This window comes from Pinus tabuliformis, chromosome 5_1, assembly GCF_031772625.1.
Source record: "Pinus tabuliformis cultivar Carrire ecotype Pingquan chromosome 5_1, CPIR1, whole genome shotgun sequence".
NCBI classification, from domain to species: domain Eukaryota; kingdom Viridiplantae; phylum Streptophyta; class Pinopsida; order Pinales; family Pinaceae; genus Pinus; species Pinus tabuliformis.
Genome location: NC_142305.1, coordinates 983,942,972 through 984,519,687, shown reverse-complemented (window position 1 = coordinate 984,519,687; position 576,716 = coordinate 983,942,972). Strand labels below are relative to the sequence as shown.

The 576,716-nt window shown below is 40.6% G+C and overlaps 1 protein-coding gene across 3 annotated transcripts; it reads right to left on the bottom strand.

The window, feature by feature from the left end:
- Positions 1–100,956: 100,956 nt before the first annotated feature.
- Positions 100,957–564,754, bottom strand: LOC149168030 (protein N-terminal asparagine amidohydrolase family protein). Of its 3 annotated transcripts, XM_089433301.1 has the most exons (9): positions 564,361–564,751; positions 509,208–509,396; positions 476,156–476,220; positions 475,902–476,001; positions 475,601–475,684; positions 475,285–475,488; positions 413,128–413,306; positions 239,058–239,177; positions 100,957–101,394 (listed from the first exon to the last, which is right to left on the bottom strand). In XM_089433301.1, exons 1-9 carry the CDS (start codon positions 564,409–564,411, stop codon positions 101,271–101,273), a joined length of 1,116 nt encoding a protein of 371 aa, XP_089289427.1. In that variant the 5' UTR covers positions 564,412–564,751; the 3' UTR covers positions 100,957–101,270. The 3 variants fall into 3 exon arrangements, with proteins under 3 accessions (XP_089289427.1, XP_089289429.1, XP_089289428.1); XM_089433303.1 differs by lacking the exon at positions 509,208–509,396 and having other exon boundaries at positions 564,361–564,752; XM_089433302.1 differs by lacking the exons at positions 100,957–101,394; positions 239,058–239,177 and adding an exon at positions 361,351–361,523 and having other exon boundaries at positions 564,361–564,754.
- Positions 564,755–576,716: the final 11,962 nt, after the last annotated feature.

The following is a 576,716-nucleotide window of genomic DNA, read 5'->3' as shown; positions in this document are numbered from 1 at the left end:
TATAATATAGTGGAAGATTTGGCCCATTCGCTGTCCGCTATGTCCACTCTTGAAGTACTTCAAAATTGCCCATCCCAAAGGCAGGCTTTGTTATCAGCCATTGGTGGGGTTGACCCAAAGGATTCCAATCTTGTATCCTTCGACCACAAAGGATACGATCCTCAATTACCAGCCCAACTAGCTTTCCTTATTCAAGTGAAAGCCCTCAACAAAACTGTTCATCGAACAATTATTGATGAGGGGGCATCCACATGCATTATGTTGATGAGTTGCTGGAAAACTTTAGGATCTCCAACCTTGTCGCGATCTTCGACGACGTTAAAAGCATTCGACGGAAGGACATATACCCCATATGGTATCCTAAATAACTTGAAAGTTGAACTAGGGGGAAAAACGGTAGAAATAGATGTTGAAGTCATTGATGGGAATCTTGATTACAACATCCTACTAGGAAGACCATGGATATATGCCATGGCAGCTGTTGTGTCGACCTATTTTAGAAAGATTGCATTTCCCTTTCAAGGAGGGATTACAATCGTCGATCAACAAAACTTCCTCCCCAATGGTTCTCAAGTTACAGGAAGCATTCCCATGATCCATGGAAGCCCCCATTCGCTTCAGAATATCGGAGTAGGCCTACTAAAAGATCCTATACTAATAGGAACTTTCGCTCTTCCACCTCCAATCAATCTGGCGGAAGTAGCGTCGATAGGAAGCTACAATATGATATCTTCCACAAAGATCTCAGAAAACGATATCAACATGGATCATGCAATGGTTTTGCCCCCAAGCCCAATAGAAATATTATAGCAATCAATGTTCCTAGCATGGGAGGCAAACCCGAATCAACGCTCATCAAGCGTTTGGGTAGATAGGTCTAGAGAATATGGTACCCCTTCAGATCCTTGGTCGCGAGTGCATGGAACCGACGAAGGAATTGTACAATCAATGTTGATTGAAGGGGCACCATGGAGTGATTGCCACCATCGTTCCCTTCTTCCGGATTATGAAGAAGATACTCAAGATGACCTTTATCATCCTTCAGTTTTTGAATTCCTATCAAATACTGTAAATACGGTGGATTCCGAGCGAAACTTATCCAACATTGAAGAGACTATCGCCATAAACATCTCGACCAAAACAAATGTTGTAGAGAATATTTATGTTGGCAAATGTTGTTCTCCTTCAGAACTGGAAATATATAACGCTCTTTTTCGCGAATTCAGAGATGTCTTTGCTTGGTCATATGATGAAATGCCAGGCATTGACTCGAGTATCGTTGAACACGAAATTAAGATGTATCCAGATGTCAAACCGGTAAGACAACGGCTAAGGCAGGTGCACCCCAAGAAAGCCGCTGCCATTAAGGCAGAAGTTGAAAAACTTCTCCATGCTGGTTTTATCTACCCGGTTCCTTTGACTGATTGGGTATCCAATATTGTCCCTATTATGAAGAAACAAGGGACAATTAGAGTGTGTATCGATTATAGGAATGTAAATCAAGCTTGTCCAAAAGACAACTACCCTACACCCTTCATCGACCAGATAATTGTGTTGGAAATAATACTGAGAGGGGGGTGAATCAGTATTATCTAGTAATTTACTAAATCTTCCTTATTTGATCCTTTGAAATATTCTTGCATATCAATACCATAAAACAATGAGCATGAATAAAGAAAATAGACAGTCACACCAAAGAACACAAGATGTAAGGTGGAAACCCAATGCGGGAGAAAAACCACCTGCTGCAATATGTCTCTATCTTCTTTCAAGAAATTCTTTTTACAATGATTTTGTACTGGTGCAGTCCTTTACCAGCACGCAGGCTGCAACCTGCAGAGAGCTACAACTCTCTCTCGTTTTCCAGTCTCTCCTGGAAGGGAGCTACAACCCCCTACTTCTTTTCATGAAGAATCAAATGATCAACAAGTATACAACAGATACAGTCTAGATCAGTAATTACATAAACAACCCAGAACACCTTATGAACAGAAATATACAGTCAACAGATCATCTTAAGACAGGGACGCATATTTTCTTTCTGTGGCCTGCGACTGGACGCAGTATACCTTATGCTGTTCTGCGTGCAGACGCACTGTTCCCTTTTGCTTTTCTGCGACCGACGCACCCAGAAACACTATCGCGCCGCGTCCTTTGCCTCAGAGACGCACCTGAGTCTTTACTGTACTGCGTCCCGGCGCACTTTCCCTTCACTGAATCTGCGTCCCTTCAGATATAGAAGATAAGAGGACTTCAGAACCAACCCAAACACTCAGATCCACAGATCTGATCATGCGCCATATAGATCGTAGTCCATAAGAAGATTCGCCCTTATAGATTTGGACTAGATCTCACCAAGAGATATTCAACCAAGATGATGCCTAATCCAAATGAACTCCTTTGCTTTATATAGGCAAGCTTCTCCCCAAAGCGTGGAACAATACCACGAGCCGACACCATAGAAACACAAAACCGTCGGCTAGATACCACACAAGAAACCCCCACGTGCTTTTCTCTACCTTGAAATGTGTGCACTGGGCGGACGCACCTCCTGAACGGCTGGCCTGCGTCCCTGGACGCGGGTTCTGTATGGTATACCTGCGGGGACGCACTTGCTGAACATATTTCCTGCGTCCTTCTTGATTTACCACCTGAATGAGTTTGCCATCAAGGACAACACCTGAATCATAATGCCAACAAACTCCCCCTTTGGACTTGATGGCAACCACATAATCTTCAGCTTCATCATCTCCCCCTTTGACATCAAGGGCAAAGGGTATGCTCCCCCTATGCTTATGCTTCTCCAGATCTGTAACCAGAAATCCATCATGAAGGAGACAGAGACATATTGCAGCTATTTCCAAGATCTCCTTCTCCATAATGCCAACAATGCATTATGTGCTCCCCCTGAGCCTATACCATCAATAGGAAGATGATCAACAGTGAGATGATGAATCAACAACCCCCAGCTTTTGCCTGAGGTATTCAAAAGTGTCCCTGGGCAATGGTTTGGTAAAAATATCAGCAACTTGTTCCTTAGAAGGAACATACTCCAACTTGACCTTCTGTTCAAGTACTTGTTCCCGGAGAAAATGGTACTTAATTGGTATGTGCTTGGTTTTTGAATGCATAACCGGATTCTTTGAGATGCTGATTGCACTTGTGTTGTCACATAAGATAGGAATAGGAGGTGTACAAGTGATTTGATAATCCTGCAAAGTCTGCATCATCCAAAGAAGTTGGGTGCAACAAGAGGCAGCAGCAACATATTCCGCTTCAGCTGTAGACAAGGCAATTGAACTCTGTTTCTTGCTGAACCAAGATACCAGTCTGGGACCCATAAAGAATGCACCACCACTTGTGCTTTTCCTGTCATCCACGCTTCCGGCCCAATCTGCATCTGTATAAGCATGAAGAGTGAGATCTGTATCTCTAGGATACCATAGGCCATAATTTTGAGTCCCTTGAAGATATTTGAAGATTCTCTTTACTGCTTGAAGATGAGTCTCCTTTGGATTTGCCTGAAACCTTCCAACTATTCCAACTGCATGCATGATGTCTGGTCGGGTACCTGTCAAATATAGTAGACTTCCAATCATAGATCTGTAGGTTGGTTGATGAACTGCTGCAGATTCGTCATTTGCACTGAGACTACATCCTGTGACCATGGGTGTACATACTGGTTTTGCATCTTCCATGCCATATTTCTTCAAAATCTGCTTGAGATACTTGGTTTGAGATAAAAGGATTCCTCCTTTCTTTTGTTGGATTTGCAAACCAAGGAAGTATGTCAGTTCTCCTAGCAAGGACATCTCAAATTCTTTCTGCATGACTGAGGCAAAGCTTTGACTCATAGCTTCTTCATTACTGCCAAAAATAATGTCATCTACATACACAACAAGTATTAGTAATTTGTCATTTTCAACTTTTATATAAAGATTGCTATCTGCTGAACCTTTTGAAAAACCTTGTTGATGAAGATATTTGTCCAACCGGTAGTACCAAGCCCTTGGAGCTTGTTTGAGACCATAGAGAGCCTTTTTTAATCGGCATACAAGATTTGGATCGTTTCCAAGAATGAAACCATCTGGCTGTTCAATGTACACTTCTTCATCCAAGTCTCCATTCAGAAAGGCTGATTTCACATCCATTTGAAATACTTTGAAGTTCTGACAACTTGAGAGAGCAAGAAACATTCGGATGGCCTCAAGTCTTGCAACAGGAGCAAAAGTTTCTTCAAAGTCTATTCCTTCTTGCTGTGCATACCCTTTACAAACAAGTCTGGCTTTGTTTCTAATTACTTCTCCATTTTCATTCAATTTATTTTTGAAAACCCATTTTGTTCCGATAACATTCTTATCCTTTGGTCTAGGAACCAGCTCCCAAGTGTTGTTCTTTTCGATTTGCTCAAGTTCTTCATCCATTGCTTTCACCCAACATTCATCTTTGCATGCCTCTTTCACATTTTGTGGTTCAGTAGAGGAGAGTAATGCCAAATAACTTGAAGCTTCTGCAACTGTTCTTCTAGTTTGTATACCTGCTTCTTTTTGTCCCATGATCTGAGATTCTGGATGGTTCTTTTGAACATATCTGGATGGAGTCTTTTCTTCTATTCTTGTTCTTTCTTCTGCTTCTTCGTGAGGTCCTTCTTGAGATTGCTCTTGCGGTTCTTCTTCTTCATCATTCTGTCTTTGAGGATAGCTTTCATCTTCTTCAATGTCTTCACGATGTATTTGCCTAGGAATGTATCCCTTCTCATCAACCACTACATCAATGCTGTCAACAATTCTGCCAAGTCTTTTATTGTAGCATTTGTATGCTTTGCTATGTGGAGAGTAGCCAAGAAGAATTCCTTCATCTGCTCTAGGATCAAGTTTGCCAAGCTGCTCCTCAGTATTCTTGATATAGCATTTGCTCCCAAAGATTTTGAAGTGCTTTACCGAAGGAGTTTTACCACTCCAGAGCTCATGAGGAGTTTGAGTACTGTTCACTCGGACATTTGTCTTGTTGAGAATAATAACTGCCGCATGTGCAGCTTCACCCCAGAAAGTTGCAGGAGTTCCTGATTCATCAAGCATAGCACGAGCCATTTGCTGGATTGTTCTGTTCATTCTTTCCACTACTCCATTTTGCTGAGGAGTTCTAGCTGTAGAAAATTCTCTCCTTATCCCATGTTCTTCACAGAAATCGAAAAATTCATTTGAAGTAAATTCTCCACCTCTGTCGGATCTGAGGCACTTAATCTTGTGACCTGATTCATTTTCAACCAAAGCTTTGAAGGATTTGAATTTTTCGAAAGCTTCATCTTTGTGCTTCATAAGTCCTAACCAAACAAACCTGGAGAAATCGTCAATAAATAATATCAAATATTCCTCTCCTCTAGGTGTTCTTTTTCTGAATGGTCCACATACATCTGTATGTACTAGCTCAAGAGGCATGCTGGCTGATCCTTCTTTCTCTGGAAAGTTAGTTCTGGTCTGTTTTCCAAACTGACATGATCTGCATATGGTGTTGTCAGGAATTTTGATATCTGGAAGATCGCGAACTGCCTGATATTTGCAAGCTTTCCTTATTTGTGAGAAGCTTAGATGTCCCAACCTTCGATGCCATAACCAGTGCTCTTCATCCTTGCTTAGATAGCATTGTTGTTGTTCTTCATCAAAAATGTATAGATTATTTGGAGTTCTTCTTCCTTTGAGAACTGTTTTACCTGTATCAAGATCACGAACAAGACATCCATTTGATCTGAATATAACCTCGGTTCTTTGATCACACATCTGGCTTACACTTAGAAGATTATGCTTTAGTCCATCAACAAACAAAACATTTCCAGCCTTAACATCTTCTTTTAAAGGAGCAATACCTTTTCCTTTTATAGTTGCAGGAGTATCATTTCCAAAAGAGACTTTCTTTCCCTTTTCTAAATTAGAATAGGATTCAAGTTTTTCTTTATCACCTGTCATATGCTTTGAACATCCACTGTCAATGTACCATAGATTTTCTTGTCCTTCTGCATAGAATGCTATCCCACATCTTTCTGTTTGAGGTTCCTTTATTTTCCATGTTTTGGTGCCTGAGGTTTGTTCCCTTTTTTGTTCTTGTACCTTTCTTTCCGGAAACCTGCTTCTGCATTCAAAATCTTCATGTCCAAAATTATTGCAAATAGAGCATTCAACTTCATTTTCAAGAGCTGAAAAATTGTTATAGGTCCTTTTTGTAATCCCTGTCATACTTCTTTGTTTTTGAGCTTCCCTAGTCATGATTGTTTTATACGCAACACATTGAGCTGCTTTGTGACCAAAGTTATGGCAAGAAAAGCATTGTCCATTGAAGAAGTTTCTGCGATTATTGAATCTACCAGCTAACTGATTGTAATTTCTATTTTCATCTATTCTTGAACCAAATTGGGAAGATTTTACCTGTGGCTGGTTGTGGCTTTTGTTCACCTTTAAGCTGGATTGCCCCTGATAGTTTCTGTTTGACGTTTGTCCCTGCTTTACCTGATGATCTTCCTTGTGCTCTTGCTCATTTCTTCTTGCTGCATCAAGATAACTTTTTGAAGTGGATGCTTGAGCAGTTTCTCCATTATAGCCCAGACCTGTCTTATTTAGAGGAGACCGCTGCACACTGATAATCTCATTCAACGTTTCAGATCCTTTGACAAACTTGAGATTAATAGTTTTTGTTTTCTCAATTTCTTTTCTAAGACCAACAATTTCACCTTCTAATTTTTCAAGATGTTTTTCCTTTTCATCAATCTGAAATTGTAGAGTATCAATAATCATGTTCTTTTCTTCTATACATCTCTTGAGTCTAGTAATTTCATCATAAAGGTTATCCACATCTACAGCATCCTCATAATCATCATCTTCAAATGCCATTAACAATCTATATTTGTTACCTTGTTCATCTTCATCACTGTTTGATAAGCCATCACTATCTTCATGGGTGTAGTAGCTTTTCTTATTTGTACCCTGTTTCTTGTTCCATCTAACTGGTTCCTTTCCTTTATCCTTATAAGAGCATTTTGCAGCATAATGACCTACTCTTCCACAAGCAAAACATTTGAAAGGTAGCTTACCTCTGAACCTTCCAGAACCCCTTTGAAGATTTCTGACAAAGTTTGATTCTTCTTCCTCTTCTTCTGGAACATGACTTGCTTCATAGTGATCTTCTTTGCCTGATGCTTTAAAAGCAGCTTCCCTTCTGTCTGATGGACCTCCCTTTCTCATTTCATAAGCAGTTAGAATTCCATGCAGCTGAGACATAGTGAGAACACGGAGATTTTCCTTTTCTTCTACTGCAGATACTTTAGATTCAAACTTGGGGGATAAAGATCTTAGAATCTTTTGAACTACTATAGTCTCTTTTATTTCTTCACCCAAATTTTTCATACAATTAACAATCTCATCTACCCGAAGAAAATAATTAGCCACACTTTCATCATTATACATCTTGAGAGTCTCATATTGAATCCTGAGAGTTTGAAGTTTAGCTTCTTTTACCTGTTCATCTCCTTCATAGCTAGTGATCATTTTGTCCCATATCTCTTTTGCTGATTTGAAGTGCATGACCTTCATGAACTCTGTTTGAGATATACTTCCTAATAGAGTACTGACTGCTTTTGCATTTGTTTCATACTGCTTTTTCTCAGCTGGATCTGTAGGAGTAACTGAAGGAAAGGCATAGCCTGATTCTACAATGTTCCAAACTTCTGTACCAAGAGATTGAAGATATGCAGTAACTCTTACCTTCCAATAATTGAAGTTTGTCCCATCGAAGACGGGTGGCCTGATTGATGCTTCTCTCTCGTAGTTGCTCATGATGAACGATCTACCTTCAAGCGATCAAGCTTTTCTGAAGGACCTGCTCCGATACCAATTGTTGGAAATAATACTGAGAGGGGGGTGAATCAGTATTATCTAGTAATTTACTAAATCTTCCTTATTTGATCCTTTGAAATATTCTTGCATATCAATACCATAAAACAATGAGCATGAATAAAGAAAATAGACAGTCACACCAAAGAACACAAGATGTAAGGTGGAAACCCAATGCGGGAGAAAAACCACCTGCTGCAATATGTCTCTATCTTCTTTCAAGAAATTCTTTTTACAATGATTTTGTACTGGTGCAGTCCTTTCAGCACGCAGGTTGCAACCTGCAGAGAGCTACAACTCTCTCTCGTTTTCCAGTCTCTCCTGGAAGGGAGCTACAACCCCCTACTTCTTTTCATGAAGAATCAAATGATCAACAAGTATACAACAGATACAGTCTAGATCAGTAATTACATAAACAACCCAGAACACCTTATGAACAGAAATATACAGTCAACAGATCATCTTAAGACAGGGACGCATATTTTCTTTCTGTGGCCTGCGACTGGACGCAGTATACCTTATGTTTTCTGCGCGTGCAGACGCACTGTTCCCTTTTGCTTTTCTGCGACCGACGCACCCAGAAACACTATCGCGCCGCGTCCTTTGCCTCAGAGACGCACCTGAGTCTTTACTGTACTGCGTCCCGGCGCACTTTCCCTTCACTGAATCTGCGTCCCTTCAGATATAGAAGATAAGAGGACTTCAGAACCAACCCAAACACTCAGATCCACAGATCTGATCATGCGCCATATAGATCGTAGTCCATAAGAAGATTCGCCCTTATAGATTTGGACTAGATCTCACCAAGAGATATTCAACCAAGATGATGCCTAATCCAAATGAACTCCTTTGCTTTATATAGGCAAGCTTCTCCCCAAAGCGTGGAACAATACCACGAGCCGACACCATAGAAACACAAAACCGTCGGCTAGATACCACACAAGAAACCCCCACGTGCTTTTCTCTACCTTGAAATGTGTGCACTGGGCGGACGCACCTCCTGAACGGCTGGCCTGCGTCCCTGGACGCGGGTTCTGTATGGTATACCTGCGGGGACGCACTTGCTGAACATATTTCCTGCGTCCTTCTTGATTTACCACCTGAATGAGTTTGCCATCAAGGACAACACCTGAATCATAATGCCAACAAATTGATGAATGCGCCGGATGCGAAATCTTTTCATTCATGGATGGATTTTTCGGGTATAATCAAATAAATATCTGCCCACAGGACCAGTCAAAGACTGCATTCATTTGTCCATGGGGCATATTCGCATATCAAAAATTACCCTTTGGTTTAAAGAACGCGGGAGTGACGTTTCAGAGGGCAATGAATTATGCCTTCCATGACATCAAAAACATCGTTCAACCATACCTCGACGACCTTCCGGCTCATTCGCGAAAGCGGACTGATCATCCGCAGCATTTAAGAGCGATATTTCTACATTGCCGACACTACAAGATACGACTCAATCCACACAAATGTGTATTTTGCATCAGTTCTGTTCGTTTACTTGGATTTGTAGTCTCCAAGGATGGGATTCGTCTCGACTCATGCAAGGTCCAGGCAATCATAAATTTGCATCCACCTTCAAATTTGCTTCAGATTCAGAAACTCCAAGGGAAAGCAAACTTTCTGAGGAGGTTCATTCCAAATTACGCTGAACTTGCTAAAGGTTATACACGTCTTTTGAAAAAGGAGGTACCCTTTGTATGGGATCAGGTTGCGCAAGCTTCCTTTGATGCTTTGAAAGATTCCCTAATAAAAGCATCATTAATGTACGCCCCTGATTATCAAAGAGATTTTAACCTGTATCTGGCTGCAGCAGATACAACCATCGCAATGGTTTTAGTTCAAGAAGTCGATGGAATTGAACATCCTATATATTATTTAAGTAAAAACTTAAATGATACAGAAAGCAAATATTCTTACGTGGAAAAACTGGCGCTTGCAGCTGTTCAAGCGATACAAAGATTTCGACACTATGTCCTCTTTCGGAAAACTACCATTCTGTCTGATTGCAACCCCATGACTTATATATTGTCGCGACAGTTGCTGGGGGGCAAATATTCGAAATGGATAGCGATCCTTCAAGAGTTTGATCTGGAATTCGTAAAATCCAAGTCAAAGAAAGCTCTAGTTTTTGCAGAATTATTATGCGATCTCCCATCGTCGTCCAACGATGAAACATCCGAAGAATCAATCGTGGATGAAAATTTGTTTATGATATCTACAAGCAATGAGTGGTATGGAGATATAATAATTTATCTCCAAACCCAAAATTTTAGGCCTAACACCTCTCACTCTGAACAAAAACGTATCTGATACCAAGAAAAAGACTACATGATCGTTGGTGATACACTTTACCGTCGTGGTATCGATACAGTTCTGAGAAGGTGCCTCACCCATGAGGAGGCCGAAAAAGCCCTGAATGAGTGTCATTCAGGGGCCTGTGGGGGGCATCAATCTGGATATGCTACAGCACAAAAAATCTTACGAGCAGGATACTTCTGGCCAACAATGTTCAAAGATTGCATAACCGCAGTCAGAAGTTGCCATGCTTGTCAAATTTTTGATAGCAAAACCAGAAGACCACCCGCACCTCTACAGCCAATAGTTGTTGTTGGGACGCTCGCCAAATGGGGCATCGATTTCATGACATGTAACCCCACCTCGACCGGGGGGCATGGGTATATCATAGTCGTTGTTGACTATTTTACCAAATGGGCCGAGACGATGCCTACATCAGATAATACTGGTGAAACAACTGCCCTTTTCTTTTTCAATCATGTAGTCGCCAAATTCGGTGTACCACAGGCTATAGTCACAGATCATGGATCGCATTTTCGCAATCACATGATGCTCGAATTAGCTGCCAAACTAGGATTGTCTCACGACAGCTCTACTCCGTATTATCCGCAAGCCAACGGATAAGTTGAAGCGATCAACAAGGTCCTGAAGCGTATGTTGCAAAGGATGATCGGAGTTCATAAAAGAAGGTGGCACCTAATCCTGTACTCAGCCTTGTGGGCTTACCGAACATCGGTAAGGAATGTGACCGGGTTCACACCCTTCCAACTGGTATATGGCCTGGAAGCAGTCTTACCAGTCCAGTGCGAAATCTCGTCTCTTAAACTCGCAATCGATCTCCTCCCCGGAACTTCAAAAGAAGAGGCTCGTTTCTTGGAATTAATCCAATTGGGTGAAACCCGTTGTGATGCCGCTTTAGCTAACGAAGCCCATAAGAAACGAGTCAAGGCGCAGTTCGACAAAAATGTCAAACCCCGTGTCTTCTCAGAAGGTGACTTGGTCTTGCTTTACGACCAAGAATCCGATAAATTGGGAGCAGGTAAATTTAAATCTTTATGGATGGGCCCCTATATTGTTAAACGGGTGTTAGCAAAAGGAGCCTACGAGTTAATGGATTATGACGGAATTCCACTGGCGCAACCTCGTAATGGGTTGTACCTCAAGCGTTACTATGCTTAAATAGTAACCAATGTGCTTTTGTTGTATTTTGTTTTTGCTAAAGTGTTCGTTTTGGTCGAGTAATCCACCTTTTTACATTTATTGCAGATTTCAAACCTTTTGGAGACATGTGTTGGATATGCCGACGGAGCGAGTCATAGTTCATGGAACCTGTCCTCCGCAGCCTGGGCCATTTTTGATCCAAGCGGTGAGTTAGTAAGTTTCAGAGGTGTATGTATTGGTCAATCAACGAATAACATCGCTGAGTATAGCACGTTGATAAAACTTCTCTCTGATGCCATCACCCATGGTATACGCCGACTAATTATCAGGCTAGACTCACAACTCGTAATACTACAACTCAATGGTATATATTCCGTCTGAAACCCAGCTATTTATCGCATGTTCCTAAGGGTTAAGATTTTGGAAAGACAATTTGATCTTATTCAATACCAACATATTTCCAGAAACTTAAACACATTAACTGACTCATTAGCAAACTATGTTTTAGATAGACATTTGCAACATTTATAAAAAGAAACACATCATCAATGTTTTACATGTGGATCATATAGCTCAACCAGAATAAAACCCGAAAATCAAAATATATATATAGCTGTTTATGGTTTACATATAATGTTCTGTAACCAAGACAAAATCGGTCACATGACCTAAAAACTCAAAATGCTAGGGGGCACCCTAGTCTAATGATGCTCGTGATAGCAAGTCACAGCCTGTGCGATCATGCGTAAGAGACGAGTCCATCGTCTAGGCACACCAGTAGTATGTCGTTGTAACTGCAAAGGTAGCTCGCCGATCCTCACATCAGGAATACCGAGAGTAAGGCTCTCAACCTGCTCCTGCACACCTGTGAGAGTCTCGGCCACATCAAGGTCATGAAGAATAACCCTCCCGGCGGCCTCTCCTGCTGGGGCAGCGGCTGGCACTCTCAGGCGAACTACTGAACGAACATGACCAACATCTGCATGTACACATGAGTTTGATTAAAGCCTTGATATAATAAAGCACAAGGACATTATAAATAAAAATAGTAAACAGTGATATGGTCGAAGATTTTACCAATAGCGCCCCACTGCTCGCCATCCGGCAGTACTAAATCCGGATCACCCCGGAAGTCCATGCCAGCATATGGATACTCAGCATAAGCCATCTCCGGATGATCAAACCACCTGAAGAAGGTATCAAAAAACGAAATCTGAGACTGGCCAGCATGCCTAGACATATGGTCAACCCATCTCTGCATACGTGGTTCAGTAGGAGAAGGTAAGTCGAGTGCAATGTACTGCGGCTGCATCAATGGTATCTTCTCCAAGGCAAAGGTGGTCAAAATAGAAACGAACCCAAATTTCTTCAACCTCCCGTCCTTTATCTTGGTCAACTGATTTTTCATCACAAGAAGTACTGCATCGCACCAGTTGAATATTTTCGGTTAGAGGCACTCCAAGGCATGCTGCATATAGGATCTGTTGGCTACATGAAGAGACGCACTACCGGCCATCCTACCAAAAGTAAATAGGATAGACCTAAGGGACCTGTCAGTGACATCACGGATGATGATCTTGCCGTCTTTACTCGGCTGAGATCCTTCCCTGCAATACTGGCGGACATAATCTCTCACGGAGTCACTTCCTCGGGCTGAACCTGACAAAGAGATGGGGGCACCCCGCCTCGACAATCCAGTCAAGAAGTAAATGTCTACTACAATCAAGGGGATATATTTGCCCCTAATCTGGAAAACTTGATTGATAGGATCCCAAGCATCGAGCAAATACTGCAGGAGGTTGATCTGCTGTCTCATGCTAGAGATGCGGAAGAACTTCAGCAAGCCACAGTTCCGCAGCGCGTTCACTGTAACCGGATCATGTAGGGCAATCATGTCCTCTTCTTCATGTTCTCGTTCTCGCCATGTAAGGGTCATCTTGCTCCGAGATCTCTGAAAAACAAACAAGAGAGGAGTTAGATCCTGATTTTGATGAGAAACAGGCAAAAATTTTCATCAAAAACTGTGCAACAAATTCCTTTTCTGCACCCAACGCACCTGCAGCAGTGTTCCACCTGCGTTGAATGTCAATCTGCCTTCATACTGGCCAACATTCAACGCAGGTTTCGATGTACCCAGGGTGCGTTGATGGCAGAACGAACCCATCAAACCCCAGGGGCTCAGAAAAGCAGAGAATGAAGCACAGAATGCAAAAAGGAAACCATGAAATGAAAGAGCTCGGGTTTAGCTCCTACCTGGTCCAGACGGCGCCGAGAATCGTCCACAGAATCTCCCGAAATCAGCTGATGAAAATCAAGGGGGAAAAGGCACCTCCAAAGCTCCAACAAACCAAGTTCAAATGAAATGGTAAAATGAGAGGTAAAAACACTTTTTAAATGCTTTTTACGTAGTTCAAAGTAAAATATTAGCATTTTAATCTCATTTTCAAGAAAATGTTGTTCATTTCTAACTAGTTTGATGAAGCAGTTGAAAATACAGTACTATCTTTGAAAAGACGAAGCTATTTATGGTAAAAAATCAAAACAAGACCATCTTATCGAGCAGTTTTAGCGCATAGTTCATGCTCGTTAAAAAATAAACATAAGACCGAGCAAGTGTTTCAATCCGCGTTTAAGCTCGTTAAAAAATGAACTATCCTCCGGTAAATAACCACAATAAATGTAACATTATCAGCCATTAAAGCCTTGGTCGTGTTTGCACCGTCACCTCCACTTTTTCATTGGCCGATCGTTCACCCCCATTTGATTGTTTACCCATTTTGAGGAACAGCTGCGAAGAGTGATTCACTAGCCATCCTTGTGACACTGCCGTGATTGGAAAATTCCAACCCTTACCTGGAATTAGCTGCTACCCATTTTATCACTCGTTCCTCAAAAGACGAGTCTTCTTTAAGCTCTTTTCATCTGACTCGTAAAATATGAAAAGGTTGCCGAGTTTTGGCCTTCCAGCTCGTTAAAGCGACCGGAAGTGCTATCCCTCCTCTAGATTTTAATCTTTTTGGACCTGAGGGATTATTGCACAAAAAGATCGAGCGCTTGTTTTGTTCGGCTCGTTAAAACTATCGAAAATTCATCCCTTCTGTATTGTTTTATACTTTTTCGGACTTAAGAGATTAGATGATGAAAAAGGAATTTCGGAGTTACCTTTACGTACTTTTTCAGACTCTCTAAAAATGAAAAGGACCGAGTTATCTTTGTCGTTAGACTCGTTAAAAAGATTAATAGCGACAAACTTGTCTTTAGACGAGAACGAGTTTCACTATTGCTAGGCTCATTAAAACATAGCGATGGGTTTGCCCGAAGGGCAAATTATAGAACAAGCATATGTTATCCTCCTCAAGCTTGAAAAAAATAAAGAGGTACTGGTCAACAATGACTGGGGAAAAATTGGGAAGAAACTCAAAGAATCTTTATTGGTAGCAAGTCGCTCTTGAACATGACACTTCCACTCCGTGCCTGAGTCGGGTTGGGTTGTTTCATTCACCGGTCACATCACCACGGTCACGCCATACCATCCACATTTGGGGTAAATGCTACCAATCCATCATATAAGTGTCGCCGACATGTTCAAGAGAAGTCATCCAGAGAAGTCACCCGTGTTCCATCCACTACCATACATTATACTTCATTCCTTCATGACCGCCATCCTGAACCATATATCATCAGATCGTTTTCACCTCCATCAAAATCATTTGCTTCGTTCCGTGTCATTGATGTGGGATTCATCAAGGCCCTCCTTTGATGGATCGCTTCTTGTCGACATCAGCTCATTATCCAAGAAGTTGATCTAGGAACACCCCATTCAGTACTTTGAAGCTTGCATGCCTCAACGGCAAGTTTCTCACTTCCGGCGACAGGTATACATCAATGACCTTCGACCGAAAGATTTTGCATGGTGTTCGACGCCAAGTCCTTTATTCACACCACGTGAATTGTACTGCAGTACCTTGAGGGTCATCATCCTTATCGGTGATTCCTCTCGTGCTTGTTAACAGTTTACATCATTGACTGGTAATCAAGCGATGTCTTTCCATGTTCGACTTCAAAACATTTCTCACATGGATCGACTTGTACTTCGAGTGAAGATCGGACGAGATTGAAGACCCCGGATCTAGTTTCATCCATCTGGGTTGCGATATATATTCAGGAAAAATAAAGACATTGACATGTACAACATTGCAGCACAGATAATCATCCTACCAAAAGGATGATGACTTCCTCAAAATCATCAGTCTACCATCAGACGATTGTCTGTCCTGTGTACATAAAAATGAATTTATAAAGCTGAGCATGGGAATGCCCGCCTCAGCTAGATCATGAAATCAGTATGAAGATAATGTATTGTATTGTATCTTATTACAGGTCTCCTCCCAGCATTGAAAGAACTTCGGATCCTCCTAATAAAGCATTTCACCCGATAAACGGCCTCATACTTTAGGGGGCAACTGTTATAGACATTTTTGTGCCTTACAGCTCTAAGCATGAAATGTCCATAATCCAAGGGATCCTAAGTCCCTAAAAGTGTTGTTCCTACCCCTAAAGGAACAAGGTCAACCAATTACAGCTTCTCCCAGAAGTTCTCCACCAGAAACTGCTCAGAATCAGTCAAATCAGGATCATTTCAGATGCTCCACTAGCTACCTGCGTTGCATATCACCCTAGTACACTAGCTAGGTGCGTTGCAACGCACCTAAATGCACTACCAAGGTGTGCTGAGCAGGAAATGACAAATGGCAGTGTCATTCCGCGAGGTGGACAGACAATGGAAGCTTCCAGAATCTTCCTCAATGACACTTGCCTCACTGAGTTCGACCAAGGATGAGTAAGAGGCTCTCAGTCTCCAAGTGGAAGCAAGAACTGACAGAGAGAGGCCACAAGTCAAATCATAAGCTGACTCATCCTCTCTGCATACATCTATATATGGATCCCTCATTCCAGAGATCCAGAGGCTGGAATTTTGTACTTTGCAGAGAATTGTTGTTGGTTTTGAGATTGAGATTAGTGCATTAGGTGATTTATGCTTTGTTGGAGGTGAAGAAGGGATTCCTTTGCTGGGAGGTTGATGCTGGATCGGGACTCAATTGGTTGTATCTCCTCCTGGATCTTCTTGTTACATCAATAAAACTATTTGAGTTTCTCCTACATGCTTGTGTATCAATGATGTTTTGCTATATTTGCATGTTTAGTTTAAATCTGATCCTAAGCTATTTATGAATGTAAATCTATGTCTTTGTGTAGTTTTCCTCTTCTGTGATCTTGCAGGAACTTGGTGAAGCTGGGCAAGTAAGGGAGCAGGTAGCTGGAAGCTGTCAAAGAGAAGAGAGATTGGATCAAAGGACTAGCGAAAGACACAGGTTGGTTCATCCTATTCCTCTTCGTTTACAATTCATAAAGAAGAATACGAAAATAGTTTTCCTTGTTTGTTGCTAAGGCACTATCACACCTTAGTGGGATAGGGGCGTTCTGAGTAGACACTTTTCCCAACAACAATCAGTATTTAGATCTAGACTGTTCAAGATCAAACCACATAATAATAATACTCTTAAGCCTTTATGATCCTGGTCCATCATCGTTCATCAGCCTTATAGGTGCATCCTTAGATCAAATCAAACAAACCATCAGAAGCTCATTAACCTACATATATGATTCAACACTTCATAAGATATTCATATCCCCGCTCCTCTTGGCTTAATGATCTTCTCCTCTTTATATAGTTTAGGCCTTTTTCAATACCATGGACCAAAACTACTTAGGACCAATACCTTGGACCAATTACCTTGGGTCAAATACCTTAGACCAAAAACTTTGTTTTCCCAAAATATATGCGCTTTTCCTTCTGTGGAGGTGCGTGTGTATGTATACGCTCCTTTTGTTCAATAAACCTGCGTGTATACGTAGCTTGGTCAAGATGAACCTGCGTATACCTCTCTTCCTTCATTTTTTGTAGTCTGAACTGTAATTCTTTGCTATTAACATGTTGCATTGTGATATTTCATCTAAGTGAGTTTCCATCAAGGACAACACTTGTATCATAATGCAAACACTTTTCCCATTAGATTTAAGAGTTCTAAAAATTCATCTTTGATTCCTTTAAGAAGGAGTTTTTTTAAGATCTCTTTTTTCAGATGCTTATGCTTTTATTTTTTGAAAGGTGTATTTAAATCGCTCTACATAGTCCTCCAAGCTTTCATCTTTCCATTGTATCATACTGAAAATATCTTCACTAGCCTTGCAATAGTCTTGGTACTTCTTCAAGAATACATTCTTCATGTCCTCCCATGTTTGGATACAGTTCCCACCAAGGTTCATGAACCATCAGAGAGCTTATCCTTTTAGAGTAAGAGGAAATACTTTCAACCTTTGATCATTAGTACAATAATTATATCCTCTACAAAGTACTTCAAACTCAAATAAGAATGTATCTGTGTCTTTGTTTTCCAAACCATGAAAATTTGGTAGAGCATATGGGGAAATGATGTGCATTTGTGTCACTCCTAGATCTCTGATAGGGGATTCAAAAGTAGCAATGTGAGCCATTTATTCCCAAAATAGAAGATGTACTTCATGTGTTACTTTGGGGATCCTCCTTCAAATGTTCCTGTCAATTGGATAGTGAAATGGGTGGTGCTTACATCACCACTTGAGTGGAATCATGAGATTTTTTTCTTTTCAAAATTCTACCTCTAAAATTCCTACTTTTATCAGTGCATGCTATATAATCTCAGCTTGACTACTAAGGGTAGACCCATCACTGGTTCCCCAAGATGCGCATGTAGGTTCTTACCTTCCATCTTCAATATCCAGCTCTCGCGAAGTCAGGGATGCATCTACAATCAGATATTAGTGTGGTGGTGAAATTTGACTCTCTCCCTAGCAACAACGCCAAAATGTTGGGGAAAATCAATTGCTTAATAAAAAAAACTAATTATCTGGACATTAATTATCAACCCGATGAGTGTCAGCAATTAGAAAAATATATGCATAAAAAATACCAACAGCTAACACTGATTCTATATGATTGTGTTCTATACTATCAAACTCATTTAACAAGAAATAAAATGTAAGAATTGAATAATAAAACTAAAATTAAAAATAAGAAAGTAAATGACATGAAAAACAATCATGCTAATCACACAACTTGAATCATTTCTAAATTAAACCACACATTGCTGAATTGGAAATTTAATATATTGCACCCAATATAATTCAAATGCTAATCCAGAGCAATAAATTAAATGAAATCTAGAAATTGCACGAAACAACAAATATGGAAAATGTAGCAACCAACAAATTACTTTGAATAAAAGGAAATTTATTTTAAAGAACAATGATTGAAATTCAAAGAAAAAAGCACATAATTAAACTACTTTAGATGTTCAAGGCAGCACTTCCTCCAAGGTAGTGGGACCAACTTCCCAAGACTCAGTTCTGCCTTGAGAAGTAACTCAAATCAGATTACAGATAACAGATGTAGAACTCAATGGATAGCTTCCTTGCTTAAAACATATGATAAAAATAATTAAATAAAATTGAAGTTCTTAGCTTTGCCTCCAATAAAACAATTTTTCATCTCCCATATCTCATCCCTTATCTCATCTCCTACATCCTATCTAATAATTGTTCATCTCCTATCTCCTAATTATCCCCCCTCTCTTTGATCTCTGTTTTCATTTAAATACAGAGAAAGAAAAGGGAAGTTACAATAAAGTTGATTAAAAAATAATTTCCATTACAATTTTGAATTGATTACATAATGTCAATAAACAAGATCAGACCTGAAAGATATTCTCATCATGATTCAGTTGGAATAAGTCGAATCTGGTATTGCAATTGGGAGAATTTGGAAAACGGTCGCAACAGCAAATATGAGAAGATCGCCTTTAGAGAACTTTGTGTTTCTCTCAATCCAAGCCAAATTTTGGAAAAATGCTCATTCGAAAACTGATTTGGTCTGTTCTACACAAAACCCATGTCTCGGAGTTTCCAGATTCATCTTCATGCGCCCGAAATGTCCAACGCAAAACTGTCACTTCTTATCCCAACGAATTTCTAATTTGGAATATTTGATTATGAGCTGGAAATCAAATTTTCAATCTGGAAAAGATCTTGGAGGCTAAAACCATGAGTGATGCTATAACAAATTCGTTAATAAACCATCATTGGAAAAATAATGCATAATAATCTTCAATATATTAAAAATAAAGGAGAAAAAAATAGTATTTATCCATAAGAGCATAAATAATTATAAAATAGAATTATATGATAACTTATGATAAATGATGTGATAAAGAATGGTAGAAATGGATGAAATAGACATTAAAAAGTGATAATAATAATGACAAATTAGTGGCCTAACAAAGACCACCCGAAATTTTTTTGTGGGCATTATGCCTGATCCCCACTATGCCCGACGCAATGTACAATGCATCGAAATAATCATGCAAAGAATATAAAACATGCCCAACAATTAAACGGTATGTTATCGATATCCTTGTGAACTTTCCATAAATCATAAGATGTGAATAATATGGTAAGAGCTAATATCTACCTAAATCTATCAACATTTTGGTACTTACCATCATGCCATAACATAAATCACAAGGACATATACATATCTATACATAAAACAATGCTTTGTGTCTTATGCTTCATTATATCTTTCAAATAATTCCTTGAACAAGGATGTGCACGAAATGCGATAGATGCCATGAACATGGAGTCCCATTACTGATAAAGTGTTGAGGGTACATTTTCCTTTATTATCCCTATCGTGCAGGGTATAATGCATTCATTCATGCGTTGAATTTCGAATTAAATTTCAATTGACCAACAATTAAATTATGTTTTCTAATGTATACATTACAAAAAAAAATTATAATTTTAGTTTTTTTAAATTTATTTTTTTTCTAGATTTTGATTGGTTAATTGGGTTGGGGTCTTATTTTGCAATGATGCTATGGCTGCCAGATCACTCGTTTGCAGACGAGTTCAGTTTGCAGGTTGAGGCTATAGCTACCGAGCGCCAGTTCGTATGTTTTCTAGCTTCCTGTAGCATGGTGGATTATGTCTACCTTGAATGATGAAGTTTGAACTTCAATACCATGTCTTGAGCCTTCATGTGATTTGTTACTTGAATTTCCACATCGGTTCTTGTACAACCTCCTCCACTTTGTATTGTAGAGCATCGTTGTTGACATTCATACAACATATTTAAGCCATCACATCCTCATAGGGTAGCATCCAAGGTTTCTCCAGTGCACTCTCTGGTTTATTCCGATCATTTATTTAACCTCCCCATTATGTAGAAAACGAATATCGGGTGACGAACACTATTATGTAACACTGGCTATTTTGCTCCTTATAAGTATATGTTGGGATGTCCCATCCAAGTTGTCGAGGCAACATTTAACAATACAAAATTTCAATATTTGATGCATGCAACAATCTCAATCATGTAAGTTTTTTGCACGATAAGCATAGCATGCACACTGAAGAAAATTAATCTTGTAAGATTTCTCTGGCTTATTCTCATCATGTATTTAACCTCCCTTTTATGTAGAAAAGAAATAGCAGGTGACAACCACTATTTTGCTCCTTAGTATATGTTGGGATGTCTCATCTAGGTTGCCTAGAAAACATTTTACAATACAAATTTTCAATATCTGATACATGCAACAATCCGAGTCTTATAATATTTTGGCACACCTATAAAAGAAAATTAATAATGGAAAAGTAAGTGAGTTCCGTGAAAAAGAAAACTTTTAAATGTTTTCACCATGCCATTACTTTTTAAAGGGAACTTTTTTTTTGTATATTGTGGCATATACTCACTATAAAAGAGTGGAATTATCATTTTCATAAACTTTGGCTCTTTTACAAAGTTGGCTTATTTAAACTCCATTGAAAACTCCATAAGAATTCAACGAACGATGTGCAGCTTTTAAACCATGAGGATTGACTTCACAAACGATGCTCACAATTGTATTGGAGTATTATAATTACTTTCTCTAGCGATGCAACGTAGAGAGTTTAGTTTTTTAAATGGCTCTTAATGTGCAAGTAAGACTTATCTTATTGTCTATTACTAAAAATAGGTTCTCAAGAAACTATCTTATTGTCTATTACTAAAAAGAATAGGTTTTTAAAAAAGAGATTTTAAATGCCTACAAAAATCGTTGTCTATTTAGTGTTACCTCTTGTGGCAATGACTGTATCGACATGGGCATAATAGTGTTTTACCTCTTGTCGCAATGAATGTATCAAAGTGCATGGAGACAATGGCATAATAGTGGTCTCCAATGGAATTGATGGTTTTGAATGAAGAAACCCCATCTACCATTCAATGTAAGAGCGTTAACGTTTGATTGCATATAAGATTTAATTTAATTGTTAAGTGAGATGATGAGCATGTCAATGTACAAAGTACACAGGTTTTTCTTGGAGCTACTTCATTTTTAATATTAAGAGGTTGAAATCAATGTAGATATCGTGCAATTATGTTTTTATGTTTTAATTTTGTAGGGTTCTTCTTGTTAATTTACTGTGATTATGATTGCAAAAATGGATCTGAGATTTATTTAGCTTCTGCGAAAAATCTTTAGTTTTGATTTTTAAGTTTCTTAAAATCTTTAGTTTTGATTTTTAAGTTTCTTAATTTAATTTGATTTCATTAAATCACATTCATTACTTTCATTAAATAAAATATATTTATTAAAAAAACATTACAGGTTGGATGTTGAACTTTTTTTCACCCTAGCATTTATTGATGCCTATGTATAATTGTCAATTAATAAGAATATTTTGAGAAAATGTATATGGTGTATATTATCTTGAACACAATATTTATCTTCAGCCGAGAGAATGTATACTTTATTTAGTGGACATTATCTTGAGCACAATATTATCTTTAGCTGGTACTTCCAGTTTATTTATTGGTTATTTTGTGAAAATCAGTGAAACTTACAACAATGTTTAATGATATCAATGCTACTATTTTTTTTAAAATGTAAATAAATTTATTATACATTATTATAATTTTTTGTTGTTGATTGAAGAATAACATGAAATAATATGTGTTGGTTACAATGATTTCCATGAAATATTAAATAATATGTACACGAAAAAAAAAAAAAAAATCTTAATTACTTTTACACGTAATCCATAACACAAGGGAAAAAACATTTTAAATTGGAGCACAATTATCAAAATGTATGTCATAAATAACTGATTCATACTTTTCAAAGTTCAGTAATTTAACCAAGCCGCAGGGAATGCTAGCTATGCAGCCTTGTTTTATTATCTTATAATAACAAAAGAGATCAACTTTTGATGAAACCCTTACTTGTGCATTGTGACACCCATTTTACCTTAGAACATGTCATATTTCTAATACAATATGGGTTGGTACACCTTTATTCCATGTTTGTTATCTCCTCATAATGCTTTTGTGATATCATCTCCATTAATACATCGTTTGGTGATCATTTATATATTGCAGGAATGGATAGGATATGGGCTACCCAGTAGTTAATAATTTTAATGTCTTCTAGGATTTCCCAAATGCTTCCAAAATAGGTTGACTAATGATGAATCATCTAAACACTAAAAACTTTCCTTCCAAAAATTGGATAACTCCTTATTTTGCAGTGGAACCTATTCCTCATAGATCAATGCTTGTAATAATGGAAATAAGTATGCTCCTACAAGGTCATGATCTATAGCTTTGTGCCGTTATCATTTCCCTTTAAGTCTCACAACACTTCAAATTGAGGATTGATGACCTCATTTATCACACTTTCCCTTTAATGAGACTTTCTAGTTCCTACACCAACAAGTTTTCAACTCCCTTCTCTATTAAGTACATTTTTTTCCCATAGTGATATGAATTATTAGTGGTTTTCTAAGACAAAATTTGGTAAGTGCTAGCTGAAACGATCACATAGGTTGAGAGAGAATAGGCATTTGGCCCTCTATTACTTCTCCACCTTTGAGTTCTAAGTTACTAGCTAACTCAAAGAATGAAAAAGTGGCCATAAAAATCATTAAGTTTTGACATTTAAAACTAAATTGCATATGTTTAAGTGATTCAAATCACATTTTCCACTCAAAAGGTAGCTTTTAATGTAAAAAAGAAGGAAATAATAAGTTATCCCATAAGTCACATTAATTGGCATGTTGCTATCTTGTCATTATCATATCTTTGTTATGAAATTCCAACCCTAATACAACCTATACTCAGATTAAAACTATGACTAGAATAAATGTGTGATTAACATGGCTTAGAATCACCACAATTCTACAATTCTCACCCAAACATCTGTTCCAAAGGATGACATGTACAATTTTATGTTAGATTGTTCTATCATATTTAAAAAATCCAATTTCACATATTGGTTTCTTTAGTTCATCCCCAACCAGAAAGGTGTAGCAAATAATTAAATTTAAAAAAGAAATGGATCCAATGTGTGAATGAAAAGAATGACAATAAAATAGAATAGAAGGAAAATATGATAATTTGAAAAATTGATGCTCAAATGCATCTAAGAAATAAAAGAAGCCAAAAAGTTAATTATAGCCTAACATACTCCTTTCAAACATAGTGAATCATTATTACGCCGAAGGCGTTTTTCACTGTGGGCTTTGGATGTCCAAAGACAGTTCACTGCAGCCAATGAGTGAGCTTAATTTTTGTCGTCCTCGGCAAATGAAAATTTGACACATGGAAAAAGTTTGTTGGGGGTTCACATACTTACTCACAGGAAATGGTGATTGTTGGACGTGCTCAGAGGAACAATTACTACTTGCAGTTGACTCATTGGACATGTGATCCGCATAAGAAGGCAGTCTTGGTCATCTTGCCCATACTTTAGGATTTCTTGCGGGGCAAGTCATCACACAGTGACGTCGTTGTAGCCGTCACGGGAAGGCAGACAGAACATTCAGACAAGTCTTTACACAGTGTTGAAGGGTATCGTCTCACTAACTTGGTCTTTTTAGATTTGAGGAACTGCTTGGGTGTCATCATATGACAACAATTAGTAAAATTGTTATTTAATTTTCCCTCCAATTCTTTCATGAATGAGATTTCCAAGGAAAACAGAAAAAGATATGTGGATTCGAGAGTTTGGCAATGTTGGGTTGGGTTTTTCTGCGTCTAAGTAGAAAAAAAGAGTAAGAAGTCAGGATGATGGTTGTGATCTTAATATAAAATTCCCCGGAAGATTTTTTCCCCGACCGAATTAAGGAGGGCTACAAATGATTTCTTTGAGACACACGTCATCAGGCGGTACTCAGATGGAAAGGTATATTACTAAGTAATACATAATTGAATTATGCATAGGGTTATTATGAGTTATGTTCTAAGTATTTGATATGCATAGTTGAATTATGGAGGAAGAGCTTCTCTTGCTCCACTGGAATGAATTTGCAGGTGTACAAGGAAATGTTGGATAATGGCCAAATGGTGGCTACCAAAAGGGTTGAACAAAGGTGAAGGGCTCATGTGAGGCCCGATTCACAACAGTGGTTGAGGAACTGTCTCGACTTCGGCATAACAACCAATTGGATCTCATCGATTTTTGCATTAAGAAAGGAGAATGGATATTTTTTCTGGTTACATCCAAAATGGAAGTCTTCAAAACATCCTCTTTAGTAGAACTAGATCCCATTGTATATTTAGTAACTAGATCTTATTTTCAATTTGGGTTTTATTATTGTAAATTTATTCAGATCGTAGATTTTGAATCTAACAATATTTTGGAATTTGATAAATAAGAAATAGCTGGTCAATCCCATTCCAAAATATTTCCAAAATCTACCATCTAATTAAATTCAACACTACTAATATATAATTGTTTTTGTTTTATGTAATCCAAACCTTAGGTAACACAGAAATTCAACTCGACTGCAGAAGCAGAGTTGGTATAGTCTTACAGTCCGCTCAAAAATTTGCATATCTGCACAACGATGAAAATCCACGCGTAATACATAGAGACATCAGACCCGTTAACATATTAGTAGACTAAAATCTCACTGCTAAGGTCACAGATCTTGGTCTTGCCAAAATCTTGCCTGGAGAACCCAACGATGGCGACAACCATGTCTCAACTGAAATTGCAGGGACACCGATAATCACTCAATACTCCAAGCAAGAAATACTTCTGTTAGTGCTGGTATTCTCCTACATATATTTTTTCAACGAGCACATGTATGATCGAATATATTCAAAATGCATATACCTGGTGCACCGTGCAGGGCTACTTGGATCCAGAATACTTTATAGGGAAGCTCAGCGTGAAGAGCGATGTGTATAGTTTGGGTATTGTATTGCTATAACTCATAATGTGACGCCCAACCTTTGATCAGAATTCTTAGAGCCTGAATGTTGGGAGGCTGGATGGGTGTGTGGATCACACCTTGAAGAGCAGGGGAATAAGGGGGCTGAAAGAGGAATTAATGGATCCGTTGTTAAGAGACTCTCTCCTCGTGGGATTTGAGCGGTTCTTGAGCTTGGCCCTTACCTGCGTAGGAAACTTGGATCCCAATGACCGTCCATGCATGAAGTGGTGAAAGAACTGGAATCCATTATTGACATGGAAATGGAGACGGAGACAAAGAGGGGAGGCTTTTCCCAGTCCAGCTCATCACTAAGACTAGACAACTCTTATAATGTTACTGATGAATTTTGTTTCATTGAAGATGATATTAGCAATAAGTCTATTGAGGAAGATAGAGGTAGCTGAGGAAGAAGGGAGATTATTGTAATGATTTATCTGGGCAGGTGTAAAAAATGGAGCTAGGAGTTGATGAGAAAAATATAAAAGGTTATAAAAAAATGTTAATAAAAAAAGAACTTTTAAAATTCCATGTCTATTTACTCATTAAATATCTATAACAATATCAACCCTCCTAACTTGTTAACTCATTGAAATTATGGAAGTGTAGTAAAGCTTTTATCCAATCATTTTTAGTATAGAAGTAACATTTTAAGCAAACCAATTAAATTTTCACATTTTTCTTAAGGTATGATAAACCAAAGTTGACCTCAATAGATAGTAACAACATCATCATCACCATTATTTATTAAAGTGAAATAAATAAATAAATAATAAACATTTTTCTAGAGGTGAGAAAAATATCATGTGCCCTTGAATGTACTAGGATAGGTGTTTAATGACATATGGACATATGGATTATAAGTATTGGTTTACACATTACTACAAAGAGAAGTCCAAGCATTAATGCATCTTGAATCTTGTTCTTCATTATGTTAGTTTGGTTTACAAAATTCTAATAGACATGGGGACCATTGCTATGCATGTGTGAGGTTATTGGTTTATTTGCATGAGGAAATCTATGAGCATGGAAAGATGACACTCACTATTTAGAGTCAAAATTAAGGAGATTTGGTTACGATGATGACCATTTTTCTTCAATGTCCAAGGTAAAGGGTAAAAAAATTGAGTAAATGGCCCTTGAAGGCAAAACCCTAAGAAGAATGCCAATCAAAATGGCTAAGAGCACAATGAACTTAATTCTTAAAACTAGTAAAAAGAAAATTTAACCATGTTGATGACTAGGGTTTGCAACTCTTGGCACTTTGAATAGTGCAAGTCATCAACCTCACTACCAATAACTCTGACCTAGTCAATGTAAAATTTTCCAAGAACGCCCGAAGAAGGCAGTTGGGAAGCAATCTCACACACCATATCCAAAGAGTTGGCTTATCATTTGAATCCACATTCACTCCTATAATCCTCACAGGCATGATTCTCTTATACTCTTGCAAAGTATCTTGAAAAGAGGCATGAGGCCCTCCCAATGTCATTGAAACCCCAAACCTCTAAGCAAATCCAATAGCCATATCTACTTTGAACTCCCCTAGAGACTTTGATAACATCAAAGCTAATAGATGTGGCCATGAAAACCTTAACACCATTGGCATGTGTATTCCTGACGAAATAAAAGGAATCCTAGACCTACCCTTTGGTTCCATGATACTATACTAGAACCCCACAAACATCCTTGGAATTACTATAATCAAAATCCTTCAAAACAACCTTCGGGACCTTCATATCAAGGGAACCTAACAGAATCGACATGGCTTATGCTACAATAGTCCTTTAATTGAGAAGAGAAATGTTGGACATGGGAAAGTTGATGGGATCTATAATCATCGTTTGGAAACTCAATAGTGGCTCCAACCTCCCCTAGGAAATCCTTGCCTAGTCAATTTTTTGTCTAGCTCTTTGAAGTTTTCCTTTGAGTTGTGTTGACTTGACTATTGAAAGAAACAATGTGAAAACTAATCCATTTTGTCTTCACAGTTTTCCCTACCCAACATAATAAACCAACAATTCCTTCAATACTCGAAGAATTAAGTAAGGAATTGTATAAATTTATGGTCATTTAGTTATTTACCTGTGTAATTTTCCATAAGTCATCTTACTCCAAGCATAACCAAATGCTGCAATGGAAAATTTCCATCACTAAGTAAGAAACCAATGAAGAAGAAGGTTACTCTTTGTAATCATAGTCCCAAATACAATCATCTAAATAGCTCATTTGAAATCCTCATTTCTCTACATTAAATATGTATCAGTTCATACAATATGATTAGTGGATTCCTTCCCATTGCTTTCATTTCATGCCAATAAGTTCACTCAACATTGCAACTATCAACTCAATTGTTGATGTTGTTGGTGTTGTTAGCTCAACTTCTCCTACATCCATCATATGCCAACGTTATGGCTTACAAAATCCCAAAAAAACTCTCGCCTTCTATAACATTTTAGGTTGCGTCATTGATGTCACGTTATGGGGCATGCAATTCCATGCTAAAGGGGATGAAATTTCTGATCTTGGCACTTCACAATACACTCATTCCTTCTAATCAAAGGGGATCATGTCATCGAGTTAAATGGAAGGACTATTGGAACTATCCCCACTACTTTCCTTCTTATAAACCTAGATATTGTCGAAACACATCAGTTCCAACAATGGTTTCAGGAAAGAGGTTCCAATGCATCCTTGCCTTCACTGAGTCGAAAATACACAAGTGTCTCTAATAGGCCCCTCAAAACAAAAATAATCGATAAAATTGTTGCAATCTCCCGCTCCAAGAAATCTCCATGGATTGTCATCTGTGCTACTACTACAACAATTAAGATGGAATATTTTTACTTCCTTGCATGGGCCCCCCTTTGCATTGATGGGATGAAACACATTGAAAAGGTTGTCCAACAATCCGAAAACAAGTGGAATTGCATAAAATGCAATGGTACCTTCCTTGAATGTGACTACTACTATGTACTCTGTCTTGAATTGCATGACCATACTAGCCATCTAGAAAATGCCATTGCTTTCGATGATATTGCAACTAAACTCTTGGCTGCAACAACAAAGGACTTTTTCCTCCTTTCAAGCAAGCTAGAATCCATCATAGACATCTCCACCAAGATCAAATGTCATCATTTATTTTTCACCCTTTCTATTAAAATAGACACTTTCAACATCATTGAACGCCTCCTCCCAACCCTTGTGCACTTTGATTTATGTTCAAAATTTATTTCATGCCTTTTAAAAAACCCCAAAGAAATTGAACTCCTCTATTGTGTACCTTCTACCTGCAAGGATTGCCATTGTTCTGGGGCATTTATGTTAGTGTAAATTTCTTCTTAAATTTAAACTCGTGCTACATTCTTTAGAGGATATATAGAAACTCAAATATTTATTATATTTCATCATCCATATATTTCGCTTGATTATTCCTTTCCACATTCCCCGATTTGGGCATTCCTTTGAACCACTCGGTGCAATTGCTAGTTTATTAATGGGTAAGGGTAAAGATATTTGGTGAGCACCTTTCAGCCATCCTTACCTAAATGTAACATTCAATCAAACCAATTTGATGGCACTTTGCTTTTTGAATCAAGAAATGGGCCTAACCAATGCATCCAATTGAGTCTACACATGATTAATGCATTGTAGGGACATATTTTTTTTAGGAATATTCACCATACAAAGTGGCTAGAAAAGACTATTAAGATAGAAATCCATGATATAGGTGGTGTGATTGATTCAATCAAGACTCATGTATTTAAAAAAAAAGGTTAAATTTTCATTTATGGTGCATGTGATCCTAAAACATACGTAGATGAATGTGACTAGCCTAAATGGGAGTTGACTGTGACCAAAGAATAAAATTCCTTATTGAATAATAAGACTTGGGTGATAAAATGCAAATGACCCTATGATACTAAGTTTACATTGGATAGTGTTGTTGAGATACACGTCTTGCTTTGTAGAAAATTTATTTTCTCTATAGGAAGGTATAAACTACGTGAAGACATTTTCTCCTATGACTAAGATGAATTTTGTTCAAATTGTTTTTTCTTACTACTAGTTTTGGCTAGTAGTTATATCAAATGGATGTGATGAATGCATTATTACATGAGTATCATAATAATTAGAATTGTATGGAGCACTCATGAGGTTTTGTGTATGATGGAAATTTTGTAGTGCTAGCTTGAAGAAATATTTATATGGCTTGAAATATGTGCCTCGAGGATGACATGAGAAGATTAACATCTTCTTTCTTCAATTTGGTTTCAAGTGTTTTGAATTTATAGTATATATCTATTACATTTGGTGTTATAGCCTTATTGATTGTAATTTATGTGGAAGAGTTGATTATCATTGGGAATAGTGGTGATTCAATTACTTGTCTGTTATAGACATTTTTGTGCCTTACAGCATTGAGCATGAAATGTCCATAATTCAAGGGATCCAAAGTCCCTAAAGATGTTGTTACAGCTCCTAAAGGAACAAGGTCAACCAATGACAGCTTCTCCCAGAAGTTCTCCACCAAAAACCACTCAGAAATAGTCAATTCAGGATCAATTCAGAGGCTCCACTAGCTGCCTGCGTTGAAATGCAGAGACTACACTGGCTAGGTGCACTACAATGCAGGTGGAAGCACTACCAGGGTGTGCTGAGCGGGAAATGACAAATGCAAGCTCATTCAACGAGGTGGAAAGACCCTGGAAGCTTCCAGAATCTTCTCCAATGACACTTGCCTCAATGAATTCGACTAGTGATGAGTAAGAGGTTCTCAACCTCCAAGTGGAAGCAAGAACTGACAGAGAGAAGCCACAAGTCAAAACATAAGCTGACTCATCCTCTCTGCTTACATCTATATATGGATCTCTCACCCAGAGGTTCAGAAGGCTGGAATTTTGTACTTTGCAGAGAATTGTTGTTGGTTTGAGATTGAGATTAGTACATTGGGTGATTTATGCTTTGTTGGAGGAGAGGAAGGGATTCCTTTGCTGGGAGGTAGATGCTGGATCGGAACTCACTTGGTTGTATCTCCTCTTGGACTTTTCTTATTCTATCAATAAACTATTTGAGTTTCTCCTACATGCTGTGTACCAATGATGTTTTGTTATGCTTACATGTTTAGCTTAATCTGATCTTGAGCTTTTTATGAATGTATATCTGTATCTTTGTGTAGTTTCTCTCTCTTGTGATCTTGCAGGAATTCGGTGAAGCTGGGCCGGTGAAGGAGCAAGAAGCTGGGAGCTACTGAAGAGAGGAGTGATTTGGATCGACAAACTAGCGGAAGACACAGGTTAGTTAGATCCTTCTTCCTCATTTACATTTCATAAAGAAGAATACTCAAATAAGTTTCCTTGTTTGTTGCTAAGGCACTATCACACCTTAGAGTGGGATAGGGGCATTCCAAATTGGATACTTTTCCCAACAACAAATTGGCGACTCCACTGGGGAAAGTATCTTGTTAGTTTATTTGTGTTTCTATTGTTGTTCTTCTCATAAACTCAGGAGTGCCGAATCGAAATGCATTTGCCATTTTCAAATGCAAAGTAGAGATCTGCCACTCTAGTCCACTCACTGGGCCTGTTTTTATGATCTGAACAAACTGATCCACAAGTTCTCTAACAACCCTTTGTGATAGATCTTAGTCCTCCTTTAAATCATCCTCCTAATTGTACCTAATTGATAGCTTTTATCCGGCCAAAAACTGTAGATTAAACTGCAAACCGTGACCCAGAACCCAAAAACAACTCTCGTTTCTACTTCAGCGCAGACTCTGTGAAGAGGTTCTGCATTTCAACGCAGGTCCCGTGAAGGATACCTGCGCTGAAATTCAGTTTCTCTGTGCTGAGGGTGCGCTGATCAGCCCTTGCCTTGTGCAGCTGTGGTTCCCTGTTTCCTTTTGCTCAGTTTCATCTCTGTTTTTTGCAACCTGTTATCAGTTAGTGTACCTATCTGAAACCCCTTTTCTTTGCCTCAATTCCGCCTCAGTTGTATAAAGAAACTGTATTTGTTCTTTGTGTATTTGTTACATCATTTGCAGTTTCCCATTACAAAATTAAACTAGTCATACTGTCGCCCTTAGATCTAGACCTGTCGTAAGTGTCGTTTTGATCTTAGGAGTGAGTTTGTTTGCTGTTCACAGTTGATTGAGCTTTTACTTTTGTCGTTTGGTTTGAATTTATGCATTTCTAGTGTCGAAACAAGTAAATCATAAAGTGTAGTAATCGTCTTTTTGATTTCGAAAAAGGAACTTGTTTATGTTTTCACTTGAAATCGAATTCAAATTTGTACAACAGCTTTCTTTGTAGGCATCAATATTAAGAAAGCGAAAACAAATACATGCATTTGTGCATTTGCATTTTGATAGTTTGCATGATTTGATTTAGGAAAAGTGCATTTACAGTGTGCTCTATGCTCTTTGAGAAAAGATTGTGTCTTTCTTTTCCCCTTGTAGCTAGGATTTTCATTGTTGAAAAGATATAAAAGCTTGCTTATCATCTTTAGACTGCATTTAGGAATTGTATCATACATCTCGTGGTGATCCAAAAAGGCAAACTTCTAAGAAAGATCAACCTAAAATAAATTGAATGAACTTAACAACGTTTTGTAACTTAACGCACAACATAGAGGTCTAGGCTAGAGACGTGTTCCGACGTCATAAAACCTGGTGACTGTCGATCTCGCTGATGGTTGGGTGATTCCTCCTGAGAGACGATAGCGCTAGTACGGATTGTGCTCCCACGTACCGTCGAGTATATATTGGGAGACCCCTATAGGAATAAAACCTTTATCCATAGGAAGCCATGTCGGCCGCCCTACTGATCGCAATGCACTGAACACAGCATTCGGGAAGATTGACCGCCTGTACCTTAAAAAGTATTCTGCGGTTTTGCGAAAAGTTTGGCACACCCTCTACCTAGAACTCCAGAGTAGTTCCTTTTGGCCTTTTTCAGACTCTATAACGGAAAAAGTCCATCCGAGCATTTGTCACTTCGGGCTCGTTAAAACATCGAAGGCGACTAGAGCCATCTTTAGCTTTTTCTCGACTCTTTAAAATTGAAAAAGCAAGTTGTGTCTAAAGCGTCGAATTTATTTTAAATGAACAATCACCCCTTTTTCCTGCGTTTTCCTGCTTTGCGAAAGTTTGGCACACCCTCTACTAGAACTCCAGAGTAGTTCCTTTGGCCTTTTTCAGACTCTATAACGGAAAAAGTCCATCGAGCATTTGTCACTTTCTTCGTTAAAACATCGAAGGCGACTAGAGCCATCTTTAGCTTTTTCTCGACTCTTTAAAATTGAAAAAGCAAGTTGTGTCTAAAGCGTCGTTAAAATTTATTTTAAATGGAACAATCACCCCTTTTTCCTGCGTTGATCTTTAGGTTGAGAAAATGGAGCCCACCAACCAAGGAATTCCTCTTGGTGGAAATCCTAGTCCCTTCTCCTCTTGGGGAGATGTTGGTGCGCCCCATATGGCCACATTGTCGCTTCCAGGACTGACAATTGGCTTGCCGGTCTAGCTCTTCTCAACCAATGTCGTTCAGAACACCACTATTCCTGAACAGTCGAATCAACAGTTAGACCAGTCCAGTGTTGCCCACCAGCCTTCTACTTCCTCTAATTCTTCGTCTCCTCCTTCCTCTTCGCTTGACGGAACTGGTAAAACAAAAAACCAAGTTCCTAAGGAGAAGAAGGAAAAGAAGAAGAAAGAGAAAAAGAAGAAGGAGCCAAAAGCGACTGGGGGCAAATAAGTGTCGTCTGACAAAAATCCACACACAGCACTGACTAGGCCTAAATCGCCATGTGTCATATGCAAGGGAGACCACTTCCACAGAGATTGTCCCTGCATCCCTCGGATACTAAGGGACTGGTCTCCCCGTTTGCACAATCCGGTGGCATCAACCTCTGATAGCCATGTTGAATGCACACCGTCAACTAGCGAAAGTGAAGTCCTTGGACAAAAAGGGAGAGCTAGATCCCCCTGTAGACTGTGCGAAGGCAATCATGCCATCCACCGTTGTCCCTTCTTAGACGAAGCGAAAAGAGTTTTGGATGATCGTCCGGTTTCACCGTTACGACTTCCTCCTGGATATAAAAAACTCTTGCCGAGTCCTTCGTTAGTTGAAAATCCAGCTGGCCCGCTCAAGTGGTCAGCTGAAGCGTCGGTCATTGAAGATGAACCAGCTGAATCCATACCCGACGAAAGTCAAAAGGTCGAGGCGGCAGTTGACCCGGTCTTGCCTTCAGAGGTTTTGTCTTCGAATGATACAGTCACGGAAGAGGATAAAGATGACACCATCCAAATTCTCTTCATCAACACAGACTCCGACGAGCACGGGGGCAATCCCCCCATTCCTTTATCGCAGGAAGGAAGTTCGTCAGAGTGATACCCGACCATTTACTCGGTCCCACCACCAAGCAACCTAGTTGTCTCCTTCGACTGGAACCAACTAGGCAGACCCCGTTTGCCAGCAAGCATACCATTCAGAATTATCGTCCAAATATACAGAATGGTCATGGCTGGCACCATCATTGATGGGGGGCATCTGTGAGTATCCTTTCCTCTATTGCTTGGAAAGCACTTGGTTCACCAGCGCTTTTGCCTGAAATGAGAAATTTGACAGGCTTTGATAAAGGAACCAGTCGACCTTTAGGGATCCTCCCCAATGTGCCTATCACATTGAAAGGGAAGACCGTTCAAATGAACGTGATGGTCATTCAAGGACCCTTGGATTATAACCTACTCCTTGGACGAGACTATATATATTGCATGGGAGCCATCGTCTCCTCACTCTTTAGAGTAATGTGTTTTTCGCACGAAGGAAGAGTGGTCAAGCTCGTGGACCAGCTTTCATTTCCCGGATCACGCATCGCAAATAGTCATATACCTTCCCTAAATGGTCTCTTCACACAAGAAATGTCTCAACCAACGGTCCGTCCTCCCGATGAGCGCGAGTAATTCGGAGGGATATGACTGGAACCCAGGGGGCATGCGTCCTGGTCTGCTTCGGCAGGAAAACTTTGGGTATAGGGTAGGTTTCCGCGGGAGAATATGACTAGTCTGTACCCCGTCCGTCTTGGAAGAGGGGTTATTCTAGAATAAGATTCTCTTGTCAAAGTTATGTGTTTGGCGCTCGTTGTCACTCACCTTTGTCTATCTCGGTAGATATCTCCGAAGAAGTGTTTTGTTTGAAAGATTAACGAGACAATCTTTGGGTAACCTAAAAGAGGTAGGCCTTTCCTGGTAGAACAAATGTTTTATCTGCAAATTGAGGGGTAACCTTGAAATCGTACTTTATGCCTGGGGGCATGCAAACCTTTTTGAGTGCAAGCAAGGGGCGGCTATTTATTTTTTAAATTTTTAGGTCCTCCCTTTAAACCTGTAGGTCTAACCTGTTAAACTCGTAGGATTAGTCGTTCCCGAACTTGCATAACGAAAGGATGCGGGGCAAAGCTTTGTAAGGCGCAAGCTCCATAAAAAATGGCATCTTACATGAGACATTCTTATCATATGACTGGATAATCGAGCAGTTTTAGCACATAGTTCATGCTCGTTAAAAAATAAACATAAGATTGAGCAGTTTTAGCACATAGTTCATGCTTGTTAAAAAATAAACATAAGACCGAGCAGTGTTTTTCCGCGTTTAAGCTCGTTAAAAAATGAACTACCCTCCGGTAAATAACCACCGTGAATGTAACATTATCAGCCATTAAAGCCTTGGTCGTGTTTGCACCGTCACCTCCACTTTTCCATTGGCCGATCATTCACCTCCATTTGATTGTTTACCCATTTTGAGGAACAGCTGCGAAGAGTGATTTCACTAGCCATCCTTGTGACACTGCCATGATTGGAAAATTCCAACCCTTACCTGGAATCAGCTGCTAACCCGTTTTATCACTCGTTCCTCAAAAGACGAGTCTTCTTTAAGCTCTTTTCATCTGACTCGTAAAATATGAAAAGATTGCCGAGTTTTGGCCTTCCAGCTCGTTAAAGTGACCGGAAGTGCTATCCCTCCTTTAGATTTTAATCTTTTTGGACCTGAGGGGTTATTGCACAAAAAGATCAAGCGCTTGTTTTGTTCGGCTCGTTAAAACTATCGAAAATTCATCCCTTCTGTATTGTTTTATACTTTTTCGGACTTAAGGGATTAGATGACGAAAAAGGACTTTCGGAGTTGACTTTACGTACCTTTTCAGACTCTCTAAAAATGAAAAGGATCGAGTTATCTTTGTCGTTAGACTCGTTAAAAACATTAAATAGCGACAAACTTGTCTTTAGACGAGAACGAGTTTCACTATCGCTAGGCTCGTTAAAACATAGCGATGGGTTTGCCCGAAGGGCAAATTATAGAACAAGAATATGTTATCCTCCTCAAGCTTGACAAAAATAAAGAGGTACTGGTCAGCAATGACTGGGGAAAAATTGGGAAGAAACTCAAAGAACTTTATTGGTAGCAAGTCACTCTTGAACATGACACTTCCACTCCGTGCCTGAGTCGGGTTGGGTTGTTTCATTCACCGGTCACATCGCCATGGTCTCGCCATACCATCCACCTTTGGTGTAAATGCTACCAATCCATCACATAAGTGTCGCCGATATGTTCAAGAGAAGTCATCCAGAGAAGTCAACCGTGTGCCATCCACTACCATACATTATCCTTCATTCTTTCATGACCACCACCCTGAACCATATATCATCAGATCGTTTTCACCTCCATCAAAATCATTTGCTCTGTTCCGTGTCACTGATGTGGGATACATTAAGGCCCTCCTTTGACGGATCGCTTCTTGTCGACATCAGCTCATTATCCAAGAAGTTGATCTAGGGACACCCCCTTCAGTACTTTGAAGCTTGCATGCCTCAATGGCAAGTTTCTCACTTCCGGTGACAGGTATACATCAATGACCTTCGACCGAAAGATTTTGCGTGGTGTTCGACACCAAGTCCTTTATTCACACCACGTGAATTGTACTGCAATACCTTGAGGGTCATTATCATTATCGGTGATTCCTGTCGCGCTTGTTAACGGTTTACATCATTGACTGGTAATCAAGCGATGTCTTTCCATGTTCGACTTCAGAACATTTCTCACATGGATCGACTTGTACTTAGAGTGAAGATCGAACGAGTTTGAAGACCCCAGATCTAGTTTCATCCATCCGGGCTGCGATATATATTCAGGAAAAATAAAGAAATTGACATGTACAGCATTGCAGCACAGACAATCATCCTACCAAAGGATGATGATTTCAGCAGGATCATCAGTCTATCATCAGACAATTGTCTGTCCTATGTACATAAAAATGAATTTATAAAGTTGAGCATGGGAATGCCCGCCTCAGCTAGATCATGAAAACAGTATGAAAAATAATGTATTGTATTGTATCTTATTACAGGTCTCCTCCCAGCATCGAATGAACTTCGGATCCTCCTAATAAAGCATTTCACCCGATAAACGGCCTCATACTTTAGGGGGAAACTGTTATAGACATTTTTGTGCCTTACAACATTGAGCATGAAATGTCCATAATTCAAGGGATCCAAAGTCCCTAAAGATGTTGTTACAGCTCCTAAAGGAACAAGGTCAACCAATGACAGCTTCTCCCAGAAGTTCTCCACCAAAAACCACTCAGAAATAGTCAATTCAGGATCAATTTAGAGGCTCCACTAGCTGCCTGCGTTGAAATGCAGAGACTACACTGGGTAGGTGCACTGCAACGCAGGTGGAAGCACTACCAGGGTGCGCTGAGCGGGAAATGACAAATGGCAAGCTCATTCAACGAGGTGGAAAGACCCTGGAAGCTTCCAGAATCTTCTCCAATGACACTTGCCTCAATGAATTCGACTAGTGATGAGTAAGAGGTTCTCAACCTCCAAGTGGAAGAAAGAACTGACAGAGAGAAGCCACAAGTCAAAACATAAGCTGACTCATCCTCTCTGCTTACATCTATATATGGATCTCTCACCCAGAGGTTCAGAAGGCTGGAATTTTGTACTTTGCAGAGAATTGCTGTTGGTTTGAGATTGAGATTAGTACATTGGGTGATTTATGCTTTGTTGGAGGAGAGGAAGGGATTCCTTTGCTGGGAGGTAGATGCTGGATCGGAACTCACTTGGTTGTATCTCCTCTTGGACTTTTCTTATTCTATCAATAAACTATTTGAGTTTCTCCTACATGATGTGTACCAATGATGTTTTGTTATGCTTACATGTTTAGCTTAATCTGATCTTGAGATTTTTATGAATGCATATCTGTATCTTTGTGTAGTTTCTCTCTCTTGTGATCTTGCAGGAATTCGGTGAAGCTGGGCCGGTGAAGGAGCAAGAAGCTGGGAGCTACTGAAGAGAGGAGTGATTTGGATCGACAAACTAGCGGAAGACACAGGTTAGTTAGATCCTTCTTCCTCATTTACATTTCATAAAGAAGAATACTCAAATAAGTTTCCTTGTTTGTTGCTAAGGCACCATCACACCTTAGATTGGGATAGGGGCATTCCGAATTGGATACTTTTCCCAACAACATTGTCTAGAGGTCAAATTAAAGGATACATTTGAAATAATTAACTCACATATGTTGCATTTCTTTCTTGGCATCCAAGTTATGTCGTTCGATGATAGTCTCTCCATTTCTCAATCAAAGTATGGTTTATCTCTCTTGAATAGTTTTAAATGGAAGATTATAATCCTTGTTCTACTCCATTTTAGTTGGTATTTATGCTAAGGATTGCGATTATTTGTTAGTCGATGTTGTTGTGTTGGTAATCTTATTTATTTGACTCATAGTAGATGTGTTATTTCTTTTGTTAGTAACATGATTGTTTGGTATATTAAATATGCATTGAGCTTGTATCTAAGTATTTTAGTAGAAACTTGAATTAGTTGGTCAAATTAGCAACTCTAATTGGGTTGGTTAGGAGGATGATTGGAAGTAAAATTCCCGGTGTTTCTCATATTTGATCTACTTTTATTGTTTGGTCAAGAAAAATTAATAATGATGCTTCCTTATTAACCATAGATATTGAATACAAATGAGTAGTATACACTTGAATTGAGGATCTAGCAAGAGCCAAGAGGGAGTGAGGATCTATATGAAAAAATATTCAGGTAATGTTCTTGCCTTGTGTAATTCTCTAACAATGTACAAAAATACCACTAAATCAACTTAAATATGTTTATTACTTATGCAATGCGTCTATAGTTTATAACATGTAAAAGTGCCTTGAATTTCTTTTTAGTATTCTATATTATATTGTAGTAGTTTAGAATAATTTTACAATACAAGAAATTTTAAATAAGCAAGTAGATATTTTCCATCTGACATCTATGTATGGAGATATATAGGTTAAGAATTGACATGAGTATGAGGCATCACTGAGAGGATCGATATGTTTATTTCTCTTGCAAAGGACTCTTGAGTAAGGACACCTCTGAGTTTAAATAGATCATAAGCAGTACAAATATTGATAAGATGGTCATCAAAAATAAGATTGGAAGAGCCATTGACGATAGAAATTATCAATATAAGGTGATGTAAAGGGTGGGAATGGTCATAGGAGTGACATGGATAAAGGAATTTTCTGGCATATGTATCATCCTATAAGAGACACTACCCAATTGAAGGGACTCAAATGTAGAAACATTTGTCTTGGTAACCAACACCATTTAGAAAAAACCAATCAAAAATAAGTCTAGAAGATTAAGACTACAAAGGAAAAGGACATGGAAGGCTTAAGGAAATTCTTAATGGTAGACATCAATCAAGGAGCATTAATATTGTTATCATGAACTAGTCGAGAAGAAACCATTAGAGTTTGTCTTAGAAATAATACTTGGTATACCAATGCAAAAACATGATCATGTAAGGTTTAGGAACATCATTAGGAACTATCAACAACTCTCTTCAAAAAAGACATCAAATATCAACATAAGGAGCAATACCTAGTATATTCTTATGTAAGGATTTTTTTTTCGATGGAGAAAATTGATCCAACATCATTCGGATATAGAATGGAAGATTTCATAGGGATTAGACTGGGGGACAAGACCAACAATATCAGAACAAAAGGGATATAATGGGAAAATAAAAGGTGTGATGAGAAATATGGAATAGATCATTAAGGATGCAAGTTAGGATTCCATGATTTAGTAAATTATTAAAGAGGTTGCCTATGCAAGGTCAAGTGGTACTCTAGGGAGAAAGTTGAGATTAAGCAAGGCCAAGTGGTACTCTAGGGAGGAAATTGAGAACATGTTTCCTCATCTCCTCCAATAAATGGATTTGAGGGCAAAAATCCTATGTAAATTAGGAGTTATAATATGAAATGAATCAATACATAATTTTAATTTATTTTACTACGTTATGAGTAGAAAATAAAAGGCATAGAATTATACAGCATGTTATGATAAAATATCATATTGGTGAAAGGATATTGAAACTTCTAGAGATTGTTTCAAGCATTAAACATTTGTTTTTGGGGCCACAAATTTGGGAAAAAAGGTTTCCATCCATTTGACATTGTTCTACTCATTGGTAACTTTCCAATGGTCCAATGATCACCTTAGAGTTAACATGAGAAAGTTGTGCATCAATCATTTATGCTGCAATTTCTATTGTAAGTCTATAGTGATTTAATCTTTTTCAGCATCTTGCATTTATGTACAAGAAGAAAAGAACAAGGCTTAATCCTCACCTTCTTGTTTGGTTTTACCATTATGGGTTCCCTAGGATACATCTCATATTCATTATGTAAAAGACATGATCACTTTATTGTTGTAGCTTCACTTTTATATTCTCATTGTGATTCAATATTTTAAGCACTATGCCTATAATATTGCATTTTTAATCATAAGTTAGCACTAGATAATAGAGGATACCCTCATAGTATTTTGCGGTAAATTGTAAGATCTATTGTGACAAACTACCCAATGGAACATCCATGGAACTTTATAGATCAAGCAGAGTCAATACTAAAAGCTCAATTGACAAAGCTATGGAGACAAGTTTAAGACAATTTTGACTTTCAAGTTGTGGAATTATGTTAGCCTAATATAGAACCTAAAGAAAGCTTTCTTTGAATGGAAATTGACCATGGGAGGCATGCTCATAGATAGGTGACTTACACCCATGGGGATTTAGAAACCATGGTGTCTTATATTTGGGAAACATGAATCAATCAAGCATATTCTCTAGTTTTGTCCCCTTGCCAAGTGGGTTTGAGTAATTTTGTGGTCAACTTTTCTCTACTTCCATATGTTACAAATATTCTTTGATAAGAGATAAGCTTCTTTGGGTTGTAGATTTCCATGTTGCATGGTGACTAATTCATGTGGAAATTATTTTTCTTTGTAAGAAAAAATGGAACCCTATTTAATAAGAAGAAAAATGTTAATGTCTTACTTGGTTTGGCATATCTTTAATATATGTTAGCAAATTGTTGGTGATTATTATGAAAATACAAACAACTGAGATGGAAATGGACCACTTGAGGCAATGGTCGCAATTTTGGGAGATACCCCTTATAACATGAACATGGATTCACCTAGTGACTCCCCTAATCTATCAACTTGATCTTAAGAACGTCAGAAAAAATGTCGATGATGTCACCAAGTTAGCCACCTAATTAGGGAGAGGAATTAGAGGTTTGGTTGGCATTCTCCTACAATCCAACAAAATGTCATCTTTGAACCTACCACTTTCTATCTTCGAGACTACCAAACCACCTAAATATACAAACATAAATTGAGTTGATTATAGTGGAGTCAAAGCTTGCTAACATTGGTTAGGGACTGAACCCCAAAAATCAGGATGATCCATAACCCAATGTGAGGAATGAACCTATTGCAACCTAAAATTTATTACTTATGGTTGGTTCAAGGGTTGTTTATTTACCTGTATGTTGCATGGATTATTGTGTCTTTATTATGTATATAATGTATCATAACAATTAAGACATTTGGCATTTTGATAACTAGCTAGTTAGATTTTGAGTTTTCTTAATGTTTTTGTGGATTGTATTTACTTTGTCTAAAAGCTATCGTGTACATATTTTGTTTCAATTAATATTGAAAATAATATTATGAAAAGGAATAAAAATACGAAACATGAGTTGAAATCAAACGCAAGACAATTCGAAAAAAGATTACTCTAAAAGAAAATCTAAATGGAAAACATAGGAATTATATCAAAAGTCAAGGAATTATATGAAAAAGAAGAAGTAAAAGAAAATATCGATGAATAGATTATTAAAACAATAAAGGAAGTCTTATAAAAAAAGGAATACAAATATTTGAAACATGGGTAAGCGGGAAATGACTCATTATCAAATTTATTTTGGAACTTATTGCACCATGTAATATGATAATACTTCCCCCTTTATGGCATGAAAACAATGCCATCTCAATATTCAAAAGGGGTGATGAATGAGGTGAAAATTATGAAATTATCATAGTAAACGATGTTGTATTCAAGTTTTCTAGTGAAAAGTAAACAAACATAATTTTAAAAGGTTTGAGAGCAGCATCACAAACTAATTTCCAACCCAAATTTTCAACAATTAATCATGCAACAACCTTGATACTATAGCAAAATGTGTTCAAGGAAAGTTTTCTATTGTTTTGTGGATTTTAGGAATGATTTTCATGTATTGTTTAAAAAGAAATGGGAGGAGATAGATAAGTTGGGTGTATTCTTAAAATCACAATAAAGTTTCCTAGAAACTTTATGAAAAAATCTTGCACGTATTTTCTTTCTCCATGTATAAATGAAAAATGAAAATGAGAACAATACTATGGTGAAATGACATTGCTCTTTGCCATCACTTTGTTGGATTTTTTATGACAACCCAAAAAGGTGTATTAGAGCAAAAGGTGGAGGTGTCATTCATAATATACGATATGCAATATTACTTTTAATATATGTAAAGGATATGCTTTTGACTAACATAATATACAAAAGCATCTTAATGCTTCGAAAAAACTTTGTAATATTTGGGGCCACAAGTAGTATTAACAAAACAAATGCAATGATAATTGGTAGAGTTAAAAACTAGATAGCATTTTTGAGAGTTATAAACTAGATCTCTTTTAAATACGTAGGATTTGAAGTTTAATATAATTATAAAATAAATACATGTATTAAAGAAAGAGTTGTTGGTGAGATGGAAACTATTTATTATCTTCTTAAAATGAGAACGTGAATGCATTTCTAGGCTTGGAAAATGGGAAAGTTTACATCAGAACTTTGGTACATAGTGCTTTTGTACACAAGCCCAAGGTGGGGACCAGGGATTCCTTGTGAGAGTTGGAAAAATATCACATCTTTTCAAAAGTGATGTTTTACAAAAGAATTGAAAGTGAAAACACAAACACCCTACCCACTCGTAAAATTGTTATTCTCCATTTAGAAGCGAAAACATTCTCTTTAATACATACATGCAAAATACAACATCAAGAATATAACCATATCCCATGTCAAGCAAGGAATGAAAAGGGTCATTGTAAGATGGATACATAATGATTCAAGAAAAGAGAATCATGTGGAGGATTTACCAAAAAAGCTAATAGTTATTAAAAACCTATCAATCCAAATTAGCTAAGAAAATTTGGAAAACCCAAAGGAAAACATGAAGTTTTACATGTAGAAATCAAAATAAGAATAACTAATGAGGATATAACATATCCCCTACTATCCTAACACTAACTAAAGGTAGGAGGAGTCAATTACTAAGTTGACCTAACCTCCAACGTCTAGTTATGGAAATGGGGTCTAATTTTATTTTTCTTTTTGACCTTTTTTACCTTTTCAAGACTTAAAACATATTACATGCTGGCAATTGTCATGCTTGTCGACAATTGCCAACATGACCCCACTGTTGACCCATTCATACTAGGTTACATATTATCTTTGTTCCATGGTTTACCAGGCCCAACATATAACATTTATATAATATGCACCAAGTATATGGGTGCAAGCCCCTCTACAACCATGTCACCCTGGGAATGAAATCCTAAATATGGTATCCCTTGTGGTTCCCCATTGAAACTTCTCAGGAAAACACACAAGGTTAATGGACCCTTGGTGGATCCCTCCTCCACGCATCTCATTGTCATTTGTTGCAGCGATGTGCATGGCTCCACCCTTTCCATGTTGTCTCAGCCTGTTCTACTATGCCTCCATTCACATATGTTTGGGTTATGTAAAATATCCACATGGAATATCACCATGTTAACTCTACTGCATGGGTTCCAGTTAATTATGTGTGGTCAAGTCCCGCCACATCATCCCAAGGATTAAATCCCAACGAGTTTGCACTTGAATTCATAAGAAATCACCGCGACAAGGCACCAAGGTGTCATCAACAACCTTTTTCATTGGGATGACATTTCCCTCCATGTGGATCCATTGTAGGTGTGCCACATGTCACTCAAATCCATGCCACTTAGGCCCACAAAACCATTGAAAATGTGCTACTCCCTAGGTCACCATGTGGTCCTGAGGCCATGTCACCTAACACGCTAGTCGTGGGCCCCAACTAGCCTTCTTATGTACGAAAATGATTATATTGTACATTATTGGTGATTTGGGGGTCCTCCGCCTCGATGTGGCAATTGCTTAACAACTGAACCGTCCCACCACATTGTCCCGACTTTTAAATCTCGACAGGATTTTCTAGAGCTCCCTTCAAATTATCTGAGGTAAAACCTCTAGGATACATGGACGATGTCAGTTCTTGCTCACATTTATGGCTCAAATCTCTCCTTCTTGTGCCCTTGGTCATGGCTCCTAGTCATATGGTACAGTAGGGATCCACTCCTTTAACCCCTGATAATGAATCTCAACCCGTACTCTTAGCACTTGGACATGGCACTTGGTCACACGACACTTAAGCCCGAACCCCTTGTTATTCCTCTAGGCCCTAGAATCTAATCCTTGCGGCACTATTTATTTGTATATTTGGTACTTTTTCCTCCATCAATTCTTGGTTACGAGGTTCTATTGCACATGGGCCTATTTTAATATGAGGGCCAACCCATTAACCCTATGAGTGTTTGGCTCTACACGACCATATATGAATATGTTGTTACAAAGCTCTTTGGAGCTATCCTTCTTAAGCTTTTGACAAGGCTCGGTCCAACCCAATTCCACACACACACACATATATGTGCAATGTTTATGGTAAGTATCATGCCATCTCTCTTGAGCTTACTAAGGCCTCGACCCAGCCTGTGAATACGTAGACATTGTTGTTGTTGCGACAAACACCCTCCAAATTTTGCCTACATTCAAATTTTTGAGCCTCCTTATGATCATGCAATTTTTCATTTTGAGCCATTAATGTCATCCTTAGACATGTTTCTCAAGTGTTTAAGCCTTCCTTAAAGAATTATAAGTGTCGAATCGACCTACTCCTACATGATGATCTTGCGGTGCGTGCATAGAAAACCTATTCTGAGCAAGCCTATTAGTCAATGTGTATCCTTGTAAGGAAAGCGTTATGCAATACCTAATCATAATAAGTGCGCACTTAATGATGACAGTGACTACACAGTCCCTAATGACAGAGAATGTGAAATCTTTGTGAATAGTGCTTGTGCAATTCTTCATGACAGTGCTTACACAATCCCTAGACACAGAGACTACGCAATCGTTATGGATAGTGACAGTGTGATGGCATCCAATGTAGATAGTGATTGCACACTCTTTTTCGACAGTGAGAGTGTATTTATTCAATTCAATCAATTCAATTTTAGCTCCTAGTTTCTCGACAGGCACTAAGTGCACTCACCAATATTAACTCTTAATTGCATTTTTTCTTTCCCTATATAAAGAGTACAGTCCATATTTCATCCTTATGTTCATATTTCGCTTTCGCGCTCTATGCACTATTGGAGTATAAGGAGTATTCTCTCACCCATGGTTGCAAATGCCCTATCGTTTGGGTGAGTTTCTCGATTGCCACTTTTGCTTTCGCAAGTGTCAATTTTTTTTCTTTTTCTCTTACATGTGTCATTTTTGCTTGCTCTATCTGTAAAAAGTGTTTCTTTCGCCTACTTTCATCCTTGCATGTGTTGATTTCACTTGTTTTCACACATCTTAAGAGCACCATGGAACACCTCCTAAAGGCAGCTACAACACACTCTCTTGCACTAGCTGATTTTATTTATCATTAGAACATGTGATGGACACATTCTTGTGGCACAATGCACCTTTTGGTTGCATTGTGACACTTGTGTTTTAAAGGTACATCTTAAGTGTCGCACTTGGAGATAAGGGCCGCTTTACTATCATTTCATTGTATGCATGTTGATTTTGGGTACTAAACATCTTCTGGTTATGTGTTGGATTGTATAAGTATGTGTGATCATGTTTACGACTCATCATAATCCCTTACTCTCACTTTCTTGCCTCACTTATCCCACACTTAATCAATTTTGGAGTTCTCCTAGTCCTCTAAACTTACATAATTCATGATTCATGTCACAACCTCCTCCTATTGCACACTGTGAATTTCCAAGCCACAATGATGAAGCCTCACCACTTGGAACTGCACTTGTGCAATAATAAAGGAAAACATCCTTCAACTATGCACTGAGCTATCTCAAAGCTTAGTCACTCTATCCTGCTAACTATACTTGCCAAAGCTACAGTCCTTGATCAACCTAGCCCATTGTTGCACAGTACACACTTCTAGTGGAAATTCAGGTCATCCTTGGACCCTTCCCATGATCAACTACACAATCCTTAGGTCCTCTCCCTCATCAAGTGCACACAATGCAATCATAGTGCCCAAGCATGTCACTCTTCTCTCCTGAACTTGCCCAATGTACAATGCCTTAACTAGTTTACTTCACTGCGCAATGTCCACTTTTAGTGAATAGTTTGGTCTTCTCTTAGTCCTTGTAGTGCTCAATTGCATAGTCCCTTGAGCCTTCCCTTCAATTACTACACATTGCACAGTTACAATGCAAAACCTTACCTCTCTTGTCTCCTTCACTTTCTCAACTGCGTAATGCATTGATCAAATCTTGCCTCCATTGTGCACTATGAATTTCTAGTGGATAGTGAGGTCATCCCTCAATCATTGCATTACTTAACTAAGAAGACCATGGTTTCCCTTCCTTAAGCACTGTACAATACGCAATTATAGTGCCTAAGCCTACTCTCCTTACCCTCTAGACTTGCCCAATGTGCAATCCACACCTTGTCTTTCTCTTACCATTATGCATTGCACCATCATAATGTCCAAACCCTCACTCCATACCTTCATATTCTCTGCATCATGCATTCCAAGGCCTCTCCTACAATTCTTGTGCATTATCTCATCATAGTCAGTCTCACGTGAGCAAATAAAGACATAATAGGTGACTTTGGGACTGATGTTTCCTTGTCATGAGTGAACTACATTTGTAGGCATTATCATCCCATTGTGGAAAGATGATGATCAAGGAGGCCAATAGGACAAGGAACAAGAAGACATTTGTTGAGATGAGACACAAACACCATCATGTAGGAGTAGAGGAGTATTGGGCCAAGATAAATAGATGGAAACCCATGTTGACTTGGAAGGTTCTAACACTTATCTAGACCCTTTGGAGGATGAAGATGCAATACAAACAAAGATCAATCCTCGAGATTTGAATACATAGCAGTGGAGAAATAAACCTTACATCAATACATTTCCATCAAGTCTCATGTCACATTTACCAAATTATGGTCATTCAAAGTGTCAACACAAGAGTTTTGTTTGGTCCCATGTATTTTTCCACATTATTTGTGGAATGTAATTATTTAATTTCAAAAATGCGAAAATGTAAAATGTGTGGAAGCCCAAGGGTCCCACATGGAATGTGAAAAGTCACTAGAAAGTTCTAAAGTCACACAGGAGATTAAGAGTCATGAGGGAACGTCAAGAGTCACAAGGGAGGTGGAGAGTGACCTCATTTGTTATAAATACACCCTCATAGGTCAAGCAAAGAGTCTTTTCACCTTGGCTTCTCTAGCTTGGCATAGGAGAAAACATCATTCTTTGGAGGAGCAAGTGGCAACTTAATGTTACACTATTGGAGCTATTTTTACATTGTTTTAATTGTGTATCTTGGAACTTTCACTTAATATATGAATCTCTCAGAGTCGATGCATTTTCATGCATATGTTGTGAATGATCGTAAGACTATTCTTTCATTGTTTGCGGTGTATGTTTATGTTTCTACATACTAATGAAAATGAACTATTTTTTTTGGTTTTGGTATGCATCCTATTGAATGTGTTTGTACTTTCTTTCATGATCGTTGTTACTACGTGAACTATTTCACAGGTTAACTAATGATTCTTGCTATGATCTCATTTGTCCTTACTATAATAGTACTATTACTTTTCTCTTAAAGGCTCACACTTTCTACTCTGTTTGTGGAAAAACCTTATATACATTGCAACTGAATGCTTCACAATGTCAACTTTCTTGTTTCAAAGGATTTTTGCATAATCTCTTATGTTGGTAATTGTAGCCAAGGAAAATCCCTAAGAATAATGGTGGCTGGGCCTATTATTTGAATGGGGCTCCTGCTCTAAATGATGTGAGGTCTAGTTGGGACTTCATACCGAGGAGACCCCCTTTGTTGGTGGATTTCTAGCATCATCAACAGATAGTTATACCTATACATATATATCTAAAATGTTATCCTTCATGAGCTTTATAGTGCTTCAACAAGGCTTGGTAGCCATGTCTGCAAAGATGGTGTTCTACCCAATAAGGATTAGTTTCCAAATTCGCACACATTATGGGTTATTATCCTCAATTTGTTATCCATTTTCATTGTGTAGGTTTCCCGTGCGATTCCACGACCAATAATAAAAAACATATTTACGCATGTTGTTGCCCCTGTAGGTCCAAGATTAGACATGGGGACATAGTTAGCCTTTCAATGATTATGAAGCATTCTGGTGGTATATACAACTAGAGTTATTTCATGTTCATGATTACCATACTTTTGGCAATGTAAACTCAACAGGTAAGAGTTCACACAAGAAAATACTTATTAAATAGGGATTTGAGCTATGAACTGCAACATTCCCTTCTACCACACAAAGATATTTCTAATTCAAACATTCACATCCTAAATAGTGCCATAGCCATACTTAATTATTGGGATTAACTAGACTTAATAGTCCATGTTACACTAAAATTTGTCACCATGACTATTTGCAGTTAGTATGGCTCCATCAACTGTCATAATATCCTCCATGGCAAGTCTCATACCTCTGCTCTCCATGTCAAACTCCAAGAAAGAGAGAAAGTCTTTAAAAATCTATATATCTCTGGGTACGCAGTTTCTCTTAGCCTTACCTGCGTGTACGCACCCCAAGTTCACAATACGTGCGTACTTGTACGCTCTATCTGTAAAGGGGAGGGTGCGTACTCCTGTAAAGGTCAAAAGGTGCAAGTTTCACTCCAAAAAAGTTACTTGTGGTCATTTCTAGAGCATTCTAGAAGCCTGTTTGACGTGTATGGAGCGCCTCCAGATGGTTCATGTATCCCTATGAAAGAGGAACTTATCCCATCAAGAGGGGAGCTATCCCATCCAAAGAGGGATAGCTCCCATTGATGGTGGACCTGATTAACTTCCTCTAGAGCACTATAAATACAGGCATTGGGCCAGAGAGAGGAGAGGTTGAAAGCTGAACATTCCTAAGGGTAGATGCTGCTGGAATTAGGACTCCCTTGTAAAGCTTGAGAGGAGAGATTCCCATCCTTTCCTAGCCTTATTTGGAAGTGGGTGAGCTGATCAAAGTAAAGGAAAACTCTTGCTGGACCCTAGGAGGGACCTGCACAACACCAAGGCTCAGGTTGTAATGGTTTCTTTTGTTTCCACTTAATACAAATGAACTCATTTTTCTCAACAGATTGTTATTCATGATTTGTTTCATATACTCCTTGGTCTGTATGATGGATATGTGTTATTTTATAAGTTTATCAGGTGCTATTTAATCTTTTGGCTTGTTAGTGAATGCAGGTTTCAAAGAGAAGGAGGAGCTCATCCGGATCGGCGAGGCTGGACTACTACAAAGCGTTGGACTAAAGGTATGTTATAATCACCTGATTACTTGTATTCTAAATGCATGTTTAGATAAAGGTAGTGTTTATTTGTCTTGTTTGTCACTAGAAAGCCTTTGCTTCTAGGGAGGTCGGTTTTGTCCGCAAAATCGACTCTTTCCGCATGACAAAATGGCGAATCCACTGGGGAATCCATTGATGTGAATGATTTTTCCTTTGTGTGAAACTTTGATCTGAGAAAAGTCGTTTGTTTTTTGGTTTTTGGCTGTCTGACTGTGTATTTGGGTGGGCTAGCTTAGGGTTAAATTAGATTTTAGTTTTTCTTAGTTTTGCTAGAAGTACGCAGCCTCTGAGTTGAGCACAGTGCGTACCTGTACACACTGCAGCTTTGTGCACAGAGCGTACACGCACCTGTGAAAACAGGTTGCCTGCGTACCCTGTCAAAATTGAGAAAATTTCCATTTTCTCCTTTTTTGCCTTTTATATTTTGTTTTTAATTTCTTTCTGCTGCCCAGATCCACTGGTTATCTGCCATAAATCTTCACCTAAGCTTGTTTCGTTAGTGTCAAGAGTTTTACTGAAATTCATAGAGATTTTGCCCTGGGGTTTGATTTTTGCACTGGTCCTGTAGTGACTTTGGCTTTAGAAGTTGTAAAACCTTGGATCTCCCTGGTTTTGTTCAGTCTTCTTAGGAGTCGGACCTGTCATAGAATCCACCCTTGTGAGAAACCTACCTTTGTGTTGTCTCTTTGCCGAATCTCGAAAAGGTTTGTTGATTGAACTTTGAATTTTATTCTTAAGAAAAAGAACAAAAGATTTTGATTTTTGTTTTTGACTGGTTTTTGATTCTGCATTAACTAGTCCTTAGTTAAATTTTGACTGAGTAAAACATCCTGGAATCATACTTGGTAGGCTTTTGCCTCATTAGATTTACTTTTAAGTGCATTTCTCTTAGATTTTCTTTTGAGTGAAATTGAGTTGATTTGATTGCCATAGATTTTTTAACTTTGATTTCTGTTAAAGTAAGTTTTACATGCTTTGTTAATTAGGAAAAAATACAAAAAATATCTTTTGAAGAAAAGTTTGCTTTGGTAGCATTTGAGTCTTTGAAAAGAAAAGAAATTTTCGTGAAGTAATTAGTGGTCATGTGTTGTATGTTTTGGAAAAGATAAAGAGTTTGTTTCTTTGATTTTCATTGCTAAGAAAGTTGTCTTTATATCAATTTTGCATTCTCCAACTCTCTTAGCTAGGGAATTCATCGAAAAATAAAATTAGTATAAATCATCCTAAGTGCATCTTTTTAGTGGATTTGAGTCGAGTCTACACACCATCAGTTTCATCTCCACTACCTTTTGTATTAAAGAAAAACCATAAAATTAACGCTTAAAGTAAAATCAACTTAGTAACTTTTTATTTACTAGGGCTCTGAAACACCAATATAGATCAGGCTAGTGTCTTGGAGTAGGAGAGTAATTAACTCTCCGAGACAGTAAAACCAAACAAGTAGCTCATCTTGTGGTAGGATAAATCCAACTGTTTCATTTGTACTCTGGGAAAGCTCCTCTTAAAGGAGAAGCACGAGACCGTGTCCGAACCAGTGAGGGGATCAATCCTCCTTCATTGGGAAAGACACCAGATACGCACGTACTACAAACGGTAAACCTCGGATTATTGTCGAGGAGCCTGGGGTCACTTGTCGGTAAACCTTGGATTATTGTCAAGGAGCTGGCAAGGGGATTGAGCTTGTTACTCTGCCCTTGCGTGCTATCGGGTCGTAGACTGTTCCCCCAGGTATATTTGTTGCTGTTGGTAACCTTAGTGACCATTATCTTTAGGATTCTACCGAGGTGACGGTGGAGGGAAGATCCCACTGTACTTGGAGCAGACGTCGGCTAGACTCACTTGGATTTTCCGGGGGGTTCACTTCACTCGAGATGGTTAAAGTGGAGGAACTTGTGCCGGTATATTCATTAAGCAGGTTGCCGGGGTAACTGTTCCACCCACCACTTCTGTACTGAATTCGGCGATGTTGGGCTTCATCACCAACTAGTGTTTTCGGTCCGGAAGGCTACTGTTTGTGTATGGTTTGACGCCCTAGATTCTTTAGGCGTGTGATTCGAATTTGTTTGGTTCTTTAGAGACTTTAGGCGGTTTTCTTTGAGATTTTACTTTGTTTGCGTGTGCAGTAGTTAAAAGTTTTTAACTGTGGCTGAATTACCGAGACAGTCCCGTAGACTTCGGGGCAAGTCTCCTGAGATTGTTACCGTGGCCGATTTGTTGAGGAAGTCCCGTAGACTTCAAGGCGAACCTCCTAAAGATGTCCCGGGTCATTACGAAGGTTTGAAAGTCCTTGTAACTCCTAGTGGCAGTAAAGTAGGTTCACCTGAAGAGGGAGAGTCGTCATTGGTAGTCCATCCAGATTACCAAGGTCTAGAAACAGGTTATAATCCCGAAGCTGTTGCAGTTTCCGAGCTTGCTGGTAGTTTTTCATCTACCAGTGATATAGGCAAAGAACCTGAAATATATGAACCTGTTACTCCAACTTCTAGTGCTCCTGATTCACCTAGGGTAGAAAGAGTCATCACCGAAAATCTTCTTGCTGGTTTGATAGCTATTGAAGAACTTGCTCCAAAGGAAGAATTTGGCATTTCTATCCTTGAAGATCAACCTACTATTGATCTAAGGGAGCGTGAATCCATCTTTTACAGTCCTCCTAGAAGTACTACTTGGTATCTTTCGTTAACTAATTATTTGGACAACTCAGGGTTAAATTTTTCTCCACCTCGTAATCCTTATCCGCTTGGAGGTATATATACTCCTGTAAATATGTCTGGTCAGTCGTCCATGTTCACTCAATCTCCTGAATCTTTCTTGTACGGCGGTCCTTCTGTTCCCTCTGGGTATCAGTCACTTTCTGGTACTTTTGCGGGAGCATCTCCTCAACCCATTGAACATGGGTTATTAGCTGGAAACAATGGTAATAAACCGTTGGGTGTAGGAGACATTTACATGATGTCAGGTTCAGTTCCCGGTTCTCAACCTCAAGGTGGCCAGTTACCGCCTGGGGGGCAGCCTCAATTAACGCCTGGGGGGCAACCTCAAGGTACACAAATTGCGTCTGGGGGGCAACCTCAAGGACAGTATGTACCCATAGTACAATACATTCCTCAAGGTCAACCCCAGCCTCAATATGTACCCCAAGGTCAACCTCAGTATCAATTTATAGCTCAAGGTCAACCCCAGTATCAGTACTTACCTCAAGGGTGTCTACCTCAAGGTCAGTACTCGAGTCAAGGTTATCAACCACCTCAAGGTCAATCTTATGTTCAAGGTACGGGAAATGTACCTTTCAATTATCAATCCTACCCTCAATCCGGTTATGGATCTCAATATCCTCAACCTGTCATGGGTCAATACCCCGGAATGAACATAGTGTGGGATCCCTCGCAAGTTCAACAGGTATTGCAGCCAAGTGTACAGTTGTCATCTCAAGCTGGACAACCCTTAGTTTCTGGTTCACCCCAGCAACCAGTCCAGTCTAATGTTCAAACTTCTGTACCTTCGGTAGTTACTCAGTCGCCCATTGCACCTAGTACTCCATCTCAAACGACTGCTGCAACTACCGCAACATCTGTTCCTTCCACCACACTTACTTCTGGAGTATCGACAGCTCCGGTTTCTACTGTCTCTGCAACTACTCCTCAGACATCTTTACCATTGTCTGGATCTACGATTCAAACTACGGTTCAGATGCCTGTAGGACAACCTGGTTTAAGTACGGTTGTTACTAGTCAACCACAATTCGCTTATCAACCGTACCAGGGACAGTACCAATACGGGCCTGCTGTCCAACAGCCAGTTTACCAGTATCAACCGTATCCTGGGTACACTTATCAACAACCTCAACAACCCCAGTACGGTCCGGTTAATCCTGGTTTTCCTGGAGGATACAATATCCCGAATGCGATTCCTATTCCAAGTTATCCTGGATATCCTCCTCCTGGGACTGGTCTTGTGACCCAGAGTTTTAGGGATCCTAATCGGCAATTACCGTTTATCGCAACTTTGGATTTACCGGACTTGTCGCGCCTAACGAACGATCCAATAAATTATCTTCCATTCTGGCCGCCAATGCCAAATAAGTTTCCCAGTGATATACCCAAGTTTGAGGGTAAGTCTGGAGAGGATCCGTCAAATCATGTGATGACTTACCACCTCTGGTGTGCTTCAAATTCCATCTCGGATGATTCGATCCACTTACGTCTTTTCCAGCGTACGCTCATTGGTCTCGCAGCCAAGTGGTACATTGAGTTACCACGCGCCTCTTTTTACAATTTTAGTCAGTTAGCTACCTCGTTCCTAACTCATTTTCAGTTGCCGGTCAGATATGATAATGGCACGGAGTTACTAACTTCATTAAAACAATCGACGTCCACCTATATTTCTGATCATATTCATGAGTGGAGACGTCGAAGGCGATTAGTGAAAGTTTTTATCCCGGACCAAATCTTAGCTGAATGGTTTGTTAAATCATTATTACCGAAGATTACTGAAGATGTAGCTAAGGTCGGAGTAGTTACTGAGGAGCAAGTGATTGCTCAAGCGCAGTACCTTGACTTAGTTTACACTCAGTCAGGTACGTTACACGAAAAGATCCCAGATCTTCCGAAGTCAAATCAAATCGCTGCTGCTCCTTCGGGATCTCATGCTGCTGATGGCATGATTGGTACGGTGAATACTAAAAGCAAGAAGAAGTCTTCAAAGAATTCTTTGCCCATTATAACCTTACCAGATTCCCCGACAGGAGAATCTTCTCCTGAAGTTTCCGCTGATATTCACGTTGCAGAGTCATCTACGGCTAAATCAAAAAACGGTGGGAAGAAGAAAGGTAAGAAGAAGAGTAAAGCAGACAAGACTCCAAAGGAGAAAACAGAAAAGTTGGAAACCAATGACGAAAAGCGCAAACCTCGATATCCTTGTCTTATTTGTGAAGAGGATCATTTTACAAGAGATTGCCCTCATCGGGCCGAGGTTGTGAAAATCGTCAAGGGTTCCCCAACTCCTGCTGTTTTGAAAGATCCATTTCCAAAGCAGGAGAGTAAGATGATAGGTTCTTCCTTGAGTGCCAGTGAAGAACCCATATTGATGATGTCTCATGTAAGGATTGCGACTCGATCGCAAGATTATGGTAGTAAAAGTCCTGTTGATGGATCAAAAGAAGCGGAATATTCTCATTCAAATCCCTCAACCTCAGCTCCCGGTTCCGATCCACTACAGATCGAGAAACCTAACCCTGACTTAGTAATCAAACCGCCCACCAAGGGTGTACTTCGAAGGTCTGCCTTCAATCCACATGCGAGAGCGGCCCAGAATTACAACATTGTTGAGGATTTAGCTGTTTCACCCTCAGCAATGTCGGCTTTAGAAGTGCTGCAATCATGCCCAGCACAGAGAAAATTACTTTTGTCGGCTATAGGAGCTGTTGATGTTCGGGACCCGAACCTAATAATCTTTGATCTAGAAAATAGTACACCGCGTTTGCCTCATCAGATGGCTTTCCAGATCCCAGTGATAGTCAAAAACAGGCCTATTCATCGGACTGTAATTGATGAGGGAGCTTCCACGTGTATTATGTCGATACATTGTTGGAGATCGCTTGGTTCTCCTTCACTAAATCAATCCCCGACAATTCTTAAGGCCTTTGATGGCCGTGGGTTCCATCCGTTTGGCATTCTACAGGATTTGCCTATAGGGGTCGAAGGAAAAACCGTTAGTCTAGATGTGGAGGTGGTTGATGCCCCTCTAGACTACAAACTTCTTTTGGGTCAAAGTTGGTCTTACGCTATGACAGCGGTCGTTTCATCAGTCTTCAGAGTAATAAAGTTTCCACATAATGGAAAGATCGTAACCATAGACCAGCTGGCTTACTTTTCATCCGACCCAGCCTCTTCAAAGAGTATCCAGCATGTCGGTAAAACGACTATCCCTTACAAGGATGTTGGCGTAGGATTAGTTAAAGATGCCGGTTTACTGGGAACTTTTCCTTTTCCTCCAATCAACGTCGTGTCTTCGTTTGCATCTATTCATATGATTACTTCAGATACCATTATTTATGACAATCCTTGGATCGTTCCGTCTGAATCTGAGATAGACTCATTTGGTGATGCAATGCCTTTGAGTCCATATGAAATTGCCTATGAAGCCGTGCAGTCTTTTTCCGACCCGAGTTCAACCAAAAGCGACCAAATGAATGTGGTCCGTGAGGAATCCCTTTTCGCGTCAACCTCGGAGTTAATAACGTTTCCCGAAGTTGTGTCATCTGATGAACAGCTTTGTGAAGTCCTGTGCGTAGACGATTTACCATGGGAAGATCTCCATCATAGATCTTCGTTTTTACCTGAGGATGATCGTTTTGAAAATGATTTCTCATCAATATTTACAACTGAATATGTCAAAGAAGCTCAGAGTCCAATGAAACATCCTGATTCAGAGCTGAATTTGGGAAACATTTCTCGCACTATTCCCATTGACATTTCAGTCAAGCCTGGAATTGTTGAACACATTCATATAGGTGCCTCGTGTTCAGATAACGAAATTCAGACATACAACGCCCTATTTCAAGAATTATGCGACGTGTTTGCTTGGTCTTACGAGGAAATGCCAGGAATTGATCCTGCCATTGTTGTCCATGAGATCAAGACTTACCCGGACGCTAAACCCGTCCGGCAACGTTTGCGTCAGATTCACCCACGAAAAGCGGCTGCAATTAAAGCAGAAGTTGAGAAGCTATTGAAAGCAGGTTTCATTTATCTGATCCCGTTAACGGATTGGGTATCGAATATTGTTCCGGTTAACAAAAAGCAAGGAACAATAAGAATATGTATCGACTATAGGGATATCAATCGTGCTTGTCCCAAGGACAACTATCCAACACCCTATATCGATCAAATAATTGATGATTGTGCCGGCAGTGAAACATTTTCCTTTATGGACGGTTTTTCCGGTTACAACCAAATCAATATTCTACCTGCCGATCAACCAAAAACGGCTTTCATTTGTCCATGGGGGACATTTGCTTATTGCAAATTACCTTTTGGGCTTAAGAATGCCGGAGCCACTTTTCAAAGGGCGATGTCTTATGCATTTCATGACATCAAACACATTGTGCAACCGTATCTCGATGATTTGCCCGCTCACTCCTTACACCGAGCTGATCACCTTGTCCATTTACGAGCAATTTTTATGAGGTGTCGGCATTATCGTATACGGTTGAACCCACATAAATGTGTCTTCTGTATAGAAGTGGGACAATTGCTGGGATTTGTAGTTTCAAAAGCCGGCATCCGCGTTGATCCCTCAAAGGTAGAAGCTATCATCAAATTGCCTCCTCCTTCGAGTCTTCGCCAACTCCAAAGTTTGCAGGGGAAAGCAAACTTTTTACGCCGATTCATTCCGAACTACGCCGAGATTACCAAAGGTTTTACCAGGTTGTTGAAACAAAATGCTCAATTCTCTTGGGATGAGATAGCTCAGAAATATTTTGATGCACTCAAGCACGCGTTGACCCATGCACCGTTGCTGCATCCTCCCAACTACAACCAGGATTACTTTTTGTACCTCGCCGCCGCTCATTCCACCATTGGAATGGTCTTAGTCCAGGAAGACAAATTCGGAACGGAACATGTGATCTATTACCTTAGTCGGACGTTAAATCCCACTGAGCTCAAATACTCACATGTGGAGAAATTGGCCTTGGCAGCCGTTCAAGTTGTCCAACGAATTCGTCACTACATTCTTCTCCATAAAACTACAGTCATTTCCCATTGCAACCCTATGATCTACATTTTGACTAAACAATTGCTAAGGGGCAAGTACTCTAAATGGATTGTTATCCTGCAAGAGTTCGACTTGGAATTTGAAAAGTCTAAGTCTAAGAAATCTTTAGTTTTTGCAGAGTTGATGTGTGATTTCCCGCGTGCTGACACGGAAACTGTGGCAGAGGAACACATTGCGGACGAATCTTTGTTTCTCATCAGCACTTTAGATCCGTGGTATGGGGATATAATTGTCTATCTCAAGACCCAATCCTTTCGCCCCGAAGTTTCAAAGTCGGAACGTCGGAAAATTCGATTCCAGTCCCAACAATACAAAATTATTGGAGATACTCTTTATCGTTGTGGGGCGGACTTGATTTTTCGTCGTTGCTTAACTCATGAGGAAGCTGAAAGGGTTTTGAATGACTGTCACTCAGGAGCGTGTGGCGGTCATATGTCTGGGTATGCCACAGCCCAAAAGATATTGCGCGCTGGCTATTTCTGGCCGTCCTTGTTTAAAGACTGTATTATTGCAGTCCGGAAATGCCACAACTGTCAAGTGTTTAATCGCAAGATGCGCGCACCACCTGCTCCTCTCCACCCTATAATTGTCGTTGGTCCTTTTGCCAAATGGGGTATCGATTTTATTACATGTAACCCTCACTCAGCTAGGGGGCATGCGTATATCATCCTTGCGGTTGATTATTTTACTAAGTGGGCCGAGGCGATGCCTACATTCAAGGCAGACGGCAAGACAGCTGCGATTTTCGTATTCAATCACATTATTTCTAGGTTTGGTGTCCCACAAGCGATAATCACTGACCATGGGCGCCATTTTCGAAACGTTATGATGACAGAACTTACAGGCCAGCTTGGTTTGCGTCACGATAGCTCAACTCCTTATTATCCACAAGCCAATGGCCTGGTTGAGTCCATCAACAAAGTTTTATTTATCATGATCCGACGAATCATTGGTATTCATCGGTCGAATTGGCACAACATGTTATTTTCCGCGCTTTGGGCGTACCGAACCTCAGTGAAAACATCAACAGAGTTCACTCCTTTCCAACTAGTTTATGGTTTGGAAGCAGTGCTGCCCATTGAATGCGAAATCCCGTCACTTCAAATGGCTGTCGAATTACTTCCAGCTACTTCCGAAGAGGACAAGCGTCTATTATACTTAGCTCAATTAGATGAGACTCGACGTGACGCTGCATTGGCAATCGAGACTCACGCAAAATGGATGAAAGCTCAGTATGATCGCAACGTGACCCCTCGAAATTTTTCGGAAGGAGACCTAGTGCTATTATATGATCAAGCTAACGATAAATTAGGTGCTGGAAAATTCGTTCCTATGTGGCATGGGCCCTACATTATCAAGCAAAAACTAGCAAAAGGGGTCTATGAGCTGGTAGATTTTGATGGGGACTCTTTGGGTAAACCCAGAAATGGACTTTACCTAAAGAGGTATTATGCTTAAATGATGGGTATGGAGATTTAGTTAGGTTAGATTTTTCTTTCTAGCTGGTGTGTTTGTTAGTATAGACAGTGTGCTTAGCTTAGAGAGTGTGTTTTTTGTCGTTATTTCGGCTTATCTTGGTTTTACTCTTGATATTGCAGATGTCGACGCCTCTCCAAACGTACATTGGATTCGCTGATGGTGCTTGTTGTAGTACACAGAATATCTCTTCCGCAGCTTGGGTTATCTATTCGCCCTCTGACGAGTTAGTTTCTATGCATGGGGTCAGCCTCGGTCAAACAACAAACAACATTGCAGAATACAGTGCAGTGATTGAGTTATTGTCTGAATCTATTTCGTTTGGGATTCGGAGTTTGATAGTGAGGTTAGATTCTGAACTCGTTGTATTACAGCTTAATAGAGTATATGCCATTAGAAATCCAGTGTTATTAAGGTTATTTTTTAGAGTGCGCCTCTTGGAACGTGAATTTGATTACATTGAATATCAGCATATTCCAAGGTCTTTAAATACATTAGCAGATGCAATTGCTTCTCGAATGTTAGACAGACATTTGCGATAATCATACATGTAAATTTAAAAACATTTCATCACACATGTTTAACAAGATAAGCCGGTAATAATGATATATATAGATAGGAGTGTGTCAAAAAATACATCGTCTTCGATCATAGGTTGAAAAACACCTTATGATCGACAAAAATGATAAGTACAAAAAATCAAAATGTCACATGTGTCTACAAAAGTGACCAGCCAGTCACTGGTGGTGCTCTCTATACGACACCACTACACGCGCTACCCTACACAAGAACCTCCTAAAAGGTTCTGGGACTGCGACCACATAGCGCTGAAGTCTGATAGGAATATCATCTATAGTCGTCTCTGGTATGTCTGCCGTAAGACGCTCTAGGTCCTGTTCCAACTCAGCTAAGGTCTCTGCGGCCGCATCCTGTGGGGCCGGTGCTGGTGCAACTGGTACTCTCCTCTCGAAAGGCTGGAGATTGGCCGGACGCTGTGGGCCTACATCTGCATTTTGAAAATTGTCACTGTCAGTTTTGAGACGATATAAAAACAAAAAAAATTAAATAATTTAAAAACTTGTGAAAAATGAAGTACCTGTGTCATCCCACTGTTCTCCCGGTGGAAGAATCATGTCCGGATCTCCGCGAAAATCAACTCCGGCATACGGAAAATCCTGAATCGAGAAGACCTGGTTCTCTAACCAGTGAAAATACTCCGGTCTAAATCGGACAACCTCCGTGCCCTCGTCAGGATGACGGGCCATCACCGCAACCCATCGCATCAACTTAGGCTCTCGGGGAGGCCTAACCTCAACAGTAAGCTGTTGTGGGATCAGCATCGGAACCCTCTCTAGGGCAAAACTCACAACTAAAGGCCCATAACCAAAAGTCTTCAGCTGTCCGTTTTTGGTCCTAGTCAGTTGGCCCTTTAAGTTGGCCAACACAGCATCGCACCAGTTGAAAATGGTGCCCCGATAGCAATCAATCGCCATCTGCAACTGGGATCCAGTGGCAATGTGCAAAGCGGCAGCCCCGCAAAGTCTGGTAACTGTAAAGGCAATTACCATAAGTTCAGGTCGGGATATATTTTTGATTTCTATCCCCTTATCCTGGTTTTGGTTATTACACCACTCTAGCTGGAGGCTAGCAATGGACTGGCCACCCGGCCTAGTCCCGGACAGAGTCAATTGTTCGCCCCTCTTGGGAAAACCAGTGAGAAAGTAAATATCAGAGGGCTCTATCTCAAGCTAGTGCCCTCCAATGTAAAAGCACTGATCCTGAACGTTCCACCTTTCGACCAGCCACTCTAGAAAGCGCACCTGGGCCCTCATGCCAGGTATGGCCCAGTATTTGTAAAGACCGCATGCCTTCAAAGCATCAATGGAAGGTTGGTGATTAATCGCGGCCAAATCAACATCTTCGTGTTCTCTCTCGCGCCAATCAAGCATGGTGGGCAATCTACACACCATAAAACATCTGTTAGAGTCCATAAAATTGAAAGTTTTTGGTTCATTTTGGAGAAATTGGAGTTTAAAAATCCACTCCGCGGTGTACGCAGCCCGCCTTTAGAGACAGGGCGTATGTACGCAGGTTCTCTTAAGGCAAGCTGCGTACGCCCGGCATTTTCCCAACTGAGAAAATGTCGGGGTACGCAGGTCACCCATGGGGCACCTGCGTACCCCGAAAAGCGGACCTTGAAACCCCCAAGGCCTCCAAAAAATAAAACTAAAGCCTAAAAACAAATTCTAAACGGATGGAAATGCAAGGGAGGATGTTGTAGAATACCTGATGAAACAGCGTTCGGTTTCGACGGTTGGATTCTCCGCAATGTCCACGGGAAGTTTCTTGCCAAAAGCCCTTTTTCTCTCCTCAACAGTAAAATGGTAAAAATGAAATGGTAAAAGCCCTTTTTATAGGTTTTTTGAGTAAATGAATGTCAAATTTGTTTATTTTCCACCATGAAAAGGTATTTTTCAAGTATTTTTATCTATCTTTAAACAGGTATGAGTAATGTGTTGGTTTTTGCGCAGGATAAAAGGATTTTAAGAGAAAATGTCATTTTTCACAAAAAAAAATATCAGAGTCATCTTTTAAGCCCTTTTCTAACTCCTAAAACATGAAAAGATTGCCGAGCGTTTCTTTTACACTCGTTAAAACAGAATTAAAAGATGGTCCCCTTATAGCCCTTTTCTGACCGTAAAAACAGGAAAAGATTGCCGGATTTTTGTCGTTTCAAATTTGATACTGGAAATAAAACGACATGTCCTTGATCGCTTTTTACTTTTCAGGTCAAAGACACTAATCATGAAAGTACTCCTTGGTCGTAAGATCAAGCGGTTCTCTCAAGTATTATTTTATACTTTTTCGGGCTTGGGAGACACAAATTTACGAAAAAGTTCAACCTGGAGTCTTCTTAAGTTTTTTCAGACTCTCTAAAATTGAAAAACACCGAGTTTCTCCTATACTGGACTCGTTAAAATTTCACAGTAAAGGACCTGTTCGATTACAAACAGGAACGGACCACTCCTTCTTAGGGTTCGAATCAAAACTAAGTTGGACTCATCCGAAGGATGAGCTTATAATCAAGCATATGTTATCCTCCTCAAGCTTGTAAAAAATAAAGAGGTACTTGCCAGAAATGGTGGGGGAAAAGAGAGAAAAATGAGCCTATTTGTTATCCTTTGTCTCAGGAGAAGCCTTATCACCACTCTTGAACACGACACTTTTCATTCACCTGGGTTGGGAAATCCTTTGCCTCACAGTTGATCAAACCACATTGAAAGTCTTCAGCCGGGTATTAACTTTGGGTCAAATGTCACCAAGCCATCTGTTGTGTCGTTATGTGTTCAAGAGGTCACTGCATATAAACCATTCATCTGCAAAATACCCGTCATCCATCTCGACCATCCCTGAGTCAGTCCTTACAGCTACATTCCTTCAACTTGATCTATGATTTCGTGTTGTGGGCCTACCTGCAACGGGTCGCTTTTTATCGACATCAGCACATTATCTAGAAAGATGACCTAGAAATCGTCAGTACCTTGAAATCTGCATGCATCAATGGCAGGTTTCTCGCCTTTGACGACAGTTTACATCATTGACTTTCGATCGAAGGATTCCGTGAAATGTTCGACATCAACTCATTCATTCACATCTCATGGACTGTACTGGGTACTTTGAGAACCATTGACATAACTGGTGGTTTCTCTCACGCTTGTTAACAGTTTACATCATTGACTGGTAATCAAGTGGTTTCTACCATGTTCGACATCAACTCATTTATTCGCATGGATAGAATCGTACCTTTTCGGGAAGTAGAAATGAAGACCCTGGATCTAGTTTCCACCATCCAGGCTGCGAGGAGTTTTGTATTCATTATACAGTAGACCAATTATAAACAGATGGCTACGTCCATACTGTGTCTACAAAAGTCTATGATTATGATGTACTGCAAAATCATTCCTGTATCAGAGCAGTAGATAGTTTGTTAGTTAAAGTTTTCAATCTGAGTATGGGAATGCCTACCTCAGCGATGATATGATCTTATATATGTATTTTGTGTTGAATACTTGCAGGTTCCGACTGGGCTCTCCACAAGATAATCCTTGAAATGATAAAGTACTTCACCCTTCCTAGATGATATGAAACCCTTATCTACTACAGGCTTCGCACTTTAGGGGGCAATCTGTTACACTAAAATTTGTCACCATGACTATTTGCAGTTAGTATGGCTCCATCAATTGTCATACTATCCTCCTTGGCAAGTCTCATACCTCTTCTCTCCATGTCAAACTCCAAGAAAGAGAGAAAGTCTTTAAAAATCTATATATCTCTGGGTACGTAGTTTCTCTTAGCCTTACCTGCGTGTACGCACCCCAAGTTCACAATACCTGCGTACTTGTACGCTCTGTCTGTAAAGGGGAGGGTGCGTACTCCTGTAAAGGTCAAAAGGCACAAGTTTCACTCCAAAAAAGTTACTTGTGGTCATTTCTAGAGCATTCTAGAAGCCTGTTTGACGTGTATGGAGCGCTTCCAGATGGTTCATGTATCCCTATGAAAGAGGAACTTATCCCATCAAGAGGGGAGCTATCCCATCCAAAGAGGGATAGCTCCCATTGATGGTGGACCTGATTAACTTCCTCTAGAACACTATAAATACAGGCATTGGGCCAAAGAGAGGAGAGGTTGAAAGCTGAACATTCCTAAGGGTAGATGCTGCTGGAATTAGGACTCCCTTGTAAAGCTTGAGAGGAGAGATTCCCATCCTTTCCTAGCCTTATTTGGAAGTGGGTGAGCTGATCAAAGTAAAGGAAAACTCTTGCTGGACCCTAGGAGGGACCTGCACAACACCAAGGCTCAGGTTGTAATGGTTTCTTTTGTTTCCACTTAATACAAATGAACTCATTTTTCTCAATATATTTTTATTCATGATTTGTTTCATATACTCCTTGGTCTGTATGATGGATATGTGTTATTTTATAAGTTTATCAAGTGCTATTTAATCTTTTGGCTTGTTAGTGAATGCAGGTTTCGAAGAGAAGGAGGAGCTCATCCGGATCGGCGAGGCTGGACTACTACAAAGCGTTGGACTAAAGGTATGTTATAATCACCTGATTACTTGTATTCTAAATGCATGTTTAGAGAAAGGTAGTGTTTATTTGTCTTGTTTGTCACTAGAAAGCCTTTGCTTCTAGGGAGGTCGGTTTTGTCCGCAAAATCGACTCTTTCCGCATGACAGTCCATACACACATAAGTTTCATGGTTCCACCCCATTGGTTTATATTGTATTCTCTCATTTCTGTTGGGATATATACACGTGTGACAATCAATTCATTCTAAGCTCTACGCAGTCCAACATTTCATGTTAAGTGCAAAGATTCATCATAATGATTCAAGGTTGAATACCATATATGTAAACAACTTCTCACACATTAAATCATTACACTATTCCAGTATTGTTAAGATAATATGGACAACTATATCAATCAACCATATAAACAACCAAGTCAAAAGTCATTCCTCATACTTCAACATTACAAGCCATCATAAATCAATATATTAAACAAGCATAAAGCATTCAAAACATAACAGTCATAAGCAGACACTTATCTTTGATAGATTAAACCAGGAAACTAAGATTGGGACTTCAACTCTCCACCAACATTAGACACACTGCAACTAAGCATTTCTTGCAATAGCTACCCCCAAGACAAATTTAAGAGCTTGAGGATGAATGCTTAAAGGATTTAACAAAATCTACCAGCTGAAACAGGGACTCCAGAGGCCCATCCACCTCCACCCACCAACTACTTCATGTAATCAATATCTCACGGGGAATTTAGAGGTCCACCACCTCCTCCAAATCAACAAGGGAATCTAGAGGTTATACCTCCACCCTCAAACCAACAAAGGAATCCAGAATTTATTCCTCCACCCTCAAATCAACAAGTGAATCCAAGGGATACATCTGCACCCTCAAGTTAGTAGGGGAATCTAGAGGCTACACCTCCACCCTCAAATAGCCAAGGGAATCTAGAGGCTACACCTCCACCCTCAAATCAACAAGGGAATCTAGAGGCTACACCTCCACCCTCAAAATAACAATGGAATCCAAAGGTTACAACTCCACCCTCAAATCAACAATGGAATCCAGAGGATACACCTCCACCCTCAAATTAGCAATGAAATCCAAAGACTACACTGTTGCCCTCAAGTCAACAAGGGAGTCTCGAAATCACTCTAGAAAAACTAAGAAAACATGTACAGGTAGGCTAAAGAAATCTCATTCCATAAGTCCAAGGAACAAGCCTCCACCCAAGTTATCAAGGGAATCCATAGAATACGATATCCACCTTCTACTCTTATAGGGAATCTAAAGAGTATTGTCCTCACCTAAGAGCTATTCTTCCACCTCCCAAAGCTCAACTGAAGGATGTCTCTACTTCCTACATTCTAATAGCAACACATTGTTTTCTTCTCTCGTTCTTGTTTAGTTATGTTCTCCTGCATTTTTTTTGTATATTTCTCCATATCAATCATGGTAGAAGTGTCCTCAGACACACAATTTTATTAATTAGAAAAAAAATATATTACATCTGGAATTTTGCAAGAGTTTACACCCGAACAACAAAACACTCTTGCAATGAGCTATTTATAAGCTAAAATGTCCTAACTACCTCTAATTATGGATCACTTATTAAATAACAAGTGTCCACTTACAATAAATGCTATTCAAACAACTTGCTAACAAATCTCCTAAAATAGAGCCTAAGATACGACACATTTGTAGAGTCATATCTTGTTACAACAATATACTAATTCTAAATGTCTCCATTAAATAATTAAATATTCTAGAATAATAATTATTAATTTAATATCTTAAATTAATAATTATTTTATTCCAACTTTATAACCTATGATAATATTTTATTTTTGGATCATCTAACATTCCCCCTATGATCCAAAGATACATTACAACAGATACCAAGTTCATCCCTGAACTTAGTAAATTTTATTCTACCAAGCGGTTTCATGAAAATGTCAGAGATCTGATCTTCAGAAGGACAATAAACTGGTCTGAGGACATCTTTGGCAATGAGAGTTCTGATATGATGATACTTGGTGTCCACATGCTTTGTCTTTGAATGAAAAACTGGGTTCTTGGCAAGTTTGATGGCTGACTGGCTATCAATGAATAATTATGTAGCTTTTGCTTGAGAAATGCCCAAGTCCTGCAAAATTCTGCGCAACCAAACAATTTCACATGTTGCTTCCCATGCTGAAATGTACTCTACTTCTACTGAAGAAGTGGCCACTGTAGCTTGTTTCTTACAACTCCAAGAATCGTTGTTGACCCCATATTCATTAAATAACCTGATGTTGATGCTCGATTATCAATATTTCCAGAAAAGTCGGCATCTGCATATCCACCAAGTACAAAGTTTTTAGTCTTTGTGTAAAGAAGACCAAAATCTTTTGTTCCTTGGATATATCGAAGAGCTCTTTTGGCTGCATTCTAGTGGTTGTCTCATGGTTCCTACATAAAACATGAAAGAATACTGACTGCATAAGATAGATCAGGGAAATTGTTTGTCAAATAAATCAAGCTGTCAATCAACTTTCTGTAAGTAGTGTTGTCCACCATTCCCCCCCCCCCCCCTTCAAATTTTGAAAGTTTCAAGTTTTGCTCCATGGGGGTAAGAACGGGCTTGCAATCTTGCATTCCAAATCGCTGAAGAACCTCTGCAGCATACTTACTCTGAGAAATGAAAATATGATGTGGACGTTGGAAGACTTCAACTCCAAGATAGTAGTGAAGTAAATCTGTCATCTTAAAACATGCATGTAACTCCTTTTTCACCTGTGCAATATGATCATCATTGTTTCCAGTAATGATCAAATCATCTACATACATAACAAGAATCACCAGATATTTTCCCTATTGTCACACATACAAAGTATCATCAGATTCACTTCTTTGAAAACCAACTTCATACCAAGCCCGGGGAGCTTGTTTTAACCCATATAAAGCCTTGATCAATTTGCAGACTTTATGTTCTTGCCCTTCAATTTCAAAACCTGGTGGTTGTGTCATATACACATCTTCCTGTAAATACCCATTGAGAAAAACACTTTTCACATCCATTTGATGAACTTTCCATCCTTTCTGAGCAGCCAATGCAAGTGTTAATTGGATGGTGTTCCATTTAGTTGTAGGAGAAAAAGTTTCCTCATAATCAATGCCTTCCTGCTGCGCAAAACCTTTAGCGACAAGTATTTCTTTATGCTTTTCAAGTTCGCCCTTTTGGTTGTACTTAATTCTGTAAACCCATTTGCATCCTATGGGTTTAACATTTTGAGGACAATCAACAAGTTTCCAAGTGTTGTTATCAATTACTGCTCGATATTCGTCAATCATAGCATGTTGCCATTCTTTATGTTTTACTGCTTCTTTGTATGTGGAAGGTTCAGTAAAATCATGTGTTGTAAAGGAAAAATTTCCTTCACTTCTGTGTGACTTTATTGTGCCCGTTTTATTATTCTCATCAGGCTTTACATATTTCAAAAGTTAAACTGCCCATTTTGGTAGCTGATGCTCAGTTGTTTGAGATTCTGAAAATTCACCATCATTGTAAAGAGGATTAATATAAACTGATGTTCGTCGATCAGTTAGTGTTAAAATTGGAAACTAGGGCCAAACTTCATGTGGGTCATCTTATTCATTGTTGATAATATGTTCATTAGACTCCTCTCGTCGAGAGGTGTAGGATTGATCTAAAGATCATCTGATTCCGATAATTATTCATGGAGATATGAATTTATTTTGATTATGGAATTATTATCAAGCCGACCTACAACTCATGTAGGCTTAGAAGCCCAACAATCGCATCTATTCAAGCATCAACAATTGTGTATAAATACAGGAGGACTTTTCCTCATTTGCACTCACTCATATCATCACATCTCTCTCTCTCTACTGCGCAGAAAAGAGTCTCTTCTCTACTGCGTAGAAAAGGGTCTCTCCCTCACACATGTGAAGCCAGAAGCTGCTGAAACTAAAGCTGCAACTGCAGAAGTAAAGTTTGACCTACGTGGACCAGAAGATCTCCTCATCTGAACTGTGTTGCAGGTTCATTTGAACCTCCTCTCAAAGCCGCAACTTTTGGTGGTGGAATCAAGTCAATCTGATGAACGGTTTGCAAGATATCTACTGCCCTAGTTTGAAGGAAGCTGCAACTGCAAAATTGAAGTTTGACCTGTGTGGACCAGAAGATCTCCTCAACTGAACTGCATTGTAGGTTCATCTGAACCTCCTCTGAAAGCCGTAAATTTTGGTGGTGGAATCAAGTCAATCCGATGGACGGTTTGTAAGATATCGACTGCCCTAGTTTGAAGGAAGCTGTTGAAACTGAAGCTGCAACTGCAGAAGTGAAGTTTGAACTGCATGGACCAGAAGATCTCTTCATCTAAACTTCACTATAGGTTCATCTGAACCTCCTCTGAAAACCACAACTTTTTGTGGTGGAATCAAGTCAATCTGACAGATGGTTTGCAAGATATTCATTGCCCTATTTTGAAGGACGCTGCTGAAACTGAAGCTGCAACTGCAGAAGTGAAGTTTGACCTGCGTGGACCAGAAGATCTCCTCATCTAAACTGCGCAGTAGGTTCATCTGAACCTCCTCTGGAAGCCGCAAATTTTGGTGGTGAAATCAAGCCGATCTGATGGTCGGTTTGTGAGATATCGTCTGCCCTAGTTTGATGATGAAGCCGCTAATGCTGATGCTGCTGATCTAGGGTTTGCTACTACTGATATAAATCAGATTTATTGTACTATTTCTTTCTACTGAATTATTGAAGATAAAAGAATATTTGATCAAAGGGTTTCCCCACACATTATGGGGTTTGTCCCTGGCTAGCCGCCACATCTTGTGTCTCTTGTCTTGTCATGTTTTCTATCGATTGTTTAATGTTGTATCTACACTATACTTTATGTACATGTGATTGCTAAACTGTGGAATATAATAAGAAAAAGAGTAAACTGTTATAAGCATAGAACATACCACAACTTAACATGGTATTTGAGCTGAGGTGAAGACAAAGCCCGAGCAAGAGCAAGAGAAATCACCAAAGAGAAGATAGGCAAGGTTATCCTAGAAGAACAAGGAGTGTTGGACCATGTGAGAGGCAATATTGTTGAGCCTCCATCAAATGCATCCGCTGCTGCCAGGTAGAAATGGAAAACTAGAGAAATCAAAACAAAGAAGATCATCCAGGACTCTATCAACAAGCACTTGGTGGCCTACATCTCTGACTTGAACACCTCCAAGGAAATCTACGATAGACTGGTGAGTTTATTTAAAGTTAATGATGAAAATCAAGTTTTGTTTCTTAGAAAGAAGCTGAGGGAAATCAAGAAGGGTAAAGATGAGAGTATACAAGCATACTTCTTAAGAATCACTGAGATCAAGAACGATCTCCTATCTATTGGGGAGACTATTACTGATAGGGAAATGGCACTCATGACTCTTGGAGGATTACCATCCGAATGGTGCGTGTTCAGGACTACTCTTTTGAACAATCATGTAATTCTTGGTTTCAAGGAATTAATGGCTAGATGCATTCTAGAAGAAACAAGGGTAGAAGAACAAGAAATGCCCTTGCCTAAAGGTCCTCCTGCTTCCTTTTCTTCTCATGCTAAGAAAATAAATAATTTCGGGACTAAATCAAAAGGAAAGGCTGGACCTAAGGGTGGAAGAAAAGGACAATGTTACATTTGCAATAAAGCAGGTCACTATGCAAGGGAATGCCCTGATAGAAAGGACTCTCACCGTGACAATTATCAAAATCCCTCTCATGGTAATCGAAGGGATGGAAAATTCAATAGCAAAGATAAAAGGAATGCTAGAAATCAAGGAAGAGGACAACCATTCAAGAAGGCTAGAAATTCCAGGATGTATTAAAAGCACCTAACCTCAAAAAGAACCTGGTGTCCATCTCGACAATGGAAGACAAAAGCTACAAGGTAACCTTCAACGATGGCAAGGTACGTATATGGAAAAATAATGTTAAAGATGCCTTTACTCTTAATCGATGGAAGTCTTCTAGGTGTCATATATTATGACACATCTCTTCAGTTTGAACTTTGGCATCAAAGGTTTGGCCACCTTCATTATAAAGCTCTACCTAGTGTAAGACAAATGGTGACAGGGATGCCCGAATTCCGAGTAGAGAAAGAAGGTGTATGTCCAGGATGTGTCGAAGGAAATCTCAAAAGGGGACCATTCGCCTCAATCCAAAGCAAGACCTCTGATATATTACAGTTGGTTCACTCAAGCATATTTGAGGCTGGCATTAAGAGGGAGACTACTACACCACATACTCCTGAGCAGAATGGTGTGGCGGAAAGGAAGAACCGTACGATTGTGGAAGCTGTCTCTATGGATAGATGATGCCTGATGTGGAGGAACCCATGGAGCCTCCCTCTTCTAGGAAGAGGCCTTCATGGCTTAGGGGGATACCTGATGATGCTGAAGGACATGCTGCACCCCGAGGAACCTTCCGTGAAAGTAAGAAACCTAACAGGTATCAGGGATACTAGACCATCATGAGCACGATCATACAAAATGAGTCTTCATCATTCTCAGATGTTGTCAAGCATCAAGTATGGAAGGATGCTATAACCATTATGGAGAATGATGTCTGGGAAGTAGTTCCTAGACCCCAGGACAAGACAATTGTTACTTCAAAATGGCTTTACAAGATAAAGCTGCAGCAGATGGAAGTACGAAATAGTATAAGGCTTGTTTTGTTGCTCATGGTTTCTCCTAGAATGAAGGTACAGACTATGATGTGATATTTGCACTTGTTGCTAGATATACGACCATCCGCTTGATCATATCCCTTGTGGCTTCACAAGGATGGAACCTACATCAGATGGATGTCAAGACCGCATTCTTGCATGGTTTGATCAAAGAAGAGGTCTATGTGGAGCAACCCGAAGGATTTGAGATTTATGATTGAAAATCTCATGTATGTAGGTTGAAGAAGGCTCTCTATGGGTTGAAGCAAGCACCCCGAGCATGGTATGAGAGGATCGATAGCTACTTGATGGAGCTGGGATTCACTAGGAGTGAAGCCGATCCTAACATTTACTTTAAGGTTGAAGATGACAAGCCTCTCATACTGGTGCTGTATGTGGATGACCTCTTTCTAACAGGTGTAGACCCTCTCATTCGCAAATGTAAGAGGGAGTTAGCTTCTGAATTTGAAATGAAGGACCAAGGACTTGAAGTGTGGCAGAAACCAAGGGAAATTTTCTTATCTCAAGGAAAATATGTGGTAAAGATATTGGAAAGATTCGGTATGATGGACTACAAGCCTGTGACTACCTCGAGGATCTTAACTTTTAGAAGTTATATGGTAGTGATGTCGGACTAGATTTGGGAAATGCCTATGAGTTTCATAAACTCATTCGCATTGATGTTCTTGGTGAACCTCCATCCGAACATATGTTTTGCAGTTAGCATTGTGAGCTCATATTTGGTTGAGCCTCACTGTATTGATGCCAAGAATCTTCTGAGATATCTTTTTGGCACAATTACTAATGGGTTAAGATACACTACCAGAGATGTGAGACTACTTGGATATACTGATGGTGATTGGGCAGGCAGTGTGGTGGACTGTAAGATCACTTTCGGGTGTTGTTTCACCTTGGGATCTGATTCGATATCCTGGATGAGCAGGAACCAAAATTCAATGGCTTTGAGCACCGCCGAAGCAAAATATATTGCTGCTAGCATGGCCTCCTGTGAGGTAGTCCGGTTGTGAAAGCTCTTTAGTGAGCTGTTTAGATTTACATTGGATACCACTGTGATTCTCTATAACAACCAGAGGTGGGATTCAATTATTGAGGAATCCCGTATTCATCGATTGCTCCAACAGAGAGACATCATCTAGGATATGGTAAGTCGATGAGCAAGGAGGCTCCATCGCATTAAGATGATGTACAGTCGATACCCCTTATCAAAGCCCCGAGGAAAGATCTAATCTGTGATTTTTTCCAAACGACTTGGAGTTGTCAAGAAACCCTTGTACAAGGGTCCTACATGTTGCATACATTGAGCTATGGGAGCTCTGAGGGCTTGCGGTTCTTACTGGAGCAACATAAGACCACAGGGTGACTCACCCTCCCCTGGTGTTGCGCACTGGAATAAGATGATTTTCTCTCTTGTGGGACAAGATGTTTCGCCCTCTTGTGGAACATGATGATTCGCTCTGCTGTGTAATAGGATGATTAGTTCTCCTGTGAGACCTGGATTGATGTTTTCTCCATGGCAATTGTAGCAGGATTGATGTGTTCTCTTGTGAGGCCTGGATTGATGTGTTCTCCATGGCGATTGTAGTAGGATTGATGTGTTCTCCTGTAAGGCCTGGATTGATGTGTTCTCCATGGCGATTGTAGCAAGATTGATGTGTTCTCCTATGAGGCCTGGATTGATGTGTTCTCCATGGCGATTGTAGTAGGATGATTAGTTCTCCTGTGAGGCCTGGATTGATGTGTTTTCCATGGCGATTGTAGCAGGATTGATGTGTTCACCTGTGAGGCCTGGATTTATGTGTTCTCCATGGCGATTATAGCAGGATTGATGTGTTCTCCTGTGAGGCCTGGATTGATGTGTTCTCCATGGCGATTGTAGTAGGATTGATGTGTTCTCCTATGAGGACAGGATTGATTAGTTCTCCTGTCGAGGCATCCTACCCATGCAATCTGGGACTCATGGGAAGTATCTCTCATCTGATCAATGAACAGGGAAATGAAGTTAGGGACCATAGTAGTACCGATGGACGCATCGTTGTATCTACCATACTCCCTACGCTAGGATGACCTCCATTGATCTAGGACCAATGATATTGGTCTGGGACCAGTGGTCGGAGTGGTACATTCTATGACACTGACTTTGGGTCGGTTGTTACTGGTATGGGACCAGTGGTACGCACTCTAAGACTGACTTTGAGTCAGTGGAGGATGTTACTGGTCTAGGACCAGTGGTAGGAGTTGTACTCACTATGACGCTAACTTCGGGTTGGTTGAGACTGGTTTGGGACCAGTGGTACATACTCTGAGACTGACTTTGAGTCAGTATGATACATCCTCAATCATTTCATCTTCTTCATAATTCGGACAAAAGCAAAGTAGAACAGAACAAAGCAGAGCAGAGCATAACAGAGCAGAGTCGTACAGATCAGTACAGGGCAGAACAAGACAAAGCAGAATAGGTAGAATGGAGCAGCGTAGAGCAAGGGTCAGGTTGTACAGGGCAGTGCATTTGATGGATGAATAGTAGTGACTGACAGATAGATTGCAGATGAAGTTCTCCCTAGTTGAGAGGGAGTGTTAAAATTGGAAACTAGGGCCAAACTTCATGTGGGTCATATTATTCATAGCTGATAATATGTTCATTAGATTTCTCTCGTCGAGAGGTATAGGATTGATCTAAAGATCATTCGATTCCAATAAGTATTCATGGAGATACGAATTTATTTTGATTATGGAATTATTATCAAGCCGACCTACAACTCATGTAGGCTCAGAAGCCCAACAGTCGCATCTATTCAAACATCAATAGTTGTGTATAAATACAAGAGGACTTTTCCTCATTTGCACTCACTCATCTCATCACATCTCTCTCTCTCTACTGCGCAGAAAAGAGTCTCTTCTCTACTGCACAGAAAAGGGTCTCTCCCTCACACGTGAAGCCGAAAGCTGATGAAACTAAAGTTGCAACTGCAGAAGTAAAGTTTGACCTGTGTGGACTAGAATATCTCCTCATCTAAACTGTGTTGTAGGTTCATCTGAACCTCCTCTGAAAGCCGCAACCTTTGGTGGTGGAATCAAGTCAATCTGACAGACAGTTTGCAAAATATCGACTGCCCTAGTTTGAAGGAAGCTACAAATGCAGAAGTGAAGTTTGACCTACGTAGACCAGAAGATCTCCTCATCTAAACTACGTTGTAGGTTCATCTGAACCTCCTCTGAAAGCTGCAACTTTTGGTGGTGGAATCAAGTCAATCCGACGGACAGTTTGCAAGATATCAACTGCCCTAGTTTGAAGGAAGTTGCTGAAACTGAAGCTGCAACTGCAGAAGTGAAGTTTGACCTGCGTGGACCAGAAGATCTCCTCATATGAACTACGTTGTAGGTTCATCTGAACCTCCTCTAAAGGCTGCAACTTTTGGTGGTGGAATCAAGTCAATCCGACAGACGGTTTGCAAGATATCGACTGCCCTAGTTTGAAGGAAGCTGCTGAAACTGAAGCTGCAAATGCAAAAGTGAAGTTTGACTTGTGTGGACCAGAAGATCTCCTCATCTAAACTGTGTTATAGGTTCATCTGAACCTCCTCTGGAAGCTGCAACTTTTGGTGGTGGAATCAAGCCGATTCGATGATCGGTTTGTGAGATATCGTCTACCCTAGTTTGATGATGAAGCCGCTAATGTTGATGCTGTTGATCTAGGGTTTTCCAATGCTGATATAAATCAGATTTATTGTACTATTTCTCTCTGCTGAATTATTGAAGATAAAAGAAGATTTGATTAAAGGGTTTCCCCACACATTATGGGGTTTGTCCCTGGCTAGCCGCCACATCTTGTGTCTCTTGTCTTGGCTTGTTTTCTGTCGATCGTTTAATGTTCTATCTGCACTTTACTTTATGTACATGAGATTGCTAATCTATGGAATATAATAAGAAAAAGAAGTAAACTGTTATAAGCATAGAACATACCATAACTTAACAGTTGGAGATTCTGGAGGTGGAGAATCACTGTCAAAAGAACTTTTGCTACTTGGAGATGCGGATGAATTGCTAGAAGATCCAGATGGTGTTGTTGAAGTAGATGGACTGGATGAATCATCTTCAGATGAAGGAAAATCAAGTTCATACCAATTTGGTGAATTTGGTTGACTTTGTACATTTCCTTTTCTTCGATTGCCTTTAGTTTCTAACTTTTGAAGAATACTTTCGATTTCTTCTACACTCTTACTCTCTGTTTCATAAAAAAATTACATCTCTGCTCACAATAAGTTTTCCATTGGTCAAAAGACGTTACCCCTTCTTCTCATCAAAATAGCCAATCATTGTGCATTTCAAAATTCTTGAGTCAAGCTTAGTTCATTTTTCTTTCGAAACTAAGGCATAACATATTGATCCAAAAACTCTAAGATGTTTAACTCGTGGTTTGAAACCATACCAAGCTTCATAAGGTGTGATTCTATCTAAAGAAGCAGTTGGAGATCTATTTCTTAAGTAGACAACTATATGAATTGCTTCTGCCCAATATGTTGGACTTATCCTTTTGAAAGTTAACATAGATCTCGCCATTCCTAACAAGGTGCGATTCATTCTTTCTACTACTCCATTTTGCTGTGGAGTGTAAACATTGGTAAGATGTTGTTTTATGCCATTATCACTGCAATAAGTTTTGAATTCATTTGAAGTGAATTCTCCCCCATTATCTGTCCTGAGAGTAACTATCTTTTCTTTGACTTCATTTTCAACAAGTTGGCGAAAAATTTTAAACTTTTCAAATGATTCTGACTTTTTCTTTAAGAAATAAACCCAAGTCATTCTACTGAAATCATCAATGAATAGTAAGAAATATTTGCAACCACCGAATGAAGTCTGTAGTGGTCCACAAACATCACTGTGAACTATTTGTAGCCACCTATTTGCACACAATGAACTTGTTGGAAAGATTTCTCGACTTTGTTTTCCATAAATCCTTTTTGAAAGTGGGAAGTCCTTTAACCATCCCTTGTTTCTGCAATTGAGAAAGACTATCAAAATTTAAATGTCCATATCTTACATGCCATAATCTTATAGGTGAAATTCCTGTAGTCACTACCCCTGCAAAATCAGAATGCCTTGGAATAACTGTCCCTTTCATCCTTAACAATTTTCCATCTTCATAACCTGTCATCACAGTTTTCAAGCTCTGTTTCACTGAATTAATCTTAACTAGGCCATCTTCCATAATTACTCGATGTCCTGCTTGTCGAATCGTGGCTAAAGATAGCAAATTTTTCTTAAAGGTTGGTACAGAAAAAATTTAATTTCTCCTTTTCCATAAGGAATATGTTTTGTATCATCTGCAAGAAAAATGGAATTAAGTTGGCAATCTTGAAAATTCCAAAAAAAATCACATCGACAAGTAAAGTGCTGAGTTGCCCCTGAATCCAAGATCCAGACATCTTCATAATCACTTCTAAGATGGGATGAAAGTTGTAATGCCAGTGAGGAAGTAAAAACATATTCTGAGTTATCATCATCTTGATCATTTGCAAATTGTGCTGATGAAACTTGGGAATTTTATTAAGAGAAGTTCGACAATCTTCAACATAATGTCCAACTTTGTTACATCTTCGACACACAATTTGACTTAAGTCTCTTCCTCTTCCTGAAGAGTGTCCTTTTCCTCTGCTTTGACTTCTATTTTGAGGTTCTCCTCTACCTTGACTATTATTGCCTTGTCCTTGAAAATAGCCTCTTCCTTGATTGTTTCCTCTGCCTTGAAAATTACTCCTACCTGAACTGTTGCCTCTATTAAAGTTGTTTCCTCTATTTTGGCTTTGACCTCGACTTTGTACATTATGTGCTGCTTGATTCTGATTGAAATTCACGCTTCCTCTACTTCGAGAACTGTTAGTTGATGATTTACTAGTGTTGGCCTCTGTGAAGAAAACATCTTCACCAACTGTCTTTTTCTTCCCAAAGGTTTTATCATGTTGGGTCAACATTTCACAGAGCTCATAAAACTTTAGTTTCTCTAACTTACCAGTTAATTGTAGAGTCTCCAAAAAATGTCTCTACAGGGATATGTTGATGCAGATATGGCAGGTGACAGAGATAACATGAGGAGCACTAGAGGATATGTATTTACTGTAGGTGGAACATCTATCAGTTGAGTTTCAAAAATCCAAAGTGTTGTTGCACCTTCAATAACAGAAGCAGAGTATGTTGCTACTACAAAGGCTAGTAAAGAAATGATTTGGTTACAAATGTTTATGGGTGAATTGGGTAAGAAGCATGGTATGGGCACGTTATGCAGTGATAGCCAAAGTGCTATTCATCTTGCAAAGAACTCAGCATTTCATTCCAGGACTAAACACATACAACTCAAGTACCATTTCATACGATCAGTGTTGGGAGATGGAGAGTTGAAGCTGGGAAAGATACACACTAGCCATAATGTTGCAGATATGCTAACAAAAGTTGTAACCAGGGAGAAACTGAGAATATGCTCAGTTTCAATTGTTCTTCAAGGATGACGATGAAGATGAGAAACAACCAGGTCCAAAGAGGAGTCATTGTCCAGCAAATGAAGCAGTAGTGAATTTGCTACAATCATTCTCCAAGTGGGAGATTGTTGGGTGTGGAGCATGATTATTTAGAGGTCTTTGTTTCAGCCAAATGTATACCCAAGGAAGTTTGTACACCCCTCCACACGGGGGGGTGCGGGGGGGGACTTTTCCCCCCCATGGGGGTTCGGGGGGGGGGGGGGGGGGGGGGGCATCCCCCTGGCTGGGGGTCCAGGGGCCAGCGGTCCCCGACAGGGGTTTCGGGGGCAACGCCCCTGAAGCTAAAAACAGATGTAAAATTTCCTTGTAAAAGTATAGTAATTTCTAATCAATCTGGACTGTTCATTAGGCGGATGATCTGACGGTAGAACTTATGTTTAATTTAGGGTTTTTTTGCCCTAGAAGGCAACCCCTCTCTTTGTATAAGGGTATTGTATTGAGGTTGCGATATAGATGTGTATTCTTCGAGCGAGAAACAAAGAGGCGAGACTGTGAGAGAAAACAGAGGATAGTACAGTGGATCTGTTGTAGGTTGTGTCTCTTCATTTTTCTGGATAATAAAAAGAAAGGACTGGCTGTTCGGGGTGGACGTAGCCCGAACTGGGTGAACCACGTATATTTGTGTCTTTCTGGTTTTATGCGTTTTCTGTGTTTATATTTCTGCTATATTCTATGTGTTCCTTGCTCTGTAATATATAATTTTATAACAATCACTATAATAAAGTTCATAGAAATCATTTCCCACTTCCATTCTAGAATGTGAATAGGATACAATAATCCAGATGGGCGTTGGCACTCTATACACCTAGAAATGAAATCAACCGCCTTCCTTTTTAAATCGGGCCAATAGTAAAATTTCTTGATGGTTGATAGAGCCTTTTGCTATCTTGGATGGCCAAAGTATGGTTTAGCATGAAACTCCTTCAATATCAACTTCTTTAGATTTCCCTCATTTGGCACATAGATTCTATTTTTGAATCTAATCAATCCATTTTCAGAGAGGAAATATTCCTTGTCTAGATCACCCTCAGATTCTTCTTGCAATTTATCCTTCAACAACTTATACTATTCATCTTGTTGCCCAACATCTTTGATGCTTTCTTCAAGATCAATTCCATAGGAACTTATGGCTGCTATAAGATTAATTTGCATTCTCTTGTTGGGTGCATCCACACTAGCCAATATGTTCTCCTTTCCTTTGAGGTATTTGATCTCGAAGTCAAACTCGTTGAGTAAGGCTAGCCATCAAGCTTGCCTTACATTCAATTTAGACTAATCAAAAAAATATTTCATCCCTCCATGATCAGTGATTAGAGTAAATCTTCTACCAAGAAGGTTGTGTCTCCACATTTTCAATGCATGGATGATGGAAGCCAATACTAATTCATGAGTTACATAGTTTTGCTCATGTTCATTTATTTTCAAGATTCATAACAAACCACTTGGCCCTCTTGCATTAGGACTCCACCAAGTCCCTCCTTGTAGGCATTTGTGCATGCAATGAAACCATTTTTAGGATTTGTTATTCTGATCACTTGTGCATTAATTAACAACTATTTTAGCTTATCACAGCTTGCAAAAAAACCAACTTTCCATTCAAATTTCTTTCCCTTATTTTGTAATGTAGTGATTGAATAGAAAATCTTGGAGAAGTTCCTAATGAACCTCCTGTAATAGCCTGTAAGCCCCATAAAGGACCTAATTTCAACCATGTTCTTAGGTGTTGGCCATTCCATTATGGCCTTATTCATCAATTTCAACACAAGCTTTTAATTTCAAAGAGGAAGTATTAGGACATTTGCGTGCAAAGTGGCCTTCTTGCTTACTGATGAAACAATAGTTGTTGTTTCTTAGATTCTTTCTCTTTTTCACAAATTTGAATTTTCTGAAAGGCTTCGGAGGGTTGGAGACTCTTATGGGTCTAAATTTTCCATATCTCTTTGATTTCTTCTTCTTTTTGAAGGGTGTCCAGGGTAGCATTGTTTTGCAGACCTCTGAACTCAGTGTAATATCATGTGCTTTCTTTTTCCAGCACAAATATTTAACCTTTTCTCTACACCTAAAAAGAAGATCAACCTAATAGATTTGATAGATCCATTTATTCTGAACATCGAGATCTTTCATGATAAGATCTCTTAGATTACCAAGAAGCCTGGACAAAAATGCAATTTTTTGAGCAATGTCATTGGAAAGGTTTGCCTTAAAGACCTTTGCTAGGAAATCTTCTATGGATCAATTGCTAGTCCTTCTTTTGAGACAATGTGCCCCAAATAATGGATATGTAATTGAAAGAAATCAAATTTATCAAGCTTTGCATAAAGATTATGTTCTCTTAGCAACTGTAGTACTCTGATAAATGTTCTTCATGTTCCTCCTTGGTCTTTGAATCGATCAAAATGTCATCAACAAAAACCACTACAAACTTATCCAAGTGAGGGCACAACACATTGTTCATAAGGCACATAAAAATTGCAAGGGCATTAGTAAGCCCAAGGGGAACTACCACGAACTCGTAATGTCCATACCTTGTTATGAAGGCTATTTTATGGATATCCTCGTCCTTAATGTGCACCTGAAGATATCCTGATCTCAAATCAATCTTGGAGAAGATTGTTGCTCCCATTAACGAATCAAATAGATCATCAATCCATGGCAAGGGATATGTGTTCTTGATGGTCAACCTTTTCAGTTGTCTACAGTCAATGCACAACCGAAGTGTGCCATCCTTTTTCTTCACAAATAGCATTGGTGCTACGAATTGATGATGCTCTTGCATTTGCAAGTTTGAGAGGCTTTACAATATGACAACATTCACTTTTGTTTTCCTTTCCTATTCTTTGACAAGCCTTACTTCCGCCTCAACAAGAATTTCATTATCAACTTTACAACTCATTATTTTATCTCTTAAGATCCTCAGAGTATCCATCCAATCAGGAGAGTCTACCTCCCCTTGTCCAACTGATCCTTCCTCTCCAACTATCCTTTCTTCTTCATATCCATGTTGTGACTAACCAGAGCTATATTGCACCATTCTTGACCTCATCTCAGTTGAACCATAGTGTCTTTTATGTGCTATCTTTAACAAAATTCAAGTGCATAATAGGGATTATCACCTTGGTTTGTTGTTGTAAATCTTCTCATGTAAAGCTATCTACAACATTACCCCTTAGTTAGCACATCAATATCAATAAAATCATATCCAATAATTAATAGCATGCTACATGCATATGTTTATCACAATGAAGACACACCAAATAGCACACACAATCAATCCATATAACAATTCAGATTAATGCATATCACTTGTGCTATAGCTCTTATCTAATGTTTTAAGATCTAGAGTTGAACCTTGTCTTCATTTCATGTATGATGGAGCCCATCTAATCCAATTGTTGAACTTGGAAGCTCTGATACCACTCTGTAACATACCCCCTACTATACCTAGCACTAACTAAGGGTAGAAGGAGGCAGTTACTAAGTTGACCCAACCTCCAAAGTCTAGTTATGGAAATCATCTATTTTTTTTTCTTTCTTTTCAACATTTTTTTGACATTTTCAAGACTTAAAATGGATGACATCATTGTGTTCATTTTGTCAAGAACTTTCCAATGATTTAAAATTTGCATCAATATGATTATCGAATCAAAATATATGGATGTTCAAAGATTGTCCTATCAAATATGTCACATCATCTTGGCCTACCATGTGACACCCACGTGATTATCCAAATCATATCCACCTCATTGACACTTGGTAGCATGACCCCAACTATCGACCTGTTCATACTGGGTTACATATTATCCTCGTTCCACATCTTACACAGCGCAATATATAACATATATCTATATATCTATCTATATATCTTAATACGCACTATGTATGAGGGTGCGAGCCTCTCTATAACCATGTCACCCCGAGAATGAAATTTTTGTGGTATCCCTTGCAATTCCCAGTTGAAACTTTCAGGGAAAATGAAGCGAGGTTATGTGGACCCCTGGTGGATCCCTCCTTCATGCCTCCCATTATCATTTGTTGCAGTTGCAAGCATGGCTCCACCCTTGCCACGTCATCCTGACCTGTTCTACTCTGCCTCTGTTCACATTTTTCGGGGGTTATGTCAGGGGTGTAGAAATTAGGCTATAGATTTGCAACTACTCATGAACTTTTTAATCAAAATCATAAGACACAAACCTACACTACTTCTCTGTAGACATTAATTCACAATTTAGAACAAAAATTGTTGACACCTAATCTTCATGATTGGGGGAATTTGTAAATAAATAAATTAGGAATGTGAACAGTCATCGGGAGATGAACTGAACAATCACTCTTATTGTATATAACAATAACCTACCTATGGAATAATAGATGTATCAGTTTTCTGCCAAACTGGAGTTACTCCTGGCCTGACATGGTATCAGAGCCAACCCTTTTTTTAGCTGTTGTAACTCCCTGTCTGCTCTCAATATAGCTGAGCAACTCCTCCATAAAATTAGCTGCTCCTGACATGGTAGCTGCACCACTGCCCTCCACTATTCAACGCTATCCATCCTGGCCTGACAAGCACTGTCCTATGCATTAAGTTTCTTTTGAAATACCCTGAAATGCTCTGACTTGCGCCTGCTGCCTCCATTGCATGATTTGATAGCCTTAGGTTCTACGCTGGAGTGTCAGGCCCGTTTTGCTTTGTAATTCTGAACTGTAAACCTGACGTGACACACATGGGCAGCGAGAAGACTATCTTGTCGGTGTTTGCTAGACGCTGTCACATGAATTGCTTCACCTGATTACTCTGTCCTCCATTACTGGTTCTCATCTTGCTTTCGGCATCCACGCTTTCAGCCTTCTATCCAACCCTGTGTCGATTTCTTTTCTTCAATATGCACCAAGACGTCGGCCTTGCGAGTTCGTTATAATGCCGAACTGCAGTCGACGGACACTAAAGAAACCTGTGAAGTGGTTCTTGAGTTGGCAGTAACCCTGATTCGATCAAAACACACCGACTCCTCTTTTCCATCTGCCCCAATCTTTCCATCTTCTCAAGGGTTTCTGGCATCAGTGTGTGCAGATCGTCAGATCGAATCTCACGAAGAACGTCTGTAAGCCCGATTCCAGGTCGAATTAAAAGGTACAGGAGTTAGCCATGGTTATTCATAACATCCGCCCCTGGGCCAACAGGAAGCCAATGGCCTGAGCGTCATATGACGTTAAGTGTTACGATGAATCCAGATGATTCCTGGCATTACAGTGTTGACGGCAAGGTAAAATCATTCAAAGACGTTAAGATCAGTCCTTGTTTACAATCTTATCATCGTTGAAAGGATCTTTTCGGCTGCCTTCTTGATTAACTTCTGCAGGTTACAGCGATTCGAAGGCCTGAAAGCTCCTGTCAGAGATCTATTGGCACCGCCCGGACGAGTGGTATACGTTTGCATTGAACCGCTTGTCACTGTATATGCCGTGTCACAACGTTTGAATGTTGAATATTGAATGCGTTTGAATTATTAACGCTGTTGAATTAATGTTTGAATGCGAATGTGTATTAAAGCTGAGGTTTGAATAATATTCACACTGTTCGAGTATTGAATGTGTATTAAAGCTGAGGTTTGAATAATATTCACACTGTTCGAGTATTAACGTGGTGCGCATCCGGGGAAAACACTGTGGGTATTAACGCTGTGCGCTGTGGGTTTATACATATGCTGTCCAAGTCTGTGGTCCAGAGCATATATATATTGAATGGTTTTCATTTGTGAGTGGAGCTCTTACTTAAAAGAAAATAAAAGGGGAGGTGATATGGAAATATTATATGAGGATATTTTATAAATTTTGGAGACATTTGAAGAAAAAATAGTGCATAAAGAATTTGAAATCTTTTTGCCCTTTTGAGTACAATTTCACTGTATATCAGCAGAAGTTTTTTTTCTATCAGCAAATTTTTTTTTTTACAGAATGCATTCAATCATCTCTATGGTAGGAATAGTTCTCACTGGCAAGGAGAACTATCCTGAATGGTCCCGGATGATAAAACACACCCTCATCTTCAATGAGTTATGGAAAGGAGTGTGTGTCGGAGAAGGAGACAATGACCCAGTGCAGCCTACATCAGACAAAGAGCTCGTCATTTGGGAAAACAAGAACAGCAAAGCTTATGCATTAATTGCAGCATCTGTAAATGAAGAGGTGAGTCGCCATATTTCATCATATTCAACTGCCTTTGAAGCTTTACAAAATCTAAAAGAACTCTATGACTCACATTCTGCACTTGAAGTTGTTCAGCTCATGATTAAACTCTTCACTCTTGAACTGAAAAATAATGATCCTCTTGCTCTTGCATCTGAAGTAAAGTCTATAATGCATGATATCAAATCCACTAAGGTTGAGCTGGATATCCCTCTTATTGCTTTTCTCAAGGCACTCTACCCTACCTACTCCAATTATCTTGAGTCTTTACAAGCAAATGGAAATCTTAAAGATATAACCTTTGACTCTCTTGTGAAAAAGTTTGCTGAAAGAGAGAAAGCCTTTGGAAAGAAGACAGCCCCTGAATCTTTTGAAGAGACTGTGTGCTTTGCTCATAAAGAAAAGCATCCTGCTCAAGATTCTACAAGAGGAAGAGGTGGACGAAGAGGAAGAGGAAGATACTTCAGAGGCAGGGGGCAGACATTCTCAAGGAGAAAAGGCAGACTTACACTGCATTCACTGCAAAAGAAATGGATCACATGATGCCTCTACATGCAAGCTACCATGGGACAAAATTGAGCAGAAAAGAAACCAACAGAAAGGTAAAACTGATGATACAGACAAAGGTAAAGCACCTGAATCCGCTCACTATATTGAGGCACAGTGTAACATTGGAGTAAATGAAGATTTGTTTAATGCTTCACTTGCTTCTTCGAAAAATGATTGGTTGCTTGATTCAGGAGCAACCTGTCATATGACTCATAGAAAAGATTTTTTTGAAGATTTCACTGACAATGTTGATGGAGCAGTATACTTTGCAGATCAGTCAAAAATCAAGCCATCAGGGCTTGGCACAATCAAGCTTAAACTGCTCGGTCTTCCAGACTTTCTTCTGGATCATGTTCTATATCTCCCATAGCTCAAGAGAAACTTGTTGTCCTTGGTCCACATCTGCCAGCAAGGTCACTCCATTCATATGTTTGATGGCAAGCTTGAGGTAAGAAAAGCTTCTGACCACTCACTTTTCATGAGGGGAATAGAAGAATAAAGGCTTCTCAAACTGCAAGGAACCTCTGCTCATGCACAACATTTCTCATATATTTCTCATCATGAAGAAGGTACACTTCCATCAAGTTTATTATGGCATGCTAGATTTGGACATTTAAACTATGACAGTCTCCGCTTATTGAAGAAAAATGGTGTTGCTGGTTTGCCTACAATTCCTAGGAAACATAAGCAATGTGATGCTTGCATTCTAGGAAAACATAGCAAACAGTCTTTTCATGATTCACATTCAAGAGCACATAGGAAGCTTGAACTCATTCATTCAGATTTATGTGGTCCAATGCCTGTTCCTTCTGCAAATGGAAATAAATATATCATGACATTTATTGATGATTACACCAGAATGTGTTGGGTTTATTTATTGAAGAACAAATCTGATGCCTTTCAAACATTCAAGAATTTTCATAAATGGATTGAAAATGATGCACAATCTCATATTGGGTCTATTCGCACTGATAATGGAAAAGAATATACATCAAATGAATTTGAAAACTATCTTCACCAACATGGGATCAAACATCAAACAAATGTGCCTTATAATCCCCAACAGAATGGTGTAGTTGAAAGAATGAATAGAACAATCTTGAATATGGTATGATCCATGCTTTTCTTCAAAAATGTAAAGATAATGTTTTGGGCTGATGCTGTTCTATGTGCTGCATATATAAAGAATAGATGTCCATCTAATGCTATAAAGAACAAGACTCCTTATGAATTGTGGTATGGACATGTTCCTTCGGTAAAACATCTCAGGATCTTTGGTTCCACCTGTTATGCTTTGATACCAAAGGTACATAGAAAAAAAATTGGTGCTAGAAGTCATAAGTGTATCTTCTTGGGGTATTCAAACACCTCCAAAGCATACCTCCTCTATGATGAAGTAAATAAAAAGTTTGTTGTATCTAGAGATGTAATTTTTCTTGAATCATCCAAATCTGACAATGTTGTTGAGCGACAACTTGATCGCTTGGATAGATTCGCAAAAACGAAATCATTTCAAGAATTTGATAATCAGATTCCACATCTTGAAGGGGGGATTCCTATACTAGATCAACATGTGGAATCTTCTTCTGAAGAACAATCTCCCCTGCATGAAACTCCAACAACAGATGATGCTTTAAGTGATGTAATTGATAGAATTGGGAGACTCAATCTTGATTCAGTCCCAACTCAATCAACAAAGTAGCCTGGACCATCTCAGAAAGGTCCCCTGAAGTGGCTGACAAAGATACTTGAAAGTGTTCATCCTGATGAAATTGGAAAAGCAGGAACCAGAAACTCAAACCAACAAAATGGAGGTGATGTAGATGACTCTAATTCACCTGTTGATATGGATGTTACTTATGATTGTGAATTGAACTTGTCTATAGATTTTGAACCAACTTCCTTCAAAGAAGCTGCTTCTCATGATGAATGGAAAGAAGCAATGCAAAAGGAGTATGATGCCCTCATAAAGAACGACACTTGGAAGCTGGTTGATCCTCCATTTGGAACCAAACCAATTGGCTGCAAGTGGGTCTACAAGAACAAGTACAAAGCTGATGGCTCACTTGACAAGCACAAAGCTAGGCTTGTGGCAAAAGGTTTGCACAGAAGGAAGGGGTCGATTATGAGGAAACTTTTGCCCCCACAGCAAAATGGGCCACCATCCGGACACTCTTTGCACTAGCAGCTCAGAACGGTTGGAAAGTCCATCAAATGGATGTAAAAACTACCTTCTTGAATGGAGATCTAAAAGAGAATGTTTTTATGTCCCAACCTGAAGGATTTGCTGTGAAAGGACATGAACATAAAGTATGCAAACTTGTGAAGTCCTTGTATGGCCTCAAACAAACACCGCGAGCCTGGTATGAAAAACTAACTGAGCATCTTCTGAAACTCAACTTCAATCATTTTGATCTTGATGATGCAACTTTATTTGTCAAGAAAGTTGGCAAAACAGTTGTATATCTTGTGGTATATGTAGATGATCTTTTAATGACAGGGAAACAATGAAATCTACATTGCACCCATAAAGAAAGGAATTGGGGAAAAGTTTTGAAATGACTTATTTGGGCTATGTTCATTACTATCTTAGCATTGAAGTAACCCAACATCCAAAATCTATATTTCTTTCTCAAAAGAAATACATTGGAGATTTGTTAAACAGATTTGGCATGACAGAGTGCAATCCTCTTTCTACTCCAATGGAACAAAACTTAAAGCTCACATCTATTGAAGGAAAGGAATTTGAGGATGCAACAAAGTATAGACAGCTTGTAGGAAGTCTCATCTACCTCACTACTACCAGACCAGACATTTTCATTCACTGTTGGAATCCTCTCCAGGTTTATGCAAAAGCCTTGTGAGGACATTGGTCTGCTGCAAAAAGAGTCTAAGGGTACTTGAAGGGAACTCAAGACCTTGGAATCAAGTATAACACAAGTGGACGACTTCAGCTTGATTGGATACTCTGATTCAGACTTCGATGGAGAACAAAGAAACTGGGGTATCTACTTCAGGATATGCTATGAGTCTTGGATCAGGAGCTGTCTCCTGGAGATCACGCAACAATCAGTTCCAGCAGATTCCACAACAGAAGCAGAATACGTGGTAGCAGCTGAAGCAACGAAAGAAATTGTGTGGCTTAGGAAAATTCTTGAAGATTTGCAGGTAAAACAAGTACAATCAACTCCACTCATGATTGATAACACCTCTGCAATAAAGTTGGCCAAGAACCCAAAGTTCCATGATCGAACAAAGCATATCAATACTAAGTATCATCTAATTCGACATCATGTTGAGGCCAAAACAATCCATCTTCGTCATTGTTCCACAAATGAGCAAATTGCAAACATCTTCACCAAAGCACTTGGAAAGGAAAAGCTTGAACGATTCAGAATGATGCTTGGACTCACCAACATCCCTTCAGATTAAGGGGGGGAATGCTGACACCTAATCTTCATGATTGGGGGAATTTGTAAATAAATAAATTAGGAATGTGAACAGTCATCGGGAGATGAACTGAACAATCACTCCTATTGTATATAACAATAACCTACCTATGGAATAATAGATGTATCAGTTTTCTGCCAAACTGGAGTTACTCCTGGCCTGACAAAAATCTCAAACATGAAAAAAGAAATAACACACGTACAAAAAGTATTTTTATATGGGCAAAGAAATTTGCTAAAAACCCCAATGTCTGCTTGCATTAATCAAATGAATATAGATCTATTACAATTTATTTTCTCACCTGAGCTCACCCTACTAGTGGACAACCTATCTCTCTCCTCATTGAAGGTCTTTGATCTAAACTTAGTCAAATTTTACCTCAGCTTGAGCTCCTATTTCCTTGCATTGTTCCTTGAGAAATTAGCCCCTATTATTTAGGAAATTACTCTAATTGAATTAATTCCTTAGGCTGATCATCTGAATGCATGCAACACCTATACACTCAATAATAGTCTACAATTGATGTTACACTGCCTCAAAATCGCCACCTCAACTGGGTAACTCAAATTCTCTACATGCACTAGCTATTTTGGGTTGATTGATTAGTTAACTAGATGATCACTAAGTTTGATTAAATTCCCACTACTTAACTGACCTTCCACTAGTTCCTCCAAAAGTTGGAACTAGTTTAACTGAAAACAACCTGAGATAACTAACCTTGATTGCTACAAATTAGTAATCACACATGTAGAACTGAACTCTAACTCCTCCAAATTGAATTTACTGAGTAAACTCTATGACACAAGACATGTCACACAAGTTAACATCATCCAAGTTGTTTGCATTTTCAACACTCCCTCTCAACAATAAAGGGATTATCAACCACCCCTATATTGCACCTTTAGAACTTGAACTTCCCTCTTGACAAGGCCTTTGTCAAAATGTTAGCATCTTGTTACTCTGTTGGGATGTACTACAACAACATTATCTGCCTCTGCACACAATCCCGTAAATGGTAATACTAGATATCTATATGCTTGGATCGATTGTGAAAAATAGGATTTTTAGAGAGCTTGATGCAACTCTGATTATCACAATAGATCAAAGTTGGATCCATCATCTAACCAAATAATCCAGCAAGTATCTTTCTCATCTAGATCGCCTCACATGTTGCTTGACTGGAAACCATGTATTGTGCTTCTGCCGAGTTGAGCGCCACATATCTTTGCTTCCTAATGTACCAAGAAACCATTGTGGACCCAATAATGAAAATTCCATCTGATGTACTCTTTCGGTTTGATGGATTACCCGCCCAATCTGCATCTATGAAGCCACACAACTTCACTCCCGTTGTTTGTCTATACCATAGTCCAAACTAGGTAATGCCTCTGAGGTATCATTGAACATGCTTAACTGCCCTCCAAAATAATTTGGTTGGCCTAACCCTAGCTCGGCTCAGCTGGTTGACTGCATAGCACATGTCTGGTCGTGTGTTCAAAAGATACATTAGTGAACCCACCAACTATCAGTAAAACAGTAGCATCCACTTCCTCACCTGAAGTGGCATCCTCTTTCCTCCAGTTGGTCGCTAGAGGTGTCTCCATGGGTTTGCAACTGTCCATGCATAACCTTTGAAGTATCTTGTTGGCATACTTTCCCTGAGAGACAAACAGTTTCCCATCACCTTTCCATACTTCCAATCCAAGGAAGTAGTGCATGAGGCCCATGTCCTTCATTTCAAACTCTCTTGCAAGGTCCTCCTTGCAAAATCTGATCAAATTCTCATCACTAGTTAAAATTAAATCATCAACATATAAGATAATAATCAACAATTTACCTTCTACCAAGATATGATAGAGGTTTGCATCCGCTTCACTTTTGGTGAAGCCAAAACCGGTGAGATAGCTATCGATCTTGGTGTACCAAGCATGAGGTGCTTTCTTGAGACCGTACAATGCTCGCTTGAGTCTACACACATGAGACTCCTGATCAAAAGTCTTGAAGCCTTCTGGTTGCTCGATATACACCTCCTCCTTAATAAATCCATTGAGGAATGTTATTTTCACATCCATCTGGTGGATCTTCCACCCCATTTGTGCAGCTAGAGCAAGAATTGATCTAATGGATGAGTACCTTGCTACACCTCATAGTTAATTCCCACAACTTGAGAGTACCCCTTGGCCACAAATATGGCCTTGTACTTTTCTATGCTTCCATCTGCTGCATGCTTTACCTTGAAGATCCATCTCGAACCCATAACTGATTTATCTGTTGGTCTTGGGACCACTTCCTAAACAATATTATTTACAATGGATTTGTATTCCTCCACCATTGCATCAACCCATACAAGCTTCTCTACCACTTCCTCGAAAGAGGATGGCTCAGTCTCTACAAGCTCAATCATTAGAGCCATGTAGCAAGTGTACCGATCTGGTGACCTTATTTTCTTGTGTTGATTTGAAGGAGCACCTGCATTTTCCCTCACATCATGCAAACATATCTCACCTTCCCTAGTCCTTTTCCTACCTTCTTTGGATGGTTTTGCTTGGTTGTCTATCTCCACTCCTTGTTTCCTCGATTTCTGGCTACTCCACAACTTCCCGTGGCTCCTCCTTTGGAGCTAAAAGCTCATCTTATGGTTGGATCTGAAGTTCCCTCTCAAGAGAGCACCACATCGCTTTATCTTCATTGAATTTTACATCCCTTCGCACAATTGTCATTTTGAGGGATGACAAGTACACACGGTAGTTGCGGGGAGTTTCCTGCGTAACTAAAAAATACCCCCAATTATGTTGTCAACATTAGCTTCTTCCTTGATTCTTTAGAGATGGCAATAGACAGAGGCTCCAAAAATCCTGAAGTGCGACACATTCTACTTTCTCCCTGAGAAAGCCTCCTCTAGTGCAGTCATGCCCATAATCCAATGAGGACTCTAGTTCTGCAAATAGACTGTTATGTTGCATGCCTCAACCCACAAATGTAGAGGTAGTCCTTGATCATGCAACATCACGCTCTTTGCTCCCACAATGCTACGATTCTTCCTTTTAGCCAACCCATTCTGCTATGGGTTGTGGGGTGTTGCCAACTCTCGTCGAATGCCTTCTTTTGCATAGAAATGTTTAAATTCATTCAACACATACTCACCTCCATTATCGCTCTTGAGAGCCTTCACCTTCTTACCCGTTTATTTCTCAACTAGTGCCTTGAATTCTATGAACTTGGAGAATGTCTCATCCTTCTTCCGAATGAAGAAGATCCAACACTTCTCTGAGAAGTCATCAATAAAAATGACAAAATATTTGTGCCTGACAGTGGAGGCTGTTGAGAAAGGTCCATATACATCAGAGTGGATCCTTTCAAGGACTAAATGTGCCTTGTTGTCCCAATCATGGAATGTGGATTTTGTGTACTTCCCCAAGGTACATCCTTTGCATACATCCTACTACTCAAGTGCTCCTTTGGGGAGGCATGTGGTTATTTGCTGCATGATCTTCAAAGCACCATGATGCAAATGACAAAGTATTATATGACAAAGTTCACCGACATCGCGGATCTGCACCTCCTCCACCATTGTGATTAATGCAACATAATCCTCCACATCTAGCTTGTACAGGTTCTTCACATGAACCCCGATCTGATTCACCTATCTTGTGGTTGTGTCTCAGGAATGCCTTTCCGTTCGTGAAGATCACATCATAACCACGAACTTCCAAAACTGCAACAAAGACGAGATTTTTCTTTAGGCCCGAAACAAACATGACATCCTTGAGCTTGAGGGGGGAGCTTGAATCCCTCTAAAAGGTGACTGTACCAATTCCAAGCGCGCTATACCTTTTATTTTCCCCCATCTCAATGTGCATATGCAAATCTTTCTCCTCCAGATCACTAAAAAAATCTCTATTTCTCATCATGTGGACCGATGCACCTGAGTCCAAGTACCACACACTCCCCATCATTGTGCTAGCCATGCATGCAATGAGGCTAAAATCTAGCTCAAACTATGAAGTCGAAGCTTCACTTGTTGTTTCTATTGCAGACTCCTTCTTGGTAGACTTTTTGTGTGGACACTTAGTAGCATAATGTTCGAATTCATGACAATTGAAGCATTTAATTTTGGAAATTCTTTCTTCTTGCCCCTTTGACTGCATTCTAGTTTGGATTGGGATTTCTTCCCTTTTCCCTTCTTTAACTTTCCAGCCAATGCAAACTTTTATTCATCTTCGCACTTGGATGAAGTCCCATCTCTGGTATTCCACCTTATTTCCTCTTGTATCAAACTAAACCATAAGCACTCCCAACTCGGTAGTTTCTCCCTCTCATTCACTGAATCTTGATATTTATGTCAACTCTTGGGAAGGCCCAAAAGGGATAAGGTTACCAAGTCTTCTTTAGGGACATTAACATCGGCCCAACCAAGTTCATCACAACATTGTGTAAACTTGCTAAGAGACTGTGAAATTGTGTCATTCTTTTGCATCTTGATACTTCAAAGATTATCTTTGAGCGCCAGCTTCCTATGGTCACTACTATTCTCGAACAATTCTATTAGTGCTTTCTACATTGCGAATGAAGTTTCTTTTTTGTGGAGATTCGAGACAATATGATCCCACACTGCCTCCAAGATTATTCTCCTTGCCTTGGCTACATCTTTCTTCCACTGGGCAAGGTTTTGGGCATTACATGTTTGTGGTTTTGCAACATTTGTCTTCATCTATTCTAGCAATCCATTGTCATCCAAAACTGCATCCATGTGGTCCTTCCATGCAACAAAATTAGAGGCGCCTTGCAAGGCATACTCTAGCCTTAGTCCATTGAAGGCCATCTTCTCAGCTCTAAAGAAACCCTGCTACACTGATCTTCAAATTCAAACCTCTAGAAACAACTTCGAATATCCCGCTCTAATGTGAATCCAGCTATGATACCACGTAGAAATTAGGTTGTAGATTTGCAACTAATCATGAAGTTTTAATCCAAATCACAAGAACAAACCTACACTACTGCTATGCAGACATTAATTCACAATTTAGAACAAAAATCTCAAACATGCAAGAATAAATAACACACACGCAACAAGTATTTCTACCTAGGGAAAGCAATCACCTAAAAGCCCCAATGCCTGCTTGCATTAATCAAATGAATAGAGATGCTTTACAATTGCTTTTCTCAACTGAGCTCATCCTGCAAGTGCACAACCTATCTCTCTGGTCACTGAAGGCCTCTGACCCAAACTTAGTCAAATTTTTCCTCGCTTGAGCTCCTATTTCCTTGCGTCGTTCCTTGAGGAATTAACCCCTATTATTTAGGAAATTCCTCTAATTGAATTGCGTAATTTCTTAGGCTGATCATCTGACTGCATGCAACACTTGTACACTAATGACTAGTCTACAACCAATGTTACACTGCCTTGGAATCTCCACCTCAATTGAGTAACTCAATTTCTCTGCATGCACTAGCTATTTTGGGTTGATTGATAAATTAACTGGATGATCACTAAGTTTGACTGAATTCCCACTGCTTAATTGACCTTCCACTAGTTCCTCCAAATGTTCGAACTAGTTTAACTGAAAACACCCTACGATAACTGACCTTAATTGCTACAAATTAGAAATAACACATGCATAATTGAACTCTAACTCCAACTCGAATTTATTGAGTAAACTGGATGACAAAAGCCATGTCACACAAGTAAACATCATCCAAGTTGTCTGCTGATGCGGAAATTGGAATTTTCTCAATTTAGTCAAGGCAAAAATAAAATCGAGAACTTCTTGCTGCATTTTTCAACAATATATAACATATATATAATATGCACTAGGTATGAGTGTGTGAGCCTCTCTACGACCATGTCACCCCAAGAATAAAATCTTGGTGGTATCCCTTGTAGTTCCCAGTTGAAACTTTAAGGGAAAACGAAGCAAGGTTATGTGGACCCCTGGTGGATCCCTCCTCCATGCCTCCCATTATTATTCGCTACAGCCGCAAGCATGGCTCCACCCTTGCCACTTCATCCCAACTTGTTCTACTCTGCCTCTGTTCACATCTATTGGGGGTTATGTGTGAGCTCCACATGGCATATCACCATGTCAACTCTACTACGTGGGTTCTTGCCAATTGCATGTGGTCAAGTCCCTTACGCCTATGCAAGTGGGCTTCATCATGCCAAATCGTCGCAAAGATTAAACGCTGACAAGATTGCACTCAATTTCAAAAGAAATCATCGGGGACAAGGCGACGAGGTGACGTCAACGACCCTTTTCGTCGAGGTGACATCACCCTTCATCTGGCCCCACTCTATTCTAGGTGTGCGACATGTCACTCGGATCTAGGCCACTTGGGCCTACAAAAACCTTGAATATGTGTGACACATGTCCTACTCCCATGTCGCCTTGTAGCCCTAAGGCCACGTCACTTGCCATGCTAGCTGTGGGCCCCACCTAGTGTTACTCTGTGCAAAAAAACTCATGTGTCATGTTATAGGTGATTTGGGGGTACTATGTCTCGATGTGTCAAATGCTTAACAGCCAACCCCACTTGCCACGTCTTCCCATCATTTAAATCTTAGTGGGATTATCCAATTCTCCTTTAGAATTTTCTGGGGTAAAACCTTCCGGACACTTGGACAGGCCAATGCTTCTCGCATCTATGACTTGGATATCTCCTTCTTGTGCCCTTGGTCATGGCTCCTGACCATATAGTTAAGCAAGGAGCCAGTCCTTTAACCCATGACAATAAATCTTGACCCCCACTCTTAATGCTTGGACATGGCACCTATCAAATAACACTTCAGCCCAAGCCCCTTATTACTCCTTTGGGCCCTAGACTTCCAACCCCACAACACTTATTTATGTGTATATTGGGAATTTTTCCACCCTCAGTGCTGGTTACGAGGTTCTATTTCCATGTCTACAAATACTACAACAATATATGGTGTCTTGCCTAGTAAGGATTAACTTCTAGATTTGCACACATTATGGGTTATTATCCTTAGCTTGGTATCCACTTGCATTGTGTAGGTTTCCCATGTGTCTTCTGAGACCAATAATAAAATAAACATATTTACACACATTGTTGCCCCTGCAATCCATGATTAGATATGGGGACACAGTTAGCCTTTCAATGACTGTGAAGCATTCTGGTGGTATATACAACTAGAGTTATTTGATGGTCATGATTCCGATACTTTTGGCAGTGTAAACTTAGCAGGTAAGAGTTCACACAAGAACAGACTTGTTAAATAGAGATCTAAGCTATGAACTGTTGAAACTATAGCTATGGTTGGTCTTCATAAAATTAGTTATTATCATTGTACTTGGGAAAAACAAATTCATTATTGTTTCTAGCATGTTTTCATGCTTTTGATTTGGTCAAAAATGTATTTAAATAAAGAAGAAAAATTACTATTTTTATTTATAATTTCAAGTGGCTCCACAAGTGTTAAGTCAACCCTTCTAGATGGTCAACTTGGATTGTCTAGAAACTCACCCATTTGGATCATATTGACTCTTCCAGATGGTCAAGTCGGCTTACCTAGAAAGATACCCATTCAGATCCAATGATGGTTATATAAAGGACTCAATTCATTCTCCTTGGCAAGCAATCCAATCTCACATTTTTCATCTTATCTGTTTTGTTATGCGAAGGGATACAAGGAATAAGTTAAGGGCTAAACAAGTGAAGAAGTTCTTCATTCTCTATCTCTCCTAAAGTTTGATTTCTTCCGAATTGCAATTTAAGTTCTGTGGCTACTGTTGAGGACAAAAGTTCAAGTTTTGTGCTACAACAACAGGTTCGAAGTTTGATGTTTTGAGGCTTTGAGGTCTGCCCCTTGTCTGAGTCACTTGGGTGTTGTATAAGGTCTAAGAAACTTAGCTTGTCTAAGATTCTTTTTTGCTACTAGGCTGAGACCTAGGAGATTACATTGAGCCTCTTGTGGTACAAGAAGATTTGTCCTTGTTCAAGATTGTTGATCTAGGTCAAGTCCTAGAGGAACTCTGAGCCTTCCATTCTTTGATCTGAGTATATATATTGGTCTGTATTTGAGCTACTTTAGGCCTGTGATTAGGCCGAGGATTGAGGTCATCTCAGATCCTTCTCTTGTCTGAGATCCAAGACTGTTATCTGAAGTCCGAGCCTAATTGAAGGTGTTATCTGAGCTTGGTTATTGTGGTATGGTAAGGGGATCAACCTCTTGGAGTTAATCTTGTTGGGGATCTTGTTGGACTACTTGTTGTCATTGTATTGGAGACACTTGCATTGGAGACTTAACACTTGTGGTCAATATTATCTCTGTATTGATGTCTTTTTGAAGGATCTCTCTGAGGAAAAGCTTGATTGGGTTTTCCCCCTTGTGTGGTTTCGCCTTGGTCTCTGACCTAAACATTGTTATCTCTTGTTATTTTGCACTATGATCTCTACTTTCTTATCACTACTATTGGTTGAACTTTTGATGTATAGTTAATGAAAATTGAATAAATAATAATAAATAATGTCACAAGTAAGTATTTGTAGATTAGAAATGGTTTTTCAATATGACAACATTCCTCTCTACCACACAAAGATATATTAATGCAAACATTCCCATCCTGAATAGTTCCATTATCCATACTTAATCGTTGATATTAACTGGACATAATAGTCCATACACACATAAGGGAATCCAAAGGCTACACCTCCACCCTCAAATCAGCAAGGGAATCTAGAGACTACACCTTCACCCTCGAGTCAAGAAGGGAATCCCGAGGTTACACCTCCACCCCTCAAATCAACAAGGGAATCTAGAGGCTACACCTCCACCCATCAAATCAACAAGGGAATCCAGAGGCTACACCTCCACCCTCAAGTCAATAAGGAATCCATAGCTTGCTATTAAAAAACCAAGAAAACGAGAAGAGGGGGTTCTAAGGAACTATCCTTCCAAGAGTCCAAGGAACAAGCCTCCACCCAAGTTGTTAAGTCTAGAGAAAACCATCTCCATCTTCCAACCTTACAAGGACCAAAGGCTACTGTCTTCATCTAAGAGTTATTCTTCCACCTTCCAATGCTCAACCGAAGGATGGCTCTACTCCATGTGTTCTAATAGCAACATGATGTTTGCTTCTCTTGTTCCTGTTTAGTTGTGCGCTCCTACATTCTCTATGTCTTTCTTTGTATAAACCTCCCTCCTCCTCAATGCCTCCCCCTTCTCTTTGTGAATCCTCTCTTGCTTGTAGTGTGTGGGATGTCGTCCCCAAGAATGGTTATCTCCTCCCCAACATTCCTTCTCTGCATGTCTTTTCTATCGTGTTGCAACTATTTTCAGTTGCATAGGCTGAAATCCTTATCGCTTGTTCCTTTTGCTCGTCCACAATGGTTTTATCTTGAGTGGTGGTGGGGATGTCGTTGTGTTAGCTCCCCTTCCTCCCCACTTCCTATTGGTTGACTTCATTGTCCTCCCACTTCTAATGCAACCCATTCTCCATTTAACTTTGTCCTTTTTTCCTTGTGGATTTATCCAAAGCATGCATGGTTCTTTGTCCTTCTTTCCTATTCAATTTATTTGTAAAACAAGTCCATTTAAGGTACACCTTCCAGTCTTTAATGGTTGTTATGAAACAAGTCAAGCCTCTTTCAAATCCCAAGCAACCTCCTTCCTCAAACTTTGGAATCAGTGTCTCAATTCTCAGGCCTTTTAATTATAATCAAAATATAGGAAATATTTACATGAAGGGGAATTAGCCTAGGGCTATCACAAAAGACCCACATCAATCTTCAAAAGACTACAAATATGTACCATAAGGTCGAGTATGATGGAAACAAATTCAAAGGGATAACACGTGTGCCTTTTATATGGACAATTTATTACTAAATTTTCCAACCAAGCATGCAAGAAGATTTAATTGGGAATTATCTTCATTCTAGCAAAGGCACAAATTAAAGTTTACTAAAGAAATTTGTTTACAATGGTATTTGGACATATGTATTTTTTGCAAACACATGTTGCATGTCACATACAACTTTATAGTGTTGTACAAATCTTGTGTGTGTGTGTGTGTGTGTGTGTGTTTTATGGTGTCTTGCAAATCATGTTTGGGTCTCTTCAATATCATGATAAAAGTTTCGTTCACACTTACAAATAAAGTCTTAATGAAAATTTTGGACAACGTTGAAGAGTATTAGTTTAACTTGAGAATAACTTGGAATACAAAAATAAAAAAATGAAAATTTATCAAATAGGAAAAGCTTGTTTAATCACAAGTCAAACTCATCAACAAGAAGTTTAACTCATCGTGAAACTAACTCGATTTGTTTTATGGGTCGATTGAGTTTGATCAACAAGCTTGTGTCAAACCCAAGCTTTCTAACATTGGTTTCATTCATTCAAGTTCTCTTCTACAATTTTCCATGTTTCATACAATTAATGTGTCTTTTCTTTTGCTACTTTTCCTAAACATATTCTTTTTCTTTTGATCTCCAATTTTATTTTTTTTGCTTCATATAAGTATTTTGGGAGTGATAGTTTTAATATTCCTACAAATTCAATAAACTTATTGCCATGTGCATGCTAAAATTTTAATCAACATAATAACAATATAGAGAATATAAATCATAAATAAATCTCCATGCCTCGTTCAAAACAAAAAATCACCAACAAAATATCACACTTTGAAAAATCATGACATTGTAAAATTTTCCCCCACAAATTGTTGGGCAAGGGAAAAATGCCTATATGGGGCTAAATACAACTTTTCTAATTTTTTTTTGGTTATTTGTCTTCACAAATGTTGGAGATTGAGAGATGTAGTAATCTAACCTCATCATCCATCAATCTTAAAAGGGCCAAAACAATAATTTTGATCACCATCAAATAAATTTTCATGGAGTAGGGATTGATTCACATCCACAACTTTCACATTCCTAGAATTTGATTGGAATCCACCTTTGGTAAAGGTTCCCAGGATTTATCATGATCACTTCATATGAGAGGAAAGATTATAAGAGGCCATGGAGATGATCAAAGAAACTATCAAATCTTATCATGTAGACAAGGATGATTTTTTATATGTAATTTTTTTAATGAATTTTGAGTTAATTGTTAAAAGATGGAACATGATGCTCCATTTGCCCCATTCATGCAACCAGATTTTTTCTCAACCCACTTTTTCTTACTAATATAATTTTGATTTCAATGGCAAGGTTACGGAAGGGTTCCTTTTCTTTAGAATAAGGTCCCATATTCCAACTATTTGCAAAACCATTAATCATGAAATTAATATACATACGAAGGTCAATAGACTATTTGGCATGGACATTGTTGTCAATAAAAAATGAAGAATGTAATGTAAGTAAGACATTAGAATTTAGGATTTTAATTATAGATTTTATTTGAAAGTTGGATTTTGTTTTTTTTGTTTTTTAATTTCTATTTGTTGTTGGAATTAGATGTGATCTGAAGTTTTATTTTATTATTTGTTGTAGAGGTTCGCTAGAGAAACTACAATGGAAAAGCACCGTTTTTATAAAAAAATATCATTTGGTTGATTAAACAAACTCGTAGCACTTCAACATGTAACACACAATTGGATTGTATTAGAAAAAATACATGCAAAAAAACAAATAATTTAACAATCATAATTTTTTATAATTTATGACCCTCTAGCATCAATACTCATTAAATTTATTTTGACCCTCTTATAAGCTAAAATATCAACACCTTCGTAACATGGTTTATGTCCACAACAATCTCCCATCTCCCACTATGGGTGTCATGACTTGAAAGTTTCCTTTATATGGAAGCCATTTCCTTGGAAAACAGTGGCACCATCTCTGAGTGGAAGGTGGAGTTCGAGAGGCATGTTATGTGGTAGCTGCCTACTTTGTTGAAGGCACCACAGGCACATGGGGTAGAGGCAGATGACCCACAATTAATGTGGAGGGAGGAGGAGGCTAATGTGCCACCTTTTACAAAAATTAATATTTGTATGCTCACCAATGGCCCCTATACTCTTATTGCAAAACTTTCTAGTGGCAAAGGAGCCATTATCTTCATCTAAAAACGAGATAAAGAGAACCAATGGCTTATTGCTAGCTTTATCATTACAAATGACATATCATGATGAGATACATTTTTTATATACTTAATGTAATTTTGTATTTGCATTCAATTTTGGGTCCTTGATTAGACAACCATCAATATTTAATATCAACTTTGATGTAGCATTTGGCATCCTATACATCTTATATATTATATATTAGTGTTTTTTCATATTTACGTGTCAATGTGGTTATTTTATGTTGTTGGTTTATATTTTGAAGAGGGGAATTTAGTCTGGCATTTTTTAATGCTCACTACAATTTTTCGATGTCTTAATGTCGAAATTATTAACAATTTTTTTGCCAAAGTCGATTTTTTCTTCTATGATAAAAACAAAGTTCACACGCCCAAGCACGGTGCAAGTAGTCAAGTTGGCATTGCACCATTTCTAAGAAAGTAGATGCAAAATCACTATGTCTACAATCACCTTTAGCTTTTTGTTGACTTTACCATTAATAACATCTATATTTCATATGAAATTTTAGGATACCCAGCGACAAAATCACATTAAAAATCAATAACATATTCGAAAGCACATGAAATTGAAGAAAATGTAACTTATTTATATTTTTTTCTCTAAGATGTCTTGATAACCCAGATCAATGCCTTTTTTTTTGGCATATAAACTCTCAAGAGGTTCTGAGATAGTCTTCAAAATTTTGTAATCTTTACTTTTATGGTAATGAAATCGACATGATTTTCATTAAAATATATAAACCTAAAATAAAAACAAAACACATGTAAAAGAAGGATGCCATATTCAAAAGCACGAGAAATTGATACAAATGAAAATCATATTATATTCTCTCCTAACAATGTGGAACCTTCCCAGTCCTCCCTCCTATTATACTTTTGCCAACATAGCAACTCTTTGCACAAGTGAGAAAATATAAACAAAATTGCAACCGGCCTCATCCAAATATTAATAGTATTTCATTTTTTACTTTTATGGTAATGAAATCCACATGATTTTCATTAAAATATATAATCGTAAAATAAAAACACATGTAAAAGAACGATGCCATATTCAAAAGCACGAGAAATTGATCGAAATGAAAATCATATTATATTCTCTCCTAACAATGTGGAACCTTCCCTGTCGTCCCTCCTATTACACTTTTGCCAACATAGCAACTCTTTGCATAAGTGAGAAAATATAAACAAAATTGCAACCGGCCTCATCCAAATATTAAGAGTTTCATTTTCTTTAACTTAAAATTCAGATTTCCTGTAATCATAAGAGTTGTAGACATGATTTCGTTATGGAACAATGCCAACACCATGATTTAATATAATGTGGTTTTATTTTAACTTGCAGATTTGGAAATCATATCAAGATTTAAGCAACAATCCAAATATAAGATCATGACAAGTTATCTAATAGTGAACTATCTCCCTTTTCAGCATGTTATAGACTTTGCTACTTCTGAGATAAAGCTTGTACAAAAACCAGTTTGACATCCACAAGTTTCTGGTACAAGATGCATAGACTTATTTTCTGGAGGGCTTTACCGTTACCTAAATGGATATTATGCACCATAAGAGACCACTATAAAATGGTAACTGAAGATAAAATGTCTCCAATATAACATACAATTATTCCATGTGCTTTCCATTGCATGCTACCCATCCTCCATTACTAGCCCTTTTAAATATTCTTGGTTGGCCATTAGGAAATGTGCTTCTCCAATTAGGATGCTCTAGAAGATATGCATATCCCCTGAAAAAGCATAAAATTTGATCAGACTGCCGTGTTTGTATAAACAGTTGATTTTCAAGGAGATAGATGTTACTTGTGAAAACAGAGATGGATGTGTCCTTGGATAAAAGAAGTTGCGGTACAAACTAGACACATGGTCTTTTAAAGGGGAACATCCACTTGAAATACTCAGAGTTGAAGCAATGTTGAGAGAATTAATCAACAAAATGCGCTGACAAACATTGAACTGGAAGAAGGATAGCTTGCATGAGAAAACAAGAGGATGATGAAGGCCTTCTTATCAGACTGTTTAGACAAGTTCTTAATCTGACAAAAACTGGGTTCATATGAATTAAAGGCTGAATCAAGGGTACTAACAAGGCCATTTTGATGATTGACAGTGACTTTATTTTTTTTTTTCTAAATTGTCTTATATATAAGAAAAATATTTAGAAAACAGTAAAGAAAAATGTGCAAGGGCTAGACTCTATACAACGGGCATCATAACTTTTTCCGTAATGCTACTAATACCAAGATAAAATCTGAATAAGCTATGGGAACAAGAGATTTGATACTTTTTATCAACGGAACACCCTTGGTCAATAGCTGATGGCATACCTCATCCTGCCATATCGTACAAAAAGCTGACAATGAGCTAACCTCACAGCCAAAAGAAAAATACACCTGATCTTCCATTGAATAGAAAAAGACAAAATTCACAAGCACTTCCATACCCCAGAAAAGGAAATACAAACTAGAGAACAATGATCTCCAAACAATGGCATGCCAATGAATCTCGCCCTAAAGCAGAATTGAACACTAATCCTCTAAATAGCTCTAGCAACTTTTGGCAAACGAACACTCCCAAAAATGTGCTTCCCAGTCTCCGAGTGATCACAAATTGGGCAAATGCCCTCAAAGAGTCCCCTATTGGCCAATCAAGCCTTGGATGGTATCCCCTAATACATCACTAACCAAGTAAAGACCCTCAACTCATAGGAACACTTAACAGACCAAACATCATGGACTCTGTGCACCCAATATATCCTCCATATTTGTAGACACCCACTTCCCATTTAGTAGGGATAGCAGATGTTGTTGATGAAATACCAAATACAGATAATAGGAGTTATATTGGTGAAATAATCAACCAAAGCCTCCACCCCCAACCCTGCCAAAGTGTCCCAGGATTCCCAATATTCATTTGAATAAATCAAACTTTGGAATAAACCCTCTCAATGCTTAACTAAAGGGCGTTCAAAAGCAATTGGTCTGTAATGACTATAAAATATATAAATGAAAATTACAACATAATAATAATAATAACGATGATGTTAAACTATGTAATATCCCCAATTTTAATTTTTCATTCGAGGGGATTAATGGAGTTTATTGGGGAGGTGCTAAGCATAGCACATGTTAGTGTCAGTCTTTCCAGCCTTCCTCCAGTGATCAAATATGCTCTTAGAAAGTGGTTTCAGAGTGTCAAGGTCAAATTTTGTCATTTCAGTGAGTCTTCAAGCAAAATTTGGTCACTAGGCATTAGGTCTAGGGTTTGCTTTCACTCTTTTCAAAATTGCCCAAATGCCAATCTATGTCACTATTCAGCTGAGTCTATCATCATTCATAGGGTTGTCATTATCATGTCAGTGTCTAATGAGTCATTTTACACCTTGTTCATGCTTCAGTTGCGCCTAGGCAAGGTCATTTTCCTCTACTAGGGTTTTGGAGGTAATTTCTCTTGGATGGTCAAATCATTAGCAAAACTTGTATCCAGATGTTCATACACCTTCCCCTATCATTAATGTACCTTATTAAACACTTCCCATCACTGAGATTCCCCAAATTCCTCATTTTTGCACAAACCCTAGTTTCTTGCCACAACTTGGCAATTTTCTACGCTAGGCCTGTGTTTTGCCCTTTTGGACCCCTTCCCCTCGCTCGATCTCTGAGATTCCACTTTCCCCTGCTTCCTAACATCCCTCCCTACTCCCTAAAATTTCCCCAAGAATTTACAAGCCCCTCATCCCCTTCATTTCGCTTCATTTTCACAAAATTCCTAGTTTCACACATCGGGATAAGTTTCATTCAAAAGATGTTTCAGAGCAATAAAAGATGAATTTTGGAAAACTGAGAGAGGTTTTTGTTCACAACATCCCAAGGAAGAAAAACCTCCTTCACTTTTTACACAGGTATCATAGTTTTAGAGAAATGTCAAAGATATCGTTGCCTCAGGAGAATCAAATGCACCTCTGAAGTGACCTTGGGAAAATCAAGTTTTCTCCTAGCTTGGTTGGCCAAATGACTTTCTTGATGAGTCAAATGATAACTAAACACAAAGAGTTTTCCAATGAGCTATCATGAGCTCAATTTGGAGTTGAGGAAGGCATTCAAAAGTTGACTGCAACAACACTCTGCCTTGAGGCAGCCTCATTTGGCACATTTTGACCAGTCTTGGGAGATTTGATTTTTGACAGGGCAAATGAACTCCAAATTGAAAAATTCCAGTTGGGTTGGAAAGTAGACTCAAATACCTTTTCAAAGAGCTATCCCGCACCCGATTTCGACACCGCGAAGGCCTCCAAAAGCCTCCTGCAAAATGCACTATGTAGCTGAGGGCGCGCTACGCGTCAGGGGCGCGCTACACATCAGGCTGCCTTTCTCAGTGCAAATTTGCACGTGCGCTACGCGTCAGAGGGGCGCTACGCGTTGGGCAAGGCGCGCTACGCGTTGGGTTTTTCGCCCTGTGACTTGCCAGCAAGCTCTCAAATTCTCTCTTAACTCAAGAAAAATACAAAAACTTCATTGGAATGAGCACAAATATGAATGTAAGCGAATGGAAGAACAAATGAAATGCATAAGCATCTTGCATGATTTCCCGTTTAGATTCACTGGAGAAAGTATAGAGAAGGTGGAGCTGGGGCAGATAACATGTTGCTTTTTCTTAATGAAACAAGGACTTCATCAAGATAATTTATGGAAATTTGAATGTACATGTGGCCTGTCATTGATGGCAAGCAAAGCTGCAATTGGTGAATGTCTCGAAGCTGAGTTCCTCAAGACAGAAGGCAGTTGGAACTTGCCAGGTGACATGTGCCCCTGCAGAGAGCCTCAGAGTTCCCTATCTGTCGTTTTGAGAAGCTGGGCTGATTACTACAGCTGGAGATGCCTCCCTCTTGATTCACCAGTTGCTTTGCTGTTGCACTGGGTGCTACAATTGGAAGTTTTATTGCAAGTGTATGGATGACATAGACATCATTGACCTTGACATCAGTTCTAGCTCGGAGCTTAAGGAGATCATTCAGCAACAAAAGGCTGAAAATGACTTGTTGCAGCAAAAGTTGGAGATGGCAAATTGGACAATTACTTATTTAGAGCAGCGCAACAAGCAATTAGAGGATGAACACTCTCTTGATGAGTTGCGGAGGATCCGAGAAGACCGGAACTTGGCTCGCAAGAGACCCGGTGATTTGACACCTAAGGAGCAAAGCTCTATGCTCATTCAGGTGAACACACATTTAGAGAGGTTAATAGCAAAGGCAAACAGGGACAAAGACATGCTCCGCCACATGAAGAACCATTATTGGGCTCGAATGCATGTGTGTAAAGCAAGAATGAAGGTACTCAAAGGACGGTTGGCCAAGGCACTAAAACGGAGAAAAAGGCCCGATCCCCTTCATATTTTGGCTGAGGCTTCCTTGAAGGAGCATGGCACTAAATGACACACCTTCAGCTCAAATTTCAGAGAATTTGGAGCAATTTTGGTCATTTTTGAATTTTTTTGGTCAAAAAACAGGTTTTTGCCCTCAACGCGTAGCGCGCCGCGCGCTACCCTGAAGATGGGCAAGTCCATTTCTCAAAAACTCAGCATTTTTGGATTTGTCATGACAAATTACACTTGCTTAGCAATTGCCAAGACATTTCATCAGGTTTTGAGCCCTCAGAAGGTCAAAAAACATGCAAAAAATGACTTTCTGCCACTTTTTGGACACACAGGAAGCAGTCTTGGGAGATTGCAATTTTGGAGGGGCAAATGGACACCAAATTGAGAAATTCCACTTGGGTTGGAAAGTAGACATCCAGACCTTTCCAACAAGCCTACTTTTGCCTCATTTGGATGCCGGGAAGTGCCTCAAAAGTTGGCTCAAAGGCGAGCTACGCGTAGAGAATTGGGGTGCTACGCATCAGGGAAATTTGCCAGATTTTCACCTACAGCTCAGCAAAACGCAGATTTGACTAGTTTTGACTTTTTGGAGTGATTTTTCATCCTCCATGATGTAATTGATGTAATTTTATGATGTCATGGCACTTATTTATCTCTTCTAGAAGATTCATTCATAAAAAGTCAAAAATTTAATGAATGAATTGGTTTCCTAGCTTATAGAGGCAAGTTGTTTTGACTGCCTAGATTTTAGTGCTCAGTTTAGAATTGGTTGAAACAGCTCCTAGAAGGATGAGCTCGACCCCTAGAGGCAAGGAAAGGTGTTAGCTTACCTATATTATGTATTTTCTAAATCATTTTCATGGTTGGAGAGGTTGGACTCTTGAGGGATAAGCTTCTATTGTATTACACTTTGTATCTCTGAAATTTTGGTAAAGGAAAGACCAGGGTTTTGCAGCACTATTTGGGATTCCTGTGGTGTTTTGTATTGATGGTGTGCTTCTCTCATGTACTTGTAAGTGTGTTATGTGTATCATTTTCCTACTTCTCTTTCTGCGCATTAAGTAAATGAAATGTTAAGGTAGAATTCATGGTTTCTATGCTCTACCTTTAAGTTTGCTTAATATCTATGTTTTCATCTGTCTAAGGAGAACTCTCGAAGGTTTCTTGCTCTCTTTAGCTCCTCACCGGTCATTTCTATCCATTCACTTAATTCAAAGGCATCAAGACAATCTCCTACCTTGCCCCAAAAAGACCTCTGCAAAAACTGTGTCTCATCCCCGCACCCAAAATTGCCGTGCTCAACTTTCCAACAAAACCCTAAAAATTTAAAATCAAACTTTTCCTATCAGTTTACTAGCCTAAAATCAGTGTTCTTTATTGGTCATCTCAGCCCTTTGAAGACCTTTTGCCGAGATAGACCCGGAGAGAGCCCTCTCCTGTCCTCGTAGGGCTAGCTACGAGGCTAAGTGGTTTGATGTTGCCTTGGATTTTGCCTTCCTCAACCTGAGGCAAATTCGAGCGCTAACATATTGGCGACCATACTGGGGAAGAACAAATGGTTTGCTGGTTGATGTCATTTGTTTTATAAGCTACAGACGGAGCCTGAAGTTATGCCAGGTAGCCTTCGAAACGCTTTTGCTTTGCATTAGCGGAAGTAGATAAACGCTGCTTCAGTCAATCTCCAGTCTAGCTTGTAAACGTGACATTTAACTTGTTAATTACCCCAGTACATGTATCAAATTCAGATCTGATGGTTGATGGTGGACAACGATCAGACACTAGAAAGGCTGAAATCATTCACTTGGCGACTCTAAATCATTTTCGAGATCAGATCCAAAGACTCCACTGGAAGATGATCCTGACCAGCAAAAACATGAAAGGACAACATGGACAGATCAGGTATTCAAGTTCGAATTTCATCCAAGACATTTTGTTCTTTGTCATAAATTATTTCTTCTCTTTTCCCAAGAATGTCAAGAAGGCTTTGCAAAGTATAGTATGCTTGAGAAGAGATCCTCGGCCTGCAATTGATTCTTTCCCTTTGAAGATTGTGAATACCAAAGATTTGCATACCTTTGAGCTTGATCAAGACCTTTCTTCTAAATTTTGTGATGACCATCTTCAAATTGATGAACCTCAAAAGACCAAGACCGATTATATACCTGCTGTACATACCCATACACCTTGTAAAATTCCAGATCGGTATAAACCTCTTGTTTTACCTTCTGTTCTTCATGCTTTCCCCAAAAACTATGATCTATACTTGCCGAGGTTTGACGGTAAATGTAAGAATGTCAACACTGAACAACATGTGTAGAATTTTGAGTCTTTTCTAGACCTTTTTGAAGTTGATAGCGAAGATGTTAGTATAAGGCTTTTTGCTCTTTCTTTGCAAGCCAAAGTGAAAAGTTCATTCAAAGCCCTACCTGATGCAAGCATTTCAGATTTCCAACAGTTTGTCAAAGTTTTTCTCGACAGGTGGATGATCGGGCAAAACCTTTTCTTGATTGTAGAAGAGTATAACCAGCTGAAAAGATTGCCAGGGGAGACAGTACAACAATTTTCAACCAGATTTAACCAAGTTTATTATTCGATGCCAGTTGATATAAGGCCTACTCCTGGATCTGCTCTCTTGCACTATCCGGTGCCTTTGATCCGGAGATGGAGTTTCAGCTGAGAGAAAGGGATATTGCAACGCTTCATGAGATGCAAAACAATGCAGTAAATGTAGAGTCGCATCTGTTGATCCGACGGGCAAGGTTGAAAGAAGAAGAGATGAAAAACATAGATCCGGCCGAATCAACATCTCTAGAGGTGAAGCTTGACATTTTGGTAAGTGCAGTGGAAAAGATGATGCACAGGATCACCACAAGGAATGATTATGATGTTCAAACTCATGGCTCGTTGATTGAAGAAGAACAAGTTGCTGATCCAAAACATTTTGTTTCTTATCCTAGTTGTCATAGATATGATAATGATTGTCTTATAGATCATCTTGGCAAAGAAAGAACTATTGATATGACCTGCATGCTTGATGATATGTTTTATACCGATGATTTGCCTCAGTTTGATCAGTATGATGATGATTATGTTCCCCAAAAAGAAGCTAATCTTGCAAACAAATCAGTAGCTAGTTTGTGTGAGGAGGATGTTCACTTACAGCAACTCGAGTACAATGATCAAATGATGCATAGCAGCTATGACAATGATGAGGAAAGTGCATCAAAGTTTGAAGTAAGTGAAGAATCTTTGCCTTTTTGTTTTGATTCGTTTCAGTTCATCAGAGATAACTACCATGCAATCAGAAATCAAATGTCAACAAGTCTTGATTTGGACCATCTTGAGAGCAATGAAAATTTTGTTCAAGACTTCTCATATTCAGATTTGCAACCCCCGAAAGCCATTGATTGTCAAGTTGCAGCTGAAGACTTGGAAGTGGACACACATGATTTAATGATTCAAGGTGACTCCGTACCATTCTGTTTTGAATCATTTCAGTTTTTGAAGGGTAGATTGCATAGTAAATCTTCAAATGAACAACCTATAACAAATCAGCAATTTCTCAGTGTTAATGTTAAGGATGAGACAGATAACAAAATTCTTGAGCAGCATGTAGCATCAGATTTGCAACTACCAAATGAAATTGAAGGGCAGATTATAGATGAAACTGTGGAAGACGAAATACATGATTTGATGATGCAAGAAGATTCTATACCCTTTTGTTTCGAATCATTTCAGTTTATAAGGCAGAATCTTCATAAAATCTCTCAAGAAAAAGATGAACAGCTAAACGGATGTCATACATTTTCAATGGATACATTACAACAGTCTTTTCAAGTTTTTCATGATCCAATAGCTGATGTTTTGGATGAGGTTTGCAGTCAAAGTCTTTCTCCATTGACTACATGTGAGCTTGAAACATGTACTGATATAAACTTGATCCAGCAGCCAGTTTCTTTGTCATTTTCAGCAGAGGGCTCGTCACAAGGCTGTTTGAATTCATGGTATGAGGAAAAGAGAAGTAATCCATTGGATGAGCTAAGTTCCAGTGTGCTTGAATTTCAAGATCCTTATGCAGTGTTTTTGGAGGTGGATAGAGAATCCATATCATTCAACGGATCTGTTTCTAAGCTATCATGGGAGTTGCCATTTATTAGTCCTCTCTTGTTGTTCATAAGTGAGCACTTGTAGAAAATTTGAACAGCAGATGGAATACTTACTTGGTTGCATTGGTTGTTTCATTTCACTTGATCATGTGATGAATGAAACTGTTAGAGTAGGTTTTGATGAATAAGCTCCACCTTGAGCATCATTTCTAGTTTGTCGGTTGTGTTTAAGTCTTGAGTCAGGTTTTAGTTGAGTGAGAGTCAATTTGTCTCATCCGAGTCATCAGTTTTCAGTCATGCATTTTAGTTTGAGTTTTTTACTCCATTGCCCAATGGACGAAGGCACTGTCTGCTCTCCCAAAGATCTGTCGTTCTTGGGACCTCCAAGGAGCTACCATCCCCATTGGAGCCAATGTTAGTGTCAGTCTTTCCAGCCTTCCTCCAGTGATCAAATATGCTCTTACAAAGTGGTCTCAGAGTGTCAAGGTCAAATTTTGTCATTTCAGTGAGTCTTCAAGCAAAATTTGGTCACTAGGCATTAGGTCTAGGGTTTGCTTTCACTCTTTTCAAAATTGCCCAAATGCCAATCTATGTCACTATTCAGCTGAGTCTATCATCATTCATAGGGTTGTCATTATCATGTCAGTGTCTAATGAGTCATTTTACACCTTGTTCATGCTTCAGTTGCGCCTAGGCAAGGTCATTTCCCTCTCCTAGGGTTTTGGAGGTAATTTCTCTTGGATGGTCAAATCATTAGCAAAACTTGTATCCAGATGTTCATACACCTTCCCCTATCATTAATGTACCTTATTAAACACTTCCCATCACTGAGATTCCCCAAATTCCTCATTTTTGCACAAACCCTAGTTTCTTGCCACAACTTGGCAATTTTCTAGGCTAGGCCTGTGTTTTGCCCTTTTGGACCCCTTCTCCTCGCTCGATCTCTGAGATTCCACTTTCCCCTGCTTCCTAACATCCCTCCCTACTCCCTAAAATTTCCCCAAGAATTTACAAGTCCCTCATCCCCTTCATTTCGCTTCATTTTCACAAAATTCCTAGTTTCACACATCGGGATAAGTTTCATTCAAAAGATGTTTCAGAGCAATAAAAGATGAATTTTAGAAAACTGAGAGATGTTTTTGTTCACAACATGCCAAGGAAGAAAAACCTCCTTCACTTTTTACACAGGTATCATAGTTTTAGAGAAATGTCAAAGATATCGTTGCCTCAGGAGAATCGAATGCACCTCTGAAGTGACCTTGGGAAAATCAAGTTTTCTCCTAGCTCGGTTGGCCAAATGACTTTCTTGATGAGTCAAATGATAACTAGACACAAAGAGATTTCCAATGAGCTATCATGAGCTCAATTTGGAGTTGAGGAAGACATTCAAAAGTTGACTGCAACAACACTCTGCCTTGAGGCAGCCTCATTTGGCACATTTTGACCAGTCTTGGGAGATTTGATTTTTGATAGGGCAAATGAACTCCAAATTGAAAAATTCCAGTTGGGTTGGAAAGTAGACTCAAATACCTTTCCAACGAGCTATCCTGCGCCCGATTTCGACACCGGGAAGGCCTCCAAAAGCCTCCTGCAAAATGCACTATGTAGCTGAGGGCGCGCTACGCATCAGGGAGGGCGCGCTACGCGTCAGGGGCGCGCTACGCATCAGGCTGCCTTTCTCAGTGCAAATTTGCACGTGCGCTACGCGTCAGAGGGGCGCTACGCGTTGGGCAAGGCGCGCTACGCGTTGGGTTTTTCGCCCTGTGACTTGCCAGCAAGCTCTCAAATTCTCTCTTAACTCAAGAAAAATACAAAAACTTCATTGGAATGAGCACAAAGATGAATGTAAGCGAATGGAAGAACAAATGAAATGCATAAGCATCTTGCATGATTTCCCGTTTAGATTCACTGGAGAAAGTATAGAGAAGGTGGAGCTGGGGCAGATAACATGTTGCTCTTTCTTAATGAAACAAGGACTTCATCAAGATAATTTATGGAAATTTGAATGTACATGTGGCCTGTCATTGATGGCAAGCAGAGCTGCAATTGGTGAATGTCTCGAAGCTGAGTTCCTCAAGACAGAAGGCAGTTGGAACTTTCCAGGTGACATGTACCCCTGCAGAGAGCCTCAGAGTTCCCTATCTGTCGTTTTGAGAAGCTGGGTTGATTACTACAGCTGGAGATGCCTCCCTCTTGATTCACCAGTTGCTTTGCTGTTGCACTGGGTGCTACAATTGGAAGTTTTATTGCAAGTGTATGGATGACATAGACATCATTGACCTTGACATCAGTTCTCTTAGCTCGGAGCTAAAGGAGATCATTCAGCAACAAAAGGCTGAAAATGACTTGTTGCAGCAAAAGTTGGAGATGGCAAATTGGACAATTACTTATTTAGAGCAGCGCAACAAGCAATTAGAGGATGAACACTCTCTTGATGAGTTGCGGAGGATCCGAGAAGACCGGAACTTGGCTCGCAAGAGACCCGGTGATTTGACACCTAAGGAGCAAAGCTCTATGCTCATTCAGGTGAACACACATTTAGAGAGGTTAATAGCAAAGGCAAACAGGGACAAAGACATGCTCCACCACATGAAGAACCATTATTGGGCTCGAATGCATGTGTGTAAAGCAAGAATGAAGGTACTCAAAGGACGGTTGGCCAAGGCACTAAAACGGAGAAAAAGGCCCGATCCCCTTCATATTTTGGCTGAGGCTTCCTTGAAGGAGCATGGCACTAAATGACACACCTTCAGCTCAAATTTCAGAGAATTTGGAGCAATTTTGGTCATTTTTGAATTTTTTTGGTCAAAAAACAGGTTTTTGCCCTCAACGCGTAGCGGCCGCACGCTACCCTGAAGATGGGCAAGTCCATTTCTCAAAAACTCAACATTTTTGGATTTGTCATGACAAATTACACTTGCTCAGCAATTGCCAAGACATGTCATCAGGTTTTGAGCCCTCAGAAGGTCAAAAAACATGCAAAAAATGACTTTCTGCCACTTTTTGGACACACAGGAAGTAGTCTTGGGAGATTGCAATTTTGGAGGGGCAAATGGACACCAAATTGAGAAATTCCACTTGGGTTGGAAAGTAGACATCCAGACCTTTCCAACAAGCCTACTTTTGCCTCATTTGGATGCCGGGAAGTGCCTCAAAAGTTGGCTCAAAGGCGCGCTACGCGTAGAGAATTGGGGCGCTACGCATCAGGGAAATTTGTCAGATTTTCACCTACAGCTCAGCAAAACGCAGATTTGACTAGTTTTGACTTTTTGGAGTGATTTTTCATCCTCCATGATGTAATTGATGTAATTTTATGATGTCATGGCACTTATTTATCTCTTCTAGAAGATTCATTCATAAAAAGTCAAAAATTTAATGAATGAATTGGTTTCCTAGCTTATAGAGGCAAGTTGTTTTGACTGCCTAGATTTTAGTGCTCAGTTTAGAATTGGTTGAAACAGCTCCTAGAAGGATGAGCTCGACCCCTAGAGGCAAGGAAAGGTGTTAGCTTACCTATATTATGTATTTTCTAAATCATTTTCATGGTTGGAGAGGTTGGACTCTTGAGGGATAAGATTCTATTGTATTACACTTTGTATCTCTGAAATTTTGGTAAAGGAAAGACCAGGGTTTTGCAACACTATTTGGGATTCCTGTGGTGTTTTGTATTGATGGTGTGCTTCTCTCATGTACTTGTAAGTGTGTTATGTGTATCATTTTCCTACTTCTCTTTCTGCGCATTAAGTAAATGAAGTGTTAAGGTAGAATTCATGGTTTCTATGCTCTGCCTTTAAGTTTGCTTAATATCTATGTTTTCATCTGTCTAAGGAGAACTCTCGAAGGTTTCTTGCTCTCTTTAGCTCCTCATAGGTCATTTCTATCCATTCACTTAATTCAAAGGCATCAAGACAATCTCCTACCTTGTCCCAAAAAGACCTCTGCAAAAACTGTGTCTCATCCCCGCACCCAAAATTGCGTGCTCAACTTTCCAACAAAACCCTAAAAATTTAAAATCAAACTTTTCCTATCAGTTTACTAGCCTAAAATCAGTGTTCTTTATTGGTCATCTCAGCCCTTTGAAGACCTTTTGCCGAGATAGACCCGGAGAGAGCCCTCTCCTGTCCTCGTAGGGCTAGCTACGAGGCTAAGTGGTTTGATGTTGCCTTGGATTTTGCCTTCCTCAGCCTGAGGCAAATTCGAGCGCTAACAGCACAATCTTGTAATAGAAAATTATAGCTCTAGTGGATGTGGAGGCCACAAGAGAAGGAAATTTGACCCAGTGGAGCAATTCGCACTAGTGAGAAGAGAGAGAGGAAGGGGTGAAAATTAGTGGAAGGTGGGGACCACCAAGGGAGAGATGGACAACAATTATAAATAGAGCTTGGAGGCCTCCATTGGTACTTTTGATCATTTGACAATTTAAAATTAGTTCTCTTGAGCTGCTTAGCCAAGACAACTGTGTTGTTTAGCACAAGGAATTCCCGAGACACCCTCATTTTGGAGAATTTTGAGTGTCTCCCTAGTGAGGCAATTACGGAGCTTAGTTCAGAGTTTCCATTGGGCACATTTACAGTCATTTCCTTCAGCTGAAACGAGTTTTTTTTGGACACAGGAGAGAAAATTGTAGCTCTTAGGAGGGCCAGAAAAAAGGGGAATTTGGGCCAACCAATTAGCAGAGAATCCTTCCACGAAGAGGGTTGGAGTTTCTTGTCAATTTGCAGGTTTGTTGGTGAGGCATTTGGGAGAGTGGAGATACTCCAATTCTTGGCCAGTGCAGGGGCTCACTAGGCATTGTTGCGCAATCACTGAGGCAAGGAGAATCTATGGTGTGACTATGGAAGAATAAGGGAAAATTTGGGAGGAAGTAACCCAGTGGGAAGGAGATTTTTTAGGAGAGATTTGGAGCATTTTGTAGAAGATTTCATCTACAACCAGTTTTGCTAGCCAGTTAGAGGTCTAAACACAAATTGAGGTCACTAGGGCATGTTGGAATTAGCCCAAACCCTTTCTGGGTTTTAAGAGATGAGACTAGAATTAATTTTGTTGAATTTTCTAAGCACTCTTCAGGGAAGAATTCCTAGTTCCACTCAGCGGTCAGTGGTAGAAATTGTTGATGGAGAATGCAGTTTATTCTAGGACCATTTCACCACTTGGGTCCGTGAGATTTTTCTGGGTTATTCTAGGTTCCTTGTGAGGAGGCTCCAGTTAATTTCCTAGAATTTTTGAGCAGTTTAGAGGCTTGAAACACCAATTCCTTTCCTTCCAGCAATAACAAAATTTAATAAGCCAACGCAGAGACTTGGGAGAGCAATTTCGAGCACTTGGGAAACTCCATTTTCACCTAGAACTTGACTAGCTTGTTGTAGCAAGCCCAGGTTCCTCTTCTTCATTTATATGTACCTTGTTTTCTCAGTTAATAAAATGGCTCAGCTCTTGGTACAATTTCTGGTGCAATTTGTCATTATGTTGGTGTGTTAGTTTTATGGTTACATGTTTATGCCCTATTTGTTGTTATTAGTTAATATTTCCCATTAGGAATATTACAATGGTATCAGAGCCATGATCTTGGCTAGCTGTGGGGTAGCCAACTAGATCATGGAAGATTTGGGCATGTATGCACAATGACATGTTAAATCATAGACAACCCATGGCTCAAGGAAGATTTAGTATGCAAGAATTCTGGGGTGGAATTCGTTGGAATGACGAAAGGTTGGGCCAACTGAGGAAGGTGTCGGACCAAATCCATCCTCATCCTTATAGCAGAGACATTAGAGGTGCGTAGGTCATAGGGGTGCAATCATCTACACCATGTGGGGAAGTTGATAGACTCAAGGCAACAGATCTCCTCAAAAGGAGCAGGCAGGACAAGGACAGTTAGAGGGTGAGACCAGGAGGCACTTTTGTTGGTGGAGACCTGGCTTTAGATATCAGGAGTCTAAGGAGGAGGTTGAGCATGAGGTTGAGGGCACACAAGGTTGTGAAGGCACATAGATACACCCAACATGACACAGGAGTCACCCTTGTTAGAGATTCCTTTGATAGCTCTAACTAACACCTTGGGGGAGAGAATAGAGCATACACCCGTAGGGCCATCCATTGATGAGGTGACAGGAGACAGAGGTGTCCATTATTGAGGAGGTGCCATCCGTTGTTGAGGCAACCATTGACGAGGTATCTGGGGTTGTGACCGAGTTTTCAGATGATAGCAACGCACCACAGATTGATGAGGTGTCAGGAGACATCTCCACCATTGATGAGGAGTTGATAGGTACAAAGGCATCCAGATCTATGACAAAGTTGTCGAACGAAAGTCACCTATAGTTGACCGGTGATAATGTTTTATATGATGGGTTGTTGGTGGAGCAGTTGGAGGCTAAAGTTGAGGCCGTGATGGAGGAGGATGCATGACCGTCCTTTGGGCTAGACATTGATGAGGGGCAGTGCAGAGAGCACATGTTGGAATTTCAACACAATTCGCTTCAGAGGCAAGCTGACGGGCCTACATCGTTATTATCTCACCCTTGTGCATTGGATTGAGAGAGGCGGAGTTGTGTAGACAAATCATAGGGGGTGTCCAAGTTAGCAGGGGCCAATGGCTTGAGTTGAGTATGGCACAACGTCAGCATGGAGGGCTTGTTCCGTACATAGGATATTGTACATTCGATCCTTCCTTTGGGATTGGATGGCGAGAGGCACTGAGATTGTACCTGATGGAGCAGGTTAAATGGTTGGCTACATCCATGGCTGCATTTCAGCAGAGGTCCTGGATTACTAGAGGAGTACGAGGGCCAGATGGTTGTTGGGGCCCAGGTGGGATTCTCTGTCACAACATGGGCTTCGTTAGTGATGGTATTAACAGTGCGATGGATTCGATGATTGAGCACCCACACACTTTCAGATCTCCGTCAACACTAGTGTATGTTTAGATTGTCAGGGGGGCAGGCAGATTCGGCGGGTTGTCCGGGGGTGTTGGGCATACATGGGATTGTAGGATGATCAACATACTCTGGCAGGGGTTGGTCGGAGGAGGCACTGTCAACAGGCCATCAGACAAGGCATTGTATGGAGACAATGCTCTCTTATGGCAAATTGGACACAGAAGCTACTGAAGCTAGGCATAGTAGTATCATTTACGTTAACATGTAGTGGATTCACTAGCAGGGTAGTGGATGCATGGACGCATGTGGGATGGTCGAAGATGTAGGGTGGTGTGGTAGTTGGCATAGTTGTTTAGTGGTGCGCAGAGTTGTGCCATAGAGTTCAGTGTTTTGCAGAGTAACATAGAGGTGCATGGAGGAGTGTTGTGTTGTGCGGGCTTGCACTATGGAGTAGGAAGAGCAATTCACACCACCTCGAGGTTTCGCATGGAGTGATAGCTACTTCGTCACAGGAGGGATACTAGATGATTCAGGATGATATGGCGGTTGGTAGTGGTGTCCAGTAGTGCACAAAGGTGTGCAAATGGGTGCATTCGCGTGCCAAGGGGCACAAAGATACATGTTCTTATGCAGGGGAGGACAACAATGCTCAACCATATGTAGTGATGTGTGATGCTTCCCATTGGGATGTTCGAGTATTACCACCAGGGAGACCACCTGATACAGATGACTGAATGCCATTGGGTATCGTTCACCCAAGATTGATGAGGACTCGTGTGACTCTCCATGGTGACTTGTGCGACTCTCTCACTTCTACATTGTTTGCAGGCACAAAGGAGTTGGGTGTTGTCCCTTGATACCTTCATCACGAGCAGCAAGACACGAGAGGCTCACTCGAGATAGTTAGTTGGGACACAAAGTATCCAGGGAGAGACTTCTCAGTGGTGGCATTTGGTCAGGGCACAAGCTGATGGGTGCAGGCTTAGGGAGGTGACCGTGAGTGAGTTGCAGGGTGCACTATTGACAGGACAACCTGAGGTGTTATGTGAGCACGAGGTACAGGGGATGGTAGTTCTTGTTAGCAAGAGGATGCCTAGGCTTTAGGAAATATCCAGGTACATCATCAAGAGCTGGGATAACAGATTTCGTTGTGTGGTCTGGTAGGAGCAAAGCAGTTTGTCATATGCGGGACAAAACCTTGATATTGGGTACCCATCCATTGGATACATACAAGGGTCAGAGATGAGGCACAGAGGGGTCCCAACAACTAGCAACATGTTATAGCAGCAAGCAATGAGGATGGGGAGTTGTGGACCTCCAGTATGGGTATGGGATCCAGGGATCCAATTGATCGGTGGGACACTCCATCACTTAGTGAGGTCAAGATAGCAGGTGATCCAGTTCATTATCAGGTTGACATATGGGGGATCACTGAGGTCTTCATTATATGGCGAGGTAGGTGGTTGTTCAGGATTGGGGCCAACCATGGAGTGATAGGCGTGGGCATTGTTGAGTCACCTTGGCAGGTTGGGCATAGCCTTGATCATCACATATATTATGGCCGAGAGTTACAGGAGAGGAGGTTTTGGTACAAGCATATTAGGTGGTCAGTCATGACCAGAGTGTTGCAGGGTCGACATGACAGTTTCCTTCTAAGACTAGCATGGGACTGAGGCATCGCAGTACTTGACAACTCGATGACCTTTAGGGATGAGTTGGATGCTACAAGGGGAGGTCACTTAGATCTTCCATTGGGATTTAGTGGCTTGCTGATGGCATGGGGGAATTCATCAGCATGGCAAGTTGGTCAGTGGGAGGATATTAGGGGGAGCTCATGCGGGAGAGACTTCATTCGCATGGAGATTGGGTTGTATCTTCAAGGGCTCACCATCAGAGTGCATGAGATGGACTACTCGATAGGGAAACTTCATGTGGAGTTGGACAGAGTTTTACATTATCAGGATGCTCTACTTATTGGCGGTAGGCAGAGTGTTTCTAACGTCTATACCTGGTAGGATAACGAGTGGAGCAAGGGGTGCTTCATGTTGATCAGATTGGCTTGGGATCCTAGTATCGAGGGACTCCTTCACGACAAGACAGTGCAGAGGTTAGGGACGATCCAGTGACACATTTGGGACCCTGGTATAATTTGCAGTGATAGTGGGGATCAACAATTAGAGAGGGCGCTTGTTCAGGCATTGCTTGAGGACACACAATTTTTGGTGGGGAGGACTGTAATATCCCCAATTTTGATTTTTCATTTGAGGGGTTTAATAGAGTTTATTGGGGAGGTGCTAAGCATAGCACACTGTAATATCCCCAATTTTGATTTTTCATTTGAGGGGATTAATAGAGTTTATTGGGGAGGTGCTAAGCATAGCACAATTTTGTAATCTGGGCATTGGAGACGTTTTTAGAGTATAGGACTTGGGAGAAATAGAAAATTATAGCTCTGGTCGAATGTGGGGACCATAAGAGAAGGAAATTTGACCCAATGGAGCATTTCACACAAGTGAGAAGAGAGAGAGAGAAAGGAAGGGGTGCGAATTAGTGGAAGGTGGGGACCACCAAGGGAGAGAGGGCCAACAATTATAAATAGAGCTTGGACGCCTCCATTTGGTACTTTTGATCATTTGACAATTTAACATTAGTTCTCTTGAGATGCTTAACCAAGATAACTGTGTTGTTCAACACAAGGAATTCCTGCCTTCTCGAGTGGGAATTCCACTCTCATTTCAGAGAACTTCAAGTGTCTCCCTAGTGAGGCAATTGGGGAGCTCAATTTAGAGTTTTTATTGGGCACATTTATAGTCATTTCCTTCAGCTAGAACGAGTTTTCCTTGGACGCAGGAGAGAAATTTGTGGCTCTTGGGAGGGCCAACAAAAAGGGGAATTTGGGCCAGCCAAATAGCAGAAAATCCTTCCACAAAGAGGGTTGGAGATTCTTGCCAATTTGTAGGTTTGTTGGTGAAGCGTTTAGGAGAGTTGAACTGCTCTAATTCTTGGCCTGTGCAGGGGATCACTGGGCATTGTTGCACAATCACTGGGGCAAGGAGAATCTGTGTTGTGGCTACGAAGCAATAAGGGAAAATTTGGGAGGAAGTAATTCGGTGGGAAGGAGCTTTTCGAAGAGAGATTTGGAGCATTTTTTTAGCAGATTTGTTATGCAACCAACTCACAAAATGGAAGAAAGAGAGATCAACGCCTTCAAAATCAGCCTCTTCGAGGGGGCAACCTCCTTTACAAATGAGTAATTCTTGGATGATACAAATGACAAGACCTCCTTTCTATATATAGGAGTCTAAGGGGTCATAATATAATCAGAGCTGACATAATAATAATAATGTAAGCGCACAACAATAACAATAGTGGGCTTCTATGGGGCACAATAATAACAATATGGGGACAACATGGGCACAACAATAACAATAAGGGGTACAATGACAATAATAATAAGGGAATACACTAGTATTATAGGGACCTAACATGCCCGTCTCCTTCAAAAAAATGTTGTCCTCAACGCTTGAGTAGTTCTGGACGCTTCTGTATAAAATTCTCATCTTCCCATGTAGAATCTTCAATGAGTAAGTTCTTCCACTTGATGAGATACTATGAAATTGAACGATTTCGCAGCTGTCGACTTCTCGTTTCTGTGACTGCTTCAAGTTCCAATATGATTTTTCCTTCCTCGTCAAGCTCTGGCAATATTGTTTGAACTGGGAGCTTGTCACCTATAACCTTCTTTAAGGGTTGGAGATTCTTGCCAATTTGTAGGTTTGTTGGTGAAGCGTTTAGGAGAGTTGAACTGCTCTAATTCTTGGCCTGTGCAGGGGATCACTGGGCATTGTTGCACAATCACTGGGGCAAGGAGAATCTGTGTTGTGGCTACGGAGCAATAAGGGAAAATTTGGGAGGAAGTAATCCGGTGGGAAGGAGCTTTTCTAAGAGAGATTTGGAGCATTTTTTTAGCAGATTTGTTATGCAACCAACTCACAAAATGGAAGAAAGAGAGATCAACACCTTCAAAATCAGCCTCTTCGAGGGGGCAACCTCCTTTACAAATGAGTAATTCTTGGATGATACAAATGACAAGACCTCCTTTCTATATATAGGAGTCTAAGGGGTCATAATATAATCAGAGCTGACATAACAATAATAATGTAAGGGCACAACAATAACAATAGTGGGCTTCTATGGGGCACAATAATAACAATATGGGGACAACATGGGCACAACAATAACAATAAGGGGTACAATGACAATAATAATAAGGGAATACACTAGTATTATAGGGACCTAACATGCCCCTCTCCTTCAAAAAAATGTTGTCCTCAACGCTTGAGTAGTTCTGGATGCTTCTGTATAAAATTCTCATCTTCCCATGTAGAATCTTCAATGAGTAAGTTCTTCCACTTGATGAGATACTCTGAAATTGATCGATTTCGCAGCTGTCGAGTTCTTGTTTCTGTGACTGCTTCAAGTTCCAATATGATTTTTCCTTCCTCGTCAAGCTCTGGCAATATTGTTTGAACTGGGAGCTTGTCACCTATAACCTTCTTTAAGCATGAAACATGGAAAACTGGGTGCACTCGGGAAGATGCAGGAAGTTCCAATTTGTATGCCATAGTACCAATCTTTTGCAACACCTTGTACGGACCATAATACTTTGGTGATAATTTATTATCCTTCTTAGCTTGCTTGAGGGACATTTGTTTGTATGGTTGTAGCCATAGAAATACACAGTCACCTACATCAAAACTTCTTTCGCTGCGATGTTGATCTACTTGTTGTTTCATTCTATTTTGCACCAAAGTGAGGTTATCCTTTAAGAGTTGGAGAACTTTTTGTTGATGCTCGATGTGATCTTCCACTGCTTGAACCTTAGAATTTTCTCTTATATATGATGTGATGGATGGTGGATGATATCCATAGAGAGCCATAAATGGGGTCATTTTCGCTGCAGTATGGAAGAAAGTGTTATACCACCATTCAACGAGAGACAACCATTTGACCCATTGTGTCTGTTTATCAGATACAAAGCAATGAAGATATCCTTCCAAACATTTTTTCACTATCTCAGTTTGGCCATCAGATTGAGGATGATAAGATGAGCTATGAGCTAACTGAGTACCCAGACAAGAAACTAACTCTGTCCAAAAATTTCCAGTGAAAATAAGATCTCTATCACTCACAATAATCTTTGGGTTTCCATGTAGCTATTGAAATGTTTCCATAAATGCAGTAGCAACTATACTGGCTTTAAATGGATGAGATAATGCACAAAAGTGTGCATACTTGGGAAGTCTATCAACTACCACCATGATGACACTCTTTCCTTTGGACTTGGGTAAACTTGAGATAAAATCCATTGAAACCTCCTCCCAACATTGACTTGGAATGGATAAAGGTTGTAATATAGTTGGGGTCTTAATTATCTCAACTTTATTTTGTTGGCAAACCAAACATTCCACCACAAACTTTTGAATATCAGATTTAAGGCCATACCAAAAAAATTCCTTCTTAACCCTGTGGTAAGTTTTTAAAAATCCTAAATGCCCTCCTAAGGGAGATGTGGGCAATTCCCTAAGAATCTTTTGTTTGAGTTGGGAATTCTTATAGAGGTATAAGCGATCTTTGTACCATAACAAATCATTTTTCTAGCTAAATGTATCAGATGTACTAGGATCTTGCTGCAACTTTTGAATGAGTGCACACACTTCTTCGTTATTCTTCCATTCATCCCTTGCTTCATTTATCCAATCTGGTTGGATAATAGAAATGGCACAAAGCAATGCTTCCACATCCTCATCTTTTCTTGAGAGTGCATCTGCAACAACATTTTACTTCCCTTTTTTGTAGATGATTTCAAAGTCATAACCCAACATCTTTGTGACCCATTTTTGTGCTCTTCTGAAGATAATCTTTGTTCTAAAAAGTATTTAAGACTATCATGATCTGTTTTTACCTTGAAGTGTCTTCCCATTAGGTAAGGTCGTCATTTCTTAAGTGCATGTAGTATTGCCAACATTTCCTTCTTTTCATAAATAGTTGTGTAAATATTTTCCTTTGATTGGACGAATTTTGAAAGCAATGGGCCTTTCTTCTTGCATTAAAACAACACCAATTCTATTTCCCGAGGCATCACATTCCACAATAAAGGTTTTTGTGAAGTCCGGCGTAGCTAAGACCGGTGCTTGGCACATTGCCTCTTTAAGATGTTCAAAGGCCTTTGTTGCTTCTGGAGTCTAAGAAAATGCATCTTTCTTCAATAATGTTGTTAGAGGTGCTGCTATTCTCCCATAATTCTTAACAAACTTGCGATAATACCCTATCAACCCGAAAAATCCTCGCAAATGCTTTATGGACGTGGGGATTTTCCATTACTTAATGGCTTTAATTTTGCTAGGGTCTACCTTAACACCTTCATGAGATACAATATGACCCAAATATTCCACCTCTTGTACTCCAAAGAAACATTTGGAAGTTTTTGCATATAATTGTTTCTCCTCCAATAGTTTGAGCACTCTGTCAACATGTTGAACATGATCCTTCCAAGACTTGCTCTAAATTAGTATATCATCAAAAAGTACTTACACAAAATTTCTAAGGGTGGGTTTGAAAATGGAATTCATCAAACCTTGAAATGTAGAAGGTGTATTGGTAAGGCCAAATGGCATGACCAAAAATTCATAATGACCCTCATGAGTTCTAAATGTTGTTTTCGGAATGTCTTCAGTCTTCATTCTGATTTGATGATATCCTGAATGGAGGTCTAACTTGGTGAAGTAAATTTCTCCATGCAATTCATCCAATAATTTGTCAATGACAGGAATGGGGAATTTATGTTTAATAGTGAGCTTGTTCAGCTCCCTATAATCAGGGCACATGCGCCATGATCCATCCTTCTTGTGCACCAATACTACTGGAGCAGAGAAAGAACTTTGACTAGGTTGAATTATTCCAGCCTCTAGCATTTGTACAACCATACGTTCAATTTCACTCTTTTGAGCATAGGGATATCTGTAAGGCCTGACACTCTGGTGCTAGATATAGGAAGCAATTCAATTCCTTCGCTATTTTACAATGAATTAAATTATGGGTACTTCCTGAATGAATCAACACTATTACCTTTTTCTTCTTGATATGTCCTTTTATCTTGATAGTTTGAGGAGTGGTAATTCCGGCCAATGCATTACAAGATATGGTTGGATTAATTTCTTCTTTCTCTAGGGTTTTTTCGTGGTGTGTATCCTCTTCTTTTGATGTTTTTTGTTCCTTTTCTTCCTCCTCTTCACAATCTATGTAAAATAATTTCTTCTCAGCACACTTATGACCTTTAGTGTATTTGTTATCACAACTGTAAAAGAGCCCTTTTTCTCTTTTTTCTTCCAATTGTTGTGGTGTCAACTTTGTAGGTTGTGGAAGGCTAGGGGCAACAACACTTCCATCTTTATAGTTGTGAGCTAAGTCACAGGACACGTCCCCCAGGGTCCCGTGTCCCGTATTTTACGTATTGGACACAAAAACGGCCCTAATACGTGTCGAATACGATTTTCAACGTGTCCTGAAAAATTGAATATGTATTCTCCATTTTTTGTCGTGTCCTGAATTTAGAAAATGCATATTTGGTTGGTAGAAAACGTTGCCCTAACGTATTTCGACAGGTTGAATACGTACCGCGCAAAAAACGTAACATAAAGCCTACGCAATGGATTTTTCCCGGTTATTTTCGTCCTGCTGTCGTCTAGAGCTGTCGTGTGGAGCAGGGTGTTTGAAGTTAGCATTATATTTGAAGTTTGGAGCAGATTGTGGTGCGGCTGGTGCCCGTGCAGTGTGCAGCGTTCAAGACCGGCTCGTAAACCAGTAAGCCGGAACCCCTAAACTGGAACCCGTGTTTTATCTGTGCATTTCTTTATTTTTGTCAAACGAATGGTATATTAAAATCATTATCAGCTGTGAGAAATAGCATGCAATGGCACTCCTTCCTGCCAATTCACAACTTTTAAATTTCTAAAGCATACTCGTGACATCATGAGGCACCTTTTGTTGTAGCAGTTCAAAGCATTCAGAGTAAAGCTAAATTTATTACTGAGTCCGAACCTGGCATAGATACTGTCAAACCCTACTTTATTAATCAGGCATGGGTACTTTTCAATCTGACTCTTATAATTAGCGTATGCTATCTGGAAAATTTCTTTTATAACAAGGTGTGAGGTCATGGGAATTGACATGAACATGGCCTAGGTATTGGGATGCCTTAACTCTTAGAACATGGCATATAGAGGCTAAAGACTATTTTGTAAACCTGACGTATGTGCGTGGGAATTTAGATTCTATGAATTTGGCCTTCGAGGGATAGGAATTTCTACAGCGCGAACCTTGTCGGGGTATCAGTTTGGCTTAGATGTTGAGAAATGTTTAAGCCATAGTTAATTGGAATAACAAGCATGAATATGTCTTCAGTTTGGTGCTCTCCAGGAAAACTGAGCTTGTTTTTTCGCTCTACATTCTGTGTTGTAAAGTAGACTTTTGGTGCTAGCAATTATGGGAATCAAAGGCAATTTACAATTAGATTATTATTGTTGTTCAATAATGCCTAGAGCCATCTCTATAGCACTTCATTCCCTAATATACTTTATCTATAGAAAGTTTTATCAACTGACTATTCCTATGATTTCCGTAAATAACACATAACACACTTCATCTTGAAATAGAAAATCTAACAATCAAAGCAACGTGCTTACTATCTTCAACCCTTAAAGTTCAAGACAAATCTATTTTTGTATACCAGAATTTGTCATTAGCTGCTGAAGCAAGAGATTATATAATCTTGTCAATTGATCTCGATTCTCATGTAACCTATTGACAAGGATTGGATCCATAAACTAAATATTGAATTAAAACTGAAAAATTCTTAGTAATATCCACGAGGGACTCTAACGGATCTATGAGACCACAAATAAAACACAGCTACACATATATCACAGTAAGTTGTAATTTTTGATTCTATTTATTTTTTTAAAGTGAACTATGAACTTTGAGAAGTAATTATATTTTAATTTGATTAGATAAGCTGCAACCTCCAATTTAATATGGATGAAAAACTATATTTCAGTATATATATATATATATATATATATATATATATATTATATAAAAATATAAAACGTGTCCCCCGTGTCCTGTTTCCAGGTCGCCGCGTTTCGTATTGAATACTCGTATTTACGTGTCCTCCGTGTCTCGTGTCTTCGTGTCATGTGACTTAGGTTGTGAGTGGTAGGCTTCCTTGTTGCCATAATTTTGCTTTCAATTTTTCTTTCCAACCTGAATGCCTTCTCCAATGAATCAGGTTCCCAAAGGCGAACCTCATGTTGGATGTTATCCTTTAAAGTCCCTATGAACACATCAATCCTATGCTCCTCTGGAATATCTTTTACTCTTATATTCAATTTTTGGAAGTCCTCAATGTGCTCCACCATTGAACCGTTTTGTTTGAGATTTATCAATTGGCTAAAAAAGGTGTTGCTTTTTGTATCCTCATAATATGCTATCATTTCTTCCATAAAATTTTCCCAAGTGACAATTTGTTTACGAGAGAAAAGCCATCGATACCATACAAAGTTCAAACTGATTGAGTTCCAAATATAAAGTTGCAACGCGTACCTTTTGTGTGCTTTGCACATTATGGAGATCAAAATATTGTTCCATCTGTAGTATCCATTTTACGAGATCCTTGCCATCAAACTTCCTCATATCGATCTTTGGAACATGGTGGGTCTTCAATCCAACGTTAGAGTCTATGAAATCATGACTAACATTTCTTTTGTTTTCATCACGAGTTTCCTTTACTACCCTTTCGCCATTAGTAAGGATTTATTGTAACAACTTTGTCAAATCTATCTTCAAATCTTCCATGTCGCTTTTAATTTTTGCTTCTATTCCATCCATCTTAGCTTCCACGTCTTTCTTTAAACCATCCATCTTAGCTTCCATGTCTTTCTTTAAACTATCCATCTTGGCTTTCGTTACTTTTCGTGAGAGTGAATTTTGTTGCACTTGGTCTCGTAATTTTGATATTTCATGTTGTATTTCTTCCTCTTCTTCATGAGTCATGCTAGAGCTTTCAGGTTGCTTACTAGTTGTTTCCATTTTCTTTCTTCGTGGCATCAATTAATGATAATAATGCTTCACCATGCCCTTTGAATTCCTTCAAAGTAATTTTTTTGACCAAACTTATGCAAAATAAAAATAAAAAACACACATTTTTTCACTTTGTAGGAGCTCAATATTGAATCTGTTGTATCTCTATAATTTTGGACCTACAAGGTCTGAAATTGTGTCCTGCGGTAGCCCTCTGAGTCCTCTTTCCAACCCTGAAAGTTTGATCAAGGTTGGATTCTCCAAGGAAGCGTTATGCCAAATCTCCCACGATGACCTGATTATTGACTAGTTCAGTAGAGCGAACTCGTACGAAGTCCCACGAGTCACTATTTCAACCTTAGGACCTAAAACCGATATACAGAAAACTACAGGTCGTCCTATATTTGTAACTTTTTACAAAATTTCAATCTGATGCTCAGAGAGAAAGTTATGACGATTTTCCCCATGTCGCTTGTTGAGATATAATTCGGGAGCCTGCAAAAACCCTAACTTCATTGGATCATATCTCCGAAAATATAGCGAGAAAAGATCTGAAATTTGGACCCAAGGTTCAACGAGATTTCAGCTCAAATGGGTTTTTTTTTAGCTTCTGAAACATCGCAGAAGAAAAGTTATAGCGAAAATTCCACAATGACCTGTTTGGAGCAACGAAACTTAGAATCCAAAGCTCTGATACCAAATGTTATGTAACAAGTTCACAAAATAGAAGAAAGAGAAATCAACACCTTCAAAATCAACCTCTTCGGGGGTCAACCTCCTTTACATTACACAAAACAATGTAAACTTTGAAACAGGAACTATAAACTCAAAATGGGAACTCTGGCCAAAAAACGCCAAAAAAACATTAAAAACAGTGCTAAAAATGAAAATTGTGTACACTGGAATGATGGTTTTTTTTTAGGGACAATTTTGAACATGTTTTAAAAATGGCAGTGAAAACGAAATTTTCGTGCAAAATACAGCTTGAAAATGAAAAAGTGATTATACTGGAACGATGATTTTTTTTCGAGTCAATCTTCAAAATTTAAAAAAAATGCCAGTAAAATGATCCAACGACATAAAAATGACACATAACTTCTCATTTAACACCATATGGAAATCAAAAATTTTATTTCAAGATACGATGCATACATCAGTTAGATAAACTGTCTTAAACAATTATTCAAAATCACTCATATTTTCTTGCACACCATCAGAATTCACATCTTCAGATGAGTGACTGGATGCTGACGAAGATGTTCCATATTCTTCTTTTTCATCAACTAGTGCCCCATCTAAGTCCACATGCATGCCCATCAGTTCAGGTTTCAAAATTCTTCTAGATCTACGACTGGTTTCAACAGACTCCCATCTCAACACTACTCCTTCTGGTAACAACCTTTTCAGAATCTCTATCGTCTTGAACCAAGGAGTTCCTCTCTTTGTTAAATTGAAGTCATAAACAAGTATGTCAACATCCTCCAATTTTAATATGTTTGTGTGGCGACGATTTATATTCATACCCTTTCTTTTTCTCTTTCCGCCATTTCTTTTGTCAACTACCGTCTTTGGCTTATACACACCATTGAATGGGTGTGTATTTGTGGCATACCAATGTACTTCAACACTTGTAACATCCTCATTTTCTGTAAAGACCTTTATAACTTTAGCAACCCAGAACGGATAGCCATTGGGATCTCCATCTGCTAGCACTGCGATCATGCAACCCTCCTTAATATCCTGTACTGAACCCCTGTAAAGGTCTTCCATGGCTTCACGTTGTGCACGAGATCTTCTGGAACCAATATACATCTCTCTTTCCTCTGCCTATGAAGAATTAATAATACCTTGAGATTGTCGTTGTTCAACAATGTTTATTTCCTCATGTGCATTCGACACATTTTGTGGCCAAATAAATGGATTTTTCAAAGGTATATCTTCATTTGTTGTTGTTGAAATCATATCACTTTGATTATTGAAAAATGACTCCCACCAAACTGAATTAGCAATGTCAAAGTACTCATATGTATATCTAATACATTTTTTAATTTCTTCTAAGCAATCAAAATAATTTATATCTCTATTTTGTCTGCGTGCATTATGAACTTCACCAACTGATTGTAATAACAATATTTTTGATGCAAATATTGGATGATCTGGAGTGAACTTCAAAAATTGCAAACCTGATGACAGTGCCCATTCTGCAGTAGTTGAATACTTCTTGCCCCATATTAGTGTTTTCCCATCAATTTTTTGTTATATGAAATTGATGTTGAAGCTAATGTCATTAAGTTGTTCAATGCATTTCCCCTCACCATATGATCCCATAATAAAACTTTGCACGTCAACAGTTTCTTCCAACACATCAAAAGTGGGCTCTGGCATGTATGATTTCTTAATACATTCAATTAATGATGGCAAGCTCCCAACTTCCTTCCTCCTCAATGTGATTGAAAAACGACTGAACATCTGATCAATATGGTTCTGAGTGTGCCCAACAAGAAGGAAACCAACCTTTACCTTCTCAAAAATTCTCAATTCAACAAGCATGTTTAAATATCCAAAAACAACCTGATTTTTTTTTTCACGACGAGTGTTGTCCAATTGTAGATACAAAACTTCAAGAAGATTACCAGAACCATGAGAAATCACATCATGAATTATGGTTATGGTCAGATTTGCATCATTATGAATATTTGGAGCTGTGAAGTACACCTTTGGCAACATTTTCCCATTGAAGACCATACCAATGACCAACTGATACTGAATAAAATTTTCCTCCTGTAAATTTTTGGGTGTTCGAACAAAATGTGGTAAAAGTGTTTTCTTCTGGTCCATACCATCAATTATCAAACCCAAATATTTATTCGGATTATCATAACACTTCTTTCGATGCTTGTACAACTTTTTCCTTTCATTTGTTTGTTGTTCGCGATGCTCTTGAAGTTCTTTGACAATTGAATCTACACAACATAAAAGAAAGCCATTAAGAAATATGTTTTCATACTTGATGAATATACAATTTTAAAAGTTAAAGTTATGAATGCTTACCTCTTTCTGACCCTTCACATTTGTCCCTTTTTGATTTAAGAGAAGCACATGTACTGCAAATCCCCATCCTTGTCTTCTTAGGAATACGGACATTGTTGAATTCTTTCTTCCATACCTTCACAAAATATTGATATGTAATAAATTGGCCATGTCCCTCAGCACCTTCTACATATTCTTTGTATAAGTTGTAGATTTCTCGTCTTGAAAAATTATTTGGAATATGTATTGTCTCTCTATTTAGCATACACTCTCCATGCTTTGAAAAGAAATCTTTCATCCATGACATTGCAGTATTTGATAATGGCCCAAATTGTCTTTTATGATGTACTTCAGAATAAAATGTGAGATCCTTTTCCAAATTTTCTTGAATTCTCGAGAGACGAAAATTCCCAATCGAATGAAACTTTTTGAAAGCTTTTCTACAGATAAATAATAATCATAACCTGACAATGTAGATTGCATGCACCCAACTAAATATGAATTTTGCATGCTTTTATCCATTGACAAATATCTCTTCCTGACCTCTAATGCAAATTTGAAATCCATATGTTTCAAGCAATCTTTTTGGCAACATTCACTTGAAATGAGTGCGCTGATAGAACTTCTTCTCGTCAGATATTCTGCTCTACCCCTTGTATAACTAGAACATCTTGCATTGATACGAAAAGATCTGCTCCTACTCCTCGATACAATATTGCTTGGCAACATCTCCATCATTGGATCATCATTTGTATAAGGATTTTCATCATCATTAAGAGGAATGTTATCCACACTATGATCAGCTGTGCTTTTCAAAAATTGACTTGGAGGATATTCTTCATCTTCCCCTTCTTCAGTGCTACTGTCATAGTCCTTAGAATTCAGAATCAATGGAAAATTTGACTCGATGTTTATTGGATATTCTTCCTCATGTGCATTTTCAGTGCTTCTCTCATAGTCCATAGTGTTGACCACTACCGGTCAACTGCCCATAGCAGTACACCCCCTTTTTCTTTGCAAAAAGGGGTAGCGCTTGATCGACATGTCCGTGCCATCCTTCAGTCATCGACAGCTTGATCAATTTATGTTGTAAACCCAGTCTGCATGTATAAATTGTAAATAATCTTAGCAAATATGAGTCATGTCTGTAAATTGCCTAGGTGGACCTAATTTTCTAAGTGATAATCTACGTCCCGGAAGGTTTTTCGTCTCACCGATCCATGATCGGCAGAGTTTTCCTTCAGCCTAACCCCAAAGCCGGGATGGATTTTGTCACTAGAATCTTAGGAGAATCCTAGTGTGTTAATCTGCTAGATTATAGTTGTGTCGCAGAACTGGGTGGTTTGTGAGGGTCTATGTTAAATGGGTTTTCCCCCTTGAGATGTAAAGTTGTAAAAGTCTTGATGTAAAGTGTCTTGAGGGTTAGAAAATGTTTTAATCCCCTCATAAGTCCTAAGTCCTAGGTCCTAGGTGTTTTTTCCAAAGGCTAAGTTCGAGGATCCATTTAAAAATAAATTAAAAATTAAAAAATTAAAAATAAATAAATAAATAACCAAATAATTCGACGGATGAGATTAAGACATGTCTTGATCCTCATCGACGGTCGAGATCATTTTGACGTGGATCACTCGAACTAGCCGTTGGGAATTTTTCCTTTAAATAGGGTCCTAGGGGGTCATTTGAGATAAGAGAAGATCTGTGAGTCTTATGCTGAAGAAGCTCTCTTGTAGTTCATTTTTTGTGCAATAAAGAAGACTTTGGGGTTAAAAATCTTGCTGGTGTTACTCTTCTAAAAATGCCGTAAGATTGTTCTATTTGTTCTGCATAATTTTATTTTCAGCCATTAATGATAGCTTAATGAAGATTGATCTAGGCACAGGTATCTTGTCTGATCTTTGGGGTTTGAATGATAGTTTAGATTCTGAAATATATTGGCAGGTATCTCCATTTGATCGGGGTTTCACTATTGTTTTCTCCTTCTACATTGATGGTTGATTTTAAGCTGTGCAAGAAATCCTTTTTTCAGATTACCGGGCGTTAGGAGAAGTTCTCGGCTGAACCAGCCAACTCTCGGATTGTGTTTTCTGAAAGAGCCCAGCCAGTTCTTGATCCCGGGCTTATCATTCGAAATATTTTTTATGAATGCATGCAGGGTTTTCTGAAGCATTTTACATTTAAATTAAATTCTGATAATACTACTGTGATTATTGATAAATCTGGCTACTAAAGAGCCTTAAATCTGTAAATACTGTAATTCTTTTGGTGGATTTAGGGTTTTCAGTTTTTGTTTAATGCACATATCATTTCTTTTGGGTGATTTTTTCATTTCAGGTTGTAGGGATTTCATTTCCAGAAAAAAAAAAAATTTCGAAATTTTTCTTTAAGCGGAGGCTCTGTGGAGTTCCTAGATTACTGCCAGACCTGCGTATTTGCCTCATCCCTACCTGCAATTCCGCTGCACGACTTTCTGACGGAGAAGGGAGGTGCTGAAACGCTTTGAAAAGGGATAGCCTTGTTGCTTGCTGGCATTACGGCTGAAACATTATGCCATTAGAAGCCCGCACAAGGCAGCAGATACGTGTTGGCAATCAGATTAGTGGTTTTTCAAAGCTTCTTCAGCAGTCTTTGCGTAGCTGCTCCATTGGAATCCCGCCGTGACCAAGCCGTCTCAAACCTGAGCAGTATTAAGAAAGTTGCTGGAGGCTGCACGCTTCAGATCTACATGAAAACAAGTTGACGTGAGGCATCGATCTTCTATGCGTGGGCACGACTGTGTAAAAGCTTTCCGGCATAACCATTTCGCTCCAGGTTTTCATCAACGTGTTATGATCTTTGTATAGCCAAACTCAAGTATTTTTACTTGTGCACTGTTCGCTCTTCCGCCATCCTCAGAGTCAGCCGTCGAAGAAGCATCCCGTCGTTGGAAATCAGCAGGTAAGAGATAACGCGAGCCTTGCCAGGTAGCTAAGCTGAGCTAAATCGAAGCTGTCCATCAGAAATCGCTCAGGTGAAGTTCCAAACTGATTCACATTTCACCATCGTCACCTGTGCCTGTCGAATTTATTTTTTTACACGTTCGGTCTTTTTTTTTTTTTTTTCCTTTCCGTTTTACGCTGAGCCAGGGTTACGATTTCAGTGTTTAGCATTTTATTCATTTCGGATTATTTTAAATTCAATATATGATGTACATTATCGTAGCCAAGGTTTAGATTTAGGTTTATTTAGTTGTAATTTAAATTTTGTAAAAATTTTAATTTTAGATTTATTTCATATTTTCCCTTTGTAGATTTTATTAAAAAATAAATAAATAAAAAATAAATAAAAATAAAAAAATTTAAGGTTTTAGATTAGATTAATTTTTATTCTGATTTTTTAGGTTTTTTAATTTCATAAAAAATGTTGATTAAAAAAAAAAAAGGGGGAAATGAATTTTGCAATTTCAGTCTTGGCTCGGGAATTTTTTAGGTTTCATCTTTTGTGTTGAGGCTAATATCTTGGCGTGGGAGTTAATTTTTATCGTGTTTAAATGTTCATTTAAAGATTGACTGCATATATGTGATCTCTGGTGGTTGTTTAAAGCATTTTAAGTTGCTGAGCTATTGAGCCTTTATGGTTATCTTGTATCTGGCAAAAGTTAAGCTTTTCATGATAAATGATTGCTCTTCATGGTTTATATTTCTGCAGCATCTGATAATTAATCGTTTAAACATTAACTCCACAAGGCACTGGTCCGCTAAATTAATAAAATCATTTTAGTGCTTCGTGTCTCCCAAACCAACTGGTCGACAGTTGGTCTCCTTCATTTCATAGGGTCTACCCCCCTTAGCCGCGGGAGACAGGGTTAAACGGAGAGATTGGGGATTAGAGTGACAGCCTCCGGTCTGAGCATTGTCGTGACAATCTGTGCAACAACATTTTTTGGCGCCGTTGCTGGGGACATTTTATTCTCGGCGTTTCAACGACAATCATCCTTCTCATTTCTTATTTTTTCATCTAGCCCGGCAACGCCAACATTTTTTGGCGCCGTTGTCGGGGACAGAGTTTTTCTGTTCCTGGCATTTCATCGATATTCATCTTCTCATCTTTCTCATCTCTCATTTGAGCTGGCAGATTCAACCTTTTGGGTTGTCATTTGGATCTTTCATCACCTTATCTTTCGTCATATCAGAAAATTCTCTTCGATTTGTTTCTTGTTTGGGTGGCGACTGCATTTTCTTATTTTCCCAGACAAGAAACCTCTCTCATATCAGCGTGTTTGTTGCTTTTTGGATCTTACAATTAGATTCACTGTTCAAGTGGCGACTCCACTCCTTTCATCTATTCATTTTCTTGAGCAGAGATCTCGTTCTATTATTCATCATGGATTATTCATTTAAACCATGTCATTTTACTGACCGTCTCCATGATTTTCCAGAGGAGGCCATTTCCAAATTACCTGTGTTCTCGGGTGGTGATTCAATCGCTGTTAAAAGGCATCTAGGCTTGTTTGCTCGTATAGTGATCATATATTGTAGACCCCCTCAGTTTAATCATGAAGATATCAAAATGCGTCTTTTTGTCTTTTCTTTAGAGGGTGATGCTTTGAATTGGTTTAACAATTTTCCTAAGGATTCTTTCACTTCTTTACAAGACATTGTCAATGCTTTTAAAGATAGATATGGTAATCCAAACAGCTTGCCTTCTGCCCCTAAAATTGTGCAACAGAATGAAAGTAATTTGATAAAAGGTCCAGCTGTCGGTGAAAGATTCCAAGACGATTCTTCATATCAGAATGTGTCGTCCACCTGTACTATTTCAGATCAAGTCCATGATAGTGGAAAAGCAGGGACAAATGACAACGAAAAGGAAGATCAAAAGCAAATTATACAAGAACTAATGCTGCTGGTAAAAAATATGGAGATTAATCAAACTAATTACGTCAATGATGTGAGAACTTTATGCACCCACCTGGAAAAACGTAATAGGGAGATGGAGATTATGCAAAATCAGCATGCTAAAGAAATTGAGGCCATGAAGACTAATCATGACACAGAAATTAGTTTTATGCAAAGCAAGATGTCAGGCTTAGAGGAAAATATGACGACCATGAAAGCTGATCATGATAGGGAAATTAATTCTATGCAAAACAAGTTATTAACTATGGATGAAGAAATGACTATCATGACGTTTGATCATAATAATCAGTTGGCTACCATGCAAGCAAATCATAAAGAAGAAATAAACTCCATGCAGTATTGCTTGATGAACATAAAGGAAAAGAACGATAAAGTAATAAAAGATATGGAAGAAGACCATGTCAAACAAATCAGTGCTATAAAGGTTGAACACTCTAGTCAGATAAATGCCATTAAAATACAGGTTCAAAAGTTTCAACAACGGATTAAGGATGAAAGAGACCAAGAAACATCAATAGATCAGGAGCCTTCTCATTTGCCGCAACAAGCTCCATCTTATTATGAGGAGGTCATTGGTTCAATTGAAAGGTGGTTAATTGAAGGTGATCTAGATAGAATTAAAAATGATAAAGATCAGATGCAGGATAAAGAAAGACATGTCAAGCATATCTTACATACTTCAACTGATAGCTTTGAAACAGAAAGTTCCATGTCATCAGTGATACAGCGTGCCACAAAGAAAAAGCGCAAGAGAAAGAAAATGAGAAGAAGATTCGATGCATCAGACGGCCGCGAGCAGCTTGATTTTCGAATAGGGAAAAGTCATACTATATGCAGAATTGGACATGGCACATTCGACAAGCAGCCGACAGATTTGCCTGAAAGCAGGCAAATGCTCAGTATACACTATATTGAACACATTTGATGCCAGGGGCATCCGCTATATTTCTACCCCTACTTGTTTTTCCAGCATTTTCATTTTTGTTTTAGGATTAGATTTACTTTTCACGTTACTAGATAGTTAATAAATGAAGAGCTTTTATCTTTCCTGTGCTTAATGTATATGATGATTTTTGGATGAACGCTACTTATATTTTGTTGTGTGTTGCATGGGTGCAGATTCTGGATTCTCACATTCCTACAGTGCAGCAATGTGTCCCCAAGTAGAGCCAGATGTTGACCACTACCAGTCAACTGCCCATAGCAGTACACCCCATTTTTCTTTGCAAAAAGGGGTAGCGCTTGATCGACATGTCCGTGCCATCCTTCAGTCATCGACAGCTTGATCAATTTATGTTGTAAACCCAGTCTGCATGTATAAATTGTAAATAATCTTAGCAGATATGAGTCATGTCTGTAAATTGCCTAGGTGGACCTAATTTTCTAAGTGATAATCTACGTCCCGGAAGGTTTTTCGTCTCACCGATCCATGATCGGCAGAGTTTTCCTTCAGCCTAACCCCAAAGCCGGGATGGATTTTGTCACTAGAATCTTAGGAGAATCCTAGTGTGTTAATCTGCTAGATTATAGTTGTGTCACAGAACTGGGTGGTTTGTGAGGGTCTATGTTAAATGGGTTTTCCCCCTTGAGATGTAAAGTTGTAAAAGTCTTAATGTAAAGTGTCTTGAGGGTTAGAAAATGTTTTAATCCCCTCATAAGTCCTAAGTCCTAGGTCCTAGGTGTTTTTTTCCAAAGGCTAAGTTCGAGGATCCATTTAAAAATAAATTAAAAAATTAAAAATAAATAAATAAATAACCAAATAATAAAATAAAAAGAAAATAAAAATAATAATAAAAAATTATAAGATAAAGCAAAAACCCTAAAAATAATAAAATAATAATATTTTTGAGTAAATACATGCAAAATATCATTTTTTAATAAATTAACAAATTCGACGGATGAGATTAAGAGATGTCTTGATCCTCATCGACGGTCGAGATCATTTTGACGTGGATCACTCGAACTAGCCGTTGGGAATTTTTCCTTTAAATAGGGTCCTAGGGGGTCATTTGAGATAAGCGAAGATCTGTGAGTCTTGTGCTGAAGAAGCTCTCTTGTAGTTCATTTTTTGTGCAATAAAGAAGACTTTGGGGTTAAAAATCTTGCTGGTGTTACTCTTCTGAAAATGCCGTAAGATTGTTCTATTTGTTCTGCATAATTTTATTTTCAGCCATTAATGATAGCTTAATGAACACTGATCTAGGCACAGGTATCTTGTCTGATCTTTGGGGTTTGAATGATAGTTTAGATTCTGAAATATATTGGCAGGTATCTCCATTTGATCGGGGTTTCACTGTTGTTTTCTCCTTCTACATTGAGGTTGATTTTAAGCTGTGCAGGAAATCCTTTTTTCAGATTACCGGGCGTTAGGGGAAGTTCTCGGCTGAACCATCCAACTCCCGGATTGTGTTTTCTGAAAGAGCCCAGCCAGTCCTTGATCCCGGGCTTATCATTCGAAATATTTTTTATGAATGCATGCAGGGTTTTCTGAAGCATTTTACATTTAAATTAAATTCTGATAATATTACTGTGATTATTGATAAATCTGGCTACTAAAGAGCCTTAGATCTGTAAATAATGTAATTCTTTTGGTGGATTTAGGGTTTTCAGTTTTTGTTTAATGCACATATCATTTCTTTTGGGTGATATTTTCATTTCAGGTTGCAGGGATTTCATTTCTAGAAAAAAATATTTCGAAATTTTTCTTTAAGCGGAGGCTCTGTGGAGTTCCCAGATTACTGCCAGACCTGCGTATTTGCCTCATCCCTAACTGCAATTCCACTGCACGACTTTCTGACGGAGAAGGGAGGTGTTGAAACGCTTTGAAAAGGGATAGCCTTGTTGCTTGTTGGCATTACGGCTGAAACATTACGCCATTAGAAGCCCGCACAAGGCAGGAGATACGTGTTGGCAATCAGATCAGTGGTTTTTCAAAGCTTCTTCAGCAGTCTTTGCGTAGCTACTCCATTGGAATCTCGCCGTGACCAAGCCGTCTCAAACCTGAGCAGTATTAAGAAAGTTGCTGGAGGCTACACGCTTCAGATCTACATGAAAACAAGTTGACGTGAGGCATCGATCTTCTATGCGTGGGCACGACTGTGTAAAAGCTTTCCGGCGTAACCATTTCGCTCCAGGTTTTCATCGATGTGTTATGATCTTTGTATAGCCAAACTCAAGTATTTTTACCTGTGCACCGTTCGCTCTTCCACCATCCTCAGAGTCAGTCGTCGAAGAAGCATCCCGACGTTGGAAATCAGCAGGTAAGAGATAACGTGAGCCTTGCCAGGTAGCTAAGCTGAGCTAAATCGAAGCTGTCCATCAGAAATCGCTCAGGTGAAGTTCCAAACTAATTCACATTTCACCACCGTCACCTGTGCCTGTCGAATTTATTTTTTTTACGCGTTCGGTCTTTTTTTTTTTCTTTCCGTTTTACGCTGAGCCAGGGTTACGATTTCAGCGTTTAGCATTTTATTCATTTCGGATTATTTTAAATTCAATATATGATGTACATTATCGTAGCCAAGGTTTAGATTTAGGTTTATTTAGTTGTAATTTAAATTTTGTAAAAATTTTAATTTTAGATTTATTTCATAAAAAAGGTTGATTAAAAAAAAAAAAAAGGGGAAATGAATTTTGCAATTTCAGTCTTGGCTCGGGAATTTTTTAGGTTTCATCTTTTGTGCTGAGGCTAATATCTTGGCGTGGGAGTTAATTTTTATCGTGTTTAAATGTTCATTTAAAGATTGACTGCATATATGTGATCTTTGGTGGTTGTTGAAAGCATTTTAAGTTGCTGAGCTATTGAGCCTTTATGGTTATCTTGTATCTGGCAAAAGTTAAGCTTTTCATGATAAATGATTGCTCTTCATGGTTTATATTTCTGCAGCATCTGATAATTAATCGTTTAAACATTAACTCCACAAGGCACTGGTCCGCTAAATTAATAAAATCATTTTAGTGCATCGTGTATCCCAAACCAACTGGTCGACAGTTGGTCTCCTTCATTTCATAGGGTCTACCCCCCTTAGCCGCGGGAGACAGGCTTAAACGGAGAGATCGGGGATCAGAGTGACAGCCCCCGGTCTGAGCGTTGTCTTGACAATCTGTGCGACAACACATAGAATTAGGACTAAGTGCATCATCCTGTCCTTCATCACTGCTACTTTTATACTCATTAGAATTAGGACTAAGTGCATCATCCTGTCCTTCATCACTGCTGCTGTCATAGTCCTTAGAATTAGGGCTAACTAGACACCATGACACTCCATATTTTTGAAATTCATCATCCCGCTCTTCATCAAAGCTGCTTTCATAGTCCTTAGAATTAGGACTATGTGGACACTGTGACACTCCATTCTTTTGAAATTCATCATCCCGCTCTTTATCACTGCTACTGTCATAGTCCTTAGAATTAGGACTAATTGGACAGCGTGACACTCCATACTTTTGAAATTCATCATCCCGCTCTTCATCAAAGCTACTCTCATAGTCCTTAGAATTAGGACTAAGTGGACACCGTGACACTCCATTCTTTTGAAATTCATCATCCCGCTCTTCGTCACTGCTGCTGTCATAGTCCTTAGAATTAGGACTAACTAGACACTGTGACACTCCATAATTTTGAAATTCATCATCCCGTTCTTCATAAAAGCTGCCCTCAAAGTCCTTAGAATTAGGACTAATTGGACACCATGACACTCCATACTTTTGAAATTCATCATCATGATCTTCATCACTGCTGCTCTCATAGTCCTTAGAATTAGGACTAAGTGGACACTTTGACACTCCATTCTTTTGAAGTTCGTTATCATGCTCTTCATCATCGCTGCTCTCATAGTCCTTAGAATTAGGACTAAGTGGACACTGTGACACTCCATTCTTTTGAAATTCGTCATCATGCTCTTCAACACTGTTGCTCTCATAGTCCTTAGAATTAGGACTAAGTGGACACTGTGACACTCCATTCTTTTGAACTTCACCATCATGCTCTTCATCATTGTTGCTCTCTTAGTCCGTAGAATTAGGACTAAGTGGACACCGTGACACTCCATTCTTTTGAAATTTGTCATCAAGCTCATCATCATTGCTGCTTTCATAGTCCTTCGAATTCAGACAAAGTGGAATCTTTGACTCTTTATTTATTTGAAATTCTCCATCCTCTCTTTCATCAGTGCTGCTCTCATAGTCCTTAGGATCAGGATTAAGTGGAAGAATTGACTTTCTATTCATAGTAGAAGAATTCCCGCTATATTCATCCATATGAATAGAGTTGTTACACAATGAAGATGTTGACGCTGTATAAATCGAAACTTCACTATCAGGACAATCCATCCATTTCAAATAGAAGATGTTGAATGATACAAATAGAGTCTCCTAAAGATATTATATAGCTTAGAGAATGAAATTTTCCCTCCAAAAATTTTCCCGCAAAAAGTTTCGCTAAAATATTTCCCTCCAAAAAGTTAGTAAGATTTATTTCTCTTCATTATTTTATTCTACAATTTAATGAAAAATGAAAACTAAATCTTTTTATGAAATAAATCATTAAAGTTAAAATTGCAAACTACAACTTCTACCTAAATTATTTTAAAAATTTCCATATTAAATTAGTTTAATGAAGTAGATTTTTGTTAAGACTAATAATTTTTGTCAACCAAATTAACCAATACTTCCATCGTGAGCATGGTGGGCCCAGCTAAGCTGGGCAACCCCATCCCACAATCGGCCGGCCACACGCCCCCTCCGCACGCCCTACCGGCCCTCTCCCCAAACTCCCACACCGAGTCCCTCCACCCACTCCACCCCCCCTGCCGCCTACCCCCCACCCCGCAATCAGACGGCCACCCCACCCCTACCCCCTTCGCCCCCACGCCGCCCCCCTAATCCCCCCTACCCCGCACTCTCCCCCTTACCCCACCCCGCAATCAGACGGCCACCCCACCCCACCCCTACCCCCCCCACGCCACCCCCTACCCCCTACCCCCTACCCTCTCCTCCCCCGCCCATCCCTCCCTCGCCCACCCCTCCTTTCCTACCCCCCTCCCCCTGGCGCCCCACCCAGCGCCACCCCGGCGGCTCACCTGCCCTCCCGGGGTGGTCGTCCGATTCCGGCTACCCCAGCCAGCGCCACCTCGGCGGCCCGCCCGCCCACCTGCCCAGGGTGGCGCGAGGCGGGGCGGCGACAGTTGGGGTGTCGCAGGGTGGGGCCCGGTCGCCCACCCCGTGCCACCTCGGCGGCCCACTCGCCCGCCTGCCTGGGGTGGCCGTCTGATTCCGAGAATAGGACGACCAACCTGGGCGGGCGGGCAGGCCGTCGAGATGGCACGGGAGGGGGTGGAGGGTGGGGATAGTGGCGGAGGGCAAGGGAGGGGTGGGGATGGGTGGGCGAGGGTCGGGGTGGTGGTGGGGTGGGGTGGGTGGGGTGGGGGGAAGGGCGGGGGTAGAGGTCGGCGGGGGAAGGGCGGGGGTAGGGGTCGGCGGGGGAAGGGCGGGGTAGGGGTCGGCGGGGGAAGGGCGGGGGCGGGTGGGGTGGAATGAGGGAGGGGTTGGTGTGGGGTTGGATGAGGGGGGGCGAGTGGGGTGGCGTGGGGTGGTCGGAGGGGCGAGGGAGGGGTAGGTAGGAGTGGGTGGGAAGGGATGAGGGAGGGCCGATGGAGTGGGGTGGGATGAGGGGGAGGGGCGAGTGGGCAAGGGAGGGAGGAAGGGAGGGCAAGTGAGGTGGCCGAGGGGGGAGGTGGGCGGAGGAGGGGGAGGGGTGGGCGTGGGGAGGGGTGGACGGCGATATGAGTGGGCGAGGGAGAGGTGAGCGGGTGAGGTGGGATGGGCGGGAGCGGCTAGGTGGGGGTAGCGGTCGGGAGGGGTCGGCGAGGGACGGGGGGTAGGGGGTAGGGGGGCGATGTGGGGGTTAGGGGGCGGGGGTAGTGGGGCGTGGGGGGACGGGGGGTAGGGGTGGGGTGTTAGGCGGGTGGGGGGGGGGGGTGGGGGTAGGGGTGCGATGGGGTGGCGTCCGATTGCGGGGTGGGGTAGGCAGGGGTGGCGGTAAGGGGGGTTGGGGGGAGCGAGTGGACAAGGGTATGGGGGGTAGGGGGCGTGGGGGGCGGAGGGAGGGGGGGCGTGGGGGGGGGAGGGAGGGGGGGTATTGGGCCGTGGGGGGTAGGGGTGTGGTGGGAGGCGGGTAGGGGGGTAGGGGTGGGGTGCGGTGGTCGTCCGATTGTGGGGTGAGGTGGAGTAGGGCGGCGGGTGAGGGGTAGGGGGTAGGGGGCAGTGGGGGGGGTTGGAGTGGGTGGGGGGCCAGGGTGGGGGGAGTTTGGGGAGGGGGCCGATAGAGTGTGCGGAGAGGGCAAGTGGCCGGCCGATTACAGAATGGGGCCACCTGGGTGGTGCGGTGAGGAGCTGCCGCAACCCCATCCTGCGCCACCATGGTGGCCCGCTCGTCCGCCCACAGAGGTTGCGTGATTCTCGGAATCGCTTGCCACTCCGCGGATGGACGGGGTGGTGTCGGTAGGCTTCTGCCATTTCTTAGTGTTAGTATTTTTTTAATTTCAATTATCTGATTATACAAATTAAAAATTTATGATATATTTCCGTTGTGTATTTAAGTTAATATGTTTTTGTTATTTACTGATTTATGTGTTTCTATTTTTCAGGAAAATGGCATCAAAGAAGATTTATGTGAATCTTTTTGGACCAAAGACTCTTAAAAGTGCAACTTCAAAAAATATTGGTGAACAAACTCCACCTGAGCTCATGGCTACAAATCTTTCAAGTGCCTCAAATGATAAGAAGATAATTTCAGACTAGAAAAATTCAAAAGAGGTGAAATTCCCATCAAGAATCTGGCATGTGAAAGAAAGAGAAAACAAAAATGTGAATATATATCTATATATTGATATACCGAATGATAATGGAATTTATGAGCTGATGGGAAGAGTCATAGATATGTGTTCGACACTGGACACTAAAGTTGTTTACATACTTACAAAAGCTCCCATGTCACATGAAAGGATTAAATATCGACTATCATATTCATTGTATGACACGAGAGAGGTATCTACAAAGTTGTGTAAACAAATCGTAAATGAGATGAAACAAAACATCGTAAGTATTGTTATTTATATTTGTATTTTGCATTCTTGAAAGTGTCTCGCTATATTTTTTTAACTTTGTTTTTATTGACATATGATATTTTGTTTGGCAAAATTTTGTTGAAAGTTGTTCAATTAGGTTGGGAGGCATTCATTTCATAGAGCATGATATCATGAAAGTTGTCAGCGGTTTTTACTGAGTGTCAGAAGAAGATATGGAAAACAAGCAAAATGTAGTAATTGATGATGCTACAAAACTACATCCAAAGAATCAGAAAAAAAAAGGCCTCTAGTGGATAAATCAAGCAAGGGTAGACAAGTTACTTTGAGGACGATGAAGTTGAAACTGACAGTGAAGCATATGTTGTCGTTACTGAAGATGATATTGGAACTGAGAAGAGCTGTAAAAGACCAAAAGTAGCAATTCCCAAGAATAAATCTGTTGAGAATGTTATGATGAAGAAAAGTAAAATGAAGATATTGAAGAAGTCATTACCATCAGTCAAGAACCTAGTGAAACTTCAAAAGAAAGCAGATAAATCGTTACACCAGGAGCTGATTTAGAGGATGGCATTATCAAAACAAAACAAAATGCCATTCGACAAAATTGGACAAAGAGAAACTTAATTGATGGTGGTCGTATATTTCAGATTAATGTCAAACAAACCTATAAGGCAAGTGAAGGACAATGTCAATATCAAGTTAGAAAGCCACACCATCTGCATGTTCACAACTTGAAGACATTGATGAGGTACAATCCATATGCTCATGTGGTTAATTATGTGTTTCTTGTTGATCCAATTCAAGTTCCCAACAAAAAAACATTTGATAAGTCAAAATGTTTTGAATACAATTATTATGTGCTTGGAGGGAACCATTCTGTAGAAGCTCAAAGACAATTGATGGAGGAATATCTCAATAACCCACGTTTTGAAACAATGAAATGTATCATTTATGTTGGTTTATCGGATACAGAAGCAAAGTTAGTGGCATGGGATCATAATTCAGATAATGAATATAGGATATCTATGACTTTCATCCAAAGGGTTAGATTTATTCATAGTGAATTTCAAAAAAAATGTGGTGGGGATAGGATAAATGTTACTGCAGATTTTTGAAGGGAATGTTGTATGGAAATAGGCTATCAAATTGAAGAGAAACCCAATTCAAAAGGTGGAAAATGCAACCTTCGTAGTGATATATTCAGAGGTGTTGATAACATTTTCCAATTGGCATTTAGAACTGGAGATGTTTGGAAGTTGATTGATGACATTTTTAGCATGTGGGAAAACATTGGCATTAAAAACCAGAAAGTCAAAAAGTCTAAGCCATTGATATGTGGCGGCAGTAAATCAGCTCTTGAATTGAAGCAACTTCCAGAAGATATGACTATCACACCTTGGAGAGCAATGCAAAGAGTGAAAAATGAAAAAATTGTCAAAACAATATTATCTCGTATGAAGTCAGGGGAATTATCATTGGAGGAAATGTCTGAGGAATTTCAAAAGTAAGTTTGTTGAATTATTTTTATTTGTTTATAGATTATAATTTTCTTTTAAATAAAACATGTTGTTCTTGGTAGTATTTGTTATAAACATCATTATATTAACTTTTTGTTACTTTATCTATGCAGTCACAAAGTCTACATGAAAATTCAAAAAAAATGGTGAAATTGTTGAATGAAGATACTTGGGATGATGTTGTACGTAGCTATCCAGATTCAAGATCTACATCAACATTAAAAGCTTGTTATCTTGCATTTAAAAAGGTATCTTGATTTACACATTCATTTTTATTCATTTGTGTATTATTTTTAATTTATAACTTACACATATATCCGTTTATTTTATAAAAGATGAAGAAGGATGATAATGGAGTGCCAACTAGCTTCAGAACTTTTATTGAAAAAATAAAGATCGAAAGGCTGAGGAAGCAACGTATTAAGAATGTTGAACTTGATCCAACTCTTACTCATTTCATTTGGAATGGGCTAGACACTGTTCAATATCAAATAATAAAAGGCGACTGTGAAGACATTGCTAAACTCATACCTAAAAGAGAGTGTGCCCTAGTTATTGCAGATATTCCCCATGGTTTCAATATTCCAAACATTAACTATGATAGTGACCCTTATACTTATCAAGCTCTTACTAAAGTGGATGCAGGATTTGTAGAAGCCACGCCATCACCATTATGGAGATTTGTGAAATTTCATTCAGACACACAATTAACAATGATATTGTCAAGCTTTAAGGGGAAAACAAATTCAAGGATGCAGCTTACATGGTAAGATGTTTAAAATGTATGTTTGATTAATGTTGAAAAATTTATTTATGTACAAGTTGATTTAACTTTTATTATTTCATGTTACAGGGAAAAGTCAAATTTTCTTAACCATGAAGATCAAGTATTTATAAATGATTGAGTTCATTCATATTGATAGTTGGGCAAAAGATGATAGCTATATGTCTATGATTTTTAATCAGGTAGACGGAAAGAGTCATAGCCAAACACTGACTTATGATGCTGTTGTGAGAAAACTGACATATGAAGACAAAGAAGCAAAATGAGAGATAATTAACATTTATCAAAAACCACAATTATTGATTAACTATCTTATAGACATATCTTCAAATGAACGAGATTGGGTTCTGGATTTATTTTCTGGCTCAAGTTTGTTTTATTATATGGAATTGAATTTCAACATGTTATTTTTTAATTAATATGTCATTGTACTAATTTACTTCATTATTTCTTTTGTGCTTGATAATTAGGTACAACACTAGTATGCTACCTTCAAAAATGAAGAAATTGCATTGCAATTGAAAAAGATCCATTACAGTGCAGTTTCATTCAGCAAAGAATTAATGCTCTTCAATTTCTTCTAGATGCAATGCAATAAATTGGGTTGAAGAAAGGGGTCTTTAGTGAATCACGTGTGGCAAAAAAAGCAAAGGAACCTCAACCACCATTACATGGGATGTTTGGAAAGATATACATTGGGAGATTCACAGACATCAAAGATCCATTAGAAGACGAAAATGAGCAAAAGGAAGCAGAAAATATTGTGGAAGAAGACAATGATGAAACTCTAGAGGACGAAGAGTTTGGATTACGTGACATTGTTGATTAACTTTAAGTTTTGCTTGGAAATCAATCTCATTTTTTGTAACTATTAAGTAGTTATACTTGCAATGTTTTGATTTTGACATTTTATGAGAAGAATATATACTCAATTAAGTTTGTTATGCATTCAATATTTGTAATATGTGATTTTCGCATTAATTTTTAAGTTACTCATTATTTAAAAAAAAAAAAAAGTGATTATTATTATTTTTTTGACATGAAATTCATAAAAATAACTATTATTTAACTATTTTTAGTTAAAATTTTCGTACAAAAATTGTGATTTTCGCATGTCAATTGTAGCAAAAAATTATCAAAACGTGTAGTTTTTAAGTTATATTTATGTTAGAAATGGCTATTTTTATGTCCATTGTTAAAAAATATTGTTTTTAAGAAACAATTATTTCTTGTGGATTGAAAAATTAATTAACAATGTATAAATATGTAGAATATTGAAAATTCAAAATATCGAACTTCTTCTTTAGATACGCAAAACAATAAAACCTCACTACAAAAAAAAAAAAACAAGAAAATATGAAGAAAAATACCACTTCAAAAATTATTAAATTTACAAAATAGTTATTTACATTTCATACATTAGAAAAAAAGAAAAAAAAAAGCCTTTTAAAAAAAGGGCTTGGTGCAGAATTACCACGTTTTTAAATCAGCATAAAAAACACTATCATTCTAAAACGCAATGTACATAAAAAAATTTATAGTGCCAAAAACTAAGCTCTAAAAGACACGTGTATTCTGCATCACCCCTTTTCAAAATCGGGTCACTTTTTTGCTATCTCTACAAAACGGGTAACAGTATGAGTTCCCGTTTCAAAGTTTACGTTGTTACAAATGAGTAATTCTTGGATGATACAAATGACAAGACCTCCTTTCTATATATAGGAGTCTAAGGGGTCACAATATAATCAGAGCCGACATAACAATAATAATGTAAGGGCACAAAAATAACAATAGTGGGCTTCTATGGGGTACAATAATAACAATATGGGGGCAACACGGGCAGAACAATAACAATAAGGGGTACAATGAAAATAATAATAAGGGAATACACTAGTATTATAAGGACCTAACAAGATTTCATCTACAGCCAGTTTTGCTAGCCAGTTAGTGGTCCACGCACAAATTGGGGTCACCGGGGCATGTTGAACTCAATCCAAACCCTTTTCTTGGGATGGCACTCGAAGTCCACCGAAGCAAGGGCTAAGATCTCCGCTCGGAGACACTCATGTACTAAACAACACTCGCAAACTTGGCTTCAGCTCAAGCGTGCTCTTGTCTTAGACAATTTTGTAAATGATAGATGAATCCCCAAAATGAGTGTCTCTTCCTCCTTTTGTCATGTTGCCTTCAAAATTGCTCATGTGGGCCCACATTGAACTCCTCATACCAATTCTGCTCCAATGAGAGCGTACTTCCCATGTGGGCCGAAATTCTCTTGTGGTGGCCCCCATGCTCCACCAGAACCACAATTTTTCCTCTAGCTCTAATGTTTGAGTGCCTCTTAGGCCAAAATTCAAATGTGGGTCATATAAGCCCACTTTTCTTAAGCGCATCCGTGCAATAAACCAAAAATGAGCAAAATTGATATTTACTTAGCAAAATACTAAGTAGGAATATCACAGTTCTCCCCACCAAAACGTTGATTGTCCTCAAGCAATTACAATGAAGCATGTTGGAGTATCTGCTTCCCCTCCCAGGTGGTATCCTCATCTGGAAAATTCCTCCATCAGATCAAAAACTCCTTGATGATCCTGTTTCTCAAATGCCTCTCCCTAGTATCCAAAACCACCTCTAGTTCTAGCACCAAATGCCCCTCATCCTCCATAGAGGGTAGCTCTGTCACTACTGTAATCTGTCGTCCAATGCCTTCTTCAAGCAAGACACATGAAACATGTTGTGCACCCGGCTCCCCGAGGGTAGCTCCAACTCATATGCTACCTCCCCCACCCTCCGAGTGACACGATATGGTCCATAGAAGCGGGGTTTGAGCTTCTCGGCCCCCTTCTGTTTGAGTGTAGACTGTCGATATGGTTGAAGCCTCAAGAAGACCAAGTCCCCTACTTCGAACTGCCTCTCAACTCTGCCCTTGTCTGCATAAAGCTTCTGTTGGTTTTGGGCCATCTGCATGTTGTCTTTAAGAGCCCTCAAGATGTCTTGGCTCTCTTGTATCTAGTCCTTGGCCCTTGGGGCCCTGCTATCTCCAAACATAACGTCAGCAAAAGACAATGCATCATAACCATACAAGGCTCAGAATGGTGACATACTTATGGACATGTGGTACGTAGTGTTGTAGCAGTATTCACCCAAGTGTAGCCACCGTATCCATGCTCTTTGTTGTCCTATCACATAGTTATGCAGGTAGCCTCCAGCCACTTGTTAACCATCTCTGTCTCCCTGTTTGTTTTATGGTGATAACTGGTACTCGGAATGAGCTCAATACCCACCAACTGAAACAGCGCCCGCCAAAATCTCCCCATGAACCGGTTGTCCTGGTCACTAACAATGGTCTTTGGGAGACCATGTAGTCGAAATAGCCCCTTGAAGAACAATTTTCCCACCTGTGAGGCCGAGTATTAGGCTGAAGTGGCGAAGAAATGAGCAAACTTCATCAGGTGGTCCACCACTACGTAAATGCAGTCTTTGCCTTGTACTGTGGGCAAACCGGTACCGAAATCCATCGATATGCTCTCCCATTTCCCCTCTAGAATAGAAAGTGGCTGCAACAAGGCTGCGGGGTGTGATTGCTCACACTTGTTCCGCTAGCATGTGTCACACTCTCAGATATGCCTCAGAACATCATCCTTGAGTCCCCTCCATGTGAAGCTTTCTCTAATGGCCCTATATGTCTTCGTGAACCCCTGGTGCCCTGCTAGTGGTGATTCCTGGGCAACCTATAGAATCTTCTCCCTTAGTTGGGAGTTGGGTACCAATTAAATCCGATCTCAAAAGTAGATCATCTCGTTCATCGCCTTGTACCGGTCATCTGTCACCAACCCATCCAGGACCTCACACGCAAACCGATCCATGGAGTACTCCACTAGTAGCTGTGCCCTCCAATCTAGGGCAATGCTCATTAGAGAAAGAGTGGTTGGCTTCCTGGACAATGCATCAGCCACCACGTTGTGCTTCCCTTTGACATACTCAATGTCAAAGTCATAGGCTTGGAGCTTGCTCACCCTCTTTTGCTGCCTCTCCTGCAATTATTTCTGCTCCAAGAAGAATCTAAGGCTGTTGTGATATATCTTGAATTTAAACTTGTTCCCCACCAAATACTGCCTGAACTTGGCCAACATCTCTTTATCATATATGGAGTACAGTAGCTCACGGAATAGTATCTTCCGACTCTCAAAAGCTATGGGGTGCCCTTCCTACATCAACACAGCCCCCACCCCCACTCCTGATGCATCACACTCCAACACGAAACGCTGAGTGAAGCCACGAAGTGCCAACACTGGACAACTACTCATGACCTCCTTGAGGCGGTCAAAAGCCTCCTGCGTTGTAGTGGTCCACTCGAATGCCCCTTTCTTCGTCAAGTCAGTGAGGGGTGCTGCTAGTTGGGAGAAGCCCTTCACGAACTTCCTGTAATAAGTGCAGATGCCTACGAAACCCCTCATCTCGGTCACATTCTGGGGCTCTAACCAATCCCGGATAGCTCTGATCTTCTCCTCATGTACTCTCACACCGTCCACCCCAATGATGTGCCCTAGATAGAGCATCTCAGTCAGCCCAAACTCGCACTTGGATAGTTTATCATAGAACTGTTGCTCCTCCAAAATGCGCAGTACTGTCTCAAGTCCGACTATAAATCAATATGTCATCAAAGAACACTAGCATGAACTTCCTCAACTGCCCACGAAACATGTGGTTCATGCATATCTGGAAAGTAGCTAGTGCGTTGGTCATCCTGAAGGGCATAACCAAGAACTCAAAGTGCTCATAATGGCACCGGAATGTTGTCTTTGGGATATCTTGGTCCCTTAATCAAATCTAATGGTACCTCGATCACATATCAATCTTCGAAAAGAACTTAGCCCCCCTCAAATCATCCATCAGCTCATCTATACGCGGATGGGTTAGCGGTTCTTCAATGCCTTCTTGTTGAGGGCCCGGTAATCTATGCACATACGTAAGGACCCATCCTTCTTCACCAACACAACTGATGAAGCAAAAGGGCTAGAACTAAGCCTAATATGCCCATGTGTCAATATCTCGTGGATAGCCCTCTCTATCTCATCCCGATATGCCTTGGGATGTCAATAAGGAGTGGTGATGATAGACTGTACTCCTGGCTCCAGCTCAATAGTGTGCTCAAACCCCTGGTCAGGTGGTTGACCCGGTGGTATGTCTCCAAATACAACTGGATACCTGTCAAGAATAGCCTGTATCTTTGGATGTGGTGGCTTGGGCTTGCCCCCAGCCTCTAAGATCCTCAACTCCACAGCCCACTTAATGTCCCCATGTCTCAAATCAGCCTCCATCCTATGGGTGAAACAACTGTGGTGGGTATGAGTGCATTCCCCGTAGCAACACTGGCTTGCCATTTGGCCCTACAAACTCCATCCCCAACTTCCTCCAGTTGGTTGTGACTCTTCAAGTGAATAGAGCCACTAGACTCCCAATACCACGTTGGTGTCAGATGTGTCTACTACAAAAAAATGATCTATCATGGAGTAGTTCCCCTGGTCACTGCCAAAGCTAGCATATAGCGAGTGCACTGCATGGTTCCATCCCACGGCACAAGAACTGAGAATCCCTCAAACTCCTCAGTTGTGATGCCTCTCCTCTAAACCAACTGAGCATCAATGAAATCGTTGGTAGCCCCATTGTCCACCAGAACCGATACATGTTGCCCCTGAACAGTGCCTTTGATCCTCAGGGTAAAAAACTTGGGTATCCCACGCAGTGATGCAAGGACCCCTCTAAAGGTGCAAAGGAAACTCCCCCTGGTGGTGGTGGTGGTGGTGGTGATCCTTCCTCCTTAGGTGTTGCGCTGTCATCTCCACCCATCTCAAAATAGGTCTCATCCTCTGCATTGTTTTCAGAGAAGACCTTGATGTAGTGGGCCTTGCCCGCTACACAGCTATGGTTTGGTGCCCATGACTCCTGACAAGTGAAACACAATTTCCTCCTCCTGAGGTCTCTCCGAGTCTCCTCATCCGACTGCCCACACCCCTGATTGGCCCTCGATGGTGGAGCATGGGTGCCTTTCCCCCTCTACTGGAAACCCTGTCTACGGGGTAGTGGTACTCAAGCCCTAGGTAGGGCATCCTGTAGATCTCAGGCTCTCCCTACAGGTTGGAGCCTGTGAACACTTCAGGGTGGTAGGTTGGTCTAGGATGTTGGGGCATCCATTCAGTTGACAACTAAAGAAATCTGGGCGTTGGGGTGTCCTTCCAGTGGGGGCTGGAGAAGAATGCTTTTCTAGAATTCTAGGAAGTTGTTGCTTTCATTTCAGTTGGGGCTGAAGATTAAATAATTTATTAGAAAAGCGGTTGGTGGTTTTTGACCCGGAGGGGGTTTTCCACCTAAAATTCTTGTGTCTACTGTGTTCTTTTATTTGCATAAACATTAATAATAATTGAATATTAAGTAATGATCTGAAAAGATTTAAAAGTGCTAATTGCTAAGAAATACTGATTCACCCTCCCCCCCTCTCAATATTTCCAACAATTGGTATCAGAGCTTGGTTCCTTCAGTGACAACTTAACCGCTGGAAGTCATTTTCATAGCATAGAGATGGGAAAGTCAAAGAAGCAGGTTACAAGGATTTCAAAGGAAGGCACAGGTAGAACAAAATCTGAAGAAAGTGAGTATTGTGTACCAATCTCTAATTTTGATGTAGATAATTACTGGATATGGGAATCCAAGATGGAAGTACATTTACAAGCACATGGAGTATGGGAATCAATTGTTTTTGGAGACACATCTACCGACAAAGCTAAAAGGTACAATTCAAAGGCCATGAATGTAATTTTGAATGTTTTGCCAAATTCTGTGAAAACAAAAGTTGGTCAATGTTCAATAGCTAAAGCTCTTTGCGAAAAGCTTCATAATCTCTATTCAACAAAGGAATCAGGTCAAGATGTTATTGAAAATTTGGATCCTTCTAATTATGATGAAGAAATGGGAGAGATGAGTAAAACAAAGTATCAAAATAAAGTGATCAAGGTGATAAAGGAACTCAAAAATCGAAAGGAAAAGACAATACTTTTGGGAGCAGAATTGAAGACAGCAAAAGAACTCATCAAAGAAAATGAAGAGTCTGAGAAGATGATTAGTAGGCTTAGAACTCAATTGGAAGAAATCAAGAATATAGTGACATGAGACCTCAAGAGAGAAGTCCAACAGAAGCAACAAGAACTCAACACACAGTTTGTAGAGATTAGCAGGATCACAAAACAGATGCAGGAAACAGAAATTGAAAGGAAGGAATCTGTTCAAAGATACATATCCGTTGTTGGCCAAAAGAAAAAGGAATTAGAAACATCTTCAGTATAAATAAGCAAGCTCAGGATTGAAAATGAAAAGCAAAAGGAACAGATGTAGGTTCTCAATAGAGAAGTAGAGAAGACCACTCTTCTCAAGCTATAGGTTGAGGAGGCAGAAAAAAAGAAGGAAGATCTTGAAAAGATGGTTTCAAGAAGATCTTGCTCAAAAGCGAGAAGAACTTGAGGCAACCCGTGACGAGATCAACAAACTCAAGGGATCACAAAAAGAACACTTACAAGATAAGATGGATGAAAAAGCAAAAATGGAGGCAATTAAAGATGGTAAAGCTCCAGTTGATGAAGGAACAAGCTCCACATCTTCGTAGGATGATTTTAAGAAGGAAGTTGATCAAAGTGAAAAGCCAAAGAAGAATGTTGCAACTCCAAAGAACAAGACCAAAGCAATCAAGAACAAAGGACCACAACAAACTACAACACCGCCTCCAAAGAAGAACGAAAAATCTTATAGGTATGTTTGTTTATTTAATGGTTATTGTTTTTCATGCGCTAACTATGGACTTATGGCCAACGATCAAGTTAAAGTTATTGACAAGCACAACTATCAAGGACCATCGCATCCAAATGAACCATTCACTATGGACTTATGGTTAAAGTTATTGACAAGCACAACTATCAAGGACCATCGCATCCAAATGAACCATTCAGGTATGCACATTTATTTAATGGTTATTGCTTTTTATGTGCTAGCTATGGACATATGGCTAGGGATTGTGAAGTTTTTGACGGGTACAATCATTATCTGCAAAACCCTAGAAGCAAGTTTGCAGGATCATGAGACAGGTTCCACGATGATTTTGTCAGAAGAGAATACGTACTAGATGGGCCAAACATTGAATGTTTCAAATGCCATAACTATGGCCATAGCGCTTGCGGTTGCAGATATCAGATGGAATCACCATTGGACAACATTGAATGCTTCAAGTGTCATAACTATAGACACATGGCTCGAGATTGCAGGAATAAGAAGGTCTGGAAAAGGAAACAGATACAGGAAGACAAAGCAGATAACAAGGTTTCAGCGGTTATGCTTTCAGGATTTGTAAAAGCTAAAGGTCATGAGGAATTAGCAGTGGCTTTAGATAATGACTCAAGTCAAGATGGCCCGTTAGGTGACTCACTATTTTGAACAATCTGGCTTGTTGACTTCTTAATGTTTGTAGAGGAGGAGTCTATGCAGTAGTATATGGCACAAGTCTACGATTGACAGGAAGGTAGTTTGAGCAAGATGGCGGTTTCATTACAAGTTCAGCAGGAGAAAAACAGTTGAAGGATTACAGGTTACCAGGAACAAGGCAAGATTAGTCTGCAAAGGGCATGCACAGGTTGAAGGAATCGATTTTGAAGAAACATTTGCTCTTGTTGCCAGAATGGAAGCTATGAGGATGTTTCTCGTGTGTGCTTGCTCAAGAAAAATCAAGGTTTATCAAATGGATGTAAAATTAGCTTTTCTAAATGGTGAATTGGAGGAAGAAGTTTACATTGAACAACCTGAAGGTTTTCTGCTCTCTGACAAAGAAGACTATGTCTGCAAATTAAAAAAGGCTCTATATGGTCTCAAGCAAGCTCTTATGGCTTGGTATGCTTGTCTTGATGGATATCTACATCAACAGGGATTCAAGAAAGGAAGTGCTGACAATAATCTTTATGTGAAAGTGGATCGAGATAACCTGACAATTATCAAAGTATATGTGGATGATATAATATTTGGAAGTAGTGATGACAGATTAAGTAAAGACTTTGCCACGAAAATGCAAAGTGAGTTTGAAATGTCTATGATTGGCGAACTGACATACTTTTTAGGACTTTAGATTTCTTAGTAGGATAAAGGAATATTCATATATCAAACCAAGTACATCAAAGAAATGCTCAAGAAATTCCAGATGGAAGATTGCAAGCCAATCCTTACCCCCATGGTAACATGTTGCAAGTTAAGCTTAGAAAATTCGTCAAGGGATGTGGACCAAAAGTTGTATAGATCCATGATTGGTAGTCTCTTATATGTGATAGCCTCTTGGCCTAATGTGATGTAGGCAGTTGGACAAGTAGCAAGATTCCAAGCAGCACCAAAAGAATCTCATATTATTGCCATCAAAAGAATTCTTCGGTATCTTAAGGGCACAAGGAATATGGTCTATGGTATCCCAAAAAAAAATTCTAGTCATCCAAGCTTATACAGATGCAGATTGTGTTGGAAATACTTAGAGGGGGGTGAATCAGTACTTATTTTCAATTGTTATTTTTATCAGTTAAATCATTTATATTTAGACCACAAAAATGAACACCAGGAATAAATGCTTTTATTAATATAATCTTTACAATAAATCAAGTACAATGTAGATAGGGCTTCAACCAGTTGCCAAGCACCAACTTGGGCTTTGTGAGGCTCCAACCTCTAGGGCACCAACCCTGTCTTGTCAAGGCACCAACCTTGGATTTAGAAGCACCAACTCCAAGGACACCAATCCTACCAGTTCTGAGGCATCTGTTAGTGTCAGTTAGTTCAGCCTGTCACCAGTGATCAAATATGCTCTTACAAGGTGTTGTTAGGGTGTCAAGTCAAATTTTTGTCATTTCAGTGAGTCTTCAAATAAAAATTTGGTCACTGGTTATCGATTCTAGGTCACTGTTGCTCCCTTCACTTACTCATAGTCTTCATCACTCATCATGTTCATTGTCTTCTTCGAGGTATCATATCTTCATTTAAATGTCTTGGGTCATGAAATGGTTAAATACCTCATTTTAGGTCATGGTCTAGGGTTTCACTCCATGTGTCATCACGATACCATATGTTGCCAAAAGCATGTCCATCATTTGATTAAGGTAAAGGGAGTTAGCAGCCTAGGGAAAGAAAAATAAAGGTAAAGGTAATGTTTTATTTAAAATAAGACAATGTTGCAGTACACTACCTCGCCTCATCATTCCTCATAGGGACATGTTTGATTCAAAATACGTTTCTGAAAAAATGGAGAATAATTTTACAAAAGTGGAAGACGTTTTTGTCCATTATAGTCCAAGGAACAAAAACCTCCTTTAGTTTATGTACAGGTGTTATGATTTGAAAGAAATGCCCCAAATACACTTACTACGGGAGAGTTGTTGCACTTTTGGACAGCTTGACTTCAAGACATTTTTCAAGGGTTTGGAGCAGGTTTTGGTAGTGTTTGAGGACTCTATTCTGTAGCAGACATCCTAAGCTTTCCAATGGTACCTTCAGCTTGTGATTTGGATTAGTGGAAAGCATCCAAAAGTAATCTGCAAGTTGGCGTTGTGCTCTTGTCAAAGAAACCCTGAGCTTTTGGAGCGACCTTGGGAAAATCATTTTTTCTCCTTCATGGAGTGTCCAAATTACATGCTTGGGGTGTCCATCTTATAGCAAACTTCAAGAGCTTTCGAACGAGCTATCAAGCTCTCAATTTGGAGCAATTTAAGGCCTCCAAATGTGGTTTGGAAGACCGGCGCTATGCATAGAAGCACTGCATTGTGCTTAGGAGACAAGCGTTGCGCGTAGAAGAATCGCGTTGCGCTTTGGCGCTGCGCGTAGGAACATTGCGCTGCGCGCAGGACAGAGTGCCCCAAAATTCATTTTTTCACTTGCAAGCTTGATTTCACTGACTTCTAAGCTAAGGAACAAGTGAGTACACCATCATCCTCCATCTTTGCTTTCCCAATTTCATCTCATGACAATGATTCTTCAAGTTAGGGTTTGTAGCAAAATTTGCATGGGAAATGTTAGGGTGAAAATGGCCATCATTATTTTTAATTTCCAAAACATGTAAAATGATATCCTACACCTGCATACATGTTTAATGAGCCATTTTTACCATTTTATCCACCTCAAAACAAAGTTTAAACACTCAAAAAGCAAAACCCTAGCTCATTCCTAGAGGTTTTTGGGCAAGTTTCATCATAAACCCTATTGTTCCCACCTGCAAGCAAATCATCTTTCCACTGTTTCTCCACTCATTTTCATCAGCTTTCAAAGTCCTCTCACCTTTCCCAAGACCCCTCCCATCATTTTGTCAAAAAACCACATACATATCACTTCATTTCCATTCACACCTCACATCTTATTTTTGCTTCCTGCTGCTAGGGCTTTGTGTCATCATGGAGGCAGAATCTTTGCCAAAAAGAAATAGACAACATAAAGGAGGGAGGATCCTCAGATATGAACCATCAGACTGCAACACAATCAACTCCTATCCTTTCATCAAACAATGCTTTGAAGATATCCACTGCTTGGAATTTTGCAAAAGGGTGAGCGAGGTGGGATTTCATGAGCAACTAACAAATTGGGTAGCAACACAACAGAAAGGAGAAACTGTTGTCATTGCTGGTGTTGAGTTCAGTTTCTTAGTGGCCTCTATCTCAATCACCACTGGGTTACCGGACAATGGCAAATATTGGTTCAAAGGAATGAACCTAGATCTTGAAAACTACAAGCCTTTCTTGAAGACGCCATACAGAGATACACATACTCACCTCCTACCTTTTAGATATTTATTGGAGAAATACGCCCCTTTGATGAAAATTGTCACGAGGTTCTTCACTTGTGAGGGTAGATTCTCACGGTTGTATGCCTATCATATTCACCTCTTGATTCATTTCACCTCTCAAAAGCCACTCAACATGTGTAATTATCTATTCAGGAGCATTTCCAAAATGTTTGAAAAGATACAATTAAAGGAAAAAGAGCACTCCCCAAGCTTGTTCCATCACAGTCTCATCAAAACCATTGTCCTTCACCAGCTGGCAGAGAGAGGTATGGCTTGGGAAGCCTTTTTGGAAGCAGCCTTGAAATGGCATGAGGAAAATGTAGCATCTCAGTCTCCTAGTGCGCCAAAACAACAAACAGAGGTGGGGTCATCTAGCAAAATAATGGAGAAGACTCAACTATCCAAACCTGAGGTGACTAAAGTGTATAAGAAAAGGCAGAGGCTGTGTTTTCTTCTGACAAAGAGAAAGGGGTCAAGCCTTCTTCATCGACAAAGCAAGAATCGACAGCAAAGGATAAAGACACAGTAGAACATGAGTTTGAACTAATTAATCCAGAGACTAAAGATTAGACCACAAACATGAGACAAACTATCAAGGACAAGGATTACCAAATCAAGGAGCTGGCGATCAATTTGGAAAGGGAAAAGTATGTTATATCATTCCTTGAACAGGAAAACAGTCAACTCAAAGCAAAGGAGTTGATACTAGAAAAGGAAAAAGCTAAGTTAATGCAGCAAATCGGCAAAGGTAAGGAGATCATGACATCAAGCGAGCCTGAAGCATCAGAGGTGAGAGGAAAAAGGAAAAGACCAAGAACAAGAGGCCTCAAGAAAGCTTTGCAAGAGGAACAAGAACAAATTATGCTTAATGAGGATCTTGACCTAGAAGATAGGATCACCCTAGAGGTTCATCAAGATAAAGAATATTGGCTTAATAGGGTGAATGAACACTTGGAGAAGCTCCTTGAGAAGGCAAACAGAGACAATCAATTGCTCAGACACATGGCGCATCACTATCAAGCTCAAAACATGATTGCCAATGTCAAGGTAAAACAACTTGAAAACAAGCTCAAGGAGGCCAAAAAAGACCAAAAGGATGAGGCAAACTTGGATATGCTTGTTGCAGCATCCATGAAGCTATAACAAACCTATTTTTACACATTCCCTCCAATTTTGAGCAAATTCTGAGCATTTTGAGTTTTTTGACAAATTTTGGTCTAAGTTCAGAAATTTCGCTACTCCAGAGGCGCTGCGCTTTTTCCTCAGGCCTCCATTTGAGGAAAGGTCTACATTTTGAAAAGGTCTTGCCATCCTCTAAAAATCCATTTTCCTAGATTTTGTAGAGGTGGCTTAGTTTAGGAGAAAGATGCAAAAAAGTGGCAAAAAACTAGCATTTTGGACCATTTTTTGATAGGTGTTGTGCTTCTGGAGTGACCTTGGGAGAATGGATTTTTGAAGGTCTTCCCTTGCTCCAAATTTAAAAATTCAAACTGTTATGGAGACTAGACTTGAAGGGCTAGTTGACCGTTCTCTCAGATTTGCATTTTGACCACTGGAAGACATCTGAAAATCAGCTTAAAGTTGGCGTTGCACTTCTGCACTTTCTGTGTTTTTATTTGGAAAATTTCACTGTGTAAAATTTTTAGTTTCTAGTCAGACTTGGTCAAAGTCAAGATTCTCTATGTAATGGCACTAGTTACGAGGCTAGGTGATGTAGGCATGAATAAATGTACATCATAGGTTGTTTTTATGTTTATTAGGCCTCATAAGAGAAGCAAACTCCTAAACAAACTCTTCATGAAGTGTTTGAGTTTCACCTTCTCACTCTCACCTGTTGGTTGAGAGAATCTTGGAGTCAGTTCCTCTACCAAGGAATTCGACTCCTGAAGGTGAGCAAGTGGTCTAGGAGAGTCTATATGTATCATTTCTCCTCAGGAGAAGAGAGTTGAACATTTTGTGAAGAAGGCTTGCATTGTAATCATCTTTCAGCTAATACAGATACAGGTTGCAGCTATTTTCAAGGAACTCTAGCCCAATGAGTTCATGGTGTTTGTACTTCATTCTTTTTGTTTTGTCATGGTCTAAACATCTTTATCTACATTATATCCCTTCTTTTTATGAATGCCTTATGATAAAATACTTAGAATTCTTGTTTTTCAAGCTCTATTATCTGGTTATCATAGTTATGTGTTTTGTCTTCCTAAGCTAATGAAATCATGTTTATTTATGCTCATTAGTTTCTTCCACACTATATCCTCTATACTACACTGACAAATACTCAAATTACACCATGTTTTCTGACATCTAGCTCCTTCTTATGTTTGCTCTTGCATTCCCACAGCCTAGACCTACTTGTGGCTCCAAACCCTAAGTTCAACAAATCCTTAAAAAACCAAATTTTCACAAACAAAAAAAATAAATACATATATCTAGCCTAAAATTCATTTGTTTTAAAGTCATATCATTGATAAGAGACTTGGAGAGATCCCTCTCATGCTCAGTAGGGCTAGCTATTGAGCTAAAGTGGTTTGAGGTTACCCTTCTCGATTTCCTTTTCAGCCTAGGAGATTGTAAGGACTAACAACACCAACCCCAAGGGCTCCAACCCTCTGTTGTATATTGTCTAGATATGTTTGGTAGTTATTCTCTGCTCCCAACCCTGTTGGACCTACGATTTACTTTTGTCCTCCTGTTTGACCTACGACTTTCTCTGTTTCTTTCAGTTCACCAATTGTGAACCTTTTCTTGTTCTCTGTTATAGATGCCTGATACGCCTGACTTTTGGCTTCCTCTGCGCTCGCTCGACCTTTTGGCTTCTCAATCTTCGGTTTCCTCTGTCTCTTCGAGTTCACCAATACTCAACAGACATGTTCATTTGGAAGAGAGGCCGACTTATGATGTCACATATTAAAATTATATCAGAGATGCCCTTTCATCCATAGACTTAATTATTCATGGAAATCGCATCATAAGAGAGGTTATATCCACATTGGAGATTCCACGTGCGACGTCATTCCTTTAATCGCAATCGCAACTTGTGGAGGTCTTTTACAAGTTGTGTCAATAACATACTCTGTCCTCTGATATCAACATCATCGATCTTCACATATCAACATAGTTAAGAAACATATAATGGGTGGTCCCACGTGCCACATCATCACCTTAATCGCAATCGGTGGTTTACCATCATGACATTTCTTCTAGACTTGCGATATACAACGGATGCAATATTCCAATAAGCTTCTTTTGATACCTCAATCAGGTCCACAACTTTATCACAAACGACAATTTTAACATGTCATCCCTTTTGAACTTTGCGATTCAACGGATGCGATATTACATTAAGTTATGTCATAGTGGTGCAGTGGGGTCCATCATAATATCGCAATCACAGTTTTTACTGTGACATCCATTTATGAATTGCGATATGAAAGTTCTGATACAGCGGATGTGATATTACAATAGGGCGTGTTATAATGGCGCAATCGGGTCTGTAATAATATCGCGATCGGAGGTTTCAACGTGACAAGGCTTTAAACACTTGCGGTATTGCGGGTCCAATATTTCTTTAAGATGTATTATAATGATGTAGCGGGTCCACAATGTTATCTCAATCGATGGTTTGCGGGACTTTGTCTGGCACATGGATTAAAAACCGGCCTTAACCCCCATAGTTGATCGTGGTCTAAGGGTTGACTTTGAGATCCACGGTTAGGATTGAGTATGGGACTTCAGCCACGATCAAGGAATTCTGTACTTTCCTACCCCCGTTCTTCCGATATGTTAACTCCTTTGATACTTTGCAATACTCCTCTGATATGTTAACTCCTCTGATATTTCTCCGTTAACACTATTTATGCACCTCCGCCGATGTGTTCCTCTTTGCTTCTCGTGGCTTCCAATGACCTCTTCCGATAGCTCTTCTTTGACTGCTCCTGTTTTTTTCACGGATCTGCTCTGCTTCTCCTTGGCTTCATATCATCATTTAGTATCCTAAATTATTGCCATATTGACATCAATGACAATCTAGATCAACAATCTCCCCCTTTGTTATTGATGACAATATTCTTCTTCTCTCCCCCTTTGACATCAATGGCAAAGGAGTGCACAAGGACTCCCTCTGTCGAACTGCTCCCTCTGTCATGCAACATCTTTATGTATCAACTTAATGTGATGCTAAAGAAATAACACCCATCTTTTGACGAAGATGTTCAAATGCTTCTCAAGGAAGAGGTTTTGTGAAAATATCAGCGATCTGCTCCTTAGTATTGATATATTCCAAGATGATGTTTTGTTCACCTACTTGTTCACGAAGGAAATGATACTTGATTGGTATATGTTTAGTCTTTGAGTGCATCACTGGATTTTTGCTGAGGTTGATAGCACTAGTGTTATCACAATAGATGGTGATTGGTTGATTTGTACCTATGTAGACATCTTTCAGAGCTTCCTTCATCCATAATATTTGAGTACAACAATCTGTGGCAGCTATATATTCGGTTTCAGCTGTAGATAGTGATATGGATGTTTGTTTTTTGCTGAGCCAAGATACTAGACAATCTCCCAGGAAGAATGCATTTCCACTAGTACTTTTTCGATAATCGACACTTCCGGCCTAATCAGCGTCAGTGTATGCTGTCACAATAAGATTTGAGCTCTTAGGGTACCAAAGACCGAAATTAGGAGTTCCTTTCAAGTATCTAAGAAGTCTTTTTACAACCAACAAATGGGATTGTTTAGGAGCTGATTGAAATATTCCCACCATTCCTACTGCTTGCATAATGTCGGGTCTCGTAGCAGTTAAGTATAGAAGGGCTCCAATTATTGACTTGTAATGAGTTGCATCTACCAGAGGAGAGTCATCATCTTTGCTTAATTTACAATCTGTGGTCATAGGTGTGCTCATGGGTGCACAGTCTTCCATTCCATATCTTTTAAGCATGTCTTTAAGATATTTGGCTTGAGATATGAACATGCCTGTCATGGATTGAGATACTTGTAGTCCAAGGAAGTAAGATAACTCTCCTATCATCGACATATCGAACTCTTTTGACATATTTTGAGCAAACTCATGGCTCATCTCATCATTATTACTAGCAAAAATTAGACCATCAACATAGACAAGTGTGACTAGTAACTTATCCTCACCCATCTTTATGTAGAGATTACTTCCTGTCAGCCCCTTCTTGAAGCCTTGTTGTTGTAGATAGAGATCCAATCTTGCATGCTAAGCTCTAGGAGCTTGTTTCAACCCATATAATGCCTTTTTCAACTTCCAAACAAAGTCTTTTCCTTCTGCTAGATTAAACCCTTCTGGTTGCTCCATGTAGACTTCTTCCTTGAGTTCCCCATTCAGAAATGCTGATTTTACGTCCATTTGATACATTTTAAATCCTTTTGGGCAAGAAAATGCCAAGAACATCCTTATAGCTTCCACACGAGCTACTGGTGAAAAGGTTTCTTCAAAGTCCATTCCTTCAATTTGTGAATAACCTTTACAAACAAGCCTTGCCTTATTTCTAATGATTTGTCCATCATCATTCACTTTGTTTTTGAACACCCACTTGTGGTTCCAATTATATTTTTATCATTTGGACGAGGTACCAGCTCCCATGTCTCATTCTTCTCGATTTGAGACATTTCTTCTTCCATGACTTTTACCCAATGAAGATCCTTGCTTGAGTAAATGTTTCTAGTTCTATCATGGATAGAAGAGCAACATCATTTTTCTTTGGTGTACTTGTCATCCTTCTTCAGGTTTGCATCCCTTCATCTATATTGCCAATAATCTGCTCTTCTGGGTGATGTTTTTGGAGAAACTTCATCTTTGAAGGGGTTTGAGATGGTTCTTTTTCCTTGTGTTTTTCTTGATCTTTTTCCTCTTTTTTAGGTTCTTCTTCAATGAGAGGGTCAACTTCATGATCTTCAATTTCTTTTTCTGGAAGGTCTTCATCAATCTTCACATCAATGCTTTCCACTATTTTCCATAGTCGATTATTGTAGCACTTGTAGGCTTTGCTCCTTGTAGAATATCCAAGGAATATCCCTTCGTCAACCCGAGAATCAAATTTTCCTGGTGAGCCATCATTGATTTTTATGAAGCACTTGCTTCCAAAAATCTTGAAGTATTTTATTGAAGCAGGTCTTCCTTTCCATAATTCATAAGGAGTCTTCTCATTGTTTGGTCTTAGTTGAGTTCGATTCAAGGTATAAACAGCTATCCCGACTGCTTCTCTCTAGAATTTTGGCTGAAAGTCAGCTGCTATTAATATTGTTCTTGCCATTTCTTGAACTGTTCGGTTTCTTCTTTCAACTACCCCATTTTGTTTGGGTGTTCTAGCAGCAGAGAGTTTTCTTTCGATTCCATGTACTTTACAGAGTTCATCAAATTATTTTGATGTGATTCTCCCCCTCTATCTGTTCTAAGACATTTAATCTTAGAATCCTTTCATTTTCTACAAAAGCTTTAAGATTCTTAAAACATTCAAATGCTTTGGATTTATATTTTAAATTTTTATGAAATATATCCACATCATTCTAGTATAGTCATCAACAAATAAAGCAAAGTACCTTTCTCCTTGGAGTGCCGGAGTTCTAGTTGGTCCACATAAATCAGCATGGATGATCTCCAAAGGTTTTGATGTAGAGAACTCCTTGGTCTTGTGGCTAGTTCTAGTTTGCTTTCCATGTTGACATGGACCACATACTCCTTGATTTGGCTTGAATAACTTTGGGATGTCTCGTACTGCATTAATCTTGTTGATATTGATCAAGTTATCGAAACTTGTATGTCCAAGTCACTTGTGCCACAGCCAACTTTCATCTGTTTGACTTAAGTAACATTTATCTTCTTGAATCTTGTTCAGAATGTAGACGTTATATGATGTTCTAACTCCTTTCGCCACAAGTTTCCCTACGGAAGAGTTTCTTATTTCACAATCTTTAGTGTTAAAGACAACATTATGTCCTTGGTCACAGATTTGACTAACACTCAGGAGATTGTGTTTGAGCTCGTTTACTAGCAAAGCATTTTGAGCCTTTCCTTTTCCATTAATAAGGGTAACAGTTCCTTTTCCAGCAATTTTGGCAGATCCACTTCCAAATGATACATTTCCTTCCTTTTTGTTCAATGAGACAAACTTCCTTTTGTCCCCTGTCATATATCTGGAGCACCCACTATCCACAAACCAATGATTTTCATCACTGTGCGCACATAGAGATAGGCCACATTTATCCGTGTTGGGATTCTCATTTTTTCCTGTTCTTCTTTTGAGGGGGAAACTTTGTTCATTATGTCCATTATCATTACATAATGGGCAAATTGGATCAAATTTGGCCAAGGGATCAAAAGAGTTGTAGGTCTTGATTTGTCCTTGCTCTTTGAGATCATATGGTTTGTTTGTTTGATCCTTCAATTTTGGTGTTTCATTCTTACGGGCCATGCAATGTCTAGCTTGATAACCAAAATTTTTACAATAAAAACAAAGCCCAAAAAAGACAGTTTTGTACCTGCTGTAATAGCCATGATTTGAATCAACATTCTTCCTTGGAGTTACTCTCTCTTCATTCTTTGGATTTGAGATGGGCCTTTGATGAAATAGTCTTTCTTCTTTTGGGTTGCTAAAAAGTATGTCGGCATAGCCTTTTGCATTATTCTTAGTACTTGATGATTCTCCTTTGAACCTATTCCATATTTGTCATGTTGAGGTTTTTGATTATTTAGGATAGAGTCAAGTATTTGAGAGCTTTCCTAACCCTTTTTGACTTGCTCCAATTCCTTCCTCAGAGATACTATTTCGGCTTCATGTTCTTCACAAATTTCTTCTTTTTCTTTTAGTTTATTTTTCAAGAGGTCTTCCCTTCTTTTTGTTTCCTCGTTTTCTACCTTGAGAGAGATGATTTTATTTCGTAATTTCTCATTTTCTTCAATGGCAATTCTTAAAAATTCATCTACATTTCCTTCTAGACCTAAATCATCATCATTTGTGAATGCCATGAATAATACTTCTTGGCTTCCAGCATGGTCATTTTCTCCATTTGATTCTTCATTACCTCCTTTGCGGTGAGGGAATTGATTAGTTGATTTCTTTTTTATGAATACAAATTCACCTTCATCAGACTCATCCTGCTTAGAGAAGAAATTCTTCTTATTGAACCCTTTCTTTTTGTATACCATCCTTTTAGAATTTTCCTCACCATCACTACAATGCTTATGAGGACATTTAATAGCATAATGACCTATTCTTTCACATTTGAAACAAATAAGAGGGTACTTACCTTTTAGCTTAGATCCTTTCTTTAGTCTTCGTACAAATTGCGCCAATTCAGATTCAACATTGGAGTCATCACTACTGGTATTCCATTCTTTCCCCTTTTTTGATTTTGAGGCCTTGAATGTTGCATCTTTGGAACTTGGGATTCCTTTTCTCATCTCATAGGAAGTGAGGATTCGATGAAGTTCATCCATCTTGAGAGTATCTAGGTCCTTCATTTCTTCTATAGCACTTACTTTGGAGTCAAATTTGTCTGGGAGAGATCTTAAGACCTTTTGAACAATAGTGCTTTCTTCAATGTTTTCTTCCAATCCTTTAAGAGTGTTGACCACTTTAGCTACTCGGAGAAATTATGATGCAATATCTTCTTCATCATCCATTTTTAGACTTTCAAATTGCCTTCTATGAGTTTGAAGCTTTGCGTTCTTAACGTTGGAGTCCCCATCGTATAAGCTAAGTAGCTTATCCCATACTTCTTTGGCCAAACCACAATTCATGACTTTTGTAAATTTAGAATCAATGATTCCACTAATGATGGAATTTAAGGCTTTTGCATTTGCAATGTAAGCTTTCCTTTCGTCTTGATCTGTTGGAAGAGTGGAAGGAGTTGTGTACTCATTTAAAACCGAATGCCAAACTTCAGGTACAAGGGACATTAAGTAGTAGGACATTCTTTTTTCCAAAAATCAAAATTTGTCCCATCGAACAGAGGAGGTCTTCCTAACACTTCTTGATTTCTCATAGTGACTAAGAATTCTTCTTCTAGCTGTTAGGCTGATATGAAGAAGCCCACTCTGATACCAATTGTTGGAAATACTGGGGGGGGTGAATCAATATTTCTTTTCAATTGTTATTTTTATCAGTTAAATCATTTATATTTAGACCACAGAAATGAACACCAAGAATAAATGCTTTTATTAATATAATCTTTACAATAAATCGAGTACAATGTATATAGGGCTTCAACCAGTTGCCAAGCACCAACTTGGACTTTGTGAGGCTCCAACCTTCAGGGCACCAACTTGGACTTTGTGAGGCTCCAACCTCCAGGGCACCAACCTTGTCATGTCAAGGCACCAACCTTGGATTTAGGATCACTAACTCCAAGGACACCAATCCTACAAATTCTGAGGCACTAATCCCAAGGGCTCCAAACCTCTGCTGCATATTGTCTAGATATGTTTGGTAGTTATTCTCTGCTCCCAACCCTGCTGGACCTACAACTTACTTTTGTCCTCCTGTTTGACCTACGACTTTCTCTGTTTCTTTCAGTTCACCAGTTGTGAACCTTTTCTTGTTCTTTGTTATAGATGTCTTTTCTTGTGAACCTTTTCTTGTTCTCTGTTATAGATTTCCTTTAATCGCAATCGCAACTCCCGGAGGTCTTTTACAAGTCATGCCCATAACATACTCTATCCTCCAATATCAATATCATCGATCTTCACATATCAAAATAGTTAAAAAACATATAATGGGTGGTCCCACCTGCCGCATCATCACCTTAATTGCAATCAGCGATTTACCATCGTTACATTTCTTCCAGACTTGCGATATGCAACGGATGCGATATTCCAATAAGCTTCTTTTGATACCTCAATCGAGTCCACAACTTTATCACAAACGACGGTTTTAACATGTCATCCCTTTTGAACTTTGCAATTCAACGGATGCGATATTACATTAAGTTATGTCATAGTGGTGCAGTCGGGTCCATCATAATATCACAATCGCAGTTTTTACTATGACATCCATTTATGAATTGCAATATGAAAGTTCTGATACAGCGGATGCGATATTACAATAGGGCATGTTATAATGGCGCAATCGGGTCCGTAATAATCGCGATCGAAGGTTTCAACGTGACAAGGCTTTAAACACTTGCGGTATGGCGGATGCGATATTTCTTTAAGATGTATTATAATGATGCAACGGGTCCACAGTGTTATCTTAATCGATGGTTTGCGGGACTTCGTCTGGCACATGGATTCAAAACCGGCTAGAACCCCCGCAGTTGACCGTGGTCTAAGGGTTGACTTTGAGATCGACGGTTAGGATTGAGTGTGGGACTTCAACCATGATCAAGGAAGTCCGTACTTTCCTACGCCCGTTCTTCCGATATGTTAGCTCCTCTGATACTCTGCAATACTCCTCTGATATTTCTCCGTTAAAACTATTTATGCACCTCCGTCGACGTGCTCCTCTTTGCTTCTCATGGCTTCCAATGACCACTTCCAATAGCTCTTCTTTGACTGCTCTTGTTCTTTTCACAGATCTGCTTTGCTTCTCGTTGGCTTTGTTGACCAGTACCGGTCAACTCCCCATGCAGTACACCCCATCTTTTCTTGGCAAAAAGGGGCAACACCTGATCTATGTGTCTGAGCCATCCTGCAGTCATCAGCAGTTTCATCATTTTGATTGTAAACCTAGTCTGCATGTATTAATTGTAAATAATCTTAGCAGACATGAGTCATGTATGTAAATTGCCTAGGTGGACCTAATTTTCTGATGGTAATCTACGTCCCGGAAGGCTTTTCGTCTCACCGATCCATGATCGGCAGAGTTTTCCTTCAACCTGACCCCAAAGCCGGGATGCATTTTGTCATTAGAACTTTAGGAGAATCCTAGTGTGTTAATCTGCTAGATTATAGTTGTGTCGCAGAACTGGGTGATTTAAGAGGGTCTGTATTAAGTGGGCTTGTCCCCTTGAGATGTAAATTGTAAAAGTCATGATGTAATGTGTCTTGAGGGTAGAAAATGTTTGAATCCCCTCATGAGTCCTGAGTCCTAGGTCCTAGGTGGTGTTTCCAAAGGCTTAGTTCGATGATCCATTTTAAAATGAATTAAAAAATTAAAAAATGAATAAAAAATAATAAAATAATAAAATTAATAAAAATTAATAATAAAAAAAAATTAAAATAAATAAAAAAACAATAAAAAATTAAAAAATAGAGCAAAAACCCTAACTAATAAAATAATAATATTTTAAGTGAATGCATGCAAAATATTATTTTTTAATAAATCGACGGATGAGATCAAGAGATGTCTTGATCCTCATCAACGGTCGAGATCATTTCAGCATGGATCACTCGAACTAGCCGTTGGAGTCATTTCTTTTAAGTAGGGTGCTAGGGGTCAGTTCAGATCATTGGATCTGTGAGTCTGGTACTGAAGAAGCTCTCCTGTAATCTGTTTTCTGATTAATAAAAGAAGACTTTGGGGTCCATATCTTGCTGGTGTTACTCTCTTGAAACGCTGTGAGATTGTTTAATTTTCTGCATATTGTATTTTCAGCCATTAATAATAGCTTTTTTGTAGAGTATTGTGAGCACAGGTATCTTGTTCACTTGCTAGGGTTTGAGTGTTGTTAGGGTTTCTGAAGTAATGGCAGGTATCTCCATTACTTTTTGAGATCTAGCAGCATTTTTGCCTTCTTTACTGATGGTTGTTTTGAGCTGTGCAGAAAACATTTTCTGAAGGAATTTTGTGGGCGTTCGGGGAAGTTCTCGGCTGAACCAGCCAACTCCCGCAAGCATTTTTTGCTGAGCCCAGTTGGATTTGATCCTGGGTCTATCATTCAGTTTATTTTTAAAATTTGCATGAGAGATTTTCTGAAGTTCTTCACAGTGAAAACCTTAAATTTTTATTCTTTAAGATATTTCTGTTCTTATTGCTGAATCTGGCTGTTAAAGGGCCAAATCTGTACATTAATAAGCTGTTCTAGGGTTTCAAATTTATTTTCGCAGTTTTCATTAGGTTTTTTTTTTTTGGTTTGATTAGGGTTTTCAGTGAGCTTGTCCTTTTCAGGTTGCCAAAAAATAATGACATGAACCTGTGAGAGCCTGCAGCACAGTGACATGAGCCAGCAGACAGAACTCAGAACGCTGCCGGAACAGATCCAAGAAAATCCGTTGATGTATTTGGCATGAAACAATATTGAAGAGTCCAATTGTGAATATTTCTTTGGAGGCCATCACTCAGGCAGCAAAACGATTCAAAGCCCGCAGACAGCGAACCTGTACTTCCTGAAGGCTCCCTGCGTGCTCAGTTTCCAATCATGTAGACAGTTGACCATGCGTACAGAAGTGAAACAAAACACACTATAAGCTAGCATCCTCCAAAATCATAAACGCAAATGTTCTCATGATCTGCTGCGTGGCAAGGATTGGGGGTGTTTTCAAACGCTCAGTCGCCGCTGCCTATGCCCTGTTCACTCTGCCGTCAAGAGCTGGAGACCACAGTTAAGCTGAAGAGCTGCCGTAAGCACCTGCAAACATTTGAGATTTTCTCTCTCTGTCCGCCGTCAAGGTAAACGTAGAAAATGATTCAAGTCTCAGATCACAACGCCAGCGTGAAGGATTCTCAGGTCCGTGTATTCGATTGTCACGAAGGTGTTTCCATTATGGCAAAGGAAATCAGCAATTTCCACTCAAGATTATCTGCCACCGGCTGAGGTAAATTTTACATGTCTGCAAAATCAATTTCTGAGCAGCCATCGATCATTGCATATCAGAAATCCAGCATCGTGCCCATTTCTCAACGACGGAACAGATATATTCTCTGCGTGGTTAAGTCTGCGGCTAGGGAAAAGTCGTTCTCACTGCTTTTCGATTTTTCTTTTTTGTTACGTAGTTGAGGGTTTAGGGTATTATTTTTTTTAGGCAGTATGCGTTCACGTCGACAGCCAGGTAAGTCATTACGCAATACGTTTTGCGCGATCAGGGTCAGCGTAGGTTAGTGTTGGTTCATGTTTCTTTAGGATTAGATTTAAAATATTGTATAGTTTTGTATTATGTTTAAAATAGATTTTATGTTAAGTTTTCTTTAGATTTAAATCTGGTATAGTTTCGTTTTATTTTTAGTCACGTATTTCATTGATTTTTTAGATTTTAATTCTTTTAAAATAGTTTCATTTTATTTAATGTAGATTCATAAAGATCAAAAAAAAAAAAAATGTTTTAAATTTTCATTTTAATTTGTAATTATAGTTCGTAATTTAGATTTTAATTTATTTCTTAAAATTTTAGATATTAGTTAGATTTCTAGTTTTCATTTTTAGATTTTATTTAAAAAAAAAAAAGTATAAAAAAATTTTGTGGAAAATTTTCTTCGTCAGATCCAGTCATTTTCGGGATTTATCATCTTTCATGCTGAGATCTAAAATTTTCAAGTCGAGATGCGAATATGATATCTGGTTAATAATTCATGATTCTCGTGGTGGTTTAAGGCTTTCATCTTTTCAAAATTTTCAGTTGCTGGATATCGTTTTGGTCATGTTAAGAGCATTGTGATTTAGCTGATGACAAATGATTGCTGTTCACGGTTTATGTTTCTATATCATCTAACAAGTAATCGTTTTAATAACAATCTCTTAAGGCACTGGTCTGCTAAATTAATCAAGTCATTTTAGTGCTTATTTTAATCGTGTCTCGTGTCTCCCAACCAACTGATCGACAGTTGGTCTCATCATCTCACAGGGACTACCCCCCTTAGCCGCGGGAGACAGGCTTAAACGGAGGGATCGGGGATCAGAGTGACAGCCCCCGGTCTGAGCGTTGTCGTGCCAATCCGCGCGACAACATTTTTTGGCGCCGTTGCCGAGGACATTTTATTCTCGGCGTTTCAACGACAATCATCCTTCTCATTTCTTATCTTTTCATCTGGCCCGGCAACGCCAACATTTTTTGGCGCCGTTGCCGGGGATAGAGTTTTTCTGTTCCTGGAAGTTTCATCGACATTCACCTTCTCATCTTTCTCATCTCTCATTTTGAGCTGGCAAATTCAACCTTTTGGGTTATCATTTGGATCTTTTATTGCCTTATTTTTCGCCATATCAATAGCATCTCTTCGGTTTGTTTCTTGTTTGGATGGCGACTCCATCTTCTCATTTTTCCCAGACAAGAAGCCTTCCTCATATCTGCTTGCTGGTACCTTTTTGGATCTTAGAATCAGATTCATTGTTCAAGTGGCGACTCCACTGTTTTCACCTATTGATTTTCTTGAGCAGATATCTAGTTTTATCATCCTTTTAATCCCTTATCATTCATCATGGATTATTCATTTAAGCCATGTCGTTTTACTGAACGTCTCCATGATTTTCCGGAAGAGGCCATTCCTAAATTACCTATTTTCTCGGGTGGTGATTCAATCGCTGTTAGAAGGCATCTAGGCTTGTTTACTCGCATAATGATCATATATTGTAGACCCCCTCAGTTTAATCATGAAGATATCAAGATGCGCCTATTTGTCCTTTCTTTAGAAGATGATGCTTTGAATTGGTTTAACAATTTTCCTAAGGATTCTTTTACTTCTTTAAAAGACATTATCAATGCTTTTAAAGATAGATATGGTTATCCAAACAGCTTGCCTTCTGCCCCTAAAAATGTGCAACTGAATGAAAGCAATTTGATAAAAGGTCCAGCTGACAGTGAAAGATCCCAAGACGATTCTTCACATCGAAATGTGTCATCCAATCAAGTCCACAGGAAATCAGGGACAAATGACAATGAAAAGGAAGAGCAAAAGCAAATTTTACAAGATCTAATGATGCTGATAAAAAATATGGAAAGCAATCAAACTAATTATGTCAATGATGTGAAAACTTTATGCACCCACCTGGAAAAACGTAATAGGGAGATTGAAGTCACGCAAAATCAGCATGCTAAGGAAATTGAGGCCATGAAAACTAAATATGAAACAGAAATTGGAAACATGCAAAGTAAGATCTCAGGATTAGAGGAAAATATGGTGACCATGAAAGCTGATCATGATAGGGAAATTGACTCTATGCAAAACAAGTTATTAACTATGGATGAGGAAATGACTATCATGACGTTCAATCATAATAATCAGTTGGCTGACATGCAAGCGAATCATAAAGAAGAAATAAACTCCATGCAGCATTGCTTGATGGACATAAAGGAAAAGAATGATAAAGTAATAAAAGACATGGAAGAACATCATGCCAGACAAATCAGTGATATAAAGGTTCAACACTCTAGTCAGATGGATGCCATTAGAATACAAGTTCAAAGGTTTCAGCAATTGGAAGATAAGAGAAACCAGGGGACATCAATAGATCAGGAGCCTTCTCATTTGCTACAACAAGTTCCATCTTATTATGAGGAGGTTATTGATTCGATTGAAAGATGGTTAATTGAAGGTGATCTGGATAGATTTAAGAATGAAAAAGATCAGATGCGGGCTAAAGAAAGACATATCACGCATACTTCATCTGATAGTTTTGAAACAGAAAGTTCCGTGTCATCAGTCATACAACCAGCCAGAAAGAAAAAGCGCAAGAGAAAGAAAATGAGAAGAAGATTTGACGCATCAGATGGCCGCGAGCAGCTTGATTTTCGGATAGGAAAAAGTCCTACCATATGCAAAATTGGACATGGCACATCCGACAAGCAGCCGACAGATTTGCCTAAAAGCAGGCAAATGCTCCGTATACACTATATTGAACACATCTGATGCCATGGGGCATCCTTTGTATCGTATTTCTAACCCTACTCCTTCTTTTTTCCGCATTTTTATTTATGTTTTAGGATTAGATTACTTTTCTAGATAGTTAATAAATGAAGAGCTTTTATTTATCCTGTGCTTAATGTATATGATGATTTTTGGATGGACGCTACTTATTTTTTTGTTGTATGGATGCAGATTCTGGATTCTCACATTCCTACAGAGCAGCAACGTGTCCCCAAGTAGAGCCAGATGTTGACCAGTACCGGTCAACTCCCCATGCAGTACACCCCATCTTTTCTTGGCAAAAAGGGGCAGCACCTGATCTATGTGTCCGAGCCATCCTGCAGTCATAAGCAGTTTCATCATTTTGATTGTAAACCCAGTCTGCATGTATTAATTGTAAATAATCTTAGCAGACATGAGTCATGTATGTAAATTTCCTAGGTGGACCTAATTTTCTGATGGTAATCTACGTCCCGGAAGGTTTTTCGTCTCACCGATCCATGATCGGCAGAGTTTTCCTTCAAACCTGACCCCAAAGCCGGGATGCATTTTGTCATTAGAACTTTAGGAGAATCCTAGTGTGTTAATCTGCTAGATTATAGTTGTGTCGCAGAACTGGGTGATTTATGAGGGTCTGTATAAAGTGGGCTTGTCCCCTTGAGATGTAAATTGTAAAAGTCATGATGTAATGTGTCTTGAGGGTAGAAAATGTTTTAATCCCCTCATGAGTCCTGAGTCCTAGGTCCTAGGTGGTGTTTCCAAAGGCTTAGTTCGATGATCCATTTTAAAATGAATTAAAAAATTAAAAAATTAATAAAAATTAATAAAATAATAAAATAAATAAAAATTAATAATAAAAAAAATAATTAAAATAAATAAAAAATTAATAAAAAATTAAAAAATAGAGCAAAAACCCTAACTAATAAAATAATAATATTTTAAGTGAATGCATGCAAAATATTATTTTTTAATAAATCGACGGATGAGATCAAGAGATGTCTTGATCCTCATCAACAGTCGAGATCATTTCAACATGGATCACTCGAACTAGCCGTTGGAGTCATTTCTTTTAAGTAGGGTGCTAGGGGTCAGTTCAGATCATTGGATCTGTGAGTCTGGTACTGAAGAAGCTCTCCTCTAATATGTTTTCTGATTAATAAAAGAAGACTTTGGGGTCCATATCTTGCTGGTGTTACTCTCTTGAAATGCTGTGAGATTGTTTAATTTTCTGCATATTGTATTTTCAGCCATTAATAATAGCTCTTTTGTAGAGTATTGTGAGCACAGGTATCTTGTTCACTTGCTAGGGTTTGAGTGTTGTTAGGGTTTCTGAAGTAATGGCAGGTATCTCCATTATTTTTTGAGATCTAGCAGCATTTTTGCCTTCTTTACTGATGGTTGTTTTGAGCTGTGCAGAAAACATTTTCTGAAGGAATTTTGTGGGCGTTCGGGGAAGTTCTCGGCTGAACCAGCCAACTCCCGCAAGCATTTTTTGCTGAGCCCAGTTGGATTTGATCCTGGATCTATCATTCAGTTTATTTTTAAAATTTGCATGAGAGATTTTCTGAAGTTCTTCACAGTGAAAACCTTAAATTTTTATTCTTTAAGATATTTCTGTTCTTATTGCTGAATCTGGCTGTTAAGGGGCCAAATCTGTACGTTAATAAGCTGTTCTAGGGTTTCAAATTTATTTTCGCAGTTTTCATTTGGTTTTTTTTTTTGGTTTGATTAGGGTTTTCAGTGAGCTTGTCCTTTTCAGGTTGCCAAAAAATAATGACATGAACCTGTGAGAGCCTGCAGCACAGTGACATGAGCCAGCAGACAGAACTCAGAACGCTGCCGGAACAGATCCAAGAAAACGCGTTGATGTATTTGGCATGAAACAATATTGAAGAGTCCAGTTGTGAATATTTCTTTGGAGGCCATCACTCAGGCAGCAAAACGATTCAAAGCCCGCAGACAGCGAACCTGTACTTCCTGAAGGCTCCCTGCGTGCTCAGTTTCCAATCATGTAGACAGTTGACCATGCGTACAGAAGTGAAACAAAACACACTATAAGCTAGCATCCTCCAAAATCATAAACGCAAATGTTCTCATGATCTGCTGCATGGCAAGGATTGGGGGTGTTTTCAAATGCTCAGCCGTCGCTGCCTATGCCCTGCTCACTCTGCCGTCAAGAGCTGGAGACCACAGTTAAGCTGAAGAGCTACCGTAAGCACCTGCAAACATTTGATATTTTCTCTCTCTGTCCGCCATCAAGGTAAACGTAGAAAATGATTCAAGTCTCAGATCACAACGCCAGCGTGAAGGATTCTCAGGTCCACGTATTCGATTGTCACGAAGGTGTTTCCATTATGGCAAAGGAAATCAGCAATTTCCACTCAAGATTATCTGCCACGGCTAAGGTAAATTTTACGTGTCTGCAAAATCAATTTCCGAGCAGCCATCGATCATTGCATATCAGAAATCCAGCATCGTGCCCATTTCTCAACGACGGAACAGGTATATTCTCTACGTGGTTAAGTCTGCGGCTAGGGAAAAGTCGTTCTCATTGCTTTTCGATTTTATTTTTTTTGTTACGTAGTTGAGGGTTTAGGGTATTATTTTTTTTAGGCAGTATGCATTCACGTCGGCAGCCAGGTAAGTCATTACGCAATACGTTTTGCGCGATCAGGGTCAGCGTAGGTTAGTGTTCGTTCATGTTTCTTTAGGATTAGATTTAAAATATTGTATAGTTTTGTATTATGTTTAAAATAGATTTTATGTTAAGTTTTCTTTAGATTTAAATCTGGTATAGTTTCGTTTTATTTTAGTCACGTATTTCATTGATTTTTTAGATTTTAATTCTTTTAAAATAGTTTCATTTTATTTAATGTAGATTCATAAAGATCAAAAAAAATAAAAAATGTTTAAAATTTTCATTTTAATTTGTAATTATAGTTCGTAATTTAGATTTTAATTTATTTCTTAAAATTTTAGATATTAGTTAGATTTCTAGATTTCATTTTTAGATTTTATTTAAAAAAAAAAAAAAATCGAAAAAAGTATAAAAAATTTTGTGGAAAATTTTCTTCGTCAGATCCAGTCAATTTCGGGATTTATCATCTTTCACGCTGAGATCTAAAATTTTCAAGTCGAGATGCGAATATGATATCTGGTTAATAATTCATGATTCTCGTGGTGGTTTAAGGCTTTCATCTTTTCAAAATTTTCAGTTGCTGGATATCGTTTTGGTCATTTTAAGAGCATTGTGATTTAGCTGATGACAAATGATTGTTGTTCACGGTTTATGTTTCTATATCATCTAACAAGTAATCGTTTTAATAACAATGTCTTAAGGCACTGGTCTGCTAAATTAATCAAGTCATTTTAGTGCTTATTTTAATCGTGTCTCGTGTCTCCCAACCAACTGGTCGACAGTTGGTCTCATCATCTCATAGGGACTACCCCCCTTAGCCGCGGGAGACAGGCTTAAACGGAGGGATCGGGGATCAGAGTGACAGCCCCCGGTCTGAGCGTTGTCGTGCCAATCCGCGCGACAACAGGCTTCATATCATCATTTAGTATCCTAGATTATTGCCATATTGACATCAATGACAATATAGATCAACAGATTGGGTAGGAAGTGTTGATGATCGTAAGAGTACCAATGGAGCAGCATTCTATCTAGGTGGTTTTCCTTTTTCATGGTTAAGTAAAAAGCAGTCTTCAATCTCGATATCCACAACAGAAGCAGAATATGTCGTGGTAGTAGCTTTTTGTACTCAAGTTCTTTGGATGAAGCAAATTTTGCAAGATCTTCAAGTCAAGCTCGATGAGCATGTAGTAACCAATCTAAGGGTCTAGATTAGACTAAATTTAATGTCAACCAAGGTAGATAAACTTAGAGGCACGTGTCTACAATCTATAGACCTAAAAGGATCTCATCTACCTAGATAAGTGTCTACTGTGACAGGCTACAACACTCTTTTACAAGAGATTGGAATATGTTTCCTTTCACAATTCAAACACTTATATCACCTAATTTAATCAACTGTTCTAAGAAAACAAAGTGTTACTAGTCTGAGTTTTCAATCCTCTTACAAGGATATCGTTCACAAAAACTCTTTCCAACTAACACACTAAGCATTCATGAAAACCAAAAACTCTTTTAAGCATACTAAGACTCAAATGCATGAAAACAGAGTCCACAGAGATACTCTGAAATTCAGTGCTCAATTAAATATTTTACAAGATCTTGTTCAATAATTTAGCAATTGAAGTTTCAAGCTATCACCATGAATCATACAATAACCCAAGAACTTCTAATCGAATTAATTGATTCACAAGCAAAGAAATGGCATCAAACGTTATTCAGATCTGAAGTCTAAATGCTATGAAAATAAAATGGAAGTATACCAGTCCCCACGTAGGGCCCGTCCACGCATTGATGGTACACTTAAGAAACTTCAGATGTCGAAAACATTAACACATAAAACACTAGAATGATAAAACGTTGCCTGTGATTAAAGTCTGGAAATCAATTACATGCAAGAGTTCTGGTAACAATATAATACAATATAATACGCAGTCTTAAGTCTGCTCATGTCTCTTATCACGCAGTCTTATTTGCAATCGAATGTACATACATTATCACGCAGATGTTTCTGCTTTTACAGTCAAAAAGGCGATTTTTTTGTTTTTTTTCTAATCTTAACTGATTTCCAAAACAAAACGAAATCAGTTTAGGTAACTCTGGCTTTTTGCTGCTTTTATGACCAAAAAGGCTGGGTTTGACCAGCATTGACCATGTATCCAGGAGCTCTAGATGCGATGCTGAATAGATCTTTCACCATGTATGTACATCTGTGACTGTGATCACGTCCCTATCCTCGGTTTTGATTTTCCTGCCATGCCATGTGTCACAACATAAACCAATTATAGGAAGTCATAACATCCCGTAATTTTGTTGAAAATTTCTAATTTTTAACATAAAAATCCACAAATTAAATTTAATGTAAAATAACAATTATAATGCTTAATTGATCAATTTCAATGGACTATGAGGGGTTTATGGGAGAAAATGATAGATGAATGATGGATTTTTAGAAGAAAAGAATGGCAATAAAATAGTACCAACATCTCCCCCAAGCTCAATGATTTAGCATGTCCTCATGCTAATCTTGATGTGCTCCCTTTATATTATGTTCCTGCTTGTGCCTCTGCCGCTTGTAGCAAGACATCTATACTCCTCTGAACTTGGGCATTCTTCTGAACTTGGAGCTCATGTTTCAGTTTCTTATATTTTTCTTTGAGAGCTTTTTTCTGAGTGTACCATTTTGTTGCCCATTTGCATGTTTCAGTTTGATCAACCTTAAGTTCTTTGATTTGCTTCTTCAGTTTCTCATTTTTTTGTTGAATCTTCTTGCTCTGAGCTCTCAACATTTCATTTTCCTTCTTTATGACCTTCTCTAGCATGTTTGCTTCCATCAATTCCTCTTTTAACTCTTCAATTTGTTTCTCTAACCTTCTCTGTTTCTTGTTTGTAGGTACTGGCTCTTTCCTTTCTTCCTTGCTACTCTCGATTTCCATTTCCGCTTCCTGTTCTGGCTGTGAATGAGCATTGCTTTCAATGTCCATTGGTGCATTTGCATTTGACTCCGGTTAATCATCTTGTGTTTGGTTCTTTTGTATTCTCCTTGATCTTCTTGTATAAGTAGTGAAGATTTTGTCTTGTTCAATTTTCTTGGCAGTTTCTTGCCTCATCTTTCTTGTTTTTACACCACTGCGAGGAACATTGCTTGACTTACGCTCAGGGATTTCCTCATCAATATCAAGCATAAACTCCGTGCGTTCTTGCTACTGTTCATGTTCATCTCCTTAATTTGGTTGACAATTAAGAATTCTTTCCATGTTTTTCCTCTCCTCTGCAACTCAAATTCAATTAGAATTTTGATCAACCCAAAATGACATAAACTCTTATCTTCATTACCCTTTCGTTTCTGAATGGTCTTCGCCATTTTAGTCAAACTTTGTAAGAGGAAGTAGGGTAAACTGATGGTCCATTGACCTTTTAAGTGCAACAGAAGTTTGATGTGATATAGGTATACTATACTATAATTCCCTTCACATGTAACAAATTTATGAATAATGTATACCATTTCGTCCCAAGGGTGAATTAGCCAACTTCCGGGAACACCCTTTTTCCAATTGACAGAGGAAACCCTTGACCTAGACATAAACTGAGTCCATGATTTTTCCTTAAATTGTTTGGTCTTGAAATACTTTTCCCCTTCTGGACTGATTCCCAATGTTTGTGCTATGGTATCCTCTGAAATTCTAAAAGAGAAGTTTCCTATTAATGCTTTCTCTCCATTGAATGTTAATGCAAACTGCTTTGTCACTTCTTCATTGTTTCCATTGAATTTCTCTAGAAAGGGTAACCAGTGTTTTTCCCTTAAAATTGTGACACAGTCATCATGATATTGTGAACTATCAAATGTTTTAGGCTCTGCTCTATTGGTAATTTTTTTTTTTAAATCTCTGTTCTAACCCTTTTGTTTATGCTTAGCAATTCAATCAGGGTTTTGCAATGTGTTACCTCTTTTCTTGCGTTCCACTTAGCCGACCTAGTAACACCCTCGATTCTCAGGGTTTCCTTCTTTAATTGATTGGGCGGCAGTAGAAACTTGTGGTAAGCCTGTGCTATGCTCTCCCTTTGTAGTGCCTTCTGTCTCGGACCTCTTTGAAAACTCAGAGTTTAAACACTCACATGGTAACGCTCGGCCTGTTTGAAAACTCAGAGTTTAAACACTGACATGGTAACGCACTTTTATGAGTTGATGTTTTATAAAATGAAAACTTAACAGCCGACCTTCACCCAATTGCTATAATGATAATGTAGAGTTGAAGGCGCATTCACATCATAAAGACAGAGGAGCGGTACTGATTTGCATAGGTACAATCATGAGAACACCATATACATGTAAAGAGTGTTGTGGTGATGATAACGGATATATGTTTCATGAGCCGCCTTGGCTCAAACGACTATTTATAACTCCCACATTCAAAAATGAACGAAATCATTTAACACTTGTCTTTCCAATGATTTACCACTTGTCTTTCCAATGGTTTACCACTTGTCTACTACGTGTTGGTACTTGGCCGATTGAAAAATGACGGATCGATGACAAGGTTTGAAGAGTGGTGTAAGAAAAGGTTTGAAAATCATAGTAGGAATATGGCAATAGGCTAAAGTGTGATGGGAAATGATAGCAGAGTTGAGTAGTTAGGAATGTTACAAGGGTGATGGGTATAGGAGTTTTTGAAATTGATAACAAGCAATCATAATCATCATTTTTAACACTAAAATAATTCAAGAATTTTAAATGTTAAAAATAAAAACTTCACCAATACATTACACTTGTTGGCTGACAATGGCTGAGTTGGCGTGCACAGGTAGGACTGATCTTCATTGTCTAAATATCACTGGTCTTTACTGTCCAAAACAGGTCCCTTTGAAATGAAATTGAATATAACAGGTCCCTTTGAAATGAAATTGAATATAACAGGTCCCTTTAAAATCTGAAGAACTCTAAAGAACTCTGAAGAACTATGTTTGTGCAGCTTCTTTTATCCTTGTTGTTGATGTAGCCTTGATGATAAGCATCCTTTCAAAACTTTGTTGAAGTAGCCTGATGTATCTTGAATGCAATCTTTAACAGGTCCCTCTGATATTTGTTGAACAGGTCCCTCTAATATTGGTACTGGTAACATAGTCTTCTGAACAGGTCCCGCTGCATATTGCTTGAACAGGTCCCTCTGATTAGAACAAAAAACAAGAACAGCTCTTTTATTGGAATACTGAAGTATTGAAACAAATTCTTTGAAGATTTACAAATGAGGAGATGAGATAGGGAAAACAAAATGTTGATTCTTCTGATGATTCTCCCCCACTAAAGCTTTGACTTGTCCTCAAGTCATTATTGAAGTGATGAACAAAACAGTAAATAAGAAGAACAAGGAATTCTTACCAGCCAAATGAATGGTTTTCTAGTAAGAATTCTGGGTTAGAGTGTGCCAGAGTCTGGTTTTCACATCTAAACCATTATTGTATTTATTTTTTTTTAATTTTTTTTATTTTTGTATGTATATTTTTTTTATTTTTTTTATGTGTTTAAAAAAAAAAATGAAGTTGAATGAACTAAGGTAGAGATATCACAGATGAAGGCTGCAATATCTCAACCTCCCTTTGCTGAGATACAGTGTGAATAAAATCCTCCTTGCTGATGGGCTTATGATAGAGTTTCAACCGGTGACCATTGACAAGAAAGGTGTTGCCTTCTCCATCAATGGTAGTAAGCTTGATCGATCCATTTTCATATACTTGAACTATTTCATATGGGCCCATCCAATGTGTGGTAAATTTGGCTTTATGATCTCTGAATTTAGAATCAAACAGTAAAGCCCAGTCTCCTTCTTTGAACTGTTTCTTTTTTATGTGTGCATCATGCCACTGCTTCCTTTGTTTCTGCATTAGGATTACAGTCTCCGCTGCTTGCTGCCTCATTTCATCTAATTGGTTCAATTGCATAATTCTCTGTTTTTGTGCTTCATTGAGATCAATTCCTAAATCTGCAACCATCTTATAAGTATGTATTTGAATTTCAATAGGAAGCATTACCTCTTTTCCATACACCAACTGATATGGTGTAAATCCTGTAGTGTTTTTCCACGTGATTCTGTAAGCCCAGAGTGCATCTTTGAGCTTCTCTTCCCAATTCTTTCTGTTCATTGCTACTGTCTTAGTGATAATTCCTTCCAATGTTTTATTGGTAGATTCCACCTGGCCATTGGCCTGTGGATGGTAAGGTGTACTTTTCCTGGGCTTGATTTTATATTTTTCTGTGATGTCTTTGACCAGCTTTGAGGTAAACTGAGTACCTTGATCTGTCACTATCTCCCTTGGTACTCCATACCTTACAAAAATTTCCTCGAAAAGGAAGTTTACCATTGTTTGTTCAGTTGCCCGGATTAGTGCTTTGGCTTCAGCCCATTTTGTCACGTAATCAATACATACTAGGATGTACTTTTTACCTTTTGAAGTTGGATTGATGGGTCCTATAAAATCTAGAGCCCATTTTTCAAATGGCTCTAAATGTATTTGAGGCTGAAGTGGCATTTCATCTATAGTTGTTGTTCTGCCCATTCTTTCACAGCTATCACAGCGTTTCACATACTTCTTGGAATCCTTAAAAATAGATGGCCAATAGTATCCAAGACTGAGAATCTTGAATGCTGTTCTTTTCGCTGCAAAATGCCCACCACACTGTTCATCATGGCAAGATTTTAAATATCAATTATTTCATCATTTCTTACACATCATCTAATAATCATATCATAACTGGTGTAAAATAAATGTCCATTAATCCATGAGTATCTAGCACTTTGTTTGATCAGCCTCTTCTTTTCCTTTGGAGTAAAATATGGAGGTGTTATTCCTGTGGATAAATAATTGGCTAACTCAGCATACCAAGGATTCACTATTGAAATTGCAAATAAATTTTCATTTGGAAAAGAATCTTCAACCGGAACAACCTCACCTGAATTTTGCAGTCTAGAAAGAAAATCTGCCACCTGATTCTCCTTACCTGGTCTATCCAACACTGTAATATTAAATTCCTGTAATAATAACAGCCATCTGGTAACTATGCCATTAGTGATTGGTTTATTCATTAAATACTTAATGGCAAAGTGATCAATATGTACAAAAACCTCATAACCAGTGATGTAATGTCGGAATTTATTCACAGCATGTATGATGGCAAGCATTTCTTTTTCAGTGACTGTGTAGTTTAATTCTGCAGGTGTTAGATTTTTGCTAATGAAATAGATGGCATAATTGAAAGACTCTTCTTTTTGGCCTAATGAGGCACCTACCGCAATATCAGATGCATCTGTAAAGATGTGAAATGGTAGGGTTCAGTTAGGGCCTTTTAAGACTGGTGTGGTTGATAACTTTTCTTTGAGTGTTTCAAAAGCTTGCTGACAATTCTCATTCCAGTTGAAAGGTGTATCTTTTGCTAGAAGCTTAAACAAAGGTGAAGCTATTTTACTAAAATGTTCAATAAACCTTTTGTAATAGCTTGCATACCCAAGGAAACTTCTTACCTCTTTTTGAGTCTTCAGAATTGGCAAATTGACAATGATCTGGACTTTTGATGGATCAACTTTAATACATTGAGAAGAAATATAGTGTCCTAATACTATCCCTTCAATTAACATCATAAAACACTTTTCATTGCTCAGGGACAGATTAGCTTCAATACATCTCTTCAAAACTTTTTCAAGATTCTCTAATGCATGCTCAAATGAATTACCATACACTGAAAAATCATCCATGTAAACTTCAACACAGTCATGAACTAAATCAGCAAAAATAGCTAATACAGCTCTCTGAAATGTAGCTAGAGCATTGCAAAGTCCAAATGGTAAAACATTATAGGCATAAGTGCCCCAGGGACAAGTAAAAGTGGTTTTGTCTTGGTCCTCTAAGGCTATCCTGATCTGATTATAGCCATTGAAACCATCAAGAAAAGAGAATGATGATTTCCTAGTTAATGTGTCTAGCACTTGGTCAATAAATGGTAGTGGGAAATAATCTTTGAGGGTTGCTTTGTTCAATTGTCTGTAATCAACACAAATTCTCCACTTGCCACTTTTCTTGGGCACTACTACCAATGGGAATACCCACTGACTGTCAGAGATAGGATAAACAAAATTGACTTTCAATAGTTTTTGTAATTCATCTCTAACAATATCCTGAAGCATAGGATTCATTCTTCTCTGCGGTTGCCTCACTGGTTTGATATTACTATCCCTGTAAATATGGTGAGTGCATGTTTCAGGGTGAATTCCGTGCATATCGGTGTAGTCCCAAGCAAATGTTTTCTGGTATTTTCTCAATAATTGGATCAATTTTTCCTCCTGAGATGAGTCTAGGTGAGTGCTAATATTCAAAGTTTTTCCTGGACTAATCTCTATGGTATTACTCTGTGTTTGTGATAGATTGAATGGGAAAAATGTTCTGAAATGTTGTTTGCAAAGATTGAATGGTGCATGTTTCCTGAAAATTCTGTGCCAAAAGTTCATCTGCAACATGGTATTGTTCATTTCTTAATTCTTCAGAAATATCAAGTTGAGAAAGGAACAATTCTACCAAATCATCATTATTATGTTCTTGAAAATCATAGATTTGATTGATGCTGAAAACAAATTGAACTTCTTTACTGCTGGTGATTGTGCTGATGGGTAAAGAGTGAGTTGTTTTCTTTCAGTTCCTCGTGAAATGATCATATTACCCGATCTACATCCTACGAATGCATCAGCAGTTGCTAACCATGGTCTACCAAGGATGATAGGGTGTCCTCCTAAATTAGATTTTGGCTGAAGAACTAAAAAGTCCACTGGATACTCCCAGGGGTCCAGTGAGACAATTATGTCCTCCAAAATCCCTTCAAGAATCACTTTAGACCTATCAGCTAGTTCTAGAACAATTGTTGTGTGCTACAAGTTTGTGAGCTGCAATGTCTTCATTGTTTCAAGAGTCATCACATTTATTGCGGCCCCAAGATCAATTAAGGTGTTTGGAATATGTATGTTGTTAATGATTGTAGTGACTCTGGGAATACCAGGATCAACATACTTTTCCATTGAAATGGTGTTTGTCATAAGGCCAGCTAAATGTCCAATAACATGAATAGTTTGTAGATCAATTCTTTTCCTAGTAGGTTTCTTGAGGCACAGTTCTTTGATTGCTTTAGTATATATGGGAATGTCTTTTATGGCTTGCAATAGTGGAATTTTTATATAGACATTCTTTAGCTCATCTAAAACATCAAACTGTGGTATAGACATGGGAAGTTTTGCTTGGACCAATCGTTCTAGAAAAGGTGGTGGATGCAACGGTTGCATTTGTTCAATTTTGATGTCATCATTTTGTTTCTTTTGAGTTGGAGTTTCATTTTCATTTTCTTCGTTTTCTTCTTGTTTTTCAGCTATTGGAGGTTCTTTTTGAAGTACCTTACCAGACCTCAGATTGATATTTTGTAAAGGTAATGTGGGATATGATGGTCCCTCATCTACATTATAGGCTGGTCTCTCTGCTCTGTTATTTGGATTTGGTACAGGCTGAGCAGGAATCTGAGTGGGTCTAGGAGGTTGTTGGTTAGATGGGAGTTGTAAGTGGGGTGGATTTATTGGTGGAGGAGCAAGCAATGCTTGTTGAGTGTTTTGGGGTTGATAAACAACTTGCTGCTAAGGATATTGCTAATATGTTTGAGGATATTGCGAATGTGGTTGATGATATTGTTGATATGGCTGAGAATACAATTGGTATGGTTGAGGATATGGTTGAGAGTACTGCTGAAATGGTCTCCATTGTTGTTGTGGGTAATTTTGGTGTTGCCATGGCATGGGCACATTCCAAGAATTCTGAGCATACATATGATCTTGTGCAGGAAATTGCAAATTTTGGTTTGGAAGCATACCTGGAGGTGGAGGTCTAGGTTGCCACGGTCTCTTAGTGCCCATGAAATACACATTCTCCATATCTGTATTAGCTGCTTCCACATTACAATTCTGCAAAATCTTGACTTTAGAGCAATGAAATATATCATGATTTTTAGTACAAAAGGCACAAACTTGAATGTTTTCTAATGGGCAGTCTTTCAAGGCATGTTTCTTCCGGCACTTTGGAAAAAAGACAACCATTATTTGATCTTCCTCTTCTTGTCTTTTCTTGGCTTTCAGAGTGTCAATTTGAGTTCCTAAGGTACTTAATAGATCTGTTTTGAATTCTTCTAACAGGTTTCCTATTTCAGCCCTTGTGACACTTGCTGAAGCAGATTTTGTGGCTTTAGATGATAGAGCTCTTTTTCCATATCTAGCTTTGCTCCTTGAGTACTTTTCACATAAATCAGCAATTCTTCGATAGGTAAAGTAGAAATATCACCTTTGCCCATCAAATTAAGATCATCTAAGTATTCCTCTCAAATGCCCTTCAAAAATATTGTTCGAATCAGATCAAGAGACATGGTCCTATGTTTTGATTTTTGCAAATTGTAAACAAATCGTTCCAAATACTCCTCTAAATTTTCATCCTCTTGTTGATTCATCCTAAAGATATCATCTTTAGAATCTTTCGATCTACAATAAGGTTGGTATTTCTTTAGGAATATTCTTCTCATGCCATCCCAATCAGTTATTGCATGTTAACCAAGTCCTATGAACCATCTTAATGTTGATGCTTTTAATGTTGCTGGGAAGAGTCTAAGCCTATGGGCATCATCTGTGTAACCATATGTTCGACATACTATGTCAAACTCAAACAAGAATGAATCTGGGTCTTCTGAAGCCATGCCATAAAAGTTTGGTAGCACAAATGGAGGTATGTTTTTCATTTTTATTTCGTCGGTTCTTCTGGTTCTTGAATAGGAAATTTAAAGGTTGACTCTTCCTCCTCTCTACGACCTTGATTTTGTGGTCCTCTTGCTGATCCATCTCCTTCCTCAGCCATTTTGATAGGTTCCTCTGTTGATTTAATTTCTTGTTCAATGTCACTTGTTTCAAAGAGAAGTTCAAGGAGAGATTGTTGAGTTACTGTGCTACTTTCTCTTTTTATAGAGGATTCAAAGAGATGTTTCTTCTGTGATTCGTGTGCTAATAGAATTTGCCTCTCAATGAGTGTGAGTCTTTGCCCTGATTTCTGTTTATCCTCTAGTGTTTGTATGGTGACTTTTCCAGATGGTGTTGTGTGTTCAACTTTTCCTAAAGGGTCTGCTCCTAGTGGTAGGTTAGTTTTTGGATGGGGGGTTTTTATGAATCTACCTTTATCATCTCTAGATCTAGACATAAGTAAACATGACTTCTAAAATGATGAATTAAAATTAAATCTATGTTTTTGTTTGTTTGTTTTTTTTTTTTTTTTTTTTTTTTTTTTTTTTTTTAGAAATCCTCTAGATGCGCCTCCCCGGCAACGGCGCCAAAATGTAGTGACCAATCCAGGGGTCTAGATTAGACTAAATTTAATGTCAACCAAGGTAGGTAAACTTAGAGGCACGTGTCTACAATCTATAGACCTAAAAGGATCTCATCTACCTAGATAAGTGTCTACTGTGACAGGCTACAACACTCTTTTACAAGAGATTGGAATATGTTTCCTTTCACAATTCAAACACTTATATCACCTAATTTAATCAACTGTTCTAAGAAAACAAAGTGTTACTAGTCTGAGTTTTCAATCCTCTTACAAGGATATCGTTCACAAAAACTCTTTCCAACTAACACACTAAGCATTCATGAAAACCAAAAACTCTTTTAAGCATACTAAGACTCAAATGCATGAAAATAGAGTCCACAGAGATACTTCGAAATTCAGTGCTCAATTAAATATTTTACAAGATCTTGTTCAATAATTTAGCAATTGAAGTTTCAAGCTATCACCATGAATCATACAATAACCCAAGAACTTCTAATCGAATTAATTAATTCACAAGCAAAGAAATGGCATCAAACGCTATTCAGATCTGAAGTCTAAATGCTATGAAAATAAAATGGAAGTATACCAGTCCCCACGTAGGGCCCGTCCATGCGTTGATGGTACACTTAGGAAACTTCAGATGTCGAAAACGTTAACACATAAAACACTAGAATGATAAAACGCTGCCTGTGATTAAAGTCTGGAAATCAATTACATGCAAGAGTTCTGGTAACAATACAATACAATATGATACGCAGTCTTAAGTCTGCTCATGTCTCTTATCACGCAGTCCTATTTGCAATCGAATGTACATACATTATCACGCAGATGTTTCTACTTTTACTGTCAAAAAGGCGATTTTTGTTTTTTTTAATAATCTTAACTGATTTCCGAAACAAAACGAAATCAGTTTAGGTAACTCTGGCTTTTTGCTCCTTTTATGACCAAAAAGGCTGGGTTTGACCAGCATTGACCATGTATCCAGGAGCTCCAGATGCGATGCTGAATAGATCTTTCACCATGTATGTACATCTATGATCACGTCCCTATCCTCGGTTTTGATTTTCCTGCCATGCCACGTGTCACAACATAAACCAATTACAGGTAGTCATGACATCCCGTAATTTTGTTGAAAATTTCTAATTTTTAACATAAAAATCCACAAATTAAATTTAATGTAAAATAACAATTATAATGCTTAATTGATCAATTTCAATGGATTATGAGGGGTTTATGGGAGAAAATGATAGATGAATGATGGATTTTTTGAAGAAAAGAATGGCAATAAAATAGTACCAACAATCCTATTCCCATTTTTTGCGATAACACCAACGCCATCAGTATCTCAAAGAATCCTGTGATGCATTCCAAAAAGAAGCGGATTTTGATTAAATATCATTTCATTAGAGAGCAGGTCGATGAAAAGAATATCAAGCTTGAATATGTTGGCACAAAGGAACAAATTGTTGACATCTTTATCAAACCATTACCTCGTGAAGCATTTGAGTATCTTCGCCAAAAGCTTGGGATTCTCCCAAGTTTTCATTAGAGTCTTTCTCTTATCTACTCGAGTAGAAAGGCGGAGTGGACATGTGTACAGGTCTGTAGGATGGTTGTTTGTTAGGGGGGAGTTACCCTTTTCCATTGATGACAAAGGGGGAGAGAAGGCAGTAGGAAGAGGTTTGATGATTGCAGGGGGAGTACTTGTGTTGCCATCAATGCCAAAGGGGGAGATTGTTGATCACTGGTTGTCATTGATGTAAACCCAAGTAGCACCAGGGGCTACCTCGATATTGCATGGGCATTTTGACTTGACAACTTACTCTATTCTGAGTCAAGGATCTTCTAGATGGATTCTACTCATCGAGATGTTTCCATTGATATATGGCACGCCAAGTAATTCTTCACGGTTTGAGAGATATTCATGTTTGAAGTTAGTAACCCCAGTTAGTGGGCTAAAACCCTATGGGGTTGTGGCATGGCACTCATAATTGGTTGTGGTCATTGAATAGTCAATAATTAATAATAATAAAAAATTGCTCCTAAAATCCCTCCAACGTTCACTTGTTGAGGACCCTCTCAACTCAAGACATTCATATAAATAATGACCCTCATATCCTCCTCTAGTAGGGATTTTGTGGCTTAAAACAGGTCATCATGGCATTTTTGCTATAACTTTTTTCTGCGAAGCTTCAAATGTTGAAATTAAAACCCATTTGAGCCGAAATATTGATGAACCTCATGACCAAATTTCAGATCTTGGTTCGCTATATTTTTGGAGATATGTTCTGAGGAAGTTAGGGTTTTTGCAGGTTCCTGAATTCCATGTCAAACAGGTGACGTTGGTAAAATCTTCATAACTTTCTCTCTGAGCATTGGATTTGAATTTCGTAAATAGTGACAGAAAGAGAATGGACTGTAGTTTGTTGGGTATCGTATTCAGGGCCAAAGGTCGCAACAGTGACATGTGGCACTTCATACAAGTTCGCTCTACTGAACCAATCTATAATCAAGTCATAATGGGAGATTGGGCATAACTCTTTCTTGAAGAATTCAATCTTGATTAGACCTGTGGGGTTGGAAAGAGGAATCAGAGGGCTACCATAGGATGAAATTTCAGACCTAGAGATCCGAAATTACATAGATACAACAGATTCAATATCGAGCTCATAAAAGGCAAGAAAAAGCATGCATTCAAGGACCACACATCAACAGTCAAGGGTAAGTCTCCTACAATAAGGTACGTAAGATTAGTGTTTACATTTGAATTTGAGTATCATCTCTGGCATATGTTTTTATAGGACAACGTAAGTATATACAGTGTCTCCGTTATATCTCTATGTCTCTATATGTCACGATTAGTTTTTCAGATGTCCTATTCTTGATACTACATATTTTATGCTACATATTCTTGATGTTACACCAAGTTTGCTAAATCTATATGATGTTGTAAGTTCATGTTACTTGTCTTGTCATAGTTGATAGAATGGTCTCTGTTGTTTTACTTAGAATTTGGTCCATGACAAGTCTGGGGTCTGTCATTAGTTTTTATTGTATATATCTTTAGGTCAGTTTTGGATATAGTCTTGCATAGAGTCCAGGCCTATATCAAGAGTGGGATTCTTTGTCTACTGCTACAACAAGTCAACAACAAAAATGACAAGCACACTTCAGGTACGCATTGTAATTTTTAATTTGTATTTATTCATTATTATGCACTTACATGTGTTTTGCAGGCAGAGGTAAGTTGAAGGGTATTTTGTTTTGTTTTGGAATTGGTTTCTTCGGGCAAATTTTGCATGCAGGGAGAAGAAGATTCAAGTACAACTTCAACCAAGAATTCAAGAGCAGATGTATCAAATCAAAGAAAGCATTGCAACGAGACATCCTTTGAAGACATGACAACCATCTGTATATTGCAATGTTACTTGGGAGCGGGAGCGGAAGCGGGGAGCGGGAGCGGGAGCGACCATTTTCAGAAGCTCCCGGTTTGGGAGCGAATCCCGGAGCGATTTTTTAAAAATATATATATTTTTTATATTTTTTAATTTTTGATACATATATGTCAACAAAAACATGTAGAATGATGAATTAGATATAAAAAACATAAAAAAGCATAGATTGAACGATATAACAACAATCATCTAGAAGTTATAATCTTCATCAACCACGTCCGCAAGTTAGTAACATAGTAACATACAACATATTGAGTCTCATGATTCATCAATCTTAAAGTTTCAAGCTTTCAAAATTCAATATATAACATTTATCATCATTGATCACCAAAGTTGTACTTGTAAGCTAAGTGTAACCATTACAACAAATAATATCTAACATGAAATGAAATGTTATAAAATGAAATGAAATGAAACAACTTTCAACTTTCATGAAGCATCATATTCATAATTCATTACTAATGAGTTATAATTGCCAACTTCAAACTTAAATTGTCATATATTGTTTAAAAAAATATCATAATAAATATGAAAGAGTCAATAGTTATAAAAGCTACTAGAAACTAGAAAAGAGAAGTAAATCTATTATCTATTTCTTATGCTTGGGCCTCTTGCCACCACGAGAAATGTCTAGTTTTTTAGTCTTGTTGCAAAATCAGGATCTTTGTCATTAATATCACCCTCCAAGCATTAATATCCAGAGGTATCTTTGTCATTACCTTTGTATCTGTATAGGGATCTTTGTCATTAATATCACCCTCTAAGCATTAACATAAGATAGAAAAAGCATAGCATGTCAAGTCAAGATTTTGTTTGAGTGATGCGTACATTTTTAGAAGGGTCATGATAGAGGAGTTCGACAACCAATGTCACTAACATCAAGGTACATAGAGGGATTGGTACTCTTGATTAAATATGAGTTCCATACCCTAATACATGACAAAATTCAATGGAAACATTGCAATCCCCCAATCCTGAAATCCTGAAAAACTGATAAGTCTGCTGGATTTTGAATGAAATCTAAAATTCTACTTTCTCCATATGAAATCCAATGAGGACGAAACCACTCTCAAACATCCTGAGTCATTTCATGGTAATGTTAAAAATTTAAGTAAAAGGATGAAAATGAAAATTAAAGAAAATGTCACTTTTACTTTAAGAATTTAACATTACCATGAATAGCATATCAATACTAGGGCCTAGACTTGATCATTAAGTTGCCCCACTCAAAAACTATTTGTTTCTTTCAAAAAAAATTGCATTTCGAACATTACTACAAAAAAAAAATGCAAAAAAAGGCAAAACGCTCCCGAAAAGGCAGGGAGCGAAATTTTTTTTAGGGAGCGCGCTCCCGACCCGCTCCCGAGTCGCTCCCGCCCGGAGCGCGGATCGGGAGCGGGAGCGAGGGGGGGGGGGGGCGCTCCCCCGCAACACTGGTATATTGTGAAGAAGTGTCAAGGCCAAGAGTCATCATTGTAAAGTTGTAAAAGTGCCATCATTGGAAGAGTCATTATTGTAAAAGAGTCAATCTGTCTAGAGTCGAAAAGGCATTATTGGGAGGTATAGGAGTCTCTGTTGGGATGATGTCATGGATGTGTTGCAGGTCATAGTGTGATTGGGTGTTCAGTCAAAATCATTGTAAATCATATTGTATTGTGGATCATTGTCCCTGGTATGGGAATCCACACTCTTGTCTCATTTCAGCCATTATGGGGTGGCAGGGAGGTGTTACACTGGTGCACGAAGTCGCCTACATGTTGGTGTCTGTGAACACTTGTTAAAATTGGCAAATAGGGCCAAACTCCATGTGGGTCATCTTATTCATGGTTGATAGTATCTTTATTAGATTCCTCTCGTCGAGAGGTGTAGGATTGATCTAAAGATTATCCAATTCCGATAAGTATTTATGGAGATATGAGTTTATTTTGATTATGGAATAATTATTAAGCCGACCAGCAACTCATGTAGGCTCAGAAGCCCAACAGTCGCATCTATTCATCATCAACATTTGTGTATAAATACAGGAGGCCTTTTCCTCATTTGCACACACTCATCTCATCACATCTATCTCTCTTCTGCGCAGAAAATAGGCTCTTCTCCTATTGCGCAAAAAGAGACTCTTCTCTCACACGTGTGAAAGGAAGATGCAGAATTTAGGGCTGCAACTGTAGATCTGAAGTTTGACTAGCGTTGACCATCAGACTCTCTCTCAGAACTGCGTTGTAGGTGGAACTGACTCTCCTAAGAAGACCGCATTTTTTGGTGAAGGAATCAAGCCGATCCGACGGTCGGTTTGCAAGATATTGTCTACCCTAGTTTAGGGCTGATCTAGGGTTTGATGCTGCCAATGTTTTAAAACTCTGACTCGGACTCCAACTCGGCCGAGGATCGACTCCGACTCCGACTCCGACTCAGTATTGACTCGGCCGGCTCGATTTCAATGATTCGGGCGTTATAAAAAATACATTAAATATTTTTTTTTATATAGAAAAACATAATCTTAAAGATTTTCATCCATGTTTCCAAACACGTAGCATTATAATATAGATGGAAGACAACATATGATCAAAGTAGGCTCATGAATATATCCATTATATCAAAATGGCACCCAGTGCACTGTCCAATGGCAATACATACATGATCAAAGATTCAAAACAAAAAACACATAACCAAGGAGGCTGAAATGGCCTCTACAACAAAAGTAAATTGTGACCAGACTCCAGTACTACTGGCTAGTAGCTACTGCTAAAGGAGCCAAGATCATGTCGATCAATCTGTGGATCATCATCAGAGTCAGATAGGGGGCCCCATGGCTCCTCCTCATCATCATCATCTCCAACTGCAACCGTAGAAGTGGTACCACTAGCAGGATGTGCAACTGCAGCGGATGCAAGCTGAGATAGAGAAGATATGCGGCAATATACATGAACTTAGATTCTATGCTGAAAACTCTCATTGCAGGTGTCCAAGCAAACAGATTGCTCCACCCCATGAAGTGAAAAATTTGCATCCAACCAAAAAAACCTGAATTGGGAGGCTCTTTCAACAATGTATTTGGCTCATGTATCATAAAGTTGACGTTAGTTCACCATATTCTTGTCTTGTGTTTGACAAAAAATAGTGAAGAATATAACAGTTAAAGAATACGAACATTATATAAAATTTCTAAAAAATTTAAAAATTATAAGAAAAAGAGATGTACGTGTATTGTTGATTGCTTGCTACATAGTTGAACAAGTTTTGGTTACAAAAGAATTTGCAAAATGTGTTCTGCAAAAATTTGTGTAGAATCTAACAATGAAAGAATACAAACATTATATAAGATTTCTAAAAAGTTGAAATTCTAACAAAGAAAGGAGGTCTATGTGTATTATTGATTGGTTCTCTATGAGGCACGTCTTTAACAAGGGCAATGTTATGGACAGTTGCCTAGGTGATTTCCACCTTCAACATCAAAATTAGGGTAATAGCAACCTAATGGAATATCATTGATGGGTTCCGGGAAGATGCATTTGTCGTTGCACTTAAGACACGATGAATGCCACAACTGCTTATCCAGGTGACCCAACAGATAGGCATTAACCCATGTGCAATCTTCACATCGATGGCTTTTGCAAAAACAATTATTGACTCGGCCGAGTAGATGCGGATCTGGCCGGGTTGACTGAGTCATGACTAACTCGGCCGAGTCATGCAATAACTCCGTCGAGTCAGTCACGACTCGGCCGAGTAGATGCGGATCTGGCCGGGTTGACTGAGTCATGACTGACTCGGCTGAGTCATGCAATAACTCCGCCGAGTCAGTCATGACTCGGCCTCCCGAACTGGTTTTTCTGCTGGGTCAAAAAAATAATTTCTAGCACGGACCAACTTGGCCGAGTCGGATCCGAGCCGGCTGGATCTTAAAACAGTGGCTGCTGTTGATGTAAATCAGATTTATGTACTATTTCTCTCTGCTGAATTACTGAAGATAAAAGAAGATTTGATCAAAGGGTTTCCCCATATTGGGGTTTGTCCTTGGCTAGCTGCCACATCTTGTTTCACATGTCTTGGCTTGTTTTCTATCAATCGTTTAATGTTCTATCTGCACTTTACTTAATGTACATGTGATTGCTAATCTGTGGATAATAATAATAAAAAGAAGTAAACTACTCTAAGCATAGAACATACCATAAATTAACATGGGATTAGAGCTGAGGTGAAGACAAAGCCCGAGCAAGAGCAAGAGAAATCACCGAAGAGAAGATTGGCTAGGCTATCCTAAAAGAACTATGGGGTCCTCAACACTCTTCCCTGTCGAAGACAAGCTCGGATGGAAGATCTCTTTCAATCTAACCTTAGAAGATCAAGGAGTGTTGGACCATGTGAGAGGCAATATTGTTGAGCCTCCATCAAATGCACCCGCTGTTGCCAAGAACAAATGGAAAACCAGTGAAGTCAAAACAAAGAAGATCATCTGGGACTCTATTGACAAGCACTTGGTGGCCTACATCTACGACCTGAACACCTCCAAGGAAATCTACGATAGACTAGTTAGTTTATTTGAAGTTAATGATGCAAATCAAGTCTTGTTTCTTAGAAATACGCTGAAGGAAATTAATAAGGGAAAAGATGAGAGTATGCAAGCATACTTCTTAAGAATCACCGAGATCAAGAACGATCTCCTATCCATTGGGGAGATTATTACTGATAGGGAAATGGAACTCACGACTCTTAGAGGATTACCATCTGAATGGTATGTGTTCAGGACTACTCTTCTCAACAATAACATAATTCCTGGATTCGAGGAGTTAATGGCAAGATGCATTCAAGAAGAAACAAGGATAGAAGAGCAAGAAATGCCGACGCCCAAAGGTCCTCCTGCTGCCTTTTCTTCTCATGCTAAGAAAAGAAATAATTACGGGTCTTAATCAAAAAGGAAGGCTAGACCAAAGGGTGGAAGAAAAGGATGATGTTACATTTGCAATAAAGCAGGTCACTATGCAACTTTGCAAGAGAATGCCCTGATAGAAGGGACTCACACCGGGACGATGATCAAAATCCCTCTCATGGCAATCAAAGGAATGGCAAATCCAATAGCAAATGTAAAAGGAGTGCTGGAAATCAAGGAAGAGGACAACCATTCAAGGCGGCTTGAAATTCCAAGTATGAATCTAACACTGTTGACAATAAGCAAGATGAATATTATCTACCAGCTGCTCTATCTACCTTTGCTCCTTCGGAGTCGCTGGGAATTTGGCTTATTGATAGTGGTGCCTCAAGGCACTTCACTGGTTACAAAGAAGTTCTCCATAATCTGATAGAGAAAGAAACTAACCTGGAAATTGTCCTTGGAGATAATATGAAATATCCTGTGAAAGGTGTAGGCAATGTCTCTCTTAAATTGAATCAAGGTAATACGATCCACTTACAGGATGTAATATATGTACCTGACCTCAAAAAGAACCTGGTGTCCATCTCGATAATGGAAGACAAAGGCTACAAGGTGACCTTCAGTGATGGCAAGGTACGTGTATCGAAAAACAATGTTAAAGATGCCTTTACTCTTGGGTTTCGTGTTGATTCACTATATCAGGTCGGTGGAAGTCCGCTAGGTGTCATGTCTTGTGACACATCTCTTTAGTCTGAACTTTGGCATCGGGGGTTTTCCCACCTTCATTATAAAGCTCTACCCGATGTAAGATAAATGGCGACAGGGATGCCCGAATTCCGAGTAGAGAAAGAAGGTGTATGTCTGGGATTTGCTGAAGGAAAGCTCAAAAGGGGACCATTCCCCTCAAGCCAAAGCAAGACCTCTGATATATTACAATTGGTTCACTCAGACATATCTGGTATGATGCCTGTGAACTCCTTGGGAGGATATTCATATTACCTTACTTTTACAGATGACTATTCTCGAAAGACTAGGATATACTTCTTGAAAAAGAAGGATGAAGTGTTCTCTTGGTTTCGACACTTCAAAGCCTTGATCGAGAATCAAAGCGAAAAGAAGATCAAGATCTTAAGGACTGATAATGGGACTGAATATGAATCTAACGAGTTTCATGACTTTTCTAAAGAGGTTGACATCAAGAGGGAGACTACTACACCATATACTCCTGAACAGAATGGTGTGGCGGAAAGGAAGAATCGTACAATTGTGGAAGCTGTCCATGCCATGCTACATGATCAACGACTTCCAAAGTTTCTATGCGCCGAAGCTGCAAACACCGTCGTATATGTACAAAACCGATGCCCTCATCAAGCATTGGGTTCCAAGACTCCTGAAGGAATGTTCACTGGTAAGAAACTTGACGTATCACATTTTAGAATTTTTGGAAGCCCTGTATATTTCCATGTGCCAAAAGAGAAAAAGAATGAATTGGGTGCATCTGGAAAGAAAGGAATCTTCGTGGGCTATGGTGAAAATACTAAGGGCTCTAGAATCTATGTAGCCAGTCAAAGGGAAGTCGTGATTAGTCATGATGTCACCTTTGATGAAGATATGGCTCTCATCAAGGTGAACAATCTTCCTACTTTAAGGAGCTCTCAAGAAGCCGACACCAGGGAACCAAAAGAAAAAGATGATGTAACAATGCTCGATGTGGATGAACCCATGGATCCTATTGATCCACCTAAGCCTTCCTCTTGTAGGAAGAGGCCCTCTTGGCTTAGGGGGCTGCTCGATGATGCTAAAGGACACATTGCACCCCGAGTAACCTTCCGTGAAAGTAAGAAACCTAACAGGTATCAGGGATACCTGACGATCATGAGCACGATCATACAAAATGAGCGTTCATCATTCTCAGATGTCGTCAAGCATCAAGTATGGAAGGATGCTATGATTGAAGAATATGAGTCTATTATGAAGAATGATGTCTGGGAAGTAGCTCCCAGACCCCAAGACAAGACAGTTGTCACTTCTAAATGGCTTTACAAGATAAAGCATGCAGCAGATGGAAGTACGGAAAAGTATAAGGCTCGTTTTGTCGCTCGTGGCTTCTCCCAGAAGGAAGGTATAGACTATAACGAGATATTTTCACTTGTTGCCAGATATACCACCATCCGCTCGATCATAGCCCTTGCGGCTTCACAAGGATGGAATCTACATCAGATGGATGTCAAGATTGCATTCTTGCATGGTTCGATCAAAGAAGAGGTTTACGTGGAGCAACCCGAAGGATTTGAGATTTATGATCGGAAATCTCATGTATGCAAGTTGAAGAAGGCTCTCCATGGGTTGAAGCAAGTACCCCGAGAATGGTATGAGAGGATAGATAACTACTTGATGAAGCTGTGATTCACTAGGAGTGAAGCCGATCCTAACCTTTACTTTAAGGTTGAAGATGACAAACCTCTCATACTGGTGTTGTATGTGGATGACATATTTTCCTATCTCAAGGAAAATATGTGGCGAAGATATTGGAAAGATTTGGTATGGTGGACTGCAAGCCTGTTACTACCCTGATGGAGCTTGACTTTAAGAAGTTAAGCGGTAGTGTTGCTGGACCTGTTTTACGAAATGCCACCTAGTATCGTCAACTGGTCGAAACATTAATGTTCTTAGTGAACTCCCGTTCAGATATATGCATCGCAGTCAACACGTTGAGTCAACATATGGTTGAACCTCACCCCATACATTGGATTGGTGCCAAGAATATGTTAAGATATCTTTGTGGCACAATTACCTAAGGATTAAGATACACTGCGGAGATGTGAGACTACTTGGATACACTGATGTTGATTGGGCTGGCAATGTGGTGGACCGTAAGAGCACTTCCAGGTGTTGTTTCTCCTTGGGATCTGCATCGATATCCTAGATGAGCAGGAAGCAAAAGTCGATGGCTTTGAGCACTGCCGAAGCAGATTATATTGCTGCTAGCATGGCCACCTGTGAGGCAGTCTAGTTACGAAAGCTCTTCAGTGAGTTGTTTGGATTTACATTGGATACCACCGTGATCCTATGTGACAACCAAAGTGGGATTCGTTTGTCAGAGAATCATGTATTTCATGATCACTCCAAGCATATCGATATCAGGTACCACTATATTCGAGATATGGTGCAGCGACGAGCAATAAGGCTCCAACATATCGGTACAGATGAACAGGTCGTCAACATTCTGACAAAGCCCCTAGGGAATGTCAAATTCCTGACCTTCCGAGAACGACTTGGTGTCGTTCAAAGACCCTCTGATGAGGGACCTGTATGATGTATTGAGCTCTGGGAGCTCCAGGGGGGTGCGGGGTACTTCTTGGAGCGACATATGACCATAGGGTGGCTCACCATCCCCTGGTGGTGTACGTGTACAGGGTAAAAGAATCAAAACTTTCCCTGTGACACCCCGTGGTGACTATGTAGCAAGATGATCAGTTCTCCTGTGAGGTCTGGATGATGTGTTCTCCTTGACGATTGTGTAGCAGGATGATTAGTTCTCCTGTGAGGTCTAGATGATGTGTTCTCCATGACGATTGTGTAGCAGGATGATTAGTGCTCCTGTGAGGCCTAGATGATGTGTTCTCCATGGTGATTGTGGACAAGATGATTCGCTCTCTTGTGGGACAATATGATTCGCTCTCTTGTGGGACAGGATGATTCGCTCTCCTGTGGACATGATTAATTAGTTATCCTGTCGAGGCATCCTACCCATGCAATCTGGGACTCATGGGAAGTACCTCTCATTTGATCAATGAGTAGGGAAATGAGGATAGGGACCATAGTAGTACTGATGGATGCATCGCTGTATCTACTGTACTCCCTATGCTAGGATGACCTTCATTGATTTGGGATCAATGATACTAGTCTGAGAACAGTGGTAAGAGTTGTACCCACTATGACACTGACTTCGGGTCGGTTGAGGACTGGTCTGGGACCAATGGTACACACTCTGAGACTGACTTTGAGTCAGTGGAGGATGGTATGATACATCCTCGATCATTTCTTCTCTTCACAATTCAAACAAAGCAAAGTAGAGAAAAACAGAGCAGAGCAAAGCAGATCAGAACAAGGCAGAACAGAACAGAGCAGAGCAGGCAGAATAAAACAGAACAGAGCAGGGGTCAAGCTGTACAAGGCAGTGCATTTGATGGATGAATAGTAGTGATCGACAGACAAATTGCAGATGGAGTTCTCCCTAGTTGAGAGGGAGTGTTAAAATTAGCAACTAGGGCCAAACTCCATGTGGTCATCTTATTCATGGCTAATAATAATTTTATTAGATTCCTCTCGTTGAGAGGTGTAGGATTGATCTAAAGATCATCTGATTCCGATAAGTATTTATGGAGATATGAATTTATTTTGATTATGGCATAATTATCAAGCCGACCAGCAACTCATGTAGGCTTAGAAGCCCAACAGTCGCATCTATTCGTCATCAACAGTGTATAAATACAGGAGGTCTTTTCCTCATTTGCACACACTCATCTCATCACATCTCTCTCTCTCTCTCCTGCACAGAAAAGAGGCTCTTCTCCTACTGCACAGAAAGAGACTCTTCTCTCACATGTGTGGAAGGAAGATGCAGAATTTATGGCTGCAACTCAAATCGAAAGTTTGACCAGCGTTGACCATCATACTCTCTCTTAGAACTGCATTGTAGGTGGAACTGACTCTCCTCAGAAGGCCGTGTTGACCACTACTGGTCAACTTCCCATGCAATACACCCTCTTTTCTTGGCAGAAAGGGGTAGCACCTGAACGACGTGTCCGTGCCAGCCTACAGTCATCAGCAGCTTGATCATTTCAATTGTAAACCTAGTCTGCATGTATGAATTGTAAATAATCTAAGCAGATCAGAGTCATGTATGTAAAATTGCCTAGGTGGACCTAACTTTCTATGATAATCTATGTCCCGGAAGGTTTTTCGTCGCACCGATCCATGGATCGGCAGAGTTTTCCTTCAAACCTGACCCCAAAGCCGGGATGGATTTTGTCATTAGAACTTTAGGAGAAGCCTAGTGTGTTAATCTGCTAGATTATAGTTGTGTCGCAGAACTGGGTGATTTATGAGGGTCTGTGTTAAGTGGGCTTGTCCCCTTGAGATGTAAATTGTAAAAGTCATGATGTAATGTGTCTTGAGGGTCGAAAAATGTTTTAAATCCCCTCGTGAGTCCTAAGTCCTAGGTCCTAGGTGATGTTTCCAAAGGTTTAGTTCGATTATCCATTTAAAAAATGAAATAAAATAATAAAATAAATAAAAACTAAGAAATTAAAAAAAAAAAAAAAAAAAAAAAAAAATAATAAATAATAAATAATAAAAAAATTTAAAAAAATTTAAAATTTTAAAAATAATAAAAAAATAATAAATAATAAAAAATTAAAAAAAAAAAAATTTAAAATAATAATAAAAAATTAATTGAATAAATCGACAGATGAGATCAAGAGATGTCTTGATCCTCATCAATGGTCGAGATCATTTCTACCTGGATCATTCGAACTAGCCGTTGGGATCATTTCCTTTATATAGAGTCTTAGGTGGTCATTTCAGATTCATTCGATCTGTGAGTCTAAGACTGAAGAAGCTCTCTTGTAAATCTGTTTCTGGTTAATAAAAGAAAACTTTGGGGTCCATATCTTGCTGGTGTTACTCTCTTAAAATGTTGTGAGATTGTTTCATTTTCTGCATATGTTATTTTCAGCCGTTAATAATAGCTCTTTTTTGTAGAGCATTGTGAGCACAGGTATCTTGTTCACTTGCTAGGGTTTGGGTGCTGTTAGGGTTTCTAAAGTAATGGCAGGTATCTCCATTATTTCCTGAGATCTAGCAGCATTCTTGCTCTCTTTATTGACAGTTGTTTTGAGCTGTGCAGAAAACATCATTGAAGGAAATTTTGTGGGCGTTCGGGGAAGTTCTCGGCTGAACCAGCCAACTCCCACAAGCATTTTCTGTTGAGCCCAGTTGGATTTGATCCTGGGTTTATCATTCAGTTTATTCTTTAATTTGCATGAGATATTTTCTGAAGTTTTTTCACAGTGACAATCTGAAATTTCTTTTCTTTAAAGTATTTCTGTACTTACTGCTGAAATCTGGCTGTTAAGGGGCCAAATCTGTACATTAATTTTCTGATCTAGGGTTTCATTTTCAGTTTTGCTTAGGCTTCGTTGTCAAATCTGAATGCAATAAATTTTTATGTATATACAGCGTAATTTCACATGAGCCAGCAGACAGAACGCTGCCATTTCTGAGTCATTTCACGCTCAGCTCATCGAGAACCTGCAGTCGCAAGCACAAACAGAGCATTCGAAGTTCTCTCTACATACGTTACGGGTTTAGGTTCGGGCTGTAACAGCGTGAGGAAAAAGACCCGGCTTTCAAACGACGTGCTCTCAGCCAGAAGCTCTAAATAAGAACGATTTTTTTCCTTCAGACAAAAAGTTGTTTACCCACGCGTCTCAACAACTACTATCGCCATCGATCACTGCATATCTGGTAATGTCTGCCGCGTGAAACGTTCAAACGCCTGTGGATGACTGTCATGCTCACCCCGCCGTCAAGAGCTGGAAAACGCATATGCTATCAGTTTACATTCTGACGTGGGAGCTTCAGAAAACACTTAAAAACGCAGGAAATCTTCAGGTAAATCGCCCAGCTCTTGCCTCGAAGGGTTTTTACCCACACGTCCAGCCCTCTGCGTGATATTAAAGTCTGGAAAACGGCGTGTATCGAGGCAGCAGGGGCAATCCATGATCCGTAGCAGGTATAATCTAAACCTCGTGGTCATATAACGTAGGTAAAATCTCGTGGTCATATAACGCATTTGGAGTTGTGTATTCACGTAGGGTTGCGGGTTTCTGTAGCGTAGGCTAGCATAATCGTAGTTTCATTTCATTACATTTAGTTTTAATCATTTTATATTATGAAAAAATCAAAAAATACGATTCTGTTAGGGTAGCGTAGATTTTAATGTGTTCTGATTAGTTTAGATTAAATCTTGTATGTTTTCGCTTTCCAGATTTTGATCTTAGTTTTAATGGTTTCGATTTTACATAGATTTTTTAACTTAGATTTTAGCTTCCTTTTTTCTTAATAGTTACATAGAAATTTAAATAAAAAAAATAAAAAAATAAAAAGGGGAAAAGGGTTAGCTTAAGGGGCTTTAAGCTTAGGTTAGACTAGGTTTAGATTTAAAATTTTTCTAGTTTTTAATTTAAAATAGATTTTAGATTTAGTTTTTATGTTTTAGTTTAGAATTTATTTTACTTAGATTTTATTTAGTTTTAATTTTTCGTTTATAAAAAAAAAAAAAAAAAAACAAAACAAAACAAAATTTAGGTTTTGTTTTATTTTTTATATATTTTAGTTTTGATGTAATTTAGTTTTAGAATAGATTTTAAATTTTAATTTTTTGATTTTAAATTTTCATTTTATAAAAAATAAAAAAATTGAGAAAAGATTTAAAAAATTTTGAAAAAATATTAAAATTTTGTGGAAAATTAGTTTTGCCAGTTTCAGTGGTTTCTCATGTTATATCTGTCATGCTAAACTTTCAAGTCGAGATACGAATACGATATCTGGTTAATGATTCTTGTGGTGGTTTTAAAGTAATCATCTTTTAAGGCACTGGTCTGCTAAATAAATCAAATCTTTTAGGTGCTTATCTTAATCGTATCTCATGTCTCCCAACCAACTGGTCGACAGTTGGCCTCGTCATCTCACAGGGACTACCCCCCTTAGCCGCGGGAAACAGGCTTAAACGGAGGGATCGGGGATCAGAGTGACAGCCCCCGGTCTGAGGGTTGTCGTGCCAATCCGCGCGACAACATTTTTTGGCGCCGTTGCCGGGGATAGAGTTTTTTTGTCCTTGGTTCTTACATTTCAAGCTTTTCTGTGTCTAACTTCTTGTTCAAGTGGCGACTCCACTTCCTATATTATCTGCAAGAGTGTACACTAGAAGACATCCAAGCAGTCTGTGCAACCCCACTCCTGATCCTGAAAAGGTTTACAGGGTGCGATCACACAAACTTGCTTCTCGTACACTCCTTGCAAATCTTGGACAAGAAGCCCTTTCCGATATTCATTTGCTCTTTAAAGGTCAAGTTAGGGGCAGCACCATGAGTCTGTATGCCCCTTGTGATTTTTCTAACATTCCTGGATCCCCCAATGCTATTCCATCTGTTGGGTTAGACAAATTGCCTAATTTTCAAGGAGATAATGCCATTACTGTTAATTCCCACTTGCGAGATTTCAATATATGGATGGCTGAGTATGCTAGATCTCCTGATTTTGATCATGAAGATGTCAGGATGTCTCTTTTTATCTTGACTCTAGCAGGTGATGCTTATGACTGGTTTACAGAAAAACCTCCAAATTCATTTAACTCTTTACAATCAATCATTAATTCATTTAGAGAAAAATATGGAGATAAGAGAGAGGGAAGACATCTTGTAAGAGCTCTTACTCTGATAAAAAAGAGAGAGGATGAAACTGTTGAAGAATTTAATAGAAGGTTTAATGGTATTATTAGAGAATTACCTCAAGACTATAAACCTACGGATAAAACTCTCCAAGATTTTTACATTGATGCCTTTGGTCCTGAACCATCTTATGAGTTAAGGCGTGCTAAACTTACTGATTATCGAGATTGCCAAGCCTTAGCTGTAGAACTTGAAAAGGACAAGGCAGCTTCTGGGAAGTCTGAAATCCCAGGTTTTGATAGGGCTGCTACGAAACTAAAGGAACCTAGGGGAAAAGCAGTCCAAGAGCCAGAAAGTGAGCTTGTTCTTAAATTGCTTCAAAAAATTGAAACTATGGAAATTAATCATAATAAGGAGATAAACACTTTGCAGAATAGATTGATTCAGATGGAAAGAACGCAATCGCAAAATTTTCAGCCTCGAAATAATAATAACAAAAATAATAATTGGCAAAGAAGGGGTCAATCTAGTGAGCAGAGACCCCCTAACCCGCTTACTAATCTGGTAGATGATGCTCCTCCTTACTGTCGTGCTTGTGATGCTTTTCACGAAGAGTCCTCTTGTCTCATTATCAGAAGACTCTTGGATAATGGAATGCTTGGGACAGGTGAGCAAATAAACGTGGTAGGGAGCAAGTTTCCTGTGCCCATGAATGATTGGATAGAGATTAAGGAAAGGAGCTATGATGTTATGGATCCTTCATCTGCTTTTAGTATTAATAACCTTGAAAATGAAGATGACATTTTGGCTAGGTTATATGGTGAGAAACCCTCTCTTGAGAAAATCTTAGAAATTGCTAGAGATAGGGGTTTGACATACCAAAGAAGGGATAAAGATCAGAGCGGGAATCAAATTCCCCCTCGAACTTTAAACCCTGGCATAAGCTCTGGAATAGATGTTGATTTGGGAAGTTGGTTTAACAATGCAAAAATCTGGGTTCCTGTATCTGAGATCGCTAAGATCCCTTCCCAAAAAGACAAGTTGCTAAAGGCAATTCAGGGTCGTCAAGTCAACACTTCTCAGCAGAAGATTCGCGAGGTTGACTATCATGATGCTCCTATTTATCTGCAAAGCGTAGATGCTGATAACAAAGATCATCAACCCTTCTTTATCACCTTATTAGTCAACGGGTATAAATTGAATAACTGCATGTTGGATTCAGGCGCATCTGCTTGCGTTATGACTAAAAGGGTCATGGAACAGCTTAACTTAAGAGTTTCTAGACCCTACTATAATATATGTGCTATGGATTCTAAGAAAATCGAAGTACATGGTTTAATCAAGGATTTACAAGTTCACCTTTCAATTTACCCGGACATCATGGTTGTTATGGATATCATTGTCGTTGATGTACCTGATGCTTGGGGTATGCTGTTATCTAGAAAGTGGGCCTCTGATCTAGGAGGAAGCATTCAGATGAATTGGTCATATGCTATGATTCCTTCTCCTAGCGGTGATGGTTTTGTTAGGCTAAATAGAGAGCCCGAGAGGAAATTTCATGTTGAAAATCCTAAGAAGCCTCATAACGAAATAATTAGAGAACAATCTGACATCGGGAACTACTCTATCATGTCCAATTTCATAATTCCTCCCGATGATGAGATTAAGGATCTTAAGGATAACGTCTGGTATATGTACTTCGATGGTGCGTCCTCTAGTCATGGTAAAGGTGCGGGAGTAGTGCTTAAATCTCCCCTTGGTCATATATTCAAGTTTGCCTATCGTTTAGAATTTGAAGCAACCAACAATGTCGCTGAATACGAAGCTATATTGTTGGGTCTTGAATTGGCCAAAGCTTTGAGGATTAAATTGCTTAGCATCAAGGGGGATTCCGATCTGGTTATCATGCAACTTAAAAACAAATTCACATGTAGAAATCAGAGATTAAGAAACTATCGAAATGCTGTGTGGGATACTATGGAGCAATTCGATGCCCTTAACCTTGAAGCAATCCCTCGAGAACAAAATAGTTTGGCGGATGAACTTGCCGTAGCTGCTACCACTTTCCAGTTGTCTGACGAGTTAATTAACGATAAAATTAAAATGGAAGTAATATTCAGACCATCTGTTCCAGACAACTCAGAGCATTGGCAAGTTTTTAATGATGAAAAACAAGTCGTTCGTTTTCTCAATAGTTTGGATGAGTTTGAAGATTTTCGGATAATTTCTCAGGAGGATGGATCTTTAAATCATGAACATATCATAAATCCTACTCCTAGAAATGTGGTTGCCTTAGAGCAACATTTTGATCGGCATGATGCCACGAAGCTTAGAGAAGAAAACAAGATGAACCCAGGCGAGTACCTCGAAATCAACATTGGAACTTCTGAAAATCCGAAAATAGTTAAAATTGGTAAAGGTACTAGTTTGGAGGAAAGGAAAAAGTTAACTGATTTACTTCATGAATATAGAGACGTTTTAGCTTTTTCCTATGATGAATTAAAAGGCTATAGGGAAGATGTTATGGAGCATACTATTCCCTTAAAGGATGAAAATGCTAAACCCTTTCGGCAGAAACTTAGGCAAATTAATCCGAAATTAGCCCCCTTGGTCCAGAAAGAGCTTGCAAAGATGCTTTCAGCAGGGATCATCGCTCAAACTAGGCATTCGACATGGTGTTCGAATTTGGTGATTGTTAGGAAAAAGAACGGTTCAATAAGACTTTGTGTCGATTTTAGAAACCTTAATCTAGCATGCAAAAAGGATAATTACCCTTTGCCAAACATGGAAACTTTGTTGCAAAGAGTAACTGGGTCTGGAATGATGTCATTGCTAGATGGCTTTTCTGGGTATAATCAAGTTTGGGTTAAAAAGGAAGATCGACACAAGACCACATTTACAACACCGTGGGGTACTTTTGAATACATCAGAATGCCATTTGGATTAACAAATGCTGGGGCTACTTTCCAGAGGACCATGGATTATGCCTTCAAAGGGTTAATCGGGAAAATTATCGAAATCTATCAAGACGATCTTACTGTTTTCTCTAAAGATGGTATCAGTCATATAGATCATCTTAGGCAAGTTTTCGACAGATGTAGAGAATATGGAATTTCTTTGAATCCGGCTAAGTCTGTTTTTGGGGTAACAGAAGGGAAATTACTCGGTCGTATCATTTCTAAGGAAGGAATCAAAATCGATCCCGAACGAGTTGAAGCAATTCAAAAGATTCCTCTCCCGCATAATCTTAAATCCCTTCAGTCTTTCCTTGGAAAGATAAATTTTATTAGAAGATTCATCCCAAATTATGCAGAAATAGCTAAGCCTATTCAAAATCTTCTGAAGAAAGATGCAAAATTTGTCTGGCAAGAAGAGGGCAAAAAGGCTTTCCAAGAAATCAAGTCTGCTATTGCAAAAGCCCCTGTCCTGGTTAGTCCTAATTACTCCAAGGATTTTATGATTTTTTCTTTCGCTTCTGAAGATACCATTGCCGGTGTTTTGCTTCAAAAGAATAAAGAGGGTCACGAGCAGCCTATTGCTTTCATGAGTAGAGCACTTCAAAACTCCGAATTGAAGTACAATACCATGGAAAAGCAGGCTTATGCCTTGGTCAAGTCTCTTAAGCATTTTAAAACTTATGTGGGTTATTCTAAGATCATGGCTTTCGTCCCACATTCTGTTGTTAAAGACATATTAACTCAAACTGATTGCTTAGGGACTCGTGCTAGGTGGGTTACTAAGATACAGGAGTATGATTTAGAAATTAGACCCACCAAGCTGATCAAAGGCCAAGGTTTAGCTCAAATGTTAACAGAAAGTAATGAAAAGACTCTTGGTTTGTTTTGCCTTGACGATCTATCTTCGCCAGAGTTGAGAAGATTAGCAGAGCACGAATGGTATAAGGACATAGTATACTACTTAACCAATCTTGCATGTCCTAACCACTTAGTCGCTCATAAGAGAAGGGCTCTTAGACTAAAAGCCACTAAGTACTGCCTTATGAAGGATGGCCTTGGATGGAGAAATCCTGAGGGCATAGTACTTAGGTGTGTTGACGACGTTGAGTCCAAAAGATTAATCTCCGAATTTCATTCAGGATTTTGTGGTGGTCATTATGCCGCTAGAACTACCGCCCACAAAATCCTGAGAGCTGGCTATTATTGGCCTTCGATTTTTTCTGATGTGCACAAGTATGTTAGAACGTGTCAAGCCTGTCAGCTGTTCACTGGGAAGCAGAAGCTTGCTGCCCTTCCTCTACAACCTGTTATTGTGGAGGCACCTTTTCAGCATTGGGGTCTAGACTTCATAGGGAAGTTCCATGAAAATTCTAGCAATGGCTACTCTTGGATTTTGACCGCTACCGATTATTTCACTAAATGGGTCGAAGCCATTCCTGCTAAGAATGCCACTGAAAAGGTGATTATGGATTTCATTGAGAATAACATCATTACTAGATTTGGTGTCCCCGCTAAGATCACTACGGACAATGCCAAGGCTTTTAGTTCTTCAGAGTTTACATCTTTTTGTTTCAAGTATGGCATTGTCTTATCTCATTCGTCGAATTACTATCCTCAGGGTAATGGTTTGGCTGAATCAAGTAATAAAAATCTCATAACCATTATTAAGAAGATAGTAGGAGATAACAAGAAGTCTTGGGACAGTAAAATCAAATATGCTTTGTGGGCAGACAGAATTACTAAGAAGAAGTCTACTGGTAAATCTCCCTTTGAATTAGATTATGGCTTGGATGTTACCTTACTTGTGCACCTAAAATTGCCAGCCTATCAGCTCCTCCAAAATTTTTCCACTAATAAAGATGTTGTTCAGAATAGGATAGATCAGATTGTGGAATTAGATGAGGCTCGTCGGACAGCTTTTGAGGCTATATGTAAAAATCAATCTAATATTAAGAAAAGCTTTGATAAATGCTCTCGATCTAGATCTTTGCAGGTTGGAGATATGGTTTTACTCTGGGATCGCAAAAATGAAAAGCCGGGAAAACATAAGAAGTTTGATAGTTTGTGGCTGGGACCATACATCATTAGAGATATAGCCGGGTCAAACTCATTCTACTTGAGCAGATTGGATGGCGAACCACTTGATCTACCAGTGAACGGCCAAATGCTCAAGTTGTTCTTCAGAGATGATATCTGATGCCATGGGGCATCTTCTGTATTGTATTTCTATCCCTACTCCTTGTCTTTTCAGCATTTCATTTCTGTTTTTTAAGATTAGATTTACTTTTCATGTTATTAGTTAGTTAATAAATGAAGAGCTTTTATCTTTCCTGTGCTTAATGTATATGATGATTTTGGACGGACGCTACATCTCAAGGGGATAAACCCACTTAATACAGACCCTCACAAATCGCCCAGCTCTGCGACACACTTATAATCTAGCAGATCAAAACACTAAGATTCTCCTAAATTCTAATGATAAAATCCATCCCGGCTTTGGGGTCAGGTTTGAAGGAAAACTCTGCCGATCCATGGATCGGTGAGACGAAAAACCTTCCGGGACGTAGATGACCACTAGAAAGTTAGGTCCACCTAGGCAATTCACATACACGACTCATGTCTGCTAAGATTATTTACAATTTATACATGCAGACTGGGTTTACAATCAAAATGATTAAGCTGCTGATGACTGCAGGATGGCACGGACACGATGGTCGGGTGCTGCTCCTTTTTGCAAAGAAAAGGGGGGTGTACTGCATGGGTAGTTGACCAGTAGAGGTCAACAGGACCAACAACTTGCCATCTGGCCTAGTGAACTCCATCTCTAGCTTCCTCCAATTGCCATCCGGCTCAGTGAACTCCATCTCTAGCTTCCTCCAATCTGTGGTGACTCGGCCAAGGGAGTATAGCCACTGGACACACATCACTACATTGGGGTCTCGTACATCCACTATGAAGAAATGGTTTGTCATCAAGTACTTCCCCATGGTCACTGTCAAGGTGGGAACATACCGAGTGCACTACATTGCTCTGTCCCTTGGCACCGGAACGGAAAACCCCTCAAACTATGTCGTGGTGATGCTCCTCCTCTGAACCATCTGAGCATCAATGAAGTTGTGGGTAGCTCCATTGTCCACTAGTGTAATGACCCATCGCTTATTATAGGGAACACAAGAATATTAGCATGCACACAAAGCATCCATATGATAGCTACATATGCATGCATCGTATGTACTGCACTAGTATACACACTAGCTAATATTGGAAAATGTCGAAATTTCAGGTAATGAATTGATTATTGAAGTAAATCCCTAACTCACCAAGAATATAATGATATATCCCAAGCAGGTGTTTTGGACTATGGTTGTTCCCGTTATTGCAGTTATCAAACCACCCTTTACCTCCCAGCCTATTTGGGGTCTACCTATACAGTCCCCAGATCCAAAAGACAATTCTTCTAGCCCCTGTGCCCAAAATTCCAAGAACAATCAAGCTCAATATCTGTGACTCTGTTAGAAATTCCTATCTCTCTGTAAAGCTCCCAAAAATTTCCTCCCCTCTATCTCGTATTCCTTCTCCTTATATTCCTCATACCACCGTCTCCCAGTCATCTGATCTGAATTGCTCTCCGGCACGTGGAATCTAGAAAGGCCATTTTTCTTTTGGAGGTGGTCAATTGAATTCGTGGAGTCGGTTATGTCCTTGTCACAAGCTTATTTAAATTTTAATTGATACATACATTGGTCATTGCTATGTTGTTCTTTTAAATAATACAACAGATGTACCTTTTAGTTAATATTTATTTCTTTTAAAAAGTTTGTGCTGGTAAGAATTACTCGGGATTTCGGTAACCCAAGAAACCCGCGCGCGTTTGATCCGGAGCTCCCGCGCCCTGCCCTTCTTCGGCCCTGCGGCCCTCAGCAGGCCTTCTGCCTGGCAGCCCCTGCTGTTGGGTTCTCCGTCCTTGCTCCTGGCTTGCCCCGCCTCGACTGCCCGCGATCTTGAATCGGCTCTCGGCCCATTATGGCCCCTCTGGAGGCGCCACCGGAGGAGGCTTTCCAGCAAGCGTTCTCCGACCTGGTTCGTTCTCTTCCACCTCAGCAAAATTGTCCCTCAGTTACGAAGTTTGTGAAAAAACTGGAAGGGTTGCAGGAAGTCTCTCTACCTCCAACCTTGCCCCGTATGGCTACACTTGCCTTAGCTGAAAGAGGCCTTATTGGACAATTTACAAGTCTCTAGCCCTCTCCAAAAACAGTGCAGAGGTGGGTGGAAAGGAACTGGTCAGACAAAACTCAAGGGAAAATCTCTATCAGATTTTGTGGAAAAGGATACTTTACATTTCATTTTGAAACTAAGGAAGATAAGGATTTGATCTTTCGTAATGGGCCTTATTTTATGGATTCCAGAGGACTATACCTCAATAAGTGGACTCCAGACTTTGATCCGGAGCTGGATATCCCTAGTGCTGTGCCTGTTTGGGTCCATCTTCCACACCTCCCCCTGCATTGCTGGGGAGATGAGTCAGTGCGCGCTATAGGGAATGTTGTAGGGAAATATATTGACCGGAGCGAACCTAAAGACAACATGCAGGCCTGTGCTCGCATTTGTGTTGAAGTTGATTTGGGGAAAGGCTTGCCAGAAGCCATCAAGCTAAAGGTGGATGACTGGATCCACATTCAGCAGCTTGACTATGAATAGATTCCCTTCAAGTGTAAGGTATGTCACGAATATGGCCACTTTGCAAATCGATGCTCTAAACTTCTTAATGTAGACAGTGCTCCACAAGAAGAACAATGGGAAATAGTAAAAAAAAAAAAGAAAACCCCTAATTCCATCCCTACTCATGAAGCTGGCCCTACCCCTCGTCCCCTTCCCAATCCCCCTCCCGATCCCTCTCCCCCATCTCCGCCACCCTCCTCCTCCCTTTCTTAGCCGGCCTAATCCCCATTCCTCCTCTCCTTCCTCCAATCCCTTTCACATTCTTTCCCAACCCGAGGATCCCCCTTCTCCAAAGATTCAATCTCCTTCTGAATCTTCCCTTCCCTTGTCCATTTCCTCTTCCCTCCCTTTTGATCCCCCCTCTCAAAACCACAAGAAGCAATTCCAAGGAGCATGGATCCATTCCTGATAACCAAAAGAAGCCTGGAAGAAAATCTACCAAACACAAAGACGAAAATGCACAAAAAGACATAGCATTGGGTATTCAGAACCCCATAGAATCTTATATACAAGGGCAGATAAACAAGGATTCAATAAATAAAGATCTGGGAGGAAGAGCAACTCCCCGCATCCCACTGAAATGATGAAAATGCTCTCTTGGAACAACAGGGGATTGGGGCACCCCACCAAAACAAACGCCTTAAAAGATCTTTTAATCCAAGAAAGACCAGAGATAGTTCTACTTCAAGAAACAAAACTGGGACAGGCAGAGATGAATAAAATTATTGAGAAGCATAAGTTTTATAAAGGATGTGTGTGCGATTCCAGAGGGGCTTTAGGAGGAATCGCCACACTTTCGCTTCAAGACAAATGGAACAAGATAGCAAAAACAGTGGAACAGCGCTAAATAAAGATTACTTTGAAGAACAATATGAGCAGTTATCAGCTAATCATTTACAATGTTTACGTTCCGAATCATTATAGAGATAAGGAAGCTTGTTGGAACTCACTCAGCAATAACATAGAAGAGGAAGAGAACGGCAATATAATTCTAGGTGGTGACTTAAATCTTATCCTGCATGCTAACGAAAAACGAGGAGGTAGCTTTACTCCTGATCCCTTTAGAAATCAGTTGGAGAATGTTATGCAACTTGCAGACCTTGTCGAAATTGTTCCAAAGAATCGCAAGTTTACCTGGCGCAACCGCAGGCTAGGAAAAAGCAATATAATGGAAAGGCTAGATCGAATATTGGTAAATGTGTCTCTTCTCTCCACTTTTGCAGCTGTCCATGCTTCTATTCTCCCCTTCGCTGCTTCAGATCATTATCCCACTGCCTTATCTCTTGAATCCCATCGCCCCCTGGGCCCAATCCCTTTTAAATACAGTCCTTTATGGAATCATATTTCAGCTGCCAAAATTCTAGTCCAGCAAACTTGGCGCCAACATGTAGAAGGCTCACCAAGCTTCATATGGGAAAGCAAACTAAGAAATGTAAGGAACGCTCTCAAGAACTGGGCAAAATCTCAATATAAAGAACCAGAAGCAAAGAAGCTAGATGTGAAAGCTAAAATTGAAAATTTACACCATGCAATGGAAAACCAAGAGTACATTCAAGCAAGGAAAAGCCAAGAAGAGGACCTCTACAGTCAACTATACAGCATCAGAAGAGAAGAGGAAGAAAAATGGCAAATAAAATCAAGACAGGTTTGGTTGAAAAGTGGGGATAGGAATACAACCTTCTTCCACAAGCAAGCAACTGTTAGACAAATTAGGAGCAACATAACAGCTATTATAGACAGCGCAGGTAATCAGCACAATGATCAAGCTTCCATTAAAAATGCGGCTACAGCTCATTTTAAAGAGCTCCTATCTGAAAAAGGGGAAGAAGAGAATTACGCTGACTTCTTACAACATTTGCCAAATAAAATAACAGCAGAAGCCAATGAAAGACTGACTGAAGAGATAAAGGAGGAAGAAATCTTGGGAGCAATCTGGGGCCTCCAGCCTGACAAAGCTCCAGGACCGGATGGTTTCCCAATTTGTTTCTATAGGGAGTACTGGGAAACCATCAAAAAGGACCTCATCAAGTATTACAAATGGATACAAAGGAAAAATAAAATGGGAGGCTTCACAAACTCAACCCATCTTGTACTCATTCCCAAAGAGAACCGCCCCTCTTCTTTTTCCCGCTTCCAACCTATATCCCTATGCAACTCTTCATATAAAATTTTCACAAAAGTCCTCGCCTGCCGACTCAAGACTCTTTTGCCAAGTCTTATTTCTGAAAATCAAGGCGGCTTTATGGCCAACAGAAAAATATCTGACTCCATCTTATTAGTCCAGGAAGCCATCCACCCAAGCCTCTCTAGAAAGGAAAGGGCTTCATTCTGAAATTAGACTTGGCAAACGCCTTTGACAGAGTCCGACACTCCTTTCTATTTGCTACTCTTCAAAAAATGGGCTTCTCTTCCCCCTTCATTAATATCATAAGAACCTACATTTTTGGACCTTGGATTGCCCCACTTATCAATGGAAGGCCCGGCCCTGCTTTCCAATCTTCAAGAGGATTGAGACAAGGTTGTCCTCTCTCTCCCTACTTATTCATTTTAATGGCTGAATCTTTCAATTGTGTCCTCGATCATAAGAGACAAGCAGGCCTCATCACCGGAATCAAATTTGAATATGGAGTTAAAAACATCAATCACTCCCAATTTGCTGATGATACCCTGTTGATAGGAGGAGCATCTGCAATAATTGCCCAAAGGTTCAAGCTCCTATTAGATAAGTTTATGAGATACTCTGGGGGAATGATAAACCATCTCAAAAGCTGCATTTACGGTTGGAATGATTTAGCTCAAACGCTCCAAAACCTATCCAACATCTTTGGGGCCGTGCAAATTAAATTGGGACCACTTTAGTTACTTGGGAATGCCAGTGAGCATGGGTCGTGCTAGAGCTGAAATCTGGGACAAAATGCTTGATAAATTGAAAAAGAAAGTTCAGAACTGGGGATCCCTCTGGCTCAACCCAGCTGGCCGTACGGTGCTCCTAAAATCAGGCCTATCTTCTCTTCCTTTATATTAGTTCTCCTTAGCTCAGGCGCCAACCTCTTTTCATTACAAAATGGAGAGTATTCTCAGAAATTTCTTATGGCAGGGTGGAAAAATTGATAAGAAAAAATATAACCTGGTTAGTTGGAAACAAGTTATCCAAAGCCAGGAAAAAGGCGGCCTTGGAATTAGATCTCCATTGTTCACTAACTTAGCCTTTGGTGGCAAGCTTATTTGGAGATTGTTAGAGGAGCAGCAAGCTTGGTGGAAAAAAGTCATTGAGGTCAAATACCTTAACAGTCCAAGGCAACAACTGCTAGCAAGTGAAATACCCGTAAGGAGCAGCACAGGTATTTGGAAACTCTGCAAAAAGCCATCTCTTTTATGGCACAAAATGTTTCAATGGTTCCCAAAGGTGGCAGTAAAATTAGCATTGGAAGCGATAAGATAATGGGAAATAAAGCCATCAGCAGTTTCCCAGGTATGGAACCAACCATCCTCTATTTCCAAAGCAAGGGATTATATCACTTAAATCAAATTTCACATTGGGATATAGATTCACAGGCGTGGAAGGGCTGGAGCTTCCCTCCCATCCCTATTCATCTCAAAGAGTCCTTTAACAATTTCCAGACCCATCTCCATAACATCGCGCCTATATCTAAAAATGGTGTCGACGGTTTCCGATGGGACCCTACGGGTTCAAGCTACTCAATTCAGGCAGGTTACAATTATTTGTGCAACGGGGATCACCCTACTTCTCCATGGACGTATTGGAAAGCAATCTGGAAAGCTGAAGCTATCCCCAAAGTTAAATTCTTCATGTGGACCCTTTTAAAAGGGAAGACTCTCACCTCAGAAAATCTGCAAAAGAAAGGCATCATGGGTCCCTCCCGATGCCCGAATTGTCATGAAGCTGAAGAGACCATGCAGCATCTCTTCATTTCATGTCCTTTCACCATCTCCTGTTGGAAAGCCATAGCCTCCTTTGACTCTTTCACCTAGAATTCACATCAGTCTATTGGCGAAGCCTTAAGCATCTGGAAGAAAGTTATCCCTGGCAAAATAAGAAAAATAGCATTGCCAAGAGGGTTTGGGACGCCCTCCCATACGCACTCTTATGGAAAATATGGATTGCAAGAAACTGCAAGGTTTTTAGGGACCAGGAGACATTAACCAGACATCTTTGTGGTAAAGCCAAAAGTCTGGCAATAGAAACCATAACTTCCAAGAATCTAAAGAAAATCGATATGGCCAGCTTCTGTAACGAAGAGAGAGACTTCATCAGAAATCTGATAGACAAGTGTAGCATCCTCTCTCCAGCAATCACCTACAATAGCTCTTCTAACACCCTCAATCATAACTGGAAAATAAGATTAAAGCAGGGTGAATTCATGGAATGGCTTTACAACAGCAACACTCATATCATATTCTTTGATGGTGCCTCCAAGTCTAATCCGGGGGCTGCGGGGAATCATCTATATGCCCAAAGGAGACCCCCTTGTCTCTTTTGAGTGGGGATTGGGAAATCTTTCCAAAAACAGAGCAGAGGCCCTGGCTCTCTATCAAAGCTTACTCTAGCTTCAAATCCACGGAATCAGGAAAGCTTGGATTTTTGGGGACTCTACTATTATCATTAGTCTCATGAACAGCAAGAGAAAGCCCTCAAATATCCATATACAGCAAATCATCAGCAGATGTCAAAGCATGATCAGCCAAACTTGGGAGATAAATTTTTTCCATGTCCTCCGAACTTTAAACCAAGAAGCAGACAAACTCGCCAGTCAAGCTTGTACCAAAACCAAAGGAAATCTCTTTTGCAATAACAAAGAATCCTTTCATTATCTCCCCTGATCTCTCTCTTGACTAATGACAAATAGTTTGAGGCTGACACCTGACTGAACTTATAAGGCGCACTCTATCCAAATCTACTGCAATCCTGATATGGTAATCTTTCTGCCGCCGAATATCTTGTCTCCCATTCCTTTTGACACCACATTCACATCGATTCCTGTTCTCTCAAGTGAAATCCGTGAGGCCTTCTCCTCTCACTGCGTGACTCTGTCCCTTATTCCTTACAGCTCGCTGGCTTTAAAGGCCTGGATACCCTGCCTCTCCTTCAAGGTGTTGTCCATCGCTGCCGCGTTCTATTCAGTCGCCTTTCAGTTATTTCTCTCTCCCCTCTTCGCTTTCCTCCTCTGGATCACCCTGTCGCTGTTGTTGCTCTCATATTCAAGAATCCATGGACATCCTAAAATATATGATGGAGAAACTTAATGCTCCAAGCGCCAGCTGCTCCAGCTTCAAAATTGCTGATCAGGAAAGCAAGCCAGAGGAATCTACTGCGCGGCAGATCAGTCATATAAATATAGATTAGGATGCTTTGTAAAGCTTGTCTTCTCCTCTTCCAATTCGTCCGAATTTATTCTTGTATCAGTCTTCCTCATGTTAGAAAACACCGGAAAATAGCAGATTGTGGCAATGTAGTCAAAGTGCAAGCTCTTCCTTCGAGCTCCAATCTTGTACTTCTGGAGCTTTGCCTCCTAAAATTTTTTTTGAATTATAAACAACAGTGGATTTTGTAAAAAAAAAAAAAATATATTTCTTTTGATTCCTTTGTATTTTATTTAATATAAAACATATAATTTCATTAATATAATTAATAATTAATACAATATTTGTTATAGTTCTAATTTGGTTAACGTAATTAATAATATTATAATTACCCTTTTATTTTGTATAATACCTTGTATTTACTTTTATTTTGAATAATATGTTACTTATATATTATCATGCTGGTATATATAGCAATGTTGCACGAAGCGGGGACGAAATGGGGACGTTTTTTGGAAGCGGGGACGCAGAAGCGTCATTTTCCAAAAATCTAGGAAGCAAAGTGTCTGCGGAAGCGTCTGCTATATATATATATATATATATATATATATATATATATAATATATATATATATATTTATATTTTTTTGCATTTATACTCAAAACAAACATCCCAAATACCAAATTAGTTGTAGAAGACATGAAAACATGCATATTTTTGCATAAATCAAGATAGATATAGCATCCATTGTACATTAATGATTAATTATTCGAGCATCAACCATCTAGAATCTAGATTCTTCTCCTCTTGTCTAGCCTTTGCCTCTACCTCGATTGTCTAGGGATATTAGTCAACATTGCCCAATTTTGAACAAACTACCTAATTCAAGACTTAAAATATGGTAGAAAAAGCTTAACATGCTTGATCAATGATTTTGACTTGATTGAAAGGTAATTTTTTGCTAAGGGCGTGACAAAAGAGTTCAACAATTAACACCACCAACACTAGAGTACATATAGGGCTTGGTGCTCTTGATTAAATGCTAATTGCATACCTTCATACTTGATATAATCTAATGAAATGCCACAATCCCATTGATCCTGAATTCCTTAAAACTGTTAAATCTGCTGAATTTTGAATAGGATATGAAATTCTATTTTCTCCATATGAAGTCCAATGAGGCTGGAACCACTCTCAAACATCCTGAGTCATTTCATGGTAATGTTAAAAATTTCAGTAAAAGGATGAAAATGAAAAATAAAGGAGAATGTCACTTTTACTTTAAGAATTTAACATTACCATGAGGGATCATCTGCTATATTTATATTTTTTTCTCCTTCATTCCTCACCCTAACCCAAGGTGGAGCCACCCCCAATATGAAAACTCACCTAAAATTTAAAAAAAAAAAAAAAAAAATCGATTTTCTAAATAGCGCGGAACGTTTTCCGGAAGCGTGCACGGAACCGTACGGGAACAGTACGATTCGCCATCCGAAGCGTTGTGCTTTGCACGGCCGAAGCACCATACGAAGGGTGCTTCGGAGATTCAGAAGCGCACTTCAAAGGGACGCTTCCGGAATTTCCAGGGAGCGTCCAAAACAAGCAGAACCGCGCTTCCGAATTTTGGAGTCGTGCTTCCGGGGACGCTTCCTGTACGAATCTGTACGGGACGCGCTTTGAGCATTAGATCAGGGGGGGACGTTTCCTGCAACATTGATATATAACAAGTAATCCACCTCAATTTGTTCATTATATTCTGACGAGTTTAGGTATTTACTCAATATGTTGATAATTCATTCATTGGACTTTTCATAATTGGTTAACACATATACTGGTGCAGTGCATGCGATACATGCATATGTAGCTATCATATGCATGCTAATATTTGTGTTCCCTATAACTCGAGGTGGGTCATTACATACACCCCTCCTTAAAAAAACTTCGTCTCGAAGTTAAGGTTTATATAGTATATCAGTAATTATTTTAGCAATTAGTGTAACCATGTAAAGGTTATGTCCTATGATTGAATACTTACTTAATGTGAAGATATTTTATAAATTTGTGTTTCAAACAGTTATAGTTTTAAAATCTTAATTGTTATGCCCTGCTCTAGCCAGGCTCCCAAGCTATTCTAGAATAATCCTATCCTTCCTAATCTCTTCCATTCCCATTCTATCTGTCTTCTACTGGAATATGCCATGATTTCAGCTATACCGATCTAACCATTCATAAACCTCAAGGGTGACAACATCGATTATACCGACTTGATTTCCAGTAGGGATCTGACAGTCATCATCACACGTTTAGGGGAGTGTGACTCACACAGCTCTCCCATGACTCCAGGTTTTGGAGGATAAATGGTGGTCAACACCTCCACCCCTCCTAGTAGGACCAGGGTCAACGCCCTATCATGGAATCTCATTGAGCCTCAATTGTTCTTGGAATTTTGTCATTACATGGGTCCAGTATATCAAGAATGCACAAAAAAAAAATTGTTATCTTCAATGTAAGCACTTGTCCACATATTATAAAATATGCATCAATATATATTTAACGCCATTTGTATTCAGATAACAATTTTTTTGTGCATTCTTGAGATACTGTCATCTTTGATATTGATCTTTGAGTTCATATAACATATTTGGCTATGTCTATCCAATACATTTGTAAGTTTGCCTTCACATTAGGTAGTCAAATGTAGTCATTCTTTTATTTCCATCTCATCATTCATATTGATATGTAAAATAAAATTATAGACATCATATCCATAAAATTCATAATTCATATTCATATGATGTACCAACAATGTTAAGCAAATAACATACTTCATATCAGTATCCATGTACCAATAATGTTAAGCAAATCATTCTTACGAGTAACAATTTCAAATGATATACAAAATAAAGTAAAGTTATACAAGATAAGGTTTTAAATACTTAAAAATCAAAATAAGTTGGGGTATTTCTGGTATATGGCCTCCGTGTCTTTCCATGTAGCCAATCCAGAACTAGAATTATCCCATTGGACCTTAACTTGGTCTACCAGATGGTTCGTGAGTTATCGAGCCCTACGTTCCAGTATACATACTAGTTCAACCGAAATGGTTCCCTTGCCCGATACCTACAGTTCGTTCCATTGAATATGATGAGTTCCTTCCAACTTTTTCCAGAACCTTAAATGGTCCAATAAACCGGGGCAACAACTTTGTTATTTTTCCAACTCAGATGGTGCTTATGTTTGTTTTGATGCGGATAAAAACTTGATCCCCTACTTCATAATTCCTATTTGTCTGACCTATTATTTTGAACTATTTTCTCACTATGAAAGATTATGCCTAAGAATACTTTCAAATTATTTGTTTAACGTCGCTCATACATGGATACCAATATGAAATATGTTATTTTCTTAACATTTCTGGTACATGGATACCAATATGAAGCCTATTTATTGCTTAACATTTTTTATACATGATACTAATATCAATTATGAATTATGTTATAAATGTGATCTCTAATTTTATTATGATAGGATGGAAATAAAAGAATGACTACACTTGACTACATAATATGAAAACGAACTTACAAATGTATTGGCTCAACATAACCAAATATATTTTGCGAACTCAAAAATCAATATCGTAGATAGCAACATATTTGGAATGCACATAAACTGTTATTTGAATACAATTTGCTTTGAGTGTATTGATGCATATGTTATAATGTGTGGACAAGTGTTTAGATTGCAGATAGTATTTCTACCAAACCGACTACTTGATGACAAAACTCCAAGAACAATTGAAACTCAATGAGATTCCATAATAGAGTGTTGACCCTGGTCCTACTAGGAGGGGTGGAGGTATTTCCCACCATTTATCCTCCAAAAACCTGGAGTCATGGGAGGATTGTGCGAGTCACGCTCCCCTAGACGTGTGATGATGATTGTCGGATGCCTACTGGGAAACCAGATCGATATAATCGATGTTGTCACCCTTGAGGTTTATGAATGGTTAGATCAATATAGCTGACGCCATGACATACTGCAGTAGAGGATGGATAGGATGGGAGCAGAAGAGATTAGGAAGGATAGGATGATTCTAGAATAGCTTGAGAACCTAGGTGGGGTAGGGTATGACTATAAAGGTTGTAAAATTATAAATGTTCAAAACACAAATTTTACAGTGCCCTTTCGTTAAACAAAAATTCAATTATGAAACACAATTCTTATATGATTATACTAATTGCTAAACAATTACTGATATACTATATAAACCTTAACTTCGGGACGAAGTTTTCTAAAGGAGGGTTGTATGCAATGACCCATCGCTTATTATAGGGAACACAAGAATATTAGCGTGTACACGATGCATCCATATGATAGGTACATATGCATGCATCATATGTACTGCACTAGTATACATACTGGCTAATATTGGAAAATGTTAAAATTTTGGGTAATGAATTGATTATCAAAGTAAATCCCTAACTCACCCAAAAAAAAAAAAAAAAAATAACAATGAATTATGAATAAAATTCGTTTAGTTTATTATTTAAATTAATAGAAATAAATAAAGTATTTTATTTAATAAACAAATAAGGTACTTTATTTAATTTATAATTGAAGTGATTCACTTAACTTTTAAATGAAGTAATTTAGTTTAAGTAAAAATTACATAAATTGAAATATATCAGCTCATTAATTAACATTACAATTTGCAACTAACGCTTTATCACATTAAAATAACCGTCTCTACTCAAAAATAAAGGATGGTTCTAGAAAGTATGGGACAGAAAGCAGAGCAAAAGAGAAGATGGTGATGGGTTTTTGAGATGGTGGAGTTTGGAGCATATAAAGGAGTCGAGGAGACCATGAGAGGGGAGGCACAAAAGGAGAATTTTATTTCTGAACTGTGCGAGAAACGGTTACTATGGAGAGAAACAATCTTGAGCAATTGTTCTTGGGTTTTGAGCACGAGGGCCATAATACTTCTAATTTGAAGTCTTTTGCGTCTAGGAACCGGACAGGTTGATCCCAGATAGGCTGGGAGGAAAATGTTGGTTTGGTAGCGGAGGCAGTGAGAGCGGGGCCAAAAAATACCTTCAAACGGATAATCAAGTATTCTTTTGCATCCCAATTATTTGCATGTATGAGTAAATTGGAAATTTGTGTATCTTTTATGTCTTTTATGGAATGTTTGATGTAAATTTTAAAATTTAGGGCACACCTTTTAAATTCTAGTTAATTCATTAAATTGGTTAGACTCCGGTAAACTTCCCAAAATGAGTTTCACAAATTTGTTGGGTTTACATTCTGGATAAATTGTTAATATGGTTTTCACAACTAGGACTAAGACACGCTGCCTCTGCACTGTGCCTCTGATCCTTAGAGTCAGAAATTTGGGGATGCCGCATAAGGAAGCAAGGACTCCCCAAGATGGTACAAAAGATGCTCCCCCATGTGGTGGTGGTTGTGGTGGCAGTGGTCCCCTCTCTATCGGACCCTCAATGTCTCCCCCGCCATACTCCAACTCTGCATCGTCCTCCTGATCATTATCCGAAAAGACCTCAATATAATGGGCTTTGCCCGCTGTACATTGATGGCCCGGTGCCCAGGGCTCCCGACAAGTAAAGCACAATTTCCTCCTCCTTGTGAAAATTTCTAAATAGAAATCCAACTGCAGTGATTAATATTATTTCTTCTACTTATTAACTCATAAATAAGTTATTCACAGTGATTCTTTAACAAATATTGAAATAAATTCCATTGCAACCTTCACAATTAAAACATTGTGGAAAGTGCTTCACAAAAATCAACATTCCCTCTTAGCGAGGAATGTGCTCTAACAATGCAACCGGCTAAAGCATTACCCGGTTTTGTAACATCTACCTCTGTGCTACTGATGTCTGACATCACTGCCCACTAACTACTGTGCAAATGTTGCAACTGTACTTCTGTTGAGCTTGCTGCTGCCAACACTGCATCTATACTGCAATTATCTCTCATTCCCTGCTATTGTAACTGAGAAATTACCTGTTTCTGCTACTGAAACAGATTCTCTACCATACCCATCTTCTCCATGAACTGAATGAACTTAGCTCTTCCTAGACCCTTTGTGAGTACGTTTGCTACCTTATCTCCTGTGGGGACATATTGTAGTTGTATTGCCCCACAATGAACATAGTCTCTGATAAAGTGACATCTAATATCAATGTGTTTCGACCGATCATGAAATACTGGATTCTCAGAGAGTTTGATACAACTCTGCTTATCATAGTAAATCCTGGTCGCTTCCATCCTTTTTCTGAACAAACTCACGAGTAGTTTTCTAAGCCATATAGCTTCGCATGTAGCTGTGCTGGCTGCCATATATTCATCTTCTGCTGAGCTCAGAGCTACAGGTTTCTGCTTCTTGTTGCACCAAGAGATCATTCTTGATCTAACACTGAAGCAGTACCTAGAGGTACTTTTCCGGTCTATAGAACTACCTGCCCAATCTACATCTGTGAATCCATTCAATCTGATGTCATCCCCTCGGGAGTATTTCAACCCATATTCGATTGTTCCATGCACATGCCTCAGAATGTGCCCAATTGCAACCCAATACACCCTTTTCAGTTCCACCATGAATTGACTAAGGGTGTTGACAACAAAGCAAATGTTTGGCCTAGTTTTGACTAGATACATGAGCGACCCAATGAGTTGTCTGTACAAGTTGGGGTCCACCTCCTTGTCTCTTGATGCATCTATTTTCTTCCAGTTGGTGATCAAGGGAGTAGCCATGGGTCAACTATCTTGCATTCTGAATCTCTTCTAAATTTTTGTAGCATGTCTTCCTTGCCCAAGGAAGATCTCCCCATTCTTTTGCCAAACTTCCAACCCTAGAAAATAATGCATCAACCCCATATCCTTCATGTCGAATTTTGCTTCAAGATTCTTCTTGCAGTCCTATATGAGCCTAGATGACCTTGTTAAAAACAAGTCATCCACATATAATACCAAAATAAGTGGCTCATTCTCTACCATTAAATAGTAGAGATTGGGATTAGCATCACTCTTGACGAATCCCAACTATTGCAAGTAACTATCAATCCGACCATACCATGCTCTAGGTGCCTACTTGAGCCCATACAGGGTTGTCTTTAATCTACATACATGAGTTCTCTTTTCATGAGTTTCTAAGCCTTCGGGTTGTTCTATATACACCTCTTCTTCTATCACCTCATTCAAGAATGTTGTCTTGACATCCATCTAGTGAATATCCCATCCCATTTGAGCTGCTAGGGATATAACAGATCTGGTAGAGGTATATCGGGCTACTGGGGCGAAGGTTTCTTCATAGTCTATTCCTTCTTTTTGTGCATACCCTTTTTCCACGAACCTTGCCTTCTACTTCTCTATACTGCCATCTGCAGCATACTTGATCTTGTAGATCCACCTTGATCCTACAACTGATCTATCCTTTGGTCTAGGTACCACTTCCTAGACACCATTCATCATGATAGAACTATACTCTTCTACCAAGACATCCACCCAAAGTTCTTGTTGAATGGCTTCCTGAAAGCTAGAGGATTCTTCAAACTATGCTACCAAGGCCTGGTATCTGTTAGGTTGTTTACACTGCCTCTTCTCGGTTTTAGGAGCTCCAACAAACTCCTCTACATCCCTCAGCATATGTCGTACTGCCCTGTTGGTTCTACCACTAGTGGTGAGAGGCTCAATCACCTCCTACTCCTAGTCCTCTCATTCCATCTGCTGAGAACTATCTGGATTTCCTTCTTCTAAGGAAACATTGGTATTGGTTATTGTACTCGATCCAGGTGTCTGTCCCCTGCCTGTCCTCCTTGCTACCCTTGTTGCTACTGGACTAATGGAACATCTACAGACTGACCTTTTGTTGGCATCTCTCGAGATTTCCTGAAAGCTCTATCCTCCATGAACTTCGCATCTCGTCTCACTACAATTTTCCTGTTGCTAGGAACGTAAATTTTGTATGCCTTTGAGGTCTCGCTATATCCTACGAGGTACCCCTTTTCTACAGTCTGATACAGTTTACTGTGCTTTTCCTCTGGAATGTGACAATATGCATGCTTCCAAATATCCTGAGATGACCTACTTCTGGCTTCAATGTGAAGACACCTTCGGGCGTTCTCTTCCCCAATGCTCTGTGAGGAGTTCTATTCTGGATATATACCATTTTGTTGCAGACCTCTGCACATAAGAATCTAAGCAAGTCTTGATCATACAACATAGCTTTTGTTGCCCCAACAATAGTTCTATTTTTCCACTCTATTACTCCATTCTGTCATGTTTTCAACGAGGGCCTTATACTCTCTGAATAAATCAAAGACCTCATCCTTGGTCTTTAAGAAATAGATCCAGGTTTTTCTAGAGTGATCATCAATAAAGGTGACAAAGTACTCGCCACCACTAAGAGCTCTTATGGACATTGGACCACATATATCTAAGTGTATCAATCCCAATACACATTCTGCCCTATTGTTGCTTCCGGAAAAATCCGCTTTAGCATACTTCCCTAGTATGCATCCTTTGCACAAATCATCATGCTCAGTCTAAGGATTGGAGCTCCTGTAACAATCTCTCTGAGCATCCTTAGTGCTCCATGCTGTAAGTGTCCCATTCGCCTGTGCTATAATTCATTCAGTTCATTTTCACCATTATGACCGCTGCTTATCAATGCCATTGGAAACTCGAGTTGCAACCTATAAAGTCCGTTGCTTCGAGCTCCAATTTGTCTCTTCCTTCCAGCTTGGATGTTTGATGTATACTTTATTTCCAATGAAGTATACATCGTATCCTTTGTCCTATAACTGGGACACTAAAATCAGATTCATTCCTAAACCGAGCACACGCAGAACATTGGTGGCTCGGATGCTAGTTCATGCTTCTGTCTGAAATGCTATGGTGCCTCTCCCTATTGGAGTACACTTCGTTCTGTTTCCCATAGTAATCTGGAAGTCTATTTGTTTTTCTTGATAACTCGAGAAATATTCTCGTACTCTAGTCATATGGGCTGAAGCCCCTCTATCAATGTACCAAACATCTGCTGATACTGAACTTGGCAAGCATGAAAATTCTTCTTCTAATCTGGAAAATAATTCGGAGACATCTTGAGTTTCCATATTTGTGCTATTTTTCTAACAATCTCTGACGCTACCCTGTCCCAGCAATTACTACAGGAAAAACTGCGTCTTCTCTTGAAGACTACTCTGTGCCGAAGTTTTTTCGTTGCTACCTTAGTCACTGGCAAATTTCAATTTGGAAATCTTCCTCTCAGTCGACTCTCTCAGAGAGAGATTTTCTCATGAGAACTTTCCCCCCTAGGCTGAACTGTGCAATTCTTCTGGAGGTTCGATTTTCTACCCATGTAGTAATTTTGAACTCCCTCCTCTTTAACGTTGGCTCTTTCGGTTTACACTCCTACTTAACCTTGCTCTGATAACATGTGAAAATTTCTAAATAGAAATCTAACTGCAGTGATTAATATTATTTCTTCTACTTATTAACTCAAAAATAAGTTATTCACGATATTTCTACAACAAATATTGAAATAAGTTCTATTGCACCCTTCACAATTAAAATACTGCAGAAAGTGAATGCAAAGAAAAATACTAGCACAATTATAACCACGATGACAATTATTTTTGGACAATTGTCCCCAGAAAAACCCAATGTGGGAAAACCAGTGAAGCAGAGAAGGTTTCTTTATTATTCTTCAACAAAAATCTCATGTACAAGATACAATCAACATAATAGAAGAGGATTCTCTATGAGAAATTTTACAGACAGTTCTTAACGAGTTTTTGATCCATGAGCGGACTTGCTGCCCCCTCTGTGTCTCATTGCGCCAGCCCCTGCGTAAGAACTATGCAGTCCTAATGTCACATTGTCTCTGTGGTGTCTCATTTTCTCTTGCCAAACTTCGACCAGTTAGAAAATCGATCTTACTCGGGTAACTGAGTATCTGTATCTAGTGCAATTTCCAAATGCCCCTCGATATCCTTCTTTTAATCTTCTAGTTGAGAACCAACGACCCAGATTAGATTCTAAACAATGGCTCAGATCATTTGGACTTGATCTTTGTCTTCTTCCAGAAGTTACACCCACAATTTAGATTAATACCCATTAATTATTTTAATTTCCTGAGTTTAGACTTAGGATCCCATTAAAAATAATAAATTATTTTAATAAAACTATCTCCGGGTGGAATTTCCCAAAACGATTTATAGGTATTGTGGAATACATATGTCTAAGCCTCCTTGCAAAATTTGAGACTTAGAGCACATCTAATGTTACTAGAAATCAAAACTCCTGAGGTCCCTTCTAGTCTCCTCATCTAGCTACCCATGTCCTTGGGCTACTCTATGTGGTGGTGGTCTAGTATCACTTCCCTTTTGATGGTAGGGAGTGCGTGTAGGAATACAGGTCCGGGTGTTGGGGATGGCCCCCTGCAGGTCTCTAGCACATGTCACGACCCCCTGTAGCATAAAGGGTCTACGCGACTTCACCAGTGCATGCAGTGACTCGAGCAACCCCTCTATAAATGTGTACACCCTTCTAACATCTGATAAATCTGGCACCATGTCTAAGACTCTCAGAAACTCCAATATGTACTACTCTAGATGACTCGTCTATCTGAGTTGGGTCAGCTCCCTAAAGTGAGCCTCCAGATCCCTCTGATCAAAACGCTCCACCACTCTCGAGAAGTTTGCTTAATATCTATGTTTTCCTCTGTCTAAAGAGAAGTCTCGATGGTTTCTTGCTCTCTTTAGCTCCTCACCGGTCATTCCTATCCATTCACTTAAATCAAAGGCATCAAGACAATCTCCTACCTTGCCCCAAAAAGACCTCTGCAAAAGCTGTGTCCCATCCCCGCACCCAAAATTGATCTCCCCCTGTTTTCCACCAAAACCCTAAAAATCTGAAATCAAACCTTCTCAATCAGTTTACTAGCCTAAAATCAGTGTTCTTTATTGGTCATCTCCGCCCTTTGAAGACCTTTTGCCGAGATAGACCCGGAGAGAGCCCTCTCCTGCCCCGTAAGGCTAGCTACGAGGCTAAGTGGTTTGATGTTGCCTTGGATTTTGTCTTTTTCAGCCTGAAGCCAAATTCAAGCGCTAACAGACTAATCCGAAAATTGGAAGAGTCTATTCCAAGAAGAAAATGTCAAAAGAAAGTCCCTTGGGACCAAACCCCCAATTTATAGATAGTTTCCTGGCCATGAGGTCCATGGTAGAGGAAATGTATAGGGATTTTGGGAAACATAAAGATGAAGATTCATCAGGCTCCAAACAAGATAAAGGAGAAGAAGAGTCTCTTCTCCATGACCATTCAAAAGGCAAAGGGAAAGAAGAAAACTTTCTCACACCTCCTAATAGCCCTGAACATAAAAAAAAAGACATCTTTGATTAAATTAGATGTTAAATTTGATTTACCAATATATGATGGAGAGTTGAATGCAGAGAAGCTGGATAATTGGATCAAACAAATTGATGTTTATTGCAGAGTGCAGAGTATCGACTCAGACAAGAGTAAGATTCAGCTGGCCAGCGTACGCCTCGGAGGCACTGCCTTGGTATGGTGGGAAGGCATGACACAAGCTGACATGAAGAAACATGGTAAGATTATTTCTGTCTGGAGTGAATTTGTTTCTGCAATCAAAAAGCATTTCTATCCACTAGCTTACATGCAGCAAGCCATGATGAGCTGGAAAACTCTTCGCCAATTGAAAGGGCAAAGTGTACAAGGTTACACCCAAGAATTTAGGAAAAGAGCTTTGATTCTAGAAATTTCATTAGACTCACCTGAGACTCTGTTGAAGTACATAGGTGGCCTACACAGCTACATGAGGCACACTATCCTCATGTTTAATCCCACTATTATAGATGAGGTATTTGTTCAAGCTACGCATCTAGAAGCTAGAGGAAAGAATGGGAACTCAGAAGTTGGGGGATCATCCAAGCCCATTGCAAGCAAGAATAAGGAGAAAAGAAAACAGAAATGGAAAGAGAGGAAGGCCAACACTGCACAAAAAAGCAAGTCTTCATGCACTCACTGTAAGAAGGATGGGCATGATGATGAGCATTGTTGGATCTTGCATCCAGAGCTGAGACCTAAGAAGTTTGAGGGCAAGAAGAAGAAGACTGATGCAGCTATTCAGAAAGATTTGGGATCAGACTCAGGAGATGAAACAACCATAGCAGCCACAGGTATAAAAGGTAAAAATTCTGAAGCATCTACTAGTAATTTTGCACAATCTACTAATAATCATGAAAATGAGAGAAAAAGACATGAGCTTTTCCATATTCGAGTTATTTCCAAGCATCAAAAGATTGATACTTTGTTTGATAGTGGCTCACAAGTAAATTTAGTTTCTGAAGCAATTGTAAAGAAGTTGGGATTACTCACTATACCTCACAAGAAACCTTACCCATTAGGTTGGTTAAGTGATAAAGCACAACTACAAGTGACTAGACAATGTAAACTTAAGTTTTCTTTTGGGTCAGCATTTGTAGATGAGGTTGAGTTAGATATAGTTCTTTTGGATATATGTGGAATTGTTTTAGGAAGTTCCTACTTGTATGATAGAAAAGCTATTTTCTATAGAGTTGAGAACAAGTATCTCCTCATTAAAGATGGAATCGAATATATTGTAAGAGCTCATAAGCTCAAGAATAATTATACTCTCATAAACTCAGAGTAGATGAAATGAATTGTAAATTCATGCAAACAATTTTTATTGATGGTTGTAAAGGAAAAGAAACCTGATAAAACCAATGTATTTGAGGGCTATGATGTTAAACAGCGCGCTGATTTGGACAAAGTTGTTTCAGAATATGATATCTTGTTTCAGAATATGATATGCCACCCAAAAAGGAAATAGTGCATGATATTAATTTGCAGCAAGATGCTCCATTGCCTAACATCGGCATGTACAGGTTGTCCGCTTTAGAGAATGCAAAAATCAAGAAGCAGGTGTAGGAGTTGCTTGAGAAAGGGTTCATCAAACCTAGCACATCACCATGTGGGTCTCCAATCGTTTTGGTGAAAAAGAAAAATGGCTCGTGGAGAATGTGCATTGATTACCGAGCACTGAATAAGATAACAATCAAAAATCGTTATCCCCTTCCTCACATAGATGATCTATTAAATTAGGTAAAGGAAGCTGTTTATTTTTCCAAGTTAGACTTGCATAGTGGATATCATCAGGTCAGAGTTGCAAAACAAGATGCATGGAATACTGCTTTCAGAAAAAAATAGAAATTGTATGAGTGGCGGGTTATGCCTTTTGGCTTAACTAATGCTCCTGCTACTTTCATGAGAGTAATGAATGATGTACTCAGACCTGTTTTTGAGGATTTTGTTATTGTATATCTGGATGACATTCTTATATTTAGCAAAACATGGGAAGAACATTTAAAGCATGTTAAGCAAACACTAGATGTTTTGAAAAGAGAAAAACTTTATGTTAAACTCTCCAAATGCGAATTTGGCAAAACATCTTTGAATTATTTGGGACATATAGTAGGGGGTGGTGAGTTGAAGATAGATCCCTCTAAGGTGGCAATCATTGTAAACTGGCCTAAACCCAAATCTGCTACAGAAGTTAGAAGCTTTTTAGGAGCAGCACAATATTGGAGAAAGTTCATTTCTAACTTGTCTTTAATTGCAGCTCCCTTACATGCTTTAACAGGATTGAAAAAGGTGTTTCAGTGGGGAGGCAAACAGCAGAAATCCTTCGACACCTTGAAAGAAAAGATTAGTACAGCACCAGTACTAGCACTGCCCGATCTTCAAAGACCATTTGAGATCCAAACGGATGCCAGTGACTATGCCATGGGAGCAGTGTTGATACAGCACAGTAAACCCATATGTTATCATTCTGATACATTTAATTCTACAGTAGTTAACTATCCCACATATGATAAAGAATTGTATGCATTAGTACAGAGTGTGAAAAAATGGAAACGTTACTTAATGGCCAAAGAGACAGATATACATACTGATCATCAACCACTCCAATATCTACACTCCCAAACTAAGTTGCAGCAATCAAGACACTATAGATGGATGGGTTTTCTACAACAGTTTCATTTAGTCATCAAATATAAAAAGGGCATACACAATAAAGTTGCAGATATGTTATCTAGACCAATTATAAATGCATCTACTATACTTAACCATAATTCTGTAATGAATGAGAGCTACATTGAACAATATGCTCAAGATATAGATTTTAAAGATGTATATGCAACTTTAAGTCAAGGCAAACGAGTAGAAGAATTGGATTATCACATTAAGGACCAACTCTTGCATCATTGTGGGAAGCTATGCATTCCACAAACTGAAAGAGTAAAGATATATCGAGAAGCAAACACTTCTCTAATATCAGGTCACTTTGGGGTAAGTAAAACGGTTGCACAGCTGCAAAGATTTTGTTATTGGCCAAAAATGAATGAGACAGTTTCTAGATATGTAAGAGGGTGTACCATGTGTGCTAAAAGCAAGCCCAGCGATAGAAAACTAGGCTTGTACACTCCACTACCAGTTCCTTCTCATCCTTGGGAAAGTGTTTCCATGGGCTTTGTTGGAGGACTGCCTAAATCTAGGAAAGGTCATGACTATTTATATGTTGTTGTGGATAGGTTCAGCAAAATGTGTATTTTGATAACTTGTAATAAACAGATTACAGCTGAACAAACTGCAAAGTTGTTCTTTCAGCATGTATGGGTTCATTTTGAATTACCCACTTCCATTGTATCTGATCGAGACACCCGATTTGCTGGGAAGTTTTGATAGAGTCTGTGGGAACTAATGGACACCAAACTGAAGAAAAGCACAGCCTTTCATCCACAGACAGATGGCCAGACAGAAGTGGTCAACAGGACAGTGATCCAGATGCTCAGACGCTATTGCAACAAGCATCCCAAACTTTGGGATGAACATTTGTGTTATGTGCAGCATGCTTACAACCGAGCAAAACGTTCTTCTACACAGAGATCTCCTTTTGAGACCTGTTTGGTTTCACACCAAGGTCTCCCTTGGATTTTGTCTTTGGTAAAGACATAGCAGTTGATGGACACAGTGATGTGGACAAGGCAACCAAGTTCATTGAGCAAATCCAAAAGATCCATCAGGCAGTACAGGAACAGCTGAGCAAAGCCAAATACAAGCCAAGGCATGACAAGCATCGAATGGAGCATAGCTTCCAAGTTGGTGATCAAGTTTGGTTGTATATCAGCGAAGACAAAATGCAAGGTGAAGGTAAAAAACTAAATCCAATAAGGTATGGACCTTTCAAGATACTTGAGAAAATTGGTGAGAATGCTTTTCGCCTTGATTTACCAGCTTACATGCACATCTACTCAGTCGTTAATGGAAACAGCTTGAGGCTATTTGAACCTTCATTAATTGAAGATCCCGAAGAGCAGAGTCAATTGCCTTCTACTAATGATCTATTACCTGAATATCTCCATGAATTGCAGGAAGATACGGTTCTGGACAGAGAGGTGAGGAAGACGTGCAGGGGAGATGTTGAGTACCTCAGGATTGGACTCAAGGGTTCAAAGCCAAGCAGTGCAAAGTGGATAGAGATTAGACAAGTGAGATAGTTATACCCTCACTTAGTCGATGCTTGAATACCAACTTTTGGTGGTCCAAAAGATTTTTCAGTGGGAAGGCTGTGATCCAAATTGGATCCTTAAACATTCTCTAAGTTTTCATGACTGTTTCAAATTATGTCAAGCTTCAAAATCTTATGGAAATCGAGCTTATCAGAAATAACCTCTGAACAATGGCAATTTGTGGTCAGCACGGAACAACGAGGACCCTCGGTCAAAGCGCGCAGACCGTTGGGCCATGGTGACCGTGCCCTGGCACAAATGACAAACAAGAGGTCAAATCCAAAAAGCAGAGGCAGTTTCTAATACGCAATTAGCGCTAATTGCAAGGCATCCCCCTCAGTGAAGGAAAGCCCCAAGCGCTCGGTCACAAGGAAAAACATAAGACCGTACGGAAATGACCAATTCCGTCAAAAGGCGGGTCCCGCACCAAAACCAGCAAGATATCGAAAGGACCTCAGGTGGTAGGCGGGTTCGACTGAGTCCCGCCCAATGCCATACACTAGGTGACGCGTGTCCAGCGGATAAGAGAGAAAATCGTTCACATCGCGCAGGTAAACGTCAGGCTACTTACCCGCACGATATGGACAGATACCGTAGGATCTGGAGGCTCCAGATCAACGGCAGAGAAATGATCTGATGGATGACCGGATTTGACAGGGAAATATGCTGAGTCATATGAGATTTGATGTCCGGCATGACTGCTGAGCTGGCAGAGGAATTAGTTTCACAGGGAATCTGGGAGTAACGAAAATAACGACTGTTCAAAGAGAACTGACAATTAGTTCGTGAGGAAACAAGTGGCCACCTCTTTGTGAAGTGTTACACAGTGATGATGATGCAGAGCAGGGGAATTCCAGCGGGCAGAGGCAGGAGATCTAGAGAGCCGGGAAGCGGAAACGAACAGTCAGGGAGCAGATTGGCTTTAAGCCACGAATAGACAAAGAGTAAAGGGAGGCAGAGAAAGAGAAGCAGAAAGCCGAGAGGCAAGAAAGAAGTGAATTACAGAGAACAGAGAAGCTGAGCTGACCTGCAGAGCAAAGGCAGCATCAAGCAGACAGAGACAGAGAGAGTCTGAGAGTCTGTGAACTCCAGAGAAGGCTTGAGAGGTTCAAGCAACTCTTCTGTGTATACCTGTCAGGTATTGAGTACCAAATTAGACTCATACCAATGAGACCAGTTGAGGTCGAGATTCGGTAAGGGGAGTCTGTGTACTCTAGAGACTTGGTGGATTGAAGTACAATCCTACTGATCATCATCTGTTAAGTGAGACTCAAATTGAGCTCCTTATTGTAAAAACTTTGCTTTAAGACACAATAGAAAGGCCACCACTTAAGGCTGGACCAGGAGACGTAGCCCAGGAGGATTTGGTGAACTCCTTATTAAGCTTGTTGTGTTTTATGTGTTTGCTTATTGCGATTCTCTTATTGTTTCATTATCTGTGTATTTCACAATCTTACCGATCCGTTGCATAAAATAACATAGGCACACCCCAACACATGAGTCTGTAATACCTTCATTATTTCTTTGAGGTCATCTACAGGTGATTTCAGATCAATTCCACCAGTAGTTGCACCCTCTAATCTAGGGCAATACTCATCAGAGAGAGAGTGTTCGGCCTCCTAGACAACGTAGCAGCCACCACGTTGTGTTTCCCCTTGACATACTCAATGTCAAAGTCATATGCTTGGAGCTCGCTCACGCACTTTTGCTGCCTCTCCAGCAACTGTTTCTGCTCCACGAAAAACCTAAGGTTGTTGTGGTCTGTCTTGGCTTTAAGCATGTTCCCCACCAAATACTGTCTAAAATTAGCTAGCGCATGCATGACGGCCAGCATCTCCTTGTCATATATGGAGTACAGTAGCTCATGGGGCAGTAGCTTCCGACTCTCGAAAGCTATGGTGTTCCCTCCCTACATCAACACAACCCCACACCCACTCTAGATGTATCACACTCTAGCACAAAGGGTTGAGTGAAGTCAGGGAGTGCTAATACCGACAGCTACTCATGACGTGTTTGAGGCGCTCAAAAAGCCTCCTGTATTGTAGTGGTCCACTCAAATGCCCCTTTCTTCGTCAAGTTAGTGATGGGTGTTGCTAGCTAGGAGAATCCCTACATGAACTTCCTGTAATAAGTGCAGATGCCCACGAATCCTCTCAGCTCTGTCACATTCTGGGGCTCTAGCCAATCCAGATAGCTCATATCTTCTCCTCATGGACTCTCACACCATCCACCCCAATGATATGCCCTAGATAGAGCATCTCAGTCAACCCAAACTCGCACTTGGATAGTTTAGCATAAAATTGTTGCTCCTCTAGAATACGCAACACTATCTAAAGGTGTTGCAAGTGCTCCTCCCAAGTCCGACTATAGATCAGTGTGTCATCAAAGAACACTAGCACGAACTTCCTCAACTACTCACAAAATATGTGGTTCATGCATGAGTTGAAGGTAGTTGGTGCATTGCTCAGCCCGTAGGGCATAACCAAGAATTCGAAGTGCCCATAATGGCATCAGAATGTTGTGTTTGGGACATCCTAGTCCCTCGCCTGAATCTGATGGTACCTTGACCGCAAATCAATCTTATAAAAGAACTTAGCCCCGCTCAACTCATCCATCAACTCATCTATACGTGGGATGGGGTAGCGGTTCTTCAATGTCTTTTTGTTGAGGGCCCGATAATCTATGCACATGCGCAAGGACCCATCCTTTTTCTTCACCAGGACTAATGATGAAGCAAAAGGGCTGGAACTGGGCCTAATGTACCCAAGTGCCAACAGCTCGTGGATATCCCTCTCTATATCATCCTAATATGCCTTGGGATGTCGGTAAGGAGTGGTGATCACGGCCTATACTCCCAGCTCCAACTCAATAGTATGTTCAAACCCCAAGTCAGGTGGTTGACCTCGTGGTACATCTCTAAAAACTACTGGGTACCTATAAAAAATGGCTTGTATCTCCGGATGTGGTGGCTTGGGCTTGCCCCCAGCCTCTGAGATCCTCAATTCCACAGCCCACTCAATGTCCCCATGTCTCAAATTAGCCTCCATCCTATGGGCCAAAACAATTTGTGGTGTGTATGGGTGCATTCCCCATAGAAACATTAGCTTGCCATTCGGCCCTACAAACTCCATCTCCAACTTCCTCCAGTCGGTCGTGACTCTGCCAAGTGAATAGAGCCACTAGGCCCCCAACACCATGTTGGTGTCCGGTACATCCACCTCAAAGAAGTGATTTGTCATGGACTAGTTCTCCGTGGTCACTATCAAGGCTGGCACGTAACGTATGCATTGCATGGTCCCGTCCGCGAGCACAAAAACCAAGAATCCCTCAAACTCCTCAGTTGTGATGTACCTCCTTTGAACCAACTGGGAATCAATGAAATTGTGGGTAACCCAACTGTCCATTAGAACTGATACACGTTGCCCCTGAACAGTGCCTCTGATCCTCAAGGTCAAAAACTTGGGTACCCTGCGCAGTGATACAAGGAACCTTGGAAAGGTGCAAAGGAAACTGCCCTGCTGGTGGTGGACCCCCTCCTAAGTTGTTGTGTGTCATCTCCGCCCATCTCAAAATATGTCTCATCCTCTGCATTGTTGTTAGAGAAGACCTCGATATAAAGGGCCTTGTCAGTTGCATATCTGTGACTTGGTGCCCCAGGCTCCTGACAGGTGAAACACAATTTCCTCCTCCGTAGGTCTCTCCAAGTCTCCTCGTCCAGCTATCCACACCCCTGATTGACCCTCGATGGTGGAGCCCTAGTGTCTCTTCCCCTCTACTGGAAACCTTGTTTGGGGGTAGTGGTGCTCGTGCCCTAGGTAGGGCATCCTGTAGGTCTCAGGCTCTCCCTACTATGTCTTGTAATGTAGTGGGCCTATTGGACATCACTAACCCTCGCTATGGCTCTGCTAGCTCCTCTAAAAACATGTAGATCCTCCTAGTCTCCGACAAATCCGGCACCATCACAGACAACCTCAAAAACTCTGAAATATATGCCTCAACACTCCCGGTTTGCTTGAGCCTTATTAGCTCCCCAAAGTACTCATCTAGATCTTTCCTCTCAACCCGCTTCAACACCCTCCTAGTGAAATCATCATAAGCGGTCACTCCTGCATGTCCCAATGTGGTCAGGCCATGGAACCACCAGTCATGAGCTTCCCCTTCCAAATCCAATGTGGCAATCTTGATTGCCTCTCCCTCTGTCATCTAATTCAACTGGAAATAGACATCCAACTTTTCAACCCACACTTTGGTTGAGCGCTTGAAAGAGCCATCGAAAGTTGGGAGAAACAACCTACCCATAGTGCGTTGCAAGTCTATCCCCTGCGTGTAGCCTCCTCCACTCTATTCCTTGGGCCTCTTGTCGCCCTTCAATTGGCAAAAACCCTTGAAAGTGATGGCCTTCCCAAAATCAGGTCCATAGGACTGATACTCCAAAAAATAGACCCTATAAGGCTTATCCTCCTGCTCTGGTTGCCCACCAACTCCAGATGTTAGGAACGTGGGAATGGGAGACCTAGGGGGTGTGTTTGGAATAAGGGGCATGTTGGGATTAGGGGATGTGTGGTGCTACGAAGTGCCAAATCCTTCCCCCAATTGGAAATCCCCTTGGACTCCCTTACCCTTGTTGTCGTTGTTATTCCTTTGTCCCATTTCTTCAATGTTCTTGGACAAGTCTTGCACTGCCTTCAACAAAAGATGAGCAAACTCTTTTTCCTCGCTCCTTTTGTCTCTCTCATTGTCCCCCATGTTTGTTTCTACAACCTTTGGTTTGATTGTCACAAGATCAGGGGTAATCTGCAACTATCTTTCTCTGCTCCTATACCTTTGCCTTTGATATACCACTCTATGAGCTCTGATACCAAGTCTATGAGCTTTGATACCACTCTAATATTCCTAGGGAAAATTTAGAGTAAATATGCAAAAAGACATAAAACAGTGAGCACACAATCAGACCAACAAACTACACCAAAAACTGCACTGCTAAGCCATTTTATTGATAAATGAAGGGGGTAAAATATGGGTGTTGGATGGAATGCACTTGGGCTTGCTCAAGGTAAGCTAGCAAAGCCCCAAATGATAGATAAGTCAACCCTCTCCAATCTCTTGTTGCACTACTCTAGCCCTGCATTGAAGATGCCTAGACATACGTTGCTAGCTGAATAGAACTGCTGCTAGGACCCTCTCCGGTGCTCAGAAAATTCTGAGAAATTAATCTCGGCCTCTCCACCAAATACCCAGAATCACCCGCGAAGGATTTGGCCAATGATTGACCTTGGAAATTCGGCCCTATTTTCCCTCAATGGCTGAACCAGTGTTGCAAGAACCATCCCCCCCCACAAGGATCTGGAGCCAAATCCACGTCCCGTACTGATCTGCCACCGATCCTTCGGCGGAACCGCGGATCGGAAAATTAGATCCGCAGTTCCAACTTTTTTTGGCGATTCCTGGAAAATTGGATTCGTGGGGGCCTGATCCGCAGTTCCTACTGCCCGATCCGCAATTCCTACTGCCCGATTCGTGGTTCCTACTACCCGATCCATGGATCTGGAAAGGATCAGATGCAAATCTGTGGAGGTTTGGCCATGTATCCACTGCGGATTGCGAGCAGATCCCAGAGAAGGTGGATGGTTCCGCGAGGCTTTTTTTGTTTTTTTTTTTTGGAAATTTCGAACTGTTATGTGAGGAACTACTCTTTCCGAATACTCCCAAGGTGCTTATTGATGCTCCTTAGACGCTTCCTAGATGCTCTCTAATGGTAATGTTAAAAATTTAAGTAAAAGAGACATTCTCCTTTATCTCTCATTTCCATCCTTTTACTTAAATTTTTAACACTACCATGAAATGACTCAAGATGTTTGAGAGTGGTTCCAACTTCATCAAACTTCATATGGAAAAAATAGAATTTCATATCCCATTCAAAATTCAGCAGACTTAATAGTTTTCAAGATCAATGGGATTGTGGCGTTTCATTGGATTATATCATGTATGAGGGCATGTGATTGGCATTTAATCAAGAGCACCAAGCCCTATATGCACCCCAGTGTTGGTGTTATTGATTGTTGAACTCTTTTGTCATGGCCTTAGCAATTATGTACCCTTCACTCAAGTCAAAATCATTGATCAGGCATGTTAAGCTTTCTCTACCATATTATAAGGCTTGGATTAAGCTATTTGATCAAAATTTGGCAATGTTGACTAAAATCCCTATAGAATTGAAGTAGAAGCAAAGGCTAGACAAGAGAAGAAGAATCTAGATTGTAGATGGTTGATGCTGGAATAATTAATCATTGATGTACAATCGATGCCATATCTATCTTGATTTATGTAAAAATATGCATGTTTTCTTGTCTTCTACAACTAATTTGGTATTTTGGATGTTTTTTTTAATATAAATGCAAATATATATATAGCAGACGCTTCCAAGACACTTCGCTTCCTAGATTTTTGCGAAATGATGCTTCCGTGTCTCTCCTTCCAAAAAACATCCCCGCTTCATGCAACGTTCAACTCAACTGTTGGGTGATTTGACCCACCTGTAAACCCTGCTACAAATGGGCTCCAAAATAGCCGCAATGATCCCCAAAATAATTCCCTGACCTTCTCTTCAAGTTTCAGTCTCAACCACACCTCACTCCTCAACCTCTCAAAGTGCCTCCACCATGAGCAGTGCAATCCCTGCGCTGTTGTAGCTGAACCTCTCGCTGAAAATGGACTCCCTGCTGCTGGTACAAATTGATAAGCGTAGAACTCCCTCCTTGGGCTGGCACTCGAAGTCCAACGAAGCAAGGGTTGAGATCTCCACTCGGAAACACTCGTGTGCTAAACAACACTTGCAGACTTGGCTTCAGCGCAAACGTGCAATTGTCAAAAGACAATTTTGCAAATGATGAATGAATGACCAAATGAGTGTCTCTTCCTCTTTTTGTCAACGAGCCTCCAAAATGCCCATGTGGGCCCAGCTCGAATTCCCCACACCAAAACCAATCCAATGAAAGCATATTCCTCATGTGGGCCGTAATTCCCATGAGGTGGCCCCCACGCTCCACTAAGGCCGCAATATTTCTTGCAGCGCTAATGTTTGGGTGTGCTTTAAGCCAAAAAATCATGTGTGGGACCTCTAAATCCACATTTCCTAAGTGCAACCGTGCAATATAGCAAAAAATATCAAAATTGATATTTCACTTAGCAAAATGCTAAGTGGGAATATCACAGAACTGATGAGCAGAAGGTAGAACACCAAAAGGAAATACCCAGCTCTGATACCACTGTCAGGCTGAGGGAATAACCCCACCAATGAATTTTCATGAACTTGAATTCTGCATATATACAAGGTGTCTATTCATTTCATCTGCTAGGAGGAACTCTTGGTCTTCCTCAATACTCCTCATTTTGTCTAACTATCTATTATTTACAAAGACACAAAAATATCAAAGAATTATGCATCCAACATATTCCGAAAGACACTCATTTTGAAAATGTTATTGCAGAAATAAAAACATATTAACTCTTTTACAATTCAAGACCAGAAAGGTGACTTAAAAAGTCAAAATTCACATACCTTCTGACAGTATCTATGAAATCAGGACTCTCTGCATAAGGTGATGTTGAACAACGAAGCAAAAACTGAGAATCGGGAAGAGGTAGGAGTTCAGCTGCATAATGACTCTGTGCAGGCATCCTTTGCACCCAGAAAAACAAAAAGACGAAGATCTCAAGAATTTGATTTAGAAGAAAATTTAGATGTTAAATAGAGCACTTTCCAAAAGCAAAGAGAACTCTTCATTTAGATGGCTTGTTTAACAAAAAAAGATTGGAGTCAATACCTTTTCAAAATTTTACTTGTCCAAATGCTCACACATTCTAAATTACAATTGTAATGTTAAAAGGGTTGTTGAAAACTAAAAAATTTAAGGCAGCAATTGGATAATTACCAAAGAGCCTGAGAAACAATATCATGGGAAAATCGCATTTTGAACCTCATCGATGAAAATCTATTGAGTTATCTGTAATGAAAGCAGTGGTTTCCAGGTATGCAAGGTTGGTATTCAAGAGCTTGCAAATAAGAAAAGAAAAGTAAATGAATTGCACAGAAACATGAAGTAAACAGAAAAGCCATATTTTAGTTTTCACTAAAAGCAAAATATTAGTATGGCTAGAAAAATATATTGGATCTTTACTATCAAAAGAAAAGGTACCAAGCACGGCCAGCAGATGGAAACTTGAGATAACATTGTTCAATATTTCATTGTCAAATACTAATAAGAATATGATATTATCGGGATAATCATAGTATTGAGTGGTTATAATTCAGACTTAACACATATTGTCTATGTGGAAATAGTTACGACTGTCCCCCAACTTGGCTTTTAATCATGGTACCTGAATTTTATATATATATATATATATATATATATCAAAAGCATCCACTTATGTTAAATGAGTATTAACAATTAGATACTACAATGCAAACTAAAATGTAACAAGCAAAGCTAAGAGGACTCTTGTTGAACAGGTGCTGGAAAAAATAATGGAATAAGACCAACATAATAGTGATAAATAATCTAAAAGATTAAGATGCAAACGTCAACAAATAAGGAACAGCTGATGAAAATCAAACAGCTTCTGCCACCAATATATGACTAGAGATGGGATAAATCAGATTTTAATCAGATGAATTCTTCTCCTCAAAAGAAATAACTCTAATATTACACTAGAAGCTAGATAATAGTGTTGCCAACTGTTTATCACTCGAGTGGCACTTGAGGATTATCTGAAGACTCCATGCCCGAGGATGTACCAAAGGATGCTTATACCATCAGTCATCATCATATTACCAAAGTTTTTCAACTCTTTCTTCTTCTTATGTAATGATCCTAAACAGGAATACAAGGGATATAAAGCAAATAATTGTGCAGAAAATTATAAAAACGAAATACACATCAAACATCCATAGAAAAGCTGCAAATATGGAACTGCCAAGCCATTTTATTACTTTTCTGAAGGCTAAATACAATGGATAACAAGATGGTGCACATGGGCTTGTCTCAATGGACAAACATGAACAAACCCAGGTGAGAAAATGGCTGAACTGAAGGTTGTCCAACTGCTGCACCAATCTGCACTGCGTTGTCCCAGAAAACTGTCTTTCTGCTGAAGTTCGGATAGCTGGAAGGTGCAATTCTAATGCCCAGAAAATTATGTGCTTTTAACCCCAGACTCCTTGGCCTAAACTCAGAAAAACCCACGAAGGATTTTCGTCAGTTTAGACTTCTGAAGTTCGACCCCCTTGGAGCCCAAATTCAGCTACAACTGCAAAACTCAGCCTACTAGAAATTGCCTGTAAATCCTCCCGGAAATGGTCCCAAAGTGTTGGGCTGACCCCTACTATCAAATCCCTAGCTTTCCGGATGGGCTTCCAGTCTATGGCACCTGCTCCCAAGCTCCACGAAAATTGCTGGAATGGCCTTTGCGTTGTCCCCTAGCCCAAATATTCGAACCAATGTTACTTGGGAGCGGAAGCGAAAATGGGAGCGGGAGCGACATTTTCAGAAGCTCCCGGTTTGGGAGTGAATCCCGGAGCAATTTTTTAAAAACATATATATTTTTTATATTTTGATACATATATGTCAACAAAGACATGTAGAATGATGAATTAGATATAAAAGACATAAAAAAACATAGATTGATCATTGAACCATATCACATCAATCATCTAGAAGTTATAATCTTCATCAACCACGTCCACAAGTTAGTAAAATACATAATACAACTGCAACATATTGAGTCTCGTGAATCGTGATTCATCAAATTCAATCTTAAAGTTTCAACTTCAAGCTTTCAAAATTGAAAATTCAATATATAACATTTATCATTGACCACCAAAGTTGTACTTGTGAGCTAAGTTTAACCATTACAAGAAATAATATCTAAGTTTCTAACTGTTAACATGAAATGAAATGTTATAAAATGAATTATGAAATGAAATGAAACAACTTTAGTCTTTCACAAAGCATCATATTCATAATTCACAATCATTACCAATGAGTTATAATTGCCAACTTCAAACTTCAAACTTTCATTGTCACGGTCATATATTGTTTACAAAAAATATCATTATGATATGAAAGATTCAAGAGTCAAGAGTCAAGGACTCAAGACTCAACAGTTATGAAAACTAATAGAAACTAGAAAAGACAAGTAAACTATAAATCTATTATCTACTACTGCATGTGGCCCTTGCCACGAGAGTCTACTATATGAGCAGGTCATGGTGGTCTTTTAGGAGTCTCCCGCACAAACCGACGACCAGAACTAGAAGGCACATGCCCTCCACGTGAGGGTGTAGATGGAGGTGGTGATAGCAAAGGAACAAGACTCGAAACTCGAGCACTGCTACTGGATGGTGGAGGTGGCATGGTTGTTGCAGCTGCTTCATCTTCATCCCTTATAAGTTCCTCTTCCAGTTCTTCAAGATGTATAGTGCCATCCTCCAAATTGTCATCCTCTGGGTGGTTGTCCCAAATTTTATATGTTGGATCCTCATAAGCCCGATCACAGTAATGACTCAACAACCTCAAGTTGTAGTGCACATAAACCAAGCTTTCTGCCCGGTTTTCATTGAGTCTGTTTCTTTTCACATTATGTATGAAGCTATAGGTGCTCCAACACCTCTCTGCAGAAGAAGTATTTACAACTTGTGATAGAACTTTTTTTGCCAATTTTGGCAAAGTCCCTGGCCGCCATATGATTCCGACCATGTGAGAGAATCAAATCTGTCTCCGTCTTCCATTGCATGGAAGGTACCAAACAAACCAGTGCCACTGAAGTATCTGCCTATTTCAAGGCGCACACTAGTACATCCCTCCATGTTAGGTATCAACTTTTCTAATGCATCCAAATATCCTCTAGTTACCTCTTTCATCTAAATGGGGTTTGGTCCTAACCCCACCCCCTGGTGCAAGTTGGCCCAACCAAGATGTAGAGTAGTATTTTAGTGTAAGGATATACGCCAAGCAATGTAGTGGAAGATTAAGTTTATTCCACCGTACACACACACAATCGTGAATCAGTTTGTACAAGTCGGGATCATTGTTATGAACAATATCTTTTATTTGCCCCAACATGGTATCCATTTGTCATACACCTCGCCAATCACTGGTTTATTTGTATCTGCAAACCGAACCATGTGATAAATGGGCTTGGTGAAATCCAATACTTGCCTCACACTTGCCTAAAACATACCATCAAGAGCGGCCTCCTCCACCAGTTCAAAACCTCGCATGTCAGCTGCATTTGTAGCCCTTTCCTTTAATACCTGCTAGTGTGGACTTGATACCATGCTAGCCAATGACTCTCTTACCTTCAAAAGGCGTCTGAAGGTGAGGTAATAGCTACCAAATCTAGTCCTCGCAATCTTCAACAACTCCAATCTTGAGTGACTGCGAAAAAGGCCATGGGTATTGCTATGATTTGTAATAAATTTTATCATTTGTTTGCCTTTCTTGTACAAATCACCAATCCATTTGTATTGTTTATTTTTGTTCTTAACAACATATGCATCAAAAGGTTCAATGTGTGAACCAAACACCCAGACCAAAATATGTTGGGGTATTTATCCTCAATAACTGCTCCCGCTAACTTACAATTAGGAGCATTATCAGTGATGACTTGGATGACATTGTATGGCCCAATACGGTCAATTGTTTCAAGTAATGCTTCTGCAATGTTGATGTCGGTCTTGAACTTCTCTGAGTAATCATATGCATTTAGAAAGATGGCACCACTAACAGACACAGCAAGAACACTTATCAATGGCTTGCCTTTTACATTTGTCCATCCATCAGATACAATGGACACCCCATGGTCAGTCCAAGAACTTGTCATTCTATTCAAAGAATGTGATATTTTTGCTTTTTCATCATCAAGTCCAACGATTCTTGCCTTGTCATACCCAGGGCTCTTGTATCCTTTAGGGGCATCATTTATGGCAGAAACCATTTCGTGCCAATAAGGTGAGCGAAGAACATTGAATGGTATCCCACATGCATAGAGAAACCTGTAAACTTTTGAATCCACATCATTCCTACACCCCTCATCAAGGAAATCTGATATGGTTCTACGCCTTAAAGCTGGTGACCCTATGCCTCCATATCCACTGCCTTGGGAGGATGTTGAAGGAGTTCTTTGTGCTTGTGATTGTGAGCTTGATTCAAAGAAACCACTTGATTTTTTAGATTTGTATTGGGCTTCCTCCTCTTCCCTTATGTATTTGGCTCTATCTGTCGCTAACACAGCTGCACAAGTTTTGATTCCTATTTGTTTATCTCCATCCCATGGCCTTTTCCTGCAGAGGTGTTTTCTGGCATGGGTGTATGAACCGGTGTAGTTATTGTGGCAATGGGGGCAATGAAATTTAGTGGTTCCACCCCCTTTCCTTGCTTCAGGCCTGTTAACATATTTCCACAATGGGGTTTGGTCTTGTTTAGTTTTTTCAGTTGTTGAATCATGTTCACCCTCCTCCAGCTCCTCCTCACTGGGGTTTTCATCAAATCCACTTTGTCCCCCTTCTTCATCCCCCTCTTCATTTTGACCCCTCCTTTTCCTACTCTCTAGCACCATAATAACCAGAAAAGGAACCAAGAAGAAGAAAATGCGAAGACATATAACCAGGTCCATGATGTTTGAAATTTGTAGTTTTGAATCTGCAAAATTTAATGGGAATGGGAATGAGAAAATTAAAAATGTATTTACTATTTATTAATTTTATTTATTTAGATTCATCATTCTAGAAATAAGTTACTAAGTTACTAAGTTACTAACCTACTAAATTACTAAGTTACTAACCTACCTCAAATCCAAGACTCCTTACAGGCTTGCTCCTTGCTCCTCGGCGCTCGCTCCTTGCTCCTCCTCACTCCTTGGCTCTCCTCAAACTCTCTCAAGTCACAATGACTTACAAAAGCCCTCCAAGCCTTTATATAACAAAAACATTTCTTAAAACAAATATTTTTTATGCGCGGATTTTTTTTCCACCTGTTTCGCTCCCGGCGGCAGCGCGCGTCGCTCCGAAGCGAAAAATAAAGCTCAGGAGAGATCGCTCCCGGACTTTATTTTTCGCTCCTGGAGCGACGGGAGCGAAGTCACTCCCTGTTTAGGCAGGGAGCGCAATTTTTTTTCCGGGAGCGCGCTCCCGACCCGCTCCCGGCCCGAAGCGTGGATTGGGAGTGGGTTCCAGGGGGGGGGCTCCCCCGCAACGCTGATTTGAACTGTTGGAATTTTGGCTCTGTTGAAGAATCTAGGGCATGCATAATTAAGTTGATTCTTCGTTACATGATAACAATTTGTGAGGAATTTAAAAAATTTATCTTAGCTTGATATTTCATTCATTATTAGTGTATGTGTTTACTTCATCAAACTGCTACCAAAAAAACAAAAGAGACAAGAACACAAATGTTTGGCTTTCTGCCAGGGCCAAAACCTCTCCCACTTGGAGAGGAAAACCCATGCGTAAATTCTTCTTATAGAGATTCCATTGACGAATACCAAGACCATGACCCTTGACACAATCTGCCTCTCCAAGACCAAGATGCCAATCCTCTTCTTTGTCACTGCTGAGATCATCCTCATTACTGCACCATTGAGACCATCATTATAGCATCACTGAGATCTTTCATTGCTGCTATTATATCAACGAGGTCTTCATTGAAGTCTTCATCATGATGACTGTGTATTATATCTTAATCATCATTGTATACTTGCTGAGACAATGATTATTATTATTGCTTCTCATCATGATGTCGAGACTACTACAGAGACATCATTCCTTCATTATCAGTATGCTGGAACTTTAGTACTGCTTCTTCTTATTATATATTGACTGCAATACTGCCCCTTCACCTTATGCCGAGACAGTGATTGTCACTCCATGCATGGGACCTTTTCTCTCTAATCTCCAACGAAACAGTGACTATGATGTTATCCTTCCACCGAGATCAGTCTCATCAATTTATCACTGAGGTTACAAGGTGTTCGAGACTTCATATACATCCGAAGTTGGAGGGATACTAGTCTTCCTGAAATGCGGATCTTAGACCCATATCCATCTAAGAGTAGATTCATAGGTGTGCTGAGATCATTAGCTATGTTGTGGTGATATGTCTACATAGATCCGTATCCCAAGACAGTGATGCCGAGGTTGTAATCACAGAATTATATCTAGCCCAGATCACATGTTGATGCTGCGTCTCTTTCCATAGTCTTACCCATCTGAGGGCTTCTCCTTCAAGTCACAGGTATGCCGAGAGGAGGATAATCTAGGTTCTGTTGCTCCTTATACCCATCCGAGGAGGCAGCTGAACCCTAGATCTATCCCAAGAGAAAATGCAGATCTGTTGTAGCTTCTTTCTCCTTGACTATGGCTCCTTTCTCTTTGACTGCGGCTCCTTCAATGCGAAAATCTCAGAGGCATCTGAAATTTTTGTGACTTTTTCGCTGACCCTTCATGGGTATTTATAGTGGTGAGGGTTTCATATATGAGCCGACGTGATCCATGAACCGACGTGACTATTGCTTCAAGCCGACATGACATATTTATATATTTAATTCATTTATCTTGAGCCGACATGATCACCCTTATCGTTTTTCTTGCAGACTTTGATAGGCTTTCTTTTTGAGGCATTGATCTTTAGTCTTGGAGGGTTGTTAGGAAACTTCGAAGACTTGTATATATTTAAATAAACTCATGAAGAGTTTCTATACAAATGACATGACTCTTTGACATATAAGTAAATCCTAAAGACATCAAGAAGAATTCTTTCACCTAGAAACACTTCTTGCTCATGAAACCCATGTAGCAAGATTACAAAAATAATTTATTTCATCATTTATTACATCAGTTACAAAGATCATGTCATTATGAAGACCGAACCTAGTTACACTTTCTTCAACAGGCTCTGCTGGCTGTAAAACTCAACAAGAATGCTGGCCTATTGTTGCTCTCTCAGCCCTGTAACTCTCTCGGCCAATGTTACTTGGGAGCAGGAGCGAAAGCGGGGAGCGGGAGCGAAAACGGGAGCGGGAGCAACATTTTCAGAAGCTCCCGGTTTGGGAGTGAATCCCGGAGCGATTTTTTAAAAATATATATATATTTTATATTTTTAAATTTTTGATACATATATGTCAACAAAAACATGTAGAATGATGAATTAGATATAAAAAACATAGAAAACATAGATTGATCATTGAACCATATCACATCAATCATCTAGAAGTTATAATCTTCATCAACCATGTCCACAAGTTAGTAAAATACATAATACAACTGCAACATATTGAGTCTCGTGAATCATGATTCATCAAATTCAATCTTAAAGTTTCAACTTCAAGCTTTCAAAATTGAAAATTCAATATATAACATTTATCATTATTGATCACCAAAGTTGTACTTGTAAGCTAAGTTTAACCATTACAAGAAATAATATCTTAGATATTTCTAAGTCCTAACTTCTAACTGTTAACATGAAATGAAATGTTATAAAATGAAACATGAATAATGAAATGAAATGAAACAACTTTAGTCTTTCACGAAGCATCATATTCATAATTCACAATCATTACCAATGAGTTATAATTGCCAACTTCAAACTTCAAATTTTCATTGTCACAGTCATATATTGTTTACAAAAAATATCATTATGATATGAAAGAGTCAAGAGTCAAGGACTCAAGACTCAACAGTTATGAAAACTAACAGAAACTAGAAAAGACAAGTAAATTGTAAATCTACATGTGGCCCTTGCCACGAGAGTTTCCAGGAGTATAAGCAGGTCGTGGTGGTCTTCTCGGAGTCTCCCGCATAGACCGATGACCAGAACAAGAAGGCACATGCCCTCCACGTGAGGGTGTAGATGGAGATGGCGACAACAAAGAAACAAGACTCGAAACTCAAGCACTGTGACTAGATGGTGGAGGCGGAGGTGGCATGGCTGTTGCAACTGCTTCATCTGCATCCTTTATAAGTTCCTCTTCCAGTTCTTCAAGATGTACAGTGCCATCCTCCAAATTGTCATCCTTTGGTTGATTGTCCCAAATTTTATATGTGGGATCCTCATAAGCCCGATCACAGTAATGACTCAACAATCTCAAGTTGTAGTGCACATAAACCAAGCTTTCTGCTCGGTTTTCATTGAGTCTGTTTCTTTTCACATTATGTATGTAGCTATAGGTGCTCCAACACCTTTCTGCAGAAGATGTATTTACAACCTATGAAAGAACTTTTTTTGCCAATTTTGGCAAAAGTCCCTGGCCGCCATATCTTTCCCACCATGTGAGAGAATCAAATCTATCTCTGTCTTCCATTGCATGGAGGTTACCAAACAAACCAGTGCCACGGAAGTATTTGCCTATTTCAAGGCGCACAGCTGCACATTCCTCCCTGTCAAGTATCAACTTTTCTAATGCTTGCAAATATCCACTAGTTACCTCTGCATCTAAATGGGGTTTGGTCCTAATCCCACCCCTTGGTGCAGGTTGGCCCAACCAAGATGTAGAGTAGTATTTTAGCGTAAGGATATACGCCAAGCAATGTAGTGGAAGATTAAGTCTATTCCACCGTTCACACACACAATTGTGAATCAGTTTGTACAAGTCGAGATCTCTGTTATGAACAATATCTTTTATTTGCCCCAACATGGTATCCATCTGCTCATACACCTCGCCAATCACTGGTTTGTCTGTATCTGCAAACTGAATCATGTGATAAATGGGCTTGGTGAAATCCAATACTTGCCTCACACTTGTCCAAAACTGACCATCAAGAGTGGCCTCCTCCACCAGTTCAAAACCTCGCCTGACAGCTGCATTTGTAGCCCTTTCCTTTAATACCTGCCAATGTGGACTTGATACCATGCTAGCCAATGACTCTCTTACCTTCAAAAGGCGCCTGAAGGTGAGGTAATAGCTACCAAATCTGGTCTTCATAATCTTCAACAACTCCACCCCCTCTCCCTGCTTCAGGCCTGTTAACATATTTCCACAATGGGGTTTGGTCTTGTTTAGTTTTTTGAGAGTCATGTTCACCCTCCTCTAGCTCCTCCTCACTGGGGTTTTCATCAAATCCACTTTCTCCAGCTTCTTCATCCCCCTCTTCATTTTGGCCCCTCAGTTTCCTACTCTCCAGCACCATAATAACCATAAAAGGGACCAAGAAGAGGAAAATGCCAAGAAATATAGCTAGGTCCATGATGTTTGATATTTGTAGGCCTTTGAATCTGCAAATTAATTTAATTTATTTAGAATTTTAGATTGATTAATTTAATTTAGATTCATGATTTTTTAACTAAATAAAGTTAATAAACTAAATTAAACTAAATTAAACTAACTAAACTAACTAAATTACTAAGTTACTAACCTCTTTGCAGGCTTGCTCCTTGCTCCTCGGCGCTTGCTCCTCGCTTCTCCTCGCTCCTTTGCTCTTGCTCTCCAGCTTCTACTCAACTCATTCAAGTGATAATGAAATTTTTTTTGCCCCATTGTGTTTTTAAAACATAATTTTTTTTTAAAAATTGATTTTTTTCGTGTCCGCGAATTTTTTTCCGCCCGGATCGCTCCCGGCATCGGTCGAATCGCTCCTGGAGCGAAAATTTAACGTTGGGGAGCGATGCTCCCAATATTGCTCCCAATTTTGGCAGGGAGCGCAAATTTTTTTATCGGGAGCGCGCTCCTAAGCTGCTCCCGCCCGGAGCACGAATTGGGAGCGGGTTCGAAGGGAGGGGAGCGCTCCCCTGCAACTCTGCTCTCGGCAAACACCCGATCTCTGATGGCTCCTAGCTCCCTCTGCGTATTCTCTAGCTGCCCAGAAATACACACTCCTTGCTCTACGCTGAATGATGGTGCTGTCTCACAACCCCGGAACTCCTGAAAAACTTGTGGAACTGCCTCTCTAGGGTGGGCACAGATGGTCCCCCGAAGTAAAGGTTGAATTTCCCGCTTGAGAGATTCGTGGCTAAATAGTCGGTTGACTCAGCTAAACAGCAAAGCAAACAGTCAAGTAGTTTTGTTTGCGAGATGTAAGAATGAATCCCAAAATGAGAGTTGCTCGCTCCTTATAACACCTTGGGCCTCCCTTGCCTCATGTGGGCCCCTCCATCCACCTATTCGATTTTCCCTCCAAGCTATTCGAATGGGCCAATTCGAACTCTCATGTGGGTGGCCCCCACATTCCACTAGCAATCAAATAAAGTTGAATTGCCTCCTAAGTCCGTAAGTCGAAAATGATGGGTTCTCTTCCTTGGCCAAAGTTGTGCAAAATTGTGTAGCGGCACCCTGCTACAAATGTATTTGAGAAGGGACATGACAGTCCTCCCCTCCCAAATGTTGCTTGCCCTCAAGCAACCTCAAAGTTGGGTGCTCCTATATGTGCTGACCCTCCCAGGTGGCATCCTCATCCGGCAAGTTCTTCCAATGCACCAAGAACTCCCTGATGGTCCTGCTCCTTAGTTTCCTTTCCCAACTCTCCAAAATGGCCTCAGATTCCAAAACCAAGTGACCCTCATCATCCAATGGGGGTAGATCAGTTGTTGTTGTCCCCTGTTGTCCCAGCACCTTTTTAAGGCAGGAGACATGAAAAACATTGTGGATCCTGCTCCCCTGAGGACACTCTAGCTCATAGGCCAGCTCTCCAACTGGTCTAATCACCCGGTAGGGCCCATAGAAGCATGGTTGTAGCCTCTCAGCCCCCTTCTGCTTCAGCGTGGACTGCCTGTAAGGCTGTAGCCGGAGGTATACCAAGTCACCCTCCTCGAAATGCCTCTCCAACATGTGCTAATCTGCGTATACTTTCTGTTGATTTTGGGTTTTCACCAAGTTATCCTTGAGAGCCTTGAGGATGTCTTGGCTCTCTTGGACCCAATCTTTGGCCTTTGGGGCCCGCCTGTCTCCAAAAACAATGTCAGCAAAAGGTAATGCATCATATCTATATAAAGCACAGAAAGGATTCATACAAATGGACATGTGGTAGGTGGTGTTGTAGCAGTACTCGCCCAGATGCAACAAATCCAAGCCCTCTGCCGACCGGTCACGTAGTTCTTCAGGTACCCCTCCAACCACTGATTAACCCTCTCGATCTGGCCATCTGTCTGAGGATGATAGTTGGTGCTAGGAGTGAGCTCAATCCCAACCAATCTGAAAAGTTCCTGCCAGAAGCCTCCCATGAAACTATTGTCCCTGTCGCTCACAATGTTCTTGGGGAGCCCATGTAATCTGAAAATCTCCCCAAAGAATGGTTCTACAACCTGTGCAGTCGTGTATCTGGTGGGGATGGCAAAAAAGTGGGCATATTTGGTCAATCTGTCGACCACTACGTAGATGCAGTCCTTCCCCTTCACTGTGGGGAGCCCTGTGATGAAATCCATAGAGATACTTTCCCATTTCCCCTCGAGGATGGGAAGTGGTTGTAGCAATCCAGCAGGGTGGATTAGTTCTCCCTTGTTCCTCTGACATGCCTCACACTCCCGTACGTGCTGCAGCATGTCCCCCTTGAGGCCCTTCCACGTAAATCTCTCCCTGACTGCCATATAAGTTTTCTGGAACCCCTGGTGCTCGGATAATGGTGAATCATGTGCTGCTTGGAGCACCCTCTCTCTCAACTATGAGTTGGGTACTAAGAGAATGTGCCCCTTGTAATAGATGACCTCATCCATCACTTGGTAATGCTCATCTGCATGGGTACCCTCCAATACCTCGCACGCCCTCTTGTCCTTGCAGTATAATAGTTAAGCCTTCCAATCATGGCCAGTGCTCATGTCAGATAACCCAACTAGTCTTCGAGATAGAACATCGGCCACCACATTGTGCTTGTCCCCCACATACTCTATATCGAAGTCATAGGCTTGCACCTTGCTAACCCATCTATGTTGCATATCATTGAGGCCCTGTTGGCCCATGAAGTGACGAAGACTGTTGTGATCAGTCTTCACTCGAAATTTGTTGCCCACCAAGTACTAACGGAATTTGGCCAATGCATGAATGATGGCCAACATCTCTTTGTCATATATGGAATATGACAGCTCGTGTGGTAGGAAATTCCGACTCTCGAAAACAATGGGATGCCCCTCATGTGACAATACTGCTCCAACTCCTACCCTGGATGCATCACATTCCACGGTGAATGGCTGGGAAAAAAGTGCCAAGACTGGGCAACTGCTCATCACCTCCTTGAGGCTGTCCATGGCAACCTATGCTCCATCAGTCCATGCGAAAGCCCCTATCTTGGTCAAGTCGGTCAAGGGTGTTGCCAACTGTGAGAACCCCTTGACAAACTTCATGTCGTAGGTGCAAATGCCCAAGAAACCCCTCAGCGCAGTCACATCTCGGGGTAATGGCCAATCCCGGATGGCCCGAATCTTCTCCTCGTGGACCTCCACCCCATCAGCACCAATGATATTCCCTAGATAGAGCATCTTCGTCAAACCAAACTCACACTTGGAGAGCTTGGTGTAAAACTGATGCTCCTCCAAAATGCGCAGTACCTCCTCCAAGTGTTGGAGGTGCTCCTCCCATGCCCAGTTGTAAATCAGAATAGCATTGAAGAAAACTAGCACGAAACTCCTCAGCCGTCCCCAGAAGACATGGTTCATGCATGACTGGAAAGTGGCTGGATCGTTGGTCAGCCCAAATGGCATGACTAGGAACTCGAAGTGCCCATAGTGGCACTAAATAGCTGTCTTAGGGATATCCTGATCCCTCAACCTGGTCTGGTGGTACCCTGAACATAAATCGATCTTAGAGAAGTACTTGGCTCCTTTAAGTTCATCCATCAGCTCATCTGTGTGGAAAATGGGGTTTCGGTTCTTCAGTGTCTTCCGGTTGAGGGCCTGGTAGTCAATGCACATCCAAAGGGTTCCATCCTTCTTCTTCACCAATACCACTGAAGAAGCGAAGGGACTAGAACTTGGCCCGATATGGCCCAATGCTAGCAACTCCTGGATGACCTTCTCTATGTCGTCCTTATAGGCCTTGGGATGCCTATAAGGGGTGGTGATCACTGCCTGCACAACCGGCTCCAACTCAATAGTGCGCTCAAATCCCCTGTCTGGTGGCTACCCAGGTGGAATGTCCCCAAACACCACTGCGTATCTGTCCAGCAAAGCCTGTATGTCCAGTGGTGGTGGTTGAGCATGTCCCTGAGCCTCTAAAATCCTCAGCTCAACTGCCCATGCAATGTCCCCATGTTGTATGTCTGCCTCCATCTTGTGGGTCGAAACTGTCTGTGGTGGATAAGACTGCATGCCTCTTAAAACTACCACTTTGCCATCCAGCCCAATGAACTTCATCTCAGGCTTCCTCCAATCTATCGTGACTCACCCAAGGGAATACAGCCACTGGACACCCATCACCACGTTGGTGTTTGGCACATCGACCACAAAGAAATGGTCTGTCATCTAGTAGTTTCCCATAACTACTGTCAAGTAGGCACATATTTGGTGCACTGTACGGTACGGTCACCTTGTACTAGGACTGAAAAGCCCTCGAACTCAGCCATGGTGAGGCCCCTCCTCTGAACCAACTGGGCATCTATGAAATTGTGGGTAGCCCCACTGTCAACTAGGACTAACACCCTCTGCCCCTGTACAGTGCCTCTGATCCTCAGTGTCAAAAATTTGGGAATCCCGCATAAGGAACCAAGGACTCCCCCAGCTTGGTGCAAGGGATGCCCCACACTGTGGAGGTGGTGGTGGTGGCCCTCTATCTGCCAGACTCTCACCATATGCTACACCACAATCTTGCTCCACATCATCCTCCTGGTCAATGTCAGAAAAAACCTCAATATACTATGCCCTACAGGAAGTGCATCGATGGCCTGGTGCCCAGGGCTCCCTGCATGTGAAGCACAACTTACTCCTCCTGAGGTCCTTTCGTGTCTCATCATCTAGCTGCCCCCTCCCCTGTGTGGTCCTGTGAGGCGGAGGTCTAGTCTCATGCCCCTTTTGTGGAAAAGGGGTCCGTGCAAGAAAAGGTGCTCTAGTCTTGGGGATGTCCCCCTATAGATCTCTAGTGCACAAACTTCTTCCTGGAGCGTGGAGGGTATGCGTGACTTCACTAGTTCACACAGGGGCTCAAGTAAGCCCTCAATGAAGGTGTACACCCTCCTAGCCTCTAATAGATCCGGAACCATCACTAATACCCGCAGAAACTCCGAGATGTATTGCTCTGGGTTGCCTGTCTGGCGCAATTGGGTCAGCTCTCTGAAATGGGCCTCTGGATCTCTCTGGTCAAAACGCTCCAGCACCATCCTGGTAAAGTCCTCATAAGAAGCCACATGGGCATGCCCTAGGGTGGTCAAGCCATGAAACCACCAATCATGGGCTTCCCCCTCCATGTGCAACGTGGCCATCTTGATGGCTTCTTGCTTTGTCATCCGGTTGAGTTGGAAGTAGGTGTCCATCTTCTCAAACCAAGCCCTAGCTGTGCACTTGGCAGTGCCATCGAAAGTAGGAAAATACATCCTCTCTATGGTCCTCTATAGCTCGTAGTTCAAGGTCCCCTGTCCTCCATAATCCTTGTTCTTCTCACTCTGCTTGAGCTTGCAGTAATCTGTGAACGAGAGGGCTTCCTTAAAGTCTGCATCCATAGGCCAACACTCTCTGAAATAGTCTCCCATCTGAGTGGGGTCTTTCCCCCTTGCAGGTTCAATTTGTGCCACTGGCACAAAAGAAGGCAGTGTAGCACGAGTTGGCCCACTGGCTGATGGGTGTTGCGCTGTTGGTGAGGGATGATCGAATGGCTGAGAGGCCCCAGAAGTTTCCCCAAACAGAAACCCTCTAGGAGTGGTCCTCTCTCTGTTCTGCGACTTGATCTCTTCTAGCATGTCTTTCTGGCCCTTGGCTAAGTCATTCAAGGCCCTCAGGAGGCTGTCGAAAGCCATCTCTTCCCTGCTCTTGGGTTCCACCATGTCCTCCTCCTCTACCACTGCTTTCCCTCTGTCCTTTATGTCTGGAGTAATGTCCAGCTCTCTTTCTCTGCTCCGATACCTCTGCCTTCGACAAGTGATGTTCTGTTCGTCCCTTCTCTCATTGGAGACAATCCCCACAGCTGAGCCAAGAACTAGGCTTTGATACCATTGTAATGATCCTAAACATGAATACAAGTGATATAAAGCAAATAATCTGTGGAGCAAATTTTAAAACCAAAATACACATCAAACATCCATAGAAAAGCTGTAAATATGGAACTGCTAAGCCATTTTATTACTTTTCTGAAGGCTAAATATAATAGATAACAAGATGGTGCACCTGGGGTTGTCTTAATGGACAAGCATGACCAAACCAAGGTGAGAAAATGGCTGAATTGAAGGTTGTCCAACTATTGCACCAATCTGCACTGTGCTGCCCTAGAAAACTGCCTTTCTGCTGAAGTTCAAGTGGCTGGAAGGTGCACTTCTAATGCCTGGAAAATTATGTGCTTTCAACCACAGACTCGACCTAAACCCAGAAAAAACCCACGAAGTATTTTGGCTAGTTTAGAATTCTGAAATTTGACCCCCTTGGAGCCCAACTTTAGCGGCAACTGCAAAACTCAGCCTGCTGGAAATTGCCTGTAATCCTCATGGAAATGGTCCCAAAGTGCTGGGCTGACCCCTGTTATCATATCCCTCACTTCTCGAGTGGGATTCCAGTCTATGGCACCTACTCCCAAGGTCCATGAAAATTGTTGGAATGGCCTCCGCACTCTTCCCTATCCTAGCAATTCGAACTGCTGGAATGCTAGCTCTGTTGATTGTAAAACTCAGGGAAAATGTTGGCCTATTGCTACTCTCTCAGCCCTCTAACTCTCCCGGCAAACATTGGATCTTTAATGGCTCCTCGCTCCCTCTGTGTATTCTCTAGCTGCACAGAAATACGCGCTCCCTGCTCTGTGCTGAATGATGGTGGTGTCTCACAACCCTGAAACTCCTGAAAAACTTGTGGAACTACCTCTCTAGGGTGGGCACAGATGGTCCCCCAAAGTAGAGGTTGAATCTCCCGCTTGAGAGATTCGTGGCTAAACAGTCAATTGACTCAGCAAAACAGCAGAGCAAACAGTCAAGTAGTTTTGTTTGCAATATGTAAGAATGAATCCCAAAATGAGAGTGACTCCCTCCGTATAACTCCTTGGGCCTCCCTTGCCTCATGTGGGCCCCTCCATCCACCTATTCGACTTTCCCTCCAAGCTATTCGAAATTCGAATGGGCCAATTCGAACTCTCATGTGGGTGGCCCCCACATTCCACTAGCAACCAAATAAAGTTGAATTGCCTCCTAACTCCCTATGTTGAAAATGATGGGTTCTCTTCCTTAGCCAAAATTGTGCAAAATTGTGTAGCAGCACCCTATTACAAATGTATTTGAGAAGCGACATGACATTTTATCATTTTCTGTTAAACCCATATTTCACACCCCTGCGGGGAAATATAATAAGTGATGCTAGTATGATGAGTTTTGAGTCATGTAACAGGCCTAGGTAGCTTGGGACCTTGTCATCAAGTGAGTATTACTCTGGGAGCCATTTATGGGAGCATTCTCTGTTGGGTGAGCCATTTATGGCATCCACTTGATGACCTTGTCATCAAGTGAGTATTACTCTGCCCTGAGTATTCTCCAAGTGACCCTCAAGCCTCCTCTTATACTTTTCTCGTTGACAATTCAACAGCCGAGATTAAGTCCCTAATCAATGGCTAAGATTAGATCCGACTTGATCCATGACTTTTGGACCATGCTAGCTCAATTTGATATTAATTCACATTAATATTTTCTTTTCCCTAGGTTTAGACTTAGGGACTTCATTAAAAAAATTAATTATTTTAATATCTCCCAAACCAGTTAGATGTTGCCCAAACCATTTCTGGGTATTGGAGATCTCATGTGCTTTATCCTCTCCACCAATTTCCGTGGCTAGAGCACATCCGATGCTACCCCAAATCAACATTTGGTTAGGTCTAGGAGGTCATTTTTTAATTTTTAAAATTTCCTGCAGAGCGGAAATTGCAATAAAATTTGTATATGAAATGTAATAAGTCTTGTCTAGAGAAGTTGTATGGGGTATGAGTAATAAAAATTGCACTTCTCACCCTTAACTTTCTACTATGACATACTTTGAGGGGTTAAAAATGTGTTCTAGACCCTCAAAACCCACTTTTCCTAAGTTTAGTGGAAAAAGTGGCAATAAAATAAACTGGAAATATATTAAATGGAGAGAAATAAATTGTTCCATGTAACCAAATGACATGGAAATGGCTTGCAAATTATCCCAAGTAAAATTGTTGACTCAAGGGACATGTGGAGGATGATTGAGCATCTTATATCATCAATGTACCACTCCCACAAGAAAATTGAATTTCTGGCAATTAATTGAGACGCTGCTTATGTGGAAAGTCAAACTTTTGGAGAAGTTAATGCACACAAAGGAATATTTGATGGATATTTTGATGGAGGATTTCATGGAGGCTTGTCTCGCCTTAGCTCCACTTCCTCTATACTTGGGCACATCCACTTGGATATTTCAAGTTGCTCTTGGAGGCCCCACATAATTCATGAGGAGGGTATATGTTGGGCACATTGGGATCATCATTTGACGTGGCACTTCATGGCTAGTTGGATGGGGCGTTAACTCCCTCTCATTGCACACTTGGAGAATTCAATTTGCTTGGTAAAGATTTCTCATGCCATATACCTTGTGTAGGACCTTGGGCTTATGTCTTAGTCAAGTTTCTTAAGCAATTTAGAGTTTATGTGGGATATTCTAGAATAATTGCATCTATCGCTCACTCTGTTGTGAAGGACATTTTAACTCGGGCTAATTTCTTAGGAACTAGAGCTAGGTGGGTCTCAAAGATTCGAGAGTATGATTTAGATATTAGACCTACCAAGCTAGTGAAGGGCCAAGGGTTGGCCCAGATCTTGACTGAGGGGAATGAGATGTGAAAAATCGTTGACCCCAACTCCTACTGCAACAATTGATAATGTTTCTTCTATTTGTTAAATTAATCAAACAAATGACTCGCAGTTTTCCTATGGAAAATATCGAAACATATGCACTGCAGCCTTCACAAATATAATATTGTGGAATAAATAAAAACACTAGAAGAATAGATGCACACACAATAATACACCGTCATTTTTGGACCAATGTTTCCGCAAAAACCCAACTTGGGAAAATCGGTGCAGCAACTGAGGGTTTTATTATTATGCAGTAGTAAATCTGAGTACAAATCTATGGAAGCTCAAATCTAACTTTCCATACAGAGAAATAATTGATAGAAGTCTAGTGAGAAAAATCTCACTTCTGTAGTGATCTGACACTAACCTTAGCTCAAGATGAGTTGCTCCTTGTTGCCTCTGCACTGCCTATACGTCACTCTACGCAGATGTGCGTCAACCTTGCTTGGACCAACGTCTCTCTCACTTTGTTGGTCAACTGCTACTCTAGAAACTCGATCTTCTAGCCTTCGGGCTCCCACTCCGACTCTTGCCACTGAATCTCGACTTTTCCTCAGCAAAATATGAATCTCCCTCTAAAGCTCTATGTTGCCTCTTTGCACTGTGTCAGCTTCTCTGTGGCGTACGTTGTCTCTCTGCTATGCACTCATCGAACTGAAAAAATGTTAAAATTGTCAACCAGGGTCAAACTCCATGTGGGCCATCTTATTTATGACAGCTAATATTTTTCTGGGATCCCTCTCATCGAGAGGTGTAGGATTGATCTAAAGATCATCCGATTCCGATAAGTATTCATGGAGTTATGAATTTATTTGTGTTATAAGACAATTCGTCAAGGTCGGCCAACAACCAAATAAACCCCACATGTGCTCAACATTTTAGTATAAAAGGAAATGAATTGAGAGTCATTTCACAACACTTCTCACTTGATTTCTCTCCACTTGTCTTGGCTTTTAGCGTGAGAGAAATCTAGGAGGAAGAAGCCCTAGGCATTGGAGGAAAGGAGGCTGCCCTAGCCACAGCAAAGATGAAAGGCCAACGAAGCCATGGAAGGAACCTCTATGCTAACCTAAAACTGCCCTAATGTTTTCCTAAGGATGCCCTAGTTGCAGTCCTAAGGATGCCCTAGTGCAATGCATACCTTGGAGAAGGAGCAAGAAGAGGCCAAGGTAATGAGGGATGTTTAGCAATTCCTTACGCTGCCTAACACCAAAACCTAGCCGCAATTAAGAAGGTCGAGGAGATTTTGGACAGCGTAATGTGGAGGAGATTAAGGAGGCCGAGGGAGGCCTTAGCATGCCCTAGTCGCAGTCCTAGCAAGAGCAAGAAGAGGCTAAGACAACGAGAAGAACAGGGACTGTTTTAAGGGTTAAAACAAAGCACCGAGTTGCTAGAAGGAGGCCAAGGTTACTTGCTGGGTAGGCCGAGTTGGAGACCTCTACTAATACTTGTATGGTGCAGGTCGTAAGCTACATAAGTACTGTGTGCTAGGCCGCAGGCCATAACATCACAGTTAGGACTTGTGTAAGGTGAATTGAGGGCTCAAATATGCCTAGAACAGCAGTGTGCTAGAGGAGGTGTCTCATGAAGATATGTTGCAGTCCTTAAGGGTTGTTTGTGAACTGATAGATGGGTGTGTAAGGGCTACCAAATGCCCTAACTAGTCACATCATAAGCAGCAGTGAAGGCAGACTTGGAACAGCAGTGTTGAAGGGGCAGCAGCGCTAGGCAATATTCATGGTACAGCAAGGTAACTAGTGCAGCAATATTCATGGGACAGCAAGGTAACTAGTGCAGCAATATACATGGGACAGCATGGTAACTAGTGCAGCAATATACATGGGACAGCAAGGTAACTAGTGCAACAAAGATACATGGGACAGCTGGGCTACATAGTGCTGCAAAGATACATGGGGCTGCAAAGATGCATGGTGGATAATATTGATGAAGCATTACGGTTGGCTACAACAGTTGATGCAACATTTTAAGATACAACCTATGGATGCAACTACATATCTAGATGCAGCATGGTGTTAGAGACAGCAGTATAGTGCTGCATAATGATCGAGTGCAGCCCGGTGATGGGAGCATGTGATGAAGAGCAGTGTAATGATAGTGGTGATGTGTGATGATACTTTGCAGTATACATTGAGCACAATGATGGGTACAGTCATGACTAGTGAAGCATGATGAGACGTAGCATAGTGATGATGGGTGCAGCATGGAACAACACAGTGAGGTGCAACATGATGAGGAGCAGCAGCACAATGATAGGTGTAGCAAGGCGATGGAGAATCAGTTGAAGCAGTATGTCTTCAACTGAGTTCAGCTACCTCATGTATCATCTTCTTAGAGATGATCTATGCTCTTAGTTAGATAAGTCAGAGTGTTGACTTCTATGTAAATGTACTATCTCTCTCTCTCTCTCTCTGTTGAACCATTGAATAACATATAAGAAGAATTGATCAAGGTATTCCCCACATTGGGGTTTGTCCCTGGCTAGCACCACATCTTGTGTCCTCTTGTCTTGGCTTGTTTTTTGTGATCTACGTTTATGTTCTATCTGCAATTTACTTTAATGCTAATGTGATTGCCAATCTGGTAAAGATATTGAGCTAACTGTGAAAAATGAAATAAATTGCTCTGAGCATAGAACATACCTAAAATTAACAAAAAACTTCCTTCCGGCCTTACTATCCCTGCCCCTCTCTCACTACTTCGAAACTACTGAATCACCTCTGACAACTCACAACTGCTACTCTGGAGTTCGAATTCCCAACAATATCGAATTCCTGGTGGCTCCAAGTGTGTTCTCCAACCCCCATCGAAGTTCTTATAATCTCTCGTTGAGGCTTCAATGACCAAGATTAAAATAGACTCGATGGCTAAGATTAACTAAAACTCGATCCATGTCTTCTTTTAGAAGATTGCACCGTGATTTAACTAATACCCTTTAATTAACCAGATTTCCTAAGTTTAGACTTAAGAACCATTAAAAAAGTTAATTATTTTAATTAAGTCGTCTCTAGGTGGAATTTCCATAAACGATTTATGGGTTTTGGAGAATACATGTATTCTAGCCTCGCCACCAAATTGCGTGGCTAGAACACAACCAATGCTACAAAAATCAACACTCCCTCTTAGCGAGGAATGTGTTCTAATGCTCTAACCCATTGAAGTAACACCCTGTCTCTGTAACACCTCCTATTAAGCTACTGATGTATGGCCCTACTGCCAACAATTACTACGCAACTCTGATTTCTGCATCCACGTTGTTGTTGGCCCTATTGAATTGCTGCTAACACTGCAACCTTCTCCAACTATTGTTGCTACAACTGCAACAACTACAACGGAAAAGCATCTAAAATATTGAACCAACTGTGGTCAGCATGATGCATTCGTCACGTGAGTCTTGACCGCTGTTAGACTCTGTGTTGTCACTGAACCATCTGCATTGCTGCTGACTTTGCTTTGTGTCAACTGCACTGCTGCCAACTCTGCACTGTGTTGCCCATCATCTGACCTGCTACAAGCTACTGCATTTGTCACTCTGGCACCTGACTGCACCAACTTCCATTGATCCATCCTGCTACTGAAAAACTATGGGCCCCTGTAGCAAGGTATTGATTCATGAGGTGGACCTCCTCAAGAATCCTGCCCATTCTGTAGCTCTCTAGGGCTACAACTCCAAATCATCGCATCTCACTCCTGGAGGTATGGTTTCCATCACAGCGAAATATGATCTACTCATAGTGCGGCTGCTATAGCTCTGCTGATGCTTCTACACGGCTGTTGCAACTATTGAAATAATCAGTTTGATTTCCCCAGATCTAGAAGTACTAGCTTCCATAAGGCTGCACCCTTTGAAACTAGACTCCCTCTGAGTCTTGATCTCCTTATGGGAATTCTCTCTACTCACTCCTGGCAACTCACATAGTCCCCCTGTACTGGAAACTGGACTGCAAAGCTGTGCGCTAGGAATCTCTGGCTAGAACTGCACCTGCATACTACAACTAGGCAATTCACATTGCCTGTGTCACTGCAACTAGTTCTGCAACTGTCTTCTGGGAATTGGCCACAACTAGCTATAAAATTGTCATTCGAATGACTAGCTACGTTTGTTGACATTGTGATCCACCCGCTATTGATTCTGTTGAGCTGCCATAGCAAGGACACTGATCCATGTGAGAAATCTGTAGCAACTAGATCTAATCTGCTTCTCTTCCATGGATCCAAATTTCTTAATCTACACATTAGAAATCCTACTGCAATCACTGGTTTATTATCTGTTACTTGTTATTACATTCAACAAGTTATTTAATTTATAAACAGTGATTGAAAACACTACTGCAGATTGTTGACCACTGCAATGGCACCTGATAATTATATGAAGACTCCATGCCCAAGGATGATCCAAAGGACACTTGTACCATTAGATATCATCAGTCAACAGAGTTTTTTAACTCTACTTCTATTTTCTCATCATTTTTTTTGTACCTATATTCAACACCCTGCGGGGAATTGTAAAAAGTGATACTAGTAATGATGAGTTTTGAGTATGTAACAGGCCTAGGATGTTGGGACTTGATCAGAAAACGAGTACACCTTTGAGTGTTTTTTTTATCTGATTAATTATCCCTTCTTTTTCAGAGGCGGATAATTTTATGGGTTTTTTTACTCACTTTTTACCCCAAAGTCGGGGTGACGATCTGAAGGTTGAGCCCCTAACACATCTTAGTGTCTATAGTCGATGTCTATTACCATACTACATTGGGAATGGCTCCAATGCCATTTGTCATTGTCATTCTTCATTGGGATTTGCTTCCAACTCTCTATATAATAGAGCCATGGGCTCTCATATTGTATCATGTAATACGAGCTACTGTGCTTGAGGAGACTCTGCGGGATTGTATTCACTATTTGCAATATAATACAACAGTGTTTGGGGTAAACCGTGACGGTGTTCTTCTCCTTGCATGTGTGGTCAATTCTTGACTTCTTGTTATGTTTCTATTTATTTCCTCATGTCATTATTTCTTTCATGCTTGTTTCAAGTTATGTTAGTATGCAACTATATCATATTAGCATAGGAATTAATTATTTGTTTTAGGAAAAGAAATCTTCTAGTGGACAATAGATGTATCTCTAGGAATTCTTTCCACTGCACTTATTTAAATTCATGTCGATTTAATGATTTGTGGTGAAGTTTTGTAGATGAATCATTATTTGGTCAAGCTTTTCAAGCGTGGGGAAATTCTCGGAGGAATCAACCCATTCTTGAAAAATATTCAAGGAGAACCTGCATATTTTGAATTCCAAAGTCTCATCTATATCTTATTTGTGTCTTGCAGGGATTCTTTCAAGTTTCTTAAAGCTTTATTTCTTGCATCAAAATATCAAACTTGGAAAAAATTATTTTTTACGTATTGTACTTCATTTATCAATATCTTGTTATTTCAAAGATCTAAATCATTGCTAGTCAAAGAGGAGAGTTTGCTCATACTCTTTGGCCTAGCCTCTTGTAGATTATTTTTGTAACATACTTTGTTGTCAATCTTGGTCTAACATCTGAGTTTTTTTTTATCCTTTTGAGCAAGATAGTTTCCATGCTTTGATTTGTAGACTATTCATCTTGAAAACATTTATAATATCTTGTGCTAACAATTTAGTGTTTCACTTTTCAAGGTTATTTTGGCTTTCCATTTGAAAGCATTTCACTTCATTTTAAGCAAAATACAATTTCATTTCTTAAAAAGCAAATACTTGGAAGGCACTGGTTGTTTATGTATTTCATGCTTATCTTATGATGGTTATTGCTCATATCATTTTTTTTGCTTATAAATCTTAAAGAGATAATCTATTTAACTCTAACAATTCTCCTAGAAACTCACATCCTTTTTAAATTAACTTTTCATTAGGGACCACCCCCCTTAGCTAACCTAGGAGATAGCAAAAACGGAGAGATTCGGGATTAGTGTGGCAACCCCTTCTCTAAGTTCCCTTCCACCAACCACACTTTGAGGGGTTGAAGGCTTTTCTCACTGACTTGTAGGTAGGTGTAGGCGGCAGAGTCAACACAGAATACACTGACATACAAATCATAAACTGAAAATATATGAGACAAACACACAAGGGGCACCGTTATTTTTGGACAACACATCCCTGGAAAAACCCAACTTGGGAAAACCGATGCAGCAGATAGAGGGTTTGTATTATTCAGAGCGCAGAATCTGAGTACAATAGGTTGCCTCTCACACCGACAAACCTTTCAAAGAAATAGCGGCATCAAGAAATACATACGAGGGTTTACCTCATTCTCCAAGTCACAATTGATCCACTAAATGGCGTGACTCTGGAAAAAACTGCGAAATCCTAGCGCAATCATTGCTATTTTCCTAAGTTTAGACTTAGGAACCCAATTAAAAATATTAAATATTTTAATAACTCACAATCCGGGTGGAATTTCTCCAAACGATTTTTGGGTCTTAGAGATCTCATGTATTCTAGCCCCTCCACAAAGTTTCGAAGCTAGAGCACATCCAATGATACCGAAAATCAACACTCCCTCTTAGCGAGGAATGCGCTCTAGCAATACTTCCAACTAGACGCATCACACTGATCCACGGCATCGGTTCTCTGTGCGGCTGATGCTTGGGCTGCTGCCCTTCATCCATTGCACTGCTGCCCATGACACTGTCACTACCACTGCTGAATCTGTACTATAGCTCCCTCTCAAAATGTTGCATCATGTTGCCCATAGCACTGCCACTGCTAACTGCTACACTACAACTCAGTTGCTGAGAAGTAAGCAATTGAATAGCCACCCAAAGTTGACACGTTGGTCAGTCTGGATATCCCATGATGCTAAAGCTACCTTTGCTGCTAATCTGTGCTGACCCTCTGATGCTACTATGTTGTTGTTGTATCTGCTCTGTGCCTCCTCAACACTCTACTGCACTTCTTCAGGCACTGGCACTCTAGCTCTGCCACTGTCGCTCCATCATCCCTCGCACCAACTGACTCCCGTCATTCTGCTACTGTCAATAAGGGCTCCCGTAGCCGTATGTGATCCAAGAGTTTAGGCACCTCAAGGATCCTGCCCCTGTGTAGTCCTCCTAACTACAACTCGATGTGGCCCCTCCTCTTCTCCAAAGGTGCATGAGCACTCATGGCACAATCCTCATCATCATCCTCCTTGTCAGCTTTTGGCTGAGCAGCCTTCGAGCCAGACTTCTCTTCCTTGCCCTTCTTCTAAGGGCAGTGAGTGGTCAAATGTCCCAGTTCCCCACACCTGAAGCATCTGACTTTGGTTATGTCTTTATTTTTCCTTTTCTACTGCCCTAGCTATCCCGCTGATGCGAGAGTTGCATCCTCCTCTTCCTCCTTCTTGACTTTGACTCCTTTACCGCTACTTCCTGCCTTGGTTAACCGCCTGATCTCTTCCTGTCAAAGGGTTGCCCACATCATCTCCCAATTGGGGAGAGAAGCCCTGCCCAAGATGCTCTGGAAAAAGGTCTCCCAGTCTTTAGTGACTGCATTCAGGGCAGTCTTGACCATGAACTCAGGATCCGGTGTAGACCCCACGGAAATCAACTGATCTCGAATCCCTTGCAACCTGACAAGGAAGGGATCGATTTCTTCTCCCTTCTGCATCTAATATTGTCTCAGCTGGTTCTCAAACAACATATTCCATTGGATGGAAGTTCCCTCATACAAGGTGGTCAAGGCCTCCAACATTTCCCTTGTTGTTTCCTTTTCAGCAATATGTGGGATCACATGATCCTTGAACCCGTCCAGGATCATGCACTTAGCCTTCGCTTGAGCCTCCTCGTATTTCTTAAGAGGATCAGCATCGACCGATACAACCACGACTTTCAAGGCATAATCCTTGATGCAATTCTTGTCCAAGTCTATCAGGATCCCACAATTCTAGATGACAAAGTTGGATGCTCCATCCAATCTGTCTTGATCCCTCAATCCATTGACTTCCATCTCTGCTCAAACAAGTGTAGAACAAGTTCTCTTCTCCCTCTCTTACTGCTACCCTAACAAGACTCGGACCTGGATTTCTTTGGCACTAGAAAACCTCTAAGGAACAAGTTCTTTCCAAACTCCCTCTGAGTCCTGATTTCCTTCACGAAAATCCTCCCACCAAATGTCGAATCACTCCTCTTCAATCCTCCTTTACTGATGCTCAACAACCCGGATCTAGAGTTCTTGGGCAAGAAATCTACTAAGGTATTGATTCCCTCTACCTCGACTTTGTCTCCTCAGACACTATTCTGCACCAACAGCAACAGCGTTCCACCAGCACCACAGATCGAATCTGCACTGCTTCTCTTGCCTCCACAACTGACTGACTTGAGCCTCTCAGGCTCTGCGCTGGCACAAAGAGCTGACGCAGTCACTGCGTGAGCTCCTCTCGGGTAATGTGTCACCCTCAACTGGCTCAAAATGCTAACGCAAGCACTGCGTGAGCCTCTCCGTCACTCCTCTAGCTCTGCGTCACTCCTTCAGCTGCTCCTCTAGCTCTAAAACAGTGTTCTCACTCGGGACAACTGCTTCTTTGCAGCAGCTTCGCTGGATCTCCCAACTGATGGCTTCAATGTCCTATGATCTGCAATTCTCTAATACCATGTGACAACTTATGGATCTACACATCAGAAATCGTACTGCAATCACTGGTCTATCATCTCCTACTTGTTATTACATTCAACAAGTTATTTAATTTATAAACAATGATGAAAAACACTACTGCAGACTACACTGACATACAGATCATAAACTGAAAATATATGAGACAAATGCACAAGGGACACCGTTATTTTTGGACAACACATCCCCAAAAAACCCAACTTGGGAAAACCAATGCAGCAGATAGAGGGTTTGTATTATTAAGCAAGCAGAATCTGAGTACAACAGGTTGCCTCTCACACCGGCTAACCTTTCAGAGAAATACCGGCAGCAAGAAATACATACGAGGGTTTACCTCGTTTTCCAAGTCACAAATGATCCACTGAATGGCCTGACTCCAGAAAACACTTCGAAATCTCAGCGCAATCACTGCTTGGGCCAGCGTCTTGCCTCTAGGACACTGCGTCACCCCTTTCGCTTGATCAATTTGCTGGAGGAAGACTGTTGTTCAACCCTCCCGGCTTAGAACCTCACTTCTTCGGCAAAATCTCGAACTTCTGAGGAATATCCTGCACTGCCATTATAAGGGACCCTCTTGGCCTGCGTGAGCCCCTTCCTGGCTACGTAGGCCTTTGCGCTACCTCTTTGATGCTACTACTGCCTCTTTGCCCAGTACTCTTTGTCTCAAAACTCCTTTCCGGTCCAAATCTTTGCTTCTGCCCCTCACTGCAACTCAGATCACTAGTTGGATTTTCTCTGCAAACCATGCCCCAGAAAAATCGAACTGATTTGATCAACTTGGTGTATCTCCAACTGACCCTCAAACCTCCTCTTATACTTTTCCTGTTGATGAATCAACGGCCGAAATTAAGTCCCTAATCAACAACTAAGATTAAAACAGACTTGATCCTCGTTTTTTAGAAGCTTCTCACCCATATTTTTATTAATACCCATTAATATTCTTATTTTCCTACGTTTAGACTTAGGAACCCTATTAAAAATATTAATTATTTTAATAACTCTCGATCTGAGTGGAATTTCCCCAAACGATCTCCGGGTCTTGGAGATCTCATGTATTCTACCCCTCCACAAAATTTCGAAGCTAGAGCACATCCGATGCTACCCAAAATCAACATCCTGCCCATTTGTAGCCATCTCTAAAAAATGTCGAATTCCTCCTCTTCTGCTCTGTGCAGCTACTGACTAGATTTTCACACTCCCTGCTAGAGTGGTCAAATCTGCTCACAACTATTGTTGCTTTCCTAGGAAAAATCGAACTTCTGGGCTAGAAGTCCCCTTAGAAAAGAATTTCCTCAGTGTATGTGCTCTTCCTTCTTCTTGACGCTATTTGCACTAGCAAATTGCTGCAAAATCTGTGTCTCAGTTGAAGATCTGCTCTACAAGGAAAATATTGTTGCTCCCTTCCACCTCTCGTAGGCTTTGATCTGAAAAGTCTAATTTCTCTGTCAACTCACTCAGAGAAATAGACTTTTCCTCAAAACTCGACCCTCTTGGCCCAAGGACTGCGCTGCCTCTAGGGTTTCAAATTGGTACCTACGCAGAAATTTGAACCTCCTTCTCCTCTTCTACTACTGAGCTCTCCCGCTTACAATCTATGCTCTAATACCATGTGAAAAATCGATGACCCTGAATCCTACTACAACAACTGATAATGTTTCTTCTATTTGTTAAACTAATCAAACAAATGACTTGGAGTTTTCCTACGGTAAATATCGAACCATATATACTGCAACCTTCACAAATATAATATTGCGGAAGAAATAAAAACACTAGAAGAATAGATGCACAGACATAATAATACACCGTTATTTTTGGACCAATGTCCTCAGAAAAATCCAACTTGGGAGAATCAGTGCAGTAGCTGAGGGTTTTATTATTATGCAACAGTAAATCTAAGTACAAATCTATGGAAGCTCAAATCTAGCTTTCCATTCAGAGAAATAACTGACAGAAGTCTAGTGAGAAAAATCTCACTTCCATAGTGATCCGACACTGACCTTATGTTAAATTGGCAACTAGGGCCAAACTCCATGTGGGTTAGCTTATTTCTGGCATTTGATATTTTTATTGGATCCCTCTCGTCGAGAGGTGTAGGATTGATCCAAAGATCATCCGATTCCGATAAGTATTTATGGAGATATGAATTTATTTTGTTTATGTAATTATTATCAAGCTGACCAGCTCTTATGTAGGCTCTAGAAGCCCAGCCGACGTGTCTATTCAACCTCTACGTTTTAGTATAAATAGAAGAGGACTTGAAGTCATTTGTGACACTCTTCATGCGATCTCTCTTCTCCACTTGTTTGGGTTTTGTGGACAGAGAGATCTAGAGGAGATTACGCTGTCCTAAGGGTTGATCTAGCCACACCCTAACTACAGGTCAATCAGCAACCGTCATCTACGCAAGTCAAGAAGTCTTCCTGAACGCATCTACAACACAAGCTTGAGACAGGGAGCCATCCTAACACGTAGTCATGAAGAAGCTCATATACGCTCAAAGATGGTGGCTCAAATGATGTTGTAATTCTAACGCTGTCAAACCCTAGCCGCAGTAAGGAATGGAATTCATAACGCAGTCATGAATCCACTAGCAATACATGAAGGGTAGCCACAGTGGCTTCAACGCTGTAATGAAGGTCGCCGGCAAATGAATATACGCTGGGCATAAATATGTTATAATGTAAGGACGATATATATGAGCTACAGTTCATTACATATACAGTGGCTAACAATGAGGATAATACGCTGTCCAAGAGGCCCTTATACGCTGTCAAAGAGGAGCCTTAATACGATGCCTGTAGAAGCCTAAACACAGTCCTTTCACGCAGTCAAGGAGACATGTTTACACAGAGAAATATAACTCGCATTTTCTTTCAGCTGCAAATGGATGCGAGGTGCAGGCAAGAGATCTCGGTTGGGTATAAGATCTCAGAAGGCCTCGTTAGATGCGGTTATGATCACAGCAAGGAAGGATGATAATCCCCTCCTCCTCGGTGGTGTACCTCCTAACAGAAAGCATGATCATTGTCTCTTGGCGAGATCTCTGGAACCCTACAGGAGCAAGAACAATCTCGGCAACTCAGAGCCTCGAGTCATAGCGCTATTCCTCGACGAGTATAACAGGATCCACGCAATTATGATCTCGGTGCTCCGTCCCTATGTTACTTTGTTTCAAGGTCAACAATCTCAGTCACGTTATATTGCAGTTGTAACATGTTCTCGTCATAATTGTGATGACATCGCAAATCCTACAGGAGTACGGAGAGTACCGTAACACAGTCTCGACATAACCACAATTGACCTCGGTGCAATGAGATATTAGTTACAGTCTCAGTTAAAGATCAGATGCTGCCCTAATTTCTTATCAAAGGATATCAATGATTATCACAGTCTCAGATTGATGAGAAGGAATAGTATCACAACCTCTGCATACTTCCTAAACTCTGCCACAGTCTCAGCATACTAATGGTGAAGAAGATCCACGTGATATCTTTGTATTAGTCTTGGCAATAAATGATGATCTCTGAGGTGCTGCAAGGATGATGATCCCAACAGCATGATGATGGGCATGTTGATAAGGAAGCAATAGTGAGGGTCTCAATGATGATGAAATAATGGTGCAGCAATAAGGACAACCTCAGTCTCAGCGCTGGAAGTCTGGGCATAATTACATTCATAGCAAGGTCAAGATCTCAATGAAGTTGTGATGAATGATGATGAAAAATGCGACACTGTGGGCGAAGTAATCATGAGCAGCATGATGAAGATCATGGGCAGCACAGTGATGTATGAAAGCATGAGCAGCATGATGATCATGGGCAGCATGATGGTGCTACAGTAAGGTGTAGCAAATGGACGAGATGCAGCACAATGATAGGTGAAGGAGTCACCTTGAGAATCAGTTGAAGTAGAATGTCTTCAACTGATTTCATCAAGATATGAAATGATCTATGCTAGATCTAGATAAGTCAAAGTATTGACTTTTGTTGTAAATGTACTCTCTCTCTCTCTCTCCTTCTCTGCTGAACTTTGAAGATAAAAGAAGATTTGATCAAAGGGTTTCCCCACACATTGTGGGGTTTGTCCCTGGCTCGCGCCATATCTTGTGTCCTCTTGCATTGGCTTGTCTTCTGCGTTTTATATTTATGTTCTATCTGCAATTTATCGTAATGCTGATGTGATTGCTAACTATGAAAATTTTATAAATTGCTCTAGCATAGAACATACCCAAAACTTAACATGGTATCGGAGCTAAGGTGAAGACAATGCCCAAGCAGGAGTGAAAGAGCAATCACCGAAGACAGTTGGGACAAGACAGAAGGATCAATGGGTTCCTCATAATTCACCCAGGGTGAATTCAAAGCAAAGAATGTTATCAGAATGGCGCAGCGGAAGATTTTGATGATCCATCTTAAGATCACTTCATTGGGAAGTTCGGATCTAAGGGTGGAAGGAAAGGCGGATGCCTTGTTAAAATAAGTTCGGCCGTTATGCGAAGGAGTGTTCGAATGGCAGAGACACATCTCTTGATGAAGATAACAATCATTCTTGGGACATCTTCTATGATCAAAAGAATGACTGGTAATGCAGGTCATCAAGGAAATGGTCGACTCTTCCTCGAAAGCAAGGAACCCCAAAATCTCTTTTATGTACCTGATCGAACCTGATGTCCATCTCGGAAATGGAAGTCAAAGGTTTCAGGGTGGCAATTATCGATGGAAAGGTACGTGTTTGAAAATAGATCTTTTAAAGATGTTTTTGAGTTTAGGGTTGTATCAAGTTGCAGGAAGTCCACTAGGGACCATGTCCATTGACTCAGCACCGGAGGTCTGTGAGTCAGATGGTGACTAGGATGCCTGAATTCAAAAAGAAGCATGAAGGTACATGTCTGAAATGTACCGAAGGAAAATATTATAAGGGGACCATTCCCCTCATGCAGCAGGTTCACAAGTTTGAACAACCCGAGGAGTTTGAGAATCATGATCAAGGAATCTCATGTATACAGGTGGAAGAAAGCCCTCTATGGCTTGAAGAAAAACACCTCGGGCATAGTATGAGAGGATTGATAGCTGTCTAATGCAGCTGAGATTCACTAGGAGTGAAACCGATCCAAAGCATTACTCGAAGGTTGTGGATGATAAACCTCTCGTACCGGCACCTATGTCTGACAGGCGCAAACCCTCTCATTTATAGGAGACAGAGGGAGTTGGATTCTGAATGTGTGAAGATAAGCTACAAGCTTGTGACTGCCTCGAGGATCTTAACTTTCAGAAGTTATATGGTAATTATGTCGGACCCAATTTGAGAAATGCCTCTGAGTTTCATAAACTCATTCGCGTTGATGTTCTTGGAGAACCTCCGTCCGGACATCTGTGTTGCAGTTAGCATGGTGAGCTCATATTTGGTTGAGCCTCACTTGATTGGTGCCAAGAATCTTCTAAGATATCTTCAAGGCACAATCTCTCATGAATTGAGATACACTGACGGAAATATGAAACCTCATGATTATTCGAATGATGAGTGGGCAGGAAGTATGGAGGATCACTAGAGCACTTCTCAGTGCTGTTTGGAATCTGCCTTGATATCCTGGATGAGCGGGAAGCAGAAGTCGGTGACTCTGAGCACCACCAAGGCAGAATACATTGCTGATAGTATGGCCTTCTGTGAGGCAGTCTGGTTGTTGAATCTCTTCAGTGAGCTGTTTGTACACATGATGAATACCAATGTGAATCTTTGTGACAACCAGAGATGGGATTCGATTATTGAGGAATCCCGTATTTGACAATTGCTCCAGCAGATAGACATCAATTACTGCCTTATCTGGGATATGGTAAGTCGATGATCAAGGAGGCTCCATCACACTGAGATGATGTACAGGACAGAGCCCTGAGGAAAGATCAAATTTGTGATTTTCCCGAACGACTTGGAGTTGTCGAGAGACCTTTGTAAAAGGGTCCTGCATGTTGCATACATTGAGCTCTAGGAGCTTTGGGGGGCTTGCAGTTCTATTGGAGCAACATACGACCACAGGGTGACTCACCCTCCCCTGGTGGTGCGCACTGAAACAAGATGATTCGCTCTCTTGTGGGACAAGATGATTCGCTCTCTTGTGTAGCAGGATGATTAGTTCTCCTGTGAGGCCTGGATTGATGTGTTCTCCATGGCGATTGTAGTAGGATTGATGTGTTCTCCTGTGAGGCCTGGATTGATGTGTTCTCCATGGCGATTGTAGCAGGATTGATGTGTTTTCCTATGAGGCCTGGATTGATGTGTTCTCCATGGCAATTGTAGCAGGATTGATGTGTTCTCCTGTGAGGCCTGGATTGATGTGTTCTCCATGGCAGCCTGGATTGATGTATTCTCCATGGCGATTGTAGCAGGATTGATGTGTTCTCCTGTGAGGACAGGATTGATTAATTTCTCCTGTCGAGGCTTCCTACCCATGCAGTCTGGGACTCATGGGAAGTACCTCTCATCTGATCAATGAGCAGGGAAATGAAGTTAGGGACCATAGTAATACCGATGGACGCATCGTTGTATCTACTGTACTCCCTACGCTAGGATGTCCTCCATTGATCTGGGATCAATGATACTGGTCTGGGACCAGTGGTAGGAGTTGTACATGCTATGACGTTGACTTCGGGTCGGCTAAGACTGGTCTAGGACCAGTGGTACATACTCCGAGACTGACTTCGTGTCAGTGCAGTACTGGTCTGGGACCAGTGAGAGTGGTACATACTATGACGCTGACTTCGGGTCGGTTGAGACTGGTCTGGGACCAGTGGTACACTCTCTGAGACTGCGATACTGGTCTGGGACCAGTGGTAGGAGTGGTACTTACTATGAAGCTGACTTCGGGTCAGTTGAGACTGGTCTGGGACTAGTGGTATGCACTCTAAGACTGACTTCAGGTCAGTGGAGAATGATATGCCTCATTCTTGATCAATTCTTCTTCTTCATAGTTCAGCGGAGATGAGCAGAGCAGAGCCGAGCCAGCAGAGCAGAGCAAAGCCAGCAGAGCTGAGTAGAGCCAACAGAGCTAGGCAGAGTAGTGCAAGGCACTAATGGCAGAGATAGTACAGTCATACATATGGATCAGTGGATGGAGTTCTCCCTAGTTGAGAGGGAGTGTTAAATTGGCAACTAGGGCCAAACTCCACGTGGGTTAGCTTATTTCTGGCAGCTGATATTTTTATTGGATCCCTCTCGTCGAGAGGTGTAGGATTGATCCAAAGATCATCCGATTCCGATAAGTATTTATGGAGATATGAATTTATTTTGTTTATGTAATTATTATCAAGCCGACCAGCTCTTATGTAGGTTCTAGAAGCCCAGCCGACGTGTCTATTCAACCTCTACGTTTTAGAATAAATAGAAGAGGACTTGAAGTCATTTGTGACACTCTTCATGCGATCTCTCTTCTCCACTTGTTTGGGTTTTGTGGATAGAGAGATCTAGAGGAGATTACGCTGTCCTAAGGGTTGATCTAGCCACACCCTAACTGCAGGTCAATCAGCAACCGTCATCTACACAAGTCAAGAAGTCTTCTTGAACGCATCTACAACACAAGCTTGAGACAGGGAGCCATCCTAACACGTAGTCATGAAGAAGCTCATATACGCTCAAAGATGGAGGCTCAAATGATGCTGTAATTCTAACGCTGTCAAACCCTAGCCGCAATAAGGAATGGAATTCATAACGCAGTCATGAATCCACTAGCAATACATGAAGGGCAGCCACAGTGGATTCAACGCCGTAATGAAGGTCGCCGGCAAATGAATATACGCTGGGCATAAATATGTTATAATGTAAGGACGATATATATGAGCTACAGTTCATTACATATACAGTGGCTAACAATGAGGATAATACGCTGTCCAAGAGGCTCGTATACGCTGTCAAAGAGGAGCCTTAATACGATGCCTGTAGAAGCCTAAACACAGTCCTTTCACGCGGTCAAGGAGACATGTTTACACAGAGAAATAGAACTCGCATTTTCTTTGAGCTGCAAATGGATGCGAGGTGCAAGCAGGAGATCTCGGTTGGGTATAAGATCTCAGAAGGACTCGTTAGATTCGGTTATGATCACAACAAGGAAGGATGATAATCCCCTCCTCCTCGGTGGTGTGCCTCCTAACAGAAAGCATGATCAGTGTCTCTTGGCGAGATCTCTGGAACCCTACAGGAGCAAGAACAATCTCGGCAACTCAGAGCCTCGAGTCATAGCGCTATTCCTCGACGAGTATAACAGGATCCTCGCACTTATGATCTCGCTGCTCCGTCCCTATGTTACTTTTTTTCAAGGTCAACAATCTCAGTCACGTTATATTGCAGTTGTAACTTGTTCTCGTCATAATTGTGATGACATCGCAAATCCTACAGGAGTACGGAGAGTACCATAACACAGTCTCGACATAATCACAATTGACCTCGGTGCAATGAGATATTAGTTACAGTCTCAGTTAAAGATCAGATGCTGCCCTAATTTCTTATCAAAGGATATCAATGATTATCACAGTCTCAGATTGATGAGAAGGAATAGTATCACAACCTCTGCATACTTCCTAAACTCTGCCACAGTCTCAGCATAATAATGGTGAAGAAGATCCACGTGATATCTTTGTATTAGTCTTGGCAATAAATGATGATCTCTGAGGTGCTGCAAGGATGATGATCCCAACAGCATGATGATGGGCATGTTGATAAGGAAGCAACAATGAGGGTCTCAATGATGATGAAATAATGGTGCAGCAATAAGGACAACCTCAGTCTCAGCGCTGGAAGTCTGGGCATAATTACATTCATAGCAAGGTCAAGATCTCAATGAAGCTATGATGAATGATGATGAAAAATGCGACACTGTGGGCGAAGTAATCATGAGCAGCATGATGAAGATCATGGGCAGCACAGTGATGTATGAAAGCATGAGCAGCATGATGATCATGGGCAGCATGTGGTGCTACACAGTAAGGTGTAGCAAATGGACGAGATGCAGCACGATGATAGGTGAAGGAGTCACCTTGAGAATCAGTTGAAGCAGAATGTCTTCAACTGATTTCATCAAGATATGAAATGATCTATGCTAGATCTAGATAAGTCAAAGTATTGACTTCTGTTGTAAATGTACTCTCTCTCTCTCTCCTTCTCTGCTGAACTTTGAAGATAAAAGAAGATTTGATCAAAGGGTTTCCCCACACATTGTGGGGTTTGTCCCTGGCTCGCGCCATATCTTGTGTCCTCTTGCATTGGCTTGTCTTCTGCATTTTATATTTATGTTCTATCTGCAGTTTATCGTAATGCTGATGTGATTGCTAACTATGAAAATTTTATAAATTGCTCTAGCATAGAACATACCCAAAACTTAACACCTTAGCTCAAGATGAGTTGCTCCTTGCTGATTTTGTGTCACTCTACGTAGATCTTTATCAGCATTGCTTGGACCAACATCTCTCTCACTCTGCTAACCAACTGCTACTCTGGAAACTCGATCTTGTGGCCTCCGGGCTCCCATTCCGGCTCTTGCCACTGAATCTCGACTTTTCCTCAGCTAAACAGGGATCTACCTCTGAATCTCTATGTTGCCTCTCTGCACTGTGTCAGCGTCTCTGTGGAGTACGTTGTCTCTCTGCTATGCACTCATCGGACTGGAAAAACTTCCTTCTGGACTTACTATCCTGTCCCTCTCTCAGTGCTTCGAAACTCTTGAATCACCTCCAGCAACTCAAAGTTGCTAATCTGGAGTTTGATTTCCCAAATTTCTAGTGGCTCCAAGTGTGTTCTCCAACCCCCATCGAAGTTCTTCTTATAATCTCTTGTTGAGGCTTCAACGACTAAGATTAAAATCGATGGCTAAGATTAACTAGAACTCAATCCATGTCTTCTTCTAGAAGATTTCACCATGATTTAATTAATACCCTTTAATTAACCAGATTTCCTAAGTTTAGACTTAGGAACCATTAAAAAAAAAGTTAATTATTTTAATTAAATCGTCTTTATATGGAATTTCCAGAAACGATTTTTGCGTTTCGGAGAATACATGTGTGAAAATTCTATCACTGCGGCAACTGATTTATTTTTCCTACTTATGCCACAATAAGTTATTTATGAAATTACTTCAATAAACATTAAAATTAATACTATTGCAGTTATCACACCGTAATACAGAAACAAACATATGCACAAGAATCAACACATTGACAGTTATTTTGGACAACAATCCCCGGAAAAACCCAATGTGGGAAAACTGGTGCAACAAGGGAGGTTTTTATTATTCAACAATTCTTCAGTACAACAGGGTGCCAAACTGGCTTACCCATAGAGAAAAAATTCTCTAGCACTTCTCCCAATCCCAACGTCAGCTCGATTGACTTCTACGTGGCTCTCAGACCCTCTGCGTCAGCCCCTGCTTGATTGCGTCAGCCCTAAGCCTCTCTGCATCACCCACGAAGGCCTAGTTAATGACTGCACAGTCTCCTGCTGCCTCTGCATCTGCCTGAAATGCCCTGCGTCTGCCTCTCATGCCTCAGCGCTGATCTCCAGTGGTTGATCCTGTCTCTCTATTCCGTACTTGCTGCCTCCTGACTGCTCACCAAACCACTGGTTCAATTTTTCAGCGAACCCCACTCCAGAAATTGAACTCACTGATCTCCTCTAGTATATTTTTCAGGTGACCCTCAAGCCTCCCCTTATACTTTTCTCGTTGACAAATCAACGGCCGAGATTAAGTCCCTAATCAAAGGCTAACATTAGATCTGGCTTGATCCATGACTTTTGGACCATTCTAACACAATTTATATTAATTCACATTAATATTTTATTTTCCCTATGTTTAGACTTAGGAACTTCATTAAAAATATTAATTATTTTAATATCTCCCAAACTGTTTAGAATCTGCCCAAACCCTTTCTGGGTATTGGAGATCTCGTGTGCCTTAGCCTCTCCACCAATTTTCGTGGCTAGAGCACATCTGATGCTACCAAAAATCAACACTCCCTCTTAGCGAGGACTATGCTCTAGCAATACTCCTCATTGAGCATCACCCTGATCATCCAGCATCGGTCCCTATGTTGATGCTAGGCCTGCTGCCCATCATCCTCTACACTGTTGCTTCCTGTACTGCTGCCCATGGGTCTGCCACTACCACTGTTGCATCTGTACAACAACTCCCTCTGCATCTGTGTTGTTGCTGGTCTTTCTTCCCAACATTGAATCCACACTACAACTCCTTTTGCATCCGTGTTGCTATCACTCCCATTTCTGCTTCTGAAACGGGTTCCTCACCATCCCCATCTTTTCCCTACAGTAGTCAAACTTTGTCCTTCCAAGGGCCTTGGTGAGGATGTCTGCCACCTGTTCTTCTGTAGGAGTGTAGCTCAACTGTACAGCTCCTCATTGGACACAGTCTCTGACAAAGTGACACCAGATATCAATATGCTTCGACCTATCATAAAACACTGGATTCTCAGAGAGCTTGATGCAACTCTAATTGTCGCACATGATCCTAGTCACCTCCATATTCTTTCTAAATAGGTTCACCAACAGTTTTCTAAGCTATATGGCCTCATAAGAAGTTGTGCTTGCTGCCATATATTCTGCCTCAAATGAGCTCAGAGCCACGGACTTTTGTTTCCTACTGCACCAAGAGGTCATTCTTGATCCAATGTTGAAACAATACCCAGAGCTACTTTTCCGATCCACTGAACTTCCTGCCCAATCTGCATCAGTAAATCCACTCAAATAGATATCCTTAACTATAGTGTACAAGAGCCCATAATCGACTGTTCCCTGTAAATACCTGAGAACGTGTTGCGTTGTTGCCCAGTGTGCCCTCTTTGGTTCCACCATGAACTGACTGAGGGTGTTTACAGTGTAGCAAATGTCTGGCCTGGTATTCACCAAATACATCAGGGACCCTATGAGCTGCCTGTATAGGGTGGGATCGACATCCTTGTCTTTTGATGCATCAATCTTCTTCCAGTTGGTGATCATTGGCGTAGCCATAGGTCTACAATCCTCCATCCCGAATCTTTTCAAGATTTCTATAGCATACCTCCTTTGCCCAAGGAAGATTTCTCCCTTTTGCTGCCAAGCTTCCAACCCTAGGAAGTAGTGCATTCGTCCCAAATCCTTCATATCGAATTCTGTGGCTACATTCTTCTTGCAGTCCCCAATGAGTCTTGATGATCGTGTCAGAAAGAGATCATCCACATACAGTACTAAGATTAACGGCTCGTTCTCTACAACTAGATAGTAGAGATTCGGATCCGTGTCACTCTTGACAAATCCCATCTTTTGCAAATAGCCATCTATTCGACCATACCATGCTCTCAGTGCCTGTTTCAACCCATACAAGGCTTTCTTCAATTTGCATATATGAGACTTCTCCTCATGAGTTTCAAAGCCCTCTGGTTGTTCAATGTAATACCTACTCTTCTATTACCCCATTCAGAAATGTCGTTTTGACGTCCATCTGATGGATCTCCCATCCCATTTGGGCTGCAAGAGATATCACGGTCCTAATAGATGTATACCTGGCTACCAGGGCGAAGGTCTCCTCATAGTCAATCCCTTCTTTTTGAGCATACCCCTTAGCCACAAACCTGGCCTTGTATTTCTCAACACTGTCGTCTGCAGCGTATTTGATCTTGTAGATCCATCTTGAACCTACCACTGATCTGTCTTCAGGCCTTAGCACCACCTCCCAGACATCGTTTACCATTATGGAGTTGTATTCCTCTATCATCGCATCTAGCCAAACCTGATGTTGAGCTGCCTCCTTGAACTGGCAGGCTCTCCATTCTGAGCTACTAATGCTTGATATCTATCTGGTTGTTTTCACTCCCTCTTATTGTTTCTTGGTGCACCGATGAAGTCCTCTGCATCTCGCAGAATATGACGAAGTTCCCTGTTAGTTCTTCCTCTGCCAGTAGATGCTTCTATTCACTCCTCCTCCTCATCTTGAGAATCTTCCTGTTCTGAGGAAGAATTCTTTACTTTTGTTGGTTGAAGAGGCTTAACCAATGGCTCCTCTTTCGACTGCTCCTCGAAAGGCATCTCGCGAGATCTTCTGAAGGCCCTGTCCTCCATAAACTTTACATCTCGTCGTACTAGTACCTTCCTACTCCCTCGAAGATAGATTCTATATGCCTTAGCGTTCTCGCTATATCCAACCAAATATCCCTTTTCCGCAGTCCGATCCAGCTTCTTCCTCTTTTCTTCGGGTATGCGGCAATATGCTAAACTCCCAAATATCCTAAAATCACTGACTTTAGGTGTCTTCCTTGTGAAGACTTTCTTTGGAGTAATCTTGCTTAATGCCCAATGAGGAGTCCTGTTCTGAACATAGACTGTTGTGTTGCATGCTTTCGCCCACAGGAATTTTCGCATATCCTGATCATACATCATGGCCCTAACTGCTTCTACAATAGTCCTGTTCTTTCTTTCTGCTCCGGATTGTATGGAGTTGTCCACTCTCTTCTGATGCCCTCCTTAGCGCAAAAATCAGTGAATTCCTTATTGACATATTCTCCACCATTATCTGAGTGCAAAACTTTTATTTTCTTCCCAGCCAGATTTTCCACCAGAGCCTTGAACTCCTTGAATCGACAGAAAACCTCATCCTTGGTTTTCAGAAAATAAATCCAAGTTTTCCTTGAGTGGTCATCAATGAAGGTAAGGAAATACTCGGCACTACTGAGAGCTTTAACGAACATAGGTCCACAGATATCTGAGTGTATCAATCCTAGTACACTCTTGGCCTTGTGTTTGCTCCTAGGAAATGCTGCCTTGGCATACTTTCCTAGAGCACATCCCCTGCATACATCATCTCGTTCCGTACTCAGATTCGGAACTCCTGTTACAGTGCTCTTGAGAATTCTCAGAACTCCATGGTGCAAGTGACCCATTCTTCTATGCCATAGTTCGTTCAAGTCCTTGTCTCCATGACAGCCTATTAGTGCCATTGGTGATTCTAGTTGTAATCTATACAACCAATTACTTTTGATCCCGATCTGCACTTTCTTTTTCCAACTCGGGTGTTTGACGTATACCTTCTCCTTGACGAAGTAGACGTCATAGCCCTTGCCTTGTAGTTGTGACATGAAAAGTAAGTTCATCCCCAATCCTAGTACATGCAGCACATTTGTAGCACGAAACCGTTCTCCCGATTCTTCCTTAAAGACTATGGTTCCCTTCCTTACTAGAGTACACTTTGCCTTGTTGATCTGAAAGTTCATCTTCTTTTCTTGATATTCTGAGAAACACTCCCTAATTCCTGTCATATCCCACAAGGATCCATTGTCTCTATACCATACTTCTGATGATGCAGCACTAGTCATACACGCCACTTCTTCTTCCAGCCTGGAAGCTAACATAGAGAAATCAAAATATCTTTCTCTTGTGCAATCTTCTAAAAATATGTGTGAGTCCCCTAACATGGATGCCTCTGCATCATGGTCTCGACCCATAACTGATTTTCCCTTCCTGTCTCTGATTACTCGCTCTAATACCATGTGAAAATTCTAGCACTGCAGCAACTGATTTATTTTTCCTACTTATTCCACAATAAGTTATTTATGAAATTACTTCAATAAACATTAAAATAAAAACTGTTGCAGATATCACACCGTAATACAGAAACAAACATATGCATAAGAATCAACACATTGACACAGTTATTTTGAAAAACAGTCCTTGGAAAAATCCAATGTGGGAAAACTAGTGCAGCAAAGGAGGTTTTTATTATTCAACAATTCTTCAGTACAACAAGGTGTGAAACTGGCTTACCCACAGAGAGACAAAATTCTCCAACACTTCTCCCAATCCCAGTGTCAACCCAGCTGACCTCTACATGGCTCCCAAACCCTCTGCGGCAGCCCCTGCTTGACTGTGTCAGCCCTGGGCCTCTTTGCATCACCCACGCAGGCCCAGTTAATGACTGCATAGTCTCCTGCTGCCTCTGCGTCTACCTCTCCTGCCTTAGCGCTGATCTCTAGTGGCTGATCTCGTCTCTCTGTTCTGTACTTGCTGCCTCTTGGCTGCTCACCAGACCACTGGTTCAATTTCTCAACTAACCCTACTCCAGAAATTGAACTGATTGGTCTCCTCCAGTATATTCTCCAAGTGACCCTCAAGCCCCCTCTTATACTTTTCTCATTGACAAATCAATAGTCGAGATTAAGTCCGTAATCAACGACTAAGATTAGATCTGGCTTGATCCATGATTTTTGGACCATTGTAACACAGTTTATATTAATTCACATTAATATTTTATTTTCCCTCAGTTTAGACTTAGAAACTTCATTAAAAATATTAATTATTTTAATATCTCGCAAACTGTTTAGAATCTGCCCAAACCCTTTCTGGGTATTGGAGATCTCATGTTCCTTAGCCTCTCCACCAATTTTCATGGCTAGAGCACATCCGATGCTACCTCAAATCAACAACATGTATTCTAGCCTCTCCACCAAATTTTGTGGCTAGAACACAATCGATGCTACAAAAATCAAGATGAGAAAGCGTTAAGAATGATTTGTCCAAAATGATTTGGAATCAACTTCATCAGAACTTCAAAGATTGAGTCAACTTGAATGGTAAAAAGACATTATTTACTACTTGCAAAATTTGTCATGTCCTAACCATTTAGTTGGCCATAAAAGAAGGGCATTAAGGCTTAGAGCAACTAAGTATTACATTATGAAGGATGGTCTAAGTTGGAGAAATCCAAAGAGGGTGATACTTACATGTGTTGATGAAGTTGAAGCCAAAAAGCTTCTCACTGAGTTTCACTCAGAATTTTGTGGAGGACATTATGCTGCTAAGACTACTACCCAGAAAATCTTGGGAGCTGGTCATTTTTGGCCTTTTATTTTTGTTGATGTGCACAAGTATGTTAGAGGTTGTCAAGCTTGTCAACTATTCACCGGGAAGAAAAAGTTAGCTTCTTTGCCTCTTCAACCTGTGGTCATGGAAGCTCTCTTTCAACATTGGGGGCTTGATTTTATAGGGAAGTTTAATGAAAATTAAAGTAATGGCTACTCATGGATCTTGACTGCTACTGATTATTTTACTAAATGGGTAGAAGCCATCCCTACAAAACAAGCCACACACATAGTGATGGACTTTCTTAAGATAAGATTATCACTCGTTTTGGTGTCCCTACCAAAATTACTACCAACAATGCCAAGGTTTTTAGCTCTGTTGAATTCTCATAATTTTGCTTTTAAGTATGGCATTGTCTTATTTCATTCATCAAACTACTATCCTCAGGGTAATGGCCTAGCTTAGTCTAGCAATAAAAATTTGATAACCATAATCAAGAAGATAGTAGGGGATAACAAACGAGCATGGGAGAGTAAAATTAAATATGCTTTGTGGGCTGATAGGATTACAAAGAAGAGCTCAACAAGAAAGAGTCCCTTTGAATTAGTTTATGGCCTGGATGTTACCCTTCTCGTTCACTTGAGGCTACCAACTTACCAATTGCTACAAAGTTTTACATCTGATAAAGATGTTGTGCAACATAGGATTGACCAGATTGTAGAATTCGATGAAGCTAGGAGAAGAGCCTTTGAAAATTGTTGTAAAAATCAATCTAAAGTAAAAAAGAATTTTGACAAATCTAGGAATAGAAGTTTTTCTAATGGTGATATGGTTTTGCTATGGGTTAATAGGAATGAAAAACCAGGTAATCATGGTAAGTTTGACAATTTATGGATTATCAGAGAAGTAGCAGGACAAAATTCCTACCATTTGAGCACCCTGGACGGAGAGTCACTGGAGTTACTTGTAAATGGCCAACGTTGTTCTACAAAGAGGATATCTAATGCCATGGAGCATCTTTTTATATCATATTCCGAACCTTACCCCTTGTCATTTTGGTTAAGTAGTTTTATTTCATGAATAAATTATCATTTATGCTCTTAGAATAAATTTTCATTTCTTCATTTTGTGCACTTGATTTTGTTTGATGATGTTTTGAATGGATACTGTTGATATATGTCTTTTGTCAGTCGATGCAAATTCTAGGTTCTTACACAATATCACTTCATATCTAGCATGCATCCCCATGTGGAGTCGAATGTTGACCACTGGAGTGGCTACCTGAGAATTATCTGAAGACTCCATGCCCAAGGATGTACCAAAGGATGTTTGTACCATCAGTCATCATCATATCACCAGAGTTTTTCAACTCTACTTCTTCTTCTTATCATTTTTTGCTATACCCAGACTCCACACCCCTGTGGGGAAATGTAATAAGTGATGCTAGTATATGTGGAAATTCCTAAACTGGAATTCCCACTGCAACAACTGATGATATTTCTTCTATTTGTAAATTCCTTTAAACAAATTACTTGCAGTTTACTACGAAAAATGTCGAAATACATACACTGTAGCCTTCACTTCATTAATTTATATGCGGAAATAAGAGAATGAGCAAGAAAGAAAATACAACACAATAACATTGTTATTTTTGGACAAATGTCCCCGGAAAAACACAATGTAGGAAAACTGGTGTAGTTGATCTGAGGGTCTATTATTATTAAGCAATAGCAAATTCTAACTACCTCAAGGGTTATTCAGTTATAGAGAGAAATACTAGCATAAAGATTTTTGAGATTACCTCACACAATCACTGAGAAAAATCTCAGCTGATCCAGACACTAGATGAGGTGCCTCTGGCATGCTTTGTGCTGCCTCTACACAGTCCTCATGCAATCCCTGCGTCAATCCCTCTAGGCACTGCGTCACCCAGCCAATTGATTGATTTGTTGCCCAGAGTCACTGCTCTCAGCCTCCTAGTCTCACACCCTGGCTCTCAGCGTCTGAAACAAACTCTGCTACAAAATTTCGGACTCTCTCTCACCCTCTGTGCTACTTCTGTGTGGCCCTGCATCAACCTCTGCGTGAGCGCTGCTGAATCACTCTCTGCCTCTCTTTTTTGATGATTCTTCAGCTGAGAAAATCTCTCTCTGGATGCTATCCCTACCCCTCAACTACAAGAAATCTACTCGATCAGAATTTTCTCCTGAGAACTTCTCACTTCAGAAATTCGATCTCTTGATCTCTCGATGTGTTTTCCAAATGACTCTCAAGCTTCCTTAAATAATCTTCTTGTTGACATTCAATGGCCCAGATTAAAAGCTAATCAATGGCAAAAATCATTTTAACTTGATCCTCGTCTTCTTCTAGAAGTTACACCCACAATTAGAATAATACCCATTAATATTTTTAATTTCCTAAGTTTAGGCTTAGGGTCCCATTAAAAAATATTAATTATTTTAATAAAACTCTCTTTGGGTGGAATTTCCCAAAACGCTTTCTGGGTTCTTTGGAATACATGTGCCCAAGCCTCCCTGCAAAATTTGATGCCTAGAGCACATCCGATGCTACCCCAAATCAACGCTCCCTCTTAGCAAGGAATGTGCTCTAACAATATGTTGCTACATATTGCTCTAACTCTAAATCATCGTCCTTTGCGCTGCTAATGTCTAGCATGTTGTCCACCAACTATTGCGTCGCTGCTGCAACTATACTGTTGCTGACAATGCCACTGTCAACACTGCATCCGTACTACAACTTCCTCTCAAGTGTTGCATCTGTGTTGTTGCTAACACTGCCACTACACTGCAAATTGTTGTTTCTTCTTCATCAGTAATGAAAAAACACCCAAAATTACTGAACTCACTGTGTTCAATATGAAACCACGTGAATCTTGAAGTCTCACTGTTGCTAGTCTCTGCATTGACCGTCTGAATCTACTGCGTTGTTGCTGACCTCTGCTCTGTGCCATCTGCACTGCCGCCAACTCTGCTCTGCACTGTTCAGACTCTGGCACTCCTAGCCACTGCAACTCTCTCCAGCACTCCTCGGCATCATCCGACACTAGTCCAAATTCAGAAACCGATAATTCATTTGCAGGAGCTACTGTTTATGAGACAAGTTGTGATTGTAGTGTGAAGTGTTAGGTTTGCATTCAGACGAAGACAACAATTGATTTAGCCGACCGTGTACTCTCTCATGTTGGTCGAATTCTTGAGTTGTGGAAAATTTCGAGCCCAAGTCGTTTGCCAGCTTGCTGGACGAGTTTTCATTTCCAGGGCCACATTTCTTCTCCAATGAATGAGCCGTCACAAATTATATTAAGCCGAATTTATTAATTCCTGAGCAGGCCGCGAGCAAACTCAATTTGTTTTTGCAGAGAGGATCATCAATCTTAGTTTGGCTAGCTGAACGAGCCAGTCCCAGATTCCTACAAATTTCATTGCCACTGGAACCTAAAATTATGGCGGCTATACCAGGACGAATTTATTGTTAAGTAGGGGAAACAAATGTTGTTGTGTATTCACTGTGTTGGGAAGTCGAATTAATTCTTGATTGTTGGCCAAAACCTTTATCATGAGAGATTTGAATTGTTGATATATTGTATTGTCGAAGACACTACCGAAAGTGAATAAGTCACAGTCATTTCTGCATACAAACCTATGGTGAAAGGTAGTATTGTTGAGCCCCATACATTCAGAGGCTAGAGCAATCTATCTGAAGGTGGAACAACTCATTCTTAGGCACACAAATTGTGGTTTGTGGATTGTAGCGTATTTGGACACTCCGCACACAAGGATCATTAATGTACATCTGTGAAAGGGCATAACCACAAGGCTTGGACTTCTTTGCTGGAAAGAAGATCATTGCTCACTACGACATCGGAATACTGAGTAGCGTATTCATCTTTGCACCACTAATCTAGTTATGTTCCTTGAATGCATTGTACTTTTCAAGTTGATATTAGGACTATTAATTTTCGAGTTTTCCATATAACTTTTTTTTTATCAGCTGTCACTATGAAGAATCTTCAGATTTGTTCTGGCTGAGTAAGGAAGGAAGTGCTTTTCTGAGCATATATTCTTGTTTTCATATGTCATTTCAAACCAAAACCCAAATGTTTGACAAAGGACTCAGAACTTAGTTACCAGTTTGAGGAAATTTTTAGTTGGGAGTAGATTATCGATGGTTCCCTGTAGTGTCTTCCTGTGAGGGATAGAAGATTGGCCCTTGTCTCATATTGCAGAATAGAGATGTCTCGTAATATTTCTAGTGCATATTGCCATTAGTCATATAGTCTAATTGTCTTCCTTGTTGTAAGGTTGATATAATTGTCCAACTATTGTTGAGATGAATGAGGAGTCTATGTATTGAGTCAGCTACGGCTATGTACTTTGTTGGGCTGTCATTGAAAGCCTTGCTTGAAGAACTTATCATCAGTAAACAAACATGGATCAAACCTTTATAAACTCCCTTGACAAACCAACAGTGGCAAACAGCAGACGTTCTCAAAGGGGGTCTATGCCATTCTTCAGAAGGAACAACCAAGAGATTTGCAAAAGGAACCTAAGAGAGGACACAAAATATTTGCAATAGGGACAAATTTTAAGCACATGAGGGTCACATGGAAATTTTTTTTTGAACTTGATGAACTAGATGCACTCCTTTCCAAAGTGAACCAGTTAGAAGAGAAGAAACTAATTTGGGCTCTAAAACCAGCCATGCTTGCTCTTATACAACACAAGTTCTTGGAGGAACCTTGTGAAGCGGTTAGACTTCCAGTTGCATCTTGTCTCAGTGACATCATGAGACTGACCACCCCCATAGCTCCTTACAATGATGATGTTATGAGGAAAGTTTTCAGATTGTTGATAGAAACTTTCCGAGACTTGGACAACAATGCAGGCTCTACCTTTGGGAAGAAGCTTGAGATTTTAGGAGGCATGGCCATGACTAGGACTTATGAGATCATGTTTGATCTGGATTGTGACGGTTTGATCCTACAGATGTTCCAATGCTTCTTCAGCATTAGGAAACATCATTCAAATACAGTCATAGCACACATGCAGTTCATCCTGTCATCATGTATGAGAGGTCGTGATGCCATTTGTTGGGGTTGTAGTCTCAATTGTTGTTCGTTTGGAGGAGAGAACAGTTGGTCTCACCTGCTGCTTATGAACTAGCCGAGAGGTTGGTTGAGCAGAACATTGGGTTGTTCAAGTGACAGTTGTCCAGGGAGGAGCAGTTTAGGATTGGGGGATCATGCAGCGAGAATGAGATGAGGACGAAGGGACTTTTATTTATCTGCAAGGGACCTAACCACTCATGTTTGAGTGACACTGGGGAGATGACAGAGGTAGAGCAGGAGGAGATTCCTTTTGACTTTCAAGGTGAGGACTCTTCTTTGGATGAGTCCATGGGTTCATATGATGATACGTCTGAGGAGCACGAGCAATCATTTGGAGTTGATATCAGTAGCCCAGATGTGCAACCTTGTGTGGTAGAGGAGTATGACAAGCAACTAATTGTTCCCATGAGGGAAGGAGATCCGAGAGCAGATGAGCAACTGATGATTCAGCATAGGGAGCACATAGAGAAGCATGAGACAGATGGCACACACAGTGTGCAAGATGGTCCAATGTTGGAGAGTCAACTAGTGGCTCATGTTGTGCCGATGATGGAGGATGAGAAAACACCCTTGGGGCCAGCCATTGGAGTGGAGCAGACAGATGTGCGGACAGCCTCCATGGAGGCAGTGTTTACAGACACTTGTCCTTAGGAGATGTTGGATATTGATAAGGTAGTCTTGCAGGAGGCCAGTAGACGGCAGGAGCTATTGGAGATGGTGGTGCATCCATCTTTGGGCTGACCCACCGATGAGGTGCGGGTAGTTGCACAGGTAGCTAGTAGAGCTATAGGATTTTCAGGGAGTAGCCCTCTCTAGGAGTATATAGATAGGGACTTGTAGCACAGTCTACCCACTTCTTTCCATTAGAGGGAGGAAGGCAAAATTTCTCGAACATTTTGATTGACTATGTAGAGCCTCAAGAGTTGAGCGTGGACGAGTTTCAACATAGCAGACGTATCCCTTGCATAGGTGTCCATACATTAGATTGGAGGGAGAGCATGAACTAGTATCCTTTTGATGGAGTATCAATCTTAGTTCGGGGTGCAGTACATCAAGCGCATTTAGATGACGACATTACTATATATTTTAGGGAGCAGTGGGAGATGGACCGACAGTTCATCAGTATTTTGGTAGCATTACCCCAGCATCAACAGAGTGGGGTTGACCTCGACCTATGCCCAAGGTTAGATTGGAGAGAGGTGATGAGTTGGTACGCAGTGGACTGGGCAACATTCATGGTTAGACTTATAGCACAGCAGGAGCCATGGAGCATTGATGTTCCTTCTTGGTGGCATTGGGATCCAGGTGGATCTACTACTAGCCGGTTGAGTCAAAGATGGGCATGGGATCCAGGTATTGGACGATCCAGTCATGTTTCGATAGCTTGGAGGCATGACATGGACCAGCGGTTCATATGGTATCTGGGTATTGGGTCTTAGTTGCATTGGGCCAAAAGATTGGTCCACAAATTTGGATTGCTTGAGGACAAGCAATCTTGGGGTGGGAGGACTGTCATGTCCCCATTTTTATTCTTCTTCATAGTACAGCGAGGGTGGATTTCCAAGGCAGAGGATGGCCAGGTCAGTGCAATAGGTTATGTCATCAGGGGTCTCGAGGAAGCTTTGAGGAGTTTCTATGAGATCTGGTGGCATTTGCTTGATATATTCCATCATCTGCACAGTTTTCCTTTTGTTCCAACGCATTCTGAAAACTTTCAGAAAACTAAGTTATTAGTGGGCTTGACTCAATAGATTACGCTTAAGGTGGCATTTCGGGAGGAATACGTGGCAGAACACCTTAATGTAATAGCTCATTGGAACCGGAGCGAGAATATCTATATGATGGGATGGTTAGATGAGAGTTTTAGTGACTTGGGGAGACAGGATGGCCAATTTACCATTTTCCCGTATTAAAAAGAATATTGTAATTAAAGTAAAAGAGGAAAAAGTACTCCATGATTAAAATAATAATAAAATGGGAGGTTCTTGAGGGATCCATCAAATCTATAAAAGAGGAGGAGGAGGAGGCCATTGGAGTATATCTTGGATTGAGTATTGTTTCTTGTATGAGATGTTGAGAACCCGGTTCTCTACTCCAGCAGTAGCACCAGGACGGAAACCCTCGAGTGATTCGGTGAGAGTGGGCGAGCACCCATCTCTTCCCTTGGTGAATCCATTCAGGGTTCACAGGTTGCAGTGTATTGTTTTTAGTTGTTTGGAGGTCAATTTGTGGCATTCTTGTAGATCTGTTTGAGGCCAAATTATCTCAGTTGTATGGGTTGTATGTGCATGTAAAACCCCAGTTATCTAATATAATAAAGCTGAGAGTTTTCTTATTCATTGTGTTGTGAGAATTTTGTGCTCTATTTGTTTATTTTTACATGGCAATCTTTTGTTTAAGAATCGAATTTGTATCTGGAGTTTCCCTGTTTTAAAAATTCGAGCTTGTTCCAATTTTTTCTCATTTGGAGCATTACAGATTCCGGGTGGTAGCAGTGTCTCACGGATGAATAGAGGGTGGTAGCTTAGGCACCCCTCCAATGTCAAATTCTTCTTCTTTTAGATTCGAGAATCTTCAGCATAAGAGCAGAGACAATCAAGAGATAAGCAAAGATGAACTTAAATGAACAGTGATGACATTTGATAACGAGATACTTGAGATTAGATATGATTTGATGACAGGATACTTGTGATGATTACATGATGCAATTGGAATTTCTCTCTAGCTAAGAGGGAGTGTTAAGTTGGCAGCTCAGTGAAAAATTCCAACCATGGGAAGAGATTCGTCTTTTTGACAGGACCAATTTGACTATTGAAGTGTTCAATTTGGACAAGGGAAAGTGTATTTTTTAATTAAAGCCCACATGTGCAAATTTGATCAAGTCGGCCCTAGAGAAAATTGAACACTCTTGGAAGTCTATAAATATAAGTGACCTCAGCCTCATTTGGACATGAACATGAAGTATTCTTCTAATGTAATATTCCTAATGGAAATTTACAATGATAAACAAAGTTAACATAGCAAAAACACATACAAAAATTTACAGCACATTAAACAACCAGAAATCTCCATAAATTGCATTGAGCCGAGCCATTTTATTGATATAACTGTTGGGTACAAAGGTAAGATCAGAAAGCATGCACCTAGGCTTGCCAAAGGCAAGCTAACAATATCCAGGTGATGAAATCCACTTCTCTAACATGCAATGTGGCTGTCCCCAACAATCTCTGCGTTTTCCCAATGAAAATTGCACTGTTTGCTGCAAACAATAGTTTCTAGGGGCCAGGGCCTCCTCAATTGCTCAGAAAATTCCTGGAAATTAACCATGTGCTCTCCACAAACGACCCACAAAAACCCACAAGGGAATTGGCCAAATGTTGACCTTGGAATTTCGGCCCAATTTCCCCTATCTCCTATAGTTGCTGCGTGAGTTGGGACCCATGTTTGAACCCTCAAATCTGCCCAGAAAGGGTTTGTCCTAATTTTGATGCTCCAAAATTGACCCCAAATGCTTGGCCCTCCTCCACAAGTACAAAATGTAACCTGTAGCAGACGTTGTCTTTGTTGCTCCACCAAAATGCTAGAAAATACCCCACAATCCCCTCTAATCCAACTCCAAATAGCCCTAGCTTCTCAAACCCGTTCGCAAGCCACCCCAAAAGTTGCCTCAACAAAGGATTGCATAGTCCATGGATAGAATAACAGAGGCCATCCTCCAGGAATTCGAATGGTTGTTAGGTGATGCTTTATGTCCCTGCAAATCTCCCTCTTGTGCCAGAAAATTGATCAAAGAGTGCCCCAACAATAATACAACCCCTCACTCTGGCTCCTCTCCTCCAACCACTATGTGTCTACTTGAACTGCATCCCAACTAACTCAGAATTACGTGTCTACTTTAACTGCATCCCAACTAACTCAAAATTCGCGTTGCGTGCGTGGTCTTTCTTCCAACTCCAAAAATGAGTAGAATTTTCCTCCCTAGGGTGGCACTCGTGGTCCATCGAAGAAGAGGGTCAAATTTCCCCTTCGAAACCTCTGGTGCTAAACAAAACCTGTGACTCAGCTAAACAACTTAAGCAACAAAGTGTAAAATGTCAAACGATCAAAAGTGTTGAATGATGTTTCCTTCTCTTCTTTATAATTGTTGCTCTCTTCCTTCACAGTGGCCTCTTCACCAAGCAATTCGAGCTCCCTCCTTAGCCATTCGAATTTCTCCATCAAGGGGTGTGTATTTCATCATGGGGTGGTCCCCACATCCCACTATGTGATTAATCTTCACTTTGTCTAATGTTTGGGGCCTCCACTACCACACAACATTAAATTAATTAGTGTCCACCCTCTTTTCCTAAGTTTGTATCCTGTTGACCACTTGAGAGGCAATTGATGATTATATGAAGACTCCATGCAAAAGGATGATCCAGAGGACACTTGTACCATTAGAGATAATCAGTCAATAAAGTTTTTTAACTCTACTTCTATTTTCTCATCATCTTTCATGTACCTAGATTCAACACCCTGCGGGGAATTGTAATAAGTGATATTAGCAATGATGCATTTTGAGTATGTAACAGGCCTAGGATGTTGGGACTCGATCAACAAACAAGTACACCTTTGAGTGTTTTTTTATCTAATTAATTATCCCTTCTTTTTCAGAGGTGGATAATTCTATGGATTTTTTCACACTTTTTACCCCAAAGTCGGGGTGACGGTCTAAAAGTTGAGCCCCTAACACATCTTAGTATTTATAGTCGATGTATATTACCGTACTAGATCAAACCAAAAAATCGTCAAATTTGGTTAGGTCTAGGTAGTCATTTTTAAAATTTTTAAAATTTTCGCACTGTGGAAATTGCAATTAAAATTGTACTTGTAATGTAATAAGTGATGTCTAGAGAAGTTGTATGGGGTATGAGTAATGAAATTTACACCTCTCACCCTCAACTTTCTACTATGACACAGTTTGAGGGGTTAAAAATGTGTTTTCAACCCTCAAAACCCACTTTTCCTAAGTTTAATGGGAAATCTGGCAATCAATTAAGCCACAAATTAAATAAATAAAGAAAAATAAATATCCACACATGCTAATTGTTGTGGAAATGAAATGGAAAATTATGGGGGAGTTAAAGTGAAGTCCCAAGGTGATGTGAACCCCTAAAATCAAATAAAGGACATGTGCTCAAATAAAATTGAATTTCTGGCATTAAATGAGAAAGTTGCTTACTTCGAAATTCGAATTTGTGAAGTCAATGCACATTTGGGAGAATATTTGGTGGAGATTTTTGTGGGAAATTGTCCCCACATGGGTTACCACCCAAATACACTTGTCATTCCATCATAAAATTCGAATTTGGCACATAAGGGAAGAAGAAAATGATGTCCACTTGCCAGAACTCGATTTTTACACTTGGCATTGGAATTTCATTTAACAAATTCGAATTTATCTTTGCAATTGTGACCTCACGCCATTTGTTTAATCACTTCTACATTGGGATTGGCTCCCATATTTCTATATAATAGAGCTTTGAGCTCTCATTTGTATCATATTGTTACTAGCTATTGTGCTTGCGGAAGCGCTGGTGCCTTGTACACTTTCAAAAATATCAATAAAGACTTTGGGGTTTCATTCATGAGGTGTTCCTCCTTTGGGAGTGTGATGAATTGTTGATCATTGGTATAATTACTTTTACCCATACTTTGATCTAATTTGTTTCCATATGCTCTTGTAGATTTGCTAATGTAGATCTATCTTATATTGACATTTGATTTAGAAGTATGCTCTAGGTATAGAATGCTCTAGTTGGTTTTAAATAAATCTCTAGAGTTTCTTATCATTGTTTATTGTTAAATCTATATGGAACTAAGTCTTGATTGAAACTGTGTAGAGGGAACATCTTGTTGGGATCACAGAATCAAGCGTGAGGGGAAGTATTTGGAGAGACCAACCCACTCTTGATACATTCTTAAGGGAGCTCTCATTTGTTCTTTGAACCTTCATAGTCTTATCTTACAAAGTGGTTTTGCAGGGGTTTTGGCACATAGCTTGTACACAAGCCGAGCACTTCTAAATTTAAATTGTTAGGATATTCCGACACATAGGAAATAGTTAAGTACAACTTGGTCTAGTATAGAGTTAGGTAAAGTGTGTTTCTTTACTATGTACATTTTGTAACTTACAATCCGACGGTCACGATATGTAGTGATCCGACGGTTCATTCTCTCCTCGGTATTACCGACACTTGATCCGTGGCTTAACACCCGATTGGTCCATGATCTCTATTTCAAGAGCATGGAGGGTCATTTGTAGGTTAACCCGTCCATGAGAGAAGCTTATGTAAATTTTCATTCTTTTATTAATAAATTGCCTGAAGTGGCCGCGTTGGCTCATGCCGTGGACTGTTTCCCTCTTTGAGGGTTTTAACCACGTCAAAAGTATTGGTGTATTGATCTATGATCTGTTTGTGAGCGGTGTCCTTTGGTGTTCTGTCTGAGGAACTTACCCTGTAAATTCCTGCATGGTATCAGAGCTATTTGAGGGCCGCATCCGTTGGTGATCCAAATCTGAAGCCGGTAGAACTGCATCCGACTACCGTTTCCTAGATCTACTATTTCTAACTGCTTTCGGGCCGAAAGGACTGCTCTATTGTGTTTGGAGCATATGTTCCAGTGAGGAACCCCTTTCGTTTCACGCAAAAAGGTTTCCGGTAGCCCTAGCTGCGTCATTTTTAAGATCTGGAGGTATACAGTGTTTATTTGCAGTTTACAGTTATTTTCTCTCTGTTTATTTCGGTTTCGGTTTATTTAGCTTTCTTTATTACCGAATTTGAACCTTTCATTTCTGCGAATGCTCTTTGCCCTGCGACTCTGTGCGATCTGGGCAAATCAGAAACAGAAAGGAAGGATTTTTCTCATGCGTATGCTCTTTTTCGCTGCGCCTTAGTGTGATCTCGGAAAATCAGAAACACTGAGGAAAATATTTAGTTTCCGGCTAAAGCTAACTTCGAGCCGCAAGGTTCGTTTTTTTTTTGTATGTCCGTGTTGGGTTTTTTGTTTTTTGTTTTGCAGGGAAAAAGAGCTTTCTCAAAGCAAGCACACAACCCAAAGCTTCAACCCCCCCCCTCTCTCTCAAACTTTTTGTATAGCTCACTTGGTCCAAAGCTAATTTATGAGAGTAGAGGTCTTGAGTTCAAGTCTCCTTTTTGTGGGGGCAGATTTTTCATTTCTGCACATTCCCGCACTTCGTCGGCATCTTCATCAAATTTTCTTCAAAAAGCCATAACTTCTTCATCCGGAAGCCGTTTTCAGAACCGTTTTTTGTTAAACAGCCTAATTTTACGAGATCTTTCCATTGGAACACTTAGTTTCAGCATCTATAGCTTCAGTTTCTGTTAAAATGGAAAGTCCATTCCAAGTTATTCTTGACGGCACCAACTACTTCCAATGGTGGTCCTACATTGTGGATTTACTTAGAAGTAAAGGTCTTTACAGAATAGCCTCAGGCCAAGAAACCAAACCGAAAGATGAAGATAAGGCAGCTAAATGGGAAAATAGGCAAAATCAAGCACGTGGGTTGATAGGGATGTCTATTTCTCCAGATCTTAGATTCCATATTGCAGAACTTGATACTCTTGATGAAGCATTGAAACAGATTACTAAAGTTTTTGGAATCAAAAATGAACTTAGAGCCCATCAACTTGAAAATGAGTTGCTTACATTGGACCCCAATAATTTTTCTTGCATTGAAGATTTTTTGTCCAAGTTCAAGACCCTTAGACTTCTCTTGGAAGGTGTTAAGGTTAAGAAAGAAGATAGTAACCTTATCTATTCCATTCTTACTAAGTTGGGACCAGCCTACTCTGTGTTTGTTTCCACCTTCCATTCTACAAGAGAAGCCTTCATTTCTCAAGGACAAGAATACAAGTCCCCTTCCTTTGATTCTTTTTGTGATTCTTTAATAAGAGAACAAGAAAAACTCTTACACCTTGGTCTTCTTAATCTTGGAAACTCTTCTAAGAAAGCGGTAGCTGCCCAGCAGCAACCAAATCCAAAGAATCTTAAGAAGTTGTATCCTAAAAAGAATGGTCCTAAACCAAACAAGGGTCCTAAACAATTTCAGCCTCAAAATGAAAAATCATTTCAACAAAATGATAAAACAAATAAAAAGAAAGGGAAGAAGACTGATAGACATTGCAACTTTTGTAATCAAGATGGCCACTTAGAATTCAAATGATTTAAGAAGATGGAGGCCTTGGAAGCAGCAATGAAGAAGCATAACATCCATTTGGAGCACTCTTCAACTTCAACTTCATCTTTAGGAATGGCACTTTCTGCATGTGGTTGTCAAGCATCTCGGTCTGGCTATGCACTAAATGTATCTTCTTCTTCTCATTCTCATGTGTGGCTCATTGATTCTGGAACTTCTTATCACATGGCCAAAAACAAAGCCATGTTTTCTTCTTTAAATGATTGTAACACCAAAAATATATATGTTGGTGATGATAGATCTCTTAGTGTTGTAGGGACTGGAATTGTTCATATAGACAATGATCAGTTTAATGATGTATTATGTGTTCCAACCTTATCCTGCAACCTTCTATCTGTATATCAGATAACTCATTCAGGTGAAGGTAAAATCGTTGAATTTTCACCTCACGATGTTGTAATTAAGGACCTAAGAGATCCTGGACAGATTTTAGCTACTGGCATTGCTGATGATTCTACAAGGTTATATAAGTTTCACAACTTTGGGTCATCAAATCTTCCCTCGGTATTTGTTGCTCATAATGATGAAGTGAGCAAACTTTGGCATGAGCGATTTGGTCACTTAAACTATCGCTCCCTTCAGAATCTATGTAAAGAAAATATGGTGACAGGTCTTCCAATGGTATCTTGCAGAGATGGTGTTTGTTCCGGATGTGTACTCGGAAAACATCATCGGGATGGTTTTGAAAAACGTGCCTCTTGGCACGCCTCAACCCCTTTACATCTCGTGCATAATGATTTATGTGGTCCACTTTCAGTTGTTTCATTCTCTGGCTACAAGTATTTCTTAACTTTCATTGATGATTTCTCCAGACGCACTTGGGTATACTTCTTAAAACTCAAGAGTGAAGTATTTAACATGTTCTTGGCCTTTAAGGCCTTTGTTGAAAAACAATCTGGACATCAAATTCTTAAGCTAAGATCTGATAATGGCGGAGAATATGTTAACAACAAATTCATCAACTTTTGCACTGAGAATGGAATTCAAATGCAACATACTGTTCCTTATACTCCACAACAAAGTGGTGTAGGTGAAAGGAATAATCGCACCTTAAAGGAAATGGCTAATTGTATGCTTCAATCTAAAGGACTTAGTCTTAATTATTGGGCAGAAGCAATTAATTGTGCAAATTACATAATAAATCGCACTCCTACTAAGGTTTTAAAGAATATCACTCCAGAAGAAGCATGGAGCTCAATTAAACCAAATGTAAGTCACTTTCGTGTTTTTGGAAGTGAAGCATGGGCCCATATTCCAGATGAGAAACATAAAGCTTTAGAACCTAAGAGTGAAAAATGTATTTTTGTTGGATATTTTGAAGATGTCAAAGGATATAGACTTATTCCACTTAAGTCCAAAATGTTATCATTAGAAGAGATGTAAATTTCGCTGAAAATATATCGGCCTACGAGCCTAGTTCGGCGGATGTGCCACCTCTCCCTATCTCTTCTACTTTTGAAAACATTTCTTCTTCAGATGATGAAAGCGAGGATGAAAATCCTCCCCCACCTTCTCAGGATCCTCCTTCAGCTCCTCAGCTTCCAAAATGGGTCCGTGCTACTCGGGATGCAGCAAGTGATCTTGCCGGTGATCCTACAGATCAGCGACGTACACGTTCTCAGTTCGATAGAGCCTCTTCTTTACTGGCTCAAGCTTCAGTGAATTATGATCCTGACACCTTTGCAGAAGCTTCAGGCCATCCAGATTGGGAAGCAGCTATGAATGAAGAATATCATTCATTATTGGCAAATGATACATAGGATCTTGTTCCTCTACCAAAGGGAAGAAAACTTGTTAGATGCAAATGGGTTTACAGAACCAAGTATGGACCAGATGGGAAAGTTGATAAACATAAAGCTCGTCTTGTTGCTAAGGGTTTTTCACAAGTTGAAGGCATTGACTACACTGAAACCTTCTCCCTTGTTGCCAAAATGAACTCTATCCGCCTTGTTCTTTCCCTTGCTGCCTCTTTCAAATGGGAAGTCCATCAGATGGATGTTAAATCTGCCTTCTTGCATGGGGACTTGCATGAAGAAATCTAATATGGAACAACCTATTGGCTTTATACAAACAGACTCCAGCCTTGTATGTCGGCTTAAGAAATCCCTTTATGGTCTCAAGCAAGCTCCTCGAGCTTGGTATGCCACAATGGATAACTTTCTTTTAGAAAATGGCTTTTCTAGGTGTCATTCTGACAATACTGTCTACACCAAGAAAGTGGGCAAGTCTCTTATCATTCTTGTTCTTTATGTTGATGATCTTATCCTAACTGCTAGTGATCCCAACCTTATAAACCATGTGAAGTCTAACTTTAAAAGGAAGTTTGAAATGACAGACTTAGGACACTTACATTATTTTCTTGGTCTTCAAGTCTTGCAATCCAAGGAAGGTATTTCCCTTTCCCAGTCCAAGTATGCCTGTGATATTCTATGCCATTTTCACATGGAATACTGTAAGCTAGCCCCTTCTCCCTTTCAGTCTGGAGTCAAACTTTCAGTCACTTGTACTTCTCCTGAAGTTGATGCTACCTTATACCGTCAACTTGTAGGAAAACTTTTGTATCTAACCCATACTCGTCCTGACCTTTCCTTTGTTGTTGGCCTTGTTGCTCAGTTTATGCAAAACCCACGTGAAAGTCATTGGAAAGCAGCTAAAAGAATACTTCGTTATGTTCGAGGTACAGTTCAGTTTGGGATTCATTACAGTGCCGAAGCATCTCCTCTATTGGTTGGTTTCACTGATTCCGATTGGGCTGGTGACCCTGATGATCGAAAGTCTACTGCAGGTTATGTGTTCACTCTTGGTTCAGGACCTATTACATGGGCTTGCAAGAAACAAGGTGTCATTTCTCTTTCTTCAGTAGAAGCAGAATATCGTGGTGCCGTAGAAGCTAGTAAGGAAGCCTTGTGGCTTCGTCAGATCCTATCAGAGTTTGGCTTTCAACAGCAGCATCCGACTACACTTTGGTGTGATAATCAAAGTTCCATTCAATTATGCAAAGATCCAGTCCAACATCAGCGCAGCAAACACATTGAACTGCACATGCACTTCATCAGAAAGCTCATTCACGACCATGTTCTTGAAGTGCAATATTGTTCAACAGATGATCAAGTTGCAAACATCTTTACAAAGGCTCTCACAGAGGCGAAGTTTACTAAACTTCGATTTATGGTTGGAGTTCAGGAACTTGTCACTAAGGGGGGATAGGCTCTAGTGCCTCCTTCCTTCTCCTATTGTGTCATATTTGTAAATCCTTCAATCCTATCCCATGTTGTTCTTAAGGGGGGATGTTAGGATATTCCGACACATAGGAAATAGTTAAGTACAACTTGGTCTAATATAGAGTTAGGTAAAGTGTGTTTCTTTATTATGTACATTTTGTAACTTACAATCCGACATTCACGATATGTAGTGATCTGACGGTTCATTCTCTCCTCGGTATTACCGACACTTGATCCGTGGCTTAATACCCGATTGGTCCATGATCTCTATTTAAAGAGCATGGAGGGTCATTTGTAGGTTAACCCGTCCATGAGAGAAGCTTATGTAAATTTTCATTCTTTTATTAATAAATTGCCTGAAGTGGCCGTGTTGGCTCTGCCGTGGACTGTTTCCCTCTTTGAGGGTTTTAACCACGTCAAAAGTACTGGTGTATTGATCTGTGATCTGTTTGTGAGCGGTGTCCTTTGGTGTTCTGTCTGAGGAACTTACCCTGTAAATTCCTACATAAATCTGTTTTAAAAAAACATTGTACTTCATTTCTTTCATTTGCTATCTAAGAGCTTGAAAATGGCTACGCAAAGACGAGAATTTACTCTCACTCTTTAACTTAGCCTTTTGTAAATTATAATTGTGCATAGATTAGCTTTTTGTAAATTATAATTGTACATACACATTCTATCTTGTTGATTTTTTCACTAATACTTTACTTATTTTGCAGTCATTGTTTGGATTGTTTGCTAACTCTTGTGTGGCAGATTTTGAAGAGCAACCTCCCGCAACATCTAACAAGTATTTGCAGGACCTTTGGCAAATGTTGGGGGTTCGATTTCCAAGGATGACGTGAGCCCTTTTGAGGCTTATTTTGGCCAAGTTGAGTTCACTAGAGGGCTGCCCATTTTCCTCTCTAAGTCGTGGGCATTTGGAGGAAACTCACACCTTGCTTCCCTTGCATAAATTTTGTGAGATCTTGTCACTACTTTCTCAAGAAAGGAGGTCTAGTGTCCAAGTTTCAAGCAATTATTGTGAGGACTCTCCTTGAAGTTTAGTTGAGGACTTTGAAGGGCTCTCTTCTCATTGTAATATTAATAAAAGATCTAATTTGCTAATGGGAGCTTGGGATTTCTCCCATGGTATCCTATATGCCCATTTAGAGGGAGACTTCTCTTGGGTGGATTGACATTTGCATGGTTTCAGCTTTCATACTTCATTCACTTACATGCATGTTTTAATTGGGAATTAACACAACCTCACTATCACATTTCATTTTTAAGTTAAAGTTTGTTACAATTTCATTTGAGCTTTGCATTTTCTATCTCATTGTTGCTTGGAGCTACAAGCTTACACTTTACTTTGGGCAATTCATCATTTACATGCAAGCATTTTATATTCTTAACAAACTTTGATTCATTACCATTTACCTTGGTAAATTGTTTCATGAGCACTTGAATACATGCTTCATTTTTATGCTACATTGTTATCTTGAATATTGGAGCAATTTATTGGCATTGTTTATTTGAAACAAATTTTACTTTCAAACAAATTACTTGTATTATTTTAACTCATTGATGAGACACATGCAACACTTGTAAGTTAACTTTTTCCTCCAATTAAGGTTAGAATTGCAAATTATGTTGAAAACTATTTCATTTTCAAGCATTACAAATCAATCTCTCTTTTGGAGAAAAAACATACATGCATTTCATCTAGGCATTTTAGTATAGGAAGGCCCCATGCTTCATTAAAAGTTTACCTCCAACATAAATTGGTTGAAGTAGACATCTTAGGGACCCTCTACTCCTCTATTGACTCTTCACTGTGAAATCCATATCTTTCGGTGACCGTGAAATCTGAGGATTGATGAGTTAAATTGTAATCTTGTTGTAGAGATAATTAATAAAATTAACCAAGAGCACTTTCCATTACATTTACTTCAGTTGTCTCTAAATGGTTTGAGTTTTCATATGCAAAATCTATTCCAAAAGCAAGTATTGTAATCCCTTCAAACAAGTTCCTTCTTTTCATGCTTCAAGTCTAATTGGATATTGTTGTTTTGGTTTAGCACTTCCTTTCTTTTAGATTTCCAAGTTAATTACTAAATTTTGGGTTTTGGCAAGATATGTTTTCACATGTTTTGATTGATAAAGTTGATTATCTCAAAAGCATTTTGTATCTTACATATCCTGTGCTAACAATTTTTGTTTACATTTCAGGGTTACTTTGCTTTCTCTTTTGAGAGCATTGCATTTTACTTTGAGCAAATATATCTATAAATTGTTGAGAAAATTCCTTATAAGGCACTGGTTTTATGGTTTTTGTCATTGCCATTGTTATTTCAAGTTGCTCACAATATATTTGTTCATAAATCCTTAAAAGTAATATGTTTTCATTATAATACTCTCCTAGAAACTCACATCATTTAACTTAACTTTTCATTAGGGACCACCCCCCATAACTAACCTAGGAGATAGCTCAAACGGAGAGAGTTAGGATTAGTGTGACAGCCCCTTCTCTAAGTTCCCTGCCACCAACCACACCTTTTGGGGTTGAAGGCTTTTCTCACTAACTTGTAGGTAGGTGTAGGCAGCAGGGTCAACATATCCAAAAAATTTCCATTCATAATTTACAAAAATTGAGTAAGGCACTTAGCAGAGTTTTATTGGAAGGGATGTTACAGTCCTCCCTGTCAAAAATTGTGTGTTCTCAAGCAATGCCTGAACAAGCATCCTCTCTAGTTGTTTCTCCCCACTGTCACTACAAAATGTGCCAAGGTCCCAAATGCGCCACTAAATCATCCCTGACCTCTGCACTATCCTGGCATGAAAGAATCCCTCAATATCAGGATCCCAAGCCATCTTTTCCAACATGAAGCTCCCTTTGCTCCACTCACTATCTTGCCCGATATAAGTACCAAAAGTCCCCTGCATACCATAAATGAGTAGGGGATCATGATAATGTGGCACTATGCCCAACTCCTCGTGAAATGATCCTACCACGTATGTCATCCCATGCACTCCAAGAGTATACTATCGAAGATACCACCCAATCCCTGCAGAGATAGTGTCTCGCTCACGTGAGCCTCTCCTAATATCATCCTGCTGGCCCACTTGCCATGCTAATGAAGTCCCCCACTCCATCATGATCTCCCCCTGTAGTAGCCAGCTCATCCCTAAAGGTTATTGAGTTGTGAAGAGCTGTGATGCTCAGGTCCCCCGCCAATCTCAGAGTGGTGCCACCATGCTGACACTGTGCTACTCTGACTATGGCATACTCCCCATCGTGCGCAGTGTTGACCACTACGTGTCAACGACCCATAGCAGTACACCCCCGTTTTTTGCAAAAGAGATAGCGTCTGATCGATGTGTTCCTGTCATCCAGCTACCATCATCAGCTTGAGGATCATCTTATAATGTAAACCCAGTTTGCATGTGTATAATTTAAATAATCTCAGCAGATCTGTGTTGTGTATGTAATCACCTAGGTAAACCTACTTTTCTGGTGACGATCTACATTCCGGGAGGTTTTTTGTCTCACTGATCCATTCTCGGATTGTCGGCAGAGTTTTCCTTCAACCTTATCCCAAAGTCGGAATGGATTTTGTCACTGGGATCTTAGGGGAGTCCTAGTGTTCTAGATCGAGTCTAGGTAAAAGTGATTCGGGAATAATCCTAACTATTTAGTTAGGTTATTTCATTACTAATTCCTTGATCTGCTAAATTAAATTTGTGTCGCAGAACTGGGTAGTCTGTGAGGGTCTTTTGCAAATGGGTTTTCCCCCTTGAGATGTAAAAAATGTGAAAATCATGATGTAAAGTGTCTTGAGGGTTAGAAAAATAATTTATCCCCGCATAGGTTGATTAATTAAATTTTCTGGCCAAAATTAATTAAAATCCTAGGCCAAAAATTTAATTAATTCTAGGTCCTAGGTAAATTTAAATTCTCCGAAGGTAAAATTCGTTGGTCTTTAAAAAATTAAATTTTAAAAGGTCGAGGGACTAAGGTAAATTAATTATTTTACTAAATTTTAAGCCTTTGATCCCTAGGGTTAAGTCAAAGTCAAAATTTTGAGGAAATAAATTCAAAAATTTAATTTTTGAATTAATTAAAATGCATTTAATTGAAAATTTTAAATTTCCTCAATAATTTAAAATTTCGACAAATGAGATTAAAAGAAAATTTAATCCTCATCAACGGTCGAGATTGTTTTGACGAGGATCACTCGAACTACCCATTGATGGATTTATCTTTAAATAGGAGGTCATTTGTCAATCAATTCATTCGACCTTTGAGTCGTATACTAAGCTCTCAAGCTCTCTTGTATACCTTTTTTTTGAATTAATGCAAAAGTCTTTGGGGTTTCACCGTGCTGTAGTGTTCCTCTTCACAAATTTATGGTAACATTGTTTTAGTTTCTGCTTAATATTATGTGAAAACTATCAATCAATAGCTCTCTTAGAATAATCTGAATACAGGTATCTTATTCAGTTTGTTGGATCTAGGGTAACATTTTTAAGTTTGATTGAAGTAGCAGATATCTCTATTTCTTCAGAATTTTATTGTTGTTCTATTTTTCTACTTGATTTGATGGTTGATCTAGTGTTTGCAGAAGATCTCTCAGGTTCTCATTGAGCGTTTGGGGATAGTTCTCGGTCGGACCAGCCAACTCTCAACACATATTTTTTGAAGAGCCTACTTCATATAAGCCTCAGGACTTATCTAACGATAATGTTTTTTTTCTGCAGGGTGTTTTTGGGCTAGTACCTCTCTAAAATTTCAAAATCTTTTAAATACTTTGTGGAAATTTTGATAAATCTGGCTATTAAGAAACTTAGATTATCAGATCTGGGAGCAGAGTTGGACTCATACTCATCAGATCTGATATATCTGCAAATTATTTGTATAGATCTGTAAATTATTTGTCTAGATCTGTTATTTACTTGTGTAGATCTAAAATTTTGTAACATAATTTTGAATTTTAACACTTGGCTTTTTGGGATTTTCTCTATTTTTGTACATATTGGGTATTGGGTTTTTCTCTTTTCACTTGTGCAGAAATAGATTTGATAAATCAGCCAAGAAAATCTTCAGATCTGAGCTAGATCTAGACCCTGGAGGGCAAGATCTGGGCTCAAAGATTGTTTGCAAGAATAGATATAAGAAATCAACCAAGTAAGTCTTCAGATCTGAGATTTTTCAAACAAATATGGGGGTTTTGAGACAGATCTAGGCCCTGGAGGGCAATATCTTATCCCAAATATTTTACAAGGCCAACCATTAAATATTTTGCAATAAATCTAAAGATTTGAAGCAAAATAATTTTTTCAGAACAAGGGTTTCAAGTTTTGGGGCTCTTAAGCCCGGATCTGCCTTCTCCTAGCCCAACGCTAGTTCTATTGGGCCTAGTGCTAGCTCTCGTTGGCCCTAGATTCCCTTGCTCCATTTCTGATTTGAATATTTGATTTTTTGAAGCTAATCATTGGTGGGCTTTTCTAGAAAATATGGTAAAAATTTGTGTTTCAGATATTGAAATTTTTTTGGCAACTTGGGCAAGTGATTTTCAAGGCCTAGGGCCTAAGGGTTTGATTTCTAAACCATATTTTTCCTCACTGTCTGCTACAACATTCATATACTTTTCTAATAGTGGTGAAAAACACATCTAAGTGGTTTGAAATTAACTAAAAATTGCTAAATACATTAATAAGTCATTTATGTTTGACATGTATTAAGAATTTGGCCTAGAACTACATTTTGGGTCACTGTTATCTCTAAATAATTATGTTTATGAAGTCTGAAATATAACAGTGGAAATATTTCATGTGGGTTAGCCTAAAATCAGTTCCTAGGTTGTCTAATACATTAAGGAATTAATTTCTTGAGTTGGGCATTCATCATTAGGCTTATTTCATGTTTTAATTGTTGGTTGTAATAAGTATAGCAGATCTGATATAATTCTAGAAATCACATCACAACAGGCTGAAAATTTTTTATAATTCATGTGGGCAAGTTTGGAAAAATTTCGGTAAATTTTTGGCATAAAGATATCATTGGTAGCTTATTGTTTTCATTGTCATATTGCTGTTGCCATTAAGTTTTTCTTACTGCTATCCTAAAAATTAATTTCTGAAAATTAAGTACTCTGTCATGGAATTGTGATAAAATGCATATCCTTTGTTTCATAAACTAAGTATTTTTTTCAGTATTTGTTGACATTGATATCGAATTGCAAAGTTTTTTTTGTTTTTTTTGAGCTAAATTGTATTAAGAAAATTTGAAATAAGCTGGTATTTGAACTATAGTATCTTCAAGAGTTTATTCTAAGTCTTCATCTAAAAAAAGGCGAGCATTTCATTTGGGTAATTGGGGGTTTTTGCAGCATAAGTGTTTTCCCATTCTCGAGCCTGACTTCATCTCATCTTGTGGTGCATTTTCATATAAGTTAACTTTTCATAGATAAAATTTACTTCCACGCATAAGCTTGGTCGATAGACAGATAGATCTCCATCCGTCTTTTCTTGAGAAGCCTACTTTAATAGTACTTAAAATGGTGACCTTGCAATTGTCAAAGACACAGTTCTCTGCAGTACCGAAGGCACTGTGTATGTTATAATTTCAGGAGAGTTATCGTTAATCACACCTTAGTGTGCTTCTCCTGATCTTCTCTCTGCCAATTACTACAAAATCAGGCTCAACACAAAAAGGATTGAAGGGTTCACATTCAAATAGGCATTTAACTAAAATTAACCAAGATTCTTGCATCTCACATTAGTTTTAGGATCTGCATTTCATATAAAATAGTCATTCATCTAAGCAGCAGTTGCTAATTGATTACTTGATCTTAATTTCCCTAGCAAGATCGTTGACTCCATAAGGCACTGGTATCAATCGTCTAAAATCTAATTAAATCCTATAAGTCTTGCTAAATCTTAATCAAGTACTTGATCGCTTCCTGTGTCTCCCGAACTGGTTGGTTCCCAACTAGTTCTTCTTCATTCCACTTTTCCATAGGGTCTACCCCACTTAGCCTGTTGTAGGGAGACGGCTTAAACGGAGAGATTAGGGATCAGGGTGACAACCCCTGATCTAAATTGTTGTCGAGGTGCCTAGACATTATGTGCAACAACACGTGGATTGTATCCTCCTCTTTTGAGGCCTAGCGAAGGAAACTCTGTGAGAGCCAAGCTCATCCTGCCTAGGCATCTCCATGATGCCAATATCTACCCCTCCCATGCCAATCTCGACCCTAAGAAACAATAGGATAAGTCTACCTCGCCATGCAGTGGAGGTCTCAGTGATCGCCCACGAGTCAAACCCAAGGTGAACTGGATCACACTCTACCATGACCCTGCTCATCACAAAGTCGAGTGATCTACCTGCCAACTGGATCCCTGGCTCCCCCAACCATACTGGGAGCTCATAACTCCCACTCCTCACGGGATGTCGCTGCATAGCGCTACTACCTGCTAGAACCCATCTAGCCATCATCACTGACCCCTGTCTGTATCCCACGGGTAGACCCCAAGTATCAAGAGTTTGTCCCGCGGAAGCCAACCTGCCATGCTCCTGCCAGAGCACGCAGTGAAATCCGCTATCCCCAGTCCTGATGATGCACCTAGATACTACTCAGAGTCTGGGTGCCCTCTTGTAGACGAAGTCTACCATCCACTGTCCCTCAAGCTCCTGTGACACCTCAGATTGTCTCGCCAGAAGTGCATCATGCAATTCCCTCACAATCGTCTCCCCACGTGTGAGCCCAGGAGTGGAACCTATGCTACCTCAGCAATAAACCACGCCATCCCTAACCCTGTATTTGTTAGTCAATGCCTCCACCAAACGTCTCAAATGGAGAGTCATGACTGGGTAGGCCCCCAAAGGTATGGTCAACAGTCTACCTCGGATCTGGTGATAAACTAGTCGAAGATCTATCTTTGTTGAACATGGCGTCCTCAGGAGCTCAACCGTGTCCTTGTCGATCTCGGTTGCGCTGCAACTAACGGTACACCTAATGTCCCTATCCACAAGTCTCATTAGAGGCAACACTCTAAGGGCCCGCCGTGCCACACCATATGCCACTGCATAGCACCAAGTACCACCACACTCCTCGACATGCCATTGTATGTCGCAGTTTCTCCTTGTACACCTCAACATATCCCTGGTTGTAATATCCCTAAAGAAAATTAACAGTAAATATGCAAAGCAAACTTAGACAAAAACACCATAAAACAGTGACAAACAATCAAATCATAAATTGGCACCAAAACTGTGTTGTTGAGCTCTTTTTATTAATGAAAATGGGTGTACAATAAGGTGCTAGAATGAGTGCACCTGGGCTTTCTCAAGGCAAGCTAGCAAAGCCCCAAATGACAAATAAAACACCTTCCTTTGTTCTGCCACTATGCTGCTCAAACTCTGTGTTGTAGATGCCTAGAAATACATTGTTGGCTAAATGGATCTACTGTTAGGGCCCTCTCCGGTGCTCAGAAAATTCTGGGAAATTAATCCCAGACTCTCCACCAAATACCCAGAAATACCCATGAAGGAATTGGCCTTTGCTTGACTTCGGAAATTCGGCCCTATTTCTCCTCTATGGCCCAACTGCTGGGTAATTCGACCCACCTGTAATTTTTGCTGCAAACGGTCTCCAAAATGGTTGCAATGATCCCCAAAATGTTCCCCAGGCCTTCACTCAAAGTTTCAACCCAATCCCCAACTCACTCCACCTCCTGGAGTGCTCCCACAAAATATTGCGCAACCCTTGCGCTGTTCTAGTTGCCTCTCTCCCAGAAATTCGACCCTCCTGTTGGTAGTGCGAAAATGGCAAGGTGAAACTCCCCCCTTGGGCTGGCACTCGAAGTCCACCGAAGTAAGGGCTAAGATCTTCGCACAGAGATACTCGTGTGCTAAACAGCACTTGCAAACTTGGCTTCAACTCAAGCATGCTCTTGTCTTGGACAATTTTGTAAATGATAGATGAATGAACAAAATGAGAGTCTCCTCCTTTTGTCAAGTTGCCTCAGAAATTGCCCATGTGGGCCCACATTGAACTCCTCACACCAATTCTGCTCCTATGAGAGCGTACTTTCCATGTGGGCTGAAATTCTCTTGTGGTGGCCCCCACGCTCCACCAAAGCCACAAGTTTTCCCCTAGCTCTAATGTTTGAGTGCCTCTTACGCCAAAAGTCAAATGTGGGTTCTCTAAGCCCACTTCTCCTAAGTGCATCCGTGCAATAAACCAAAAATGAGAAAAATTGATATTTACTTAGTAAAATACTAAGTAGGAATATCACAGTCCTCCCTACCAAAACGTTGCTTGTCCTCAAGCAACTGCAATGAAGAATGTTGGAGTATCTGCAACCCCTCCCAGGTGGCATCCTCATCCGGCAGATTCCTCCATCGGATCAAAAACTCCCTGATGGCCCTGCTACGCAGATGCCTCTCCCTGATATCCAAAATGGCCTTTGATTCCAGCACCAAATGCCCCTCATCGTCCATAGGGGGTAGCTCTGTCGTTGCTGTACCCTATTGTCCCAGTCCTTTTTTAGGCAAGACACGTGAAAGATGTTGTGCACCCGGCTCCCGGGGGAAGCTCCAACTCATATGCTAACTCCCCCGCCCTCCAAGTGACACAATATGGTCAATAGAAGCTGGGTTTGAGTTTCTCGGCCCCCTTTTGTTTGAGTGTAGACTGTTGGTATGGTTGAAGCCTCAAGAATACCAAGTCCCTTACTTCGGAATGCCTCTCAAATCTGCCCCTATCTGCATAAAGCTTCTGCTAGTTTTGGGCCATCCGCATGTTGTCTTTAAGAGTTGTCAAGATATCTCGGCTCTCCTGTATCCAGTCCTTGGCCCTTGGGGCCCTGCTGTCTCCAAACATAATGTCAGTGAAAGACAATGCATCATAACCATACAAAACTCGGAATGGTGACATAACTATGGACATGTGTGTCATGTCCCTTCCTAAATTATTTTGGAACAAGATTAATTTTTATATTATGGGGCCAATTTTGGAGTTAGTGGGTCCCATCCAGTTTTATTACGAGATTAGACTTAGGAAATGTTATTTTGGTTGTGGTTAAGTTTTGCATGGAGATGGTTAAGTGAGGGCCCATGATGGAGGAAGAATTGGAGGGATAAGTGCTCCACAAAATCTATATAAGGCAGCTCTCCTCATTTCATCATCTTGGCATATCGAATTTCTCTTTGGTTGCTCGAGCTGCTTAGCCGAGTCACTTGTTGTTTAGCAAGAGTTCTTCAAGTGGAGAGCTCACCCTTTCTTTGGGGGACTTCGAGTGCCACCCTAGAGAGGTTCATCTACATTATTTCAGAGGAGGTTTTCATTGTGATTTCCAGCAGTTGTATCTAGTGTTTCCAAGTGGTGCGTATTACTGGAGGACGTAGTGAGGAGAGGGCGAGTTGTGATTTCGACATCTCTCAGAGGAGCTTTGGCTGGGAGAAATTCCGAAAGGGAGGCTTGGGTGTTTCCGGGAGAAATTCTGGAAGGGAGGCTTGGGTGTTTTGCTGGATTTTGAATGAGTTTTTGAGCTGAGAGAGAGAGCTTATATTTAGTGGGGTTTTCGCACTTCATGGGCCAGCACAGAGGGAGAATATTGTGCGCACGTGGGAGGTGGAGTCCCATCTATTGAGGTTGATCCTTGTCGGGAGAGACAAGGGAAACACTAGTCGAGGTGATTGCTTAATTTCCAGAGCATTGGAGGAGGATATTGTTGGTATATTTGCAGGTTGTGTGCTTCAACAGTTTTGGAGGGCGTAGAGCCTCTTGGAGGTCGATTTTGGAAGGTCAAAATCTGGCCAAACCATTTTTGGGGTTTCTAAGAGGAATCTGTGGTTAAAATTTCATAATTTTCCGAACGATATTCAGGCTTGAAATCCTAATTCTTATAACATGGCGAATTGTTAGTTAACTGGGGAATTTGCACCATTTTGTGGGTTCAACTTTGGCTTGGAGATAGGCCAAACCCTTTCTGGGTTTTTGTGGGTCTTGGTCAAGGAATTGAGGTTAAATTTGCAGCATTTTCTGAGCACCAGAGGTGGAGTTTCTTGCAGACCCTTTCTAGCCAACAATGTAGCTTTTTGGGCAGCGAGAGCATTAGAGGAGTAGTGATTTCCAGCATTTGAGATCATTGTATTATCACCTGGGTTGTGTCACGCTTGCCATTAAGGCAAGCCCAGGTGCATTCCTCCATACTATTGTACTTGCTCCATTGATTAATAAAATGGCTCAGCAAGTTCTTACTTCTGAAGTTTTTATGAGCATTTGCTGACTGTTTAAAATTTTTGTGTTGTAAATCAGTTTTGCTTTGCATATCACTGTTTATTTAAGTTTGGAACATTACAGTGGTATCAGAGCATGATCTTGGCCCAGTTGTGGGTAACCAGTAAGATCATAAGAGATTTGGGCATGTATGCACAGTGACAGGTTACTTCAACTTACACCAGACACCACCCATGGCTCAAAGGAGATCCAGTATGCAGGAATTTTGGGGCAGAATCTGTTGGAACGATGAGAGGTTGGCTAAGTTGAGGAAGGTATTAGACCAGATCCATCCTTTTCCTTATAGCAGAGACACTAGAGGTGCACAAGCCGTGGAAGTACAACCACCTACACCATGTAGGGAAGGCCAATAGAATCTGAGCACAAGATCTCCTGAAAAGGAGCAGGCGGGACAGGGACATTTAGAGGGTGAGACCATGGGGCGCTTTTGTTGGTGGGGACCTAGATTTAGATAGCAGGAGCCTGAGGAGGAGGTTGAGCATGATGCTAAGAGCCCACATGATAGTGAGGAGCACATCAATTTACTCGATGTGGTGTAGGAGTCACCATTATTCGAGACTTCTTTGATAGCCCCAGTTGACAACTTGTTGGAGAGGATAGAGCTTAACACATAGAGCCATTTGTTGAGGAGGAGCCACCCATGGATGAGATGCCGATAGTTGTTGAGGTATCCAAAGTTGTGACTGAGTCTGCAGGTGATAGATACCCATGGCAGTTTCATCAGTGCCTCTAGCATTAAGAGAGAAGGTCACCATCATTCGAGAGGCCATTCTACAGCAAAACGAGGAGTTGGAGGGCATGAGAGTGGTTTGTGCTGAGTTAACAGCCAAACTAACTCGCATTAGGGAACAGTTTGTTAAAATTGGCAACTAGGGCCAAACTTCATGTGGGTCATCTTATTCATGGCTGATAATATGTTCATTAGATTCCTCTCGTCGAGAGGTATAGGATTGATCTAAAGATCATTCGGTTCCGATAAGTATTCATGGAGATATGAGTTTATTTTGATTATGGAATTATTATCAAGCCGCCCTACAACTCATATAGGCTCAAAAGCCCAACAGTCGCATCTATTCAAACATCAACAGTTGTGTATAAATACAGGACTTTTCCTCATTTGCACTCACTCATCTCATCACATCTCTCTCTCTCCTGCGCAGAAAAGAGTCTCTTCTCTACTACGCACAAAAGGGTCTCTCCCACACACATGTGAAGCCGGAAGCTGCTGAAACTAAAGCTGCAACTGCAGAAGTAAAGTTTGACCTGCGTGGACCAGAAGATCTCCTCATCTGAACTACGTTGTAAGTTCATCTGAACCTCCTTTGAAAGCCACAACTTTTGGTGGTGGAATCAAGTCAATCCAAAGGACGGTTTGCAAGATATCAACTGCCCTAGTTTGAAGGAAGCTGCTGAAACTGAAGCTGCAGCTGTAGAGGTGAAGTTTGACCTGCGTGGACCAGAAGATCTCCTCATCTGAACTGCGCTGTAGGTTCATCTGAACCTCCTCTAGAAGCCGCAACTTTTGGTGGTGGAATCAAGCCGATCCGACGGTCGGTTTGTGAGATATCATCTGCCCTAGTTTGATGATGAAGCCGCTAACGCTGATGCTGCTGATCTAGGGTTTGCTACTGCTGATATAAATTAGATTTATTGTATTGTTTCTCTCTGCTGAATTATTGAAGATAAAAGAAGATTTGATCAAAGGGTTTCCCCACACATTGTGGGGTTTGTCCCTGGCTAGCCGCCACATCTTGTGTCTCGTCTTGGCTTGTTTTTTGTCGATCGTTTAATGTTCTATCTGCACTTTACTTTATGTACATGTGATTGCTAATCTGTGGAATATAATATGAAAAAGAAGTAAACTATTATAAGCATAGAACATACCATAACTTAACACAGTTGGATTCCCTAATGGTACCACTAAAGTGCACTTTAGAGCACCAGAGCAACCCTCTTCAGACATACATAGATGGGGCTTGTAGCGTCAGTAGTTTGCCTCTGCACCTTGGAGGAAGAGAGGTAAAGCCACTTCGACATATTTTATGTGTTGACTGAGCCGATGAGATGAGGAGACATGAGCAGTGCAGGCTGCAGCATTCGCCGATTGGAGAGCTTGTCCTCTGTATGAGAGTTCGTATATTCAATCCCTCTCTTGGGGTTGGATGGCGAGAGATTCAGAGTTAGTACCCAGTGCAGTGGGCTATGGAGATGCTAGTGGACAGACATGAAGTTCAACAGGAGCTTTCATGCATTGGGGATATCGGAAGCCCAGACTGGAATTGGGATCCAGGGGGGACTACCTATCATTCCCCGGATATAGTGGTTGACTGCAACCATGGTGGTGTAGTTGGCCTAACGGTTGAGCACACACATTCACTAGGGGAGTTTTGGCCAATACTAGCGGCCAACTAGTTTGTGGACAGAATCCTTGGGTTGTCTTGGTATGACAGTTGTGCATGGGATCACACGACGATCATCATACTCTGGCGGAAGTTTGTTGGAGGAGGTGGCGACGATAGGCCACCCGACAGTGCCTTGTATGGAGCTAGGGATTCTTCACATTTTTGTTGGACATGGAGGACATGGAGGAGCAGAGTAGTGGTGGCATTGTCACTGGTACCTAGGGAGATTTACTTCCTAGGTCCCTCAAGGAAGATTTGGAGGGGAGATCCCCTCATCAGAGAGCATAGTAATGCCATGGTGGAGGTGATGATACAGGTCGGATGTAGGTCGATGCATATGGACACAGCTTTAGGCCATCATATCCAGGGATGGGTAGGAGCATCTAGCATGAAGCAGTGGTCTACAGGTGGCCATGGAGACGCATGGGGTGTGTCGTAGTATGTTGGACTGCATTGTGGAGTGGGAGTGCCTCACATCGCATTGAGTACATGCAGGGAGTGACAGGTGTAATGACACAGGTGGGACACACGATAATACAGGATGGTATAGTTGTAGCCGAGAGTATCCAGTGGTATACCAGGACAGGTTCTGGCATACAATGACATGTCGAGGACCGTGGCCATGCTGGGTGGTATGCAATGGAAGATGATTCAGCATAGCAGGTGCTTAGAGTGTTGTCCCCCATGAGACTTATGGACAGGGACACTACATGTACCATTGGATGCAGCCCACCTAGGATCGATGAGGACACTGTTGAGCATCTAGGGACACCATGTTTAGTGGAGACAGGGCTTCAAGGGGGTTATCAGCAGATCCAAGACAGAGAGGGGGTCGTCCGTAGGATTACTCTTGAGCATTCTGGCGGACTCTTGATCATACCCATCCTCCTCTAGTGTTGTTTACAGTTGCAGAGTGTTTGTTTGTTGCCCCTTGACACTCTCCATTCAGGAAACAGGGCTTGGGAGGCTCACCCTAGGCAGTTGGATGAGACACCTCGTGTCATGAGCCGGGAGGAGACTCTCCAGTTGAGACACTTGGTAGGTGCACGAGTTGACGAATACAGGCTTAGGGATGGCATGATCGTCGAGGTAGCATATGTTCCACCCAATGTTGCAGGAAATGTCCCCCCCCCCGGATCTAATCCCCGAAGCACAGTCCGTACGGATGCGTCCAGGAAGCACCTCCCGAAACGCGCTTCCGAAATTTTGAAACGCGTTTCGGACTGATAATGACGCTTCCTGGAAATTCCAGAAGCGTCCCTCTGAAACACGTTTCGGAATCTCCGAAGCGCGTTTCGTATGATGCTTCGGTCGTACGAAGCGCGGCACTTCGGAGGCCGAATCATACGGTTCCTGTACGATTCCATAAGTGCTTCGGAAAAGTGTGCCGTGCGGCCTAAAAAAATCGGTTTTTTTTAATTTTTTGGTGAGTTTGCTTGTTGGGGGTGGGTCCACTTAGGTTAGGGTGAGGAATCAAGGAAAAAAATATTAAAAAAAAATATATAAATATAGCAGATGCTCTCTCATAGTAATGTTAAATTCTTAAAGTAAAAGTGACATTCTCCTTTATTTTTCATTTTCATCTTTTTACTTAAATTTTTAACATTACCATGAAATGACTCAGGATGTTTGAGAGTGGTTCCAACCTCATTGGACTTCATATGGAGAAAATAGAATTTCATATCCTATTCAAAATTCAGCAGACTTAACAGTTTTCAGGAATTCAGGATCAATGGGATTGTGGCATTTCATTAGATTATATCAAGTATGAAGGTATGCGATTAGCATTTAATCAAGAGCACCAAGCCCTATATGTACCCTAGTGTTGGTGGTGTTAATTGTTGAACTCCTTTGTCACGACCTTAGCAAAAAATTACCTTTCAATCAAGTCAAAATCATCGATCAGGCATGTTAAGCTTTTTCTACCATATTTTAAGTCTCGGATTAGGTAGTTTGATCAAAATTGGGCAATGTTGACTAATATCCCTAGACAATCGAGGTAGAGGCAAAGGCTAGACAAGAGGAAAAGAATCTAGATTCTATATGGTTGATGCTCGAATAATTAATCATTAATGTACAATGGATGTTTTATCTATCTTGATTTATGCAAAAATATGCATGTTTTCATGTCTTCTACAACTAATTTGGTATTTGGGATGTTTGTTTTGAGTATAAATGCAAAAAAATAAAAAATAAATATATATATATAGTAGACGCTTTTGCAGACGCTTCGCTTCCTAGATTTTTGGAAAATGACGCTTCGGCGTCCCAGCTTCCAAAAAACATCCCCATTTCGTCCCCGCTTCATGCAACATTAGTTCCACCCTAAGTCATATGACACGAGGACACGAGACACGAAGGACACGTAAATACGAGTATTCAATACGAAATGCAGCGACCTGGAAACAAGACACAGGGGACACGTTTTATATATATTTATATATATATATATATATATACACACCGAAACATAGTTTTTTATCCATATTAAATTGCAGGTTGCAGCTTATCTAATCAAATTAAAATATAATTGCTTCTCAAAGTTCATAGTTCACTTTAAAAAAAAAAATAGAATCAAAATTTACAACTTACAAGCACATAAGAAACTAAGTAGTAAGTACTTACTACTAATTATAAATTTAGAACTTAGATATTAAAACCATAAAATGCAGATTTTCCATTAAGTCATCAAAATCAAAATGTATCATTGTTCAGTGTTTACAATGTACATAGATAGATCATAGTAGATACTGACTCCTGAGAGAATGCCAATGGAAAATACCTAAGTTGCAGGAAACGTGGCCCTAGGGGTCGTTTCCCCAGGGGAAACGAAACGAAACGCGTTTCTCCGTACCGTACGGCATGGAAACGCGTTTCCGGCCGTACGGCCACGTTTCCCGAAACGGAAATGTGGCCGTACGGCTGGAAACGCGTTTCCAGGCCGTACGGGCCACGTTTCCCCAAAAAAACAGTTGTTTTTTAATTTTTTTTTTTAATTTGTTTTTAATTTTTTTAGGGTTTCCAGGATGTTCTAGAATTTAGGGATATGCAATTCATGGTAATGTTAAATTCTTAAAGTAAAAGTGATATTCTCCTTTATTTTTCATTTTCATCCTTTTACTTAAATTTTTAACATTACCATGAAATGACTCAGGATGTTTGAGAGTGGTTTCGCCCTCATTGGATTTCATATGGAGAAAGTAGAATTTTAGATCTCACTCAAAATCCAGCAGACTTGTTTGTTTTTCAGGATTTTAGGATTGGAGGGATTGCAATGTTTCCATTGGATTTTATCATGTACTAGGGTATGGAACTTGTATTTAATCAAGAGAACCAAGCCCTCTATGCAGGGGAAACTCCCAATAATCAAGATCATGTAGGGTACTAGGGTATGAAACTTGTATTTAATCAAGTCAGCACTAAGGTCGTTCGACTATGTAGGAGGAGACTCCCAATACAATAGTGGTCCTTCTAAAGAATGGGATGTGGATGCATAAAATCTTGATTTGGATCTCTCTCTTGCAGCCTTATAGTCTTTATTGTACTTGCAGCCTCATATATTAATATAAATAAAGGCTGATTTTGAGATTTGGATATATAATAAAGGTTGCTTTTGGATATTCCGATATTTTTATTTTCATTATGTGATCATTCATGAGTAAATGTGATGTAAATTAAATCGTAATGTTTAAGTGTAATAAATTATAATGTATCATTTATGCTTTATGATTGCACATATATATATATATATATATTCGCGTTTCCCCGTTTCCAAAATTTGGGGAGGTCGCGTTTCGTATCGCTTCCCGTTTCGGAAACTCGTACCCGTTTCCCCGTTTCGTGCAACTTAGGAAAATACAAAAGAGTAGATACTAGATACAAAATAACTAGGAATATCATAGCTCGGTATTGGTCCATGAGTCATGGGGTGGATCCCTTGTAGAAAATGAAAGACAACAACTGATTTGACATTCACTTGTTTCAGAACAATTTTATCCTTAAAATGTGATATACAGTTGTAAGGAAATGGGTGTCAAACCTCATGCAAATCATTGTTTAATTTACTAAACCCGGAAATAGCAGGGATATATAAATATCAGTCCATAATGAGTAAAGTACATCATTCAAGGTAAGCAGAGGAACCTGGTTTCTTTCAGCAACCCAATGTGCCTCCAGACTGTGAGCAAATGCATCAACAAAGCAGGTCACCCTTCAATGCAGGTGGTATAAGCATCAACCTCAGCCAACAAGGATATCATGTCTTCTAAAATAATACGTCAATGACCGACTTGAATTTCAACAGAGCATTTTTGTGTGCATGAAACATTTATGCATACACGCCTTCCAAAATTAGCTCACGCACAAGTTACCAGGTCAATGCTCGCTAGGCTAATTATATAAATAGTAGAAGTATGTGTCCTTAATCTGAGAAGTATGCTCTTGAGCCCCTCTTACGATGCTCACGACCTATCAAAATTAACGTCTTACAACCTACCGCATAAGGAGAAGTCACATCCAATATACTTGTCCCGTCCAATAGTGAGGATCCTGAATCATGCCAACCGAAGGAACAATCCCGCTCGATTTGATCAAACATCAACAACGTCGAACACAAATCGATTCAACTCCCTTTTCTATAATGTTGATCGCTGCTGAAACCTTTCAAACTTGTTCCAGTATTATGATTTATCAGCTTCTGATAAGGTCGTCTTGAAGTTACAAGCAGCTATTCGATGCAAAGGGATTGTGAGTCTACTTGTTTAATGTATACGCACAACAACAGAAATGATTAACCCCTTTATCGTGGTGTTGAATTGGCCTATGTTCTTGTCTCTTCAGCTCTCGACCGACTATGGTGGGAATGTTATGGCTCCCTGAAAGGTGGAATTCGGCCCGAAATTTCTGAACGATTGGTGGTAATGTTGCAGCCGACTCATGCTTGGCCCATCACACATTCATTCCACAGCATTCGACGCACCCAAATTTTCCCTGCTCCACGATGTCATTGTTGGCCTGGGATCCAACCTGTCGAAATATGTTAGGGCCACGTTTTCTACCAACCAAATACGCGTTTTCTAACTTCAGGACACGATGCAAAACGGAGAATACATATTCAATTTTTCCGGACACGTTGAAAATCGTATTCGAAACGTATTAGGGCCGTTTTTGTGTCCAATACGTAAAATACGGGACATGGGACCCTGGGGGACGTGTCCTGTGACTTAGGTTCCACCCCTAGGCTCACACTTGGGGAGGTGATTGAGAGGGAGTTACATGATGCTTTTTCAGTTGGACAGCTTGAGGCGTTAGGTGAACATGAGGTGCAGAGGACGGTAGTCCTTATTGGCAAGATGATGCCTAGGCTTCCAGCAATACCCAGGCACATCATCATGAGCTGGGATAGCAGATCTCGCTGTGTGATTTGGAAGGCACATAGCAGCTGGATATTCACATCACAGGTTCTCGATGCTCAGTGTCTACTTATTAGATACCTACAGGAGACAGAGACAGGGCACAGAGGGGTCCCAACAACTAGCAGAATAACACAACAGCAGGCATAGAGGATTTGGGGTTGTGAACCTCTATTATGGTTATGGGATCCAGGGATCCAGTGGATTGATGGGATACTCCACTCCTCAGTGAGCTTGGTCAGAATAACAAGCAAACTGATTCATTCACATGCAGACACATGGGGAGTCACCAAAGGAAGTACCATAGTTTTTCAGATAGAATCAAGAGAGCGGTTCTGTGCCACAAATGTGTTGCATGTACCAGGATTGGGGATGAACTTACTTTCCGTGTCACAACTACAAGGTAAGGGTTATGACGTCTACTTCATTAAGGAAAAGGTATATGTTAAACACCCGAGCTGGAAAAAGAAAGTGTAGATCAGGATCAAAAGTAATCGGTTGTATAGATTACAACTAGAATCACCAATGGCACTAATAGGCAGTGATGGGGACAAGGACTTGAACGAACTATGGCACAAAAGGATGGGTCACTTGCACCATGGAGCTCTGAGAATTCTCAGGAGCACTGGAACAAGAGTTTCGGATCTGAGTACAGAACAAGATGATGTATGCAGGGGATGCGCTCTAGGAAAGTATGCAAAGGCGGCATTTCCTGGGAGCAAACACAGGGCCAAGAGTGTACTAGGATTGATACACTCAGATATCTGCAGACCTATGTCCGTCAAAGCTCTCAGTGGTGCCGAGTATTTCCTTATCTTCATTGATGACCACTTGAGGAAAACTTGGATTTATTTTCTAAAAACCAAAGATGAGGTTTTTTGTCGATTCAAGGAGTTCAAGGCTCTGGTGGAGAATCTGACTAGGAAGAAAATAAAATTTTTGCGCTCAAATAATGGTGGAGAGTATGTCGATAAGGACTTCACTGATTATTGCGCGAAGGAGGGCATCAAAAGAGAGTGGACAACTCCCTACAATCCGGAGCAGAATGGAGTGGCAAAAAGGAAAAACAAGACTATTGTAGCAGCAGCTAGGGCCATGCTATATGATCAGGATATGCAAGATTCCTGTGGGCGGAAGCATGCAACACAACTGTCTATGTTCAGAATAGGACTCCTCATCGGGCATTGGGCAAGATTACTCCTGAGAAAGTCTTCACTGGGAAGACGCCCGAAGTCAGTCATTTCAGAATATATGGGAGTTTAGCATATTGTCACATACTCGAAGAAAAGAGGAAAAAGCTGCATCAGACTGCAAAAAAGGGATATCTTGTGGGATATAGCAAGAACGCTAAGGCATACAGAATCTATCTTCTAGGGAGCAGGAAGGTAGTAGTACGACGAGATGTAAAGCTCATGGAGGACAGAGCTTTCAGAAAATCTCGCGAAATGCTTTCCGAGGAGCAGTCGAAAGAGGATTCGTTGGTCATGCCTCTTCAATCAACAGAAGTGAAGAATTCTTCCTCAGGTCAGGAAGATTCTCAAGATGAGGAGGAGGAGCGAACAGAAGCACCTGCTGGCAGAGGAAGAACTAGCAAGGAACTTCATCAGATTCTGCATGATGCAGAGAACTTCATCGATGAGCCAAGGAACAGTAAGAGGGAGCGAAAACAGCCAGACATATATTAGGTGTTAGTAGCTCAGGATGGAGGGCCTGCCAGTTTCAAGGAGATAGCTCAGCATCAGGTCTGGCTAGATGCGATGGTAGAGGAGTATAACTCCATAATGGTATATCTGGGAGGTGGTGTCAAGTCTTAAAATTGGCAACTACGGCCAAACTTCATGCGGGTCACCTTATTCATGGATGATGATATTTTTATTAAATTCCTCTTGTCGAGAGGTGTAGGATTGATTGAAAGATCATCCGACTCCGATAAGTGTTTATGGAAATATGAATTTACTTTGATTATGGACTAATTGTCAAAGTCAGCCAACAACTTATGTAGGCACAAAAGCCCAACAGTCGCATCTATTCAACCCCAACATTTTGCATATAAATACGAGTATTCTCCTCATTTGCACAATTCACTTCTCATCACATCTCTCTCTCTCCTGCGCTGAAAAGAATCTCTTCTCTCTCCTACGCAGAAAAAGACTCTTCCCTCACACGTGTGGAAGGAAGGACGCAAATTTTAGGGCTGCAACTGCAGATCGGAACTTTGACCAGCGTTGACCAACACTCTCTCTCTCTGACTGCGCAATAGGTGAAGTTGACTCTCCTTGGAAGGCTGCATTTTTTGGTGAAGGAATCAAGGTGATCCGACCGTCGGTTTGACAGATATTGACTACCCTAGTTTAGGGCTGATGCCGCTGATGCTGCTGATATAAATCTGACTTTGTACTATTTCTCTCCCTTGAATTATTGAAGATAAAAGAAGATTTGATCAAAGGGTTTCCCCATATTAGGGTTTGTCCCTGGCTAGCCGCCACATCTTGTGTCTCTTGTCTTGGCTTGTTTTCTGTCGATCATTTAATGTTCTATCTGCACTTTACTTAATGTACATGTGATTGCTAATCTGTGGATAATAATAAGAAAGATAAGTAAACTGCTCTAAGCATAGAACATACCATAACTTAACATGGAATCAGAGTTGAGGTGAGGACAAAGCCCGAGCAAGAGCAAGAGCAATCACTGAAGAGAAGATTGGCAAGGCTATCCTAAAAGAACTATAGGGTCCTCAACACTCTTCCCCGTCGAAGACAAGCTCTGTGAGAAGTCTGACTATCACGGATGGAAGATGTCTCTCAATCTGACTTTAGAAGATCAGGGAGTGTTGGACCATGTGAGAGGCAATATTGTTGAGCCTCCATCAAATGCACCCGCTGCTGCCAGGAACAAATGGAAATCCAGAAAAGTCAAAGCAAAGAAGATCTTCCGGGACTCTATCAACAAGCGCTTGGTGGCTTATGTTTCTAAGTTGAACACCTCCAAGGAAATCTACAATAGATTGGTGAGTTTATTTAAAGTTAATGATGCAAAGCAAGTTCTATTTCTAGAAACAAGCTGACGGAAATTGAGGGAAAAGATGAAAATATGCAAGCATATTTCTTAAGAGTCACCGAGATCAAGAACGATCTCCTATCTATTGGAGAAGTAATTCCTGACAGGGAAATGGCACTCACAACTATTGGAGGACTACCATCTGAATGATATGTATTCAGGACTACTCTCCTCAACGATAATGTAATTCCTGAATTTGAGGAATTAATGGCAAGATGCATTCAAGAAGAAGCAAGGATGGAAGAACAGGAAATGCCCACACTTAAAGGTCATCTCGCTGCCTTTTCTTCTCATGCTAAAAGAAGAAACAATTCCGAGGCTAAATCCAAAGGAAAGGCTAGACTAAAGGGTGGAATAAAAAGACGATGTTACCATTGCAATAAACTAGGTCACTATGCAAGGGAGTGTCCTAATAAAAGGAACTCCCACCGGGATGATGATCAAAATCCCTCTCAAGGCAATCAAAGAAATGGCAGGTCAAATGGACAAGGTAAAAGGAGTGTTGGAAATCAAGGAAGAGGACAACCATTCAAGAAGGCAAGAAATTCCAGGTATGAATCTAACACTGTTGACAATAAGCAGGATGAATATTATCTACCAGCTGCTATATCTACCTCTGCTCCTCCAAACTCACTGGGAAATTGGCTTATTGATAGTGGTGCCTCAAGGCACTTCACTGGTTACAAAGAAGTTCTCCATAATCTGATAGAGAAAGAAACCAACCTAGAAATTGTCCTTGGAGAAAATATGAAATATCCCGTGAAAGGTGTAGGCAATGTCTCTCTTAAATTGAATCAAGGTAATACAATCCACCTACAGGATATATTATATGTACCTGATCTCAAAAAGAACCTGGTGTCCATTTCGGCAATGGAAAACAAAGGCTACAAGGTGGCTTTTAGTGATGGCAAGGTACATGTATGGAAAAACAATATTAAAGATGCCTTCACTCTTGGGTTTCGAGTTGATTCATTATATCAGGTCGGAGGAAGTCCGCTAGGTGTCATGTCTTGTGACACATCTCTTCAGTCCAAACTATGGCATCGGAGGTTTGCTCACCTTCATTATAAAGCTCTACCTATTGTAAGAAAAATGGCGACCAGAATGCCCAAGTTCAGATTAGAGCAAGAAGGTGTATGTCCCAGATGTGCCGAAGGAAACCTAAAAAGGGGACCATTCCCCTCAAGCCAAAGCAAGACCTCCAATATATTGCAATTAGTTCACTCAGACATATTTGGTATGATGCATGTGAACTCCTTGGGAGGATATTTATATTACCTCACTTTTACAGATGACTATTCTCGCAAGACTTGGATATACTTCTTGAAAAAGAAGGATGAAGTGTTCTCTTGGTTTCGACACTTCAAAGCCTTGATTGAGAATCAAACCAAAAAGAAAATCAAGATCTTAAGGACTAATAATGGGACTGAATATGAATCTAATGAGTTTCATGACTTTTGTAAAGAGGCTGGCATTAAGAGGGAGACTACTACACCGTACACTCCTGAACAAAATGGTGTAGAGGAAAGGAAGAACTGTACGATTGTGGAAGTTGTCTGTGCTATGCTCCATGATCAAAGACTTCCAAAGTTTCTATGGGCCGAAGCTGCAAACACCACCGTATATGTACAAAACTGATGCCCCCATCAAGCATTGGGTTCCAAAACTCCTGAAGAAATGTTCACGGGTAAGAAACCTAACGTATCTCATTTTAGAATTTTTGGAAGCCTTGTGTATTTTCATGTGCCGAAAGAGAAAAGGAACAAATTGGATGCATCTGGAAAGAAAGGAATCTTCGTGGGCTATAGTGAAAACACTAAGGGCTATAGAATCTATGTAGCCAGTCAAAGGGAAGTCGTGATTAGTCATGATGTCACCTTTGACGAAGATATGGCTCTCAGCAAGGTGAACAATCTTCCTACTGTGAGGAGCTCTCAAGAAGCTGACACCAGGGAACTAAAAGAAAAATATGATGAAACAATGCCCGATATGGAAGACCGCATCGATCCTATTGATCCTCCTCCACCTGAGCCTTCCTCTTCTAGGAAGAGGCCTTCATGGCTTAGGGGGACACTTAATGATGCTGAAGGACATGCTACACCCCGAGGAAACTTCCGTGAAAGTAAGAAACCAAACAGGTATCAGGGATACATGACCATCATGAGCATGATCATTCAAAATGAGCCTTCATCATTCTTAGATGTTGTCAAGCATCAAGTATGGAAGGATGCTATGACCGAAGAATATGAGTCTATTATGAAGAATGATGTCTGGGAAGTGGTTCCCAAACCCCTGGAAAAGAAAATTGTCACTTCTAAATGGCTTTACAAGATAAAGCATGCAGTTGATGGAAGTACGGAAAAGTATAAGGCTCGTTTTGTCACTTGTGGCTTCTCCCAGAAGGAAGGTATAGACTATGACGAGATATTTGCACCTGTTGCCAGATATACCACCATCCGCTCGATCATAGCCCTTGCAGCTTCACAAGGATGGAACTTACATCAGATGGATGTTAAGACTGCATTCTTGCATGGTTCGATCAAAGAAGAGGTCTACATGGAGAAACTTGAAGGATTTGAGATTTATGATCAAAAATCTCATGTGTGCAGGTTGAAGAAGGCCCTCTATGCGCTGAAGCAAGCACCCCGAGCATGGTATGAGAGGGTCGATAGCTACTTAATGAAGTTGGGATTCACTAGGAGTGAAGCCGATCCTAACCTTTACTTTAAGGTTGAAGATGACAAACCTCTCATACTGGTGTTGTATGTTGACGACCTCTTTCTAACAAGTGCAGACCCTCTCATTCACAAATGTAAGAGGGAGTTGGCTTCTGAATTTGAAATGAAGGACCTAGCACTGATGCACTATTTCCTAGGACTTGAAGTTTGGCAAAAGCCAGGGGAAAATTTCCTATCTCAACGAAAATATGCAATGAAGATATTGGAAAGATTTGGTATGGTGGACTGCAAGCCCGTAACTACTCCGATGGAGCTTGACTTCAAAAAGTTAAGCGGTAGTGCTACTAGAACTATTTTACGAAATGCCACCGAGTATCGTCAACTCATTGGAGCATTAATGTTCTTAGTGAACTCCCGTCTAGACATATGCTTTGCAGTCAACATATGGTTGAACCTCACCACATACATTGGATTGGTGCCAAGAATCCGTTGAGATATCTTTGTGGCATAATTACTTATGGGTTAAGATACACTGTCAGAGATGTGAGACTACATGGATATACTGACGTTGATTGGGCAGGCAGTGTGGTGGACCATAAGAGCACTTCCGAGTGTTGTTTCTCCTTGGGATCTGCTTCGATATCCTGGATGAGCATGAAGCAGAAATTGGTGGCTTTGAGCACCACCGAGGCAGAGTATATTGCTGCTAGCATGGCCTCTTGTGAGGCAGTCCGGTTTTGAAAGCTCTTTAATTGAGCTATTTGGATTTACAAATTACATTGGATACCGCCATGATTCTATGTGACAACCAGAGCGGGATCTGTTTATCAGAAAATCTCGTATTTCATGATCACTCCAAGCATATCGATATCAGGTACCACTATATTCAAGATATGGTGCAGCGAGGAGCAATAAGGCTCCAACATATCAGTACAAATGAACAGGTCGCCGACATTCTGATAAAGCCCCTGGGAAAGGTCAAATTCCTGACTTTCCAAGAATGACTTGGTGTCGTCCAGAGACCCTCTGATGAGGGTCAAGTATGATGTACTGAGCTCTGGGAGCTCCAGGGGGGCGCGGGGTGCTTCTTGGAGCGACATATGACCACAGGGTGACTCACCATCCCCTGTTGGTGCACTTGGTACAGGGTAAAAGGTTCAACCTTCCCTTGTAACACCCCGTGGTGACTATGAAATAGGATGATTAGTTCTCCTGTGGGCCTGGATGATGTGTTCTCCATGGCGATTGTGGAACAAGATGATTCGTTCTCCTGTAGGCCAGGATGATTAGTTCTCTGTGGCATCCACTGGACAGGATGATTTGCTCTCCTGTGGACGGGATGATTAGTTCTCCTGTCGAGGCATCCTACCCATGCAGTCTAGGACTCATGGGAAGTACCTCTCATCTGATTAATGAGCAGGGAAATGAGGATAGGGACCATAGTAGTACTGATGGACGCATCGTTGTATTACTGTACTCCCTATGCTAAGATGACCTTCATTGATCTGGGATCAATGAGACTAGTCTGGGACCAGTGAGAGTGGTACACACTCTGAGACTGACTTCGGGTCAGTGGAGGATGGTATGATACATCCTCGATCATTTCTTCTTATTCATAATTTGAGCAAAGCAGAGCAGAACTGAGTAGAGCAAAGCAAAGCAGAGCAGAGCAAGAAGAGTCAAGCCATACATGTCAGTGCATTTGATGGATGGACAGCAGTGATGGTCCGACACATTGCAGATGAAGTTCTCCCTAGTTGAGAGGGAGTGTTAAAATTGGAAACTAGGGCCAAACTTCATGTGGGTCACCTTATTCATGGATGATGATATTTTTATTAAATTCCTCTCATCGAGAGGTGTAGGATTGATCTAAAGATCATCTGATTCCGATAAGTATTTATGGAGATATGAATTTATTTTGATTATGGACTAATTTTCAAAGTCAGCCAGCAACTTATGTGGGCTCAGAAGCCCAACAGTCGCATCTATCAACCCCAACATTTTGCATATAAAGGAGTATTCTCCTCATTTGCACACTTCACTTCTCATCACATCTCTCTCTCTTGTGCAGAAAAGATTCTCTTCTCTCTCCTGCGTAGAAAAGAGTCTTCTCACACGTGTGGAAGGAAGGACGCAGATTTTATGGTTGCAACTGCAGATCGGAACTTTGACCAGCGTTGACCAGCATTCTCTCTCTCTCTCTCTGACTGCGCAGTAGGTGAAGTTGACTCTCCTTGGAAGGCCGGGTGAAGGAATCAAGGTGATCCAACCGACGGTTTGACAGATATTGACTACCCTAGTTTAGGGCTGATGCTGCTGATATAAATCAGACTTTTTACTATTTCTCTCTGCTGAATTATTGAAGATAAAAGAAAATTTGATCAAAGGGTTTCCCCATATTGGGGTTTGTCCCCGGCTAGCCGCCACATCTTGTGTCTCTTGTCCTGGCTTGTTTTCTGTCGATCGTTTAATGTTCTATCTGCACTTTACTTAATGTACATGTGATTGCTAATCTGTGGATAATAATAAGAAAGATAAGTAAACTGCTCTAAGCATAGAACATACCATAACTTAACATCAAGGCCTCAACACAGATCTTTGGTAGGTTCAAGATGGATCTACAAGATCAAATATGCAGCGGACGATAGTGTTGAGAAATACAAGGCCAGGTTTCTGGCAAAGGGGTATGCTCAAAAGGAAGGGATTGACTATGAGGAAACCTTCGCCCCGATAGCCAGGTATACATCTATTAGGACCGTGATTTCTCTTGCAGCCCAAATGGGATGGGAGATCGATTAGATGGATGTCAAGACGGCATTTCTGAATGGGGTAATAAAAGAAGAGGTATACATTGAACAACCAAAGGGCTTTGAAACTCATGAGAAGAAGTCTCTTGTATGCAGACTGAAGAAAGCCTTGTATGGGCGGAAGCAGGCACTGAGAGCGTGGTATGGTCGAATAGATGGCTACTTGCAGAAGATAGGGTTTGTCAAGAGTGACGAGGATCTGAATCTCTACTATCTGGTCGTAGAGAACGAGTCGCTTATCTTAGTATTATATGTGGATGATCTCTTTCTGACAGGATCATCCAGACTCATTGAGGACTGCAAGAAGAATCTAGCCACAGAGTTCGATATGAAGGATCTGAAATGAATGCACTACTTCCTAGGGTTGGAAGTTTGGTAGCAAAAAGGAGAAATCTTCCTTGGGCAAAGGAGGTATGCTATAGAAATCCTGAAAAGGTTCGGGATGGGAGACTGTAAACCTATGGCTACGCCAATGATCACCAACTCGAAGAAGATTGATGCATCAGAAGACAAGGATGTCGATCCCACCCTATACAAGCAGCTCATAGGGTCCCTAGTGTATCTAGTCAATACCAGGCCAGATATTTGCTATGCTATCAACACCCTCAGTCAGTTCATGGTGGAACCAAAGAGGGCACACTGGGCAACAGCCAAACACGTTCTCAGGTATTTACAGGGAACAGTTGATTATGGGCTCTTATATACCAAGGGGAAGGATATCAGGTTGAGTGGATTTACTGATTCAGATTGGGCAAGAAGTTTAGTGGATCGGAAAAGTACCTCTGAGTACTGTTTCAACATTGGATCAAGAATGACCTCTTGGTGCAGTAGGAAATAGAAGTACGTGGCTTTGAGCTCATTTGAGGAAAAATATATGGCAGCAAGCACAGCTTCGTGTGAGGCCATTTGGCTTAGAAAATTGTTGGTGAACCTATTTAGAAGAAATATGGAGGTGACCAGGATCATATGTGATAATCAGAGTTGCATCAAACTCTCCGAGAATCCAGTGTTTCATGATAGGTCGAAGCACATTGATATCAGGTGTCACTTTGTCAGACACTATGTCCAATGAAGAGCTGTACAGTTGAGCTACACTCCTACAGGAGAACAGGTGGCAGATATCCTCACCAAGGCCCTTGGAAAGTAAAAATTTGACCACTTCAGGTAAAAGATGGGGATGGTAAAGAACCCCTTTCAGAAGTAGAAATGAGTGTGTTATCAGCACGAATGAAGAGGTAGTTGCAGTGCAGATGCAGTCTTGGTAAAAAGGACCAGCAGCAGCACAGATGCAGAGGGAGTTGCAGTGCGGATGCGGTGTTGGTAGAAAGGACCAACAGCAGCACGAATGCAAAGGGAGTTGTCATACAAATGCAACAGTGGCAATAGTAGAGTCATGGGCAGCAATATAAGATGCAACAGTGCAGAGCATGTTGGGCAGGGAGGCTTAGCATCAGCACGGGGACCGATGCCAGATGATCAGAGTGATACTCAGTGGGGAGTATTACTAGAGCACAGTCCTCGCTAAGAGGGAGTGTTGATTTGGGGTAGCATCGGATGTGCTCTAGCCACGAAAATTGGTGGAGAGGCTAAGGCACATGAGATCTCCAATACCCAGAAAGGGTTTGGGCAGATTCTAAACAGTTTGGGAGATATTAAAATAATTAATATTTTTAATGGAGTCCCCAAGTCTAAACTTGGGAAAATAAAATATTAATGTTTATTAATATAAAACTGTGTTAGAATGGTCCAAAAGTCATGGATCAAGCCAGATCTAATCTTAGCCGTTGATTAGGGACTTAATCTCGGCTGTTGATTTGTCAACGAGAAAAGTATAAGAGGAGGCTTGAGGGTCACTTGGAGAACACACTGAGGGAGACCAGTCAGTTCAATTTCTGGAGCAAGGTTAGCTAAGAAATTGAACCAGTGGTCTGGACAGCAGTCAAGAGGTAGCAAGTACGGAACAAAGAGACGAGAGATCAGCACAGAGGCAGAAAAGGCAGATGCAGGGCCAGAGGGAGCCACGCAGAGGCAGCAGAGACTGCGCAGAGCCAGCAGGGCCTGCGTCATCCACGCAGAGGCTGCAGGAGTGACGTAGAAGGCCAGAGAGGTTGCGTAGAGTCTCAACAGGCTGACGCAGAGGGTTTCAGGTCATGCAAAGGTCAGTAGGGCTGACGCTGGGTTCAGAAGAAGTGCTGGAAAATTTGTCTATCTATGGGTAAGCCAATTTGGCACCCTGTTGTACTAGAAAATTGCTGAATAATAAAATCCTCCCTTGCTGCACCGGTTTTCCCACATTGGGTTTTTCCGAGGACATTAGTCCAAAATAACTATGTCAATGCGTTGATTCTTGTGCATATGTTTGTTTCTGTATTACGGTGTAATATCTACAGCAGTATTTATTTTTAATGTTTATTGAAGTAATTTCATGAATAACTTATGGTGAAATAAGTAGGAAAAGTAAATCAGTTGTTGCAGTGATAGAATTTTCACACTTCTAGTTGAGATCTAAGGGAGGAGACCTCTTTGTTGTATTGACCAATCTCTATTTCAAGTTTGTTCAAGCTTTTGCACTTTTGTTCAAGGTGACTTGACACGGTATCTTCCTGTTTCTTTGCCTTATCCAATTGATTTGTCATGGATATGACTTCTTCATGATGCTTTCTCTTTTTTTGATGAAATTCTTCCTTCATATTGGCGAGGTCCTCATCTCTTTCTTGTACTTGAAGCTTGATAAGGTCAACTTCCTTCCTTGTCTAGTCCTGGTCACCAACTTGCGCTTTCTTCTTAAGTTCCTCATTTTCCTTTTTCAAATTGTTAATCTCTTCCATGGTAGCCATAAGTTTAGTGAGGAGATCTTCTTCAAAATCTTTTTGATTTTCTTCATCCTCTATGTCTTCCTTAGCCTTGATGTTAATACTCTTATCTTCACCTTCCTTGATGAGCTCTATATTTTCTTCTTGTTTTCCATCATTTTCTTGACTAGAGATCATTGTCAACGCTCCTTTTGAGTGAAGATTATGAAGTTTATCCCATATGCCTTTTGATGATGAACATTTTTCAAAATTGGCCTTCATAGAATCAAGTAGTCCATTCAAGATTGCTTTCATTTCTCTTTTATTATGTTCCTTGGATTCTCCATCCATCATGCTATCAGTAATCATTGATTTCCAGACTTCAACGCCTTGAGTCTTTAAGAAATTCCTCATTCTTGCTTCCCACATATCAAAGTTTCCATTGAACAATGGAGCCTTCAGAAATTGATTGACTTCAATTTTGGTGGTTGAGGGAGACACATCTTTAGGAGGATTGGGGACTTTCTTCCTTGGCTTCGCCATTTGTGTTCTAATGATCAACCTTCAAGTTGTTAGGATTTGAGTGAAGGTACTGGCTCTGATACCAATTGTTGGAAATACTGAGAGGGGGGTGAATCAATATTTCTTTTCAATAGTTACTTTTACCAATTAGATCAATTATATTTAGAACACAAAATGAACAATAGGAATAAATACTTTTATTAATATAATCTTTACAATGAATCAAGTACAATATATATATATGGCTCCAACCCTAGATGAAGACACTGACCTTCAATCTCTCAGGCTCCAACCTGTTGCCAAGCACCAACTTGGACTTTAGTGAGGCTCCGACCTCTAGGGCTTCAACCCTATCTTATCCAAGGCACCAACCTTGAGTTTAGGAGCACCAACTCCAAGGACACCAATCCTATAGCTTTGCTTTGTCAAGATACGTTTGGTTGTACTTCACGGCTCCCAAAGTCTTCTTCACCGAGCCCTGTCAATCTTCATCTATCACCTTACTTAATCGTCACATCACATCATCAATGACAACCTTGTCCTACAGAAAGTGTCGCCATTTTTCTTCATAATACCCAAGAAATCTCTTCAAGTTACCTCATCATGACATCGACACTACATTATGATCTTCAATACAACACTTCAATGTGTCTTCAATGAACTGCACCAAGTTTTGCACCAGCACTAATAATAGTTCTGCACCTTCTTCAAATCTAGTCCAAGGTCAGTCCCAAAGATTACTTCAAGTTACCTCCAAAGGTCTGCACCAAAGTTTGCACCAGCTCTTCTGCACTACACCAATATTTCAACACCTAATTATCTCAAGACTACTGGACCACTGTTGCACCAAGACTTCAGCACTAGATTGTGACAATTCTTCTTTACAAACGTCCTTGCACTACACCGCACCAGACCACTGTTCAAATTGTTCCAATACTTCTACACAAGGATTTATATACCATATTGCACCATCTATTCTACCCCACACTTCTTCATCAATTTTGCACCAATGTTCTTGCACTAAGACTTCAACACTGCACCAAGATTTTAATGCTGCACCAATACTTCTGCACCACAGCTTCACCAATGTCCTTACTGCACCAAAACTTCAGCGATCATATTCTAGCACCAAGCTATTGTGACTGTCAAGGATGCCACAGGTTCTTTGTTATAGGTTCGAGCCTTCAAAGGCTAACCCCTCCACAAGTTCAGATCCGACCCTTCTTTCCTTAAGTTTGAAATATCACAGATCTGAAATATAGCACTAAGGCTCCACCGGTGATTGTAGCACAGATCCTCAAATATATGAGCTATCAATTCAAGCCAAGACAAATATGACTGTCACTGTAATGGATATACAAGTCTGCAAAAGTGACTAAGGTAAGGTGAAGTCCGAGCTCTAGAAGGAAATTTATCAGAGCAAGTCCGAGAACAGAGAGGCACAGTCAAGCGAAGTTTGTTGAGTACATGCACAGGTCCGAAGTAGCACAGCTCCTTAACTGTCACAGCAATAGCTCCACGGAGACACAGTTTAGTAATCCGAGTTATGTCATCATAACTTGAGCCTGTGGAACTGCAGAGATTGTACCAGGAAATGCCTGTCTTCTTCACACTATCACTGTTCCTTAATTCCCTTATCTTCTAATTGTTCACGAAATGTGAACAGGGCTTTATTCTGTCTCTATATATCTTTGCTTAAAATCTGTATATTTGGAGGAGGTCCAGCCTATATTAATAGGCTATTCTGCCCAAGGTTTTGAACAGACATGTCTCTTGAGACAAGCCAACATGTATAAGTTAGTGAGGTCGCCTTAATGAGCAAAGTTTAATTTTTAACTTGTAAATTCAATTTCTCCTGAACTGTTAGGAGTTTTAGGCCACGTAATAGCTCAATAGAAAGGCAAAAATATGTTCTTCAAGTTGGTGAAGGTCTCATGGTGAGATTCTTCTTCTAAGGAGGTGAAAAATATTTTTTTTAATGTGACTGGTCTTTATGGGTGCAGAAATATAGGACAACAACATTCTCTCATAGATGGGCTTCTTTTGCATGGATGATTCCTTCGTTAATTGTCTTCACAATTCATGTCCTTGTCTTCTTCAATGTAAGGCCACCATCATTATGTCCTTGTCTTCATCTCATTTGCCCTCTTCATGTTCTTGATTGCCTTATTACTTAGCTTCTTCAACATAGAGTCATCATCATAGTCCAGTCTTTCAATGTAAGATAAGTCATCATAGGTAAGATAAGTCATCATAGTCCAGGCATAGAGGGTAGTCTTCCAATTATCAGTCATCATCATGGTCCATATTAGAGGTAGAACATGTCATCATGTGGTGTCATCATCATGTATATTTTCTAGAGCTTCATCAAGTGCAATGATATGGTAATCCTTCATTATGATCATCAAGGTACAAGATTGTTACTTCATTTGTCTTGATATCTTAACAAGAGCTATAGTCATCCTTTGGCATCTTCAAGAATATTTGCCATCCCGGTCACTGCCAAATTGACGATCAACTATTGACATTAATGAAAACTTAGATTAACATCCAACCGTTCCCCAGTATGAGCCAACCTGGTCCTTGACTCAGCAAAATCGACTCTCATGCCTTCTAGTTTCTCATTCTGTAGCAGAATAGCCTCTTGTATTGATGTGGCCTTCCTTTTTTATGTTGGAAGGTCGGCTTGAAACTAATGACACTGTTGTGTGCGACCATTGTACAATACCGTTTTATCTCCTAGCGCCTCATCAAGGGTGGATACGTCTCCTGGCACCTCACCCATCTGTTGTGTGCTGCTATCACCCAAAAACTCGGACACAACCCCGGTCACGACCTTAATGGATGGAACTACTAGGGTATGCTCTACTCTCTGCACTAAGATGTCAACCGACACGGTTGAGGAAGTCTCCAACACAAGTGACTCTTGCGTCATACTAGGTGTATCTATTTGCTCCGCACAATCCTATGTAAATCGTTGCACCCCCACAGCCTGTGCAACTCTAGTGTCTCTTCTATAGGGAAGAGGATAGATATGGTCTGACTCCTTCATCAAATGGGTCAAGAATTCACTCATATTACATCCCTTTGATCCATGGGTCGTTTATGGTTAAACCTGTGACCATGTATACATGCACAAATCTTCCCTGATCTAGTTGGCTACCCCACATCTGGCCAAGATCATGGCTCTGATACCACTATAATATTCACAATGATAAACAAAGCAAACATAGCAAAAACACATACAAAAATTTACAGCACATTAAACAACCATAAATCTCCATAAATTGCATTGAGTTGAACCATTTTATTGATCTTATTGTTGGGTACAAAGGTAAGATCAAAAAGCATGCCCCTAGGCTAGCCCAAGGCAAGCTAACAATATCTAGGTGATGAAATCAGTTGCTCTAACATGCAATGTGGTTGTCCCCAACAATCTTTGTGTTGTCCCAGTGAAAACTACACTGTTGGCTGCAAATAATAGTTTCTAGGGGCCAGGGCCTCCTCCGGTGCTCAAAAAATTCTAGGAAATTAACCCTGGGCTCTCCACCAATAACTCATAAAAACCCACGAAGGAATTGGCCAAATGTGGATGTTGAAATTTCGGCCCAATTTCCCCTAGCTCCTTTAGTTGCTGGATGAGTTGGGATCCCTGTCTGAACCCTCAAATCTGACTAGAAAATTCTGCCAAATTTATCTTGGACTCTCGTCAATAAACCCAGAAAGCGTTTGTCCTAGTTTTGAAACTCCAAAATTGACCCCAAATGCTTGGCCCTCCTCCACAAGCAGAAAATGTAACTTGTAGCAGATGTTGTGTTTGTTGCTCCACCAAAATGCTTGAAAATACCACACAATCTCTTCCAATCCAACTCCAAATATAGCTCCTCAAACCCCTTTGCAAGCCACCCCACAAGTTGTCTCAACAAAGGACTACGCAGTCCATGGCAAAAATGATGTAGGCCCTCCTCCAGGAATTCGAATGGTTGTTGCGTGCCAGAAAATTGATCAAAGAGTGTCCCAGTAACAATACAACACCTCACTCCGACTCTTCTCTCCAACCACTGTGTGGCTCCTTGCACTGCGTCCCAGCTAACTCCGAATTCATGTTGCCTACGTGGTCTTCCTTCCAACTCCAAAAATGAGTAGAATTTGCCACCCTAGGGTGGCACTCGTGGTCCACTGAAGAAGAGGGTGAGATTTCCCCTTGGAAATCTTTGGTGCTAAACAACACCTGTGACTCAGCTAAACAACTTGAGCAACAAAGTGTAAAATGTCAAATGATCAAAAGTGTTGAATGATGTTGCCTTCCTCTTATTTATAATTGTTTCTCTCTTCCTTCACGTGGGCCCCTTCACCAAGCAATTCGAGTTCCCTCCTTAGCCATTCAAATTTCTCCATCAAGGGGGTGTGTATTTCATCATGGGGTGGTCCCCACATCCCACTATGTGATTAATCTTCCCTTTGTCTACTGTTTGGGGCCTCCACTACCACACAACATTAAATTAATCAATGTCTACCCGCTTTCCCTAGGTTTGTATCCAAAATTTTCCCCATCCATAATTTACAAAAATTGAGAAAGGCACTTAACAAATTTTTAATGGAAGGGATATTACATCTAATCTCTTCTTTGGTTTTGGCTCTCACTGTGTAATATTCCTAAGAGGAAATTAACAATGATAATCAAACAAAAACATCACATGCAACACAAAATTTCACATATGCAATTAGACACCCAAAAATTCGCCAAAACTGTGCCAAGTTGAGCCATTTTATTATAAATCAAGGAGAGTACAATATAAGCATCGAGTAGATGCATTGGGCTTGCAAAAGCAAGCTAGACAAGTCCCAGGTGAGAAAACAACGTGTCCAAATGCTGGAAAGTGCCTCCTCCTCAATGCTCTGCGCTGGCCTTAGAAATCTACACTGTTAGCTGGGAAGAAATTGTTATTTCACCCTTCTAAAGTGCTTAAAAAATTCTGAGAAATTAACGTTGGCCTCTCCTCAAATAACCCAAAAAGAGCCAGAAAGGGTTGGGCCTAATTCCAACCTCTGAAGTTACCCCCAAATACCACATGCTCCTCCACTTGCTAGGTAATTCAACCCACCTGAAAATGACACTGCCCAAGTCGTCCAAAATATCAGCAAAAGATAGCAAAACTCCCCTCTGGATGCAGAGGCCTCTGCAAGTCCTAGCTCAGATCATCCCCAAATGCCTATCCTCCTGGCTCCCACGAATGGCTCAGAAAATACTTCTGCACGGTCCCTGAAGATGTGCCAATGTCACAGCACAGCTCACACTGAAATGTGTATGGCTAGCACTCCAAATCCTCAGCAAATGATGGTCCAAGTCTCTCCTGGAAAGCCCGACAAAGGTGTTGCTCTACAATTAGCTTCCCCAAGAAGTGCGTATTCCCTTATTGCACCCAATCTGCTGCGAAAATCCCACGAAATCCCTGAACAATCACCCGGAATAGCTCCCCAATGTAGTGCAGATCTCCTCCTAGGGTTGGCACTTGAAGTCCACCAAAGGTAGGGTGCGATTCTCGCGTGAAAATCTCGTGTGCTAAGCAACACAATGTAGTCTTGGCTTAACAACTCAAGAGAACAATAGATGTAATATGAAATTGTCAAAAGTTCCCAAATGGAGGTTTCCTCGTCATATTTACACTTGTTGGCCCCACCTTCCTTCTCTATGCTCCAATTCAATTTTCCTCCCCTTGCTTTTCTTCCCAAAAATTTGCACTAGCTCAAGGGGTGTGTATTTCCCCTTTGAGTGGCCCCCACTTCCCACCAGCATTTTAATCTTTCCCCTTTTGTTAATGTTGGACCAAGCTTTTCCCACAAAAAAGAAATAATTTTCCCTTTTCATCCCCTTAACATAAGTTAAGCCAAAAATTAACATAACTTAGACAAAATTGGTGTAGTTACTAGGTGAAATTAAGTAGAGGGGATATCACAGTCCTCCCCTCCCAAATGTTGCTTGTCCTCAAGCAACTGTAATGCGGGGTGTTGTAAAATATGCTCACCCTCCCATGTGGCATCCTCATCTGGCAAATTCCTCCACTGCACCAAATACTCCCTAATAGTCCTACTCCTCAATCTCCTCTCCCTGGTCTCCAAAATAGCCTCAAGCTCAAGAACCAAATGCCCCTCTTCATCCAACGGGGGTAACTCAGTAGTTGTTGTCACATGTTGTCCCAATACCTTCTTGAGGCACGAGACATGAAAGATGATGTGCACCCTGCTTCCAAGTGGAAGCTCCAGCTCATATGCCACTTCACCGATCCTCCTGATCACTCGGTAGGGCCCATAGAAACATGGTCGTAGCTTCTCGGCCCCCTTTTGCTTCAACGTGGACTGTCTGTAATGACCCATCTACCAGTATAAACAAAATGTGAATTATTAGCATGCAAACAATGCATGCATATGATAGCTACACATGCATGCATCGCCTACACTGCACTAATAGTCATATTAAATTATGAAGACATTCTAAGCATAGGATAAATGATGTAATTGTTGAAGATATTAAATAAATATCTAACTCGCAAAAATATATATTGGAATATGTATTTTAGTATGTGTCGTCATCATAATAGGTAACCATAGAACATTATCAAAAGGTTCTAAATTTAAATTACTAAAGTTTAAAAAGGAGTTATATTGTTATAAAAGAAGTAACTTTTAACTAAAGGTTAAACATTAAAAAAGGTATAATATAATAAAATATTAAATAAATATTAATAACAAAAGCACTACGTAAGTGATGAATGTCAATATAAAACATGACTACCTCTTTAATTCATGGTAAGGAGCCATGTAATAGACAGGGGGCACACAGCCAAGGCAATGAAGGATGAATGAGCGGTGGTTCTAAGAAATAAAAGGAGAAGGGAGTAGGACTGAAAGGGGGATCTTTTTGCTGCTTGGGAGCACAGTGTTGAGAGGAGGAAAATTTGTAACAGAAGACAGTGAGGACTGAGCCTTAATTGTCCTTGAAGTTTTTGGGCACAAGGGAACAGATTGCATCAATTGAGAAGCATTCTGGACTAAGTACCTAGGTTGTACCCAGTTTCACTGGGAGGTTTTGGTATTTTGGTAGTAGGAGTGAGAACGGGAGTAATTATGAAGCATCTTCAACCACAACAAACTAGGTAAGTACTCAACAGCAAATTAATGAATTTTGATGTAATGAATTCTAGTTAATTTCTTAAAATAGGTTCCATATTTTGTTAAAGGTAAATATGTGAGTAAATTTAGAGCCTTACACTGTTTGTATGGTTGCAAACACAAGAAAACCAAGTCTCCCACCTCAAAATGTCTCTCAACCTGGTGCCTGTCTACATACATTTTTTGATGATTTTGGGCGGTCTCCAAATTGTCTTTGAGAGCCTTAAGAATGTCTTGGCTCTCTTGTATCCAATCCTTGGCCCTTGGGACCCTGTTGTCTCCAAAAACAAGGTCAGCGAAAGATAAAGCATCATATCCATATAAAGCACGGAAATGTGACATACCAATAGACATATGGTAGGTAGTATTGTAGCAATACTCCCCCAGGTGCAACCATCTCATCCAAGCTCGTTGTTGCCCTATCACATAGTTCTGCAAGTATCCCTCTAGCCACTTATTAACTATCTCAGTCTGTCCATCTGTCTGAGGGAGATAGCTCGTACTGGGAGTGAGTTATGTGCCCACCAACCTAAAGAGCTCCTGCCAAAATGCTCCCATGAAGCGACTATCCCTGTCACTGACTATGGTCTTGGGAGACCATGCAACCTAAAAATCTCTCTAAAGAATAGCTCTGCAACTTGCAAAGCAATGTACCTAGTGGAGATAGAAAAGAAGTGGGCATACTTCATCAACAGTCCACCACTACATATATATGGTCACGACCCTGCACCATAGGAAGTCCTGTGATGAAGTCCATCAAAATGCTCCTCCACTTCCTCTCATGAATGGGAAGCGGCTGCAGTAACCCAGTTGGATGAGCCAACTTCCTCTTCTAGACCTCACACTCCTACACATGCCTCAACACATCCCCCTTGAGGCCCCTCCAAGTGAAGCTCTCCCTAACTATCCTATAAGTCTTCAAGAACCCCTGATGTCTTGATAGTGGTGAATCATGTGTCGCATGGAGAATCTTCCCCATCAACTATGAACTAGGTACCAAATATATGCACCACTTGTAGTATATGCATCAACCATCACTCGATAGCACTCATCCCCATGAGTACCATCCAATATCCCACACGCCGATCAATCCTTGGAGTACTCCACCAAAAGTTGTTCCTTCCAATTATGGCAAATTCTCATGAGTGAAAGTGTTGCAGGCCTCTTGGATAGGGCATCTGCCACTATGTTCTACTTTCCCTTGACATACTCTATGTCAAAATCGTAGGCCTGAATCCTGCTGACCCACTTTTGTTGCCTCTCATTGAGGCCCTTCTGCTCCAGAAAGTGGCGAAGACTATTATGATCAGTCTTCACTCTAAACTTGTTGCCCACCAAGTACTGTCAAAATTTGGCCAATATATGCATAATGGCCAACATCTCCTTGTCATAGATAGAATATAGCCTCTCATGACTAGCGAGCTTCCAACTCTCAAAAGCTATCAAGTGGCCCCCCGTGACAACACTGCACCAATGCCCTAACCTGATGCGTCACACTCCAAAGTGAATGGCTGGTAAAATCAGGGAAAGTTAATACCGGACAACTGCTCATCACCTTCTTAAGGTGCTCAAATGTTGTCTGTGCCCTGTCCGTCCATGCGAATGATCCCTTCTTAGGCAAATCTATAATGGGTGTCACTAGCTGTGAGAAGCCCTTTACAAACTCCCTGTAATATATGCATATGCCCATAAATCCCCTCAGCTCAGTCACATTCTAGGGAACTGGCCAATCCTGAATGGCTCTGATCTTCTCCTCATGCACCCGCACTCCATCCTCTCCAATAATGTGCACCAAGTAGAGCATCTTAGTCAACCAAAAGTCACACTTGGACAACTTCGCATAAAATTGTTGCCCCTCCAAAATGTGAAGCACCTCCTCTATATGTTGCAGGTGCTCTTCCCGTGTCTTGTTGTAAATCAATATGTCGTCAAAGAACACCAGCATGAACCGCGCAACTGCTTGCGGAACACATGGTTCATTCAAGACTGGAAAGTAGCAAAAGTATTGCTCAACCTAAAGCGCATAACCAAAAACTCAAAGTGGTCATAATGACACTTGAAAGTTGTCATAGGGATATCCTGATTCCTCACCCGAATCTGATGGTACCCGATTGTAATTCTATCTTAAAGAAGTACTTGGCTCCTCTAAGCTCATCCATAAGCTCATCTATGGGAAGGATGGGGTATCAGCTCTTCAAAGTCTTCTTATTAAGAGCTTTGTAGTCAATGCACATCCGCAACATACCATCCTTCTTCTTCACCAGAACAATTGATGAAGCGAAGGGACTAGAGTTGGGCCTAATGTGCCCCAATGCCAGCAACTCCTGAATAGCTCGCTCAATCTCATCCTGGTAGGCCTTGGGATGTCTGTATGGGGTCATGATGATTGCCTGTACCCCTGGCTCTAGCTCAATAGTGTGCTCAAACCCCTGTCAGGTGGCCGCTCTGGTGAGATGTCCCTAAATACTGTTGGATATCTGCCTAGGCTGGCCTGAACGTCTTGATGTGGTGGTCGAGGCTGACCCCCTGCCTCTGAAATCCTCAACTCCACTGCCCGCTCAATGTCTCCATGCCTCAAGTTTGCCTCCATCCTGTGTGTTGAAACTATCCGTGGTGGATACGAGTTTATGCCTCTTAGCACAACTAACTTCCCATTCAGTCCCGTGAACTCCATCTCTAATCTCTGCCAATTTGTGGTAACTCGTCCAAGAGAATAGAGCCATTGGACACCCATCACCACATTGGTGTCCGGAACATCAACCACAAAGAAGTGGTTAGTTACTGACTAGTTCTCCATGATCACCGTCAAAGAGGAAATATACCACGTGCACTGCATGGTCCTGTCTCCTGGCACAAGTACTGAGAAGCCCTCAAAATCTTTCGTGTGAATACCCCTTGTCTGTACCATTTGTGCATCAATAAAGTTGTGTGTAGCACCACTATCCACCGATATTGAGACACGTTGCCCCTGCACGGTACCTTTGATCCACAAGGTCAAATATCTGGGAACCCCACACAATGAAGCAAGCACTCCTCGAGAAGGTGCGAAAGGTGCTCCCCCAGGTGTTGGTGGTGGAGGTGGTCCTCCTCTGCATGCGGCTCACCATCACCTCCATCTACCCCTTGCTCTACATCATCCTCATGGTTGCCATCAGAGAAGATCTCAATATAATGGGCTTTGCCCATGGTGCATCTATGTTAATTTTGAGTTAACATGTTTTTTCCTTAGATCAGATACTTCATTTATCCATTAGCCCATTAAAATTCTCTTAATCCATAAGTAATCACATTAACCATGATAGTAACTGATGAAAGAACATCAAATCTAAATGCAGAAGACAAGCTAAGACAAGAGAACACCATACTTGGGGATGCCAGGGAAAAACTTTGATCAAATCTTCTTTTAGTCTTCAATAGTTCAGTAGAGAGAGATAGTACAATTTACAGATCTGATAATTTATAGCAGCAGCAAAAGAACCCTAAACAAAAAAGTCAATGCTGGTCAACAGGGCAGATTTGACCCTCAGTAAATTGATCAACTTCAGTCAACTTCAGCCTCCAAACAGCGAGATAAAACAACCCTCAAAACAGTGAAATTCAGCCCAATCAAAGTTTGGTCAAATAGCCCACCTGTGGTCAGCCCTAGCTGTAGTCAACGCTGGTCAACATTTAGCCTTGATTTCTGAGCCCAAAATTGCGGCCTGCCCAAACAGAGATATCCTCACAAAAACGCAGTGAAAGGAGGTCAACACATGTTGGTCAACGCTTGGTCAAACAGTCTAGAAATTTGGTCTCCTAAAATTTCGGCCTCCTGAAATTTCAAACATGTGGAGAGAGAGAGGCCTATAAATCCGTACCCAATCAATGAGGAGAGAGAGAGAGAAAAGTGTGAAGATGAGTGTGTACAAAAGATGCTAAGTCACCTTCTATTTATATGCAACATTGAGGATGAATAGACATCACTATTGGGCTTCTGAGCCTACATAAGTTTGTTGGCCAACCTTGACAATTTGACCATAATCAAAATAAATTCATAACTTCATTTGTACATGTCAGAATCGAATGATCTTTCGATCAATCCTAAACCTCTCGGAGAGAGGAATCCAAGAAAAATATTAGTTGTCATAAATAAGATGACCCATGTGGAGTTTGGCCCTAGTTGCCAATTTTAGTAATTTATGGCCTGGGGCTTGTTGTCGCTCAGATTGTACAGGCATGATGCGACAACAACTCAAGGCAGGGGTTGTCACTCTGATCCCTACCCTTTCCATTCTAGTTGTCTCCCAACAACAGGTTATGGGGAGTTGTCCCTATGAAATGTGAGAATGCAAGACTCGTTGGCAACCAACAAGTCCGGGAGACATGATTGAATGGCCTAGCCACTTGGTTGATTTTGGCAAGTTTTTAGAGATCAAATTAAATTACTTTGTGAGACCAGTGCCTTATGGAGTCAACCACTTGCTTTATATCAATTGAATACCAAGTGAGCGGATGAAGAACCATTTCTTAATGGATGCTTGACTATCCTAGATGAAATGCAAATCCTACAAACTAGGTGAAATGCAAGAATCTTGGTTTATTTTAATTAAATGCCTAACTAAGTGTATCCCTTGATCTTTATTTATATTGAGCCTAGTCTCTAAAGCAAGTGGCAGAGAGAAGTCAAGGTAAAGCAAGCAAGGGCTTGATTAACGATCCCTCTCCTTGCAATCTAACATATCAGATGCCTCCAACACCGCAGAGACTATGGCTCTGACGACTGCAAGGTCACCATTTTAAATACTAGAGGGGCTAGTTGCTAGACTTCTCAAGCAAAGATGAGAAAGGTGTTCCTATCCTTCTATCAACCAAGCTTATGCTTGGAGGTAAATTATTAATGCAAGACTAGTTCTAAAATGCCAATGCAAGATTATTGAGATAACCAAGAAGTAATTTCCCAAGTGTTAGATAATCACGCGATAAATGCTCTTAAAGGAAAGATTACTAATATGCCAAAGATCCACAATAGATATTAACCATGAAACAAAAAGGGCAAGAAAAGCACTCAAAGGTATCTTTTTTTATTTTTTTAGACAGAAACGGTTAGATATTATTAAGCGGTGCCAAAACAGCAGCCGTGAGCTGTTACATTACTGCTCTGGCTAAGAGCGCAGAGCAGGATTCTTCTATTGCGACAAGAATACTTGTTGCAGGAACTGAGATCGCCTAACATGGAGATTTTGTTAACAATGATTCCTTGGCCGGAAGAAACGCTGGAAAGAAATCGAATAGAGAAACCTGAGTATATGCCACAGAGACGATTGAATTGAATTTTGTGAAGAATGGGCAATTTGATTTTTCTTCTGTGTTAGCAGACAGCCCGAAATTTAGGCAGAGAGGAGACAGGAGCCTCCCTGGAATGTAACCTAGAGACCGCAGCATGACTGAGCTACCACCACGCGCGATGATCGCCCAGCCCTTTCATTGGATTGCAAAGGGAAACAGCAGGGAAAACAGGGGAAGGGCATAGCTCGAAGATTTGGGGATAGAGGTCAGGCTGCATCGTTACAGAAGGAGCCAAGATCATTAGCAACTGGTCTTTCAAAAGAAAATGAGTCGGATCAGACAGGGAGAAAGATGGGCGAGGCTTGGAAACAGAGTAGAACCTAGAGGGAGGAGAGGCCCAAAAATCACAGGTCTTAAGGGATATTGCAGATTGAGTCAGCGTGATTCACTGAAAGAGATCTTTTACTCCGAAGAGAGCCTAGATTGGCTTCCTTGTCTGCTTGGGAATTTAACTTCCTGGGGATACGAAAGAAAGAGATTTTGAGAAATTTTGGCAATATAAACCTGATTTTCCTGAGGATGGTGGATAATTGGAGCTTAGTAGGATTCTTATGAGTGTTCAACGCCTGGATAATGAGCCTGGAGTCCCCGAAGACAGATATGGAGAGGGAGTTACCTTTAATCACTTGATTCAGACCCTGCCACAGAGCTAGAGCCTCCGCTCTGTTATTAGTTTCCTTGCCCAGACCCCAGGCAAAAGGAAGCACAATTGAACCATCAGGACCCAAGAGAACCCCACCGCCTCCAGCGATACCAGGATTGCCTTTAGAGGCCCTGTCAAAAAATAGACAATGTTCATTCAGAGCCGACCTCCACTTAATGAACTCCTGCTCTCCCAGCCGAATTTCCCAGTTGGAGTGGGCAATAGCAGGAGGAGGGGAACGATCCTTATGATTTGGGAACAGCCCTTTCAACCAGAGATCCTCCTCTCTATCCAACTCTTTTCCATTCTTTATGATAGTATTGGCTGCTAGAGATTCCCCCAAAAAAGCTTTGACTTTATTGATGACTCTTGTCGGATTGCAGCTTTCATTCCTGAATGATCTGTTGTTCCTTTCCAGCCACAGCTTCCAGCAAACAAATTTGGGAATCCACATCCAACAAGTTTTGAGAAGATGTTTTTTGGAGAGATCGAACGGAGATAAAGTGACCCAGTTTTGAATAAGATTTGGGATGTTCCCTGGGAGCTCTATTTTGTCAGAATCTAGCAGCAGGACACCCTTCCGGACTTCTTGAGAAAAGGGGCATTTTAAGAACATATGATCAGCGGTTTCATCATCCGACATACAAAGGGTGCACATGGAAGGACCTTCCATACCACGCCTATGGAGATTATCTCTAGTGAGGATGTTGTTGTGCGCTAAAGTCCAGCAGAAGAAATCAACTTTGGGGAGAGAGGGGAATGCCCAAATAAATTTCCATTGAGCAGGATCCGGAGGAACATTCGGAAAGGCCATCAAACTTTTGTAACCTTCAGAAGCTGAATATGCACCAGAACGTGATCCCCACCCTCGTTTGTCCTTAGTAGAAGCTCTTAAAGGGGATTTCCCTTGGAGCCTATCCAGCAGAATCGAGGCTTCACCTTCCAGCCACTGAGGAATCTCCCCCAGGTGCCAGTTGTTCCATAGACAGGTAGTATCCTCCGACCAGGTGGAGATGTCCCAATGGGTATTTAAATTGCGGGCCTGTAGCCAGGCTTTGATATTGGTGAGATCTTCCATCTGATTCAAAGGTTGATCACCAAGAATTGGATCATCCCAGATTCTTATTTTTTTCCCATTACCTGGGATCCGGAACAGATTATGGTTGAAGTGCTCCAAGGCTTTGAGACAGAGTTTAAAAACAGGAGAACCTTTGGAAGTTCTAGGTGGCTGGTCCAAGCATCTAAGGCGCTGCCCATGAAAATATTTTTTCCACAGGACCTTCTTGCTCCAACTTAAATTTCCAGAGACAATGTTCCAGAGCAGCTTGGCTCCCAAGGCCAGATTCTGGGCAGCTAGATCGCGCATTTGGAGACCTCCTTCCATAAATGGCTTTTTAATAGTATCCCATTTAACTAGGTGAAGCCTTCTTTCATTATTTTTTCCCCCTTCCCACAGAAAACGCCTCAAAAGAGCTTCCATTTTGCTTATGAAGGTTTTAGGGGCAAGGAGGATGGAATGCTGATATAACGGCATACTTGAGAGAACAGCTTTCATCAGAATGACCTTTCCAGCGTTGTTCAGCCAAGAGGCTCCCCAGGCATGGATTTTCAGTTTAAGCTTGTCCAGCAGGGGTATCCAGTGGGCTACTTTAGGAATGGCCTTGAAGATTGGGATCCCCAGATATTTAAAAGAGTCCCACGCCCAGGATCCTTCCATATCAAGAAACCTTGCAATTTCTGATAATTCCTTGACCGAGCAGTTCCAGCCATAGATTGTGCTTTTTAGGTAGTTGATCTTGCTGCCCGAGACCTCTCTATAATTATCCAGCTCCTTCTTGAAGTATCTTGCAGAGTTTATGCTTGCCCCACCAAGCAATAAAGTGTCATCAGCAAATTGAGCATGGTTTATGTCTTTGACATTCCTAGCCATACGAAGGCTAGGGAGGGTTTGAGTTTGTTGACCATATTCGAGCTGGAAACTAAGCACTGTGGCTTGAATAGCATAAAGAAGCGGGGACAAGGAGTAACCTTGTCTAAGGCCCCTAAAGGCTTGGAAAAAATCTGAAGGTCAACCATTGACCAACGACGCTATCCAAGGAGAGGCAATGCAGGCTTTAACCCAATTAATGATGGCTGAAGAGAAGCCCATTTTCGTCATCACAATAAACAGGAAATCATGTCTCACCCTATCAAAGGCATTTGCCAGATCCTGTTTAATCACCATAGCTTTCTCCTTTTGGTGATAGCTTGAATGGATTGCTTCTTGCACCAGCACAATATTGTCCAGTATTTTTCTCCCTTTGATGAATCCTCCTTGGTTTTCAGGGATAATGGACGGCAGAATCTTCTTAAGGCGATTGGCTATAATTTTGGTGATCAACTTGTAACTAGAGTTACACAAAGAGATTGGCCTGAATCTGCTGAAATCGGATGCGCCTTTCTCTTTTGGAATCAAGGCAAGAAATGCTGAGTTGATGCCGCCTCCGATCTTGGCACAAGATTGAGATTTCCTGACCATTCTCAACAAGTCATTTTTGATTGTGGCCCAACAGGATAGATAGAATCTGATAGGGAACCCATCCAGGCCAGGAGCTTTATCGAGTTCCATACTATCCAGGGCAAATTTAAGTTCATTCATGCTGATTGGAGCAGTCAGCATAGAATTGTCAGATTCTTGGACACATTGGGGAATTAAGTCCATTGGATAGGCATGAGGATCAATGGGAGGATCATCGGGGGCAGAGTAGAGATCTAAGAAGAAAGAGTGGGCAACCCTCTTTATGCCTTCAAAATCCTTGATCACTGCGTTTTGATGGTGAATTTCTTTTACAGTTTTGAAGTGCTTGCGTGCTTCAGCTTGTTTGTGGAAGAAGCTAGAATTTTTGTCCCCAGCCTGTAACCAAAGAGTTCTGGATTTCTGTCTCCAGTACTCTTCTTCTTCCCTACTTGCTTTGTGGAGTTCTTTTTGCAGATCAACTTCTATTTGAAGGAGGTCGTGGGAGACAGCAGTATTTTCCAAAGTTAATTGGTGGGCAGCAAGACTGTCCAGGGCCTCCTTTCTTTTGGAGGTGGGAGATTTCAACTTTCTAGCCCACTCCTTGAGCCTTCTTTTTAGCCCCCTCATTTTTTCTTCCCACACATAGAAAGGGGAACCATGAACATGCCTGTTCCAAGCCTCTGAAACCACCTCTTGGAAGCCATCATGCTGAAGCCACAATGGGCTGAATCTAAAGGGAATAGGGCCAAGGTTTTCATCCATGGAAAGATCAAGGAGAATGGGCTTGTGATCAGAGGTACTATTTGACAGAATTTTGGAAGAGGCCATTAGACCGCTGGTCAGGAAAGAGGATTGGACAAGAAATCTGTCCAATCGAGCAACAATATGGCTGGGGCCAACCCTTTTGTTGGACCAGGTGAACTTCCCAGATGTGGGCTTGATATCCTCCAGCTCCCAACCCAACATAAGGTCTTCAACCCACTCTCTAGCTGGATCCCTGACTGGGGAGCCACCCTTTTTCTCATTTACAGCTAGAGTGACATTCATATCTCCAGCAATAATAATGTTTTCTAGATTGTGCAATGAAAGATAGGACAAAATCGAATCCCAACATGATTTTTTCTCAAATGGAAGGACTGGAGCATATATATTGAACATACTTACTTGTTGGCCAGAGTCTTTATGGAGGAGCTTCGTGAAAAGCCAGTGGGGAGAGCAATCTTTCTGAATCAGGTCATAGAGAGAGCTATCCCAGAAGGAACCGATTCCTCCGGAGGCGCCTCTCGCACTGACAGCACTCCCATGTCCTTTACGCCAGAAGGATTTGCTAGCATGGAGGAGGAGAAGTTCCTCCAACTTTGTCTCCTGGATGAGTAGGATTTCAGGCGAATACATTCTCACTATATCTTTCAAGGCATCTTCTTTCAATCTACTGCCTTCCTCTGCAATTCCAGGAGACGTATTTCATTATTTATTGGCTTGGGAGGTAGTGGCTCCTTTTGGAGTTGTGCCATGCTTGCGCCCGGATCTTGTATTCATCATTCCCTTGAGCGTTTTCTGGGAGCCTTGGAGAACATCCAGATAAGTTTTCTCCTCTCTCTGTTTCTTCTTGGATTTTCGACCCCTGGCCGATTTGATAGGGGTGACTTGCGAGCTATCTGATTCATAGACTCTTTCTTATGATTCTTCATCAGTTTCGGAGGCCAGGCTGATATGCTCTTCTTTATCTGCATTTCTTTCATTGCCTCTATCTGCTGGGAGGGTGTTTGTTTCAGTATCATTTTCTATTGCGTTCTTCAACAAGTCTTCCGGTTCTTCTTGAGCCCTGATGGTTTCTGCGTTCCCACCTGAGGAGGAGCCAACCTTTGGAGCTTCATTGGCCTTTGGCTTGGTCTGAGGCTTCCCCACTGGCCCAGCATTTTTCTTCTCAGTCGACCTTGGAATAGCCTTGCCTCTTTTGATTTCTTTCCACCCTTCTTCGTCCTCCTTAGTCCCTGGTGGGGCTTTAGGACAATTCCGTTGGAAGTTTCCGTGTTCATGACAGGTTCTGCATTTGAAAGGCAGTTGCTCGTAGTCCAATTTTTTATAGTGTTGCCATTCTCCCACTGTAAGTTTAACCGCCTCAGGTAACCCAGCTTCTAAGTCGACTTCCACACAGATTCTAGCACAGGTGTATTGGCCCTTATTATCTGCTTTGTCGATGAATCTGCCCAGACCATTCCCAATTATTTGCAAAGATTGAAAGCTCCAGCAATGGATTGGGAGGTTGGGGAGACGAACCTAGACTGGGACCTCCTTCGGGACATCAACTGAAGGATCGAAGTCAGGGGTCCACTTATTGAGATACAGACCCTGATTTCCCATGAAATACGGACCATTTCTGAATACCAGATCTCGGTCTTCTTTGGAGGTGAATTCGAAAATGAAAAAGCCTCTGCCAACCGCATAGCAGATCACATTATCTTTCAGTTGTGGTCTCCAGTTGCGCTGAATCCAATCATCAGTGGTTTTGGTAGAAGGCCATCGACCCATAAATTGCCCAACCAGCCCTATGTCAACAAGGGCAAGGGCTATTTTAATCGGTTGTTTTTCTTGCAGAGCGATCTCAGGGATTTCCTCAAGTTTTTTAATGAACTTTGGGACCTCAGGGATCGGTCCCTTCTTCCCTTTCTGTGATAACAGGCGGCGGAAAGCTTCTTCAGACGAGAGCGGAGGAGTGGGAGAGGGCTCCTCACCCCCGAGATCACCCATGGCGGCAGCTGAGTCGCAGCAGAACTCAACCCATACCCCACAAGATAGCACCCCTGCAAATCCAAAAATCAGAGGGCCAAAACGCTGCGCTGAAGACCAGGGCTCCGTGAAGGTTCAGAGCGTCGCGCTCAGCCAAGAGAGGGGGCCAACTCTGCGCGTCGCGCCACCCCAAATCGACGCAAGATCCAAACGAAGCGCCGCGCAGCTCAACACGGAACAAAAGAAAGCCTATCAGCAGAATGAGGGCAACAGAGCCCTCCGAGGCACCCAGAGGGCTGACACTGCCGCCGCAAGCTCAGAGCGTCCAACCTAAAACTCTTCGACCTCTCGTTTGTGCATAATTGTTATCACACAAAGAGTTACACACAACACAGATCTACTCAAAGGTATGTTACTCAATTGCTCAAGATGATTAATGTGCTTTAGACACTTAGAAGTCTTCCAAGTTTTGTTAACAAGACAATTCCAATATCAATTATAAGATTATTAATACTATAAATTAGCACTTCTTGAGTTATGTCAACAAGATTTCACCATGCCAATTAGGACAATTAGATAATTAACAAGATTTCTCAAGAGATTGATGACTTCATGCTTAGTGTTCCTTAAACCAACCAGCTATTTAGATTATGACAAGGAGTTACCACAATGCCAATGACACACCAATCCAATTGCTAACATGAAAGAAAAAATTGCCAATATGCTCTAGTCAAATGACAAGTTAACCATCAACCTTTGAGACCAAGTTTAAGTGCTTTAGAGAGTGAGTTTATTAATTGCAAAATTGAAACTTTAGAGATCAAGGAGCTCACAAGAAAACACAATGTTAGATGCTAGCAATCTTGTTCACAACAGCACATTAAACAATGTAAGCAATTCCTTTCCACAATGAGCAATTTATTATCGATTGCACATAACCAAATGAAGGCTTTATGTTACTTATGTCCCAATCACATCCAATGAGCAACAAGTAAACTTTATGACAGCAGTAAGTACACTATGAGAGCAATGAGCTAATCAATGCCAAATGTGTCAAAACCATCCCAAAGAGTTATCTCTTTTACTTGACCAAATAAAAGCACTTTAGATGAGGATGCAAACCATGAAGAGATGCTTATGTCACTGTTATATTTCAGACTTTAGTATGCAGTCCCAAAAAACATGACAGTCATCAATTTTTCATGAAAGCAAGCCCAAAAATAGATGCCCAACTTATGCAATAAATTGTTAATTTTCTTAGATGACTTGTTAGGTGATTTTGTGCCAATTAGATGAGTTCTTTACCACTGTTATCCAATTATTAACTAGCTGTAAGAAAATAGTGAAGAGATAAAGGGTTTTGAGGTCAAACCGCTTAGGCCTTGAGGCCATGCAAATGACTAGAAACTTGCCCACGATTCCTCCAATGAAACATCTAGCTGCAACCACCAACATTAGATAAGAAAATCACTTGAAAACCGCTGCAACCACAATGAATTAGCTCAATATCCCAATGCAAATGACTAAATAGGGCAACAAGGGCAGAGATGGAAGGATCAAAGCCTTAGGAGGCCATAGATGAGAGGGAAGAGGCCTCAAAGGCCTTCGATAGGGCAAGGGAAGGCCCAACGAGGGTTACCGCAAGGGAAGACAAGGCCAACAGACCTGCGACTAAGGGTTGGAGGCTAGCTGAGACGGAGAGAAGGGGGAGCGGAGGGAGAATGAGGGAGGATAAGGCAGGCCAAGGGGGCTAGGAGGGTCGTTAAGGCCTGCGGCCAGACCAAAAGGGCCTAAAGAGGCCCATGGCAAGCCCGAAACGGGTTTTCATCCAACTTGAAGAGACTTAAGGCCTTTTTTGGCTCACGGCAAGGGTAAACCAAGGAGGTCGTGGCCCTTTTAGGGCTGTGGCTAGGCCAAACAAGACAGTGGCTAGAGTTTAGGGCTTGACGTTGGACCTTTAGGCCCTAAAAATTTTGCAAACCCTCACACATTTTTATTCCACTTCATATTTCAAATTTGTCCAATTTCTCTGCAAAATTCTTCAATGTTGGCCCAGCAAATACAATAGAGACTAGATTTTATCCTCAAGGGCCTAGATCTAGCTCAAAACCCCAGCAAATCTTCTTGAATAGCTTGAATCTCACCTACACAAATGAAAATGAAAATACCTAAAACCCCAATATATACAAAATTTAAAAAATAAATCCCAAACCCGAGTTCAACAAAACAAGAGTTAGAAAAATATTTTACAAGAAAGTATTTTACAAAAATATATTTACAAGATATATACAAATATACAATGCTTGTGAAAATAAAATATTTTTGAGAAATATTTTTTTTAAACGATGAATACTGACAATAGATCAAATGTGTTTTGAAAGTTATGGTATTTCCCATAGCCTTAGTGAAGTAAGAAAACGAAAACCATACAAAAATACCCAGAGCCCAAACAAGGTCGGCTCTCCTCCAAAGTCTGTGAACTTGGAGCCCAAGGGTCGGTGTACCTGCAAACTCTATATATTTCTTCAAGCAAACTTGTTAAACATATGGTGAATAAGATCACTTAAGATAGACCCAAAATCTACCAATAGAATGTTCTTATCACTGACAAATGAATACACAAGTTTATAAAAATTTAAGCACGATATAGGAAAGCACATAAGCAACACGTACCACAGATCATCGGACAAAGAACACCATGAACTGAACCCCAAAGTCTTTTTATTATGATATTTCAAACGTTCCCAGTGGATGAAATGGAACACCAGCGTTACAAAATTACATAGACCAGAGTCAGGATTTTCATCATGACTTGAGGAGCAAAATGGCATGTAATTTATAGATAAATCCTCCAAGTGGAAACTAACGGCTAGTTGGCTTGATCCCTATTAAAATAACCTCGACCGTTGATAAATATTTGATCATCTTTTAATCTTTGTCGCCGAAAATACTTATTTTTAAGAAATTTTCGAATTTCTCATAAAAACCTTTTTTTATTAATCCAAAAATTAATTTTTTTGATTAATTTCTTCAAAAAATTCACGTTGAGTTTACCACCAAGGTCCAAGCGTTGAATTTTTCTTAAAATATCCATTTTTCCATGGTGGCGGACCTTCAAAAATTGACTTCTTTTTGACCCACGAATTTTTTGGCCATTTTCCACTTGGAGAAATTAATTTTTCTAGAATTAATTTTTTGACTCTAAATTAATTAATCTTCTAGCTCATAATTTTATTTTATTTTTGCCAAAAAAAATAATTAATTGACATTAGAGGGAATTCATTATTTTTTCCAATCTCAAATATTTTAACCATGGTGTCTACGTATGAGAAGTCATTCACTAAAATATTTTTACATCAGATAATTACAAATTCAACCCTCAAAGGGGAAATACCTCTTTACATATAAACCCTCAAATAATTACCCAATTTTGTGAAACAATATGATCTAGTAGACCAAGTGATTTGCAATAAAATAATTTAACCAAATAGCTTAAATTATTCTCAAACCACTTTTACAAAGACTCGATATAACACTAGGACTCACCTAAGACCTTGTCAAAGAATTCCACCCTAGCTTTGGGTTTTAAGCTGGAAGAAAAACTCTGCCGATTATCCATGTTTACAAACACACATAATGCGGTGAGGTTAAAAATCCTCCTAGGATGAAATTCATCGCCAAAATCAAAGGCTTACCTAGGTGTTGTTATATAATTAAACGATCATACTAACATCATTTACATTAAAAACTTGTAGAATTTGGGTTTACAATGATACAACAATTTGCTAGCAAATGATTCTGAACTTTGAAAAAATTTGTACCACTGCTTCCTTTCAGTTGTGACAAAATGGGTGCAACAGGGCCCAAGGCTCCTGGCAGGTGAAGCATAGCTTCCTCCGCCGGAGGTCCCTCCTAGTCTCCTCATCGAACCCCCCACGTGTGAGTGTCTCACACTGTGGTGGAGGTCTAGTGTCTCTACCCCTCTACTAGAAAACGGGTCCGGTAGGTACCAGCGCTCTGGTCCTGGGAAGCCCATCCTGCAAATCCTGGGCTCTGCCCACTGCATCCTGCAAAGTGGTGGGCTTGTTGGCTCTCACCAAGCCTCTCAGTGGCTCTGCTAACCCCTCCACAAACAAGAAAAGTTTCTTGGCCTCCGATAAATCTGACACCATCACCAATATCCTCAAAAACTCAAAGATATATGTCTCGGCACTACTGGTCTGCTTGAGCTGCGTTAGCTCTCCGAAGTGCTCCTCAGGGTCTCTCCTCTCAAAACGCTCCAACACCCTCTGTGTGAACTCCTCATAGGTAGTAATACCTGCATGCCCCAAAGTAGCCAGTCCATGGAACCACCAATTATGAGCCTCTCCCTCCAAGTGCAAAGTGGCAATCTTGATTGCCTCCATCTCTGTCATCTAATTAAGCTGGAAATAGACATCCAGCTTCTCAACCCACGCCCTGGCTGAGCTCTTAGAAGAGCCATCAAAAGTTGGAAAGAATAACCTCCCCACCATGTGTTGTAGATCAGTGCCATGTGTATAAGCTCCCCCACTCAGCTCCTTCCTCGTGTTGTTATTCTTGAGTTGGTAGAAGTATTTGAAGGTGATGGCCTCTCTAAAATCAGCCCCATACAACTAGTACTCCAAAAAGTAGTATGCCATGGGCATATCTTCCTGCCCTTACTGCCCTCCAATGCCAAATGCTAGAAACGTAGGGATAGTCGATCTAGATGGTGCGTTGTAGTTGTGAGGCGTATTGTGTGGGTCTCTGACCTGATGACTCGACTGCCCCTGATGGTTTGAGGTACCTAAACCCTCTCCCAGCTGGTTGTCTCCCTGGATGCCCTTACCCTTGTTATTATTGCTATTTTGTTGTCTCAACTCATCAATACCCTTGGCCAAATCCTTGATAGCCTTCAAGAGGCTTTGGGCAAACTCCTCATCTCTCTTATCTTTGTCATTAAGATTATCCCCCATGTTTGGTTTCTCAACCTCCTGCTCAAGGGTTTCTGGGTCCGGAGTAATCTGTAGCTCTCTTTCCCTGCTTTTGTACCTTTGTCTCCTATAAGTGATATTATGTTTGTCCTTTGGTGTCATAGAATGAAGGGTTCCCACAAGCTGAGCCAAGATTATAGTTTTGATACCACTATAATATTCCTAAGAGAAAATTAATAGTGATAATCAAACAAAAACATCACATGCAACACAATTTCACACATGCAGTTAGACAACCAGAAATTCGCGAAAAAGTGTGCCAAGCTGAGCCATTTTATTATAAATCAAGGAGAGTACAATATAAGCATAGAGTAGATACACTTGGGCTTGCAAAAGCAAGCTAGACAAGTCCCAAGTGAGAAAACAGTGTGCCCAATGTTGATTTCTAGTAGCATCGGATCTGCTCTAAGTCGCAAAATTTGCAGGGAGGCTTAGACACATGCATTCTCCAATACTCAGTGTTGTCGCACAGATTGTCACGACAACGCTCAGACCGGGGGCTGTCACCCTGATCCCCGATCTCTCCGTTTAAGCCTGTCTCCCGCGACTAAGGGGGGTAGACCCTATGGAACAATGGATGACCAATTGTGGACCAGTTGGGTTGGGAGACATGAGAGAAAACAAACACTTAGTTGATTTTATTAAGTTAATAGACCAGTGCCTTATAGAGTTAATGGCTGAATGATTATCTATCGAATGCTGCGGAAAGATGAACTCATTAACAATCATTTACCATCAGATAACTCAAGCAATGCAAGATATTCGATAAACGCACAATGCTTTAATAGTGATCCAGCGATTAAAACTCAATAACGATATTCCAGCAATTAAAATTTCGAAAGATAAATGCTTTAAACAACCACGTAACTCCAAATGTTAACCAGAGATCACATTCATATAGCTAACTCGTAAATAAACATTTAAGTGCATTTAGCTATAGAAAAATACCACAAAAAGACACCAAAATGATTTTCAATTTTTAGCTAAGCTTTTTCAAAATATTTTTTAATTTATATATATATATATATATATATTTTTTATTTTTTATTTTTTATTATATATATAATTTTTTTTTTTAAATGTTATTTGTTGAAGTCAAAATTCAAACCAAACAAAACTAATTAAATCTAAACTAACACCTAATCTATAAAACAATATAAAGTCTAAAACTTAAATCTAAAAAAGAAACCTTTTATGGCATTTTTTAATTTTTATATTTTTTATATTTTTAAATGAAAACAAAAATTTAAAAAAAAAATAATGAAACCTAAATTAAAAAAAAAAAAAAAGAAGCTAAACAAAAATATAACTAAACCTAAACTAAATAAAAACTAAAGATTAAACCTTTTTATATTTTTTATGAGATTTTTTATTTATGTTAAAATCAAAATGAAACTAAACTTAAAAAAAAATTCTAATGGTCATAACTAAAAGCCTAACTAAGAAAAAACAAATATTAAACTAAACTAACTCAAATGAAAATCAAATTTTTTTTTTTCAAATCTTTATATATTAACACATACAAAAAAAAAAGGCTAACCTGAAACTAAATTAATCAAAAGCCAGACATAAATAAAATCTAACTTAACTAAAATCAAAATCTGAACCAAATCGAAATTTCTAAATGAATCTTGAATATCATATTAATTTAACAAAAATTAAAACATGTATATCTAACACTAAATGAAAATAAAAAATAAAAAAAATGAACTAGCCGTAAAAAAGGGAATACGCTAAACTAATTATACGCATACTTAACAAAGAAAAGAAAATCAGAAGTGTATTACTGTTATTTGCAGGTACGCTGGTGAGAATCACGCAAGAGCTGTGACGGCGGGGATTGCAACGTTTTGTTTGCAAATGGAGCTGAACAATGGAATGCGGCGTGAAGAATGAAATCGCGTGGATGCTGGACGCTGCAGAGTTATAACGATGGACATTTACAGGTTTGGCAATGAGCAAGTGCGGATGAGGCAGCGTGAGGATGTGCAGCAGTAAGGGAAACGCAAGGTGGGAAGAACAGCGTGGAAGGGTGAACAAGTTTGATGTGTTTTGCAGGTGGATTGGCGGCAGAAAACTGTAGGCAGCGACAAGATTGCAAGTTAGCGTGGGGTCGGCTGCGTGAAGATGGAATGGATTGCAGCGGATGAGAGTGTCGGCCTTTTTTTTTGTGTTTGCAGGTTTCTTTGTATTTGCAGGTGGAGATGAGGGAAGTGATGGCAAATTTAGAGTAAGGGATCGCTGAAGGCAGGGAAGGGAGCAAAGCTGCGGATGGCAGCAGTGTATAGGCAGTTAGCCAAGCGGCAAGGGCTTTGCCCAAGTCACAAAAATTTTCGAGAAATTTCTTCCTGCAATACAATTGAAACCCTCCAGATCTGAAAACAACTGAAATTTGAAACTCTTGGACAGCAAAAACAGAGACCCTGCAAAAACTAATTTTCCCACAAGATTTTATCTCAGACCTGCAACCTGCAAATGGAAAACAAAAACCCAAAAAATATATGCAAGGATTAAAAATGAAACCCTACAAACCAGCTACGAATTTATAGATCTAAAGCTCTTTAGCAGCCAGATTTGTCAATAATCTATGGAGATATTATCATAATTCCAGATTTACTATGAAATACTTCAGAAATCTCTCATGCAAATCAGAAAACAAACTTAAATGATAAACCCAGGATCGAAACTCGTTGGGCTCTGCAAGAGAATGCTTGCGGGAGTTGGCTGGTTCAGCCGAGAACTTCCCCAAACGCCCACTAATCTTCTTCAATAAGGGTTTCCTGCACAACTCACTTCAACCATCAATAAAGAGAGAAAAACAGTACTAGATCTCAAATGCAATGGAGATACCTGCCATTACTTCAGAAATTCTAATACCATTCAAACCCTAGCAAGTGAACAAGATACCTGTGTTCAACAATACTCTACAATAAGCTGTTACTAATGGCTGAAAATCAAAATATGCAGAAAATAAAATATCTCACAGCACTTCAAGAGAGTAACACCAGCAAGATTTCAACCCCAAAGTCTTTCTTTATTAGCACCAGAAAAAAGTTTACAAGAAAGCTTCTTCAGCACAAGACTCACAGATCCAATCTGATCTCAAATGACCCCTAGCACCCTATTTAAAGGAAAAATTCCCAATGGCTAGTTCGAGTGAACCACATCAAAATGATCTCGACCGTCGATGAGGATCAAGATATCTCTTAATCTCATCCGTCGAATCTTTTAATGCATTAAAAATTGAAATTCTGCATTTATTTACTCAAAAATATTATTATTTTATTATTTTAAAGTTTTTTCTTTATTTTATTATTTTATTATTATTATTATTATTAATTTTTATTATTATTATTATTATTTTTTATTTTTTTTATATATATATTCCTTTTTTATTGTTTTTTATCTTTTCAATTTTTTTTTTAATTTTTAATTTTTAATTTATTTTTAAATGGATCCTCGAACTTAGCCTTTGGAAAAATCACCTAGGACTTAGGACTTATGAGGGGATTAAAACATTTTCTAACCCTCAAGACACTTTACATCATGACTTTTACAATTTTACATCTCAAGGGGGAAAACCCATTTGATATAGACCCTCATAAACCATCCAGTCCTGCGACACAACTATAATCTAGCAGATTAACACACTAGGATTCTCCTAAGATTCTAATGACAAAATCCATTCCGGCTTTGGGGTTAGGCTGAAGGAAAACTCTGCCGATCATGGATCGGTGAGACAAAAAACCTTCCGAAACGTAGATTATCACTAGAAAATTAGGCCCACCTAGGCAATTTACACACATGACTCAACTCTGCTAAGATTATTTACAATTCACACATGCAGACTGGGTTTACAACATAAATTGATCAAGTTGACGATGACTGTCAAATGGCACGGACATGTCGATGAAGTGCTATCCCTTTTGCGAAAAAAGAGGGTGTACTGCTATGGGAAGTTGACACGTAGTGGTCAACACTCAGAAATCATTTTTGAAAATTCCATCCGGAGACAGTTTTATTAAATTAATTAATTATTATTAATGGGTGCCTAAGTCTAAACTTAGGAAATTGAAATAATTAAAGGGTGTTCATCTAACTGTGGGTGGACTTCTAGAAGAAGACGGAAATCGAGTCGAAATGATCTGAGCCATTGATTAGAATCTAATCTGGGTCATTGGTTCTCAACTGGAGGATTATAAGAAGGACATCAATGGGCACTTGGAGAACACATAGAGTGAAAATCAGAAGATCGATTTTCTAAGGCAGAGCAGCTGCCGGAAAGAATTTCGAAGTGATCTTTTGCAATGAGGGGCAAGGGTAGTTTCGGTTGGAGATTTCTCCTTATCCAGGAATACTTAGCAGAGAAGGCAAAAAGAGATCTCAGAGAGGCAGCGCAGTGGCTAAGCTGGCCAGCGTACGCTGACGCAGATGCAGCATAGAAGCCTTGAGGAGGTCCGACAATTTGCTAGAGGAATCGATATTAGAAGCCAAAAGTCAAGGTGTGAGACTAGGTGGTGAAAATCGAAGTTCTTGGGAGGCAAATTGATTAGTATAGGGAGTGGCGTTGTCCCTAGACGTTGTGACGCTAGCCTAACGCAGTGATTGCGCTAAGGCAACAAGGGGTAAGTCATTCAGTGGCTGGATCAGCCAGGATGTCATGTCCCCTCTCAAACACATTTGTAACAGGGTGTTGCTACACAATTTTGCACGATTTTGGCTAAGGAAGAGAACCTATCATTTTCGACTTAGGGACTTAGGAGGCAATTCGACTTTATTTGGTTGCTAGTGGAATGTAGGGGCCACCCACATGGGAGTTCGAATTGGCCCATTCGAATAACTTGGAGGGAAAGTCGAATAGGTGGATGGAGGGGCCCACATGAGGCTAGGGAGGCCTAAGGAGTTATAAGGAGGGAGCAGCTCTCATTTTGGATTCATTCTTATACCTTGCAATCAAAATAAATTGACTATTCGCTCTGATGTTTAGCTGAGTCAACCGGTTGTTTAGCCACGAATCTCTCAAGCGGGAGATTCAACCTCTACTTCGGGGGACCATCCGTGCCCGTCCTAGAGAGGATGTTCCATAAGTATATCAGGAGTTCCGGGAGTGTGTTACAGCACTACCATTCAGCCACAACAGGGAGTGCATATTTCTGGCTAGCTGGAGAATACGCAGGGCGATTTTGTAGGTATCAGTGATCAAGCATTTGCCGAGTGAATTAGAGGATTGGGAGAGCAGCAAAGGGTCAGCCTTTCTTGCAAGTTTGGAGCCAGTATCCCAGCAGTGGGATTTACAGTTACCTGGGCCTGCGCAGACAGCCATCACTAGGCTCACATGGGAGTTGGAGGAAGGAATTATAGAGTTGGAGCTGGCCGAGAGAAGTAGGAGATCACCTGGAGGGCCATTTGAGGAGGATTGTTGGAGTTGGGAGAGCAGAGATTGAGAGGATTAGTTACAGTAACAAAATTTGAAATTAGAAGAGGGTCAAGCTATGAAAGGTCAATTTTTGAAGGTTGGAACCAAGGGAAACCCTTTTTGGGTTTTTCTAGGTTTTGGGCAAGGATCACACTCCTAATTTTATAGAATTTTCTGGGTAGATCTAAGGGGTCTGTTCTCACACAGAATGTCTAGGCACCATGACAACGGCTCAAATCGGGGGTTGTCACCCTAATCCCCAATCTCTCTGTTTAAGTTGCCTCCCTACAGTAGGCTAAGGGGGGTAGACCCTATGGAAAAATGGAATGAAGAAGAACTAGTTGGGAACCAACCAGTTTGGGAGACACAGTGAAGCGATCAAGTACTTGATTAAGATTTAGCAAGACTTATAGGATTTGATTAGATATTAAACGATTGATACCAGTGCCTTATGGAGTCAACGATCTTGCTAGGGAAATTAAGATCAAGTAATCAATTAGCAACTGTTGTTTAGATGAATGACTATCTTATATGAAATGCAAATCCTACAGCTAATGTGAGATGCAAGAATCTTGGTTAATTTTAGTGAAATGCCATTGCCTATTTAAATGTGAATCCTTCAATCCTTTCTGTGTTGAACCTAATTTCGTAGTAATTGGCAGAGAAAAGATAAGGAGAATCACACTAGGGTGTGATTAACGATACCTCTCCTGAAAATCTAGCATACCTGGTGCCTCCGGCGCTGCAGAGAGCTCTGGCTCTGACGACTGCAAGGTCACCATTTTAAGTATTATTAAAAGTAGGCTTCTCAAGCAAAGATGAAAGGATACCTATCTCTCTATCGACCAAGCTTATGCTTGGAAGTAAATTTTATTTATGCAAAACTAACTTATATGCAAATGCACCAGAGGATGAGATGAAGTTAGACTCGAAGATTAGAAACACTTGTGTCACAAAAACCCTCAATTACTAAAATGAAATGTTCACTTTACTGGATGAAGACTTAAAACATAAACTCCTGAAGATATTACAATTAAACCACAAGCTTATTTCAAATCTTTCTGATAAAATTATAGCTCAAAGAAAACAAAAACTTCTTTGCAATTTAATATCAACGTCAATAGATGCTCAAAAATAATACTCATCTTAGGAAACAAAGACATGCAATCTATTACAATTCCACGACTAAATACTTTAACAATCACTTGAAAATATTCGCAAAATATCTAACATGGAACACACATCAAATAATTCAAGCAATGACGATCAATTTCAATAGATGCAAAATATTCTAGCAGTTAAATTTCTAGAGAACCAAATACTTTCAAAAATCATTAAATTTAAATGCTAATCAATTCACAATCCTAGAATTAAAATGATTTATGCTTAGTGACCCAAATCTGCGAAAATTTACCACTTTTCTTGTAGTCAATCTTTAGATAATAAAAATTTAAGTATGTTTAACTATGGAGAAGTTAAATTGTTTAATACCACAAAGTTTTCTTTAGATTTTACCCTTATCACACAAAAGAACACCAAGAAGGAACTATAGATTGACAATTTAATTAGTCCTTAGGAAAAATTTTCAATGTGCTAAGTTTTATGAAGCAAGACTTAATACAGTAAATGATCAATTAAGACTTTTTAAAGTGACCAAAATAAATCAAAAGGATTTAATAAATTTTTAAATTTTTTTAATGGGCCAGAGGCCACATAAAAAAATTAAAATCTTTTAATGCGAAAAATTACTTTTGATTTAAATTTTTTTTTTTTTTAGAAAGTTTCAAAGTCACAATAAAAATGGAAATGAAGCCCTTTTATTCTTTAGTTTTATTTTTAGTTTTAGCGTTTTGGAATTTTTTTAATGTTTTTTGAATCAAAATTAAAATCATAAATTACAAAAGAAAAGGGGTGGAATGAAATCAAATTAAAATATCAAAATAAAAACCAAATCGAACTATTTTTATTTTATTTTGAAATTTTAATGAAATCTAGCTAAAGTTCATTTAAATGAAATCGAAAATTAAAAGAAAAGAAAGAACTAAATCTAATCTACCCTATCTAAACCTACTAACACACAAGCAAAAGCCAAAAATGAAATCACGATTTTTTATGAGTGCAGGTCGACGGCGGGGAGCAAGGTTCGTTGAGCAGGTTAGAGGACTGCGACACAAACGAAAGGATGCAGGAAAGAAGCTTGCAAGTCGAGGGAAATGGATGGAGTTGTAGCTGTGAGCTAGGTTAGTAGCGATGAAGAGGTTGTGGATGGCAGCATCGAGGGAGGATGAGGAGGCTCAATGAAGAGCTAGCAACGAAGCTAAGGCAACGATAGAGGGAGAGCTACGGGAGAGAGAGAGCCACGAATGCAGGTAGAGGACAACAAATCTATAGCTCTACGTACAGGAAGGCGGAGGGTGTTGCGGATTGATGGAGGGCGAGATCTGTTGCAGGTCAAGGCAAGGGATCAGAGCAGCGGAAAATAGGAGGGTTTAGCTACATATTTGCAGGTTAGAAACTCGAAAATACTTGCTGGTGATTGGGGCAGTGAAAGGCAGTAAAAAAAATCAAAATCTTTATAGCAAAAATGCAAAACAAAAACCCCAGGCAGTAGACAAAATGGAAAGTGGTGGCCCAATAAAACCTAGAAATTTTTGATTAAGTTGATATATCTTTGTTTAAAAATTAAATTATATCCAGATTTAAAAAATAAAAAAATAATAATTATAAAAAAAAAACCTTGGACTACAAAAATCTTGACAAACCCCCCACAAAAATAATTTTGAGGCCAGATCTTACCCTCCAGGGCCTAGATTTGGCTTCAAATCAAACTTCACCTTCAGATCTGTAACATGTACCTGAAAACAAAAACACCCAGAACCCAAATATACAAAAAAAAAGAAAACCCCAGAAACCCAAGTTAGAAAATCCAAAAACTTTACAGATCTATGCACAAGAATGGCAAATCTATCAGATCTAGCAAGTGTGAGTCCAACTCCGCTCCCAGATCTGATAATCTAAGGCTCTCAACAGCCAGATTCATCAATTTCACACATAAAAAGTTTAAATTTTTAAATTTTAAAAGAGGTGCTTAACTCAAAATCCATCATGCATCACCAATAAAAATCTTATGATAAGCCCGGGATCGAACTAAGCTGGGCTCTTCAGAAAACACGGATTGGGAGTCGGTTGGTCCAACCAGAAACTTCCTTAACGCCCAAGGATCTAAAAATCAAGACTTTCCTGCAAAACTCAATTCAACCATCAAAATAGAGTGAGAAAATAATAATAAAATTCAGATAAATAAAGATAACTGCTATTACATAAAAAAATTAAATTATTACTTAAACCCCAGTGACTGAGCAAGATACTTGTACTCAAATCACTCTTCAGAAACTATTATCAATGGCTAAAAAAATTATCCATGGAAAACGACACATCTTACAGTATTTCCATGAAGAGTAACACCTACAAAAATTAACACCAAAGTATTTCTTTATTATTCAGAAAAAAGATTACAAGAGAGCTTTTCACTTAGCACACGACTCAAAGATTAGATGGATCAACTGACAAATGGCCTCCTATTTAAAAATAAATCTTCCAACGACTAGTTCGAGTGATCCTTGTCAATGCAATCTCAACCGTTGATGAGGTTTAAAATTTCTTTTAATCTCATTCGTCGAAATACTAAATTCTTGAGAAAATTCGAATTTTTCAATTAAATGTATTTTAATTAACTCAAAAATAAAAATTTTGAGTTAATTTCCTCAAAAATTTGACTTTGACTTAACCCGAGAGACCAAAGGCTTAAAATTTAGCAAAATAATTAATTTACCTTAATCCCAGAACCTTTTAAAATTTGAATTTTAAGGACCGACGAATTTTGCCTTTGGAGAATTTAAATTTACCTAGAACCTAAAATTATTTAAATTTATGGCTTAGGATTTTAATTAATTTTTTGCCAGAAATTTTAATTAATTAACCTATGAAGGGATAAATTATTTTTTCAACCCTCAAGACACTTTACATCATAATTTTCATATATTTTAGATCATAAGGGGGAAAACCCATATGTAATAGACCCTCACAGACTAGCCATTTCTGCAACACAAATATAATCCAGCAGGCCAAGCAAATTTGTAATAAAATAACCTAACCAAATAGTTAGGATTATTCCCAAATCACTTTTATGTAGACTCGATCTATAACACTAGGACTCGCCTAAACTCCCAGTGACAAGATACAATCCTGCTTTGGGGTGAGACTGAAGGAAAACTCTGTCGACCATTCGAGAATGGACCGGTGAGACAAAAAACCTCCGAGAATGTAAATCGTCACCAGAAAAGAAGGTTTACCTAGGCAATTACATACATGACACGGATCTGTTGAGATTATTTACATCATATACATGCAGAATGGGTTTACATTATAACATTATGATCGGTTGATAATGATCGTTGGGCAGCACGGACACATCAATCAGGTGCTATCCCTTTTGCGAAAAAAGGGGGTTTATTGCTATGGGTCATTGACACGTAGTGGTCAACAAGGTCAAACGCGGGTCTTAACTTAGCCAGCAACTAGAGCTAAGGGGAAGTTGGGCCAAAATTCCGAGGTCAACATTTGGCCAATTCCTTCGTGGGTTTTTCTGGGTTTAAGCCATGGAGCAACGAGCTGAAATCTCATAATTTTTTGAGCACGGGAAGCAGTGATTTCAGCCCTTTGAAATCAACAGACAGAGCATTTTCTGGCATACCACAGTTCAGTTTGGTGTAGCAGTTGTAGCAGCCTTCAGTTCAGCACTTTCTCACCTGGGTTTTGTCATGCTTGTCCATTGAGACAATTCTAGGTGCACCATTCTATTTTATTATTGTATTTGCTCCTGAAGAAGTAATAAAATGGCTCAGAAGTTCTCTATTTCCAGTGTTTCCTTGGGTGCTTAATGTCTATTTCATTTTTTTTATTTCTGGATTGTTTGCATGCTTTGTATATCACTTACATTCCTATTTGGGATCATTACAGTGGAATCAAAGCCATAATGTTGGCTCAGTGTGTGGGAAAGTTTAGAATCAAACAACATGGCGGTCACCTGGAATGATGTGGTGAGGATACAACAAATGATGATTGATATGGAGAAGAAGTTGATTCAATCCTCAGTTGGGAATCCGGACATGATTGCAATTGATGTGGAGTTATTGGGGGAAAACTGGAGGGCAACCAATCATTAGGTCATGGCATTCAAGCATCCCTCTCTTTTTGGGAAATCCTGTGAACTAAGGGGTATGCACAAACAAATGGAGATTCAGTGGGATTTTGCAGGGATGATGAGAAGTATTAAGAAAAAATATGAAAGAGTAGTTGAAGGGGCCATGGTTGGAAAAGAGATAGTTGAGTATACACCCATTGATGAGGTGTTCGAGGTTGTGACTGAGTTCTTAGGTGATAACAACGCACCACAGGTTAGTGAGGTGCCGGAAGACACCTCCATTGTTGTTGAGGAGCCGATAGGTACAGAGGCCTCCATATCTATGACGGAGTTGCCAGATGACAGTCGTCTACAGCTGATTGGTGAGCATATTGCGCATATTGTGTTGTCTATGGAGGAGCAGTTGAAGGCTCATGTTGAGCCCGTGATGGAGGAGGATGTGCAACCATCCCTTGTGCTAGCCATTGATGAGGGGCAGCATAGAGGTCATGAGTTGGGTTTTCAGCACAGTTCACTTCAGAGGCCCACTTTTGGGGTCTATAGTGTTATCAATCCACCCTTATGCATTGGATTGAGGGAGGCCGAGTTGTCTAAACGTACCCGATAGGGTGGACAGGTTAGCAGGACTAAGCTGAGCATGATACAACATCAGTTTGGAGGGCTTGTTCCTTCCACAAAGGATTACACATTCGACCTCTCCTTTGGGATTGGATGGTAAGAGGTACTGAGCTAGTACTCGATGGAGCAGGTTAGGCAGTTGGATACATCCATGGCCACATGTCATTACCATGAGGGACTCGAGGGCCAGACTATTTTTGGGATCCAAGTGGGATTTTCCATCACATCATAGAGCTAGTAGGTAATGATAGTAGCTACGGGATGGATTTGACGCTTGAGTGCACCCACATTTTCAGATCTCCATCAGAACCCCAGTCAACACTAAAGACAGGATGGTTTGACAAGCGAGTAGACAGATTTCATAAGTTGTTTTGGCATATTGACGGTGTGTGGAGTCACATGATGACTAGCTTACTCTGGCAGGAGCTGGTAAGAGGAGGTGGCATCGACAGGCTATCAGACAGGGCATTGTATGGAGAGAGTGCTCTCTTACTAGCATATGGGATGCAAGGACTATTGAGGATAGGCGCAGTAGTGTCATTTCCATTAGCATGTGGGGAGTCGGGCCGCTCAGGTCTTTCAGAGCAGATGGGGGGTTGTAGCCCACATCATGGAGGGCGTACTAGCAAAAGGTGGATATTTTGGCCCATGCAGGATATTGTATGTTACAGAGTGGTATGATAGTGGGCAGTGTTACACAGGACTACATAGAGTTATGTCATAGCGTCCAATGTTATGTAGAGGGATGTAGTCTGATGCATATAGACCCAACGTTAGGCCATAGCATCCAGTGGTGTGCGGGGCTATGGAGCGAGGAGCAGGGGCCTGCAGAGGAGCATGGAGATGCAGGGTGGTGTTTCATAGTATGTTGGACTGCGTTGTGGAGTGGGAGTGCCTCACATTGCATTGAGTACATGTGGGGAGTGAGGGGTACAGTGACACATGTGAGACCTAGGCCAGTACAAGATGGCACAGCCGTAGCCGAGGGTATCCAACGGTGTACAGGGGTAGGCCGTTGTGTACAGTGGCATGTCCCGGAGCACTGGGATGATCGGTGGTATGCAGGGGTGTATAGTGTTGCACAACGAGGTCTTGGAATGTTGCCTCCAAGGAGACACTCGGACAGAAACACCGGGCATACCTTTGGGCATAGTTCACCTAGGATCAACGGGGACATAGACGAGTGATACTTGATGGTATCAGCGAGGACTCACACGCCTGACCCTCTTCTACATCCCTCACGTGCGCAGTCAATTTTGCTGTCGACTTTCTGCACTCTGGGCATGTGCAGCGAGGAATGAGGAGCTCAACTGAGGTATTTGGTGTTGATTTGGGGTAGCATCGGATGTGCTCTAGCCATGAAAATTGGTGGAGAGGTTAAAGCACATGAGATATCCAAGACCCATAAATGGTTTGGACAAATTGTACCCGATTTTGGAGATATTAAGATAATTAATATTTTTAAACTTGGGAAAAATAAAATATTAAAGAGTATTAATATAAAACTAGGTTAGAAGTTTCCAAAAGTCATGGATCAAGCCAAATCTAATCTTAGTCGTTGATTAGAGATTTAATCTCAGTCGTTGAAGGACAAACAGGAAAAGTATAAAAGGAGGCTTGAGGGCCAGTTGGAGAACACCAGTGTGATCAGTCATTCATTTTGCTAGCGTGGGGTTGCTATGCAAAAGTGAATTAGTGATCAGCAACGAGGGGCAATGAGTACTAGGCAGAGAGGTAGAGATAGTGCCAAGTGACCAGCGCAGAAGCAGAGAGCGAGAGCAGCAGCTAGAGTAGGCCACGTAGAGCCCAGCAGAGACAACGTAGAGCCCAGAGGGATTGCACCATCCACGCAGAAGGCAAAGGGTCCCAGAGGCTGTGAAGTGCCTCAGAGGGTTGACGCAGAGGGTCCTGGGGCTGATGCAGTGCAGTAGGAGGCTGACGAAGAGGACAGAAGAGCCAGCGCTGAGCTTCAAAGTCGTCGGAGATGGTTTCGTGGGACAGGTTTTCTGAATAACTGTTTCTGAATAGAGAGGTATTGTGGCCGTGCATTTTTTCTCAGTCAGGTGAGCCAGTTAGGCACCCAGATGTACTCAAGGAAATACTACATAATAATAAAACCTCAGAATAGTTGCACCAGTTTTCCCGCATTGGGTTTTTCGGGGACATTTGTCCAAAAATAACGGTGTCACTTATGTGTTTGTTTTCTTTTAGTTGATGATCTGTAGATGTTGAAATTGTATTGTGTTTATTTCGTCATTTATATGTTTTAAATAACTTGTTCAAAATTTACAAGTAGAAGAAATAAACCAGTAGAATACAGATTAATTTTCTAACGGATAGACTTAGAAAATTCAACATGGTATCAGAGCGTGGTTGCAGATCACAAGAAAGCTGAAGGCATCAGCTAAGCAGAGCATTTGCAGCAGATTCAGCTGTCCCAAGTGACAGAGTTGATCCTTGCAGAAAGCGACAAAGGAAGGGTTGACGCAGAGGGACTGCGTCATCAGTCCGAGCCTAAGAGAGGCCAGCACAGAGGCTGAGTAGGGCAGAACCAGGCTCACGCAGAGCCACGCGGAGGCCATAAGGGATGACACGGTTGGCTGAGGGAGCGGTTTTTCTGGTGTTGGGATTGCGCAAAGCTCAAAGGCTTAATCCTTCAGTTGCTGGAACGAAGGAAGCTGGGGCAGTTTGCGGGAGCGAAGCTGGTGGGGTACTGTGGTCAGAACAGTACCTAACAGGGCAAAACCAAGGTAGAGGGAGTTGCTGCTGAGGCGGATTTCTAGCCAAGGAATTTGGATCAGTCCTGCAGTTGCATAGACGATTGGAGGGGCAACTTGACGGTTGGCAGAAGGATTTCCAGGAAGGAAATCGGGACTCAAAGGGAGTCCAGAAGAGAACTTCCAAATGAGAAGTAGAGAGACTCAGCAGGAGTCGAACCAAGAACTTCCAGGCAAGAAGTAGAGAGACTCAGAGGAGTCGACAAAGAAGAGCAGAGAGATGGTCGTGAATGGGCTGAGGGATCAGGATAGGCTGGACAGAGCATCCAACTTTGTGGTCTGAAGGCCAAGATCCTGTCCATTCTAGACAGACATCGCATCAATGGCTTCGCCTTGAGAGTAACGGCTATCCCAGTTGACCCAGTAGCTGATGAAAGGTATGAGAAGGCAATGGCCAAGGCAAAATGCATCGTCCTTGATGGGATCAAGGATCATGTGGTCCAACATATTGCCAAGAAGCAGACAGCAAAGGAAATGTGGGATACCTTGAAGAGGTTGTACTAGCATACTTTCGTGCAAAGGAAGATGCTACTTGAGAATCAACTACGGTCATAGCAAATGCAGAAGGGAGAGTCGATAGATCTCTTCCTCGGTCGGTTGAATGAGATTCAGGACCAATTGACTTCCATAGGGGCCACACCAGATCAGGAGTTGATGGTAAGAACCGCACTAAACGCAGTCTCGGAGGATTAGGAGACATTTTTCGAGAGCATACTGGGCAGGGCGAATCTCCCAGATTGGGAACAAATGTGGGCGGCTCTTCGTCAAGAAGAGATCAAACGGTTGACCAAGACGGGAAGTAGCGGCAAAGCAGTCTAGATCAAGAAGGAAGAGGAAGATGATGCAGCTTTGGCATCTGCAGGAAGCTAGGAGAAGAGGAAGAAGAAGGACCTCTCCAAGGTCAAGAGCTTCCACTGTGGGGAACTAGGTCACTATGCGAACCAGTGTCCGATGAAGAAGAACAAGGGAGAGGCTTCTGACTCTAAGGCAGCACCAGCGAAGGCGGAGAAAGAATTCGAGGATGACGATTATGCCATGAGTGCTCATGTGCCACTAGAGAAGAAGTGGGGAGACATCGAGCTGTAGTCAGGAGGACTAAAGGCGATGAGGGGCAGGATCCTTTTGGTAGCCAACCTCTTGGATTATACCTTGCTACAAGAGCCCCAAAGAGAGAGTAGTAGGACTAATGGATGTGGGTAGATATGGATGTGGATGAAGCGGCAGACAGTGCTACAGTGCAGGAATCCTCGAGCAGCGCGAGGCTAGCAGGCTTCAACAGTGCGAGAGGCACGGGAGTTGAGCTAGCAGTTGTGGGGTCTACAACTTAGTCTTTTGAGATGGTAAGACTGACCCTCAACTCAGTTTCAGAGGAATGGCAAGTATTTGTCCAGAGCATCATGGGCAGGGAGAACTTGCCAGACTGGGAAGGAATGTGGTTAGCTCTGAAGCAAGAGGAGCTGAGGAGAGACTTGGTCAAGTGTAAACTTGACGGAAGCAGCAACAGTGGGCGAAGCCCAAGGAGGAGGAAGAGAATGTAGCCCTCGCATCTAAGGGGCAGCAGGCGTAGCGGAGGCATAAGAAGGACGTCTCGAAGATTAAATGCTCCAGGTGTGGTGAATTCATTCACTATGCAACACAGTGTCCTCTCAGAAAGAAGGACAAAGATGAGAAGCATGATCCGAAGGCTGCACCCGTGAAGATCGAGGAGGAGTTTGCCATGACAACCCAGATACCTCCAGGAGGGAGGTGGGGTGATCTAGAGTTGTAATTCAAAAGGACTATAGATGGGCAAGATCCTTGAAGAGACCACCTCTCGGATCAATTCCTTGCTACGGGAGACCAGATAAGAAGTAGCAGGATGGACCAGTGTCAGTTAGTGCAGAGGAGTGTCGGAGTGACAGTTGCAGCGGCTAGGAGGGCCAGAGACTAAGCAGCGCAGAACTAGAGTTGGCAGCAGTGCAGCTGGCACAGAGCAGAGTCAGTAGCAGCGCAGAGACCAGCAACACTCAGAACTCCAGCAACAAAATGCATCACGCTGAACACTTGTTCAGTAATTTGGGATGATTTCCGTTGCTAATGCAGAAGTAGCAGCAGTTGGAGAAGGTTACAGTGCAGATGCAATGTTGGTAGTGCCAGCAGCAGCACAGATGCAGAATTTGAGAGGGAGTTGGAATACAGATGCAATGTTGGCAATGGTAGGGCCAACAGCAGTACAAATGCAGCATTTGCGCAGTAGTTGGTGGGCAGCGATGTCAAACATCAACAGCGCAGAGGGAAGATGTTTCAGAGTCAGAGTGATGATTCAGCAGGTTGCATTACTAGAGCACATTCCTCAATAAGAGGGAGTGTTGATTTCTGGTAGCATCGAATGTGCTCTAAGTCTCAAAATTTGCAGGGAGGCCTCGACACATGCATTCTCCAGAACCCAGAAATCGTTTTCGGAAATTCCAGCCGAAGACAGTTGTATTAAAATAATTAATTATTTTTAATGGGTGCCTAAGTCTAAACTTACGAAATTAAAATAATTAAAGGGTATTAATCTAACTATGGGTGAAACTTCTAGAAGAAGACAGAGATCGAGTCCAAATGAATTGAGCCATTGATTAGAATCTGATATGGGTCATTGGTTCTTAACTGCAGGATTATAAGGACATCAATGGGCACTTGGAGAAAACATTGAGTGAACATCAGAAGATCGATTTTCTAAAGCAGCACAACTGCCGAAAGAATTTCGAAATGATATTTTGCAATGAGGGGAAGGGATAGTTCTAGCTAGAGATTTCTCCAATTCATCGAATACTCAGCAGAGAAGACAGAAAGGGATCAGGGAGAGACAGCACAGGGGCTAAGTTGGCCAGCGTAGGCTGACGTAGAGGCAGCGCAGAAGCCTTGAGGAGGCCCGAAAATTTGTTGGAGGAATCGATTTCAGAAGCCAAAAACCGAGGTGTGAGACTAAGAGGTGAAAATCGAAGTTCCTAGGAGGCAAATCAATTAGCAGAGGGACTGACGTTGTCCTTAGACACTATGACGCTAGGCTAACACAATGACTACGCAGAGGCAACAAGGGGAAAGTCATCCAGTGGCTGGATCAACCAGGATCTCCAATGATAGTGTGAGGAAATCTCACTTATCTCTCTTTTAGTGATATTCTTTGTATTGGATAGTCAGGAAGGCATCCAGAGATTGTATTCAGAAATTACTACTGCATAATAATAACACCCTCAGCTACTGCACCAGTTTTCCCGCATTGACTTTTTCCAGGGACATTTGTCCAAAAATAACTGTGTAGATGTGTTGTGTATTTCCTTCTTGTTCAATTTCTTATTTCCGCATTTTATTTAAATATTGAAGGTTGCAGTGTATTAGTTTCGGTGTTTACTGTAGGAAACATGAAAAAATTTGTTCAGTAATTAACAGATAGAAGGAACTTAATCAATTGCTGCAGTAGAAATTTGGGGCTTCCAAATTTTCACACCTGGATGTTAGAAAGTGTTGAAGAAAAGTGTAACTAGGTTTGGTATTTGTAAATGTAATTTTGATCTTTGTACTTGTCAAGAAAAAGAAATATTATTTTTGTAAATTATTCAAATGAGTTTCTTGCTCATTCCATAGGTCTAGGAAAGTCAAAGAATCAAAGTCATGTTAAAGAGCTCTTCTTGAGCATGAATATGGGTCAACCTAGTGTCAAGTAGTCCTCCAAGACAAGAATCATCCTCCAAAGAAGAAAACTGCCAACAAAGCGAGGTAAAAGACAGTCATGTCGACCTAAAAGAATAAGATTCACTCATGTCGGCTCAAAGAAATAGACACAACTCTTCATGGATACACGTCGGCTTAATACGAAGGACTAACCACTATATATACCCAGTTAGGGTCAGCATAAAAGTACTGAAATAATTCGAATTCTATCTGTGATTTTTAGATGGTTTAGCAAGTGAAGGATCTCAGATATTGCGGATGGAGTACAGGGTACAGAATCTCGGACAAATCTCTGAAATCTCGGTCAAGTGAAGTGTTACAAGAATCTCGGATGGAGACATTATGACAGTATCTCGGTTGGAGGAAGGATCTATGGTTCTAGGATGAATGATATAGGAGTACACTCTCGGCATAAGTATTACAGTGATGTATGCACAACATGACAATGACAAGGATGATCTCAGTGAAAAGAACACAGTCATATACTCGGTGAAGTTCTCAATGCAGTCCTGGTAACAAAGATGATCACAGTCTCAACGTAGAGAAAGGATCTCAACATACAGGTATCATCACAGTCATGAAAGATTATAATGAAGACCTCAGTGCAGTAGTGATCTCAATGAAGGAGTAGTCATGATGCAACAATGATCTCGGTGAAGGAGCAGTCATGATGATGATCTCAACAGTGACAAAGAAGAGGATTGGTGTCTTGGTCTTGGAGTGGCATAGCATGTCAAGGGTCATGGTCTTGGTGTTCATCAATTGGAATCTCTATAAGAAGAATTATGTATAGATTTTCCTCTCTAAGAGGGAGAGGTTTTGGCCTTGGCAGAATGTCAACATCTTGTGTTCATGTCTCTTTGTTTTTGGTAGCTATTTGATGAAATAAGAAACACACACTCTAATAATGTCAAAGAGGAGATTGTGCTAATAAGAAAATTAAAATGCCTCACAAATAGTTATCAGCCTAAGAAGAATCACATTAATCCTACTTGCCCTAGATTCTTCAACAAAAAGTGCCTCCTCCTCAATGTTATGCACTAGACCTAGAAATTTGCACTATTGTTAGGAAGAAACTGAGGTTTGGCCCATTACCCACCATTTTGTGGGTGATATCCCTAGGAGAAAAAAATTCTCGAATATGGTCCTCAGTCAGCGACCAACAACCCCTTACAGCTACCAACTAGCTCATTGTGTTATTTCTCCACCACCTGAGCCAACCATGTGGTCCCTCACCTGTCTGTCATGATCGTATGTTTGAGAGTGAGCCTCCCAAACCTAAAGGTATGCCCTGTCATTTGCTAATTGAGTATTGTAGTTTACTTATCATGGAAACTTTTGGGCATGGGTTAATGGGGGGATTTGGCGGAAAGAGGGGTAGGTTTGTGCTCCTGTCCCCTATACCTCTTTTGGATGTTAACCTTGCACCCTAGTCTCGTGAGATCTCTTTGACTGACCTTTGGGTTTTAGGGATGGTACTACATGGGAAACCGTGATTTTGGTTGCGTGGTCTCATTCCCTCGTCCACATATATCACTCCCCTTCCGCTCATTATAACCACATTCATCATTCCTCCCACTTGGGTTCACAAAGGGTTAGCCTTCCCCTCCCGTTTGCCCACACCCTGGTTCGAGCCTCGAATGATGCTTGGAGGTTGATCCAGCTAAAAGGAAAAGAAAAAGCATAATTGGCTACATTCAACAGGAAAATGTACACAAAATGCAAAAGATGGTCGGGACAAACACATTTAGCACGTGGGCAAAATCCAATGCATAAGCTCTACCCCATTCCCATGGGCATCACCTCGGTTCTTATAGGCACTAGATGAGCCTCCTCTATCATTCAGGAACCCATGATTGTCACAAACCCTGGTGGGCTATGAACTGCCCCACCTCAAAGGGGGTATCGACTGTTATACTTTACACATCATGCTCTCATTCTTTGAGCCTTGCGCATTTAACCAAAGAAAAATCATAAAAAGCAAAATACATATGAAGAAGGGTGGAGAAATCAAGGCCAGGGCAACTCATGTACCACGATTGCTCCATCCGATACATTATTTACCCAAGTGTGGGCTTCCCTTTAATAGCTACCCTTGTACCCTTGCATGTGACACAAGATTGCCCCTTTCATCCCCTACTATGTTCCATCACTTTATCACATGCCACCACCATTTGAAGGATATACCAAAGACATACTCCCCCATTTAAAAGCAAAAACCACCAAATAGGGTACTTGGTTAACCCCCCTTGGAGCTTGGAGACATTAGCACATGCCAAAGCCCACTATGGAAGGGCATGCCATTATGAAGTGCCCACCTGTTGTCCATGGTTTATAAACTCTTTAACTTGATTTCTTTAATGACTTGGTGTACTAGAAGGCAAGGGGACGCATTGGATCTTATGCAAGATTGCAAATGGTCTCCATCTTGGGTTTGGTCTCCCTATACAAGGTCCTAACCCTCCAGAGGGCTACATTGGCACATATAGGGTGTGTGTAGAGATCCATGGGCCTCCACAGTAGCAGACCACATTACATAGATCCCCAGAGTCATTCAGAGATTGTTTGTGGTTCACCTATTGGACGAGGAAGATGTACCTGGTTCACCACGCCCAGTCGGCCCCATAGTCACATCATGCACTTGGCAGATGACTCAGGACTTGTATGATGATGTGGGATCACTTATACCATCATCTAAACCCTTGAAGATGGTCTACAGGCATCTTTGAGGAAGTAGTGGCCGAAGAGGACGAAATCGCATAGCCCAAGAGCAGGGAGGAGATGGCTTTCGATAACCTCCTGAGGGCCTTGAGTGACTTGGCCAAGGAGCAAAAAGACATGTTGGGGAGATCAAGTCACGGAACAGAGATGGGGCCACACCTAGAGGTTTTTTATGTGGAGAAACTTCCGGGGCCTTTCAGCCTTTCGATCACCCCTCATCAGTAGCGCAGCGCCCTTCAGTTAGTGTGCTAACTAGGGCTACACTACCCTCTTTCATGCTAGTGGCACAAATCAAATCAGCAAGGGAGGAAGACACCCCTCAGATGGGGGATCACTTTAGAGAGTGGCAGGTGATAGTAGAAGACTTCAAAGAAGCCCTCTCCTTCAGAGATTATTGCAAGCTCAATCAGAGTGAGAGGAACGAGGGTTACGGAGGACAAGGGACCCAAAACTATGAGTTGTAGAGAACTATAGGGAGGATTTATTTCCCTACATTTGATGGCACTGCCAAGTGCACAGCCAGAGCTTGGGTTGAAAAGATGGACACATAGTTTCAACTCAACCGAATGACGGAGCAGGAAGCCATTAAGATGGCAGCACTGCTGTTAAGTTTAGGTATGTTGTATGCTAGAGCAATTTATTTTAATTTTCCAATATCTTTTCCAGATTAGCAATCACATCAACATTAAAGTAAACTGCAAATAGAACATAAATATAAATTACAGAAGACAAGCCAAGACAAGAGGACACAAGACGTGGCGCTAGCCAGGGACAAACCCCAATGTGGGGAAACCCTTGATCAATTCTTCTTATACGTTCTTCAATAGTTCAGAAGAGAGAGAGAGATAAATAATACGTTTACAACAGAAGTCAACACTTTGACTTGTCTAGATAAGAGCATAGATCATCTCTAAGAAGATGATACATGAGATCAGTTGAAGACATGCTGCTTCAACTGATTCTCCAAGGTGACTCCTTCACCTATCGATGTGCTGCATTTTGTCATCATGTTGTACCTCACCGCGCTGCACCATGCTACACCCATCATCATTTAGCTGCATCTCATCACGCTTCATTAATCATGACTATACCCATCACTGTACTGCATTATGTGCCATTGCGGCACCATGTTGCGATTCTAACCTATGTGTTGGCTGCACCTTGCTTGCTTGTTGTCCCTAGCATGATTTTTGTCCTTAGCTTGCTGCTAAGTACCATACAATTGTCCCAATGTTCGTTGTCCCTTGCATGCTGCTCTCCTACGGAGACAGATGCTCCTGTTGTTCCGGCAATTCTGGCAGTTCTGGCTATTCCAGCTTTTCCAGCAATTCCGACAGTTCTGGCTTTTCCAACAGTTCCGAGTTTTCCGGCTTTTCCAGCAATTCTGGCTTTTCCGACAATTTCGACTTTTCCGGCTCTTCCTGCAGTTCCGACTCTTCCGGTAGTTTCGGCTCTTCCGGCAGTTCTGGCTTTTTCAGCTTTTCTAGCTCTTCCGGCAATTTCGGCTTTTCCAGCAGTTCCGACTTTTCCGGCTTTTCTGACAGTTCCAGTTTGTCCGACTTTTCTAGCAATTCTGGCTTTTCCGGCTTTTCCGGCTTTTTTTGAGCAACATAGAGCTTATTCTCCCATGACTGCATTTAAATCTAAGGCATGTTATCTAGGGCACTCCCTCTAGCTCTCATCTTCATCAAACCCAAAATAGGATGAAGTGAGATCACAAGAGTGAGTGTGTGTGTCAAATGACTTCAAGTCCTCTTCTATTTATACTAAAATGTAGAGGTTGTATAGACATGACTGTTGGGCTTCTGAGCCTACGTAAGTTGCTGGCCGACTTGACAATTTGTCCATAATCCGAATAAATTCATATCTTCATAAATACTTATCGGAATCGGATGATCTTTAGATCGATCCTACACCTCTCAATGAGAGGGATCCAATAAAAATATCAGTTGCCATTGATAAGATGACCCACATGGAGTTTGGCCCTAGTTGCCAATTTTAACCGCTGCACTTGGAGGGGGAAGCCCATGATTGGTGGTTTCATGGCCTGACCACTTTGGGGCATGCCTAGATACTTTCTTATGAGGACTTCACCCGGAGGGTGGTGGAGCGATTTGATCAGAGGGATCCGGAGGCATCTTTCAGGGAACTGACTCAACTGCGCCAAACAAACAACCCAGAGCAATAGTTCTCAAACTTTATGTGTGTGTAAGTGATGGTCCCAGATCTGTTCGAGGCAAGGAGGGTATACACGTTCATTGAGGGCTTGCTTGAGCCCCCTATGTGGACTGCTGAAGTCACGCAGACCCTCCACTTTGCAAGAAGTGGTTGTGCACCAGAGATTTACAGGGGGCCACCCCCAAGACCAGAGTGCCATTTCCTGCACAAACCCCTTTTCCACAGAAGGGGCATGAGACTAGACCCCCACCACAAAGGACCACACAGGGGAGGAGGCAGTTAGATGAGGAGACACAAAGGAGCTCCGGAGGAGGAAGTTGTGCTTCACATGCAAAGAGCCCTAGGCACCTGGCCATAGGTGCACTGCAGGTAGAGAACATTATATTGAGGTCTTTTCTGACAGTGACCAAGAGGACGAGGTGGAGCAGGATTGTGGTGGAACAGATGGAGAGAGTTCGACGAACAAAGGGCCACCACCACCACCTCCACAGGGAGGGGCATCTCTTGCCACATCACAAAGAGTCCTTACTTCTTTATGCGGGATTCCTAAGTTTTTGACACTCAAAATTAGACGTACGGTACAGGGACAGAGGGTGTCGGTGTTGGTGGACAGTGAGGCTACCCACAATTTCATAGATGCACAGCTAGGCCAAAGGAGGGGCCTCACCCCAACAAAGTTTGAGGGGTTCTCAGTCCTAGTACCAGGTGATCGTACCATCCAGTGTACCAGATACATACCCTCCTTGACAGTAGTTATGGGAAACTACTTGATGACAGACCACTTCTTTGTGGTCGATGTACTAGACACCAACATGGTGATGGATGTCCAGTGGCTGCATTCCCTTTGGCGAGTCATGACAGATTGGAGGAAACCTGAGATGGAGTTCATGGGGCCAGATGGAAAACTGGTGGTATTGAGAGGCATGCAGTCTTATCCGCCTTAGACAGTTTCGGCCCACAGGATGGAGGCAGATCTCCAGCATGGGGACATTGCATGGGCAGTCGAGTTGAGGATCTCAGAGGTTGGGGGACAAGCGCAGCCACCACCAGCAGACATACAGGCTTTACTGGACAGATATGCGGTAGTGTTTGGGGACATTCCACCAGGGCAGCCACCAGATAGAGGATTTGAGCACACCATTGAGCTGGAGCCGGGTATACAGGCAGTTATCACTACTCCTTACAGGCACCCCAAAGCCTATAAGGACGAGATAGAGAAGGCCATCCAGGAGTTGTTGGCATTGGGCCATATCAGGCCAAGTTCCAATCCTTTCGCTTCTTCCGTAGTGCTAGTGAAGAAGAAGGATGGAACCCTCCAGATGTGTATCGACTACCGAGCCCTTAACCGGAAGACTCTTAAGAACCGGTACCCCATTCCCCGCATTGATGAGTTGATGGATGAGCTTAGAGGAGCCAAGTACTTCTCTAAGATTGATTTGCGTTCAGGGTACCACCAGATCAAAGACGGGATCAAGACATCCCGAAGACAACGTTCTGGTGCCACTATGGACACTTTTAGTTTCTGGTCATGCCATTTGGGCTAACCAATGCTCTAGCCACATTCTTGCATGAACGATATCTTTCGGGGACAGCTGAGGAGGTTCGTGCTAGTGTTCTTCGATGACATCCTGATCTATAGCCAGACGTGGGAGGAGCACCTCCAACACTTGGAGGAGGTACTGCACATTCTGGAAGAGCAACAATTTTATGCCAAGCTCTCCAAGTGCAAGTTTGGATTGACAGAGATGCTTTATCTTGGGCACATCACTGGAGCAGATGGGGTGAAGGTTCATGAGGAGAAGATTCGGGCCATTCGGGATTGGCTAGTACCCCAAGATGTGACTATGCTGAGAGGCTTCTTGGGCATTTGCACTTGCTACAAAAAGATTGTCAAAGGGTTCTCATCGCTGGTAGCACCTTTGCCCGACTTGACGAAGAAAGGGGCTTTCGCATGGACTGATGGAGCACGGTCGCCTTTGATCGCCTCAAGGAGGTGATGAACAATTTCCCTGTTCTGGCACTCCCGGACTTTTCCCAGCCATTCGCGGTGGAGTGTGATGCATCCAGGGTAGGAGTTGGAGCCGTATTGTCACAGGAGGGGCATCCCATAGCTTTCGAGAGTCGGAAGCTCCTATCGCATGAGTTGTCGTATTCCATATATGACAAAGAGATGGTGGCCATTATGCATGCATTGGCCAAGTTCCGATAGTACTTGGTGGGCAACCGGTTCCGAGTGAAGACTGATAAGAATAGTCTTCGACATTTCATGGGGTAGCAAGACCTCAATGACAGGCAATAGAGATGGATCAGCAAGGTGCAGGCCTATAATTTTGACATTGAGTATGTTCGAGGCAAGGACAACGTGGTCGATGATGCCCTATCCAGGAGACCAGCTATTGGTGGAGTACTCCAAGGACAGGAGGGCATGCGAGGTGCTAGAGGGGACACATGCAGATGAGTGTTACCGTGTGATGGATGAGGTCATCTATTACAAGAGGCGCATTTACTTGGTGCCCAACTCGCAGTTGAGGGATAGGGTGCTCCAGGCAGCTCACAATTCGCCATTATCTGGACACCTGGGGTTCCGGAAGACTTACATGGTTGTTCGGGAGAGGTTCACGTGGAAGGGCCTCAAGGAGGACATGCTGCAGCATGTATGGGAGTGTGAAGCCTGCCAGTGGAACAAGGGGGAGTTGACTCACCCTGCAGGGCTACTACAGCCACTTCCCATTCTGGAGGGGAAATGGGAAAGTATTTCGATGGATTTCATCACTAGGCTCCCCACAGTACAGGGGAAGGATTGCATATATGTAGTGGTCGACAAGTTGACCAAATTTGCCCACTTCTTCACCATCCCCACTAGGTACAAGGTTGCACAAGTTGCCGAGTTGTTTTTCCGGGAGGTGTTCAGGCTACATGGGCTCCCCAAGAACATTGTGAGCGACATAGCCAGCAGAATCATGGGTGGCTTTTGGCAAGAGCTCTTCAGGTTGGTTGGGACGGAGCTCACTCCTAGCACTAGTTATCACCCTTAGACGGATGGCCAGACAGAGAGGGTCAACTAGTGGTTGGAGGGGTACCTGAGGAACTATGTGACAGGTTAGCAGAGGACATGGATTCGGTGGTTACACTTGGGCGAGTTCTGCTACAACATCACGCACCACATGTCTATTGGTATGACTCCTTCTCGTGCCCTCTATGGATATGATGCACTAAGTTTTGCTAATATTGTTTTCAGATACAGTCGGGACATAAAGGCCAAAGACTGGGTCTAAGAGAGCCAAGATATCCTCAAGGCTCTCAAAGATAATTTAGCGACAACCAAAAATCAGCAAAAGGTGTATGCAAATCGGCACTGGATAGAGAGGCGTTTTGAGGAGGGGGACTTAGTATACCTTCGATTGCAGCGTTACAGACAGTCTAGCGGAAACAAAACGGGGTCGAGAAGCTACAGCCATGCTTCTATGGGCCCTACTAGGTGACTAGGCGGGTTGGGGAGGTGGCTTATAAGCTAAAGCTACCTCTGGGGAGTAGAATCCATAATGTATTTCATGTCTCATGCCTGAAGAAGGTGTTGGGACAACAGGTGACAGCGGTGGCTTATCTACCCCCGTTGGATGATGACGGCCATTTGGTGTTGGAACCAGAGGCCATTTTGGAGAGCAAGGAGAGGAAACTGAGGAGCAGGACCATCAGCGAGTTCTTAGTATGCTGGAAGAACTTGCCGGATGAGGATGCCACCTGGCAAGGGGAGCACATACTGGAGCACCCAGCTTTGAGGTTGCTTGAGGGCAAGCAACATTTGGAAGGGGAGGATTGTCATGTCCCTTCTCAAATGTATTAGTCACAGGGTGCAACACCACATTTTTGGCATCATTTTTGGCTTAGGAGGAGGGCCCCACACGCAAAACTTAGGAACTATAGGGAATTCGACTTTATTTCTGGCAGCTAGTGGAATGTGGGGGCCACCCACATGAATAATTCGAACTTGGCCTTTGCATGAGCTTGGAGGGAATCGAATTAGTGGAAGGAGGGGCCCACATGAGGCTAAGGGGGCCCAAGGTGATAAAAGAGGAAGGAGCTCTCATTTTGCAGCATCTTGATCATTTTACAAACAAACTCATCTTTGTACGCTCTGCTGCTTAGCGAGTCTACCGGTTGTTTAGCCACGAATCTTCCAAGCGGGAGATTCAACCTCTACTTTGGGGGACCATCCATGCCCGCCCTAGGGAGGCTATTCCACAGGGATTTCGGAGGTTCCAACATAGTCACAGCCAGAAACACGCAGAAGGAGATTGAGCTAGCAAGGAGGTTAAAAGTTTGTTGGGAGTTTCGGGAGCTAGAAAGGTTGTTGGTTGAGGACATTTTCGTTGGGTTTTACAGCCAGCTCAACAAGTGTTTCAGCAGTACGATTTTTTGGGCAGAGGGATTGCGCAGAGGCCTCTGGTAGCAAATTCGTGGTGCTTGAGAGAGCAGTCATCCGGGCCAAGAATCATCCGGGGAGCAAGGAGTCAGTTAGCACAGGTGAACCCAGCATTCTAGGGGTGTTTTTAGAGGGATTTGCAGGCTATTTCCTGCAAGTCGAATTTGGCAGCAGCAACTGGGGAGGAGCTCCAAGGAGGCCAAAATTCCAAAGTCAAAACCAGAGAAATTACCTTCTGGGTTTTTCTGGGTTTTGTCCAAGGAGTCCGAGGCTGAAAGGATATAAATTTCTGGGAAGTTTTTGGACACATTCCAGTAGGTTGAAGTTCAACAAGGCAACAGTTTTACTGGGATAGCGCAATGTAGCGTGGTGCAGCAACTGGGCAGCCTTCAGCTCAGCTATTCCATCACCTAGATTTTTTCAAGATTGTCCTTGAGACAAGCCCAGGTGCACCACTCCATTTTATATTGTACCTGTTGTCGCACAGATTGTCACGACAACGCTCAGACCGGGGGCTATCACCCTGATGCCCGATCTCTCCGTTTAAGCCTGTCTCCCGTGGCTGAGGGGGGTAGACCCTATGGGACAATGGATGACCAACTGTGGACCAGTTGGGTTGGGAGACAGGAGGGGAAACAAGCACTTAATTGATTTTATTAAGTTAATGGACCAGTGCCTTATGGAGTTAATGATTAAATGATTATTTATTAGATGTTGCAGAAGATATGAACTTTGTAAAACAATCATTTATCATCAAACCCAAGCAATGCAAGATATCCAGTAAATTCACAATGCTTTAACGATGATCCAGCAATTAAACTTCAAGAAAAATTAAATGCTTTAAATGATCATAAAATTTAAATGTTGATCAGTTACCACTTTCACATAGCTAACTTTAACTAAACATTTAAGTGCATTTAGCTATAGAGAAATGGAACATAAATACTGCAAAAGTCGCGAAAAATGAATTTTCAATTTTTTGTTAAGCCTTTTCAATTTTTTTTTTTTAATTATTTAAATATTTTTTATGATTCTAAGTTAAAAAAATCAAAATAGAACAAAAAATTAAAATCTAATCTAAACTAAAATCTAATAAAAATAAAAAGGAGCTTTTTAAGCTTTTATGAATTTTTTTTATTTTTTTATTTGGTTTTCTAAAAGTAAAGTAAAACTAGACTAAACTATAACAAAAACAAAAACTAAGTCTAAATTCTAAAAATAAAACTAAAATCTAATAAAAATAAAAAGGAACTTTTTAAGCTTTTATGAATTTTTTTATTTTTTTATTTGGTTTTCTAAAAGTAAAGTAAAACTAGACTAAACTATAACAAAAACAAAAACTAAGTCTAAATTCTAAAAATAAAACTCATAACTAAACTAATAAAACAAATCTAAGCTTAAACCCCTTTTTTTATGCTTTTGATTTCATTTAAAGTAATACAAAATGAAACTTAATTCTAATTCTAGTACTAAAACTTAGATTAATAAAATCAAAATCTAATTTAATCTAGCCTAACAAAAAAAAAAAACCTAATAAAAACTTTTTTATGCTTTTTTTTAATATTTTTTTTTAGAAATCTTTTTTTTTTTAGAAATATTTTTTTTTAAAGCTTTATAATCTTTAAAACTAAACTAAATTAACTCTAAGCTTAAAACAAATCAAAAGTGAAATGGTCTAAATCTAAAACCATATAACAAAGGTTTAATAAATCTAAAACTAAAACTAAAATCTATCTAACGTAAACTAAAAATAAATTAGACCAAAAATAAAATGATGCTAATTAAACTAAACAAATAAAGTATATACCCCAAAAAAATCGATGAATCATTTTATAAACAAGGTTCTAACGTAATAGCCAAATAAAATGAAATAAAATTAAAAAAAGAAAGTACCTACGCTAACTTACCCATGTGCACATAAAAAAATCGAAATATTTTCTGCGTTTTTGCAGATTTAGCAAACGGCAGCATGGAGAGGCTTCGAGAAGGGCAGCGGATGGACAGCAGTGACTAGTTTGCAGGTTATCGTGGGTTTCGAGAGAGCGAACGAGCAATGGCAGCAAGCAGCCAAGAGGGGACAGCAGGTCAGCGTTGATGGAGGCAGCGTACAAGTGAAACGGATGAGGGACAAACTAAGCGGCATAGGGATGACTGTGGAATGGGCAGCGTAAGAGGGAACAACGACTAGCAGCTTGGATATGCTGAATGGAGGGCCACTGTGGATTTGGAGTGATGGACGAGGAGCTGATAAAAAAACGTAGACGCGCAGATCGAATGGGCGTTTGAGGGATTTAAGTGCAACAAGCAGGGATTTCACTTCATAAAATGATATTGATTTTGTTCTATGATGCCAAATCCACTTGCAAAGCAGATTCATTAAGAAAACCCTCAATTTTAATTGATTCTTTGAAAAAACGCAGAGCGCAGAGACTTGGGAGCTGAAGCTGCGTTTTGGAGGTTGATTGGACGCGGATTTGGTCCTCGTATGGCAGCGAAAGGAAGCTTGAGGAAGAAATAGTTGAGGCAGCAATGGGCTACGTGGAAGATGCTGAGGGAGAAGCTGCAAGTTTGGAGGGAGATCTGCGGACAGAAAGGAGAGAGGACGTGGATAGAAGGGGGATAACACGCAGGTGGAGGGAACAACGTGAGAGAAAGAGCTGCGTGGAGAGATTTGGATGGTTCTGGCAGCACGCTGGAGCAGAGGATGCAAGGCAAGACCGCAGCCTCCTAAAAAAAAAATTCGAAATTTCTCTGCAAATAAAAATAAACCCCGAGCAACAAAACAATTTTGATAAACCATCAAATTCCCTCAGAAAATTAGAAAATCTGTTGAAGATTATCCTTGCTGGAAACCCTGAAAACTTTTAAAATCTATACCTGCAACCTGCAATGGCAAAAGCAGAACACCGAGAAGTAAAATGTGCCGGAAACAAAACTGAAAACCCTAAAACCAGCTAAAAATTTACAATATTTACAGATTTCGACTCTTAAGCAACCAGATTTGTCAATGATCCACAGTAATATTTTCAAAATTTCAATTTAATGTGAGATGCTTCAGAAAACCCTACATGCATTCATAAAAAAAATTCAGATGATAAGCCCGGGATCAAAAACTAGTTGGGCTCTTGCAAAAAACACAATCCGGGAGTTGGCTGGTTCAGCTGAGAACTTCCCCTAACGCCCGGTAAACTCAACTAAGATTTCCTGCACAGCCTAAAATCAACCATGAACATAGAGGGAGAAAACAATAGTGAAATCCAGATCAAATGGAGATACCTGCCATTATATTTCAGAATCTAAACTATCATTCAAACCCCAAAGATCAGACAAGATACCTATGTCTAAATCAATCTTCATCAAGCTAAAATCAATGGCTGAAAATAAAATTATGCAGAAATATAAATCATCTTACAGCACTTTCAGAAGAGAAATACCAGCAAGATTTTTAACCCCAAAGTCTTTCTTTATTGCACAAAAAAAAAAAATTGACTACAAGAGAGCTTTCTTTAGCACCAGACTCTCAGATCTAATCTGATCTCAAATGACCCCTAGCACCCTATTTAAAGGAAAAAATCCCAATGGCTAGTTCGAGTGATCCATGTCAAAGTGATCTCGACCGTTGATGAGGATCAAGATATCTTTTAATCTCATCCATCGAATTTTTAAATGCATTTTAATATATTAAAAATTGAAATTCTGCATTTATTTACTCAGAAAATTTGACTTACTATCATTTTATTATTATTCTATTATTTTTAAAATTTTTATTTTATTTTATTTTTTAATTATTTTTAAATTTTATTATTATTTTTATTTATTTATTTTTAATTTTATATATATTTTTATTTTTTTTAATTATATATATCTTTTATTTATTTTTATTGTTTTTTTATTTTTCCATTTTTTTATTTTTTTTAAATGGAGCATCAAACATAGCCTTTGGAAAAATCACCTAGGACCTAGGACTTAGGACTTAGGACCTATGAGGGAGGACCTAGGACTTAGGACTTAAGACCTATGAGGGGATTAAAACATTTTCTAACCCTCAAGACACTTTACATCATAATTTTTACAATTTTACATCCAAAGGGGGAAAACCCATTTGACATAGACCCTCATGGACCACCCAGTCCTGCGACCGAATATAATCTAGCAAATCAACACACTAAGATTCCCCTAAGATTCTAATGACAAAATTCATTCCGGCTTTGGGGTTAGGCTGAAAGAAAACTCTGCCGATCATGGATCGGTGAGACAAAAAACCTTCCGGAACGTAGATTATCACTAGAAAATTAGGTCCACCTAGGCAATTTACATACATGACACAACTCTGCTAAGATTATTTACAATTCACACATGCAAACTGGGTTTACAAAACAATATGATCAGGCTGATGATGATAGGCACGGACACGTTGCTCAAGCGCTATCCCTTTTGCAAAAAAGGGGGTGTACTGCTAATGAGTAATTGACACATAGTGGTCAACAGTGCCTATGCTCTCAAATTTTATAATATATGGCTCAGCAATTCCAGATTTACAATGTTTTCATGGATGTATAATGCATGTTTTTAATTTTATGTTGTTGCACTGTTTATTTGTTTATATATCACTCATATTCCCACATAGGAACATTACATAGGTTCCCTCCAATTTTGAAGAAATTCTGATGGTGGGATTTTGAGATATCCCAAGCCCTAGCTTCAAAACTGAGTCTCACCCTTGGTTCCCTTAGGCTAGAAACCTCACTAGGATCATTGCATTACCTTTCATTGAAAATTTATTCCTTGATCCCATTCTCCTCCTTGATTAGGTCAAGCACATCATTGGTTGTCAACCCCATTCTCTTGACCTAACCTTGGGTCCACTTGGTCCATTTGGTCCCACAACTTATTGAAGCTAATTTCACAAAGACTGTAGTGACCCAACTTGAGTTACTGATTATTAGCATGCTTACGGGACGTGTGTATGATAGCTACATACACATGCATCGCAGGCATTGCACTAGTATACAAACTAATTTAATTATATAAATGTCTATGTAAGAAAATGAATTAGTTTTTAAAGTATTAATTAATACCTTATTTATTAAGTAGTACAATAAAATATATTAATTTATTTTCATTAATAAAATTTTATTTAAATAACAAATAATTATTATTACAATGGACAAGATTTATTTTACTTCATAAATCTTTGGACAATTCATGATAAGGTACTTAAAAGAAAATACTCCTCTCGAAGTCGGTTGAGATGATAAAGTTAAAAATCTCATTTAATGTATAATGACCAACTCAAGTAAAAATATATTAATGGATAAGGGATAAGGTTAAATCTGAAGATTAATTGGAGGAAAGGAAAGTGGGGTTTCTAGGGAGGGAAAAAACCTTCCCTATATAAAAGAATCGAAAGGAAAAGTAGGGGGGGAAATAAAATCAGTTTTTGGGGAAAAACAGAGGATTACCTTCACCTTTGGAAATAGAGTGCAAGGAGGAGGAAATTCAGTGAATGGTGATAGAAAATAAATCTGTTTGAGGGATGAGCCAGGGGCTCAATTTTGAACTGTAAATTGGGAAATTTTGAGTTGTTCTTGGAGTTTTGGGCACAGGGGCCAGTGGACTTCCATTTCGAAGTCCTCTGGATCTGGGAACCACAGAGGTTGATCCCAGTTAGGCAGGGAGGAATCGGTTGGTTTGGTAAACTCGAAGCAACATGGACTGACAGTAGATGGGAGAATCAAGTACGCAATTGCATTTAATTTGATAGAATTAATCATATAGAATTTTACAAAAATATTTGTACATCTAGTTGAATCTTAACTTCAGTCCTTACATTTGGTATCAGAGCTAGTTCAAACTCTTGGATCTGTTAAGTCTATTAAGAAGGTTACTTATCTTATTGCTGAAAACTCCACGATAATACATACAGGGTTTCACGGTCTCATTAGAGGTTCTTATGTTGTTTAATTCAAATATCAGCTAGTGTGAGAATCTGTCACTGTATTGATTTATCATCTGAGATATTTGTCCCTGTAATGATATAACTCATACGTTATGTAATATATGTACACCAAAGAGCAAAAACAAAAACAAAAATAACAAATCACTGTACAAGAAAAAACCATACATATAGTAAGTCAGAACTAGTAATACAAGTTTATTTACAAAGAACTGATAGACAGCCAAGGTCGGTGATTTGCATCTGCAACGACATAATTTCATCTGTTTGCAGTTATTCAAGTCCTTACTGATCTGATAATACACCTTCTTCTGCCTTTCCTGTAAAATCAGAAGTCCTGAATGAATGGAATGCCTCACTGACAGGCAGGACTAGACCCACAGCAGATTTGAGTTTATCTTCTGCTCCCAAACTGATATTGACACTTCTAGCAACCTTTGGACCAACATTGTTTGCATCATATTTACAAATACCATTTTTAGCTGTGTAAGGATAAGCTTCATCAACGTCAAGCCCTTCGTTAAATATGCTCAAATGCTTTGGATGGAAGGCCACCAAGATTTTGTCGTTTCTCCATAAGTAACTTAATTTTTGTAAAACTAATTAACATGAAGTTGAGCATCTATTTGAATTTCCAGTAGAATCCACACTTGAATTTACCGTTGAAGAGACTCGTATGCTTTCTTCTCTCCATTCTCTAAATAGAAACAAGAACACCCATTGTTTAGGTACAGCATAGATAAAGGCATTCAAACAGTGTTGTTCCTCTGCTTCATCTGTGGTAGCTTTGTTTGGGGCCTTCCGCGCCATCTCAAAGAGCTCCACGAGCTCCTTTCCATGACCATAGATGAGCCCATTGCTCTGTTGCTGCTATTGCCTAAACCTAACCGACAACCTCAGTATCAAAATCCCTACCAACACTTTTATTGGCAGCCTTGAAGAAGATTCACCATTGTTATAGCAGTAATAACGAGTAGTAATGCACCAAACCACAGGAATTACTCGACCCATATATGACAATCAAAGAATGGGTCACGTTGAATCACAAAATATAAGGTATGTGATCAAATTCCTTTGAGGAAACATTATGGCGGTGTTCGACCAGATCATAACAACTCCCTCAAGTTCATGCTTGCAGTCAGATCGTGGTACAGGCCGCCTGCAATACGCTCACCATTGGGCTCTTACCAGTATTCACAAGAGACGAATATCAAAGATATCAGTTCCTTTACACTGTAGGATGCACTTGATATGCTGAGATACCCAGTCGTCCTGGGTAAGTATCGAAATGACAAGGAACCTGTTGAATTGAGGAGAACAAAGACCGGCTTTTCTGTTAGGCATCGCAAGTTTATAGCTGCGGTACCTAAGGGAGGTGATTTGATCAAGTGGGATAAAGCAAGGATCGGGTACTATGTCGGTGTTGATATTGCGGAAGGCTCGTGCCGTGGTGTCGAACGATGATAATAATAATCTAAACCTATGACGTATGTCAACCACCGCCTATTAAAGATGCCACGCATGATGTATCCTTTATAAGTCGGTGATACATCTACGCACCCGCGAGTTGACACACGGATTAAAATCCATCAATGAGGTTGGGTTACACCGCTTGTTAAAGATGACTAAAAATTTATGGCATAATAGAGTGCTGTAAAATTATGGCAACAACATGCTGGCATTGCGCATACAATTTAACTCCGGCTAAGAATCAACAAAATTATTGAATCATAGATTTTGTTATTTTAAATTGAAGGCCTGCTGGTTTCTGGTGTAGAAAACGATTGCCAACAATGCGGTCCATCTAAGCCGTGGAAAAGGAACTTACAGTGGCCGGGGACGTGGAGATACCTTAAGCAACCGTGGCCGAAGCGGAAGCGTTTTTTTCAGAAAATTGTGTATTTGTATTATGATTAGAATTATTCCAAATGCATCGTCGGCTGCAGAACAAAAGACAGTCAATAGCTTAAAGGTAATATGAAAAGAGAACAAGATAAAATTGGTGAAACTTCCAGTTCAAGGGTCTTGAATAGTCAACAAGATGTTGAAGATGATAGGATGATTGCTACAATCCTATCTGAAGAATATGCAAGTTTGGATCGTTCAGTTGAGCGACGCTTATCACATTTGCAGTCCACCCCGCATACTCCTCGGATTAATGTATATATACCTAGTGCGAATGAAGCAACATTAGATCATCAACGTTTGCATGATAGGTTGACTGTATATGGTTTATGTGAATTAAAGATCCAAGGAGATGGGAATTACCAGTTTCGAGCATTGTCAGACCAATTATACCATAGTCCAGAGTATCATAAATATGTTTGGAAGGACGCTTAATCATATTTAAGCAGAATGGTTTGCAATCTGGTTCATTTGACAGTGGAATTCAGTGTTCATCGAGGAATAAGGAGGTATCATCTAAACAAGTTAATAATGGTCAAGTGACACAGAGAGACAACTTGAAAGAATTGAATACAAAGTTTGATGCTTCCCATGGTGAAAAATGTTCCATTCCCAATGGGGCAAGTATGGATGAAACTTCCAATGAAATGAAGGTTTCTATTGCTATTGAACATGAAACAGGTTCACTAATTTCTACTGAGAGGAATTCTTTTGTCACTGATAAATGTATCCTACCTACTGTCAACAAATCTGAACCACTTCATTTTTCAAATTCTGGTACATTTGCTAATTTCATACCCAAGTTAAGAAACGTTCCCAATCCAAATATATCGGTAGTGCCATAATTGCCACTCTTGATTCCTTATGTGGTTGGAGGAGATGGATCAACAGTCTTATATAAAGGAGAGATCCGGGATATCCAGATAAGTCTTGCAAATGTTGTTCCTGTGGTGGAGGCAAATATTTCACTTTCTGGGAAGCAACAGGAAAACGTAATTTCTATTGGGTATGAAATGTTACAGTCAGCTCTTCCTTTGCAGCCTGGTGCATCAGTGATTATCCCTGTTAGGCTATAAGCTGGGCAACTGAATTTGGAATTGGATAATGGTCTTGGGAATGTTGGAAGGATATTCAAGGAAGGAAACAGTCCTTCATTGGTGATTCATTACGCAAGAAATGACCGAGCTGATGTGCAAGACACAATTATCTACATGGGCAGCACATATATTAAGGCAAGAGTGATACTCTGAGTGGATAATTCTAGTGATTTTGATTCAGTGCATGGTAGTTGGAGAAATGAAGATAGTGCTCCTGACATTTCTGGAGAGAGCAGTATTTGAAGGCAGCACTTTGGTAGATGAAGAAACAAACTTGGATTTGCAGAACCGATATGTTGAAGTTTTTTACCATGAATCTCAGGACAGAGAGAGAGGTTTCCTTCCATTGCATGGATGGAGAAAAGCCCAATATATTACATACGAAAGGGGGTACATTGGTCTATTAGAGACTGAAGGGCAGGAGGTTGAACGAAAGCATCCTTTGACATCTGATGAATCTTCAACAAAGGACGTTGTTTCTAAGAGAAGTTCAGCATTGAGTGCTTCAACTACCTTAAATGCTATGGATTAGCATACTACAGAAAGGAGAACTATATATAAGCCACCAATAGTGGAAAGAAATGGTGTGACTGTTCACTTGGGAATTTTAACTCAGCATCAGCGGTTTCTAAAAAAAACACATGCCTGACTTTAGAGGTCAGCGATATTTTAAATAGAGGATGGAAGAATCTGGGACTACAGGAGATTCTGGCTTCATATAAGCACTCTGCTGGGTGATATCAGCTTCTATTTCTGTGATTAGTCTTCACCGATTTACCCCTCTTCAAATTCCCCATTCATAAGACCAATCTGCCTAGTATAATCACATTCTATATCCATGTTAATGACAATAACTTCACCAGTCTTTTGAAACTCTAAGATGAATGTCCAGTTTGCTTGCACACCTATCCATTAATCTTCATGCTAAACTGAGCAATTTGTATTACTTGCTGATAACCATCAGTCACAATTTATTTTTAAAAAAGCAGGGTCATTAAGTTTCTGTGGATAGGTGGCTTCTGGTGTAAACTAAGTTGATCTCTCAATCTTTTCAGGTTCGTCTATCAATGGATAAGTCTTATCAATACTCCCATCCTCTGCTTTTATACTCGTTTTGACTATCTGCATAATATGTCTACAAGGATTAGTTGCACTTTTCCACACATTCAATACTAATTCATTAGACTGCTATTTAAGATGAGGCTTCTAATCCGTGTCAATCTGTGAAGGGCCCAATAAAAGGAGAATGAGAAATGCTTTCCCTCATTTTATATTTAGACTTGTAATAACTCACCTTTTGGAAAGGGAAAGGTTCTATCGAATTAGAATTTTTTTTTTTAGTCTCTGAGTTTTCACTACATCACTTTCACTCAAATTAGCAATGACAGAATTGTTAAATTTCTTTGATTCTGTCAATTACGAAACCTTCAGATCCACAACGTTTTGGAGCATAATAATATCAGTACCAAGTGTTTTCTTCCAAACAAACTCATTATCATTCTCCATTTCTACATCTATGACTGCAAACTCCTCTTCCATGACATTTTGAATCTTTCAACAATGCATTAATTTCATTGTGCCTGTTAAATTGAATTTTGGTCAGAGATTTTCATTTGGTAAGCATGTGAGCAATCTAAAAATTAAAAAAAAAAAAAATCCATCGAGAATTGACAATTGTTTGTTCATTGTCATTTCCTAACAATTGTAATCCATCCAGGTGACTCTCCTTTAAACCCTTGATTAAATTCATGTTTAGGAGGATTCTCATTAATGTGAACCAGAGGTTTTAAAACCTCTTGCAATCCAACCTTGTGATGTCTAGTTCAACAATCTCCATGGCATGCATCTCTGGAATAGCTTCACAACTTTCATCCAAAAATGAGTTACAAAAAAAAAAAAATCTTGCGTTTGAATTCTCTAATTCTCTGACTCAAGCATATTGATAACACCTACAAATTCTACTATGCTTCGGATTTATCATTTCTCTGATAATTGAATAGGCATTTCTCCCAATTCCTTCACAGAAACTTCTTAGAGTTTCACTAAAGTTAGTTATTTATTAATTATTAGACATACAATGGCAATCTTTGCAAATGTACTATTGCGGAAACTTCATCCAGAGCATATGTAACATGCATTCTTACATCATTCTGATTGGATTCATCCAGAGACAAATAGAAACTATTGTCTCTCCCATGATATGCTTCACTGCATTATTGATGTTAATTTCACTGACCACTGACATCAATGTCCACTGGGTTTTGCACATTCAAAAACAGCATAAAAGTGGACTCTGAACAAACTACCTCAGTTACTGCATTCTTACTGTGATCAAAGCACCAAAGGAATGGCACACTCCTTCACAGATTCTTCACCATCATCTGGGAACACACTACCTAGTGAGAGCCCACATTCTCCAGTTGTAATGAAACAAATTCAACACCAATCTTTGAAGTCTTGACCTTGAATTTTTCTTTCTCAATCTCTTCTTCATCTTTGTCAGCAACTTTTTCCATCACGCATGGCACATCTGACCCTACTACTGTTGCTTCGATGGTGGCCTTTCCAAGGTTTTCAATGATGAAGTTTTCCTCCACATTGTGTACTCGGAGTCATTTCAATGTTATTATTCGTTCACTACTTCAACATCCTTGGACTTTCACAACTAACAGCTATACCTATGTTTAGCGTTAAACACATAGGAAAGAAAACCATAAGTTTCATGCACAATCAATACACGAAAGAATGATTTCCAATTATTATGTTTAATGTTGCTGGTACATGGATACCTATATAAATCATGACTTATGTTATGGATGTGATATTTATAATTTTTTTTTTATTTTTTTTTTACATATCAACATGAATGATGAATACACTTGACTACTAGATGTGAAAATGAACTTACAAACATATTGGTTAGACATAGCCAAGTATGTTATATGAACTCAAAGATCAATATCATAGATGAGAGTTTATTAAAACGCATAGAAAATCGTTATCTGAATACAATTGATTTTGAATATATCGATGCATATGTTATAATTTGTGGGCAAGTGTTTACATTGCAGATAGTAGCATTACCAAACCGACTACGTGATGACAAAACTCCAAGAAAAATTGAGGCTCAATGAGATTCCATGATAGGGTATTGAACCTAATTCTACTAGGAGGGGTGAAGGTGTTGCCCACCATTTATCCTCCAAAACCTGGAGCCATGGGAGGACTATGTGAGTCACGCTCCCCTAGACGTGTGATGATGACTGCCGGATGCCTACGAGGAAATCAGGTTGATATAGTCGACGCTGCCATCCTTAGAGTTATGAATGGTTAGGTCAGTATAACTGACGCCATGGCATACTCCAGTAGAGGACGGATAGGATGGGAGCGGAAAAGATTAAGAAGGATAGGATGATTTTAGAATAGCTTGGGAACCTAGTTGGGACAAGGTATGACTATTAAAGTTGTAAACTTATAAATGTTTAAAAAATAAATAAATAAAATAAAAATTTATCACGGGACATAATCCTTACACAAATTATATTAATCGTTAAAATAATTACTAATATACTATATAAACTCAACTTCGGGATGAAGTTTTTTTGAAGGAGGGGTGTATGTAGTGACCCAACTTGAGTTACTGATTATTAGCATGCTTACGAGACGTGTGTATGATAGCTACATACACATGCATCGCAGGCATTGCACTAGTATACATACTAATTTAATTATATAAATGTCTATGTAAGAAAATGAATTAGTTTTTAAAAGTATTAATTAATACCTTATTTATTAAGTAGTACAATAAAATATATTAATTTATTTTCATTAATAAAATTTTATTTAAATAATAAATAATTATTATTACAATGGACAAGATTTATTTTACTTCATAAATCTTTGGACAATTCATGATAAGGTACTTAAAAGAAAATACTCTTCTCGAAGTCAGTTGAGATGATAAAGTTAAAAATCTCATATAATGTATAATGACCAACTCAAGTAAAAATATCTTAATGGATAAGGGATAAGGTTAAATCTAAAGATTAATTGGAGGAAAGGAAGGTGGGGTTTCTGGGGAGGGAAGAAACCTTCCCTATATAAAAGAATCGAAAGGAGAAGTAGAGGGGAAATAAAATCAGTTTTTGAGGGAAAAACAGAGGATTACCTTCACCTTTGGAAATAGAGTGCAAGGAGGAAGAAATTCAATGAATGGTGATAGAAAATAAATCTATTTGAGGGATGAGCCAGGGGCTCGATTTTGGACTGTAAATTGGGAAATTTTGAGCTGTTCTTGGAGTTTTGGGCACGGGGGCCAGTGGACTTCCATTTCGAAGTCCTTTGGATCTGGGAACCGCAGAGGTTGATCCCAGATAGGCAGGGAGGAATCGGTTGGTTTGGTAAACTCGGAGCAACATGGACTGACACCAAATGGGAGAATCAGGTATGCAATTGCATTTAATTTGATAGAATTAATCAAATAGAATTTTACAAAAATATTTGTCCATCTAGTTGAATCTTAACTTCAGTCCTTACATTACCACTTGGAAGCCAAGTTTCCACAAGGATTTTAGGAGCTAACAATCTTCTTAATAAGCCATATACTCAAACCCTAGCTCTTAGAATTCCCCTAAGCCCTTCCTAGAGAATCTTTCATCTTGCTTTCAAAGCAAGCAAGCCATATATGTGAGCCTCTCTTGTGAATAGGCTCCCAAGATCACCTCGCATCTGTGTTGCATGGGTACCCGCACCTGAGGGTGGGGTTCTCGAACCCGTCCTGGGTTCCCGCACCCAAGTACCGAATTCGGGTACGGGTTCTTCCCAGACGAACCCAGAAGAACCGGGTTCTTCCATGAAGAACCGGGTTCTTCGGGTGCTTGGGTTCTTGGGTTCTTCGGGTTCTTCGGGTTGGGTTCTTTGGGTTCTTCATAAAAAAAGCTATATTAAAAATTTAATTTTCAAATAATTTTTTTTATTGAAATTTAAAAAATAACTTATAACAAAGGTAAAACTTATAACAAAACCTAAAAAACCCTAAATCAATTCTTGTAAATCAATTTGGAATGAAACATTCTTCCACGGTCCTTACCATCAAAACCTGTGTTGCACTGGTACCCGCACCCGGTTTTTTAAGTTTTTTACAAGTCTTGTTTTTTAAGAATTCTTGTAAATCAATTTGGAAAGAAACATTCATTCCCGAGCCAAATAACCATCAAATTATAAACTGTAAATGCACACAAACAGGTTCAGACATTTTCGGTCAAATAGAAAGTAGGATTGAGACCAGCCATACGCTGTAATCAGCTGATGTTGTTAAATGGCGAAGGGCTATTTTGGACAATGGCTAAATTAAGTATCAAAATCTGCCAATTTCTCACAGCATTCTGATAACATCATGTTAAGATTAAAACTAGGAAAATATGCCTAAATTATATATGGTCTCTACAGACTTGTACACCAAGTAATAAGATGTTTTATGTTTAGATAATTAATATTCAGGCAAAGCTTCACACTCAAAGACAAACTATCCCTCAAGCCATCTTTGGGAACCTAGATGGTTGTTGTGTATTTTATTGGGAAACAAAGACTGATAAGCGTGCTTTGTGGAAGGGTAAGGCTGCCACTGTTTTTGGGATTGCTTTACCATAGAGCACACCATGCATGGGGCAGGTGGATGATTAGACATCAAGAAAATTCTAGACCACTATCAGGTTGAGAAGAATCTCCTATAAAAAAATTGTGTTTTTATATGGGAGAGACTAAACATTCAAAGCAAAGTTACAAGCTCAAGCTCCAGCCAGAATGAGCAATTTCAATAAGGAGAGAAGTTGTCTTGAAATTAGAGCAGGAGGCAGAAATGCTAACACTCCTTGGCTGTGTAGGAGGAACGGTTTGTACGACCACAACCTGATTCATTGATAGGCATCCTTGCAAATGAACCTAAGCTACATAGTTATTTTAAAGCCTGTGTGTGACAAAATCTGTCCCAAGTTTCACCAAAATAGCTGAGTCTAGCATTTATCCTAGTATGTATTTTTAATTTTCAGTTTTAGTAGTAGCCTTGAGCTCTCTCATATAGCTGTCACAGTGTCATGGTTACACGGAAAAGATTCAAAAGAACAGTTTTTTGGTGATAAATTTTGAAATTTCAATGTCAATGTTGAATGTTCAATGATGTGCATGTTTAAATGATTATCATTAAAGTTTTCTTGTTTAAAGTTGAAAAAATATACAAATTCAAATTTCATATATATTATTAATTATAAATTTATAATTTATAAAATATAATTATTAAAATTTAATATTATTATATTACCCGACGAACCCACGCACCTTGTTTCCAAAAATGCCGTCCCCATCCCTGTCCCCGTCCCCGCACCCACGTTTCCTGGCAACGTAGCCTCGCATCCTATCATTGATCCATTATTTCACGATCTTTATTATAACGGATCTCCTCCCATCGGTGAAAATCCGTAAAGAGTAGGGAGCCTTAGCCGAGGTGACAGTGGGCTATTGCTCCATTGTTGCCCCTGACCTCGTAGTAGCCCTTCAAGAATCCCCTTTTAGGACCCATGCTAGTTTGAGCAGTAACATTTTTGGCATCATTGTCAGGGACACGAGAGATGCGTCTTGTTCTCCATACGACAATATTGATATATTATTCTTGGCGACTCCATTGGAAGAACAAAGCCCTAGTTCTTCATTGATCTCTAGGGTCAGTGCTTATAGGGTGAAGCAAGCATTTGTCGACGCAGTTTCATTCACCTTAGCGACTACCATGTCATTGAGGACCTAGCAACATGTTGCCCACATATATTCCTGCCATAGGTATGACATGGATCCTGAGATGTCCCTCATCAGAATCTATGAAGAATATGCCAACGTTCGATGGGGATCCACATTCTGCAACCAATCACGTGGTAAGGTTCATCAGGTGGCTTTCAAAGAAAAACATAACTCAACCTTGTGACCAAATGGAATTGTTTGTCCTATCCATTGCCCCCAATACCGATTGGCTTGAGTCATGTAAACCTAAAAGCATTCTTTCTCTTCCAATGTTGACTACGCACTTCTTGTTGCATGAAGGGTCGAGTTTCCAATCTCATGAAGACATATGCCAAATGTTGGACGTGGCCCTTCGAGAGGAGGAAGTTATTGAATATGGTTTTATGCTTGAGGAAGAGTGTCTTGATCCTTCTCCAAATCATCAAGATCAAGTGATTGATGCATACCTTGAGGATAGTGCCGAAAGAGAGACTCATGAATTGGAAAGCATGTCCTCTAAGGATAATGAAGAAGATCTCAACCCCGAGAGCCTTCAAGCATTGCAAGAATGGATGATGGAATATGAAGAGTCTTGCAAGCAACTAATGGCCACATATAACTCCCAAGAGATTTTCTCCCACTATTGTGAGCAATCGGAAAGGCTCCGTAACATGAAGAGTGAATATAAAAGAGTCCTACTGATGACCTTCTTCTTGAGGCATTTTATCAAAATCATGTAGTAAATACCTTGGAAATCATTCTTCGAGAATGGAAGAAGGAGGAAAATTCCTTGTTATCTAAAGAAGAGAATGAATGACATCCTAACCAACACCAATATAGTGAAGAATGGGAGGATTCTGAGGAAGATCGTGATAGTCAAATAAATGAAGAATCTATGAGTAACTTTTGTGCTGTTGATTGGGGGATTGGGTATGATTATAGAAAAGAAGACCCCATAGTTTCTCAAATCCATAAGAATGAGCTCAGGAAATAAGAAAATGCTCCGCCCCTTCTGAAAAACAATGTTGGCCCTTATGAAGCCCTTCCTAGTGATTGGAAAGGTCTCTTCTTAATGTTACAAGATGATTCAATCAGCGAAGAGCCTTCCAAAATTGTGGGAAATTCTAATGACTCTATTATAGAAGAAATTGACGAAGATGCTTCCTTAGGCCATGCCACCAATAAAGCAATTTTCATCATGTTTGAGTATTCCTCCCCTTGTTATGCCCCTACCCTGGAAATAGATGTTTGTGATGATGTTCATTACCCTAGTCTTGATGAAGAGTTGCTTTCCCCTATGAAGAACCAGGAATCATGGTTTTTCACCAAAATAAAATCATCATAAATGTGTTTGAGACATTCAATCTTTCTTACCTAGAGGGAGATAGGCCTGAGATAGCTCTTCATCCAAGATTCATGTACTTGATCATTGACATTTCTATCTTCTGGTTGGAAGATCGAATTCAATCTTCTCAGTTGATGTCTTTCCCTTCTTCTACAGTTCCTTTCTATATCATATGGGCCTCTTGTTTTCCCACTTTCCCCCCCCCCCCCATCTCCTCCGTAACCCCTCGTATCATTATTCACATTTGTATTGTTGGGTCCATTGCAAAAATAATCATGAAAGCATGCATTCTTGTATTGATCAATTGATATGTTGGTTGTATTGGATCTATGATTACACCTAGCACATGATATTGTATATTATGCATGTTAGAGCAAGATGCATTGCATGTTGATTTCCACATTAGAACTAATATCATATGATATTTCTCATAATAGATTAGTTGCATTTAGATTAAAATTGCATATCTTTTCCTTTATGTTGATTTTACGGCCCAACACCAAGAATGGTTGATCATAAGACACCGTAGAAACATGTTGCCTTGTGGTTTAATCTTTGATATGTGTAGGTAATAGGTCTACGTAACCAATAGATTGTTGGTGTTTTCGTGACCTCCCGATCGAGTAGCTTCGCCCACTTTCTGAGAGATCATGTGTTGATTTAGGTTAGCATCGGATGTGCTCTAGCCACGAAAATTGGTGGAGAGGCTAAAGCACATGAGATCTCCAAGACCCGGAAATGGTTTGGACAGAATCTAACCAGTTTGGAAGCTATTAAAATGATTAATATTTTTAATGGAGTCCCTAAGTCTAAACTTAGGGAAAATAAAATATTAATGTGAATTAATATAAAACTGAGTTAGAATGGTCCAAAAGTCATGGATCAAGCCAGATCTAATCTTAGCCGTTGATTAGGGACTTAATATCGATCGTTGAATTGTCAACGAGAAAAGTATAAGAGGCTTGAGGGTCACTTGGAGAATACACTGAGTTGATCAAGAATTCGATTTTCTGGGGCAGGGCTTGCTGAGGAAATCGATGGAGTGACCAAAGTTGTAGCTGAGGGGCACTGAATGCAGTAGCAGAGAAGCAGAGATAGTACCGGGAGCATCAATGCAGAAGTAGAGAGAGGGTAGACGCAGAGCAGCTAGAGGCCACACAGAAGCAGTCAGAGGTCACGCAGATGCAGCCAAGAGTTGTGCAGAGCCTGAGGAGGACCAGCGTGGGACACGCGGAGGCTCCAGAGACTGACGCAGAGCCCTGAGAGACTGACGCTGGGCCAAAAAGGCTGATGTTGGGTTGACGTTGGGCCAGAGAGGCTGACGCAGACCCTAGAGGTTGACGCTAGGAGATTTCGTGGGGCAGATTGGGGCTGATCTCTATCTCCGACTAAGAGGTACTACTGCTAAGGGCATTCTCTATTGGGTGAGCCATTTCTGGCACCCAGATTGTATTCTAAAACTACTTAATAATAAAACCCTCATATAACTGCACTGGTTTTCTCGCATTTGGTTTTTCCGGGGACATTAGTCCAAAAATAATGGTGTCACTTATGTGCTTGTTTTTCCTTCAGTTGATGATCTGTATGTGTTAAGACTGTACTTGTATTTATTTTCAATATTTACATGGTAAATAACTTGTTAATTAACAGAAGAAGTAGGAAGAAACAAATCAGAAAGTACAAGAATGATTTCTAACGATTGGACTTAGACATTCCAACACGGTATCAGAGCGTGGTTGTAGATCACAAGATAACTGAGGGCATCATCCGAGCAGAGCAGCAGCAGCAGAAACAACTGTCTCGAGTGACAGAAGTTGTTCCTAGCGGAAAAGCAGCAAGGAAGGGATGACGCAGTGCCTGCATCATCAGTTCGAGTCGGGAAGAGGATCAGTGCAATGGCAAAGAGGAGCAGACCTAACCTACGCAGTTCCCGGTCATCTTTTTCAGTGAGGAAGGATTAACGCCCGTGGCCAAGAGGTGCAGATTTTGCTGGTGCCAGGATTGCACAGAGCCTAGAGGCTTCTAACCTTCAGTTTGTTGGGGCATAGGAGGTTGTGGATAAGTTGTGGAGTAGAGTTGGGGGGGTATTGTGGTCAGAATAGTACCTAATAGGGCAAGACCAAGGAGGAGGGTGTTGTTGCCGAGGATTTCTAGCTAAGAAATCCAGATCAGTGGTGCAGCTGCACTAACGATCGGAGTGGGGGCATTTCAACATTAGCAGAGGGTTTTCCAGGAGGGAAATTGAGGCTCAGAGGGAGTCACACCAAGAACTTCTGGGAGGGAAGTAGACAGACTCAAAAGAGTCGAAAGAGGAGCAGTGAAATGGCAGTGAACGGGGTAAGAGATCAGGACAGACTGGACGGGGCCTCAAACTTCGTAGTCTAGAAGGCCAGGATCTTGTCCATTCTAGACATGAATCGTCTCAAGCACATCGCCTTGAACACGATAGCGGTCCCAATTGACCCGGATGAGAACGAAAAGTACCAAGAGGTAATGGCGAGGGCCAAGAGTATCATCCTTGACGGGTTCAAGGACGATGTAGTACCACATATTGCTGAAAAGGACACGACAAATGCGATGTGGGAGGCCCAAACAAAATTGTATCAGCATACTTCCGTGCAGAGGAAGGTGCTACTAGAAAATCAGCGACGGTCATATCAGATGCAGAAGGGAGAACAGATAGACACTTCCTCGGTCAATTGAAGGAGATTCGGGATCAACTAACTTCCATAGGGGCCACGCTAGATGAGGAGATGACGGTGAGGACCACATTGAACAAAGTCTCAGAGGATTGGAAGGTATTTGTCCAGAGCATATTGGGCAGGTGGACCCTTCCAGATTGGGAGGAACTGTTAGCGGCTCTTCGTCAAGAAGAGATCAGAAGGCTAACCAAGGCGGGAAACAGCAGCAAGGGGGTCAGAATCAAGGAGGAAGAGGTGGATGCTGCCATAACATCTGAGGGAAAGCAGGAGAAACAGAAGAAGAAGGACCTCTCCAAGGTCAAATGCTTCCACTGTGGGGAACTGGGTAACTATGTGAGCCAGTGTTCGAGGAAGAAGAGCAAGGGAGAGGCTTCTAAGACCAAGGTTATGCCAGCAAGGGCGGAGAAAGAAGTGGAGACAGATGATTATTGTGCCATGAGTGTTCATGCGCCAATTGAGAGGAAGTGGGGAGACATCAAACTATAGTCAGACGGGCTACAGGCGATGACGGGCAGAATCCTCGAGGTACCCAACCTCTTGGATTATACCTTGCTATGGGAGCCCTGAAGAGGAGTAGCAGGACTGGCGGATGTCGATAGAGACGGATGCAAATAGAGCGACAAAGGGAACTACAGTGCAGGAGTCCCAGGGTAGCGTGAGGCAGTAGTGCGAGATGCACAGAGTTGACGCAGCAGTGCAGAGGTTAGAGGGGGAGCACTTGTCAGTGACAGAGGGAGCTTCAGCATCGGGAGTGTTTCTAGCCTGATGGAGATGTCAGAATTGGGAGATCAGTTACTTACTTCTCGGTAACTAAGTTGTAGTGCAACAATTAGCAGTGGCAATGCTATGGGCAGCACGATGCAACATGATGAGAGGGGTTGCAGTTCAGATGCAACAGTGACAGTGGCAGGACCTGGGCAGCAGCACAGATGCAGAGGGAGATGTCGTACAAATGCAGCAGCGCAAAGGATGTTGGGCAACAGGCCTAGCATCAGCACAGGGACCGATGCCAACTGATCAGGGTGATGCTCAGTGAGGAGTATTACTAGAGCACAGTCCTCGCTAAGAGGGAGTGTTGATTTGGGGTAGCATCAGATGTGATCTAGCCACGAAAATTGGTGGAGAGGCTAAAGCACATGAGATCTCCAAGACCTAGAAATGGTTTGGGCAGAATCCAACTAGTTTGGAAGATATTAAAATAATTAATATTTTTAAGGGAGTCCCTAAGTCTAAACTTAGGGAAAATAAAAGATTAATGTGAATTAATATAAAACTAGGTTAGAATGGTCCAAAAGTCATGGATCAAGCCAACTAATCTTAGTTGTTGATTAAATACTTAATCTCGGTCGTTTAATTGTCAACGAGAAAAGTATAAGAGGAGGCTTGAGGGTCACTTGGAGAATACACCGATTTGATCAAAAATTCGATTTTATGGGGCAGGGCTTGCCGAGGAAATCAAAGGAGTGATCAGAGTTGCAGCTGAGGGGCAGTGAATGCAGTAGCAGAGAGGCATAGATAGTACCGAGAGCATTAGCATATAGGTCGGGAGAGGGTTGACGTAGAGCCAGCTAGAGGCCATGCAGAGGCAGCCAGGAGCTGCGCAGAACCTGAGGAGGGCCATCGTGGGACACGCAGAGGCTGACACAGAGCCCTAAGAGGCTAACGCTAGGCCAAAGAGGCTAACGTTGGGCTGATGCTGGGCCAGACAGGCTGACGCAAACCCTAGAGGTTGACGCTAGGAGATTTTGTGGGGCAGATTGGGGCTGATATTTGTCTCCGACCTATGTTGCAGGAAACATGGTACAGAGGTCTGTTTTCGTACGGAAAGTGGTACGAAACGAAGAAACGCGTTTGGTACGGCCGTGAAACGCGTTTCCAGCCGTACTACCACTTTTCCCGAAACGGAAACGTGGCCAGTACGGCTGGAAATGCGTTTCACAGCCGTATGACCCACGTTTCCTCATTAACTTGTGTTTTTTTTATTTTTTTAGTTTGTTTTTTAATTTATTTTTAGGGTATGTTAGTGACTTCTAGTTGCTTCTAGATGCATGTCTAAAGTTATAAAAGTGAATTTTTGCCCTAGTGTTGATATGCAATTCATCAGGAAGTTTGAGGCATATGCAGTTCATGGTAATGTTAAATTCTTAGAGTAAAAGTGATATTCTCCTTTATTTTTCATTTTCATCCTTTTACTTAAATTTTTAACATTACTATGAAATGACTAATGATGTTTGGGAGTGGTTTCGCCCTCATTGGATTTCATATGGAGGAAGTAGAATTTTAGATCTCACTCAAAATCCAGCAGACTTATCTGTTTTTCAGGATTTCAGGATTGGGGGGATTGCAATGTTTCCATTGGATTTTATCATGTACTAGGGTATGGAACTTGTATTTAATCAAGAGAATCAAGCCCTCTATGCAAGGGAAACTCCCAATAATCAAGATCATGTAGGGTACTAGGGTATGAAACTTGTATTTAATCAAGAGCACTAAGGTCGTTCGACTATGTAGGAGGAGACTCCCAATACAACAGTGGTCCTTCTAAAGAATGGGATGTGGATGCAGAAAATCCTAATTTGGGTCTCTCTCTTGCAGCCTTATAGTCTTTATTGTACTTGCAGCCTCATATATTAATATAAATAAAGGTTGATTTTGAGATTTGGATATATAATAAAGGTTGCTTTTGGATATTCCGATATTTTTATTTTCATTATGTGATCATTCATGAGTAAATGTGATGTAAATTAAATCTTAATGTTTAAGTGTAATAAATTATAATGTATCATTTATGCTTTATGATTGCATATATATATATATATTTTCAATATACATACATATACATATATATATATATATATATATATATATATATATATATATATATATTTAAATATTTTCAATATACATACATATATATATATATATATATATTTAAATATTTTCAATATATATATATATATATATATATATATTTATATATATATATTATATATATACATATATATATATATATATATATATATATTTATATATATACATATTATATATATATATATATATATATATAAATATTTTCAATATACATATATATATATATATATTCAATATACATATATATACATATATATATATATATATATATTCGCATTTCCCCGTCTCCAAAATTTGGGGAGGTCGCGTTTCGTATCGCTTCCCGTTTCGGAAACTCGTACTCATTTCCCCGTTTCGTGCAACCTAGTCTCCGACTGAGAGGTACTACTACTAAGGGCATTCTCTGTTGGGTGAGTCATTTCTGGCACCTAGATTGTATTCTGAAACTACTTAATAATAAAACCCTCAGATAGTTGCACTGGTTTTCCCGCATTAGGTTTTTCCGGGGACATTAGTCCAAAAATAACGGTGTCACTTGTGTGCTTGTTTTTCCTTCAGTTGTTGATCTGTATGTGTTGAGACTATACTTGTATTTATTTTCAGTATTTACATGGTAAATAACTTGTTAATTAATAGAACAAGTAGGAAGAAATAAATCAGAAATTACAGGAAGGATTTCTAACGGTTGGACTTAGAAATTCCAACATCACATCCTAGTTGCAGCCAAACGTTACCAACCATTTTGTGGATGTATCCCTAGGAGAAAAAAATTCTCCAAGATGGTCCTTAGCTGACAGCCAACAACCCCTTACAACTACCAACTAGATCCTTGTGCCATTTCTCTGCCACCTGAGCTAGCCATGTGGTCCCTCACCCATCTGTTCTAATCATATGTTTGAAGGTGGGCCTCCCAAACCTAAAGGTATGCCTTGTCATTTGGTAATTAAGTATTGTAGTTTACTTATCATGGAAACTTTTGGGCATAGAATAATGGGGGGATTTGGCGAAAAGAGTGGGCTAGGTCTGTGCTCTTATCCCCTAGAACTCTTTTGGATGTTAACCTTGGCCCCTAGTCCCGTGGGATCTCTTTTACTAACCTTCAGGCTTTAGGGATGCTACTACATGGGAAACCCTGATTTTGGTTGCGTGGTCCCGCTCCCTCATCCACATATATCACTCCCCTTCCGCTCATTATAACCATGTTGTCGCATAGAATGTCTAGGCACTGCGACAATGCTCAGATCGGGGGTTGTCACCCTGATCCCCGATCTCTCTGTTTAAGTTGTCTCCCTACAACAAGCCAAGGGGGGTAGACCCTATGGACAAATGAGATGAAGGAGAACCAACTGGGAATCAACCGGCTCGGGAGACACAGCGAGGCAATCGAATACTTGATTAAGGCTCAGCAAAATTTAGAATTTTATTAAAATTTAAATGATTAATACCAGTGCCTTATGGAGTCAATGATCCAAGTAATTGATTATAAACTGTTGCTTAGGAAAATGAAATCTATTTGCAATTACACAAAAAATCTTTAACAATCGCTTGAAAATATTTGCAAAATTTCTAGCATGTAATGAGCATTAAATAATTCAAGCAATGACGATCAATTTCACTAGATGCACAATGTCCTAGCAATTAAATTTTAGGAGAGACAAATACCTTAATCAACCACGAAATTTACCAAAAAAAAAACTAACCAGCTCAAATCCTAGAATTTAAATGATTATGCTTAATGACCCAAATCTAGGAAATTCACCACTTTCAAATAGTTAATCTTCAGATAAAAATTTAAGCACATTTAACTATAGAGAAATGGCAAATACTAATACCGCAAAAGTTCACCTTTAGATTTTATCCTTGATGAATTTGATTAGTCTTAGGAAAACTTTTCGATGTGCTAAGCAAGGCTAAATGTGCAGTAAATGATTAATCAAGATTTTCCTTTAATGTGACCAAAGTAAATCGGAAGATTAAATATATTTAAAAATTGCAGGATGCCTAAAAATAAAATAAAATTAATTTGAAAGCCCCTTTTAAACATTCTTTTAGTTTCTATTTAAAATTTTTAGGGTTTTTAGATTTTTTTAAATAAAAAATGTGTAAAACCTAACTAAAAAAAATGAAAATAGAAATCTATCTAAACCTTAAACTAAAGTATACGTAATCAAACAAAAAGGAAAAAAAAACTAAAACTAAAATGTCTAACCCTAAACCCTACCCACGCATAAAAAATCTTTATTGTTTTACTCTGTGTGTGTGTAGGTGAGCCTGACGGAGGAGGCAGGCTACGGAGGAGAGCAAAGGTGAACTGCGTGAAGACTGCATGGAGAGAAAACTGGGCAGACGGAGGGGAGGAAATGCGACGATGTCCTTCAGGTATAGTAGCGGAGGAGCAACGAAGATTTTCGATGGGGTGCGGACAGGTTTGGGGGAGATGCAGCGTGAAAAGGCAGCGTGACAAGGGACCCGAGGTTCTGTTGTTGCGTGTGCGTGTTTGAAGGCAGGAGGAAAAAGCAACTCGATGGAGATCGGATAGAGCGGGAGCAAGCAACGAAGATAGAAGGACGCGGGGATGAGGGTTTGTTGCAGGTTTCGCAGGTGAGCCAATGGATTCGTTTGGAGAAGAAGCAGCAACGGATTTGGAAAGAGGAAGACGCAGGTGAGGAGAGGAGTGCGTGAAGGAAGAGGGGGAGAGCTAGGTTGCGTAGGGAAGGGTGATAGAGCAGCTTGCTGCGTGGGATGAGCTGACAGCGAAGAGGTTAGTGCAACGTGGGGAAACGAGGAGTTGCGTGAGAGGGATGAGGTGTGGTTTGAAGGAAGTATGGCAGTGGGCTGCAATAGAATAACGCTTGATGTGTCTTGAAATGAAAGGTGAGAAGCTTGAAACTGTTGGCAGAGCGGGATGGGTATGGATAGTGCTAATGGAAAGCTTAAGACGTGCAATGATGGGAGGACACAGCAGGTTTGGAGGGCTTAGATATGGCAGCGATGGAAGGAGAATGTTGCTGCAAGGGAGTATGGCAGCGTGAAAGGGATTTGAGGGGGGTTTCTATTCTCCTTTTGCAAGTTTGAAGAGGCCGCAAACAGCGCGGATTCGAAGAGAAAGCAGGGTTGGGGCCTTTTTTTTTTAATTTGAAATGCACAGTGAAACCCCACCAGGCAGCCAATCAATCTGCAAAATTTCACCAGAACCTAAAAATATTTTCCAGAAAAAAGAATCGCTCTGCTTCAGATTTCTTAATTGAAACCCCTGTGAAACTGTTTCCAGATTTAAGATATTTTAAAACCATTGAACCACAAAAATAACGCTTCTGCAAGAGCTGGTTTTGAGGCCAAATCTTACCCTCCAGGGCCTAGATCTGACTTCAAAATCAAACTTCACCTTCAAATCTGAAACCTGTTCCTGGAAACACAAACACCCAAAAGCCCGATATACCAAAAAAAAGATGAAACCTTAAGTCAGAAAAATTAAAAAAATTACAAATCTATGCACAGGAGTAGCAAATCTACCAAATCTGGCGAGTATGAGTCCAACTCCGCTCCAGATCTGATAATTTGAGGCTCTGAAAAGCCAAATTTATCAATTTAGCATAGAATTTTTTTTAATTTTAAATTGAAATGGAGGTGCTTCGCCCAAAAACCCTTCATGCATCAAAAATGAAACTTCTTATGATAAACCTGGGATTCAATCAAACTGGGCTCTTCAGAAAGTACTAGTCGAGAGTTGGTTGGTCCAACTGAAAACTTCCTCGAACACCCGATGATCTAAAAAATCAAAATTCCCTGCACAACTCAATTCAACCATTAACGTAGAGTGAGAAAACGATAATAAAATTCAGATTTAATAGAGATACCTGCCATTATATTCAGAACTTCAATTACCATTCAAACCCCAGTGATCAAGCAAGACGCCTGCACTTAAATCACTCTTCATAAAGCTATCATCAATGGCTGAAAGGAAATTTATGCATGAAAATAACACATCTTACAGCATTTCCACGAAGAGTAACACCAGCAGAAATTAACCCCAAAGTCTTTCTTTATTGCTCATAAAAAAAAGTTTACAATAGAGCTTTCACTTAGCACACAACTCGAAAATCCACTGACATTAACTGACAAATGACCTTCTATTTAAAGATAAATCCTCCAACGGCTAGTTCGAGTGATCCTTGTCAAAGTGATCTCGACCGTTGATGAGGATCAAAGTTTCTTTTAATCTCATCCGTCGAAATTTTAAATGTTGAGGAAATTTCAAATTTTTCAATTAAATGCATTTTAATAAATTCAAAAATTAAAATTTTGCATTTATTTCCTCAAAATTTTGACTTTGACTTAACCCCAAGGACCCAAGGCATAAAATTTAGCAAAATAATCAATTAACCTTAGTCCCTGGACCTGTTAAGATTTAATTTTTAAAGGATCCATGAATTTTACCTCTGGAAAACTTAAATTTACCTAGGACCTAGGACCTATGAGGGGATAAATTATTTTTCTGACCCTCCTGACACTTTACATCATGATTTTTTACATTTTTACATCTCAAGGGGGAAAACCCATTTGCAAAAGACCCTCATAGACTACCTAGTTCTGCGACACAAATATAATCTAACAAATCAAGAAATTTGTAATAAAATAACCTAACCAAATAGTTAGAAATATTCCCAAATCACTTTGACATAGACTCGATCTAGAACACTAGGACTCCCCTAAGATTCCGGTGACGAAATCCATTCCGACTTTGGGGTAGGCTGAAGGAAAACTCTGCCGACCATCTGAGAATGGATCGGTGAGACAAAAAACCTCCCGGAATGTAGATCGTTACCAGAAAACTAGGTTTACCTAGGTGATTACATACATGACATGGATCCGCTGAGATTATTTACATTATACACATGCAGACTGGGTTTACATTATAAGATGATCTTCAGGCTAACAATGATAGCTGGATGGCAGGAAAACGTCGATCAGGCGCTATCCCTTATGCGAAAAAGGGGGTATACTGCTATGGGTCGTTTACACGTAGTGGTCAACAAACCCCATTCATCATTCCTTCCACCTGGGTCCGAAAAGGGTTAGCCTTCCCCTCCCATTTGCCCACACCTTGGGTTGGGATTGGAACGGTGCTCAAAGATTGATGCAGCTAAAAAGAAACGAAAAAGCCTAATTGGCCACATTCAACAGGAAAATGTACCACAATGCAAAAGATGGTCAGGACTCGGGACAAACACATTTAGCACATGGGCAAAATCCAATGCATGAGCTCTACCACATTCCCATGGCCATCACCCTGGTTTCTATAGGCCCTAGATGAGCCTCCTCTATTATTCAGGAACCCATGATTGTCCCAACCCCTGGTGGGCAATGAATCGCCCCACCTCAAAGGGGGTATACATTGTTATACTTTACACATCATGTGGTCATTCCTTGAGCCCCAACGAGTTAACCAAAGAAAAATCATTAAAGGCAAAAGGCATGTGACCAAGTGTGGGCTTCCCTTTATTGGCTACCCTTGTACCCTAGCATGTGACCTAGGATTGCCCCTTTCATCCCCTACTCTGTTCCATCACTTTATCACATGCCACCACCATTTGAAGGATGTACCAAGGACATACTCCCACCTTTAAAAGTAGAAACCACCTAATAGGGTACTTGGTTAACCCCCCTTGGAGCTTGGAGATATTAGCACATGCCAAAGCCCACTATGGAAGAGCATGTTGTTATGAAGTGCCCACCTGTTGTCCATCGTTTGTAAACTCTTTAACTTGATTTCTTTAATGACTTGGTGTACTGGAAGGCAAGGGGACGCATTGGATCTTATGCAGGATTGCAGATGGTCTCCATCTTGGGTTTGATCTCCCTATACAAGGTCCTAACCCTCCAGAGAGCTACATTGGCACATGTACGATGTGTTTAGAGAGCCATGGGCCTCCACAGCAGCGGGCAGCATTCCATGTATCCCCAGAGTCATTCAGAGATTGCTCATGGTTCACCTATTGGACAAGTAAGATGCACCTGGTTTACCATGCCTAGTCGACCCATAGTTACATCATGCACTTGGCAGATGACCCAGGACCTGTATGATGATGTGGCATCACTTATACCATTTTCTGAGCCCTTGCAGATGGTCTACAGGCATTTTCGATCTGTTTAGAGACTCATGAGGACACTTGTGTGCCCCCACACCCATTTGAGAGCACCATAGGTTTATTATTTGGAGAACAAGGGTCCAACCCCTTGTCCACTACTTTTGGGAGTCCTATTTCACATTATGGCACCCATGGACTTCATTAGGCCTCCTCTAAGGCCCAACGACATGTATCATTGATCATTCAACCTCTTTAGAGGCTTACTCTTTTTATTTTGAGCTAGTTTGGTGGGCTTGTCACCAAAAAATTGTTATTTTGCACATTATTTTATTTTAGGGGCTTGAGCCTCATTAGGCAAATCGAATTCATTTGGACATATATAAATACAAGTGAGATAATTCATTTCATCATCATCACTTGGTTTCAAACTTGTATCTCTTAAGATAACTAGGCTATCCTTCTTGGAGGACGAAATTTTGGAGCATGGAATGAATTTTGATGTTTGGATCATTTTCTCTTGCCTTGGAGCTACTTGATTGGCAAATTTTTTATGGTTGGATATACTCTTATACATGTAAGTACAATTTAATGCTATTCTTTCTTTCTATTTGGCCATATACATCGTTTTTGGGATTTCGCTATACTAGGGCTAATTTACTGCATCCATTTATGTGAAGTTGTGGAAATTTTGTTTCTAGATAGTGTTGCTTCATGTATGGGCCATATATAATGAATGAATGTTCCTAGGGATGTTTCATGGTTGAAATTCATCTTGATAAGCCACATATTTTTCACAACGAAGTGTAAAGTCTTTGAAGTTGCTTTTCTTTTGCCCTAATGCTAAGCGAAGTTGTCTTTGAAGCCTCCTTGACCTAGAAAATCAAAATCCATATTCATAATCATTCTTGACTCCAATCTCCCCAAAGGATTAGGCGTTAATCCACCATAGGTGATCCCCCTAAAACCCTAAATTTTTCCCCTCTTCCTTTCTTTTCTAAATCTAGCCCCACTGGATTTCCTAGGGCATCATATTTCTTACAGACCACCCATAAAAAAAAATCGATCTCTTCGCTCCTACTGCGTTGGCGTGTCTCCTAGTTGCCCTCCAATTTTGCAGAAATTCCAACAGTGGGATTTTGAGATATCCCAAGCCCTAGCCTTGAGACTGAATCTTGCCTTTGGTTCCCTTAGGCTACAAAACCCCACTAGGATCATTGCATTATCTTTCATTGAAAATTCCTTCCTGGATCCCATTCTCCTCCTGGATTAGGTCAAGCACATCATTGATTGTCAACCCCATTCTTTTGACCTAACCTCAGGTCCACTTGGTCCCGTGTGGTCCCACAACTTATTGAAGCTAATTTCACAAAGACCACTTGGAAGCCAAGTTTCCACAAGGATTTTAGGAGCTAACAATCTTCTTAACAAGTCATATACTCAAACCCTAGCTCTTAGAATTCCCCTAAGCCCTTCCTAGAGAGCCTTTCATCTTGCTTTCAAAGCAAGCAAGCCATATATCTGAGCCTCTCTTGTGAATAGGCTTCTAGGATCACCTCTCATCCTATCATTGATCCATTATTTCCTGATCCTTAATATAATAGGTCTCCTCCCATCGATGAAAGTTCGTAAAGGGTAGGGAGCCTTAGCCAAGGTGACAGTGGGCTATTGCTCCATTGTTGCCCTTGACCTAGTAGTAGCCCTTCAAGGATCCCCTTTTAGGACCCATGCTTGTTTGAGAGGTAATATGGCCATTCTAAAGTGCTCAGAAAATTCTGAGAAATTAACCTTGGCCTCTCCTCAAATAACCCACAAAGATCCAGAAAGGGTTGGGCCTAGTTCCAACCTCCGAAATTACCCCCAATTACCACGTGCTCCTACACTAGTTGGGTAATTCAACCCACCTGAAAATGACACTGCCCAAGTCCTCCAAAATATCAACAAAAGCTAACAAAACTCCCCTCTAGATGCCTTTGCAAGTTCCTGAACAAATCAGCCCCAAATGCCTATCCTCCTGCCTCCCACGAATGGCTCAGAAAATACCTCTGCATAGGCCTGCACAATCCCTGAAGATGTGTCAATGTCATAGAAAATCTCCCACAGAAATGTGCCCAGCTAACACTCCAAATCCTCAGCAAATGATGGTTCAAGTCTCTCTCGGAAAGCCCGACAAAGGTGCTTCTCTACAACTAGCTTCCCTAGGGAGTGTTATTCCCCTACTGCGCCCAGTTTGCTACAAAAACCCCATGAAATGCCTGAACAATCACCCTGAACAGCTCGCCAATGTAGTGTAGATCTCCTCCTAAGGTTGGCACTTGAAGTCCAATGAAGGTAGGGTGAAAATGTCAAATGCTCCCAAATGGAGGTTGCCTCCACAGATTTATACTTGTTGGCCCCACCTTCCTTCTCTCTCCTCCAATTCAATTTGCCTCTCCTTGCTTTTCTTCCCACAAATTCGCATTAGCTCAAGAGGTGTGTATGTCCCCTTTGGGTGGCCCCCACTTCCCAACAACATTTTAATCTTTCCCTTTTTGCTAATGTTGGACCATGCTTTTCCCACAAAAATGAAATAATTTTCCCTTTTCATCCCCTTAACATAAGTTTAGCCAAAAATTAACATAACTAAGACAAAATTGCAAAATTGGCATAGCTGCTAAGTGAAATTAAGTAGAGAGAATATCACACACAGGTCTGAGGCAGTTCACGGAGATTGGCTCACACAGGTTTGAAATTGCAGGGTCTGAAGCTCACACGTGTCTAGGTTCACAACCGCAGACTTGTCACAGACAGGTTCCAGCTATAACTGCAGCCATGCAGGCTTATGCGTGCAGTTGAAGGGTTTCAGTCGCACGCACGACACTCTGTCCGTGCGGTTGAAGGGTTTCAGTCGCACGCACGACACTCTCTTCGTGCGGTTGAAGGGTTTCAGTCACACACACGACACTCTCTCCGTGCAGTTGAGACTTAGGGTTTGAATTTTATAGTTAACCGCAGATTTCATTAGTTGACCACAGAGCTCGACAATTTACCGCAGATAGTGACAATTAATCACAGGCTTCTGAATCAAGGTTTTGATTATTGGTATTGTTGGGTTCATCTCATGATGTTGTTTAGTTGATTTTGCTGGATAGGATTATGGTTGAAGATATGGATCATTGTACTCTCTTTTGCTGAATCATTCAATGACAATCTAATAAGAAGAAGAATTTGAAAGGGTTTTCCGCGTAGTGGGTTTTGCCCTAGTCTCCGACCAATCTCGGTATCTCTATGTGTGGATGTTTTTCTTCTATTGTTTCTTTACGTTCCGCTGCATTTATGATGATGTTGTTCTTTCTATATAATTGCATATGCTATTGAATATTGCTGTAAAAAGGAATAATGATATGATGTTATGGGGTGAATTTAATGTGTAAATGAAGAAATACAATTATCTAAAAGCAAAGAACAATATAGCCCTAAGAAAAAAATTAACAAAAGGTAGGTTGAGATTTCCGCTTGGAGATCTCGTGTGTTGAACAACACTCTATTGGCCCAGCTAAACAGCTCGAGCAAAAAATGGTTTAGATGTCAAATGAGCAAAAGTCCCAAAATGAGTGCTCTCCCTTCTATTTATAATTTCAGCCTCTTTTCCCTCCTTGTGGGCTCCACCCAACTAATCCCCTTCTCCCTCCTTTTCCCTCCAAATCGAACTCTCCACAGGGGTGTGTATTTCCTCATGGGGTTGCCCCCACCTTCCGCTAGCTCCACGATTTTCCTTTTTCTTCAAAGTGGGTGTCTTTCTTTTCCCCCAAAATTGAGTGCCCGTTTATTTCATCTACTTTCCCTATGTTGTGAGCCAAAATTGGTGTCGTCCTAACCAAAATTGCAAATGGTGATGCTGCTTCTGATTTTAATTAGAAGGGACATCACAAGTTTCTTCACAAAGTGACCAAGTAAAGCAAAGTAAGTGAAGCTTCATGATGTTGGGGATCTGGAAAACTGGGAATTAAGTAAGAGTACTTGACGCTTAATGTTCAGTACTTCAAATCTTCTTTATTTGGTGTGATCTTCTTCAAATTCAATGACAACCTCTAGTAAACTTTACGAGAGAATGTTAATGCTAAAGTTTATGTAGAAGTGTTTCCATGGCACAGCTCCATCATGGCTGATGTGGCCAATAATTGATGATATTATTAATTGTCCTATGTTTGTGAACCCATCGCATGTGTCGTTGAATAGATATAAATATGTAACATAAGCTCTTCTATTATTACAGGTGCAGTTGCACCCCTGCTCATATAATCCTCTCTTCAATTATTTGTGCAGCCTTTCTTTGTGTTTACTCAATTTTGGGATTGTTTCATAAACACACACAACTTTTAGCAAACCCATTTCTAAATCGTAGAATAAACTGACATCTATAAAATAAACTACATTCTTTGTCATTTCCAACCTTAAGCAAAACCCATTTCAACATTGAAGAATAAAACTGACTTTATGAACTAAAGAATAATTTTACCATTTACAAGGGGCAATGACAAATTCATCTGTACGTGTATCATATGTTTCCAACAACCTCCCTTCCCAAGTGGTATCTCCATATGAAAGAGATCCTCGAACAATCCTGATAACTTCATCGGGACCCCTTGCACTTCTATCAAAGAGAGTAGGAACTATAGCACCACTGATTGTGTTCATCTGGAATGAAAACAAATATACATAATGCAAGTGGTAAAGAACACTACACTCACTAGAACATTTTCTTGCAAACTATTAAAAATTGCAAAATCAAACAATGTTAGCTGAACCTGGAACAGAAACACTTTGAATAATCAGTTATAGCTTAAGGTATTTTCAACAATAGTACATCAGCCTTCAGAAAATGATACAATGTCTATATATTGTAGAACATTACGAACAGTTAGGATAAACCATTCAAATAGTGAGGAAGAGGTTGACGGGCTTAAAATGTGAACTAAGCATATGAAAATAAATGAGATCAGTAAACAGCAATGCTTCTTTCGTACACTTTCTAAAATTGCTTTTAGATGGATAGTAAAATAACAATTTTCTGAATATGTAAAGCAAGTTTCTATAATTCTTTCCATCTATGGTGTAAGGAGTTAAGGCAATATTCTTAAATCGTTTTCAGCAATGGTATGAAGTTTCCTCTATTAGTTAATAAATTTGTTTAATTTCAATATTTTGCCACAGCAGTTTTCAACTATCAAGAAATATTCAAGTAATTTCCCAGAGTTATCAATGTCTGGTTCTTTCTTTTGTCTGCAAAATATGTCATATATCTACAGGAAAATACAAACTTAAAAACAAAAGTGCTTCTAGATTCTAGAATGCAAACTAACAAGAAGATAGCAATTAGCAATTGCTATCTTCTCCCTCGGGTAACAATGCCCCTATCAAGGCCTAAGCTACCAACTCTAAGCAAATAAATTGAAAGCACAACAAGGTTACTTCAATGGAGAGCCAAACAAAGCACACAAAATTGCAAGATCATGGACCTCCAAACTCTGACTTTTTTATTATCAAAATAGAATAATTACAAAGCAATACTAGCAGCACTTCCCCAAGCTCAAGCTTCCAACCATGCCCATCTAGAGAGAAGAGCATTACATTTATAGAGAAATGGGAGGAAATCCAAATGAAGAGAAGAGTTTAATGATACCCAAGAGAAGTTTGAATTATCTACATGTGGTAGCAGCTGCCAAGTGTGCCTGCATGTGGCAGCCAAGAGAGGGCTGCGTAGAACCTTGAGGGGGCAGCGTATGGATCGGGTAGTCAAGTGTCGCAATAAGGTAAAGTGGACCTTCCACTTCAACTCGTATTGTCTCTATCTTGAACTCAGCTATATTCCAAGTGTAACATTGGATAACAAGTGGCTGTAAGTGTTGCAGCCTATTTCTCCAAGAGAGGGATCAGCATAGATCATAGAGGAGCTGTACATGGCAGCTGGTGTGATGTTCCTTTTTCTGGTGTTCTTTATGGCATGGTTAGGATGGACTTTCAGGGTTGGACGCAGACAGCTCACAAGTACAGGTTTAGGTCATCAGCGAGCTCAGGGGCTTTTGGAGATGTTTCATGGGGTTTAGAGGAGCTTTTATGAGATCTAATGGCATTCGTGGGACGTGTTCCATCATTTGCACAGCTTGCCTTTCGTTCCATTGCATTCCGACAACTTTCGAAAAATAGGGTTATTATTGGGCCTAACTCAATTAATTACGTTTAAGGTGGCATACTGAGAGGTATACTTGATGGAACACCTTAGTGTAATAGCTCTTTGGAACCAGAACGAGAAGATCTACAGCATGGGATGGTTGGAAGTGATTTTCGGTGACTTGAGGAGGCATGGTGATCAATTTACTTGTAATATTTCTAGGGAAAATTTACAGTAAATATTGAAAGCAAACATAGACAAAAAGCCTTAAAACAGTAAGCACACAATTAGACCAAGAAATTGCATCAAATGCTGCGCTGCTAAGCCATTTTACTGATAAACAATGGTGTACAATATGGTGCTGGAAAGAGTGCACCTAGGCTTGCTCAAGGCAAGCTAGAAAAGCCCCAAATGAAAAGTCACCCCTCTCCGAGTTGTTCTTGCGTTGCTCTAGCTCTGCGATGAAGATAACCAGAAATACGTTGTTGGCTGAATAGAACTGTTGCTAGGGCCCTCTCCGGTGCTCAAAAAATTCTGGGAAATTAATCCCGTCCTCTCCACCAAATACCCAAAATAACCAATGAAGGATTTGGCCAATGATTGACCTCGGAAATTTGGCTTTATTTTTCCTCAATGGCTCAACTGCTGGGTGATTCTGTTAAAATTTCTAAGTCTATCCGTTAGAAATTTTATCTGTATTCTTTTGGTTTATTTTTCCTACTTGTTAATTATGAACAAGTTATTTAAACATATAAACATCGAAATAAACACAATACAGTCTCAACCATCTACAGATCAACAGCTGAAAGAATAGCAAACACACAAGTGACACCATTATTTTTGGACAACTCATCCCCTAAAAACCCAATGCGGGAAAACCGGTGCAGAAATTATGAGGGTTATATTATTATGCAGTATATCCTCGAGTACAACTGGGTGCCAAACTGGCTCACTCGACAAAGAAAAATAACTGGCAGTAATACCTCTCTATTCAGAAGTAGATATTCAGAAAATTTTCTCCATGAAACCCTCTCTAGCACAACTGAAGCACTATGTCAGCCCTCCTGGCCTCTGTGTCAGCCCTCTGAGGCATTGCGCAACTTCTATGGCCTTTTGTGTCACTCCTGATGCCCTCTGCGTGGATGATGCAGGCCCTCTGGCCTCTGCGCTGTCTCAGCTAGCCTCTGTGTGGCCTGCTCTGGCTTTTGTGTCTGCCTCTCTGCCTCTGCGTTGGTCTCTTGGCACTATCTTTGCCTCTTTGTCCAGTACTCACTGCCCCTTGCTACAAACTTTATCACTGGTTCGACTTTTCTTAGCAAACCCCGCTCTAGAAAATCGAATGACTAATCACTCTGGTGTATTCTCCAACTGACCCTCAATCCTCCCCTTATACTTTTCTTGTTGGTCCTTCAACAGCGGAGATTACATCTCTAATCAACGGCTAAGATTAGATTTGGCTTGATCCATGTCTTTTGGAACCTTCTAACCCAGTTTTATATTAATACCCATTAATATTTTATTTTTCCTAAGTTTAGACAAAGGAACTCCATTAAAAATATTAATTATTTTAATATCTCCCAAACTTGGTAGAATCTACCCAAACCATTTCTAGGTCTTGGAGATATCATGTGTTTTAGCCTCTCCACCAAATTGCATGGCTAGAGCACATCCGATGCTACCCCAAATCAACACTCACTCTTAGCGATGACTATGCTCTAGTAATGCTCCACACTGAGCATCACTCTGATTATATGACACATGTACCTGTGTTGATGCTAGGTCTTGTTGTCGTGCAGATTGACACGACAACGCTCAAACCGGGGGCTGTCACTCTGATCCCCGATCCCTCCGTTTAAGCCTGTCTCCCGCGGCTAAGGGGGGTAGTCCCTGTGAGATGATGAGACCAACTGTCGACCAGTTGGTTGGGAGACACGAGACACGATTAAGATAAGCACTAAAAAAGATTTGATTAATTTAGCAGACCAGTGCCTTAAGAGATTGCGGATAGGACGATTACTTGTTAAATGATATAAAAACATGGACCATGAACAGCGATCATCTATCATCAGCTAGAATCAGCTAAATCACAATGCTCTTAGAATGACAAAAATGATATCCAGCAATTAAAAATTTTAAAAAGATGAATGCTTTAAACCACCACGAATCATAAACTATCAACCAGATATCAACTTCGCATCTCAACTTGAAAACTCAGATCTCAGCGTGAAAGATAATAATTCCCGAAAATGACTGGATCTGAGGAAGAAAACTTTCCACAAAATTTTTTTTTTTTATACTTTTTTCAAAAAAATTTAAATCTTTTTTTATTTTTTTTTTTATATTTTTTTTTATTTTTCATAAAACCAAAACAAAACTTTTAAAATCTAATTAAAGCTAAATCTAAAACATAAAATTAAAATCCATAAAAGAAACAAAACTCTAAACTAAAATAAAATTTAAATCAAAAAATTTAAATTACAAACTAACAAAGCCTAAGTCCTAACGAAATTCGATTTTTTATATTTTTTATAAATGAACTTTTTCATATTACAAAAAAAAAAAAAAAAAAACTTAAATCTAAAAGTAAAAAATCTAAACTAAAAAAAAACTAAACCTAAGGCATATATACATTTAAATGAAACTAAAGCTAAGAAATAAAACGTAACTAAAATGAAATCGATTTTATTACCTACGCTACCAATCAAAACCCTAAACCTACGACTAAAAAAACGCAGCCACGCAAGTCACGCATTATATGATAGACGACCAAAAAAATTTTCGATTTTACCTGCTCCGTCCGCGTGAGGAAAGGATAGGCCTGCTGCCGGAATAAGGTTTGATGCCCATGCAAACGATAGAACGATAGAGGATACGCAATACCTAGTCCGATGCTTTGTCAACGGTGCTCAGAAGTCGAACCAGCAAATGTCTCAGTCGATGGTAATGCTGTAGCGGCGGTGAATGGAAATCGACCTTGCCTGATAATCACTGGAACGACGAGGCCCTGGCAATGAATTCATTCAAAAGAAATACGCTTTGACTCTGAAAACGATTAAGGCTCACCTTCGTCTCAAGCTGTTCCGTCTGTCGTGAAACGCTGAAGCACCCGCAGAATGGCACACGACACAGAAATTTGTTGGTATGCGTGGAATGCATAAAACGTGATTTTATGATTGGATACACGGAGATATTATGCAATGGAGGGCATAGCTGCTTGATCAAATGCTTTTCCTTAACGTATTGCAGTGAATCGAAATTTTTGCTTGTCAATCACACTGAAGCCCTTCTTCATCTGCGATTTAGCACGTTTCTGCTTATTAACCAAAGGGATTTTTGACGGCTGATAAGGATCTCAAAACCTTGCAGGCCCGCGAAGATTTCCGCTACGGTTTCAATGTTTTACACACAATGCCATTGATCCGTGTAGAATGCCTGAAATCTGAGGGCGAGTTTACTTGTTTTGCAATGCAGGTTGGAGGCCAACGTTCCGGACGGGCAGGGAACCCTTTCAAATGTTCGAACTGCAATATCAAAACCCCAATGCTTCTTAACGCTGATGGAGCAAACGTGTCTGTCTCTGCACAGCTAACGTACTGATGTATGGAATGATGGCTCAGAAAACTGGACAGCATATGCCTGCAACCTGTAATAGAACACACTGCCAGATCCTGGAAACAGTGAATTAAACCCTAATAAAAACTGTATAAAACAGAGATTTAAAACCCTAGATCAGCCTAATAATTTACAGATTGTGGCCCCTGAAATGCCAGATTTGACAATAATAACAGAAATATTTTCGAGCTATCAGAAACTTGAACTTTACTGTGAACATAAAGAAAATCTCTCAATGTAAAACACGCAATAAAATTTAAAAGGTTAACCCGGGGCACAATCAACTGGGCTCTGCACAGAAAAGCCTGTGGGAGTCAGCTGGTTCAGCCCAGAACTTCCCCAAACGCCCACAAATACCCTTCACCTAAAGACTTCCTGCACACCTCAAGCAAACATCAGTAAAGAGGGCAAGAAATGCTGCTAGATTTCAAGAGATAATGGAGATACCTGCCATTATTTCAGAAACCCTACAACATTCAAACCCTAGCACATGAGCAAGATACCTGTACTCACAATACTCTGAAAACCAGCTACTATTTACTGCTGAAAACTGAAATATGCAGAAAAAAAAACAAACATCTCACAGCAATTCCAGAGAGTAACACCAGCCAGTTTTGAACCCCAAAGTCTTCTTTATTAATCAGAAATCAGATTACAAGAGAGCTTTCAGTACAGACTCACAGATCAGATGATCTGAAATGACCACCTAAGACCCTATATAAAGGAAATGATCCTAACGGCTAGTTCGAGTGATCCATGTAGAAATGATCTCGACCGTTGATGAGGATCAAGACATCTCTTGATCTCATCCGTCGATTTATTAACTTAAAATATTATTATTTTATTACTTAGGGTTTTTGCTTCATTTTTAAAAATTTTTATTATTTTTTATTATTTTATTATTTTTATTCATTTTTTTAATTTTTTAATTCATTTAACATGGATCACTGAACTAAGCTTTCGGAAACATCACCTAGGACCTAGGACTTAGGACTCATGAGGGGATTTAAAACATTTCTCGACCCTCAGGACACATTACATCATGACTTTTACAATTTACATCTCAAGGGGGCAAGCCCACTTAATACAGACCCTCATAAATCACCCAGCTCTGCGACACCACGATAATCTAGCAGATCAACACACTAGGATTCTCCTAAAGTTCTAATGACAAAATCAATCCCGGCTTTGGGGTCAGGTTTGAAGGAAAACTCTGCCGATCCGTGGATCGGTGAGACGAAAAACCTTCCGGGACGTAGATTATCATCAGAAAGTTAGGTCCACCTAGGCAAAATACATACATGACTCATGTCTGCTAAGATTATTTACAATTAATACATGCAGACTGGGTTTACAATCAAAAACATCAAGCTGCTGATGATGGCAAGATGGCACGGACATGCTGATCAGGTGCTGCTTCTTTCTGTCAAGAAAAAACGGGGTGCACTGCATGGGTAGTTGACCAGTAGAGGTCAACAGGTCTCTCCGCCCAACATCCTCTGCACTGCTGCATCCTGTATTGCTATCCATGGCCCTTCCACTGCCACTGCTGCATCCGTACGGCAGCTCCCTCTGCATCCATGCTGTTGTTGGTCCTTCCTCCCAACACTACATCTGCACCGCAACCCCCTCTCATCATGTTGCATCGTGCTATTGCACTGCAACTCAGTTACTAAGAATTAAGTAACTAATCTACCCAACTACTGACATCCCTGTCAGGCTAGAAAAACTCCCGATGTTGAAGCTCTCTTTGTTGCTAACAAGTGCTCCCTCTACTGCCTTTACATTGCTGCAACAACTCCCTGCATCTCGTTCTGTTGCAAACCTCTCTATGCCATCCTTCATTGTTGCAACCTCCTCTATGCCTCTCGCACTGCTGCAGCTTGCTATTTCTACGCTACTCGAGATTCCTGCACTGTAGCACTCTCTGCCGCTTCATCCGCATCTGTTTCTACCAACATCCGCCAATCCTGCTACTTCTCACTTCAGGACTCCCATAGCAAGGATCTGATCCAAGAGTTTGGGTACCTCAAGGATCCTGCCACTCATCGCCTGTAGTCTTCCTGATTACAGCTCGATGTCTCCCCACCTCTTCTCTAGAGGTACATGAACACTCATGGCACAATTGTTATCATCCTCTACCTCCTTTTCCGCCTTCGATAGCGCTGCCTTGGAGTGAGATGCCTTTCCCTTGATCTTCTTCGTCGGACACTGGTTGCATAATGACCCAATTCCCCACAGTTGAAGCACTTAACCTTGGAGAGGTCCTTTTTCTTCCTCTTCTCCTGCTTCCATGCAGATGCTAGAGTTGCATCCTCTTCCTCTTCCTTCTTAATCCAGACTCCTTTGCTGCTACTTCCTGTCTTGCTCAGTCGTCTGAACTCTTCTTGGGAAAAAGCCGCCCACAATTCTTCCTAATCTGGAAGATTCGCCCTACCCAGAATGCTCTGGACGAATGTCTCCCACTCCTCGGAGACTGTGTTTAGAACGGTCCTCACCATCCACTCCTGATCCAGCGTGGCCCCTATGGAAGTTAGTTGGTCCTGGATTTCCTTCAACCAACCGAGGAAATGATCTATCTGCTCCCCCTTCTACATCTGGTATGACTGCAGCTGATTCTCAAGTAACATCTTCCTCTGCACAGAAGTATGCTGGTACAACGTCTTCAAGCTATCCCACATTTCCTTTGTCGTCTCCTTCTCGACAATATGTTGGACCACATGATCCTTGACCGCATCAAGGATGATGCATTTCGCCTTGGCCATTGTTTCCTCGTACTTCTCATTATCAGCCAAGTCAACTAGGATAGCCATTGTTCTCAAGGCGAAGGCCTTGATGCAATGTTTATCTAGAATGGACAGGATCCTGGCCTTCCAGGCCACAAAGTTGGATGCCCCGTCCAGCCTGTCCTGATCCCTCAGTCCATTCATGGCCATCTCACAGCTCTTCCTTTCGACTCCTCCGAGTCTCTACTTCCCTCTGGAAGTTCTCTCTTCGACTCCCTCTGAGTCGCTACTTCCCATCTGGAAGTTCTCTGTTAGACTCCCTCTGAGTCTCGATTTCCCTCTTGGAAATCCTCATGCCAACCGTCGAGTCGTACCTCTCTGATCTCCTGTGCACCTACAACAATGATCTGGATTCCTTGGCTAGAAATTCCCCTCGGTAGTGACTCCCTCTACCTTGGTTTTGCCCCATTAGGTACTGTTCTGTCTCGACAGCAACAACACCCCACCGACTTCACTCCTCGCAATCTACCCACAGCTTCCTATGCCCCAGAAACTGAAGGACTGAGCCTCTAGGCTCTGCGCAATCCCGGCACTGGCTGCAATGCTCCCCTAGCCAACTGCGTCAACCCTCCTAGTCTCTGTGTGGCTCTGCGTGAGCCCTTTTCTGCCCTCCTTAGCCTCTACGATGGTGTCTCTTTGGCCCAAACTGATGACGCAATCCCTCTGCGTCAACCCTTCTTCTGTCACTTTCTACAAGGAACAGCTTCTGTCACTCAGGACAGTTGTCTCTGCTACAAATGCTCTGCTTTAGCTAATGCCTTCAGCTCTCCTGTGATCTGCAACCTCGCTCTGATACCATGTTGAAATTTCTAAGTCTATCCGTTATAAATTTTATCTATATTCTTCTGGTTTATTTCTCCTACTTGTTAATTACGAACAAGTTATTTAAACATATAAACATCGAAATAAACACAATATAGTCTCAACCATCTACAGATCAACAACTGAAAGAATAGCAAACACACAATTGACACCATTATTTTTGGACAACTCGTCCCTGGAAAAACCCAATGCCAGAAAGCCGGTGCAGCAATTCTGAGGGTTATATTATTACGCATATCCTTGAGTACAATTGGGTGCCAAACTGGCTCACCCGACAGAGAAAAATAACCGGCAGTAATACCTCTCTATTCGGAAGCAGATATTCAGAAAATCTGCTCCACGAAACCCTCTCCAGCACAACTAAAGCACTACGTCAGCCCTCCTGGCCTCTGCGTCAGCCTCAAACCCCTCTGCGTCAGCCCTCTGAGGCACTGTGCAGCCTCTACAGCCTTCTACATCACTCCTGTTGCCCTCTGCGTGGATGACACAGGCCCTCTTGCCTTTGCGCTGTCTCAGCTAGCCTCTACATGGTCTGCTCTGGCTTCTGCCTCTGCCTCTCTGCCTCTGCGCTGGTCTCTCAACATTATCTCTGCCTCTCTATCCAGTACTCACTGCTCTCGCTACAAACTTGATCACTGATTTGACTTTTCTTAGCAAACCCCGCTCTAGAAAATCAAATGACTGATCACTCTGGTGTATTCTCCAACTGACCCTCAAGCCTCCTCTTATACTTTTCCTATTGGTCCTTCAATGGCCGAGATTACATCTCTAATCAACGCTTAAGATTAGATTTGGCTTGATCCATGTCTTTTGGAACCTTCTAACCCAGTTTTATATTAATACCCGTTAATATTTTATTTTTCCTAAGTTTAGACTAAGGAACTCCATTAAAAATATTAATTATTTTAATATCTCCAAACCGGGTAGAATCTGCCCAAACCATTTCTGGGTCTTGGAGATCTCATGTGCTTTAGCCTCTCCACCAAATTTCATGGCTAAGACACATCCGATGCTACCCCAAATCAACAAATTCGACCCACCTGTAAATCCTGTTGCAAATGACCTCCAAAATAGCTACAATCCTCACCAAAACACTTCCCTGACCTTCTCCCCAAGTTTCAACCTCAACCACACCTCACTCCTCAACCTCCCGGAGTGCCTCCACCATGAATTGCGCAATTCCTGCACTGATGTAGCTGAACCTCTCACTGAAATCGGACTCCCTGCTGCTGGTACAAACTGATAAGGGTAGAACTCCCTCCTTGGGCTGGCACTTGAAGTCCACCGAAGCAAGGGTTGAGATCTTCGCTCGGAGACACTCATGTGCTAAATAGCACTAACAAACTTGGCTTCAGCTCAAGTGTGCTATTGTCAAAAGACGGTTTTGCAAATGACGAATGAATGACGAATAGAGTGTCTCTTCCTCTTTTGTCAAGGAGCCTCCAAAATGCCCATGTGGGCCCAGCTCAAATTCCCCACACCAAATCCACTCCAATGAGAGCATATTCCTCATGTGGGCCGTAATTCCCATGAGGTGGCCCCCACGCTCCACTAAGGCCGCAATATTTCCTCCAACTCTAATGTTTGGGTGTGCTCTAAGCCAAAAATCATGTGTGGGACCTCTAATTTCCTCCAACTCTAATGTTTGGGTGTGCTCTAAGCCAAAAATCATGTGTGGGACCTCTAAACCCACATTTCCTAAGTGCAACCGTGTATTATAGCAAAAATGGTCAAAATTGATATTTCACTTAGCAAAATGCTAAGTGGGAATATCACAATCCTCCTCGCCAAAACGTTGCTTGTCCTCAAGCAACTGCAACGAAGGATGTTGAAGTATCTACTCCCCCTCCCAAGTGGCATCCTCATCTGGCAGATTCCTCCATCTGATCAAAAACTCCTTGATGACCCGATTTCTCAAGTGCCTCTCTCGGGTATCCAAAATGGCCTTTGGCTCCAACAATAAATGCCCCTCATCGTCCATAGGGGGTAGTTCTGTAGATGTTGTCATCTGCTGCCCTAACGCCTTTTTCAGGCAAGAAACATGGAAGATGTTGTGCACCTGACTCCCCAGGGGTAGCTCCAGCTTATATGCTACCTCCCCAACCTTTCAAGTGACACGATATGGTCCATAGAAGCAGGGTTTGAGCTTCTCAACCCCCTTCTACTTAAGTGATGACTATCGGTACAGTTGAAGCCTCAAGAAGACCAAGTCCCCTACTTCAATGTGCCTCTCAACTCTGCCCCTGTCCACATAAAGCTTCTGCTGGTTTTGGGCCATTCGCATGTTGTCCTTGAGAGCCCACAAAATTTCTTGGCTCTCCTGTATCCAATCCTTGGCACTTGGGGCCTCGCTGTCTCCAAACATAACATCAGCGAAAGACAATGCATCGTAACCATACAAAGCTCAGAATGGAGACATACCTATGGACATGTGGTATGTGGTGTTCTAGCAGTATTCACCCAAGTGCAACCACTGTATCCATGCTCGTTGTGGACCTATCACATAGTTATGCAAGTATGTAATGTCCCAAACGGGATATTTTGCTAATTTTGCATAAATCTAGCTTAACCAAAAAAATTTCATAAAATAACCATTCAATTAACAAAAGATTGCCATGTAAAATATAACAGATAGAATGCCTACAATTCCATAACACGATAAGCATAAAATAATCTCATATTTATTATAATATAATTGAGGTTTGCATGCTGATATAATAGAATAGCTGAGATGGGAAACTGGCCTCAAGAAACTGCTCCCACGCTGCGCTGGCCCTCCAAAAACTGAACTGAAATCAATCACTGCACCTATGAATTCTGGCTGAATCCACCAAGGAGATGAGGTGGGTTTTTGTCCACTCTCACCAAAATCACCCGAGGGTTTCCGTGTTGGGGCTACCAATGAAGTAGAGAACCGGGTTCTCAACCTCTCATACAAGAAGAAATGTGAAATCCATGATGTCCTTCAATGGCCTCCTCCTCAACTTTTATAGATCTAATGGACTCCTCTAGAACCTCCTATTTTATTATTATTTTAATCATGGAGCACTTTTCCCTCTTTTATTTTAATTAAAATATTCTTTTTAATACGGGAAAGGGGTAAATTGGCCACCATGTCTCGTCAGGTCACTAAAATGCATATCTAACCATCCCATCATGTAGATATTCTTGTTTCGGTTCCAAGTTCCAACGAACTATTACACTAAGGTGTTTTGTCAAGTATTCCTCCCGAGATGCCACATTAAGCATAATTAACTAAGTCAGGCCCAGTAATAACTTTATTTTCTTAAAGTTGTCGGAATGTGCTGCAACGAAAGCAAAACTGTGCAAATGAAGGAATATACCAAATGACTGCCATCGGACCTCATAGAAACTCCTCAAAACCCCTCCAAAAGCCCCTAGGCCCGCTAATGACACCAACCTGCACCTGTGACCTGTTTGCCCCCAACTCTGAAAGTCCATCCTAACCATGTCATAAGGAACACCAAAAAAAGGAACATTACAAATCCTCCCACCCCAAGATTGCTTGCCCTCAAGCAATCCAAACCTGTGGACCATTTTGGTGGCCCAACGCAACTGAGACCCAATGCCCAGATCCCATACGAACCACTAGGTGATGCTCTGCCTCTGTGTCAACCCATCATGAATGGACCCCTCAATGCTCGAATCCCAAACTGATCTCTGACTGTACCTATCATCAACCAATCCTCCTGGATCCCAATGCCACCATGGCCAATCATCGCCCAAGTCCCATGGCTCAGACTGTGCTCTGTCTCCAGCTATAGTTGTTGCTCCATAAAGCGAATACCAACTCATCAACTCTCTCCAATCCCACCTCTGGCATAGGTCGAGGTCAACCCCACTCTGCTGATGTTGGGCTAGTGCTATTGAAATACTAATGAACTATCGGTCCACATCCCACTGCCCACTGAGACATGTAGTAACCCTCTCATCTAAGCGCCCTTGTTGTACTGTGCCCCGAACGAAGGTTGATACTCCATCAAAAGGATACCAACTCATGGTCTCTTGCCAATCCATCATGTGGGAAGGATCAGATGCATAGGCACCTGTATATGTGATAAGTCCCCTATGTTGCACTGTGCCCCACTCATGCAACCCCGCCTGTTCAGTCAACAATATCCATCGAGAAAACCCTGCCTCTCTCCTCGCAATGGGTACAAGTGGCCAATTTGTGTTGCAAGTGTAATGACCCACCTACAACTATAAATGAAATACGAATATTAGCATACATACGAGACCTCATGCATGGACCCACATGTATCGCACTATATATAGGTTGGTTACTGTAGGAGGAGATATAAATTAAGGTAATGAAATAATACCTCACCAAAATATTATATGTATCAAATTAGGTAGGTAATATATATACCACCTTAAATACATATATATATATATGATAAATCCTTAAACTAAAAGAAAATGTTAATTTTAATTTACAAATTAAAATTAATAAAATTATAATATAAATTAAATAAATCAAATTAATTTATTAAAATAATAATAAACTTTAATCAAATCAAATCTACGTATCCAAATAAAATCAACAAAATCAAATGAGGTCTCGTATGTATGCTAATATTCGTATTTTATTTATAGTTGTAAGTAGGTCATTATAGCAAGCCCTACCTATGTACTCCTGGAGAGCGTTGCTACCTGAATGTACTGCAGCTCTGCCAACTGCCTGTGCATCTACCTGCACCTCATCAGTGGGTCAGCCCAAAGATGGATGCACCACCATCTCCAACAGCTCCTCCCTCCTCTAGTCGAGAACTCCATGCTCCTATTGTCTACTAGCCTCTCGCAAAACTACCCTGTCAGCCTCCAACACCGCCTGAGGATGTGTCTGCAAACACTGCCACCCTGCAAGTTGTCTGTACAACTCTCTGCTCCTCATCAATGGCTGACCCCACGGGTGGCTGCTCATCCTCCACCATCTCGAGCTCAATAAGAACCTCCAATTGGCTCTCCTCAGAAGGCTCATCATGCATACTATGCACATCATCCTCCTCAGTTGACTCATGCTCCACCATATGCTGCTCATGTTGAATCACCACTGGTGACTCATCATCTTGAATGTCTCCCATAGGCTCCACTGACTGCTCTTCATATGAATCTGGCCTGTTGTCAATGACTCTACATGACTCATGCTCCTCGAAGGCGTCCTCATATGAACCCATGGACTTGTCCAAAGAGGAATCCCCACCCTGAAGGTCGGAAGGAATCTCCTCCTGCTCTACCTCTATCATCTCCTCAGTGGCACTCAAGCATGAGTGATCAGGCCCCCAAGGTCCCTTGCAAATGAAGTAGAGACCCTTCCTCCTCAGCTCGTTCCTGCTACATGATCCACCAAACCTGAGCAGCTCTTCCCTCGTCAACTGTCTCCTAAACAACCCCATGTTTTGTTCAACCAACCTTATGACCTGTTCATAAGCAACAGGTGTAACTATTTGTTCTCTCCTCCAACTAGTCAACAATCTAGCCCACAACTACCTGCAAATGGCATCACGATCTCCCATAATTGAAGACAAAATGGACTTCATGCTTGCTTTGATCGTGTCAGGGTGATGTTCGTTAATGTTGAAAAAGGATTGGAACATTTGAAGAATCAGGTCATCACACTCTAGATCAAACATGATGTCATAGGTTCGAAGCTTGGGCATATCCTCCAAAATTTAGAGCTTTTTCCCAAAGGTAAGACCCACAGTGTTATCTAAGTCCTAAAAGGTCTCTACTATCAACCGAAAATTCTCCTCATAACATTATCATTGAAAGGAGTTATGGGTGCGGTCAACAGTTACTGACACATGATGCAACTAGAAGTTTGACCCCTTCACAAGGTTCCTCCAAAAACTTGGGCTATATTAAAGCTAGCATGGTTGGTTTCAAAGCCCACATCAACTTCTTCCCCTCTAACTGACTCACATTGGAAAGGAGGGCATCTAGTTCATCAAGTTTGAACAGAACTTTCCATGTGACCCTCATGTGCTTCAAATCTGTCCCAAGAGCAAAAATCTCGTGTCCTATTTCCTACCCCTTATGCACATCCTTTGGTTGTTCTCTCTGAAGAATGGTATAGACCCCTCTTGAGAAAAGTTTGTTGTTCTTCTTGGGTTTTTGGTTCAGATTTATCACTAATAACTCATTAGAAATACATACATGCACCAGATATTCAATAAAACGATCACACCTATAAAATGGACATTTCTTATTTAAATTTATACACAATGAGGAAGATAGAACCTGGAGACCCTTAGAGCTCTGTTCATGAATTATCAACCTTGGTGACAGCTCCAGTTAAGCTACAGGTGGCATAAAATGTAGGTATGCCTGGGAATGAATATGCACGGCCACAATCTTTGCTAAACCTTTGCGTGGATCAACTTAGCATCGGACTTTTGTTCCTTCCAACATATATCAAGTGTAGATGGACCCACGGTTTGCCTTATATGCACATCAAGAGGAGTGACTGGTATATGCTCAACCCACACTCAATTCGTTGTAATTTCTAAAGCACGCAGGCTGATAAAGAAAGATGGTTCACTTTGTATATATATCTACCAGTTCAGTAGATGCACCAGCAGACAAAGGTATGGCTCACAGCCTCAACCACAACTTCACGCGGCTCAAAAAAGCGTCTCTGGGACTGTCAGATGAATTGCCCAATCACACCATTACCTATTCACCCAAGCTCAACGCTCAAATCCCTATGTGCGTTGCTACTCTCGGCCGTCGTCTCGTCCCCAAATTTGCCCTACTCCACGATATCACTGTCAGCCTGGTATCCACCCCACCAACGCAGATCCTTATGTAATGTCGGCTTGGTCTTTGGTCGGCAGCATCAATAATTTGGCCCAGCCAACAAAATCCTTTCTTTTACTAATTCGGCCTCCCTGCTTATGTCAACGCTCCAGCCTCTTCCCAAATGTACGTCGTTGAGTGTATATATATTATTCTGACGGCGCTGCTTATCCATCCACAGCAAATTCGACGTGTATTTCAACCTTTAGGGCAAGTCGACCTCTGCCTCACTGTGCAAGAATCCTAGTTCCCGTCAAAAGAATTGCACTCGGTCAGCCAAACGCATTGTTGCCTGCCTTATGATCACCTATGCATTCATCGCTCGTTATGGTTCTCCTCATTGCATGCAGTCTACACATTGTTTGTCAGCCTCCCTCTAGTCATGAAACCATCCTATACGCACACGGCGACTGTGGTCCCCTTCAATCGGTGAGTCAACCTGAATCACCTCCTCAAGTTTCTGCGTGGCTTCTCAGGCGAGATGGTACATCAATCGCTTATGCCAACCAATGCGTGTCCTGGATGCATACAACTGTTAATTTTAGGTATGTTCTGTGCTTAGAGCAATTTATTTCAATTTTCATAGTTAGCTCAATATCTTTTCCGGATTAGCAATCACATCACCATTAAAGTAAACTGCAGATAGAACATAAACATAAATTGCAGAAGACATGCCAAGACAAGGGGACACAAGATGTGGCGCTAGCCAGAGACAAACCCCAATGTGGGGAAACCCTTGATCAACTCTTCTTATATGTTCTTCAATAGTTCAGCAGAGAGAGAAAGAGAGAGAGGTAGTACATTTACAACAGAAGTCAACACTTTGACTTTCTAGATAAGAGAATCAATCATCTCTACATGACATCAGTTGAAGACAAGTTGCTTCAACTGATTCTCCAAGTTGACTCCTTCACCTATCATTGTGTTGCATCTCATCCATATGCTGCACCATGCAACACTCATCATCACAGTGTTGGACCTAGTGACCATGCTATGCACTTCATGTTGTTGCTCCTGTTACTTGTGTTGCTACAATCACTAAATTGCTCTCATCACAGATCTGCACTCAATGCTGCATCTCATTGCTGTCTCTAATACCATGTTGCATCCAACTGCTGCATCTCACTATTGTCTCTAATACCATGTTGCATCCAACTGCTTCATCTAACCATGTTGTCTAACATGCTAACCACACAAGTAGTCACATCGACCTTCAGTCCTTATCCTTGGGCAACCCTTAACACAATATGTTGTTGGCTATGCCTGCGGCCTAGCCCAGCAGCAAGCAAGATTGTCATATAGTACCCAGCTATTACCCTTGAAGAACAATGTCTACCAATCTGCCTTATAGCTGCACAGTCATGCTCATTACAAATCTCAAATGTGTCACGCTGTCATCTACAGCAACGTGACATAGGTCTGACTTTCCTTACAGCATCTAAGGGTTTCTTCCTTACTGAGTTATGGACCTCTTAAACTTCATCCTTTGGCTAATAGGGTCCTCTCCAATTGCAGCCAAGATGACCTCCTTGAGCGCTGAGACTAGGGCATCATTCGCCCTACTTGCACAGCGATTTGTAGCACAAATGACAGCTGCTTAAGACCCTTTATTTCGATGGATGTAACCTTCACCTTTCACTATGGCTAGGGCAGATAGATGCCCCTTTGAAATTGCAGATTAGATTGAGTGCTTGGACAGTAGATGAGAAACCTTTTAGGCAGCGTATGATGGCTCTCTTTGACTGCTAGAGATCTTTTAGAACAGCGGCCAAGTCTTTCCATTATCAGCGGCTAGGTTAAGGCTATAGTCCTCCCAATAGGACTGCGGCTAGGGCTTGCATTTACAGTAGTCAGGGCACATAAGAACCCTCTTTAAACTGCGTCCTAGAACAGTTTGTTAGGGCAGTGTTAGGGCATTTATTCTTGTTGTGTAGTAAGGTCACGTTTAGGGCAGCGTAGAACCTTTCTTAGAGGGTTGTCCTCCCTGCGTTATGAGACCTTCCTCCCTCACTGCATGAGCCTTCTTCTTGCTGCGTATGAGACTTCTCCATCAAGGCAACGTAGAGCCTTCTCCATGACAGCTTCTAGGGCATCTTCTATTAGGGCAACGTATCACATAGAACACTCCTTCTAGATCTCATCTTCATCAAACCCAAAACAAAATGAAGAGAGATCACAAGAGTGAGTGTATGAAATGACTTGAAGGCCACCTCTATTTATACTAAAGCGTTGAGCACAAGTGGGTTTATTTGGTTGTTGGCGGACCTTGATGAATTGTCCCTTAACACTAATAAATTCATATCTTCATGAATACTTATTGGAATTGGATGATCTATAGATCAATCCTACACCTCTCAATGAGAGGAGTCCAAGAAAAATATCAGCTGCCATAAATAAGATGACCCACATGGAGTTTGGCCCTAGTCGCCAATTTAACACTCCCTCTCAACTAGGGAGAACTCCATCCGCTGATCCATTTGTCCGACTGTACTATCTCTGCCATCAGTGCCCTGCACTACTGTACTCTGCTCTGCGCTGTTGAGCTCTACTCTGCTGAACCATGAAGAAGAAGAATTGATCGAGAATGTCTCATACCATTCTCTACTGACCCGAAGTCAGTTTTATTGATCCTAAATCAATATCACAAGAGTGTCTCAAACCACTCATATTGATCCCAGATTAGTTTCATTGGTCCCAGATCAATGGAGGTCATCTTAGCATAGGGAGTACAGTAGATACAACGATGCGTCCATCGATAGTACTACTATGGTCCCTAACCCCATTTCCCTGCTCATTGATCAGATGAGAGGTACTTCCTCTGAGTCCCAGACTGCATGGGTAGGATGCCTCAACAAGAGAACTAATCATCCTGTCTACAGGAGAACGAACCATCCTATCCCATAGTTGCCATGGGAGAACTAATCATCCCGACCCACAAGAGAACTAATCATCCTGTTCAACAGTCGCCACGGAGAACTAATCATCCTAGCCCACTGGAGAACTAATCATCTTGTTCCACAGTTGCCACGAGAGAACTAATCATCCTGGCCCACAGGAGAACTAATCATCCGATTCATAGAGCACCACCAGGGGAGGGTGAGTCGCCCTGTGGTCGTATGTCGCTCCAGTAAGTACCCCAAGCCCCCCAGAGCTCCCAAAGCTCAATGCATGCAACATGTAGGGCCCTTATACGAAGGTCTCTCAACGACTTCAAGTCGTTCGGGAAAATCACAGATTTGACCTTTCCCCGGGGCTTTGACAAAGTGTCTGCGACCTGTACATCAATCTCAATGCGATGGAGCCTCGTCGCTCATTGACTTACCATATCCAGATAAGGTAGTATCTGATATCTATATGCTAGAGCAATCATCGAATACGGGATTCCTCAATAATCGAATCCCCCCCTGGTTGTCACAAAGAATCATCGTGGTATTCATCATGTGTACAAACAGTTCACTGATGAGTTTCCACAACCAGGCAGCTTCACACGAGATCATACTCGTAGCTAGGTATTCGGACTCAGCGGTGCTTATAGCAACTGACTTCTGCTTCCTGCTCATCCATGATATCGAAGTAGAACCCAAAGAGAACCAGCACTGAGAAGTGCTCTAGTGATCCTCCACACTGCCTGCCTAGTCGGCATTCGAATAATCATGTAGCTTCATATTTTCGACAGTGTATCTCAATCCATGAGAGATTGTGCCCCGAAGATATCTCAGAAGATTCTTGGCACAATCCTAGTGAGGTTCAACCAAATATGAGCTCACCATGCTAACTACAAAACATATGTCCGGACGAAAGTTCACCAAGAACATCAATGCAAATGAGTTTATGAAACTCAGAGGCATTTCCCAAATCTAGTCCGACATCATCACCATATAACTTCTGAAAGTTAAGATCCTCGAGGTAGTCACAGGCTTTCAGTTTACCATTCCATATCTGGAATCCAACTCCCTCTTACTTCTGCAAGTGAGAGGGTCTGCACCTATCAGAAATAGATTGTCCTCAGAAGGTGCCGGTATGAGAGGTCTATCATCCACAATCTTCGAGCAATGGATTTAGATTGGTTTCACTCCTAATGAATCTCAGCTTCATCAGACAGCTATCAATCCTCTCATACTATGCCCGGGGTGTTATACTTCAAGCCATAGAGGGCTTTCTTCCACCTGTATACATGAGATTTCCAATCATGAATCTCAAACTCCTCGGGTTGTTCCAAACCTGTGGACCTGCTACATGAGGGGAATGGTCCCCTTGTAAGATTTTCCTTCGGTACATCTCAGACATGTACCTTCATGCTCTTCTTGAATTCAGGCATCTGAGTCACCATCTGACTCATATCAGGTAGGGCCCCATAAGTAGACCTTCGGTGCTATAGATCAGATGTGTCAACTGATATGGTCCCTAATGGACCATCCTGCAACTTGACACAAATTGCCAACCCTGAACCCACGAGTAAAAGCATCTTAGAAAATTCTATTTTCAAACACGTACCTTTCCATCGATGAATGCCACCCTGAAACCTTTTGACTTCCATTGCCGAAATGGACACCAGGTTCTTCTTGCAATCAGGTACATAAAAGAGATTCTTGTAAATGAATCGAGTTACCCTCATTCAATTGAGGGGTAACACCCTTTCCAAGATAGGTGGCATCGGCTCCAAGTTTAATCCCACAAATGTTTCCATCTCTACCAAATTAGAGAGTGCACCCTTCTATCTGATGAAGTGCCTTGAAGCACTACATTCAATAAGCCAGATTCCCAAAGTGTCTGAAGGAGAGGGCCAATACAAGATAATGCTTCTTTATCTTATCAAAAACAACATTTGATTCTTCATACCTGGGGTTCCTTGCTTTCTTTGAAGAGTCGGCCATTTCCTTGATGACCTACATTACCTGTCATTCCTTTGATCATTAAGATGTCCTTGGAATGATTTGTTATCTTCATCAAGAGATGTGTCTCTGCCATTCGAACACTCCTTCACATAATGGTCGAACTTATTGCAACCAAGGCATCTGCCTTTCCTTCCACCCTTAGATCCGGACTTCCCAATGAAGTGATCTTTAGGTAGGCCATCAGAAACTTCCACTGCACCATTCTGATAATATTCTCTGCTTCGACTTCACCCTCGGTGAATTTGAAGAGGGATGAGGAATCCACTGATCCTTTTGTCCTTTCCCAACTATCTTCGGTGATTGCTCTTTCACTCTAGCTTGGGCATTGTCTTCACCTCAGCTCCGATACCATGTTAATTTTAGGTATGTTCTGTGCTTAGAGCAATTTATTTCAATTTTCATAGTTAGCTCAATATCTTTTCCATATTAGCAATCACATCAGCATTAAAGTAAACTGCAAATAGAACATAAACATAAATCGCAGAAGACATGCCAAGACTAGAGGACACAAGATGTGGCGCTAGCCAAGGACAAATCCTAATGTGGGGAAACCTTGATCAATTCTTCTTATATGTTCTTCAATAGTTCAGCAGAGAGAGAGGGAGAGAGAGAGTACATTTACAACAGAAGTCAACACTTTGACTTTCTAGATAAGAGAATCGATCATCTCTACATGAGATCAGTTGAAGACATGCTGCTTCCACTGGTTCTCCAAGGTGACTCCTTCACCTATCATTGTGTTGTATCTCGTCCATATGCTACACCATGCAGCACTCATCATCACAGTGCTGGACCTAGTGACCATGCTATGCACTTCATGTTGCTGCTCCTGTCACTTGTGCTGCTGCAATCACAGAGTTGCTCTCATCACAAATCTGCACTCATCACTGATCTGCACCCAATGTTGCATCTCACTGTTGTCTCTAATACCATGTTGCATCTCACTGCTGTCTCTAATACTATGCTGCATCCAACTGCTGCATCTAACCATGCTGTCTAACATGTTGGCCACACAAGTAGTCACATCAACCTTCAGTCCTTATCCTTGGGCAACCCTTAACACAATATGTTGTTGGCTATGGCCTGCGGCCTAGCCCAGCAGCAAGCAAGGTTGTCATATAGTACCCAGCTATTACCCTTGAAGAACAATGTCTACCAATCTGCCTTATTGCTGCACAGTCATGCTCATAACAGATCTCAAATGTGTCACGCTGTCATCTACAGCAATGTGACTTAGATCTGACTTTCCTTACAGCGTCTAAGGGTTTCTTCCTTACAGAGTTATGGACCTCTTAAACTTCATCCTTTGGCTGATAGGGTCCTCTCCAATTGCAGCCAAGATGACCTCCTTGAGGGCTGAGACTAGGGCATCATTGGCCCTACTTGGACAGCGGTTTGTAGCACAAATGACAGCTGCTAAAGACCCTTTATTTCGATGGTTGTAACCTTCACCTTTCACTGCGGCTAGGGCAAATAGATGCCTCTTTGAAATTGTGGATTAGATTGAGTGTTTGGACAGTAGATGAGAAACCTTTTAGGCAGCGTATGATGGCTCTCTTTGACTGCTAGAGATCTTCTAAAACAACAGCCAAGTCTTTCCATTATCAGCAGCTAGGTTAAGGCTATAGTCCTCCCAATAGGACTGCGGCTAAGGCTTGCATTTACAGCATTCAGAGCACATAAGAACCCTCTTTAAACTGCGTCTTAGAACAATTTGTTAGGGCAGCGTTAGGGCATTTATTCTTGTTGTGTTGGAAGGTCACGTTTAGGCCAGCGTAGAACCTTTCTTAGAGGGTTGTCCTCCCTGCGTTATGAGACCTTCCTCCCTGACTGCGTGAGCCTTCTTCTTGCTGCGTATGAGACTTCTCCATCAGGGCAGCGTAGAGCCTTGTCCATGACAGCTTCTAGGGCATCTTCTATTAGGGCAGCGTATCACCTAGAAAACTCCTTCTAGATCTCATCCTCATCAAACCCAAAACAAGATGAAGGGAGATCACAAGAGTGAGTGTATGAAATGACTTGAAGGCCACCTCTATTTATACTAAAACGTTGAGCACAAGTGGGTTTATTTGGTTGCTGGCCGACCTTGACGAATTGTCCCATAACACTAATAAATTCATATCTTCACGAATACTTATCGGAATTGCATGATCTTTCGATCAATCCTCCACCTCTCGATGAGAGGAGTCCAAGAAAAATATCAACTGCCATAAATAAGATGAACCACATTGATTTTGGCCCTAGTTGCCAATTTTAACAACAACAAACTTGTCCAAGCTGAGGCATCACCATTCACTGCCTAAGTGATTACTAGGGATCCGAGGGTCCCAATTAAACAATGTTGACTAATTTGACTTGGTGCCAATCTCCTTTATGCAAACTTGGCCATATTTCCACCGACTGACATATGGAATACCTTGGCGGCTCAACAACAATTGATTAATAATTTAATCCACAATATATTCCTCCTCTGTCGAATAGTGAAACACAGATCCAATCCAATTATCAATCCAATTCAATTAATGGGATTAACCATCGGTAATCTCGAACCCTGCAATAGAAACTTCCACCCTCAATAGAACTTGGCCATAATAGTGTTCTTTAGCAATGCTCTAGTTTCTTGACAAAAATATATTTCTGCAATAAAAATTGTCTCCGATAATAGGGTTTGGCATATACGAAATAAACCCCCGAATTGATCTGTAATAAGTGTCAGTCTAATTTATGGAGATGAATTAGAGCATGTATTTTAATATCAATCCGGGTTGGTAAACTTAGAAACACACCCAAAGTATATGGTTCTTAGATCTAACTAGTTTAGGAAGTAGTTGCTTAGATACTTAAAATAATGGAAATTCATATTACAAACTGAAAATGAAATATGAATCGTTGAATATGAAGAAAGTATAGAAAATTTGATCTATGAAGCACATGAAAAAGTGAATAGTGATTTTAGTCAATTTTAGTTCACCAGAAAGAGGCTTCTTGTCGCATAGATCCTGGTTGTCCTTTCTTATCATTTCTATTCATTCAATAAAACCAATTTCACCATCTAATTTTCCAAAGCATACAGCATCTAATTCAAGAAAGCAGGAAGGAAGGAATGCATAAATACTAATTTCAATTCACTTTTAGTTAACAAATAAGAGGCTCTAACTTAGAGACCTGGTTTTTCCTTCCTTATTGAAACTAATCAGTTGAGAGAAATCATTTCACTATCTCAATAACCAAGGCAAGCAAATTAGTAAGAAATATCCACAATATTAACAAAGAAAATAGAAATGCTAACATACAATTATGCACATAATTTAACAATAGTGTACTTAACTTAGAATGGGGGCCCTCCACCTTTGCCTGGTACACTTTAAGATAATCAGCTACAGCAAATCACCATTCACATCACACAACAATGTATGCACAAGAAATAGAAGGCAAGTCTCCAATTGTATTCAAAAAATAATAATCACAATCTATGTCTTTAGTTGCTTGGTAGCTTTACTTAAATAGGCTAAGGATGTAACAATATTAGCTATAATGTTGTAACAGCTAACAAGAGTCCTATTCCATCTCATAAGGTCGAGCTCATCCCTTTGTTACACAAAATATGGAAAAATCCCACAAAATCCCAAAACTGTCCCTTGAATCAGGGGATTTCCTGTGTGACTGGTCAAGTTTGACCAGCTTTGACTAGGCATGTTCTAACTGATCTAGAGCGAACCAATAGGTGTCCATACATCCTTGGTTCCTGTATTTTTCGAATATGCTTTCGATTCGTGACCAAGTGTCCTGCACGTACGACTTCAATGGAGCTATTACGAGAAATTTTGTTTCTACCAAAAATAAATTTTAATGCTCAATTTTTACTAAAAACTCTAAAAATCGAAAGACATAATTAATTTACCTTGGTGTGCAAAAAGAGGCAAATTGTGACAAATATGATCAAAATATAGTAATAAAGGATGGTAACATGATGGAATAGGTATGGTTGAAAAGGGTCAAAATCAAGAGATAACAATAAGAACCCTTGGGCTAGCAGGAACACCAACTCTGATACCACTGTAATCTCCCAAACGGGATATTTTGCTAATTTTGCAGAAATCTAGCTTAACCAAAAATTCTTCATAAAATAACCATTCAATTAATAGAAGATTGTCATGTAAAATATAAAAGATAGAATGCATGCAATTCCAGTGTTGAAAATATCGGTATCGGCAAAATATCGGCGAGGGTCCAGAAAATATCTTATCGGCAATATCGGCAAAAATATCGGCAAAATATCAGCAAATATCGGCAAGCATAAAAAATAATTTTTTCAAATTTTTAAATATAGCCGATATTTTGCCGATATTTTCAAAATATCGCGATATTTTCAAGATATTTTCCGATATTTGCCGATATTTTCTCGGAGATATATCGTTTTGCCGAAAATATCGCGATATTTCCGAATATCGCCGATATTATCAACAGTGTGCAATTCCATAACACGATAAGCAAAAAATAATCCCAGTTTTGTTATAATATACTTGGGGTTTACATGTTGATATAATAGAATAGCTGAGATGGGAAACTGGACTCAAGGAACTGTGCCCATTTTGCACTGGCCCTCCAAAAACTGAACTGAAATCAATCACTGCACATGTGAATTCTGGTTGAATCCACCAAGGAGAGAAGGTGGGTTTTTGTCCACTCTCACCAAAATCTCCATGTTGGGGCTACCAATGAAGTAGCGAATCAGGTTCTCAACCTCTCATACAAGAAGAAATGTCAAATCCAAGATGTCCTTCAATGTCCTCCTCCTCATCTTTTATAGATCTGATGGACTCCTCAAGAACCTCCTATTTTATTAATATTTTAATCGTGGAGCACTTTTCAGTCTTTTATTTTAATTAAAATATTCTTTTTAATGCAGGAAAAGGGTAAATTGGCCACCATGTCTCCTAAGGTCACCGAAACTCATATCTAACCATCCCATCATGTAGATGTTTTCATTCGAGCTCCAATGAGCTATTACATTAAGGTATTCTGTCAAGTATTCCTCCCAGAATGCCACTTTAAGTGTAATTAATTGAGTTAGGCCCAATAATAACTCTGTTTTTTGAAAGTTGTCGAAATGTGCCAGAACGAAAGGCAAACTGTGTGGATGAGGGAATATACCAAGCGAATTCCATGAAACCTCATAGAAACTCCTCAAAACCCCTCCAAAAGCCCCTAGGCCCGTTAATGACATCAACCTGCACCTATGACTGGTCTGCCCCCAACTCTGAAAGTCCATCCTAACCATGTCATAAGGAACACCAAAAAAGGAACATTACAAAGTAGCCCTCCAGCCACCTGTTAATTATCTCCGCCTGCCCATCCGTCTAAGGGTGATAACTAGTACTCGGAGTGAGCTCATTGTCCACCAACCGAAATAGCTCCTGCCAGAATCCACCCATGAACGCCTGTCCCAATCAATAACAATGGTCTTTGGGAGACCATGTAGCCAAAACACCTCCCTGAAGAACAATTTGGCCACCTGTGAGGCCGAGTACTGGGCTGAGATAATGAAGAAATGGGCAAACTTCGTCAGGTGATCCACCACCACGTAAATGCATTTCTTGCCCTATACTGTGGGCAGGCCGGTAATGAAGGCCATCGATATGCTCTCCCATTTCCCCTCAGGGATTGGAAGCGGTTGTAATAGGCCTGCAGGGTGTGACTGCTCACCCTTGTTTCGTTGCCATGTGTCACACCCCCTAATATGCCTCAGAACATAATCCTTCAAGCTCCTCCATGCAAAACGCTCTCTAATGGCCCTTTATGTCTTCGTGAACCCTTGGTGCCCTGGTAGTGGTGAGTCATGGGCGGCTTGTAAAATCTTCTCCCTCAGTTGGGAGTTGGGTACTAAATAAATCCGGTTTTGGAAGAAGATCACCTCGTTCATCACCCTGTACCAGTCATCTGCCACCATCCCATCAACGACCTCACACACGAACCGATCCTTGGAGTATTCCACTAGTAGCTATGCCCTACAATCCGGGGCAATACTCATCAAAGAGAGAGTGGCTGGCCTCTTGGATAATGCATCAGCCACCACGTTGTGTTTCCCCTTGACATACTCAATGTCAAAGTCATATGCTTGGAGCTTGTTCACCACTTTTGTTGCCTCTCCTACAAATGTTTCCGCTCCAAGAAAAACCTGACGTTATTGTGGTCTATCTTGACTTTGAACCTGTTCTCCACCAAATACTATCTGAACTTAGCTAGCGCATGCATGATGACCAGTATCTCCTTGTCATATATGGAGTATAGTAGCTCATGGGGCAGTAGCTTTCGACTCTCGAAAGCAATGGGGTGCCCTCCATGCATCAACACGGACCCCACACCCTCTCTAGATGCATCACTCCAGCACAAAGGAGTTGGTGAAGTCGAGGAGTGCCAATACCGGACAGCTACTCATGACCTGTTTGAGGCACTCTAAAGTGTCCTGCACTATAGTGGTCCACTCAAATGCCCCTTTCTTCATCAAGTCAGTGAGGGGTGTTGCTAGCTGGGAGAAGCCCTTCACGAACTTCCCGTAATAAGTGTAGATGCCCATGAATCCCCTCGGCTTTGTCACATTCCAGTGCTCTGGCCAATCTCGGATAGCTCGAATCATCTCTTCACAGACCCTCACACTGTCCACCCCAATGATATGCCCCAAATAGAGCATCTTTGTCAACTCAAACTCACACATGGACAGTTTAGCATAAAACTGATGCTCCTCCAGAATACGAAGCACTATCTCAATGTGTTGCAAGTGCTCCTCCCAGGTTTATCTATAGATCAGTATGTCATCGAAGAACACTAGCACGAACTTCCTCAACTGCCCATGGTTCATACATGACTGGAAAGTAGCTGGTGCGTTGGTCAGCCCAAAGGGCATAACCAAGAACTCGAAGTGCCCATAATGGCACCGAAATGTTGTCTTTGGGACATCTTGGTCCCTCACTAGGATTTGATGGTACCCCAACCACAAATCAATCTTCGAAAAGAACTTAGCTCCCCTCAACTCATCCATCATCTGATCTATACGTGGGATGAGGTAGCGGTTCTTCAATGTCCTTTTATTGAGGGCCCGATAATCTATGCACATGTGCAAGGACCCATCCTTCTTCTTCACCAGAACAACTGATGAAGCAAGGGCTGAAGCTAGGCCTAATGTACCCAAGTGCCAATAGCTCGTGGATAGCCCTCTCTATCTCATCCCAATATGCCTTGGGATATCAGGAAGGAGTGATGATCATGGCTTGTACCCTCGACTCCAACTCAATCGTATGCTCAAACCCCCGGTCAGGTGGTTGACCTAGTGGTATATCTCCAAACACTACTGTGTACCTGTCCAAAATGGCCTGTATCTCCAGATGTGTTGGCTTGGGCTTGCCTTCCAGCCTCTAAGATCCTCAACTCCACATCCCACTCAATGTCCCCATGTCTCAAATCAGCCTCCATCCTATGGAACGAAACAGTCTGCGGTGGGTAGAATTGCATTCCCCGTAGCAACATTAGCTTGCCATCCGGCCCTACAACTCCATCTCTAACTTCCTACAATCGGTCGTGACTCTGCCAAGTGAATAGAGCCACTGGACCCCCAACACCACGTTGGTGTCCAATACATCCACCACAAAGAAGTGATCTATCATGGAGTAGTTCCCCATGGTCACTGTCAAGGTTGGAACGTATCGTGTGCACTGCATGGTCCTATCCCCACGCACAAGAACTGAGAACCCTTCAAACTCCTCAATTGTGATAGCCCTCCTCTGAACCAACTGCCATAAATGAATTGTAGGTAGCCCCACTGTCTACCAGAACAGATACACGTTGCCCCTGAATAGTGCCTCTAATCCTCAGGGTCAAAAACTTGGGTACCCACACAGTGATGCAAGGACCCCTCCATAAGGTGCAAAGGAAACTCCCCCTGCCGGTGGCGGTGGTGGTGGTGGCCCTCCCTCCTGAGGTGCTACGCTCTCATCTCCACCCATCTCAAAATGTGTCTCATCCTCTGCATCTCTATCAGAAAAGACCTCGATGTAATGGGCCTTGCCCGCTGCACATTTGTGGCTTGGTGCCCATGGCTCCTGACAAGTGAAACACAACTTCCTCCTGCAGAGGTCTCCCCGAGTCTCCTCGTCCAGTTGTCCACACCCCTGATTGGCCCTCAGTGGTGGAGCCCTAGTATCTCTTCCCCTCTGCTGGAAACCCTGTGTGGGGGGTAGTGGTGCTCGAGCCCTAGGTAGGGCATCCTGTATGTCTCGGGCTCTTCCTGTTGTGTCCTATAACGTAGTGGGTCTATTAGACCTCACTAATCCTCGTAATGGCTCTGATAGCCCCTCCACAAACATGTAGATCCTCCTCGTCTTCGACAAATCCGGCACCATTACAAACAACCTTAGAAACTTCGAAATATATGCCTTGGCACTCCCGGTCTACTTGAGCCTTGTCAACTCCCGAAAGTACTATAGATATTTTCTCTCAAACTGCTCCAACACCCTCCTGGTGAAATCATCATAAGCGATCACTCTTGCATATCCCAATGTGGTCAGCCCATCGAACCACCGGTCATGAGCTTCCCCCTCCATATGCAACGTGGCAATCTTTATTACCTCTCCCTCCATCATCTGATTAAACTGGAAATAGACATCCAGCTTTTCGACCCACGCTTTGGCTGAGATCTTGGAAGAGCCATCAAAAGTTGGGAGAAACAGCCTCCCCATAGTGCGTTGCAAGTCTGTCCCTTGTGTGTAGCCTCCTCCACTTTGTCCCTTGGGCCTATTGTTGCCCTTCAACTGGCACAAATCCCTGAAGGTGATGGATTTCCCAAAATCAGGTCCATAGGACTAATACTCCAAGAAATAGTCCCCATAAGGCATCTCCTCCTGCTCTGGTTTCCCACCAACTCCAGATGTTAGGAACGTGGGAATGGTGGACCTAGGGGGTGTCTTTGGAATAAGTGGCATGTTGGGATTAAGGGATGAGTGGTGTTGCGAAGTGTCAGATCCTTCCCCCAATTGGAAATCCCCTTGAACTCCCTTACCCTTGTTGTCGTTGCTATTCCACTGGCATATTTCTTCAATGTTTTCGGACAAGTCCTACACTGCCTTCAACAAAAGATGGGCAAACTCTCTCTCCTCGTCCTTGCTCCTTTTGTCTCCCTCATTGTCCCCCATGTTTGTTTCTACAACCTTTAGTTCGGTTGTTGCAAAATCAAGGGTAATTTGCAAGTGCCTTTCTCTACTCCTATGCCTTTGCCTTCAATATGTCACGTTTTGCCTATCCTTCGGCGTCATAGACTGCGCTGCTCCCACAGGCTGAGCCAAGTCTATGAGCTTTGATACCACTGTAATATTCCTGGGGAAAATTTACAATAAAGATGCAAAGAAAACATAGACAAAAAGCCATAAAACAGTAAGCACACAACCAAAAGTTGTGTTGCTAAACCATTTTATTGATAAACAAGGGTGTCCAATATGGTGTTGGAAACAATGCACCTAGGCTTGCTCAAGGCAAGCTAGCAAAGCCCCAAATGAAAGATAAGTCATCCCTCTCCAATCTGTTGCTACGCTGCTCTAGCTCTGCGCTGAAGACGCCCAAAAATACGCTGCTGGTTGAATAGAATTGCTACTAGGGCCCTCTTCGGTGCTCAGAAAATTCTGAGAAATTAATCTCGGCCTCTCCAACAAATACCCAGAATAACCCACGAAGGATTTGGCCAACGATTCACCTTGGAAATTCAGTCCTATTTTCCCTCAATGGCTAAACTGTTGGGTGATTCGACCCACCTGTAAACCCTGATGCAAATGGCCTCCAAAATCGCTGCAATCCTCACAAAAATACTTCCTCGGCCTTCTCCCCAAGTTTCAACCTCAACCACACCTCACTCCTTAACCTCCCGGAGTGCCTCCACCATGAATTGCACAATTCCTGCGTTGTTGTAGTTGAACCTCTCACTAAAATCAGACTCCCTGCCACTAGACAAACCGATAAGGCGCTGATGCAGAGGCCAAAAGGGCCAGCGCTGAGCTTCAAAGTTGCTGGAGAGGGTTTCCTGGGACAAGTTTTCTAAATACATGTTTCCGAATAGAGAGGTATTGCCGCCGTGTATTTTTTCTCTGTCGAGTGAGCCGGCTAGGCACCTGGTTGTACTCAAGGAAACACTACATAATAATATATCCTCATAATAGTTGCACCAGTTTTCCCGCATTGGGCTTTTCCGGGGACATTTGTCCAAAAATAACAGTGTCACTTGTGTGTTTGTTTTCTTTGAGTGGATGATTTGTAGATGTTGTGATTGTATTGTGTTCATTTCAGTATTTAAATGTTTTAAATAACTTGTTCATAATTTACAAGTAGAAGAAATATACCAGCAGAATACAGATTAATTTTCTAACGGATAGACTTAGAAAATTCAACAGAGGGAAGAGCAGGCATAGTGTACCATTGAACACGCACTCCTCACGCAGGTTGATGCAAAGTGACACAGAGGTGGGTGAAGGGTCTCCCGGGTGTCAAAACTTCTCCAGAAGGAGGAGAAACTTTGCCACAAGTGTTTTCTCTCAGAAGTGTTTCAGTTTCTCTGTGAAATCATTCCTTGTAAAGCAATTGTTGCTGAATAAAACCCTCATTTGTTGCATTGGTTTTCCCACTTGGGTTTTTCCAGGGACAATTGTACAAAATCAACTGTGTTGATGTGATTGATTCCTGTGCTTGTATATCACTGTTATTTTCTCTATGTAATTATGTGATAACCGCAGTAGAATTTATTTTAATGTTTACTGAAGGGTTTTACTAAATAATTTATTATGAGAGATAAGTAGGTTAAATAAATCAATTACTGCAATAGAATTTTGTATTAGAAATATTCACAGAGTGATAGGTGCAATGACACAGGCGGGAAGCAGGACGGTACGAGATGGCATAGCTGCAGCCGAGGGTATCCAGCAGCATACAAGGGTAGGCCGCAGTGTACAGTGACATGTCCAGGGGTACTGGGATGATCAATGGTATGTAGAGGCATATGGTGCTGCACAGCGAGGTCTTGGAGTGTTGCCTCCAGGGACACCCATGGACAAAGATTACGGGCATACTTTTGGGTGTAGTTCACCCAGGATTGATGGGGACACAGATGAGCAATACTTGATGGTATCCGCAGGGACTCACACGCTTGACTCTCTTCTACATCAGTTACAGGAACGGGCGATCTAGTTGTTGTCCTTTGACACTCTGGGCACGAGCAGCAGGGGACGGGGAGCTCACCCAAGATATTTGGATGACACTTGGTGCGATAGAGGGGACACTTCTCAGCGGGAGCATCGATTCAGTGTGTAAGTTGATAGCCACAAGTCGATGGATTAGGTGATCACGAACAGAAATGGCATATCATCCATCATTGATCCTATGCCTAGGAAGTTGGTCACAGGGAAGACATGTTTCACTCTTTCCACAGGGCATGTCTGGACCATGCATGAGCAGAGGATACCATGTACGGATGAGATAGTTGTCCAGTATGTATCCACGTTCCCGACATTGTATCGACACATTCTCCAGGGGGCGGGTAGTTGAACCAATGGCGATGGTTGGCAGAAGCACGACGGATTCGCATACACTGAGTCGATTGCACATATCAAATACCCATCTATTGGTTGCATTCAGGGGGTAGCTATTTGGCACACGTGGTTTCCAGGGGTCATCAATACTACATAGTGGCAGGTACCAGAGAATTTAGCATGCCTCAAATTAGTTCATGATGTATGAAGCCTATATATGTGTGGCATGCAGGGACTAGAGATGAGGGCCAGAGGGATTCCATCGGTTGTCACGGCTATGCCACAACAAGTTTGGCTATGGGATGCAGGGATTCAGTTGATCGATAAATCACTCGTGATGAGCGGAGTCGTGGCAGAGTGATATAGTTCGCTCTTGGAATGACACATGGGGGTTCACAGAGGGTTTCATCATATGGGGAGGCAAACATTCTCTATTGCTGCACAGGTTCAGAGTTAGACTTGGATGGGTAGGCCTTGGCGCCATGGAGATGCCCAGGCAGAATGTATCTTGCCTCTTTCAATATTCCACCATTGAGTTCCAGGAGAGGAGGATATTGTCTGCGCACGATGGGGAGTATGACATAGTCAGAGTAGCGCAGCGTCAACACGGTGGCACCACTATGGGACTAGCAGGAAGCTAGGGCATCACAGCTCTTCACAGCGGAATAACCTTTAGGGATGTGCCAGCTACTGCAGGGGGAGATCATACAAATCTTCCATTGGGGTTTAGCGAGTCACTAATGGAGTAGGGGACTTTTGGTACTTGCACCGGGCAGGATAGTGAGTGGAGCGAGGGGAGCTTCATGTTGGACAGGATGGCCTGGGATCCTGGTATTGAAGGATTCTTTCATATCAGGATAGTGCTGAGGTCAGGCACGATTCAGTGGCACATATTGCAGTAACAATGGGGAGCAATAGCTAAAGAGGATGCTCGTTCAGGCATTGCCTGAGGACAAGCGCTTTTTGGTGCATTGGAGGAGCTTTCCAGTTGAGAATGCTACTTGGGAGGGTGAGCACATACTTGAGCATCCAACACTGAAGTTGCTTGGGGACAAGCAACATTTGGGAGGGGAGGATTGTCATGTCCCTTCCTAAATTATTTTGTAGCAGTAGTAATTTCTACATTTTGGGGCCAATTTTGGAGGTGATGGGGGCCAATTCAATTTTATTAGGAAGCTAGACTTAGTAGAAGTTATTTTGATGTGGTTAAGTATATGTGGGGGCCACCCATACTAGGGGAATATGCATTCCCTAGGTCGAATTCCATGGAGGGGAAATCGATTGTTAGGTGAGGGACCCACGATGGAGGGAAAATGGAGGGACAAGTGCTCCACGAAATCTATATAAAGAAGGAAACTCTCCTCATTTTGGGATCTTATCTTTTGACATATTGAACTCAATCTTAGTTGCTCAAGCTACTTAACCGGGTTACTGTGTTGTTTAGCACATGAGTGTCTCTGAGCGGAGATCTCAACCCTTGCTTCGGTGGACTTCGAGTGCCAGCCCTAGGAGGGAGTTCTTCTTCATCTCAGTTCGTAGCAGCAGCAGGGAGACGAGTTACAACAAGCTATAGTTGAGTTCCAACAGTAGGGAGACGAGTTACAACCGCAGGGAAAGGAGCAGGAGGAGGGCCAAGTTACAGCGACAAGAAAACAATAGCAAGGAGACTGAGTTTCAACAGTAGGGAGAGTAGCAGCAGCGAAGAGTAGGGAGAGTAGCAGCAGCGTAGGGATTGCGCAACCATTGGAGTGACATTTGTTGGGTAACATTATCCCAAGGACTTGGAGCTGGGGGGTTGGGAGATCATTTGGAGGGTCATTTAAGGAGGATTGTTGGAGCTAGGAGTGCATATATTGACAGGATCAGTCACAGCAATAGAATTCGTATTTGGAGGAGAGCCAAGTTGTGAGGGGTCAATTTTTGAAGTTTGGAACCAAGGGAAACTGTTTCTGGGTTTTTCTGGGTTTTTGGCAAGGAGTACTTTCCTAATTTTATAGAACTTTATGGGCAAATCTGAGTGGTCAAACAGGGGTCCCAACTCAGTCAGCAACTAGAGGAGCTAGGGGGAATTTGGGCCAAAATTCTAAGGTCAACATTTGGCCAATTCGTTCGTGGGTTATTATGGGTTTCTTGCATAGAGGTTGGGATAAATTTCCCAAAATTTTCTGAGCAACAGGGAAGGGTCTAACAGCAGATCATTTCAGGCAGCAGCACCTTTCTAGGCAGTAACAACGCAACTCTTGGGGTCGGATTACCAGCAGATTTGAGGAGGGCGTTCCACTGTTTTTTTTTGGGTTTTTGCTAGCTTGCCTAGAGCAAGCCCAAGTGCTAACATTCCAACACCTTGTTGTACACCTCTTCCCATTTAATAAAATTAGTAGACAACACAGTTCGAATGCCAATTTTGCGGTCTGATGGTCTGATTTAATTTTATAGTGTTGATTTTATTGTTCGCTTTGCATAGCACTATTTCAGCCATAGAGAACAACGGATTCAAGGTGGCATTCATCAATGGAAAGGTACGTGTTTGGAAAAGAAATTTTAAAGATGCTTTTACTCTTGGGTTCAGGATTGACACTTTGTATCAAGTTGGAGGAAGTCCATTGGGAGTTATGTCTTGCAACACATCTCTACAATCTGAACTATGGCACCGGAGGTTTTCCCATCTTCATTATAAGGCCCTACCCAATGTGAGACAGATGGTGGCAGGTATGCCCGAGTTCAAAGTAGAGCATGAAGGTGTATGTCCGAGATGTGCCGAAGGAAAACTTACAAGGGGACCATTCCCCTCAAGTAATAGCAAGACCGTAGATATATTGCAATTGATCCACTCCAACATATCTAGTATGATGCCCGTAAACTCTTTGGGAGGATACTTATATTATCTCACCTTTACAAATGATTATTCTCGCAAGACCTGGATCGACTTCTTGAAGAAGAAGAAGGATGAAGTGTTAACCTAGTTCCGACACTTCAAAGTTCAAAAGCCTTGATCGAAAACCAATCCGAGAAGAAAATCAAGATATTGCGGACTGGTAATGGGACCGAGTATGAATCCAATGAATTCCAAGATTATTGCAGAGAAGCTGGCATTAAGAGGGAGACTACAACGCCATACACTCTTGAGCAGAATGGTGTGGCTGAAAGGAATATGTTAATCTAGGTTGTCATTGATGTCAATCATTGATGTCAGTGGTCGGGATGGCAAATATTCTTGAAGATGCCAGAGGATGATTACAACTCTTGTTTAAGATGTCAAGACACAAATGAAGTGTCAATCATGTATCTTGATGATCATAATGGAAGACTACCATATCACTGATCTTGATGATAACACTACATGATGACATGTCCTACCTCCGATAATTTGATGATGACATGACAAATCTCCAATGATGTGAAGCTTGATGTCCTTGTGATGAAGACTACATAGTAATGTTGTGTTTGATTGATGAAATATCTCTGCACTAGTGACCCTATGTTGAAGAAGGCAAGGACATGATGATGGTGATCCTATGTTGAAGAAGGCTAGGACATGATTAATCAACGAAGAAATCAAACCATGAAGAAACCCTACACTCAAAGGCATTCTACTTTGCCTCCATTTCTGCACTCATAAATAATCAGTCACATTAAAAAATAATTTTTGCTACCTTAGATGCAAAATTCCTTAATGACACCTACACCATCTTGAAGAGCATAATTTTGCCTTTCCAACAAGCTATTACTTAGCCTGAAACTCCAAGCGGTTTGAAAGTTATTGATTTTACAAGTTAATGATGTAATTCTGGTCAGTAAGCCGACCTGAGCTTCTCTCCCATATCGGCCTTCCCTTAAGAGACATGTCTATTCGGTTTGGTGAGCGAATTGGTGTATAAATATGACGTTAAACACTTCATTCTTACCAATTTTTCGGTGATCATTTCAAAGAAAAGATTAAGAACAGCAAGGAGGCCGAGAGGACTTAGTAGTCTACTGTTTGGGAAAATTTAAGGAGGCCGAGGAGGAATATTGTTGTGATCAGCTAGCTGTGTAAAGGAACAGTGGACAGAAAATTACTTCAAACCTGTTCTCATTTACCTTACAGCTCGGATTTGTTGTCGAGGACTGTGGACAGCTCGGATCATGGTCTCCAGACCCCTGTAGAAGCTCAGTAGGCTGAACAGTGTCCTATTGCAACTCTTACACCACAGAATTTCAGTCTTTTGGAGCTCCGATTTTTGGCACCAAGTTACAGACTTGTCATCCCTATAGCAGACTTGGAGAGGATCTTGAAGGGCCTTGAAGTAAAGTTTTGGAGCAGCATAAAAGGCATTCAGAAGCAGATTTGAAGCATTTTGCAACAAACTTTGGAGAGGAGTTGGTGGACAGTCACATTGCTTTGAATAGTCATCACTCACCTTGAATTTGTTGATTCAGATTTGTTGGATTGGTAAGCTTATAACACATTCTTTGGACCTGTTTGGAGGATAGAGGCATAGCATCTAATGGGCATCATTTATAGACTGCTGAAGTAAAGACCTCAGTCTATAAGCTAATATAGACCAAGCATCTTTGTCTATTGAGGGCAGCCTTGAAAAGCACTATTGGAGTCAATCCTGGAAAACATCTTGAAATACTATTGTCTTGTGAAGACATCTTTGGAGCCTATCTCTTGGCTCCTCTTGAGCAGCATTCTTGAAGTCTCCTTGTAGCACCATTAAATACATTTTGGAGCAATATTGTAGACACCTTTGAGCAGCTTGAAGATCCTTGAAGCAGAAGTAACTTGAAGAAAGTTGTTGAAGTTATCTTGGCGCTGTTTGGAAGGCCTGGTGCAGAACTTGAGCAATTTATTGAAGACAACTTTGAGGAATTATTGAAGACATCTAAAGACACTTGTAGAAGCTGATCTTGAGACACCCTTGGAGACCATGATACATTGAATCCATCATAAGGTGACTTTGGAGATCTTTGCTTGGGTAATATGAAGAACAGTGGTGACACCTTCTGAGAAGACAAGGTTGTTATTAATGAATGATCTGGAGGAAGCATTGTTGAAGATAGACAGGGCTCGTTGAAGAAGACTTGGGGAGTCGTGAAGTACAACCAACCATACCTTGACAAAGTGAAGCTATAGGGTTGGAGCCCTTAGGGTTGGCGACTCGGAATTGACAAGGTTGGTGCCTTGGAAAGTCCAAGTTGGTGCTTGGCAAATATAAGATTGGTGTCTTTGGAGTTGGTGCTCCTAAACTCAAGGTTGGTGCCTTGGATAAGATAGGGTTTGAGCCCTTGAGGTTGGTGCCTCAGAATTGACAAGGTTGGAGGCTTGGAGCCTTGGAAGTCCAAGTTGGTGCTTGGCAACAGGTTGGAGCCTGGGAGTTTGAAGATCGGTGTCTACATCTAAGATTGGAGCCCTATATACATTGTACTTGATTCATTGTAAAGATTATATTAATAAAAGCATTTATTCCTATTGTTCATTTTGTGTTCTAAATATAAGTGATCTAACTGGTAAAAGTAACAATTGAAAAGAAATATTGATTTACCCCCCCCCCAGTGTTTCCAACAGAAGAATCACTCTATTGTAGAAGCAATTCATGTCATGCTTCATGATCAAGGCTTTCCGAAGTTCCTATGGGCTGAAGCTACAAATACTGTCGTGTATGTTCAAAACCGATGCCCTCAATCAAGCATTGGACTCCAAGACTCCCGAAGAAATGTTCACTGGTAAGAAACCTGATGTCTCTCATTTTAGAATTTTTGGAAGTCCTGTATATTTTCATGTGCCGAAAGAGAAAAGAAGCAAATTGGATGCATTTGGGAAGAAAGGAATCTTTGTGGGTTGTAGTGAAAATTACAAGGGATATAGAATTTATGTGGTTGGTCAAAAGGAAGTTGAGATAAGTCATGATGTCACCTTCGACGAAGATATGGCCCTCAGGAAGATCAACAACCTTACTATCCTAAGGAAGGACAAAGAAGTTAACATCGAAAATCAGGGTGAAAAGAGGACAAAACGATGCTTGATGTTGATGAACCTATGGATCCTATAGATCCTCCTCATGATCCTTCCTCCTCCAAGAGGAGACCCTCATGGCTTAGGGAGACTCTCGAAGATACAGAGAGACATATTGCACCAAGGGGGATTTTCCGTGAAAGCAAAAAGCTGAACAGGTATCAAGGATACTTGACTGTCATGAGCACTGTCATTCAAAATGAGCCTTCATCATTCGAAGAAGTCGTGAAACAACAAGTATGGAAGGATGCTATGAATGAAGAGTACCAGTCAATTATGAAGAATGATCTCTAGGATGTGGTCCCTAGACCCTAGGACAAATCGGTTGTCACCTCCAAGTGGCTCTTCAAAATCAAGCATGGAGTTGATGGTAGTGCAGAAAAGTTCAAGGCTCGCTTTGTTGCTCGAGGCTTCCATCAAAAGGAAGGTGTAGATTACGATGAGATATTTGCACCTGTTGCTCGATACACCACCATCCACTCGATCATAGTCGTTGCTGCCTCGCAAGGATGGAACCTACATTAGATGGATGTCAAGACCGCTTTCTTGCATGGTTCGATCAAAGAGGAAGTCTGTGGAACAACCCGAGGAGTTTGAGGTTCATGACCAGGAATCTCACGTATGCAGGTTGAAGAAAGCTCTCCATGGATTGAGGCAAGCACCCCGGGCTTTGTATGAGAGGATCGATAGCTATCTGATGAAGTTGGGATTCACTAGAAGTGAAGCCGATCCAAACCTTTACTTTAAGGTTGAAAATGATAAACCTCTCATTTCGATACTTTATATGGACAACCTCTTTCTAACAGGTACAGACCCACTCATTCACAAATGTAAGAGGGAGTTGGCTTCTAAATTTGAGATGAAGGACCTAGCACTGATTCACTACTTCCTAGGGTTGGAGGTCTGGCAAAAGCCCGGTGAAATTTTCCTATCTCAAGGAAAATATGTTGTGAAGATATTGGAAAGATTGGGATGGTGGACTGCAAGCCTGTGACTACGCTGATGGAACTTAACTTTAAGAATTTATGTGGTAGTGTTTTTGGACCTGAATTAGGAAATGCTTCTGAGTATTGTCAACTCATAGGAGCACTGATGTTCTTGATGAACTCTCGTCCAAACATATGTTTTGCAGTTAACACATTGAGCCAATACATGGTTGAGCCTCATCATATACATTGGATTGCTACCAAGAATCTTCTGAGATATCTTCGGGGCACAATCACTCATGAACTGAGATACACTGCCAGAAATGTGAGGCTGCATGGTTATTCTGATGCTGATAGGGCTGGTAGTGTGGTGGATCGCAAGAGCACTTCTAGATGTTGTTTTTCCTTGGATTTTGCTTCGATATTCTGGATGAGCAGGAAGCATAAATCGGTTGCCTTGAGCACAGTCAAGGACAAATACATAGCTACTAGTATGGCCTCCTATGAAGCTGCCTAGTTGAGGAAGCTCTTCAGTGAGTTGTTTGGACATGTGTTAGATACCACCATGATCCTCTGCAACAACCAGAGTGGGATCTGATTATCAGAGAATCATGTGTTTCATGATCGCTCCAAGCATATAAATATCAGGTACCACTTTATCTGGGACATGGTACAACGAGGAACAATAAGGCTCCATCACATTAGGACTGATGAGCAAGTCGTCGATATTCTGACGAAGCCCCTGGAGAAGGTCAAGTTCTTGGCCTTTCAAGAACGACTTGGAGTTGTGGAGAGACCCTCTTATGAGGGTCCTATATGAGATGGACATTGAGCTCTGGGAGCTCCGAGGGGCTTGGGGTACTTCTTGGAGATATGAGCAGCCAAAGAGTGAGTGATTCGCCTTCCCCTAGTGGTCTGTTGTGTATAGGGTGAGTGGTTCAGCCTTCCCGTGTTATACCCCTTGGTGACATGTAGGCAGGATGAGTGGTTCATCCTTCTCCTGCTGAGACATCCTACCCATGTAGTCTGGGACTCATGGGAAGTACCTCTCATCTGGCCAACGAGTAGGGAAATGAGGATAGGGACCATAGTACTACCGATGAACGCATTGTGGACTACCATACTCCCTATGTTAGGATGACCAATATTAATCTGGGATCAATGGGAACTGACTTTGAGTCAGTAAGAGTGGTATGAGACACTCTTTTGATTGGAACTGAATTAGGGTCAGTAAGAGTGGTATGAGACACTCTTTTTATTTGGGATTGACTTCGAGTCAGTAGAGAATGGTATGATACGTTCTCAATCACTTCTTCTTCTACATAGTTCAGCAAAGCAAAGCAGTTCATTGATGGCGGAGATAGTACAGATTGGTAGATGGATTAGCAGATGGAGTTCTCCCTAGTTGAGAGGGAGTGTTAAAATTGGCAACTAAGGCCAAGCTCCACATGGGTAATCTTATTTATGACAACTGATATTTTTCTTGGATTCCTCTCTCCGATGGGTGTAGGATTGATCTAAAGGTCATCCAATTCTGACATGTACAAATGAAGTTATGAAGTTATTTTCATTATGGTCAAATTGTCGAGGTAGGCCAGCAAACTTATGTAGGCTCGGAAACCCAATAGTCACGTCTATTCATCCTCAACATTGCATATAAATAGAAGGTGACTTAGCCTCATTTGGACACACTCATCTTCACACTTCTCTCTCTCTGTTTGGGAAAGCCACATTTCTGGCACAAAAATCGAGGCTAACAGTTGACTGTTGACCAGCGTTGACTGCTACTAGGGCTGACTGCAATTGGGTTGTTTGACTAGACTTTGACTAGGCTAAATTTGACTGTTTTGAGGGATGTTTTATCTTGCTGTTTGAAGGATGAAGTTGACTGAAGTTGACCGATTTGCTTAGGGTCAAATCTGCCTTGTTGACCACTTTGACTTTTCCATTAGGGCTCTTTTGCTGCTATTATAAATTATCAGATTTGTAAATTGTACTATCTCTCTCTGTTGAACTATTGAAGACTATAAGAAGAATTGATCAAGGGTTTCCCCACATTGGGGTTTGTCCTTAGCTGGTGCCACATCTTATGTCCTCTTGTCTTGGCTTGTCTTCTACTTTTTATGTTTATGTTCTATCTGCATTTTACTATCATGTTGATGTGATTGCTAAATTGGATATTGATATTGGGCTAATAAAGAAATTGAAGTAAAATTACTCTAAAGCATAGAACATACCATTGTTGCCTAAAATTAGCATGGTATCAGAGCTAAGGTGAAGACAAAAGCCCAAGCAAGAGTGGAAGAGCAATCACCAAAGACAGTTGGACAAAAAAAAAGGTTCAACGGGTTCCTCATTCTACTTCCCAGTTGAAAACAAGCTCCATGATAAATTTGACTATCATGGATGAAAGATGTCTCTTGATTTGACCTTGTAAGAAAAAGAAGTAATGGACTATGTGCAGGGTAAAATCCCTGAACCTCCTTCAAATGCACCAGCTGCTGCGAAGACAAAGTACATTAGGGCTGAAGTCAAAGCAAAGAAGATTATCAGGGATTCCATTGACAAACATATGGTGGCCTACATCTCCAAATTGAAGGCCTCCAAGGAGATCTACGACAAGTTGGTCGGCATGTTCAAAGTTAGTAATGCTAATCAAATTCTATTTCTCAAAAATAAGTTGAAGGATATTAAGAAGGGCAAGGACGAGGATATTCAATCCTATTTCTTGAGGACTACTGAGATCAAGAATGATCTACTCTCGATTGGAGAAGTCATTCCTGACAGGGAACTTACTCTCACCACCCTTTGAGGACTCCCACCTAAGTGGTATGTATTTAGAACCACCGTCCTCAACAATGATCGAATTCCGGGGTTTGAAGAATTGATTTCAAGATGCATTCAAGAAGAAACAAGAATGGTGTAGCAAGAAATGCCTTCTAATAGAAGCAACCCCACTGCATTCTTCGCTCATGCCGAAAGGAGAAATAATGCAGGGTCTAAAGGTCATTTCCATGGAAAGCCTGGATCTTAAGGAGTAAGGAACGGTAGGTGCTTTGTTTGCAATAAGTTTGGCCACTATGCAAGGGAGTGTCCAAATAGAAGGGACACATCGCATGATGATGATCACAATCATTCCAGGGGCAACTTTAACAACAATGATCAAAGGAATGGCGGGTCCAATGGCAAAGGAAAAAGGAATGCAGGACATCAAGGAAATGGTCAACCCTCCAAGAAATCAAGGAACTCCAGGTATGAAGAATCAAATGTTGTTAACAATAAGCAAAAAGAGTACTATCTTATATTGGCCCTCTCCACTGCCTCTCCTCTGGACACTTTGGGAAATTGGTCGGTTGATACTAGTGCCTCAAGGCACTTCACCGAATACAAGGAAACCCTCTCTAATCTGATAGAAAAGGAGACAAACTTGGAGATCCTTGGAGACGATGCCACCTATCCCGTGAAGGGAGTAGGGAATGTTACCCTTCAATTGAATCAAGGTAACACTATTCATTTGCAAGAAGTACTATGTGTACCTGATCTCAAGAAGAACCTGTTGTCCATTTCAGCCATGGACGACAAAGGATTCAAGGTGGCATTCATTGATGGAAAGGTACATGTTTGGAAAAGAAATTTTAAAGATTCTTTTACTCTTGGGTTCAGGGTTGACACTTTGTATCAAGTTGGAGGAAGTCCATTGGGAGCCATGTCTTGCGACACATCTCTACAATCTGAGCTATGGCACCGGAGGTTTGCCAATCTTCATTATAAGGCCCTACTCGATGTGAGACAAATGGTGACAGGTATGCCTGAGTTCAAAGTAGAGAATGAAGGTGTATGTCCGAGATGTGCCGAAGGAAAACTTACAAGGGGACCATTCCCCTCAAGTAATAGCAAGACCACAGATATATTGCAATTGATCCACTCCGACATATCTGGTATGATGCCGCCCACTGGGCTTTGGATTGACGGTGAATGGGTGCCTTGTTAAAGCACTCCTTGGCGATAGGTCACCGGTTCAAATCCCCCGTGGGTATGTAGGTTAGTCTTAACAAGCAAAAAAAAAAAAAAAAAAAAAATCTGGTATGATGCCCATAAACTCTTTGGGAGGATGCTTATATTATCTCACTTTTACAGATGATTATTCTCGCAATACCTAGATCTAATTCTTGAAGAAGAAGGATGAAGTGCTCACCTAGTTCCGACACTTCAAAGCCTTGAGAAAACCAATCCGAGAAGAAAATCAAGATATTGAGGACTGATAATGGGGTCGAGTACGAATCGAATGAATTCCAAGATTATTGCAGAGAAGTTGGCATTAAGAGGGAGACTACAACGCCATACACTCCTTAGCAGAATGGTGTGGTTGAAAGGAAGAATCGCTCTATTGTAGAAGCAGTTTGTGCCATGCTTCATGATCAAGGCTTTCCGAAGTTCCTATGGGCTGAAGCTGCAAATACCACCGTGTATGTTCAAAACTGAAGCCCTCATCAAGCATTGGACTCCAAGACTCCCGAAGAAATGTTCATTGGTAAGAAACCTGATGTCTTTCATTTTAGAATTTTTGGAAGTCCGTATATTTTCATGTGCCGAAAGAGAAAATAAGCAAATTGGGTGCATCTGGGAAGAAAGGAATCTTTATGGGCTATAGTGAAAATTCTAAGGGATATAGAATTTATGTGGCTGGTCAAAACGAAGTTGAGATAAGTCATGATGTCACCTTCGACAAACATATGGCCCTCAGGAAGATCAACAACCTTCCTATCCAAAGGTAGGACAAAGAAGTTGACACCAAAAATCAGGGTGAAAAAGAGGACGAAACAATGCGTGATGTTGATGAACCTATGGATCCTATAGATCCTCCTCCCCATGAGCCTTCCTCCTCCAAGAGGAGACCCTCATGGCTTAGGGAGACTCTCGAAGATGTCGAGAGACATATTGCACCAAGGGGAACTTTCTGTAAAAGCAAGAAGCCAAACAGGTATCAAGGATACTTGATTGTCATGAGCACTATCATTTAAAATGAGCCTTCATCATTCGAAGAAGTCGTGAAGCAACAAGTATGGAAGGATGCTATGAACGAAGACTACCAGTCAATTATGAAGAATGATGTTTGGGATGTGGTCCCTAGACCCTAGGACAAATCGGTTGTCACCTCCAAGTAGCTCTTCAAAATCAAGCATGGAGTTGATGGTAGTGCAGAAAAGTTCAAGGCTCGCTTTGTGTCTCGAGGCTTCTCTCAAAAGGAAGGTGTAGATTACAATGAGATATTTGCACCTGTTGCTCGATACACCACCATCCGCTTGATCATAGCCCTTGTTGCCTCGCAAGGATGGAACCTACATCAAATGGATGTCAAGACCGCTTTCTTGCATGGTTCGATGAAAGAGTAAGTTTGTGGAAAAACCCGATGGGTTTGAGGTTCATGACCGAGAATCTCATGTATGCAAGTTGAAAAAAGCTCTTTATGGATTGAGGCAAGCACACTGGGCTTCGTATGAGAGGATCGATAGTTATCAGATGAAGTTGGGATTCACTAGAAGTGAAGCTGATCCGAACCTTTACTTTAAGGTTAAAAATGATAAACCTCTCATTCTGGTACTTTATGTGGATGACCTCTTTCTGACAGGTGTAGACCCTCTAATTCACAAATGTAAGACGAAGTTGGCTTCTGAATTTGAGATGCAGGACCTAGGACCGATGCACTACTTTCGAGGGTTGGAGGGCTAGCAAAAGCCAAGTGAAATTTTCCTATCTCAAGGAAAATATGTTGTGAAGATATTGGAAAGATTTGGGATACTGGACTGCAAGCCTGTGACTACCCCGATGGAACTTAACTTTAAGAAGTTATATGGTAGTGCTACTGGACCTGAATTGGGAAATGCTTCTGAATATCCGTCAACTCATAGAAGCACTGATGTTCTTGGTGAACTCCCGTCCAGAGATACGTTTTGCAGTTAGCACATTGAGACAATACATGGTTGAGCCTCATCATATACATTGGATTGCTGCCAAGAATCTTCTGAGATATCTTTGGGGCACAATCACTCATGGACTGAGATACACTGCCGAAAATGTGAGGCTGCATGGTTATTCTGATGCTAATTGGGCTGATAGTGTGGTGGATCGCAAGAGAACTTCTGGATGTTGTTTTTCCTTGAGTTCTGCTTCGATATCCAGGATGAGCAAGAAGCAGAAATTGGCTACCTTGAACACCGTTGAGGCCGAATACATAACTGCTAGTATGGCCTCTTGTGAAGCTCTCTGGTTGAGGAAGCTCTTTAGTGAGTTGTTTGGACATGTGTTGGATACCACCGTGATCCTCTGCAACAACCAGAGTGGGGTCCAATTATCAGTGAATCGCGTGTTTCATGATCGCTCCAAGCATATAGATATCAGGTACCACTTTACCCGGGACATGGTACAATGAGGAGCAATAAGGCTTCATACATTGGGACTGATGAGCAGGTCGTCGATATTCTAACGAAGTCCCTGGGGAAGGCCAAGTTCCTGGCCTTTCGAGAACGACTTGGGGTCGTGGAGAGACCCTCTTATGAGGGTCCTGTATGAGATGGACATTGAGCTCTGGGAGCTCCAAGGGGCTTGGGGTACTTCTTGGAGCGATGAGCAACCAAAGGGTGAGTGGTTCAACCTTCCCCTAGTGGTCTGTTGTGTATAGGGTGAGTGGTTCAACCTTCCCCTGTGATACCCCTTGACGACATGTAGGCAGGGAGTGGTTCATCATTCTCCTTCTGAGACATCCTACCCATGCAGTCTGGGACTCATGGGAAGTACCTCTCATTTGGCCAATGAGTAGGGAAATGAGGATAGGGACCATAGTACTATCGATGGACGCATTGTGGACTACCATACTCCCTATACTAGGATGACAGATATTGATCTAGGATCAATGGGAACTGACGACATGTTAGTAAGAGTAGTATGAGACACTCTCTTTTGATTGGAACTGAATTCGGGTCAGTAAGAGTGGTATGAGACACTCTTTTTATTTGGGATTGACTTCGGGTTAGTAGAGAATGGTATGATACATTCTCGATCACTTTTTCTTCCACTTTTTCTCCGAGACTTTCTGATAACCTGGAGAGATTCCTTTTTCTACTGCGTCAGCTCTGCGTGGCTCTACGCAACTCTGGTCCCCCTTTGCGTCATCCTTGTGTCTCTCTGATCTGTGTCTCCCTCTGCAATGTCTCTCAGAGTCCCTGCGTCTCTATGATTTGCGTCTCCCTCTGCGTTGTCTCTCAGAGTCCCTGCGTCACTTCTTCTGAGCTCCTTGACTGTTGCTCATCCCCCCTCTTCCTCCACCCTGCAACTCTCCCTCTGAAATCGATTTCCCTCTCTCTGAGAATTGATTTTCCTTGGGATATTGAGTATCTGTTAGTGTATCTCCAAATGACCCTCAAGTCTTCTCTTATACTTTTCTTGTTGATGAATCAACGGCCGAGATTAAGTCTCTAATCAACGGATAAGATTAAAACAGACTTGATCCTCATCTCTTAGAAGCTTCTCGTCCTTGTCTTTATTAATATCCATTAAATTTTAATATTTTTATTTTCCTAAGTTTAGACTTAGGAACCCATTAAAAATATTAATTATTTTAATAACTCCTCATCCGGATGGAATTTCTCAAAACGATTTATGGGTCTTGGGGATCTCATGTGCCTTAGCCTCTCCTCCAAATTTCAAGGCTAGAGCACATCCGATGCTACCACAAGTCAACAGTCATATGGTTGCAGGTAATATAGATCATCACTTCTATCTTAAGAAGCATTATCGAGGGAAAAGGATCTCCTCCTCTGAAAGGATGCAAAAAGGCATAAGTCACACTAGATGAAATCAACATAATATGTCCTCATATAAAGTATGAGGTGGTTGACTATGATTACTCTGATTAGAAACCCCTAAGAATGGAATGTGTGAGGAAGGAAGAGATCATGAGCTTTGCAACCATGATGAAGGCAATCAACATCCAAAATACCAAGAAGAGTTGACTAGGAAATCTCCCTGAAATATGAGAAGACTCTGATGGAAGTCTGGAAAAGATAGAGACCCTTGACAATGTATATCTTTGGGAAATGTGTCAACAAGTATGCAGGATGTTGATACCTACAGAAAGATGTCATGATAAAGAGCCATCTCGAAAGGTACGATTTGATTTAATGCCATGTTTTGATTTCTTGAATAATATCTGGATGAGTTTATGCAGGACTACTGGAACAAGAGTTGTAAGCGCAAGTACAACTAAGCATTCATGTGGTGGATGGAAATTCCTGAAAGAAGCATGAGGAAGAAGTAGCCATATGATGAAGGTTCTGGATATGTATCAAGAAGGCCACTTTCCATGAAGAAAGGAGTGACATGACGAACCAAGAAGGAAAGTGATGGATGGCCAAAGCCCTACACGGAAGAAGCTCGACTGAATTTCATGACATCAAGGAAAGAAGTTGATCAAGCAGTTGAAGGACCCACGAAGAAGAAGTTGTAGAGTCCCTAGCTAAGAGGAAGCTCTGACAAGTCCCTAATTAAGAGGGAGCTTGAATTAGATCACCCCTGATTACAAAGGAGAGATAGTTGTGTTTTTTCTATTTCATGTGTCATGCACTAGACCAGGACTAACAGTCGTAAGTCTAGGTGAAGGCCATGAATGGAAATGTAGACACATGATAGACACAACATTCTTGTCTTCACCTGGGAAGAAAGAATGGAGGGTTGGGTAATCATCTGGCATCTAATACTCTTTGAGGATGTGTAGGGCATCCAAGATAAGAGTAGGCAAGAGGATCGATATTCTTTGAGGGCTGGGAACCCAAGATAAGAGTAGTCCTAGAAAGTAATACTCAGTGAACACCAAAGTGGGTATGTACCTTGAGAGACAATGATGAAGGTGTCTATAAATCATTAGTCTTGCCAGCATTGTAGCTCATGGTCTCATGGAGAGATGGAGTTGTTAGTCAAGGCCTTGCACTGTGACAATGTTGGTTAATATGATGCTATACAGATGGGATTACCAATCTAATTCCTTTTATGAGAAATTATTCAGATTGCGAATGACCAAGTACCATTGTAAATACCTCCCTAGTTAAGAGGAGTGTTGAAGAAAAGTGTAACTAGGTTCGATATTTGTCAATGTAATTTTGATCTTTGTACTTGTCAAGAGAAAGAAATATTATTTTTGTAAATTGATGAATGAGTTTTTTGTTCATTCCATAGGTCTAGGAAAGTCAAAGAGTTAAAATCATGTTAAACAGCTCTTCTTGAGCATTTATGTAATGTACATGGGTCAACCTAGTGTCAAGTAACCCTCCAAGACAAGCACCATCCTCCAAAGAAGAAGTTTGCCTGCAAAAACGATGTGAAAGTCAGCCAAGTTGGCCTATAGATGACAAGTCAGCTCAGAGAATAAGTCACAATGATTCACCATGACATGTCGACTTAAATAGGTGGGTCAAACCACTATAAATAGGTGAGTGAACTCAGAGTCAAAGCAAGAAAAATTCGGATACATCTCTGAAGCTTCGATGGCACAGTAGATAAAGAAATCTCGCATGAAGACAAGGTTACAATGCTTCGATGGAAGAAGGATTCTACGATCTTCGATGGGTATAACAGTATCACACAAACACGATCTCGGCACTCTGTCTTGATGAAGGAGGAACACACTCTGTCTCGACAGCCTTATGTTATCTCCACGCAAACACTGTCTCAACATTCCTGTCTCGATGCTCTGTCTCGGTAGATGCTCTGTCTCCTTCTCGATGATAACAATCTCAGGATCGAAGTCACTGAAATACTCTCGGCACACTTGTGATGAAGGATCACGTGACATCTGAGCCACCGTCTCGCCATAGCTGTGTAACACACTCTTGCAAATTTAGAACGCAATTATAATAAATCTTTGCCTCGGTACATAGTCACGACATAACAATGATGGTCTCGAAGATAGATAGACACAGCATAATTATGAAGTCTAAGATCTCAGTCATATATTCACAGTCTCGACATACTTGTAGATACAGTTACAATCTCTGCATAGTGACAATTATGATTATCATGATTCTGAAGAAGATAAGGAGAAGATCTCGGTAATGGAGCAGCAACAATGATCTAGTTGACATTATGAAGATCTCATTGAAGGAACAACAGTATAGCAGCAGTGATGATCTCGACAGTGACAAAGCAGAGGATTGGTGTCTTGGTCTTGGAGTGGCTTAGTAAGTCAAGGGTCGTGGTCTTGGTGTTCGTCAATAGGAATCTCTATAAGAATAATTTTGTGCGGTTTTCCACTCCAAGATGGAGAGGTTTTGGCCTTGGCAGAATTCCATATCTTGTGCTCTTGTCTCTTTACTTTGATAGCTATTTGTTGAAGTAAGAAATACTCACACTAATGATAATAAGCAAAAGATTGTGCTAATAATCTAAAGACAAAATGCCTCACAAATAGTTATCATGCAAGATGAATCTCATTAACTCCCTGCCCTAGATTCTTCAACATAGGGATGGCATGGTCTACTGCCGAGAGAGCATATGTTCCACCCCTGGGCTCACACTTGGGGAGGTGATCACTAGGGAGCTACATGATACACTTTTGGCGAGGCAGTTTGAGGCGCTACAGGAGCCTGAGGGACAGTGGATGGTAGACTTCGTCTACAGGAGGGTGCCCCAACTCCGAGCTATGTACAAGAGTATCATCAGGAGTTGGGATAACATATTTCACGGTATGGGCTGGCAGGAGGAAGGTAGGTTGGCACGCTTGAGACAGATTCTTAGCACTTGGGGTCCACCTATGGGAGACATACAGGGGTTAGAGACAAGGGTCGGATGGGTTCTAGCAGGTATCAGTGCTACGCAGTGGCAACCCATGGAGAGTAGAAGTTGTGAGCTCCCAATATGGCTAGGGGATCCAGGGATCCGGTTGGCAAGAGGATCCCTCCACTTATCGATGGGCAGGGTTACGATGGAGGTTGATCCAACTTTTTCTAGGTTGACACATGGAGAGTCGTTGAGACCTTCGTCATATGGCGAGGAAGGTTGCCGCTCAGGATCGAGGCTAGTCGTAGAGTGGTGGACTCGAGCATTGCAGAGTTTCCCTGGCAGGTTGGTCATAGCATTGATCGGGACAGATATAGTGGTCGAGCGTTACCGAAGAGGAGGCTCTGGTATGAGCATGTTGAGCAGTCGAGCATGACCAGGGTGTCAGGATGTCAGCAAGATAGGTTCCTTCTGCAACTGGCAAGGGATTCCAACATAGTAGGGCTAAGTAGTTCAGCTACCTGTAGAGGTGAGTTGGTTTCTATATGGGAGGGTCATCCATATCTTCCATTTGCTTTTAGTGATTCGTTGATGGTGTGAGGAACACCGGTGCGACAAGGTGATCGGCAGGAGGAGATCAAGGGAGGCTTGGGCAGACGAGGGTTAAATCCCACCAGGATTGGATTGCATACTCAAGAGTCCACCCCTGAGGTGCACGAGAGGGACTATTCGATAGAGCAGTTTCATGAGGAGATGATCAGGATCTTATACTACCATGATGCTCTACTTAGTGGCGACATGCAGAGGGCATCAAGAGCCTATGATGAGCTGGACAGTGAGTGGAGCAAGGGATGCTTCACGCTGATCAGGGTGGCTTGGGATCTTGGCAGGGCAAGGCAAAGATTAGAGATGACTCGGTGGCACATTTGGGACCCCGGTATTGTTTGCAGTGACTTTCTGGGTCGGCTGATAGAGGGGGTGCTTGTTCAACCATTGCTTGAGGACAAGCAATTTTTGGTGGGGAGGACTGTAATGTCCCCAATTAATTAATATGGTTAAGAAGAAATTCCATTTTTACAATTTTGACCATCAAGAGATATTTTGGCATTAGAACTTAGGAAAGGTGGATTAGGAGGACCCCACTTGGCTTTTTAGGAAAAGAAGGCTTCCAAACATTAGAAAAGGTAATAAATCAAAGTGCAAGTGGAATGTGGGGGCCACTCCAAAGGGAATTCGTACCCCTTAGGAGAGTTCAAACTTGTGGGGAGAAAGAGGAGAGGGAAATCAAATTGTGGGGGCCAAATGAAGGAATACAAGGGGCAACAAGATAAATAGAGGTGGAGGGCCACATTTTAGGGATCTTTTGCTAATTTGATATATGAATCATAGTTTGCTCAAGCTGTTTTGCTGGGTCAACAGAGTGTTGTTCAGCACTCAAATCTCGACTCCTACTTCAATGGACTTCGAGTGCCACCCTAGGGGAGACATTTCCACACTTGTGAGCTAGTCCAAGAGTATTATACAGAGGAAATCTAACTATTCCGAGGGCAGATTGGACGCAAAAGGGAAGTACGCACTTCCCAGGACAGGGAGCTTCAGAGAAGCATTGGTTTCGGACTTTTGGGGACATAATTGCCTTGGATTTTGCTACACTTGGGTGGATTTTATCGGGTTAAATCAATGGTTGGTCATTTGGACGAAATTCTTCCTCCAGTGCACACGCAAAGAGTCTTACTGGGCCTGCGCAGTCATTAGAGGAGCACGTCAATTGTGGAGGCTTGTACCGGAGTTGGGGGATGAAGCTTTGCAAGGGGGCATAAGAATAATTCTTGGAGGTATCCTCAGTTAATTTTGGAGGGCTTTGGCAGCTATTTACCAGCAGTATGAATTACCCAACTGTAGAGGGTGCTCAAATTATTTGGGGCCAATTTTGGAAGGTTGGAATTAGGCCCAACCCTCTCTAGGTTTTTCTGGGACTGAGGAGAGGCCAAGATTAATTTGGCTAAATTTTTTGAGCACTCTAACACGGTCAAACAGGGGTTTCTTCCCAACCAGCAATTGTTGGTAATATTGTTCCATTTTGTGGGTTTTTTGGTTTGAAGGATTGGGACCAATTCCTTTCTGGGTCTTGTGGGAAAAATTAAGAGGAAGCTACAGCAACAATTTCAGGCCAATCTGTGCATTCCAGCAAGGGACTCGAACCAATTCCAGATAGCAACAATGGCACAATTTCTAGGTCGGTGTAGAAGCTAATTTTTGGGCACTCGTGGAAGGTTGAGGAAAGGAGTTTGGGAGCTGGGTTGTGCTAGGAGTTTGAAGAGATCATCTGGGAGCGGAGTTCAGCATTTTTGGGGGAATAGGAAGGCTGCTTCAGCACATTTCCAGACAAACCGTATTTTCCAACTAGTTTGAGGAGGATGTGGTATTTGGGGTTGATTTTTGGAGGTCAGAACTAGGCCAAACCCTTTTGGATTTTGGTGGGTTTATTGAGAGGAGCCTGAGGATAAATTTGCAGAACTTTCTGAGAACCGAAGGTGGGACTTTTCAGCAGCATATTTCCAACAGACCATGTAGTTTTCTGGGGCAGCGCAGGGCCTATGTAGGCAGCTCACACTCTCTTCTGGGCAATCTTTTTTCTCAACTGGGTGTTGTCAAGCTTTCCCTTAGGCAAGCCCAAGTGCACTCCTTCCATAACATTGTACTCTTGCTCCATATATTTAATAAAACGGCTCAGCTGCGTTGTATTTGTGGAGATTTCATGGGTGTTCACTGACTTTCGGAAATTTTGTGCTTGCATGTGTTATTTGCTTTGTATATTACTATTTTTCCTATTTCGGAACATTACAACCCCAAAGTCTTTATTATGATAGAAGAAATAGTTCCTAGCAGAACAATCGTTTACACATGCTTCAGCAGCAATTTCTTTTCCAGAAATCAGATTGCTAGAGACTCAAATGACTCTCTAATTTATAGATAAATCCTCCAAGTGAAAAATAACAACTAGTTTCTTTAATCCTTGTCAAAATAATCTTGGTCGTCGAAAAATACTTTATCATTTTTTAATCTTAGCCGTTGAATTTTATTTTTGAAGAATTTTCGAATTTATCATTTAATTCCATTTTAATTAGCTCAAAATTAATTATTTTGAGTTAATTTCCTCAAAAATTTGACTTTGACTTAACCACCAAGGCCCAAGGGTCCAATTTTTCTTGAAATATCCAATATTCCCTTGGTGGAGGACCTCCAAAAATTAATTCTTTTAAGACCCACGAATTTTTCACTTGGAGAATTTAATTTTCCTAAGACATTTTAATTTTGACTCTAATTAATTAAATTTCTGGCTTAGGATTTTAATTTAATTTTGCTAGAAAATTTAATTAATTGACACATGAGGGGATTAATTATTTTTTCCACCCTCTAATATTTTAACCATGGTGTCTAAGTATGAGGGACCATGCATTAAAATATTTTTTACATAAGATTTACAATTTCAACCCTCAAAGGGGGATACCCGTTCGGCTTAGACCCTCAAAAAACATACCCAATCTACGACACAATATGAGCTAGTAGACCAAGTGATTTGTAATAAAATAATTTAGCCAAATAACTTAAATTATTCTCAAATAACTTTTATATAAGACTCGACTAAAACACTAGGACTCACCTAAGACTTTAACGAAGAATTCCACCCTAGCTTTGGGGTGAGATTGGAGGAAAAAACTCTGTTGACCATTCGTGTTTAGAAACACAAATGATTTAGTGAGAGAAAAACCTCCTAGGATGAAACTCTCTATGAAATTCCATCACTGCAACAACTAATTTATTTTACCTACTTATTTCTCGATAAGTTATTTATGAATATCCTTCAGTAAACATTAAAATAAATTATGTTGCAGATATCACATCATAATACAGAAACAAACACATGCACAAGAATTAACACATCGACACAAATATTTTGGACAATCAGTCCCCGGAAAAACCCAATGTGAGAAAATCGGTGCAGCAAGGGAGGATTTTATTATTCAGCAATTCTTCTGTTAAAATTGACAACTAAAGCCAAACTTCATGTGGGTCATCTTATTCATGGCTGATAATATTTGTATTAGATTCCTTTCATCGAGAGGTGTAGGATTGATCTAAAGATCATCCGATTCTGATAAGTATTTATTTTGATTATGGAATTATTATCAAGCTGACCTACAACTCATGTAGGCTTAAAAGCCCAACAGTCGCATCTATTCAAACATCAACAGTTGTGTATAAATACAGGAGGACTTTTCCTCATTTGCACTCACTCATCTCATCACATCTCTCTCTCTCTCCTGCGCAGAAAAGAGGCTCTTCTCTACTGCGCAGAAAAGAGACTCTCTCTCACACATGTGGAAGGAAGCTGTTGAACCTGAAGCTGCAACTGCAGATCCAAAGTTTGACCAGCGTTGACCATCAGATCTCCTCCTCTGAACTGTGTTGTAGGTTCATCTGGACCTCCTCTGAAGGCTGCATTTTTTGGTGGTGGAATCAAGCCAATCTGACAGTTGGTTTGCGAGATATCGACTGCCCAAGTTTTGAAGATGAAGCCGCTAACGTTGATGTTGCTGATCTAGGGTTTGCTACTATTGATAGAAATCAGATTTATTGTATTATTTCTCTCTGCTGAATTATTGAAGATAAAAGAAGATTTGATCAAAGGGTTTCCCCACACATTGTGGGGTTTGTCCCTGGCTAGCCGCCACATCTTGTGTCTCTTGTCTTGGCTTGTTTTCTATTGATCGTTTAATGTTCTATCTGCACTTTACTTATGCACATGTGATTGCTAATCTATGAATAATAACAAGAAAGAAAAGTAGATTGCTCTAAGCATTGAACATACCATAACTTAACATGGTATCAGAGCTGAGGTGAAGACAAAGCTCGAGCAAGAGCAAGAGCAATCACCGAAGAGAAGATTGGCAAGGCTATCCTAAAAGAACTATGGGGTCCTCATCACTCTTTCCTACCGCGGACAAGCTCCATGAGAAAGCTGACTATCACGGATGGAAGATGTCTATCGTTCTAACCCTAGAAGATCAAGGAGTGTTGGACCGTGTGAGAGGCAATATTGTTGAGCCTCCATCAAATGCATCTACTGCTACCAAGAACAAATGGAAAACCGAAGAAGTCAAAGCAAAGAAGATCATCCAGGACTCGATTGACAAGCACTTGGTGGCCTACATCTCTGACCTGAACACCTCCAAGGAAATCTATGATAGACTGGTGAGTTTATTTAAAGTTAATGATGCAAATCAAGTTTTGTTTCTTAGAAATAAGTTGAAGGAAATTAAGAAGGGTAAAGATGAGAGTATGCAAGCATACTTCTCAAGGATCACCAAAATCAGGAACGATCTCCTATCTATTGGGAAGACTATTACTGACAGGGAAATGGCACTCATAACTCTTGGAGGATTACCATCCGAATTGTACGTGTTCAGGACTACTCTTCTGAACAATAATGTAATTCCTGGTTTCGAGGAATTAATGGCTAGATGCATTCAAGAAGAAACAAGGGTAGAAGAGCAAGAAATGCCCATGCCTAAAGGTCCTCCTGTTGCCTTTTCTTCTCATGCTAAGAAAAGAAATAATTTCGAGACTAAATCAAAAAGAAAGGTTGGACCTAAGGGAGGAAGAAAAGGACGATGTTACGTTTGCGATAAAGAGGTCACTATGCAAGGGAGTGCCCTGGTAGAAAGGACTCACACCGGGATGATGATCAAAATCCCTCTCATGGCAATCAAAGGAATGGAAAATTCAATAGCAAAGGTAAAAGGAATGTTGGAAATCAAGGAAGAGGACAACCATTCAAGAAGGCTAGAAATTTCAGGTATGAATCCAACATTGTTGAAAATAAGAAAGATGAATATTATCTACCAGCTACTCTATCTACCTCTGCTCCTTCGGACTCAATAGGAATTTGGCTCATTGATAGTGGTGCCTCAAGGCACTTCACTGGTTACAAAGAAGTTCTCCATAATATGATAGAGAAAGAAACTAACCTGGAAATTATCCTTGGAGATAATATGAAATATCCCTTGAAAGGTGTAGGCAATGTCTCTCTCAAATTGAATCAAGGTAATATGATCCACTTACAGGATGTATTATATGTACCTGACCTCAAAAAGGACCTCGTGTCCATCTCGGCAATGGAAGACAAAGGCTACAAGGTGACCTTCAACAATGGCAAGGTACGTGTATAGAAAAATAATGTTAAAAATGCCTTTACTCTTGGGTTTCGTGTTGATTCATTATATCAGGTCGATGGAAGTCCGCTAGGTGTCATGTCTTATGACACATCTCTTCAGTCCGAACTTTGGCATCAAAGGTTTTCCGACCTTCATTATAAAGCTCTACCTAATGTAAGACAAATGGTGACAGGGATGCCCGAATTCCGAGTAGAGAAAGAAGGTGTATGTCCAGGATGTGCCGAAGGAAAGCTCAAAAGGCGGCCATTCCCCTCAAGCCAAAGCAAGACCTCCGATATATTACAGTTGGTTCACTCAGGCATACCCGAGGCTAGCATTAAGAGGGAGACTACTACACCACATACTCCTGAGCAGAATGGTGTGGCGGAAAGGAAGAACCGTACGATTGTGGAAGTTGTCCGTGCCATGCTCCATGATCAAAGACTTCTAAAGTTTCTATGGGTAGATGATGTAACAATGCCTGATGTGGAGGAACCTATGGATCCTATTTATACACCTAAGCCTTACTCTTCTAGGAAGAGGCCTTCATGGCTTAGGGGGCTACTTGATGATGCTGAAGGACATGCTGCACCCCGAGGAACCTTCCGTGAAAGTAAGAAACCTAACAAGTATCAGGGATACCTATCCATCATGAGCACGATCATACAAAATGAGCCTTCATCGTTCTCAGATACCGTCAAGCATCAAGTATGGAAGGACGCTATGACCGAAGAATATGAGTCTATTATGAAGATGATGTCTGGGAAGTAGTTCCCAAACCCACGGATGAGAAATGTCACTTCTAAATGGCTTTACAAGATAAAGCATGCAGCAAATGGAAGTACTGAAAAGTATAAGGCTCGTTTTGTTGCTCGTGGTTTCTCCCAGAAGGAAGGTATAGACAATGATGTGATATTTGCACCTGTTGCCAGATATACAACCATCCGCTCGATCATAGCCCTTGCGGCTTCACAAGGATGGAACCTACATCAGATGGATGTCAAGATCGCGTTCTTGCACGGTTCAATCAAAGAAGAGGTTTATGTAGAGCAACCCGAAGGATTTGAGATTTATGATCGAAAATCTCATGTATGTGGGTTGAAGAAGGCTCTCTATGGGCTGAAGCAAGCACCCCGAGCATGGTATGAGAGGATCAATAGCTACTTGATGAAGCTGGGATTCACTAGGAGTGAAGTCGATCCTAACCTTTACTTTAAGGTTGAAGATGACAAGCCTCTCATACTGGTGTTGTATGTGGATGACATCTTTCTAACAGGTGCAGACCCTCTCATTCACAAATGTAAGAGGGAGTTGGCTTCTGAATTTGAAATGAAGGACCTAGGACTTGAAGTGTGGCAGAAGCCAAGGGAAATTTTCCTATCTCAAGGAAAATATGTGGTGAAGATTCTGGAAAGATTTGGTATGGTGGACTGCAAGCCTGTAACTACCCTAATGGAGCTTGACATCAAGAAGTTAAGCGATAGTGATGGACCTGTTTTACGAAATGCTACCGAGTATCAACAACTTGTCGGAGCATTAATGTTCTTAGTGAACTCTCGTCCAGATATATGCTTCACAGTCAACGAGTCAACATATGGTTGAACCTCACCACATACATTGGATTGGTGCTAAGAATCTGTTGAGATATCTTCGTGGCACAATCACTTATGGGTTAAGATACACTGCCGAAGATGTGAGACTACTTGGATACACTGATGCTGATTAGGCAGGCAATGTGAAGGACCGTAAGAGCACTTCCAGGTGTTGTTTCTCCTTGGGATCTGCTTCGATATCTTGGATGAGCAGGAAGCAGAAGTCGGTGGCCTTGAGCACCACTGAAGCAGAGTATATTGCTGCTAGCATGTTCTCCTGTGAGACAGTCTGGTTGCGAAGGCCCTTCAGTGAGCTGTTTGGATTTACATTGAATAGCACTGTGATCCTATGTGACAACCAGAGTGGGATTTGTTTGTCAGAGAATTCCGTATTTCATGATCGCTCCAAGCATATCGATATCAGGTATCACTATATTCGAGATATGGTGCAGCAGGGAGCTATAAGGCTCCAACATATTGGTATAGATGAATAGGTCGCTGACATTCTGACAAAGCCCCTAGGGAAAGTAAAATTCTTGACTTTCCGAGAACAACTTGGTGTTGTTCAAAGACCCTCCGATGAGGGTCCTGTATGATGCATTGAGCTCTGGGAGCTCCGGGGGGGTGCGGGGTACTTCTTGGAGCGACATATGACCACAGGGTGATTCACTATCCCCTGGTGGTGTACATGTACACCCCGTGGCGACTATGTAGCAGGATGATTGGTTCTCCTGTGAGGTCTGGATGATGTGTTCTCCATGATGACTATGTAGCAGGATGATTGGTTCTCCTATGAGGTCTGGATGATGTGTTCTCCATGACAATTATGTAGCAGGATGATTAGTTCTCCTGTGAGGCCCAGATGATGTGTTCTCCATGGTGATTGTGTAGCAGGATGATTAGTTCTCCTGTGAGGACGGGATTGATTAAGTTCTCCTGTCAAGGCATCCTACCCATGTAGTCAGGGACTCATGGGAAGTACCTCTCATCTGATCAATGAGCAGGGAAATGAAGTTAGAGACCATAGTAGTATCGATGGACGCATCATTGTATCTACCATACTCCCTACGCTAGGATGACCTTCATTGATCTGGGATCAATGATACTGGTCTGGGACCAGTGGTAGGAGTTGTACCCACTATGACGCTGACTTCAGGTCGGTTGAGACTGGTCTGGGACTAGTGGTACATACTCTGACACTGACCTCGGCTCGATGCAGTACTGGTCTGGGACCAGTGAGAGTGGTACATACTATGACGCTGATTTCGGGTCAGTTGAGACTGGTCTGGGACCAGTGGTACACTCTCTGAGACTGCGACACTGGACTGGGACCAGTGGTAGGAGTGGTACCTACTATGACGCTGACTTCAGATCGGTTGAGACTGGTCTAGGACCAGTGGTACACTCTCTGAGACTGTGATACTGGTCTGGGACCAATGGTAGGAGTAGTACCCACTATGATGCTGACTTCGGGTTGGTTGAGACTGGTCTAGGACCAGTGGTATGCACTCTGAGACTGACTTTGAGTCAGTGGAGGATGATACTGGGATGGGACCAGTGGTAGGAGTTGTACTCACTATGATGCTGACTTCGAGTTGGTTGAGACTGGTCTGGGACTAGTGGTACATACTCTGAGACTGACTTTGAGTCAGTATGATACATCCTCGATCATTTATTCTTCTTCATAATTCGGACAAAAGCAGAGCATAACAGAACAGAGCAGAGCAGAGCAGAACAAAGCAGAGCAGTACAGATCAGTACAGGGCAAAAAAAGACAAAGCAGACCAGGCAAAATAGAGCAGAGCAGGGCAAGGGTCAGGCTGTACAGGGCAGTGCATTTGATGGATGAATAGTAGCAACCGACAGACAGATTACAGATGAAGTTCTCCCTAGTTGTGTGGGAGTGTTAAAATTGGCAACTAGGGCCAAACATCATGTGGATCATCTTATTCATGGTTGATAATATTTTTATTATATTCTTCTCGTCGAGAGGTGTAGGATTGATCTAAAGATCATCCGATTCTGATAAGTATTTATGAAGATATGAATTTATTTTGATTATGGAATTATTATCAAGCCGACCTACAACTAATGTAGGCTCAGAAGCCCAATACTCGCATCTATTCAAACATCAACAGTTGTGTATAAATACAGGAGGACTTTTCCTCATTTGCACTCACTCATCTCATCACATCTCTCTCTCTCTCTCTCTCTCTCTCTCTCTTCTGCGCAGAAAAGAGGCTCTTCTCTATTGCGCAGAAAAGAGACTCTCTCTCACACGTGGAAGGAAGCTACTGAATCTGAAGCTACAACTGCAGATCCAAAGTTTGACCAGCGTTGACCATCAGATCTCCTCCTTTGGACTGCGTTGTAGGTCCATCTGTACCTCCTCTAAAGGCCGCATTTTTTGGTGGTGGAATCAAGCCGATCCGACAGTCGATTTGCGAGATATCGACTACCCTAGTTTTGATGATGAATCTGCTAATGTTGATGTTGTTGATCTAGGGTTTGTTACTGCTGATATAAATCGGATTTATTGTACTATTTCTCTCTGCTGAATTATTGAAGATAAAAGAAGATTTGATCAAAGGGTTTCCCCACACATTGTGGGGTTTGTCCCTGGCTAGCCGCCACATCTTGTGTCTCTTGTCTTGGCTTGTTTTCTGTTGATCATTTAATGTTCTATCTGCACTTTACTTATGCACATGTGATTGCTAATCTATGAATAATAATAAGAAAGAAAAGTAAATTGCTCTAAGCATAGAACATACCATAACTTAACATCTTCAGTACAACTAGGTGCCAAACTGGCTTACCCAACAGAGAGAAAAATTTTCAGCACTTGCCCCAGTCTCAGCGTCAGCCTGGCTGACCTCTGCGTAGCTCCCAGACCCTCTGCGTTAGCCCCTACCTCTCGGCATCAGCACTGGGCCTCTCTGCGTCACCCACACAGGCCCTCCAGTGACTGCGTAGTTTGCAGCCTCTGCGTCTGCCTCTCCAACCTCTACGTTGTTCCCGTGGTGTTGTTTCCGACTCTCTGTTCTGTATTTGTTGCCTCCTGCTGCTCTCCAGACCACTTGTTCAAATTTCTCAGCTAACCCCGCTCCAGAAATCGAACTAACTGGTCTCCCTCAGTGCGTTTTCCAACTAACCCTCAAGCCTCTTCTTATACTTTTCCTGTTGGTCCTTCAACGGCCGAGATTAAATCTCTAATCAACGGCTACGATTAGATTTGGCTTGATCCATGACTTTTGGAAACTTCTAACCCAGTTTTATATTAATACCCATTAATGTTTTATTTTTCCTAAGTTTAGACTTAGGAACTTCAATAAAAATATTAATTATTTTAATATCTCCCAAACCGGTTAGAATCTGCCCAAACCATTTCTGGGTCTTGGAGATCTCATGTGCTTTAGTCTCTCCACCAATTTTCATGGCCAGAGCACATCCGATGCTACCCCAAATCAACACTCTCGCCAAAATAATAGGCTTACCTAGGTTGTTACATACATTCACAGTCTTACTAGCATGATTTATATTACATAACTTGCAAAATGGGTTTACAATGACATATGAACTGTTGATAGATTATCCGATCTTGTTGAAAGAATTTGGTACTTCTGCTTCCTTGGAACTTTGACAAAAACTGTGCAACAGTCCCCAGAAGCTATTAACAAAGAAGGTGAGGGAATAAATCATTCACTTTGTCCCTTTCATACCATTTTTCCTAAGTCCACTCTGCCAAATTTCCTATTTCCCTATACATATATTTCAAACCTTTAGTGGGCAACACTAAACCTTGCTCCAACTCCTCAAGATTCAAGAGAACTCCAATGACGGCAATGGTCTTCTTAAAGGCTATATAAGCCTATCCTTGCAATGTACAAGACACCATTCATATCATGCATGTCAAGGTTATTGGGGACAATTACATTGACAAGTAGCGCCTAAAGAAACAACACATTTCACAAGTGCTTCTATGGATCTGTGCATGTATGTATACCGCCTTCAATTAGACAGTCTTGGTTTTGAATTTATTCCATATTTTGCAACTGCATATATATGTAACTTAAGGCCAAAGAATGTTTCTGGGAAGGATGGAGCATCTTCAATCTTGAATTTGCTAGAATTCCCTGATGATTGAAAACTTTAATCCAAGTTGAGCAATAATAATTAGCATTTAGAATTCCCTGATGATTGAAAACTTTAATCCAAGTCGAGCATTCCACACAACCAGGACTTAGATATCCAAGCTAAGCCCCATAATTGACATAAAAGAGTAATTCCTTGAAAGGAGATATAACAAAATGAGGATGGCAGCATAATTTATGGCCTATGAAACATGGAAATAACGTAATTGTCAAAGATCTATCACTCAAGAGGAAAGCTTCTAGTGAAGAGTTCATTAACCCTCATTTAGGAAAATGGCCTTGCTTATAAAAAAAATTAAACTTCTAAAAATAATTAAAAATATCAAAACAGAAAAGAATAAGAGGAACAAAACTAACCACAAAGCCTCTGATGATAGGGCAAGCAAATCCATTTGGGCCTGTCAATGTATTGTGATTAAGGACACACATCGTTTGAATGTGAAAGCTATAATTCATGCTTTGTAAGACTTCAACAATTCTCAAACACAGAGGCCAGGAATATCCATTCGATACTAGATTATGAATTGACCGGAGTGTAAGCAAAGTGTTATCCCTGCTATGCTGCACCCAGATTCAATTGGATTGGCATCAGTCATAACATTCATTATTTCCTTGTGCAATATTTCTCAAGAGTCCAAAAAATGTTCATTATGCACTAGCGAGGGATTCTCACAGTCTCATTTGTCTCAGAATTATCACGTCCGAAGACTCTCTTAAAAAGTCCATTTGTATCATCAAAACCTCCTATAAGATGTACCTGCAGGTATACAAATTTGTATATAGATCATGTCAGCCCATCGTAGAATGCAAATTAAAAGTTTGTTTTTGACCAAGAAAGAATTACTTCAATAAGACATGCAAAAAATCTATCATCCTAAAAAAAGTTTCATTTCAGTTTGCTATTTTCCTATAATGAAAAATATCAAAGCATATATAAAAAGAAACCCAACAAAACATCGGAAAGGGAAACAGACTTCCAAATCAGCATCATTTTCCTCAGATAACACTGCTGACAGCATTTGCAGCAGACCCATTTCTACACATTCCACAGAGTCTAAATGTCCAACAGATGTCCTGTGGTTTTGCATGTAAAGAGGAATGAGTAGAATATGGGTAAAAGGCCTTGAATTAGATAATCAATGTAAAAGTACAAATTTGCATAATCTCATGAATACCATCTTTAGGAAAATGAACATGAGCAATGGTAATGAAGCTAAAGGAAACTCACATTCCCGTTTTTGGATTTCGAATCACAAGTCCCACACATGTAGTTAACTCATCGGTGCCGACTAACTGCCAATTGATGAACATATTGTTAAAATACCACCACTCAGGTAAAGGATCTATTTGAAAACCACAACCGCATAAAAACTAGCACATTAATTTGTCATTTTAGAGATATAGGCAGCATGCGTTGAATACGAACAATAGACGTAAAGTTTTTTAATGAAGTGCCAAAACTTATAAACATGTCAGATATAAAAGTTAACCATCAAAGGTTACAAGAAACAACTGCTCTCAAGTCAAGGTACTTGAGCTTCTTGTTTATGTATAAGTGTTAACGTAACTAATACTAACCAACTGCCATAAACAATAAAAATATTCTTATAATAGAAAGAGTAACAACACCGGTTGACATAAACACAAAAACTTTGCCATCTAACAAGGGTTTGAAATAAACTTATGAGTTAATCTAGGATTCATACAATTGAGGGTATGCATCAATAATAAATTTATCACATAAATTTAACTTGTAATGCATAGTTGATCCAATATGGATCATAGACAAACGTTGAAAATTGGCTTAGCCGATTGAAGGTTTTTCCAACCAAGGATGAATGTTCATCCTCCAAAACCATGAGACTGCAACCTCAACCCACGGAGAAGAGCTACCATGCCTTGACCATGACCCGTGTAGGTAATCGACCACACCCACAAGTGTTGGAACATTCAACAACACCAAGACTGGGGCTGAATCAATATTAACAATTTTTAACTTCAAAAACTTGTAAATGCATCCACATATATAAAGGAAAGCACATAAATATATAGAGCACAGAGATTTTTACATAGAAGCCCAAAGCGGGAGAAAATAAACGTTATCAGAACTGGACCAGTCATTGAACTAGTAGACCCCCCGAACCGGAAACCAGTAAGAACCATGCGGAAACCAGTAAAAAAACCAGACCAAAAAACCGGTCAACCAAAAACACATAAAATATTCAAATTTTAAAGAAAACCACATATATTCATGTGCATCCATAATACATATTAATCCAATCCATTTATACACAATAAGAAAAAGTTCTCATTTATAGAGGATGTAAGGGTGCAAATAACCAAAATAACACCGAATGCAATCCATATTTGAACCGAAAATACATCAAAAAACAGGACCTAGATGGCCTTTAGCATCCAAAAAAATCATGCTACAACAAATACCTACATATCATCAAAATCTTTGCCTATATTGGGATCTTTGTCATCAATATCACCCTCTAAGCATTAAGATAGGATGACAAATGCTTAGCATGTCAATCCAAGATTTTGTTTAAGTGATGGGTACATTTTTAGTAGGATCACGATAGATGATTTTGTTAATTTTTGAAGCATCGAACAAGTGTTCTTGTCTCGACTTTGGTCAGAGAAGCTAACAAACACTAGAGCTCCAGAACCCAAAAAACATTTCAGGAGAAAACACATAGAGATGGCTCAATTAAGTTAATTAGTCAATAATTAAATATTTCCTAAAGTCTAACTTAGGAAAAGTGATTAATTAATAGGAATTAATTGAGAAAAGGGAGAATTTTGTAGAAACTCACATGAATCGATTTAGAGATGATCTTAGCCATTGATGGGGATTTAATCACGGTCGTTGGTTCACCAATGAGAGATTATAAGAGGATGTCGATAGGGTTGGAGCTCGATAGACTACAGTAGTGAGAGTTCCTTATCAGATCGAGCAACCCAGCTCCAGAGATCGAGCAAGGGAGAGAAGTTCGAGCCAGAAGGAATGTAAGAGTGAGATTGAGGGGGCAGCAGAGTCTTTTCTATCAGAGTTTATTAGAAGCAAAGCAGCATAGCTGGGAGGCCGAATTATTTCTGCAAAGAGGCTGAGTAGCCAGAAACCCTAGTTCGAAGTGCCAGAAAGTGATCGTTTCAATTGTTGGAGGTCGGGAGATCAACTAGAAGGCAGAGCGAGTCACTTACAGGGCCAGAGGGAGGCAGAACGACTCATCTAGAGCCAGCGAGCAAGCAGTGTGAATTATCTGGGTCAAGCAATGCGCATGTCTAGCCAACGCAAGTTGTCGGGAGGAAGTGTGACAAGGTCAGAGGGGTCGATTTCAGTTGCAAAAGGGAGGAATTTCCTCTAAATAATTTTAGCAGTATATTTTCTTGGAGGATAGCCAATTTTGGGCATCCATATTGTACTCAAATTTTTTTTGTTGCATAATAAACTAAACCCTCATCTGCTACATTGGTTCTCCCACATTGGGCTTTTCAGGGGACATTTGTACAAAATAATTGTGTCAAATTTGTGTGTGTGCTCCATATTTTACAATTTCTAGCATTTTATTTTCTGCAATGTTTTTATGGTGAAAATTGCGGTTGTGATTTTATTCGTTATTTGTCGTAGCAAATAAATTGCACTTAATTTTTTAATCAATTAGAAGAATAATTTCCAGTTGTTGCAATAGATTAAAAATTTCACAAAGTTCAACAAAAAATGCCACTAACATGAAGGTAGCCAGAGGCATTGGTGTTATTGATTAAATGCTAGTTCAATACCCTCATGCATGACAAATTTTTCAATGGAAACATTGCAATCCCCCCAATCCTGAAATCCTGAAAAACTATTAAGTCTACTGGATTTTGAGTGAGATCTAAAATTCTTCTTTCTCCATATGAAATCCAATGAAGTCAAGACTCGAAACCACTCTCAAACATCTTGACCCATTTCATGGTAATGTTAAAAATTTAAGCAAAAGGATCAAAATGAAAGATAAAGGAGAATGTCACTTTTACTTTATGAATTTAACATTACCATGAATTGCATAGCAAAAGTAGGGCCACAGGCTTGAATATTAGGCACTTATTGTGGCGTAGTGCCCAACCAAGACAAAAATTAAAAGAAAAAAAAGAAAAATGGACCCTACTTGTTGTGTTCTAGACAGCTTTACTGAACCGGTATCAAACCGGTTAGTTCCATTACAAAACCAACCAAAAATGGTTCAAGTCAATGGTCCAAACCAATTTTTTCCTCAAAATGGTAGGACCGGCCGATTTAGACCGTTTTGGTCAGGTTTTGATAACACTAGAGAAAACCACAGAATGTTTTTCTTAATATATATAGAGAGTACATTCAAATTTATCAGCACCAACTAAAAGGAAGCACGAACTCCCCAATTTATCAACACCAACTGAAAGGAAGCACCTACTACCTCGTTTATCAGTACCAACTCCTTGATTTATCAGCACCAAAGCTTGTACAAGAGTCAATATTAGTCAAAGAAATCCTACCCTCCTGGCAACTACTCCTTTCCCTTCACACAAGCACTCGATTCCCCAAACATGATCTTCTTAGCAACAAAACTTCCATCAACAAATGATCACTGAACTCGGCCTCCTTATCAGCAAAACTCAGCCACAACAGGCCTCAAACCAAGACTAAAACTTGGACTTTAATGCACCTAAAATCAACCCTCAAGAAATTAGAACTCTGCCTCCTCCACAAGGTTTGGCCTCCTCAACAGAGAACAGTGTTAGATCTTCAAAAATAGACCTGAAACTCACCTTCAAACACACCAAAATTTGGCCCTCAAAACAGGTTTGAGTTCATCCTTCTTTGTATCAAAACTTTGGTCCTAAAAATCAACCTTCCACGCTGGAATTAGGCCCTCTACATGGATCTGAAATTCAGCCTTCAAAGGGGACAGAATTCAACCCTCAAGAACAGGTCTACAATCACTGTTTTAACTAGGACAAGAAACCTTCAAAAAGTGTGCCAAAAATCCTTCCAAAATAAACCAAAAACCCTTCAAAAATGTGACAAAAATCCTTCCCCATAAAGTCTCTCCAAATCAGCTCCTCTTCACTTCTAGTTCATGAAGTATGAACCTCGGAACACCTCCTTTTCTTCACTTATTTAAACAGGTCCGAACTTGCTTGAGCGAGTGACTTGAAACGCTCCTTCTTGCACCTATTTATAGTGCATTCGAGGTCCAGAATGTGCCAACTTGTACACTAGCTAGGTTGACTTGCCACTGGTTGGACTTGCTTGTGCAACTGGCAAAATGTATAATGAATATTCAAAAAATCATTTCTCCTCAACCGTGAGGAGTTAGAGGGAGTGCCATATACCGTTGGAAAGGTCTCGGAATAAGCTTTCCAACCATATATGTTTTTTTTTTCCATTTGACTTAGATCAATGGAGTAAAGTACATTCAAATATAGAGTATCCAAATGGGGCATCAAAAATCCAAAAACAATATTTTTGAATATGTAACTTTCGATTCCATTTGGACATCCTTTGACATCGATGACAACTTCTTTCAACAATCTCCCCCTTTGTCATTGATGGCAACCATCATACTAACCCAGTGCTCATGCTCCCCCTATCTTCGTGCTTCTTGATCTTTCTCTCCCCTTTGACATCAATGGCAAAGGGTAACTCCCCCTGACACTGTCTCTCCCCTTGTCTTTCTTTGTTGAATATTGTGCAAATCAATTTGGAGCAGAAATTACTCCTAGTTTTTGTCTGAGATACTCAAATGTCTCTCTGGGAAGTGGTTTGGTGAAGATGTCTGCAATCTATTCCTTCATCCCAACATACTCTAGCTTGATATTCTTTTCTATGACTTGCTCCCTTAGAAAGTGAAACTTGATAGGAATATGCTTGGTCTTGGAATGCATCACTAGATTCTTGGAGATGTTTATTACACTGGTGTTGTCACAAAGTATTGAAATAGGATCATCATATTTTACTTGTATGTCTTGCAAGGTTTGCTTCATCCAGAGGACCTGAAATATCCCCTTTTCTAAAATTTGCTATTTTAACTCACAAATTTTCAAAATTTTCTTTTTGTCAAACATTTAGTGAGAAAACATTTTCACAAACACTTGGCGAGCAAATTAAATAGCATGTACAACAAGAATATTGCAAGTACAACCAATAATTTTATTAGCAGAAATAGAGGGTTTACATGCAAATATCAACTTTATGAACCTAGACACCTCATTAACGATACCTCCAGTGGAATTCTAACCACCTAAGTGTCTTTGTTCCTACAAGGGATTGCCCACAAGAGAACTGCAAGGTCACCTATGTTAACTGCAAATGAGGGTCTAATCTCCTCGAATTTGATGAGGAAGGTGGTCCTATCTCTCCTACAACCAAGCTTATGCATGGAGGTAAATTTTAAAAAATGCACTTCTAGTCATAGAATGAAGATGCAATTATGAGTGATTGCTTCAATGAGATTACAATATGTAAAATGCTCCAATATGACAATTTTAAACCACTTGAAATCAAGATGCTCACAATGTTACACAAGATTACAAGATGAAAATAGCAAATGAATGAAGCACTTTAGAGAACGCTTTATCTCAATGAAACAAGATTAGCAATACCAATTACTCAATGATTCAAGATGCTTATTAATGAATTAAAATAACTCTCTTATGTTATGAAACAATTAGGAACAAGAGAAGCTTTAATGTTCTTTAAGCACAATAGCAACAAGCACTAATGGAATAATGAGATTGCTAACAGTGATAAATGATGCAAGAAGAGACTAACAAATGCATCTAACTAACTATGGATGCTAAAAAAAGAGACGCAATGCAAAGATGCAATGGTTAGCTTATCCTTAAGACCAAAAAGAGACAAATGTGACTAGTTAACCAATGCTCTTATTATTCAATGATGCACCAGAATTCAATGGAAATTCATGCCAATCAGATCAGCCCACTTATTATTATGAAAATAGTCCCAAAATCACTCGCAACAAGGCAATAACAATGATAAATAAGCCTTTACTTAATGTGAGTTAATCTTTTAGGTTCTTCGGCTTATTAGGGAGTGTTTTTAAGCCTTTTCTGTAATGTTCCAAACTAGGAAAAACATTGATATGCAAGCAAAAACAAATGCAGCAACAGAAATTTTAAACATTCAGCAAATACTCACAAAAACTCCAGAAGTAAGTGTTGGAATTTCTAAGTTTAACCCGTTAGAAATTCTTCCTATACTATCTGGTTTATTTCTTCCTACTTGTTTAATTTCTTAACAAGTTACTTACCATGTAAATACTAAAAATAAACACAAGTACAGTATCAACATTTACAGATCATGAATTGAAAGAAAACAAGCACACAAGTGACACCGTTATTTTTTAAACAATGTCCCCGGAAAAACCCAATGCGAGAAACCGGTGCAGTTATTTAGAGGGTTATATTATTATGCAGTTTATCAGAGTACATCTGGGTGCCTAAACCGGCTCACCCGACAGAGAAAAAAGTACACAGCGGCAATACCTCTATATCCAGAAACAGGTATTCAGAAAACCTGTCCCACGAAACCCTCTCTGGCACAATCAAAGCACAGCGCTGGCACTTCTAGCCACTGCGTCAGCCCCAGGACCCTCTACGTCAACCCTCTGAGGCACTGCGCAGCCTCTAGAGGCTTCTATGTCACTCCCTCCGCCCTCTGCATGGATGACGCAGTCTCTTTGGGCTCTGTGCTGCCTCTGTTGGGCTCTGCGTAGCCTGGATTGGTTGTTGCTCTTGTTGTCTCTGCTTCTGCGCTGGTCTCTCAATATCATCTTGATAATTTTAGGTATGTTCTATGCTTAGAGCAATTTATTTCAATTTTCACAATTAGCTCAATATTTTTTCCAGATTAGCAATCACATCAGCATTAAATTAAACTACAGATAGAACATAAACATAAACCGCAGAACACAAGCCAAGACAAGAGGACACAAGATGTGGCGCTAGCCAGGGACAAACCCCAATGTGGAGAAACCCTTGATCAATTCTTCTTATATGTTCTTCAATAGTTTAGCAGAGAGAGAGAGAGAGATAGTACGTTGACAACAGAAGTCAACGCTTTCACTTATCTAGATAAGAGCATAGATCATCTCTAAGAAGATGATACATGAGATCAGTTGAAGACATGCTGCTTCAACTAATTCTCCATGGTGACTCCTTCACTTATCGTTGTGTTGCATTTCGTCATCATGTTGCACCTCACCGCACTGCACCCATCATCACTATGTTGCATCTCATCACACTCTTCATTAATCATGACTGTACCCATCACCGTACTGCATTATGTGCCATTGTTGCACCATGTTGCCATCCTGACCTATGTGTTGGCTGCACCTTGCTTGCTTGTTGTCCCTTGCTTGCTTGTTGTCCATAGCATGCTTGTTGTCCTTAGAATGCTAGTTGTCCCTTGCATGCTAGTTGTAACATTGCATGCTTGGTGTATTTGCTGCTAAGTACCATACAACTGTCCCAATGTTAGTTAGTTGTCCCTTGCATGTTGCTCTCCTTCGGAGACTGATGCTCCGGCTGTTTCGGCAGTTCCCGATAGTTCTAGTAGTTCCGGCTATTCCCGGCAGTTCTGGCTATTCCGATTGTTCTCGACAGTTCCGACAGTCCCGGCAGTTCTGGTTTTTCCGACAGTTCTAGCTTTTCCAGCAGTTCTGGCTTTTCTGGCAATTCCGGCATTTCCGACTTTTCCGGCTTTTCCGGCATTTCCGCCTTTTCCAGCAGTTCCGGCTTTTCCGGCAATTCCAGCTTTTCCGACTTTTCCGACAGTTCCAGCTTTTCCAGCTTTTCCGACAGTTCCGGCTTTCTGGCCTCTGGATCTAGGCAACGTTATTCCTTAGGATCTTTCCTCCTACTAAAACCCAAAGACAAGTGGAGAGAGGAAGAGATCCCAAGTGTGTTGAAATGACTTGAAGGCCACCTCTATTTATACTAAAACGTTGAGCACATGTGGGGTTTATTTAGTTGTTGGCCGACCTTGACGAATTGTCTTATAAAGCAAATAAATTCATAACTCCATGAATACTTATCGGAATCCAATGATCTTTAGATCAATCCCACGCCTCTCGATGAGAGGGATCCAAGAAAATTATCAGCTGCCATAAATAAGATGACCCACATGGAGTTTGGCCCTAGTTGCCAATTTTAACACTCCCTCTCAACTAGGGAGAACTCCATCTGTTGATCCATATGTCCGACTGTACTATCTCTGCCATCAATGCCCTGCACTGCTCTGCTCTGCTCTGATCTGTTGAGCTCTGCTCTGCTCTGCTTTGATCTGCGGAGCTCTGCTCTACTAAGTTCTTCTTTGCTCTGCTGAGCTCTTCTCTGCTCTGCTTTGCTCTGCTCTACTGAACCATGAAGAAGAAGAATTGATCGAGAATGTCTCATACCATTCTCTACTAACCCGAAGTCAGTTTCATCTGAAGAGAGTGTGTCACATCACTCTTACTGACCCAAAGTCAGTTTTATTGATCCCAGATCAATATCACAAGAGAGTGTCTCAAACCACTCATACTGATCCCAGATCAATGTCACAAGAGAGTGTCTCAAACCACTCATACTGATCCCAAATCAGTTTCATTGATCCCAAATCAATGTCACAAGAGAGTGTCTCAAACCACTCATACTGATCCCAGATCAGTTTCATTGATCCCAAATCAATGGAGGTCATCCTAGCATAGGGAGTACAGTAGATACAGCGCTGCGTCCATCAATAGTACTACTATGGTCCCTATCCTCATTTCCCTGCTCATTGATTAGATGAGAGGTACTTCCCATGAGTCCCAGACTGCATGGGTAGGATGCCTCGACAGGAGAACTAATCATCCAGTCCACAAGAGAACAAATCATCCTGTTAGTGGATGCCACGAAGAACTAATCATCCTGGCCCACAGGAGAACTAATCATCCTGTTCCACAGTCACCACGGAGAACAAATCATCCTGGCCCACAAGAGAACAAATCATCCTGGCCCACAAGAAAACTAATCATCCTATTCCATAGTCGCCACGGAGAACAAATCATACTAGCCAACAAGAGAACTAATCATCCTGTTCCACATTTGCCACGGGAAAACTAATCATCCTGGCCCACAAGAGAACTAATCATCCTGTTCCACAGTTGCCACGGGAGAACTAATCATCCCGGCCCACAGAAGAACTAATCATCCTGTTCATAGCGCACCACCAGGGGAGAGTGAGTCGCCCTGTGGTCGTATGTTGCTCCAGTAAGTACCCCAAGCCCCCAAAGCTCCCAGAGCTCAATGCATGCAACATGCAGGACCCTTATAAGAGGGTCTCTCAACGACTCCAAGTCGTTCAGGAAAGTTACAGAATTGACCTTTCCCCGGGGCTTTGACAAAATGCCTGCGACCTGTACATCAGTGTCAATGCGATGGAGCTTCCTCGCTCATCAACTTACCATATTCCAGATAAGGCAGTATCTGATGTCTATCTGTTGGAGCAATCATCGAATACGGGATTCCTCAATAATCGAATCCCCCCTCTGGTTGTCACAGAGAATCACAGTGGTATTCATCATATGTACAAACATCTCACTTAAGAGCTTCTACAACCATGCAACTTCACACGAGATCATACTCGTAGCTATGTATTTGGTCTCGGCGGTGCTTATAGCAACCGACTTTTGCTTCCTGCTCATCCATGATATCGAAGCAGAATCCGAAGAGAAACATCACTGAGAAGTGCTATAGTGATCTTCCACACTACCTGCCCAGTCAGCATTCGAATAATCATGGAGTTTCATATTTCCAGTAGTGTAACTCAATCCATGAGAGATTGTGCCCCGAAGATAGCTCAGAAGATTCTTGGCACCAATCTAGTGAAGCTCAACCAAATATGAGCTCACCATGGTAACTGCAAAACATATGTCCAGATGGAAGTTCACCAAGAACATCAACACGAATGAGTTTAAGAAACTCAGAGGCATTTCCCAAATCTGGTCTAACATCACTACCATATAACTTCTGAAAGTTAAGATCCTCGAGGTAGTCAAAGGCTTGCAGTTTATCATTCCACATCCGGAATCCAACTCCCTCTTACTTCCGCAAATGAGAGGATAAGCACCTGTCAAAAATAGGTCATCCTCATAATGTGTTGGTATGAGAGGTCTATCATCCACAACCTTCAAACAATGGTTTGGATCGGCTTCACTCTTAGTGAATCTCAGCTTCATCTGACAGCTATCAATCCTCTCATACTACGCCCAGGGAGTTTTGCTTCAAGCCATAGAGGGGTTTCTTCCACATGCATACGTGAGATTCCTGATCATCAATCTCAAACCCCTCGAGTTGTTCCAAACCTGTGGACCTGCTACATGAGGGGAATGGTCCCCTTGTAAGATTTTCCTTCGATACATCTCAGACATGTACTTTCATGCTCTTTTTGAATTCAGGCATACCTATCACTATCTAACTCACAGACCTCCAGTGCTATGTGTCAATGGACATGGTCCCCAATGGACTTCCTGCAACTTGACACAACCCTGAACTCAAAAACATCTTTGAAAATTCTATTTTCAAACAAGTACCTTTCCATCGACGAGTGACACCCTGTAACCTTTGACTTCCATTGTCGAAATGGACACTAGGTCCTTGCGATCAAGTACATAAAAGAGATTTTGTAAATGAATCGAGTTACCCTCATTCAACTGAGGGGTAACATTCTCTACACCCTTTCCGGGATAGGTGGCATTGGCTCCAAGTATAATCCCATGATTGTTTCCATCTCTACCAAATTAGAGAGTGCACCCTACAATCCGATGAAGTGCCTTGAAGCACTACAATCAATAAGCCAGATTCCCAAAGAATCTGAAGGAGAGGGCCAATACAAGATAACGCTTATTTATCTTATCAAAAACAACATTTGATTCTTCATACCTCAGGTTCCTTGCTTTCTTTGAAGAGTCAGCCATTTCCTTAATGACCTACATTACCTTTCGTTCCTTTGATCATTGAAGATGTCCCTGGAACGATTGTTATCTTCATCAAGAGATGTGTCTCTGCATTCGGACACTCCTTCGCATAATGGTCAAACTTATTGCAACCAAGTCATCTGCCTTTCCTTCCACCCTTAGATCCGGACTTCCAAATGAAGTGATCTTTAGGTAGGCCATCAGAAATTTCCGTTGCGCCATTATGATAATATTCTCTGCTTCGACTTCACCCTCGGAGAATTTGAAGAGGGATGAGGAATCCACTGATCCTTTTTTCCTTTCCCAACTGTCTTCGGTGATTGCTCTTTCACTCTTGCTTGGGCATTGTCTTCACCTTAGCTCTGATACCATGTTAATTTTAGGTATGTTCTATGCTTAGAGCAATTTATTTCAATTTTCACAATTAGCTCAATATTTTTCTAGATTAGCAACCACATCAGCATTAAAGTAAACTGCAGATAGAACATAAACATAAATCGCAGAAGACAAGCCAAGACAAGAGGACACAAGATGTGGCGCTAGCCAGGGACAAACCCCAATTTGGAGAAACCCTTGATCAATTCTTCTTATATGTTTTTCAATAGTTCAGCACAGAGAGAGAGAGATAGTACGTTTACAACAGAAGTCAATACTTTGACTTATCTAGATAGGAGCATAGATCATCTCTAAGAATATGATACATGAGATCAGTTGAAGACATGTTGCTTCAACTAATTCTCCAAGGTGACTCCTTCACCTATCGTTGTGCTGCATTTCGTCATCATGCTACACCTCATAGCGCTGCACCATGCTGCACCCATCATCACTATGCTGCATCTCATCACGCTTCATTAATCATGACTATACCCATCACTGTACTGCATTATGTGCCATCGCTACACCATGTTGCCATCCTGACCTATGTGTTGGCTACACCTTGCTCGCTTCTTGTCCCTTGCTTGCTTGTTGTCCCTAGCATGCTTGTTGTCCTTAGCATGCTTCTTGTTGCATGCTAGTTGTCCCTTGCATGCTAGCTGTAACATTGCATACTTGGTGTATTTGCTGCTAAGTACCATACAACTGTCCCAATGTTAGTTAGTTGTCCCTTGCATGCTACTCTCCTTCGGAGACAGATGCTCCGGCTGTTTCGGCAATTCCCGACAGTTATGGCAGTTGTGACTGTTCCCGACAGTTCCAACAGTTCTGGCTTTTCCGACAGTTCCGACTTTTCCAGCAGTTCCAGCTTTTTCGGCTTTTCCAGCTTTTCCAACAGTTCCAGCTTTTTCGGGTTTTCCGACAGTTCCGGCTTTTCTAGCAGTTCCGGCTTTTCTAGCAGTTCCGACTTTTCCGGCAATTCTAGCTTTTCCGACAGTTCCGGCATTTCCAACAATTCCAGCTTTTTGGCCTCTAGATCTGGACAACATTATTCCTTAGGATCTCTCCTCCTACTAAAACCCAAAGACAAGTAGAGAGAGGAAGAGATCCCAAGTGTGTTGAAATGACTTGAAGGCCACCTCTATTTATACTAAAACATTGAGCACATGTGGGGCTTATTTGGTTGTTGGCCGACCTTGACGAATTGTCTTATAACGCAAATAATTTCATAACTCCATGAATACTTGTCGAAATCGGATGATCTTTAGATCAATCATACACCTCTTGTTGAGAGGGATCCAAGAAAAATATCAATTGCCATAAATAAGATGACCTACATGGAGTTTGGCCGTAGTTGCTGATTTTAACACTCCCTCTCAACTAGGGAGAACTTCATCCGTTGATCGATATGTCCGACTATACTATCTCTGCCATTAGTGCCGTCTATGTTGATCACTGATTCAACTTTGCTTAGCAAACCCGCTCTAGCAAAATGAATGACTGGTCACTCTAGTGTATTCTCCAACTGACCCTCAAGCCTCTTCTTATACTTTTCTCGTTGATCCATCAACGGCCGAGATTAAATCTCTAATCAACGGCTAAGATTAGATTTGGCTTGATCCATGACTTTTGGGACCTTCTAACTCAGTTTTATATTAATACCCATTAATATTTTATTTTTCCTAAGTTTAGACTTAGGAACTCCATTAAAAATATCAATTATTTTAATATCTCTCAAACCGGTTAGAATTTGCCCAAACCATTTCTGGGTCTTGGAGACCTCATGTGCTTTAGCCTCTCCAAGAGCACATCCAATGCCACCCCAAATCAACACTCCCTCTTAGCGAGGATTGTGCTCTAGTAATACTCCACACTGAGTATCACACTGATTATCCGGCACCAGTTCCTGTGCTGATGCTAGGCCTCCCCGCCCAACATCCTCTGCACTGCTGCATCCTATACTGCTGCCCATGGTCCTTTGATACCATGTTGGAATTTCTAAGTTTAACCCGTTAGAAATTCTTCATGTACTATCTAGTTTATTTCTTCCTACTTATTTAATTTCTTAACAAGTTATTTACCATGTAAATACTGAAAATAAACACAAGTACAGTATCAGCATTTACTGATCATCAACTGAAAGAAAACAAGCACACAAGTGACACCATTATTTTTGGACCAATGTCCCCGGAAAACCCCAATGCAAGAAAACCAATGCAGTTATTCAGAGGGTTATATTATTATGCAGTTTATCAGAGTACATTTGGGTGCCTAAACCGGCTCACCCGATAGAGAAAAAAATACATGGCAACAATACCTCTATATCCATAAATGGGTATTCAAAAAACTTGTCCCACGAAACCCTCTCTGGCTTAATCGAAGCACAGCACTGGCCTTCTAGCCACTGCGTCATCCCTCTGCTGACGTGCGTCAGCCCCAGGACCCTCTGCGTCAACCCTCTGAGGCACTGCACAGCCTCTAGAGGCTTCTGTGTCACTCCCTATGCCCTCTGCGTGGATGATGCAGTCTTTATGGGCTTTGCGTTACCTCTGTTGGGCTCTGCGTAGCCTGGACTGGTTGCTGCACTTGTTGTCTTTGCTTCTGCGCTGGTCTCTCAGTATCGTCTCTGCCTCTCTGCCTCGTACTTACTGCCCCTCACTGTTGATCACTGATTCAACTTTGCTTAGCAAACCTACTCTAGCAAAATGAATGATTGATCACTCTGGTGTGTTCTCCAACTAACCCTGAAGCCTCCTCTTATACTTTTCATGTTGGTCCTTCAACGACCGAGATTACATCTCTAATCAACGGCTAAGATTAGATTTGGCTTGATCCATGACTTTTGGAACCTTCTAACCCAGTTTTATATTAATACCCATTAATATTTTATTTTTCCTAAGTTTAGACTTAGAAACTCCATTAAAAATATTAATTATTTTAATATCTCCCAAACCGGTTAGAATCTGCCCAAACCATTTCTGGGTCTTCGAGATCTCATGTGCTTTAGCCTCTCCACCAATTTTCATGGCTAGAGCACATCCGATGCTACCCCAAATCAACAGTAAGAACCAGTTGTGCCATTTTATTAATCAATTGGAGCAAGTACAATAGTGTGGAAGTAGTGCACCTAGGCTTGCCTCAATGGCAAGCGCGACAAAGCCCAGGTGATAAACAATAAGCCCAAATGCCAACAATAGCTTCTCCAATGATGCTTTGCGCTGCCTAGAAATATGCACTATCTGCTAGAAAGGAACTGCTAGCAACCCCACCTTCGATGCTCAGAAAAATCTGCAAAATTAACCTCAAGCTCCTCAACCAAAACCCACCAAAACCCAAAAATGATTTGGCCTAGTTTGGACCTCCCAAAATCAACCCCCAAAAGACCCTACACCCTCCAAAACTGCTGAAGCACCCATCATTCCAATACACCAGCAAAATTCCCTTCAAACACTCTCGGAAAATAGCAATGACCTCCACTAATGTTTTCCTTATCTCTCTCGACAAGGATCAGACCCAATGGCTGAGTTTCTACCTCCCACGTGTGCCCAATATTCTCCTTTTGCGTTGGCCCAAGAAGTGTGAAAACCCCACTGAATAATAGCTCTCTCCTCCAACCCAAAAACTCAGCCAAATGGTAGCTAAACACCAGAACTTCCCTTCCGAAATTTCTCCTAGCAAAGGCTCCCCTGAAGAACGTCAAAATCACAACTCGGTTTCTCCCACTGCGTCCTCTAGAAATATGCACCACCTGGAGACGCTGAATCCCAAAGGCTGGAAACCACAACAAAGATATCCTCCGAAAGAATATGGATGAACCTTTCTAGGGTGGCACTCGAAGTCCCACGAAAAAAGGGTGTGTTTTCCGCTTGGAAAACTCTTGCTAAACAACAAGTGACCCGCCTAAACAGCTCGAGCAACCAAAAAGAAATTTGATAAGCCAAACATGATCAAATGAGGAGTGTTGCCTTCCTTTTATAGATTTCGTGGAGCCTTTTCCCCTTCATTTTCCCTCCTTTGTGGGTCCCCCACTAAGCCATCGACTTTCCCTTTCATGCAATTCGAAGTAGGGAGTGTATATTTTCCTTGTGTGGGTGCCCCCCCCCACACATGCTACTAACAAAACCAAAATTTGTGATAGCATTGGATGTGCTCTAGCCATGAAAATTGGTGGAGAGGCTAAGACACATAAGATCTCCAAGACCCATAAATGGTTTGGGGAAATTCCACTCGGTTGGAGAGATATTATAATAATTATTAATGGGTATTAATATAAAACTGGGTGAGAATGTTCTAAATGGCATGGATCAAGCCAAATCTAATCTTAGTCTTTGATTAGGGACTTAATCTCGACCCTTGAGACTCAACAAGAAAAGTATAAGAGGAGGCTTGCTGGTCAGTTGGAGATACACCAAAATTGATCAGTTAGTTTGATTTTCTGGAGCAAGGTTTACTGAGAGAATCGAACCAACAATCTGTTGCAGCGAGGGGCAGTTCGGCACAAGGCCGAGAATACATAGGAGAGAAGGCAAAGATAGTGCCAGAGAGACAACGCAGAGCCTAGGAAGGCTGATGCAAAGGCAGTAGGGAGCTACGCAAAGGCAGCTGGGAGCTACGCAGAGGCTGAAGAGGCCAGCGTGGGTGACGCAAAGGGTCTGAGAGCTGACACAGAGGCTTCAGTAGTTGCACAGAGGCTAGCAGAGCTGACGCAAGGCCAAGAGGCAGCCGAGAGAATTTTCGTGGGGCAGACTGAGTGTTGGTGAGCTAGGAAGGGTGACGCAGTCCCTGCAGAGTGACGCAGAGCAGCAGAGAAGCTTGGAGCAGCTTTCGCTGTCCAGCTAAGGAGTTGCCATTGTTGTTGTGGGATCGTTCATCCGGTGATTGATCAGCCGAAATATCTGTCTCCGAGGAGAGGTACTACTACCAAGGGCATTCCCTGTTGGGTGAGCCATTTCTGGCATCCTAGATGTATTCAGACACTGCATAATAATAAAACCCTCATATCTATTGCACCAGTTTTCCCGCATTGGGTTTTTCTAGGGACGTTTGTCCAAAAATAACGGTGTACCTTGTGTGTTTGTCTCAGTTATTTCAGTTGTTGATCTATATATGAGTTAAGGTTGCATTTGTGTATTTCGGTATTTATACTTATAAATAACTTGTTAATGGAAAGAACAAGTTGGAGATAATAAACTAGATAATGCAGTAGGGATTTCTAATGTGTCAGAGTTAGAAATTTCAACATGGTACCAAAGCATTGCAGATCACAGGAGAACTGAAGGCACCAGCAGTAATCTGGAGAATTTGCAGCAGTAGCAGTTGTCCCGAGAGACAGCATTGTTCCAGAGCAGAAGCAACAGAGAAGAAGTGACACAGAGGGCTTGTGTCATCAATTTGAGCCAGGAGGAGGGTCAACGCAGAGGCAGAGAAGGGCAGATCAGACCTACACATTGCCTAGTCATCTTTATCAGTCAAGAAAGAGCGACACTGTGGCCAGGAGGAGCAGATTCTGCCATTACCAGGATTGCGCAGAGCCTGAAAGACTCAGTTTCTTCAGTTGCTGGGGCTTGGGGAGCTGTGGGCAGATTGTGATTGAGAAGTTGGTTGGGTGTTGTTTCTGTTGGTGCAGAACAATACCTAAGGGGGGAAAAACCAAGGTAGAGGGAGTCGCTACCTTGATGGATTTCTAGCCAAGAAATCCAGATCCAAGTTGTAGTTGCAAAGAGGATTGGAGAGGAGCGGTTTGACATTTGGCAGGAGGATTTCCATCAGGGAAATCAAGACTTAGAGGGAGATTTCCAAGAGGGAAGTCGAACCTCAAAGGGAGTCCAAAAGAGGAGTGTAAATAGCAGTGAATGGACTGAGGGATAAGGACAGGTTGGACAAGGCTTCCAACTTTGTCATCTGGAAGGCCAGGATCTTGGCAGTCCTGGATCAACATCGCATCAAGGACTTTGCCTTGAGAACCATGGCTATCCCGATCGACCCAGCTGAGAATGAAAAGTATGAAGATGCAATGGCGAGGGCGAAGTGCATGATCCTTGACGGGGTCAAAGATCATGTCGTTCCACATATCGCTGAAAAGAACATGGCAAAGGAGATGTGGGATACTTTGAAGATATTGTATCAGGGCTCTTCCGTGCAGCGGAAGATGCTATTGGAGAATCAGTTGTGGTCGTATCAGATGCAGAAGGGAGAGCAAATAGATTTGTTCCTCCTCAGATTGCAAGAGATTCGTGACCAACTTACTTCCGTGGGGTCTACACCGGATCCAAATTTTATGGTGAGGACCGCCCTGAATGCAGTCTCCGAGGAGTGGGAGACATTTGTCCAAAGTATTTTGGGCAGGGCTACTCTTCCAGGATGGGAGGAGATGTGGGCAGCTCTTCATCAAGAAGAGATCAAGAGGTTGACCAAGGCGGGGAGTAGTGGCAAGGGAAGTCAAATCAAGAAAGAGGAGGATGCAGCTCTAGCATCTGCGGGACAACAAGGGAAGAGGAAGAAGAAGGACATCTCCAAGGTGAAGTGCTTCCATTGTGGGGAGCTGGGACATTATGCATCCCAATGTCCAAGGAAGAAAAACAAGGGAGAGGCTTCTGACTCCAAGGCAGCTCCAGCAAAGGTGGAGAAAGAGGTCGAGATTGATGACGACTATGCCATGAGTGCTCATGCACCTCTAAAGAAGACGTGGGGAACATCGAGTTGTAGTCAGGAGGACTACATACTAGGGGCAGGATCCTTGAGTTGCCTAGACTCTTGGATCATATACGGCTACGGGAGCCCTTAACGATAGTAGCAGAATGACAAATGTCGGGTGGAGAAAGTGTAGTGGAGCAGCAAGGCAGTGCTTGGGCGCAGAAATCTGAGGTAGCGCAATAGAGGTTGCAGTAGTGCGAGAGGCACAGAGGTATATGCAGCAGTGCAGTGGCAGTAGAGGGAGCACACGATAGTAGCAGAGACAGCTTCAATTTCACAAAATTTCCAAACTGACTAGGATGTCAGTATTTGGGAGAAGTTAGTTACCTTGCAGCAGAGGCAGCTTCAATTTCAAGAGATTTCCAGACTGACTGGGATGTCATTATTTGGGAGAAGTTAGTTACCTACTTCTCAATAACTAAGTTGCAGTGCAGCGGTTAGCAGTGGTAGTGCTAGGGGCGGCATGGGTAGCATATTGAGAGGGAGTTGTAGTACAAATGTAGCAGTGGCAGTGGTAGTGTCATGGGCAGCAGTACAGGAAGCAACAGTGCAGATGATGCTTGGCAGAAGGCCAAGCATCAGCACAGGCACCGATGCGGAGGATCAGTGTAATGTTTCAGTGATGGAGCATTACTACAGCACATTCCTCGCTAAGAGGGAGTGTTGATTTGTGGTAGCATCGGATGTGCTCTAGCCATGAAAATTGGTGGAGAGGCTAACGCACATAAGATCTCCAAGACCCATAAATGGTTTGGGAAATTCCACCTGGCTGGAGAGATATTAAAATAATTAATATTTTTAATGGGGTTCCTAAGTCTAAACTTAGGAAAATTAAAATATTAATGGGTATTAATATAAAACTAGGTGAGGCCCATGGGGTTTTGGATTGACGGTGAATGGGTGTACTGTTAAGGCACTCCTTGCGATAGGTAACCGGTTCAAATCCCCGTGGGTGTTTAGGTAGTATTATATAGAAAAAAAAAATATAAAACTAGGTGAGAATCCCCGGATGCGGGTGGCACTACTGCTCTTAATGCTCATCATGCAGCAAATTAAAGCCTGGTACTGCCAGCTGCAGAGCAACGTGGCTTCCCAAGACTTCACCTTGTGCGAGCGGGAGGAAGGTTTTAAGGCTGGATCTGGTAGGAGATTTGCATTAATGGCTCGCGCTGTTCGACGCAACATTCCCTCTGTTATAATCATGTCGATCCTTAGTGTCCTCCTCACGCCTTGCGCTCAGTCTCACGGCAATGGAACCTGGTTAGCGAAGGTAGATGGTGACGGGCTGATTCTTGCTCACAGACGCGAGCTCCAGGCCAACATTTCCAAGGGTAAGCTCTCCTCTGTTCTGGACTTAAGCATTGGTTGTATCGTGCCTTCGTCTGGGGTGTTTTCTGTGCATTCAGTTTGGTATCTCTGTCGTTTCAACCAACCCTGTTCTGTAGTCTCTGGTGTCTATAATCTCTCTGCGCCCTACCACTCGTCAGTCATAATGGTTCGTTCGGGTAAAAGACATCGTTCTGGGGGGCGTCGTGACAGTGGCTTGCATTCTTCGGCCGGTCATTCTGTGGAACCTGAGCAGGCGCCCATCAATCCTCCTCCCATCCACGAGGTTGTGCCACCTTTGAGCTCTGGGCGCAAGCCAATTCCAAACAGTGCTTTCCAAACCACGCACTTTAAATTTCAAAGTAATTTGAACAGGCCTCTTATTACTGCTCACATCACCATTATCCTTTCGGAAGTGGAAAATCAAGTCTCCCCTCTGGCTTGCATTGCTCCTGATCCTTCCCAAAGCAGTGAGCACTCCATGGATAAAGATAGCCCGGAGAATTGGAAAAGAGAGAAGTCTGGTCAAGAGGAATTTCTTAAAAATATTCCGCCCCTTGAAGACATAGGCCCTGTTGTTGAGGAAGGGACTCATGGTGAAGCAAGCCACTCCATGGCAATCCCTGTCAGCGATTTGGATGGCAATGAGAGTCTGAGGACCGGCAGTGCATGTCTGGCTGAGGAAAAGAATCATGACAAGGCTAAGGAAGGGTAGCGCCACCTGGGACTGCTTCTTCCTTTTTTGTTTAGGCTACTGTTCAGGATTCAGCACTCATGACCTGTTGTTTTTGGCTTCCCGCTGGGGAATTGATGATACACTTACTGCTGGTTTGCACTGATTTCGTGTTTCTGTGGCCCATGTCTCCTTCTCAGCTAAACATGTCACTCTCTGTGTTTTTCATTTGGTTTTTTGCTCTATGTAACTGGTCTTCCCAGCTTCTTTTTGTAAGGGGGCAGTTTTGTTGTGTTGAGTGCCCTCAAGCTATGTTTTTTGAGGCCTCAACTCTATGTAAAAATATTTTTCTTTACAGTTAATAGAATTTAGTATTTGCAGAGGGAAAAAAAAAAACTAGGTGAGAATGTTCTAAATGACATGGATCAAGCCAAATCCAATCTTCATCATTGATTAGGGACTTAATCTCGGTCATTGAAGACTCAACAGGAAAAGTATAAGAGGAGGCTTGAGGGTCAGTTGGATATACAACAAAATTGATCAGTCAGTTCGATTTTCTGGAGCAGGGTTTGCTAAGAGAATCGAACCAGTGATCTGTTGCAACGAGGGGCAATTCGGCATGAGGCCGAGAATACATAGCAGAGAAGATAGAGATAGTGCCAGAGAGAGCGCAGAGCCTGGGAAGGCTGACGCAGACACAACAAGGAGCTACACAGAGGCAGTTGGGAGCTAGGCAGAGGCTGAAGAGGCCATCGTAGGTGACGCATAGGGTCTGAGGGCTGACACAGAGGCTTCAGTAGCTGCGCAGAGGCTAGCAGAGTTGACACAGGGCCAAGAGGCAGCGCCGGAAGAATTTTCGTGGGGAAGACTAAGAGCTGGTGAGCCGGGAAGGGTGACACAGTCCCTGTAAAGTGATGCAGAGAAGCTTGGAGCAGCTTTTGTTGTCCAGCTAAGGAGTTGCCATTGTTGTTGTGGGATCGCTCATCCGGTGATTTATCAACCGGAATATCTATCTCCGAAGAGAGGTACTACTGCCGAGGGCATTCTCTGTTGGGTGAGCCATTTTTGGCACCCTCATATCTGCTGCACCAGTTTTCCCGCATTGGGTTTTCCCGAGGACGTTTGTCCAAAAATAACAGTGTCCCTTGTGTGTTTGTCTCAGTTATTTCAGTTGCTGATCTGTATATGAGTTAAGGCTGCATTTGTGTTTATTTCAGTATTTATATTTATAAATAACTTGTTAATGGAAAGAACAAGTAGGAGATAATAAATTAGATAATGCAGTAGGGATTTCTAATGTGTCAGACTTAGAAATTTCAACAGCCTTCCTTTTATAGATTCTGTGGAGCCTTTTGCCCTCCATTTTCCCTCCTTTGTGGGTTCCCCCACTAAGCCATCGACTTTCCCTTTCATGCAATTTGAACTAGGGAGTGCATATTTTCCTTGTGTGGGTGCCCCCCACATGCTACTAACAAAACCAAAATAACTTACTTCTAATGTCTAAGTCTCCTAATAAAATCGAATGGGCCCCATCTCCTCCAAAATTGGCCCCAAAATGTAGAGATAAACCCTGTTCCAAAATAATTTAGGAAGGGACATTACAGTCCTCCCCTCCCAAATGTTGCTTGTCCCCAAGCAACTTCAATGCTAGATGCTCAAGTATATGCTCACCCTCCCAAGTAGCATCCTCATTAGATAAGCTCTTCCAATGCACCAAATATTCTCTAATTATCCTGCTTCTAAGCTTCCTTTCTCTGCTCTCCAGAATGGATTCTTGTTCCAAAACCAGATGCCCCTCATCATCAAGTGGAGGCAACTCCACCGCTGCTGTAAACTGTTGCCCCAACACCCTCTTGAGGCATGAAACTTGAAAAATATTGTGGATCTTTCTCTCCGGCGGTAGCTCCAACTCCTAAGCTATCTCTCCAACCCTCCTAATTACCCTGTAGGGCCCAAAAGATCGTGGTTCCAGCTTTTCGGCCCCTTCTGTTTTAGAGTGGACTGTCGGTACGTCTGCAAATGAAGGTACACCAACTGCCCTTCCTCAAAATACCTCTCAACCCGAAGCCTGTCAGCATATATCTTCTGTTGATTCTAACTTGTCTGCAAATTATCCTCAAGAGCCTTGAATATATCTTGGCTCTCTAGGATCCAATCTTTGGCCTTTGGGGCCCAGCTGTCTCCAAAAACAATGACAGCAAAAGATAAACCATCATAACCATATTGAAGATGGAAAGGAGTCATACCAATGAACATATGATGTGTAGTGTTGTAACAATACTCTCCTAAGTGTAGCCATTGAATCCAAGCCCTTTGTTGCCCTGTCACATAGTTCCTAAGATAACCCTCTAGCCATTTGTTCACCCTCTCTGTCTGGTCGTCTGTCTTTGGATGGTAATTGGTGCTTTGGGTGAGCTTGGTGCCTACCAACCTAAAAGGATCCTACGAGAATCCCCCCATAAATTGGTTATCTCGGTCGTTGATTATAGTCTTAGGGAGTCTGTGCAGGAGTAAGACCTCCCTAAAGAACAGCTCTACCACCTATGAAGTTGAATACCATGTCAGAATGGAAAAGAAATGTGCGGACTTGGTCAGTCGGTCAACCACCACAAAAATTCAATCCTTCCCCTACACTAAGGGAAGCCCCGTGATGAAGTCCATAGAGATACTCTCCCATTTCCCCTCAGGAATGGGGAGAGGCTACAACAATCCTGTTGGATGGTCAACTACCCTTCGTTCCTCTGACAAGTCTCACACTTTTGCACATATCTCAATACGTCCCCCTTGAGGCCCTTCTAGGTGAAGCGCTCTCTCACTTCCATATAGGTCTTCCTGAATCCCTGGTGTCCTGACAAAGGGGAACCATGAGCTGCATGAAGGATATGCTCCCTCAACTATGACCCTGAAACCAAAAATATGCGCCCCTTGTAGTATATAACCTCATCCATCACCTTGTAATGCTCATCTGCATAACTGCCCTCCAAGATCTCGCATGCCCAACAATCCTTGGAGTACTCCACTAATAGTTGTGCCTTCCAGTCATGGCAGATGCTCATGAGTGAAAGTCATGTGGGTTTCTTGGATAGTGCATCAGTTACCACATTGTGCTTCTCCCGCACATACTCAATATCAAAATCGTAGGCCTGCACTTTGCTTACCCATCTTTGTCATCTATCATTGAGGCCCTGTTGCCATATGAAGTGGCGAAGAGTGTTGTGATCTATCTTCACCCAAAACCGGTTACCCACCAAGTACTGTCTAAACTTGGCCAATGCATGCATTATGGCCAACATCTCCTTGTCGTATATGGAATACGACCTCTCATGTGGTAGGAGCTTCCAGCTCTCGAAAGCAATGGGGTGCCCACCTTGGGACAAGACTGCCCCGATCCCCTCACCTGATGCATCGCACTCCAATGTGAAGGGCTGTGTGAAATCCAGGAGTGCTAATACTGGGCAACAACTCATCACCTCCTTGAGGCGATCGAATGTTGTTTGAGCTCCATCTGTCCATGCAAAAGCCCCCTTCTTAGTCAGATCAATAAGGGGTGTTGCCAACTGTGAGAAGCCCTTAACGAACTTCCGGTAATAAGTATAGATGCCCAAGAATCCTCTCAGCGTTGTCACATCTCTAGGCACTGGCCAATCCCGAATGGCCCTGATCTTCTCCTTGTGCACCTTGACCCCATTTGTGCCTATGATGTGTCCCAAGTAGAGCATCTCTGTCAGCCCAAACTCGCACTTGGACACTGTTGCTCCTCCAAGATATGCAACACCATCTCTAGATGCTATAAGTGCTCCTCCCACGTCCTGTTGTAGATCAATATATCATCAAAGAATGCCAATACAAATCTCCTCAGTTAACCTCTGAACACATGGTTCATGCATGACTAAAAGGTAGCAGGTGCGTTGGTCAACCCAAAAGGCATGACCAAGAACTCAAAATGCCCATAATGACATCTGAAAGTTGTCTTCGGAATATCCTGCTCCCTCACTCGAATCTGATGATACCTAGACTGCAAATCTATCTTAGAGAAGTATTTGGCTCCTCTAAGCTCATCCATCAATTCATCAATACACGGAATGGGATACTAGTTCTTCAATATCTTCTTGTTGAGGGCCCTGTAGTCAATGCACATGCGTAGAGTCCCATCCTTCTTCTTCACCAGCACGACTGAAGAAGCGAATGGACTAGAACTCAGTCTGATGTGGCCCAATGCCAATAGCTCCCTGATGGCCCTCTCAATCTCATCCTTATAGGCTTTGGGATGCCTATAGGGTGTAGTAATGGTTGCCTACACACCAGGCTCCAGCTCTATAGTGTGGTCAAACCCTAGGGTGTCGTAATGACTACCTACACACCAAGCTCCAGCTCTATAGTGTGGTCAAACCCTAGGGTGTCGTAATGACTACCTACACACCAGGCTCCAGCTCTATAGTGTGGTCAAACCCCTTGTCAAGTGGTTGTCCTGGCAATATATCTCCAAAAACTATTGGATATCTATCCAGTATCGCATGTATGTCTAGATGTGGTGGCTTGGTCTTCCCCCAACCTCTGAAATCCTCAACTCTACTACCCATGCTATGTCCCCATGCCTCAAATCAACCTCCATCTTGTGGGTCCAAAATGTCTGTGGAGGATATGAATGCATGCCCCGAAGAACCACTAGCTTACCATATGGCCCGGTAAACTCCATCTCTATTTTCCTCCAATTGGTGGTAACTCGGCCAAGGGAATACAACCATTGGACACCCATCACCACATTGGCGTCCAGTACTTCATCACGAAGAAATAGTCTGTAATCAAATAGTTCCCCATGGTCACTATCAGAGCAGGAACATATCGAGTGCACTGTATAGTTCTGTCTCCTGGTACTAGAACTGAAAACCCCTCAAACTCTGCAGTGGTGATGCCTCTCCTCTGGACCATCTGAGCATCAATAAAATTGTGGGTGGCCCCACTGTCTACTAAAACTGAGACATGTTGCCCTTGCACTGTGCCTCTGATCCTCATGGTCAAAAATTTGGGAACCCCGCACAAAGAAGCTAGGACTCCCCCAGATGGTGCAAAAGATGCTCCCCCATGTGGTGGTGGTGGTGGTCGTCCCCTCTCTATTGGATCCTCGCTATCTCCCCCACCAAGCTCCAACTCCACCTCATCCTCCTGATCATTGTCCGAGAAGACCTCGATGTAATGGGCCTTGCCTGCTATGCATCGATGGCCTGTTGTCCATGGCTCTCGACATGTAAAACACAACTTGATCCTCCTGAGGTCTCTCCTGGTCTCATCATCCAGTTGTCCTGCCCTTGGGTTGCTCTCTATGCTCGGGGTGCTCTGGTGTCATTTCCCTTCTGAGGGTAGGGAGTGCGTGGTGGAAAGGGTGCCCAGGTCTTGGGGATGGCCCCCTGCAAGTCTCTCGTACAAGTCACTGCCTCTAGTAGAGTAGAGGGCCTGCGTGACTTCACCAGTCCCCGAAATGACTCCATCAACCCCTCTACAAATGTATATACTCGCCTAGTATCAGACAAATTCGGCACCATGACTGAGACCCTCAGGATCTCTGAAATATAAAGCTCTGGATGTCCTCTCTGACTAAGCTGGGTCAACTCCCTGAAGTGAACCTTCGGATCCCTCCGATCAAAATGCTCCTCATAGGAGGTCACGTTGGCATGCCCTAGAGTGGACAAGCCATGAAACCACCACTCGTGTGCCTCCCCCTCCAAATGCAATGTGACCATTTTAATGGCCTCTACCTCCGTCATCCTGTTGAGCTGGAAATATGTGTCCAGCTTCTCCACCCAAGCACATGATGTGCACTTGGTAGTGCCATCGTATGTGGGAAAGTACATCTTCCCAATGGTGTGTTGCAACTCATAGTTCTACGTACCATGGGCTCCATAGCTCTTCCCCTTCTCATTCTGCTTAAGTTGGAAATGGTCTCTGAAATATAGTGCCTCTCTAAAGTCTGCTCCCATGGACTGCCACTCCCTGAAATGCTCTCCCATAGGTGATTGATCCTCAACTCCTCCTGGTTCACCTTATGCCAAAGGTAAGAAAGAAAGTAGTGTAGCTCGAGTTGGTCCACTAGAATATGGAGGTTGTGTAGTAGGTGAAGGATGATCAAACTGTTGAGAAGCCCCTGAAGTCTCTCCAAACAGAAAATCCCGGTGAATGCTTCACTCCCGATTCTGCATTTTGATCTGATCTAACATCTCATTCTGCCCCTTTGCCAAATCATTCAAAGCCTTCAAAGGACTGTCAAAGGCAATCTCCTCTCTGCGCTTGGGTTCCCCCATGTCTTTTTTTACAACTACCTTCCCACGATCCTCAGTGTCTGGAGTGATCTCTAGCTCCCTCTCCCTGCTCCGGTACCTTTGCCTCCTATAGGTAATATTCTGTTAGTCCTCCTCACTCATAGGAAAATCCCCCATGGCTGAGCCAAGATATGAACTTTGATACCATTGTAATGTTCCAAACTAGGAAAAACAGTGATATGCAAGCAAAAACAAATGCAACAATAGAAATTTTAAACATTCAACAAATACTCATAGAAACTCTAGATGTAAGAACCAGTAGAGCCATTTTATTAATCAATTAGAGCAAGTACAATAGTGTGGAAGTAGTGCACCTAGGCTTGCCTCAATGCCAAGTGTGACAAAACCTAGGTGATAAACAATAAACCCAAATGCTGACAATAGCTGCTCCATGATGCTCTGCGCTACCCAGAAATCTGCACCGTCTGCTAGAAAGGAACTGCTGGAAACCCCACCTCTGATGCTCAGAAAATTCTGCAAAATTAACCTCAAGCTCCTCAACCAAAACCCAAAAATGGTTTGGACCTCCCAAAATTGACCCCCAAAAGACCCTACGCCCTCTAAAACTGCTAAAGCACCCAGCCTGCTAATACACCAACAAAATTCCCTTCAAACACTCCCGGAAAATAGCAATGACTTCCACTAATGTTTTCCTTATCTCTCCCGACAAGGATCAGCCCCAATGTCTGAGTATCCACCTCCCACATGCGCTCAACATTCTCCTTTTGCGCTGGACTAGGAAGTGCGAAAACCCACTGAATAATAGCTCTCTCCTCTAACCCAAAAACTCACCCAAATGGTAGCTAAAAACTAGAACTTCCCTTCCGAAATTTCTCCTGAAAAAGGCTCCCCTAAAGAACGTCAAAATCACAACTCGGTTTCTCCCACTGCGTCCTCCAAAAATACGCACCACCTAGAGACACTAAATCCCAAAGGCTGGAAACCACACTGAAGATCTCCTCCGAAAGGATATGGATGAACCTCTCTAGGGTGGCACTTGAAGTCCCCTGAAGAAAGGGTGACTTCTACCCTTGGAAAACTCTTGCTAAACAGCAAGTAACTCGGCTAAACAGCTCGAGCAACCAAGAACAAATTCGAGATGCCAAAGATGATCAAATGAGGAGTGCTTCCTTCCTTTTATAGATTTCATGGAGCCTTTTTCCCTTCATTTTCCCTCCTTCGTGGGTCCCCCACTAAGCCATTGATGCAATTCGAACTAGGTAGTGCGTATTTTCCTTGTGTGGGTGCCCCCTGCCCCCCACATGCTCCTAACAAAACCAAAATAACTTACCTCTAATGTCTAAGTCTCCTAATAAAATTGAATGGGCCCCATCTCCTCCAAAATTGGCCCCAAAATGTAGAGATTAAACCTGTTCAAAAATAATTTAGGAAGGGACATTACATTTTCAAATTATTATGTGACTGTTTTGATTAGCTTCAGATCTGAATACTTATGACAGTCAAGGAAAGAGCAAAGCTAAGGAGATAGAGAGAGAGAGACCAAAGCCCTCAAAGTATGCCAAGTTGAGGCAACAAAGATGCTTGGATAAGCTTCAAAGATGCAATGAATGCTCTCTAACACCTGCAACCACAACCTGTTATTCTGAAAACAAAGGAGCAGCCACTTGATCCCCCACGGCTAGGGAAAATGAGGCCCCTTAGGTCTGCGGCTAGGGCTAATAGCCCTAAAACCCTTGCAGCTAAGTGAGAAAAGGCCTTCTAGGCCTACGGCTAGGCTTAGAGGGAGTGTTGAATTTTGTAGCTATGGTCAGTTTTCATAATTTATATTTTAGCCCTTGTAATATATAATGAATTTGTAAGACATGTTCTTCATGTCATTTTCATTTATTAGCCCTTGAAAGAATTATTGTAAAACATGTTCTTCATGTCGGAATTAAAAGAGAAATTTTCGAAATTTGGAATTTGAATTTTGGCTCCAAACTAGTCAAGTCGGCCCTCCCTCAAGTCAAGTGTGCCCCAGTGAAGAGACACACCCACTTGTGAAGGCAAAACACTATATAAAGGCATTCAACCTCCTCCATAAGAGTACCATTAGATCTCACACAAGCAAGACAATTTCTGCGCATCCAAGAGAAGGAAAAGAAGGACAAAGAAGAAGAAGAAGGGCGAATTCATTTCTATCATCTATCTCTCTCTCTTGACCTTGCACGTGTGACTTTTTGGCCAGTAGTTTCTGGGCAGGCCGAAATTCTGGGTGGTTTCTTGGCAGGACGAAATTTTGGGCAGATCTTAGAGGGCCGAAGTTTGAAGGGCAGAAGTTTGACTTGACTTGACTTAACTTGAATAGAGAGCTGCTTGACCAGGTTTGACCAGTGTTGCGGGGGAGCGCCCCCCCCCCCTCGCTCCCGCTCCCGATCCCGATCCGCGCTCCGGCGGGAGCGACTCGGGAGCGGGTCGAGAGCGCGCTCCCGAAATCGCTCCAGAAAAGGGAGCGATTTCGGGAGTGCGCTCCCTAAAAAAAAATTCGCTCCCTGCCTTTTCGGGAGCGTTTTGCCTTTTTTGCATTTTTTTTTTTGTAGTAATGTTCGAAATGCAATTTTTTTTGAAAGAAACAAATAGTTTTTGAGTGGGGCAACTTAATGATCAAGTCTAGGCCCTAGTATTGATATGCTATTCATGGTAATGTTAAATTCTTAAAGTAAAAGTGACATTTTCTTTAATTTTCATTTTCATCCTTTTACTTAAATTTTTAACATTACCATGAAATGACTCAGGATGTTTGAGAGTGGTTTCGTCCTCATTGGATTTCATATGGAGAAAGTAGAATTTTAGATTTCATTCAAAATCCAGCAGACTTATCAGTTTTTCAGGATTTCAGGATTGGGGATTGCAATGTTTCCATTGAATTTTGTCATGTATTAGGGTATGGAACTCATATTTAATCAAGAGTACCAATCCCTCTATGTACCTTGATGTTAGTGACATTGGTTGTCGAACTCCTCTATCATGACCCTTCTAAAAATGTACGCATCACTCAAACAAAATCTTGACTTGACATGCTATGCTTTTTCTATCTTATGTTAATGCTTAGAGGGTGATATTAATGACAAAGATCCCTATACAGATACAAAGGTAATGACAAAGATACCTCTGGATATTAATGCTTGGAGGGTGATATTAATGACAAAGATCCTGATTTTGCAACAAGACTAAAAAATTAGACATTTCTCGTGGTGGCAAGAGGCCCAAGCATAAGAAATAGATAATAGATTTACTTCTCTTTTCTAGTTTCTAGTAGCTTTTATTTTTTTTCCAGGAAAAAAAACGAACTTTTTTATAAGTAATAAAAAAGTTACAGTGCATATGAGTTAACATTCTGTAAACAAAACTGCCTGCTTAGGAGCTAGAACTCCTCTGATATGATCATCAGCGCCCCTGCTGAGCGCTAACAGCATCTTCTGTACTCGGCTTTCAGCCACAAAACAGGAACGATAACGCTCCAAAGAAACTTCAGTGCCGCCTGGGCCTCCTCTCATGAGGAAAACAGCCCAGGCAATGAAACATCCATGTTTATCGAAACACAGTCTGCTCTTTAAACCAGAGCTTAAAAGTAAGGGAGTTTTAAAACATTTTTTGGCATATGCCACCATTTTCTAAACAAAAAGAACAGATAAGAACAGTGCATATATATAAATCGGCCCAAAAGGAAAAGTTATATGTCTGGAGGGAGATCCGACACACGGATCTGATCATGGTTCTGCTCAGTTACTCTCCAAGAGCCCACAGCTTGCTGCAGGCCTTCTTTAGATAGTCGATCCGCTTCCTCATTGAATTCCCTGTAGATGTGATCAATAGTAAAAACATTAAACTGTTGTTTTAAAAGTTGAATCTCTTCAAGTAACGACATCAACATATAGTGCTGGCATCGATGTTTTCCCAAAACCCAGTTTACAACATTCATTGAATCACCGAAAATCTGAACTGTGAGGATGTGTTTGTGAACAAGCCAACAGAGGAGCAACTTAAGAGCAGTGAGTTCAGCAAAGTTATTTGTCCCCCTTCCTATTCCCACTGAGGCTTTTAGAGAATGTGAACCGCTAAGATGAATGGATAAACCGGCTCCCGTGACATCATTTTGAGCTGCCCCGTCAAAAAAGGCCCATGGAATCCCTTCTCTGATAATAGGTTCCTTCCGCGGGGCCGCATTTGCCGATTCCTCCTTTACAGGAATGCTCTCAAGAATGGCGCTGCTTTGAATGGCAATAGCAGTCCCCGGGGTCGCCTGTTCACGAAATATACTTCGGTTCCTTGCGATCCAGATACCCCAACAGATGATGGGAGGTAAATTTCTCAAATTCCTCTCTTGAAAATGATTCCACCAATATTCCCAGGCTGTGGCCAAACAGTCTCCTTCCCATTTTATTTTAACATTTATAAGTTTTTCCGCTTCAGTCCAAACCTGTTTTGTAAAAGGGCATGTTAGAAACAGATGAGTGACCGATTCGGAATCAGAAAAACACAAGGGGCATCTACCAGGACCATGTTTGAACCGAGCTTGCAGGATTTCCCATGTTGGGATCCTATGATTTAAGGCGCACCAGAAAAAAATTCGAGCTTTTTTTGGACATTTTAGTTTAAACAAAGGTTTTGACCACCAGACAGGAGGGTTCCAACCTTTATTCTTCATTAGTAAACTGTAGCCAGCCTTTGGTGAATAAAGCCCAGTCTCCGCATGCGCCCAAACCATTCTAGTAGCTTTTATAACTATTGACTCTTTCATATTTATTATGATATTTTTTTAAACAATATATGACAATTTAAGTTTGAAGTTGGCAATTATAACTCATTAGTAATGAATTATGAATATGATGCTTCATGAAAGTTGAAAGTTGTTTCATTTCATTTCATGTTAGATATTATTTGTTGTAATGGTTACACTTAGCTTACAAGTACAACTTTGGTGATCAATGATGATAAATGTTATATATTGAATTTTGAAAGCTTGAAACTTTAAGATTGATGAATCATGAGACTCAATATGTTGTATGTTACTATGTTACTAACTTGCGGACGTGGTTGATGAAGATTATAACTTCTAGATGATTGTTGTTATATGGTTCAATCTATGCTTTTTTATGTTTTTTATATCTAATTCATCATTCTACATGTTTTTGTTGACATATATGTATCAAAAATTAAAAAATATAAAAATATATATATTTTTAAAAAATCGCTCCGGGATTCGCTCCCAAACCGGGAGCTTCTGAAAATGGTCTCTCCCGCTCCCGTTTTCGCTCCCGCTCCCCGCTCCCGCTCCCGCTCCCAAGTAACATTGGGTTTGACTGTAGCTTGTTGATCAAATTGATCTCATGATTGAATAGCAACAATAGATGTCTTGTTGAATTAAAAAATTTCTCTAAGGAAAAGGTTGTTGGGTTTTTACCCAAGTGGATTTTCCCAAGGTAAATCTTGTGTTTTCTCTGTGCATAGTGATCTCTACTGTCCTTATGGTTTTTATGGTTTTATGGTTGAATTTCTGAAGTGCAATTACTTAATGATAAACTGGAATTATTAATAGATCTATATCAATAGAAGTAATTATCAGTATTTCAGAAATTTGTGCTTGTATCTATTGCACTTGAAAAATCAATAGTTCCTACCATCAAGCTTGTGCCAGTATGGCAGTATATTGGCTGAACAATTATTTACCATGGCCCCACCCACCCAAATGTGAACACTCTTTCAATAGTTCCTCCAACTCTATGGTCCAACTCTCCTGTCAATCTAAATTGCAATATTTTCCCATCATGTGGTCTAACACTCAAGGTTGGATACTTCTCTACTTTACACCAGGCTCAATTACCTCGCACACTCAGTCTCGTGACTACTTCTGATAGCATGTTAAATTTCAAAGAAGCAAAAGCTGAAAGAAAGACCACACGCCAGGAAGATTCCCAAACTGAAATGCCACCTTCCTTTACAATATCACTCATAATTATAGTACAAAATCTACACAAATTTAAATATCACTTATAATTGTAGTACAAAATCAAGACAACTTTGGAGACTAAAAGTAAAAATAGATATTCCGCTTCTTGTAAACAAAGCACAAAATAAACAGAGTTATTAAAAATAACTTTTCATATGAGAAGCATTTAGGGTAACCTCTTGCTAAAAAATGCAGCTAAAAAAGGGCAAAAAGTATTTATATTGATCATTTATAGAAGCTTATCTGAACTAATGTCAGTTCATGTGAATTGTCTGCCCATCTTAGCTCACCAAGATTGCATGCACTAGATTTACCGGAGTATTTTCCTGTGTTTTGTCTTCAATATAAATATGTTTTACATGTCACCATAGTGCAATTGACATAGAAACCAGTACAGAAAATGGTTATTGATGTCTCGCATCCATTAGCATTTCAAGGACAAACCCGTGCTTGTCCATTTCATAAGTTTGGTTGAATTATAAGTTGTTTCAGGACCATTTTATTTTGGAATATTTTCTATAACATTAGAATCAACAAAGGCTCAAAGGATTCTGAATTTACCCTCTAAAGTAAATATAATGACGGACTTGGTATACTAATGTATGAATAAACACAATTTGCATGCCATTTCTGGAGACTGGGGCCTTTCTTTGACACATCAATCAGGATATATACAACTAGTAGAATATCACTCACTGCATTAAGCCCGTACTTTTCTTTTTTCTTAACTTGTTTCAAAACACACAAGGCAGTAAACATGTGATAAGTTCATTTCCAAAAAAGAGAAGAAAATAGAACTGCCTGTGAAACCCTAAAAATAGCCTAGCTTCTAAAAGCAAGCAACAATCCATCAATCTTGTATCTAATTTTTCATTGTTCAAGTTTGCATTTCCAAAGGTGATTAGCTATACTGACCAGTCATGCAATAGACATAAAATATAATAGAGTGGAGTACAGCTCACCTCAACAAATGCAGGATCAACTGTTGCATATTCCCTCTGAAATACATAAACAAATTTCACAGAACCCTCTGACTGAACAGCATTTAAACTTGTAGAAAACCTGATTGTTGTCTCTGGTAAGGACTTAAATAAATCTGTTTTTGCTGACAAGCTTGGGTGTGTAAGTAGTTTAAACATAAGTTCACAATCCTGTCATTTGAACAGACCTCAAACTTGAGTTAATATGACAAAGAACTTGAGCTAAAATGGTTTAAATAATACATTTTATATCTAACTATAAAAAATTCTAGAAATAACTATGTTCCTATAGATTCAAAACGAACTGAAGAATATATAATTCTAACTATTTTGTTAACCGAAGATAGAGACCTGTAGAGTTCAGATATGAGGATCGGTAGAAAAGTATATTGAATATGGGCTTATATCAGCATAGCATTTGGCATAATTTGAAGGGACAAGTATTAATTGTTTTATAAGAGCATCAATAATACAAGACTAATATGAATGCCTAAAACTGCACTCTAAGCTGCTATGGTTTCTACAATTTGCAACACATCCTCGGTAAACGTGCACAATAACAATGGAACCGAATATGAATCCAATGAATTCAATGACTTTTGCAGAGAGGCTAGCATTAAGAGGGAGACAATTGTTCCATATACTCCAGAGCAAAATGGTCTTGCTGAAAGAAAGAATCGAACCATCATGGGAGCCACCTATGCCATGATCTATAATCAAGGTCTACCGAAATTCTTGTGGGGAAAAGCTGCTAACACTATTGTATATGTTCAACTTCAAAATAGAAGCCCTCATCAAGCTTTGAATTTCAAGACGCCCAAAGAAGTTTTCACTGGTAAAAAACCCAATGTTTCTCATTTTAGAATCTTTGGTTGTCCTATGTATTTTCATGTGCCTAAAGAGAAAAGAAATATGTTGGAAGCTTCTAAGAAAAAAGGTGTATTCGTTGGATACGGTGAAAATTCAAAGGCATACAGAATGTATGTTCCTGGTCAAAGAGAGATAGAAGTAAGTAGAGATGTTACCTTTGATGAAGACACTGCCCTTAGGAAAGCCAGAGATCTCCTCATTTCAAGAAAGAATGATGATGTTGCTGAAAAACAAGAACCTACGATGGATAAGCATATGCCCGATGTTGATGACCCAATCGATCCTTTTGATCCAACTCCTTGTGATCCCTCTAACTAAAGGAAAGGACTACTATGGCTCAAGGATACACTTGAAGATGCCAAAAAACATGCTGCTCCAAGAGTAACATTTCGGAAAAATAAGAAGCCCAACAGGTATCAAGGGTACTTGGATGCCATGAGTACTATTATTCAAACAGAACCTTGCACCTTTGAAGAAGTCGTGAAGCACCAGGTATGGAAAGATGTTATGTCTGAGGAATATGAATCACTTATGAAGAATGATGTCTGGGAAGTGGTGCTTAGACGTATTATCACCTACCGCCTACACCTACCTACAAGTTAGTGAGAAAAGCCTTCAACCCTACAAGATGTGGTTGGTAGCAGGGAACTCAAAGAAAGGTTTGTCACACTAATCCCGACTCTATCCATTTGAGCTATCTCCTAGGTTAATTAAGGGGGTGGTCCCTGTTGTCGCACAGATTGTCACGACAACGCTCAGACCGGGGGCTGTCACCCTGATCCTCGATCTTTCCGTTTAAGCTGTCTCCTGAGGCTAAGGGAGGTAGACCCTATGGGACAAAGGAAGACCAACTGTGGACCAGTTGGGTTGGGAGACACAACAAAGCAATTTAGCACCTGATTGATTTTAGAAATTAATGGACCAGTGCCTTAAGGAGTTAATAATTAAATGATTATTTATTAGATGCTGCAGTAATATGAACTTTGCAAAACAATCATTTATCATCAAATAACCCAAGCAATGCAAGATATTCGATAAACGCACAATGCTTTAACAATGATCCAGCAATTAAATTTATAAAGATTGAATACATTAAACCACGAAATTTAAATGCTAACCAATTACCACTTTCACATAGCTAACTTTAAATAAACATTTAAGTGCATTTAACTATAGAAAAGTGGAACATAGATACCACGAAAGACACCAAAAATGAATTTTCAATTTTTTGTTAAGCTTTTTCAAAAAAAAAATTAAATTTTTAAATATTTTTATATTTTTAAATAAAACTAAACTAAGCAAAAAAAACTACAGTAAATGAAACTTAAAATTACTAAACTAAACTAAATGAAATTATATATACAATTAAAATGGAATTTAAAACTAAAAATTATTAAAAAATCTAATTCTAAAAAAAAACTAAATAATGACTATAAAAAATCTACCCTAAATGAACCAAACTCTAGAATTAACATTTTTATGGCTTATATATATATATATATATATATATATATATTATATTAAACTTTTGATTTATGAAATTAGAATCAAAATAAAACTAAATTAAAAGAAATCAACAGCTAATCTATATACAAAAATGAAAACCGAAATTCTTTTTATTTTTATATTTTTTAGGATTTATTTATTCATTTATTTTTTATTATTTTATTTTATTTTAATGAGATTTTTTTATTTATCAAAACAAAACTAAACTTTCAAAAAAAAAATTAAATGTCAAAACTAAAGCCTGTCTTAAGAAAAAGAAAACACAAAACAAATAACTTTAATCGAACAAAAATTAAATGTATCTAAACTAAGACAAAAATTTAATTCTAAAATCTAAATAGACTAAGCCTAAGCTAAACTATACATAAACAAAAAAAAGGAAACTAAAATCAAAACATCTAACTAAAAAAAACTTAATCGTATCAAATGTTTGACAATTAAAATCGAAATGTTTTGAATTTTTATCGTAATTGTTTTGCAGGTTGGATAGGCGGCAAAGGCAACATGACGGAGCAGCGAGAGGGAATATGGAGGACAGAGGCGGAGATGTTTTGATTGAGGAATGCCGCAGAGATTTGGCAGGTCGAGGGTTTTACTTGCAGCGTGGAGATCGCTGTCTGGACAGAGAAACGACTGCAGGTCAACGTGAGGGGTTATGAAGGACATGGGAAGCGTGCTGGTGATGACTGCATGGGGACTCTTTGCAGGAAATAGAGGTGCTGAGGTTGCAGCTCTTGTTTGCAGGTTGCGGCTGCGTGGGGATAGAAAAAGGTGGGAATTTGCAAGTGGAGCCACAGTGCGTGGAGCTAGACAGTGGAATGAGGGTTCAGATGGAAACAACCAGGGAATGAAACTACAGATTGCCTGAGTGGTGTGGGAAGAGAAGTGTGAAAATGGAGTTGTGGGATAGCTGGTTGTGGAATGGAGTCGTAGATGGATGGCTGAGGAAACAGAAAAATGACCACGTGGAGAGAATGGTGAACAGCAATTGCACAACCTTCTTGAAAATTTCCCTGTACCACAAATGAAACCCCAGGACGCCACAACATACAAAAATTTTGAAAAATTTCTGTCAAAATGAAATCCTAGGCAGTAAACAGATAGCCTAAAAAAAAAATCCTCGAATTTCTTCAAAAAATTTGAAACTCCTTTGAAGCGTATCCCTGCAAAAATGACGATGAGGCCAGATCTTACCCTCCAGGGCCTAGATCTAGCTTCGGACAAAAAAAATTTCTTCTAACCTGCAACAAGCAATAACAAAAACCAAACACCCAGAAATAAAATAATAATGAAACCTTAAAACCCTAGCTAAATAATTACAATATTCACAAACTGAAGGCTCTAGATAGCTAGATTTATCGTCATGCCACAGAAATATTTTCAGAATTTTAAACTTAATGTGAGGTGCTTCAAAAAACCCTTCATGCATTCATAAAAAAAAAAATTCAAATGATAAGCCCAGGATCCAAAACTGGCTGGGCTCTTTCAGAAAACGCAGTCCGGGAGTTGGCTGGTTCAGCCGAGAACTTCCCATAACGCCCGGAAAACTCAAAGTTAAAGATATCCTGCACAGCTTAAATCAACCATTAACATAGAGGGAGAAAACAGCAGCGAAATTCAGATCAAATGGAGATACCTGCCATTATATTTCAGAAATTAAACTATCATTCAAACCCCAGAGATCAGACAAGATACCTGTGCCTAGATCAATCTTTATCAAGCTATCATCAATGGCTGAAAATAAAATTATGTAGAAAAATAAAACATCTTACAACATTTTCAGAAGAGTAACACCAGCAAGATTTTCAAATCCAAAGTCTTTCTTTATTTCACAAAAAATGACTACAACAGAGCTTTCTTTAGCACCAGACTCTAAGATCGAATCTGATCTCAAATGACCCCTAACACCCTATTTAAAGAAAAATTTCCCAACGGCTAATTCTAGTGATCCATGTCAAACTAATCTCGACCGTCAATGAGGATCAAGATCCCTTCTAATCTCATCCGTTGAAATTTTAAATGCATTTTAATATATTCAAAATTAAAATTTTGCATTTATTTTCTCAAAATTTTGACTTATTATTATTTTATTATTTTATTTTATTTTTCAAATTTTTTATTTATCTTTTTAATTTTTTTTTTATTTTTTAGTTATTTTTTTAGTTATTTTTTAATTTATTTTTTTTATTTTTAATTTTTTAAATTTATTTTTTATTATTTATATCTTTTATTTTTTATTTTTTATTTTTGGATCCTCGAACTTAGCCTTTGGAAAAATTACCTAGGACCTAGCACTTAGGACTTAGGACTTATGAGGGGATTGATTATTTTCTAACCCTCAAGAAACTTTACATCATGACTTTTACAATTTTACATCTCAAGGGGGAAACCCATTTGACATGGACTCTCATAGACCACCCTGTCTTGCGACACAAATATAATCTAGCAGAGCAAGCAATTTGGAATAACTTAACCAAATAGTTAGAATTATTTCCAATTTACATAGACTCGAAACACACTAGGACTCCCCTAAGATTCTAATGACAAAATCCATTCCGACTTTGGGGTTAGGCTGAAGGAAAACTCTGCCGACCATAGGTCGGTGAGACAAAAAACCTTCCGGAACGTAGATTATCACTAGAAAATTAGGTTTGCCTAGGCAATCTACATACATGACTCAGATCTGCTAAGATTATTTACAATTACACATGCATACTGGGTTTACAACATAACATAATCGGGCAGATAATTACAGTCGAATCGCACGGACACGTTGATCAAGCGCTATCCCTTTTGCGAAAAAGGAGGGTGTATTGCTATGGGTAGTTGACACGTAGTGGTCAATAGTCCCTAATGAAAAGTTAAGCTGAAAGTGATATGAGGCTCTAGGAGGAAAGTTAATTTGGATCTTATCAAAAATAACTTGTTTCCAAGAATTAAGCAAACATATAAATGCGCAAATTTCAATGATATATTCAAAGTATAGACCAGTGCATTCAAGTAAATAACAATATCTTGCTCAAAAAATGAAATCAAGATACAATGATAGACAATTCAAATGTTAGACCAGAATAAGCATATGAACACCAATTGCAACTATAAAGGAAATAGTAATTTGGAAGAAAATGTGCCAGATAACCAGATACATTAATTACTCATGACCATAATGATCATCAAAGCAATAACATGAAATATAACTACACCAATGATCAATATTCTAAGTACAAGAAAATTAAATTGTTTTAAAAGTAAAAGACTCATAATACTTGCATCATAAATTTTTCTTGAAATTAAAAGAATGATATTTGCAAATGAAACTCAAAACACATCAAGATAGCAAAATGGGAAATTGCAAGTAAAGTAAAATGACAATATAAATGTGTTTTGGTTGATTTTATCAGTTAAACTCTAAAAACAAGATTTCAATTAAACTGCAATCCTCAGACCTCACCCTCGCCTGAAAATTAGGATCTCACAGTGAGGAGTCAATAGAGGTGGAGGGTCCCTAAATGTCTATACAACCAACTTAAGTTGGAGGTTAATTTTGAATGAGGCTTTGGAAGCTTGTAAAATGCAACTAATTTAATATGCCTACTATGTCATGCAAGTAAATTTGCAAAAGTTAAGTAAATGATAGAAATTGCCTTAAACACAAGATTGCATACACATGTAGGATTTGTGAAAAATATTTTCTTTGTCTTATGATAGTTTTGTGATTTACTCAAAAGCAAATAAAACTTGAGAGATGCCTTGCATGTAAGTAAATAACAATGCTTGTGATTAAGTGAACTCAAGATTGATTAACTTTGCAAAAGAAATGGACTTGAATTTGCAATATGAAATTAAAATGACTTACAGAAAATTGAGTTAATGAACATATAAAGAATAGATTGTTCAAAGTAAAGTGTTTGTAGCTCAAATCAACGTATAAAATGGAGAATGCAAAACCTTAAGTTGAATTTATAAGAAACTTATTTAAACAAAATAAAAATGTGATGAGTGAGGTTGTGTAAATTTTAAACGTTCAATTAAAATAGAAAATTAGAAGATGCAAAAGTTAATTCACCCGCATGTTTCTCTCCCTAAATGGTGAGAAGGGATGCCATGGGTAAAACCCAAGCTCCCTCAAGAAAAATAGATCTTTTATTAGCTTTTTACAATAAGTAGAAGGCCCCTTAATGGGTTGCCCAAGATATGGAAGAGAAAATTACAAAATAGGAGACTATAGGAACCAAGATCTCCTTCCAAGAAGTGGCAACCACAATGGTCAAGAAACAACTCTTGAAATCTGAAAATTACAAGTGCACAAAGGCCCACGGCCAAGCTAATTTTTTGTTATCTAAGATTGCCCACAGCCTCCCTAAAGTTGATCCTCAAGTGCTCTTGGGGTTCAACAACAAATAGTAAGAGTTTCAAACTTTAGCTTCTTCAATCCTGTCAACACAAAAGGTGAGCATAGTCCATAAATAGATCTGAATTTTCTAAAAAATCCACACTAAAACTTATAGTGTAAAACAAAGAGGAAAGTTAGCAAATATAATCTACAAATATTCTACAAAATTTAGACTAAGGAATTGGAACAAAACTCCAATTCTTGCCTAATTTTCAACATGCTCTTCAATAGCGAAATAAAATCGTTATTAGCACAAGAAATTGAGACAAATGATTTTAATTGAAATTGGATTTTGAAACACAAGGTAAAAACCAAGGATACCTGCAACACAAAATCGTGAAATGAGGCTTTGGAAGATGACAAATGCGGGTTATTCAATGAACTTGTTCAAGAGTGGGATGATTACTCTAAGAATTTCCCCTCACGTTTGAGGCTTGATCCAAGAGATGTCTCTACACAACTTCGAATAAACATTAGATCCACATGGGTTAAAATAAATACAATAATAAAAAGATCTTTGAGATTTATTGGAAAATTAACTAAAACTTTATCTAGAGCAAACTCTCAAAACCAAATGCCAATGTGAAATAGTTGCACATTAGCAAATTTTTAAAAGCATAATGGAAACTAATGAACACAATAGCATAAGTAGAAAATGAAACACAATGATCAAGATATTAACTTGCTCAAGAAGAACAACACCTCGTATGTGAGACCCCAAAGTCTTTTATTGCAATAAAACATAAGTGTACATAAAAGCAGCGATTCCCCAAGCATAATAGCTCATTTTTCAATTGATACAAATGAGAGCTCAAGGCTCTATTATATAGAACTATGGGAGCCAATCCCAATGTAGAAGTGATTAAACAAGTTTCATGAGGTGACAATCCCAAAGAGAAATTCAAATTTGTTGAATGGAACTCCAATGCTAAGTGTAAAAATTGAATTTTGGCGAATGGACATCATTTTCTTCTTCCCTTATGTGCCAAATTTGGATTTTATGATGGAATGACAAATGTATATGGGTAGTAACCCATGTGGGGAAATTTTCCCACAAGAATCTCCACCAAATATTCTCCCAAATCCTCCCAAATGTGTGAAAATTCTTGCACTGAAAGAACCCCTACTGCAGCAAATCTGAATCTACTTCAACTACTTGATTTTAAATTACATTCATTAAGTTATTCTTCTAAATACTAAAGCAAATTACTTCTGCAGCCTACACTAATTAAATATTTGATCTCATGAAACAGAAAACAGAGCAAAGAACAAGATACATAGGACACACTTACTTTTGGACACAATAGTCCCCAGAAAAACCGAATGCAGGAAAACCGGTGCAGCAATTCTGAGGGTTTATTATTATGCAGGAGAAATACCTAGATACAAATCAGAATTCTAGCTAATCTAGCACAAGACTGGCTAACCATGACTACTTCTGCGTTGGCCCTGCGTAGGCCCTGCATCAGCATTTCAGGCTTTGCGTCAGCCCTACATTAGCTCCTTTGCCCTCTACATCAGTTATATCGGTTGTTCCGGCTTCTACGTGACAAGTAGCTTTCCCCTCTGCGCAGTGCTTTCAGGCTCTGTGTCAAGACTGCGTGGACCCATATTAGCCCAACGTCAGCTCTTCTGGTTACTGCGCTACCTCTCTGCAAGCTCTCTCCGCTTCTCTGTCAGTGTTCTCCAGAAAGTCCTTCTCCAGGATTCTCACTGCCCCTTTGTTGCTGAATGATCACTTAGTTCGAATTTCTCAGTTTCTTAGCCCCAAAATCGAACTCTAGATCAATTTGTTCTCTCCGTGTGTATTTCCAAATGAACCCCAAGCCTCTATCTTATACTTTTCATGTTGAGTTTTCAACGGCCGAGATTAAGTCTTTAATCAACGGCTAAAATTAAAACATGACTTGATCCGCCTTCTAGATCATTCTCACCCATATTTTGATTAATACCCATTAATATTTTAATTTTCCTGAGTTTAGACTTAGGAACCCTATTAAAAATATTAATTATTTTAATAAAATACAATCCAGGTGGAATTTCACCAAACGGGTCTGGGTTTTTTAGAACTCATGTGCCTTAGCCTCTCCGCCAATTTTCAAGGCTAGAGAACTTTCGATGCTATCAAAACCTAACACTCCCTCTTAGCGAGGAAAGTGCTCTAGCAACAATGTCCACTTGCATGCTGCTCTATTTCTGAAGCACCTCCTTTCTGCACTATTGCCGCCACCAACACAGTGTTGTTGTTGTTACTGTAATGCTGCCCATGACACTGCCACTGCCATTGTTCCATCTATACTACAGCTCCCTCTCAAATGTTGCATTTGCTATGCTGCTAACACTGCATCCATACTGCAACTCAGTTGCTAAGAGAAGCAACTGAAAAGACATCCAAAATTAGTTGAACTTAACTGTGTTCAGCATAATACAATGAATGTTGGAGCCTGACTATTGCTAACCCTATGAATCTTCTGCGTTGTTGCTGACTTCTGCACTGTGCCATTTGCATTGCTGCCAACCTTTCTCTACGCTAATCAGTCTTTGGTCCCAAGCTACTGCATCTATCCTCCAAACACTCCACTGCATCATCTCACACTAAGTCCATCTCGCTACTGCTAAATCTTGGGCTCTCGTAGCAAGGAATTGATGCAAGAGGTGGACTCCTCAAGGATCCTACCCACATGTAGTCTTCCCGACTACAGCTCAATATCGCCCCATCTCCCTCCTGGAGATGCATGGGCACTCATGGCATACTCTTCCTCGTCTATCTTCACAGCGCCAACCTTTGGATCATGTTTCTCATCCTTATCCTTTTGCTTCAAAGGACACTGAGATGCAAAGTGACCCATATCGCGACATCTAAAACATCTCACCTTCGAAATGTCCTTCTTCCGCTTCTGCTTTTGTTGTCCCTTCGATGCTAGAGTTGCATTTTCCTCCTCCTCCTTTGTCTTCGTGCCACTCCCACTGCTGCCATTGAGGTTAACCTTCACTAGGTCCCTCAACTAATGTTGAAGAGTCGCCCACATCTCCACCCATGAAAGTAGTTTTTCTCTACCCAATATGCTTTGCTTTGAACGAAAATTTTGCCATTCATCCGAAACTCCATTCAGGGCTATCCTCACCATAGCGGTTAATTGAGGAGTGCACCCCACTACATCAGGTTGGTCTCGAGTGTCCTGAAGGCATTGAAGATAGAGGTTAACCCCTTCTCTTTTTTGCATCAAGGTACGGTGCAACTTTTGCTCTAAGTACATCTTCCACTGTTCGGAAGAGCCTTCATACAGAGAAGATAAAGCTTGCCGCTTCCCACATCTCTCGCGTTGTATCTTTGCCCTGCAAGTGTGAGACCTGTTGACCCTGCCACCTACACCTACCTACAAGTTAGCGAGAAAAACCTTCAACCCTACAAGGTGTGGTTGGTGGCAGGGAACTCAGAGAAGGGGCTGTCACACTAACCCTGACTCTCTCCATTTGAGCTATCTCCTAAGTTAGCTTAGGGGGGGTGGTCCCTAATGAAAAGTTAAGTTAAAAGATGTGAGTTTCTAGAAGAGTGTTATAGTGAAAATGGATTACTTTTAAGGATTTATGGGCAAATATGAAGTGAGCAACTTGAAATAACAATACCAATCATTAATATGATTAAAAACAATAAAACCAGTGCCTTATAAGGAATTTGCTCAACAATTTAAAGATATATTTGCTCAAAGTAAAATGCAATGCTCTCAAAAGAGAAAACAAAGTAACCTTGAAATGTGAATAAGAATTGTTAGCACAAGATATGTAAGATACAAAATGCTTTTGAGATAATCAACTTTATAAATCAAAACATATGAAACATATCTTGCCAAAACCCAAAAATTAATAATTAACTTGGAAATGTAAAAGAAAGGAAGTTCTAAACCAAGACATCAATATGCAATTAGACTTGAAACACGAAAATAAAATACTTGTTTGAAATGATTACAATACTTGCTTTTGGAATAGACTTTGCATATGAAAACTCGAACCATCAAGAGACAAGTAAAGTAAATGTAATGGAAATTGTTTTTGGTTAATTTTATTAATTAGCGCTACAACAAGATTACAATTTAACTCTTCAATCCTCAGACCTCACCCTCGCCCAATGATATAGATCTCACAGTGAGGAGTCAATAGAGTAGAAGATCCCTAAGATGTCTACTTCAACCAACTTATGTTGGAGGTAAAATTTTAATGAGGCTTGGAGCCTTCCTACACTAAAATGCCTAAATGAAACACAAATTATGTTAATTTCCCGAAATAAAATAATGATACATGCAAATGCTTCAAAGAGATTGATTTGCAATGCTTGAAAATGAAATAGCGTTCAACATAAGTTGCAATTATAATTGATTGTAAGGGAGTTGGGACGGAAGGAGCTCTAAACTTTTGGGATCGACTGCAATGGCGTTTGCGGAAGGTTATTCCGATCGCGATACTGTGTATCGAACGCTAAAGGCGAAGTCTGAAAACAAGATCTGTTTCGATTGCATCGCAAAAAGCCCCATTTGGGCGTCTGGGACATATGGAGTATTCATTTGTCTTGATTGTTCAGCAATGCATCGGAATCTTGGTGTTCAAGTCAGGTTTGTAAGGGCTCCTGCGGCGATTACTGCTACCGACGCTCTGCAAACCGAGGAAGGGAGATTCTCAGGATCAAATCGACGCCTTTTTGCAGCCGGGCGAATAGATCTCGGGCTATGGATAGTGCTTAGGTCTAGATCTGATATAAGACATGTATTATCCGCCGCGGATTGTTCTCTCCACAGGACTGACGCTGCTAGGTTCTTCAAGTCCTGGCCGATCCATGTTTCCACTCATTGGAACGAGATAGAGATAGGCCACATTAGAACAGGGTATAAAGGAGAGCCTCGGACGGTCATGAGCGTGTTCCCAGCGATGGTCAAAGGGGCGGCCACAAACCTTGACATTTCATTAATTCCCGCACTTTGGTGGAAGGAAGCCTGGAGCCGAGGTCAGGTCTTTCACCATAGATCTGATTCAGTTTGTTTTTGCCCGGATCTGGAACATGGGAAAGACACGGATCTCATTGAGAAGAAAATCTTCAGAATCGAAGGAAATAACAATGCAGAACCGGAGAAGGACAGATCGGGAGCGTCTCTGGCTGGTTGAACCCTCAAAGATGGTTAACTGCGTATCCAGGAAGCTGGGGCTGTCGAATGCAAAGATCTTTCTCGATCTCTGCAAGGCCATTGGGGCAGAAGCAGTCGAAGCCACTTTAGCAGGGAAGGAAGTCCTCCAGATTGAATCCCGGCCCCAAATCGCCAGTCCTAACTCTGCCGGGACAGAACCCAATCGCTTTCAAATCCTCGTCAGAACGCCCATGGGAAATACAATCTTGATTTGGACTTATGCCACAGATAGGGTAATAGATCTGAAAAACAACATAGCTAACCAAATTGGCTATCCGGCAAGCAAGCAACACCTAGTAACAGGGGGCAGATCGCTACAGGACCACAGAACCTTGAAGGAGTACAACATCAAGCCAGGATCTACAATCATTCTCAATATGAGACTACGAGGAGGTGTAGCAACCAGCAAATCAACAGGAGGCAGTGGGTCCAAATCGAATCACAACCCAGATCAGCACCAGCAATACAGAAGCGAAGGAGCGTCTTACAAGCATATTTTACAAAGTGGGAAAGCTCCTCCGACAGTTCCAAAGCAGGCTGGAACAGAACCAAGTCCATACATAGTGGAGCAACTGCAGCATACACCAGAACTAACAATCGATATAGCAGAAGCAGAGAAGGTATGTGACAGCTATGAAAAGCAAGCCATCATCTGCCGTTTTAACGGTTTTTGGCCCAAACCCTTGGATCTGTTTCATTGGATACTCACAAAATGGTCTCTGGACTGTGAGATCCACCTCTGTTCAAAAGGGTTTTTTATAGTTAAATTTCAGTCGCCAGAAGTCAGAGAGCTCGTGATTCAGCAAGGACCGTGGTTCTGGGGCTCTTCGGGTCTCTTTATTACTCCATGGTTCCCGGAGTTTGACGCAAACACTTTTGTTGTATCTCGGATGCCTGTATGGGTACATCTTCATAACCTCCCTATCCATTTCTGGGACCAAAAGATACTTGCATGCATAGGCAACTCCATAGGCAGATTTATCAAAATGGATACACAAAGAATCGATGAAAGAATTTTTACTTTCGCACGCATATGTGTGGAAGTAGACCTTAGTAAAGGATTACCGGGAAGCATAAAACTGAAACACAAAGATCGCAGCTGGTTGCAGTCATTAGACTATGAAAATACAGCTTTCAGGTGCAGAATATGTCGGCAAACTGGACACCTGCAAAATGCATGTCCAGAATACAAAAAGAACAGCCGCAGAAAGAAGAAAACAGGTAACCATCAAAAGGGATGGAAATTCTCCTATACAGATTCAGATGAGGAGGAAGATAATGAGGAGGAAGAACCCATCCAAAATGAAAGCAACCAAACAGAAACTCAGAAGACTTCCCCACAAGAACCTATGGAATCACAATCAGGAAAGAACTCAAATTCAATGGAAATCAGTGGAACCAAAAGGCAGCACTCATCAGACGCCTCTGATTCAGACAAGGAAAATCCTCGACCCGGCGAAGAAAATCCACTTCAACTTGTTCCCATAATTCCATCCCAAGGAGAATGGCGAAAAGTTGAAAAGGAAAAGGGGAGAAAGTCATGATTTCTCTCAATTCTCTTTTTGTTCTCACTGCGGTCCTTTCTCATACTTTTTGTTTTTATTTTTTATTTTTCAAGCTCTCCACCTAGACGGGCAATGGCCCGAGCATTCCTCATATGAGGAGGCCGTGTATCTGTTCAGTGGTTTTCCCTACATGTTTAGCTGGACAGGGCTGAAGTTTCTCATCCAGCGAGCTCTATGATTCGCAAATTATAGAGCAAAATGAATGTTGCGGCATATACTGTGTAACTTTTTATCCTGGTAATAAAAAGTTCATTTTTTTCTTTTGGAAAAAAGTTGCAATTATAACTTCAATTTGAGGAATAAAATTAGCTTACAAGTGTTGCATGTGTTTCTTCAATGAATTAAAATGATACAAGTAATTTGCTTGAAAGTAAAATTTGTTTCAAATAGAAAATGACAATAAATTGCTCCAATATTCAAGATAACAATGTAGCATAAAATTGAAGCATGTTTTCAAGTGCTCATGAAACAATTTACAAAGGTAAATGGGAATGAATCAGAGTTTGTTAAGAATATAAAATGTTTGCATGTAAAAGATGAATTGCCCAAGGTAAAGTGTAAGCTTGTAGCTTCAAGCAACAATGAGATAGAGAATGCAAAGTTCAAATGAAATTGTAACAAACTTTAACTTAATGAAATGTGATAGTGAGGTTGTGTTAATTCTCAATTAAAGCATGCATGTAAGTGAATGAAGTATGAAAGCTTAAACCATGCAAATGCCAATCCACCCAAAAGAAGCCTCCCTCTAAATGGGGAGATAGGATACCATGGGAGAAATCCCAAGCTCCCACAAGAGATCTTTTATTAATATTACAAAGAAAAGAGGGTCCTTCAAAGTCCTCAACTAAACTTCAAGGAGAGTCGTCACAATAATTGCTTGAAACTTGGAGATTAGACCTCTTTTCTTGAGAAAGTAGTGACAAGATCTCACAAAACTTATGCAAGGGAAACAAGTTGTGAGTTTCCTCCAAATGCCCACGGCTTAAAGAGGAAAATGGGCAGCCCCCTAGTGAGCTCGACTTGGCCAAAATAAGCCTCAAAAGGGCTCACGACATCCTTGGAAATCGAACCCCCAACACTTGCCAAAGTTCCTGCAAACACTTGTTAGATGTTGCGAGAAGTTGCTCTTCAAAATCTGCCACACAAGAGTTAGCAAACAATCCAAACAATCACTGCAAAATAAGTTCAGTATTAATGGAAAAATCAGCAAGATAAAATGTATATGTACAATTATAATTTACAAAAGGCTAAGCTAAAGAGTGAGAGTAAACTCTCGTCTTTGCTTAGCCATCTTCAAGCTCTTAGATAGCAAATAAAAAAAATAAAGTACAATGTTTTTTAAAAGAGATTTAAATTTAGAAGTTCTCGCCTTGTGTACAAGCCATGTGTTGAAATCCCTGCAAAACCACTTTGTAAGATAAGACTATGAATGTTCAAAGAACAAATGAAAACTCCTTTAAGAATGTATCAAGTGTGGGTTGGTCTCTCCAAAGACTTCCCCTCACGCTTGATTCTGTAATCCCAACAAGATGTTCACTCTACAAAACTTCAATCAAAAATTAGTTCCATATAGATTTAGCAATAAACAATGATAAGAAACTCTGGAGATTTATTTAAAACCAACTAGAGCATTCTATACTTAGAGCATACTTCTAAATCAAATGTCAATGCAAGATAGCTCTACATTAACAAATCTACAAGAGCATATGGAAGCAAATTAGATCAAAGAATGAGTAAAAGTAATTATACCAATGCTCAACAATCCATCACACTCGAAAAGAAGGAACACCTCATGAATGAAACTCCAAAGTCTTTATTGATATTTCTGAAAGTGTACAAGGCAGCAGCGCTTCAGCAAGCACAATAGCTAATAACAATATTATCGAATGTGAGAGCCCATGGCTCTATTATATAGAGAGTTGGGAGCAAATCCCAATGAAGAATGACAATGACAAATGGCATTGGAGCCAATCCCAATGTAAAAGTGATTAAACAAGTGGCATGAGGTGACAATCCCAAAGAGAAATTCGAATTTGTTGAATGGAGCTCCAACGCCAAGTGTAAAAATCGAATTCTGGCAAGTGGACATCATTTTCTTCTTCACTTACGTGTCAAATTCGAATTTTATGGTGGAATGACAAATGTATATGGGTGGTAACCCATGTGGGGACAATTTCCCACAAAAATATCCACCAAATATTCTCTCGAATCCTCCCAAATGTGCATTAACTTCACAAATTCGAATTTCCAAGCAGCATTTTCATTTAATGCCAGAAATTCGATTTTATTTGAGCACATGTCCTTTCTTTGATTTAGGAGTCCACATCACCTTGGGACTTCACTTTAACTCTCCCATAATTTTCCACCTCATTTCCACAACATTTAGCATGTATGGATATTTATTTTTCTCAATTTCTTTAATTTCTGGCTTAATTAATTGCCAAATTTCCCACTAAACTTAGGAAAAAGTGGGTTTTGAGGGTCCAAAACACATTATTAATCCCTCAAAGTGTGTCATAGTAGAAAGTTGAGGGTGAAAGGTGTAATTTTGATTATTCATACTTATTACAATTTAAATACAATTTTATTTGCAATTTTTTATCTGCGGGAAATCTAAAAAATTAAAAAATGGCTACCTAGACCTAACCAAATTCCACGAAATTTTTTGTGTGATCTAGTATAGTAATATACATAGACTCTAGACACTAAGATGTGTCAGGGCTCAACCTTCAAACCGTCACCCCGACTTTGGGGTAAAACGTGAGTGAAAAAACCTAGAAAATTATCTGCCTCTGAAATAGAAGGGATAATTAAAGAGATACAAAAAAAACACTCCAAGGTGTACTCGTTTGTTGATCAAGTCCCAACATCCTAGGCCTGTTACAGACTCAAAACTCATCATTACTAGTATCACTTATTACAATTGCCCATAGGGTGTGGAATCTGGGTACAAGAAAGATGATGAAAAGATAGAAGTAGAGTTCAAAAACTCTGTTGACTAACGATATCTGATGGTACAAGTGTCCTCTGGATCATCCTTCGGCATGTAGTCTTCATATAATCATCAGATGCCACTCCTGTGGTCAACAAGACCACATGATCTCGAACTCCATCGGGAATGACCCTCTTTGCCTTCCCCTTCTCAGCCTTATACTTCTTTTTTTATCGTTGTCAGTAGGTACAACTACAACACTTTTGATGTAGGCCTCGAGATCATATTCCTCCAGAACAGCTAAGATTCTGGTCTTCCACATGACATAGTTGGAGGCTCCATCCAACCTGTCCTGATATCTAAGCCCATGCGATGCCATGTAACCCAACAGTGGAACTGACTCCTCTAGTCGCTGCTCAGCAAGTGAGAAAATCGAACTTTCTGGCAGAATGTTCTCTGAGGAGAAAATTCCCTTTCTATGTGTCTTCACTCTTTCCTGATGGATTTCTGCCCAGGCAGAAACTGCGTCCTTCAAGCACTGTGTTGAGGCTCTATGTCACTCCCTCTGCCTCTGCAAACTCACGAACTGGAAATCGTACCTCTCTGTCGTCTCACTCAGAAAGAGATTTCCTTGGATCTGTTTTCCGACAAGGACTGCGCAATCCCATCAAGGGGATTCGAATTGTTTCCAAGTGCAGCTTGAGGACTCACTGCTTAGCACTGAATATGCTCTTCCTGTTTCAAAATCAATGCTCTGATACCATGTGAAAATTCCTACACCGAAGGAACCTCTACTGCAACAAATCTGAATCTACTTCACCTACTTGATTTTAAATTATATTTATCAAGTTATTCTTCTAAATACTGAAGAAAATTACTCCTGCAGCCTACACTAATTAAATATTTGATATCATGAAACAGAAAACAGAGCAAAGAACAAGATACATAGGACACACTTATTTTTGGACACAATAGTCCCTGGAAAAACCCAATGCGGAAAAGCCGGTGCAGCAATTCTAAGGGTTCATTATTATGCAGGAGAAATATCTAAATATAAATCTAGGATGCTCATCTAGTAGTCATTTACAGAGAAAATACTAAGGGAAAATCTGAGTGAGATTTACCTCACTTCACCCGACAGAATTCCAACTGATCCGGCACAAGACTAGCTAACCCCGACTACTACCGCGTTGGCCCTACGTCAGCCTTTCAAGCTCTGCATCAGCGCCTCTACCCTCTGCATCAGCTATCCCGGTTGTTTCGACAGTTCCCAACAATTTCAGCTTCTACTTGACAGGCAGCTTTCTCCTCTGCGCAGTCCTTTTTGGCTCTGCGTCAAGATTGCGTGGGCCCAGACTGGCCCAGCGTCAACTCTCCCGGCTACAGCGTTGCCTCTCTACAAGCTCTCTCTGCCTCTCTGTCAAGATTCTTGGAAAGTTCTCCCAGATTCTCACTGCCCCTCTACTGCCGAAAGATCACTTAGTTCGAAATTCTCAGCTTCTTAGCCCCAGAAATCAAACTCTAGATCAATTCGTTCTCTCTGTGTGTATTTCCAAATGAACCCCAAGCCTCCATCTTATACTTTTCCTATTGAATCTTAAACGATCGAGATTAAGCCTCTAATCAACAGCTAAGATTAAAAAATGACTTGATTCACCTTCTAGATCATTCTCACCCATATTTTGATTAGTATCCATTAATATTTTTATTTTCCTAAGTTTAGACTTAGGAACCCCATTAAAAATATTAATTATTTTAATAAAATACAATTCGGGTGGGATTTCACCAAACGGTTTTTGGGTTCTTTAGAACCCATGTGCCTTAGCCTCTTCACCAATTTTCAAGGCTATAACACTTCCGATACTAACAAAAACTAACAAAATGTGCATTAACTTCACAAAATCGAATTTCCAAGTAAGTAGCTTTCTCATTTAATGCCAGAAATTGGATTTTAATTGAGCACATGTTCTTTCCTTGATTTTAGGAGTCCACATCACCTTAGGACTTCACTTTAACTCCTCCATAATTTTCCACCTAATTTCCACAACATTTAACATGTGTGGATATTTATTTTTCTCCATTTATTTAATTGATGGCTTAATTAATTGTCATAGTTCCCACTAAACTTAGGAAAAGTGAGCTTTGAGGGTTCAAAACACATTTTTAACCCCTCAATGTGTGTCATAGTAAAAATTTGAGATGCAAATTCCATTACTCATGCCCCATACAACTTCTCTAGACATCACTTATTACATTACAAATACAATTTTATTAGCAATTTTCGTAGTGTAGAAAATCTAAAAAATTTAAAATGACTACTGAGACCTAACCAAATTCCATAAAAAAATTTGTGTGATCTAGTATGATAATATACATCAACTCTAGACACTAAGATGTGTTAGGCGCTCAACCTTCAAACCGTCACCCCGACTTTGGGGTAAGAAGTGAGTGAAAAAACCCAGAGAATTATCCGCCTTTGAAAAAAAAAGGATAATTAACCAAATAAAAAAAACACTCCAAGGTGTACTTGTTTACTGATCGAGTCTCAACATGCTAGGCCTGTTACAAACTCAAAACTCATCATTACTAGTATCACTTATTACAATTCCCCACAGGGTGTGGAATCTGGGTACAAGAAAGATGATGAGAAAATAGAAGTAGAGTTTAAAAAACTCTGTTGATTGATGATATCTGATGGTACAAGTGTCCTCTGGATCATCCTTGGGCATGGAGTCATTCATATAATCATCAGGTGCCACTCCACTAGTCAACAAGACCCAAGGACAAGTTCGTGGTCACTTCAAAATGGATTTACAAAATTAAACATGGAGTTGATGGAAGTGTTAAAAAAATATAAGGCAAGGTTCCTGGCTCGTGGTTTCTCTCAAAAGAAAGGAGTGTACTTCGTGAAATATTTGCACTAGTCGCTCGATATACCACTATCTGATCCATCATTTCTCTTGCTGCCAATCAAGGGTGGAGCCTATATTAAATGGTGTTAAGTCCCGATAATACTAGTGATTATCTGATTACTTTTGTAGTTGTATCCCTTATTAATATTGTTGCGCCCTTATTGTCCCCATATTTTTATCACTGTGCTCCATGGAATCCCTCTATTGTTATTTTTGTGGCTTTATATTATTATTGTTAGGTCCGTTGGGTTATATTGTGACTCCTTAGACTCCTATATATAGAAAGGAGGTTTTGTCATTTGAATCATCCAAGAATTGTTCATTTGTGTAATGTAAAGGAGGTTGCCCCCTCGAAGAGACTGAATTCTAAGGCGTTCAACTAACTTTTCTATCTTTTTGTGAGCTAGGTTCATAATATTTGGTATCAGAGCTTTGGATTCTAGGGTTTCGCTGCTCCAAATAGGTCATCGTGGCATTTTCGCTATAACTTTTTTCTGCGACGTTTTAGAAGCGAAAAAAAACCCATTTGAGAAAAAATCGCACTGAACCTCAGGTTCGAATTTCAGAGCTTTTCACGCTATATTTGTGGAGATATGATCTGAAGAAGTTGGTCTTTTTGCAGACTCCTGAATTACATTCCAAACATGTGACCTAGGGAAAATCGTCATAACTTTCTCTCTGAGCATTGGATTGAAGTTTCGTAAGAAGCTACAGAAAGATGACGGACTATAGTTTCTTGTATATGTTTTTCAGAGCCAAAGGTCAAAACAAGGACACGTGGCATGTTGTACAAGTTCGCTCTACTGAAGTAGTCTATAATCAGGTCACTGTGGGAGATTTGGCATAACTCTTCCTTGGGGAATCTAATTTGGATCAGACTGGTAGCGTTGGAAAGAGAACACAGAGGGCTACTGCAGGTCACAATTTCAAAATTGAATGATCCGAAATTACAGAGATACATCAGAGGCAATATCAAGCTCCTTTAAGGTGAAAACAGGTGTGTAGATTTTTTTAAATTTTTGCTTAAGCTTGGTTTGAAAAATTATTTTGAAGAATTCAAAAGGCATAGTAGAGCATTATTATCGGTAACTGATGCCCCAAGGAAAGAAAATGCAAACACCTAGTAAGCAACCTGAAAGTGCTAGCATGACTCATGAAGAAAAGGAAGAAATGCTACATGATATATCAAAATTACAAGACCAAGTGCAACAAATGTCACTCTTACAAAAGCTAAAAGAAGCTAAGATAAATGGCGTAGAATCTAAGATAAAGGGCGTGGAAGCTAAGATGGACGATTTGAAGACAGATTTGAAGACAGACATGGAAGAATTGAAGATAAATATGAATAAGTTGCTACAAGAAATGGTCACTAATGGTGAAAGGGTAGTAAAGGAAACTCATGATGAGAACAAAAGAAATGTTAATCATGATTCCATAGACTCTAATGTTGGATCGAAGACCCACCATATTCCCAAAATCGATATGAGAAAGTTTGATGGCAAGGACCCCGCAACATGGATATTACAGATAGAGCAATTTTTCGATCTCAATAGTGTGCAAAACACACAAAAGGTATGTATTGCAACTTTATATTTGGAACCAAATCAGTTTGTATGGTATCAATGGCTTTGCTTTCGTAAACATATTATCACTTGGGCAATTTTTACGGAAGAATTAACAGCACATTATGAGGACACAAAAAGAAACACCTTTTTTTTAGCCAATTGATAAGTCTCAAACAAAAGGGTTCAATAATGGAGCACATTGAGGAGTTACAAAAATTGAATATACAAGTAAAAAAATATTCCAGAAGAGCATAAGATTGATGTGTTCATAGGGACTTTAAAGGATAATATCCAACGTGATGTTCGCCTTTGGGAACCTGATTCATTAGAGAAAGCATTCAGGTTAGCAAGAAAAATGGAAAGCAAAATTATGGCAACCAGGAAGCATACCAGTCACAACTATAAAGAAGGAAGTGCTGTTACCCCTAGCCTTCCACAACCTATAAGGTTGACACCACAACAATTGGAAGAAAAAATAGCAAAAGGGCTTTGTTACAGTTGTGATAGCAAATACACTAAAGGTCATAAGTGTGCTGAGAAGAAATTATTCTACATAGATTGTGAAGAGGAAGAAGAAAAGGAGCAAGAAAGGTCAAAAGAAGAGGATATACTCCAAGAACAAAGCCTAGATAAAGAAGAAATGAATCCGACCATATCTTGTAATGCATTGGCTGGAATTACCACTCCTCAAACCATCAAGATAAAAGGACAAATCAAGAAGAAAAAGGTAAAAGTGTTGATTGATTCAGGAAGTACCCACAATTTTATTCATTGTAAGGTAGCAAAAGAATTGAATTGCTTCCTATATCCAGCACCAGAGTGTCAAGTGATGGTTGCAAATGGAGAAACGATAAATTGTTCTAGAAAGTGCCATAATATCAAGTTATCCATGGGAGAATATGTATTGACAAGCCCAATGCTTTCCATTCCAATGGGAGGTGCTAATGTTGTATTAAGAGTCCAATGGCTACAGTCCTTGGGTACAATAGCTTTTAATTTTCAAGAACTTTTCATGAAATTTTCTGCGGATAGAAAGGAAGTTGAATTAAGGGGTATTGCAGGGAAACCGGGAAAGATAATCAGCTCTAACGGTATGACAAAGCTTTTAAAAAATGAACAAAGAGGTGTAATTGCACAATTATATTCGCTAGATGTTTCCACATCTGAATCATCTATTTCTCCAGATCTCCAAAAAGTCTTGGACAATCATTCCAAGGTATTTGAGACTCCCAAAGGTCTCCCACCTATTCGTGATCATGATCATGCTATTCATCTGATTCTAGAAAGTGTTCCTCCAAACATCAAGCCATATAGATATCCCTATGCCCAAAAGAGTGAAATTGAACGTATGGTTGCAGAAATGCTAGAGGCTGGTATAATTCAACCTAGTCAAAGTTGTTTCTCTGCTCCAGTAGTATTGGTGCACAAGAAGGATGGATCATGGCGCATGTGTCCGGATTATAGGGAGCTCTACAAGCTCACTATTAAAGATAAGTTTCCCATTCCTGTCATTGATGAATTCCTAGATGAATTGCATGGATCAATTTAATTCACGAAGTTGGATCTTCGTTCAGGATATCATCAAATCAGAATGAAGATTGAAGACATTCCGAAAACAGCATTTAGAACTCACGAGGGTCATTATGAATTTTTGGTCATGCCTTTTGGCCTTACCAATGCACCTTCTACATTTCAAGGTTTGATGAATTCCATTTTCAAACCCTTCCTTAGAAAATTTGTGTTAGTATTTTTTTATGATATACTAATCTAGAGCAACTCTTGGAAGGATCATGTTGAACATGTTGACAGGGTGCTACAACTATTGGAGGAGAAACAATTATATGCAAAAATATCCAAATGTTTCTTTGGAGTACAAGAGGTGGAATATCTGGGTCATATTGTATCTCATGAAGGAGTTGAGGTAGACCCTAGCAAAATTAAAGCCATTAAGGAATGGAAAATCCCCACATCCATAAAGCATCTGCGAGGATTTCTTGGGTTGACAGGGTATTATCGCAAGTTTGTTAAGAATTATGGGAGAATAGCAGCACCTCTAACAACATTATTGAAGAAAGATGCGTTTTCATGGACTCCAGAAGCAACAAAGGCCTTCGAACATCTTAAAGAGGCAATGTGCCAAGCACCGGTCTTAGCTACACGAGACTTCACAAAAACCTTTATTGTGGAATCTGATGCTTCAGGAAATGGAATTGGTGCTATTTTAATGCAAGATGAAAGACCCATTGCTTTTAAAAGTCATCCAATCAAGGGAAAGTTTTTACACAAAGCTATTTATGAGAAGAAAATGTTTGCAATACTACATGCACTTAAGAAATGGCGACCCTACCTAATGGGAAGACACTTCAAGGTAAAAACGAATCATGATAGCCTTAAATACTTTCTAGAACAAAGATTATCCTCTGAAGAGCAACAAAAGTGGGTCACAAAGATGTTGGGTTATGACTTTGAAATCATCTACAAAAAAGGGAAGCAAAATGTGGTGGCAGATGCACTCTCAATAAAGGATGAGGATGTGGAAGCATTGTTGTCCGCCATTTCTATTATCCAACCAGATTGGATAAACGAAGCAATGGAGGAATGGAAGAATGATGAAGAAGTGTGGGCACTTACTCGAAAGTTACAACAAGATTCCAGTACATCTGATACATTTAGCTGGCAAAATGATTCGTTATGGTACAAAGATCGCTTATACCTTTGTAAGAATTCGCAACTCAAACAAGAGATTCTTATGGAATTGCACACTTCTCCCTTAGGAAGGCACTCAGGATTTTTAAAAACTTACCACAAGGTTAAGAAGGAATTTTTTGGGATGGCCTTAAATCGGATATTCAAAAGTTTGTGGCGGAATGGTTGGTTTGCCAACAAAATAAAGTTGAAACAATTAAGACCCCGGGTCTATTACAACCTTTATCCATTCCAAGCCAACGTTGGGAGGAGGTTTCAATGGATTTTATCACAGGTTTACCCAAGTCTGAGGGAAAGAGTGTCATCATGGTGGTAGTTGACAGACTTACCAAGTATGCACACTATTGTGCATTATCACATCCATTTAAAGCTAGTACAGTTTCTACTGCATTTATGGAAACAATTCAAAAGCTACATGGAAACCCAAAGATTATTGTAAGTGACAGAGATCCCATTTTCACTGGAAATTTTTGGACAGAATTATTTTCTTGTCTTGGCACTCAGTTAGCTCATAGCTCATCTTATCATCCTCAATCTGATGGGCAAATTGAGATAGTAAACAAATGTTTAGAAGGATATCTTCGTTGCTTTGTATCTGATAAACAGACACAAAGGTCAAATGGTTGCCTCTCGCTGAATGGTGGTATAACACTTCCTTCCATACAGCAACAAAAATGACCCCATTTATGGCACTTTATGGATATCAGCGACCATCCATCACATCATATTTAAGAGAAAATTCTAAGGTTCAAACAGTGGAACATTACATCGAACGTCAACAACAAGTCCTCCAACTCTTAAAGGATAACCTCGTGTTGGCACAGAATAGAATGAAACAACAAGCAGATCAACATCGCAGCGAAAGAAGTTTTGATGTAGGTGATTGGGTATTCCTAAGGCTACAACCATATAAACAAATGTCCCTCAAGCAAGCTAAGAAGGATAATAAATTATCACCAAAGTATTATGGTCCGTACAAGGTGTTGCAAAAGATTGGTACTATGGCATACAAATTGGAGCTTCCTACAGCGTCTCGAGTGCACCCAGTTTTCCATGTTTCATGTTTAAAGAAGGTTATAGGCGACAAGCTCCCAGTTCAAACAATATTGCCAGAACTTGACGAGGAAGGAAAAATTATATTGAAACCGAAACAGTCACAGAAACAAGAACTCGACAGCTACGAAATCGATCAATTTCGGAGTATCTAATCAAGTGGAAAAACTTATCAACTGAAGATTCCACATGGGAGGATCAGAATTTTATACAGAAGCATCCAGAACTACTCAAGCGTTGAGGACAACACTTTTTTGAAGGAGAGGGGCATGTTAGGTCCCTATAATACTAGTGATTACCCCATTACTGTTGTAGTTGTATCCCTTATTAATATTGTTGTGCCCCTATTGTCCCCATATTTTTATTACTGTGCTCCATAGAATCTCTCTATTGTTATTTTTGTAGCTTTATATTATTATTGTTAGGTCGGCTGGGTTATATTGTGACTCCTTAGACTCCTATATATAGAAAGGAGGTTTTGTCATTTGAATCATCCAAGAATTGTTCATTTGTGTAATGTAAAGGAGGTTGCCCCCTCGAGGAGGCTAAATTCTAAGGCGTTCAACTATCTTTTCTATCTTTTTGTGAGCTGATTTCATAACAAATGGACGTCAAGACTACTTTCTTGCATGGCTCACTTAAGGAGGAAGTCTACATGGAACAACCTCAAGGGTTTGAAGTACAAGATCGAAAGACACATGTATGCGGGTTGAAGAAAGCCATTTATGGGTTGAAAATCTGAGTGATTTTTACCTCACTTCACCCAACAGAATTCCAGCTAATCTAGCACAAGACTGGCTAACCCCGACTACTTTTGTGTTGGCCTTGCGTAGGCCCTGTGTCAGCCTTTCAGGCTCTGCATCAACTCCTCTGCCCTCTGCATCAGCTATCTCGGTTGTTTCGGCAGTTTTGGCTTTTGCGTAACAGGCAGCGTTCCCCTCTACGCAGTCCTTTCAGGCTTTGCATCAAGACTGCGTGGACCCAGACTGGCCCAGTAGCAGCTCTCCCGATTAGACCGTTGCCTCTCTGCAAGCTCTCTCTGCCTCTCTGTCAGTGTTCTCCAGAAAGTCCTCCCGGATTCGCCTTCTATATCATTCTCACCCATATTTTGATTAATACCCATTAATATTTTAATTTTCCTAAGTTTAGACTTAGGAACCCCATTAAAAATATTAATTATATTAATAAAATACAATTCGGGTGGGATTTCACCAAACAGTTTCTGGGTTCTTTAGAACCCATGTGCCTTAGCCTCTCCACCAATTTTCAAGGTTAGAGCACTTCCGATACTACCAAAACTAACACTCCCTCTTAGCGAGGAAAGTGCTCTAGCAACAATGTCCACATGCATGATGCTCTGTTTCTGAAGCACCTCTTTTCTGCACTGTTGCTGCCACCAACACAGTGTTGTTGCCCATGACACTGCCACTGCCACTGCTAACACTACATCCGTACTGCAACTCAGCTGTGGAGAGAAGCAACTGAAAAACATCCAAAATTAGTTGAACATAACTGTGTTCAGCATAATACAATGAATTTTGGAGTCTAACTATTGCTGACCCTATGAATCTTCTGCGTTGTTGCTGACTTCTACATTTTGCCATCTGCACTGCTGCCAACCTTGCTCTGTGTTGATCAGTCTCTGATCCCAAGCTACTGCGTCTGTCCTCCAAACACTCCACTGCATCATCTGACACTAAGTCCATCTCGCGACTGCTGAATCTTGGGCTCCCGTAGCAAGGAATTGATGCAAGAGGTGGACTCCTCAAGGATCCTGCCCACATGTAGTCCTCCAGACTACAGCTCAAAATCGCCCCATCTCCCTCTTGGAGATGCGTGGACACTCATGGCATACTCTTCCTCGTCTATCTTAGCAGCTCCAACCTTTGGATCATGTTTCTAATCCTTATCGTTTTGCTTCAAAGGACACTGAGATGCAAAGTGACCCATCTCGCCACATCTAAAACATTTCACCTTCGAAATGTCCTCCTTCCGCTTCTTCTTTTGTCGTTCCTTCGATTCTAGAGCTATGTTTTCCTCCTCCTCCTTCGTCTTCGTGCCACTCCCACTTTTGCCATTGAGGTTGACCTTCACTCGGTCCCTCCTTAATTCTTGTTGAAGAGTGGCCCAAATCTCCTCCCATGAAGGTAGTTTTTCCCTGCCCAATATGCTTTGCACTAAGACTTGCCATTCATCCAAGACTCCATTCAGGGCTATCCTCACCATAGCAGTTGGCTGAGGAGTGGACCCCACTATAGCAGGTTGGTGTCGAGTGTTCTGAAGGCATTAAAGATAGAGGTTCACCTCTTCTCCATTTTGCATCAAGGTCCGCTGCAACTTCTACTCTAGGTACATCTTTCGATGTTCGGAAGAGCCTTCATACAGAGAAGATAAGGCTTCCCACATCTCTCGCTCTGTAACTTTTCCCTACAAGTGTGAGACCACATGATCTCGAACTCCATCGAGAATGACCCTCTTTGCCTTCCCCTGCTCGGCCTTATACTTCTTCTTTTGATTGTTGTCAACAGGGACAACTACAACACTTTTGATGTAGGCCTTGAGATCATATTCCTCCAGAACAGCTAAGATTTTGGTCTTCCATATGACATAGTTGGAGGCTCCGTCTAACCTGTCCTGACCTCTGAGCCCATGCAATGCCATCTCACCCAACAGTCGAACTGACTCCTCTAGTCACTGCTCGGCAAGTGAGAAATTCGAACATTCTGGCGGAAAATTCTTTGAGGAGAAAATTTCCCTTCTATCTGTCTTCGCTCGTTTCCGATGGATTTCTGCCTCGACAAAAACTGCGTCCTTCAAGCACTAGGCTGAGGGTCTGCATAACTCCCTCTCCCTCTGCAAACTCACAAACTGGAAATCGTACCTCTCTATTGGCTCACTCAGAGAGATTTCCTCGGATCTGCTTCCCGACAAGGACTACACAATCCCTTCAAGGGGATTCGAATTGCTGCCAAGTGCAACTTGAGGCCTCACTGCTTAGCACTGGATCTGCGCTTCCTGTTTCAAAATCAATGCTCTGATACAATGTGAAAATTCATGCAATGAAGGAACCCCTACTGCAGCAAATCTGAATCTACTTCACCTACTTGATTTTAAATTACATTCATCAAGTTATTCTTCTGAATACTGAAGCAAATTACTTCTATAGCCTAGACTTATTAAATATTTGATCTCATGAAACAAACAACAAAGCAAAGAACAAGATACATAGGACACTTATTTTTGGACACAATAGTCCCTGGAAAAACCCAATGCGGGAAAATCGATGCAGCAGTTCTGAGGGTTTATTATTATGCAGGAGAAATATCTAAATACAAATCTAGGGTGCCCATCTAGCAACCCTTTACAGAGAAAATATTGGGGTAAAATCTGAGTGAGATTTACCTCACTTGACCCGACAGAATTCCAGCTGATCCGGCACAAGACTAGCTAACCTCGACTACTTCTGCGTTGGCCTTACGTCAGCCTATCAGGCTCTGCGTCAGCTCCTTTTCCCTCTGTGTCAACTATCCTGCTTGTTCCTTCAGTTCCCGACAATTCCAGCTTCTACGTCACAGGCAGCTTTCCCCTCTACACAGTCCTTTCTAGCTCTGCATCAAGATTGTGTGGGCCCAGACTGGCCCAGCATCAGCTCTCCCGGCTACTGCGTTGCCCCTTTGCAAGCTCTCTCTGCCTCTCTCTCAATATTCTCTGGAAAGTCCTCCCGGATTCTCACTACCCCTCTGCTGCTGAATGATCATTTAGTTCGAATTTCTCAACTACCTAGCCCCAAAAATCGAACTCTAGATCAATTCATTCTCTCCGTGTGTATTTCCAAATGAACCCCAAGCCTCGATCTTATACATTTCCTGTTGAGTCTTCAACAGCAGAGATTAAGCCTCTAATCAACGGCTAAGATTAAAACATGACTTGATTCGCCTTCTAGATCATTCTCACCCATATTTTGATAAATACCCATTAATATTTTAATTTTCCTAAGTTTAGACTTAGGAACCCCATTGAAAATATTAATTATTTTAATAAAATACAATTCGGGTGGAATTTCACCAAACGGTTTCTAGGTTCTTTAGAACCCATGTGCCTTTGCCTCTCCACCATTTTTCAAGGCTAGAGCACTTCCGATACTACCAAAAGCTAACAAAATGTGCATTAACCTCACAAATTTGAATTTCCAAGTAAACAGCTTTTTCATTCAATGCCAGAAATTCGATTTTATTTGAGCACGTGTCACTTCCTTGATTTTAGGAGTCCACATCACCTTAGGACTTCACTTTAACTCCCCCATAATTTTCTGCCTCATTTCCACAACATTTAGCATGTGTGGATATTTATTTTTCTCCATTTAGTTAATTTATGGCTTAATTAATTGCCAGAGTTCCCACTAAACTTACGAAAAATGGGTTTTGAGGGTTCAAAACACATTTTTAATCCCTCAATATGTGTCATAGTAAAACGTTGATGGTGATAGGTGCAAATTCCATTACTCATGCCCCATACAACTTCTCTAGACATCACTTATTACATTACAAATACAATTTTATTAGCAATTTCTGCAGTCCGGAAAATCTAAAAAATTTAAAAATGACTAGCGAGACCTAACCAAATTCCATGAAATTTTTTGTGTGATCTAGTATGGTAATATACATCGACTCTAGACACTAAGATGTGTTAGGGGCTCAACCTTCAAACCGTCACCCGACTTTGGGGTAAGTAGTAAGTGAAAAAACGCAGAAAATTATCCGCCTTTGAAAAAGAAAGGATAATTAACCAAATAAAAAAACACTCCATGGTGTACTCATTTGTTGATCGGGTTTCAACATGCTAGGCCTGTTACAAACTCAAAACTCATCATTACTAGTAGTACTTATTACAATTCCCCCCAGGGTGTGGAATGAGAAAATAGAAGTAGAGTTTTAAAAACTCTGTTAACTGATGATATCTGATGGTACAAGTGTCCTCTGGATCATCGTTGGGCATGGAGTCATTCATATAATCATCAGGGGCCACTCCACTAGTCAACAAGACCCAAGGACAAGTCTGTGGTCACTTCAAAATGGATTTACAAAATTCAACATGGAGTTGATGGAAGTGTTGAAAAATATAAGGCAAGGTTCCTGGCTCGTGTTTTCTCTCAAAAGGAAGGAGTGGACTTCAATGAAATATTTGCACCAGTTGCTCGATATACCACTATTTGATCCATAATTTCTCTTGCTACCAATCAAGGGTGGAGCCTACATCAAATGGATGTCAAGATTGCTTTCTTACATGGCTCAATTAAGGAGGAAGTCTACATGGAACAACCTCAAGGGTTTGAAGTACAAGATCGAAGGACACATGTATGCAGGTTGAAGAAAGCCATATATGGGTTGAAAATCTAAGTGAGTTTTACCTCACTTCACCCGACAAAATTTCGGCTGATCCAGCACAAGACTGGCTAACCCCGAATACTATTGCGTTGGCCCTGCGTCAGCCCTACGTCATCTCCTCTACCCTCTACATCAGCTATCCCGACTGTTCCGGCAATTCTAACTTTTGCGTGACAGGCAGTTTTCCCCTCTGCGCAGTCCTTTCAGTCTCTCCATCAAGACTGTGTGGACCCAGACTAGCCCGGCGTCACCTCTCCCGGTTACTGCACTGCCTCTCTGGAAGCTCTCTCTACCTCTCTTTCAGTGTTCTCCAGAAAGTACTTCTTCCGGATTCTTACAGCCCCTATGCCGCTAAATGATCACTTAGTTCGAATTTCTCAGCTTCCTAGCCCCAGAAATCGAACTCTAGATCAATTTGTTCTCTCCGTGTGTATTTCCATATGAACCCCAAGCCTCCATCTTATACTTTTCATGTTGAGTCTTCAACATCCGAGATTAAGTCTTTAATCAACGGCTCAGATTAAAACATGACTTGATCCGCCTTCTAAATCATTCTCACCCATATTTTGATTAATACTCATTAATATTTTAATTTTCATAAGTTTAGACTTAGGATCCATGTTAAAAATATTAATTATTTTAATAAAATACAATTCGGGTGGAATTTCACCAAACGGTTTTGGGTTCTTTAGGACTCATGTGCCTTAGCCTCTGCACCAATTTTCAAGGCTAGAGGACTTTGGATGCTACCAAAAACTAACACTCCCTCTTAGCAAGGAAAGTGCTCTAGCAACAATGTCCACCTCCATGCTTCGTTGTTTCTGAAACACCTCCTTTCTACACTGTTGTTGCCACCAACGCAGTGTTGTTTTTGTTACTATATTGCTGCCCATGACACTGCCATTGCCACTGTTGCATCTATACTACAGCTCCCTCTCAAATGTTGCATCTACTATGCTGCTAGCACTGCCACTGCTAACACTGCATCTGTACTACAACTCAGTTGCTGAGAGAAGCAACTGGAAAATATCCAAAATTCGTTGAACTTAACTGTGTTCAGCATAATACAATGAATGTTGGAGTCTGACTGTTGTTGACCCTCTGAATCTTCTGCGCTTCTGCTGACTTCTGCACTGTTGCCAACCTTGTTCTTCGCTGATCAGTCTCTAGTCCGAAGCTACTGCATATCCTCCAAACACTCCACTACATCATCTAACACTAAGTTCATCTCGCTACTACTGAATCTTGGGCTCCCGTAGCAAGGAATTGATGCAAGAGGTGGACTCCTCAAAGATCTTGCCCACATGTAGTCCTCTCGACTACAGCTCAATATCGCCCCATCTCCCTCCTGGAGATGTGTGGGCACCCATGGCATACTCTTCCTCGTCTATCTTCGCAGCTCCAAATTTTGGGTCATGTTTCTCATTCTTATCCTTTTTCTTCAAAGGACATTGAGATGCAAAGTGACCCATCTCGCCACATCTAAAACATTTCACCTTCGAAATGTCCTTCCGCTTCTGCTTCTATTGTCCCTTCGATGCTATAGCTGCGTTTTCCTCCTCCTTCGTCTTCGTGCCACTCCCACTACTGCCATTGAGGTTGACCTTCACTAGGTCCCTCCTTAACTCCTGTTGAAGAGTCGCCCACATCTCCTCCCATGAAGGTAGTTTTTCCTTGCCCAATATGCCTTGGACTAAAACTTGTCATTCATCTAAGACTCCATTCAGGGCTATCCTCACCATAGTGTTAAGATTTGGGTACCAGAGGACAAGTCGTTCCCTAAGGCTTTGATCTTTAGCCCAGGGAAAAGTGTCCAAATTTATTTTTTACTTTTCTCCTAAAGTGACTTTATAAGTGGTAAAGTCAATTTAATTTAAAAGTGACTTTATAAGTGGTAAAGTCAATTTAATTTAAAAGTGACTTTATAAGTGGTAAAGTTACATTCTAATTTAAAAGTGACTTTATAAGTGGTAAAGTTACATTATAATTTAAAGGTGACTTTGTTAAAGTGAATGAAGAATTAGAAAGTGAAAAAGTGACTATGGAAATAAAAGGTTAAGTGGGTCTTTATTTAAGTGGGTGAGTTAAAAAATAGAAAGTGAGAATTAAATGCACATTTATTCTCATCCTTAGATCTAAATGAATCTCGCGATTAGATCTTAGGGTAACCCAAAAGGTCATTAAGAGAATAAAAGGAGAAGAGAAGAGAAAAAGATCATTCATTATTTCATGAGCATTTGAGAGAAAGAGAAGAGAGAGCAAGGGCAAAATTTATGAGCAGTGAGAAAGTGAAAGAGAGCTGCAAAAAGACATTTCAGCAAATCTGGGCAGCAGCATTTAATGGCACACATCCCAAGGAAAAACCGTATAGCAGGAGAAAGGCACAAAAATCAAAGAAGAGGGATAGCAAGTTCTGGGCACATTTTTTGAGGCTGGCCGTATAGCATTTAATGTTGTTTTATTGCTGTAAAAATTTCTGTTTTGGTTGTTTATTGATTGTCACAATTTTCGAGGCGGATTTCAAGCATGGAAATTGAGATAAGTTGTAATTTGTGGTTGTTGGAATTTTTACTGTGTATTTCAGTGTCTCTGTAAAAGAATTTTCAGAAATAGAGAAGAGCTCTCAAACTGGTTTTCCCCAAGAGTTGTAGGGGGTTTTTCCAGGGTCACATTGACCAAAAATCACTGTGTTATTTTCTGTGTAGCTGTCATAATTTTGTTGTGTTTTATTTTTGCAATTTCAGCAGTTGTAAAATCTCTAAATTTGTGTTTTTCAGAAAAATATTATCATTTCCAGATTTTAGAATTTTTATCATGCTTGGATTTAAAACTAAATGCATGGAGTGATAAGAAAACCTGATAACCGGAGTGGGGGTTGAAATTTCTTCATGGTATCAGAGCTTGGTTGGCTGAAAAGCACAGTTTGGGACAGCAAAGTGAAAATTACAGCAAGTTGATTTTTACACAAAAAACAGAAACCTTTACCACAGATTTGAAAATTTCAGTTTGATAGGACAATGAAACATGTCTTTGGGTTTGAGAGTTGAAGACAGGTTGGATGGGCAGAACAACTACAGTGCATGGAATGAGAGAATCCAGAGCATCTTTGAAGAAGTAGAAGTCTGGGGCATTATGGTAAATACCACACAGAACCCAGTAGCAGTACCTGTTGACCCTGTACAGTTGGCAGAGTTTAACAAAAAGAATGCTAAGGCAAAAAGATTGATTCTGGAAGGAATCAAAGACCATGTCATTCCTCATGTGAGAGGAAAGACTTATGCACATGAGATGTGGACAGCCTTGACCAATCTTTACCAGAGCTCAAATGAAAACAAAAAAATGGTCTTAAAGGAGAAACTGAAGGCCATTAAAATGGCTAAGACTGACAGTGCTACAGCATACCTCACAAAGATCACTTCAGTGAGAGATGAGTTGGCAGCCGTAGGTGAGATCATTGCACCCACTGAGTTGGTGAGAATTGCTTTGAATGGTCTTCCCAAGACTTGGGAGAATTTTGTGGATGGCATTGTTGCACGGGAAAACCTTCCCGATTGGGAGAGGTTGTGGGATGATTGCATTCAAAATGAGATAAGAAAGAACCATCTTGGGGCAGCCAAACAAGTGGAGGAGGATGACAATGTGGCATTGTTAGCAAGAGGCAAGAAGGGCAGAGCAAAGAAGCAAGCTTCCAACAGTGGAGGCAAAAGCAAAGGTAAAGGCAAGCAGCAAAACAAGGAGAAGGACTATTCCAAAGTCAAATGTTGGAATTGTCAAAAGTTGGGACACTATGTTGTTGTGTGTCCGGAGAAGAAGAACAAGAAAGGGAAAGACAAACCCATGGCAGCTTCTGCAAAGATAGAGAGCTTCTCAGAGAGATTTGATCGGGAGTTTGGGTTCATAGCTTGTGAGGCCACTAGTGCAGGATCACCTGCCATACAAGTTCAGAGGGAGTGTGCCTTCCCCGCTACTAGTAGAGCATCTTCTAGCATTTGGTATGTTGACAGTGGTGCTTCCTGCCACATGACAGGAGTCAAAGAGTACTTCTCAGAGCTTTCATAGGATGATACTAATATGGAGGTAGTACTTGGTGATGACAGCATTGTTAGAGCAGTCAGTGTGGGGACATTGACATTTGATAGGGGACCCAAATATCCCTTGAAAGTGTCAGATGTTCTATGTGTGCCTGGAATGAAGAAGAACCTAATATCTGTTTCACCACTTGAGGATAGAGGGTATGATGTGTTGTTCAGGAGAGGGCAGGTGCTTATATATCCTAGGGAAACTCCAGCTTCTTCAGCTAGAGAGATTGGTGTGCGCCATGCCAAGGTGTACAAGTTCTCATTCCAGCCCCTGATGGCATTGAGTAGCAGCACCTGGGACAGGACTGACAACAGATCTAGCAGCTCAGAGTTGTGTGAGATTTGGCACTGCAGGATGGGGCACATGTATCATGGGGCCTTGAGTACATTGTGGGAGATCACCACTAGTGTGCCAGATTTCAGTTCTGATCACCTTGATGTATGCAGAGGATGTGTTATGGGGAAGTTTGCCAGATCCCATTTTCCCAGCAGTGACAACAGAGCGACTGGGATCCTTGACTTGATTCATACCGATGTGAGTGGTCGGATGTCTCATGTATCCTTGAGTGGCTATGAGTACTATGTTTTATTCATTGATGACCACTCCAGGAAGACCTGGATTTATTTCTTGAAGACCAAGAGTGAGGTCTTCAAGTGGTTTCAAGAGTTCAAAGCTCTTGTGGAGACCCAGACAGGTAGGAAGATCAAGGTCCTCAGGTCGGACAATGGAGGGGAGTATACCCTTGGTGAGTTTGTTGATTTTTGTGCTGAGGCAGGCATTAGGAGGGAGTTCACAATTCCTTACTACCCCCAGCAGAATGGGGTTGCAGAGAGGAAGAACAGATCCATTGCAGGGGCTGCCAAAGCCATGCTTCATGATCAGGGGTTACCTTTATTTTTGTGGGCAGAGGCCTGCAACACTGTTGTGTACTTGCAGAACAGGAGTCCACATCGTGCCTTGGGGAATGTGACTCCGGAGGAGGCTTTTTCTGGGAAGAAGCCTGATGTTGGGCACTTTCGTATCTTTGGGTGCCTTACATATTCCTATGTCCCTAAGGAGAACAGGACCAAGCTAGAGCCCACTGCAGACAAGGGCATCTTTGTGGGTTATAGTGAGACCTCGAAAGCTTATCGGATTTATATTCCTGCGCAGAGGAAAGTGGTTGTCAAGCGGGATGTGAAGTTTGAGGAGGAGAGAGCTTTCAAGAGGTCACGAGAGTTAGAGTATCCAGAGTCACCAAACCCTCAGGAGCAACTAAGTCAATCACAGGGATCCAGTGGTCAGGGATCAGGCGGTACGTCGATTACAGTGTCAAGGCCATCAATGAGCAGTGGCTCTCAGAGTCAGGTGGGTGGTTCTTCGGGCAGCATGCAGGGCAGTCCGCAGAGCAGTTCACAAGGTAGTCCACTAATGGACAGTTCGCACGGTACTTCAGCATCTACAGGCACAGGTTTAGGCATGAGGTCAGTTGACAGGCCTTCAGGAGTTCAAGCTTCTGATGATGATGAGGATTCTTTCACTCTGGTGGGAGAAGTATGCTCAGGGAAGAGGAAGCCCAAGTGGCTTCAAGATACCTTGCGCGAGGCCACATCAGTTGTTGGGCCAAAGAGACAGGTTAGAGAGAGTAAACCACCTGAGCAGTTCTGTAGTTACATGGCATTGGTAACAAGCATTGTTGACTCTGAGCCTTCCAGTTATGAGGAGCAAGCCAACAGGTCTGGAGAGAGGCCATGATGGAGGAGTATTCTTCTATTATGAAGAACAATGTTTGGGAGGTAGTGCCAAGGCCTGAAGGTAAATCAATTGTTACTTCCAGATGGCTCTAGAAGATAAAGCATGCTGCAGATGGCAGCATCAAGAAGTTCAAGGCTCGATTTGTGGCCAGAAGGTTCTCACGGGTAGAGGGAGTTGACTATGAGGAGACCTTCGCTCCCGTAGCTCAGTATACATCTATTCGCTCCATTATATCGATTGCAGCAGAGATGGGTTGGAAGATCCACCAGATGGATGTGAAGACTGCATTTCTCAATGGCTTCATTCAGGAGGAGGTTTATATTGAGCAGCCGCAAGGCTTTGAGGTGCATGGGAAGGAGTCCCATGTATGCAGATTGAAAAAGGCACTCTATGGCCTAAAGCAAGCTCCTAGAGCTTGGTACTCGAGGATTGATACATACTTGCAGCAGTTGGGTTTCACAAAGAGTGAGGTTGATCCGAACCTATACTTCATTATGGTGGGTGAGGAGCCTCTCATTCTGGTGTTGTATGTTGATGACTTGATCATCACTGGTGCAGAGAGACTCATTGAGGGTTGCAAGAGAGATCTTGCTTCAGAGTTTGAGATGAAGGATATCGGCTTGATGCATTATTTTCTGAGATTGGAGGTGTGGCAGGAGGAGGGGCATTTCTTCCTAGGACAAGGGAAGTACATTGTGGATATTCTTAGCAAATTTCACATGAAGGACTGCAAACCCATGTCTACACCTATGATCACTAATTGGAAGAAGCTTCACGCTTCTAATTCTGAGTTGGTGGATCCTACTCTATACAGACAGTTGATTGGTTGTTTGATGTATTTGGTCAACACTCGACCAGATATATGTTTTGCAGTTAACACTATGAGTCAGTTCATGTGTGAGCCTAGGAGAGTGCACTGGGTAGCTGCAAAACACATTCTTCGTTACTTGCAGGGGACAATGGATTTTGGTCTGGATTATAGACAGGGTGATGGAGTGAGACTGGCAGGGTACATGGATTCAGATTGGGCAGGTTGTGCTTCAGATAGGAAGAGTACTTCTGGGTGTTGTTTTGGGTTGGGTTCAGCAGTTGTGTCGTGGATCAGCCGGAAACAACAGTCAGTTGCATTGAGTTCAGCTGAGGCAGAGTATATGGCTGCTAGTTTGGCTAGTTGTGAGGCCATATGGCTTCGCAAGATGTTGTTTGGTCTATTTGGTCAGGCATTGAGACCTTCAGTAATTTACTGTGATAGTTACATAAAACTCACGGAGAATCCAGTTTTTCATGACAGGTCAAAGCATATTGAGATCAAGTATCACTTCATTAGAGACTATGTCCAAAAGGGAGCTGTCAAGCTTAAATACATTTCCACCAATGAGCAGGTAGCGAACATTTTCACCAAAGCCTTACCACGCGGCAAGCATGTATACTTCAGAGACAAGATGGGAGTGGTGAGGAACACTTTCCTCGGTAAGAGGGAGTGTTAAAATTTGGGTATCAGAGGACAAGTGGTTCCCTAAGACTTTGATCTTTAGCCTAGGGAAAAGTGTCCAAATTTATTTTTTACTTTTCTCTTAAAGTGGCTTTATAAGTTGTAAAGTCAATTTAATTTAAAAGTGACTTTATAAGTGGTAAAGTTACATTCTAATTTAAAAGTGACTTTATAGGTAGTAAAGTTGCATTCTAATTTAAAGGTGACTTTATTAAAGTGAATGAAGAATTAGAAAGTGAAAAAGTGACTATGGAAATAAAAGGCTAAGTGGGTCTTTATTTAAGTGGGTGAGTTAAAAAATAAAAAGTGAGAATTAAATGCACATTTATTCTCGTCCCTAGATCTAAATGAATCTCAGCCATTAGATCTTAGGGTAACCCAAAAGTTCATTTAGAGAATAAAAGGAGAAGAGAAGAGGAAAAGATCATTCATTCTTTCATGAGCATTTGAGAGAAAGAGAAGAGAGAGCAAGGAGAAAATTTCTGAGCAGTGAGGAAGTGAAGGAGAGCAGCAAGAAGACATTTCAGCGAATCTGGACAGCAGCGTTTATTGGCACGCATCCCAAGGAAAAATCGTACAGCAGGAGAAAGGCACAGAAATCGAGAAAGAGGGACAAGTAGTTTTGGGCACATTTTTCGAGGCTGGCCGTACAGCATTTAATGATGTTTTATTGCTGTAAAAATTTTTGTTTTGGCTTTTTGCTAATTGGCACGATTTTCGAGGCAGAGTTTAAGCACGAAAATCGAGATAAGTTGTAATTTGTGGTTGTTGGAATTTTTACTTCTCTGTAGAAGCATTTTCAGAAATAAAGAAGAGCTCTCAAATTGGTTTTCCCCAAGAGTTGTAGGGGGTTTTTCCATGGTCACATTGACCAAAAATCACTATGTTATTTTCTGTGTGTGGCTGTCATAATTTTGTTGTGTTTTATTTCTGCAATTTCAGCAGTTGTAAAATCTCTAAATTTGTGTTTTCAGAAAAATATTAACGTTTCCAGATTTAGAATTTTTATCATGCTTGGATTTAAAACTAAATGCATGGAGTGATAAGGAAAACTGATAACCGGAGTGGTGGTTGAAATTTCTTCACATAGCAGTTGGTTGAGGAGTGTACCCCACTGCAACAGGCTTATCTCGAGTGCCTTGAAGGCATTGAAGATAGAGGTTCACCCCTTCTCCTTTTTGCATCAAGGTTCGCTGCAACTTTTGCTCTAGATACATCTTCCATTGTTCAGAAGAGCCCTCATACAAAGAAGATAAGGCTTCCCACATCTCGGGCTGTATCTTTGCCCTGCAAGTGTGAGACCACATGATCTTGAACTCCATCGAGAATGAGCCTCTTTGCCTTCCCCTGCTCAGTCTTATACTTCTTCTTTTGATCGTTGTCAGCAAGTACAACTACAACACTTTTGATGCAGGCCTTGAGATCATATTCCTCCAGAACAGCTAAGATTTTGGTCTTCCATATGACATATTTGGAGGCTCCGTCCAACCTGTCTTGATCTCTGAGCCCATGCGATGGCATCACACCCAACAGTCGAACTGACTCCTCTAGTCACTGCTCAACTGCTGAGAAAGTGAGAAATTCGAACTTTCTGGCAGAATGTTCTCTGAGGAGAAAATTCCCCTTCTATGTGTCTTCGCTCTTTTCCAATGGATTTCTGGCCCAGCAGAAATTGCGTCCTTCAAGCACTACGTTGAGGCTCTGCGTCACTCCCTCTGCCTCTGCAAACTCACGAACTGGAAATAGTACCTCTATGTCGTCTCACTCAGAGAAAGATTTCCTCGAATCTGCTTCCCGGCAAGGATTGCACAATCCGTTCAAGGGGATTCGAATTGCTACCAAGTGCATCTTTCGGCCTCACTGCTCAGCACTAGATTTTCTCTTCCTATTTCAAAATCAATGCTCTAATACCATGTGAAAATTCCTGCACTAAAGGAACCCCTGCTGCAGCAAATATGAATCTACTTCACCTACTTGATTTTAAATTACATTCATCAAGTTATTCTTCAGAATACTAAATCAAATTACTTCTGCAGCCTACACTAATTAAATATTTGATCTCATGAAACAGAAAACAGAGCAAAGAACAAGATACATAAGACACTTATTTTTGGACACAATAGTCCCTGGCAAAACCCAATGTGGGAAAATCAGTGCAACAATTCTGAGAGTTTATTATTATGCAGGAGAAATATCTGAATACAAATCTAGGATGCTCATCTAGCAATCCTTTACATAGAAAATATTGGGGAAAAATCAAAGTGAGTTTTACCTCACTTCACACAGCAGAATTCCAGCTGATCCGGCACAAGACTGGCTAACCCTGGCTACTTCTGCGTTGGCCCTACGTCAACCTTTCAAGCTCTGCATCATCCTTGCATCAGCTCCTTTGCCCTCTGCGTCAACTACCACGACTGTTCCGATAGTTCCAGAAAATTATGGCTTTTGCGTGACAGGCAGCTTTCCCCTCTACGCAGTCCTTTCTGGATCTGCGTCAAGATTGCGTGGGCCCAGACTGGCCCAGCGTCAGCTCTCCTAGCTACTGCGTTGCCTCTTTGCAAGCTCTCTCCGCCTCCCTGTTAGTATTCTCCGGAAAGTCCTTTTCCCGGATTCTCACTGCCCCTCTGTAGCTGAACGATCACTTAGTTCGAATTTCTTAGCCTCCTAGCCCCAGAAATCGAACTCTAGATCAATTCGTTCTCTCTGTGTGTATTTCCAAATGAACCCCAAGTTTCCATCTTATACTTTTCCTGTTGAGTCTTCAATGGCCGAAATTAAGCCTCTAATCAACGGCTAAGATTAAAACATGACTTGATTCGCCTTCTAGATCATTTTCACCCATAATTTGATTAATACCCATTAATATTTTAATTTTCCTAATTTTAGACTTAGGAACCCCATTAAAAGTATTAATTATTTTATAAAATACAATTCAAGTGGAATTTCACCAAACGGTTTCTGGGTTCTTTGTAACCAATGTGTCTTAGCCTCTCCAAAAATTTTCAAGGCTAGAGCACTTCCCATACTACCAAAAACTAACAAAATGTGCATGAACTTCACAAATTCAAATTTCCAAGTAAACAACTTTCTCAATTAATGCGAGAAGTTCGATTTTATTTGAGCACATGTCATTTCCTTGATTTTAGGAGTCCACATCACCTTGGGACTTCACTTTACCTCCCCCATAATTTTCCTACTCATTTCCACAACATTTAGCATCTGTGGACATTTATTTTTCTCCATTTATTTAATTTTTGGCTTAATTAATTGTCAGATTTCCCACTAAAATTAGGAAAAATGCGTTTTGAGGGTTCAAAACACATTTTTAACCCCTCAAGGTGTGTCATAGTAGAAAGTTGAGGGGGAGAGGTGCAAATTTCATTACTCATACCCCATACAACTTCTCTAGACATCACTTATTACATTACAAATACAATTTTATTAGCAATTTCTGCAGTGCGAAAAATCTAAAAAATTTAAAAATGACTACCTACACCTAACCAGATTCCATGAATTTTTTTTTGTGATCTAGTATGGTAATATACATCGACTCTAGACACTAAGATGTGTTAGGGGCTCAACTTTCAAACCGTCACCCCAACTTTGAGGTAAGAAGTGAGTAAAAAAACCCAGAAAATTATCCACCTCTGAAAAAGAAGTGATACTTAACCAAATAAAAAAAACACTCCAAGGTGTACTCGTTTGCTGATCGAGTCCCAACATGCTAGGCCTGTTACAGACTCAAAACTCATCATTACTAGTATCACTTATTATAATTCCCCGCAGGGTGTGGAATCTGGGTACAAGAAAGATGATGAGAAAATAGAAGTAGAGTTTAAAAAACTCTGTTGACTGATGATATCTGATGGCACAAGTGTCCTCTGGATCATCTTTGGGCATGGAGTCTTTCATATACTCATCAGGTGCCACTCCACTAGTCAACAAGACCCAAGGACAAGTCTGTGGTCACTTCAAAATGGATTTACAAAATTAAACATGGAGTTGATGGAAATGTTGAAAAATATAAGGCAAGGTTCCGGGCTCGTGGTTTCTCTCAAAAGGAAGGAGCAGACTTCAATGAAATATTTGCATCAGCCGCTCAATATACCACTATCTAATCCATAATTTCTCTTGTTGCCAATCAAGGGTGGAGCCTACATCAAATGGACGTCAAGACTGCTTTCTTGGATGGCTCACTTAAGGAGGAAGTCTACATGGAACAACCTCAGGGGTTTGAAGTACAAGACCGAAGGACACATGTATGCGGGTTGAAGAAAGTCATCTATGTGTTGAAAATCTAAGTGAGTTTTACCTCACTTCACCCGACAGAATTCCGGCTGATCCAGCACAAGACTGGCTAACCTCGACTACTTTTGCATTGGCCCTGTGTAGGCCCTACGTCAGCCCTACGTCGGTTCCTCTGCCCTCTACATCCACTATCCTGATTGTTCTGGCAAATTTGGCTTCTGCGTGACAAGCATATTTCCCCTCTGCGCAGTCCTCTCAGGCTCTGCGTGGACCCAGACTGGCCCAACGTCAGACATCTACAGCCTACACTAATTAAATACTTGATCTCATGAAACAGAAAACAGAGCAAAGAACAAGATACATAGGACACACTTATTTTTGGACACAATAGTCCCTGGAAAAACCCAATGTGGGAATACCAGTGCAGTAGTTCTAAGGGTTTATTATTATGCAAGAGAAATATCTGAATACAAATCTAGGATGTTCATCTAGCAATCCTTTACAGAGAAAATACTAGCGGAAAATCTGAGTGAGTTTTACCTCACTTCACCCGACAGAATTATGGCTAATCCAGCACAAGACTGGCTAACCCCGACTACTTCTGCGTTGGCCCTGCGTAGGCACTACGTCAACTTTTCAGGCTCTGCGTCAGCCCTACATTAGCTCCTCTGCCCTCTGCATCAGCTATCCCGGTTGTTCCAGCAGTTTCGGCTTCTGCATTACAGGCAACTTTCCCCTCTGCGCAGTGCTTTCAGGCTCTATGTCAAGACTGCATGGACCCAGACTGGCCCAGCGTTAGCTCTCCCGGTTACTGCGCTACCTCTGTGCAAGCTCTCTCTGCCTCTTTGTCAGTGTTCTCCAGAAAGTCCTTCTCTCGGATTCTCACTGCCCCTCTGCTGCTGAATGATCACTTAGTTCGAATTTCTCAGTTTCCTAGCTCCAGAAATCGAACTCTAGATCAATTCGTTCTCTCCGTGTGTATTTCCGAATGAACCCTAAGCCTCCATCTTATATTTTTCCTATTGATTCTTCAACGGCCGAGATTAAGTCTTTAATCAACGGCTAAGATTAAAACATGACTTGATCCGCCTTCTAGATCATCCTCACCCATATTTTGATTAATACCCATTAATATTTTAATTTTCCTAAGTTTAGACTTGGAACCCCATTAAAAATATTAATTATTTTAATAAAATACAATCTAGGTGGAATTTCACCAAATGGTTGTGGGTTCTTTAGAACTCATGTGCCTTAGCCTCTCCACCAATTTTCAAGGCTAGAGAACTTTCGATGCTACCAAAAACTAACACTCCCTCTTAGCGAGAAAAGTGCTCTAGCAACAATGTCCACTTGCATGCTGCTCTATTTCTGAAGCACCTCCTTTCTGCATTGTTGCTGCCACCAACACAGTGTTGTTGTTGTTACTATACTGCTGCCCATGAGACTGCCATTGCCACTATTCCATCTGTACTACAGCTCCCTCTCAAATGTTGCATCTACTATGCTGCTAGAACTGCCATTGCTAACACTGCATCCGTACAACAACTCAGTTGTTGAGAGAAGCAACTGAAAAACATCCAAAATTAGCTGAACTTAACTGTGTTCAGCATAATACAATGAATGTTGGAGTCGAACTGCTGCTGACCCTCTGAATCTTTCGCGTTGCTGCTGACTTCTGCACTGTGCCATCTGCACTGCTGCCAACCTTGCTCTGTGTTGTTTAGTCTCTGGTCCCAAGCTACTGCATCTGTCCTCCAAACACTCCACTGCATCATCTCACACTAAGTCCATCTCGCTATTGTTGAATCTTGGGCTCCCGTAGCAAGGAATTGATGCAAGAGGTGGACTCCTTAAGGATCCTGCCCACATGTAGTCCTCCCGACTACAGCTCAATATCGCCCCATGTCCCTCCTAGAGATACGTGGGCACTCATGGCATACTATTCCTCATCTATCTTCGCAGCTCCAACCTTTGATCATGTTTCTCATCCTTATCCTTTTGGTTCAAAGGACACTGAGATGCAAAGTGACCCATCTTGCCACATCTGAAACATTTCACCTTCGAAATGTCCTTCTTCCGCTTCTGCTTCTGTTGTCCCTTCGATGCCAGAGCTGTATTTTCCTTCTCCTCCTTCATCTTTGTGCCACTCCCACTGCTGCCATTGAGGTTGACCTTCACTAGGTCCCTCCTTAACTCCTGTTGAAGAGTCGCCCACATCTCCTCCCATGAAGGTAGTTTTTCCCTGCCCAATATGCTTTGGATGAAAACTTGCCATTCATCTGAGGCTCCATTCAGGGCTATCCTCAACATAGCGGTTGGCTGAGGAGTGGACCCCACTGCAGCAAGCTGGTCTTGAGTGTCCTGAAGGCATTGAAGATAGAGGTTCACCCCTTCTCCTTTTTGCAACAAGGTCCACTACAACTTCTACTCTACATACATCTTCCGTTGTTCGAAAGAGCCTTCATACAAAGAAGATAAGGCTTCCCACATCTCTCGAGTTGTATCTTTGCCCTGCAAGTGTGAGACCACATGATCTCAAATTGTTGATTGGGGGTAGCATCGGATGTGCTCTGGCCATGAAAATTGGTGGAGAGGCTAACGCACATGAGATCTCCAAAACCCAGAAATGGTTTGGGCGGAATCTAACCGGTTTGGGAGATATTAAAATAATTAATATTTTTAATGGAGTTCCTAAGTCTAAACTTAGGAAAAATAAAATATTAATAGGTATTAATATAAAACTGGGTTAGAATGGTCCAAAAGTCATGGATCAAGCCAAATCTAATCTTAGCCGTTGATTAGAGATTTAATCTCGGTCGTTGATGGACCAACGAGAAAAGTATAAGAGGAGGCTTGAGGCTCACTTGGAGAACACACTGAGAGAGATCAAGAACTCGATTTTCTGGGGGCAGGGTTTGCTGAGGAAATTGAGTGAGTGATCTGTGTTGCAGTTGAGGGGCAATGAATACATAGCAGAGAGGCAGAGTTAGTACCGGGAGGATCAGCGCCGAAGCTGGGAGAAGTTGATGCAGAGCCAGCTAGAGGCCACGCAGAGCCAGCCAGAGGCCACGCAGAGCCAGCGAGGAGCTGCGCAAAGCCAGAGAGGGCCAGTGTGTGAGACGCAGAGGCTCCAGAGGCTAACGCAGAGCCCAGAGAGGCTGACGCTGGGCCTAGAGGCAGCGCTAGGAGATTTTTCGTGGGACAGACTGGGAGCTGGAGAGCCGAATAGGGTGACGCAATCCCTATCATAGTGACGCAGAGCAGCAGAAATTGCATTGTTGCTGTGGGATCGTTCATCCGATGATTTAGCCGGAATATTTGTCTCCAACTGAGAGGTACTACTGCCGAGGGCATTTTCTGTTGGGTGAGCCATTTCTAGCACCCAGATTGTATTCTGAAACTACATAATAATAAAACCCTCTGAATACTGCACCGGTTTTCCCACATTGGGTTTTTTCGGGGACATTAGTCCAAAAACAACGGTGTCACTTGTGTGATTGTTTTTCCTTCAGTTGATGATTTGTATGTGTTGATATTGCACTTGTATTTATTTTCAGTATTTACATGGTAAATAACTTGTTAAGTAATTGAACAAGTAGGAAGAAATAAAACATATAGTACATGAAGAATTTCTAAAGGGTTAAACTTAGAAATTCCAACACGAACTCCATCAAGAATGACCCTCTTTGCCTTCCCCTGCTCGGCCTTATACTTCTTCTTTTGATCGTTGTCAGCGGGTACAACTACAATACTTTTGATGTAGGCCTTGAGATCATATTCCTCCAGAACAGCTAAGATTCTGGTCTTCCATATGACATAGTTGGAGGCTCTGTCCAACCTGTCCTGATCTCTGAGCCCATGCGATGCCATCTCACCCAACAATCGAACTGACTCCTCTAGTCACTTTTTAGCACTGCTCAGTAAGTGAGAAATTCGAACATTCTAGCGGAAAGTTCTCTGGGGAGAAAATTCCCCTTCTATGTGTCTTCGCTCTTTTCCGATGGATTTCTGCCTCAGCAGAAACTACGTCCTCCAAGCACTGTGCTGAGGCTCTGCGTTACTCCCTCTGCCTCTGCAAACTCACGAGCCAGAAATCGTACCTCTCTGTCGTCTCACTCAGAGAGAGATTTCCTCGAATCTGCTTCCCGGCAAAGATTGCACAATCCGTTCAAAGGGATTCGAATTGCTACCAAGTGCATCTTTCGGCCTCACTGCTCAGCACTAGATTTTCTCTTCTTATTTCAAAATCAATGCTCTAATACCATGTGAAAATTCCTGCACTAAAGGAACACCTGCTGCAGCAAATATGAATCTACTTCACCTACTTGATTTTAAATTACATTCATCAAGTTATTCTTCTGAATACTAAATCAAATTACTTCTGCAGCCTACACTAATTAAATATTTGATCTCATGAAACAGAAAACAGAGCAAAGAACAAGATACATAGGATACACTTATATTTTGACCTATGTTGCAGGAAACGTGGGGCAGGAGGGCGTTTCCGTACGGAAACGAGTACGAAACGCTAAAACGCATTTGGTACGGCCCTGAAACGCGTTTCGGGCCGTACTGCCACGTTTCACGAAACTAAAACGTGGCCAGTACGGCCTGAAACGCATTTCAGGGCCGTACGACCCATGTTTCAGCATTTACTTGTGTGTGTGTGTGTGTGTGTGTGTTTTTTTTTTTTTAATCTATTCTTACGTTAGCCTAGTGACTTCTAATTGCTTCTAGATGCCTGTCTAAAGTTATAAAAGTGAACTTTTGCCCTAGTGTTGATATGCAGTTCATGGTAATGTTAAATTCTTAAAGTAAAAGTGATATTCTCCTTTATTTTTCATTTTCATCCTTTTACTTAAATTTTTAACATTACCATGAAATGACTTAGGATGTTTGAGAGTGGTTTCGCGCTCATTGGATTTCATATGGAAAAAGTAGAATTTTAGATCTCACTCAAAATCCAGCAGACTTATCTGTTTTTCAGGATTTTAGGATTGGGGGGATTGTAATGTTTCCATTTGATTTTATCATGTACTAGGGTATGGAACTTGTATTTAATCAAGAGAACCAAGCCCTCTATCCAGGGGAGACTCCCAATAATCAAGAGAATGTAGGGTACTAGGGTATGAAACTTGTATTTAATCAAGAGCACTAAGGTCGTTCAACTATGTAGGAGAAGACTCCCATTCAAGCACGAGACAAGAAATTAGAAATTTCTCGTGGCTGATTTTGGATATTTCTATTTTCATTATGTGATTATTCATGAGTAAATGTGATGTAAATTTAGATACTTATAGTTTATGCATTGACAATTGACAATTTTATCATAATGTAATAAATTAGAATGTATCATATATGCTTTATGATTGCACATATTTCTTGAATGTCCTAATATATATATATATATATATATTCATTTCACGTTTCCCCGTTTCCAAAATTTGGGGAGGTCGCGTTTCGTATCACTTCCCGTTTCCGAAACTCGTACCCGTTTCCCCGTTTTGTGCAACCTTGATTTTGACACAATAGTCCCTAGAAAAACCCAATGAGGGAAAACCGATGCAGCACTTCTGAGGGTTAATTATTATGCAGGAGAAATATCTGAATACAAATCTAGGATGCTCATCTAGCAATCCTTTACAGAGAAAATACGGGCGAAAATCTGAGTGAGTTTTACCTCACTTCACCCGGCAAAATTCTGGCTGATCCGGCAAAAGACTAGTTAACACCGGCTACTTCTGCGCTGGCCCTGCGTCAACCTTGCATCAGCTCCTCTGCCCTCTGCGTCAGCTATCCCGGCTGTTCCGGCAGTTCCCGACAATTCCAGCTTCTGTGTGACAAGCAACTTTCCCCTATGCCTAGTCTTTTCTAGCTCTGCGTCAAGATTGTGTGGGCCCAGACTGGCCCAGCATCAGCTCTCCCGGCTACTGCACTACCTCTCTGCAAGCTCTCTCCGCTTCTCTGTCAGTATTCTCCGGAAAGTCCTTCTCCCGGATTCTCACTGCCCCCTGTAGCTGAATGATCACTTAGTTCAAATTTCTCAGCTTCCTAGCCCCAGAAATCGAACTCTAGATCAATTCGTTCTCTCCGTGTGTATTTCCAAATGAACCCCAAGCCTCCATCTTATACTTTTATTGTTGAGTCTTCAACGATCGAGATTAAGCCTCTAATCAACGGCTAAAATTAAAACATGACTTGATTCACCTTCTAGATCATTCTCACCCATATTTTGATTAATACCCATTAATATTTTAATTTTCCTAAGTTTAGACTTAGGAACCCCATTAAAATATTAATTATTTTAATAAAATACAATTTGGGCAGAATTTCACCAAACAGTTTATGGGTTCTTTAGAACCCATGTGTCTTAGCCTCTCCAACAATTTTCAAAGCTAGAGCACTTCAGATACTACCAAAAACTAACAAAATGTGCATTAACTTCACAAATTCAAATTTCCAAGTAAGCAGCGTTCTCATTTAATGCCAGAAATTCGATTTTATTTGAGCACATGTCCTTTCCTTGATTTTAGGAGTCCACGTCACCTTGGGACTTCACTTTTACTCCCCCATAATTTTCCATCTCATTTCCACAACATTTAGCATGTGTGGATATTTATTTTTCTCCATTTGTTTAATTTTTGGGTTAATTAATTGCCAGATTTCCCACTAAACTTAGGAAAAGTGGGTTTTGAGGGTTCAAAACACATTTTTAACCCCTCAAGGTGTGTCATAGTAGAAAGTTGAGGGTGAAAAGTGCAAATTTCATTACTCATACCCCATACAACTTCTCTAGGCATCACTTATTACATTACAAATACAATTTTATTAGCAATTTCCGCAGTGCGGAAAATCTAAAATTTAAAAAATAACTACCTAGACCTAACCAAATTCCACGAAATTTTTTGTGTGATCTAGTATGGTAATATACATTGACTTTAGACACTAAGATGTGTTAGGGGCTCAACCTTCAAACCGTCACCCCGACTTTGGAGTAAGAAGTGAGTGAAAAAACCTAGAAAATTATCTGCCTCTGAAAAAGAAGGGATAATTAACCAGATAAAAGAAAACACTCCAAGGTGTACTCTTTTGTTGATCGAGTCCCAACATGCTAGGCTTGTTACAAACTCAAAACTCATCATTACTAATATCACTTATTACAATTCCCCGCAGGGTGTGGAATCTGGGTACAAGAAAGATGATGAGAAAATAAAAGTAGAGTTTAAAAAACTCTATTGGCTGACGATATCTGATGGTACAAGTGTCATTTGAATCATCCTTGGGCATGGAGTCTTTCATATAATCATCAGGTGCCACTCCACTAGTCAACAAGACCCAAGGACAAGTCTGTGGTCACTTCAAAATGGATTTACAAAATGAAACACGGAGTTGATGGAAGTGTTGAAAAATATAAGGCAAGGTTCGTGGCTCGTGGTTTCTCTCAAAAGGAAGGAGTGGACTTCGATGAAATATTTGCACCAGTCGCTCGATATATCACTATCTGATCCATAATTTCTCTTGCTGCCAATCAAGGGTGGTGGAGCCTACATCAAATGGACGTCAATACTGCTTTCTTGCGTGGCTCACTTAAGGAGGAAGTCTACATGGAACAACCTCAGGGGTTTTAAGTACAAGATCGAAGGACACATGTATGCGGGTTGAAGAAAGCCATCTATGGGTTGAAGCAAGCCCCTAGGGCTTGGTATGAGAGGATTGATAGTTATCTTATAAAGCTAGGATTTACAAGGAGTTATGTTGATCCAAAACTATACTTCAAGGTTGAAAACGATATGCCACTTATTTTGGTCTTATATGTCGACGATCTATTTATGATTGGTGCAGAACCTCTCATTTATCAATGCAAGAGGGAATTGACTTCTAAATTTGAGATGAAGGACCTAGAACTGATGCATTACTTCCTAGGGCTAGAGGTCTGGCAAAAGCCAGGCGAGATTTTCCTTTCTCAAGGGAAATACATTGGGAAGCTACTAGAAAGATGTGGGATGTTGGAATGCAAGTCTGTGTCTACTCTGATGGAACTAAACTTCAAGAAGCTATATGGAAGTGTGGTTGGTCCAAAATTGGCAAATCCTTCTGGATATAGACAACTTGCGAGGGCCATGATATTCTTGGTAGACTTTCGACCTAACATATGCTTCGTTGTAAATACTTTCAGTCGACTTATGGTTGAGCCTCATCACATACATTGGGTTGTTGCTAAGAATCCCCTAAGATATCTCCGTGGCACTATCAACTATGGTTTGAGATACATTGCCGGGAATTTGAGGCTACATGGATATTTGATGTTGACTAGGCTGGCAGTGTGGTCGATAGAAAAAGCATGTCAGGATGTTGCTTCTCTTTGGGATCTGCTTCAATTTCATGAATGAGAAGGCAGCAGAAATCGGTTGCTCTAAGCATCATTGAGGTCAAACATATTGCAGCTAGTATAGCCTATTGTGAATCTATTTAGTTGAGGAATCTCTTCAATGAGCTATTTGAGCATGTGTTGGACACCACCGCCATTTATTGTGATAACCAAAGTGGGATTCACCTTTTAGAGAATCCTGTGTTCCACGATCGCTCCAAGCATATTGTTATCAGGTACCACTTTATTCAAGATATGATGCAACAGGGAGCAGTAAGGCTCCAACACATCAAGACTAATGAACAAGTTGCTGACATCCTCACGAAGCCTTTGGGGAAGGCCAAGTTCTTAGCCTTCCGAGAGAGACTTGGAGTCGTGGAAAGACCCTCCCATGAGGGTCCTACTTGAGTTGGACATTGAGCTCTGGGAGCTCTTGGGGGCCTGGGGTACTTCTTGGAGCTATATGAGCACAGGGTGAGTGGTTCACCTTCCCTTGTGGAGTATATACCCCAACATGATTGAGCACAGGGTGAGTGGTTCACCTTCCCTTGTGGAGGACACTATTTGAGCATAAGGTGAGTGGTTCACCTTCCCCTATGGTTGATGACATATGCATAGGATGAGTGGTTCACCTTCTCTTGTGGATGCCCCAGTGTACATCCTACCCTTGCATTCTAGGACTCTTGAGAAGTACCTCTCATTTGGTCAATGAGTTGGGAAAAGTGGTTAGGGATCATAGCACTACAGATGGACGCATTGTGTATTGTCATACTCCCTATGTCTAGGATGCATGATGTTCAACAACTTGATCACTCAGGATCAAGTCTAATTGGGGTTCTACCCCTGGTTATGTGGATTGACTTTCGTCAGTGGAGAGTGGTAATGTCTTGTGACTCGCTCTTTATCAATCCTTCTTATTATCTATACCAATCTTCAGTAGAGACGAGACGAGATGCGAAGATAGTACATGATGATCAGGATGGCATGATGATGGATGGATATTGCCAGGTGGGATCCTCCCTATTTGAGAGGAAGTGTTAAAATATGCAACTAGGGCCAAATTCCATTTTGGATAGCTCATTGGCCTAAGATGATGATTGGACAAAATTCCTCTTTTCGAGAGGACCAAAATCGAACCTGGAAGCACTAAAATCAGACAAGGAGAAATATGATTTTGAAGTCAAGCCCACAAGAGCACAATTGGTCAAGGTCGGCTTGGGGTCAATTAGACAAATTGATCCCCTTGCAACACATATAAATAAAGGAGACCCTCATCCTCATTTGGCACATTCACTCACACATCATTCTCTTTCTTCATCTAATTGGTTCGTACATCTAAGGCAACTATTCATCTACACATGCGAAGTTTCTTGGGTTGATCTGACCTACGTTGACTTTTTGTTGTGAGGATACTTTGACCAACGTTGACTTGTAGACCTTAAAAGAAGTTGGAACTGTTTGACTGCATTCTGACCAATGATAAGTCTGTCCAAGCATGCCGCATTATTTGGCACAAAAACTGAGGCAAAGGGAGTTGTTTGACTAGGGTTGACCGCAGGGTTGCGGGATTGTTTTGACCGCAGGTTGACTACATGATTTGACTGGGTTTGACCACTGATTTGTTGATTGTTTTTACTGTTGTTTGACCACCAAGAAAGGTTGAGTTTGACCAAGGTTGATCAAACTCAAGAAGGGAAGTTTCATTGTTGTTTTGACCATTGACTGCTGACTGGTTAGGGCAAGTTGACTGCTGTTGACATTTCAGAAGTGCAGTCCTTCATCAAGTTGATAGATTTACATTGTCTGGGTAATTCATAAAAGTAATGTCACATTGACTTTGAATCTCATCATTGTACTCTATTGGACATTCTCTCTTTGCTGAACATTTGATATTTGATAATAAGAAGGATTGATTAAAGGTTTTCCCCATCTTGGGGTTTTTCCCTGGCTTGAGCCAAATATTGGTGTTCTCTTGTCTTGACTTGTCTTCTACGTTTATTATTTATGTTCTATCTACAGTTACTGTCAATGTGAATTAATAGTCTATGTGATTGCTATTGGAAACTAAAGTGGAATTAACATTGGGCTACTAAAAGGACATTGAAGGAATTGTTGCAAGCATAGAACATACCATTGTTATCTAAAATTAACAATTTCTCCCATAAACAGTACCCTAGGGTTGTGGGAGTACCTCCCAAACTACACAAATCTACACTAACTACGAAGAATCTTCAAAAATGGGGAATGCAAGGGCCATCACAATGCTCTCTATGCCACTTAGATACATCATACTGCAAACCATCATCAAATTTTTTTCAATTGTATTTTACCAAGTAGGTGTGGTGGTTTGCTTTTGCAGGAACCCATCACAAGATGAGAGTCCCAAATTCTTGAAGAGATATGTTCACCTTATGTCCTAAATGTTTTAGGGGCTCGTTCACTAACAAACTTGTGTTTAAGAAAGCTTGGAAAGCAAAGCCAACATTATCTATTGCAAAGTTTGAATGGCTGGTAACAAAGTTATATTTCAATAGGTAATGGTCAATCCCAAGATAACAGCTACAAAAGCAAGGGACATAATGTCAAAAGCCATCAAAATCTTGGGCATGAAAGGTCATTTGGAGCAGCTGCTTGACAGTGAGGAGAAAGAGTGGTTAGTAAACATCCTTGTGGGAGGAGCTTCTCATCCAAAAATAATAACCCTTCAACCCTCACATCACACTAACTAACAGATAATAATGAAGGAGGAAGAATTCAAAGAGTGGAAGAAGAAGCTGTAAAAAATTATTCTCTTTTTTGATGGGGCCTTGAAAGGAAACCCAAGGGTGGCAGGTGCCGAGGGGGATCATCCTTGATTCCAGGGAGAAACAAGAATTGAATTATGAAAAGGGCCTAGGGTAGCCATAAACAACTAAGCAAAGGCATATGCTCTCCTTCAAGGACTTTTATCTATCAATCCAGCTAGTGAAGTCTTTGATAGTTATCAGGGCCTCATCCATAATCATCACTCTTATTAACACTAAGAAAACTCCATCATACAATAAGTTGGTGAGCCTCATAGCTAGAACAAAGAAGGAGACTCTTTGATTCAAAGAGATCAAGTTTTTCCATGTCCTAAGGTCCCTAAATTGACAAAAAAACATGCCCACCAACAAGGCCTCTAGCTTGACCGAAAGATCCTTATGGAAAAAACGGGGAATTCATTTCCAAGCTATCCCCCAGGTTCATGACTAATATAAATATATGCATGTTACCACATTCCGAGCCCATTAACTCACATATGATCACAAGGAGGAGGGAATAGTTGATCAAACGCTTGAACGCATGGACTTGGGCAATCAGGGATCTCAACCTACTAATATCAGTCAAGATGAGGTGGACAGCAAGAATGTCTTGTATTGGTATTGCTTATGTTATGTAGAACAGTTATGATATTGGGTGTCTTTTTTATAATTTATACCAGTGGAAACTTTTTGAAATTATCTGTGAAGGATGATGAAGACTTCTGTACCTGACACGTATTGCTTGATGATTATGCTGGTTTTTGTTAAGAAACGACATCTTTTTTGTATTACTATGCCGCCCAGCTCAACTGCAGCCTATTTTTAAAACAAATATTACCGATTTCTGTTTAAAAAAATATGAATGCATGTTTGTATACTCAAAAGATTTATATTTCAAAATTTTGCAAAGGTCAACAATAGATATGCAAGCTTTATTCTTAAAAGCACAACAAATGTGAACTTGGTTTGGATAAATAAAATATTCACATGATGAGGTTATTTTGCACTGTAAAATGAAAATTGACAATGAAAACTGAATTAAGCTTGAGACAGCAATGTTTAGTTAGTAGTCTCCATATTTATTGGCTGAAGAAAAACATGTGTGAATAACTTTGGAACGTAAGAGATACTAGGATATTGCTAAAACTTGTTTTGAAGGATTAATTGTCAAGACTGGAACAACAAAAGTAGATTAGATCTTAAAGAAGAGATCTCTTCAGAAGAAGCTCTATGGAATATTCCAAGTAGAAGGGTATGGGCTTTGGTGGAAAGTAATGGAGAACATCAAATAGGAACAAACAAGAGAAGGGCTTTGTGAATCATAACATTTTTCTTTTATTCACAATCCACATCAGTGGAAAATAACTGTTAGAGAAACAATTCATAGACTACATCTTGAATGTAGAATACAAGAATCTCATTCACCGAGGAGGGAGTGCTGTTAGTTAGAATGGAGAGAAACCATGGGCGCGACAACTATGAGACAGAATAAAGCCGGAGTAGAACAAACAGAAGGGAAGATGAACTGCACCCATGCCAGAGAACAAGTTGCTTGTGCCAGACTATTCATATAGAGAGAGATAAATATAAATATTCAGACACGCATACAGACATATGCAACAAGCCCACCCACCCAACATGATATTGCAATAACAAGAACTCTAAAAATAAAGATTAAAAAACCCGCATTGGTGAAGATGGTAGAATTAGAATGATAGACCTAAAAACTAAAATTTCCCACGTATGATCCCTGCAGTGATTTCAAATCTCCGATATTTTGTAAAGATCCGCAAGTAGCGAATTCATACCAGAGTGTTTCTAGTCCACAATTTTCAGTGTATCGAAATTTCAGATCTTCTTTCCGAGAAAAACTTTCTAGGACACAGTATCACGACATAGAGAACAATTGCTTTCTGGTTCAGATGTTTAACCAGTGCATCATCCTCTTGTCTCAAAAGGGTAATTGTTCACAAGAAAAGCAATGCATAGAACATTGAACTCAGAAGAGGAGTAAAATATACATGAACCTTAGTTCGTAAACTCAATCATGTATCATAAATTTCCACCTTCAGCTCAATGTTAATCAGTGTTTCATCTTCTTGTCTCAAAATAGAAGTACTGACATGAAAAACATAATGTACATACGCCTTTGTCCCTAAAGCCAATAATGGGTAGTATAAATTGGCCTTCAAAAAAATTGCTCACTTGCCTTTCCGTATATATCCTTTTCATATCATGAAGAGCTATTAAATGGCTAGTTGAAATTAAGCATGGACATATAGTTACCATATTATTCATCTTCAATAACTGTACACCTAACCTTTCTAAAACAAAAATGGAATCGGTGAGGCGTGGGGAGATTCAAGATACCTGAGACAAATGAGAGTCCTGGCATATCTGCTCCCCTTCAACGAAAATCATGTTTTGATTTGATTTGCTGCTGGTGATGCTCAAATTCCTTTTAGAAAGGTTAACATTTGAATTGCGTCAAATTCATTTCAGCCAACTTCGAAAGAAAGACTCTCACATACCTCAATCTTAAACCTGGTTATGAATTCACACTCGCTTTGATGTAAGACACCAATTTTGTAAATTCGGGCTTGAGTAGCCCGTATCTATGGTAAGCAAAAGAATGAAACCTCAACCTTGGCAAATTAATCGACAGGAATGGGTTTCACGCCATTAAATTCCAACATAAAAGGCTAAATCCTAATTTCATAGCGCGAGTACAGTTCAATCATAATCACAAGTGATTTGTTTTAATTTGAAGTTTGATAGAGTAAAGTACAAATCGTCAATTTTTTTTGTTATTAAATAGTTATTATTATAAAAAAAGAGTAACCAAACTTTTTAATGTCACGCGCAATGACATATAGAATGGCTCCCGCGGTAATAGTTTGCAGGGTACAATAAATTAAAATGAAAATGGTGGTGAACTTTAGGCTTTGACTTTTCTTAAGCAATGGCATCAGCTGCGCCAAAGTATTTTTTGGTTGCTATATTAATTTTAGAAAAGCGTGCGCCGAAGTCTTTTATTGTTTTGTAATTTGATAACAGAAAAGTGTTGGACACAATTTTTAGGGATAAGTTTTGGCACAAAATAGAGGAACTTGGGGTTCCTAAACATTTGAGAGCAGTGGTGCATATTCTTTATGAAGAGGTGAAAGCTAAAATTAGAATGTCAGCAAGCATCTCTGAAAGTTTTAAAAGCGATATCGGGGTCAAGCAAGGTTGTCCAATGTCTCCTACTCTTTTTGGTTTATATATCGACAAGCTTGAGGAGTGGTTAAATTCACAAGGGGGAGATGGTATTAATTTTGGCAAGTTTGTTATAAGGTTTCTTTTGTATGCAGATGACCTTATTCTAATTGCTAAATATGCTCTTGGTTTGCAAGAACACTTACTATCCCTTGAGCATTTTTGTAAAAGGGTGGGGATGCAAGTCAATATGAGCAAAACGAAAGTAGTGGTTTTCTCTAAAAAAAATAAAACATAATCAGCATAAGTTGTACTTTGAAGGCAGCATTTTGGAAAAAGTTGCAGATTACAAATACCTCGGAATTGACTTCAACAAAAATCTAAGCTGAGATGGATGTAGAAAGAAAAAAAATTTGGGGGGTTGGAAAGCATTTTATGCTTTTCAAAATAGGTGCAAAGAGGTAGAGTTATGGGGCTGGAAAACCACTCAAACTCTTTTTGGGCTTCTAGTGATTCCAGTGATTCTCTATGGTTGTGAACTGTGGGCCAACATTAAATACGACATGCAGTGGAAACAAATTGAGAAAATTCAGAAGCATTTGATTACAAACAAATTCAAAATTAAAAGTGTAGTTCCTTATGTTATCTTGTTAAGTGAAACGGGCACTGCTCCTATTGAAGCAATTGCTATGGCGCGAGTCATAAGGTATTTAAAAAATTGAGCAAATGGAAGAGGGAAGATGGCCTAAGGTTGTCTTTAATGACATATTGTGCAAAAGAAAGAAGACTTGGATGTAGCAAAATAACAATGGTTTAGTAAATGGGGTATTTGCTTGAACATGTGTCCCATAAACAGTAAAGAGATAAAAGCTTTCGTTATGAATAAGTTCCACAAGCGTACTTGGGATGAGGAGTTGGGGAGAAAGAAAAAATACTATATTGAAGTGTTTAATCCCACTCATAATCATCAACAAAAAGCATACATAGAGGTTAATATTTCTTGGAGAGCCAAAATACTTATTGCTCAGTTAAGGACTAATTCTCATCAACTTCGTTGTAAAACAGGGTGCTGGAAAAGGCCAAAAGAAGTGTGGAAGGAAAGATTATGTATTTTTTGTTCTTCCGAAAAAGTGGAAACAAAAAAGAATTTCATTTTAGAGTGCGAGGCCTTCAAAGACAATAGGGAAAGTTAAGTAGATATTCTGGCAGCGAGCTTTTGGGACAATCTATTTAGCGAGGGGTTTGTCAAGAAGCTGGGAGTTTATTATGAGGCTTCACAGGAAAAGGGTCGAATACCTCAACCAGTTGAAGAAGCAATATGTCCTGTAGGTTATCTTTAGCCTCATGGATGTTAAAACAATTTTCTTCATTTCTTCCTTTTCAAGGCTACAAAGCCCGAAGCAGTGGCACATCTAATTCAGCAATTAAATTACCCGTACAGAGGATACCAATTGTGATCTCCCTGAAATCTAGGTTCTTCAGGTTGGCATAAGTTTCCAGATATGTACATTGACTTATATTTATGTTTAATGGTTGTTTTATTAAGGATAATTAGATCCTTTTATGTTTAATGGGGCTTTATAGCATGGTATGATGCACTCACAAATAGAAGGTGCTTAGCAAGCTCAACTTATTACTAAAAGGCACATTCGAGTAATGAGATAATAAACATACATTGGGCACTATTGGTTTTAACAAACTCAATAAGATTGTGAGTTAGCCCTACAAACTTGTCATAAAATGAATGAGGATTACTTCATCAACCATAGCTGCATGTGTGCCATTGCCCTCGCCCGAGATCAATCGGCGGACATCATCCATGGCGATAAGAATTTGACCTTTAGGGCCTTCAATAATTGATTTTTAGTCTTCCAAACGATGGTCAAGTTACCATAACTGATCTTTATCCCATGATCAAACGCATGTTGGGTTTCTGTCATTGAGGGACCTAATGTAGCCACCCCTAGTGTAACATAGTTGGGGAAACTTCGCCTAGTCTCAAGGTCTCGAACCCTGTAAAATTTTATGTTATGCAAATGTGTTAAACGCCCTAACCGGCATGGCGTAATCTAGGTAGTTTCCACCCCTCAACGAGTCTACGAGTATCAAGGTGTAGTCTCACGTGTCGAACCATGTCATGGTTGTTGTCCTAGAACCAATGTGACATGGACAGGGTATACCCCATCAGTTGATACGTTGTCATATTTGTTCAAACCTCTTATATAAACATTAGTATATGTGTAGTACCAAGTATTTGTGTGACATGACAATTGAATCCCTCACTTATATATGATGTGTGTGCAGTTGACAATGCACAATATGGGGAGTTTTGGGATGATACATGACAAGGGTTGCCTATGATTGTATTTATGAACATGTTTGTTATATGCACGTGTTTTTTGGTTAGATGCAAAAAATACATCTGTACAAAAAAAGAAAACGCAGTGACATTGCCACCACGTGGCTTGTAGATTTTTACTATAGATTCAAATTGCGTATGTGATATGCTAAAACAAAAGGCATGAATCTACTCTACTCGTCAGCAAAAGCAAAAATTGATCGATGAAATCACGAAGTAGAAAAGGAAGAATTTCAATCGCACATAACACAATATTTTTTGGGGGAAAGCAATTGCTCAAAACTCCGACTATCTATATTGCATTGACTAGAAGATCTGAGAAGAAAATATAATGCTTGTTCAACCCGAACAATCTCTGCACAAGTACAAACTATCTCACTGCTTCACAAACCAGCTTAAGCCAATATTTAGCCAAATTTGTTGCCTGCCAAACTCCTACTTCCTTGTGCAATCCCTACGGGAATTAACCCATACTTAATTGGGAAAATCCCTCACCAAAATTGCACAATGGTTATAGACATTTCTGGGCACTGCAACCCCAATCATTAATTTCCATAAACCTAGGGCTCTTAAGTCCCTAAAAGTGTTGTTCCAACCTCTAAAAGAACAAGGTCAACTGATTACATCTTCTCCCATAAGTTCTCCATGAAAAACTGCTCAGAACTGGTCAAAACTGGACCATCTCACCTGCTCCATGGTCAAAGTGCGCTGCATCCCACCTAAATACACACAGTAAATGCGATGCATCTTGAAAAGCCCTTCTATGGGGTGCGATGGGCGAGAGTGGACAAATGGCAGGGTCAATCTACAAGGTGGAGGATCATGGAATCTTCTAGAAACTTCTCCTGTGACACTTGCCTCTCTGCATTCACCCAGGGATGAGTAAGATATCATCAATCTCCAAGTGGAATCAAGAACTATCAGAGAGAGGACACTAATCAACTCTCAAAAGCTGACTCACCCCCCTTGCAAACATCTATATATGGATCCCTCATCCCAGAGATCCAGAGGCTGGAATTTTGTATCTTGTAAGGAAGTGCTGCTGGTTTCTTGGTGCAATATCATAGTGTTGGGTGATCTAAGCTTTTCATGAGGTGAAGAAGGGCTTTCTTGCTGAGAGGATGATGCTGGGTCAGAACAATTGGTTGTAATTCTCTTTGCTCTTTCTTGATTATCAATAAAGCTATTCAAGTTTTCCTCCACATTCTTGTATGATTGATGTTATGTGTATTTGTGTGGTCAATATATATCTGGTCCTATATTGTTTATGATAATAGATCTATGTTCTTGGATAGTGTTATGCTACTTTGATTCTACAGGTGCTCTGTGAAGCTGGGTAGACAAGGAAGCGAGTAGCAAAGATCTATCAGAAGGGAGAGGAATCGAGCAAGGAACCAAGCGCAAGACAAAGGTTGGTCTCCTTATTCCCCTCTTATCTATTTCTCATAAAGGAAAACGAAAGTAGTTTTAGTTTGTTTGTTTCTAAGGTAGCTACCAGCCTTAGTGGGACTAGCAGCTCTGCATAGACACTAGTTTTCCCGATAACAAAATGGCGACTCCGCTGGGGAGCGAATAGATTGTTTGTTTATCTGCATTTGTTTACTTTATAAACTTATAGATGGAGCCTGAAGTTAAGCCAGCTAGCCTTCGAACTGCATTTGCTATGCAAGTGCAAAGTAGATCAATGCTGCTTCAGTCTATCTCCGGGTTTTGTTTATAAACTGAACAATTGATTTACAAGCTCTCTAATTTCCCTTGTGGTGGCTCTAGTAACCTCTTTAGATGTACCCCTGTGATTGATTTACTGATTACCACTTGCTCGGCCTAAATCCCTGAACTGAGCTACAAATTGTGGCCCGGAACCCAGTTAAAGTCTCGTCCCTGGTCCAACGCACTATCTCTTCTGTGAATTCTAGATGCATCGCACTTCCCGAGTGTAGTAGGTGCGCTGCATCTCCAGTTCATTGTGTTACAGGTGCGCTGATCAGACAAGGCCTTTCCTGCTCCTAGATTTGGTTTCTGTGTTCACTCTTTTCAGCTCTATTCAAGAGTTTTGCTGCCTGTAGTCAGTACACCTCTGTTGAAACCCCCTTCCTTGCCATTATTCCGCCTCTATTGTTCAAAGGACTGTAAATGTTTTTATGTATTTTGAGCCATTTTCAGTTCTCTTTTACGAAGAAGTAGCGTAATCGTACTGTTGTCTCTTGATTTGAAAGTGTCGCAAGTGTCGTTTTCAGTCATAGAAGAGAATCTGATTGTTCTTGATAGTCGATTACACTGTTACTCTTGTATTTGATTTGAATTAATAGTTTTTCAAGTGTTGAAAGCAAGTTTTCATTTCCAAATCGCAAAGTGTCGTCATTGTCCTCATTTTGTCTTGAAAAGAAACTTGTTAGTAACATCGCTTTGAAAAATAATTCAGATTTGCGCTTAGCTTTCTTTTTATCATTCACACATTAAGAAGGCTGAAAACAAATACATGCATGTGCATTTGCATTTAGACTGTTTGTTGGTTTGATTTAGTACAGTGCATATAGTGTGTGCTCTCTGCTCTATGTTGAAAGAACGCCATCTCTCTTTCCTTAGTAGCTAGGATTTTCATTGCAAAAAGAAGATTAAACGACTGTTTATCATCTTAGATTGCATTTTAGGAATTGTACATCTACATCACGCTGTGAACCTGAAAGGAAAATTTCTTAAGGAAGATCAACTGTAAAATAAATTTAATGAATCTAAAAATGCTTTGGAACCTAACGCACAACATCTAGAAGTCTAGGCTAGAGACGTATTCCGACGTCGTTAAGCCTGGTAACTGTTGTTCTCATTGTTGGTTGGGTGATTCCTCCACCTTGAGACGATAAGTGCCAGTACAGACTTGTGCTCCCACGTACCGTCGAGTATATATTGGGAGACCACAATAGGCTTTATCCTTTATCCATAGGAAATCGTGTCTACCGCCCTATCGATCGCAATGCACTGAACACAGCATTCGGGAAGATTGACTGCCGTACCGTAAAAAGTATTCTGCAGTTTTGTGATTGGTTTGGTAATCCCTCTGTCTAGATTTCCAGAGCAGTCCCTTTCGTTCCTTTTCAGACTCCTTAAAGGAAAAGGTCCATCTAAGCACTTGTCACTTCAGGCTCATTAAAAATCGAAGGCGACTAGAGTCATCTTTTGTTTTTTCTCGACTCTTAAAAATTGAAAAAACAAGTTGTGTCAAAGCGTCTAAAATTCATTTAATTCGGAAACATACTTCCCCTTGATTTTTAGTTGATCGAATAATCCGCAATCGTGGAAGAAAGTCAATTGAAACCCCGTCGTTCGCGGAGGCTTACAAGTCAACCGTCTTTGTCTCCAGAATCGAAACTGTTACGGACAAAGCGAACTCGTTTAACCGGTTCCAAATCCCCTGGTAAAGTTAGAACAAGTGTTCCAACACCATCGGAGACTCCGGTTACTCCAAACATTTCTGGTATCCCTGCCTTTACAGAAGAAGTTCAGCAGCCACCAAAGGACAGTAGAACTGATCCTAGTGTGAAGGTAAACACTTGTATTACTGAACCAGCTCCATCTACAACTGATTCAGAAGGTGTTATTCCCCAAACATTTGTCGCTGCAGATTCTATACCTTCTTCGGCACCAGAAATATTCTACGGACCTGACGGTCTACCTCTTCCACCTGGTCTGATTGCTATAGAAGAGATTGTGGAGGATCCTCCATCTAGTACTCCATCGCAGTTTAGAGTCAGGATCACCCTATATCCTTCTTCATCAGAAATTAGTCTACCGTTATCGGAAGCTCCTGTAGAATCGCTAGGCAATCTTTTGGATAGACTAGAAATGTCTGAACAACCGTCGACATCTAGGACTGTGTCATCCGACACAGCGACGGCAGAACTTCCTGCTGTCACTCCAACAATGTTCGTTGGCATACCATCTGTCCCAACTAGCTCTCAATCGCTAGAAGGGGCCCACTTAGGGGCTATTTCGACAGTATGGTCCGTTCTTGTTTGTTCATCCAGAATAGTATCCGGGAACTCTTATGTTGAGTCTCAGCAAATTGATCCTCCAGGGTGTCAATTTGGGTAGTCCGGTTCTCAAGGACAAACAATTCCTTTGAGTACCGGATTACCGCCGTATGGGGGGCAGTATACCCTTTCATTGTCACCTCCGGGAGGACAACCATACGTGAGTTCACAACAAAATTCAGGTTATGCTGGAATTACATCTAGCGGTTGGGTGCCAATACTGCCTCAACAACCAAGAGTTGTATATTCGATGCAACAATGTTTACCTATGTCAAATATACCAACTACGCCGGCTATCGTGACGGTGTCGCAAGTACAAGCGTTGCCTGTTGTATGCCAACCTCAGGTTTCTCAGGTTGTAATGCAACAGCCTCTTGTCCCTGCGACTCAACCACAATCGCCAACTAGTGGAATGACACAGGCCCAAATGGGTACAATTACCCCTCATCTTGGTCAAACGGTCAGTATTGGACAACAACACATGGCTTCGCAACCATGGCTGGTGCAATACCAACAACCGCAATTCCAACAAGTATACCAAGGATCTGAGCAACAAATCTTTGCAAATAGTGGGCAGTCGTATATTCAAAACGGTCAAAATCAACCATTCTATAATGGTTATGCCCATCAACCTTACCAAAGTTACCAGCATCAAATGCATTATGCTGGTATGCAAAGACCAACTGCTTAGGCAATTCCGTCATATCCTGGGTATGCTTCGCCAAACCTGAATCAACAGTTACCCTTCATGGCAACTTTAGAGTTACCAGATCTAAATCGGCTAACAAACGATCCAATTGCTTACGCCCCTTAGTGGCTAGCGATTCTGCATAAACTCCCATCAAATATTCCTAAATTTAATAGAAATCCGGGTGAAGACCCGTCGAATCATGTGATGACATTTCATCTGTGGTGTTCATCAAACACCCTAAACGATGATTCGATTAGACTTCGCCTTTTTCAGAGGATGTTAACTGGTCTGGCAGCAAAGTGGTATATCGAGTTACCCAGAGCTTCGTTTGATAACTTCAGTGCCCTAGCCACAACCTTTTTAACCCATTTTCAGTTACCGATAAGGTACGAAACGGGAACAGAACTTCTTACCAGTTTCAAGCAAACAATGGCCACTCACATATCCGATCATATTCATCAGTGGCGATGTCATCGTAGAATGGTAAACACGTACGTTCCTGATCATCTGTTAGCTAAATGGTTTATTAAGTCATTATTACCTTCCATTACAGAAGATGTGGCAAAGGGAGGAGTCGTCACCAAAGAGCAAGTTATTGCTCGTGCGCAATATTTGGACTTGATTTATACTCAGTCTGGCACGCTCTACGATAAAATACCTGACGCTCCCAGACCGGAATTTTCTGTTCCTCCTCCTCCTAAATCGAACAATGACTCTCATGCCGGCGATGGCGTGATTGGTACGATAGACACAAAATCAACGAAGGCTACATCTAAGAAAGCCCGTAAGATTTCTGATCAAAATGCAAATGAAGAACTTCTCGCCTCGGAGGTAAATGCCGTGTCGACCGACAAGGGAAAACAACTGAAGCAACCAGGGGGCAAGAAGAAAAAGAAAGAGAGAAAAAAGAAGCAGGATGAGTCATCTCCTGAAAAACCTTCTGGGCAAAGGAAACCCCGTGCGGGGTGTCAGATATGCGATGAGGATCATCAGGCGAGAGATTGTCCACATAAAGCTGAAGTTAAGAAACTCTTTAAGAGTTCAAAAACCTCAGCGGTATTGACTGATCCGTTTCCAAACCCGGGAACCAAACTGGTTGCTAATCAGAATGCTTCCCAATCCCAAGTGCTTATGTTGTCAGTTTCGAAACAGCAAAATGATGCTTTGACAACGACAAGGAATAAAGATTACGGGAATCCACAGCTATCGAACAACAAGGATAAAGATCAACCTAGTAGTTTGACAACAACATCGACCGAAGTTGTGCCACCCATCATTCCTGAGCTAACGATAAAGACGCCAAAGGGAGTAGTACACAAATCGACATTTAATCCTCATGCCAAAGTAGCACAGAATTATAATATAGTAGAGGACCTGGCCCAATCGCCGTCCGCTATGTCGACACTTGAGGTACCGCAAAATTGTCCCTCCCAAAAGCAGACTCTATTATCAGTAATAGGTGGGATTGAGCCAACGGATTCCAATCTTGTATCCTTTAATCACAAAGGATATGACCCTCAATTACCAGCTCAACTAGCTTTCCTTATTCAAGTGAAAGCCCTCAACAAAACTGTTCATCGAACAATTATTGATGAGGGGGCATCTACATGTATTATGTCGATGAGTTGCTAGAAAAATTTAGGATCACCACCCTTGTCGCGATCGTCAACGATGTTAAAAGCATTTGATGGACAATCATACACTCCATACGGGATTTTAAGTAACTTGCAATTTGAACTGGGGGGCAAAACAGTAGAAATTGATGTTGAAGTTATCGACAGAAACCTCGATTATAACATCCTACTAGGAAGGCCCTGGATATATGCCATGGCCACAGTTGTGTCGACCTACTTCAGGAAGATTGCATTTCCCTTCCAAGGAGGAATTACAATCGTCGACCAACAAACATTTCTCCCCAACAGTTCACAAGTTACGGAAGCATTCCAATGATCCATGGAAGCAATCATTCGCTTCAAAATATTGGAGTAGGCCTCCTAAAAGACCCTGCCTTAATGGGTACTTTTGCCCTACCCCTGCCTCCGAGTAATCTGGCGAAAGTGGCACAGTGAAACCTGCAATATGAAATCTCTATATCTAATGGATTAGGAAGATTCCTAAACATTTTGTCAGCATGGATCATCACCATTTTAGAAATATTGTAGCAATCAATTTTCTTGGCCTGGGGGGCAAACCCAAATCAACGCTCATAGAGTGTTTGGATAGATAGGTCTAAGGAATATGGTACCTCTTTAGAAGGAATCATTCAGTTAATGATGATAGGAGAGGCACCATGGGAAAATCACCACCATCGTTCCCGTCTTCCGGATTACCACGAAGATTATTCCAACAACCTTAATCATCCTTCAGTTTTGATTTTCTATCAAATACTGTAAATACGGTGGATTCCGAGGACAGTTCTTATCTCGTGTCGACCTCGTTAAAAAATGAAACAAGGAGTCATGAGGATAGTTCTTTTACTGTGTCAACCTCATTAAAAAATTAAACGACTCCCTTTCCAAATCGAGTCTTTGATTACGATCTCGTAAAATCAAAGTCGAGTCTTTCAAAGATCTCGAAGGTAAACCTTCATTCCAACCACCGAGATGAATGCAATGAAGCTTGGGGAGAATGCACCTCGATTTTCGTTATTATGCTGGGGGCATGCAAACTTATCACGAGTAGTGTTACTGCAGGGTTCAAGCTCGTTAAAAAATAAACCCGCCTCGAGCAGTTTTAACGCGGAATTCAAGCTCGTTAAAAAATAAACATAAGCAATGAGCAAATGTTCCCCCAGAGTTTAAGCTCATTAAAAAATGAACCATTCTCCGGCAAATAACCATTGTGAATGTATTACCATTAGCCTTTGAAGCCTTGGTCGTGTTCTCATTATCACCTCCACTTTGTTTTGGCCGATCATTCACCTCCATCTGATTGTTTACCCTTTTGAGGAACAACTGCAAAGAGTGATCCTGTTAAGCCATCCTTGTGACACTGTCGTGATTGGAAAATTCCAAACCTTACCTGGAATCAGCTGCTACCCATATTTATCACTCGTTCCTCAAAACACGAGTCTCCTTTAAGCTCTTTTCAACTGACTCGTAAAATATGAAAAGATTGTCGAGCCATTGGCCTCTCCATCTCGTTAAAGGGACCAGGAAGTGCTATCCCTCCTTTAGATTTTAATCTTTTTGGACTTGAGGGATTATTACACAAAAAGATCGAGCGCTTGCTTTGTTCAGCTCGTTAAAAGTACCGAAAATCCATCCCTTTTGTATTGTTTTATACTTTTTCGGACTCAAGGGATTATATGACGAAAAAGGATTATTGGATTTTTCTTTACGTCCCTTTTCAGACTCTCTAAGATTGAAAAGGACCAAGTTATCCTTGTCATTAAACTCGTTAAAACCGAATAGCAACAAACTTGTTCGTACAGACAAGAACGAGTTTCACTATTGCTAGGCTCGTTAAAACATAGTGATGGGTTTGCCCGAAGGGAAAATTATAGAACAGGCATATGTTATCCTCCTCAAGCTTGACAAAAATAAAGAGGTACTCGTCAGCAATGACTGGGGAAAATTGGGAAGAAAACTTGAAGAAACTTTATCGATAGCCAGTCACTCTTGAACATGACACTTTCACTCCGCATCTAAGTCGGGTTGGGTTGTTCCATTCACTGGTCACATCACCATGGTTCCGTCACACCATCCATATTTGGGGTTAATGCTACCGATCCATCATGTCAGTGTCGCCGATATGTTCAAGAGAAGTCGCTCAGAGAATTCACCTGTGTCTCGCCCACTGCAATACATTCATGCTCCATTCTTTCATCACCGCCACCCTAAACCTTATATCACCAGATCGTTTTCACCTCCATTAAAATCATTTGCTCCGTTCCGTGTCATTGATGTGGGATTCATTAAGGCCCTCCTATGACGGATCGCTTCTTGTCGACATCAGCCCATTATCCAAGAATTCAATCTAGGAACAACCCTTTCAGTACTTTGAAGCTTGCATGCCTCAATGGAAAGTTTCTCACTTCCGGCGACAGGTTTACATCAATGGCCTTCGACCGAAAGATTTTGCGCGGTGTTCGACGCCAAGTCCCTTATTCACACCACGTGAATTGTACTGTAGTACCTTGAGGGTCATCATCATTATCGGTGATTCCTCTCGCGCCTATTAACAGCTTACATCATTGGTTGGTAATCACGCGACGTCTTTCCATGTTCGACTCCAGAACATCTCTCACATGGATCGACTTGTACTTTGAGTGAAGATCGAACGAGATTGAAGACCCCGGATCTAGTTTCATCCATCCAGGCTGCAATATATATTCAGGAAAATAAAGACATCAAATGTACATCATTACTGCACAGATAATCATCCAATCTAAGGGGTGATGGCTCTACTAGAATCATCAGTCTACACTCAGACAATTGTCTGTCTTATG

Excerpts from the sequence above, each read along its gene's own strand:
- LOC149168030 (XM_089433301.1), bottom strand. The coding sequence starts at position 564,411 with ATGATTTTCGTTGAAGGGGAGCAGATATGCCAGGACTCTCATTTGTCT. Across the intron at positions 476,002-476,155 it reads CGAAATCCAAAAACGGGAAT|GACATCTGTTGGACATTTAG; the intron begins GTGAGTTTCCTT and ends GCAAAACCACAG. Across the intron at positions 475,489-475,600 it reads ATTCTGAGACAAATGAGACT|CATAGCAGGGATAACACTTT; the intron begins GTGAGAATCCCT and ends ATCTGGGTGCAG.